The sequence below is a fragment of the Ursus arctos genome, unplaced genomic scaffold, assembly GCF_023065955.2.
Source record: "Ursus arctos isolate Adak ecotype North America unplaced genomic scaffold, UrsArc2.0 scaffold_10, whole genome shotgun sequence".
Lineage (NCBI taxonomy): Eukaryota > Metazoa > Chordata > Mammalia > Carnivora > Ursidae > Ursus > Ursus arctos.
In genome coordinates, this window is record NW_026622764.1 from 10,963,500 (window position 1) to 11,424,262 (window position 460,763).

The 460,763-nt window shown below is 41.8% G+C and overlaps 2 protein-coding genes across 10 annotated transcripts; both read right to left on the reverse strand.

Annotated features, from left to right (window-relative positions):
• Positions 1 to 2,368: 2,368 nt before the first annotated feature.
• CLYBL (citramalyl-CoA lyase) lies at positions 2,369 to 284,471 on the reverse strand. Of its 9 annotated transcripts, none has more exons than XR_008957608.1 (15): positions 284,350 to 284,446; positions 143,462 to 143,648; positions 73,141 to 73,329; positions 69,164 to 69,265; positions 67,255 to 67,348; positions 65,760 to 65,927; positions 61,036 to 61,160; positions 43,556 to 43,675; positions 35,367 to 35,445; positions 30,854 to 30,933; positions 22,798 to 29,408; positions 21,847 to 21,969; positions 19,176 to 19,341; positions 16,574 to 17,511; positions 2,369 to 6,575 (listed from the first exon to the last, which is right to left on the reverse strand). XR_008957608.1 is itself a non-coding variant. In XM_026493537.4 (9 exons), the coding sequence occupies exons 1-8, from the start codon at positions 284,409 to 284,411 to the stop codon at positions 43,580 to 43,582; spliced, it is 1,023 nt and encodes a 340-aa protein (XP_026349322.1). In that variant the 5' UTR covers positions 284,412 to 284,443; the 3' UTR covers positions 35,155 to 35,445; positions 43,556 to 43,579. The 9 variants fall into 9 exon arrangements, 3 of the variants coding, with proteins under 3 accessions (XP_026349322.1, XP_026349320.1, XP_026349319.1); XR_008957600.1 differs by lacking the exon at positions 2,369 to 6,575 and adding an exon at positions 10,365 to 13,523 and having other exon boundaries at positions 284,350 to 284,443; XR_008957607.1 differs by having other exon boundaries at positions 2,369 to 4,608; positions 19,176 to 19,400; positions 21,847 to 29,408; positions 284,350 to 284,443.
• A 33,396-nt stretch (positions 284,472 to 317,867) lies between these two features.
• Positions 317,868 to 375,759, reverse strand: TM9SF2 (transmembrane 9 superfamily member 2). Its single transcript, XM_026493533.4, has 17 exons — positions 374,756 to 375,759; positions 362,373 to 362,440; positions 360,155 to 360,248; positions 354,722 to 354,849; positions 350,458 to 350,587; positions 349,290 to 349,414; positions 347,137 to 347,248; positions 345,812 to 345,891; positions 344,723 to 344,831; positions 338,536 to 338,668; positions 335,376 to 335,495; positions 334,158 to 334,215; positions 328,847 to 329,006; positions 326,994 to 327,145; positions 325,808 to 325,919; positions 321,938 to 322,109; positions 317,868 to 318,556 (listed from the first exon to the last, which is right to left on the reverse strand). The coding sequence occupies exons 1-17, from the start codon at positions 374,924 to 374,926 to the stop codon at positions 318,489 to 318,491; spliced, it is 1,992 nt and encodes a 663-aa protein (XP_026349318.2). The 5' UTR covers positions 374,927 to 375,759; the 3' UTR covers positions 317,868 to 318,488.
• Between the last annotated feature and the right edge of the window lie 85,004 nt (positions 375,760 to 460,763).

Sequence of the window (460,763 nt, forward strand, 5' to 3'; positions counted from 1 at the left end):
CACTGCCAAATGTCCCCTGAAGACAAAATCATCCCTGGTGGAGAACCACTGAATTAGAGGACAGGAAGATGGCTGGAGTGTCTGGAGTCTAGTGAGGAAGATGGGTGTGGTTCAAGATGAGGTTGGAGAGGGAGGCTGGGCTCAGATCATGTGAGGAGTTTAGATGTTACTAGAGGTTCAATGGAAAGGTTTAAGCTGGGGCATGGAATGATGTAATTTACTTTTTTGGGGGAAGTGGGGAGACCAACTATGATACTGGGGGTAAGAGTTGCAGTGATCCAGACGATGAGGGAACTTGCTGAATCAATAGTAAGAGGTGGAGGTGAGGGAGAGAAGAAGCATCAAGAATTTGAGCCCAGCAAAGGGGTGGGTAGCAGTGTCATTAGAAAGGCCTTACCTGGTTTGGGACAGAAAGTCATTAATGTAGAGAGGCCGGGTAGAGGAGGCTAGAAAATTCTGGTGACCCAGGGAGAGGCGGCAGATGTGGGTATGGAAATTTGGCCATGGGATCTTTACTGGTATTTAAAACCACATGACTGACTGAGATCACCTAGGGGTACAGTGTGAGGGGTCAAGAGAAGGGAGCCCAGAATAGAGTCCTGGAGACATTTTAGTAGGGGAAGGAGGAGCCAGAGAAAGATCCAGATGGAACTCTCTGTGAGTTGGGAAGGGTGGTGTCATGGAAGTCAAAAGTGTCTCAAGAAGGTTGATGGGTGACATAGGGCTTGGTGATAACTTTTATAAGGACCGTCTGTGTGGGAAGTTGAGGGCGGATGGCTGTCTGGGTGGGTGACTGAGGAAATAGAGTGACCCAGAAAACTTCCAAGGGGATGGCCACAAAGGGAGCAGAGCATGGGGCAGTAGCAAGTGGGGGCCAGGGTCACTGGCGTTTACTCAAGACAAGAGGGGTGAACGGGTTTGTGTGCTGGTGCAAGTGGCCTAGGGAGCCGGGGAAGATGGGGAAGACTGATGGTGGGTGGGGGAGGGGATACAGCAGGGAGAACGTCCCTGAGTGTGATCCAGAACCCAAGTTGAGGGGCTGGGTTATTTTTTAGCAAAGTAGTCTTACTGTGTTAAAATTTATGTGACATTTGCTGTTTTTGCTATCTTTAAGTGTACCATTCAGTGATGGTAATTAGATTCATGACACTGTTCAACCAGATTGTACAATTTCCAAAACTTTTTCATCATCCCAAACCAAAACCGTAACTGTTAAGCACTAATTGCCTATTCCTCCTTCCCCCAGAGAGAGTTTGTGTTTTTAAGATTTTGCTTATTTATTTGAGAGAGAGAGCACGAGTGGGGAGGAAGGGCAGAGGGAGAGGGAGAAACAGACTCCCTGCTGAGCAAGGAGCCTGATGCGGGACTCTATCCCAGGACCCTGAGATCATGACCTGAGCCGAAGGCAGACGCTTAACAACTGAGCCCCCCAGGCACCCCAAGAGAGTTCTTGATAAAAGCAGGACATCTCATCACTAATAACGGGGAGGAAGACACAGAATCTGGCTGGAGGTAGGGGTAGGCTGGTGGTCTTGTCAATGGGAAGGTAAGGGAGTCTCTGTTGATTACTTACATTTTCTCATTGGGGCTGGAGAGAGAGCAAAGGGGTAAGAGTGTAGGAGGAGATGTGAGAAAGTGTGCAGAGTCATCTGAAGAATGGGAAAGTGCAAAACTAGGTGGTAGGTTAGGGTTGATGGCTGGTGCCTAATGTCCACCTGCTGTTGTCCCCTTGAATTAAAGTGATACCAGCTAGCAACAGTGAGTAGTTTTTAAACTCTTTTGTTACTGTGGTAAAATACACACGGCATGAAATTTACCATGTTAACCATTTTCAAGTGTATAGTTCGGTGGCATTAAGTACTTTCCCATGGGTGTGCAACTGGTACCACCATCCTTCTCCAGATCCTTTTCATTGTCCCACGCTGAGACTCTGCATCCATTAAACCATAACCCCCCTACCCCCAAAACTCCTGGGAACTGTATGTTGGGGTGCAGACATGGTTGGGTGCACAGCTGAGTTACATAGACTTGCTGAGAAGGAGGGAGAGGGGAGCAAGGGAGTTACAGGTGTCTGCGAGGGGGGGGGTTACAGTGGTGGGCCACGTAACTCAGGCTGGGAGGGCGTGAAGAGGTGACCAATGGTGTCTTTGGAGTCCAAAAGATGGTGCTGTCACCTTTCCTTTCTCATGATGCCGTAGATGGCAGGAGTCAAAACTCATTTCAAATTTATTAATTAACATGGTTCCCTATTACTCTTGACATCCCTGAAGGATGCTCCACACAAGAGCCCAAAGTAGCCACTTGAGGCACCCGGCATCACCTCCCCCCTGCATGCCACAGGTCCCTAGGAAACATGCACCCAATTAGGTAAGAGAAGACGCATATGGTGTTTATTCGGGGGAAGAGGTACATTTTCTATGAATAGCATAGCTATGTGAACAGACAGGCTGACAGATGACTCCACTTTATCTGATCACACAATATGGGCATCCACACTGTGTGAAAACCCCCGAAGCTTCAGGAACTTGCAAACGTCCTTCTTGCTTTCTGCATCTCAGTCCTTGCTTTTCCCTTCAAGACTGAAGTGGAGGTAGAAAGGCCCTTTCTCGAACGCTGTGGGCTTTCTGCTCTGACATTTCCTCAGACCTCACTTCTTTGGTGCTTTTTACATCCTGGGGTGTTTTCTGCATTATTGATGAAATCATCTCTTCTTTGCAATACACCGATTATCCTTTCTGGTGATTGAGTTTTCTGATTTTGCCTATGTATATATATTTTGGCCTACAAATTTTATTCCTGGAAGATGCACTTGCACTGTGTATGAGGCTACACTTTGAAAGGGAACGTTGGTCTGGGCCATTCCCACAGCACAGATGCCCTTGACGAGGAGGCAGAAAGACACAGGGGGTAGGGTTTTTCCACAATGGGAGAAGCTAAAGGAGGTCACACTTTATATCATGACATTGGATTAAGCGATTGATACATAAACCTAATCTCACACGAATGATGTTTCCAGTAATACTTTAGAAGACAAGACATAGGAGGGCATCAGAATGGCACTAGAGTGACTCCGCAGTGCTACGTCAAATTTCCTATCAATGATCCAGAACTTTCTGCAATAATGGTGATGTTCAGTCCGTGGCTGTCCAGTATGGTAGCCACTAGGGTCCTGTGCCTATTGAACTCTTGAAACATGGCTAGTACAGTTGTGGCACTGACCTTTTAATTTTATTTAACTTGAATTTAAATGGCCACATGGGACTAGTAGCTACCATATTGGACAGTGGAGCTTGCAGTAACTACCAACTTACTAATCAGTTACAAGCTTTTCAAATAATGTAACATCATTTTCATTAGATTTACTCGGTATCTAAGTGATCATGATTGTCTTTGCCTGTGAGTACTTGGGCCATACAGATGAGGGGTTTCTATTTCTCCCACAGCAGGAAGGGCAGTGGTGGGCAGTGAAGGACTGAACTGGTGGGTTGGACAGGACTTGGGGAACTCTTTTGCCTTCCGGCTTTGCTATCCTTGGGGTGTCACTTTCATCCTCAAGGTTGTGAGAAGGTTCTGCCCTTTCCAGAATCAGCTCAGGGTCTTAGGCAGGAAGAAAGAAGATGGAAAAAGAGCAGGGGCCAAACAAAAAGCTTTGGAAATCAAAATGGTACAACTCCTGTGGCCCAGAAGTTGTCAGGCTAGAGCACAATTACTCATTCTATTGCCCTTCAACCAGCAATCCCACTTCTAGGAATCTGTCCCCAGTGGTATCAGGCATAATACAAAAGGACTCATGCATAAGATTACTTACTGTGGCATTACTGGTGGTTAAAAACAAACAAACAAACAAACAAACAAACAAACAAACAAACACACCCTGGAAATAACCCAGGTGTCCATCAATAAGGGACTGTTTGGATAACTCCTAGTAACAGCCACACAATCAAATACAGTGCAGTAAAAAAGAACGAGGAAGCACTATCCATACAGCTGTGGGGTGATCTCCAAGATTCAAGAATATGAAATAAAGAACAAGAACAGCATAGGGATCCACGTAGAGTGTTGATATATATTCTCTTATGCACACACACACACACACGTGTGCGTGCACACTTGCATACTTGCAAGGGAGATGCAGGGAAAAGAAACACGAATGACTAAAGGGGGAGAAGGGAACAAGGCAGGGAGGCAGGGATGGAGGTGAGACAGTCATACTTTTGACTTTTAAATCATGTAAATGCTTGCACTTCCAAAACCTAACATAAAGAAGTGGTTGAAAAAGAAACCTCACCCAGAGATGTTCTCTTTCAGTTCCTTGTTTACTTGGGTCGCATGGCCACAGCCAGCTGCCAGGGCATGTGGGAGGTGAGTATTTACTGGGCAGGTCATCCCTCCAAGCCCAATCAGGATTCAGTGAAAGGGGAAGAGGGGAGGGGAGGACACCTTGGGCAGCAGCATGCCAGGTCTGCCATAGCTGCCCCAGGGCCCGGGCCTCTCGCCTGGGCTGTGAATGTCCGTGGCTGTGACTGCTTCAGGCCACTGCTGCAGCTGTGCAGGCAGTCCACTGAACTCTGTGGCTGGGTAGGTGGGCCCGTTTTCATCATCCTCTTTCTGTACAGCGGGAAACCAAGTGTAAGGTGGCGAGTGGCAGAGGATGGAAGGGAGCCCTCGGTCTGCTGCTGTGGCCCGAAGTCGAGCCCCACACAGCAGGCAATGCCTTCTGGTCACCACCAGCTGAATAACCCACTGTGACCTCACATTTCTCTTATAAAAAGTGGTCTGAAAAGTATCATATTTGAAAGTATCTAACATGGGGCAACTGGGTGGCTCAGTCGGTTAAGTGTCCGACTCCTGATTTCGGCTCAGGTCAGGATCTTGGGGTCATGGGATCCAGCCGTGCATCGGGCTCCATGCTCAGCTCAAAGTCTGCTGGAGATTCTCTCTTCCTCTCCCTCTGCCCTGCCCCCCTTCCTCTAAAATAAATAAATAAGTTTTTTAAAAAATAAGAGTGTTCACTCTTGGTGTTGTATACTCTGTGGATGTTGACGATTATTTAAGGATGTGTATCCGCCATTATGGTATTTTCAGCATCGTTGCACTGCTTGAGAAATCCTCGGTGCCGGCCTTTTCATCCCTCCATCCTCGCCAACTCTTGGTGACTACTGCTCTTCTCACTGTTTTCTGGTGACATTTTTGGTTGTCATAACTGAGGGTCTAGGCTGCTACTAGCATCTCATGGTAGAGGCCAGGGATGCTGTTAAACATCTTACAAGGCACACAACAGCCCCTCACAAAGAATTATCTGGCTCAAAATGTCAGTGGTACTGAGGTGAGAAACTCTGATGCAGAGGCTGAGTGGGAATTTCCTTAATCAACGACCGTGGCGGGCACGAAGTCATCCAATAAATATTCAGTGAATGAACACTTACAAGTGAAGCATTTGGATAACTCAGGCAGAGCTACTCCTGAGTTTACGTGACACAGAGAAAAGCAAAAGAAAACATTATCTAATAAAATTCAGGTCCTGGGGCGCCTGGGTGGCTCAGTCGGTTAAGCATCTGCCTTTGGCTCAGGTCATAATCCTGGGGTCCTGGGATCAAGCCCTGGGTCAGGCTCTGCTCTCAGCAGGGAGTCTGCTTCTCCCTCACCCCCTGCCCCTTCCTCCACTTGTGCTCTCTCTCTCAAATAGATAAAATCTTTAAAAAATATAAAATAAAATAAAATAAAATAAAGCTCAGGTCCTGTAGCTACCCAGTTTGGAGGGGTTGGCAGGTAAGGAGAGGGCACTTTGACAGGGAGAATGCCATTGTCTTTAATCCCCACGCATGGAGATTACACGTACCATGTGTGATAGAGTCTGTGTAGATACAGTTAGTGGTCCGTCAGCATTAGGTATGAATTATATGACTTGCGAAACATCTGGGTCTGTACTGTTTTCTCTGTAAGACAGAGGAGACCTCTGTACGTATTTAAAATAGCACAGAAGCACCTTTTGGTACATTCTCCTTTGTTTTATGAAGCATCCCAGAGATTCAGAAATGAAGACAGACGGGGGGTGGCAAGCTCCTAGCATCACTTGAAAAGTGCATTTTTTTTTGTCCTCGGAGAGTTTTAAATACAGTATATTGAAGAACTGTCAGGGAGATAACAGAAACGAGAGACTTTTGATATTTAGTTTGAAACAAAGCATAAAGACATGAAATTCAAATATAATGAAGGGAGGGATTTCAAAAGTGCAAGTGGGCCACATTCCCCGGTTTTTACTCTCACATATCAAACAAAGCCCAACTTACAAACCGCCGCCAGTCCGCTGTCTTGTCTGCCAGGGGACTGCGCACGCGAGTGCCAGGAGGCCTTCGCAGGCCCCGTTACCTTTTGGTATATTCAGTCCCTCACTCAGGGGAACTTCGCCTCGCTCAGACATGGTCAAGGGTATTTTCGGTATCCTGAAGTTGGTCTGTGTGCCTGGTATTCCAGACTTTCTTTGACAATATTGGGTCCCACGCAGACTCGTCATCTACATGAGTGAGGTGATGGAGAGGCAGGCAGGCGAGCAGGGCGAAGAGTTCAAGTCCACGCTAAGAAGAGTAAGATTCTGTCAGATCACAGGGAGCTCACTCATGGTTCAGCGAGGGAGGGCTGTATGCAAATGAATGGTGTGAGCCACATGAAAACAAGGTTATTTTTCTAATACAGTGTTTGCAAAGTGCTCAGGGAACACTGAAGGTGGGACAACTGTGTGGGACATCACAGAAAGCTTGAGGAGGTGACTCTAGGCTGGGTCTTAAAGGATGAATAAGAATGAAAGCAGGCAAGAGTAGGGGGAATGTTCCAGGCGGCAGGAACATCTGTGAAATCCCAGAGTCGTAAGTGGACTATCGTGTTTGACATTCAATGGGGAGGAGGGTTGGGAGCTAGTGGGGGTAATGAGGCTGGGAAAGAAATTAGAGTTCGACTATGAAGGACACTCATAGCTTAAAATGCAAAACTAAGGTCAGGGATGCATAGTTGCCCAACTCTGGCATAGTCTAGCCTGGGTGAAGTGAAAGGGATGAATGGTGCCGTAGTATTACGGCACACATAGCCTATGTGACTGTACCTGTTGGCTCCGTTAATGGTTGTCGAGAGATTACTTCTGGAAGGTACACTGACAGCTCTGTGTATTTTATCTTACTTAATTATTCTTCTTCTTCCTCTTCTTCTTCTTCTTCTTTCTTCTTCTTCTTCTTTCTTCTTCTTCTTCTTTCTTCTTCTTCTTCTTTCTTCTTCTTCTTCTTCTTTCTTCTTCTTCTTCTTCTTCTTTCTTCTTCTTCTTCTTTCTTCTTCTTCTTCTTTCTTCTTCTTCTTCTTTCTTCTTCTTCTTCTTCTTCTTCTTCTTCTTCTTCTTCTTCTTCTTCTTCTTCTTCTTCTTTTTTTAAGTAGGCTCCATGCCCAGCATGGAGCCCAGTGTGGGGCTTGAACTCACGACCATGAGATAAAGACCTGAGCTTAGATCAAGGGTATGACGCTTAACCAACTGAGCCACCCAGGTGCCGCTTCTCTAACTTAATTCTTTACCCCATGAGGTAAATTCTACTTCCATTCCCATTGGGAGATGAGGACACTGAAGCACACACGGAAGTTAGCGTGGGCTAGGATGCAGTGGTGCAATTGGGATTTAAGTCAGGCCGCTTGCTTCGGAACACAAGGCCGGGTGCCTCCCAACTCTTGTCCCAGATGGCACTCTCTGGCAGTGATGTTTTATGACACAATGGGGTAAATGCCACAGTTGCTCACAACCTGAAGGGCCTTGGCCCAGGGACTCTGTGTCCCAGGCTGTACCCTGGCTGCCCCAATGGCTGACGGGGTGCTCAGGGTCTTGACACACCTGTGACTCATTTCCACAGCACACCTGGGGGCAGGTGGACGTCAGCTCTAGGGAATACACTCGAGGTCGATTTTCAGCTAAATTCTGGTTACATTACAATTAAGCTCTCAAATGGGGTGCAGGAAAAAAATCCTTTCTTTAGGGCTCTGGGTAGTTGATTTTCTGTTTTGTAGTTTTGTAGGTCAAGCGGGCAAAAGGATTGTGAAAAAAATCATGGGCTCCGGAGACGCACAAATCGGGTCTTTGTCATGTGACCACAGTATTTGCTAGCTCTGCGGCTCAGTTTCTTTATAGTTAAAAAGGCCAGGATGAAAAGACACGTCATAGATTTGTTGTATTAAATGCAGTACTTTACGGGGCGCCTGGGTGGTGCAGTCAGTTAGGCGTCTGACTCTTGGTTTCAGCTAAGGTCATGATCTCAGGGTCGTGGGATCGAGCCCCGAGTTGGGCTCTGCACCCAGAGCGGAGTCTGCTTGAGATTCCCTCTCCCTCTCCCTCTAGCCCTTCCCCGCCCCACTATCTCTCTAAAATAAATAAATACATCTTTAAAAATAAATAAATGTGTAAATAAATAAATAAATGTGGTAGTTTATATAAAGCAGCTGGGATTGCCCCACAGTGAACACCAGCCTCTGTCCCTCCTTCCTCTCCCTCTCCTGTGGATATTCCTGGTAGGGGATCACAGTGATGCCATGCTGGAGGGCCCTGGTTTGGGGGCAGCCAGACAATAGCCATCTGTCAGGAAAGCCACTTACCTTTACTTATGGGAACACTGCTAGTGACATCACCCTTTCTTTATTTTTTTTTAAGATTTTATTTATTTATTTGAGAGAAAAAGAGAGTGAACAAGAGAGAGAGAGAGAGAGCGAGCACACAAGCAGGGGAGAGGGGCGAAGGGAGAGGGAGAAGCAGGCTCCCCAGCGGGCAGGACCCTGGGATCATTACCTGGCCACTGGCAGACGCTTAACCAACTGGGCCACCCAGACGCCCTATCCACCCTTTCCTTAGAACCCCTTTCTTATGAAAGGACTCCTGAGTTTTGTTGGCACAAGTTCACAGGTATCAAAACTGTCCATGAAAACAAACATCCCAAGCTGTCCTCCAGCAGTTTCCACTTTTTCCCCACACTTATTTCCAGGTGGTGATCTTCACCATTAATTTTTAAAGATATCTGCATTGATTTTATAGCAAAAAAAAATATGACTTTTCCCAGCTTCACCATTTGTAAGTGTACATTTTGCTAGTGTTAAGTACATTCACATTGTTGTGAAACAGATCTCCCGATCTTTCTACCTTGTAATCTGAAACTTCACCCATTGAATAGCAACTCCCCTGTCCCCTGTCCCTTGGCTCCTCAGCCCCTGGCTATCACCTTCATCATTTAATGTTTCAGAGAGCAGTTCAGCATCCTAACAAGATGAACATTCTGCCCTGCTAGTCTAGCAGGTTGCTTTTGAAATTAGGGCTACGTTAAACACTCCTGTGTTACAGGCTGGTCAGAGTTACTGGGTCTTTGTTTAACAAAGATTAGCACTCAGAAGAGATGAAGACCAGGGTGCCTGGGAGGCTCCGTTGGTTGAGCGACTGCCTTCCGCTCAGGTCATGATCCTGGAGTGCTGGGATCGAGTCCCGCATCGGGTTCCGTGCTCAGTGGGGAGTCTGCTTCTCCCTCTGACCACCCCCGCCCCGTGCTCTCTCTCTTTCAAATAAATTAATTTTTTAAAAAAGAAGAGATGAAGATCAGTGATACCACTCGAAGACACATATACCTCATATATCATCCAGATCTTTTTTTTTTTTTTTTAAAGTAGGCTCTACGCCCAACAAGGGGCTCAAACTCATGACCCTGGCATCAAGAGTCATATGCTCTCCCGACTGAGCCAGGCAGGTAGGTACCACCCAGATCTTTATGCCATGTTCACCTAGTGGTCTGAAAGGACCATCGGCTCCCTAAAACGCGTGTTACTGACGTCGGCACACTGATTAGGTGAAGTCTGGATGGACGATTCCGTGCTGGAAGGGTAAGAGTCAGTGAACAGCACGAGCACCTGGACTGTTTTCCCACCACTGAGGAAGACAGTCATACCCCCTGCCCAGCACACCATGGGGGATCCATGCCTCCCAAACCTACCCGTGAAATTCTTGGGGAATGAAAATAACACTGTATCTCTGTTAGATTCAGTCCCTTGCCCTAAGAAGGGGCTCATGCATGCTAATCAAGAAAAGAACAACTCTGGGTGAGCAGAAAGGGGAAACCTAAGGCCCAGCAGCTAAGGGGTGTTTTTCAGACTCTGCAAAATCAAGTGTGTATTGTTCACTATTGTCTGCATCGTTCTGGCCTATTCATAAAATATCAACAATAAGAGGCCCCTTTCCCAAATAAATTGCTCTGGGAAATAGAAATCAGCCCACAATTGAGTCACTGGGAAGAGGCCTCTCGCGTCTGGTTGCGTGTCACCATCTCTGTCTTGTTTGGGCGTGATCAGGGAGTGAGGTGCCATTTTATTTTTTCATGGTGTGTGTGCTTGTGTGAACGTGTGTGCGTGGTGAGGTGTGTGTCCGCTTTTCTTCCACAGGTGGGAGCTTCTGACATGCTTTGCTGGCAGTGACAACACTCTGGCTGCCCCAATGTCCCTTTCTTGGTAACATGTTTCTGAGCTAGTATGTTGCCAGGCCCTTGTCCAGAAAATAAATCTCTGCTTTCCTTGGCTATCCATGCCTCTGTTTCTGGGGACAGAAGCAGCGTTTTTCTTTCTGCTGGTGGCTCTTACTCATGTTGACCTGTGAGAGTTTTCTGGATCCCACACCTGATGGTAGGCGTCAGCTTCATTTCCAAGAAAGCCTCCCTCCTCCCCCTCCCACAAGCTTCCCTGTTTTGTTCCCATTCTTAGTCAAGCTCCTACCTCCTCCTTTTCCCTCTCTACTTCCCGTCCAATCTCTGTGACTTTTGTTTCTTTGTTTTGACTCCCTTGTTTGTGGCATAAATGCAGGACCTGGGCAGACACTGGAAAGTTTTTCAGTGACCACAAGTCATGCATCCCTGCCTCTGCTTGGTACTTTCTGTGCCCACCTAAGGGACAATTAATAATAAATCAGTGAAATGTGTTTCAATGAATCTCTTGCTTTAAATTCTTGGAGACAGCTCTGAGGGAGGTCAAAGGAAGGGGCAGCCCTTCAAACAGCTTGGTGTTGATTGGTGTCTATAAATAGTCAATGGGGTTAGAACTAAGGGAAGGGGGAAGGCTTTAAGGAAACATGGAGACACGAGGCTCAGCATACTTTTAGTTACCCTGGGTCAGTACAGGACTTGAATGTTCCCTGGGTATACAGCTGCCAGAGCGAATAAGGAATGTCAGTGGAGGAGAATGAGAAGGAGGAGACAAGACCGAGTCAAGAGAGCAAGCGTTGAGTGTTTGCTGGGATACTGTGGGATAGGGAGGACCAGGAAGCACATCAGTTTTCACAGTTTTTGTCATTCAGAAAAAAATAGAGGGTGCAACTAAAACACGGCATGGGGAGGGAGAAGCCTCTTTAGTGATGAACTTCACAGAAAGACCCAAAGCAACACCTATGCTCCAACCACAGGCTCAAGGGAAGGCCAGGAGAGGATGAGAAGAGTCAGCTGGAGCTGGGCAGGGCCGGGGAAGGGGGGGGAACAGGGGACAGGGACAGACAGACCTGCGGACAGCTTGGCACAGCCCTGCCCTGGTGTGGTCAGCAGGAGGTCACAACAGAAAGTCCTTCATGAAGCAAGTTGAATTCTTCCAAAGTTTTGCACTTCCACCCTTCTGCAAAATCCAATTCATATGTCTCCGTGTCACATTCTCTCCAGCTTATCACTAGTTATTAGTCTGGTAATTCATGTTTTCATTGATCAGCATTGTTACAAAGGGCCACATCCATGACCTCCCGGCTGACTTCGTGGGTTAGAAGCAGGTGTGAACAAGCCATTCCTTCTCCCTCGTTCTGCTGGCTTGGCGAGGAGGCTCTGGTGGGTTCCAACAGATGGACTTCAGATGTGGGGGCGCCTGGCTGGCTCAGTTGGTGGAGCGTGCGACTCTTGATTTCAGAATTGTGGGTTTGAGATTACTTAATTTCAATGGGCGTAGAGATTACTTAAAAATAAAATCTTAAAGAAAAAAAAAAAAAGATGTCCACAAGGAATGGAACGTCATGAGTAGGTGCTCTTCCTAAGTGAAGGTTATGGTTATCGCCGTTCCAGGGGAATCAGATTGTGTGCCCTTGATGTAGCATGTAATACTTTATTTGGATAATACTTGTTAATCATATCCAGTCCAGTGGGTTCCGCAGGATGAAACACTACGGCTGATGATCCCTGCATACTGCTGTCCTGTAATTTATGGAATACGTGGGAACATGTTCTTAACGGTGTCCACGTGAGGCGGGAGCGTTTTCGGAGGTCTGATTGAGGACAAAGTCCGGTGGGGCCCTGACATCTTCAAGCCTTAGATGGTGCTCTAATTCTCCTGGCGGAGGTTCTGGTGCAGGTGGTGGTGGGGATCTTGGTGAGAAAGTGTGTTTTGAAGCAGTAAGTGTTGAACTTCCTTTTGATACCACACTTTTTTAGGAGCTGGGTTAGTTAGCGTAAGGTGAATTCTGGGTTACCTGCCTGCACGTGCAGACAAGTGCCAAGTTCCTGATCTTCTATTGAAAATACACTATTATAATTAATAGCTACGTTAATTAGGTGCTTATTGTATACTAGACTTTATACACACATATGCTAAGTGCTTTATACAGTAGTCTCATTCATTCCTGGAAACAGACCCATTAGGGAAGAATCCTATTATTATTCCCATTTTACGAATGAGGAAACAGAGGCTTAAGGTTACACGTTTTGGTCATAGAAGAAGTGGCAGAGGCAGGATTTGAACCTAGGTCTGTCTGATTCCAAAGCCCACACTCCAATCTGCAAACGAAACTGCCTCTCACTTCCAGTGAGAGGTTCGAGCGATTTATTTTCATGTCCAGCATGGTCTCAAGACCACCATCTCCTTATCCCTCTTACTCTTGCTCCCCAAACACCAGTCCTGCTCTTTTGCTCAGAATTAATGATGCTGGATAACTGCAAGGACATCCGGCGGCCTCCCCTGGTGAGCTTCCCAGTCCAAAGCAAATGGTAAGATTAAGCCCATTGGGGGTGTCATTTCCTCACCCCTCCACAAGTAATTCAGTTGTTTCTCTGCTTGTCAGATGCTTCTGTTTCCTCGCTAAGCCCGTATTAGTCATCGGGATATGTCAGGACGTGAATGGATTTCCTGTGTTCCAGCAGCTGTTATGCTGCAAGCCCTTGCCCCACACGTGGCAGAAACGAGCAGGGCTGGCGGTGGGGAGAGCCAACGGCCAGGATCCCTGAGATTCTGTCCCTGACACCAGAGAGCTGATGCTGGGGGAGAAACCAGTGCTCTGATATTAAGAAGCGATCTGCCCCCATTCGGCCCCCACCCTGGCCAAGATGAGGCATTTTGTGTGCGGCAAGGAGACAGCCCTGTAAAAACTGTCCTCTGCGAGGTGTGGTTCTTCCCCACTCGGAACGGAGCCCATCTGTCCAACAGTGTCTGAAATAACACCGGGTGGCCAGCAAAGGATTGTCCATTGTCACACACACATTTGGACCACAGGTAGTTGGCAGGGGCCCCTGTGATTCAAATCAAAACAGCGTCTTCAGTGATGGGGAGGCAGGGAGGGAAAGTGGTAGTTGTGATTCCAACAACCAGAAGGATTGTTTTTCTAAGAATTTCTGCCAGTGGCCATCGAAGACTCTTTGTGTGTGGCATCTAGGGGAGATGTCGAAATTTAGGCAGCTATCAGATTCCAAATTAAACACCTAGGTGTTACTGGCGTGCTGGAGAGACAGACTGGTCATACAGATCTGTATTTGGGAAAGACCAGAATTTGACTGTATTTGATGCTCTTTAATGGAAACCCTCCTCACAGGCTTTCCCAAGATCATGAATTGGATGCTGGGGTTTAAAGCTAACAGGCCACTGGAGCTCAGAAAAGAGTCTGCTTTGAACCTCTGGTCTCAGAATTTCCTAGATTGGGCTATTATGATGTGGTCACATTGTTTTTTTTTTTTTTTACTCTTTTTACTCTTTTTACACACAGTGGGACCTTTAGCTTACATCTGGCTTGCTGTGAGCACTGGTCAGACTGTAGCAAACATTTTCTCCTTTCCCTAAATTATAACTTTAATATCAACGAGGGAGAGAATCAAGATGATGTCATCCAGGATTGTGGCGTATAAATGACTTCTCAGAGGGGCGCCCAGATGGCTCTGTCGGTTAAGCGTCCGACTGTTGACGTTGGCTCAGGTCATGATCTCATGGGTCCTGGGATTGAGGCCCATGTTGGGCTCTGTGCTCATCGGGGAGCGTGCTTGAGATTCTCTCTCCATCTGCCCCTCCCCCTGCTCTCTCTCTGTCAAATAAATAAATCTTTTTAAAAAAGATTTTTATTTATTTATTTGACAGAGAGAGAGCATGAGCAGAGGGAGAGGAAGAAGCAGACTCCCCTGCTAAGCAGGGAGCCTGACTCGGGGCTCAATCCCAGGACCCCGAGATCATGACCTGAGCCAAAGTCAGATGCTTAACTGACTGAACCATCCAGGCGTCCTAAATAAATAAATCTTAAAAAAAAAAAAAGAAAAGAAAAAGATTTCTCATGGCGTGGCCTTGTAGCTAAACACAGGCTGTTGGTCAGAGTGCTGGCTTCATCTGAACATGTAGCTTTCTGGCTGGCTTTGGGATGTTGGACAAATAAGTTAGCATCGTCAAGCCTCCACTTCTTCACCACCAAGTGAGGATAATGGGAACAAGAAGAACCCCCTTGTAAGATTGTAGTGTGAATTAAAACAAGGTAACAAAATGCTTAGCACAGTCCCTGGCACATAATCAGCATTCAATACATTACTGGAGTATGATCTAAAGATGAAGATTGGAAATGGTTTTGAATGTTTCTTTGTCCACTTATCCCCCTTGGGAGGAGTGTAAGGTTTGCTTCTGGGGCTTGGAGCGCTGGCCTTTGAGCACGAGGCTGGGCCACAGACAGGCAAAGGCCAAGCCAGTGTGAGGTCACAGAGTCAAAGCTGAGGTGCAGACCCTGGAGAGACGAGCACCAAGCGGGGCTTGGGCACCAGGGATGTGCTTGATGTCAGGGTCCGGGTGAAGCACTCAGGGCAAGTCAGGGTCCCGGATGAGTGCTCTATAGTGTGCATAGATGCATCAGCTTGGGTTTTAGGGATGGCAGGAAGGAGGTTGGTTTTTTTTTTTTAAGATTTTATTTACTTTATTTTTTAAGTAATTTATTTTTTAAGTAATTATTACTTAAAAAAAGTAATTATAAAAAACTTTATTTTTTAAGTAATTATTTACTTTATTTTTAAGACTTTATTTACTTTATTTTATTTACTTATTTGTCAGAGAGAGATCGAGAGAGAGCACAAGTGGGGGGCGGGGAGCAGGGAGAGGGAGAAGCAGGCTTGCTGCTGAGCAGAGAGCCCAGTGCAGGGCTCGATCCCAGGACCCTGGGATCATGACGTGAGCTGAAGGCAGATGCTTAACCGACTGAGTCACACAAGTGCCCCAGGGAGGGAGTTGATTTTTTAAAAAATTTTGTTGTGGTAATATATATGCGACAGACAATTTTCTATTTTAAAGATTTTTAAGAATATGGTTCTGTGGCATTAAGAACATTTACATTGAAAAAAACGAACATTCACATTGTTGTGTGGCCATCACTGCCATCCACCTCCAGAACTTTTTCATCTTCCCCACCCAACTGACACTCTATATACATTAAACAATAGTACCTCATTTCCCCTAGCCCCTGGCAACCACCATCCTGTGTTCTGTCTCTATGAACTTGACCCCTCTAGGTGTACCACATATAAGAGGAATCATAGAATTTGTGTCCTTTTGTGACTGGCTTATTTCACAGAGCATAATGTCCTCAAGGTTCATCCCTCCTGTAGCACATGTCAGAATGTCCTTCCTCTTTAAGGCTGAGTAATATCCCATTACATGCATTAACTGCATTTGGTTTATCCATTCATCTGTCAGTGGACATTTGGGTTGTTTCTCCCTTTCAGCGATTGTGAATAATGCCATGAGGGACATGGGCGTGTACAAATATCTATTAGAGTTTCTGCTTTCAATTTGTTGAGGTACAACCACAAAAGTGGAAGTTCCGGATCATATGGTAATTCTATATTTAATTTTTTTTTGAGAGGGAGAGGGGGGCAAGGGGCACAGAGAGAGGGAATCTTAAGCAGATTCCACACACAGTGCAGAGCCCAATGTGGGGCTTGATCTCACGACCTGAACCGAAACTAAGAGTCTGTCGCTTAACCAACTGAGCCACCCAGGTGCCCAGAGGAGGTGCTGATTTTGAAGGCATCTTTAGAGTCCATCTCTAAACAAAAGGCATGATTAGCACAATTCCTGGCACATGTTGAATGTTCAATAGCGTATGATCATAGCAACATCCCTCCTTTAAGGAACTAGCAATTTAAGTGTGTAGGACCAGGTGGTTTAAGTTCCTAGATTTTATGCTTCCTTTAGGGCCATATCTGCAGACAGGTGGCGACCGTGACAGTGGGAATTCACAGGCACCAATATGTCCACCTGGCCCCAAAGGTGGTCTTTACCAGGTTGGAGTGGTGCCTAACATCCCCAGCAGGAAACTTACCTGTTAACATGGTGTGCACAGTGGCTGGCTGTCGCCTGACACAGAGTCCTGGGAAGGTGGGCCAGGGCACGCATGTTTAGGAAAGGCCGGGAGAAGAGCTGAAGCTGGAGACCTTGTTTGGGCAGCAGAAGCCAGGCAGCCTGGGATGGAAGGAAGCCCAGGGGAGGAAGGTCGTTCAGCGCCAGCACTTCTGTTCTTGGGTCAGTGGCTGCAATATGAGGAAATGTTGCCACTCGTGTCAGAATTCTTGTTTGCACGGTTCCCATTCACTCCATGACCCCTCAGAGACTCTGTCTCCCATTCATCTGCTTTCTGTCCCATCGTGAATGCACCCACGCACACGTCTCTACTTCCTAGCTTCCTCCCGTTTCTTTGGGAATTAGTACCAGTATTTTTATCACCTGTGCCTTTACTAGAAAATTGAAAAGGCTCGATTCATCCTTGTTCTAGATGGCAAGTAGCTCCAGGGTAAATGTGCTAAGGGGGATTTTGAGAATAAAGCCAGGATTCTAGAAAACCCACGTATTTGTTCTCTCCACATTTCTGAGCACATTCTCTGGAGAGTGGCTGTGGCCGTTGATGGGGGTAAAGGTGATGCAGCACTGACTCCCACTCTTGAGGACTTGGCTGTGCGGCCAGGGACATGAAGTAAAAGCCAACGATATGGACAGGTCAAACGTGAGGGGTCGTACAAGGCCCAGTGGGGGCAAGCAGGAGAAGTTTGGGGTGCATGGATCAGGGATGGCTTCAAAGAGGAAGTGACACACAGCCCACTCAACTCAGGTACAGCATGACATAATTGGGGGTTGGGAGCTGCCAGGGTGCATTATTATTGCTGATCTCATGCTGTAGCTGTTGCGTTGCACGTTTCCCTATTGCTTCTCCCCTGTGAGACTGCTGGGGATTTGCAAACTGATGCTCCTGAGGCTTTGAAAATCCTGTGTAGAGAAACGTATTAGGTTAGTTCAAGTAGAAAGCACGTATTTACTTAGAGATGGTCAACCACAGAAGTACAGACAAGGGACACCTGGCTGACTCAGTTGGGGGAGCATGTGACTCTTGATCTCGGGGTTGTGAGTTCGAGTCCCATCTGGGTGTAGAGATTACTTGAAAAATAAAATCTTTAGGGGCGCCTGGGTGGCTCAGTCGTTAAGCGTCTGCCTTCGGCTCAGGGCGTGATCCCGGTGTTCTGGGATCGAGCCCCACATCAGGCTCCTCCCCTAGGAGCCTGCTTCTTCCTCTCCCATGCCCCCTACTTGTGTTCCCTCTGTCGCTGGCTGTCTCTGTCTGTCAAATAAATAAATAAAATCTTTAAAAAAATAAAATAAAATAAAATCTTTAGGGGCACCTGGGTGGCTCAGTTGGTTAAGTGTCTGACTCTTGATTTCTGCTCAGGTCGTGATCTCAGGGTCGTGAGATCGAGCCCTGCTTTAGGCTATGTGCTGGGTGTGGAGTCTGCTTAAGATTCTCTCTCTCCCTCTCCCTCCGCCCCTCCCCTCAATGGTCTCTCTCTCTCTCTAAAAATAAATAAATAAATCTTTTTAATAAAAAATAATAATTAAAATATTTTTATTTATTTTATTTATTTTTTAAAAAGATTTTATTTCTTTCTTTGACAGAGAGAGACAGCCAGCGAGAGAGGGAACACAGCAGGGGGAGTGGGAGAGGAAGAAGCAGACTCCCAGAGGAGGAGCCTGATGCGGGGCTCGATTCCAGAATGCTGGGATCACGCCCTGAGCCGAAGGCAGACGCTTAAGGACTGAGCCACCCAGGCGCCCCTAAAATATTTTTAAAAAATAAGTAAAATGCAGGATTCCTGGGTGGTTCAATGGGTTAAGCATCTGCCTTCGGCTCAGGTCATGGTCCCAGGGTCCTGAGATCGAGTCCCACATCAGGCTCCTTGTTTGGCAGGGAGACTGCTTCTCCCTCTGTCCGCTGCTCTCCCTCTTTTTGCTCTCTCTCTCACAAATAAATACATAAAATCTAAAGTACAATGAAAGCAGCTTTAGCTATTAGATTGATCAAAAGGAGAATGAGAAGATGTTAAAACATACTTTGAACTCTTGAGTAAGTGAAAAAAATACAAAAGGAAAAGGAAAGATTCACTACCATTAAATCTTTTCTTTTTTTTAAAGATTTTATTTATTTATTCGACAGAGAGAGAGACAGCCAGCGAGAGAGGGAACACAAGCAGGGGGAGTGGGAGAGGAAGAAGCAGGCTCATAGCAGAGGAGCCTGATGTGGGGCTCGATCCCAGAACACCAGGATCACGCCCTGAGCCGAAGGCAGACGCTTAACCGCTGTGCCACCCAGGCGCCCCACTACCATTAAATCTTTAGCAACCAAAAGTAAGAGAAAATTGGGGTGCCTGGGTGGCTCAGTTAAGCGTCCAACTCTTGGTTTTGGCTCAGGTGGTGATCTCACGGGTTGTGATCTCATGGATGAGATTGTGGGATCAGCCCAGCATGGGACTCTGAGCTCAGTGGGGAGTCTGCTTGATGATTCTCTCCCTCTGCCCCTCCCCCCACTTGCTACCACGTGCACACTCTCTTCAAAATAAATAAATAAATCTTAAAAAAAAAAAAAAAAGTAAAAGGGGCACCTGGGTGGCTCAGTCAGTTAAGTCGCTGCCTTTGGCTCAGGTCATGATCCCGGAAGATCCCAGAGTCTTGGGATCGAGCTCCGTGTCGGGTTCCCTGCTCAGCGAGGAGTTTGCTTCTCCCTCTCCTCCCTGTTTGTGCTCGCTCTTGCTATCTCTGTCGCTCTTTCTCAAATAAATAAGACAAAATGGAAACAGACATCACCCTGAATGAAGTTCAAATGGCTCCTGTTGACAAAATAAGGAATATTGTTAATCATCAGTATCACAAAAATTTGAGGTCTTGGGATATCTGGATATCCAAGTTAAATCGGCTTGATCTACATTGGATATGATTTGAGGAAGAGGCTGATTTGGGGTATGCTTAATGTTTCATTTATTTATAATCACCCTGTAAATGTCTACAGTATGTCCCCACTCCAACTGTGTTCATCTCTCCCTTCAAAAGCTGGAGCACACTTAAGGTTAGTGAATAATAACCAGTAAATCCTCTGTTGTAACGGATGCAGATGGGAGTGAAGCATTTCATTTTCTGTCAACTCAGCAAACATTTTAAAAACAACATTTACATTTTTTTTGCAACTTGCAAATCTATAGTATTTTATTCTAAAAAATAAAATGTAATATTTTCTATATTTATTTTATTTTGGGGGCCCCATCGTAGTTTTTTCTAACTCCAGATATCAGCTAAAAAAGTGAGTTTTAAAATGACGGCTAGTGATTTTCAGGCATTTTTTCAAATACATCCCATTTCTAAAATACACAGAAAAGTGACAGGATGGCTTTCTTAAAGGATTTGCCAGAGATTATACCCTTCAAATAAAGTGATTCTGAATTCAGGCTGGTTGTCAGTTTCATTAAGAAGTAGCTCATCTCATATAAATGTTCTTCAGAAACGCCCTGTGATGCTGACAGTAATGCTTGTCATTGGGGGGGACCTTTCTAACTACAGCTGGAACTAGTCTAAGAAGAACTAACTTGTTATTTCAGAGTTAGTGGTGGTAGGTTTCAAGAAAAGACTTCTTTGTGGATCTGTGCTTTTTCTTGGACAGCAAAGTGAAATCTGCAGACCTGGGGGCTTTGAGACAGTGATGGGTTTAGCGAACTCTCCCAGTGTCACCCCGAAAGGAGAGCAACACCCATATTCTTGACCTTCCGTACCTTATTTTATGCCACATAACCTCTTAGTAACATTGTAGTTATATATATAAGAAACATGTGCTTATAGTTCTTTAGGGTTTAGCAGTAATTTCTTTTCCTCAGAAGTAAGGTATTTTTGAAATGGTGTATTGACTAAGAAGTTATGGGTCAGCAATGTGTCTAGGATTAGGTGGTTCAGGTATGAAGGAAGGAAGAAAGTTTTGAAGATGTTAGGAAGTGTGGCTGACATCTTGGGCTGTCAGCTGGGATGACTGGTAAAATGCAGAAAGTTTCTTCTCTAATAGAAACATGGTGTGGGCTAGAAAAATATTTAAGAATTAGGTATTCAAGACTTTGAAATGGACAGCTGAAGTACAGTAGACAATTGTCAACATTTTGTTGCATTCATACAAAAATCTGAATCATAAATTAATTGTAAGTGGGTGTAGTACTGGGGCGCCGGCCTGGCTTGGTCAGAAGAGCATGTGACTCCTGATCTTGGGGTCATGGGTTTGAGCCCCACTCTTGGGTGTAGAGATGACAAAAAAACAAATAAACTAAGTGGATGGAATACTTCTTAGTTTACCAAAATTATAAAGTTGTTGCTAGGAAAATGATGTGATCTGAGCATTAGGTGACGAGACTGATCCCAGATGGCCTGTCTGGTCAAGGGCTATAAGGACTTCTGTGAGTTTTGGGGTTCGGGCAGGGGATGGCTGGGAAGGTAACTGTTTTTTAGCATGTTCTGTGTTAGCCAGGAGTCAAGAGAATTTGCCAGCCCTGTTTGTTATGTCTGAATTTGAATTTGGTTCAACACGGATTCTGTTTAAGATTTTAATGTCTTTTTTGGTTGGAAAGAATGCATGAAAAGCGCTTTTGCAGAATATTTGGAATGAAACTGGGAGCCATTTATCTGGCATGGAGATTCTTCTAGACACTTCTTCTGGCCAAGAGAGAGCTACTACAGGAAAGGGGCAGATGCAAGGAATCAGCAAAAGGAATGTCCCAGGAAAGGGGGTATGAGCTGGTCTCATTTACTACCATGTGGCCGGCAAGGCAAACTCCCAGATGTGGGAACCAGGGAGAATTTCTGGAAGGGAAGAGTACAACAGCATTTTCTTTCCTGTCAGATTACACAAGTGCAGATTGTACCACAGATGGCCAACTCCACACCACGCTTCTTTCTGGAAAATTAAGGCCTTGGAGATAAGGAAAGAGTTGCAGAATGCAAAGACGGTGGATGGGATAAAAGTGAAGAGTTTAGGGCCGCCTGGCTGGCTCAGTCAGTGGAGCATGAGATTCTTGTTCTCAGGGTCATGGGCTCAAGCCCCAGGTTGGGCATGGAGCTTACTTTAAAAAAAAAAAAAAAAAAAAAAAAAGAAGAGTATGCAATGCTTCCCAATCTGTTATACACTGTGGCACACAGAGAAAATAATATTTTTATAACAACTGGGCAGCTCTTGGCAGGAGATGACCAGCTTAGAAGTTCCAGCCATTCCTGGCCCTGTCCAGCTATAGAGACCCAGGTACACACCTGTAATCTGTTCCTGCATGTTGATTGGGGAAACCCTGGTCAAGCGAACATCATAAATGTAGAGTGACAAGACGGAGGTCTTGGAGTCCTTTGAGAATCTGATTGAAGTTATGTGTCCTCTCCCTAGAAACACCATAAATGTACATACACATAGAATTTTGCCCACAGTTTCCAGGGATTCACAGAATTGCTCAAGTCCACTTCTGGACCTCAGGATGAGAACTCTTGCTTTAGATCATTAGCCAAAGAAAGAGTGTTGATGAAGAAATGAAGGCAAAGGATAAATTCAGCCACTTGGATCAAAAATCCACCTAAAGAACGACAGAATCACAGACTCTCAGGGTTTTCAAAGACCCTTTCTATAAAGCTCTGGCTTTGGAAATGGTTCAAAGGCTGGGGACACCAAGCAGAAAATATCCAGGCCAAGTAATTAGATTCAAACAATCGAGCACGTTGCCGTGGTTGAACAGATCACTTAGCTCTACGTTGTCTAGCTTTTTAAAGGCATTGATGTTAACTTGGTCAGGATGATGACTTGGTAAATGGTCAGTTCAGTGGCACAAATTTAGTTTCTGAATCCCTTCCTTCCCAGCATTTTTCAAGGGGAACCTTCTCAAATGTCCTCAATACGTGTGGTGGGATGGGGAGGGTGTGGTGGAGTATGCTTTTGCATGGACTTCCAAGTTGGACAGAGGCTGCTGGGGCACTTACTGTCCTCCCCCCCACCCCGCCCCGGCTCTGCTGCTTGGTTCATAATCAGTCATTCTGACTGACTCAGCCCGATTTGCCCAAATAAGCCCATATGCACCCTCAAATCACCTAGAGGGGGAAGAGGATGGGGTACTCAAAACAAGACATTCAGGGCTAAATGCCTTACTAATTATTTCTGAAACAAAAAAGCCAGTTCTCAAAAGACTAAACGGTGAGTAAGGGATGGAGCAGCACTGTTACCTTGACTAATGTGTGACTTCTGTTAGTTTATGCTCAGGTCTCACATCACTTGAAAGTTGTCTCTTTGCAAAATACAGCCTGGAGGGAAATTTTGCCAGTGTCATGCTCTGGTGAGTTAATATGCATTTAAACAGTTTTATAACAGATTATTTACCAACGGGAACAGAATGCCTTGGCACGGGATGCCTTTGAGAGAGCTGTCCTAGTGCGCTCACTAATTCCATATTTCAAAATAATTTCCACATTACCTTCTACTTCTTGAAGGTTCTCTCACACTCTTCCCTCTACTGGTGAAATGAAAGAAGTGACAAGTAGGTGAGATTATGTTGCCCTCTGGTGTCAGCCAACACAAAAGAAAGAGCTAGAACTCAGGAAGGGGACAAGAAGTAGAAGGAAGATAGAAGACACTCCATACCAGGAGAAAGGTGGAGACATGGAGAGGGAAGGGAATGAAGAGGGAAGAAGGGAGATGAGCAGGGCTTGCCATACCCACTGGATCCTCTTCTCACTGGTGTATGATGGCATTTCCACTCCCCCTTGGCTGAGGAGGAGTGATACCGCCATGGCTATTTGCCTAATAAACCTGGGGCCTCTGTGATCTGTGTTGGGGAAGACTAGGTTCATGGAGGGATGGGGCTTGGTCTTGCTCTTTGGGGGACTAATGGGGAAGAGAACTGGATGATGGCCAACCATCAGAATTGCAGATATCCATCTGAGAACCCACCTCTTCTTTGAGATGGAGACCAGCCAGAGATTTCCATTCCTTTTAGGGATTCTAGGAGTAATCCTCAAGGAGTCAGGCTTCACTGTTTAGCCTTTTAGTATACGCCTGGGCTTGAGGGCCTTGTGGGGGGGAGGCAAAGTGACAGCACCACCAGCCCCTGGAGCTCCTCCTCACCCCAGCTTGCCACATTACCAAACTTTGCCCACTCTTTGGCTGTGCTTGCCAGAGCACTTGAGCAGGGTATGGTTGGCTTGTCCAGCCTATTAATTCTTGACTTGTTTTTGAATGTGTCTATCCTGTCGTTGACTTTTGGTACCCTAGAGAGGAATAAGCATTATGTCTTCTTGCTGCAAGCTGTGGAAAGTCAGTGGAATATTGTTGATGACTTTTTTTTACCAAAACAATTGATGACTATAAAGAATCAATGGAAGCCTAGGGCAAAAATGTGGGTAAAGTTAACATGAGGAGATCAAGTATTCCATCTTTGGTCAAGACTAGAGGAACTAACAGAGCCACAGAAAGGAATCCTTTGGGCAGCAGAGCTCTATGGGGAACAAGGAGAGGGCTGGGGATGTTTGGTTAACTGGAGAAAGGCAGGAGTTAAGGCAAAGGAGAGAAGTGAAGTTGGGAGAAGGAGGTGCCATCTGGTGCAAGTCCCTGTTGTAGATTCTCTTGGTTTCTTCAAATCTTAATTCAAAAGACAGTAAAGCTGGGACTTCTCATGGATTCCTCAAGCTGGCAGAACTCTTGAGTGAAAGAGAATTAATAGTCTAGCTCCCAGCACCTGGTAAATTTAGGACATATTATTGAATGGATGAATGCAACTGATTTTATTATTGGTTTTCAAGTAGAAGGCGTGTGTATGGATGGTAAGTAATAAGAGAGAAAGGGAAAACAGATGACTCCCCACCCCCCCATCACGTCCCCACTCTTCCATGTAAGAAACTCAGGTTAGGGCTAGTCAGAGTTGTGGAAACCATGAAAGACTGGGAATTACCAGAGAAGTCTAGAGGGGGAAGAGAAAACCAGTGGCATAAGTTTCAAAAATAGCTAATTCATGGATTTATAAATTATTTTAATTTATTTAGTTATTATGCAATTGAAACAGAAGTCGGCATAATAGTAGTTTCCCCACATTCTATTCTATAGGCAAGGCAATACACAGGGGATTGGGTCAGGTACCCCACTGGGCATTTCCTCTTTCTACCCCCCACCTATTTCTCCTACAGGTGAGACAGCTTAGTTAATGCATATGAATACCCAGGATTGGCTTTTAGGGCAAAGAAAGTGCAAAGGACCCTCTGAGCCCGATGTGATGTGATGTGATGTGATGTGATGTGATGTGATGTGATGTGATGTGTGACCCTACCCATTTGACGCAGGTGCCTTCCAAGAAGTCTATGCTTTTGAACTTCAGGTCTAGAGTACCCATCCACCTCGAGCCACTTACCTTGCATTTGCTTCCTCAGAGCGCATGGCTTAGTTTATTGGACTCTAGCACTGGCTTTGCCTGTAAACTTAGTGCTCTTTTCTAGAAAAAGATTTGGTGAGACTTATTAAATTCAGACTAGGTTGTTCCTTAAGAAGTTGGTTCGTTTTGGCTCATTTTATTTGTCAAAATATGAGATCTACCGCTATGGATCAATCATTTTGTGAAACCTTTCTCCACCCCCCCCACCCTACCCCCCCCCCCCCGCCCCATCTTTCTTTGTAAGCCAAAGCGATTTTGTATCACCCAAGCAACAAAGTGATTTACAAAATGAAAGAGAGGGACAATCTATTCTAATGGTTAAGAGGCAATAAAAAATATTTATGTGTGCCTGGCTGATGTTGACTTTTGGAGAGCGTTCACTTGTAAACTCAAAGCTGGGGAAAATGAAAGATGAAAAAGCCAGCCCTTGGGGTTCTAATTCTGAACACAGATCTTCTTAGGAAAAGAAATCGTCATTGTTTTGGTTTCAGATTCTGCATTTGTCAAGCGAAGTTATTAGCTTGGACTCTTCTATCAGCACTGCTGGGCAGCGTTCTAGCTGATTTTCATAAGGCTGATTCTCAGACTGGGGGCTCGGAGGTTGGCAGTCTGGGGAGAGGTGTTGGGGCCACACTGGTGGTTTCCTGGGGCACGCACAGGTGGGGGTAGGGTGCGTTGTTGAATTTGAATTCTTCCTAGGCCTCATCTTTTTTCCTTTTATCGTCCTTGGTCTCTCAAATAATAATGCCCTTGTGAAGCAAAATATTTTTAAATTAAACAGCAGATGGGTATATAGGCTCGGCTCCTTCTCCTGCTGACATCTTGCACCTTGCCGAACCCTACCTGCAGCCCAGTGTTGGGTGTGCAGGAGATTCAGGGCCGATGGGTCGAACTGTAATCTGCATGCACCCCAGCTGATGAATCGGTGGTAAAGCTCTGTAATATTTGTACGGAAAATGCAATGTTTGCACAATAAAGCTCTCCAGATTTTTTAAGCCGTAGGAGTGAGGCCAGTTTACAATCAATGATAACAGGTTTCCTGCGCTGCCATTACCACAAATAGTATCTTATTTCAGCAAAATGGTGGCAGTCAGCAGGAGGTCCAACAATGCAGATTTTAATCAGAAAATTTAATTTTATATACAATTCACAGTTTGTGCACGGTGAGAAATGTTTCTCACCGCATGAACTTTCAGGACTCGGCTCTGAGCAAAAGGAGTTTCAATTTATGTAACGCCTTTCTCAGCAAACAATACCCCAAAGCGTTTCCTGGTAATATATGGCTCGTGCTGCTCGGGAAGCGACTGCAGCAGTCTTCCTTAAAATTACCCAGGATATTTATTTGGAGCAATTAAAAGAAGCACTGCGTTCCACACAAATCCATTTTTAATGCAGACGTTAAATTGGTCGCCGTTTCAACGCCGATTCTCTCTGAGAGCACCACCACCCTGTGCTCTCTCGGCCCAGATTTGCTCCCTTGTAAGGCAACTTTCCGCCTGGGCTCATTTCATTTTCCCAGTTAACTTGTAAACTCTCAGAAGAGAAGTCTATAATGGAAATGTTGACAGGGCCTTTACACGAAGGGCCCTGGGTTTGGAGGTGCTGAATTACAGGCTGGGCCAAGTTGGTGGTGGATGCTGGGAGGACAGGAGGGCCACTCGGCTGTCCTGTAGATGACCCAGCGATGCCAGCCCTTGACTGAACTGCTGCTCTTGAGCATGGGCTGGGGCTAAAGGGTGCCAGGCTGCTTTCTCTGAAAGGGCAGCAGGAGCCATTCCTCTCTGTGAGGGTGCGGGGATATCACACACACACTTGTTAAGAGCAGGCAAAGACAGAGAGAGGAGGCAGAGTCAGAGCCGGGAGGCGGAGGGGAGAGGCAGAGGCAGAGGGAGAAGGCCATGGCTAAGCTTCTCAGGGCACAACCTCCCCATCTGCGGAAGGGACAGGAACTCATAATTGAGTCGTCCATCCCAAGTTCCATTGGGAGGAGGTAATGAGATTGGCTCTAGAAATGGGAAGTCTTAGGTGAGTCAGCCCTGCGTTCAGAGGAGCTGGAGAAGGCAGACAGGTGGGAGATGCCATCTCCCTGGTCTTGCCCCTGGTCTCTGCCAGGAGAGAGACCCTCTCCACTTATGGGAGCAAAGTGTCCCCTCCACTGCTCCCTCGTAGGGTCTGTGATGGAGTCCTTGCATGCACCTTGGGAATCCTCTCACTCCCCTTCCCCCAAGCCGGCCTACACCTCTTCCCCGTTGGTGGAGCCTATATGACCTTGAGTTCAGGGACAGTTAATCCTGTGTTGGGGGGAGGGGGTAACAGTGACTTAAACAGGAGCACCCCAGCCCTGTTTTATTCATGCTGGGACCCTGGCGATGAAGTCATGAAGGTACTGTGCCTGGCTGGTGGGAAGCCAGAGCTGGGCTGAGCAGTAACCGCATCTGCCATTTACTGCCATTTACTGCAGTATTCCGGTTGGATTGACTTATATACATTATCACATTTAATCTTTGCAACAGTTGAGAGAAAGAGAGAGGGAGAGAGAGAGATCCTATTTTCCCAGGACGAATCAGATTCTGAGGCTGTGAGAAGTTAAATAACTTGCTTAGCTGGGGTCACAGAGTTAGCTAGCGGCCATGGACCTACAGGGGAAGGCAGAATAGGACCCACTCCATTAGTGTTTTTTCAGGAGTGGGGTCTGGCAGGGCATTTGGGAGCTGGGCTTCAGTCATGCGAGCAGGCAGTTTCACCGTGGCTCCCACAGCAGGGGCCTGGGGAGACAGTCTGGTGTACCCAGTGGGAAGAACAACCCTGAAGCCAACCATAAGATAAGGTTTAGGCCAGTGATACAATAGGCCTTGGTTAGTAGTCAATACCTGGGGCCCTGTTCGAGAAATAATTTAGAGCCTGAATCTAGAATCAGTTGGAAAGGATACTGAGGTTGATTAGCAAGGTCTATCCTGGACCAGGAAGAAGGGAGTAGTGGTTGTTTAGAATAAATTTGCAATCCTGCTTTAGGTATCTTGGCTTTGAGAATTTTTTTCATTCTGCCAAATGCTTATTATTTTCCACAAGCAGATAGGAATCTCACCTCTCCTTCCCTTCTTAACCTTAATCCACAGCTTTGGAGTTGCATTTGGTCATGCGTCTTATCTGGGGAGAATAATCAGGCATGCACAAAGAGAAGAGCTTAAAATTCAAAGAATACAGGAAAGACTTATTTCACATATATTTATCATGGTTCTTAGTATGAGCTTGGCACTATCCTGAGTATTTTACAGATATGAACCTGATTATTCCTCATAACAACCCTGTAAGATAGGTCTCAGTAGTACCCTACTTTACACATGGAATGATTAGAGCCCAGAGAGGCTAAGCATCTTGTCCAAGGTCACACAGCTTTGTGAATTCAAGCAGTCTGATGCCAGAGTCTCCATGATGAAATTACAGCGTGCTGCCTCTCTACAGGGTACATATTTTCTGTTCTGCTTTCCATGTGGTCTTGTGCTTTCTACACTGCATGCCTGTCTTCTGGACCAGACTGTGAAAGTTTGAAGGAAGGGGTTATGTTTTACTCTGTATAAGCACCTGAAACAGGAGAAGCTTCAGGAAGAACTAAAACAGGAATACTGAAGACGAGCGGTATGATTTTAGGAATCAATTACATTGTATTTGAGTCATTTTCTACCTGTGGGTCTGGCTCCACCACCAGAGTGAGCTGCTAAGGGTGGGACCCTGAGTTACACATTTTTACATCCCTAGCATCTCACACAAGAGAGAGGAGAACATCTTTCATTTGGTTTATGAATTCATTAACTGATTCATTGATTCACTGAACAAAAATTTATTAAGAGACAGCACCATGCTGGATGCCAGGAACGAACAAGTAGATACGCCTTCTGTCTCTGTAGTTTTAATTCCTACCTCACAAGGGTATGTGTAGAAAAATGATGTTGCCATTTTTTAAATGGGACACATCTGTCTTTCACAAAAAACCCCACATGGTTCCCTGTCACTGCAACTTATCCATTCCTTCCTTTATCATAGTGTGAGATGTAATAAAGTTGCAAACCATTATTTTATTCCAATTTTACTTACCAAAGGCATTGGCTGCCCATATTAGTCAGATCTCATACTTACAGTTAAGAGAAAGCCCTTTCGGTGTGGAGCTGATGGAAGAATCATCGGGCTCCCACAATGCAAGCTAGGGTCGTTTCTTCCCCTTTTGTTATATGACAAGCTTCAAGCATTACTAAGTGATGACAGATAGTACACTTGGCTTCTGGTATTTCTTTGAAGGCCTGCCTGTAGCGTGCTGCTTGGAAGCAGGAATGATTCCACAAATGGCCAGGGAGCCACCTCCTCTAAACCGCCCTTCACACCAGGTCCAGGTGTGTAAACAGAGCAGATGGGCCCTCCGCCCTGGAAGAAGGAGAGCTGGAGTGGAGTATTTCAGTTTTCAGAATCCCTTCTTCTCTCTCCGAGGCAGTATTTCAAAAATTCCCTCAAGCTTTCCCTCAAGTTTTTCTCCTCTGAAGTTGCTAAATGCATCAGAGATCCTTCCTTATACAGAAGGAAAAGGGTCTTCCCAAGCCCCCAGAGGGAGTGGGTGCCAGAGTGGGGACTGGGACTCAGGTACTTTCTTGCAAATCTTGGGTGGCCTTCCACCACCCAGCACAGCTGAGCCCGTCCTCCCTGTGATGAGAAGTGGCCGTGGTGGCCAAGTCAGAAGGAGCCCCTTGGAAGCCCTTGCCCAGAGTCCTGGCAGCAGGATGTTTCTGGTCATGTGAAGACTACCTGCTCGGGCCTCTCTTTTCAGGGTCTTCTTGGTGTGACCCAATGTAATGATCAAAAGCAGTGTTTCAATAGATCTGTATTTGTAATTAGCTCCAACTGAGTTTTTAAAAATTTGACATACATGTTTTTTAAGGTTTTATTTTTAAGTAATCTCTTCACCCCATGTGGGGCTCGAACTCATGACCCAGGAAGCAAGAGTTGCACACTCCACTGACTGAGCCAGCCAGACACCCCCAAAATTTGATATGTATTTAATGAAAAATTTGGAAATACAAAAATGGAAAAAGAAGAATCTTGTCATCCACAGTAATTGCTAACATTTTGGTATATTTTCTTCTGATGTGATTACTTTTTAACATGGTTGTAATTGCATTGTAATAATAATAGCAGCTAACATTTGTTGAGGGCCTACTATATGTTGGGTCCTGTTCTTTATATGTCTTATCTCATTTAAGTTTCCTATCAACCTATGAGGTAGCTATTATTATTACCCCCATTTCACAGATAATAAAACTGAAGCACAGGGAGTTAAGTACCAGCAGTAGATAATAAGTGGGAGAGCCAAGGAGTCCATCTCCAGACTCTGCATATGGAGCTTGGTATCTGGTTTTGAACCTAACTTTACATTAAAAGCCCTTCCGTATTTTCTTTAGAAACACCAGCTTTCATGGCTGCCTAATAGTCCATCAAACAAACGTCTCATGGTTTACTTAAACCACACCTCAATAATTTAAATGATACAAGTGTAAATCAAGTAGTCTTTGTGCATGAGGCTTTTTCTACATTTGGGATCACAAAATTTCCTTAGGATAAATCCCCAGATCTAGATTTAAAAGGTAAAATAAAATGATGACAAATCCATTGGTACACACTGTCCAGTATTTTCCAGGCGGGCTGCACGGGTCACACGGCCACCAGCCACGTGAGTGTTGGCCCCAGAGCTTAACACTCATAAAATGATTGACTCATTTGATAGGCAAAAACATATTGCTTTCAGTAGTTCTCCTTCCCATGAAAAAATTTTAGTCTTTTTATAAACATTCATATTTATGGCTGCATGCAGCATTTACCTGTAAGAGACTTGTAGGTTTCCTCCTTTTTATTCTCTTTTTTGGTTTCAGACCTGGAGCTAGGTGCTTGCTTGGTTAATCTGCATGTTTGTTATAAGGGATAATAAAGAGTAGTTAGAACAGAATGGGGGTAGGGCAAACCAGAATAAGAAAGGTCTCAACTGCCCACCCTGCTTTCACTCCTAACAGAAACTCCTGGACCATAGAGGACTTATGGCCATCTCTAGGATTACCCTCCTAGCCATCACAAACTCAGTGACATCACTTATCACAGGCACATCATAGAAGCTCAATAAATACCTTTTGGAGGGGTGGATCAATGAACTGTTCTATCTCAGTCTGCCAAACCTTAACCTACCCTCTCCTAGCAACGCTATAGCTTGAATCACGGCACCTCAGTGTTCCCTTCGGTTAAAAAAAAAAAAAAAAAAAAAAAAGGTTTGCATCTGTGATCCCAGGTCCTGGCCTTATTAGGATCCTGGAGGAGTGGCCAACCAGAGGTCTTTTAGCCCAAGGCAAATAACTGAGATCAAAGCCTCGTGGCTCTCTCCCGGGAGGTCCTTGCCAGAGAGGACCAGGACCTCAAGTCAAAAAAGACTGGGCTCTCCCCTTCCCTTTGTGACCTGTGAGCTTACCATCCCTGATGGGAAAAGGGGAGAAGGAGGCAGATTAGGGGGAGCGGGAAAGGTGAAGGAGGTGACGTTCTTGGGGGAGGCCGGTGAGGGCAAATGTTTACAAAGATGGCTCAGAGGCCTGCTGAGCCCCGGGCTTCAGCCCCCCTGCTCAGCATGGCCTCTCTTGCTCTCTTGGGGCCTTCAGAGATGCTGGCTAAGCTCACTCCTGCCTTCGGGGACTGTGGGACTCTCTCAGATGAGTTGTCACTTGACATTCCTGGCTCAATTTCTATAAACACTGTACAATGTAAAATTAAAGTGTTTTGAGATCTTCAGATGACACTGGGACAAATATTGCTTTTTGCCCGTATGTTTTAAATGTATGTTTAAAAACTGCAGAATATTAGTCATGAAGTATGATGCTGCCACTGAAGAGGTCAAACTTTTAAGTAAAATGTACAGGAAGGTAGCCATCCACATAAGTGTACCTTGTTTTAAAAATTAAGTTTAAGACATTTTAAGACTATGATTCTCTACCAGCCTCTTCTGTGAATCAGTCAGGGATGTGAATGTGTATAACACTAGAAAGTATGTCACATGGGAGGAATCAGTCAACTATTTTATAATTAATGTGGCCCTAAACAGAATTATGGAAACTTACTTGTTACTTACTTATAAGTAAGTTCACTTCTAAAGTTTAGCCTGGCTAGGAGTTCCCAAACTATGTTACAGCATAATTAGACTTAGACCCCTAATGTAAAAGCCACATTTAATCTTTCAGTTTTGCTTGGTTGTTTTTCTTTTAATCTGCAAAATGACAGATCAGGCCAGAGTCTGATTTAATGAGTCTCATTGGGGCCCAGACATTGGTATTTATTAAATGCCCACCAGGTAATTCTAATGTGCAGCCAGGGTTGAGAACCGTTGGCCTAGATGATCTCTAAAGTCCTTCTCTGGCACCTAAATGCCATGATTTCTATAATTTTAAAATTTAAATCAAAGTCAATAAGAAAATCAGGTTCATTTCACAGAGCATTCTGCTTAAAAACATCTTCCCAAAATCAGAGGTCTCAGAAATCCTAAAATGAAACTTACTTCATAACTGACCCAACCTCAACCCCATGAGGTATTTTGGGCAGATGTTATGAATTTTGAAAATTTGTGTTTGCCCTACATTTCAGCATTCTTAAATAAGTTTTAAGGCAATTACCAAAAAAAATTATTTTTCACATTTGAGAGTCAAGATGTGGTCAAAGTTTTTGATTTGGAAATCAGAAGGATCCAATGAAATGTTTATGGATAAAATTAGAGGAGAAATGAAGATATTGAATCTTTGCTGTTAGCTTGGGATGACAACTCCCTATGCGTGAGTGTGTGTTCGCACATGAGCCTCTGCTGGGATCAGGGAGGAGCAGTTGATGTTGGGGGAGGGGGAAGTATCTCATAGACACTAAAAGGACAGATGGTGGCCGACTGCAGCCATGGGGCCAGCATGCTACTGATTTCAAGGCAATGTCCACTTAGGAACCGTTCTTATTGAAGACTACATTCCCCGAACCATCAAGTTTTTAAAATGTCGTTCAGCTAGAGATGGTTTTTATTTTGTTGTTATAAAGCCCAGGCACCCACACTAAGGGCTCAAATAATCACATCCTTACTTGTCTACTCACAAGTGTATCTGTGGCAAAGAGATGCCAGGCTGAAACCTCTCCATGAATAAGTCAGGAAACAGACAGATCCAAGTTTGGTATTTAGATTAGAAATACAGTGAAAGAAGGAACATTACCATCAGAAATGTGCATTTCTAAAGATTCATTTGAAAGTTTTGAAAAAAAAGTAAAGCTCATGCCCTGGGGCTTCTGGGAGTATGTACAAAATACAATAATTAAATTAAGTCCAGCAGTTAAAATTCCTCATAAAAAGAAAAAGCTGGAGCGCTTCCCAATGGGGAATGCTTGACTTAAAAGAAAGGTTTTACTCTGTGGCCTGAAGGTCAACAAACTGGGACTCTGTGGGAATGTATAAAATTTCTTAAAGGGTTCTTCGGTCTTTGTTTTGTTGAAAGAAAATAAAAGAGTAAAAAGGGACAAGTTTTGAAAATTCAAAAAATGAAGGTGCAGTCCTAAAATCATCATGATTTTTATAAATGCAGCACCGGAGGCTATGAAAACACAGTCTTTTCTGAGTACTAATCTAACACATATGCTCTTTGAGAAGGAAGGAAAAAGACCAATGGCTCCGTTTGAACAAACCATTTTAAAATGTTCTCGTTTTCAGAGGCAGTGCATGCAAATTCATGGCCCATTCATTTGCTACTTATTTTGGAAATATTTACCTTAAATATTCTCATAAATATATTTCACAATTTAAAATTCCTTAGATGACACAAAGACTAATTGATTTTTTTAAAAGGTTTTTACAAAGCAGAGTTGTAAAAAATTATTTTGGGGGGTCACATCCTTAGTTATCTAAAATGGAATGTTTATCATAATTTGAAAATATCTGTTTTTGTAAATAATCACTTATTGCTACCTCTCTGGTAATGTTCCCCTCCCCACCCCCAAAAGGAATATGGCTAAGAATACGTTAGAAATCAAATTTTACGTTCTTGAACTGTGTCACTTGTAAGTATCATGAATTTCAGGCTGCATACTCAAATAATTTCTACTAAAACATAAAGAACCAGTAATTCGGGATCCCTATCTTTATTGCTTAAATAGAATCTGAATGTTGCCTTTGCATTAGGACAGCATGACCAAATGCAGGACATTAGGAATAGCAGTTTTGGCAGCAATATTTAATTTACTGAATAATTAGCAGCCTCATTGGCATTTCTACTTTGATTCCCAAAGTACAATATTAGCTGTCCTCTGCACTCGGGCTCTCTGCAGTAAAATGGGCTAATATACTTCCTGTGCCAAGTTCACAGTAAATGAAGGACTATGGAGCAGCCTGCAAGCAGCTTGCGATTGAAGATGCTAGATTTACTTCCAAAACATGGACACAGAATTAGAAAAAAATTTTTTTTACCCCATTTTGTTTTCTTTCCTGTATTTGTTGATTTTGCATTTGGAATGGCAAGGGGAGGAAGGGAAGTGAGACTCTAAGGAAAAGGGAAGTGGAAGCAGGCCAACAGCAGACACAGGGACTAGAGAGGGGAGAAGAGACAGAGAATGAAGGGCAAGGAGGAGGGCTGAAGCAGTGAGGCCAGAGCCAAGAGGAGGCCCAGAGAGCTAATACGGCTTGGTGAGTACACCCTCTGTCTTTGAGGGCTACATCCTGCTCCTTCATCCCTCCACTGGGATTCCTTTCTTTAGACCACCCAAGACATCCTCCAGCCACTTAGACCAGTCCTCAGTGGGCAGTCACGCAAAAGTTTGGTCTAGGGAGTGATCCAGGGCCTACAGGAGCCAGGGGGCCATGGAGGCCCACTTCAAGGTGGCATTTGCCTGGTGGTGGAGCTTCCTGACTGCGTCTGATGCGCAGCTGTTTCAGTTGCGATGGGCTCAAGTATCTTTGCTAGGTCAGGCATTGTGTCTGAGGGAGGCAGTCATTGAAAACGAGGTTGCAGGGGCCCCTGGCTGGCTCTGTCGGTGGTGTGTGTGATTCTTGATCTCGCGGTTCTGAATTCAAGCCCCATGTTGGGCATGGAGCCTACTTAAAAAAATGAAAAAGAGGTTTCAGCTATTTTCTCATTGTTTCAAAAATTTATTTGGAACTTCCTTAGTGGGGAACTTAATGTAAAACCAGAAATCTGAGGAGTTCTTGTGTGTGGAGCTGTGTGGTTTAGTGGTTTAAGTTTGAGACATTTGTTGTAGGCTTGGTTTTGCCAGCTGTGTGACCTTGAGCAAGTCCACTGAAAGGGCCAATATTTGCACAACTCCAGGAGGCATACTCACATTGCATTTTTTCTATGGGAATGGAGCCCCCTTCAGCCAGGAATCGGTACTGCATAATCTTCTGGAGCTCCGGTGTCCTCTACAAAATCAGGGTGGTTGGAAAGAATGATAACATGAATTTGTAGTCAGAACAGCTCTATAGTGAGAACAATTTCCATGGTCCAGGAATGGGACTAGGAGGTTCTGAACAACAACAAGAGAGCCACAAAGCTCCCCTGGAATGGGCATGGCTGTTGGGAGTGTGCCACCACGCCCAGCATGTCCAGGGATCGGTCCCACCAATATGTTCTCCTGAGAGGACATACCCTTCACCGGCCAATAAAAGCGAATGAGAAAATGGGGTTCACCTGATAGAAATTCATTTTCCAGCCAGCTTTGCTGCAGGGGAGGGGGTGGTGGGGGTGGGTTCCTGTCCTGGACTGCAGCCCAGGTTCAGCACCGGGATGGAAATTATTTAACCTTTCCTGAATGCCTGCTGTGCACCAAACCAAGCATGATGCTAGTATTTTCTAAAAAGTACCATATTTATTTATTTATTTATTTATTTATTTATATTTATTTGGCATTCATTCTTCTTTAAAGGTTATTTTTTTAAATCGTGGTAAAACCTACACATCACTGGATGCAGGCTGCCTTGAAAAGGCTGAGACCCTGGGCAGCTGTCTGCAGCTGAGGCAGATGCTGAAGGAGGAGCTGACAGCTGGAGGCTGTCTGCTGACCTCCCTGTCCCGGCCGGCTGAGCGAGCGAGTGGGGACGGTGGAAGGGGCACCCGGGTGGTACATTTCCATGCCACTGTCTCCTCACAGCAATGCTTAGAGTTAGGTCTTATTATTCTAGTTGAAAAAACTGATACTCCGAGGGAATAAATGACTTGTCTGAATGTAACACAACCTGGTCATCGGAAAGCCAGGATTAGAACCTAAGTGTCTGATGGAGGAAAGACTCTGTTCCTAATTCGAATGAACACGCTTGCAGCGAACTCTTTTTGGGGGTGAGAGATGAGCAGGAGAGGGATGTGGAGATGCATGGCAATGTCCAGTATTCAGGGCATCCACACTCTTTGGGGGACACACACACAGAACAGCAGCCATCTGATCCAGTGCAATGGAAGGACTGGGGAGGGTCAGCAAATCATCTGTGGGGAGTTGGGGAGACCTCACAGATGTGACCTCCACGGTATGTCTTGAAGAATGGCTAGGAATTTGTTGGGTGTGACCAAGAGGAAGGGGTTGCAGCTTATGCATAGGCTTTGCAGAAGAGGGTCAGGAGATGCAGCCAGTCCTAGTCTGGCTGCAAGTGGCCAGAGTCATTTGGCAGAGGTGATGTGGCACTGGTGTGGAAATGCCAGTGGGGCTGCTGGCTGTGGGAGCTCCCTCAAGCCAGACTGGGAGATGCATCTCAGAGTTCCCCCCCACCCCGGCCCCCCAGAAGTCACTGCATGAATTCCAGTCCCTGGAGATCCACTGGAGGAAACGGGGGTGCTCCTTTCCTCATTTGGGAGTTCGGATTATTAACACAGCTTTCCTGGAGAATCTAAGCCAGAAATTCATGTTAGTTTTTACGTTCTTCCTTCCATGGAACTCAAAAGAGCCCATTAAAAAAAAAATTAAGCCACATGCCTAGAGTGTGTAGTCTTCTGAAGAAACTCTCCACCACAAGGCTATCTGAAATGGAATGTTCATTTTTCTCTTGATTCTTTTACTGTGTCTGAATAACTAAGGCAATTTATTCATTGTTTCAAAACAAAACAGAACGCAGCCAAACCAGCTACGAGGCATTAGGTAGACCAAAAAAAAAAAAAACAAAAAACAAAAAAAACCAAAAAACAAATCCAGTTTCTTGTCACTGAATTTCTCCCCTATCAGCTCTCTCACAACATGTAATGAAGGGAATCTTGAAAATTCTTTCCAGGGCTTAGAGTAACCTCTGGGACCAGTTTTCTATATGTTTACATGTTGCACACACAGTGTGAGAAATTGATTTTGACCAATGGAGAAGTCTAACATAGTTACAGGGCTCCCTCTGGGTCAATAGGCACAGGTGATCGAGGGTGAGTTTTCTATCCTTTCTGATAAATAGAAAACTTTGTCTTTGACTTAAGGTTCAGCATTTAAACCAAGGGAACTTCCTTGGTTCCTGAACAAGAGCTCATACTGGAGAAAGGCGCCTCCGGTTGGCCAAATTCTGTCCTAAGCCGAAGCACAGCTTTCCAATTCCCTGTGTATGGCCAAGGGGAGAATGGGACAAGAATGAGTGTTTGTTCCCTTAATAAGTCTGACAGGCTGTCTACAAACTGACTTTACTCTTCAGACTTCAGGCAGGACTTCCGGCTTCAGAACTGCAGCCTGGCCGAGCTCCCAGAGACCAAAAGAGGAGGGGAGAAGGAGATAAAATAGGTGAAAAAAGTGGCTGGTTTTCCAAGCATATGGTGTGTAGTTTTTCAAACGTTTTAAATTCTTAATCCGCACCTCTCTTGTTACTATCACTGCTATAGTCAATGGCACTTTTGGTTGCCGCATTTGACATTATTTTACGCCTTTGCTCTTCCTTTGACTTCACACAAGTGCGTTTTAATTTTGAAAGAAAAGTGCATCCGGAACCAGTCCTACGACTTCCATACTAGCTAGCTGTTTGGCACTGGGTCAGGCTCAACAGATGTTTGTTGAATGAATAAACGAATGAATGGATCCTCTCAAAAAAGTTCAGAGAAATCTTTACTTTCGGGAAAGTTTTCTTGTTTGTTTTGTTTTTAAACTCGTTATTATCACTTATAGTATCCTCTATGGATTTGAGAGGGAAATTGGCAAAGTTGGTTTTTGAATCTTTTGAAGAAACTCAAGCAAAAAGCAATCTAAAATGGAATGCTCATTTTTCTCTTGATTCTAATACCGTGTTAGAATATCGTGGGAAATTCAACTCAATGACTAAAAGCAGCGGGACCCGAATCCTCCGCAGGTCCCTCTGGCCACGAATCCGGATTCGAGCCTGACAGACTAAGGGCGCGCGGGGGTCTGGTCAAGGAGATCTGGGCCCAGGAGATGGGCCAGTCGCTTGCAGGGTCCCTAGGGCTCGTCCTTGCGCCCGGCCCAGGCGCTGACTTCGGGGCTGGAGGGACATAGGGTCGGCCGGTCCCCAGGGTAGGCGCGAGGACCCCGCGCAGGTGTCGGGCCTGTGCGCGGGGTGCGCCAGGGGTGCTGGGGGCCTGGGAGGCCCGAGAGAGACGTTATTGTTACACTGTAACGAGTCTGATTAACATGCTCCTGACACTTTCCCTTAGTTTCTCCGGCTCCTAGCAACAGCTCACAAAGGCGCGGGATTGTCCCGGGCTCCGCGGGGACACGGGGCAGCCTTTGATCTGCCACCATTACAGCGGAGCTGCGCGACAGGCTCGCGGGCTCCGGGCGGCCCGCGGCGGGCGGGCGGGCGAGGCCCTCAGTCCCGGCCCACTGGGCTCCTCCGATCCAGGCCGCGCCCCGCCGGGAAGGGACGGCGCGCCTCGGGAGGGCGCGCGCGGTGCCTCCGGGGCCGCCAGTATCCGCGTTCAGGTGTCCTCGCGCGCCGCCGGCAGCTCTCGGTCTTCGGGAAGCGAGGGTGGCTGGGGACGCCGGCTCCGCGTGTCCCGGCCCCGCAGGCGCACGTCCTTGCGACGGGGCGCGCTGCCCGGGCTCGCCGAGCCCTTCCCGTCGGAAGAAGCAAACACCGAGCCGTTCACTTAAAAATTTAAAAAGAAAGGGCGCGAGCGACAAATCCCTTGTCTTTTACAAGACTTGTAAACAGTTTTTGTTTTTTGTTTTTTTAAATAAAAAAATCTGCAGGCTTCAGTCCGCTTAGCTGGAACGGGGTCGGATCGACAGCAAAGGACCACAAAAGGCGCTAACGACGATTTCAGTTCCTTTCCAAACACATCACTTTATGTCGTTGGCAATTCTTAACCGATTCGGAAGGAAATATGCTGCCATATAATTGCTGGAATGTAAACAAACTACCACTACCAACATCCACAATCACCCATCACAGTACAGCAAAAAGCTGCCCGGTACCACGGCGCAAGCCTTCAGGTACTAAGTTAGGTATTTTAAAGTTAATTTCTTTGCCATTTTGTTCGCTCTCTTCGCCCTCCACCCCCGCCCTGATTTAAAATAAAGCGCGAAAGGAAGATTAAAGTTTTAACATTTAAGTGTTGAGCTGTTCTAATTACTTTCCTCCACTTTCCCCCGAAATTGCAATGTGAAAACTTCGCGGGGGAGGGTCTCTGGGCTGGGAGGACGGTGTCCCGGAGCCTGGGGCATAAACTCCGCGGTGACAGACCGGTTCGGTGCCCCTCCCCGGCATTAATATGCACAAGATCCTGCTGGTAATCTTATAACCTGTTTTGTAGGATCAATTGCCTTCCAAGTACTAGAGATAAAAATAAAAACAAAAACGGACGACAGTTAGCTTTCCAAGGTGAACGGAAACCATAAAACCAGAACGTCCTTCAAATTAAAAAGCATGTATTCTTTTTTTATCCTCTTAAGACATCGTTAGAAAATATAACGTCTCCAGTGAAGGTCAGTTTTCCCAACAGGGGCAGAACTATTCAGGGGTTGATGTGTTAAAGATGATAACAGGTATATTTTAGAAAAGGAAAAAAAAAAAAAAAACCAACAAAACAAAAAACACAAACCTACATGGTCTGTTCCATTTGCCCAGCAAAATATGGCAAGCAACGAGCTACTTTCAAATTCAAATAGGAGGCGGTGACGGTGAAGTCTTCTTGAGGCAGCTTTTCCCAGCCTGTCCCTGGAGAAGCAGACCTAAGGGCAGCCAGCGGTTCAATACTTGGAAATCTGAAGGGAACTGCACCCAGATGCCTGGGAAATTCCCAACTTGTGCTCACAGACAGTGCCTGACTCCACTGGAGTTTCCCCTCACCATTTCAATAAAACATGATTGTACTGATATAATCCTCTATACATTAAAATGAGGTTGTCACAGATTGTCATTAAGACCTCAGTAAAACAATGAAGACATTATTGGGCACCCCCCCTCAGGCAAGGTATTAGGGGAATAAAACAATCTACACCACACGGGTCCTATTGAGATTAATGAAAAAATTATGCAAAAAAAAATCTCAATTTCATTTTCCCGTGACAGGGCTTTGCATACATACAGTCAGTCCTGCCCTGCACCTGATGATTTATTAAACTAATCTACAGTGATCACCACTGATGTTCTCAACTCAATCTTGTCCTGGCTCATTTTCTAAGTAATTGTTTCTCATTAGTTCTGATAATGTTTTAATAGTGTTACCCATAATTTAGCCCCCAAGAATTAATAACAAGGGGGTGATATGGCGAAGCAGCTTGTGATGAGCTACACAAAATATAAACAGGTATGGTTTTTAATTAATCAAATGGCTGCGATCTCCTCTTCTTGTAGTCCATTGCTAGCTGGAGGAATTCTGGATCCTGGAGCCCAGGATCTCTGACCCTAACTAAACCCTCTTCTGGGGCCCTCGTTTAGGGTTTCTGCTCAGAGTGGACCAGAGCAGACTGGTCCAGATTTTTGGCTCTAGTGGGTCCTAGTCTCATGATTTTACCATAATTGGGAACACAGGGTTACGAGGAAGATCATAAATGCGACATCTGGGTGTCAGGTAAAGATGTGGTGACCAGTCAGTCCCACATTGTAGGGGATCTAGGAATCCACGGGTCTGTTGGTCATGGGGGTGGGGAGTCCTAGCCAAGTCCAGGCTCTCAGCACCACCCAGAGACCTTACTAAGTGGACTGCTTTTCCCGAGGTCCCAATGCTTTCACCCCGGCATCTGAGGTTCCCTCAGAGGGAGGGCTTGGCTCTCAGTGAGCCCCTGGCCTGAGGAGGTCTACCTTAGGGTTTGGGGGCTGCCTGTGTAACTGGGGTGGAGAGATGCCTGCCCTTTCATCCTGTCAAAGCCTCCACCGGTTAACTGCACCAACACACAAGAATGGGAAAGGGCAGTTGGGTTGAAGTGGGGGCTGCCTGTAGGGAAGAAAGAAGGAAGGCTTTTATTTTCTTGTAAGACAGGCGCTGTGTAGGCTAGTTCTAACACCCTGAGGAGGAGGTGTGTGTAAGGGACAGGTCAGGATGAGATGAGGCCTCCCTTTGCTTTCTGCCTTCTGAGCAGTCCCCCTGTGTCTGTGTGTTCTGAGCAGAGGGGTCTGAACCAGGTCTACCGTCCTGGATCACCCCAGTGCACACCTGGCTGCCAGCCTACGACACACAGCTGCGACAACAGTGGTGGTGGTGGGTGCTGCCTCTCCTGTGACTGTTGCCCGCTGCCCCTGTCTGCAGGCCTGAAGCCCAGTCTGACGGGAGGCCGGTCTTCCCACATTGGCTGAGATGCCATCCTCCTCCTTCCAGCCGCCCCATGTGAGGATGGGGCTAGCTCCTACCTTCCTTTCCAGCTAACTTGGGGGCAGCACAGGACGACCAAGGTGAAGAGTGACAATGCTCTCATGAGGGGCTAGAGAGAGGGGTGCACAGAGGAGAGGAGACCCACAGCCAACGCAGTCCAGGACCCCAGCTTAGCACATCCCATCCCTGCTTAAGAGCTGTCTACTCAGATCCCAGGTCTGGGATTATTAGTTGGTGTTTCAAGAATGTGTTTCCTCAGAACCATCCTGCCTGGATCCAGTTCCTTCCCTGCCTGCCTGTCAGAACTGAATCATCCCCTTCCTTCAGTGCACTGGGTGGGCGGGTGTTGCAGGACGGTGTGTGGGCCTCTCCCACTCTGCTTGAGTTCCATGGCACCCTTCCTTGTATAACCTTCAACTCTACTTCCCTCTCAACTTCCTGTAGGAACTGGAAGAGGCAGGGGCAGAGTAGACCCCTGGCTGGGCCATACAGTAGGGGCCATGGAGGAAATAAACAACAAGGGCGTAGGAGGGGTGAAAAATGAAAATAAAAAAACAACTGTTTTCTATTTACAAATTTAAATAAACAGAACAGCCTTCCCCGCGGTGTTTGTCTAAGAGTAGCAGCTTTGCTGCTGTGTAGGTCATGAAAAGGTTGGTGTAGAGTTTAAAACTTCCCATTCTGTTAATTTCTTAAAGAACAGTCGTCCAGAGTCTCAACACAAAAGCTCATGATTTAATGAGGAGCAGAAACAAAATCTCTGATTGTTGGTGTTTCAAATTTCATTGGCGTCCTCTGGCAAACACAAGTTGATCCTTCCCAGCTTCAATACCCTTTAGCCTTCAGTATAAGAGCACACGCTGAATAGGGAAGAATGGCTGGTTGTTATGTTTATTTACCCTTCCTACAAGCTGGGTTAACCTCTTCAAAACAGCTTTACTAAGCCCGTTAACCACACCGCCCATATGACCTGCAGCAGCATCTCTAATGTGATGCAAATCTCGCAGGGGACCATATGCACCAGCTCTGCCGCATTGTGTCTTCTTAGAGGCTACAAGTTTATTGCTGAGGGGGCCCTGTCCCGGCCATACATTTACAGGGGGAAGTGGCCTCAATGGCAAACAGTTAAATGGGGAAATTAAGGGAGAGAATGGATGGTCTTGTGTTTCTGCACATTTTTTTTTAATTGCTGTTAACTGTTGACCCAAAGCATTCACCCAGGATGAGGGCTTTCATAGTTCTCACCTACCCATTCAAATGTATGGATGTTTCATTTTGGGAGGTGGAGGTTAAGAGAAATCAGTTTTGAAGATTTATTTTTAGAAGCTATCCGATACTTAACTTTTCTATGCCATCTCTCATTTTATCAGATTTCTAGTGAAATAAACATAACCCCTTCATTTAATGACTATTTTTTAAGACTGGCCTTAAATTATTTACAGCATCGAGTAATGAACAATGTGGGAAACATCTAACGTGAGAAATGTGAAGGGAGCATACATATTCGAGAAAGATCTGTTTCATTAAAAACCTAACATCCCCCCAGCCCATCTCTCTCCACTATTTTACCTCCCCGTGAAATCATAAGTGCGTATCTGTAAGACATTAATGAGCAATAAAGTCATAAGCTTGGAACCAAAAAGGAAGAAGTTCATTTTTAGAGGAATAACTGGCCAGTGAGATAACACACACACACAAATTGTGATTAACATGAACTGTAAATGGGAGAAAGGTTCCAATCTGGCATACTAACAAGTTGCCTTGAGTATTATGGTTTGTCTTTAAGAAACCCACTGTATATGTTCAGCCCACCTGATGAGAGCTTCATTTAACAGATCATTTTTCCTTGACGGATGTGGCAAGCGTAACAATGTTCTGGGCTTGCTTCAGTAATGGCATGTCGATCATACTCCCTTGGAAAGTAAAGGCTCCCTGGAAAACAGAGAATACAAACTTCCTGAAAGAATGTTCAGAAATTATAGGCTTCCTTTCTGTGCATACTTGTACAAGAACATTTTAGAGTCTACCTGAATTACATTGGCTTTCCTACCCAACTTTTGAGAAAGCCAAAGTAAATTACAGGGGAAAGATTTATTTTTTTCCTCCTAAAGAGGGGAGAAAAAAACCCTTCAGCTTTTTAATGGAGGGGAAAAGCATCACACAGAAGGTATTTGAAACTGTTCATTTAACTCTTGAAATCAAGCAGAAAACAACTATGGAAGGAAAATGCAAATACTTCCTTACATAGTTTTTAAAATATTGCATAGAACTTTAGAAATAGTAATATGCTCTGGTAACTGATTGTTGTTTGAAAAAATAACTGTATGATCAGGTTAATGGCAAAATGCTTCCTTCTTGTAATATAATTGAGGGGTAACACTATCATGTGATGAGAAAATGAAGGTAGGATTGTACGCAATAAAAAGAGATTCCTCTGTTGGCACAGATGTGCAGAAGAGGACTAGAGTGACAAGGGACATGAGCCTGTAACAAAGAAGTCACAGGTCTGTTGAATGGTGAGTCTGGAAAGAATCTGAGATCTCCTGGTTTATCCCCATTTTATGGATAAACTTTTTCAAATACCTATTGAATGTGTCATGTGATCTAGGTCCTGTTCTAGATGAGGAAACTGAGGCTCAGTGTAGTTAGGTGATTTTCTAAGGTTGCGTGACTAGGAGAAGTTAGAGCTGGAGTTAATTCTTGGGTATCGGAACCTCAAGCCTTTATCAGAAACCCCCATATTAAGGTAACAAGGTAGTGTCTTCACTGCATCAGAAAAAGAAAAATTAACTGGACAGAATGCAGTATGCGTAGAATCTGAAGCTAATGTCTGGTTATTTACATTCTTTTAATCACTTCTTCTTGCTGTTTACAATCACAGTTCTTCTTCTCTTTCCTTCCACCCGTTGGCAAGGATGCTGGTGGATGGGAGCAATCATAATCCTTGCTGATGGTCCATCTGTATATACTGCTGCCCATTTCTAATCTCAAAAATACCATCTCTTGACAGACAATGTTGTCATTACTCAAAAGTTCTGGGATGGGTCTCCTGGTTTCTCTGAAAACCCTTATCTCCCACAATTACAAGAGTTACACATAGAATGGAGATTTTAAAAAGTGGCAGGGGATCCTTAGCAATGACTTTGGAATTTATTTTTCAATCAAGAGAGATTTAAAAGGCACTGGGATTAAAGTTTTCTCCAGTGGGTACCTAACCTTCTCGGCCTTAGAATGGTAAATCTGATTCACATGAGCACCTGTGCTGGCCTAAAATCCTATACCTGAAGTCATTTTCCAACCCTCTTATTTTACTATTTATATTTCTAGATGGACTTTTGCCTAATTTCACTCGGCCTAGAGCGAATTTTGGTCATCCCTGTGACCATGATGAATTTTATGAATTCAGTTAGAAGTTCCAAGGATGTTCTGTGGGTTAGCATAGCATGTGAAATCAGGGTGGGGGACTCATGCTGTTTTACAAGGCAATAGTCTAGTTTTCTTATTGGAGTAAATGATGAAGACCAAAGGCCTCCTGGTTATCTGCCCACCAAGTGGATTATGGCCCTGTAAAACAGCACATCTGTCCTGCTAAGGTTTAAATAATAGGCTGGAGAGATGAAATTAGAATAGATGCACATGAAATCAAAACGATGCACAGAGAATCAAAATGATGGCCTTGGGTTTATGCCATGTTTCCCAAATCTGCTTTGGGTTCCACATGCACATCAAAGATGCAAAATATTTCATGGAGATCATTTCTTTCTTTTACAGTGGCAGAGTTTGCTTGGCTTCCTTCATTAAGCCTAAGCTGAAAAACAAAGTTCAACATCTATAATATGGTTGGGGTTTTTAACATAAGGCTCTACATGTGAAATGTGAATGGGTCTGTCGGTTAGGATTTAGAAAAATGCAGTTTGTCAAATGTTACTTGGATTTGTGGGGAGGGTTTGAAACAGTCCTTAATGAATGATTAGAGATAAGTTTCCATTTTACAGCCCAGTGCTTTCCTGAGAAATTGGCATACCATTTCAAAAAGTATAGAGAACCTCCATCAGCTGGAAGATTCAGACTATAATTTGGTTTAAAATGCCTTTAAATAGTAACTTATTCACAGTTAACTACCTTAACAACCAGGACTACAACAACAATAATAGCTATAATTTTTTGAGCAGTTGCTAGATCAGGGACTGCGCCAGAGACTTGACATGCTTTATTTCATGTAATGCTTGTAACAACACTATTAGGTAGATACTATTATGCAACCCTAAAAATTTCTTTTAAAAAATTCTTTTTAATTGTGGCAAAAACACATAGCTTAAAATTAATCACCTTAACCATTCTGACATGTACACTTAGTAATGTTAAGTATATTTGCATTGCTGTGCAACAGATCTCCAGAAATGTTTCATCCTCCAGAACTGAAACTCTGTACCCATTAAACAATTTACTCCCCATCCCCTCTCTGGAAGCCCCTGGCAGCCACCATTCTATTTTGTTTCTGTTAAACGTTTTGTACCTATCCTCATTTTATAACTGAGGGAACTGGGGCACAAAGGACTTAAACTTACACATGCCTGCCCTGTAGCTACTGAGTATGGAACTGGGATAAAAGCCAGCTCTAGCTGATCCAAAGGGTGTGCTCCAGGCTTATACACTAGGCTTATAGATTGAAAAGTGTTTTTTCTTTTCTTTTCTTTTTAAAGATTTTATTTATTTATTTGAAAGAGAGAGAGAAAGAGCATGAGCTGGGGGAGAGGCAGGGGAAGAGGGAGAAGCAGAATCCCTGCTGAGCAGGGAGCCCGATGCCGGGCTCCATCCCAGGACCCTGGGATCGTGACCTGAGCCAAAGGTGGATACTTAACGGACTGAGCCACCCAGGCACCCCTAGATTGAAAAGTGTTTTCTGAGTGGGTTTCCTGACCAACTGGATCAGAATCATCTGAGGGGGACACTAGGGGACGTGGCTTGTTAAAATGCATATAGGGCCCCATCCTATACGGTTTGATACAGAAGGCTGGGGGTGGAGGGTTGGCCAGGAATCATCTCAGGATTCTAAAGCACATTCGAGTTGGAGCTGTTCTGTGTTTTCGCTCCCCTGCTTAGAAATAATTAGGCTGAGTCTGATATGGATCCGACCTGATCCTTGCCCTCTAGGAGCAGTGTGCTGGAGGAGACAGGGAAGAAAAGCAGGTGCCATAAAATGCAACAAGAATTAGAAAAAAGGCCAGTGTGATGAGCACAGAGAGATCTGATGGTCTGAAATGAGTGCCCTTCTTGTGCACTCAGGGTCACTTTTGCCAGTTCGTACTGTTTACGTGGATATGATACTGTGTTCCTAGCGCATCTCATGCATTCCTGGCTAGAGCTGCCATGGAGCTCTGTACGCAGTGGGCTCTTATTCAACTGTTACCTATTGAGTTATTTGTTGTAGTAAATCACTGGTCAATCACTTTGGCATATTTTACTGTACACATATTTAGGGTTTCAGACTCCTGGAAGTGAAGGGCAACACCATCTTAGCATACGTGTTATCCGTATAGCAAAGAAAACAATTACTCTTAGGCTATAGTTTTTCTAACAACTCAGTTATTGCCCGTTGGTAAGACAAGCATTGAGATAACATGAATTCTGCCAGACCTGGAAGCTCTTCACAGAAATGAATGTGACTTACAGTTTAATAGCAGAAGTCATGATGATGGTGGTGGTGGTGATGACAATAGTAATCATCCACAGGAAACATTTAGAGGAAATATTCATATATTTTACATTTCTGGCACTTAATACTTGAGAATTTTTTCTCTAGAGTACTAAAAGGATAATTTACTAGAAACACAAATTGATCTAATTCTTTCCCTACTCTTTAGTTTTCAAATAACGTCTCCGAGCGCTCAGGGAGTTCTCTCTGGCATTCCAGTGATGGTGGTGCTCTGTTGGCACAAACGATAACGTTTGAGTAGAGCTGTCATAGTCCTTCTTTTGTAGGGTGACATTCCTCTCGTACGACTCTAAGCCTAATGCTCGGTGAAATATTTACCTCACAGCAGTTCTCAGTGAATTCCTAAACTTTTGTCAGCATTGACCATTAGGAAATTTCTCTTCTGGATCTTTGTTGTGCCCTCTATTTGCTCAAATCTTGCAGGCCCAGCATGGGCCTTACTCACAAAATCAGCTGTTCCTCCCTACTCCTCAAAAAAGGGGGAGGATGATACTCCACTGAGGTATTTTTTTTTTTTTAAAGATTTTATTTATTTATCTGACAGAGATAGAGACAGCCAGCGAGAGAGGGAACACAAGCAGGGGGAGTGGGAGAGGAAGAAGCAGGCTCATAGCGGAGGAGCCTGATGTGGGGCTCGATCCCACAACGCCGGGATCACGCCCTGAGCCGAAGGCAGACGCTTTAACCGCTGTGCCACCCAGGCGCCCCTCCACTGAGGTATTCTGATGGACACTTTCATTCTTCTTTCTTTCCCATTTTTCACCCCATCACCCTGGAGAGTCCTTGGACAGGCCCTAGGATAGCCCTTGGTCACCCCATGATTTGGTTATAACATTCTTTTTAAGGATGTTAGTTTGGGTGCCAGGCACCCACAGCTCAGTGGGAGGTCTCACTGAGAGACTGCTGGGATGCTGACTGCGGAGTTGCACCTTCCTAACTGGGATCATGTTGTGATCTTTCTAAAACACTGGATAGGATCATCCATTTGCTTAAACCTGGCTTTGGCTCCCTTTGGACTTACAAAATCAAATGCAATCTCCTTAGCAGAGATCCCAGGACTCCCCACGAGGAAATGAGACCCTGCGTCTGCTCTCAACCTTGTCTCCTGCCAGTCCACCCACACCCACACCCACTCACACTCTTCTGTACCTCTCCCGTATGCTCTGTTCTTTGCTCTCAAGGACCTTTCCCTGTCTGTCCTGTAAACTCCTCATCCTTCAAAATGTCAGAAGATGTCAGGTCTATGAAGTGTTTCTAGAATTCCCTGGTAGGGCTAATTTCTCCTTCCTTTTTTTTTCTTTTCTTTTTTTTAAAGTAAACTTGAAAAAGGTGGTAGAGCATGCGACTCTTAATTTTGGGGTCGTGAGCTCAAGCTCTACATTGGGCATAGAGCTTACTTAAAAAAAAAAAGTCACGTGCTCTACTGCCTGAGCCAGCCAGGTGCCCCTCTTCTTCCTTTCTCTGTATAGCCTCCCATTACAGCCCTTGTCACACTCCACTGTAATGATTTGTTTACACTGCTGTCTTTCTCACTAAGCTGTGAGACCCTTGAGGAAGGGGCCATGTCTCATGTATCTTTGAATCCCCAGAACCCAGTACTCACATGGTTTGGAGTGGAGTTTGGCTCTTTTGTGGGGCTCGAGTTGGTTGGCTGAGGAGAGAGTGATATGGGAAGATGCTATCTATCTTACCTATCTCCTCTCCTTCCTCTGCAAGCATCTTTCTGTGCCACTTGATCTTTCCCTGGTCTGGTAATACTGATCAGTTGGCTAACACTCACTGAACCTCCAGTAGGACACAGTGACTTTCCCTAACAAATGTGATGCTGGGTTGGGGTCAGGTTAACTCATGCAAGTGACTTAACAGTTATTAAGTGCAAGCAAGTCTGTCGCATTTGTGGTACATAAGGACTGAGGAGCTACAGAGAAACAGGGCCATGAAAATGGAGGTAGTTTGGCCAGAGAAGGGCTCTGAGGAACAGATACATTTCAAGTCCGGTTTAGAAGGTCAGGGATGCCAAAGGAACAAGAGAGGGGCGGGGGATACTGGGAACGGCACGTAGAGACACACCAGTGGGGTTGGTTTTCTCTGTTCTGCAGGAGCCCTCCATGCCTCTGGTCACCAGTGATTCAATAGATCAAGCAAAATGAAGGAACACAGTATGAAATACTGCATCTTTCTATGGCTGAATGGGATTCTCTAGGATCTAAGGAAAGGGAGCCTGATCCAGCCTATATTAATATGGATGATTGCTGGTTCTGTTACTCATTAGCTGCTTAACTTTCCTTAAGCAGGAAAGACTTAGCTTTTGCTTGACAAAGTTGGACAGGAATCCACTGGAATCCCTCTGTTCTTGTTATATGCCCTGGTGGACCCAATACTTGCTCCTTCCAGGACCCTGAGGGGAAGAGGTTGAACAACTTGTTTCCTTTCCTTTATTCTGGGCATTCTCCCTCTGTCTAAGGGTGGTCTGGGGATCCAACAATGGGAAGGCTAAGACTTGGCCTGGTCCAGCTTTGCTTCTGAGTGGGACCGTCATAGATGGGTTGACCTGGGCACCAGGGGGAGGAGGCTGAAGGTAGGGGAAGAATGTTCATTCTCCCCTGAGGAGGAAATATGGATTCCCTCAGCAACTACAGCTTAGGCTCTAGTCAGCAACAGACCTTAGTAATGCCTGGAATATTTATATCCAAACTGAAAATTGGAGAGGTGCAATCTTATTAGGAAGACCCATTGCCAGAAAAAGAGATTCATCTAATAGAACTTTATGATTTTACAAAATATTTCAAAGACATCTTCTCACTTGCAGGAGGTAGGGCATGGTAATTTCTGTTTTACAAACGCAAATACTGCAGTTCAGATTTAGTTAACATTTTAAAGGAACTTATGGGAAGGATAGGACTAGAATCTAAGGTTTACCACCCCAAATCCCAAACTCTTCCCCCTATTTGGTGTACTCCAAGGTATGACGGGTAACAGCGCTATGTGAGATCATTAGAGAAAAATATTTAAATATAAATTTTTGTTAAAGATTTATTTATTTATTTGACAGAGAGAGAGAGAGAGCCAGCGAGAGAGGAACGCAAGCAGGGGGAGTGGGAGAGGAAGAAGCAGGCTCATAGCGGAGGAGCCTGATGTGGGGCTAGATCCCATAATGCCGGGATCACGCCCTGAGCCGAAGGCAGATGCTTAACAACTGCGCCACCCAGGCGCCCCTTAAATATAAAAAATTTTTAAATATATATTTATTTTACAGGATACTGTATATTTAAAAATTTTATTTTGATATGATTTACAAAAAATAACTACCATATCTAAACTGTTATTTCAGAGGTATTATTACTTAGGATGAGGCTGAAAAAAAATGATATATAGGTAAGGTACAGATAAGCAAATGTGTGAAAATGTAATTTTATTTCACTTTATTGTTTAAGATTTTATTTATTTATTTGAGAGACAGAGAGAGAGAGTGTGAGCACAGGGGGCAGGGAAGGAGCAGAGGGAGAGGGACAAGCAGACTCTGTGCTGAGCGTGGAGCCCAATGCAGGGCTCCATCTCATGACCCCGAGATCACCACCTGAGCTGAAATCAAGAGTTGGACACTCAACTGACTGAGCCACCCAGGCACCCTGAAAATGTAATTTTAATAACTGAATTCGGGAACAGAAATATAACATGCTTCCATCCTGAGTTTCTACTTGACAGATTTTACTATAATTATTATATCAGAAATACTGAATGATATTTTCAGTGAGAAAAAAATCAATAATAAATATGTGAATGACATTTTAAGTCCTCAAAAAACCTAAAGCACTTGTAAGAAGGACTAAAGGAGATGATGTTTGATCCTTGTATATGCTTCTCAGTATCAGGAACCCTCTGCTTTATAGATAAACATTTTTAAAAATTGCCATTAAGAGTAAAAGAGGGGCGCCTGGGTGGCACAGCGGTTAAGCGTCTGCCTTGGGCTCAGGGCGTGATCCCGGAGTTATGGGATCGAGCCCCACATCGGGCTCCTCTGCTATGAGCCTGCTTCTTCTTCTCCCACTCCCCCTGCTTGTGTTCCCTCTCTCGCTGGCTGTCTCTATCTCTGTCAAATAAATAAATAAAATCTTAAAAAAAAAAAGGGTGTAAAAGAATATTTCTGAAGACTGGGAAATAGAGAACACATTTTTCTTATTTTAACACTTAAGTTGTGATAATTTGATAGGTATTTTAATAATATTTTGAATTAAAATTCAATAGCCAATTACTGCTATGGCCAGAGAGTTCCAAACGCTAATGTAGCTCCACATGAATTTCTAAAAGTTCAACTGAAGCCATTCAACACAGTCAACAATTCACATTGGGCTGATGTGTCATTACTACTAGCACTGAAATTCTGACAGATGACGTTCCATGGCCTTTAAAAGGGGAAGCCTTTTAAATGATTCCTAAGAATGTAATAGTTGGACTATCTGAATGGGGGTTAGTTTTGTACCAAACTGGGGAATGCAGTGACAACTCAGCCTGTTTAACTGTTTGGGAAGGCCCCTCAGCCCCTGCCTCAGACATGGCCTCAGGAGGGGTGTAGGGTATGGGGTGTGGGGGATCCTGCATCCTGGGCAACCTATCAGATTTATTTTCCAATTTCTGGAAGGTAAAAAAGCTTGAAGAAGCTCCTTTTTTATCCTTCCCATCTTTTCCCCTGTAGCTCTTTGACTGTAAAAACTCAGAGCACAGAACAATGAATGGGATATGAAAGGCAGGGCCCTGGTCCAGGGCAGTTCCACTGGCCAAGTCAGTAGTGGCCCAAGAGGACACCAAGGATTACCTGTCCAAGCAGCCCCTCTGTGACTTTCCACCAAACAGGAATAGGCATGGGCATTCCGACGGGTATTCTGTAGGTTGCAGCTGAGACAAACAGTACACACAGATACATACATAGAAAGGGTCTTGCTTCTCTAGGTTTCTCCCATTTAAGGCACCTTGATGCAGAGGTTAGGAATATGGGCTTTGAGGTCAGCTACACCTTGAATCCAAGCTCTGCTTTTTCCTAGCTGTGTGTGATATACAGCGAACAATATTTTATTTTTCTGAGCCTCAGTTTCTTCACCTGTAAAATGGGGATGAAAATCCCTCCCTTACAGAATTGTTGTGAGAATTAAATAAAATAATGTATCCAATGGCCTGTCACAGAACAGGCTCTCAGTCCATGGGAGCTGCAACTGCTAACCCCACTACCCTTCCTGTCACCACCACCGTGACTAGTCCCCTGACACTGCTGCCACGATCACTACCAGTGCTGTCACCTCTACCTGACTGCTGTCACCACCACCATGATCACTGTTATTGCCAGTGCTAGTGTTAGCCAGAGATGATTTAATTCCATTTCTCATAGAAAGATGCAGTGAGAAGCATAGTATTTGAATTATAACAGGATTTTATGATTTCAGAGTAGCTTTGAGGGTTCTGAGGGGTATCAACATTTTTTTTTAAAGACTTATTTATTTGAGAGAGAGAGAATGAGAGAGAGCGTGTGTGAGCGCACAAGCGGGGGAGCGGCAGGCAGAGGGAGAAGCAGGCTCCCAGCTGATCAGGGAGCCCGATGTGGGGCTGGATCCTAGGACCCTGGATCATGACCTGAACCGAAGGCAGATGCTTAACTGACTGAGCCACCCAGATGCCCTGGGACATCAACATTCTTGAAGATACAATCAGTAGAGGCCAACTCATGCCTAAAGCTTCCTGCCCCCTCTAAACTATAAATCATAGATAGAACTGTCCCTTTAAGAAACTAGATTCAGATGCTATATATAATTTGACACAGCATCAGTATTTGAAGACAAATAAATTTAAAAGAATTTAAAAGCTTAGAATATCAGCTGAGGAGACAGCAATCAAATGCAGGTGATCTGAAATCGGGATCATCGCTTACACTGGCAGTAAAACAGAGGACAGCGTTTCCAGCAACAAAGAGCAGGAGAAAGAAAAGTAGCAAAGACACTAGCAAAGACACATGGCCTGATGGATTTATAAAAAGGAGGAAATTCCTTGGGATGTGGAAATTGAGTGAATGTAAAATGGGATTCATTAACATTTTGCTTTTTAAAAAGGAAGCATGAAATCATTTAAGCTTTAGCTCTGCACAGAAAATGGAAACACTTGTGTTATCCACTGGTAAGATTATTTGGGGACTTTACCAACAGTTTTAGGAAGTGGGAGAACAGAAGAAACAGTGGAAGACTTGCAAGATGAATTTGGCAGGGAAGACAGAGGTGGCTGGATAGTAGGGAGGAGAGCAGAGGTGAATGTCTGGGTCAATTATGTTAAACGTGACTAGTCCTGAGTTGTTTACTTGCCCAGATGGAGGGTCTCAGTGGATCAGAGCCATCCTTACTTCACAAACAGATAGGGAGACCAAAGGTGCCTTCGTTTTGAAAATTCTTCTCAGAGCCCACGAAATGTAGGCTGCAAGATTTATCTTTGAAAAATATTCAGGCAGAATGAGCAGATAGGGACAGACAAATCTTTATTTTAAATATCCTTTGATAAGGGAATTGGGAAAAAGTAGGCCACGTAGAAAGCTACCTACCGAAGTGAGACAATTGGATTTATAAGCATATTGTAATTTAAAGGAGTTTCCACATTTGCTAGCACATTAGATGTTGTACTTAATTTTCTGTTTTTTTTAATAGCTTTACTGAGGTATAATTTGCATACCATAAAATTTGCCCATTGTTAAGTGTATAATTGGTTTTTAGGAATTATATAGAGTTCTGCAGCTATCACCTTCCACTCCGTTTTTTTTTAAACCAGAAATCTTACTTGAAAATATTTTTAACACTGAGTTAAATGTGTAAACATTTTTATTTAATTTAGAATATTTCATGTCAAATTTAAGCTGGTATTGCCTATGAAAAAAGCAGAGAATGTAAGTCATTTTAAAAGCAGTTTGCAGCTAAGAGCAATAATGTTAAACATCTTCTCTTTTATACACCATCGGCTTATTCTTTCTTTGGAAGACACATCTAAATGAACTAACATTAGCTCAAAGTCACTTTAAATTTTAAAAATTTATTAAAATGTAACTAATGAACAATGATAAAATAATTGGTGAAAATATTTTTTCAATTATTCTAGAAGGTAACAAAAGGTCAATATGTTATAAACTGTTAAAAGTAGAGCGAGTAATTTCTTTTTGGCACTGTCAGAAATTTAGAAACCAGTTAGCCAAACAGTATTTACTAAATGCATATAGTATACCTATTTCTGTCCAAGATGCTGCAGGGAGGTATGATTCAGTAGACAGAATTCTTTACTCTCTAGGGTAGTGGTGAGAAATTTCCCTACTTTCTTTTCCTTCAGGTGCACTAACCTAAAATGGAAAAAAAAAAATATAGAAACTCCTGATTTATATTTTTTAATAAAATAAAAATTCCATTTGCCTGCTTTTAATATAAAAAGAATTACAAAATTCTTTAATAAGTACAACAAAAAATTCAAAGAACGCTCTGAACTTCTTATAATCGGCTAAATGAGAGAAGGCAACGGATGGTGGTGAGGTGTGGAGATGACGTGGGGGGAAAGGAAGATAAAGAGGAAACAAGTAAAAACTCATGGAAAGGAAAACGAGGAAGAACAGTAAAAGCCATACAGAGAAACACACAACCAGACCCACACATACAAAAAGGGAGAAATACTCTACGAGGAAAAAAGAGAGAAGATGTCCAAAAAGTAAAACCACCCTTTCACGGCCCATGTTTGGATCTTGCTATGAAAGAGACTGAAAGCCATGGCGTGTTTGTGCAACTACAGGTGTAAGTGAGACACAGGACATGGGGAACCTGTCCTTCGAGCAAGATGAAACGGAGCTCGGGGCTAGATATGGCCTCTCTGCCAAAGGCTCCCAGTCTAGCTCGGAGAATTTCCAATCTACGCTGAGAGATCGAACGAATGATGACTAATAAAACAGAGCAGGGTTTGCAGTCATCAGAGCCAAGAAGTCTTTCTGGGGCAGGACAGAATTGAGAAGGAGGGCGCGATGTGGGGAATAATAGCAGGGAGGGTTGGGAAGGCACACATAAAACTCTGTGCTCTTTCCCTCTTCATCAGTTTCTGCTCATGCAAGAAAAAAAAATGTGTATGACTAAGAAAAAGATACTAATCTGAACCAAATTCACATTTTGTGACTGAGCAGTTTTAAAGCTCTATCTAGTTTTGGTCATTAGTGTGGGGTTCACTGTGATCCAAGTGAAACATTTATGCTAACTGTTCATATCTTTATTTACAAAGTTAGCCCTGAATGCGGTAGGGGCTCTATCACCACCTTGGCTGTGAGTGACCACAGGTAACTTCTAAACCCTTCTTGAGTCTCAGTGTCTTAAGCTGTAAACTGAAAGGATTTAACTGGAAGATTTCTGAGATTTTATCCAACTAAAAGGAAGATATTTTTAATTGAAATTGAGCAAAAGAAAAAACAATCCTAAGAATATAAATCAGAACAGAAATACTTTGATTAAAATATCCCTAAGAATGTATTATAAATTAAGGACGAAGCAAACAACTTTAGAAAACATCAGATTTAACCTACAATTTCTTATCCTCTAGTGCTGAACCATTTGCCACCACAATTATGTCAAATAGGATATATTAGCCCTAGAATTGTACTGCTTTACTTTAAATGTTTAGAAATCTGCAATTTCTTGCTAATCAGATCAACCTTGAAGTCCTCATTGGCAGACTCTCAGCTTTTTAACGAATTTAACTTTTTAAAGTCAAAATTATGGCATATAGTTCTAAAAATATTAAATGAACAAGGAAATAAAGGGAGAATTGTAATAACCGACCATCTCAAAAGTAGAGTTGTGTCCCTTCAGTTTTCATTTTCACTAGAAATCACTCGGTTCTGATTTTAGTATTCCTGCTTACAAATAAAGGGGGAAAGGCTGTGGGTGGTGGGATACATGGGTGTGGGAGGGTACATTGTTGTCTATTAGTGGAATCAACCCTTTCAGCCGACAAAGACAACAACCAAATCTTTAGATGGTTTATTTGATCTGCGTGAAAGAGTGGCAGTGGGATTTCTGGCACTTGAATAAGCGGAAACAATATTTTTGGCTAGAGAGACTTCTGAGTTCTCTCAGGGAGCCTTCTAGAAGGCCATCTGGCCCAAACAGTATTTCTTTTGTAAAGCCCTGCATTTGGAAACACAAATGAAAGGTGTATGAGTAGCAATCAGATACCTATGAAAATAATTTGCTTTCAATACTTGGAGGGGGGGTTATTATTCTTTGTAATTCTCTAGATGAAAAGATTTACATGAGGGAAAAAGCCCCTCTTTCTTTATTAAGATATAAATTCCCAGTTTATATTCCAGTAGAGGATTTGCTTATTAATGTAAACTTATTAATTTGCTCTATGGTTTTCTCATGAGTAAAATTAGAATGTTTCAGTGATATTTATTGTTGATATTGATATTGCTTTATCAAGTAATGACCTTGTTTTTGACCTTTATAATTGTTAACTGAACCTAGATTTTAAAGATGAACATTTCCCCTTCCTTGGTTTTTAGCTAGCTTGTGAAGCTGTAACAAATGAAAAATATTGAAAAAGTTAAACGAAATCATTCCAAAACCAAATTATAATGATATGAGTAAAACTGAAAATGAAGCAAAGCTGTATTTGTAGTTAGATACTGCAGAAATCAGGAATATTCTAGCAAAGTTTCCTTTAAAATCTATCTCATGTAATATACTTTGCTATTCTTTTGCATTTTCTGTTAGAGTCTCTACATAGAAAGAAATACTAAATTCCTATCTTGGGATTACTGATCAATTATTTCCTTTAGTTGTTATTTTTGCCCAAGAAGAAATGAATACAAAAAGAGAAAAAAATGAGCACTGAGTTTATAACAGACTTGAAAAAATATACTGTATCATAATACATGAATGTATATATATATTGCATAAATATTTATATAGACTCATATGTAAGCTATAGTTTCCATTGATATATATACTAATATTAACTAAATATTTGCTTGAAATGTTTTCATTTCAGTTACCCAATTTTCATACTGTACACAATTTTAAGTTGATAAAAAAAGAACTCTAAAAATCACATTTTTAAGAAGCAATACTAAATTCAGTTCTGAATGGAGAATTTTCAAATAGTGGAATCAACACTGTTACAGAAAAGATGACATCAAAAATAAAATTAACCTTTAAGAAAATCTTCTATAGGTTTAAAATAAATCACATGGAAAGTGATTTATCCTGGCTAAAGTTTCTATCAAATAATTTGAAGCTAAAATTATTAAAGACATGCAGTTTGTATCTCAAAATGTATTTTTCTGGAAGAATGGGAGAAAAACTCAAGTTTGATGAATACTGCGGATATATATCTCACAACTGATGTCAGCTAAGTTTGACATCAGGAGTTATGGGAATTAAAATAGGAGTTAGAGTATGTGAAATGTTAGCTTTTTCCAACAGATTTTATAAAGAGAAGATGACCTTGGCTCCTTAATGTCAATCTATAGCCTAATTCTTATTAGTGGGGACTATTGTGCCAGGCAAAATGCTTTTGCCTATAAATATCTATAGTTTCCTGAAACAAAGCAGTCACAAGTATCATTATCTGCCAAACAGTGACAGATTATATGAGCAGATTATTATTTCTTAATGTAAAGTATTTTTCACCTGACATTACACTAAGGGGCATCAGATTTTATCTTAATAACTTCTAATTAAAATGAAATAACTACTAATTAAAATGAAACAAAAAATTCTGTGACACCAAAGACAGTTCTCCAATAATTTATCTACTTTGTGATCTAAGTATTCCCACAAATTTTATTTAGAAGGAACAGAAAAAAAGGTACAACTTTTATTTTTGATAATAATTACTGTTATTACAATACTGTTATTGCTATTATTGTTATTATTATTATTATACAACAATACTAATTATTATCACTATAGAAAACACAAAGGACCCAGCATTACCTATGAACTTCAGCTACACCTCTGGTCTTAGGGCAGAATATAACTTAAGAAGGGAGCAGAAGTAAAGCAAAAATATATAATTTTGCCTTCTTGGGTCGTTTCTACTTAAAAACATTACTTGAATGAAATTTTCATCGGAGGGGGAAAAAAGGTCTTTGGGAAATTTGTAACTGTCTCTCTAGGACACAAACTATCGGTTTACCATCGTTGAGAGAGTCACCTGTGCTTTGGACAAAGTATCCGAGGGTGTATGTTTTCATCAGCGATTCACATTCGAAATAAAACAGATTAGATGTTTGTTGGAAGCAATACTTTATACAATTGAGCAACCTATTTATACTAAATCTTTACAAACAGAACACACATTATTTAAACCCCAAGACCCTTCAAGACCCAGAGTCACCTACCTGCAGACCCAATTTTTGTGACCAGCCAATTTATAGGCAAAGTGAAAGAAACATGCGAACTGGATAAAATAACCATATGTCCCCACTGGAAGCCCCATTACTCGAATCATTTAAACCTTGCTGGACAAAGCACCAGGAGAATTTGCTGTAGGAAACAAACCTACACCAATAGGGCAGGGAGGAAATGACCTAATGGTGAGTCTCCCTTCTGCTCTCATTTCTGTGGTTCTGTGTTAAGAAAAGCTGTCCTGTCACACTGTTGTGAAAGCTTATGCCCCAACAAGACAGCATTTCTTATTAAAAAAATAAAGAAACCAAAAAACACAGTTCAGAATCTAAAATTTAAGTCGCCATCATCAAAAGGCAAGGACACTTTGGGACAATTTTGTTTGGGAACACTTTTAAGACACAATGAAAAAGTGTTTTTTCCTTCATTCAAGAACTTAAAATGCGAGCAAAAGAGTGTTTCTAGTTTGAATTTTGTTTGCTGGCTACCCGAAATTTAGGGTAACCTCTTCCATACTCCTGGCTGCTTACAATGCTAAGTGGCATCCTTTGATGTTATTCAATGTGAAACTCAGTGTAGGCAGTTAAAGGAGGCAGCGTTGGCCCAGACTGGAACTCTGCTTGGTCTACCATTTTGATAGCCCATACCCTGCCTCAGTTTATTAAGTATTTATCAGCTGACAAAAGGTACACACAGAGAAGCAGAGAATATGTAGTGTGTGCAGAGGCACAGGTTGGACAGGGGAGTGGATGGAGTTATTTGCATGTGTGAATGAAAAAGTACAGGGCTCTTCTCTCTAGGTAAATATTTCTGTGCATTCATGGAGTAGCTGGGTTTTGGAGTCAAGATATAGAAATGGACATTAAAACAATGTCATTTTCAAAACGTGTTTCTATAAACTGTAGTGATTTTCTGATAGCTACTGCTGATTTGAAATGAAAGAATGCTATTTATCCTGAAATTGGTATAAGGCCAAATGGGATGTTTCCAATGTCACATATTTTGCCTTTTGATTTTAAGTGCCAGTTTGTGCAAAGACGAGCCTGTGAATGTGTGAGGGTGAGCAAATATGCAAGCTCGGAGCTGTAATGACAGGGAGGGAGTGACCCACTTAATACAGCTATTCACCTTCCCAAGTCCTGGGATTTTCAGGTGTTTTTACTACCAGTGAAAAGTGCAAGTGATACTTTTCACATTGATGTCACCAGTTCACCACCAAAGCCAGTTTTGCTTCCCCCCAACCCCTGTGAGGGGCTGTTTAACATTTAGAACCTTAGTAATGTTTCAGCATTCTTTCTTCCCTAAGTACTTTTGCATTGCAGGTATTAAAAGTTTACTCCTTATGTAGGTAACAAGGCTGAGTTTAGATAGTACCTCTAGGATGGATTTATAAATGCAACTTTCCCCCCATTCTCTTACAAAGAGGCAAACGGTATTACTGCAAATAACCTTTAAGATAATTAACTGACAATGCTGCAACTAGCATAAAATCTTCCTTCAGGCGACACCTAATTTAAGTGTTACTGGCACAAAGTGGAGACAGATTGCGCATCACCACTGCAATATTTACATAGCAGAAACCCACAGAGCAGGAAACGCGAGGCTCAATGATGCACTAAATTAGGAACAACCGTACTCCAGTGTTAATTTGCTCTCCATTCTATCCAAATCTCAGGTCCAGAAATTGGTACAAACATATACACAACCTCCCACTCTTAAACGACTAAACTGGAGGAGCTTTTTGTACATTTTTGCCCCCAAATTAAAATAACTTGAAAATTTATTTCCTCTCTCCACAAGAACCATTTGATCAAACTGTGTTTATTTCATTACAACTTGCTCTCACTTTGATCTAAAATTATTTTCATATGAATGCTGCATCAGAGTCTATAGAGAAAAACTAAACTGACTTCTGTTTTCTCAAAGGCTTCCCAATATAGTTTATGAAAAGAATAAGTTATAGAGAGACTTGAGGGCCAGGTAGCGAATTATTCAGAAACACGGAAGGGCAAATTTACCTTAAGCGAATTTCTCCCTGGTGAATGCTGTCCCCCCAACTTTCCCCTTTACAACGCAATGTTTTTGAAATGTCAAAGGATAGATATCTAGTTTACATTTTTCCCCCAGAGTATTTTAAACACCAGTTTCACCCAAGGCATTAACAAAACATTTACCTTTCCTAATTGTTGATGTTCTTTAAAGGCAGCGATCAGTTCTTCAGCCCACTTAATTTTTTCGGGGGAAGGAGAAAACTGTTCCTGCACCACGACAATTTGGTTAGGGTGTATCACCTGCTTACCTACAAGAAGATTAATAACACCGGAAACACAAAACAACAAACAGATGTTCAAACAAAATGTCTGAACCACGAAAGGCTCCTAATGCTTCACAGACTGTATGTAAAATAACTAATTATTTTAGAACTTTTTAAAAAGAAAGTAACTGCAATCTGGCAGGCTTTTCCAGAATACCACATAAGAAACACAGAAGAATGGGAGTAATTGTGTTTCTGATCCTATAGAAATGCCACCTTAGTGCAGATAATCTCTCATTTTTAGTTACAGGTGGGTTGACTAGTCAGCTTGTTGACTAATCCTTTGGCTGGAACTTTAAAGGATAATATCTGCAAATTAGAGTGATTATTTTGAGTTGAAGTACGCAAAAATTATATGTTAACTCTTATAAATTTTACAAGTTGTCTTTTGCTTATTTTGTACCATTATCCCACCTGCCACGATTTCTTTTAGAAGTGGTCTGTTGGTTTTCATAAATCTTACAGAAGCAGATTTTACAACTATATTAATATCAAATAGTGGCTTACAATATAATATATTTAATTTCCTTTCTTTTAGACAAATATAGTGTGTCATTTCTAACCACTAATAGAAAATTGTATTTCAATAAAAAAACTTTACACAGTACAGTGAAATAGAAGGCAGATTTGAACACAGTGGTCTCTAGGTTATTACTCCATTTCAAAATGTTTAAATAAAAAAGTTACTGAAAGTTTCTCTACCCAAAAACATAACCAGGTTTTCTCTTTTTTCTTATAGAATGAAGACTGAATATTTCCCTCGTATATAGACATTTAGATACTGCAGAAGAAAGTTTATCTCTGTAGTAATAGCTTAAAAAAGATTTCTGCTTCTTTTCAGTTTAAGGATCCTAAGGAAAAACATTATACAAACATAAGACTCACAGGCTTCTACGACATTGTGCAGTCTTTAAAAGAAACAACTTAAAAATCGGGAAAGTGTAAAATTGAATCAGGTCATTAATAAAATACAACATAATTTAATGTTATAACAATGAGATTTTATTTTATTACATGATAAAATTATATGACATATTTGGTTCTTTAAAAATGAATGTGCACTTAATGATAATTTGCTCTCCTAAATATATTCGTCCATATATCAATTTGCTTTGCTTTTGAAATAGTTGTTTTAACATTTAGCCAGCACAAATTATACCCCTGATGTTTAAAAAAGATCAATTCCTGTTACTGTCATTATTCTATTGAATAGGAAAAAAAAACCCAGTATTTGTAAAAAAAATTTTTTTAGTATTTCATGGAAAAGAGCTTAAGTGAATAAATATAGCAATATCTTTCCTTACAGTAGCATAATTAGAACACCTTCACCTTGCTATTATTTCATTCTAATCTGTCAGCATACTAATAACACATTAAAACCCTATACAAATAAAGATGCTTTAAATTATTCGAGGAATCATGCTCACTTCAGCAGCACATATACTAAAATTGAGGAATAATTTCAGGGAACAAACAATATCAGTGATGACAAATGAGAGCTTTTTTCAATAGTAGCTATTGCAATTATATTTAAGTCATCTAATAGTTGTTACAATATTATTAATAAAGGACGTCAGTTCTGGTAGTCATTTGTACTAATTGTTAGTCCTGAATTTTATAATTTATGTACATAATTTACACAGATGTGTAAAAAGCCAGATTTCACGGGAACTTCTTGGTACAGATACTATGACTTGAGGAGCAAAACATAAACTATCTAGAAACACTGGGAAACCACTGATGGCCTGCAAGTACCTATATTTTGGGACTGAGGCTAATTTTAGGATATGTGTTAAGTTTTAGAAATTTATGAACATCCATGTATGAAGTTATCTTTTGTTGATTCTTGTATACCCCCACAACGGAACATCAGACTTTAATGCCAAGAGGGAGTGAAGCAAATATTTTATACAGAAGAGCTGTTATTGGCAAGTTACTGAGGGTACAAAATTGGAAGACATTAAAATTTATGACCATGAAATCCTTTTTACAGTACCACTTGATATATCGTGCTTTAAATCAATACCTGTCAAGTCTTTTAGGTGACTGTATGATGGTGTCATTTTTGTCTTCTACAAAAGACTGCAAAAAAGAAGAAAACCTACAGTGCTTCCTATTTATCATCTTTCTTCTCAGCATGCAGGACTGCAGTAACTGTGATGACCAAGTCAGCTGTTGAAGCTTTATTCCAAGATTTAGTTTTGGTTTCTTTTTATAAAAATAATTCCTAGTGTTAATAGTCACTTGTATGGCCAATGCATTGATTTAAAATCAATCCACATGGACTGTGGCCCCATGAAATAATGACTGCGGAAGAGAAACCATAACACACCGTTTGATGCATGTCTAACTTTTAAAAAACTACAACTCATTAAAAAATGTGTAATTTTTAAAAGTAGAGAAAATCCTTATAGCACAGGCTGAGAGTTGCTCATCAGTGTTATGGGTAACACGATACTTTCATTAGATTTTAAAACTTTCAACCACCTGCTTCCGAGAGGGTGTATATTTCTCCTTCCTTCCTTGCTTTCCTCCCTGCTTGTGCAAAGCCCAAGTTATGGCAATTAAATGACAAATAATTAGGACAAACAGATCACGAATGGGTCTAAAATAATCAAAACCCTTATTGTTTCAAAATACTACAAATAATTTCGTATCTTATTATCAGACTAATTACTTTTTACTGGTATGTAGAAATATAATTGGGACAACAAAGATCTTCTTTCTAAAAATTGCAAAATGGCTATGAAGTGTAGCTCCCTACTTTACTGACTTGTTCACTTGAATATATAATGGGCACTGTACCCTCTGTGCCTCCCCATTCTCCCCCTGCTTCCATTTTTGTGTGTGTGTGATTTAATACTCCCTGTTGTTGAGAAACAATAGTGCCAAGCCCATAAGCTCCTCATGCTGAGTTGGGCACAGTCTAGAAATTTAAATCTGATTTGAAGTAACTTGTCTTCTGCGATTGAATTAGGGACCAATTTAATTCAGCCCTGTTTCTTGGAGAAATTCTCAAACTCCTTTATAAGTTCTGGAGCAAACATTTACCCCAGAGGTAGCTGAGGACACCCAGGTTATACTGAGTGATGGTGATGCAGGCCAGCATCAATTCAGTGTTTTCAATTTTTTTTTTTTTTTTTTATTGAATTAGTGCCCATTTCACAGCAACATCTGGCTGCTTGGCAGCCAATGCCACACATTTTAGACCAACAACACTGAGGTCTATTAGATAGATTTCATGGAGTGTTTCTCTAACTTTTCCATTTGGGCTATGTCCTAACTGGTCACTGGAAAGAGGCAGGTGTAACAGGCCACAGGGACAAGGACAACCTCAGGGTCAGGAGAGAGGGACTCTTTCATTTTTAGTCACTATTAAATGTAGGGAGGATTCATTTATTGATAGTTCATATGACTGGAAAATATTTCTCTGTAAGAGATCACATTTATTTACTCATTTATTTATTAAACAGATTTGGAGGGAATCACATTTTGTTTTAACTCTTCATGTTAAAAACACAAAAACAAATGTCAGACTTTATTTAAGTCTAATATAACACTAAAATTATTTCCTAAGTTGTTTTATTTTATTTGGGGTTAAACCACCATCCATTAAGATATGTTTTACATTTAAGGTCACTTTATGAAATATTTCTTTCACTAATCCCTAACTGGACACATTTCAAAAATGTTTACAAAAGAGATAGCAAGGATGTTTGTCTCTTTTCCTATTATTTGAGTTCATTTCTGATCATGATATTCTTAGAACTTGCAGCAGAAGAATAAATAAGAATAAAAGAGCTTATGGTGTTTCTTATCCATGGTTGCGTGCATGTGTGAGCGTGCAAGTGCACACAACTGTGGACATGTGTTTGTAGAATCCTATTGTGGTTTTGAAAAAAATGGATTTATGTTGCAAAAACACAATTTTCGGTTGCTCCCTGGACTCCTGGGGATCTGAGTGATCAGATACACCAATCAACAGATATCTGCCTGCGCTCTAGGACCCGACTGCGGGGGACCCGCTGATCTTAGTGCCAGCCAAAGCCCGTAGGTGTCGCCAGGTGCATAGACACTTACTGGGAGGTGGGAGAGAAATAAGGGGCTTGAAGTGGCAGAAGAATAAAAAACTAGTTATGAGTTAAAAAAAAAATCGAAGAAGATATCACCAAAGTTTTTTTTCAGAAATGAATGAATATTTTGAATGTTCGAGGACATTTTTCCTTCTCCCCATCAACCCAAATTCTTATGGCAATTCACTCAAAAACACTTCTATAATAGCTTCATCCCTCCTCTAGGGTCAGCAAAAGCAAAATACGTAGGAAGACAGGAAAAAAATGGTAACTAATGTAAAGAGGAAATAAAATGAGGGCTTCATTGTTTGAGTTGCACAGCCAAAGGAAAATCCAACACTTTGTTCAGCAGGTTCTTGCCCTAGATGGCTTTTTCACATTTCAAATAGTGGAATAAGTATATCAGATATGTGGCTACATTTAGAAACACTAATTTCTGGTTATATTTCTACTTTTCTGGAATGTTTGCTAATTTAGCTACAGCTTTCTAAGATATCATCAAGAATCATACCGGTAAATCCCATCGCAGCTCCTTCCCTTGACTGCCTGAGGAGCCCCTCTCTATCTCGAAAGTCGATGTACACCAGATCTATGGCCTGCAGACCAAAGGCCTTCGCTGTAACAATAATCTTCTGTCGGGCGTACAGAATATCTTGGGTTTCTTTACTACTTGTTGCACCTGAAATGGAATATGGCCAGAAAAGGGAGACATGAACTCTGGAAACCAAACCCAGCCGCCTATGGTAAAAACTCGGTTTGTAAAGACATCGTCCTGGGAATTGCTCCCCAGCAAAATGATGATTCTAATATAAAAGAAGAGAGGGATATGTGGAGGCAGAGTTAAATCTCATATGTGTCTATTCATCTTGAAAGGCATCTTTCAGTGTCATTACTTGTGTGTGGATCAAGAAAAGGCCCCTCCTGCATCTCAGGAGATACAATCACAAATGACTTAATAGGTCACAAATTAGTTCTGGTATATATTTTCCTTCTTGCCACTGCTTGGAAAATATCAGTCTAAAGACAGCACCACAAAAGGTGGCCAAGCAGCTGTGCAAGGAAATGGTTAACTTCTCTCACTGAGCACAGAAATTCGTGTGCTGTGGTTGCAATGCCCTGCCATAACTAAGGTTCTGAGCCAAATAGCGCAGCTCTAGGGTTTGGATGAAGAACTTGGGGAAACGGAAGGGCACTCATTTTGAAAGAAGCAGAAAGTGTCCACTGAACTGTCGGAAACACAAAAGTCTCTTGGAAAGACTGGTATTAAAATAAGTTCCTTTTCTTTCCCCCTAGGGGCGGGTGTATGTGGGGTGTCACTGTTTGTATTTGGATCGTGATACTGCTCAGGGAGAGCTCCAAGCTTCAGGCCACTGGGGCTGTGGTTCTGCAAATGCTTTGTGGCCTTGGCCTCTTTTCTAGGTGTGCCCAGAGTCACTAGTAAGACTGGAGGCAGAGTGCCCAAGGGATGGGGAAGATCAGTGGAAACAAGCATACTATCTCAATAAATATTTAATAAGAGTTCTGAAATGTATTTTAGGAGGAATTTAAGATCTGTTTAAAATAATATTTGGATACAACATTTAACGTAGAAAATGATTCATTAAAACAAATGTGAAACTGCCTTAATTTGTGTTAGACACCTAGATAGCCCTCAGACTGATGCGAAAACAAAATACTTAAGCAACGGAGAGGTTGTTCACATATTATACTCACTATGAACAAAGTAGATGTCATATATTCCCAAACATATCTGAGGTTGCAACAGGCTTTTTATTATTTTATAAACGAAGAGAAGTAATAATATACTGTTCTGGAAGCAGGACAGCTCTGAGATGCCCTAAATTATCAGAAACCATTGCCCATTCAGCTGAAAAACCATTGTCATGGTTGGCAAATATATATTGTGATGTAAATGTCCATTCATGAAGGGGCAAAAAATACACACACACACACACACACACAGATACACGCACACACAGACTGAAAAAGAGGAATGTGTTTGATACCTATGCTGGCTCGAAAGTCTTCTCCTCCAAAAACGACTGCATCTAGAAAAAGACCCACTTGAGGTCCGGTGTTTAGTGCCTCTTCACACACGGCCTGTAAAAGAGCAGAACAGAACCAAATCTCATAGAAATGCACAATTTAGAGAGAAGCAGCGTGGTATATTTCAGTAACAGAAAGCTCCAACTCTTAACACAGTTTGGCTGAAAGCAAACTGGCAGTCCTAAAAATGCAGCCTAAATTTACCCCTTTTGAAAGGCATTTCATATTGTCCAAGTATGTTGTACAGATTTGCTTTCCTTAATGGATTACATTAATATAGTTACAAACTAATATATATGACTATATATTAATATAGTCATAATGTTCGAATCATAGTTCATCTAATTTCTAGAGAAACTTTGAATTAACTCATTTTGATCGTACTGTAAATTACTTCTCTTTTTCCAAAATTTGTTTTTGTTTTAAGAAACTCTCAAACAATAAACATAAAACCACAGGAGAGAAGGAAAGAATTTTTAAATCAAATTAATTGGATTATTTGCATTAGGATGAGGATTTCTTAGTAAATGGTCTCAGGATTAAAGACATACAATACAAAAATCTACAACTCCAGAGGGGCAAATAAAAATGCAACAAGTCATCCAAGATGTATTCATTAGCAACTTCCATATTTCTATGTGAAAATAAAGATTAATAACATTTGTCCTAGATGTAACTGAATCTACCAAGGTGGAGATTCAGCATGCTAATGTATGTAGGTGGGGAAGACCTGAAAATCCGAAGAGGACACTGTTGATTAATTTCAGGGGTTGTAAGTGCTTCTAAGTACAATATGGAATAAAATGGTGCAGTGGAGTTTAGAATTCAGTCATTGTATGAATCTAGTCGCATCTAAGGGATATGCTTTGATTATATCTCAGAATTGTGGGGCAGGCTGGAAGAATTTGGGGTCAGTGGTGTAAATGCGCTGATCATGAGGCTTGAAGCAGCTCCCCCACATGCACTCTGCCCCTCCTGCATGGTCCAGTAGGTCTCAAAGTTTTCTCTCGGAGCGCTTACTCACATATTATCTCTCTGGGCAGTTTTCAACTTTTCTTTGTTTTTCCTTTCTTTTCTTTTCTTTTCTTTTCTTTTCTTTTCTTTTCTTTTCTTTTCTTTTCTTTTGTTTTTAGGGATTTCTTCCCTCCTGCCTTCTGAGACAGGGTGCTACAATGATGTTCATGAGTCAGGTGAAATGTGAGTCATATTTTGGAAAACAGTTTAAATGATCAGTGATAAAGGGGAAAAAACAAGCTAGCCATAAAATCGTTAAGGCAAATTGTTGAATGCAACCATACAATGCTGGAAAACACTTGGTTCAGCTAATCTTCCTGAATGCATATAAGGAAATACTTTATGTTCTAGTGTGGCAAACTGAAATAATACACTACAAATTATTGATGTATACTAACCTACAAATAGCAGTCTTACATACTAGACATTATGGATAATGTTGCTACAAAGAGGCCAGAAAATTTCCCAATAAAAGGCAATTGTTACAAAAGAATAACTGAAAGTTAATTCAAAAGGGCAACAAAATAAATTTTCATGTACATTTCATCTATAAATATAGTAATTCACAGCATATGTTTACATATGATTAATTAATTAAAATAGGAATATATAAATATTTCACTTAAATATTTAGGATTGGGAAGTTTTTCCTTGCTACTTAGGCAATTTCTTTGTTTTCTAAGATGCTCACAGCCTGGTTTTGGATTATTAAAGATAACAAATGGTGCTCAAGGTTTACTTTGCCTATAAATCTTTCTAGAAAAATATTTTAAGTAGATGTCAAAATTGAGAACAGAAGTTCTCTTTAGGTAATAAATAAAATACTAACTTATTAGTCACATTATATTGTCTTACCTTAAAATTGAGCAAACCCTTTGCAGTTTCCACAAAAGGGATTAAATTCATAGGTTGTTCAAGTTTTCGGCCTTTTAAGTAGAATGAGAATTTGTCTGAAAACTAAAATCAAAAGTGTCATAGGTGATTAGTAGGGGAAAAAAATGTACAATCACTGAAATGTAACATAGAAGTAGTATTTAAGTCTTTGGCCTGAGGAAGTAATAATCCCAGCCTATTTCATACGCAAAAAGAAATGAAAACAAAACAAAACAAAAACAGGAGGAAAGACCAAAGAAAATAGGTAACAAAGTTCCCACCAAACTAAATAGTAGAACCCCAAGCATTATAATTTTTTTTTCCCCTAAAGGAGCAATTTGAGGCCTAGGAGTTAGAAGTGGAAAGAGAGATTCTGGAGTTTAAATGCTTTCCTTGAAAACATATTTACTCTTCACTTCGTTAAATGCAAATGGCAGGCCCCCAAAACAGTGAAGTCTTGCTCTACCTGCCATTCTGTTTTTGTTTTGGACCGGGCACTGACATCAGTGGAACTGCTCAGCAGCCTTCTACGTGGAACCCATATTATTCATTATAGCACCATTATCCTTTGTTCAGAAGGTTTTTCTTCATAATTTTTTAGCTTACCTAGGAAGACCTTAAAAAGGAAGTTTAATTCTTTGAAGACCAAAGCTCGCCAATTTTTTCCATGAGACCAGTTCACAGCTAGCTCTGTGCTGCCAGTGGGGTAGCCCAAATTCCAAAATCTATCATCTGGAAACATACAAAAGCTCTTGCACAGATCTCCACCCCCCCCCCTTTCAAAAGGAAAAAAAAAAAAAAAACCCCACCACACTCTAAATTGTAAATCTATTATGTCTATCTAGATCTAATAAGATGTGGGGAGATAAAAAAAAAAAAACACAGGTATGATAAAGATATTTTTGTAAATAAAGATGAAAACATATATATCCATTTTAAATTTAAGGAATATTCAGCCATTAATGGATATCAAAGGAAAAGGGAATTTTAATCATCTCTCCATTCAGTCTCAGTTGGGTAAATCATATCTAAGAGATTTGCATAAATATAAACCATCAAAGACTTTTCATCTTCAAAGGGGGTTTCAAGACCCTATAAGCTTTGTACTGTAATCATCGCAGGTCACCACCCTGCAGGAATAGGGCTGCTATGGCAACATAAAAAAACTAATGCTTAAGGCTTAGCATAATATTCTGACTAATAGAAAGGAAACTCATTTTAAAAGCTGGCAGCCTATTTACCAGAAGCAGGATTAGAGGTGTTATTTCCCCTTTTAGCTGCCCCCTCCTTGCTTCTGCAGCACCCCCCCCTAAAAAATCTAATCACTGGGATCTTTAAAAAGCTTTTGAGCAATTTGCAGTAACTTTACAATTAGGCTAAAATAAATCACAGCTTTCAGTAATGAAGAATTATTCCCAGTTGCTCCCATTGCCCCTCCCTTCCTCAGACACCATCATCATCACCTCCTTAGTAACTTTTCAAGGGAAGGAATAACTCAACCAAAATAGCAAGAAAGAAGAGAAGGCTACAACGTAAGGAGGCAAAATGTATAATATTCCGGGAAAGTGAAAATAAAACCTAATTTATGTCACATTTAAGCTAGAAAATGGATAGTGAAATATCAGCGGTTTTGGTGTTATATCTGCACTGGAGGGACTTTTTTTTCTCATTAAAAAAACCCACAAACACAACAACGTGCAACGTTACTTGCCCCATTCTTTGTGATAACAGTTGTAACTACAAGAATCATAAAGTTTAAAACTAGTTAAGTACTTTACAATATATTTCCTGTTTTTAGAAAAATCTCTAATGCCTTTTGTTTTTAAGCCAACAGGGGCGTTTAAAAATTAAATATTCTGTCCCATTCTTCTTCTCCTCCTCCCCTTCTTTCTTAAAAAATTGCATTAAGTACTGACACAAAAGGTAACTAGTGGAGAAGTTTCAATTAATTTTTTCAAAAGGAGACGATTAAATGTTTCCGGCCTGGTAAAGTGTTCATTTCAGTGAGGTGGAGGGGCTGGGGAGGGGGGGTAGAGGAAAAGAAGGGGACAAAATCACAAAGAGATTGGGGAGGAGATGAAGTAGCAGGGCTCAGCAATTCTTTCAATTCCAGTGCACACCCAATAGTGTGTTGGAAGAATGCACACTGTTCGGGATTTGTGGGAGAATTGTCCCACGACAAAGGAGGCAGAGTCACGCTTGTTATAGTCCAATAAGCCGTGCCAGTCAAACAAGAACCCACACTAGCGACAAAAGGCCAGCAAGAGATTCTCACACAAAAGAAAACAAGGAAGCCCATCTTTCAGTTGTGCATCAGGCTCTGGGTTTTATGCTTCACATAAATACAAACGGAGAGGAAAAAATAAACAGCCCAAAAGACTTCTGTTAACTAGAAATCCTATTTCTATCCAAGGATTTAAAACAGCGAACGAAGCTGTAGCTGAAGGCTGGGGTGGGTCCTCCCCTCTTAAATGAAGGGTAATAACAGTGATAAACAGGCATTAATATGAAACCAAAAGGGAACGGTGGCTTCAGATTCCATTTCAATCAATTTAAGACACATTTGAATGGGGTAGGAGGCCTCGAGGATTGTAACCTACTGTAACCAGTTTCTCCCAGCTTCTGAGGGGTGACCTCGGAGAGAAGAACTCCAGTTTAGAAAGTAAATATGGGGCTTTGAACATGGGGTCTTCAAGAAGACTCCAACACGGAGCTGTCCAGCAGAAAAATAATGGCAGCTACGGACGTAATTCTGAATTTTCTAGTAGCTACATCAAAAGAGGAAAATGAAACAGGTGAGTTTAATTTGAATGTTTGTTCAACCCAATATATCTGAAATATTATCATTTCCACATGCGGTCAATATAAAAATTACTGAGATAATTTACATTCTTTTGGGGGGGAGGGGTCTGCTAAGTCTTCAAAACCCCATGTGTATTTTGCACTTACAGCACATCTCAATTTGGACTTGCCACATTTCAAGCGCTCAGTAGCCACATGGGGCAGGTGGCCACAGCACTGGAAAGTACAGATTCGACGCATCTACATGCCTGAAAAAGGTGAGCAGTTTCCTCTGGTAGTACAACTATTCCGTGTATTGCTGCATTTGCAGCCACAGCCTTAGAGATAATCCCAGATGTGGCGTCAAAATCACCACTGTGCATGCGTCCCAGGCTCTCTGCCCTGGAGCGGCACAACGGGCAGGTATGTTATTCAGCAGAGATCTGCAAAATCATAGCAACCCCTAAATAAAATCTAGCCTCCCCCTCCTTGAACAATGAAAACAATCATAGCATAATTAGGCCCATTTCAAAGTTTTCTTAAGTAATTTGACATGCCAGGTTTTTATTGGCTGAAAAGTCTGTCATGAAACACACACACACCTGTCAGCAATTTAAAAAGGATGGACTAGAGAGCTGTTCAGGAAATAATATCTGTGCTAATTAAAACCACTAGTTAAAAGCTTCCTGTTTCTTCCTCTAGCTGCCCTCAGGAGTGACCTTTCCCTCTCCTCCTCTAGGTTCATTTTTTCCTTCGTGGCTAATGTGCTTTCGCTGTCTATGAAGACTGCAAATGAACCTGGGTAAGAGCCATTTACTTCACTGCTCTTCCAGGTGGAGGTTAGGGCCTGGCAGGCCGTGAGGAGTGATCCAATTCCTGGGCAAGCCAGTTTCCAAGGACTGCTCTGTGAGGCTTCCAAGGAGGCTGTTCTGGCCAAACCGCAAGTCTGAGTAGGGAGCGGAAGCATCACCCTGAGAGCAGAGTTGTTCCTCTGAACACTCTAGGTAAAGCCAGGCTCTCCTTGTGTGAGGGAAACAGTCTCTTGGGTGCCCTCCTTTCCCTTGGCTCCCTTTCTCTCTGCTCTGTGTGTTTTCAAAATCTGCGGCACCCAAATCCTTCTACTACTCCTTCATAGCTGCTCCTGAGTCTTTAATTAAAGCAAAGCATTAGCTACTCACCCACTGAATTTCTTCAGGACCTTCCACCTTTGGCAGCATCAGGCTAGAGGGAAGGACCCGGGACTGCAGGAGGGTCTCCAGGTCCTCTTCGGCCAGACCGCTGGACACCGAGTTGACTCTCACACACTTTTCAGTTGGGCCCAGATCAAAGTCTTCAAGAGTTTTTACTATTCTCAGTCGAGCTTCATTCTATCAGTGTCAATAAAATATATCTTCTAAGTTTACTTATCATTGAGAGGAAACACAATCCAACTGACTGTGAACCTGCTATGTGGGTTCAGTGAGCACCATGACTGTATCTACACATTTCCTGTCCAGCAAATAAATGGTATTTGAAACAAGTTGTCCAATCTGACAGACAAGAGATTGATTTCCAGACTTCACTCAAGATGACTGTAACAGAGATGACAGCCACCGTAACGCGTACTGGTATGCTTCTTAAACAGTACTGTGCGCATTAGCATTGCTTTCCAACTACAAAGGTAAAATAACTAACAGGTAACGTTTACTGAGCATTTACTAAGCTCTAGGCAGGGTTCTAAGTCTTCTACCTGCATTTTCTCATTTAATAAATATAAGGAACTACATAAATATAGATAATGGTAGTTTCGTCTGTCAGCATATTCACATTAGGGAAAAAATAAGGATTTGTTTTTCTCTTTCCACATGTGTCATGTTTTTTAGTCACTTAAAATTTTTTTGCAAGTGAGTTGAATCTTGACATTCAATTAAGAAGACGCTCACAGGAAAATGACAGTCCACAGTACAAAAAAGCTCCAACTTATTCAGATGGAAGACAATAATACCACCAAGAAATCTCTTCATGAAGCGGAAGACAAATACATTTTCCCCCCTTTGATTTGACAGTCTGTGCTCCATAGTTAAGAAAAGCTGAAATGTTGAAAGCCTGAAGCCTGCTTCAGTATATGAATTGTCCCTAGAAAAACTGTATGAAACCAAACATGTTATTTATTGGCTCCGAGTTGGGGTGTTGAAGGTGGGGAAGGGGGTGGGGAGAGAAAGGCACATGTTGAGGGGCTGGCGGTTGGAGTCGAGAGAAAGAAAGCACTTGGGGTCATTACTTCCTGCCAATTTCAGTTTCAAAAACAAATTCCTTCAACTTGCCAACAGCCCTCAACAAATTCTCATTGTCAGAATGAACACTTATCAAAAGTAGTTTCATTTGGGAAGGGTTTTTATGATACTAATAAAACTTTAAAGCTTCTCACTGCTGACGAATGTGGTTTAAAAAAAAAAAAGTCTTAACAATATACAGCCATTTGAACAGCAATACTGATCTGGGAAAATAGCAAACCAAAGCGGAGACAAAAAGAGAATTATGAGAGCCGATACTGGGTTTAGGTCTAATCAACAAGACAAGCCAGGACAGTAGATTTAAAACAGACGGATGTAGGTCTACGACCGAGTGGGAGCAGGGAAGGGTTCCAAATGTGGTCTGAGTTAAACAGTGTGAGGAAACAGTGGCTTAGAGTTGTCAGGTCAGATGGAAACAGAATACGTAGACCAGTTTAAGACAGCCCCGTGGAGCCCTGATTTACAGAGCTCTGACTGCGGATAATTAGGCCAAGCTTAGACAAAAGCAAGAGAGCGCGCACACTAGCTAAAGTAAAGGACGATCCGGCCAACAGTGGCTTGGTTCCACATTGTGCTGTGGGCTATTCCACAGCTATAAAACTCACCCGCTTGCCCTGCCATGCCTTTTTGTTACATTCACTAACTAGGAAAATACTGAAGGTGAAGAGTGGAAGTGAGCTCAGTGTCATGGTTCCAAGAACATCTAGAGCTGTTGAGAGAAACGCCTTCAGCTCTTTGGCAGTGTGGGCATTTAGATCCATGGCCTCTGAGAACCTAAAATGTGTTATGCTCCATGTAGACCGCACAGCTACAAACTCAGGATTGCTCCACCTTGTAAATATTTCAACTTCCAGGATTTCTTTCAGTAGCAGATTGGGCTTGTCAAGGGTCTACTGGGACAGAGTGAATGGAAAATGGAAAGGGACAAACTAGATCATTTAGCCTGAAAGGCATTTTAAAACTTGGATTACTTGAATCATCATCTATACTCTACTTTTTTAATTTATTTTTTAAAAGATTTTATTTATTTATTTGACACAGAGAGAGAGACAGCCAGTGAGAGAGGGAACACAAGCAGGGGGAGTGGGAGAGGAAGAAGCAGGCTCCCAGCAGAGGAGCCTGATGTGGGGCTCGATCCCAGGACTCTGGGATCACGCCCTGAGCTGAAGGCAGATGCTTAACGACTGAGCCACCCAGGCGCCCCATATACTCTACTTTAATCTGCGTGTGTGCCCAAGGTGCAGGATCCCTGGCAAGGTCAACTTCCGAAATTGTTCATGTTGGTGTCGAACAAAATCTGACCTCTAAGCTGTTTTGTTGTTTCATGTGGATTAGAAAGGGACTGTTTTTTTCAAAGCTCGTGTTCTAAACCCGTTTGTGATTTTTATCTAAAGTCAGATTACCATGGTTTCAGCACATTCTGGTTTACTTAGCAAAATTCAACCCTTGTGAAATTGGCTGCAAATGAAGTACCTAATTCCAATTTTAGGCATAATCTGATTAGTACTTTTCATGTTATAATAACAAACAGTGAATACTCAGCATTTTGTTAGATTTTTTTTTTTTTTTTTTGGCACAGAATGAAAACAAGCTCTTTCCACTTCATCATTCTGTACCTTTCCAAAAAAAGATGATGGCTTTGGAGGTATATTGCCACACAACACCCTTATTAACAGACTGTTGCTTGCTGCAATTTACATAAACTAAGTGTGCATCCCTCTGCTATGTATCCCAAAATATCCAACAACTTCACTGAATTTACACCAACCAACAAGTATGTTGATTTTTTTTTTTCTTTTTGGTGCTTTAATGGTGAAATATGTTACTGTGCTAGCAAACACACCCATGCCATCTGTTGGGTGAGAGGAAGGCAGTTTCTAAGAACAATTAAGTTTAGTTCTGGGTGCTCAGCTAGAGAGAGCCACAATCCACCCAGTTGTGAAAAGAAAGAAATTCTGTTCATTCTGTTCTCTCCCTCCCTTTCTCCCGCCCTCTCTCCCTGATACCAGTCTCTTTCTCACAGCTCTCTCCTTTGCATCACCTTGCTCCCTTCACACTTACACTCTCTCTTTTTCTTTGGCTCCTGTTTGGCCCTGACTGCCCTTCTAACTTCCCTCTCATTCAGGGGATCAGTAAGACACAGCCTGGCAGACACCCCCTTCTCTGAAAGGCTATGTAAGTGATCTGCTGAGATTATTGGGAGGTAATGTTCCCTGGTGAGAAAGAAGGAAAAGGAAATTAAATAAAAAGAGGCCCCTCAAAAAAGATTTTTTTTGGGGGGGAAGGGTGTCTTACATTCTAGTGGCAAGACAGGTTGTTCAAAATGAGGTTTAGAAGGAACTGCACTCCAAATGTGTTAACATTACAGAACGGCCTTGGTAAGCTTTTCTTAATGTAGGATGAACTTGCCCCACTAAAATCTGACAACCTGGAAAAAAACAGAATAATGGAATTAAGGCCTTTCCCAACAGTTACATTAGATCTTTGCAGAGACTAATTACCACAGTGTGTTCTGTAGCATGTCTGATTCCAGAGGTGAACCCTGTAGAGGTCACAAAGAAAGTTGGCACCCATCAGAATCTTCACTGGCCCCTGTTCTAAATAAAAAGTGGTGTCACCAAACTTCCCGCAGTCAATCGATATTTCGTGCCACGGGCTGCTCAGTGCAGTGGACCAGTGGCTAATAAACTTGTCCTTATACATAAGCCACTGTATTATGTGACTCTGTCTGGGCCAGGAACCAAGGCGTGCTATGATTTCAGAGACCCGGTTCTTATTACCTGGGGAAGAGACACGCTCGGGTGACGTAAGAAAGTGGATAAATCAACCATCGCCAAGACCTGCAGACTCCAAAATTAAAGGAGAAAATATGCGTGCAGTTGGTTCAATTGGCACCCATTAAAGCTAATAACTAATCATCCTCGCAAGTTTCTAGCTCAGAATGATCAAATCTGCAAAGAAAACAACATCCGTCCACTTTTACACTCCAGTGGAAGAGGTGGTCCCTCGCGGCAGGGCGGCACAGTCTCGCCATCTGGAGAATAAATCGAGTGTGAAGTACAGTATAGTTTGGGACCAAGCTCCGTGGCGGCAGCTCAGCAGTCAGTTCATTAGTTCCCAACTTCCAGGGATTAGAGCGGCATCAATTCTACTGTCGGATAGGAAGAGACAGACAGGATACGAGATTCAAGGAGGATTGTGACAACCAGGAGGAGCCCCTTGGGTTTATTTATAAAACTACAAAGTATAAACATACCCAAATAAGTGCCTTAAATAATAGCATTATCACAGTTTCATAACATCTGAATTAACACCTTTCCCTTCTTCCACCCCCCACTCCAACCTCATATGTTAATGTATAGTCCTTTTCAGAGGAAACCGCAAGGGCATCCTTGATGCAACAGGAGCAGGGAGAAAGCTGAGCAGCCGAACCCCGATTTGGTAATTAAGAAATACGAAAGACCTTCTAGACTCCGGGGAGATGCATAACCTTGGTGATTTTTAAAAATGTGCAATTAATATTTCATTGTGCAAAAGGCAAATTGCCAGGCCACAGCCTCAAAAACACTACTGAATTCCGTCTTTTCTGAATTTGTCCATCTTACTTTCATTTTATCTGATTTGTAAAATGATGTCACAGGCATGGACAACAAACTCTGGGCAGATGGCCTTGCTATCAGTATCTATGTGAAAAAAATTATGAAAATGTTGAGGTCGTTTGGTTTAAAATACAAAATTGGGAGTGAACTTTCCAATGGAAGGATCTCCTTTTTCATATAACTTCTTTTATACATTTATATTTTAAAAAAGAAGTGCTTGTGACATAAAACAGGTCATCACTTTTAAACAACGTTACTGTATTTTTCTCATAAATGTATAAAAATTTATCATGATCCCAGAGACGGTGGTAGTGACTGCACTGGACAAAAGGCAAATAAATTCTCATTAATTATTACAATGTGGTAGTGTTTCTTTAGGATGGTGATAGTGTTGAGTTTTCTATCCCATTGTTTTTTCCACATGGAAAAGAAATCTTGGTGTGCTTGTTTTTGAAAGAAGAAAATCGACAACAATACTGCATATACCATGAGTCAACTAGTTTAAAATTTCATTCATGGGTAACAGCAAAGAAAAAAATAGACAAACTGGACTTCATGAAAATTAAAAAGTATCTGTACTTCAAGAGACACTATAAACAGAGAAAAAAGGTAGCCCACAGATTGGGAGAAAATATTTGCAAATCATACAACTGATAAAAGATTCATATTCTAGACTATATACAGATCTCCTAATACTCAACAACAAAAAACCAACACAATTAAAAAAAAAAAAAAAAACCCCAAAAACCAACACAATTCAAAAATGGGAAAGGACATGAATAGACATTTCTCCAAAGAAGAAAAATGGATGGCCAATAAGCACATGAAAAGATGCTCAACATCACTGATCATTAGGGAAACAAATCACAACTACACTGAGATACCACTTCACACCTATTAGGATGGCTACTATAAAACAAAACAAAACACAACATAACAAAAACAGAAAAAAACAAGTGTTGGTGAGGATGTGGATAAATTGGAACCCTAGTGTGCTGTTGGTGGGAATGTAAATTATAGCCGCTATAGAAAATTATATGGCAGTTCCTCAAAAAATTAAAAATGGAATTACCATATGATCCAGCAACTCCACTTCCGGGTATATACACCAAAGCACTGAAGGCAGGGTCTTAAGGAGATTATCTGTGCACCTGTGCTTATAGCAGCATTATTCATCACTGCTAAAATGTGGAAGCAACCTAAGTGTCCACTGACAGAACAATGGATAAGCAAAATGTGTTACGTATGTACAATGAAATATTATTCAACTTTAAAAGGAGAGGAAATCTGACAGACGCTACAACATGGATGAACCTTGAGGACATTAGGGTAAGTAAAATAAGGCAATCACAAAAAGACAAATATTGTTGTGATTTTACTTCAATGAGGTATTTAGAGTAGTGAGAAAGTAGAATAGTGGTTGCCAGGTGCTGGGGGGAGGAGGGAATGGGGAGTTAATGTTTAATGAGTACAGGGTTTCAGTTTTACAAGATGAAGAGTCACAGGGATGATGGTGGTAGTGGTTGCACAACGGTGTGAATGTACCAGTAACAACTGAACTGTACACTTAAACATGGCTAAGATGGTAAATTTTGTTATACATACGATACCACAATAAAAAAAGTGAAAAAATTTTCACTCACTGATTTATCCCACAAATTATTACATTCTAGGTACTCTGTTTATTCTGAAAGTGTACACTTGCGTAGAGCAAAGTCTCTGATGTGTTAATTATAAAAGGTACATTAAAACACAAGTTTATAGTGAAATGCCAAATGAGCTTTCATTGAAAGGACTAAGAAGGCTCAGGGTGTATGGACGGATAGTTCATAACATGCAGCTGGCATTTCTGCCCCTCAGAGATTTAATGGAAAAAGAGAAAACCCATAAGAAACAACACTAGAATACAATAAATCTATGAAAAGAATTTATTTTGAAGGTCTCTGAGCAATTAAAAATGTTTTTAAAAGACATTTTAAAAATGGCTTTAATTTAAGTCATACGGGCCTATACTTTCATCAAAATTCACAGGAAGTATGCTTAAAATTTGTTTCATTTTATATAAATTTTACCACAAAAGAGCAAAGAGGATGGTAAACAAATATTGAACTGTAGTCAGTGATATACACACAGAAGTATTTAAGGGGAAGTCTACTGCTGCTGTCTGCAACTTAATTTGAAATTAATTAAAAAGTAAATGAATTGATGGATGGATAGAAGGACAGATAAGTGGACAAGTTTTTACTGTGTAAAACGTTAATGGGAGAATATAGGAGGTAGGTATAATGGTATTCATTCATTCCATCAACTTCTGTGATGTTTAAAATTTTTGTAATACAATTTAGAAAAAAATTTCTTAAAGTGCCTCTAAAATGTTGATAATTTTTGAAGCTAACTGGTGAATACATGGGGACTCTTGACACTATTCTCTTTACATTTGTATATACAGATCTTCCTCAACTTATGATGGGGTTATGTCCAAATAAACTCATTGTAATTTGAAGTTATTATAAGTCAATAAATATTGTTAAGTGGAAAATGTGTTTAATTCACCTAACCTACTGAACGTCATATGTAAGCCTAGCCTACTTTAAACATGCTCAGAACACTTATACTAGTCTATGATTGGGCAAAATCACCTAACAACAAAGCCTGTTTCATAATAAAGTGCTGAATATCTCACGTAATTTATTGAATACTGTACTGAAAGTGAAAAAATAGAGTGGCTGTATGGTACAGATGGTTGTCAGTCTCTTGGTTGTTTACCTTGGTGATCATGTGGCTGACTGGGAGCTGAGCTCCCTGCTGCTGCCCAGCATCATGACAGAGAATCTTACTGCCTATTGCTAGCCCAAAAAAGATCCAAATTCAAAATGTAAAGTGCAGCTGCTACTGAATGTGTATCACTTCTGCACCACTGTGAAGTTGAAAAATGCTAAATTGAACCACCATAAGTTGGGGACCATCTGTATTAGAATATTTCCACAATAAAATGTTAAAAAAAATGATGTATAACATATTATTTTACTCATATGTGGAGTTTTAAAAAATATTTTATTTATTTATTTATTTATTTATTTGAGAGAGAGAGAGAGAGAGAGCGAGCAGGGGTAGGAGCAGAGGGAGAGGGACAAGCAGACTCTGTGCTCAGCATGGAGCCCAATGTGGGCCTTGATCCCATGACCCTGAGATCTTGACCTGAGCTGAAATCAAGAGTCAGATGCTTAACCAACTGAGCCACCCAGCTGCCTCTCATATGTGGAATTTAAGAAACAAAACAAATTAACAAAAAAAGAGACGAAAACAGACTCTTAAATAGAGAACAAAATGGTGGTTGCCAGAAGGGAGGTAGATGGGAGAAGGGGTGAAATAGATAAAGGGGATTAAGAGTACACTTTGATGAACACTGAGTAATATACAGAACTGTTCAATCGTTGTATTGTACACCTGAAATTAATATGACACTGTATATTAATTGTACTTCAATTAAAAAAACAAGTTAATGACAAGTTAACTACATTTTACTTGTTATTTGTGGGAAATAATTTGGGGGAGATTACTTTTAGGCTTGTGATTTTTTTGGTTAACAGCTTTTTTTTTTTTTTTTTAAAGATTTTATTCATTCATTCGACAGAGAGACAGCCAGCGAGAGAGGGAACACAAGCAGGGGGAGTGGGAGAGGAAGAAGCAGGCTCCCAGTGGAAGAGCCTGCCATGGGGCTCGATCCCAGAACGCCAGGATCACGCCCTGAGCCGAAGGCAGATGCTTAACGACTGAGCCACTCAGGCGCCCCAACAGCTTTATTGATATAAAGCTCAAATAAAATAATGCACCCATTTTAAGTACATAATTCAACACCTGTTAGTGTGTTCAGAGTTGTGCAACCATTGCCACAATCAATTTTAGAATATTTTTATCATCCCCAAAAGAAACTCCCATATTCCCCCCGAACCCTCCCAGCTCTGGGCAACCACTAATCTATCTTGTTTCTCTGTAGATCTGCTTATTCTGGACATTTCATATAAATGGAATCATGCCATATGTGATATTTTGTGACTGGTTAGTACAATGTTTCAAGGTTTGTCACACTGTAGCACCTATCGGTACTTCCCTCTTTATTGCCAAATAATATTCCATTGTATGGATATACCACTTTTAGTTCATCTGTTACCAGTTAATGAACATTTGGTTTGTTTTGGCCTTTGGCTACTAGGAAAAATGCTGCTATGAACATTCATGTACAAATTTTTGTATGGTTATCTGTTTTCTTTCTTTTTTTTATTTATTTGTCAGAGAGAGAGGAGAGACAGAGCACAAGCAGGGGGAACAGCAGGGAGAGGGAGAAGCAGGCTCCCTGCCCAGGAGCCCAGGATCATGACCTGAGCTGAAGGCAGATGCTTAACTGACTGAGCCACCCAGGCATCTCTGGTTATCTGTTTTCATTTCTCTTCGGTACATACCTAGGAGAAAGGAGAATTGCTAGGTCATAAGGTCACTCTATGTTTGATCTTTTGAGGAACCATTAACTGTTTCCAAGGTGGCTGTGTCAATTTATATTTCGAAGAGCAGTGTATGAAGGTTCCAATCACTCTCTACATCCTCACCAACACTTGTTATGATCTTTTTGATTAGAGCCATCCTAGTGGGTGTGAAGTGGTCTCTCACCATGCTCAATGTGGTTTTGATTTGCATTTCCCTGATGACTAATGATGTTGAATATCTTTTCATGTGCTTATTAGCCAATTTTCTCTTCTTTGGAGAAAGGTCTATTTCAAATCCTTTGCCCATTAAAAAAAAACTATCATAAAATACATACAATATAAAATTTTCCATTTTAACCATTTTTGGGGGGGAGGAGCAGAGGGAGAGAGAATCCCAAGCAGACCCTGCGCTAAGCGCGGAGGCCTATGCAGGGCTCAATCTCACAACCCTGAGATCATGACCTGAACTGAAATCAAGAGTCAGATGCTTAACTGACTGAGCCACCTGGGTACCCCTATTTTAACCATTTTTAAGTGTACCATTCGATGGTCTTTGTTACTGTCATAATGTTGTGCAACCATCATGACTACCTATATCCAAACCTTTTTAATCAATCCAAAGAGAAACTCTATAAGCATTAAGCAATACTTCCTGATTCCCACCTACTCCCCAGCCATGGTAACCTCTAATCTACTTTCTATATCCATTCTTTTGGGTAAATATCTAAGACTAGAACTGCTGGGTCCTGTCCATCACCTTTACCCCCTCTATGTTTTTACTTTGCCTTCCCCCCACCTGCTTCTGATGGATCCTCCTCAACTGTATGTGACAGGTCTTGTGGGTTTTTTTGAGGACCTTGCCAGGCATACCCATGGGCCTCTGAGGGGCCTAAAACCCAGATTCCTAGGGAAATGTGGAGCTAGTGCCGAGAAGATGTCCTTTGTGGGCATGACTGCCTATGCTTTTTCCATTTCTTGTTAACTTTGATTTAGCAGTGTGGCTTTGAGGTATCCTTTGCATACAATCTTTTCAAAAGACAAAGTATTTGCCTACTAAAGGCATGTATTGCCTTTCTCATAAGAATAACAACTGCCATGCTCAGATTTGTCTGTGGAGCTCTGGAGTCTCCCCACTCTTACTATTTTCTTTGTTCTCAGCCTCAGAGGGGTAATAATTTCTGGTTTCTAGCAGGGCAACAGAGGCACAAGGGACCACGAGACTTGTTCTAGGCAGGACAATATGTGAGTGGAGAAACAGGGTGCTTCGGCATGCTTTCCCCTGAGGGGCCACTAGCCACGTCTACATGATGATCCAGAGGAAAGAAAACTAGACAACATCATCACTTGTTAGGTGTTTTATGTGCTTAAGGTCAAACCTCCAGTTACGTGAAAACATTTAGAGAACCGATAGGATCTGTCCTTTTCATTAAGAGTCTTTGTGATTCTGAAAAGAAAATTTCCTGAATACTATCCCTAGATCCTGTCTGATGTCTCTAGTCTGGTGCTTTTAAAAATTTTTCGCCAGTAGGAGAGGGATCAAACCAATGCTAACCACAGTGCTGGGTGCTGGGAACAGGTGTGGAAGGATAGGGAAAGGCATATAAATAACTTTATATTGATATATAAATCAACAGAGGAATGTGTCATCTAGTTGTGGCAATGAAAGACCCATAGAATGAGAAGTGAAAGAGTTCAAGTTGGTGCAACAGACAATAGGACCACGAGACTTAGAAACAGGAGGGGGCACTTCAGGCTCAGACAGGAGGCAGGGGAGTTGGGAATCTAGATACGTGTGTAGCAGGGGCTAACACCCAGCAGAGAGCCAGAAAAGGGCAGAGGGCAGAGGCAGGAATAAAGAGGCAGTTGGTCAGTACATACGGTGTTAGGTAGGGAAGGTGCTGGCACCAGGAAATGGACAGCAAGACAAGAGATTTCCAGATGGGCAGGGGTGAGCTCCAATTTAGGGTTATAAGGGCTGAAGCCTTACATTTCCTCCCCCATTGAGGGAGGAAAGAGTGGTAGGGTTGGTGGGGCAAGAATCGCAGTTCAGTTAAAGTCCTCTCCACAGTGGAAGTTCCTGGTGCCCAGGCCTGGACTGGGAGAAGGTCCACCCTCCACCGTCCCTTGAGTGCTAAGTGGAGAAGCTCCCCACTTGAGCCTGCTCTACCCATGGGCAACTTTTCCATCTCGGGAGCGTGAAGGAAGCACTTTTATCCCCAGAGGCCCTCTAGTCCTGAAGCTACTCGATTTTGTCTTTGGAATGGGTGTTTTTACATGGGTCTCTGATCTGGGATTCAGAGTACAGTATAGGAAAGTACAGTGGATTTTCTTTTCTGAAAAAGAAATGTAAAGTACACATGGAGTGGGAACGAGGCCCACCTCCCTCCCTTTTGCCTTCTAATTGGTCTCTCTCTGCCCTGAGGATGGCGAAGGTGGCTCCCTTCCCACCTGGTGCAAAGCACAGCCCCAAGCAAAGCTGCCCTCTCCCTCTCAACTTGCTACATTTGTGTTTCTCGAAGTCTCTGGGTTAGGGAAGGTAATTAACTGTTTGGGTTTAAAAGCCCTCCTGCTGGGTTGCAGTCTGCGTGGGAGAATAAAAGTAAACAAGCGAAAGGGAATGGTGTCATCAAAGGACTCTGCACCAACCTTCATTATAAGGATGAAAAGGCTGCCATTTGCCACAGGTGCCACGGACTACCCACCCACGCAGGGCAGGGTCTGTGGGCCTTTCATTCTTTTTGAATGATTAAGTCAAGAGTGATTGGGTCATCATGTAATGAGGCAGTCCTGTCACGGTTTCAGAGATGTAGCAGCTAACAGCCACGTCACCATCACCTGGCCTGAACGGTTCTAGTGTGACGCTCACAACTATTTTGGCTGATGGCCGCCTTTAGGTTACAAGCCCACTTGAGGTACGTTGCTAGTAACTAATCCGAACTGTCCCCTACTGTAAGGATTAAGAACCAATTTTCTTAAAAAGCCAAAGCTTTACGTCTATGAGGAGAAAACATCTGTTTTCCTGCCCATCACAATTTTGGAGGTGAATCGAGCCCACTTCTCCCCACGGCCGTGCTAAGGTGGGTCACACAGGAGCTCCGCTGCGCCCACGGTGCTGCTGGGAAATTCCTGTCTCTGTGCCAACTGCTTCCACAACACTTCTCTAAGGTGCTGACACAAAGAATCTTGTCTCCATAAGTAGGAGGTTATAAAAGCTCACAAAGAGAAGTATAAATGTCTAATGATAAGGCATGAACAGCCTTGCAATTCAACAAACCAAAATAATGGGAATTTCAGCAAGCTGTAGGCACGAGGTCTTGACATCACATTTTGGGGAAGAAGATTTACACCGTGGAGGAACATCATTCCAAACAGGGTTCTTAATTAGTCTTCCTGGCGGCCACGAATGAAGAAATCAGGTAACTGAATAAGCTCTGTGATGGCAGAGATAGAACATGAAGTATTTCTTGCAATACACTATACTGGATCATTATTCCCACAAACTACTTTTAATGTAGCTGAGGCTTTAAAATGAAAAGGAATTTTAAAATCCCCTGCATGATTTTACCAGTTGGTTCTATCTTTGTAGATTTTTATTTATTTATTTATTTTTTTAATGATTTTTTATTATATTATGTTAGTCACCATACAGTACATCCCCGGTTTCCGATGTAAGGCTCGATGATTCATTAGTTGTGTATAACACCCAGTGCACCATGCAATACGTGCCCTCCTTACTACCCATCACCGGTCTATCCCATTCCCCCACCCCCCTCCCCTCTGAAGTCCTCAGTTTGTTTCTCATAGTCCATAGTCTCTCATGTTTCATTCCCCCTTCTGATTAGCCCCCCTTTCTTTATCCCTTTCTTCCCCTACCAATCATCCTAGTTCTTATGTTCCATAGATGAGAGAAATCATATGATAGTTGTCTTTCTCTGCTTGACTTATTTCACTTAGCATTATCTCCTCCAGTGCCGTCCATGTTGCAGCAAATGTTGAGAACTCGTTCTTTCTGATAGCTGAGTAATATTCCATCGTATATATGGACCACAACTTCTTAATCCAGTCATCTGTTGATAGATTTTTCTTTCTGTTGCTCAAATATATACCCACATTTCATTTTATAGTAGCTAATCATTTATTTTTCATGGTTTGTTGTTGTTGCTCTTTGTCTTGCTTCCTATTATTTCCCAAAGGAAGTGGCCATCAAAAAGGCTTTGTTTCTTTTTGGCAAGTGGCAAGGTCATAGGTATTTTATTTTATTATTATTGTTTTTTAAAGATTCATTTATTTATTTGAGAGAGAGAGTGGGGAGAGAGGCAGAGGGAGAGAATCTTTCAAGCAGACTCCCTGCTGAATGCAAAGCCCAACGTGGGGCTCGATTCTACAAGCCATGAGATCATGACCTAAGCCAAAACCAAGAGTCTGACACTCAAACAACTAAGCCACACAGGCGCCTCCATTATTTTTTTTTAAGATTTTATTTTTAAGTAATTTCTACACCCAATGTGAAGCTCAAACTCACAACCATGAGATCAAGTCACATGCTCCGCCAACCAAGCCAGCCAGTGCCCCAAAATTTATAGGTATTTTAAAGAGTAGAACTTCTCCATCCTACTCTTTTGACATTTTATTTTATTCTAAAATCAAGGAGGGGCGCCTGGGTGGCTCAGTCAGTTAAGCGCCTGCCTTCCGCTCAGGTCATGATCCCATGGTCCTGGGACTGAGTCCTGCATGGGGCTCTCTGCTCAGCGGGGAGCCTGCTTCTCCCTCCTCTGCCTGCTGCTCTGCCTACTTGAGCTCCCTCTCTCTCTGTCTTTCTCCCTCTCTGTGTCAAATAAATAAAATCTTCCAAAAATATTGTAAAAAATCAACAAGGAAAAGAGAAGAAAAATATAATGCGGAAAATTGAAGAATGGGGGACAATAACAGCCATCAGAACATTTTATTTTTTCAAAAGGCAGGTTCTGCCCTTTGGTAACTATGGTTTGGTTATTGCAAAGGGCCCTTCTCAAGGACCACGCCACATGGGAGGAGGTTTCTTTTTGCAGTCTATTGGAGCATGCCATCATTCCTCTGGAAATGGGTAGCACGGAGAAAGCGGCAGAGCCCAGTGTCATTTTACCTAGCTCACGAACACCAGCTCTTCTGTAATTCAATGTCTTCCTTAAGAAAATGCTAAGAAAACAATGCAATGGCCTGCACCACACTTGATTTTCATTGTGTTGTACACGTTGTCCTCTTGCCAGCTCTTCATGTTGACTTTCTCGGCAGCTTCATTCCTTCACTGGTTCCAGGCAGACTCAGTGCAGAACCACTTGGGTTTTCTTCCCTCTTTTATCGCCCAGTAAATTTTCATAAAGCATTTAACGTGAGAACAAGCAGGTTAATTTACCATGCCGGTGAGCCAGGCTCTCGGAAGGCTCCCTGCAACACTGCCATGTTTTGGCGTCAGAGTCAGAGGCTTTGGTCCCAGTGGTGAGGAAGCTTGCCAGGGCCTTCTCTGTGCAGACACCAGGTGTGATTTAGCGTAACAGATTGTGTGGACGCTCAGCAGCTTCTATAATCCGTGCGTCAGGACCAAATTGTATCCTTCGTGCAAGATGAAGATGAAAGTCTCCGGGGCTAAAAGCTCTGCCAGGAAAGGCTTCTGGACATACAGGAAATAGGAACATCATCCCACCTTACAACACATGCCTGGTTTCAGGAACATCAAAGTCCTTTTTAACCTGTTTTTCCCTAACTACAGGTGGACAATGAAAACCAAACAGTAAAAAAAAAAAAAAAAATCCAAAAAAAAGGGGCACCTGGGTGGCTCAGTCGGTTAAGCATCTTACTTCGGCTCAGGTCATGATCTCGGGGTCCTGGGATGCATCCCTGCGTCAGGCTCCCTGCTCAGCAGGGAGTCTGCTTGTCCCCCTGCCCCTCCCCCTGCTCATTTTCTCTCTCTCAAATAAATAAATGAATAAAATCTTTAAAAATATATCCAAAAAATAGAATTATAAGCAAATTAAAAAACTTATTAAATCTAGCCTTTAAAAGATACCTGATCAGTTGCCCAAATCACACATGAAGCGTTGGTTGACAGTGACTTTGGACACTGATGCTCCAGAGGTCAGCCCTTGGGATGCTGCTTAGGGAAGACTTTCAGGGAGAAGCCAAGCTTTGATGCTAGACACTGCAGATCTCAGAGATGAAAACAGCATGTTCCCCGCAAATGGCAAGCTTACTGAGCCTTGAGAAAAGGACAGGCCTGAAGCAGAGGTAACCCCACAGGGAGTGTGACTAAAGGCACGTGGAAGGAGATTTTAGCACAAGCTTAGCAAACACAACTGCCAAAATTACCAACCTTTTTGTTTAGACCACTGCCATGTGTAATTTAATGCTTAGTGATGTACGGTTAGTAAATGCAGAGGACCAATGGTATCCCAGTGGCATCTCACTGCTGAGTAATATGGCTTTAGAAGGAAGTATATATATGTTCACACATTTAGAATCACTGGATAACAAGGATGTAAATTTTTTTTTCTTTAGATTTTTTTAGCATAGTTTACACACAATGTTACATTAGTTTCAGGTGTACAACATAGTGATTCTGCTTCTCTATACTTTATGCTATGCTCGCCACAAGTGCGGCTACCATCTGTCACCATACAACGCTATTACAGTATCACTGACTGTGTTCCCTATTCTGTGCCTTTTTCATTTCATAACTGGAAGCCTGTATCGCCCACTCCCCTTCACCCATTTTGCCCATCTCCCTCCTCCGCCCTTCCCACTGGTAACCATTAGTTTATTCTCTGTATTTACAGGTCTGATTCTGTTTTTTGTTTATTCTTTTTTTTTTTTTTTTTTTAAAGATTTTATTTATCTATTCGACAGAGAGAGAGACAGCCAACGAGAGAGGGAACACAAGCAGGGGGAGTGGGAGAGGAAGAAGCAGGCTCATAGCAGAAGAGCCTGATGTGGGGCTCGATCCCATAACGCCAGGATCACGCCCTGAGCCGAAGGCAGGCGCTTAACCGCTATGCCACCCAGGCGCCCCCAATTCTTTTTTTTTTTTTTTTTCGGGTTCCACATATGAATGAAATCACATGGTATTTACCTTTCTCAGTCTGACTTATTTCACTTAGTATAATACCTTCCAGATCCATCCATGTTGTCTCAAATGGCAAGATTTCATCTTTTTTATGGCTATGTAATATTCCATTGTGTGTGTGTTTGTGTAGACACACACACACATCTTCCTTATCCATTCATCTATCAGTGGACACTTAGGTTGTTTCCACATTTTGGCTATTGTGAAAAATGCTGCAGTAAACACAGGGGTGCATATTGTCTTTTCAAATTAGTGTTTTTGCTTCCTTTGGATAAATAATAGTAGAATAATTGGATCATACGGTATTTCTATTTTTAATTTTTTGAGGAACCTCCATGGTGTTTTCCAAAGTGGCTGTTACATTCCCACCAAGAGTGCACGAGAGCTTTTCTCCACATCCTCACCAACACTTGTTATTTCTTATCTTTTTGAATAGTGATGTAAATGTTACACAGTACTTTTTTTTAACTTGGTTTCATACCCTATTGTTTTTTTCATTCGTTCATTTATTTTTTTAAAGTAATCTCCACACCCAAAGTGGCGCTCGAACTCACAGCCCCAAAAGCAAGGGTCGCATGCTCTATCGACCAAGCCAGCCAGGCACCAGATGGAGCTCATTTTTTAACTTTTCAAAGGGCTTGCATCTCATTTGCCCTAATGGCAGTCCTGAGGTGTAGACAGGGCAGGTTTTGTCATCTGTGTTTGCTTGAAGAACATGGAGGTTACAAGAGTTAACTTTTTCAGAGGTTGCACAGCTAGTCAGCTGTTGAGGTGATGCAGAACTCAAGTGTTGTGCTCCCAATCGTGTGTCCTGTCTGTGGAGGCCCTCCTTGCATCTTACAGGGTCTGTGAGTTACCCAGTAGCCTAGAATAAACTATTTTGTTTTCTGCTTTAATTCAGTAAAGTAGATTCTGAGGCTGGCTACCAGGAGCCCTGACCAGTACAGGGATCATCTTAAACATGCATCACCTGCTTTTTTCACCCAGCAATAGGCAGAGCTTATCTTTATGAAGGAGAAAATCTCCACAATCATTTGTAATGACTGCACAGTATTCTATTGCATAGATAGGCCATAATTTAGCAAATCGATCCTCTAATGACTAAGATTTTAAATTTCCCCAATTTTTTGCTATTCATTCATTCATTTCACTCAAAAGATATTTACTGAATACTCTTTATGTGGCAGGTTCTATTTTAGGTGACAGAGATAGCAGGTCCCTGCCTACATGGAACTTACATTCCAGTTAGGAAAGCAACTAATAAACCGGTAAACCAATAAACAACTACAACCTATGAAAAGATCTACAAAGAGGACAGAATTTAGTAATGGGATAGCAAGCTGGGGGGTGATTGTACTTGACTAGGGCAGCCAAACAGCTTCTTTGAGGATGTGACATTTGCCCTAATACCTAAAAGATTATATACAAAGCTGTAATGAATATCCCAGAACATTCATTTCAGAGCACTTGTCTGAATATTCCCTTAGGATAAATCCTAGAAGTGCAAACGCTAGGTCAAATTACACGCTCATTTTGGCTCCAAAGGACTGGCCATGAAATTCCAACTCTCAGAGCCTCCCTCTAAACCAGCTCTGGATCCAGCAAGTCTAAGTTCCAACTGTGCAAATGCCTGGCTTGGCGAGAGACTGGGCAGTTTCTTAACCTCACTGTGACTCAATTTCCTTATCTGAAAAGTGGGGACATTCACAGTGTCCAACTCAGGGATTGGCGAGGATTAAAAATGGAGTAATATAAGCAGTTAATAAATGTTAGATTTAAAACAAAATACATGCTCGTTTTAATGTATATATGAAAACTTCTTTTTAAAAAAGGACCGTCCAAATTTAAAATCCCATTTCCTGGTGCCCACTCACTTGGGGTTGGTTCTGAGCTCATACTAGCTTGCCCTTTTTTTGATAACCCAGTGTCCTCCCACCAGGGCTATAACCACGTGATAACAGGGAGGGGATCTCATGGCTCTTATGTCCCCAATGCCTGACTGAAAGGAAAACACACGTGGTTGGTCTCCTGGCACTAAGGAGAGTCCCCAAAGGGGCCAAATTTACTCAGATAATGGGAGCTAGTCTGTCCATTAAAACTTAGGACTTTCATTTTGAATAAAATCAGATAATAAATATCTAGAGTCTACTTTCCTATGGGTGCTGTGGCCTTTAGGTTACTGGGTTCTTCAGAAGGCCTATTGTGCTCACCACTGATTGATTTAAAAAAAAAAAATAACAACCTGCTAAATATTTTTGTTCCAACTTAGAAACCGCAAACCCAGAATCTTGAATCAGTGCCTCAGCAGGAATTAAAGACCACAGGTTGCAGATGGCAAATGACTTAGTGCAATCTGAAAAGGTCTATATTGCTGGTATAAAATGTGACCACGTTCCATTTCTTCCTTTGTCCATCTGCTGCTGTTTTGGTCTAGGAATGAGGATGATTTTAAAGATTTAAATTTGGACTCTGTGTAAGCTGATTTCTCAAGCCATATTTAATATATTTTGGCAACAAACTCTACTTTCGTCATGTTTGACTAAGAAGGCAGGAAGGAGTGAGAGGTTTTTGAGCTTTTTTCAGGTCGTATGCACTTTTGAATGGAGGTGGTTGTGATTAAGGTGGTGATATATAGACGGTGAGTTAAAATTTTTTATTTTTATTTATTTATTTTTTTTTAAGAATGGAGAGCAAGAGACAGGGAGGAAAATGAAGTAATGAAGACTGCAAGAACAGGAGCCCCAGAATGTCTCCTGGTTTCTCTTTCATCTTAGGCATATTAGTCTTGCCTCCATAACCAGGTAGAGGAGATAAACTCATTGAGGTCTGACCATGATTTGAGGCCCTCAGAGTTCCTAGGGTAGGGCAGGACAAGGAACAGGTGCCCTATCTGGAAAGATAACCTAGAGAGTCAGATGGGGAATCTGCTTGCTCTTGTGTGTGCTCTCATTTGCTCGCTCGTTTTTTCTCTCTCTCTTTCTCATACACACACACATGTTTTTTCCATGTCTGTTAGGTTCTTGCAGTAAGAAGCAGGTACCCCATTCTTAGGTATGATGGATTCTTTCTTACATTTTGTAAACATGATCAGTAACTGAGGTCCTGGAGTAAGAATCACAGAGAATCAGAGTCTTGGAGTGGGGAGGGGTCTTCGAAATTACCCCCAAGAAGCTCTGGCCAGGGCAGGACCCCCTCCTATCCTCTTGGCAAGTGATTTTTCTGCTTCTGTGTAAGCATGGCTGTGGACTCCTACAAAGTTCTCTATTGGTCACTCTGTTTCCTAAGTTTTTGGTTCTTCCAACATTCCTCGTTCTCATAGCTGTCTCTCTGGAAGCCTATGATACGGATTCAACCTCCTCGCAAATATTAGGCCATGTTCTTTCTAAACTCAGAGCCGGCGGTCCCACTGCTCTTCATCTGGATGTTATGTGAGCGCATGACATACGTCTGGCTGGCCAGTTAACTCCTAAGAAGGCTGGTAAAGCTGTGTTTGACTAGGATTTTAGATTTTTTATCCACTCAATGTGCTTAACAACATGGCTTTCATTACAGTGCTCTTAAATCCAGCCATTGCGAATAACAATTGTTCAGTTTTTCAAAAGGGTTTTAAGAATGTTATATGTGTAAAAACTTACAATAAGATGGGAGAATTACTGTATCTCATAAAAGTCAGTCATTCTCCTAAAGATAAACAACAGTATGTATATTCAGAATTATTCTTTTGGCAACTCATTTTTATCTGTCATGGAAAATATGCCACAGATGGAGGCATTCCCAAGATAAAAATTTGAGGTGTCTGGGGCCTCAGTTTCTAAACTGACAAGATGAGCTCTGAGCTGCTTTCTAGCTTTAACAGTCAACAATCTCTGTATAATCCTACTCTAGTCACGTGTCTCAAGAAAACCCTCTCTTTCAAATCATAGAAATACACACCTTTACTACCTCCTTTTGGGTAGGAGTAATAACACACTGCTGGATTAACATTTCAACTTAGTATGTATTTTATAGTGGAAAAATGCAAAATATCTAATATTTTGAGTATTCTATTGTTTTAAATATAAAAGCTTGTAATCTTTGTCATTTTGGATAGAATGATATTTTTTTAAAAAGTTAGCAGAAATTTCTTATTAGCCTTTATACATACATGTAATATATAATAATGAATAATCAAAGAACAGATAATGCTTACCTATCTTTAGATTGGATTATAGAAGCATTAATGGATATTAAAGCACCAGGATTTTGAGGGCTTAAAGCCAGTTCTGCAAGATGAAAACATTCTGGAGATTGTACAACAATGTGAATAAACTTAATACCACTGAGCTGTAAACTTAGAAATGGCTATGATAGTATATTTTATGTGATTTTTTTTTTTTACCACAACTAAAAATAGTTAAAAATGCATCTTTCTTGGGGCATCTGGCTGGCTCAGCTGGAAGAGCATGCAACTCTTGATCTCAGGGTTGCAAGTTCGAGCCCCACGTTGGATGTAGAGACTACTTAAATAAATTTTAAAAACACAAGCTTTCTGCAGTGAACAGGAATGAAAAACTGCAACACAAGGTGATGTACATACAACAGGCAGACATCATATGGTGGTTGTACAGAGTGTAGCAGAGACTGCTCATGGCCCCAGCACCCATTCTTGCCTCTTCGAATTTTACCAGGGTATGTATATATGGTTTACCTCTCAAAATCTGCATGGCCCAGCCCCACTTGTGGCTAGCATATGAATGCAACAGAACTAGCGTGTGCAATGTTTAATCCCTTAAGGAAGCCATTTGCCCTCCACTCTCTCTTCTCCGGTCTAACAGGCTGGAAACTCAATCACAGTATGGAGCCACTCTCAGCCACACAGATTAAGGTGTCATAGCAACAATGTAGAAGCAATTTGGTCTCTCAAGACCTCAAGGAAGAGTGCTGCCTACCCACTTGAACCACCTGTCTGCCTCTGCACTGTTAGATAAAACAGAAATAAAACTCATTTGGTTTGAGCCACTGCAGCTTTGGGTTTTTTTGTTACAGCAGCTGAGCCTGTACATTAACACAAAAGAAGAGAATAATCACCTGTGATGGTGAGAGCAGAGTATGCAGCTGAGGGAAGAAGAGTGTCTGGGAGAACATAACAATATGAAGGTGGGCTCTGTTACAAAGTCCAGCTTCCCAGCCTCTAAGCCCTGGGCATTGACTGGCGATCCTTTTATTAGTCCTAGATAATTCTCTTTCTTATTGCTCTGTGTGTGTGTTGGGAGTTGGGAGGCATGTTCCAAAAATGGAGGGAGGAGACACAACAGAACAGGTGGAATTTTGGGAGTCTGTGTGTATGATGACTAATTTGATTTTTAGATGTGTTTGTTTAGGATTTCGATAAATAATGCCTCTTGACAATCAAAATTCTGAACCAACTGAAAAATTAGACAAAAGAGTCAGCATGAGGAGAATTAAAACACCTCCTTTATTTTTGATAAACACTGACCTGAGGACACAGTTTAGTGAAAGATCATACTGACTTTCTAATACTGAACTGTGGAGTTGGACTGACCATTACATAGCTATGGCAGCAGCTCAAAGATTCTAATGCTGTATAACAATGGGAGCTTATTTAATCCTTCTTTCCCTGGGTGGCTCAGTCAGTTAAGCTCTGCCTTTGGCTCAGGTCATGATCCAGGGGTCCTGGGATTGAGCTGGTGTCAGGCTCCCTGCTCAGTGTGGAGTCTGCTTCTCCCTCTCCCTCTGCCCCTTCCCCTGCTCACGCTCTCTAGAGCTCTCTCTCTCAAATAAATAAATAAATAAATAAATAAATAAATAAATAAATAATCTTTAGAAATATCCTTCTTTCAGGGGGTGGAGGGATGGGTTAGCCCAGTGATGGGTATTAAGGATGGCACATATTGCATGGAGCACCGGGTGTTATATGCAAACAATGAATCATGGAACACCACATCAAAAACTAATGAGGTACTGTATGGTGATTAACATAACAAAAAAATATCCTTTCCCTTTGAACTGTAAGAGCTGGTGGAGTAAAATATAAACTATTTAATGAAAAAAATGCATTCTTTCATTTTTAAACTCCCCCCTCCCGCTTTTTTCTTTAACAGACTTGGTGACATATCTCACATTTAGTTGACCTCCACTGGTGGTCAAATGGAGCTATTATTGATGTTCTGCTCTCTTTCTAGAACTACACTCCTAATTCGGATTGTGATAAGGAGTTAACAGCCAACTTGTCCTGTCCACTTAAGGGATGAGTTCTTCATTTCTCTCAGAAGGTAGCTTCGGGACTAGAGAAACCTGACACTGAACTTCCTTTCCAGGGTACTTCTCAGTTTTTATATAAATCTGAACACACTGGCTCACACCCAGTTAAGTCAGTCCATACTACCAACTACTGAAATGGTCATCTACACGTTGGTTTCTTCTACTGGATAGGTATTTAATAAATGTTTGTTGAATTGAATTGAATAATAAGAAAAAGAAGTACAAGTAAGGTAACAATGGAGTCTAAAGTGGGTTCTTTCAAGAGATCATCTTAAGGTATGAAAGAAGCAATAAGTGGTATAACCCAGTCCAAGGTAAATGCCTTCATAGTTTTTCTAATGAAAGTGAATCATCAAAGCAGAGTTGCTTAGATACTGAATTGGATTTGGAAAAACAAGCAAGTACACAATGTGCTGTTATTAAAAAAATCACTCATTTGGAAATAAATAAATCCAATATTATCACAAACATTGTAAGCTGTTCACCCTCAACTGTGAACTAGTAAATTGATTAACATCATATTCTAAATTTGAAATGAAGACTATGTTGGGAAACAGTTGTTAAAAGATGTACTGAGACAGAGCTATTGAGAAAAGACAGGCCAATAAATTCTGGCCGAAAGACCAGACAGTTGACTGTTTGATAAATGTATAATAAAACAGCAGAATTTTACTGGTACTATTACACTATGAAGCTGAAATGCCCTACAACGGAGAGGTTATTGGAGAGTATGGATCTGATACAGAAATGAAGTTACCAAACAAAGCTGAGGATGGAGGAATATCACAATGAAGCCCTTTTCTCTGATTATGGGGTGTTTACTTCTACAAAAAATCTTAAGGAAACAGTGGTTCATTCAGAAGGTGGTATTTATGGACAGCTTTTTTTTTTTTTTTTAAAGATTTTATTTATTTATTTGACAGACAAAGAGAGCACAAGCAGGGGGAGCGGCAGGCAGAGGGATAGGGAGAAGCAGACTCCCTGCCAAGTGAGAAGCCTGATGCAGGGCTTGAACCCAGGACCCTGGGATCATAACCTAAGCCGAATGTAGATGCCCAACCGACTGAGTTACCCACGCGCCCCTTACGGACACCTCTTATGTGAGCAAAAATGTTTATCTCAAAAGAGATCTAATATTCCTATTTAATAATATTATTAATATGTTCTAAGTCAGCATTCTTTGATTATTATCAGTAAAACTAACTATGAGGTTAATAGGAAAAGAGATATTAGAGTTCCTGATTAATGATGTCCATCCTTCGAGATGTACTCATCTGAAGTGTATTAGTTTCCTAAGGCTGCCATAACCAATTACCACAAATTCTGGCCGCTTCAAACAACAGGAATTTATTCTCTCACAGCTCTGAAGAGCAGAAATTTGAAACAGAGGTGTCGACACGGCTGTCTCCCTCCCAAGAGAATCTTTCCTGGCTGCTCCCAGCTTGTGCTAGCTGCACTGCTTATGGCTGTGTCACTCTCATCTCTGCCTCTCTCCACTTGGCCTTCTCCGCGTCACTTAAAAGGACACTTGACATTGGATGATCAAGGATGATCTTATCTCAACAACCTAACTGTAGAGACCCTTCTTCCAAATAAGTTTGCATTTACAGGTTCTGGGGACTGGCATATGAATGTAGATTTTGAGAGCCACAGTTAGTATATATATAAATATATATTACTTGTTTGTTTATTTATTTATTTATTTATTTGAGAGAGAGAGTGAGTGCACGCATGAGCGGGAGGAGGGGCAGAGATAGAGGGAGAGAAAGAGGCAAAGAATCCTAAGCGGACTCTGTCTGGAGCACAGAGCCTAACTCTGGGCTTGATCTCACAACTCTGAGATCATGACCTGAGCTGAAACCAAGAGTCGATGCTCAACCAACTGGGCCACCTGGGCACCCCAGTAATTGAGGTATATTATTTTAATCATTCCATGCCTTAATATGTTTTCAAGAGTATCTTCAGATGGGTAAATACCAAAAGGCTTCCAACTCTTTTCTTTTTTTCAGGTTTGTCTATTTATTTTTAAGTAATCTCCACAACCAATGTGGAGCTCAAAACCACAACCCTGAGATCAAAAGTTGCGTGCTCTACCGACTGAGCCAGCCAGGGGCCCCAAAAGCTTCCAGTTCTTAGAGTCAGAAATTAACAAGCATTGGGTAGCCAAGAACCATAGGTTAGTTAAAAGATGACGATAAAATTATTTTATTAAATCATGGTTAATAGCAAATGAAACCAGACTTGTCTAACAGAGACTTGCCATCAACAAATATGTGCAAAACTATTGCCTGTGTTGTTTTTCACACCATGCCATTTACTAGCACTGATGAGAGAACTGGATATATGATTTTAAGCCTAGGTTGATTCTTTCTCACTCTTGAAAGCAGTACTTTGTGAAAGCAGTTCTTACAGCTTTGTTTTCAATCAGCTAAAAATGTTTTATATATGACTCCAATCTAGTGTCCTAATTGCACTGTTTTCTGATTTGTAGTTATGTCTTGAGACAGTAACTTTTTAAATAAAAATACACATACCCCCAAATTGAACATGAACAGTGGAATGAATCGTTCCCCAAAAAGCTAACAGAAAATATGTTAATAAAGGTAACTTCTCCCTTTTCCATCTTCCCTCTCCTCCCCACCTCTGTTTAGGTGAACAGAGCCTGGGCTACCTTAGGTCTTTGGCAAGGTCTCTAGGCGTGTCACTGTATGAGAGGGAACAGGGCTCGGTGCTATCGGAGTCACAGGGTAGTTGAGTTGGGCAGACCTTAGAGGTGACCTGGGACAACCCTCACCTCACACATGACTCCCCTCTGTAATATTCTGGCCCGAGGGGCACCCACAACCACATGAATGCCTCTAAGGCCATCTCTTTATTCCTGGCTAGCTCTGATGACTACATTGTAGACCTCAGTGCTGTGTGAAGCCATATGAAGCCTCCTCATTTATTCTGTGCTTCAGTGACTGTTCTCTCCCTTTTTGCTGCTTACCTCCACTGAAAGAGCACCGGTTAAGGGGAAGAGGAAAATAGTACTTCTGATCCACAGTCTTTAGGTTGTGTGCTTGGAGAAATTCTGTTTACCAAGAATGCTAGTTTTTCTATGTAAGCCTCATAGATATCTTTCATCATCCAGAGAATGTATTTTTAGACAGTTGGCTAAGGTTTGAATCATAAAATCACATTTTAGGGCTGAAGCAAGCTCAGCAATTATCTGGTCGCTTTAGAAACAAGGAAATAAAAGTTCCAGAGAGATCAACAAATTACTAAAGGCCACTCAACATGATGGGGGCAGAGCCAGGACTAGAACTCAAGTCTCCTGATGCTTACGTAAGCACTTTTCCACTCTTTCACACACGATACAGAATGTGATGCAAAGCTTGCTCCTACATGAATTACTCTTGAAATTTTGGCCTCACTGGTGCCATCTAATGAGATAATCAACCTTCTATGCTCTTAATGTTTGAGTCTCCCCAAAATCTGTATGTTGAAGCCCTACCATCCAATGTGATGGTATTTGGAGGTAAAGCCTTTGGGAGGTGATTAGGTCATGAGGGCGAATACTTTGAGTGGGATTGGCACCCTTAAAAGAAGAGACACAGGAGAGATGACCTTTCTCTCTGCATTGTGGGGAAAAGTCAAGAAAACAGTCATCTGTGAATTAGGAAGTACACTCTTAGCAGGAACCAAATTGTCTTATACCTTGATCTTGGACTTCCCAGTCCCAAGAACTATGAGAAATAAATGTTTGTTGTTTAAGCGACTCAGTCTATGATATTTGTAATAGCAGCTCAAACCGATGAAGACATAACCCAATGAATATATTCGGTGATATTTACTAAGTGTGTACTATGAGCAAGGTCTTTGCTCTCACAGAGCTTGCACTCAGGTGAGTGAATGACTGACAGAACCCAAAAGGTTACAAGGTTCTGATCCAGCTTTCACATTAGGGCACTGATTGGGACTGGGGTCACCTAGGTCAGCTCTTAATTCTTCACTATACTCTTAGAGGAAGGGTAAAGTACCTGGAGTTAATGTCCCCACTTACAACTGTTCCGTAACTTATCAGATGTCTTCTTTGAGTCCAAAGCACTTCTTGGCTTAGAAAATAAGTCTCCTCACTTCCTCTCCAGTACTCAACTCTAAGATTAAGCAGGAACCCAAGGTCAACAACAAGAACAATAAAAAAGCTGTTTTTTATTAAAACTCATTATTGTCCATAAAATAAAGTATATCTCTTGGGACTAGTAAAGCCATCAACTAGCTACTCATAAATGAGAGAGGCATTTTCTGGTTGACACAGTGAGAGAGAAAGACCCAGATGGTGGATCCTTTTGGCATAGACTTATCTGCTCCGGCTGTCTAATACATTTCTCCGCTGCGTTAATTCTTCCTCCATCAGAACCGTCACAGCAGTTTGCTTATTTCCAAGGAAGACAAAAACAGAATGGTTTTTGTCTGTAAGATTCTTACCTTTCTCCTTAACACTGGGGAGGCCTATTCACTGCTGGAGGCAACTGCAATGACCTGGATCCTTTGGGGACAAATCTCAAAGCCTTGGCCCATGAAAGATTCAATACAGTCTCTACCTTATGAAACAGAAAAGGGGACTAGACTTTTGGAGGCTATGTTACCTGGGCTAGACCTGATTCCTGATGGAAGACTCAGTATTTATTTTAAAAAGGGTTTTGGCTTGTTGGATGGAGCATGTTGCATGACTGCTGGCTGGAGAATGAGTCCCTTGGGCTTGCGGCCCTGCCTTCTTTCATGAGGAATCTCTGCCAATCCAGGATCTGTGAACTGCTTCTGCCAGCCAGTCTCTAATTTAGCATATGTACAAAGCCAATTTTTGGACACCATGATGGAGCCTGGCATCTCTGCAGCCCTCCATGTTTGTAATGCTCACAGTGAAATAACAAGTAGCTAGCAAGACAGAAGAAAAAAAAAAATGACAAGAAAAGGCTTTCTAAATTCACAGATAAATCGTCTATGTATTATATATGTATGTGAGTCTCCCCCCTGCTTTTCCAATATAAACTTCCCCCATGTAAATCCTTGTAGTTATTTCATTTAGATTTTCAATCTGGGATGCACTTAGCAATAGCCAACAGTGACAAAGATAAAACCCTGCTTCCCACTGAGAACATCTGATTTTTTAAATGTAGAAATGCTGCTCTTTAGAAAATAGGACATTTCCCTTTTAATTAGTTTCAAAATATACCCAAATAATTTGCAACTAGGAAATGATACCATTTGAGAGTACTTAAAAATAATTCCCATGCATGCAAAGCCAATTTGATGAAAGGCACAAGCTAGTGAAACCTTCAGTTTTTAGAGACACTGAACTGTTTCTGTGGGGAAACACACACGGGGAACTACCACGGGAAAATTCACCTAACCCTCAGGCTTTGGTCATTGTCTTCTCTCAAAAAACCCCCGTCCAAGGTATTTTCTGAATATCTGGGGACAAGCACCAACTAGGGCTCGAGTATACCCACCCATCTTGGTTGAAAATATGGATCTTCCAGCCTCCCTCTCTTCTATAGATTTTCTTGCCAACCATCTCGTTTTCTAGCAGTCCTTCAAAAAAAGAATGGGCAGCCACAAAAGCTCTCTGGTGTCATGTCATGCTATCTTTGAAAATAAACACATATATTGTGCTCATCCACCCTTCATTGTGCTGGCAATGTGTCCCAGGAGGGGTGTCCATCACGAGAGGCATTTTGACTTTTTCCTGTGCATGAATGAAATCAAACCTCTGAATAAAAGGGAGGGGAAGACTATATGATTTTCTGAGGTGTATTTCTTCTAATGCATGGATTATGACAATGGCCAACTTTTTAGCTCTTTTGGTAAGTGAGATCCCTTCTCTCCTGGCCAGGTGAGCCACTGCTGATAGGTTTGCTAGCATGGGATGAACAAACTCTCCCAAACCATACTCAGTCCTTACCTGCTATGGTAGAAAGAAAGTCTGAGCCCTGCATATATAAATATAAATATTTTAGGAGCTTGCCTGATGGTGAGCTTTGCACGGCTATGCAGAAGCCAAGCTTGATTGCCCTGGCCTGGTGTGGGGCTCCCCAGGTGGCAGAGGCTGACAGCGGGCAGTGCAGTTGGTTGGGGGTGGAAGTGAGTGCCTCCAGTCATTCTGAGTAGCCCCTGGGCTGATTAGTGACGAGGGCTGACAGGCTCCTAAGGGGAGGCCTTGTCCAGTTTCTTTCTGCAGCAGGGATGATGGCCCATGCATGGGGTCCTGAGGCAGAGACTGGGGATTTTTTCGTGTGACCATGACTACATTCCTCATCAACAGGCCACAGCCATGGTCTCTTTGGAGGCCACTGACTTGCTGGAGGATTACCATTAAGGGACGTCTGCTCAGTGGCGCCAGGTTCTGTCCCCACCCCTCAGGGGCCAGCATGGTGCCTCCATGCTGCTTGTCCCAAGGCAGACAGAAGGGCAGGGCACCAGGTCTGGGAATTAGAGAGGGCGATCGATATGTGTATACGGAACGCAGTCACGGACAATTGAAAAGGCTCACACGTAACCCCACTGGGAACTGCTTAAAACTGAAGTCTCTGATAAATGACTCACGGAACCCAGACCCTGACTTAGTCTGCCTGGGAATGGCCAGAGGTGAGACTCATCACATTTGTGATTCATGGAGTTCAAGTGGCTGGGATGTATGTAAAGGATTCCAGGACTGGGCCTGCAAATAAAAATAACTACTTAAACAGGGAAGAATTTTTCACTCCTGACTGATCTCAAAACCTTGAATTATGAGATCACTACTATCTTTTCAAGTTTGGTGTCAAAGGAAAGACTATTGCTTTGAAACATAAAGCTTATGACTTGAGTTCTACTGCCTCGGTACCCTGTGACAACTGCCACCTGGCCAGTACGTTGAGAATCTTTACTGATGAGCATGTGTTCAGTGGGGAGACCATTTGAGGAATAATTAGAGACTATATAGTTATGAGAACTAAGGCAGATATGGGATTAGAACACAGATGTTCGAACTTTTGGCTTTTGATGAGGTAAAATCAATAAGGATTAAAAAAGTATGTACTTCAGTTATATCAAAGTTCAGTAGATTCTAAGATCAGAGTTGGTTTATAGTTTGGGATTAATTTACATGGTTTGTTGTTCCAGTAATGCAGTGATTTTCCTAATGAAAAGAAAACATTTTATATCCTGGATTGCTGAGAGTTGGGTTATAACAGAGTCAAAGAAAAGATAATCTCTGAATAGAGAAAAGTTGTATCAGTCAGGGCTCTCCAGAGAAACAGAACCAACATGAGACAGACAGACAGATAGATAGATAGACAGACAGGCAGATTTATTTTAAGGAATTGGCTTACAAGGTCGTGTACTGACAAGTTCAAATCCACAAGGTAAGCTGGCATAATGGCAACTTGAGCAAGAGTTGATGTTATAATCCTGAGGCAGAATTTCTTCTCCAGGAGACCGTCAACTGATTGGATGAGACCCACCTACATTATCCAGGGTAATCTATTTTACATAAAGTAAACTGATTATAGATGTTAACCATATCCACAAAATATCTTCTTAGCAACATCTAGATTTGTGTTTGATTAAATAACTGGGTACTATAGTTGACAGATAAAACAGATCATCACAGATTTCTTTTAAACTGTGAAAAAATAATAAATGTCTTCAGTCCATAACGATTCAGCCTTCTTCCTTTTGAAAGGGTCCTGCAAGCCACACTTCATCAAATGAGGCATGATACACTAACGAACTGCAGCTCTACAGTTTTCCTCACCACATATCCATTGGAAGAGGACGCAGAGTCTTTTTTTTTTTTTTTTAAGATTTTATTTGACAGAGAGAGACACAGCGAGAGAGGGAACACAAGCAGAGGGAGAGGGAGAAGCAGGCCTCCCGCTGAGCAGGGAGCCTGATGTGGGACTCAATCCCAGGACCCTGGGATCATGACCCGAGCCGAAGGGAGATGCTTAACGACTGAGCCACCTAGGTGCCCCAAGGATGCAGATTCTGAGCCTTGTATAAATGTTGTACAGAGAAGGGACTGGCAAACAAGTTGAAATGGAGAGGAGGAAGATCACCTCTTGTATAGTTTCTATTCTGGTTCTACCAGTGTCTCCAAAGCAGCTACTCCAACTACAGCCAACATAGCAATGGTTGTCTGTGTTGCCCACCTAACCAGTTCCTGGCACACATGCTTTCCCCGAACACTGTTCTCAATTATTCACTAAGTGAGTGATGAGCATGATGCACTCTTAACACATGGGTAAACCTCAGGAAAGGAGGTTATGAATATACTGAATTGGGCCAACAAGCCATGGGTGTTCTCATCCCAAAGAAACATAAGCTTCCTTCCCTGCTAATTATACTCTAAATCTTTCCTTTCATAATTTTTATATTTATAAAAGTTCAAAAACAAAGCACCCTTCATCTAAAGAGGACTAAAGCAGATAATAAGTAACATTCACATGACACTTTATCGTTTATAAAGTGCTTTCACACACACTTATGTTTTATCCTTGAGGATAAAAGGTTGATGGTATCACTCCCATTTTACAGATGATGCCACAAAAAGCTCAAAAAGATTAGCAGCGTCTCCTGATATCACACAGCCATTAGACTGCTGAGTAAGGATTGGAGCTGCAGCCTTCTTCTCCCGGCTACACCTCGGGTTGCCCAGCCCATTCCAGGCCTTGCTGTTGGTGAGCAGCTCAACTCACCAACTTTAGTTTATGGAGTTGAGTAAAGGTGGCCAGAATGTAACTGTCCACCAAATCGAGGGAGGGACTCTTTGCTTCTGGAAAATCTTCATTGAAGGTATTGCTCCTACATATGGCCAGGTACCCTTTTCCCTTCCATGTGTCTTTCCTGGGTGCAGAGAGCTCTCTCTATTGGAAATCAGTGGGAAGTCTCTGCACAATAAAGAGCAGGGAATGAGAAGCAGGATGTGAATCTATTCCATAAAGTGAAAACTTAACGTCCTAACAAGTAATTAAGAAAAAATTTGAGCTTGTTTCCTCAGCTGATCATCACCAGCAGAGCCAACTTTGGATTAAACACTTCTGCTCAGTGGTTCTGACATTCTCAGTCAGGCATATCTTGATGAAATTAGAGATGCAGAAAATATTTTTTGATGGAGCGCAGGGACAACAGCTAGAAGGGAAGCCAATTTTGTGTGCAAACTTATACAGACTGAGATAAAAAGGAAAACAGAAAGCAAGAGAATAAGGAGTGTGCAAGTGTGTGTAAGTGAAAGAAGATGAAAGCAAGTGATAGAAGGGGAAAGGCTGATGCTCATTAATCAGACTTTAAGATCCTGGCAGCAAGAGATGTGTTTATAAACCATCTTCACTAAAACATACCTTTCCAACTATTGACTGTTATATTTGCCAAAAAGTCTCTAATTATTCTGTACTTGTTTCAATCCAAAAGTAGGGACAGAAATATTAGTAAGTGAACATAACCATTCTTATGATATAACGTATCTGTGTATAGAGGTTAATATTTCTAATGTTCATCCATTTTTTTTTAAATAAGTAAAACCAAGGCAACTACTAATTTCAAGAAGAACAAGAAAGCAAATATAATCACAGTAAACCATATGTCTCAGTTGTGAAAATAAGTATAATAGGTAAACACTGAATATTGATATAATCCTAAAATATATTTATATTGGGAGGATGGGGATAAGGAAGAGAGGTGAGAGAGCTCAATCCTCATCTTATATAAAAAGATGTCAGTAGATAATATATAAAATTGAAAAATAAAGAAATAACAGTATAAAATGCTATTTAGAAACAGCAAGAGGGGAGCCTGGGTGGCTCAGTCGTTGGGCGTCTGCCTTCGGCTCAGGGCATGATCCTGGTGTTGTGGGACTGAGCCCCACATCAGGCTCCTCTGCTGGGAGCCTGCTTCTTCCTCTCCCACTCCCCCTGCTTATGTTCCCTCTCTCACTGGCTGTCGCTCTCTCTGTCAAATAAATAAATAAAATCTTAAAAAAAAAAAAAAAGGAACAGCAAGAAAGTTAGAAAATTTGAAAATAGTTTTTTTTTTCTAGGAAGCAAGGCCTGGGGAAGGGCAGGAAATGGTGGATTTTCTTTATGAGCTTTATTGTAACAGAAAGGAAACCCCTATTTCAGCTATGTTTCCTTGACTCCTCAATATTTTTGGTCAGAATTGTATAGTAGGTAGGGCATAATATTTATAAGGTCAGAACTATGATCTTGCTCTCTGAGCACATGATTCCTCATCTCATTGCAGTCATGTGCCATTTGTCTGAAAGGAAACTGGGCTAGAGCAAATGGAGTTGATCAGCACAAATCCACAATCATCATTTACTAAGGTCCACTGGGCTGATCTGTGGGTGTGTTGCACTTGATCTTGTTGAGCATGACTTTTTTTTTTAAAGATTTTATTTATTCATTTGAGAGAGAGAGAGAGAGAGAGAGAGAGAGAGAGAGAGAGAGAGAGCACAAGCAGGGGGAGAGGCAGAGGAAGAGGGAGAAGCAGACTCCTTGCTGAGCTGGGAGCCCAACGTGGAGCTGGATCCCAGGACCCAAAGATCATGATCTGAACTGAAGGTGGACTCTCTAAACCATCTCAGCCACCCAGGCACCCCTAGCATGACTTTTAAGTCAATATGCCTCCTCCTGACAATGCACCAACACAGACTAGAGGGACCTTCAAATTTCATGAGTCTCAGCCTTACTTGTGAACTACTTCCTTGACTTGTATCATTACCCCGATCCTGTCTCAGTTTTAAGCCTCCCAGACACTAGTTCTGCTCTTTTGCTCTCTTGTTTACATTATTATTATTATTCATTTATTTGAGAGACAGAGACAGAGAGAGAGAGAGAAAGAGAGAGAGAACACAAGCAGGGTGAGGGGCAGAAGAAGCAGCAGATTCCCTGCTGAGCAGGGAGCCCGATGTGGGGCTCGATCCTGGGATTCCAGGATCATGACGGGAGCCAAAGGCAGATGCTTAACTGACTGAGCCACCCAGCCATCCCACCTCCTGTTTATATTCTTGTGTATTCATTTGGACTCAACAGTGTGGACCCTAATTTATGAAACAGATCACCCCAAAACTTAGTGGCTTAGAACCACAACCATTTTATTTGCTTATGATTCTGTGGGTCAGAATTTGCACTGGCTCATTTGGGGGTGGTTCTGTTGGTCACAGTGGGGGTTGCTTATGTGCATCTAGTTATCTGGTGGCTTGACTGATCTAAAATGGCCCAACCTACCTGATTGTTAGTGCAGGCTATGATTAGGGCCATTGGTCTCCATCAGGAGAGCCAGGGATCCTTTATGAGATGGCACAATTTGAGAAGGGCAAGCCCTAATGTGTTCTTTGGCCAAGACAAGTCACATGGCCTAAACCAAAATAATGCAGGAGGGGAGTACACAAGGGTGTGGATATAGGAGGTGTGAATCACTGGAGTCTACCACAGAGACCTTCCCTGGTTACGGTCTGGGTCCCTGCTTGATTTGTAGGCACCAACCCTCAATGGAGACAGAGCTCTCTCCAGGAAATGGAGGTACCATTTTTTCTCTCCAGGAAGAATGTAAACTCACTGATTTATTTTTCTCTCTTTTATTACTCATCCATAAAAGAAAACAGGCAGTGTGCTTTCCAAGAAGGAAACTAGATTTTCCTGAGTCTGATCTCAATACCACTGAGCTAGGCCACACCTAAGAGAGCTGGGGAAGAGGCAGCAGCACTTCTGACTGCACACATGCAGTGCCTTAGTGCTGCCCTGCAACACACACCAGAATTCCTTGGCTACGCCCTTCATGGAGAGGAATACGCCCAATTTTCCACAGAAAGTGAAAATTAGAGATATACTTATCCAGTAACAGGAGCAATTTCAGATAAATTATGCTTATCTATTCATTCATTTATTTACAGAATAATGTGAATTAAACCAACAAGGTGCCAGGCACTGTGTTAGATGCTTGGCATACAAAGATGAGTATGTTATAGCTCCTGTCCTTAAGTTGCTCAAAACCTATTAAGGGATACAGATAAATATAGACATCCTTCAATATCCAAATCTAGCCCATTCATGAAAATGGCTGGATGAAACAGGCTGAAAAAGTTTTTGAATAGTGAAAGCCTATATTCCCTCATTGTAAATGGAACCGGTAGTTCCCAGTCAACACCAAAGCTCCAATCAATTCCCTCAAGAATTTTTCTTTTTCTTTTTTAAGATTTTATTTACTTATTTGACAGAGAGAGATAGCCAGCGAGAGAGGGAACACAAGCAGGGGGAGTGGGAGAGGAAGAAGCAGGCTCCCAGCAAAGCAGGGAGCCTGATGTGGGGCTCAATCCCTGGACCCTGGGATCAGGCCCTGAGCTGAAGGCAGAGGTTTAACGACTGAGCCACCCAGGCACCCCATGAATTTTTCTTAAAGTTTAATTGCCTATATAACCACTGAGTATTTTCTACATTATGTAAAGGATTTAAAACATTAATTACCTAATTATTTAGCAATGAATGAGCACTCATGGGTATGTTTTTACAGTACATGATACTGTACAGTAATAGATACAACTTATGTTCTCCTTCTATGCCATACTAACATGAGCATAAGCAATGTACATAAACACAATGAAACAACATGCTAAGGAACCTTTCTTAGAAGACTTAATAACATGAGAAATCTAAATGTTTTTGCCAGCATACACATGCAGCCCTGTGTTGGTATTTCGATCCAGATGGTGAATTCTGGGCTAAAAGTTTCTTCAACTTATTATAGTAATTACTCCAATGGGGAGAATTTGAATAGCGCAGATTTTTTTTTACTAATATTGAGACAATGAAGCAATGTGGCAATGTTCCCTGCAGAGAGTTTACATGACCAAAGGAGGAAACAAAAGTGTAATAAAATATGACCAGGTATACATTCTGTGTGCATATGGGCAAGGTGAACAAAGAATACTGAAGCTGTAGGTCTACTGTTACTGTGCTAAGTGTCTCAGTGATTTTTTCCACTTTTATTATTCTATTATTGTTATTCTATTGTTCTGCAGTTAAGAGAAGATATTTAAAATATAATCATGTGCAAAAACAATGGATGCAAATATAAGTGGGAGTGTATGTGAATGCAAACCAACCCCTCTCTGTTGTCCCCTGCAAGATCTTCAGTACCTGGTTAGACCATTCCAAGTGTAAAAGGTTGGACACTAGAAAGATCACCTGGATTAGGACTGCTTTAGGGAAACTGGGATTCTATGCAACCAGCAGCCATTCAACACACATGTCAAAATTTCATATATAAAATACAAGTGCCTTGCATTGTATAGTAGGTAGCTCAGGGTGTATTACATTTTTGTGATTTAAATTATACCAAAGAACCACAAGAAGGACTTGGTATTTGAAAGTTCCTGGCGGTTCCTGGGGGGCTCAATCGGTCGAGCGTCAGACTCTTGGTTTCGGCTCACGTTGTGACCTCAGGGTCCTGGGATCCTGCATTGGGCTCTGTGCACAGTGCAGAAGCTGCTTGAGATTTTCTTTCCCTCTCCCTCTGCCCCCCACCCCCGCGCTCTCTCTCTCAAATAAATAAATAAATCTTTAAGAAAATAAAAAATAAAGTCCCTGGTATTCTTTTGATGAGCAAAAATTACTTTACCAGTCACTCCCCTGATTTAAGTGTTTTGATAAGTTGGATTGTCTCAAAGTAGGGTATAATAGCAGCATCTCATACTTGTTTTAGACAGTTGTTGTGCATCAGCTTGATGGAATATTAAGCAGTCATTAACATTTATAATTATGAAGACCGTGGCGATGTGGAAAAACTCTTGTGGTGTGTTAAGTTAAGCTAACTACAAAATTATATTCAAACTATTACGCAACAAAGTAAAAATGCATGGGGAAGGGCTGGAAAGAACACAGAGTAAGGAAAGCATTTTTACACACATCACATTTGATGTGGATTAAGTGGAGCTTTGCACAAAGCGAATCCTACCTTACAGCTATAGAAACTGAAGAGGGTAAACGACTTTACATTTTAGCTACAGTGATATGAGCTGCTATAAGAGAAAACCTGCAATCATAGAGGCTTAACACAGTAGCAGCTCCTGTCTTGTTCATGTTGAATCTAAACTGCGGAGGGGTGGGGGGTGGAGGGCGGGGCGGCTGTGCCTTCTGCTCCACCCAGTCTTCCGGGACCCAGGCTGCCAGGGCCCTATCATCTTAAACTCACAAATTTCAAGGTTTCTCTCTGGTTATTAACAATCGGCAAGGAGAAAGAACATGGATGATACCGAAAAGTTTATGGGTGGGGCTCGAAGTGATAAACATCACTCCAACCCGCATTCCGTGGGTCAAAACTTAATCATATGGCAATATGTAACCGCAAAGGAGGCTGGGAAATATCATCTGCGCACCTGGAAGTAGGGGAAGTGGGTTTGGTGAACAGCCGGCTGATCTCTGCCACAGTTCTCCCATCTAACCAGACGGGGCAAGAACTGTTAGCCAGTCTTCCTTTCTTGGCTTTGTGCTTACATTTTCATTTCTCATTCATTCATTTATTCTCTCTCTCTTACACACAAGAACATTAAAGATAAAGACTTTATATGCTGAAATTTAAACAAAAGACTGTTGTTCTGGGGCTAGGCTGGCTCAGTTGGAAGAGCATGCAACTCTTGATCTCGGGGTTGTGAGTTCAAGCCCCACATTACTTAAAAATAAAGTCTTAAAAAAAAAAAAAGACTTGCTCTATATCTATATCCAATATACAATCTGGCTCTTTTTTAGGAAACCCATTACATTCTCAAGGAACTACTTACCAGGGATAAATCCAAGTTTAGGAACAAGAGAATGTGGCTAAGAGCTGAGAAAAAATAAGCAAATGCCTACTGAATCCCATGGCCTTTATATTTCGGGTACCACCCATATCTTTGCTTAGGCACTATCCCATTATCAATGGGTAGAGGGAAAATCAAATCCTACCTGTAACATCCATTAAGTCCCCCTACCACTTCCCCTGAAATCCCAGCCAGAAGGCACTAGAAAAGAGTTAGTATGTTTATCTTCTCTGGGCCTGTGTTACTAGGCCCTTGCCCAACTTTTCAGGCCCAAATTCACTGTGGTCAAGACCAACAAAAGTAAGCATGTGGTCATTAAGAGCCATTTTCAAGGAAAAAAAAACCAAAACATTAAAAGCACACTAAAATAATATTTAGGGGTTGCATCCTGGAAAACAGCCATCTGTCCCAAATTTGGCATTTTTGATGTCAAATGTTCTTATTTGGTGAACAAATCGGTTCAAGTCGGAACAAATCACTAGATCTTGTTGGTCCTTGGTGGGGCTTGGTGAATAATGTTTATGCCAAATATCAAAGTTAAAGCCAGAGCTTAGATTGGACAATGAGAAAAATAAATTGCTATTTTATATTTCTCTGTGCCCTGCCAAGACGAACCGGTGCAATGCCTTGAACATTTAGGCACTTGGTAAATACTGAGCTAATCATTGTTATGTTGTTTGACTATAATTCAGAAACTACTGAAGTAAGTATGGAAAAATGTACCTATAGTAAATGCTGCCAGGCTGCTCTGCTTACAGGTGTGTTCTGAACTTCTATAGGTCTGCCCATTTCCTCCTACACACAACATACACACACTCACACACACACACACCCCCCATACACCCTTCCACACAAACCTACCATCCACACACATACACCAATCCACAAATACCGCCCCCCCAACACACATATACATACACAAGTTGCATCTCTATTCTTGGGAATGCTGCTCCTCACAGCTGTCCCATGGGGTGTTCTTAAGTGTCCCGGTGAGCAATCAGGTCAGAAGTCCTCCCCAAGAGGCAGAGTGGAATGATCCAGGTACGGTGTGCAGCCCTTGAGGCCATTAGAGAAACTTATGCTTCAGGAGGCCCACCCTGGCTCACTCTGTCCCTACCTTTTAACACTTGAAAGGGGAAACCTTGCTTTTGGGATAAAGAAACATCTAGAAGGCTCGATTCCTATTCTCTGAGTTCAGTCTCTGTTTCTGACTATATGACCTAGATAAATTCCTTACTTTTGCCATGGGTTTAGAAGCCCTTGAACCAGGGCTTGCAGTAAACCACTGTATCTATGTGATGAAGAGGGAGGAGATGGCAATTTAAAGGCGGGTGTCAGAATTATCAGGAAGAAAACTATCTTTTTAAAAAGTATTACTTTAAAAATCACCTTCAATATAGTTAGCATAGAAAGGCTAAGGGTAGAAAGAACTACCTCTGTTTGGTTACAAAGAAAGCAGCTGTTTGTGCTTGGTGCTAGTGGAAAGATAGCCCTGAGGGTGAGGATGGGATGGATTAGGAGTGAGACAAAGAAAACCAAATTTCTCTGCAAAATAAAGTAAGAAGAATGACAAGATTCTAGTAGTCTTAGAAGGAAGGGGAGAGGGAGTTAGAAAGGTGGTGGGACTTTGGTCCATGACAGTCGCCTATGTTCTGTTTCAAGTAGTTTATTGTGCTATGGTGTGCTTTCCAGAAGCTGGAAGACTTGGGGACAGAAGAATGGCTGTCATCTAATTTACAGGTAAGATATATTGAGCACTCAAATGCCAGGTACTAGGTAATGCAGTTAATATGCACAGTCTGATTTAATCCTCATACCTAGTCTGTGTGACAAGCCTGTGACTATCCTGATTTTATAGATGAGTGCTCAGAGGCTTGCCAAGGGTCAGACACCCAGTAAGTGAGAGTCCAGATTCCAAAGTCCATCCTATTTATTAGTCACTAGAGCACATTATCCTCATGAACACTGAAAGACTGTAGTTTTAAGCTATGGAGCAGAAATTATTGTGGTTTACTAATTAAGGGCAATAAAAGCATCTCAGAAATGCAGAGTACTAAATAAATACTAGTATTACTGTTCTTGCACTTGACCACTGACATCTGAAGGAAGCACTGTCATCTAAAATGGAAACGTGACAAGCCAGCAAGGGCTTATTAATGTCACATGAAAATGATATAGTTAAATACTCATGTTTGCATTCCACTGGATATTTATATTCTGAAGACCATGTTCTCAGGCACTGAACTCCCATTAAGGTCAGCATCATTTGCAAATCCAGAGAAAATACAGCTATATCACTTCATTTTTTTTTTCCTGAGACAAAAAGAAGAAAAGTGGTTCAGCATTTTGGCTCAGAATTGTAAAGCAGAAATCATGGTGCCTTTACCACTCCTGCTTCAAAAAGAAGAAATTATAGCCTTTCATTCTTTTAGCAGCATGTAACTAAGGTTTAGATGAGTGAACAGATGCATGCAAAAATCAGCCACGCGCATAGAAAACATTCATTTTCACAATCTGGTAAATCTGCTAGGTACGCATGAAACGGAGCCAAATTGATTTCAGCAGAATGCAATGTCACAGCCTCGGCACAACAGGGATCCTTCTCGGCCTCACTCAGTGCCAGGCCTGTTACCATCCAGGGTCCTGGGTCTATTGATCACCCAGTCACCAAGGGTATGTGAATAGTCCCATAAATGGTGGCATGAACCCCAGTTGACTGGCTTGTGTTATTTCCATTCCTATTAACGTACTGGAACATGTGACTATGTTCTTGCTTTTCCCACTTGGAGGCCTATTTTGAGCTTCTTGCTACCCAGCACCTTACTCCTTCTACAGGTAGTTCACCAAACCATGGAATCTGAAAACAGAAAGTGTCCTTAGGGATCATCTTGTCCAATTCCTTCATTTTATGGATGAGATACAGGGAGGAGAAAATTCTTGCCCAGGCCACATGGGTCATTAACAATGACTCAGGCACCTTGGGACTTCCAAATCCTTGCTTTTTTTCACTTCATTCTGTCTTCATTGAAATCTGGACTCAGCCTATCTAAGAGGGAATTTCTGTAATTCCATCAACCTACATATCTACATGTCTATGAAATATTTACAATGTGAAGGGCTCTATTTAGCCTGCTCTTGGATTTCCTGTTTATCTACTGGACCACAGGTCCTCAAACCCATAATGATACAAGTTTACAATCCCTTATTAGAGAATCTAAAAGACAAAGATATTTTGGAGTGAAGCATTTTTTGAACCTTAGAGAGGAAAAACAGTACCCAGATAGTCTGTTTTATTTTGCTTCTCCCCAAAACCTGGATCAAAATGTAGGATGAGTCAGGCTAAGGCAATGGAGTCTACAAACTATCTCATGTTCGTATAGATAAGGTTTTGCTGCTAAGTCGGTTGCAAACTTATGATAAAACTTTTGGTTTTTGGAGCTCTTTGGATTTGGAATTGTGGATAAAGGACTGTGGATTCATACTACTCTCTTCACACAGGTGGCCTTGAACAAATATCACGGACTGGTTGGATAGCATCAATCACTTTTATCAGTAAAAGGGTGGTTTTTCACTAGCTTCTTCTTGTCAGGACTTTGGTTTCTCTGTAGACTTTGGCTATTCCCTCTGCCTCTCAGTTATATCCCAGATAACAAAATGGAATGGTCCCACGCTGGACAGACCTTAGGGAGCTTGGGTTCAGAAGCTGGCTGCCCTGTTTGCTTCTTGGGTTTTTTTTTTTTGAAACAGATCCTGCTGGGATCACCGGAGGGGCAGGTGCTTTATGAGGCAGCTGGGAGGTCATGGTGGGGCCTGGAAGAAGCACCTGTCCTCTTGGGCTTCAGTAAAAGCTGAGCAGGGAGGGCTTGCTACCAGGTCCCCAACGGGCAACTGATCGTGCCTGTGTCTCTGGGCTTTCTCTGGCTCCAACTGCTTCTCAGCTTCCTCCTTCTCATCAGATGGGCAGGTTTCCAGGGCTGTCAGATTTTCTTCTGCCCAAGTTAACAGGGACATTGATTTTGGAGGAAGGGAGGCCCTTCCCCCAGCCCATCCTTCCCTCACTCCTGGCTTAACCACGCCAGCTCTGTGGCATTGTCCAGTTTTATTAGTACTGCCTGGCTGAGGCCTCCTTTCCCAGGCGGCCCCTGTGATTTCCAGCCCCTCTCCACTTGGCATGTCGACGTGCACTTCTGGTCTCCCAGGGAGAGTCTGCTTACCTGGATAATGGGCACTTGACCCCCTGGTATCCAAAGTGGGCTTCTGTACCACAGCAGGGCTTGCATCTGTTTTTATTGTTTTCTGGACTATCGCCGGGAGGGAGTCCTATAAACATGACCTTGCTTGGCTGGCTTTGGAATTGATGGAAATCAGATCACTTTGGGGGTTCTAATGGGCCTGGACGGAAGAGTTTTGGAGTGACACAAGAAGGTATATTGTGATTGTGAGGAGGCCCTTTGCTCCTTCAGAGCTGGAACATGGCTTTCCTAAAATTTTTCATCTGGCAAAGAATTGCAGGCACTTGTTTCTTTGAGGAATTTCACCACAGGGGCAGGAGGATGGGATTTTACTTAGAAAACCATAAAGGTCGTCTAAGAAAAAGAACCCATGTATGTCTTTTGGAGCAATATGGGTGGGTAGGTTTGGAGGAGACGGGAGGGGAGGGGAAGGAAAGAGAACCTTGTTTCCCACATCTTTTGTGCTCGTCACCCTTATTTCTTCTCACTAACCATGGTGACAGCATGATGGCCTCCCCATCCACTCTTGCCCAATTTCAATCCACAGCACTGCACCCAGAATGATATTTTGTAAGACACCCACCTCTGTGTTTAAAACCCCTAGTGGCCTTCCATTACTCTTAGAATGAATGCAGAGTCTTTACCCCGGCCCTTGGTCCTGCATCAGCTGGCCTCTGCCCACCCTCTAGCCTCATCCTGCACCACACCCCATGCTCACTGGCTTCTTGGAGCTTTCCTGCTGCTCCTGGGTCTTTACACACACCTCCCTTTCTGCCCAAAAGGCTCTTTCTCTGTTCCATTCCCTCTGTATTCCCACCTTAATCCAGTTACCTCGGGTTCATCCCTTCAGATCCCAGTTCAAATGCCATTTCTCTCCAGCCTGGAGTCCTGTTTTCCACTCTCACAGTACGCTGGACTTTGCCTTCTCATCACCTGTCTCAACTGACAACTTATTTCAGCAACTGTTGGGCTGATGTCTGATTCTCTCACCAGCCCATCAGCTCTGTGAGGGGAGGGGCTAAATTTTTGTTTGCTCACCATTATCACTTCCAGTGCTAGCCTTGCACTCCCAGATAGTAGCTCCTCAATAATCATTTGATGAGTGAATGATTTATCTAGCTAGTGTGACAACCTCACCAACAACGCTACTCCTATATAAGAAAAAAACTCCTTTGTTACTCCAGTGTAGAATGGAAATTCCACTTGCTGGGAAAACTTGGGCATGGGTTATCCTTGAGAGTCTGGATGAGTGAGCCAGTGTCTCCACTCCCTGGAGTTGGCTGTGGAGGCTACTGACGTTTCTCTCCTGAAGCTCCAAAGGCCCTCTCTGATGGCAGACTGGCATGTCTTCCCTGAGTCTTCGTGTTGGCCAAGAGGAACATGTCACATTGGTAATAATGTCAGTAAACTCTGAAGCTGCCAAGGAGAGCAGCAAGCGAAGGCCAAGAGGAAGCCGGCAGGCAGAGCCTTAAACATGCAAGCCCTGGAAATCATCTCATTACCAGAGGTGCCAGCCGTCACACCCTGGATGGAAGGGCATAATTGCTGAAAACAGCTAATCACTAACAGCATGACAGCCAAGGACCTACAGCCGTCCTTTTCTTCACTTCAGGATCTGTCCCACGAGGGGAAAGGCGCCAAAAGAGGAAGCCATGCATGAAGACATGGCTCCTGTCTCAGAGAAAGGGCATTTCTTCCCCAACTTGTACAAGATGCTTTGGGAACCCTCTCTTTATTTGTTACCAAGCTTGAAATCTTGATGCTTTTATCCAAATGTAGTGCCTCTGGACTTCTGAGATGTGATCTTAATTAAGCCCAGTAGGGCAGAGGATGGTCTTCTGTGTGACACTGGCCATTTGCAGAAGGGTGTCTCACAAAAGTAACATTTTGCTTTTAGGAAAGTATGTGGGCAAATGTGGACTGGACACCCATTGTGTAGACACTATTGCATAAAGTTCCTAGGGGAAAAATAAAATTTCTTTGTTTAATTATATGACTATGGTAATCTATGAAAATAAGTGGATGGCTAGCAAATGTCCACAGAGGTATCAAGACAGAAGCTGTTGCAGGTGTGTGTGTACAAAATTAACAAGCACGGCACCTGGATAAATTCAAGCAAATCTCTTCTCCCTAACTCATGTTCCCCAACCCTTAGTAGAGTACCTTCTGTGTGTCTGGAGCTATGCGAGATGCTTAGGACAGAAATGTGGTTGTGGCCTCAAGGAGCTTATGTACTAATGGAAGAGAGCCACAGATAAATCAGCAACTATGCTGTGGAGTAGAAAGTACAGGACTGGAGGTGTCAACAGGAGTTTCTTTGAATGTCTGAGAGCTGCTTTTGTACACAGAAAAGACAATACAGGTTCCTTTAGTTTTAAAACTCATCAACTCAGGAATCTATTTTCCTTAGGCCTTTGAGTTCAGCCTATAATTTTATTTTTCTGTTTATAAATAAAATGGGTTAGTTCAAAATGAATAGATTTAAAAAGCTCAAATTGCCAATGGTGCCATTTACAACTTTATTAAATTCCCATAAACTTTTAAAACTGTCTTTATGACTGAATATCTTCTTTTTCTTAAGTGCTTCAAATACTTGACTGAACAAGCAAAACCTCCCCAAATACTTCAACAGTGCTTATAAATCTGTAAGTTACTGATACTTGGGGAACTGAGCTTGCTTACAGGCCAAAGATCTTCTGTAAGCACACAGGCCCAGGTGATTTTTTTCTCTGCCAAGAGGATCCTGAGCCCTCTTACGGTTACGATGGCAACACGGGACTTCAGGTTCATGCCCTTCAGATAGAATTGGTTTCCTTCCTTCCTTCCTCCCTCCCTCCCTCCCTCCCTCCCTCCCTCCCTCCCTTCCTTCCTTCCTTCCTTCCTTCCTTCCTTCCTCCCTCCCTCCCTCCCTCCCTCCCTCCCTCCCTTTTTTAAGATTTTATTTATTTATTTGACAGAGAGAGAGACAGCCAGCGAGAGAGGGAACACAGCAGGGGGAGTGGGAGAGGAAGAAGCAGGCTCCCAGTGTAGGAGCCTGATGTGGGGCTCGATCCCAGAACGCCGGGATCACACCCTGAGCCAAAGGCAGACGCTTAACGACTGAGCCATCCAGGCGCTCCTAGAATTGGTTTTCTTGAGTCTAAATTACAATCGGACCTAATTCTTTCCTCTGCTTTGAGTTGCAACCTTCTTGTTGTTGCTAACTTTTTTCAACTAATCTCTTTTCATGTTCTTCATATTCTTGGTTGGGTCCAAATTTTTTTTTTTTAAGATTTTATTTATTTGACAGAGAGAGACAGCCAGCGAGAGAGGGAACACAGGCAGGGGGAGTGGGAGAGGAAGAAGCAGGCTCCTAGCAGAGGAACCCGATGCGGGGCTCGATCCCAGGACTCCAGAATCACGCCCTGAGCCGAAGGCAGATGCTCAACAACTGAGCCACCCAGGCGCCCCTGGGTCCCAATTTTTAAAAAATATTTTATTTTGGTAAAATAAACTGACATAAAATTTACCACTTTAACTATTTTTAGGTATACATTTTATTTTATTTTTTAAAGATTTTATTTGTGTATTTGAGAGAGAGAGACAGCGAGAGAGAGCATGAGTGGTGGGTGGGGAAAGGGAGAAGCACAGGGAGCCTGCCGCAGGGCTAAACCCCAGGACCCTGGGATCACGACCTGAGCTAAAGGCAGATACTTAACCACCTGAGCCACGCAGGCGCCCCTAGGTATACATTTTAGTGGTACATTAGGTACATTCACATGATTGTGCAAACACAATCATCCATCGCCAGAAATTTTTCATCTTCTCAAAATGAAACTCTATACCCATTAAGCAATAACTCCCCTTCTGCATTCCCTGAAGGCCGTGGTGACCACCATTCTACTTTCTACACCATTCTACAGTCTCTATGAATCTGACATCTCTATGTGCCTCATTTAAGTGGGATCATACAGTATTTGTCCTTTTGTGACTGGGTCATTTTCACTTAGCATTATGTCTTTTAAGATTCACGTGTGTTGTAGCATGTGTCAGAATTTCCTTCCTTTTTAAGGCTGAATACTGTTTCTCATTATATGGATACACTACATTTAAAACATTTTTTAAAATTTATTTAGGAGAGAGAGAGAGTGGGGGGAGGGGCAGAGGAAGAGGGAGAGAGAGAATCCCAAGCAGACTCCCTGCTGAGGGTGGAGCCTGACTTGGGGATCGATCTCACCACCCTAAGATCACAACCTGAGCCAAAATCAAGAGTCAGAGGCTTGGGGCGCCTGGGTGGCACAGTCGTTAAGCGTCTGCCTTCGGCTCAGGGCATGATCCCGGCAGTCCGGGATCGAGCCCCACATCAGGCTCCTTTGCTGTGAGCCTGCTTCTTCCTCTCCCACTCCCCCTGCTTGTATTCCCCCTCTCACTGGCTGTCTCTGTCAAATAAATAAAATCTTTAAAAAAAAAAAAAAAGAGTCAGAGGCTTAACTGACTAAGCCATGTGGGAAACCCATTGTCCTGAAATGTATTCTAAAGAAATATAGTCTAGGGGTGCCCGGCTGGCTCAGTTGGTAGAGCATGCAACTCTTGATCTCAGGGTCGTAAATTCAAGCCCTATGTTGTAGAGTGTAGAGATTACTTAAAAATTAAAATCTTCAGGCGCGCCTGGATGGCTCAGTCGTTAAGTGTCTGCCTTTGGCCCAGGGCGTGATCCCAGGGTCCTGGGATCGAGCCCCGCATCGGGCTCCCTGCTCCTGTGGGAGCCTGCTTCTTCCTCTCCCACTCCCCCTGCTTGTGTTCCCTCTCTTGCTGGCTGTCTGTCTCTCTGTCAAATAAATAAATAAAATCTTAAAATAAAATAAAATAAAATCTTAAAAAAAAAAAAAAGAAATATAGCCTAAAGAGGAAAAAGTTATATACATGAAGCTCTTTATTGCTAAAGTTATGAGATTTTAAGTTATATACTAATCATATAATAAATTATATAATAACTGTATCATAAAATTATAGTGAAAAACTGGAGACAATCTAAATATTCAGCAATAGAGAAATGGTTACCTGAATTGAAATGAAACCACAGATGCATATTATACATCTATCAAAGTAATAAATACAAAAATTTTGTAGCAATAAAAAAGGAGAATATAAAATTACAACTATGCAATCCTGTAAAAATTATGGCTGCAAATGGGCAAAGCCTGGAAAAGAACAGGGAGGTACTAAAGTGAATTTTGTGTGAGATTGGTGGATTCAAAATGATTTCTTCCCTTTTAAAAATATTCTTTGTTGTTAGTAAAAGCAATAAAAATTAAAATTTGAAGTAGCTGACAAAACTTGTCCATTAAAAACAAGGGCACCTGCTGGGTTGCTCTGATGATTAAATAAGTTAATGGATGCAAAAGTAGCTAGATCCAGTCTGCAGGCACTCAACAGGGTCTCCCCCCAGCCTTCTCTGCCTCACCCCTCCTTCCTTCCAGCTTTAGTAGCTAGCGCTACAGGATCAACACTGGTCCACACAGTACCTCTGTACCTCTCTCTTTCTCAGTAAGAGTGTTTCTTTCATTTTTTATTCTATCTATAACTTCCAGAGCTCAATAGAATCTGGACACTTACACTTTTGGATTCTCTCATCAAAATGAACTTGTTCTTTTCTCCTTACTTAATATATGGTTTTTAAAAGCAAATAATATTAACAGTCTGGCCAGTTCCTCCCACTCCCCAAAATTAAACATAGAGTTACTACCATAAGATCCAGCAATTCCACCTCTGAATATACATCCAAAAGAAGTGAAAGCAGGGACTTGAACAGATATTTGTACACCCATGTGCCTAGCAGCATTATCCACGACAGCCAAAAGGTGGAAACAACCCAAGTGTCCATCAACAGATAAACAAAATGTGGTCTATCCATAAAATGGGATATTACGCAGTTTTTATTTTATTTTTTTATTAAAGATTTTATTTATTTATTTGACAGACAGAGAGGGCCAGAGAGAACAAGCAGGGGGAACAGCAGAGGGAGAAGGAGAAGCAGCCTCCCTGCTAAGCAGGGAGCCCGATGAGGGGCTCAATCCCAGGACCCTGGGATCATGACCTGAACCAAAGGCAGGTGCTTAACCAACTAAGCCACCCAGGTGCCCCTATTATTCAGTTTTTCAAAGATGGGAAATTCTGATATACTACAACATGGATGAGCCTTGAGGACATTATGCTAAGCAAAATAAGAAAGTCATAAAAGGACAAATACTATATAAATCCACTTATATGTGGTACCTGGAATAGACAAATTCACTGAGACAGAAAGCAGAATAGTGGACAGCAAGGGCTGGGCAGTAGGGAGAAGAGGGAGTTAGTGTTTAATGGGGACACAGTTTCAGTTTGGGATGATGACCAATGACAGAGTTGTGGAGATGGATGGTGGTAATGGTGTGCAACACTGTGAATGTACTTAATGCCACTGAATGTACAACAAAAATGGCTAAACCAGTAAATTTTATGTTAGGCATATTTTACCACAATTCTAAAAAAGTATATGGTATTAGTATCCCTCCTGGGTCGTATGCTAATAATTTACCAAGCACTTTTTCGAGGCAATGCCTTAGGTGAAGATGAGGAGAACGGGAAACTTTCAAGTACTGTGGCAGGCAACACCGAAAGACTGTAAGGCAGTTAAGGCCTTTAAGTTCCCTAAAAACTGCACTGCAGCTGCACAAATCCCATTACTCTGCCTGCGTGTAAAGGTTCACTTGGGTCATCAAGGGAGAGTAGAAAAAACAATTAGAGGTGAGAGGTCAGTTTGGACAACAAGTGGGGGCTGTGGTCATGGTGACAGCAGAGGAGGGAATTTTTTAAAAAGGCTGGAGGGAAATCAGCAAAACAGTATCAACAGGAAACCAACAGAAAAGCTCTCTGAATATCTACCTGCCAGAGTCCAAATAAGAGTTTAACTGAACAGTTCAATGTCAAATCCACATCTTTGCAAGAGCACTTTGGGGCCAGGAGGTCCAAGCTCCTGCCAGGGGCATTTTGTGATGAGGGCTCGGGAAGGCCTCTGCTTTGTTGCTGGGCACTTGCTCCCTCGCATTTATGCACTACTAATTCTTCCTCAGTTCTTCCTCCTGTTGAGTGAAAATCTATATCCGAGTCATTTGCTGATGGAGTCTGCCCTCATTCTGCCCTCTGAAACAGCACTGAACAATTCCACTCGTTCCTCTCTTTGAAGTCTTTTTTGGTTTTGAATCTTCCTTCTTCAGAATTAACAACGTCCTCAGCATCTTCAACTGCTCCTTGTACTCTAGTCTATGGCTTCAAGACCTGAACTCCAGTCATCAGATGTAGTCTGACTACTACTCTCACCTTCCTTTAGCAGGACATGTTTCCAATTAGGACTGCTATTGAACCCCACTGTAATTATGACTATGAATGTCTGAGTGCTATGCTAGATTATAAACTACTTGATGTTTCATGTGCAAAGGACCTGGGGGTTATTCATTATTCATTAAGTCAACCTATTGGACCCCCAAGATCAACATGTGAAACATCTCCTAAATGGAAGAAATAACATCTGTTGAGTATGGTGACAGATGGTAACTATATTTATCATGGGAAGCATTGCATAATGTATGAATTGTCAAATCACTATGATGTATACCTGAAACTAATGTAACACTGTATGTCAACTATACTTCAATTAAAAAAAAAAAAGAAAAAAGAACATTTGTCAAGTGCTTAATCTGTTTTAGGCACTCTGGTAGGTGTTTTACATACATAATTTCATTTAAGCCACACATCCAGCCCATCAGGGCTGTGGCACCTGGGCTCAGTTGGTTGAACGTTCAACTCTTGATCTTGGCTCAGGTCTTGATCTCATGGTTGTGAGTTCGAGCCCCGTGTTGGGCTCCACACTGGGCGTGGAGCCTACTAAAAAAAAAAAAAAAAAAAAGAAAAAAGAAACGAAAAGAAAAGAAAAATAAAATAAAATCAGGGCTAAGTGTACACTTATAAGAAGAATTAAAGCCAGTGCATCTGGCACCAAAGCATGTTTTTTTTCCATACAGTTCCATTTCAGTTAGGATATTAGACTGCGGAGAATGGAAAACTCAATTCACACTGGCTCAACTCAATCAAGGACAGCTCTGTGACCAGCTGTCTAGCTCCACTGGTGGAGGAGCTTCTCAGTTGGCAAAGCCATCAGCTCAGCAATGTCAAGGATGCCTATTTCTTCTGCACCCACTTTGTACCCACAATGTTGCCTTTGTAGTAACAGTAAAACACACCCCTTTGTCACTATTAGCAGGAAAGAAATACTGATTTGCCATGGTTTCAAGAGTAAGGAAAACTTTCCTCGAAACCTTTACAAGACATTCTACGTCTCACTGTCTATGAAAAGTGATTGCTGCCAACAAAGATGGAATTGCCCTCTTTTGGCCTGTCAGATAGCCCTTGAGTCAGAATAGGTTTCCTGAACTCATTATCTTAAGTTCAATGTCAGAAAAGGGTGTGTCAACCATAGTTGTGCCACCTCCACTTCCACTGAGAGTGGCATGTGCAGGCCCAGTGCTAGGTACTCCCTGGACTCCCTGCCTGCTAAGCAATCCCTGCCCTATGGGACTTCCAATCTAGTATGAAAGACAAGAAGCAGGGTGCCTGCGTGGCTCAGTCAGTTAAGTCTCTGCCTTTGGCTCAGGTCATGATCCCAGGGTCCTGGGATCGAGCCCTGAGTCGGGCTCCCTGCTCAGTGGGGAGTCTGCTTCTTCCTCTGCCTCCCTCTCCCCATGCTTGTGCTCAATCTCTCTCTGTGTCAAATAAATAAAATCTTTAAAAAACCCAAAAGACAAGAAGCACCGTACAAGTATAAGAGGTGTGATGTGTGTTACAGAAGGGAAAGGACATGGAGCACATGTAGAACACAGTCTGGAAAACTGCTGAGTCTCACTGGTTCTGGAAGTCCTCCTGAGTAATGATGGTCCTGGAGAGATTCAGACACTGCTGAGCTGAGGGAAGAGTACATGGGAAGACTGGAGTGAAGAATGAGATGAACAACTCTCACACTGAACCTTATATCCTTGAGACACCTGTCAGCCAGAGACTAATTATTTGTTTACTCAGTCATTCATGATGCATTCATTGTACAAATATCTACCTGCCGCAGGTGAGAAGATGTGCATGTCATCGGTGAAAGGGACTTAAGAGATGATTAGGTCTGTGAATGAGCCATGCCTTACACTTAACCTCTCTTTCTCACTAGCTATCCTATTGTTTACCTGACCTTCCACTATAGTCTGCACCACCCCAAAAAGGTGAATTTCAAACCACAGGTGGTATCTTTAATGTTTGAGATAAGTTTGATTTAAAAAAAGAAAGAATTTGGAATTATTAAGATGAGGTTTTAAGCTTAAAGTAAATTTTAGTTGTGTTCTCTCATTAGGTGTTTCTATGGATCGGCTCATTCACTTCTGATTTCAAATCTCGGCATATGCACAAAGTGATAATATCCTAAGAATACATGAGGCACCTGGGTGGCCCAGTCCGTTAAGCATCTGACTCTTGGTTTCAGCTCAGGTAATGATCTCAGGGTGGTGCGATCTAGCCCAGGGTAGGGCTCTGTGTTCATAGTGGAGTCTGCTCAAGAGTCTTTCCTCTCCCTCTCCCTCCCCACCGCTCCTCCCCCTGCTCACATGTGCATGCTCTAAAATAAATAAATAAAAATCTTAAAAAAAAAAAAAGATACAAACCGAGGAGAAGAGAGACAAACCGCTTGACACACAGAATTTGGCAAACAAAGCATATAAATTCAGAGGCACCTGGGTGTCTCAGTCACTTACATGTCTGCCTTTGGCTCAGGTCATGATCCCAGAGTCCTGGGATCCAGCCCCACATTGGGCCCCCTGCTCAGTCTGCTTCTCCTTCTCTATCTCCCTCTGTCCCTTTCCCCACTTGTGGACTCAGTTTCTCTCAAATAAACAAAAAAAATCTTAAAAAAAAGTATTAAAAAAAGGCATATAAATTTCACTTAGCTTTTCTAAGAAATGTTCTATTCTGGATTGCAGTAGACTGTATTTCTTTTTTCTTTTCTTTTCTTTTTTTTTAAATTTATTTATTTGACAGAGAGAGACAGCAAGAGAGGGAACACAAGCAAGGGGAGTGGAAGAGGGAGAAGCAGGCTTCCTGCTGAGCAGGGAGCCAGATGCGGGGCTTGATCCGAACACCCTGGAATCATGACCTCAGCTGAAGGCAGACACTTAACAACTGCGCCACCCAGGTGCCCCAAAAGACAATTATTTCTATTACTCCTTTTCCAAAACTTTTGGCTTTTTCCAAATCAATCAATAATCATCCAATGTAGCATTCAGTCTGATAAAAAAAAAATCCAACTGTGTACTGCAATGTCAATAAAAGAATACCTTAGGACAGTATGGGTCTAGCCATGAGGACACCTATACACACACACACACACACACACACACACACATAAATTTATATATATATTTTCCCCCCTCCGTTTATTTTGGTAGTAGAAACTGCACTTAGACAATGATGTGTAACTTGCACATTGGGAATATTTCATAAATATCAAAGTAATAAGAACAGGCAAGGGGGAAAAGTGAAAACAGATTGTATTTAAAGGTTTTTAATAAATACTCCTTACCACTTGGGCTCAGATGCTTAAGTGCCAGCAGACTGGGGCACTCCAACACATCTCCAGGCACAGGCTGAGGACCACAGTGTTGGTCTTTAACCAAACCCCTCCCCTGCCCTCACTTCCTCTCTCAGAGCGGCTCCTTCTCCTACAGGGCCTGGTCCAGTTAAACCTTGTTCTCAGGAAAAGCTCTGATAAACTTGGTCCTATCAGGTAGGACTCTCTGAAAAAAAAGGGCAGAAAAACACCTTCCACAGGCTTGGGCCCAAAGGGACCTAAATGGCTTAAAGGACTATTTTCAGGCCAGGGATTTTGCTTCAGGGTTTGCTGGAATCAGGTCCAGACAACGCCTTCAGGGCTGGGTTCTCCACCTCTGTCCTAATCTCTCTACAGAGGCTTCATATCTGGCTCCACGTGGTGGATCCTGGACACGCTGGGCTACCCAATTCTGATGGTGGCAGCGGTGCCAACTTCGCCTCCTCTCACACAAGATCCAGAGAGAAAGAACTCTTGCCCCTCTGCCTCACCTAAGTTCCTAGACTGGTGCTGATTGGCTAGTGTCACGTGTCCAGGCCTGGGCCAATCACTGCTGCAAGAAGAATTCAACTCAGTGATTGGTTAGCCCGGAACATCTGACTCAGAGGGACCAGGGTGGGGGTGGGGACATGGGGGAGAAGGGGGTGGGGAGGGGAGAGACCCAGGAGAGACGCGGGAGGCAGGGCGGGGCTGGGAACGGAAATCAGGAACCATACTCTGAAAAAGGAAAAATGGACGCTGAGTAGCAAATCACAAATGTCTTCTACATCCATTCACATTCTTCCCAGTATTTCTACTCTTGCAGGAGACAAGGCCTTAAAGTAAGAGTCTCAATGGCTCTCTGATCATGGAGTTGCCAGCACTCGGCTGTGGATGGCACTGCTTCCTCCACTCACCAAGCCACCCAGTGGCCACCAGACCTGGTGTGTGCAGAGGGACATCAGACCTCTTCTCCGACATAAGCAAACACATGACATGACTGCCTCACATGTAAACCTCTACAAAAAAACCAGGGTGTCGATGTAATTGATATGCATGTAATTATCACCATTAGTACATGCGGTAGATGCGTACAGGATTATCTACCTCAATGTGATTGATACCCATGCGGTTATCTGCCACAAAGACACACCCTTTCCTGCTTCTAATGCAATTACCTTCCTCTATATAGATGGAATTGATGCCCACGTGATGACTTGCTCCAGATCCATATGTGATTATGCCTGTGCAATTATCTAACACAATGATATGCCAGTGATTGAAACCCATGTGATTATCTGCTAAGATGATACCCATGCAAATGAAAATTGGCAAGTCCTGCAAGCTCTAATAATAACCCTCACCATAAGCCAAAACCGATGGCTAAGACTTAAAGAAAGGTTCTTTAAAAATAAAAAGGCATTTAACTGTGTATATGTGTATGTATGCAGCATGTATGACTGTCTATTAAGGAGAGAGAGAGAGATTCATCTTTTTGTAGTGTTTAAAACTTAGGACTATAAAAATGAAAAAATAAATGTCAAGTTCATATTCAGCTCTAGAGTTCTCAGATTCTAGGGTCTAATAATAACTGGAGCACTGTTACTGATTTCACAGGAAGTAGCAAAGTATTTATTCCACCACCAATTTGTGTTTTCATTCACAGACTTTGGTTCCTAGTGACTTTTTTTGCCTTTGGGTGACCACATGAGGAAACCAGGAGTAGAAAATTACTGATGTAAATAATCACATACAATTGAAGGTACAGCATCGACATATAAATCAGCAAGGCCCCATTTCCAACTCCAGAGCACGTGCCATTATTACAGACAAGGCCACCCTCAGCTGTTCTTCCCAGCCTCCACTGCTCTTCTTAAAAAGAAAGAGTCTAAGTAATAGCATGTTTGGTCATTTATCTTGCTCTTTTTTCCCAATTCGCTCTTCTGACTTTTGAGAAAAGCATGTAATATCCCCATAGAATTTGATGATTTTCTTTGTTATTGTCAAAAAATGCTAATCCATGAAGAGAACCTTTCTGGGTAATGTTAATTCAGCTGCCTGTTTTATAATAGGATTATGTTTTCCAGGATTTAAAAATCCCACTTGTTAGCTACCAAACAGACTTCTACAACAGCTATAAAATCGAATTTAATCCCTATTGGCATTAACAAAATAGCTGAGGTACAATTCATGTCTAACTACACTTAACATCCTACAACCTCCAATAAACATATAACATTTCTTTTGATGTTATAAAAGGAAACTGTTCAGTGGATAACCAGTCTCATGGGTCCAATCATGCAATATCTCTAAGGCAGAACAAATGTTGTTTACATACAGTAAGGACTATGGGAAAAATGTACTTAAATGGATTAATCCATGTTTACATGTATTAATGCTCCCTTTTCCATCATGCAAATTCAAGTTAAAATGATATTCATTTCTCTCATTTAAAAATAGTTATGGGGGGGGGGACGCCTGGGTGGCACAGCGGTTAAGCGTCTGTCTTCGGCTCAGGGCGTGATCCTGGCGTGATCCTGGCGTTATGGGATCGAGCCCCACATCAGGCTCCTCTGCTATGAGCCTGCTTCTTCCTCTCCCACTCCCCCTGCTTGTGTTCCCTCTCTCGCTGGCTGTCTCTATCTCTGTCAAATAAACAAATAAAAATCTTAAAAAAAAAATAGTTATGGGGGAGTCAACTATTTGGTCTGTTAACATTTAAAGAATCTAATTAGGTTCAAATAAAATTCAGAATAGAACACTATATCAAACTTGAGGTAGAGGCTAATATTATATTTTGTTTTACAAAGGGGAGGGCATTTTTTGGAGGGTGGGTGAAGGTAGGGGCAGGCAAAGGGCCCCCAAAATGATCCTGTAGGCCAGTGAGAGTGGTAAGCAGGTTCCCTTTTGTCTTTGGCTCTTCACTTCTATATCATCCTCTCTTCAAAACTGGAGTTGAGTTGGCATTAAAGGGCCTTCTGGGAATGGAAAATTCAAGTGTGGTGAAACAGAGACATATTTCTCTTCCCACCCCCTCCCCCCTTCAGACAGGTGACTCCGGAAGCTTATGGTAGGCCAGATGGGAACAAAGATATGCTGGCAAATATTGTTTCAAGATGAAGGAGAAGAAAACAAGGAGGCTGACATGTAACATATCAACGAATATTCAGGCACTCGGAAGTTGAACATGAATCTCAGGGCAGTCCAACCTCTTTAAAGATGCAAATTGCAGTCAAACACAGAAAACAGTAGGGTTCTGTTTATCCTTTCACAAAGGGTGCAAACTGCTAATCAGGCTCCATTGCTGGGCTGGCCACTTTGTTTATCAATAAACAGGAAGACAGTTAGACTATAATTTTCCTGCCTAGTACTGGTAGCCAAAAGGAAATGCTGGCAGCTTGGTAGTACTGAGTTCCAGTTGCATCAAAACCCAATTATTATTGTAATAATGTATGGGTGTTTGCAAGTTGCACAGGCGCGCTACACATGTCCACAGAATCATGTGAAACATATTGGCAGAGAACAAGCTTGGTGATACGCGGACTAAGGAGAGCTGTCAAAATAGGCCCGGTCCTCCAAGAGCTCAGCTGTGGAGTGTTGTTTAAAAACACACACACGCTGGAAAAGAGTTAACATGGCAGATATGGAAATCTCCTACATGTTCATATGACACAACACAAATGTGATTTGACGAAATTCAACAAATAGGCTTCAAAAAGGGAAATTTGGTTGGAATATGCTATAATTGCCACTACAAACTGCTACCACAGAGTACTCATATACCTTCTAAAAAAGGCATTCAGAGTTATTTTCATGTCAATAGGAATTACCTTCTTGAGATACTGTAAAACCCCAAATCTCAAATATAGCACAAGCTCCCAAATAGAACATATAATAAAAGGTCAATCGTGCATGTGTCGAGGTATTCAAATTGTCTAAATCATGACCTTAGGGTTTTGTTTCATTTGTCTGTATAGATGCATCTATAAGAGATTAAGATGCATTCCAAACTTCACATAACTCCCAAGATGGGGCATGACAAATATAAAATACCAAGAGAGTATATTTTCAACATCGTGCTTCTATTTTTTTTCAGATTTTAACAAATTTACAGTGCTTCTATTAATGCTGAAATAGTACATGTGTTAATAACAGTTTTTATATTGCTCACATGTAACTCACTTATTCATCAAATGTTTGCTGAGGACCTACTATGTACCAAGCACTATGGTAAGCTGGGGGGGATACACTGGCACCCTCTACACCTAGTTGAGTCTACCAGGAAAGCAGATGTGGAACAAGTCATTACATTAAGGCATAATGACTGTTATGGTGAAGTAAGTCAGCCACTCTTTTTCTGTGTACCCAATCAGTTTTCAGTGCTGTGTCAGGCTCTCCAAGATGCCAAACCACAGTACCTTCCTGGCAACTTGAGATAGAGAACCACAGCTCACTTCTGCTTGGACAAAACTTGAACAAGTGAAAATTTGGTAAGTTCTGTATGGCTCTGATAATAACTCTCATTAGCAAGTGTAGTGACCACAAGTGAAGCTCTAAGGTATAGAGCTTCCCCACTTATTGGCTGTGTGACCTTGGACAAGTTTGTTAACCTCTCTGTATTACACTCAATGGGAATAACAGCACCTCTTTCATAGAGTTGCTGTGCATATGAAATGAGTGAATCCGTGCAAAGCACTTAGAAGTAGTGCCGGCACACAGGGATATTCTCAATGTTCTTTAATATTGTTCCCACACCACCTTCAGCACCACGGTCAGCTCCAAGGCTCACTCCAATTAGAACAGAGGCCAAAAAGAATGATTGTAGTAACTGCCTTTGGCCCAGAAATGAATCAAAATTCAAAATCCAAGAACACAGGAAGGAGCTGTGATAATGCCCATACCTGCTCTGACCCTAAGAACTGAAGGCTGATATGTGGAATATGTCTCCAGAGGAAATGTGGAAAACCCAGTAACACACAGCTCCTGCCCAGAGAGTGGGAGCTCCTGACCAATGGGAGGTCTTGATCTAGTTCTCCCTAACCTTTTCATAACTTGACTCCAAACTTGGGTGCTTCCTGCCCACTTCAGGCTCCTTTGCTTTGACAGCCTATTTGGAAGTTCTGCCCCTTTATTGGCCCCACTTTTCTACTTTCCTTTTCCTATGCATCTAGTCATCCATAGCTCCAAGAAAGAGAAGCTCTTGACACTCTTGCCTTGTACTAGTTGGGCCAGACCATCAGACTTCTGCTACTATGGAAAGGCAATTAGATAATGTATATGAAAGGCTTAGTAGAATACCCTACTGGGGCTCAATCTGGCTTCATTCTTCTACCCTGGGAGGCTTCAAGAATTCATACTTTACTGGAAAAACTTGAGGCATCTTTGGGAAGCCTACTTTCATCTCAGGCCGGCCCCCTGGCTCATCTTTCTCTCTAGGCTTTTCCTCTTCTGACACATGTCAAGGAAGGTTTTTTTGGTCTAGTTACCTGGAGCTAATCAATTCTTTTCCCAAAAATATGTGCTTCTTAGACTAGATTTGGGTGGAAATTCAGGGGACAACTGTTAACTTTTGTAGGTTAATTTATGACCACTGAATGACTAGCACAATTGCTTCAAACGGGAAAAAGTTGCAAAAACGTATTTGAAACAGATGGCATATCTTTATGAGAAAGGCAGGCTATGCCTTGGGTTAGTTCTTGACTTGACATTTGCCTCTGACAAGCCACACTTTTCTTTTCCCATTAAAACGCCATCTTCTTCAACCTACACAGCAGGTATAGAATAAGAATTAAACTATCATCATCCTGAGAAGCTCTGATGTATTTAAAAATATATGGCATAAGTGTATTATTTCTTTTTTTTTTCCTTTTTTTTTTTTTTTAAGATTTTATTTATTTATTTGACAGAGAGAGACAGGCAGCGAGAGAGGGAACACAAGCAGGAGGAGTGGAAGAGGAAGAAACAGGCTCCCAGCAGAGGAGCCTGATGCGGGGCTTGATCCCAGGACTCTGGGATCACGCCCTGAGCCAAAGGCAGGCTTAATGACTGAGCCACCCAGGCGCCCCAAAAGTGTATTATTTCTTAATCCCTCTCTAGATCAAAATGTTAAATTATGCCTTAAAATATACCTGCTAATTTATTATTGAAAACATGGTGATATCTAATACTTATATATTGTGACCACTAAAATAGGAAAACTTGAAAAATACACTATTCTTCGATACCAAGTATGTTGCACTGCAAAATTTCATGCTGTATCCCCTTCATTTTGGTGGTGGCTACGTGTACTTCATTCTTTAGTGACAGAGATTTAGCAAACTGAAACCTCCTGGGCTTATTTTGTGAAAATCATCTAAGGTCCCTTGATAAAAAAGAAGGGGTTTTAATTGGTTGCTAAATTTGGAATAGGGAAGTTTAATGATTTTCACTATACATTCCAAGTTATTTCTTACTTCATTTTGGAGGAAATGACTATAGTTTCTACTTTTATAAAGTTTCAGCTCATTTAAGCTGGGATCCTTTCTTTTAATCTTAATTTTGAGCTGGAGCTCAAAGATCTGTTCTAGGCTTGGGCTTTCCATAGTCAGGTATATCATATTATAGATCATACTGTCTTACTTAATTGGATTCCTGGGAATTGCAGGAAAAGAAATAACTGGTGATTTGAAGCCTGCATTTCTTTGTAAAGAGATTTTGTTGAGCTCATTAAATGTAAATTGCTGACTATTATGACCCTAATAGAGATATTTGAATCCTTGCATTAAAAAGAACCCTGTTTTGAAGAATAAAACAATGAGGGGAGAAAAGGTCAGGGTTTTTTGGGGGGGAGGTTAAAGCAATTACTCGACAAAAGGGGAAAGGTTATTTAAGGGTATGAATGGATTGATAAAAGACTGAAAACACTTTACTACTTTTATGAAAACCTGGATAGGTTTTTATATCAGAACCTTTAAGGATCAAAAAGACCTTGCAGAGTTCCTAAGCACAGTTCAGCTTTCCATACTGTTCCAAAAAGACTCACAGATACCCCAATTCCTATTGAAGAAATCTCCCAAGCTCTCAAGTCTTTTAATAAAGGCAAGGCCCCTGGGAGAGGAGCCTTCTATCCCAATTTCACACCCCTATTGAAGAGGAGTTAGCTCCCCACGCCCCTGTATACATTTAATCATTCACTGCACATCAGTTAGCTTTCTCCCTGTAGGGAGAATACACCTCACTACTCTACTAATTTATTTCAACCGAAGTAACAGCACAGAGGTATTTAAAATTAAGCTAAATGTATTTGTGTGTGCACATGATAAGTACAAATAGGGGTTTAGTGTCTATGAACTTGTGTGCGTGTGTGCGTGCGTGCGTGTGTGTGTGTATGCAAGAAGCCAAAATGAGAACACAAATTAGAATACATGTGTTCAGGGTAGAAAAGGATCTTCTACCTGTATGACAATTAAAGGCATTACAGAGGAACTCAAGAGTTAACTGTTTAAAATGATGAGTGTCAGGAAGTCATATTCATATTTATCAATTGATAATAAGCCAACGGCCTTGACTGACATTTTGGTGTTTCTTTCTTTCTTTCCTTTTTTTTTTTTAAGAGAGAAGAGAGTACATGCGCATGAGTGGGGAGGAGGGGCAGAGGGAGAGAGAGAATCCCAAGCAGGCTCCATGCCCATCACTGAGCCCAACTTGGGGCTCAATCCCATGACCCTGAGATCATGATATTTGATGTTTCTTAACGAGCAACTCATACTCACAAATGCAATGGCTCCAGAGTTCTGCAGTCTGACAGGTAACAAAGAGTGCTTTTTAAATTATTATTTGTGAAGAATACTTAGAAAGAGACTCACTGTTGGGGATGCAACTGCACTTCCCTTGCCTTTGCAGTGTTGCCTCCAATTGTTGTCTCCTTCACAACCACTACCTTTCTTTAGGCCTCACACGTGTACTGATATTCAAAATGGATAGCAGGAACAGAAGTATTCAAAGAACATGACCTCACAGAATGATCCTATGGGGCTTCTGAAGCACTGGGGGTTGCTTAGAAGGCAAATGGCTCCCTCTTACTTTTTGTGATGGTGGTCCTCCTGGCAGCCCTAGATCCTCTGCCAAGCGAGAAAGTGGTGGGGAAAAGAGCTGTTGTTCCAATCCCCACTAACCAGGGGCTCCCCTCGACACTCTGCTGAGGGAAGCTCTGTGACAGTCCTCCTCCTTCTGTTTCCCATAATGAAGAATGTCATTATAAATGGATCTTTGTCAGGACCCAGACCACAGCCTAGCTCTCCCTTGCACTAACAATTCTCATGGGCCCCAGGCCCTCACAGGCAGATTTGTCTTCCTTCCTCTACCATTTTCCTACTCCCTTTCTGCCAAGAAAGTAAATGCAAAGTAAAATGTATTGCTTAGCTTCTCAAGAAAGATAATCTCTTCTCTGATATACTAAGAAAAAAATACGTAAGATATTCCTAAGATAGTTGTCTCTAGCCCCCTGGTGTTAAGAAATCTGTGAGGGAAGTAGAGAGAAAAAGTGGTATTTTGTCTCTAAAGTCTTTTCTTTATTTGTCCACTATATTAAGAGAAAGGTTAAAAAAAACAGCAAAATTGGCAAACTCCATTGCATTTAGAGCTAAAACCTACCTATGTCAATATATTACCCTGTGAGAGTCAAGAATCGAAGTATGAATCAATACCAGTGACCCTTGGCATTACAAGGAGACTTGAATTAATGCATCAGACCTTTGGCCAGAAGTATAGTTAAGACAATTGCTCTTTAAATGTTTATCGAAAGTCATACAGCACTTACAGAAGGTGATATTGAAGCACAAAGAAGTAGAGTAATTTACCCAAGTTCACACTATTAGGACAAGGTGTTATCAGAATCCACACACAGGCAGCTTGGCTCCAATATCTGTGTTCTTGACCATCAAATAACTTTCCTCTATGTGAAAGAGACATCTTAAGAAACAGACTATCTATTCTAAATTTTCTAAGCTTTATTACTTTAAGAATGATACCACTACTTAAAAAAATATTTCTATAGCACTTGAGAGTTTACAAAGTGCTTTTCTATTTGAGCCTCACAGCTGGTCCTGTGGTGGGCAGTGCAGTTTCATTATCACCTATCTCATACGACACAGAAGGAAAGAGAGGCTCTTGAATTTATAGATTCAAGTTTCCTGGCTAGATAGTGTTAAAATTGGGAAATTTAAATAGGCTTTCTGTGGTGAAGTCCCCTACCCCTTCCACTGAACTGGGTCCCTGGTATCAAATCAAGGTGCCCACAGGTGACATCCCAGATTTTACTACCTTAGGTTCCCATAGAAAAGCCTTCCTTGAGTTACAATTCAAGAATTCTTCCTTTGGCTTCCTGAAGATAAGACCCCTCATGACTATAAACTCCTAACACATCCCACTACTTACAAATCAAATTAGAAGAAAAATGATATTATGTTCATGTAAGTTGCTTTTGTCTTTCAGAAGGGAACTTTCTCTCAGGAGCTATTACAGGGGATCAGAAGACACAAGGAGACATTTTTCCAAGAAGATGAGACATAAAATACTGATGCTTCTGAACATATTTAGAAGAATTTGGATAATTAGTGAAGAGGTAAGTTTTGACTTAGTGACAACTGAATACAAAACAAAGTCAGGAGAAAAAAAAGATAATTATGAACTCCAGGGGAAACAACAGGATGTCAGAGGGAAAAAAGGTAATCAGCTTATTACTACATAGTTAAACTCTAAATAGTTTTTATACTGAATACTAATCTTATCAAAGTTTTATAAAATTTTATTGGATGATTGAGGGATGAAGAAATTCACATATAGTAGTGAGGGTGGTGGTGGGGTAAATCCCATAGCAAGGAGTTAATATCATGCCTGAAATTGAAAAAATAATTCAAGAAGTGTATCACTTAGAGATAGGGGAGTTATTGCCAAAAGAGTAAGCTAGAAGAGATAAAAGGGACTGTGTCTGGAGGGGAGAAATGGAATGATGTTTATGGGCTGCTTTATCTCATAACTACTTGACTCTTTATGTGTAAAAATGAATTTTAGACTATTCTTTTTAAGTTTATTATTAAAAAAATTTTTTTAAAGGATAGGTACTTTACTTTGGCAATATGGCAAACCACATTCTCTAAAGGACCATCCAACCATAACATGGATACATTTCAACATAAGTACTTTTTATTGCATTGCTGGGTTCTTAAGAACATAAAGGAATTTTCCAGAGGCCAACATAAAACAATAACAACAACGTAAAATGGAGTTGACTTCTAATTTATGAAGGGTCAGAAAAATAAGAAAGCTTGGAACTAAATACCTGTATCAGACCTGCTATCAGGACCCTAAGTCTGAGATCAGCGCAAAGCTGGAGGAAAACAAATTGAGACTCCAAATTAGTAATATCCCTGACTCCCAGCAAAAGCAGACACAAATTCTTAGAGGTAAACCTTCCCATTCTAGGCCTTTGGGATTCCCAAGAATTAATTTCAATCAATATGGGTTCACATCATGAGTGCTGGTCAGTGAACAACAAAAAGTGATTTAAAAGCAAAAATAATTGAAATTGGGGGCGCCGGGCTGGCTTAGTCGGTAGAGCATCTGACTCTTTATTTCAGAGTCATGAGTTCAAGCCCCATGTTGGGCGTGGAGTCTGTTTAAAAAAAAAAAGAAAAGAAAGAAAAAGAAATAACTGAAATTGTCAGATTCAGAATTGACCAAGTAGATATGAAAAAAGTCAAAGAGAACTTCTAGATATAAAAAATATAACAATTAAAATAAAAAGCTCAGAGGATGGATGAAACAGATTAAACACAACTGAAGAGAATGAGAAAAGTGTTGGCCTCATATGAAAAACTAACCAGCACTGTAGCACAGATAGACAAGATGAAAGGAAATGTGAAAAGATACTAAGAGACAGGGAAGATAGAATGAACAGCTCCTAAATAGGTCTACTTGTCATCTCTGAAGGAAAGAATAGAAAGAATGGATTAGAAGCGACATGTGAATTGCTAATGGTAGAAATTTTATAGAACTGATAAAGACATGAATCCACAAATATACGAAAAGTACCTTATACTAAGTAAAGGAAGGAAAACGAGAAAGAAGGGGAGGAGGAATAAGCCAACACCTAGTCAATATTTTCTTAAGATTTTATTTCTTTATCTATTTGAGAGAGAGAGAGAGAGAGAGAGAGTGTGTGTGTGTGTGTGTGTGTGTGTGTGAGTGGGGTGGGGTGGGGAGAGGCAGAGGGAGAGGGAGAAAGAGAATCTCAAGCAGACTCCCCGCTGAGTGTGGAGCCTGACATAGGGCTAATTCTCATGACCTTGAGATCATGACCTGAGATGAAATCAAGAGTCAGATGCTTAACCAACTGAGCCACCAATGTGCCCCAACACTTAGTCAACATTTTACTGAAACTTCAGTACACCAAAGACAAGATCTTAAAAGCAGCCAAAGAAGAAAAGGCAAGTAACCTTGTTTGTAGACTGACAATAGAGTTCCCATTAGCAATAATAGAAACCAGAAGACAATGAAGTAATATCTTCAGAGTTCTGAGAGAAAATAGATTTCACTCAGATTTCTCTACCTAGCCAAACAACAAAGACATTTTCAAACAAATAAAAACTGTGAGAGTTCTCCACCAACGAAACTTTGCTATACAGGAAACTCTGAAGAAGGCACATAAGAAGAGAGAAAGATGACCCTAGAATGAAGGTCTGAGATGTAAAAGAAGAAATAATAAGCAAGTTAAAGAAGTGATACAATATGTAGGTTAATCTAAATAAATACTGTATATGTAAAATAATGATAGCAATAATACAAAATTTGTGAGATTACAAAGAGATCATTGAAATACTAGGCAAAAATAACATCAATTACAAGAGAGAGGATTGGATTTAAAGTTTTCTAAACTTCTGTATTGTCCAGGAAGAGGGTGAAGATTAATTTTAGGCTTTGTTAAGTATACTGGTAAAATTTCAAGCGTAACCAATAAAAGTTAGAAATACAGTCATAACTTCTAAACTAAGAGAGGAAAACAGGGACTAAGAAAACAAAACAAGAAAGTCAAATAATCTTTAAAAGGCAGGAAAGATGAGGGAAAAAAAACCCAAACAAACCCATAGAAAGACGAGAAAAATAGGGCAAATAATAACGGTATATTTAAATCTAAATTCATCAGTAATTACATTAGAAGTAAATGGGGTGCCTGGCTGGCTCAGTTGGTGAAAGATGCGACTCTTGATCTTGGGGTTGTGTAGAGATTACTTAAACATAAAGATAAAAATAAAAAGTAAGTGGATTAATGTTCCAGTTAGAAGACAGAGACTGTCCACATAGGTATAAAAATTTTAAAAACAATAGGAAACATATGTAAAACATAAAGATATGGAAAAGTTGAAAGCAAAAGGCTAAAAACAATATACTGGGCAGATGCTAACCAAAAGGAAGCTGGTATATTCATATCAGACCACAGAAACTTTAAAGTAAAAACATTTTAGGGCATAATAATAAATGATTCAATATACAAGGAAGATATAATAATTCTGAATTTGTAGACACCCAATAAAATAGGTTCAAACTATCAGCAGCAAAAATTGATAGAACTACAGGGAAAATTGGCAAATTATCCACTAAATTTCAACTAGCCTCTCAATTACTGATATATCAAAGAGATAAAAATCAGAAAAGATTTGGGTATTTGAATAATATAATTAACAAGTTTGGTCTAATGGAAAAATATACAGAACTCTGGTCTAGTAAACAGAAATTACACATTCTTCTTTTTTTAAAAAATTTTATTTATTTATTTGACAGCGGGAGACGCAGTGAGAGAGCACAAGCAGGGGGAGTGGTAGAGGGAGAAGCAGGCTTCCCGCCGAGAAGGGAGCCCAATGCGGGGCTGGATCCCAGAATGCTGGGATCATGACCTGAGCCGAAGGCAGACGCTTAACGACTGAGCCACCGAGGCGCCCCAGAAACTACACTTTCTTCTTAATCACACATGAAACATTTACAAGGATGGCTCATATAAAGCAGAACTCAACACATTTCTAAAAATCAGCATTATTCAGATCACATTCTCTAACCATCATGCAACCAAGATAGAGGTCAGCAATAAAAGAATAAATAAAAAATCTCTCATATGCTTGAAAATTTAAAAATTCTAAGGCTCTGCGACTTACTCGAACTGTGGTCTACAGACCACTCTGGTCCACAATTTCTGGTCCATAAACCATGACACTGGGAGGTATGTATGAAATAGGGAGTATGAATTTAGAAACTTTTCTATAGTAATTGACATTGTTGTGACAGCCAAGCAGTGTTTAATTTTTTTAGCAATTCTTTTTTTTTTGTATTTTATAAAAGTATCAGTCAACAATAGATTAGAAATGTTAAAAAAACAAAATAAAGTAACAACAAATAAAAATAACCAAATTGGTTCTTTACCACAGAGAGTTTGGGATGCACTCTTTAGTAGCTCCTGTATCAAGCAAGAGATCAAAATGGAAATTAAAAAATACTTAGAACCTGGGAACCTGGGTGGCTCAGTCAGTTAAGCATGCAACTTGTGATTTTGGCTCAGGTCATGACCTCATGGGTTGTGAGATGGAGCCGCACCTCACCCTCCTCATCAGGCTCCTCACTCAGCAGAAGTCTGGCTGGGATTCTCTATCTCCTTCTGCCCTTCCCCCAACTCATGCACGCACGCACTCGTTCTCTCTCTCAAATAAATAAATAAATAAATAAATAAATAAATAAATCTTAAAAAAAAATACTTAGAACCAAATGAGAATAAAAAATACATGTTCTGGGGCGCCTGGGTGGCACAGCAGTTAACCGTCTGCCTTCGGCTCAGGGTGTGATCCCGGTGTTATGGGATCGGGCCCCACATCAGGCTCCTCCGCTATGAGCCTGCTTCTTCCTCTCCCACTCCCCCTGCTTGTTTTCCCTCTCTCGCTGGCTGTCTGTATCTCTGTCAAATAAATAAATAAAATTAAAAAAAAAAATCTTAAAAAAAAGAAAAATACATGTTCTTATAGACCTATCTGCTTGGATTATAACTTCTTACTTTTTGCCTGTCTCATCACCAGCCTTTAAGTCCTCCACGTTGGGGACCATACAATCATCTTTGTTCCCCTCCTTCTTGCCACAGTGCCTGGTTGAGTAGACATTCAATGTTTATTTAGATACTGAGTGTCTAAATTTACATATTTAAGCTTAAATATTAAATAAATTTAAATATTTACTTAAATATTTACTCAACTAAAATAGCAGCCCTGGAATCCTCTCTCTATTTATTCTACTCCTACTTTCTTGGCCTCACCCAAGTGTCATGGAGATTCACCAGAAATCTGCATTACTTGGCTTATTTTCACTGTGTCCCAGCAAGCAGTGGCTTATGCAGTCCTGTATCTCCTCATGCATTTAACAACGAAAAGAAAAAGGTAAGAGGGGAGTGGAGACAGTTTTTTCATCATCCATACTTGGGAAGGTGAGCTGGTAGTGCCATCCTTGACATGAAGGAGCTACTTAAACACAAACTGGATTAGCAGGACAGGATTAGAGCATGCTGGAAGGTATTATACACTTATAAACTGCTCTGTGGAAACTCCTATTGTTTTCATTATAAACCCATACTCCACAGTGTCAATCAAATGAAATATTGAATTAGTCTACTAATAAAAAAGAAATAAAATGAGATACAAAATGAAGCAACTTAAGTTTTAGTAGTGCCAAGAAAGTTGATTAGACAATAATAGTTGAGTTTAGCAAACTATAATTAGAACATCTGAAATGAGTTTTAATACGGATTTCTTCTTAAGAAATAAACTCCCTAAAAATGGTCTCTACTCCATCTTGTTCATCGAGAAGACTAATATCCAATAAGAAATATGATTAAGGGACGCCTGGGTAGCGCAGTCGTTGGGCGTCTGCCTTCGGCTCAGGGCGTGATCCCGGCGTTCCGGGATCGAGTCCCACATCGGGCTCCTCCGCTGGGAGCCTGCTTCTTCCTCTCCCACTCCCCCTGCTTGTGTCCCCTCTCTCTCTGGCTGTCTCTATCTCTGTCAAATAAATAAATAAAATCTTAAAAAAAAAAAAAAAAGAAATATGATTAAAAGGTGACTTCAACAAAGAAAAAAAGAATATATGTGCAATATGTGAGAAGTTTCAGATGTATCCGGACATTTCAAATGAGTTGAAGTCCCTAGGTCTAAACAGATTACAATCCCAAGACACAAAAAGAATTTGTAGAGGAGAACACGGAGCTCCCATTACCTTCAAGAAACCATGGAATACACAAAGGTGACAAAAGATAAAGAGAAGCCAAGGTACAAACTTACCAAGAAAGGGGGAAAAGTTTAATTATGGGATTATGCAGAGAGGTGAACTTGAGGCTGATTCCTAGCAAAAATTCTAGGAGATTCGAATCTTGGTTCTATATTTAATGGCACTGTGACCTTGGACATATCTCAAAACTGCTGTATTAAATGAGGTTACATGTAAAAAGTATTTTATATAGCACCTCCTACATAGAAAACTCTTGGTAAATGGTAACTGTTACTATTTTTCTATCTCCAGCACTTCAAAATGAAGATGGTAACAACTAGGTACTGATATGGGTTCTTTAAGATCAAGTCTCGTCTGCTTAACCTGTCTTTCTGGCAAGGTGTAAGTGCAGGGGGAGAAGGTATTTCTAGGTAGGTAAATTGGGATGGTATCTTTGTTTTGAAATGGCATTAGAAAAAAAATCTCTTGTAATATCCTCATGAAAAGATGGATTTTAGGAGCGTTAGATGACTGAATAACCATACTCACAGTATTGATTCATTAACTGACCTCTCCATGCCTCAGTTCTATCTGTAGAAACAGTATAATAGTACCTCGCTTGGTTGTTATGCAAAATTAAAGCCCTTAAAACAGTGCCTGGCATTTAGTCAGCACTTTACAAATAAAACATAACAGAAGCTTCTAGTTGCATGCTTGTGCAATACCTGGCTCCAACCTCTTCAACTTTTAAATGAGAAACTGGTTAAATTTTCATATGATATGCTGGTCAAATTCTCAAATGCTAATGATGAATGATGAAATCAAAATCCAGAAAGACCTTGATAGGTAAGGGCTATGAAATAAAATATATGAGATAAAATTAGTTCCTGGATAGAGATTTCAAGAAAAATTTTTTTACAAGTCCAGCAATTAATGGGAAGTTTAACTGCGCTAAGAGAACTGGAGTGTCCTGATGAAGACACTGTTTGGATATAAACATAAAGATGGCAGGCAGAGCTGGCCCATCATGAATTCTTCCTTCCCCTTCCCTTCCTTAGCTTCCCTGTAAGTGGAGGTAGTAGGATGAGCTTGAGAACACGGGTGAACAGTAAGGAAATGTGAGGCGAGAATGGACCATATTTCCAACTTATCTGGGTGGCAAGAAACATCCTCTGGCGAATATGGGAAGATAGCCTCAAGATTTGTGGAGAAATATAATTAGAAGTTTATCAGGGTACCTAATGGCTCACTGTGCTACATGCTAAAATAAATTCCCCTCTAATCACGATTACTACAGGATTTATCTAATCTATTTCCTATAGGAAATCAAGCTACTCTCAGGCATTTTATCAAACTTTTTCCTCATAATAATCCCTGTCCCTGACAAAAGAAGATTTTGTCATCCCACAGTATAGATAAGAAATTGAGGCAAAGAAGTAAAGTGAATTGCCCTGGGTCACAAAGAACTGAAATTACAATTTAGTATCTAATCTTAGAGTGCACTACATGAGTTTTGGAAGGGAGCATACTGGAAGCACATTATATCCTTCAAGAAAAGGCCTATTTACCTTAATCTCTGGGAAAAAGATTAATTGTATTTTCCTTGGGGCATGCCAAAGATGTTGAGGAGACGCTTTAGATTCCACATGCTTATTCTAATCCTTTTCCAAATACTTGGAAAGTCTTAATTTGACCATTAGGAAGATGCTGGAAGTTAACTTTTTCTTTTTTAATTAAGGCAAATATTTGTTTGCTAGACTCTCCAAGGAAAGCAATTAATCGAGAAAGCTGTACAGTACAGCCATGCTATTTCAGATCACTTAAGACAAGAAAGTGTCCAAATAGGCATAAATCCAGGTGGTCAGCTCTCTCTGTCCCCCAGCCCCACAATCTATTCCCAGACAACCTCACTGTCTAGGGACTAGGTAGAGAAAGGTCAAGTAAAAACATGTTTTTAACTTAAAAAGTTCCATGAAAACATAAATTATTGTTAGAAGGATTTACACATAATTATTTCACCTACTTACTGAACAAATCCATCCTCACTTATAAAAACCTGGAAAATGAAGTTAAGCAAACTAAATGAAACAAAAAGCACCCATTATGCCACCACCCAGTAAGAACCTCTTGCACCTGTTGGCAATGGGATATTTCTTAAGGCTCAGTTCTATGGTCAGGCCATGAGGAAATCAGCCAAAAGCTGCAACCCTAAGGTTCTGCAGGTAGTTTCCCTTAAATTAAGTAGGAAAAATGGTGACTTATTCATAGAAGTCTATCTTTTATTTTCTTGGCACTTGTTCCAGAAGAGATAAAGCCATTTCTCTATATTAAAAAGAAATAAATTCCTGAGGCACCTGGGTGGCTCAGTCAGTTGAGCGTCTGACTCTTGGTTTCAGCTCAGGTCTTGATCTCAGGGTAGTGAGTTCAAGCCCTGCATTGGGCTCCAGTGTGGAGCCTACTTAAAAAAAAGAAATAAATTCCTAGTTGCATCTTACTGGCCTAAAAAATTTACACCACAATTCCTGGATTAACTAATTTACCCAAACTGATAAATTGCATAGCCAAAATGGATTGAGTGCCTATCTCTTTATTAATATATCCACATAGTCACATATACTGAATGTCATGATTTTAAGTATATTCTGGTTGGGTTCTTCCTTTCTCTTGGAGAAAAGAGACACATTTGGAACCCATAGGAAGGCTGGGTCAAGAATATATTAGTAATTACAAAAGGTGCGTATGGTAGAATCTTTTCAACTAGTGAGCGATGTTACCAAGATAGAACCAAATTTCAATCCATTCTTTTTCCTGTTCTAAGGAAAAATCATGCTATTACCTTTTTGTTCATAGCCACACCATCCTCGCAGTCAAGCACTGCACAATCTACGTTCAGGGAGGGAATCTTCCTTATTTTCTTTTCATCATTTCCAGGTACGTAGAGCACTGCCCTCCGGGGAATGTACCTGTGATTGGATGAGGAACTATATCCAAGCCTGGGCACATCAGCTGCCAAAAATGGTTTCCTGCAGGAGACAGAATTGGGGTTAGTCTAGAATAGAATCTATTTACAAATTTTGAAAAACCTTATTTTAATGCAAAATTAAAATAGAAAACATGATAATCTATTTTAATTTCAGCAGATCACAATCACATATAACAACCAGGAAAACAATAATAACAGAAGTAACCAAGAAACAAAATGTCATTTTGGCTAAAGTTTAAAAATATGTAGCACTGTTTACTGAGGCAACCTTCACACAAAAGAAGGAGTGTGTACCTATTTCATCTTGGAAAAACACTTATGGTATTAATATATTATCCAGACAGTATCCATGGACAAAAAGGAAAGAAATTTGTATCCAGAAGTATCCATAACTATCTACAATTATATGAAAATAGAAGCAAAAAATAAACAACCTATGTAAGTCTATGGCCCTCTCCTTGCCAATGAGTCTAAAGTAGGCAAATAACTGACCCAAGTTCAATTTTAACGACAGACAAGGATGGTTGGCTACTTCGTAAGTGAGCAGAAAGAATAACAAATGGAAAAGATCATTACTAGCTCTGGAATGGTGGGCAACTTCATTACTGAAAACTTCAGATTCTTCATCGATAAAAATAATACTAATTTTGCAGGCTGTTGAGAGGATTCAGTAAAAGAAAAGGCGGCACATGAAGTGCTCAGCGAGAGCCTGGCAGATGTGGTGGTGGGCATACCACGAGTACAGACTGCTGTTATTCTTAGTGGAGAAACTAGCTGTCAGTACCCCCTGCCTGCTTCTGACCCCTGCTCTCTTCCTTCCATTTCCTCCTGGACCCAGTTTAACCTTCTGTGGAAGTAAGAGGAGTTGGCTAGAACCTTGTTTGCCTCATTACAGCCCTCACCCTTAACCTGGTCCATAATTTGGTGCCGGGAAAACTATGGTTTAGCCCATAATATTGGTAAAGGAGGGTGAGATCAGGGCCAGCTACATAATTTGTGGGCTCAGAGTAAAACGAAAATATAGACCCTTGTTCAAAATCTATTAGAAATTTTAAGGCGGTGACAGAAGAACATCAACCAAGCACTAGACCCTTCTAAGCACAGAGCCGTGTGTGACTGTTCAGGTCATATATCTATGAAGCCAGCCCTCCCCATAATTGACAAGCTATATGTTATGAAGCGCCCAGTTAAGGAAGGGTTAAGGCCACAGCAAGTCAGAAACACCCTAATGTTTTACTCTGCCCCTAGTAAATAGCATCATCCTTTCCAAAAATGTATCAGCTGTACTTTTCATGAAAGCCCTTTTTGGAAGCTATCCTAAGTTAATGCCATCAAATATTTTGCATGGTTGTAACATTTTGCCATGATTCGTGTGCCTTGTGACAATGAATCTCAAGAAAAAGCATTCACTCTTTGGCGGCCTACCAATTTTGTGTGTGGCCCCTCATTTGTTCTTGGAGCCAACCTTAATATACTATAAAACTTGAGTCTGAGTCTTATTTTCCTACGCCATAAGCATTGTGCTACATAAGGTATGATCAGATACAGATGGATTTTAAAAGTGTACACATCTTGGGGCACCTGGGTGGCTCAGTTGGTTGGGCACCCGACTCTTGGTTTCAGCTCAGGTCATGATCTTGGGGTTGTGAGATCAAGCCCCAAGTTGGGCTCCACACTTAGTGGGAAGTCTGCTTGGGATTCTCTCTCTCTCTCCCTCTGCCCCTCCTGTGTGCCTTCTCTCTCTCTTTCTCACTCTTTTTCTGAAATAAATAAAATCTTTGAAAAGGTATATATGTTTTACAAGACATTTTAATATAAAATATATTATGAAAAAAACATATATTATGGTCTGCTAATTGAAGAATAACTGAAATATCTGTCATCGTTTTGCACTGACTGGAAATACTTGGTTTATCTTTAAAAATGATACATAGCATCATCTTTAAACTCCTACAGCATTTATCACTCCAAACTGCATTTATCACTGCAAACCAGAACCAGCAAAGGACTGCTTGATATCAAGGCTGCTATCGAGGATAAAGTACTGCTATCAAGGCTAAAGTTAATCAAGGTGGCAGATGCATTCTGGAAAGGCAACTAATGATACAAATCAAAAGACTTAAAAAGTTTCCTACTTTTTGGCCCAGTAATTTCAAGTTATTGATGAAATTCTTTTTGGGAATTGTTGTAGACTGAATGTTTGTGTTTCCCTAAAATTCATATGTTGAAACGTAATCCCTAGTGTATTTGGAGGTTGGGCCTTTGCGAGGTGATTAAATCTTGAGGGTTTTTATCCTTAGAAAAAAGGCCCCAGAGAGCTCCCTGCCCCCTTTTGCCATGTGAGGACATGGTGAAAAGACTGACGTCTACAACCAGGAAGTGAGTCCTCATGAGACAGCAAATCTGTCGGAGCCTTGATCTTGGACTTCCCAGCCTCCAGAACTGTGAGAAATAAATTTCTGTTGTTTATAGGTTACCCAGTCTACGGTATCCTGCTATAGCATCTGGAACAAACTAATAGACAGAATCTTAAGAAAATAATTAGAAATAAGACTAGATATGTAGATATTAAGAAACTAGATATTAAGAAACTGAAAACAACTTTTAGGTCAACAGTAGGATGAATTATAGGACAAACATTCAAGAAATATAATGTTATTGTTAAGAATTATGTTTATAAAAATATTTAATGTTAAGATAATTACTCTTGTTTTTAGACAGAGGATATAACATTATATATGCAGTAACATCTTAACTTTGAAAAAAATGCAAGGGAAAATATCTGAAAGGAAATACACCAAAATGTTATTAGGGATGCCCCTGAACTATAGAATTTGGGATTAAGATTTTCCTGCCTCTGCACATTTTTTCCCTATTTTGCATATATACTAGAAAAAGCATCATTTTTTTAAATTCCTTTTTTTTTAAAGTTTTATTTAATTAAGTAATCTCTACACCCAACGTGGGGCTCTAACTCACGAGTCTGAGATCAAGAGTCACATGTTCTTCCAAGCCAACCAGGAGCTCCTTTAAAAAATTCCTTTTCCAACTGGCTTAAAACAGGTCAATAGAACCATTCAAAAGGTCTCAAGTAGCAGCATAACATAGTAGAAAATGTTAAAATGGACTATATGCAATTTGGGATATCTGACCATTTTTGACCTATGAAAATGGTAATTTTATATGGTTCAACCCAATACTGTGATTGGCATTCAGAAGATGGGATAAGAAGCAAGACGCCATGTCACTCCAAGTGTTAATTTCCTCTTCAGTGAGAAGCAACATATAGCCACCTCATACAGGGGAGAGCTCACCACAAGCAGTAAAGCATCATGCACTTAGTTACTATGATTATCTGAACCTTGTCACCCATGTGTGATGCTAGTCAGCACAGCCCTGCATCAGGAATCTTGTCTCCAGCACCGTGAACTAGATCCTGAGCCCTTTGAGGGAGAGCAAGGCCTATATCTCCTCCACACTGCTCAGCACAGGGCCTCACACATAAGAGGTACAGCATTCCTGTTGCCTTATCACCTTAAAAAGCCAGCAATTCAGAGGTAGTAATGTAGGACGGATCTGCAACCACACTGTCCTTATTCTTCTTGTGAAGAGTCAAGTTTTGGTGGGGATTATAGGGAGGAGGTCATTTTTATTCCCTCTCTCCTATACCATCCTGGACCCTTTAATCTGCCCCACAGTCTGTTGCTCCTTCTCCATGTTTATCCCCTCCTTTCCATAAACACAGTGTTTACATCCTAGCTTATTTAGGGCCTCATTAACCTAGACCTAGATGACTATGGAAGCCTCTTGTTGATCCTGCTTTCCACTATGTTCTTTCATTTGTTTGTTCATTCATTCACTCATTCAGCAAGCACTGAGTAAGCACCTACCGAGAGACCTACACTGGGTCTCCACTAGCACGTCAGGTCCTTTTGTGTAAATAAGAAAAAATGGCCCCCTCACACCTCCCAGCAGGTAGAAGGGCAAAAAGACACCTTCTACTCCTGAAGCAGTATGCTTTGGTGAGTGGAGATGAGCTGAAGCTCAGCCTCTCTGTAGGCGCCCCTGATCAGGCCATACCCCCACACAACTGCATGCAGTGGCCCTGACCCACACTGTGCTGAGCACTGTGGGGAAGTGGCACAAAAGAAACAGGACATGCCCGGAAGGTCCAGGGAAGAACACCCAAAGGATGGCCTGCAAGCAGCTCAGGAAGGCTAAAGGGCATACATAATGAAGCTCCAGGGAAAAAGATCAAAGGCACAAAACTGTTTGGAATAATGAAAAGAAGAAAGGTGTCGAGGGAGTTTGGGCCTCAGGTTTTGCAGACTCTGAGGTCCAGGAGGGGGCTGTCTCTGGGCGGGTGGCAGAAGCCCATCCCGGCTTCCCCAAGCCTCCCTCCTCCCTGTACTACTGCTGTATCCTTTCTTTCCTCCATCTCCGGCTGTTTCAAAATCTGTTCCATACTTGAGTTGTGCTCAGCACTGACTACTGCGTATGAATACAACTGCAGTAAGTGACAAGAGCTAACTTATCTTATGTTTGGAGTTAGGGCCTCTTGATAGTCAACATGTAAATGTATTCAAACAATACGCAAAACAGGGGCTTAAGAGGAGTTGAAAAAAATCTGGTAGCCTTATGGTGAGTTCTCTCTACAGAGGGACCTTCTTTTGGATATAAGATATCCCCCAGCAGGTCTAGGGGCTCCTCTGGTCAGAAGGGGACCCTCTCAACCTTGTTTTGGTTTTCTCCTTTTCCTCCCCCACTTGATAAACCAGTTATACAGCTAGAGGTACCCCTAATGCTGCAGGGGTTTTCCACCTGGGATTCAATATAACCATCACTCGGGGAGCTTTTAAGAATGGTCAAGAGTGCCTGGGTGGCTCATTCGGTTGAGCATCGACTCTTGATTTTGGCTCAAGTCATGGTCTCAGGATCCAGCCCTTCATCAGGCTCCGTGATCAGCAGGGAGTCTGCTCAGATTCTCTCTCTTCCTCTCCCTCTGCCCCTCCCCCGCTCAAGCGCATGCATGTGCGCACGCTCGCTCTCTCCATTAAATAAATAAAATCTAAAAAAAAAAAAAAGGTCAAAATCAAAACCACAATGAGATATCACCTCACACCAGTCAGAATGGCTAAAGTTAACGAGTCGAGAAATAACAATAAAGTTGGCAAGGATGCAGAGAAAGGGGAACCCTCTCACACTGCTGGTGGGAATGCAAGCTGGTACAGCCACTCTGGGAAACAATATGGAGGTTCCTCAAAAAGTTAAGAATAGAGCTACCCTATAACCCAGCAATGGCACTACTAGGTATTTACCCCAAAGATGCAAATGTAGTGATCCGAAGGGGCAGCTGCACCCCAATGTTTATAGCAGCAATGTCCACAATAGCCAAATTATGGAAAGAGCCCGGATGTCCATTGACAGATGAATGGATAAAGAAGATGTGGTATATATACACAATGGAATATTACTCAGTCATCAAAAATGAAATCTTGCCATTTGCAACATCATGGATGGAACTAGTCAGTATTATGCTAAGCAAAATAAGTCAATCAGAGAAAAACAATTATCATATGATTTCACTCATACGTGGAATTTAAGAAACAAAACAGAGGATCATAGGGGAAGGGAGGGAAAAATAAACAAGACAAAATCAGAGAGGGAGACAAACCATAAGAGACTTTTTTTTTTTTTTAAGATTTTATTTATTTATTTGACAGAGAGAGAGAGACAGCCAGGGAGAGAGGGAACACAAGCAGGGGGAGTGGGAGAGGAAGAAGCAGGCTCCCAGTGGAGCAGGGAGCCCAATGCGGGGCTCGATCCCAGAACTCCGGGATCACGCCCTGAGCTAAAGGCAGACGCTTAATGACTGAGCCACCCAGGTGCTCCCAGGAAACAAACTGAGGATTGCTGAAGGGGAAGGGGGTGGGGAGAGGGGGTAACTGGGTGATAGGCATTAAAGAGGGCACGTGATGTAATGAGCACTGGGTGTTACTTACAACTGATGAATCACTGAACTCTACCTCTGAAACTATATACTATATGTTAATTAACTGAATTTAAATTAAATTAAATTAAACAACAATAACAACAAAACTAAAGGTCAAATTCTGGACCCCATCCACTGTAATCAAATGCAATTCATCAGTAATAGAGCCAGGCTCTCTCAAATATACATATTTGAGCTAAGTGCTTGCCACTCATGTGTTGCTGGATGCTGACGGCAGCTGAGGGTGGGGGAAGCTGGAATGGGAGTGGTGATGGGGGAGTACAAGTGATGAAACTGGGGGAAGATTCTGCCTGGCCCCCAACTCTTTAGGAATTTCGACTTGTGGGGCGCTTGGGTGGCTCAGTCGTCAAGTGTCTGCCTTCAGCTCAGGGCGTGATCCCAGAGTCCTGGGATCGAGCCCCGCCTCGGGCTCCTCTGCTGGGAGCCTGTTTCTTTCTCTCCCACTCCCCGTTTGTGTTCCCTCTTTCTCTGGCTGTCTCTATCACTGTCAAATAAATAAATAAAATCCTTAATTTAAAAAAAAAAAGGAATTTCTATTTGTCCTCAGTGCAATGCAGCGAGGGACAGTGCCCCAAGATGAGCAACACTGTACTCTTACTGAGTAGTTTCTCATGACCCATGAGCCCTGAAGTAACAAAATCAGCGGAGTTTTGCTACAGCTAATACTATTCTGGATTCAGGTATACTGCTGAATCTTATCTGCTCATATTTTCCAAGGAGTTTACCCCTACTTGGAGCCAATTTAACTCAAATTTATAGTTTTCACAGAAATCACACAGCCATCTGAATAGATGCAGAAAAAAGCAATTGACAATTTTCTATGATAAAAGCACTCAACAAACTAGATCTGAGGGAAAATTCCAAATCCTGAAAAAGAAAGACTAAAGACTAAATTGAAGGCAATACAGATAGAATCTCAATACCAAACACCCAGCCTCTAGTTTCCTGAGACCCACCAGTGCTCCAGCAAAGTGTCCAAACTCATGCTGTTTTGCTTTTGAAGTTATAATGAACTCATATTCCAAGAAGAGCCCTATATATTAGACACTTTTACAAATGCTGGGCCAAATCACAGTTGGCCTATTTAACAAACATATTTTTATTTAGGTGACATGTATTTATATGGCAATTGAAGTTCTTAAAATATCAATTAAATGTTATTATATCATATTTAATTTTTGTTAGAAAATTTGGCAGGCTTCTCAAAGTTGGTGACCTGGGGAAGGGAGGATTTTTTTTTTTTAAGATTTACTGATTTGAGAGAGAGAGAGAGTGCACGAGTGGGAAGAGGGGCAGAAGGAGAGGGAGAGAGAGAATCTCAAACAGATTCCCTGCTAAGTGCAGAGCCTGATGCAGGGCTCAATCCCACCACGCCATCATGACCTGAGCTGAAATCAAGAGTTGGACGCTCAACTGACGGAGCTACCCAGGGGCCCCTGGAAAGGAGGATTTTATGTCAGTACATACAGTTCAGAGACTGGGGCCTGCTGGCTGGATGTTGCTTTCAACCCCAGATCTAATTCTAGTTATCACTAGATAACTAGTGATCACTAGGAGGTCAGAACCCTAGAAAAAGCACAAAGATAAAGAGAGTTTCTGGGATTCTCAGGAATTGACCACTCAGACTGTGTCAGAAGGCTAAGGTACTCAGGGGCCAGAGTCTCTGAGGAGATGGGGAGAACAGGACCACATGGAATAGGGAGTATGGAGGGCTTGGGGGTGTGGAGAAGCCAGTACAGACCCTTAGATGCCCTCTGTGTCCTGGAAAACACCCCATGGAAGCAAGCCACCTCCCTAGGAAGCAAGAGCTACAGGAACTTGGCATCAGAAGAACCTTCTATATTCTGTGAGTAGGAGGCTGAGGCAGGTTCCCCTCCGGGGATCCCTCTTCCCCTACCTTAAGTCAGAGGCACCTTTCCCTGGGCCCCCGCAACACCAGGCCCTGAGGACCAATGCCTTAGTACCAATCCTGATGAGAAAGTCAGAAGTAGGTCAGCAGAAGCTGGAGTTAGAACTGCTCTCCTCAGCCCAGGGTCAGGTTTGCAGGAGTGAAGGCTGGGAACCTGCAGGACCAGTGAGATGCAGCCCCACTCCCTCCCAGGACCCCATGGTTTCTGCCTTGGGAGCATACCTGAGCTTGCTCATCAGGACCCTGCTGCTTGGCCTGGTTCTCATGGGAGTCAGTAGAGCACCAGCTGCTACAGCACTTCAGAGCATTCCTACTGCTTAGAAACTTCTGCTTCTCAGCCTTACCCCCCAACAAGTTGTTCCATGGCACAGATGCCAGCTAACATACAAGTCCAAGTTCACCATACTCTAGGTGATTTGGATGCTGGCCATGTCCTGTGCGAGGCAGATGCTCAGCTGGGCTGGCTCCCCCTGCCCTCAAGCTGCTTCCCCAAATTCTATTCCTCTCCTCTGGCCTGGGCAGCTGAGGTTGTGGAATGTCCTGATGCTGGGTCCCACCCAAGTTACAACCAATGCAGACAGAGAAGAAGCTTGCCTGAGCCCAGGCAAGGGTCCAAATCCAGAGTGTGGGGCGGGCAGAGCAGGATTGAGGGATTAGGCCTGGGCTGGTCTCTTCACCAGCAGCAGAAGCTCTCTGAAAGCCAATGCAGGGCCAAACATAGTGATCAAGGTACAGGGATCCTCCCCCAGTACTTCATGTCTTCTCCTTGACCCTGATACCAGCCTCTAAGATGCCTGTGCCTCACCCATGGATGACCTTTATCAAGCACCACCAGCTGGCAGGCTCAAGGACTTCCAAGTGTTTCCCTTGTCACATCCCTACTATCATTTCACAAACACAAATGTTTTGATTCCAAAAGTTTGGAATCTAATACTTTCTTTTAATCATCTAAAGATTTTTATTTATTTATTTGAGAGAGAGAGCGTGAGCAGAGGCAGAGGAACTCCCCATCGATCAGGGAGCCAGATGAGGGGCTCGAACGCAGGACCCCAGGATCATGACCCGAGTCGAAGGCAGACGCTTAACCAACTGAGCCACCCGGGCACCCCTCTTTGAATCATCTAAATGGTAGGCAGTCGAGGGGTGCCTGGGTGGCTCAGTTGGTTAAGCGTCCAACTCTTGATTTTAGCTCATGAGCGCAAGGTTGTGAGATTGAGTTCCACACTGGGCTCCGTGCTGGGTGTGGAGCCTGCAGAGCCTATTTGAGATTCTTTTCTCTGCCTCTCTCTCTGCCCGTCCCCCTTTCCCACTTAAAAAAAAATTTTTTTTAAATTAATATAAATAAATAAATAAGAGCCCCTGAGTGGCTCACTCAGTTAAGTGTCCAACTCTTGATTTAGCTCAGGTCATAATCTCAAGGTCATGAGATTGAGCCCCACATTGGGCTCCATGCTCAGCATGCAATGTGCTTATCCCTCCCTCTCTGCTCCCACCCCACTCTCTCTCTCTCTCAAATAAATAAATAAATAAATAAATAAATAAATGGCAGTCCAGACTTAACCAAGCGCAGATAAAAACTTGATTTAGGAGTTTTTTGTTTTGTTTTGTAAATGGCTCCACGCCCAGTGTGGAGCCCAAAGCCGGGCCTGAACTCACGACCCTGAGATCAAGACCTGAGCCGAAATCAAGAGTTGGTGGTTTAAGCAACTGAGCCACCCAGGTGCCCCAATTCAAGACTTTTAACAGTCATCACATCACTTCTTAAATTCAAAATGGAGTTAAAAAAAAGAAATTATCATGAAGATAATAATGACTTAGGTCACATAATTCATTCCAAATCATTTTATTAAATTCAAGTAAATTTATCAAAAGAATTTTAGGGGTGCCTGGGTGGCTCAGATAGTTAAGCATTGCCTTCGATTCAGGTCATGATCCCAGGGGCCTGGGATCAAGCCCTCCATCAGGTTCCCTGCTCAGTGATGGGCTTGCTTCCTCCTCTCCCTCTGCCATTGCCTCCGCTTGGGCTCTCTGGCTCTCTCTATCTCTGTCAAATAAATAAATAAAATCTTTAAAAAAAATTTTAGTATACTAATCAAACTCAGTATTAATCACATATCCAATGTATTCAAGCTCTTTACCAGTGCCTTTATAATAGGACTTCAATAATACTAAGAAGGTTAATTTTATGTGTCAATTGAACTGGCCCATGGGGTGCCCAGGTATCTGGTCAAACTTTTTCTGGGTGTGTCTGTGAAGCCGTTTCTGCACAAGATTAACATCTGAATTGGTAAACTGAGCAAAACAGATTGCCTTCCCTAATGAGCCCCATCCAATCAGCTGAAGGTCTGAATAGAACAAAAAGCTGAAGCGTGCCTGGGTGGCTCAGTTGGTTAAGCATCCGACTCTTGATTTCAGCTCAGGTCATGATCTCAGGGTTGTGAGGTGGAGCCCCATGACAGGCTCCGTGCTGGGCGTGGAGCCTGCTTAAGATTCTCTCCCTCTGTCCCTCCTCCCACTCTCCCTCTCTCTCTCTGAAAAAAAAAAAAAAAAAAGAATTTTAAGTGTTTAAAAAAAAAAAAAAAAACAACCCAGAATAAAAAGGCTGACCCTTCCTCAAATGGAAGGGAATTCCTCCTGCTTGACTGTCTTCCACTGGGAAATGGGTTTCTTTTCCTGCCTTCGGACTTAGAGACATCAGTTCTTCCAGGGTCTCAAGCCTGCTGGCCTTTGGACTGGAATGATAACATTGGCTCTCCTGGGTCTCCCATGTGCTCACTGCAGATCTTGGGACTTGTCAGCCTCCACAACTGCGTGGGCCAATTCCTTATAAGACACACATAATTTATATGCACACACATATATGCAGATATATCCCATTGGTTCTGTTTCCCTAAAGAACCTGAAAATAACTCCTATACATTACCAACTAGATAGTTAACATATATGAGGTCTTAACCAGGAGTCAACCAGTTGTGCCTTCCACCCACCTTCACACTGCATCTCCTCAACCTGGCTCAAGACCCCATCACCATCCCAGGTCCTCTCTGCTCCTGTCGAGTCTCCTCCCCACAGCACAGCCAGGGTGGACCTTTACAAATGTCAATGAGATCATGATATTCCTCTGCTCCAAACACTTTAATGGCTTTCAGGTGGTCTCACATTAAAATGCAAATACCTTACTCTGGTCAACAAGGCCCTGGCTGCATGGCCTGTCCATCCCCTTCTGCTACTACTATCACAGGGATCTTCCCCCAGTTTCCTGAATGAGCTACATTTATCCTGCCTGCCTCAGTACCTTCCCACATACTATCCCCTCACTGGAAGTTTCTTCTCCTGGATCCTAGCATGTCTAGTTCCCTCTCATCCTTCAAATCTAAATGTTACCTACTCAGCAAAGGCTTCCCGAACCCCTTTATACTAAATCAAACTTCTCCTGTGACTCTCTACTCCAGATTCCCATCTGTTCCTTTCACAGACTTTCCCCTTTTTAAATGAATTAATTATTGGCCTGTTGACTTGTTTATTGTCTTTCTTCCACAAAACTGACAGAATTTTTCCATTTCTCATATCCAGACAGGAACATCCTTCCTATTTGTTAGGGAAGAGTAGGCCACCCGATGGTCCTTAAAAGCAAGGGTGAGGACACATGGCACAGTGTGGCCACTGAGATGCTACAGACAGACCTTGGAGCCTTGAGGACGGAGGCAAAGATGGAGGATGGTGAAAACTTTTCCCATCCCAGTAGTGGTGAAGGAGGGAGAGTGGGAGAGGAAGAAGCAGGCTCGTAGCGGAGGAGCCTGATGTGGGGCTCGATCCCATAACGCCTGGATCACGCCCTGAGCCAAAGGCAGACGCTTAACCGCTGTGCCACCCAGGCACCCCCAATAAATAAACTCCTTAAAAAAAAAAAAAAATAAATAAATAAAAAGGATAGCAGGCATGGGGTGCTTGGCTGGCTTAGTTGGTGGAGCACGCATCTCTTGATCTCAGGGTTGTGGGTTCGAGCCCCATATTGGATTAGAGATTATGTAAAAATAAAATCTTAGAGAACACCATTCATTGTTCTATCTCTATGAATTTGACTACCCTGGATATCTCACAGAAGGGGAATTATACAGTATCTGTCTTTTTGTGTCTGCCTTATTTCACAGAGCATAATGTCCTCAAGGTTCATCCATGCTGTAGTATGTGTCAGAATTTCCTTCCTTTTTAAGGCTGAATAGTATTCCAATGTATGGATGTACTGTATTTGCTTATTCATCTGTTGGTGGACATTTGGGTTATTTCTACTTTTGTACTACTGTGAATAATGATATTATGAACACTGGTGTACAAATACCTATTTGAATCTTTGCCTTCAATGATTTTGGGTACTTACCCAGAAGTGCAATTGCGAGATCATATGTTAATTCTATATTTAATTTTTTAAGGAATTTTCATACCGCTTTCCACAGTGACGGTCTCATTTTACATTTCTACTCAGATATTATTATCTTTTATTTTTTATTTTTTTTAAAGATTTTATTTATTTATTTGACAGAGAGAGAAACAGCCAGGGAGAGAGGGAACACAAGCAGGGGGAGTGGGAGAGGAAGAAGCAGGCTCTCAGTGAGGAGCCTGACGTGGGGCTCGATCCCAGAGCTCTGGGATCACGCCCTGAGCCAAAGGCAGACGCTTAACGACTGCACCACCCAGGCGCCCCTCAGATATTATTTTTAAATATTTTATGCTGCGCTTGAATCCATTAATACTGAAGGGGTATTTTGGAACCAGAAAGAAAGAACTGTCTTTTATGTGGCCTTTAGAAATTTCCTTCCAGGGGTGCCTGGGTGGCTCAGTCAGTTAAGCATCTGCCTTCAGCTCAGGTCATGATCTCAGGGTCCTGGGATGGAGCCCTGGGTCAGGTTCCCTGCTCGGTGGGGAGTCTGCTTTTATTTCTCCCTTTGCCCCTCTTACTTCCCCTGCTCATGCTCTTTCTAATAAATAAATAATATCTTGAAAAAAAAATTTCCTTCCAAAATTTTTAATAAATTTTGGTAAAGTCTCATTTGTTCATAAACATAAGAAATAAGAAAACAAGGCATCATTTAAAAATAATATATCAGGGGCACCTGGGTGGCTCAGATGGTTAAGTGTCTGCCTTTGGCTCAGTCATGATCTGACCCTGGGATCTAGTCCTGCATCGGGATCCCTGCTTCTCCATCTCCCTCTGCCCCTCCCCCCACTCATGCTTTCTCTTTCAAATAAATAAATAAAATCTTTTAAAAAATTATTTTAAAAATTAAAAAAAATAATATAAATTTCTCTTTAGGATGCTGCATATAAATGATATGGCCCTTTAAGTTCTTTTAGAGATTCTGACTCAGGGCACCTGGCTGGCTCAGTTAGTACAGCATGCAACTCTTAATCTCAGGGTTGTAAATTCAAGCCCATGTTGGGTGTAGAAATTACTTAAAAATAAAATCTTTAAAAAAAGGAAAATTAGGGGTGCCTGGGTGGCTCAGTTGTTAAGCGTCTGCTGTTCGGCTCAGGTCATGATCCCTGCATTCTGGAACCCAGCCCATGTAGGGCTCCCTGCTCAGTGGGGAGCCGCTTCTTCCTCTCCCACTCCCCCTGATTGTGTTCCCTCTCTTGCTGCCTCTCTGTCAAATAAATAAATAAAATCTTAGAAAAAAAAAGAAAATTAAAAATAAGATTTTGATTCTAAGAGCTGGTCAAGGTTAAAAATAAAAATTTCTTAGGGCATCTTGCTGGCTCAGCAGGGCATGTGACTCTTGATCTCAGAGTCATGACTTCGAGCCTCAACTGGGTGTAGAGTTTACTTAAATAATAATAAAATAAAAATTTCTTATGGAAAAATCTGCATAAATCCACAGCTATATGACAGATTCCTGATAGGGATTCCTCTATTTGGGGCTGGATTTTTAATCCTTTGAGAGGGCTGGAGGAGTATAACTGAGCAATATCATTGCCTCTTCTAAGTTCATACACTAGGAAAAACTGAGTTCTGTGTTGCATGGCCCATGGGTCTGACCTTGCATGACAATTCTGATGCTTACGGGAGAATATATGCAATTAGAATGAGGATAAGAGCCCATTAGCCAATCCTTTCCTACCCCCACAAAGAAAGTAAAATTCACGTATGAATTTCAACCATGCTTATGACTTAATAATAGGTATTTATGCCAGCATCTATAATAACTGAGGCCTACTTATGTTCTCACTTTGCTAAGTTCCCAAGTGCCCGGAGAGATTCCCTATTCTGAGGAACTGTTTCAGTCACTATGGCAACAGTGCACAGAGAAGGGGGGAGCTTTCCCTGGGCACGAGAGTAAAAGAACAGCTATTTGTCCTCCCATTGGCAGAACAGGGCCATTCGTGAGATTAGCATGTGGTGGAAATACAAATAAGCGTGCAGTCCGCTTCAGAAAGGCCAAGAAAACATTTTCAGGGCAAACTCTCTCATGAAGCAATGATATCACACCTTAATCAAATGCTCCATTTGAAATGAAGAAAGTTTTTTGCGTCCAAAGTAGACACACAAGATAGCAGTTCGTGGCCCACTGTGGGTTTGCTTCTAAGCCCTGGGCACAGGATGGGGCAACCCAGGGGCTGTGGACCAGCCTTTCAGCCATTGTGGGGTGCCATGTACAAAGAGGGGGAAAGGGTGAGGGAATTCCCTTTTAACCTATCCTTGCCATGGAACCCCAGAAAAAGGAGTAGGCATTGGATACAGGACAGACTTAGCAGGAGTAGGGGAAAAAAAAAAAAAGAATCCATATTTATGCCCAGTTTGGTAAAGTTTGTGTCATGCTGTTTCAGAGCAGATCTCTGCCTCCTCAGACCATCAGAACACCAAAGGGCAAAGCAAGTGACCCCTGCAATGGAGGTCTTTTTTCACATAGAACAAGAAAGCAAACAACCAACCATGTCAAAATTTAAGATACTCATTATGCTAAGTGAAATAAGCCAGACACAAAAGGACAAATACCATATGATTCCACCTATATGAGGTACTTAGTCAAATTCAGACAGGAAGTACAATGGTGGTGGAATGGGGATGGGGAGTTCTCATTTAATGGCAAGAGAGTTTCAGTTTGGGAAAATGAAAACTTCTGGAGATGATGGCAATGGTTGCACAACACTGAGAATGTACTTAATGCCACCGAATGGTCCACTTTAAAATAGTTAAAATGGTGAATTGTATATTATGTATATTTTACTACAATGGAAAAAAAAGTTACCAAATCCGTTTCCCTTGTCATATCCATGCTATCCTTTCATAAACACAAATGTATTGATCAAATTCACTATCGATCACGCATCCAATAAATACTGGGTCCACTGCAAGCTGGTCCTCGCCCAATATGGGTTGTGTGTGGGCTGAGCAAACATGGTCGTGAAGCTATGCGCCCAGCACACCCTCACTGTCGCACATGCGTCTGTCTGGTATGGTTGCAGGACTCTAGTTCTCCAGGTGTGTGCAAGCTCGTGTGGGGATAAGCCCCAGAATCAGGAAAAAAAACCCTACAATGGTGTGACCATGAATGGGTCCCAAAGAAGGGGGCATGTTTTCCATGAGAACAGGGACCCACGTTTACATCCCATTTGGATTAGTCTTTATTAATAACTGTACGTGGGCACCTTTGAGAGTTGCTTTTTCGTGGCACTCAGGCGTCTGGTAGCACGTCTGAGGGTTAACACTGCCATTTTTCTGAAAGGAAGGTGAGGGACGGGAAGAATTTGATACTGGCTACGCCCAGCCAGCCCAGCAGCTGACAAGAGGAAGAGGAGAGCGGGGAGGCTATTTAAGAAGAGGTGAGGGAGAGGAAGAGAATGAGGAAAAGGAAAGGAAGGAGGAGAAAGATAGGGGAAGTTGGGGTGGATAAGAAAAGTGGGAGTGAAGGAAGGCAGGTGGAAGTGAGGGTGCAGAAAGGGACAGTGGGGGAGGGGAAGCGAGAAGAGAGGAGCTTTGTTTTTCCTCAAACCTCCTCGTTTTGTGTTGAGGAGGGGATGACAATAGAGCATGTGCCTGTTACTGGGTATTCGCAGTAATCCCACTTTCTTGCTCTACTTTTGGTGAGAGAAGGAGGAGCAGAAGTTTTATCTGAACGGAGAACTGGAGGGATTTCTTTTTCTTGGAGTGACACTGAGGTCAAGAGGGAAACCTGCACTCCTTCACTGAACACGTTTAAGAACACAATGAGATTAGCATTTCTTCTGTTTCTAGGCTGCTTCCACCCGGGGCTCCTAGAAACACAAAGAAGTCCAAGGATGTTGTTCATTAATAGTTAACTGTTGATGTTGCTGAGGACTTGGTCCAGGAATGACACTCTCCCTCTACCCACCGAGATTTGATAGATGAATTAACAAGTGTAATCCCACCATCACGAACTATGAGAGATAGTACCTGTCAAGCACAGAACATGGGAAATTTTTGGTACATTTGTAATAAAAACCTAAAGGATGTGCCATCTGATTTCTCTTGGCCTCTGCAGAGATGATTTGGAATTCTGGATCATGAATCTCTGAGTGTGAGGAATAAAGAGCAAACTTATTCCATTCCTGACCAAAGGTGAACATTCAGAGCACAGCTGTCTGTTTACGTGGTTTATTGTTCACATCCCTGCCTAAGAAGATCTGATTCTAAAACAAGTTGAAGAAAAGACAATATTTAGTAGTTAATGTATTAAAACAGCCAGTGGAGAGCATAGGAAATATTACCATAGGTCTACCAGAAAATTTCATAAAAGAGACCATTCACAAAATTTCTCCATTTAGAGATTCCATTAGTAACTGGGTTATTCTATCTCAAAAAATAGTAAATTTAAAGCTGAGATGATTATTTCCTGGCAGAGCTTTAGAGGTAACTGAGCAAATGTGAACTAGAAAGATCAATTTCTCCTTAACTTTTTTTTAAAGGTCACCAAAGAAGACTGTCAACCTGACAGATGTAACCATGGATTCTTTCACAGAGTTCTTCAAAAGCTCAAAGGCTGCTAAATGTGTCAAATTAATGTATCTCCCCCATGACCGGGTTCTTTGATATGAAAGTAATCATGGGAGATTTTTTTTTCCCCTCCAGAAAATGGCTCTGCAATTTTGAGAAAATAGTTCTCTCCACATCTTAAATTTTTTTTTTGTAACTGTCATGAAAATGATGTGGGTTGTTAATGGAATCTCCGTTTTCTCCTTAGATTCTCTCAAAAATTCCTTTCAAGTGTCAATCTCAATGAAATAAGGCCAGAATGTTACATAGCTTAGAATTTTGATATTTTGTTAGCTATAGTCCTTCGATTATCCTGATTTGTAGATTTGGGGAGGATTTAATATTGATCTCTCTCTAGCACTGAATAATTTTTAGAAAAAAACACAGTCTGAGTCTAATTGCCAGACCCATACCACACACATGAAAGCTGTGAATACAAGCTGTGATCATGAATCACGTGTATGTGGCTTTGATTGTGCGGGACCCACAATAAGATTAAGATTGTTTTTTTTTTCCTTCTTAATTATTCAGGGCTAAGTGTGATAAAAATTAAAACTAAACATATGGATGTGATCATGAAGGCTTTTTCTAACATAGTTGGTTGTTTTTCTTTTTAAGTATGTGTAACGTGCTACAGGCACTAATTCCTTTAAATATCTATTTAAGGCCAGACTTCCTAGAACTTGCTCTAATTTTAGGGGAGCTCAGGGTTTTTTTTTTCTTAATTCAGTGCCACACTTAGCGTGTACAAGCTCAAAGTACAAAAGAGCTTCTTTTCCCTTTATTTTTAGCCCCCCCGCCAAACCACTCTTTTTATTAAGTTTTTAATTTTAATTCCAGTATAGTTAACCAAAAAACCACTCTTAATGATTATGTATTGTTACTCAGTATTTGATGGAATGAACTGGTCAAACTCAGACAGAAACACTTTCATTGTAAATACAAGGGGATAAAATTAAAAATTAAGAGGTGAATCCTTTATACAAGCTGTACGTCGATGACAATCTATGTTTTGGTTTACTTGTGACTTGATTCACAGTTTTCTGGGATAATGACAAGAAAGATGAAATAGGTTAGAGACCAAGATAACCAATTTTTTGTGTTTGTCTTTGGAATGCAGTAACTAATTTTAAAAGCTAATTTAATTTTACATTCTATCTAGACTAACACTGATATTTGTCTTCCTTTGGAATGTGCTAATGATATGCTATGAGGTAGGTGGCTCAGAAGACCGTTGGGTGACAAGGACAGACCACTTGAGACTGAAAAGTTGTTGAAGGTTTTCATGGCACCAAATGGACAATCTCCAAGTGATTCTTCCTCTGACTCTAGTTTCCAGAAATGCAAGCAAGGTGCTGGGGAACACTAAGCTACAAGTCAGGAGACATAAAACATCAGTTCTCAGACCAGCCTCAGATTTCAGCTTCTGGCTGCCTGGTGCATTTCCCAACGACTCCTGGGTAACCTGGACCATTCTTCCATCTCATATCCTCTTTCCATTCCCACTTGGGCCTCCCAAAGTTCTTGCTGACTCTACTTCTAGCTGAACTCACATTTCTTTGCTAACCCCAAGCTCCTAGATTCATTTCCATGAGGAATTCAACTGCCATCCATGTCGTGGAATTGGTCCTAACTCTGCTGGTCATTTCTGCCTTCCCCCTGGTTTGGCTCACTTAGCTTGGGTTAGGATGGAGGACCTAGCAGAAGGCTGACTGCCCATATGGGCCAACCAACTCCCAGTTAGTTGATGTTTGATTAGATTACCCTTGCCAGATCTCTGTGACCGTAATTCAGGCTCTAAATACAAGAGGATCTATTTTGGTTCAAAAGCCAAGTAAGAGAGCAAACTTTGCAGTAGTATTTCATGGAATCCAGCGTTTTAAAGAAAGCATTTTAAAGAAAGCATTTTAAAGAGGCACAACCTCAGAGCTCAGTTTATCCCATTCCCAGCAAGACCAGTAGACTGCAATAACAATCCGAAGGCAGGAAAAACGATAGGATATTAAATTACGGAATACCAACATTTGCATAGTAATTCCCACTAATTAAGAAAGAAAGATATAAGTTGTTTGTTATAAACACCACCAGGTCTTGAGCAAACACCAAGAGCTCACCACAGAGCCAAACCAAGCATTTGTCTAATCAAAGCCACTTTCTAAAGCGTTTTATTAGTACAGCTGCAGAGCACACATTTTATCACACATGCTAATAATCCCAGTTATGGCGCCTACATTTTAATCATTTGTTCTAGGCTTGTTTCTCAAACAATTAACACTAATGAATGGTCAGAATACCTTGGATCATATATGCCTAATTGCAGTCAAGAGCAGTTCTTGTCTGCATGTACATTTCAATTTACCTCTGGGGATAATGTTTGTTAATTGTATTTCTTTATACGAAAGCGAAGAAAAAGGCAGTTCAGGCAAAAAGGGACTAAGTGTTCTCCTCTCTCCCTTTGTTCCCACAAGAAGCTAAAGTCACTTCAAGAGGCACTTAATCCCATCATCCGCGGTTACAACTGCCTTGCAGTATCAATCAAAAAGAATCTGAAGTAAAATGATGCAGCTATATTGTGTAATTAAAAGCAATTCAGGTAGTTATTGCTTGGGGCCCTCTGCGGGTCCAAATACTTAAAATGGCCCTGCAGGGATCCTAAACACTGTAGTGTTTTAAATTTGGTCAGCAACAATATCTGAAGGAAAGCAGAATATGCAAAAAACAAAACAAAACAAAACAAAAAAAACACCCTCCCCACAAAATCCCACAAAAACCCAAAACAAGAACAAAAAAGCCTACCACCCTGTCCTAGTGTGAATTGTAAAGCAAAAGAAAAGAAGAGGGAGAGCAAAAGTCTGAGGTGAAAAAGCCCTACAATCCCCAGCTACAAAATGAAGTAAACATAGAAGGGCAGGAAGGAGAAAAAAGAAAACAACTGATGTTTTCCGATTTCAACAGTCCCTGTCCCAATACAACTTTTGGAGTTAAGGAAAAAAAAATATGTACCAATGTTGGCTGGGTCTCTGCAACATGAAATGGAACAGCTTTGTAGGATCTAACATATGACAGGTAGAAGCTATCTGAAAACCCAAACTTACTAAGAAAATCTGAAGTAAATTTATGGTGTGTCTAATTCCACAGGTACTTATTAAATGCAAGATGTTTTAAAAGTTTGGCACAGATATCTACTGCAATTTACTTAAATCATTAAGAAAAATTAAGTGCTGAAGCTTTCAGGCTTCTGATTTGGCTTTTTCAGCCAACAAGAGTTTAACATAGTGTTTTCTGCTGTATGCCTTTAACAAAGAGCCATCCATCGTTGGCAGAAGCTTGGGAACAGGCATAATTCTCTGGTTTTGATTCTTGGCTAAAATATTTTTAAGTAAAAACACAACTCAACAGATGTAAGACTAGATGTTAAAATAACAATGTGTGTTTAAGTTTTACCATCATTTCCCCCTTTATAATAAAACCAGGAAAGAAGGCTTCCTGTTGATTTACAAAAGAATTTCTGGAAAAAATGCTAAGTGCATGCCTGAATGAGCTATTGGACATTAAGGAACTTTTCAGAAAGGACACCAGGTTACTCTCAGGATAAGGTACATTGTGGAAGCAGATGTAATCACTAGAACAGGACATTTCACGGCAGCATCTATAAATACTTTCTAAGGTACAAGTCCTGGCAAACGTAATTGTGGCCTAAAAACTATGTGTGTGCATGTGAGAGTTCTATGATTTAACCTTCAAATCACAAAATGATTATCGAGTGAGATACCCAACAACAGTTCATTTTAACACAGAACTGCCCTCATTTTCCACACAAATATTCTAGCAACTTGAGTGCAAAAGTTTACAACTAAAAATTGTAAAAGTATTTCCTCAAAGCTTAAGAATATATATGAAGTACTGATTTGCAAAATGGCAGAATGGAACCAATTGTGTTTCCATCTCTAAAAGAACCAAACTTTTAACAATCTGTCATTTAAAAAAAATCTGCCTACATGCTTTCCCAACTATAATGATCACAGTGTTAGACACACTATATACACTCAAATTGTTTTGTGCTGTGAGTTAAGTATTTTCTTTAAGTGGGGCATCTGGCTGGCTCAGTCGGAGGAACATGTGACTTTTTTTTTTTTTTAAAGATTTTATTTATTTATTTGACAGAGACACAGCCAGCGAGAGACCAAACACAAGCAGGGGGAGTGGGAGAGAAAGAAGCAGCCTCCCCAGCAGAGCAGGGAGCCCGATGCAGGGCTCAATCCCAGGACCGTGGGATCGAGACCTGAGCCGAAAGCAGAGCTTAATGGTCAAGCCATCAGTCGAGCCACCCAGGCAACACTAAAAATAAAATCTTCAAAAAAAGGTATTTTGTAAGTTTAAACCTATTATTATTCAGTGCTCAGTCTTTGAGTGTCCATTCAAAATAATTAACCCTTAATGGGTGGGAATCAAGGGTCTGAAATCCCCCCCAACTGCCATATTCTTATCACCCTTACCTTCTAGGTAACACACTCCCCATGGGACTGAGAAGAGCAAGTGGAAGACAGAAGTGCCCTGAAGCTTACTTGAACTTGAATCCCTGTCTCTGTACCTCCACCACCAAACTTCTCAGATAATCTATTTCAAAATCAGGCACAGGCACTTCTTTGCCCCAACTGTGCTGCTCAAGATAAGCTACCTAAAGGCAGAGTGCTAAATGATGACTTCATTTCTGATCCACCGAAGTATCTATTTTGTGTCCTACAGTTTTCTTCACTAGCTTTAGATTAAGATAGGCAGGTACTTTCTCTTAGGAAAAGGAAGCATAAACTTTGTTAACAGGGGATATTTTAAGAACACCCAAAACTGAACTAAGCAAAAGGGAGAAAAACTAATTCATTGATAATGAATTTCAGGAAAAAGTCTGTACTGCGATCTGTCCCTTGTAACAATCTTTAACACAATTCCCACTGACAGGTGTTTTATCAATATCATATTTTTTTTCTTCCTGAGTCCCAGGTCTCAGCACTGCTCCTTTGTTCCTCATGCTCCCCTGGAACTCCCCAGGGATGATGCCCACCACAACTGGGTCCTTCAGTTCCTGCGATTGATCCAGCTGTGTGCATGCTGACTAAACCCTGCCAGGTCAAGCTGGAGAGCAGGACTTGAAAATTCAGTGCTAATTACTGTGATTACAATCTGTGTGTCAAGCAGCCAAAGCCTCTGGGAAGTGTCCACAGGCAACCTGTCTCTGAATCAAAAATCTCAGTTTGAGAGATGAAGAATCTATACACACACTGACTTCCCAGCTCGTTAAGTCATAATATGGGCGTCAAGTTGTTCATGATACCTTCTCTGGAAGCATATGAAGTAAGGCAAGCCCAGCATTTAGAATGCACAAGACAGCGAGGGGAAATGATCAAACAGAACCCACGCAGCCCCCAAAATAGGAAACACCAGAGTCTTGAAACATCATGCTCAGATGGCAATTTTCTTGAGATGACTTGAGACCCTCTGAACCCAACCAGGGAGTGAGTGGGCACTTAATGAAAACACGCTCCGCATCGCTCTGCAAAGAGCAGGGGCAAATAAGTCACGAGAAACCTCAAAGCCCTTAGTATCCATGTGAGTTGTGTATTCATGACTGAGCTCCCAAAGGCAGATAGACTGGAGTCAGAAAAAGTGATTTCAAAAATATATCTTACATGATATTAAAGAATCAAAAAATGTTGACGGGACGGAATGCTAAGATATCATTTTGCTTTCCTGTGCTCACAAGCATTTCTTAAAATAAGCTTGAGTCCTTTGGGAATAGGTTGAAGAACAAGGTGTATTTATAGCTATTTGGGAAGGCAGCTAGTTTTGCTCTGGAGTGCGTGGCTCATTTTCCTTTCTTCACAGACCATGTGCAGATAGGCTTGTTCCTGTCCAAGTTATACAAATACAGTTCTTCCCAGAGCACGATCTTTAAAACAGATTAATCTTTTGAGTCATGTAAAATCTTAAAGGAATTTCTGTATTTGCAGTGACATTACAATGTTAAGTTTCCAGACACTGCCCAAAAGTTGTGATTTCACATCTAAACCATCACAGGACCCTTCTGTAGCTGGTGAACACCACACAGGCTTTCTATGTGTCCACAACAAGGAAGAGAGGCTTTTCAGGGGACACACTGGCCAGTGGGGTCCCAGGGCAGCAAGCAAAATCGAACCTGTCATTTTGAGCCTGGCCTGAATTGGCCAACACGTGTCGAACACCATGGAGCCTTTATGAAGATATGACTTCAAATATTTTTCTTTCCTTCTCTCATTTCCTTTTTTCAAGTACTCAGTTCACAAAGTATGTCTATAAGTGTGTTTACTGGAAAACGAAACCACTTTTAAAAGGCTCGGTTGTTTTATATCAAGAACCCTAAAGAAAAAGGGTAATAATTTCAGTATGAACCCATTCTATAAAATGCCATTATTTGATTACTTATTTAGGTTATTTGCTGATTACTCAACATAAATAAAATTTGAAAAATAGAAGTGATCAGAGGTGCCTAGGTGGCTCAGTTGACTGAGCGTCTGACACTTCATTTTGGTTCAGGTCATGATCTGAGGGTTGTGAGATCGAGCCCCGTGTTGGGCTCTGTGCTCAGAATAGAGTCTGCTTGAGATTCTCTCTCTCCTTCTCCATCTGTCCCTCCCCAAGCTCACGCTAAATAAATAAATAGAAGTGATCATATATTTGAAGATTTTAGTAACTTCAGATGGTAATTTTTCTCTTTTTAAGAATTAAATGAAATCAGTGTTAGCTTGGTGAAACAAACCATTACTAAATTTTAAAAATGCCACTGATATACACTCTTGTGTACTTTTTGAATTCTCACAAAGACTTCTGTTAACGACACAATGAGAACTGCAGCTGAGTGTCCAACTAGAAGAGAATGCAGAGTGGGACGATGACAGATGTGCTGGCGGCTCATTCCCCACCCCCATACCAGGTGCTAGCCCCTACTCCCTTCTTTTCACAAGACTTTACCAAGCTCCGTTCAAGCGCTTCTCCCACTCAAAGTGGCAATCTAGTAAGTCAAAACTTTTGAATACCTAATTTTCATTTTTTTCCCCCACATACAATGAGAGAGCCTGTAAATCTCCTTAGTCTGTTTCTGAATCTGAGTCTGTTCAGTTGGCAATAAGAAGTCAGCCCTTTGGCTCATTGACACTGACACAATTTTTTTTTTTTTTTGATGTTTTTCCCCCTAGAATCCTTCTTTCTTTTTTTATTTTAATGTTTTTTTTTATTATATTATGTTAGGCACCATACAGTAGATCCCTGGTTTGATGTAAACTTCGATGATTCATTAGTTGCGTGTAACACCCAGTGCACCATGCAATACGTGCCCTCCTTACTACCCATCACCAGTCCATTCCATTCCCCCACCCCCCTCCCCTCTGAAGCCCTCAGTTTGTTTCTCAGAGTCCATAGACACTGATGAAAATTTATCAGCATCTAGCCGAAGGCCTTGTATGTAGCCACACTCATGTTTGTTGACCGACTTACTCACCAACTTCCTTATTGGTTAATTGACGGTCATTATCACTGGGTTTCTCCATGGCCAAGAAACCCTTACATTTGTTCCATTTCTCAGACGAATTCTAAGAACTGTCTGTGCTGTACTATGCAACAGCCACAACCTGTCCCTTGCAGGCTGAAAAACAGCTTACTCTACAAGACTACTAAATAGTAAATACACCAAAAATATGCTCTGGTACAAATAAGTACAATGAAGACTGTCCCAGAAATAATTCCAATCAATTTTATATAATTGATCTGTTCTTTCAAGGAGCCCTTAATTTACTCAATCCCTGATTGAGTTGTTACATGAATCACGAAGGCTTAACTATGAAGATAAAGACAGATACTTCAATCAGGGAATACCCACCATGGTTTAATTAAAGAAATTTTGCATCTCGCTTACAGAATATTGCTCCTTAAGTATGGCATGGCATTTATTTAAAATGTCCCAGAGGCAATTAAGCCCTTGATTAACAATAAAATTTTCTTCCTTAACTTCATTCTCAATTACCATGCAGCTCATTTCTCCTTGCCTGGAACTTTAACACGTGGTACTCAATGGATTTAACTCACATGTAATTCCACACAATCCATCAAAAATGGTTAGAATTCAAGTCTACGGGAGCTAGCTGTTCCTAAAAGTTGGAGGTTGTACTTCTCGTGCAGTTTGCCTCATTTTTTGCCTGCAACTTGCAGCCTACCAACGTCCAGGGGTGTGTGATGACTCTCCTCTGAGTTATGTGACAATAAGGGGACAATAACCAGGACATAACTCCCAACGCTCAGAGTTCAGTTTTTCTCGAGCTCTAGTGTGTGCTTTGAGGACCTGACATCTCTGAATTGTTCTTCCACTTCCCTGGAAAGTAGGCAAGTGGTAAGGAAATCAGAGCAGTTAAGGGCATGGGCTCTGGAATGCAGCACACCTGGGTCTGGTGACACCTTCAGTATGTTACTTGGCCTCCCTATATTTCGGGTTCGTATTATGAGTTGGATATAACAACAGGATGCTGTGAGAAATCAGTGAAAGCAGATAACACCTGATAAAATGCCCTACACATAGAAAGTCAATCAATAATAGCTACTTCATTAAAGAGAAGGCACTTTCCCCTCCTCTTCTCTGACCTCTGTGAGTTAGGCACGGGGGTCTGGAACAGAGTGCTGCCTAGGATTCTTTACAGGTGTGCTGTTCTCACACATACACCCCCAGCCACGCACCCATCCACCCACCCACACACACAGATGGTGAGAGGCACTGCCACATCTGGGAAACACAGTTACCGAGGGGACTGGGCCCCCACATCCATGCTAAGAGTCGGCAGTGCAGAAAATAAAAACGGCAAGTTATATCTCCTCTATGATGCCCTCCAGGTCTTCAGAACTTAATAGCTGGACCAGCTAGATACCAATTTTGGCTTATCTGTGAATTTTTAATCAACTCTAAAATAATGTTTCATGATATCTATGCACATTAATCTCATCTAAAGAGGGAGGAAAGTCAAGAGTTTTGCCACTCATTTTATGTTAATGTTAGATAAATATTTCTTTCATTGATTCCACAAACAGATATTGGACACCTAAGCCAAGCCCTGGGGATATCAATGAGGAGAGAATCAGCTCTCTGAGAAGCTAAAGTCTAGCTAAGGAGACAGACCCAAGACAGGGGTCTCTAAGGCAAACAGAGGCAGGAAGCCCAGGAGTGAGGGGGCATTCAAAGAAGCTTCTCAGAGGCCGTGACAACCTTGGAAGGGAGCAAACTCCAGAGGCAAAAAGTGCATTGTGGGTGCAACAGAATGAGGAAGAGCACAGGTGAACTCACTGATTTCATCTCAATTATCACCAGAGATTTTTAAAAAAATATAATCTGTTTATATATTTTTAACGTTTTTTATTTATTTATTAGAGACAGCACACGGGCAAGGAGGGGGAAGGGTAGAGGGGATGGGAGAAGGACAAGCAGACCCTGTGCTGAGTGCAGGCCCCGATCTGGGGCTCGATCCCATGACCCTGAGATCATACCTGAGCCAAGTTGGATGCTCAATCAACTGAGCCACCCAGGTGCCTTTCAGTGGATTTCTTTCTTTGCAAATGCCATGCCCACCTCTAACCCAAATGTTGCCTTCATGCATGTGGGGGCGATTCCCAGATGTAAATACTAGCTATAGGAAACACCAAAACAGTGTCCTTTTTCTGATCCTATAATCTGTCACAGTGAGCAAAAGAGTGCCAACCCAATATCCTAAAATTTTCTGAACCAGAAAAGCTCCCTATTTTGCTCTCTGATACCATTTATTTATGCTTTAAAATTATCATAGAAATATACAGAACTTGGGGTGCCTGGGTGGCTCAGTCAGTTGAATATCTGCCTTCGGCTCAGGTCATGATCCCAGGGATCTGGGATGGAGGCCCACATCAGGCTTCCTGGTCAGTGTGCTTCTCTCTCTCTCTCTCTCTGCAGCTCTCTCTACCTGTTCTCTCCTTGTCTCTTTGTCAAATAAATAAATAAAATCTTAAAAAAAAAAAAAAAAGAAATATACAGGTCTTAAGTAATAATTCTATTTTAAACAAGTATTTCCAACAGAATCGTGTTGAAAAAAGATACAACCAGATTACATTTTGTATTACCTGAAGTTTAGGAGCAGCATTACTCAGGCACCTCCAAGTGTACAAGGGACAGTGTATCTGTACATATTCAAAATGTTAAAATACAAGGTAGCAGTACTCATCCTAAGGTAAACAAACCTAAGTTCTCAATGGTAGACTTTGTTCTTTTTAACATCTATTGAGTTCTTTATTTATATTTCTCTCTTAATCCTTTCAACAACTGTATGAAACATAATATTATCACCACCTATTTTACATAGGGAAACACATATAAAATTCAGTAACTTTATTTAGTAACTTTAAATTTATTTTATTCAGTAACTTTAAATTTTCAAACGTGCAGCTGCTGACAATATTGTGCCACATTCACAACTGATACCAGTTTTCTCAGGGCACTGCACAAGCCAAAGCATATTAACTTAGATCCGTATTGATCAGAAGAGCTTCACTATTAAAAAAGAAAATAAAATATTCAAACGAGGAATGATAGCAAGGATGCCTCCCCACTCCTTTAAAATTGCCTCTGTGTAGGACAGTCTAGAACAGGGCTCAGTAAACGTCTGAAAGGGCCAGATAGTAACTATTTCAGCTAGTGAGCTGAGAGACAAATGCTGCAATATTATATAGGGACTTGTACAACAAGAGAGAACACAAATTTCTACACGTTTTTTACTGATGAAACTCAAAATAAAATTGAGTACAACTTTTGGTAATACAGTTCTAACCAAGAGAAGAATGGCATTCTTTTTGGAAGGGTAGCATTTTGCTTAATTGGAGTTAAAGATAATATTCCCTTATCAAAGCATGTATCTGGAAAAACCATTCTTAGTTCAAGGGCTGTATAAAAAAAAAAGCGGTGAGCAGAATTTGGCCTGTGGATGCTTGGTTTAAAATATTTACATAAGGTGGGGCGCCTGGGTGGCTCAGTGGGTAAGCCTCTGCCTTCAGCTCAGGTCATGATCCCAGGGTCCTGGGATCGAGCCCCTCATCGGACTCCCTGCTCTGTTGGGAGCCTGCTTCTTCATCTCCCACTCCCCCTGCTTGTGTTCCCTCTCTCGCTGACTGTCTCTCTCTCTGTCAAATAAATAAATAAAATCTTAAAAAAAAAAAGAATATTTATATAAGGGTTTAGCCTTAGACAAACTTATACACCCTGGAGACCCAGAGTTCACAGACAGAGGACCCAAGTCACAGAGGATCACCACAATTGTGGCAACAGGGCAAAATGGTTAATTAAGACTTAGGTCCTCAGCTTTAAACCACAGGCCATGTACCAGCCCCGGTTATTATTCAGAGACATCAACAACTAGAAAGTTTCCAGGGCTCCCCACTACCCTCCCATGAAACTCTCATTTTTTTATATCACTTGTTAACTTGGGAGGTTTGAAGTTGCTGCCACACCATCTAGTTTGTGCTACACTAAAGAAAAGTCAATTTAGTGTGAACCACAAAAAAAGTACATTATATTTGCTTCTATTTGTGGCATTTAAAAAAATCTCAATTTCTCTCACTTTCCTTAGTCCCCCCATCCCGAAGCCAATAAATTTCTTTTTTGGTAAAGTTTTAACAGATCAGTTTTGTGCTCCAGCATTTCATCCTCCTTTTAAATCCAAAACCCAGAAACTCAGTCTTTTGTGGGCTCCCTGCTCTTTGTGTGATCACAGGGTAGAGGTGGGGGGGGGGGAGAGGGGAGTGGGGTGAGGAGGAAGGTTATTGGCTCACAAAAGTCCAGACAGAATTTGACTACAAAAATGCAGAGCAGGGGAGCAGGGTGGAAGGAATGAATCAGAAATCCCACAAACAGAGGAGGGTTATTTTTCTTTTAAAAGATTAAGGATTGTAGGTTTTCATGCTTACTCAGATGGAACAAGAAAAGATTTTAACTTCTTTGCCTCATTCAGTTTGGCTCTGAACAAAACAAAAGTTGAGCACATTCAAAACATCCATTATAATTTTCTTCTTCCCTTTAAAATTGTAAGGCAACATCTGGTGAAAGATTTGGGGTTACATTCCGCTCAATAATAATCACAGGGAAGAAAAGTCGAAAGCTCACCAAAAACGGAAAGGGAGAGGGAACTTGTAAGGCCTTTCCCTCCCTTTCATGTGGACAGACATTCTAGGTAAAGCTTCCTCGGCATTGTGGATTAAATTCCAGTTCTAGCATCAAGCAGGACACACGGATTCTAGTCGTTCATAACAAATGGGGAAATGCACATAGCTATTTTATAGAAGTGTCCAAAGGAGCAGGAGCAGTTTCTTTTGAGGGAAGGAACCATATTTTCCAAATTAGTCCAACTCGCAGTTGATGGGCTGATACCCATTCATCTACATCTATAACGAACTAGTGCTCCTGATGACTAATAACGATTTCAGGAAGTAGTTAAACACCACTATGTTGTACACTGGTAATACAGAAGATAAAAAGCAAGGGGAATAGGCAAATGAGGAGAGGGAGGAAGTTAAGGCAGTAATTTGGACAATACAGTGGAAAGAGTTTCAATCACAACAGGGGTTCAGTTCAGCCTGAGCAGCCCTCCATCTCTATATGGACAAGTCTGATCATTTCTCTGCTAGAATCAGCTCCCCAGTAATTAAAATTTCTTAAAGATTTCTCTTCTCTGACCATTCCTATTGCATATTACACATTATTGGGATTACAAAATCTTAAAAAATTAACCCAAAGCTCTGATCACAATGATAAGGCAGAACAGAGGTAATATTCGAGCGGGGAAAATAGAGATAAAGAACTGATTTTAAGAGCCACGATCTTAGGGAGTTGTAATTTTAGGAAGCACCCTTTTTGCTGACCCTGGCACCATACCAGGTATACAACAGATGCTAATTAAATATATAAATGAGTAAATAAATGAGTGCAAAACCCAAGTATCTTAAATTAGCTTTATATGAATTTCCCTTCCTTAATTTTATGACAATGATAACAATTATCTTTAGAGAATTGGAAGAGCAAGTGGAATTACACTACCTACCTACTAACTAATGTGCATATGTTAATCATTCAAATAGAAAACAGTGATACATAGTCGGGAAATTTCTTTTTTTCCTTTTTTTAAAAAAGATTTTAAGTAATCTCTACACCCAACGTGGGGCTTGAACCCACAACCCTGAGATCATGAGTCCCACAACTCCACTGAGCGCCCACAGTCAAGAGATTTCTAAGGAAGCTGATGTATTTTTAAATATCTTTGGGTGAAGTATAAAGTTGTCCTGTTGATAGGCAGGGTGAAGGTAATGAAAACCTCTTTTATTACAGCACTATATTTTCATATTTAACTCTATTTTTAAGATCTGAGGATATTTGTAGCACTTAAAGTTTATGGGTATGTTCCCAGTGATCATGAAACAGCCACAGGTTTTATTTAAAACTCACTTAAAATAGCAAAATTACAAAACAGTGACTCATTATCATAATCCTCCTGTGGATTATAGCTTAAGATACACAGGAAACCTATTTCTCTCTGAAAAGAGAAAAAAGAAGGTAACACCTTTCAAATGCTGCCACATAACGCTGAAATCCTGAAAACAATGTGGTCTGGAAGATGTAGGAGTCTTTACATGTTACATACAGAAGAAAGAAAGAAAAGAAACAACTATATGCCCTCAACAAAAATGAAGCCCCAACAGACTATGCTGCTGAAATCCACAGCCTCTGGTACTATTTGTGCAAGTGTACCTATACTTCTCATGCTTCAAAATATGACATCCTGGTAGCCTCCAACAGAGGAGCAAGCAAGTGACAGTTCTCACTAAAAAACGGTAGTACTGGTTCCTGAAAAGCTAACGCGATGTGAAACCATGGTGCTGGGGAGTTTGTTACTCAGGGTACTTCTTAGCTAGAAAACAAAGAAGTTAGAAGTGCCAGCCTGGGCCTTTTCTCCCCCCCTCAGGAGATTTCTTGGTTCCCTTCTCCCCGTGCCCCTTCTGTCACCCGCCACTGTCCACATGACCCCACACTCTGTGCATTAGACGTGTGCATCAGCACTCTCCTGCTAGCACTCCTCCACCCCACCACCTCTATCTTCTCACTTCTGAAACCTCGTAGGGCTTTCTCCATCACCCATCACAGCCTAATCAACAGCAAATGTTTCTGGTCTTTTGGTGCAATCAGCAGTTAAGTTTTATTTCAATGCTTTGAGGCAGTCTCCTTTTTTTAAAAAAAAAAAAACAAGCCAGACAGTCATGCATTCTGCTGCTAGACTTTTTTAAGAAATTATAAATTAGGGGCCCCTGGGTGGCTCAGCCGGTTAAGCATCTGCCTTCGGCTCGGGTCTGATTTTCTTTCTTTAAATAAAAGTCAACTTTTAAGGCAGGCTTTGCTAACCCTATGTTGACTATACTAATCCATTTAACTCTTTCATCCTCATTTATTTTTCTTTATATGGTGCAAGCTACCAATATCCGGCCTATATTAACAAAGTACAACAAAGCCATGACCCTCCTCCCTGAACCCCTCCCAGAGAAGCCCACTCTGGGGTTTCTGGGTGCTCACCTCTTGGGCTGGTTGCATGCTGCATCTCTCCTAGTTATGGTTTCTGTGGTCTTCCCCACTCAGATTCCAGGCTGTGGTCTCTGCACCTTCGCTTCCCTACAGAACATCTCAGTAGCAGCTCTGCTGCTCCCTGGGCTCTGGGACCCATGTGTGGGCAGCCCCCCTACAAGCCACTGCTCAGAGGCCACCCAGTCCCACCCTATCTCCACATGGGTAGAGAACTGCCTTGCCCCTCCTCTTCAACCTAGTATGGCCTGTCCTGAGGAAAGACAGAGGGCAAGTGCTGCAAGTGACAATCCCTGATCCTCACTAACAAAGAGATCAGTGATGTAGCCAACTGCTCTCTGCCCAAACTTGGCTGCTGGGCTGCCCCCGTAGGGCCCATTTGCCCACAGGCCTGCCACACTGTCCATGCCCTTGCAGGCGCAGTGCACACCAGTTCTATAACATACGTTAGTTGAATTTCAAGAGGTGGACCCAGATACTGGATGGAATACATTAAAGAAGCAATGTGACACCTTCATTGCCCAACGAAGAGGACAGTTGCCTGAGCGCCTACTGGTGACACCCACAGCTATGGTGACAAGCCCCTGGAAAGATGGGGCCCAACAGCACTCCAGGCCCTGCCACCCTCCAGCCAGGAGCTGGTCTGGCAACAACACTAACAATAGTAACAAAGCACTGATTGGGGTGGGGGGCATTTAGGGGTCAGGAAAGTCAAATATGCAAAACACTCAAGTACAAGCTGGAAGTGGTCCATTTCTCCTTTTTCATAAACTTTTGTAAACAGAAGAAAATCACACTTTGCTAATTGACAGAGAAAGAAAAGAATTGTTCAATGACTCTGTAGTGTCTCGCCAATGGGCTGATGACCATTTGCACTTTTCTTTGGTTCCCTCTGGAGGGGTGGGAAGGGGAGGCAATGTATCTTCTGGTTTCTCTTTCCCATCCTTCCATTTATGCACATTTCCAAAGCTCATCAAACTCTGAGGATACTGAGCCCCAAACAGACCCATGTATCCAAAGGCACACATCTTACTGACCAGATGAAACTGTGTCTCAGAGACACATTTACAGCAAGCACCATCAACCACCACTTCCTGTGTCTTTTCCTCAAAGCATAATTGGTATTCAAGCAGATGGCTGAAAAGGGAGTCCAATCTAAAAGGCCACTAAAGATAGGTTTAGCAACTGATCTATAAGTGGAGGGCCTTTTGGCTAAGATCACATATACATTATCTTCATATAAATGGCTGGGTACATTTGCTGGTCACCAACAATGTATAAGGAATACTGCAGCACACAAAAACACACTCTCCCATTTAGGGTTCACGTTTTAAAAAGACAAGAAAAATCAGTACAGATCATTCTTTTCAGTGCTACTTATTTTCCAACTTATTATGAGCAAGAACATGTAATACAGTCCTTCAACCTGATCTACAAGAAGACAATGAGATGGTCCTTGCCATTATGCTTTTTCTAGTTCTAATAGCAAGGCCCTGTAGTATTTTTCCAGATCAAAATTATGCAGAAAGTTTTCAGCATTCCAAAGCAGAAGCAACAACTGTCTTAAATACCTCAAAAAATCTGCTATGTTTAAGTATTGAGAAGGACCAACTTATACTGAGTGGATTTTGAGGAATTCTCATCATAAAACACGTGAAAAGCAGTATAATGAGATCTGTAATATTAATCCTAAAATCCTTTGTAAATAAAGGCAAAAGGTATCATTTCCTATGATATCTATTCTAAGGTAAAAAAGACAATTTTCTTCAGCTAGCATTTATAATACGTTAGCTATCAGAGAGAGAACTAGGTCTATGTTTAAGCCCAGATCTCTTACTTACCTGTTTCAAAGGAAACAGCTCATTTGCTAGGTGGCCTACTTTGGTTACTTACTGGATCCTAGATCTGAGCATAAGGAGGTCTGGGGGAGGCTGAAATGTACTTATGTTCATTCCTTTTTTCCACTTTGTTTCAGAAGATGGGGTGTCCAGAGAATCACAGTCCTCCGACTTTATGAGAAGACCCTGTCTGCCCTCTGAGACCTTTATCCAAAAAAGAACCTACAACCCTGGAAGAAATGTGGTGGAAGTTCTGATTTTGTAGAGAAAGCAAAGGCTGTGACCTCCTTCTTCTCAGCAATCATCATGCTGATTTTGTGTAAAAAAGCAACACTTGGAGTATTTCCACCATAGGGTATACTAAAAATGTCTGCAATTATGTTTCATATAAGCAAATGAAATGGGTATTCCCCGAACCTAAAAACTCTTTGAGGATTTTTCCACAGCATGAGTTTCCTAATAGACACCTTCACACCCTTTTTGGTGGCACAGAGAAAAGTATGACCAGGTAACTTTCCTGGCCCTCAGCATGCTTGATGGGAATCAGAATGTAAACACTGGATGCTTTGTAGATACCTATTTCTTGGGAATAAGGGAGTGGGGGGAGGGCCAATCACAGAGGCATTGCTGTGGCCAAAGCCCCGCGGTGGCTCCTTCACCACAGTCAGAGAACTTAATTCTCATACCAAGCCCTCAGTTGGTGGCTCTTCCCTTTCAGGTAAGGAAAAGTAAGTAACAGCCTTTATCCTTTCCATGACACTACTCTGCCTCTAAGGCTCTCTCCAGTTTCAAATATGAAAAAATCTATCGGGGCACCGGGCTGGCTCAGTTGGGACAGCATGCGACTCTTGATCTCAGGGTTGTGAGTTTGAGCCCCACACTGGGCGTAGAGATTAAAGAAATAAACTTTAAAATATTTTTTTAAAAAGAAAGGAAAAGAAAAAAAAATCTATCAATCATGCAACTTCAGTTAGCAGTCCAAGAACTTTATCAGGCCTGAGTAATCTATTCACAGACATGCTTCACAGAGAACATGTTCACTCCCATAGTTAAAGCTGATTATCAAAAACTAACACACTTAGAGGTTTCCACAATTTATAATAATCATTGTAAATATAAGTTAAAAACCAATTATATTGACAATAACAATGCTGTTATAATTCTATGAGCCTGGCATAAAGTAGGAGTTTAATAATTAGTATTTAATGAATAAGTTCAGCTTTGGGTCTTTAATCTAGAAACACTACCAAAAGAGAATCTATGAGAAAATGAGTATCTTATTCATTTCAAACTAGTAATTTAAAAAGCCCTTATGATTGGCTATTAAATCTTTAGCAGGACAGTAATTATCATAAAATGTACTTTAAAATTAATTCTAAAATCTTGCCTTAACTTGTTGCCTTAACATAAACATATCTGATGTATAAGTTCATGAAAATAAACCCAACTACCTCACTTTCCATTGAAAAACAAATGTTCAACTGGAAGAGAAGGGATTCTATCTATCCATACCTAAAACTATCTTCTGAAGTCAGGACTATTAACCTGCTGCCTTCATGCGCATGTGCAGTGGCTGAATTAATGGAACAGAAAGCAGCAGCCCTAAGAGCCGATCCAGTGCATCCAGTGAGTAAACCACAAACAAAAAGGGATTTACACACCATCACAATGGCCCCTGGGAGCCGTTCCGGTCCATCAGAACCCAAATTCAACCTTTCAATGACACCTAAATATACAGACACCTAACAGACCTTGCATTTGCAATAAAGTAAACATGATACACCCTTTCAAAATCAGCTTATAAAATACAATAGGTATGTGACTGAGTTTTTTTAAACTAAGTGCTTGAAATATACCCTAACTTGCTTCTAGCTCAAAACAACCAAAAGAGTTAACATTCGACCCTAGGTTTCTACAGCGTAGTGCTAAAATGACCCTTCATATCTCTGATGGCCTCTTAACAAACAAAGTTGGTAAATAAAAGAAAACAAATGACAATAGAATCCAATTTCCTACCTGATCCTGACCATCCCGGGGCCAATCTGCAACTCCCCCACAGCAGCCTCAGTGAAAGCACACAGTGGTAGCACTCACTTGTCCCTTTCTTGCTTTTGTTTCCTTTGAGAGCCATCCCTGAAACTTACCCAAGCTGTGCGTTTCTGAGTTAAGAGGCAGATCCCGTACCTTTAAAAAAGTTAACCATGATAAATCAGCATCTTCCTTACTGTTGAGTCTTTTTCCTTCTTTTACACCAAGATTTCTTTCCACCAACTTGAGAGCAGAAACTTCCCTACGCTAAGGTCTCAGATAATGGTCATGTTTAAAGACCAGCCCTGCTTGTCAAAGATTAGAGAGCTGTCTGGAGCATACACTCCTCTTCACCATAGCCAAGTAGGCCCGATAAATGCTAATACTCAGCATGACGCATCAAGAACTTTAAGCCTCCGCAATGGCTAAGCAGAAAGTATCACAAATTTACTGAAATTATCTGTGGCACAAAAGAAAAGAGAAAGAATTAATCAAAGTCTCTCTCTTAATGCAATGCTTGATTGAACTACCCCAATCCCTTTTTAAATAGGATACTGGTGGCAAGTGACCCCGATGGCGTGCCCTAGTGAAATACACAAGGAACACTTGTTCCATTTTTTTCTTTTATGACCTCATTAAGGAGGATTTTGAAGATTGTTCCTGAATATGAGAACAAAGTGTCTTAAGACATCTCTAGCTTTTTATGTCTTTAGCCTTTTACTGCTGGGATGGCCTTTGGGTCTGTGTTTATAACTAGGTACACTCATGCTTACACTTACCTCCCCCCCAAAATAACAATCAAGCCAGGTGATCTGGGGGAAAATAGTCAAAGCTGCACACCTCTAAATGCAGAGATGTACTCTCTCACACTGTAAAGTTTTGCCAAGACCAACTTGGGATCCACTCTCTTTTTTTCTTCCTCTCTGAGTTGTAGCTGCCATTAATTAGCTCTGGCGGCTGTTTCAAGGCTCTTATCGAGGGAGGGTGCAGACTGCCAAATCTGCTAGTGTGAAAATACTCCACCGCCAGGAACATTTTTCCTGTTTGTTGATTCCACGCTTCGATTTAATATGGAAGATTATATTTTACAATCAGAAACAAACAAACAGATTTATAACTGAAGACATGAAAGGCAAACAGGGAAAAAGCAAGCCAAGGGCTGAGCCTAAATGTAGTATTTTTATTGACTTCTTAGAAACCAAATAACCTGGCATATTAGTGTGTGCATTCTGCAACAGACATTCAGCCCCATTGTACTACTTAGAAGAGAATAAAAAGAAACCCTACTGTTTGAAACCCAGCGGAACATCCCCACAACAGGGCACAACTGTTCCCTCATGCATGAATGGGAAGGAGATGAAAGAAAAGATGGACTTCTGAGGTACAGCAAAAAACAAAGACAACAAAAGTGCTGATCATGAGGGAATGACACAACTCATTGCAGCAAAAAGGATGAGAGAAAGGAGCTTAGACAATGGTGAGGACAGCTAAGTGACACGTAGGAGAATTGAAAAATCTACAGAAGTGTCTTTTCTCTCCACCCTTGATGAAAAACAATTAAATGTTGGTACATCTGTCATAAAAAAAGATCATTGAAACCTGTTACCATCATTATGTGCGGTAAACTTAACTACCCAAACTGTAACTCTCCAATTCAATGTTACCACCTCTGTTTCTTACCCTTGCTAAAAGAAGAAGTTTTAATTTCTGTGACACTTAATATCTGAATATGCAGTAACAAATCAGAAAGCCAGAGGGGTGCTTAAATGTGTATACACATGTATACAAAGGTTTAAAACGCTCTATGTAAAAAGACAGGCTTCAGGAAATTTGTATATAAACTCAGCTTTTGTTTAACAAAATATTTTCCTCTTGACTCAGATTATAAGTGTAGAGATATTTGCTCTAAATTTTGGATTAGCTTTCCAGTAGCAGCTCCAAACATTCTGGCTTTACGTTTCTTTGCTCTCAAATCCCACTGCCAAGAAGATATTGTTACACTTAATATGAATGAAGGAAGTTCATGATTTAATGGTACTTTTAGGTGAATGCAGTCATTTATACATGATGGGAATAATTACCTTTTGATGTTTTTGTTTTTCTTAAACAGAGGTACACCTGTCCACACTTCACTAATGTTGAGCCCTGCTAATGAAGTGTTCAGTGAGAAAATCCCATCAACCAAATATATTAAAAAACCACCATATGAAATCCCCACTAGATGTTTATTGCTCCGGAAGTCCACCAGCCTGGGAAAGTCACACTGTTTTAAAGTGAGCTCCTGAGTGTTATTCCTTGCTGGATAACGTACAGCCCCTCACAAAATCCAAAAAAGCAGTTACTGACTCTGTCAGAATGCCTGATTAATGGATAAACGCTGTAATTGATTAGCAGAGGAGTGTGAATTAAAATGGCATGGCATCAATAACCAGCTTCTAACAAAGGTGGCTGACATAAGAAGGAAAACAAGAGCCCACAGCTATATCTCACCAAAGGCACGCTTTTCTTAAAAGTGGAGAGAAGGGGAACTAAACAAGCCCAGTGTCCTATTCTCTGCAATTCTTCGGTCTCTCCTCTAGGTAAGCATGCTGTATGGAGCCACCGGCAAATGCTATGAGCACCCACTCCTCAGTCCACTTTCTCTCCACCTTCAGATATCAAGTAGTGGAAGGCACTTAAATGTTCCCATTGTTCCCGAACTTACAGAAAAAGCACATAAGAAGTCCTGTTCTTTCTTCATTTTGTTACTAGGAACTCTCTTTACTTACATCCTCATAGAAAAGTAAATTCTAAATAAAAGGAAAGAAAAAGAAAAAAAAATAAGTTCTGCTTGTTCTGGTGCCCCTGGAGAGATAGCTACTCACTGGAACATTGCTCCCATCTGCTTCTGGAGGTGAAAAACTCATTCATTCATTCATTCATTCATTCATTTAGCATCTGGTATGGACTAGTTACTCTTCTGGGCTGAGGAGTACAAAGATGAATAGCTTTATGGCAGGCTGAGTTGATGCAGACCCCACTCCTGCTTAAATTACACAGAAATATTGGATAATATTAAGCAAAAACAAAATTTTTTTTAAGGTTAAATGTATAGCAGAGATTGAAAGAAAAAGGAAAGGGAAATCTTCTGGAATTCCTGGAGCTGATGCTGTAGCCACAGAGGGATCAGTCCTGGAACAAGGACTAGGGGCTGGAATATCAACATCCACCTGGGACAAAAGACACGAATTTTGGCTTGTGCAAGGTGAGGGACTGCTTTAAAAGCTACCTAATCCATGAAAAGGGAACTAGAAGAACTCTGCCCACAAAAGAAATAGCAAAGTAGCCTGAGGTCTGGCTTGGGCACTGTGAAAATAAACAAAGCCTTTCGTATGAGTCATCAAAACCATGAACCTATGCAAAAAGCAAGTGTGGGCATTAAGTTTATACCACCTGGATGGGTTGGAAGTTACAAATAGAGAAATGAAAATTCATTTGATTTCAAGACCCTGAAGCAACTGAGTCTTGGTTTGTAGACGAAAAATGCAAAGCACTGCTGCAAGAATGTATCCACAATCCAGGGCACTTGGACTCCTGGAGACAAAAACAACCCCTGCTGAAGATAAGCTTAAAATAGAGAATCCCAATCATGTGAAGAAGTAAGCCACCAGGTAGGACAGTGAACAAGTACAACACAAGGGTGAATAGGTACCTGGGAACTAGAAATAAGTGGAAACCTAAGAAGGAATCTGAAATATATGTTTTAAAGTTATTAAAGTGATCCAAGAAGGAACACGAACCATTAAAAAAAAGGGACAATGTTGAAAATAAAAATTAATTTGAAAGAGAATCAAATGGCATTTTAAAAGAAAAAATACAGTCATGAAATTAATAAGTAAAGCAGTAGATTAGATATGGCTGATAAGAGAACTAGTAAACTATAGGGTGTATGAAAGAAAACCATATAGAACATGGTGGAGACAGGTAGGTGACAGAAGTCATGAAGACAGATAAGAATTGAACAGTATTAAAAAACAGGAGTGGCTTAAAAGTGCAAAAAAAAAGTCATGAAGATAGGAAACAAAAAGTGAAAAATGACATAATAAATGCTAAGAATAGAAAGAATGAGGATTCATGACAGACATTTTCAGAACTGAAAGAAATATTTAAGTTCTCAGATTGAAGAAGCAGTCATGAGCTAGATAAATAAGCACAAATCAACACCTAAACATATGGCAGTGAACCTATAGAACACCTAATTAAGAAAAAATAACAACAACAAAAACCAAACCAAACCAAACCAAAAAGCCAGAAAAGACTAAATACTCATGAAGAAAAACAATTTTGCTGCATAATATACTGTACCCAAGTAGCAAAATAAACCTCAACCCCAAAATAACGGAAAAATATTTTCCAAGTATTGAAGGAAAATAACCTCTTGTCTTGAATTCAACTAAGTTATCATTCAAGACAGGGGCAAAATAAACACATTTTTCAGACAAAGAAAGGGCGAAAGAAGTTACTACTCTCATACTTTTACTGAGCGAAGTGACCAAAGATATATTTCATAATACAAGAGGCTGAATCCAGAAGAAGGGAGTGGGATCCAAGAAACAATGATGAGTCAAGAGGTTACAAACAGGTAACTAAATCTATAAGAGCCTTTTCTATAAGAAGAAGAACAGCAGCAGCGATAATAATGTCATCTCATTTAGAACAAAGGACTAAAAAAACAAAACAGAACAAGTAAATAAGTAGTAGGCTCTGATAGCAAACTAGACAGAGGACATGAAAGACTAGGGGTGTATATCAGGGCTAAAATATTTTAGAACACTTTGTTCAGAAGGAAAATAGAGATTTATCAGTTAACTTTAGATTTTGTTAAATTAAATACACATATTAAAATTATAAAAGTAGGGATGCCTGGGTGGCTCAGTCAGTTAAGCATCTGCCTTCGGCGCAGGTCATGATCCCGGGATCCTGGGATCGAGTCCCGTGTCCGGCTCCTTGTTCAGCAGGGAGACTGCTTCTCCCTCTGCCTGCTGCTCCCCATGCTTGTACAAAAAAAGTTTAAAAATAAATAAATAAAAATAAAATTATAAAAGTAATCACCAAAAGAAAAAACTAAAATACATAATTTGCAAATCAAAATTCTGCTTTCTGCAAAAGCAGAAAGAATACAAAATACAATACAAAATTGTAGGAATAAATAAAGCTAAGTAAATCCAATTAAAAGCAGGAAATGAAGGAAAATATAGCAAATAGAATGGTACATTTAAAAAGTGAAAAAGAGGCGCCTGGCTGGCTCAGTCGGTGGAGCATGAGACTCTTGATCTCAGGGTTGTGAGTTTGAGCCTCACGGTGGGTGTAAGATTACTTAAAAATAAAATCTTAAAAAAAAAAAGTGGAAAAAAAAGGTAGTAAAAATAAATTTAATTCCATAAGTAAGCACAACAAATGTAAACACATTAAATTTCCCTGTTAAAAGACAGAAAATAAATGCAAAGAAAAAAACGAATCAGTTAAATACTGTTTAAAAGAGATACATCTAAAACATAAGACTGAAAGTTAAAAAAATATATATATGGTGATAAAGGTAGTCAGGGGACACTGCCTGTTTTGGTCATGATGTGCTTGGCATAGACTAGGTTCTTGATAGACATTGCTGAATGAATGACTGAATCAATGAATGTTAATATCAAACAAGACAGAAATCAAGGCAAAAAACACCTTTAGGGATAAAAAAAAAAAGGATCATTAGATAATGATAACAAGATCTAGAAAGAAATAATATTCCTTATACTATAGACATATGAAATAAATGCAAAAATTACCAGAATTACAGAAGTAATTGACAAATTCAGAGGTTGAAACTGATGGGTCTAAAAGACAAAAATTTGGGGGTACCTGGGTGGCTCAGCCGACTGAGGATCCGATTCTTGATTTCGGCTCAGGTCATGATCTCAAGGTGGTTGAAACTGAGGCCCATGTGGGGCTCCACATTGGGTGTGGAGCCTGCTTAAGATTCTCTCTCTTCCTCTCCCTTTGCCCCTCCCCACCCATACGCTCTCTCTCTCTCTCTTGCGGGGCAGGGGAGACAAAGAAAGAAAAGAAAAAAGAAAAAGAAATTACAAATAATATTAGAAATTTAAAAAACAGGGGTGCCGGGGTCGCTTGGTCAGTTGAGCATCTGCCTTCAGCTCAGGTCATGTTCCCTGGGGTCTTGGGAATCAAGACCTGCATTGGGCTCCCTGCTCAGCTCAGGGGGGAGTCTGCTTCTCCCCCTGTGCCTCCCCTGCCCCCTCATGCTCATGCTCTCTCTCACTCCCAAATAAATAAAATCTTTTTTTGAAAAATGAAAAAATCCAAAACCTAAATCTACAGGTGCAGAAGAGACTAAGAGAATGCTAGAAACAACTCTGTGGCAGTAAGTCTAAAAACAGACAATGTGAACAATTTCCTAGATAAATATAAGCAACCAAAAGGGACTCAGTAAGAACCAGGAAACCTGAAGAAATCATGCTATTAAACATACTGAATTAATAGTCAAGATATACACCTACACGAGTTGTACAGATAATTTTAGCAAGTTTTAAGAAGCCTTTAAGAAATAGAATATTCATATTTTATACAAACTGTTTCACAGAAAAGAATGAGAGGGAAAGGTCCTCAACAATTCTTCACAATTTTTTGAAGAGAGTATAAAAACCAAAGAAGGTGAATACAAGAAAATCACAGGCCAGTCTCACTTAAAGCGTAAATGCAAAATTCCTGAATTTTAGCATATCAAATCAAGAAAATTGAAAAAAAATTGTTTCATACCAGTAATTTAACATTAGAAGATATATTAGTATAGTTCACTTCATTAACAAATTAGAGAAGTCTTTTGAACATCTCAAAAGATGTAAGAAAATCATTTATCAAATTCAAGAATGTAAAGAATTTTGTGCATCAAAAGATACTATAAACATAAAAAGGCAACCCGCACAATGGGAGAAAGTATTTGCAAATCATACATCTAATAAGGGATTAATTTCCAGAATATATACAGAACTCCTAAAATCCAACAACAAAAAACAACATAATTTTTTAAAAAACTAATAAATGTTCATACAGTTGGTTGGATATTAAACTAAAAGCAGAAACATGCCAGATAACATGCGTTTATCTCCACTTCCTTTCAAAAACCCACACTGAAGGGGAGGAGTATGAATCCACAGGACCAGACGCAATGGAAGAAGCTCCTTTTAAGAAATGTCAACAAACTGGGGTGCCTGGGTGGCTCAGTCAGTTAAGCGGTCAAGCCTCTGCCTTTGGCTCAGGCCATGATCCCCAGGGTCCTGGGATCAGTCCTGCTTTGGGCTCCCTGCTTAGCGGAAAGTCTGCTTCTCCCTCTATTGCTGTTGCTGTGCGTGCGTGCACTCTTTCACTCTATGTTAAATAAATAAGATCTTAAAAGAAAAAAAAAAAGAAATGTCAACAAATTTGGGAAACGGACAGTTAAGGTGACAAGTGAAAGGCTAGCTACTAACTGCCTGAAGTACTGGGGCTGAACAGGTGTGGCAGGCCAAAGAAATGCAGCGGCTTTCTGTAACACAGCTCTGGAAATGTTTAGGAACTGAGGTTCCTGGAACCTGTGAAGGTAGGGCTGTGGGCCTGAATAAAAGGATTGTTTGTAAATCTGTATAAAGAGCACTAAGACGCTGCTCCTTCTAATTTTCCCATGCTAACAAAGGGAAGGAAGTAACTCTCTGGAGAAACCGCACCAAAACAGCTTCCGACTTGTCGATGTAAAACACAACAATGAGGAGTCAGTCATGGGAGTAAAAACTGGGACCAAGTGAAAGTCAGCATATGGAATGGTAAAGATTCCTCAGGTCCCTTCCCTCCTTGGCTTCCAGAATGCTGGCAGCCAGGTTATTCCTGTACGTCAGAGGCTAGAGGATTCCTCTCTGAGAAAGAGAGGCCCTAAGACACTGATATTTAGCAACTGCCTGGTGATGAAGGTGGCGGGTCGCCATCTGATAACCCTACATGAAGACCATTAGTTAGCACCCACAAAGAACTCCCTATAAATTTTTAAGTTCCTCATTCTTTTTTTTTTTTTTTAAGATTTTATTTATTTATTCGACAGAGATAGAGACAGCCAGCGAGAGAGGGAACACAAGCAGGGGGAGTGGGAGAGGAAGAAGCAGGCTCACAGCGGAGGAGCCTGATGTGGGGCTTGATCCCATAGCGCCCGGATCATGCCCTGAGCCGAAGGCAGACGCCCAACCACTGTGCCACCCAGGCGCCCCTAAGTTCCTCATCCTTTTTTAAAAGATTTTATGAATTTATCTGAGAGTGAGAGAGGGAACGAGAGAGAGAGAGAGCGCAAGCTCGAGCGTGCGAGCATGGGGGAGGGGCAGAGGGACAGAGAAAGCCCCACACAGGGCTGGATCCCAGAACCTCAGGACCATGCCCTGAGCCGAAGGCAGACACTTAACTGATTGAACCACCCAGGAGCCCCTAAGTTCCTCATTCTTGGAGATGGACTGATAGCCACGGATCACCAGACATTTGATGATAAGTTGGTAACATGAAAGATAAAGACTGAAAACTACCAGGCAGAGCACTCAAAAGAAACAGAGAAACTCTGAGTCCTGTGTTATTTCATAAAAATTTAAATTTACATTTTAAAAAATCAAGCAGCATTCCCATACACCAGCAACAATCAAGCACAGATTCTATAAAAAAGACACAAGTCTCGCCTTTGTGGCATTCAAATTTTAGCTGGATTGACAGACATGCAATCACAACACAACATAGTAAGTGCTAAAATAGAGCCATTATTTAGACGCAAATTTAGGAAGATACTTTCGAGAAACCTCCTGAAGTCAGACTGGTATAGATAGCATTTGAAGAGGTGTACAAACATCCAGGCTGAATTAAATTCTAAGATCATCATAAAAGTAAAGAATGTCATCATCAAGGGAAATGACTCAGAAGGGCAGTATCAGGATTTTAGGGTCCAATGGAGGATGAAAAATCTTTTTCAGGAAAACAAGAAGGAACGTTCACACTAAAGATGAAGATCTAGGAAGATTAGCATCCTTAATACAGGGGAGACAGAAGAGAGAATTTAGAGAAGCAGGGCATGATCTACAGCACCAAGAACTGGAGAGTCAACTAGTATGAGGATTAAAAGTGGGGCTTTGGATCAGGCAATTCTGAAGGCAGGGGACTTTCAGGGGACGGGTGCAGAGTTAGAGGGGATAAGTATGTTCTAATGGACTGAGAATTCAGCGCCACTTAGAGGGATGTCAGGAAGGTGGATACAGGCCACTTCTCGAAGAAGTTAGGACTCTAGAGAAGTTGGGACACGTGTCAAAGGCTTAAAGATATGGACATAAAGGAAAGTTTATGTTTTACTTCATTTTTGACAGAGATGTGTGTAGAATCTTTTTGTAGACTGTGGGGAAGAAGAATTCCACAAAGGGGCAAGAAGTAAAAAAAACCAGGAGAGAGTGTGGCTCAACTGGTATGCTAAGATTCCCCAAGGAGAAGGAAGAAATGAGAGGATGGCTAACCCTGGAGAGGAAGAATGGCCCTTCATTTGAGAAAGCTACGGAGGCAGGAAGAAGATTCCTTTCCAAGTACAGCAGTCAGAGACTAGGAGAGGTGTGATGTTTGAGTCACGGCCTGCACTTCTGGAGACCAACAATCACTCTTTTACCTCAGAGAACAGGATACTTAAGGCTCAGTTGGTTAAGCATCTGCTTTGGCTCAGGTCATGGTCTCAGGGTCCATGCTTGTCTCTCTCCTTCTCCCTCCTGTTCACGCTCGCTCGCTCTCACTCTCTCCCAAATAAATAAATAAAATCTTAAAAAAAAAAAAAAAAAGAACAGGATATTTAAGTGAGAAGGAAATTAGAGACCAACCATAAAGAAATCTGACAATTAAGCAGGTGGATTTATTTTATATATTCCCTGGTGGTGGGGAAACTGGTTGGGAGCTACGGTGATAGCACTGATGAGAAGAGGCAGATCAAACGGGTAGTGGCAGTAGCAGGGAGACAAGGGTGGGAGGTGTTGAGTTCAGAGGTCACTAGAATGCGTGTGAAAGGGCAGTGCAGGAAAGGGCCAAGAAAAGGAGTGCAAAAACTGGAAGTGTTTGGAAAAGCAACATCCCTGGAAAAATAACCCCCTTTTACTTCTTTCCTCTACCTGGATTAAAGACTCACAAATTTCCTCATGTCCTACATTGACTTCATAACTCTCAATGACAAAGACCACTGACAAAAATGCTGCGCAGTATAAATAATAACAGCTTTATTATTCCCCCAGCTCCACTGGGGCAGAGAAAAGTAGCAGACGGTCCCTGAGAAGAACAAATGTTAGTGCTGCCCAGTCCAGAATGCACCCGGCCACATTGCTCTGGGCCTCTGGAAGGGAAGAAGAAACACTGTCCAATCTCCAGTTTCTTTAAAAACAAACAAACAAACAAACAAACAAACCCAAGCCACCAATTTAAAGGTAGATAAGAGTGAAGTCAGCTACTGAAGTGCAGTAAGAGGACCCTCTAACAGATCTTTCATATTGCTTCATTTCAGACAGCTGCTCCTCTACATTCCCTCCCCCCCTTTTTGGAAGTATTTTTATTTACTTATTTAGATTTTTTGAGGCATAACTTACTTTTTTTTTTTTTTAAAGATTTTATTTATTTATGTGACAGAGAGACAGCCAGCGAGAGAGGGAGCACAGCAGGGGAGTGGGAGAGGAAGAAGCAGGCTCCCAGCGGAGAAGCCTGATGTGGGACTCGATCCCCGAACGCCAGGATCACGCCCTGAGCCGAAGGCAGACGCTTAACGACTGCGCTACCCAGGCGCCCCCTGAGGCATAACTTCTAAAGGGTGCACAAATCTTAACCATCCACTTGATGTACACATTATACATTTATATTCACTCTCAAGATCAAGATACAGAACATTTCCAGCACCCAGAAGACACCTTCATGCACTCCCCAGTCAGAGCACCCTAACAAGGATAGCCACTATCCTGACTCATACCACCACAGATTGACAGAGCGTGGTTTTGAATTTCAAAGAAACAGAATTACATTCCTTTACTCAATATTATTGAATTATGAACTTTTTAATATGAAGTCTTTTTTTTTTTTTAAGATTTTATTTATTTATTTATTTGACAGAGAGAGAGAGAGAGAGACAGTCAGCGAGAGAGGGAACACAAGAAGGGGGAGTGGGAGAGGAAGAAGCAGGCTCCCAGCGGAGGAACCTGATGCGGGGCTCAATCCCAGATCACCCGGATCACGCCCTGAGCCAAAGGCAGATGCTTAACGACTGTGCCACCCAGGTGCCCTTAATATGAAGTCTTTTAAATACTTTTAAGTTCGACGACATTTTGTTATACTTAATAAATATTATGGTGACCATAGACTATGCATATCACAGGCGTATGGTGAGAAATTACTGATTGGAAAAGATAGAGGGGAAAGAGGGTCTCTAGGAGTGTTAAGAAACAAGGAGCTCAGGGCGCCTGGGTGGCTCAGTCGGTTAAGCATCTGCCTTCAGCTCAGGTCATGAGCCCAGGGTCCTGGGACTGGGCCCTGCACGGGGCTTCCTGCTCAGCGGGGACCTGCTTCTCCCTCTCCCTCTGCCTGCCGCTCTACTACTTGTGCTCTCTCTCTCTCTCTCTGTCAAATAAATAAATAAAATCTTAAGAAAGAAAGATAGAAACAAGGAGCTCCAGGGGTGCCTGGCTGACTCAGTCAGTGGAGAATGCAACTTTTTAAAGATTTACTTATTTATTTTAGAAAGAGAGAGAGTGCAAGCAGGGGTGGGGGGTAGAGGAAGAGAGAGAATCCTTAAGCACACTCCCTGCTGAGGGCAGAGCCTGACACAGGGCTGGATCCCAGAACTGAGATCATGACCTGAGCCAAAAGCAAGAATCCGAGGCTTAACTGACTGAGCCACCCAGGCACCCAAGAACATGACTCTTGATCTCAGGGTTTTAAGTTTGAGCCCCACATTGGGCATAGAGATTACTTAAAAACAGGATCTTAAAAAAAAAAAGAAAAGAAAAAAAGAAACAAGGAGTTCTAGACCAGCAGGCCATGACCCCCACAAGCCTAAATCCATGTCTGCCAGTGGGGGTGGTCTCTACCCTATGACAACGAGACCAAGGTCTGGCAAAGGCAGGTAGAAAGCTAATTTTATTTGTTAATTCAACAAATATTTATCTAGCACTTGCAATGTGTCACTCAGCTGGGTATTAGGGAGTCAACAGAGAACAAGACAGACAACTTTGTCCTTTTGGGGTTTATAGCGTAGTGGTGGTAGGAGTGGAGTAAGGTCACAAATAAACAAGATAATATTACAGTGTTAAATGCTAAGCAGGAAGTGAACAGTGTGAGAAAGAAGGACAGGGGATAGCGGGTTGTGTGAAAGGCATGTTGGAAAGGGGCAGGGCAATGTCTTTGAGGAGGGACGCCTGAGCTGAGACCTGAAGGATATAAAAACGCTGGCCATCTGAAAGGCTGTGGGAGAGCAGACCAGGCAATGAGCAGCAAGTACAAAGGTCCTAAGGCTGGAACAAGCTTGGTATTTATGAGATACACTACAGAGGGGCCCTGTGGGTAGCCGGATAGTGAGAGGAAACACCAGAAGAGGAGGCCAGAGGGGTTGGCAGGGAGGGCCCTGGAGAGCAGTGCAAAGGTTTGGATTTAATTTCAAGGGCAGTGGGCACTATTAGAGGGTTTTAAGGCAAGAGAATATGATCTGACTTATATTTTTAAAAAATCACTCTGGTCACTGTGTAGATAATGGATCACAGTGGCTTGAGCACCTGGGTGGATGGATGATAAAGACTACTACAGGGAAGATGGACAAGGTAGATGGGGGAATCCAGAGTCAGGCACCTGATATCCAGGTGGAGTGACTGAGTAGCCAGTGATCTGGAGACTTCAGCAAACAACAGAATCACTAGGGGGGGAGGGGGTGCTTTGGGGCCCTGCTCCCAGCATTTTTGATTCAGAAGTACAGGGATGGGCTCAAGGATTCACATTTTTAACAAGTGACCAGACAACACTGATGCTGCTGTCTGGGGACTACACATTGAGAATGACTGAAAAAGGCAACTGGACCCAGGAGCCTGGAGCTCTGGCACTCAGGGCAGGCTCTAGGGGGGCCAGGTATTTACCGCCTGTTTAAGTACATCACATATTTAAACCTGTGGCAATGGTTGGGATCTCTCAGGGATTAAGAACAGAGAAGGATAGAGGTCTAAGGGCAGGGCCCTGAGGTTGCTACTGTTTAGAGGTCAGGAAGAAGAGGATGACTGAGGAGAGACAGCCAATGAGATAGGAGGAAAATCAGATTGGTGCCCAGGAAGCTATGGTAGGCAGGATGATTCCTCAAAGATTTCCATGCTCTAATTCCTAGAATCTATGAATGTTACTTTGCATGACATAAGTGACTTTGAAGGTGTAATTACGGTCATGGACCTGAATTATCTGGGTGGGTTGAACCTAATCACATGACCCCAAAACAGTAGGGAACTTTCCTCGTCTAGAGTCAGAAAGAGAGGCAGCAGAAAAGGAGACAAGAGGATTCCAGGCCTGAGACAGATTCAGCACACTGTTGATGACTCTGAAATGTGCGGATCTCATATGCAAGGACTGGAGAAAGGCCTGTAAGAGCTAAGGAGGCAAGGATGTGGGGACCTCCGGCCTAGAGCTACAAGGATCTGGATTTACCAGCAAACTTAATGAGCTTTGAAGTGGATTCCTCCCCAAGGCCTCCAGTAAGGCTAACGCCTTGATTTTAGCTCAGTGAGCCTCATGTCAGACTTGCAACCTACAGAACTGAGAGATAATAAGTAGGTGTTGCTCTGAACAGCTAGTTTTGTGGTAATCTGTTACCACAATGATAGGAAACCAATACGGAAGCCAAGAGAAAAAAAAAGGGTTTAAAGGTCAGGAGGTCAATTTTGTCAAATGCTGACAAGAACCAGTTAATCTAAGGATAAAGGTGACTGATGGATTTGGCAATAAGCACAGTCTTTGGTGGCATGGAGCAGGGGAAAGCGGTACTGGAGTGGGTTGAAGAGAAATGGAGGGTAAGGGGCTAGAAAAAGGACAGGCGAGAGTTTACAGTTTGCAGCCACTCTTCTGAAAAGTTTTTCTGTGAAGAGTAGTAATGGGGCCACCTGCTGCAGGAGTGAGATGTGGGACAAAAGGAGGCTTGTTTTAAGATGGGAAATTTTAGGACACACAGAAGCTGAGGAAATGATCTGATAGTCAAGGCAACACTGGAGTCAACAGACAGAATACTCAAAGCAGTCCAGCCCTTGAGTAGGCAGGAGTGGAAGGACCCGGGGAAAAAACAAAAGAGGGTGGACCCAGGGCCATTCTTCCTCCGCACCACGTGGCAGCAGGTGCAGCAGATTTTGTGGATTTGGTGAAGGGGAAGTGAAGGACACAACCTCATTTTCTCAGGAACTGGGCAGTTTGACCTCAAAGTCCTGTGTCTAAATTTCTCAAGAACAGGGGTGCCTGGCTGGCTCAGTTCGTAGATCACATATGACTCTTGATCTCAGGGTCCTGAGTTCAAGCCCTACCTTGGGCACAGAGCTTACTTTAAAAAAATAATAATAATAAATCCCTCAGGAAGGAAAAGGAGAAGGTAGAAGGTGGAAGTAACCCATTGCTGCCAGGCCTGACCCTTCCAGCAGCAGTTTCTGGGGACTTGACCTCAAGAGCTTGCTCCTAGCCACATGTGCCACTGCTTCTTCTCTTCAACCACAAACCCTCCTACCTGCGTGCCCTACCGCACACCCCCACCATGAACTCGCTCCACCAGGTGCCCCATCATGCTCCACCTGTCCTTGCCACGTGCCCCACCACACTCTGGCCTCCCTACCACATGCCCCATTACATGCCACACATCCCCACCCCTTGCGGCACCTCACAGGGCCAGACCCTTCCACGTGCTCCATCACACTGGGCGCGTCCCATCACATGCCCCTGTGCTAGCCCTCACCGCCTTCCCCAAAGGTCCCATCATGCCCCCACCACGTGCCCAGTCACGCTCCACACGTCCCCCTCACATGCCCTGTCACGCTCTGTCTCCTTCACGTGCCTCATCACACTCTGAGCACTCCCGCCACGAGCTCCATCATCTCCCATAGCACCTCCCCTCCATGTGCCCCCCCCATTTCCTTTTTATTGAAAGAAGTCACACATAAAAGCCTACCAAATAAACTCCCACCTCTTTTCAGGACTTTGGGAGAGGGGTAGGCAATCTCTAGGAGTTAACAATTTATAAGGGGTTATGATCTTATAAAGAAAGAAATATCAAGCTGAGAAGGTGAGAAGAAATGTGTAAGAGAGAAGACAAACTTTTCAACTACGGCTTTTTAGGAAGAGACACAGGAATGAAAGGGCATGGAAATTTTCTTGAACACCTTTTCTTGCTAGGAATCTTTTTTTCATGCTATTTCTTGCTAGGAATTTATTTTCATACTATGTAAGAAAGAAAAGAAAAAAAATACAAGCTAAAAAACAGTACATGTATTTCCCTTTGGCCAGGAAATAGAGGCAGATTCTCAGGTCAATGAGAAACACAGTAGGCTGAGGATGATAATGTCAGCAGTGTTCATCTGCTAGGGCTGCCCTAACAAAGTACCGCGGACTGAGCAGCTGAAACAATAAAATGTATTATCTCGCAGTTCTGGAAGCCAGAAGTCTAAAATTGAGGCAGGGATCGCCAAGGTGCTAACTTCTATTCTTTACTTGCTATATAAAAAGACAGGGTTCTGGGGCGCCTGGGTAGCGCAATCGTTAAGCGTCTGCCTTCGGCTCAGGGCATGATCCCGGCGATCTGGGATCGAGCCCCACATCAGGCTCTTCCGCTGGGAGCCTGCTTCTTCCTCTCCCACTCCCCCTGCTTGTGTTCCCTCTCTCGCTGGCTGTCTCTCCGTCAAATAAATATATAAAATCTTAAAAAAAAACAACAACACAGGGTTCTGGGGGCACTGGGCTAGTTCAGTCGGTAGAGCATGTGACTCTTGATATCAGGGTCCATGAGTTCAAACCCCATGGTGGGCGTAGAGCTTAAAAAAAAAAAAAAAAAAAAGACAGTTCTACCCACCCATTCAGATATCAATAAATAAATACCCGAATGAATGAATGAATGAGGTACATGAATGGAAAATAAACAAACTTGGTGGTGGTTGAGAACTTCTACACAATAGAGCTATTGTCCAAACTACGAGGCAGGGTTCCAGTAGCATCCTTAAATCCTTGTGTCCTTCACTTCCCCTTCACCAAATCCAAATGAGGATGAATGCTGAGTGGCACCTAGTACAGAGCATGCAGCCTTCAGAGTCCAAATGAATGTGTTTGGTGGCAGGAAACACATGTATTAATGATTAAATGTGTGTGCCCAATTCTAATGAAACAATTCTGACCTGATTTTCTCTTTTTTTTTTTTTAAAGATTTTACTTATTTGAGAGAGAGAGAGAGTGTACAAGTGGGTGGGTGGAGGGGAGGGACAGAGGGAGAGGGAGAAGCAGACTCCCCTGCTAAGCAGGGAGCCCGACGCAGATCTCCATCCCAGGACTCTGGGTTCATGACCTGAGCCAAAGGCAGATGCTTAACCGATTGAGCCACGCAGGTGCCCCCTGAAATGATTTTCAAATATAAGTGAAAAGATGAGATTTTAGTAGCTAGCCTCGGAAAACACAATTTGGGCAACTATACAAATCATCAGGCTTTATCAACTCCCTAATACAAGGTCAACTGTTATTTCGGCAGCAACATGATGAACTGACAGTACAGAATGAATGCTTTTTAGTAACTAGTGTTTAAAACTTTTAAATATCTTATTATAAAACACATTACCATAAATGATCATCCAAAATCATTACTCCAAAAATCAAGGCCAAACCTCTCTCTCAAAATATCATGTCATGCTTGCACTTTATTTTTTAAAAATATTTATTTGAGAGAGAGAACGTGCAGGGGGAGGAGAAGAAGGAGAGGGACAAGTGGACTCCCTGCTGAGCTCAGAGCCCCAGGTGGGGCTGGATCCCACCATCCAGAGATCAGGACCTGAGTCGGAATCAAGAGTCGGACACTCAACCAACTGAGCCACCCAGGCGCCCCATGCTTGCACTTTAAAGTACTCAAATTCAACTACATGCATTTGGAAGATAAAAAGTCTAAAGAGAAATAGAAACACTTTAAACAGTATGCTTGGCTCTACCTGCCACTTAACTCACTAAGAAGAAAGATGTAAATTAGTCTGTGAAAGTCTCCCAGGTCTTCTGAGCCTCTCATCCTGTCTGGGGAGCTAGTGTGAAGCCTGTGTTTAAAACCAAATTTCAGGGGCGCCTGGGAGTTAGTTAAGCATCTGCCTTCAGCTCAGGTCATGATCTCCAGGTCTTGGGATCAAGCACTGCATCGGGCTTCCTGCTCAGCAGGGAGTCTGCTTCTCTCTCTCTTCCCCTCTGCCCCTCCCCACCACAGATTCTCTCTCTCTCTCAAACAAACAAATAAATAAATAAAAACTTAAAAAAAAAAAAAATTTCAGGGGCGGCTGGGTGGTTCACTTGGTTGAGCGTCGGACTCTTGATTTCAGCTCAGGTCCTGATCTCAGGGTTGTGGGATTGAGGCCTGAGCTGGGCTCCATGCTCAGCAGAGTCTACTTGTCCCCTCCCTCTGGCTCTTGAGCCTGTTCTCTATTTCTCATAAATAAATAAATAAATAAATAAATAAATAAATAAATAAATAATCTTTAAAACCAAATTTCAAAATATGCATTTTCCCAGAGTCCCTGACTCTAAATGTAGCCACCTTCTCTTTCTTACACTTAGCTAAAGGAACGGAGATCTATCTGCTCCAATACTGGAGGAAAAATAAATCTGTGATCAATTTAGTGTCATGCTGGTCTAACATAACATCATAAGAGATTTGAACTTGACTATATTTGACTTTCCCTTCATAAACTGTCTTTATGCTGAATGACCATGAAAGATGCAATTACTCCATATTACCTTCTACAGAATGGTATTCCATTGATGGGTAAGTTTTTGTCTCAGAAAAACATGGCACAGATAACACCAAATAACTAAGAATCTGGAAGTTATCTATATCATAACTCAACGCCCATAACCTCATATTCACTGGAGCCATTCAACGAGGGACCTCTCAGGATGCAGACCAGGCAAGAGACCTGGAGGATGGTACACTGAATTAAAACAAAGTTTTGAAATGGTTCTTGTATTTTTGCTCTTCTGCATATAATTTGGCTCAGAGGCACATTGTATCTTTTCCAGAGAAGGAGAGGAAAGACCTGAATGTCATTAATAGCATAAGGAAGTCTTACCTACTGATGGCTCGAGTTTTGACATAAGTAACATCCACAGGTGTCTTCTCCTTTACAGCAACCATTTTCACTGGAAGTTATGAACACAGTAGTATTTCTATGTACATAAGCTTTGGTTTTACTTCACTAAAATATAGAACTTATGGAATGTAAAGGCATTCTATATATCTTTATGCATGCTACACATTATCACAAATGCACAAGTGTTGGGGCACCTGGGTGGCTCAGCTGGTTAAGCGTCTGCTTCGGCTCAGATCGTGATCCCAGAGTCCTGGGCTTGAGCCCCACATAAGGCTTCTTGCTCAGCGGGGAGCCTGCTTCTCCCTCTGCCCCTCACTCTGCTCATGCTCTCTCTCTCTCTCTCAAATAAATAAAATCTTTAAAAATAAATAAATGCACAAGTGTTCTACGCCTGTTGACATAAAAGTAGGAAAGTTCCCAACTAATGGATGGAAAAAGAGTAAGGCCAACTTATTCATTCTACTCTAAACCCAGAAGATGAGTTTTCAAAGAAAAAACAAATGCTTCATACAAAAGAAAAAAAGATATAAATTTTCGAGAAAGATATCTTTGTGAATATATCCATGTGGAGAAACAAACAGGAAACAAAAGCCATCCAAAAATATCCACACATTAAAAAACAAGAGTTGAGGGATAAGAAGAAAAAAAAATTACCTGACTGTACGCTAAGAGGCTATGGGCAATTAAATAGAGAATGCCCCATAGAGATGATGGCCTGGGAAATAAAGGATGAAGGTACAAAGGGAAACACAAACTGGGTGTTACAGCAACTCACAAGATAAAAGAATAAATTTAGAACCCCTGACGTTTTTATGATAGTGTGGGGTTCAGTGAAATTTTCATTTCAACTAAATTACCTGAGGTGGCTTTTTAACAGAAAGTGTCCTTTTCTTTTGAAAAGATACTATATTCACAAGGCTCCAGAAAGGTACCAAAGAGTTCAATATGAAAGGTATTCCTTTCAGCCAACCTCTCCCTCTGTCCCCAGCTCACCTCCAAGAAGCCAACCAATGTTATCAGCAACTTGTATAACCTAGCAAAGTGTTTACGTACAAATCCAGAAGCTCTCCGGGCATCTCCACGTGCCCAAAGTAAATGAGATGGAGCCACAAGGGGCTATTTTTCAGGGAGCATCTTAAAACCTTTCTCCTCACCCCTTCTTTAAGGCAGGAAACTTCGAGGCTCTCAGAATACTGTTTTATCCTGAACTTGCAGGGAGTTCTGCATGAGGCTTTGTTTTTGTTTTTGTTTTACTTTATTTATTTATTCGACAGAGATAGAGACAGCCAGCGAGAGAGGGAACACAAGCAGGGGGAGTGGGAGAGGAAGAAGCAGGCTCCCAGCAGAGGAGCCTGATGTGGGGCTCGATCCCATCACGCCGGGATCACGCCCTGAGCCGAAGGCAGACGCTTAACCGCTGTGCCACCCAGGCGCCCCGAGGCTTTGTTTTTGAATGGTGAGCCAATTTTCTAAAAGCCCCAAATAAGTAAATTAAGGTTAAAAAAAAAAAAAAAAAAAGAAAACATTAAGACAACAGATGTGATGAAAACAGTATCTAATACATAGATTACTAATAAATAATTGGGGGGGGGGCCCTGGGTGGCTCAGTTGGTTGAGTGATTTCAGCTGGGGTCATGATCTCACAGCCATCGAGCATTCCCCCAAGTTGGGCTCTCCGCTAAGTGGGAGTCTGCTTGAAATTCTCTCTCTCTCTCTGCTCCTCCCCCGACCCATGTGCTCTCTCTCTTTCTCTAAAAATAAAGAAAAATTTTTTCCCCAAGATTTATTTATTTGAGAGAGTAAGGGGGGGAGGGAGAGAGAGAGAAGCAGACTCTCCACTGAGCAAGGAGCCCAAGGTAGGGCTCAATCCCAGGATCCTGAGATCATGACCTGAGCCAGAGGCAGACACCTAGCCCACTGAACCACTCAGGTGCCCCAAAATAAATAAATCTTTAAAAAAAGAACCAACCATTGGATGAATGTGAAGATGGCTCTAAGATCTGACATAGCTGGGTTCCAATGTTGTCTGCCACTTACTGGGAGTATGACTGAGTCTTGCTTTGCTCCTTTGTTAAAATGGGGATAAACACACATCCTTGCATAGCTGCTGTTATGTTGCTGGAATTAAATGACACAATATATGTGATGTGGTTAGGGCTCCTGATATGCATTAACTGCTCTGTAAATGGCAGCTATCATGACTGCAGCTATCATGACTGCAGCCATGAGCTGTTCAATCTCCTCTATACTTTTGGTCATGAAGATCATTGGAGATTTGGTCCGCCTAAGAGCACCCAAGGCTGTCACTGAAACATCTCTAAGCTTGCACCATACTGGAGTGAAGTGACAAACGACATAGGCTTTACATCCTACATCATTCTCTGCAACATCCCTGAAGCAATACCAACTTTGTCTCTGCCGAGAGGGAAAAATTCACACCCCAAAACTGACATAGACAAAGGAATCTTGACAATCAGGGAGGAGGAAAAATTCAACTTCTCCATAATGAATAGTTTCAAAGTTTTTTTGAGCTGTGCTCAGAGAGACAAGAGCATCTACTGACAGTGTCCCACAAATATCTTAACACTGAAAAGAAAAGCACTAAAATATTGATTCATGAGGCATCATGTTCATCAGTGTAACAAATATACATTTGGATTCACTGAAGCCTCTGGTCTAAAGGGCAACCCGTTCCAGCCACAAAATGTAAAAAGCCATGACCAGCAATGTTTTCCAGCATTACACTGTGAGAAGGAACACAGAGGCTTCTGCACCACTCAGCGGCTGGGTAGAAATTGTGTGCTGTTATACTTTGTAGCACAAGGGCTGTGACAGCACTGAACCATGAAGGAGTCACAACAACGCCAGGCTTTACAACTCCAACACAACCTCAGAACCACCCTCATTCTCCTCCATCACGAGCCCCGTGCCCAACAAGGGGTGTTTACAAGTAGCCATTTAGCACCTTCCTCGAGGTAGTTTTACACCATGTTGTTGCTTTTCCTCCTGTGAAGAAGAGGAGAAAGGAGAATGCTAAAAAACATTTTTTCTTCTGCATCACAATTTAAAATAGGAAAATGTAACCACTAGGTTTTTTTTTTTTTTTAGTATTGGCAACATTTAAAATCTCTTCCATATCAATGACGAAGAGAAAAAAAAAAACCTTACTCCCCAAAATGACTCTTTCATAGAACATCAGGGTTAGTTTCTGAGTGGCACGTTTTAAAAACATTTAATCAGTGATCTGAATATATGTCAACACCTTCTGGCGGTGTGCTATAAAATGTGAACCTTGTCAACAGCAACAGAAAAAGGTGACACACTTGGGACACAGAGCTTTTATGCTGACACACAGTAATAATATAATTTTAAAATTTATCATCTGTTAGGCTGCAAGCAACAACAATTAATCTTTTTGACAATTCATACAATGCTTTAAATAACACCTGGGAAGAAAAACAGGCATTCCCATTTTTACTTTCATCGTCTTCCAGGGCTTCATAGCTATAAATGCATAGAAAGACACAATAAATCTTGTGATTAGGATTAAAATGTTAACAAAAAATATTTCCCTTGTCACCTCATGCCCCTCCTTGCCTCAGTTAATAAAATTACTTAACACGAGAACTGTAAGTGAGAGCAAGTCCCAGAGGAAGTGTGGGCCTCCAAGGGTTCATTTCTGTCACGTCAAATGACATTTTATTCCCAAATCATTTAACCTACGACTTTGCATGACTACTTATAGCTTCAACGGAATTCTGGTGGGGGCCCAGAAATGACATTAATCCCTCTACTAGAAACTCCATCAAGGCAAGATGATCCTTAGCCCATCTGATAACAAGAATTTAAAAAATATAGCCAGGCAAATTGCCTTCAAAATGCTCAGAACATGTGACTGTATATGTATTGTATGGACTGGTGCTTTGGGTGCCCAGAGAGGCTTCAGAGATTTAGTGTTAGACGGCATTAACATACTTAATTAATCTATTTCCTACCAGACATTAAATCAAATGCATGATACCAAATACACTTGCTGACCCACTGCACTGCTGACCTCAAGAATAAAAAGCCTGTGGGGTAAAGGAAAGGTAACCTCAGCACAAAAGAGGATCCAAGTGAGAGTAAATCACAAACTTATGAGGAAACAAAATGTGAAAGTTGTGGCAAATAACCCCACTAGCCACACACCTCTTCATAGCCTTCCAGACTTCCAAGACTCTGATTGTACCCAATGTACAGAGAAGGAAACCAGAGCACTGGCAATTACAACGTCGGGGTTCTCCAAAGCTACATCCAAATCCCATGTGCTTTCTGTTGTCACACACCCTAAACATTAAGACTCAAAAAGAAGAAAGTAGCTCAAAGAGCTTGGCCAAATGGGATAAGTCATTAGAACACAACGGCCCATGGTTTAGGAAAGTACTGGCAGCAGAATAAAGTAGAAAAATATGAACTCTGCTACAAAACAGAGAAGACAGGGTCAGAAGAAGACACAGGTCATAGAATACAGGAATGAACATTTGTGAACAAACAAACAAACAAACAAACATCAAGTTTGAGTACATGTGGCTCTTTGTCTATATGGCTCTTTTTATTTCTTTCTTTTCTCGTCTTTCTTTTCGCCCTTGTCTTTCTTCTTCTTTGCCAGGTCTAGGCCTCGAAGGAAGTGATTGAGTTTTACCATGTGCCCTGTGCCTTGTATATTAGGACCTAAATAGTGGATTTTAATTCCAATAATTTTTCCTAATGAATGATCTCTATTACTTGGTTTTGGTCTCAGACTTCTATGTGCCCCATGACTTTGTCCAGATATTTATTAAAAACAACTGCAAAATCTTTTTCAGAAGAGACTGCAGAGAAGAGCACGCCATAGTATGTGAGGCTTTCTCTAATGGACACACTGACTTAGGAACTATTACTCTCAATTTTTATTTTGAGCCTCTAAGCAAAAACTTCATAAAGTCATCCTTTATTAATTATTAGTGAACTGATCCCTCACAAGGAAGGGACCCCAATGACATGTCCCTTAGTGTCCAGGCTCTAAATGAGCTGCCTGTGTAATATTTGAAACTGCAGCAGGAACTTTTAAATATGGATATTTTATTTTGAAAATTATAACTCTAGAATGAATTCAGGATCTGTGAGGGGACTTGTGGAATACCCAGTATGGGTATACCATGACCTGAGACTGAGGACTTAGAGAATTTGCTGACATCTGTGCTCCTGATCTCCTGACTTCCTGTCCAGTTTCCTTTCGGTGCCTCCATAATGCTTGGCCATCTTCCTAGCCCTAAAAAGTGTAAAAATTATTTTCCTACCGAGAAGTTCTTTCCCCCAACTACCAAAGGGGGAAAAAAGATCCCCCATACTTAATTGATTGATATATAAATTTTCTTTTTAATTATACCGAGTATTAATATTTACGTCTTAGGCCTGAAACAGAACTCTCCAGCTAGTGGGAAAGGCACTGACGGCTACAGCACATACGCAAGAGAACAACTCTTAAAATGTGTTTAATTACAGGGAGCCCCTCACAGCATGGAACCGGAGCACAGGGACTCAGAAAGCAATTTTCCATTTAGACTGTGCTCCTCAGCTAATTAAAAAACCAAATGGGCCAGCAATCTGGACAAGGAGACAATGAACACCCCACACGTTACAACACAGGTAAAGGTATGTGTGAGCCTAAATGGAAATGAAAGCTGCGGGAACCCAAATGTGAAAAGCAGCCATTTATAGCAGTGGCCCTGACGGATGAGTAAGTGCCTGGCTGGCGAATGACACGCTGCCCTCTCACTTCGTGGCTGAAACATGGAAACACTCTGGCCATCTGTTGTGTCTGCAGAGATCTCCAACTCAGAGCACAAGAAAAATGCCTGCTTTGGTTGCAGCTGTAATGCACGTGCTTACAGCTGATGTGTGCTCTTGATGCTGCAGCATGTCAGGTTTAAGCCCTCAATGACTGATCTTTTCTTCCGACTGTTCTATCAGATTCCCCAGGTCTTTACAGTAATCTGTTTAGGGGGTGCAAGACATATAAGGGATGGAGAATGCAAAGTGGTCCCTGACTTTCAAATGAGTTCAGTTCTACTGTGACCACTGAAATGCCTCATGGATGAAGGAAGGAGGTTCCAGCGATTTGGTGCAGGTTTTTGCCAACCATAAATCCTGCTTAGCTTCCTTCCATTTACAGTTTATTGCATTAACATTTCTTTTGTGCTGGCTGCTGCTGGGAAGCTATTGTAAATTTGGGCAATTACGACTTTTGTTCCATCTGTCCCTCCCCTCCTTGGTACTGTAACATCAAAGGTGGCCAATTCCCTAGAGGCTGCTCTGTCTCTTAAATCCAACCTGAAATAGATGTTATTAGAAATCATAGGCTCTGGGGCGCCTGGGTGGCTCAGTTGTTGGACGTCTGCCTTCGGCTCAGGGCGTGATCCCAGAGTTCTGGGATCGAGCCCCACGTCGGGCTCTTCTGCTGGGAGCCTGCTTCTTCCTCTCCCACTCCCCCTGCTTGTGTTCCCTCTCTCGCTGGCTGTCTCTCTCTCTGTCGAATAAATAAACAAAATCTTTAAAAAAAAGAAAAGAAATCATAGGCTCTGAGTGAAAGGTAGCAGAATAAATCATAAAGATGCTGCTCCAGCCTTCTGAGAAAGTCTTAAAATAAGCTCTCTTAAACCTCCTGCACAATGCTCCCATGTCAAAGCCTAGATAGGCATTTTAGGGCCTCCTTGTCCAAATCCCCTGAAAGTAGGTATGTGAACCATGTCAAGCAGGGGGCGTACCCCCAAATGCTGGGGTTTCCACCAGCCCTGCCTCTGCCTGGGTTTTAGTGGTGCTTAAAATAATCTCTCTTAAAGTATCTGCATAAGCCAGAGTGGGTCCTAACTGCTGCTGTGGGGATGAGGCAGCCTGAAGAAATCCCAAGATCTGCGTAAAGGCCCCGCTGCAGATAAGGAAGGTCAGCAACCAGCTGGAAAGCTCAGTGGACAATACAGAGCTGCTTCTATTCCTGACAAGCTGTCACTTGTTACAGGGAAGAGAGAGACAGAGAAGGAGAGTGTCTCAGGGGTACTGGGGATTTCATAGCCAATAGGACATTGCATTGGTCAGCTCCATTCTCAACTTTCTGAGAACATACTTCACACTGTGGTGGGTGCCAGGCTAGAGAGAGGAAGGGGTTCAAAGATAAAAAAGGACAACCCCTGTCTCAAGAAACTTAAAACCTAGTGCAAGAGACAGGCCTAATGATAACCGAATGCAAACTCTTTCATAGTTAGTTTTATAATATAGGCACAAAATGCTATGTATCCCAGTTCTTTGAAATGTCAACACAGAAGTACCCTATAACCCAGCAATTCTACTCTTAGGTACGCCCAAAATAAAAGAAAACGTGTCCACAATGTACACTAATGTTCATAGCACTATTCATAATAGCCAAAATATAGAGACAACCCAAATGTCCATGATGGATGGATAAAATGTGGTATATTCCTACAATGGGACATAATTTGATCATAAAAAGGAATGAAGTAGCAGTCCATGCTATAGCAATGATGAACTTTGAAAACATTACACTAAGTGAAAGAAGCCAGACAGAAAAGGGCATGATTATACAATTACATTTATACGAAATGTCCAGAACAGACCAATTCATAGATTCAGAAAGTAGATCGGGGTTGCCAGGGGAAGGGAAGAGGGGAACGTGGGGAATGACTGCTAATGGGTATGGGGTTTCTTTCTGGGGTGAGGAAAATGTTCTGGAATTAGTAGTGATCACTGCACAACTTTATGAATAGACTAAAAAACTCTGAACTGTACACTTTAAGAAGGTGAATGTTGGGACGCCTGGGTGGCTCCATCAGTTAAGCATCTGCCTTTGGCTCAGGCAATGATCTTGGGGTCCTGGGATCAAGCCCCCCAAAGGGCTCCCGGCTCAGCAGGGAGTCTGCTTCTCCCTCTCCTTGTGCCCCTCCCTCCCTGCTCATGCACCTGTGTTCTCTCTCTCTCTCTCAAATACATAAAATCTTTAAAAAAAGGTGAACGTTATGGTACTTAAATTGAATGATATCTCAATAAAACTACTATTTAAAATTGCTATTGGGGGATGCCTGGGTGGCTCAGTTGGTTAAATGCCTGCCTTCAGCTCAGGTCATGATCCTGGGGTCCTGAGATCAAGTCCCAAATCCGGCTACCTGCCCAGTGTGGAGCCTGCTTCTCTCTCTCTCTCTGCCTCTGCCCCTCCTCCCACTCATCCACATCTGTGCATGCTTGAGCTCTCTCTCTCTCAAATAAATAAAACCTTAAAAAAAACACAAAAAACTGCTATTGGAGGAGCTCCTGGGTAGCTCAGTTGGTTAAGCATTGAACTCTTGATTTCGACTCAGGTCATGATCTCAGGGTCATGAGATCAAGCCCTGAGTCAGGCTCCCTATAACAAGGGTATTATATATGGTACCCCTGCTTGTATTAAGAATATGATGAGGGGCAGGGCACCTTGTTGGCTCAGTCGGTTGAGCATCTGCCTTTGCCTCAGGTCGTGATCCCAGGGTCCTAGAATCCAACCCCAGGACTGGCTTCCTGCTCAGTGGGGAGTCTGCTTATCCCTCTGCCCCTCCCCCACTCATGCTTATGCTCACTTGCTCTCTCACGCACTCTCTGAAATAAATAAAATCTTAAAAAAAAAAAAAAAGAATATGATAAGGGGCGCTGGGGTGGCTCAGTCGGTTAAATGGGTCATGATCGCAGGGTCCTGGGATGAAGCCCCCAACTGGGCTCCCTGCTCAGCAGGGAGTCGGCCTCCCCCTTTGCCCCTCTCCCCTGCTTGTGCTCTCCCTCACTCTCTCCCTCAAATAAATAAATAAAATCTTAAAAAAAAAAAAAAAAGAACACGGTGAGGACTCTAAGCACTTTCTTAAAATGAAAGAATGAATGAATAAAGAAAACAAATCACCGGATTCACTGCTCACTTCAATACCTCCTAGCCATGAAGGAGAGACACTGAGTTACCACATCCTGAAACAATTATTACTTCCATACAGTCCATAGAAACAGCATTCTAAAAACTTAAGGGCTTAAAGCTATGTGCAGCAGTGTGGGTTTCAGGTTTTGAAGATTTTAGAAACACGTGTTTGTTCCCACCACCCCCAGGGATGTGTGTGACCATCACTTGAAGTGCTTGTACTTATTTGTCCTTTAAGTGATTTGGAAGCAGTGACTAAAAAACCGTTTATCTCTATATCCCTAGAACGGGCAGCACGCAGACTCAACAGGTGACTGTGGAAGGAAGGAAGGAAGGCAAGGAAGAAGGGAAAGAAGGGAAGGAAGGGAAGGAAGGGAAGGGAGGGAAGGGAGGAAGGAAGGAAGAGAAAGAAAAGGAAAGGAGGGAGGAAGTCAGTCACTATTTGCTTATAATGAGCTTCTAGCCTAATTCTTCAAGCTTTCATTTTTCTTTCTTTTTTAAGATTTTATTTTTTTAAAGTAATCTCTATACCCAAGATGGGGCTTGAACTCACAACTCTGATATCAAGAGTCAAATATTCTACCAAATGAACCGGCCAGGCACCCCTCTTCAAGGCTCCTTATTTGTCCATTTTCTTATCAGGAGGTATTAATATACTAAGAACAAATTTTGGGGGTGCCTGGGTGGCTCAGTCAGTTGAGCATCTACTTCTGCTCAGGTCACAATCCCAGGGTGCTGGGATTGAACCCCACTCCCTGCTTCTCCCTCTGTGCTCCCCCTGCTTGCGCTTGCTCTTTCTCTGTCAAATAAACAAATAAAATCTAAAAAAAAAAAAAAAAAAATTTCGGTACTCTAGTGTCATTTTAACAAGTCAAATTGGTCTAACAGTGGCAGTTTCCTGTGGATCAATCTAACGCACAGTCACAAAAAAGAATATCACTTTGACCCTATTTCATTACACAAGATGTGCTTTAAACTTGGGGCTCTGAAAACTCCTTCAGGGACCACCAACTGAGAGGTAAGGGGGAAGGTTTCTGATCCCCAATGAACTCCTCCCCCCAAAATAAGTCAGAGTTTCTATATAAGAGTTGGTTTGAATCAAAGACCTAAAGATGTATGTCTAAAAATTAATTTGTACTGGGCTGCCTGGCTGGCTCAGTAAGAAGATCATGCAGCTCTTGATCTTGGGGCTGTGAGTTGGAGCCCCATACTGGGTGTAGAGATTATTTACATAAATAAGCTTAAAAAATTAATTAAAAATTCATTTGTACACCTTATTCACAGCTCCAGATAAACTTAGATATTCATTAAGAAAATGGTCGTTTGGTCAAGGAATCAACGCTTAAGGTTTTAACTTCCAGTTCATTCGAAAACTAAATTGCTTTACAAATTTTCGTGCTACCATCAGGACATCTAGGAGAGCCATCTACAGAAGAGGGCTACCATGTTGGAAATTCTGCATGGGGCAGTAGCAGTGGGTTAGAAACTCAAAGCAGTAATCCAAGATTTAGTCAGGAAAAACACTAAATCCAGAAAGTACTTATTAACCCAAACCTTTCTGCATAGTGTCTATACCACCCTGCTGCCTCTAACCAAACAGGACACTGTAGGTCTCAGTTGGACAGAAAGCTTTTGTTGAAGTAGGAGGCTGACAGCTATTTGTGATGAGGGGTTTTTGTTTATTTGTTTGTTATTCAAATACCTTTCCCCCTGAGGAAATTCAAAGAGAAAATGTCAGAAGTCTGTGATTAATGATTTTTAAAATAGATGGAATCCTGTTGAAAAGCATGTATTAAAAAGGAATCTACTCTACTAAATACTAGATTCTCATAAGTAAGTTTGATAGTAATTATTTCAAAAGAGTTGTGGTTTTGAGTCCGATAAATGACAGGAGGGTCTCTCTAAGTATCAACATCCTCTGAGGGGCAGCTGTTCTGTAACATTCTCAAATCATAATGATAAACAGAACTGGAACACTGATGATGTGACCAACTGGTGATGGGGAGTCGTCCAGTTCTCTTACTCCCCAAGCTGTGCAGTATTAATGTGCTTCCTAAAATAGTGTTAAAATTTAAAAAGAAAAGAAAAAGTAAAGTGCATGCTGTTGGTGATGGGGGTAAGGTGATGCGGACGGGGGTGGGGCTGGGGGGGAGGTTAAGGGAAGATTCCAGAAAGAAAAAACCTATACCAAAAACTACCTTTTCCTTTTTTAAGGTTCCTTTTAATCGTCTCTTAAAGCAAAGACAGAAGCTGAACATTCCATGTAAATAAACAGCAAAGAACTCCAAATGCTTAGCAGACCAGAACACCGGAAAGAGCTTGCTTGGTACCGCCAGGCATGACCGGCTTTAGTGGATTTGACAATAAAAAAGAAGATGGCGCCAAATGACCAAACTACAGGCAACTTTCCCTTCTAGCAAGAAAAGTGGGTAAAACTTTCTACTGGGTATGGGGGGAGGGTCTAGAGGGATAAAATGCTACTTAACACAACAATGTGAATAGCATTTAGACCACATGCAAATTTCATCCACAGAGCTTGCAAATGGAATGCAATTTACTGCTTAGAGGATGTAACCTATTTGAGTCTAAAGAGCTAATTAATAAAACAGTCTAAAACAGAATGCAGAATTAATTGCCATCCACCTCCTGGTCTATTTCAACTCTGTTCTTTATACTTGCTGTTAAACAAAATTCCAAATATTGTTACAGCAATCATATTTTAGTTATCTTAAGAAAAGGCAGGTTAGGTTTCGATCAAATTTAAGTCTCTTTTAAATAGACTTGAAAAGTTGATCTGCTTTTCTCCTCAGAGCTTGTTCTGTGATGGATAAAAATTTCAACAACTATAAAGGTTTCAAGTCAGGTCGCAACTAGGAAGTAAGAGTAAATAAATGTAACTGTTCAGTAAACAGTGTTAGATTTTTTTTTTGCAATTACTAAGTTGAAATAATTGAGTACAAACTTCAAAAACCATACTCTCATTTACAGATACAGTTGGGCACACAGGATGTGAAACCTACTCCTTCCTTGCTGGGAGTCATGGAATTAAAGATAGCAGTGATTTTTATCTCCAATTTTCCTCTTGACTTTTTCTTCCCTTAAGCATACCTGCATTAAATAATTTTTTTTTTTCACTGATAACAAGAGAAGTTTGAGCCAGATTATTTCCTTTGGGCCAGCCTGTCAATGATTACAAGGATACTTTTCAAAAGATCCTGCAAATAGTGTACCCAAGGCTCATTCTCAATCCTATTTCCCCCTGAAGCTTGCTGAAGGAAAGCATGATGCTTCTCCATTCTATCTTGATATATGTGCTTCTGGAATCCTGAAATTGATTATGAACTGTGGCCATTTTCCAATAACTAGGCTTAAAATGTCAAAGACTCTCTAAGGTTTTTGAATGGAAGAAGATACTTTATGAATTGTATTTAAACCCCAAGGACTAGATTCTGGGAACCCTACATTTCAGATGCAGTATAATTGCTAAGGATGGGAGGGGCAATGCCTGGGGTGTGAGGCTTGTTTTATGGTGAGTCCTTCAAAACCTGAGTGGGAAGACCTGGAAAATGTAGGTCTTCCCCTGGCCACAGTCCCAAAGGTGCATCTATATGCCACTGGCTTTTGTCAGGATGAATGATGGTGTTGAGCAAGTTCAGGAAAGCAATTCATATGCCAAAATATGACTGCCAAGAAATTTTCAATAATGTGATTTAGCACTTCATGTAATTGTACTTTCTGATTTTACAAATAAGGAAACAGTTGCCTACTGACCGTTAGAGCTTTTGTTTTATGCTGTAATTCCTGGAACAGCTATATTCCCCACCCTTCAGGCCCTGTAAAAGCTGGAAGAGATACAATGAGCACACTTCTAAGTCAACCTTCTCATTCTCAGTTCACGTGTTATTCTTCTAGCAATGACAAATTGGTACATTAAAAAATACGTGACTAAAGAAAAACCAAAGGAATGATATCATTAGCGAATGCTAATTCAGATGCTTTAAAAGTCCAACTTGTCATATGTAAAATTCTTTTAATGACATATTCAAGAAGAATCTGAAGATTATGCTGCCAAGAAGGCAATACATTAAAGGCAATCCTACAAAGTATATAAATCACAGACTGTCATATCCTGTAACTATTTTAATTTTAAAAGCTCAGTTTACAAATATATACCAATATTTTTTCTCACTTTTAATCACTCCCCCACTGTTTCAGCATAAGAGCTAAAATAACCTAAAACGGCCCCCTAAAACACACACAGCAAGTCTGTTACACAGATCTAGAAAACAAAAAACGTATGAAGGAAAGAATTTTTAAAATAATCTGAAACCAAGTAGCAAAAAAATGAAATAAAATAAAATAAATGTGTAGGGATTCTAGGTTTTCGCTACTAATAAAAAATTTTCCTGAGAAAATTGTACTTTAAAGCAACTCTAAATGAAAATGCATATAATTAAGGGAAAGACCATTGCTTCAAACAGATTGACTGTCTTTAACAAGTTTCTCTTTCGAGCTACTCAGATATGCTATATTTCCTAATTATCACCTTTTAAGGGCCATCTGGGCCCATTCCTCCTCATCAGGGGGCAATTCCATTTGCATTGTTCCTGGGTTGAGTCATGATCAAGTAGTCTGGTGGTAAAGTTCATTAGAAATTAGAACAGAAGCATTCAACCCAACACAGTAAACCAAGTATCTGATACTCAGGCACCCACAGGAGAGATGCTAAGCACTTCTACACATTCTCACATAACCAACAAGTCTTCCATGTACATTTTATCAAATTGCTTAAAGAAACATTCAGCCTAGTCCCTGACCAGGTATGAAATGAAAATTCGATTAAGTCTCCTCACACTGCAAAATATTTCTCAATTAAGGCAACATTAACTGTAGTCCCTTATGTCTTTTCGTTCAAAAGTCTATTAAAAACCCTTTAATGATTCCCTCATTTAGCCTAGCATTCACTAGCAGTATACTACTTCCTTCCTGTAGAGAACACACAAGAATTATCCTAATTGTATTTTCTGTGAAATGAATGCACATTACAGAGAAAGCGTAACCAACCCACAGACTGACGCTGACGGGTACAGGTTCCAAAGAGCATTCCCTTTTGTCCTCATCAATAGATCATTCTATACATTCACACGCTCTTTACAAACATGTTTGTGAGTCAAAGGCAGGCTTGGCCCCTAAATATGCTAGATAGTTTAGGCAGCTGCCCTTCAGCAGAGCTGATTGGAAAAGGCATGGCTAATTCAAGGCAGCCATATATAAGAGTTCCTGCTTCATACCTCGTAAGGTCTGATACATAAAACTCAGGAAATAGTTACCTGCTTCATCTTGCAATTTCTGAGCCTAACTTGCAATGGCCATCTTAATCTGAAATGCCAGCCTATTGAGATCAGGAAGGAGCGCTCCCTGCTGAGACCCACAGCCTCATCGAGCTACACCTTAGTCTTGCAAATGAAGACAGCTGCAGCAGGCCCTAATCTATGCAAGGCAGGTGTAGCCCTGGGGCTCTCTGCAAGTGACCCTAGGAGTTCTTAGGGCTGTGAAGTTAAGAAGCTACTGTCATAAAAAGAACGATTTCATAGCCTCTCATTATTGAGGTTACTATGCTTTTTAAAGGAACAATGGCTTATTTCCTCCCATTTGTACCTTGATATTCTCCCCTGCCTTTCTGAAATTCCCTTATTTAGACAGTCCCTAATTCTGACCCCAGGTGGGACACTTCAAATCAGTGACATAGCTCACTACCTAACTGATGCTATTTGTTCAATGCTATGTTGAAAAATTGGTTCTATATCAAGTTCTCCATTTTTTAAAGATTTTATTTACTTATTTGAGAGAGAGATAGAGAGCGAGAGCGCGTGCACAAGCAGGGAGGAGAGGGAGAAGCAGGCTCCCTACGAGCAGCAACCCCGACGTAGGGCTTGATCTGAGGACCCTGAGATCATGACCTGAGCCGAAGGCAGACGGTTAACGGACTGAGCCACCCAAGCACCCTTCAAATTCTCCATTTTTAAAACCTATCCTAAAATCTACTATTCGGACATTAGCAGAAATTTCAGGAGACGGACGCCTGGGTGGCACAGCGGTTAAGCATCTGCCTTCAGCTCAGGGCGTGATCCCAGCGTTATGGGATCGAGCCCCACATCAGGCTCCTCCGCTATGAGCCTGCTTCTTCCTCTCCCACTCCCCCTGCTTGTGTTCCCTCTCTCGCTGGCTGTCTCTATCTCTGTCGAATAAATAAATAAAATCTTTAAAAAAAAAAAAAGAAAAGAAAAAGAAATTTCAGGAGAAAACAATGCCTATAGGATCTTCCCGAGATAATGAATAAAAATAATAATTCAATACTCCTTAGTAAAAGATCTATAGCAAAACAGTACCACTGAAACTGAGCCAACAATAATTAACTCAAGAAGTAGTCACCGAGTCCCCCACTTCCTCTCTCATCCCCCTCCCCTCTGAACGTGTTGAAACAAAAATATCTATGTCTGAGGCCAGTTCCTGGTCTTAAAGGGCCAAGGAAACAGAACTCCAGAGAGGTTTCTGCCCTAAGAGGAACGAGAGTGCACCCTGACTCCTTGGCTGGGTCACCAGCAAGGCCACTAGCTAACACCATGCCAGCCTGTGAGCTGAGCGTATGTGTAAGGTTCCAGGCAGAGAGGTAACTCAGCAAACCTTAAGGCTTATCCTGGGAAGATCCCTCTACCTGAAGGAGGGAAGTTTTGCTGAGATGATGTAATTATATAGGCTTCAGCAAAAGGAGTAGTTGCAAACCCAAAACCTTATAGGTGATTATACTGAAAGTTTGTCAGTAAATGTCTTTTTTCCCTAATGGTATTACTTTAAGGCATACTTTAAAAATCTGGGAGCTGATACCTTAATTTTGAAATAAAGGTGATAAATATTTTCAAACATTTGGATATTCTTAAAGAATTATTTTAGGGGCACCTGGGTGGCCCAGTTGGTTGGGCATCCTGCTCTTGGTTTCTACTTAGGTTGTGATCTCAGGTCGTGATCTCAGGGTTGTGAGCCCCGCATCAGGCTCCATGCTCAGTGCAGAGTCTGCTTAGGATTCTCTCTCCCTCTGCTCGAGCACACCCGCTCCTCTCCCCAACCTCCTGGCACTCATTTTCTCTCTCTCTTAGATAAAGAAATCTTTTTCAAAAAATTTAAGAATTACTTTAGAACTTATTTTTCAGTGATTCTATATTTTTCTTCCCTTTCACTTTTGAAATACACATAATAGGCTTTTTTTTTTTTCAATTCTTATAGAACTGTTGAGTTTTTATAAAAGTATAAAATTTGAAACAAGTGCAGAAAGCCTGTAAATGTACCAGAAATACCAGGCTATACTTCCATACCCATTACTTCTAACAATTTCACAAGAAGGAGCACATTTTCATGAGTTGTGTGATGTTTTAGCAACAAGACTCCTATGGGCTTTAATGGAAGTCACACAGCTAAAACTCCATGCACCACTTTGAAAATTTAAGAGTAATTGCTAAGTCCCCCTTAGAGGGTCATAGAAATATTAAAAACCGAAGTATTTTGCTAAGAACTCCAATTTTGCCTGAAGGCTTACATCAGATTTTATAAAATGATTGGTCACATATATAATGTACTCTAACACTGTTTTATTGGCTGGTTGTTTTCTTTATAAAAGAGGGTCTTTGTGAAATCCTGTCTGAAAGGGAACATACAATACAGTGAACTTCAGTTCTAATGTTCACTTAAGGCCACGGCTCAATCTTACAGGGGAGGTGTACGTGAGAAATAGATGGACTTGAGAACATTTTATCTTGTTATTTGTAGACTTGGAGGGGATCATTTAGTTCTCTGTTCCATCAGGCTGGTAGATTTTGAAGAAATACATTAAACTGTTGAACATAACCAATCCGCCCTGGTGAACATTCTTCCTAAGAATCCGTTTTGACTAGCTGAGCCAGTACAACTGACCCTCTGCGTGTGATTTGTGCTGCAGGCTTTGTCTGAGAATCCCCGTCATAGTAGAACCTCTGATTTCTTTCGTGCACAAAAAGGTTTATTAATTTGGGGGAAGAACCCAGCATTTCTATTTTAATTTTTTAAAGAATTTTTAAAATAATTTCAAACTAACAGAAAAGCTGCAAGGATGGCACAAAAAAAATTCCTGAATACCCCTTACCCAGATTTGCCAATTGTTAACATTTTTTCACATTTGCTTTATCATTACTGCCCTCTATTGATTGACTGATTGATGTTCATATATTATGTATATATTTATTTTTTCTTCCGAATCATTTGTAAATTGTATTCATTGTGCTCCTTTATCCCTAAATACTTCCCCAAACCAAGGATACTCTCCTACACAACTACACTAAAATGATCAAAATCACGAAATAGAACACTGATGCAATGCTGTTGTCTATTCTGTAGTCCTTATTCAAATTTCATCAATTGTCCCAATAATGTGATTTATGTCCATTTTTTTCTGATCCATGACCCCATCCCAAATCGCTAACTGCATTTAGTTTTCACGCCTCTTCAGACTCAGTAAATTATAATACCACATATTTCTTAAAGAGACTGTTCACAGACAAATGACCCCTCTCATAATCTTCTAATGTTATGGCTCTGGTCCAAAATAATCACAAAGGGAAAAATACAGCTTATTTTTAAAAGCTATTTTTTTTCTTTCTTTAATGGGATAAGAAAGAGCACATAGGAGAGGCACAGTAAAAGATCATGAAAAATGTGATGCATTTTCACAACTGAGCTATTTATTTGGTGCAAGCCTGATACAAATAGAACTAAGGTTTCAGGCTAAGGAGAGAAACAGAAGCGGTCTGTGGTGAGGCCACAGCCTAGACCCTTGATCAGTGGCTGCATCATCTCTGTGCGGCTGGTCAGAGGAAAGGCTAGGTACCGAGCAAAGGCATTCCAGTAGGCGCAGTGAGTAGCACTGGAAATCACACTCCAAATTACTATTCCACCCTCGTGGAATCATCATCATTCTATGAAGGAAACACACTGGATACCTTAAGATCTTAGGTATAAAACAAACAAGCTTTTCTACTAATCATAACAAACTCCTGGTTTGGGGATTAGAAGGTGAGAGAGATTTGGTGTGCTAGTTGACCAGTCCTTGATAATTATTTTTGGAGGCCTTTTATAAGACTTGGTCAACTTAGGCATCATTCTTTTATTCCAATGCAACAGGAATATCAGTCAAGCAACTGCTATCCTAACCCTACTAATGCCATTTCATCAGGCTATGTTATTTATCTTCTAAATTGATTCACAAAACATTTTACATGGCATCTGTGACATGGGAATACATTTTTATAGAAAGGTGCACAGCATCCTTAGAGACTTGCAGGCATGAGCACCAAGAAATACAATGGGTGCTCTAGAAATCAAAGATGGTATCAGAAATTCTCTTGTGAATGTGTGGAGGAAGACATTGTTTTTAAAGAATGTCCCTACGTTTGCTGTCACAGGCAAAATAGTGACATTCTGTGTCATAGTGAAATTCTCCCATTAGTAGGCCAACTTCAAACCACCATTACCCATGAAAATACCAGCCAGTAAAAGGTACTTTATAGCAGTTTGTTTTCAGCCAAAGTCACGAATGCAAAGGTTTCCGGCACAAATACTGAAAAATGCAAACTGAGCATCCTAAATTTCTATATTAACTCCTGCCCCATTAATAAAACATGGCCATTTAGATATTGTTATTTAGGTTCTAAGTATACATACTGGACAGTAATAACACTGCTCTTTAAAAAATGCTGTTTCTCACACCAGGACCTGGTTGGCCAATATTTTCTTTGGATGAAGTTTAACAATGGGCACCTGGAAATCTAAGGGCAGCTGCTGGATTCTGCATCTAGTTAATGGCCAGAGGAATCCATAGATAGGCCTTTCTTCCTGTTTCTAGAAGATATTTCCCTCTCTCTCCCCGCTCTGTTTTGGAAAGAGAAAAAAATATGGTTTATATAAAGTGGGTTGTGGTTACTCATTACGTGACACTTGGACAGATGTGTCATTTGCAGGTATAATAGGTCTGTGTTTCACCGCCCCCTATACAATTACTCAGACCACCATCTGAGGACCTATAAGAGGAATTCAAAAGGTAAAATCAAAGTCCCAGCACAGTGGCTGTCTGAGTGATACTCTGGTAAACAGAAGCACAGATCTGCCAAGTGACAAAGACGTAAGCAGAATGCCCCAAAAGGCTACAGAGTTAAAGATGAGGTTGGGGACATGAAAGACCATTTCTTGAGGCCTAAAAAAAGTTCAAGTCTCCTTTTCTAACATGTACCCAGGGCAGAGTTTAGTTAACTGTACAATTTAGGTCACAAGGCTTTGTCTAAGGAACAGTACATCAGCAATATAAAAAGCTGAAATATTCTGAATGAGAAAACCCAATTTGCTGCACACATGCTCAGTTTTTCACTGCATGGAGCAAGGATCCAGTACATACTAGATCCTTATCAGATGTCTGTGAGAAACATGTGAAGAAAATTCTCCTGTACTTTCTGTTTTTAAAGAGTTAATCTATGTGAAAATGTCAGGAGAGTAAAATATTTCACACTAACTCCTGCTGCCTACCTTTTCCCTAATTATACAAAAGATGATTGTAACAAACCGGCTCTTGTAGTCTCCTAAAACAAAAAAGATAATAATACTATCCTAATTTTAGTTTTGTCGTAGAAATGGCAAATTGGTGCATAATTAACAATTTGTTGGTGCAAATTCATCTGCATCTTTTAATTGGTGTTAATTAGATTAGAACTAAAATTTCTTTAATCCTCTATCTTGCCTTTTTTGATGCAAACTAATTTTCTCAGCTGGATGTCAAAGTTTCCCATTAATTACACTTTTCTAACAGGAGCGTCTTCAACCATGGAGAATCAAACATATAGAGAACAGCAGTTTTCAGAACTAGGGACCAACCTTTTGGGGAAAATAATGGTGAGAACTGACACTTGGGAGATAAAGAGTGAATTCACCCAAATTCACTGGTGAAGCAGGGCTACCACAATTAGCAAACGAGCGACTGTCCTGTACTTGAGAGCCTCCAGCATTTGGTAGCTGTAAATAACACCCTGAAATGTAACTGCCACACAGTGCAGATGTTAGAGCAGACTTTCTGAAACAATGACAAAATGTTTAGCCTTACAGTTAAGAAGATAACTTGCTTTTAAATCCCAAGAACAACAATATGCTGCCTTTTAATTCTATTACCTAGGAGCCATTCAAAATACTCAATATACCCACTGCCAGTGGAAAGCAAATGCAAATGTAAACCATCGTAGGTGACCTAAGTTCCACATTTCATATGGTTTCTCCAAATATTGTAACTCTTCCACAATGGTTAACATGTTGGGGGGGAAGACCACAAAATATATTCAATATCTTTTATGGCAAGGTGACCTGAAATAAAATTTTATGTAGTTAAGGATTTTTGATAGTTCTCTATCCATCTTTTCCCTCTCACTATACAGCAGTGATGATTGAAACCTGATGTGTACTGCAAAAAAAAGCCTATAAAACATTTTATGTACAAATAAAACAGTAGCCATTAAGTTTTGCTATGATGTCTGAGTAGATATTCAGCATGAAAACATGATAAAACAACTGTAAACTGATTGTGATCAAATGTAATTACAATGACTTGTGTCCAATGAATGACATGAACTAAACACAGTCACAGACTTCTCCAAAATTACTTTGGGCAAAGAACCAAGAGAACACTATATCCTTTCTTCACTAAAGGCATTTTGCCAAATAAATTGCAAACACACAAGCTTTAATAACCACAGCCAAAAAAGCACTTGGGAACTCATTATGGAAATGTTTAAAACCACACACACACACACACACACACACACGATCATATTTGATAAAACTTTCATATTAATATAATTCCACTGAAAAAGCGACGTTTGAGATTTTTAATTGGTGCTCCCCAGAAGTAAATCCAAAGACTGGATAGGCAATTACGAGTTGTTGTTTTTTTCTCAAAGTCTATGTATTTGGCTGCCTTTCCTGGCTTCTTTATTTTGGAGATGCTGTAAGAAAATCTACTTGAAAATTCTAGCAGCTAAAAGTAAACAATGACCTAGATTCTGAAAAAACCTAATATTTTCAGTAAGCCAATGGCAGGTGGATTCTCTCTTTCACTCTCTGCCCTTTTTGATGCAGCCTACTATATAGCATTATGCTCCAAAACAGAACAAAGAGAAATATCCATTCATTTAGTACTGCAGTAACTCAACACTAACTATGGCTAAAATAGCGCTAGAAACGTAGGGATTTGGGAAAGAAAAAAGGACAACAGGTGCTCTAGGTCCCACTTTTCAACTTTGTCTCTCTTTTTTTTTTTTTTTTTAACCTCTAGCCCTGAAATTGTGATAATATTGATATAGGTTATTTGGTAATATTAACAAGAAAGTAGAAATCTAATTCCACTCCTAAGTATATACCCTAGAAAACATATGCCCACACAAAAATTTGTATACAAATGTTCATAACAATGTTACAATAACTAAAAAGCAGAAACAACCCAAATGTCCATCAACCGATCCATGGATAAACCGTGGTATATGCATACAAGGAAACATTATTCAGCCATAAAAAGAAATAAAGTACTGATGCATGCTAGAACATGTATGAACCTTGAAAACCTTATGCTAAGGGAAAGACGTCAGTCACAAAAGACCACATTTTATGATTCATTTATATGAAATATCCAGAATAGGTAAATATATAGAAACAGAAAATAGATTAGTGGATGCCTAGGCCTGGGGAGTTTGTAGGGCAATGACAGCTAATAGGTATGACGTTTCTTTTAGGGGTGATGAAAATGTTTTAAAATTTAATTGTGGTAATGGTCACACAACTCTGTAAATAGACTAAAAACCATCAAATTGTACACTATAAGTGGGTAAACTATATGATACATAAATTACATTTTAATGGTTGTTACACATAAATCTTAAAAAGTAGAGATCCCTTAAATTTTTGGTCTTTTTAATCCATGTGGGGTTTTTTTTTTCTTTTTTAAGATTTTATTTATTTATTGGACAGAGAGAGACATGGCGAGAGAGGGAATACCAGCAGGGGGAGTGGGAGAAGGAGAAGCAGGCTTCCCGCTGGGCAGGGAGCCCGAGGCGGGGCTTGATCCCAGGACCCTGGGATCATGACCTGAGCCGAAGGCAGGCGCTTAACGACTGAGCCACCCAGGCGCCCCTTAACACATGTTTCAGTAGAAGCTGCAGCAGGGTCAACTATAAAAACTGATGAGTGCTCCAAATACAGTATTATTTAAAAATTTTCCTCCTCTAACGAGGAAGAAAAAACCCGTACCTCCTCCAAATCTGCTCTTGTTGAGGCCACCAATGACCCCCATCGCGCTAAATGTATTAGATAATTCTCAGCTCCTAAATTACTTGACCTACCAGCAGCATGTAGCATAATCACCACCCAACCCCATCTTGATATATTATGTTCACCTCATTTCCAGGACACACACTCCTTAGTTATAATCCGATCTATCTGCTTGCTATTTCTCCATCTCCTTTGCTGGATCTTCCCTCCCACTTTTTCCCCACCCTGTCCCTTAATGTTGGGAATGTCCCACAGTCAGCTCTGGGTCCGCAGCCTCACACTCTTCCCACAGGGAGCCCACTTAGTCTTATTGGTTTAAATGCCACAGCTATGCTAGCAACTTCCACATGTAGCTCTCCAATCCAGGCCACTCTTCCAAATTCTGGACTCCTACATTCAACTGCCAACTTGGCATCTCCACCTGATTTCTAATACAGAATCTAACAGTCAACATATCTAAAGTTAAGCTCCTGATCCTTCCTCCTCCTCTGGCCCCAACACCCAAGGACACCATACGCCATCTGTAGATTCTCCTATCTCATTTGAAGGCAACTCTTCCCTTCCAGGCACTGGAGCAAAAAACCTTGATAGTCACCCTTGACTCTTCTTTTATCTACAACCACGAAACATTCAATCTTCCAGGAAGTTCTGTTGGTACTGCTTCAGAATATATCCAAACTACTTATCTTACCACTTCCCACTCTGGTTTGAAACACCATCAGCCCTCGCTGGCTCAAGGAAACCACCTCCTGACTGGTCTCCCTGCTTCTTCCCTTGTCCCTTACAGTCTATTCTCAATACAGGTTACAGAGGGATAGGCTTAAAATATGGGTTTTATCATGTCTCTCCTTTGCTCAAAACTCTGTGATAGTTCTCCCTTCACTTGTACTGGAAAAAAATCCTTACAGCAATTTGGCATCCACTACTTCCTTCATCTCATCCCTTACTGCCTTGCCACCCCTCTCTCTTGTTCCACGCCAGGCCCGTAGGCCTCCCTGCTATCCTTAGACACAGCGTGTTCCCTGTTTGTGCCTACAGCACTCTTCTCCCAGATATATGCATATATAAGACATAGAAGTCCATCCCTCCTTCAAGGCTTTGCTCATATTTCACCTTCTCAATGGGGCTTATCCTTAGCATCCTATTGAAGATTGCAGCCTACCTTCCCTTCTTCACCCCAGAGGAAGTTTCCTGGGCCCTGCTGCCTTTTCTTTCACCATCTTCTAAAATTCTGCACCTACTTATTTATTATCTCTGTTACTTGTTGTGAGGCTGCTAAAACATAAACTTCAGAAGGGCAAATATTTGTTCTTGTTCACTGATGGATCTCAAATACCTAGAACAAGGTAGTTTCTCAATATATATTGGTTGGATGAATGAATGACTACTGAGATACCATTGGACTCATCACCTGCCAACATTCGTTTAACGTTGACTTTACAAGGTAAGGGTATAAAATTTTGCTACACAGATTTTTACACAAAATGAACAGTGGAGAAAATTGATGTAAAGGGTTATTGCTGCTGTTTAGTATTATGGCCCCGAAACACACTAGGTGACACAGAGGAGATTCTCTCAACTCCACGAGTCTTACAATAAAACTGTGGATGTTGATATATTTACACTTGTCTGGCAAATGAAAATTCACAGGTAAAGGAGGAGAATGTGTTCTAGATTTCCCAAGAGCTAAGTACCAACATTTGGAGCAGAGAGAAAAGAGCAGATTATACAGATGTCCATTAAACTAAAATGAAACTTCAAGATGCTTAGAGTTCTACGGTGGGGCTCCTCTCTGCAATGACATGTGGAGATGGTCTTTAAACAGGGAGTGGTCCGAAAATATCTTGTGTTACAAAAGGAGCAAAGTTAAAGTGATCTATCTTGCATAGAACACTGATCTTCTTGTATGCAAAATGCACTGCTGAGTTTAGAAACGAGAACACATTCATCTTATTCACAATCTGCAACTTCAGAAATGTTGCATGAAACTTTCCAATGAGACTGGAAGCACTGCCATATCCTAAGTCAAAATTTTATATATTCAAAACTTATTGTTGTGGTACTTTCTTTCTTTTTTTTAAAGATTTTATTGATTCATTTGAGAGACAGAGACAGAGGGAGGGAGAGAGAGCACAGGCAGAGGGAAGAGACAGAGGGACAAGCCGAGCTGAGCCAGGAGCCCAATGTGGGGCTTGATCCCAGGACTTGGAGATCAGGACCTGAGCGGAAAGCAGATGCCCAACTATCTGAGCCACCCAGGCACCCTGGTGTTTTCTAAGACTAAAGAAATTCCCAAAGAAAAAGATCTAAAGTAGTTATCTACAGTGTATTTGCTTTTTCTTGAGAAGAGCTTTAATAGGGATTAATAATTACTACTAATAATAGTTATTAATAATAGTTAATGGCTAATAATATAGGTTTATACTAAAGAGCAATATCGTCTTCTAAAAGACATGAGACAGATCTGACACTCAAGCACCATCCAGGAGGCCTGCAGCACCTGCTTCAGAGGTGACAACTTCCAACAAGAAGCAATCTCACCATCCCTGTACTCACAACTATTGCCAGCACAGGTGGTGGGTGGTGCTTGGGGTCAAAATTAAAAATAAAAACATCAGTGATCAATTACAATGTATACCTCTGGGCTTCAGCATGGCTAGAATCTAGCATCTTTTTTTTTTCTTTTTCAATCTTTTTTTCTTCTTTAATTACAAAAAGTCCATGTCATGTCCCAATACTAAGTTAAGAGGAGAGCTAGAATTTGCTCAGGCTCCTCAGGAACCACTGTAGTTTATGCTGGATAAACACAAATGAACATTTTTGAGTTCTATACTAGCTCATTAAACAGCTCTTACTATATTCAATATGATTCTTTATAACACACTTTCACATGAACTTTTATGGTTGTCCAGAAGTTCATTTATATACAAATATCACTTAAAAAGATGAGTAGCCCCACAGAATGTGAAGGACTGAATAAAACAATCATGCTTATCACTCAATATATCTTACTATCAGTAAACTTTCAATCATGAATCGAAATGTAGTAAATGGCTTCCATTACGATTGCTAACAATACTAATTCTAATAAATTATAATTAATAATTATATGAGTTCTAACATTGTGCCAGGCAATGATCTCAAAAGTTTGGATACTTGGTCTCATTTGTTCATTATAATAGTATCCTCATTTTTCAAAGGAGAGGACTGAGACAGAAAAATCAAATAACTTGCTTGGGGTCACAGGACAGCAAATATGGTGACCATATTCTAACTTCCTGGGCCTATGTTCTTAACTATAACCGTCTCTTACCACCAAATTAAAACCAGGAAGCAAAGGAATATGCATTAACTGCTCCAAAGTCACAATGTCACTTGCTAAAAGTTTGCATGGTAAGTTGCTTTCAGAATTGATTTATTCTGAAGTATTCATCGAGCACCTACTATATCTATTCTATTAGACACTGAAAATAAGAATAGAGTAAGACACAGTTCTTGGCCTCAAAGCTGTAGGCCTGTGAGGGAGCTTCCCAGAGGATAGTCAGGAGCCTGAGGGCATGAGCTGAGAACTGAAGGTAAACTGAGAGAAGATAAGATCAGGAGTGTGTGCTCAGCAGTGGGGTGCACAAGTCAGTGACATGAGTCCAAGTAGAAGGGGAGGCTCTCACACATTCCTTCAACCTACAAGGGTCCCTGTCACCTCCTAACAGAACTTTTGCAGTCATTTCCTAACTTTAGCTTTTTGGCTTCCAGTCTTTCCCTGGCCCTCACAGAGCCCTTGCATTTATCTTGTCCACTGCCATGCATTAATCTTCCTAAAATGCAATCAATGTCCCCCCTCCCCCCCCCCCCCCCCCCCCCCCCAGTTTGAAAACTTTCAGAAGCTCCTTCCAGCTCAGTTTCAATTCTTTGGCCTGGTAGTCCAGTCTTTCATTAAGTATCCCATCCTTCATTAAGGGTGAGTCTGATGGATGCTCCTTTTACAGCATGTGTGTAGAAAGTACAAACAAGTTAGGGGCACCTGGGTAGCTCAGTTGGTTAAGTGTCTGCCTTCAGGTCAGGTCAGATCTCATGGTCCTAGGATCAAGCCCCATGTCAGGCTCCCTGCTCAGCAGGTAGTCTGCTTCTCTCTTTCCCTCTCCCTCTGCCCCTCCCCCCCACCGATGCTCTCTCTCAAATAAATAAATAAAATCTTTTAGTTACGTTTCAGGAAATTATAAACTGCAATGGGAAATTCCACATAATTTGGATAGTGAGAACTTTTTAAGCATCATTTATACACATGTAAATTTCTAACAGGCCTTTCACTAAAATTAAATAATATGAGAATAAATGCCTATAAGGAAACCTAACAGATTGAACTAAGACTAAACTTGTCTCGCAATTTTAGGAACTCTGTCTCTAATCCTGAGATGTGTACTGTGTGGGGTGCAGAATACCGTTTATATCTCAGTTGTAACAGTTCTTAAAAGCTAAAAATAGGGATCTTTATAGGGAATAAAAAAGAAACTTTAATAATATCCATGCAGTTGAAGGCAGGCTCTTGGTGAACAAGGAAATCTTTCAAAGATGAAGAAAATGAAACAATAATTTGAAACCACCATCCAACTTTACATTTTCTATTTGGAAAACTAGGGTTCCTAGGGACACCCAACTTTCTTTAAGGCTTATGACTTTTTTCCTTTGATTCTTAAAAGATACTCTGAAAAGAGCCTGTGGAATTTTTGCCAATGGCTAGAGAGGGCTCTAGAAAGAATGGACAACCCACACGTTCTTCACAGCACTCTGGGTCCTTAATGCCTATCTATTCAAAGCTAAGGCCCTATAAGAATACCAGTGGTTCTGTTCAACAGCTGAGGACACCTCTGGGGGCTCCGTCTCCTGCCTTCCACTCTGAACCCAGCTCTCTGGTTGCTCTGAATCTGACTCTTGTCCCTGTAACTCTACATGAATCTACATGAATGCCTTGATTTCACTGTACCACGGCATTTGAGTTTGGCTTTATCCCTTAATCCTATTTCCTGGTTTGGCTCCAGCACCCTGGACTTGGCCACGCAATGCTCAGTTCAACCTCCAGAAGCCAGGCTGCTGTGCTAGTCTCATGTCAAGGAGGGAATGCAGACACAGGCAATGAAGAGAGCATTCCTCTTTCTTCTATCTACCAAAACACATTTAGTCCAAATGGCCAACGGTTCATTAAAAATGAAGTATTATTTTTGCTCCTCACTTTTTAAAGAAGATCTTATTTATTTATTTATTTATTTATTTATTTGAGAGAGAGCACAAGCAGGGGGAAGGGCAGAGGCAGACGGACAAGGAGACTCCCCACTGAGCAGGGAGCCCAACATGGGACTCAATTCCAGGACCCCGAGATCTTAACCTAAGCCGAAGTCAGATGCTTAACTGACCTGAGCCACCCAGTGCCCCTTTGCTCCTCATTTTTAACACTTAGTTATTCGTCATTAGTGAAAAATGATGTGTGAAAGCCTTATTTCTCCAAGTAATCATAGAATTCTTCAAATATATGTATCTCCTTTTGTTCCTAAATAGAACATTTGCCAACTGGAATAGTAGAGAGTAATTTTAGTCTTTTCTTTTTTTTTAAGATTCTATTTTTAAGTAGTCTCTGCACCCAACGTGGGGCTCAAACTTACAACCCTGAGATCAAGAGTCTCATACTGTACTGACTGAGCCAGCTAGGTGCCCTGAGAGATTTTAGTCGTTAGAGGAAATGAGGTGAGTATGGAATGAGTTGACAGGTAAAATTTAAGAAAGAATGTTTATTTGGACTATTAGGCATATACACTGCAGTCAAAAAGGTAAAAAATTGGTTGTTTAGATAATACCAAATACATTATATGACTTCATAATTTTTAATGTGGGCATTAGTTGCTTCCATTAAAATTTTCAATTTTATTCCGTAAATATCCAAAGACTACCTAAGAAATTGAAGCCAATACACAATGCACATACACACAAAACTGAGTCTTACTGATTACCATCCAATCCTAAACATGTTACAGAATTAGACGCGGGGTGGCCTCTCCACTCTTCCAATGACAATTTACTGTCTGTAAAAAGCAATAACCTTTAAGCATGACTATAAGCAATCCTTTCCATAATCTGGCTGTGTGTGTGTGTGTGTGTGTGTGTGTGTGTTTATGTGTGTGTGTGTATGTGTGTGTGTGTGTGTGTGTGTGAGAGAGAGAGAGAGAGAGAGAACGAGGACCATAATAGTTAAATGCTTATAGTAGACTTCAGATAAAAACAACATATTCTGTGCTTGAAGTTCTTCTACTCTATTCAAAGCTTACCTAGTTTCATCCCCATGGGATAGTTACACATGGGTAGTTAGTTAACAAGAGTCAGCTCCCACCATATTCTGGTGCAGCAGTGATTTCTAACAGAGCCTGAGTCCCTGAGACCCCCAGAGCTCTAAAGCTTCCAAAGGAACCTCCCCACGTAACTTGTTTCTCTGCTGACTTCTGGGTGTACACAAAGGTCATTTAATTTTGAAACCCTCTGAAGCAGAATTCTAACATGTTTTCAGTGTGCAGATACTCAGGTGGGGCACAGAACATTAGGATGCCATTCCCATGTGCTCTGCCACACACAAGGGTAAGACACGTGAGCATGCCTTCCGTGAGACTCCCAAGTATAGGTTTCTCCCATTATCTGAAAGTACAGCATTCCTATGAAACCTTTTGTAAGCTGAAATGGTATAAAGTGAGGAAGAAATTATCATTAATATATATGGAAATTTTTTTTTAGCATTCCCAAGTCCAAAAAATACCCTGTCTTAGGCTTTTCTGATGCCTTACAACACATCTTGCTAACAGATGCACAAAATAAATGGAGATAAAGCACGAATGTTCACAGACACAGTTCAAAGCTCTGGTGGCTTGATCCTGAGTGCAGTTCTCGGGGAAGGAGCTTGGCGGGGCCACTCTGGATGCTATGGGTTCGAGATGCCTCTATAATAGTTTGCTGTTTGCTGTAAAACCAATGCTGAATGCTATTTTTGCTTTTTCCATAAAAGCAAAAAACCTCTTAGGATTTCTTTGAGTTGGTGAAAACAGGTACTAATGTAGGTCTTTCATAAAGGCAAAGTGGCATAATGCAAACTTTCAAAAAGCAGGGGATACCTATAGAGGGAACACCAGGTGACAAACAGGAAAACAACCACTAAGCAGCCCCAAATACCACCAAGAACATCGTTAAAGAGAGCAGGGAATTTTAAATTTTGTTAATGTAGGTAGGTTTGCCCATTTCTGGTGGCTTTCTGGAGCAGTGCAAATTTTCACACGAATGGTGTAAATTCTGCACCATATTTTGACACCTACTACATCTGATTCAAATGCAAATAAAAAAATTGGGTTTGCATAATGAAAAACCATTCATTTTTCTTTTTCCCATCTCAGCAGGAATAGAAAGCAATTCCAAGCCACTCTGCAAACATATCCAAGGTTAGAGATTTTGGAGGGAGGAGCCAGCCAGCATCTCATGCCCCAAATCACTGAAGCATTTCAGCAAACTGACTGACTTAAAATAGTAATTTAAGAAAGAGAGAGGAAAAAAAACCCTTGAGGGAAAAACCCTGAGATTTGTGAATGTTCTAGTGCAGAACAGGTTCTTTCTGAAAGAACCATCTCAGAGATGCTTATCATGTTGGATCTGATCTCTGGGTTCCACCTCAGGTGGCAGACCCACCAGAGTCACCCCAGGTGGCACACCCAGGAGAGTCATCCCATTGTGATTAGGGTCAGACCACACAAAGCCACCCTGGTGTGGTCAGTTGGCACTTGGTCCTTTGCTGAGATCTAAGCTCAGCAATGCAATAGTTTCTCTGGGCATCTCCACTCATCCACTCCCAGACCCTTCCCAAATGTCCTCTTCCTTAACTCCTAATGCCACTGCTCCTTATGTGGCCTTCTCAATCTTGCTGCCCAGAAAGTGTTCCAAAGCCTACCTCTACCAGGCCTGCCTCCTCATGTTCCTTCTAGGAGAAAGACCTGTGTCTGGGAGGCTTCTTCCTTCTTATCCTCAGCTCCTCCAAATGAAACCCACAGTAAATCCCTCCCCAGACATATCTTGGAAATGATTAATCTCTCAGATTAACCGAATGGGCTCAAATATAAAAATATTTTTAAAAAACAGTAGGGTCGTTATAGAGTGACAGATTTAAGCGCCATCTGGGCTCGCTGGTCAGGGTGGCGCGAATTCCATCAAACGGCTGAACGGTGCACGATCTGGGAATCCCATCTGTTTTATCTAACATGAATCAGTCCAACAGTTTGGCCATTTTGATGTTAGAGCTGTTTAAAAAAAAAAAACCCTGGACATATAATACCAATAGTTTCTCCTTCTCTAAACTTCTAGAATGCAAAAATGTGCACCTGATTATCAGAATTAAAGATAGAAATGAAGCTTGATTTGACTCTAAGAGCAGCCCTAAAGAAATTCCAAATCAACCTTTTTTCATAAAATAATTATTTCCCCAATTTTATTTCTTTAAAACCTTTGGGACCATATCTGGAGACTTCTTAAGGTTATCATATGAAAGTTTACATTAATAATTTTTTTTCACTGAAAACTACATTGATAAGATTTTGGATCTTGTAAAACAGGAAATTGTTTTGGTTTTCTTTCTCACTGTAATTCTTCCTCTTCTGCTCCTCTCAACAAAATATTTTTTATGCAAATAATATAAAAATATTATAATGGAAAGTAGTCAAAGATATCACTTAGACAATTTTAATGGTTCTTAAGAAACATTTTTTTTTTAACAAGTAAAGCCTTCTCCTAGTTATTATAAATTGCGTTTAACCTTTAGTGCTTTTGGACTGCTTCCCCGTCTTGCTGTGCTATAATAATTCTTAGAAACACTAATCAGATTTTCCTGTCCCCAATAACATAGCTCTGTTTCTGAACAGTAGCATTAAATTGCCTCAAAACAAATACCCTGGATACCTAGTCTTTAACAAGCAGGGGAAAAAAATATATGATTTTTAGGAGTAAATATATTTTGACCATTTTGAGATTTCATTTTAAAAAATTCATATTTTAAACTACAAATCAGACTATCTTTTAACGGGAAAATATTCTGCTCTGATAGTGATTATAATTTCTATCTTTAAAAACAGGGGCATAATTCTCCTATTTAATGATTATATAACATTTTACAGCATTTTACACATGAAACACAAGAAAACGAAACAATCATAAAACCAACATTTATGCAATTATGTATTTAAAGGGGATTGCACATTATCATATGATTTTATTCTAATTTTTTGTCATCTTTTATAGCTATGATGTGGAACCAAAATATCTTCTTCAGGACTAGATTTGTGTCTTCTAGCCATTTTACATACCAAAAATATTTCCTAAAACATAGAATTCTCTAGAAATACAAAGCTGGCTCTATGTGGCATGTTATGAATATGTGCATTTATTGTTTCCTCATCTATAAAACCAGGACAATAATATCTTCTTGTAGAACTCTTTCAGGAGTTATATTTGATGTTTGTAAAAGTATATTAAAAATTATAAAGTATTATGCAAAGGTAAAGTATTATTAACCCTAATACAATAACAATAATTTCGTATTCTTATGGAACAAAACTACTGAAAAATAAAACATCCTTTCTCCTAGTCTCCCTTATGATTAAATAAAGAAGCACATTTATGTGAATTCTTTCTTAAACAGCATTTCACACACAATTGGCTTTAAAGAATCCACTTCAGGGAATTACAAAATTTCAGAGAAAAATTATTTCTACATTTGACAAATTTTAAAGTGCAGAAGCAAACAAATTGTTAGAAACTTTATTTGTATCCTTTACTTTCCTGAAAGTTGCTGCGGCCAATTCAGAAATCTAAGAGAACATGAAAACTTGTGTTCAAGGGGACTGGCTCTAGACCTGAACTGGGATATAGCTCTGTGTCCATGACCCTGATCATCCCAGTAAATGTCAGTGGTCAAGAGTTACAACTCACTTAGGCCACAACTAAGGCAAATGGTGGGACCACCAACTTCTCTTTTTCCTTCAAGCTTATAAAATAAATGATAAAAAAAAAAAAAAAAAAAAGGAGAGAACTTCTGGAAGATAAATGCTATTTACAATGTCTTTAAGGAGAGAAACTGCACTATTGAAATTTCATTAAATTTGCAGTCTTTTCCCACTCAGCATCACCTGAAACAAAAGACATGAGTCCCAGCACTGAGCTCCCAGTTGGTTCTTTCCCCTTTCCCTATGGTGACCAAACCTGTGGCATGCTCCTAAGACAGCAGTTGCAAATGAGATCCATCTGAACTCAGCTTTAGTAACAATGGAGCAGCTGAAGTTGTCGTCCACCCCCCCCCACCCCGCCCCGTGAGATGCCAGCCGGCTTCTGCACAAAGGTAACAAGGTTTCTTTGTTTGTTGTTAATCCCTTTGGCTTCTTATCATCCCCAATTCATGCAGACAGGCACTGGACACTTGCATCAGGTGGCTACAGTACTGAGGTTTGGTCTCCACAAAAGCGTGGTGCCCACATCCCTAAGCAAATCCCCAACTCTAGAGCCTGCAACACTGGTTCAGCAGGCACACCAAAACAGAGGTCAGTTACACTTGGATGCAAGATGGTTCTGCTGTCCAGCAGTGGAACATGAGGACACACTAGGCCATGGGATAAGAGTGGGCAGCAACGAATGCTTTGGGTAAAAATGACAAGCAGTTACGGTCACGGGAAAACTACCACAGAGACATTCTTCCTCGGCCAGGTAAAATGACCCCAATGAAGCAGTGTGCATTCAAAGATGCCAACCAGAAAATGTTACTGTTTATACCCAGGCATGTGGCTAGTATCAAACGAGGCCCTGTTTGTTCCAGTTTATACACTGTTCAATCGATGGATACATATCTCTAGGGCTTATAAAGTTAGGAAATATTCCCCTTGAGCTTCACCTAAGTAGCACAATGTCAGCTAAGAGAAGTGATAAGCTTGTACTACCTAATTTTCATTCTAGCATATTCCTTGACAAAATAATCATATTTTGAAATCATAGTTCATTTATCTACATCTCATTTCCTGGGTCTGTATGCATTTGAGTAATTTTATTAAACCTTGATTTAAAGAAAATGTTCAGTCCTGCATCTAGCATGAGGTGCTTTTTCTTTGTACCAACAGTGACCATCTCAGATTTCAGCACTGTATTTTGAGCCACTGAATGGTGGCCCATTTAAAGGTAAGAACCACACATACAGAAAAAATAATAGTCTCAATAATGTCTCATTATCCTTTACCAAAACTGATGTAATGTGCAGTGGGAATTGGGAAATATTTTATAAATGTGCTATATAAGTTATTAAATTGGATGGTGCCAAAGGATAAGATGGCATCACCCATTTGTCAGGTTAACCCATAAATCTGTACTTTTAAATGTGACAATTTGTCAGATTAGCAATACTAATGAAAAAATAAACCTTCTCCTAATTATCTTAGTTTTCAACTCATTTTAACATTACCTGACAAATAAAAATCTTACAAAGACTTAGAAGATATAGGGGCACCTGTCTGGCTCAGTTTCAAGAGCATACAGCTCGTGATCTCAGGGTCATGAGTTCGAGACCCACACTGGGTACAGAGATTACTAACACACACACACACACACACACACACACACACACACAACTTAAAAAAAAATCTATTTTTTCAAAGCATACATTCAACAAAATAGAACCAATGGTCTTACATTAGTAGCTAATGTGATTCTCCACGAAAGTAGCTATGGGGAAGAGACACTAGAAAAGATTTAGAATCTATTTGGCTCAAGATTATTGATGCAAATCGATTCCTCCCTTAAACAAACAAACAAACAAACCACGTCATTATTGCTGTGTCAGCTTTTTAAATAATTTTAAGTGCTAATGTCTCATGAAATTATTAAAGGTCACACAGCACTATCAAATGTGTGCTGAGATTGATCTTAAATAATCTCAAACTTCTAAAACTTCTGGAGCTTTAGTAGAAGCATCATAAAGTACTCGACAACCAGAGTAAACCTCTTTAAAGCGACAAAATAGCAAGGAAAGGTCAGGGAGCCAAGCCGGTCAACAAAGTCCTTCTTCCCAATCTGGGGTCATTCTTCCCTCCAGCACTGATTGGTCTCCCAGTAAATTCCACATTAGCTCCTCCCTTCAGCTGCAGCAGAAACACTTGAACTGCCTTCTCTCTCCACAAAAGTTTAGTTTGCTGATTGGGCATGAAACAAAGGGAAGACAGCAGGGGTACAATTTATAAGGGGGCAGGCGAGGTTGACAGGCTATTGTGCTCTGGAGGCATCCACAAGCTGTTAATTCTATTTTAACATCGTTAATAAGACTGTTAACACATCAGACTTTGTTTAGAGACCTTGAAAACATCAACAAACTATTAAACAACCCACCTGAAATAAAATAGTATCCACTTTGGAAGCATCAAAATCATACTTTTTTTTAATCCTTAAAATTGAAAGACTAAAGAAAGGAAAATGGAAATCCATTACTGTAAAGTGTGTGCAAATACCCCAAATTCTTATGTTTAATACTCTTGAAACACCCTTTATTTTGATGTCATCTTCGATTTATGAATTTTCAAAATAAGGAAGTCATATCAAAATAGAATCACTTCCATGTACATATGCAAAAAGTGATTAAAAACACAAATGCACAGATTTAAATATTTAAATGAACAAATCTGACAGATTAACAGCAGATAATTTTGCAACAGAATAACGTTTTGAGCTCAGTCTTTAAAGAAATAGGAAAACACTCCATTATACATGGAAAGTTTTGGTATTATACCTTCACATCCAACTAAAAAACTACTAAGTAATTTCAGCAAGAGTAAAAAGTTCCAATTCATGACTTAAGAAAAATAAAATTTTCTAAATGCTGTTTTGCTTTTTTCTCCTCCTATGCTTCACTTAGCTTAATTTTAGGAATTAAGACTATTCAAAGTAAAAAGTACTATGCTTAAGATGAAGAAGACCAAATAACCAGTAATTAATATTCAACAATCAATGTTTATAAAGAAAAAATTTCATTTGAATTTTTTGGTGTAATTGTATTTTCTGGTGTCAAACTCTTTTCAATTAAAATAGTGTATTACTTATGGGATAATCTACTAAAATTACTATAATTGACATTTTACTATCTTTTCATGTAAAGCCAAAAATATATATTACAAAGAATTTGTAATAATATCTTAAAAACAATTTTCTATATATCTGAAATCTAGTGACCGAAAAAATGTGAAGCATTCTGCATGTGGCTTAAAGTATTGATTTTTCTAACACACTGTAATACAAATTTGTAGGTGTTAATTTTAAACAGCCTTGCCTGTGATTTAAAACAACAGTTACTTAATACTCTGCTGGCACCAGAGAGAAAAATTAAAAGCATGAGAAATTAAGGTTGAATCAAGTTATGTAGAAGGGATATATAGCTTTTCGAAGAGAGTAGGGAATTTTAGGGAATATTTAAATTTTTTTACTCCTTTGAGTGCAGCAGTTTACTGGTGACCGGTGGTAGGCTAGGGTTGGGGGACATGGTGAATGGACACACTGTAGAAGTTACTCACAAACAAGGACGTTAATGTGAGAACACAGACGGGTAAACTTATGGGCAAATGCTGAGGCAGCTCTAAATGCAATCTCCGCATTGAACACAACACAAGGGTGAGTTCTCAACAGGTCAAATGACCAATGAGCAAACGCTGGTTCAAGGCATGGCAACTCCAGGCGACACAGTCTGGGAAAGCATCAATCACCACGCATTTTTACAAGTGGAAATCAAGGCAGTAACCCTGAATGATGACCGAAGAAGAAATAACATTTGGCTACCACTGTTCAATTGCCTTTCCCAAATACAATGCCGTGCTTATTTCTCCGGCTTCCTACAATCTTTCATGTTTCAGATACACACATTTCAATCCAAGTGTTTCAGTTGCCATAACGACTTCATAAATTTGTTCTCAGATGTCCTTTTTAATCACATCATTTTTAAAAAGCTGGATGGGTCTGGATAGTGCCTCAATTTATTCTGTTCACACCTGGCTCTTGAGGAGTTGGGGTATTTGTTCCTTTATGCTAAGAAGCTCAAACACCTGGAAAATAATGTCACTATTCCTCTTTATCCACAGGCAAAGAAGATGTTTTTAAAAAATCTGTTTGCATGTGGCCTTATCATCAAATTTTTAAAACCCAGGCGAAAATGCCCAGGAATTGTCCTCTGGTACGTGAAGTACAGAGATTGCTAACGCTGCCCAGTCGTGTACAGAGGGCCCTGCGCACAGAGCAGCCACTTTATTTCCAGATATCAATTATTTATACTGTCAAACAGGTTTTTGATAGAATCCTAGTGGTTTTAATTGGCTTCTAGTGACTATTACTACCTAGTATCTTTAGAGTATTATCCACCTTACGATGGGAAAATAAAATCATGCAAGTATGTAACAGTTACAACAGCATGCATTAATTTTTTAAATACTTAGCAATATTTTCAGATTTCATTCCAATAAAAAATAAGGCAGAGTAACCCTGGCATCGTTAAACAAATGACTTTTGCCAACATCAACAACCAGACAATGGAAAACAGGACTCCACCAACAAACCGCGAGCGGGTGTCAAAAAATTCAAGCTGGGATTTTTGCATATGTAGTGAAACCGAAGGCACTTCCCAGAAGGTATTGAAATGCACAGATAAGAACACAAAAGGCCCTGAAGTGGTTTTGAGGGTCACAATTTGCTATTAAACACAGCAGATGGAAACATGTGAAAGTCCACTTGAGTGAACTTTAGAATGCTCAAGTATAAAATAAAATCAGGAGTAACAGACAAGTTAGGGGAATAGACAATTCTAGAGGTTTTTTTTTTAATTGCACTATCAGTTTGTTAGACTAGAAATATATACACATATAAATATATACATAATTATATATGTATTTAAAATTAGGGGAATGAGGTAGAGGGGAACGCGCTGTTTATAACCCCATCTGTCGAAAATTAACACGCAGGGCAAATGGTATGCAACTAAGTACTAGCAAAAAGTAAATACTGGCTATATTTAAGGGAAGAGATAAGAACAGATGTTATATAGAAAGTTGGACCTTTAACTTCAAAAAATACTACACATCACATCTCTGCCACTGGAAAAAAAAATCTTTAATTATGTAAAGAGTGAAGAGAAGGTGAGACTCTTTACCTCTGAATACTAAATTAGGAAGCAGCCGCATCAAAGGCAGGCTTGATCCGTTCTGCCTGAAAAATTAATAGGCTTGACAAGTCCTTTACAGTATAGTATCTTCTAGAATTGCAAAAAAAGAGGTTCTAGTGACACCCACAGTCCCAGGAACAAAATGCAGCCGTGAAGGAGACCTTGGGGTTGGGGAGGGCTTTTTTGTTTGTTGGGGGGGGGGGCTGTTTGTTTTTCTTTCATCACAATGGATAAAACCTTCAGCCCTGACTCTACAGAGGATCTACAGGACTTCCTCGGGCTTCTCCTCCCTCTTCTTCCTCTCTCCACCGCCACTGCCCCAATGCCCGTCACCCATCGCCTGTGGGAGAAGGCCTGTAGCTACAACACGGCCTGGCTGGAGGGCCTGGCTACCCCAACCCTGCAGTTTCAAAGGGCAGGGAGTTGAAAGGAGGGGAGAACTGTGAGAGGGGCAGGGATGCTGAGGAGAGACATCAATTCGACATTCCTCAGTGGCTTCAGATCTTCACACTTGTTTTCTTTCCCCCTCTTCACTCCTGGAAGGGTGAGGCGGGAACCAGCACTTCAAAGGGGAAACTTCTTGGAAGGACTTGTTATCTAGCTCTGCTCTTCCCATCAGCGTGATTAACACCAAAGGTTGTTATTAAATGATAAAAACAAAACTATCTCTCTTAAAGAAAACCACTTTTCAGCTCCTGAGTTGCTTGCTGATGAAGATGTTGGTGTTGGGTGTGTGTGTGGGTGTGTGTGTGTGTGTGTGTGTGTGTGTGTGTGTGTGACAGGACAAAGGCCTTGCCTTAGCTCAGCTCCTTTCAGAAAAATGGAAGGCACACCTCTGCAGAGTGGGGGCACACAGGCAGCCTTCTGCTGGCACATCAAACTCTCATTCTCATCTTTTGTCCAGCAGCTCTCTGTACCCGACTCCTGTCGCAGGGAGTGGGGAGGGCCAAGAGGGGCCAGAGCTCCAACAGGAAGGGGAGGGATGGAAAAAGGTCGCCAATTCAATAGTAGGAAGCCACCGTATGGGGCAGGATAAGGCAGGCACACAGACTGGGGCTCTGTGTCTGGGACAGAGAGGAAACATGGAGGTTCACGGCAAATGCCTCCCAATGAAACAAACTTGGCTTACATTACTGGGCAATGCTGATAAACGAACTAGCCGAAGATGGCTATTTGAAGATGAAGGAAAGCAGAGCTGCTAATTCACTTAACAACAAATGTTAACTGCTCAAAACCAAGCAGCTAAGTTCCAAGAATGCCTAAGAGGCCTAAGAATATAAATTTCAAGAATGCCTAAGAATGTAACTTACAGCACAAACCGCACACAGTATTATCTTTGAAAAATAAAAGACTTTCAGGATCAAGAATCAACTTAGAACTTTACCATCATCTTATTTTTTAAGGGTTTAATTTTTTCCCCATCACCCCCAATTAGGTCAGAATTTAAGTAATGTTATTACAATTTAACTATAAGCCATTTATTTCACTGCCTTTTTAAAAGAAAAGATGAAAGAGACCTATGTACCTTAATCCTGAAGAGCTCAAAATCTGAATTTAAAAGAATAAAACATTACTAAACAATTACATAGAAAGTCAAGAAGGGTTTCTGAAAGAGCTATCAAAAGACAATATTTGCATAGAATTTGAGCATTAGCAGCTAGCCTGACACAGCAAAACCATTGTATTTTCCACTAGTTTTGTTTTGCTATATACAGCTGTGTTTTCACAGATGCAAAGCCATGTGTCTCCACCAAAAGGTCTAGCCTTCCCTTCAGATGTGAATGCAGATCAAAGGTTCAAACGCAGAAATACAAGATCCTTTTCCCTTTGGAACATGTTTTTATTTTTCTGCAGTGGCTGCAAACCAGAATTTCCATCTGTTGTCCTTCTGCAGCGTACAGGTTAACCTTAGCAGTGGGGCTCAGGGCACTGTTATCTCAGCTAAGAAGTGCACAGATGAAGCACGTCTGCATGTATGCTCCAAACAGCTCCCCAACATGTCCACCCAGCTGAGAGAGAACTGAACAAGGAAGGAGCTGAACCCATTTCACTTGCTATATAGAAATTCATTTTTAAATTCCTCTGAAACATCAGATTATACATTTAAGATGGGATTTTGCTTTTACCCAACATGCACCCTGATAAAGATAACAATATCAACTGTGATTTCCTGCCTATCTCTTCTCCCTCCTATCCCCAGTAGTATGCAACAAGACATTCTGAGTTTGAATCTCCATTTATGGAAACTCGTCTAATAGAAAATGATTCAATAAAAAAATTCATTAATCTTAAGTGATTTTTTAATTTCATTACAAGTTAGGAAACCATAATTTTGAATGGAAATTCTTTTTTACCATTTTTTTTAAAGTAGGCTTGACACACAACGTGGGGCTTGAACTCACAACCCTGAGATCAAGAGTCAAATGCTCTCCCGACTGAGTCAGCCAGGCACCCCTTGAACAGAAATATTTTTTAAATGTTTCTATTACCTACTATTTTTAAGTAACTCATTTCCCCTCAATTTTCATTCCTTGTATTGCATATATCCTCAGAATGACTGAAGAGAAAAATAAGTTTCCCTGTTCCCCTACTCTGAAAATGGATTTATTGCCATGTAAACATCTGCTTATGAGAACAGTAAAAATAAAGCACTGAAAAGGTGGGAGGCTTTGAAGTTATTTTTGGCAGGTTTTTAAGGTCACTAAATCGAAAGAAAAAGAGAAAGAGAGAGAGACATATCTACTTATTTGTAGAAGAGCAAGAGAGTTTAGAGGGATGAATGGATGGACGGAGATGATAGATACAAAGCTTTGGCTAGTCCCTAGAGAGATTCTACAAAAACCCCAAGTGGAAAGTGTCACAGACTGGTCCTAACGCTAATGTGTGAGTGCCATCTAGTGGTCTGCCCAGAACTGCATCCTGTTCCGGCTACACTTGGAAACTTCATCCAACTTTACCCATTTCTCCACTTCATTCTGGCTCATTCCAGTACTCACAACACTCGTGCCCAATAATTGTAGCTTTTCTGCCCTAATTACCGAATAAACCAAATATACAAAAAGCCTCAGAAAACAATATGAGGGATGATCCCAAAGGCTGGGGTGGGTCTCCCAGAAGCAAAATGTATCACAGGTGTCCCCACTGAGGGCTGCCTCCAGCCATGTGGAGAAATTTAAAGGGGCAGTTTCTATAGTAGTTGTTGTGACCACACCTGAAAGACCAGACTAAATAAATAGGGATCCCTACTATCTACACCTGCCCACGCTCTGATGTTAATCTTTGCAGGGGGGGTAGATAATTAGCCCTATGGCTGGGCATCAGTATTCCTCTGAAGGTACTGAGAGGTAGAGAACAAGAGGTAGGCAGTCTGTTAGACCTAAAAAGTACCTATTCCAACTCTCATTTTCATGCTCAAGTGACTCAGAAGGGTGAAGGACCCTCCCCAGGTGACCTGAGGAGACAAGGACTCATTTCATCATTTCCTCCTGCTCTGAGAAGGGGTCACTGAGAGGAGGGTGAACAGCTCCTATGAGAATGAGTGTCTGTGTGGGGGGGACCTGCTGCAGAGTCCCATGCCAGGGTACATGGCAACTCAAAGGGCTTAGTCAAAGGCAGCCCTGGCACACTAGGGTCTCATGCCGTGGTAACTGAGAGTGATTTTCCTTAGATCACCTGTCTCACTCCTTCTCCCCTCCCTTTCCACTTTAATAACAATAATAATGGTTACATCACACTACGCCCACATCTGTTCTAAGTTCTTTCAATTTTGTCTCACCAAATGTTCACAAAAACTCTCTTGAGGTAGGTACTATTACTATCATCCCCATTTCACAGAAAAGGCAACTGGGTAAGAGAGGTATAGCCAACTCACAACAGTGGCAGTGTTGGGATTAAGTGCAGGAGTCTGGCTCCAGACTGTGCCATCTCCACAAAAGCATCTTTCCCCTCTGTACAAAGACATGGACCCTTAAAGCATTTAAAGAAGGTTAAAGAAGGTGTTTAGGGACTAACAGAGTTAGCCCTTGGATATGCAGAGCAAGGGCTGCCAAGGTAGTAAGTGCTCCCCAGTGATGTGACCTTGGGCAAGGATGTAACATCATATCATCAGTTTTTCTGACTATAAAATGGGGCTATGATATCTGTCTGCCTCAAAGTAGGTTGCTGAAAATGCAATGAGACCATCTGTGTGGATATGCTCTGTAAAGAGTCAAGTCCAATGGAACAGATGTGGTATTCATTTTCATCATGTGAGACCATCCCTGTTGCCTGACATCCAGAGAGGGCCGTGTCACAAACCGACAACAGGCACCAAAGCAAGGCCTACAGTTTCCATGCTTCAAATACTTCCTTTGATTATAAGTTCCATGGAGCCCCAACCCACAATGTGTCATTTACTGGGATGAGAGGACGCCCCCTCCCCACATTATGCCAGGGCCCAAGAGGCAAACTGGATTTAAGGCAGCTTGAATTATAAATAATAACGAGAAATAATTGTGCTGGTATTAATCCTCCCAAAACAAACACAGTGGTTAGTATCTCCAGCATACCTCGAAGCACCTCTCCAGCCAGCCATCTGAGGCCGCATCCTGCAGTACCCACATGCGTGTGGTAGCCATGAGGGAGGAGAGATGCCCAGAGCTGGCTGACCCACATGCTTGTCCCACCCACCAGAGGCCACTGTCCTAGCTTCTGTGAGTCACACTTGGTGTGCAGACCCCTGAAAGAGCATAGCTGCACTGACAGTAACAAAATCCAACACTGTAGCACCCACCATACTCTTCTAAGTTCTTCCCCCTACCCTGCTTTATTCAGATATAATCGACATATAATACTGTGTAAATTTAAGATACACAACATAATGATGTGATATACATACACACTGCAAATAATTACAATAAGGCTAACATATCCATCACGTCACATAATTACCATTTGTGTGTGTGTGTGTGTGTGTGTGTGTGTGTGTAGTGAGAACATTAAAGATCGATTTACTTCAGTCTGGCAAGGAGAGGGGTTCTCAAGATAGAAGGGTCATCGCATGGAAAGAATGGGCTTCAGAGTGGGTCTGGGCCAGAATCCTGGTTCTGCTAAGCATCACCATATGATCCTAGTAAGACCTTAACTCCCTGGGTCTTGTGCTCATCCAATATGGAACAGGGGCCCCAACACCTGTCCTAATCAGAGTTAAATGAGACGATGTACTCACAGAGTTCTGCACCAACCTTGGAGGGGGACTCAGTGTATACTCACTGAATGACAGAAAGGATGATGGCGGTGTGCACTGCCATGGGAACTCCACTGTAAGGAGTGTATAGCATTGTCCACACTTCCCCCTGTGCATGCTAAATGCACAGCTTAATGCTTAAGAACACAGATTCTGCAGTTGCGCAGACCTAGGTACACAGGTGCAGCTTTTTTTTTTTTTTTTTTTTACCCGTTCTCTCAATAACCTTGGCCAAGTTTCTTAACTTCAGTGAGCATGTTTCCTAATCTATAAAATGGGGCTGATAACAGGACCAAGCTTATTGGACTGTTCTGAAACATAAAAGCAGGTAACGCACTGAGCAGTCTGAAATATGTGTGGCAGAGCGAGGTTTGAGAGATTTAACCACTGGGTTTGTCCCCATAGGAGTAACATCAGCACTGTTATTTCTTATTATAGACATTTAAGTTTTGTTAAAAGACTAACTTTAAAATTGTGAGTTGTCTCAACGTGCCTCACTCCCGGCTTTGAATCCAGAGGCTCTGTGCTCTGCCCACTTTCACTCATTGTTCTGATGTGATTGCTCTGGAGACCTTGATAGTAAGCAAGACTATGGTGACATGGAAGGAGGCTAATACAGTGCGCAAGAACAGACTTGAGACCTGATGATTTGGGCTGAACAGGACCATTCCTCCACATGCGGGCCTCAGGGCTTGAGTGGAGGCCCCAAGCCCCAGCCCACCCTTCCTCTTAGTGCCCCTGGTTGCACATCTAAGCTCGATGTTTCACTTCCCAGCCCACTGCACCCGTTAGCTACCCCTCAGGTCTGGGGTGTAAACACTACAGCAGCAACTGTCTACCCACCAGGATGGACCCAGGCAGAAGCTCATGGATGCCCAGCTAACAGTGACATTTCCCAGCCTCTCCTATGTCTGGGTATATTCATGAGATAAAGTTGTGGTGGATGGGTTATGTCAGGGTAAGCAGAAGTATGGGATGCCTGTATAAGGAAGAGCACATCTCAAATGGGCCAGGTCAGAGCAGCCCTCTTAGGTAAGATGCTGAGGGTGAAAGAGCCACAAGATAAAAGGAACCTGGGTCCTCACAGAGCCATCACATACACCCTCCACCACCTACCTACACTTAGAGGGAGACAGAAATTATTTTAGATAATGGCCCTGAATAAGGGGACCTTTTGGTTACAACACCCAAACCAGTACCCTGACTTATATACTAGTTACTCTACATGTTTGAATGAAATGGGTACTAGCCCACCATGCCTAGCATATTATCACTTGAATCAGTCTAATTTTGAGCAGGAGAAAGAACAAGTAAACCAAAACTATACTGTTGGTCCACTAGCACATCTGGAGCACTATGGGATTCCAAGTAAAAGGGAAGGTTAATAAAAACTAGCAAGGAGGAAAATAGAAACAAAACAAAACACCAGAGAACAAATGGAAAGCCAAGGAGAAAACAATCAGCAACTTCTCATGTGAGAGTTTTATATTTTATTTTTTTTAAAGATTGTATTTATTTATTTGAAAGAGAGAGAAAGCACAAGCAGGGGGAGTGGCAGAGGGGGAGGGACAAGCTGACTCCCTGCTGAGCGGGGAGCCCAATGCAGGTCTCAGTCCCAGGAAACCAAGATCATGCCCTGAGCTGAAGTCAGATGCTTAACCAACTAAGCCACCAAGGCACCCCTCATGTGGTAGTTCAAATTTTCAAATAGATGTACATGATTAAGGAGACATTTTAAAATGAAACATCATTCTTTCATTTGATCATAATAATAATGGTGCCATTACCATCAGATGAGTAAGATGAGGCACAGATACTGCCCTGCAGTCACAACTGAGTAAACCTTACTAAATATTTATTTGTTTATTTTAGAGAGAGACAGCGAGACAGCACACACGTGTGCATGAAGTAGGCGGGGTGGTGCAAAGTGAGAGGCAGAAAGAGAATCTCAAGCAGGCTCTGACAACGGGCTCCATCTCACAACCCTGAGATTGACCCGCGCCGAAATCAAGAGTTGGGGACGCTTAACTTACTGAGCCATCCAGGTGTCGCACAACCGAGTAACTTTAAGTCTAGAATCTTAAGTGCTCCCTCCCAAAGAAGATTTTCTTTTTCTTGGACAGCCATCTTAGTCCCTAGGTTATCTGCCTCATGACATAGACTCCTCTGTGGCCAATCAAACATGTCATCCCCACAGTTAACATCTTGAGCAGAGTTAAGGATGAAAAATGCTGGCAGCACATCCATTCTGGTGGCTGAGCTGGGAGAAGATGAAGGAGTCGTGCTGATGCCAAGATGCCTAGGGTTGCCTTTCCACTAATTTTGTGAGTGTGCCCATATCCTTCCCATAAATCCCTTTTTGCCTAAAAAAGCCAGATTCTGTATCTCTTGCTTAAGAATTTTTGTTGCCTTGGGGCGCCTTGGTGGCTCAGTTGGTTAAGTGCCTGCCTTTGACTCAGATCATGATTCCAGGGTCCTGGGATCGAGCCTCAAGCTGGGCTCCCTGCTCAGTGGGCAGCCTGCTTCTCCCTCTTCTCCCTGCTCACGCTCTCTCTCTTGCTATCTCTCTCAAATAAATAAATAAAATTTAAAAAAATAAAATACCTTATTAAAAAAGAATTTGTGTTGCCTTCATCTGGCTGGCTCAGACAGCAGAACATGTGACTCTTGATCTCCAGGTGGTGAGTTCAAGCTCCACATTGGGCATAGAGCTTACTTAAAAAAAAAAAAAAAAAAGGAATTTTTGTTGCCTTAAAAGAGCCAGCTTTAGTATCTGTTGCTTAACCAAAAATCTTAACTGATAGACATAACCCAGAATTCCACTGAATTCAAAAAGTATTTATTATTCTTGCTGCACACTCAGCACCAAGATAGGTGCTGGCTTTCAAACAGGTACAAGGACTAGCCCTATCCTCCAGGAGACTTAATCTAATACGGAAGACAGAATAGGGCACAAAGAACAATAAACATGAGCAAAGCTACAGGGATGCAGCGGAAGGGTGTCTGTTAGTAGGGTGAGTGTGAGTGATTGATAAGATGTCATAAGAGAAAGGTGATATTTTTTTAAAGATTTTATTTCTTTATTTGGGGGGGGGGGACACAAGTTAGGGGAGGGGCAGAGGGAGAAGCATACTCCCTGCTGAGCAGGGAGCTGGATGTGTGACTCGATCCCAGGATCCCAGGATCACGACCTGAGCCAAAGGCAGACGCTTAACTGACTGAGCTACCCAGGTGCCCCAAGGAAGGTGATATTTGACCAGGATTTCACCAAGGAGAATATGGGAAGGGAGGCACTATAGAGAGAAGGAACAGCATGAGCAATGGCAAGGAAATGGGCAAGAGCCAGGTAGGGAGAGCAAGCGATCATAACAGCAAGAATTTTAATGTGACTAGTGGTCCAGGTACATGGTGTTGAAAGATGATTCTGGAAATTTGGAGTCAGGTTATAAAGGCCACTGTATGGCCATGTAAGATCTTCATTCTTTAGAGTTGGGAGCTACTGAAACTTTTTTTTTTTTTTTAATTTAACTGAAACTTAAAGAGTAGAGCACTGAGATTTGTGTTCAGAGACTTCCTTTTGGAAGACAGAGAGGAGGGAAGAGAGACCAGGCAAGAGGAGATAGCGATGAGCTGGCATAGGAACAAGGACAGGATGCCCAGGAGCCATGGTAGAGATATGCAGAATCTAAGGAATTGGATGGAATCAAGGATAACTCCAAGGATTGCAGCCACAAAACATGGAAATGTGGCCTCAGAGCCATGGCCTTGAGCAGTGCAATGACCAGAACAATACACCAAACACAGAGGCCTCCCTGCTTACTTTACTCCTCAGAACAACACATCTACCTTTGGCCAAATCAAGACTCAACCTCATCTCTGAATGAGAATTAGTAATGAAGTTCCCGATTCCTGAGCAGTGAGGCTAAAAGAGGGTAAAGCCTTAAGTTTCCAACACTGTTCTTTATTACCTCCTCTCTAGAAAAGTATTTTTCTCATGAAGAATCATAGAACATTTAACACATAAGTTCTTTATCAATGTTTCAAATTTTCCCCACCCTTCACCCCCTTTTAACAGCAAATAAGTAAGATTTCCCGACAAAACCATGACATTGCAAAGGTACAGCTCACTGAAGTCTACTGAACTGTTCATGACATAATTTTTAAGGGTCTTTGTATTCTTCACAGAACTGCACCTGGACTATCATATCAAAAATGGGTGCCAATTACAGTATTTTAGTTAAAACCGGTTCTTGCGCATCATTGTCTTATGCTAGAAGAGAGCTGGCACCGGCAACAAAGGGTTGCTATTAATAGTACAACACAGAACACAAGCGGAAAACTTGAGTGAAATTATGTTTTTTAAAACCCAGTGTTTAGTGCCCAGAAAAGGGACAGACTGTGCAGCATCTGTGCTGGGGGGATATGGAACTAATAAATCATTGCCGTTTTTACTACACATAGGCAGAATATCATAGTACAGCCAAAGCCAAACATTTGCTGTCCGAGAAAAATGATTTACATTCCAGGGATTTTTTTTTCCACTCAATTTGAGAGTTTACCCATTTATGCATCCAAAATGATTTTATCAATTTAACTGTCTTATAATCATTAACAGTTTTTTATTTGGGAAGGTTTAAATTTATGAATGAAATATTAACATAAATATATGTACATCATTATGTTCAAACATAAAACATATTCATTTCAAAGTCTGATTTGTAGATGTAAAGCCATTAACATGTAAAACTGGGATGGAGAAAATGATATTTTGATGCATATAAAAAAACTACTAGCTTTTTAAAAAACTACTAGTGAAGTGACATGCTAACTTTCTCTTACCAGTCCAAGAAAGCAGTAAGAAAAGCATATATATCTTTCTGCTGAATTAATTTTATCAGATAATCAAAGCAAGTTTATAAAAGACCTTAAACACTGATGAAAGTACAATATCCTTCTTTAGTAAATAACAATCTTAGGAAGATTTCTTAAGCTTCAGGCACATTTGGCCATCCTATCTGCTCTGGAATACATTAGTGTAATAAAAAGGGGCTTCTAAATAGTAATGCAGACAGTTCCACTAATCACATTATCATCATAATGTATTGACAGCGAGAGAAGTCACAGAAAACAAGGACTGACAGGAAAACTGTTTCAGAATTCAAAGAACAATAGGCCATTTATTTTGGCATACCATAATCATTTTGCCTATACGCTCTTTTAGAAAACTGGTAAAATTTACGAAGCAGAGCCCTAGAAGTGCTAATACATATTAGGAGCCTTCTGAACAGTCAGTGGTGTTCAGATTTTTGTCCTAGGACTTGAAAAGTTAAAGGCATGGTCCTGCCAATTGTGAGATGCCCTCTCCAACACAGACCACCCACAACTACGGATTTTCCATCTGGTGAACAAAACAGACAGCTCCCTAATTATTTTTAAAAAGGATTTTTCTCCCTAACATACTTTCTTTATTTGTCTGTGACCTGGAACTTAATGGAAAACCTGGTATATGCCAACTTCATTTCTTATAATGAAACATCCCATTTTATTGTTTTAACTGGGGTTTTTCAAAGGCTTTAAGATAGAAATTATTACCCCCAGAACTAACGCTCCGATCCACCAAGACAATTCCGATGAACAACTGTTTTCTCTGAACAGAGTATCTTGTTTAAATATTAACCACTGAAGTTTTCTCTCAAAACCAACATAATGAAAATAGGAGGAAAATTATTTTCAATCATTTTTAACTGGGCATCCATACTGCTAGTGTCAAAATCTATGGCTTTTCCAACAAGATGGCCACCTCTGCCAAAAGCATGCTCAGAAATGCCAACTGTAATTAAAATCTGGCACCTGTCTTGGGCACCAAATTTGCTTCTAATATCTCCATGTTGAAATGTGTCTCAGCTTTGAGAGGACGTAAGATGCTTTTTGCCCTCTGCCCTTCGGAAAAACACTCGAGTGGAAAAATTGACGGCTGTTATTCCGAAAATTACATTTTTTACATCTTAACTATACTACATCTTCTCTGCTTTCTTTCCCTGAATCTGTTTGTTTAATTAGTCCCAAGAGAATCGGCATACATTCCCTTCACACATTTTGTTTTTATAAACCTCAGGAAAAACAGGCAGTGAAATAAGTTCTTCCTAGTATGAAGTTGTGTTGGGGTGGGGGATGGCAACATGTAACATGGATAGATTTCATAAGAGGTTAGATACTATGGAAATGGGAAGCTATCGATGGGGGTGGGGTGCTTCCTTAAGAAGGCTTTTTAGACACTAGAGCACTCAATCTTGATTTGATACATGTTGTCCTCTCTGACTGCGGTCTATAAGCTTGTGCCCCAACTATTGTTTTGTTGAGCTGGAGGCTCTCAAAATCTTAGTAAGGTTTTTGTTCTTCAAAGAAACTGTAGTATTTCCCAAGAAGAAACTCCCTTCTCTCTTACAAGCCTATCACATACTTGATACCTGGCCCCACTTAAAGTGAGGACAGAGGAGTCTTTGGGCTCAGCTATCACATTGGAAGGGTAAATCTGTTGCACAGCTTGACCCCAAACAAGCCCCATGGACAAAAGGCCAGAGTGTGAGATCAAGAGCAGGCTCACTGGAGCAGAAGCTCCTGGGCAGGGCCCTTGTCCACCTTGTCCACTGTCTTAACCCAGGACCTAGAAGAGTGCCCCGCACAGAAAGGGTGCTCAATCAATGCCTGCTGAAAGAACAGCAGGCAGATCTGGTATTAATGTGCCTTTGTAAAGAGCACCTTATATTAACATAGGGCCGCATTGGCTTCAATGGTAAAAGGAACCTGATGATCATAAATTGTTGCAAGTGCAGGAAGATGCACTTCTGAGACTCATTAAGGGGTGAAGACACGCAGATCTTCTGACCTTTGGACTTGCCAGCCTTCCTCTTCAGAAGCGCTGTCAGCAACACCATTTACCCCAGGCCACCCAGAGCTCCTAGAACACATCACTCCTCGACAGAAATGAAAAAGGGGTAAAGGAGTGTGACAGAACATTTAAGGTACAAATATATTTTACTATTAAATAATATAGAAAGTGTCTAAAAATAGTGCCCAATTTATGACAGAGTTCTGCTAAAATAAATTCACCAAAAACTTGCTTCTTTGGAACTGAAAATGAATTTTTCCCCATGGAAAAGATGTTACAAATGATGGTTAGGGCCTCAGGAAAGCCCACAAAAACCCATTTAACCCCACAATGTCCCAAAGTGCTGGTTTAACTACACCCAAATACTTATGTAACAGTGTGTTCATGGGAAGAGAACCTGAGTTTAACTTAGGGAACTCCACAGCTACAGGAAAAAGATAACCAGGACACTGCTAGTAGTTTGTGGGCGCCCCAGACCCCCCTGAAAGAAAGCCATCTCCCTGGATCAGAAATTCCTCAAATGCAGCATTTCTCCAAAGTTTTTTTTACTGCAACCTACAGGAAGAAACATTTTATACTGAGAGCTCAGAAACATGCCCAACACCCCCCCCACACACACACACACATATTAAAAGAAACAAAAGTTTTATAAAACTAAATTCAACATGTGATGTACTTTGACTAGAAATATTTCTCTTATAATTCATTTTTTAAACGCTTGTCATGACCTAATAAATTAATTTCCAGCTCACTTATTGGGATCCCCAGTCTGAAACACTATTGTCCTGAACCATCCAAAATGAGGAGCAAAGGGGTAGTGAGTGATGGTGGCCCACGTGTGATTCTTCAACTTCCTATGCCACATAACTAAATTTTAATGTGATTATGAATAAAAAGATAAAGTGAGACAATTTCCTGCAAATGTGTCAGAGATGCATGTGTCCCTTGGTTCAGGCTCCCACCTGTTTAATCAATTCCTTTCTCTTCCCTTCTCTACCTTGTCAAAGATACAGCTGTTGGCAGAAAACCTGAGGATACAGATAATTGTAGATACTAGATAACAGAGACTATAAATCATGTTGACGAAAAGCTGATGATCTGTAAACTTAAAAAGAAATGTTTCTGGTTATTCAGAACACATGGATATAATTTAAGCAATGCTTGGGCTTTCACCACCGGAGCAATGTGGAAACATTGCTGGGAGTGGGAATGTCATTACTACCCCCTGGGTGCTGCCTCAGGAAGCAGACAGGAGCACAGTATACCAAGCCTTCTAGCGCCTTCCTACAGACCTGCTGTTTCTCTCCAGAGAACAAAGATTCTGGGTGAAGGGAGAACTCTGGGAACTCCAGAGACAAACATGTACCTGAGAAGAACCTCATGAGCCCAGGCGCAAAGTCCTCGTGAAGGCCATGCCCAATGAACACTTGAGTTCAGATTAGAAAGGGGTCAATATTCTGGTTTTCGTGCTGGTGGTAGATTCAAGGAATCTGCTATGACCACTCCCAAGCCCCCCTCCCCCCTGCCTGTTTTGGCTAATGGTGGCTGCATATTCCCATCCTCAAAGGAGGTACACATTAGCAAAGATGCAATACTGAAGGGTCGGAGCGCCCATGGGATGAGACCCTTTCCCCTCCTCAGTGAGTGTGGCTTCTCAACCAAACCTACCTACAGTCAAAGGTCATAAAATGAGGATTCTTCCCCAAAATCTCTCAGAATCTTGCACTGTGTCTGAGAACTCAGGACCCTTCTAGGAGTTCCTTCTGGGGGAGTCATCTCTGATATGGGTCCTAAAGGTTTTCATTAACACAGGTATGCATTTTTTTGCATTGTCACATTTTATTTAAAAATTCCATTCAGGGGCACCTGGCTGGCTCAGTCAAGCATGCAACTCTTGATCTCGGGGTTGTAAGTTTGACCCCCATGTTGGACACAGAGTTTACTTTAAAATAAATAAATAAATAAAATCCTTAAAAAATAATAAAGTAAAATTCCATTCAAAAAATTAGGGAGCATTATTTTCAAATTCAACTTTAAAAGTTTTAATTTGAATTGACATTTCAGAATTTTTTTTTTCTTTTTTTTAAAGATTTTATTCATTCATTTGACAGAGATAGAGACAGCCAGCAAGAGAGGGAGCACAAGCAGGGGGAGTGGGAGAGGAAGAAGCAGGCTCCCAGCGGAGGAGCCTGATGTGGGGCTCGATCCCACAACGCCAGGATCACGCCCTGAGCCGAAGGCAGACGCTTAACCGCTGTACCACCCAGGTGCCCCTGAATTGACATTTCAAAAAAGGAAAATGCACCAATCTCATAAACACCTAATTCCACTGAGTTCACCTTGGACTTTTTATTTCTGTACTTTCATCTCTTCTTCTACTGTAGGACTATTTTAAATAAAGTGATTTTTTATTGGTATAATAAATAATGGAAAGATGCATATAGCGCCAATACCACAATATAAGTAGCTTTGGTTTATTTGGATTCCTACCTTACCCATTTACAATTCATTTTTTATAAATGATGAATTACTCATATATTTTTTAAAGATTTAAGTAATTTCTACACCCAACATGGGGCTCAAACTTACAACCCCAACATCAAGACTTCTACTCTCTATTAACTGCACCACCCAGGCACCCCTCATATTTTAAAATCAGCAAAAAGCATACTATATCAATTGGGGTTCTATCAACAGCAGATAATGTATGATTATATGTTTATATTGGTGATCAGAAAAAAGACTCCCAGCAGGATTGAAGGCAAGAATTTTCAGGAGAAACTCCACAGACAAAAATTATATATTTTTCGCATCTGTCATTTGTCAATATGGTTCAAAAAACCAAACAATGAACGGGAGCCTGGGTGGCTCAGCCGTTAAGCATCTGCCTTCGGCTCAGGTCATGATCCCAGCGTCCTGGGATCGAGCCCCACATCGGACCCCCTGCTCCGCTGGGAGCCTGCTTCTTCTTCTCCCACTTCCCCTGCTTGTGTTCCCTCTCTTGCTGGCTGTCTCTCTCTCTCTCTGTCAAATAAATAAATAAATAAATAAATAAAATCTTAAAAACAAAAAGCAAACAATGAAAGCTCTATGTTAGAAAAACAATAAATGTGAAACAAGGTTAACACTAGGCACTGATTTTTTTTCTTTTTTAAAAAAGATATTATTTGACAGAGAGAGCCAGAGAGCACAAGTGGGGGGAATGGCAGAGAGAAAGGGAGAAGCAGGCTTCCCACTAAGCAGGGAGCCCAATGTGGGGCTCGATCCCAGGCCCCTGGAATCAGGACCTGAGCCAAAGGTAGATGCTTAATTAAGACTGATCCACCCACGCGGCCCCCCTGCACTGATTTTTTATTTTTTTATTTTTGGTAAGTCCTCCCATAAAGAAAAAGTATTTTTAGAAAATGTATCAGTGAATATTTGGATTTGTACCTCCCACCATATATTCATACACATACATGTGTGTATTTATGTATGTATGTATGTCTATAACTGGGTACATGCATACATATTTTCAGAACAGTAAAAGTCCTACTTTTAGGACTTAAGTTAAAATAGCAGGGGGCACTGCCCATTAAGTTATCAGTTCCAGGCCTTCGCTTTCTAATTGACAACTTCAGCGCTACTTTCATCACTTGTCAACTTCAAACCCACACTCAATTTCTCCTTTTAGATGATGTTGCATCTGTAATACAGTAGTGTTTCCGACATACTGCAGCATGTTCTGCTAGGAATACTTCTTCAAAAGCACAGCTTAATAGAAGGTGGAAGGCAGAAAACCTGTTAAATGTTTTTCACGTCTATCAACTACTCAAAAGAACACTGTGGAAAAACCCCTCATTTTTACACTTAAAATATTTTCCACTAGCCTTAGCAATAATTCCAACTATTTAAAGCGAGTAGATATGGATTTAAATAAAATACATAAAGGTATCTGTTACAACAAAAAATATCTTCAGCCTAACATGGTAGAGATAGTGAACCATTAAAGATGACATTTTACGTCAATTAACATACAAAAACCATAGCGAAATATATCTGGCTCCAAACCAAATGATTTTTAAAAAGCATGAGACAAGCAAAAATACTAAATAGTTAAGTATGCAACTGTCCAGTCTATTAAATTGCCTCATATGAAAAAAATAAAATTGTTTTGATAGGTGCTTTGAGCATCAGTTTCCATGATTTTAAAAAAAGCCACCCAAAATAAAAGAATCAAACTTAATTAAAAAAAATTTTTTTAAAGTAATCTCTACACCCAACATGAGGCTTGAACTCATGATCCTGATATCAAGAGTTACACGCTCCACCAAATGAGCCAGCCAGGTGCCCTGAAACTTAATTTTATAAGTATAAAACATTAAAATCAAATCATTCTGTTTAATTATAAATTCTACACTACTTAGGGAATATGCATTTTCAGCTACATGTAGAGCAATCACATGCCTGGAATTTTCCCAGATAATTTCAATTTCAAATATTTTGTCCTATTATCCACTTCCACAAATGTACTCAAATCATGTGCTCATGAGTACACCAATTTGTGATTCTAAAAATATAGTCACCTTGTGTAGGCAAAAAGGATAGGTTTTATATTTTATTTTGATTTTTGTTTTTGGTTTTCGTGTATTTAAATAATTGCTAAACCACTGCAGCACCCCTTTAAGAATGACTACAAATGCTTCTGTTCTAGAATTGGATTTAGCCAAGTAGTTGCTATTAGGTTGCCCGTATTTATGAAACAATGTATGATTAAAGCTTAGTAGAACTGTTTCTGCACTTTAGAGGCTTGTACTCCAAAAAGTAACAGAATTTACAAGTAACAATACATACGTGTGGGCACTAAATAACATGCTGTGTATAGAGTGACCACAAGCCCTGGTTAGCCTGAATGGCCTCGGCTGACTCTTAATGCCCCAGGATCAATATTAATAGCACTCCTTTCACTCTCAAAAGTGTCCATATTGGGCACACTGTTCATCAATGTGAAGACTGGTAGATTGCTGATTTTCTTTTTTTAAAGTAGGATCCTTGCCCAGCATGGAGCCCAGGGTGGAGTCCAACGTGGGGCCTGAACTCATGAACCTGAGATCAAGACCTGAGCTGGGATCAACAGTCTGAGGCTTAATCGACTGAGCCACCCAGGCACCCCTAGATTGTTGGCTTTCTAACAGCATTTATCATTATCATCTTCAAGATCTTCAAGTGGGTGGTTTTTCAAAATTCAATTGGTTGTGACCTAAAATTTAGCCTTGGGTGAAAGGGTGAACACAAGATACTAAGTCAGCATGGTCTTGTCAAAAGAACCCTACCTTTGGAACTGGACTGGTGGTTGGAATCCCAACTCTGCCTCTCAGTTTCATATTGGGGGAGGTACATACTCCTCTGCTCCTTGGTTCCCTGATCTAGCAATGGATACAGTTAACTGACATAATGCCAACCAGCACAAGACTTCATAGTCACTAAGGGGGCGCCTATGAGTCATACTACCCTGTTCAAATCCTGGCTCTACCACTTAGTAGCTAAGTAACCTTGGGCAGAACCAGCCAGGGGGCCCTAATATCAGCAGCTCTGAATAAGAAGCCAGATTGTGTGTTGGGATGGCAGTGTTGAGGAGAGAACTTTGTGTGCTGGGATGGCAGTGTTGAGGAGAGGACTTCAGAGCAAGAAGTGCTTCCCTGGAGTTGTCTCCTGAGTGAGAGGGGAAGCCTGAAGACAGAGAAGACTTAGGAAAGGGAGAAGTGTCAAAGACCCAAAAACACTATCTGCCAACTCCATGACAGCCTTTCCCAAAGGACACAGTGTCTTGCTGTCCCAGAATCTTGACACCCAGTCCACATTTTCTTCATTTCTGTCAAATTCCTTATAAGGCAGAGACAGACTATACACCCCTACCCCCTACCACATATCTCTATTTTTTCCCAGCTATTTCATGACATTTTAAAATTTATTTTTCAAGGGGCTGCCTGGGTGGCTCAGTCAGGTTGTGTCCAACTTGTGATTTCAGCTCAAGTCATGATCCCAGGGTTGTGAGATCGAGCCCTACCCTGGGCTCCACGCTCAGCATGGAGCCTGCTTAAGATTCTCTTGGGGCGCCTGGGTGGCTCAGCCGTTAAGCATCTGCCTTCGGCTCAGGTCATGATCCCAGGGTCCTGGGATTGAGCTCCACATCAGGCTCCCTGCTCAGGGGGAAGCCTGCTTCTCCCTCTCCCACTCACCCTGCTTGTGTTCCCACTCTTGCTGTCTCTCTCTCTGTCAAATAAAATAAAATCTTTAAAAAAAAAAGATTCTCTCTCTTGCTCTCCCTCTGCCCCTCCCCCTGCTCATGCACTCTCTAAAATAATAAAATCTTCATAATTTTTTTTTCAAAAATAAAAGTGGTACAAGCACATTGAAAAACATTCAAAACTTTAGTCTCCCTTTCCATACTCCAAGCCCTCAATCTTTCCCCAAAGATGCCTGCCATTAAAGGCTTATGTATTCTTCCTAAAAAAATTAATATTGACATATATCTTTTATTTACACAAACATCATACTATATGCACGCTGCTTTATTTAGGTAACAATATATAGAGAGGCAATTTGGCTTGAGAGGACAGCCTCTAGAATCAGAATGCTGGATTTGAATCCTACATCTGACCCCTACTAGTTGTTTGACACTAGGTATGTTACCCTGTGCCTCAATTATCACATTTGTAAAATGAGGTAATAATAGTACCCATTTCATGTGACTGTTGTGAGGCTTAATATATCTAACGCACTCAGAAAACTAATTGCTATATAAATATTCATTGTCGTTATTGTTATTATTACATGCTCATATCAACACATATAGATCTACCTGGTTCTTCTCTTCATCATTTCTGGTGATCTACATTCCTTCTTATAGATCCAAGTTATTATCAGGGGTAATTTATCTTCAGCCTAAAGAACTTCCTTTAGCATTTCTTCTTCTTTTTTTTTTTTAAGATTTTATTTATTTATTTGTCAGAGAGAAAGAGAGTGCGTGCACGAGCAGGGGGAGTGGCAGGGCAGAGGGAGAAGCAGGCTCCCCACTGAGCAAGGAGCCTGATGCGGGACTCAATCCCAGGTCCCTGGGATCATGACCTGAGCTGAAGGCAGACACTTAACTGGCCACCCAGGTGTCCCTCCTTTAAATTTCCTTGTAACAAATTCTCTCAGTTTCCTCTTATCTGTAAAGGTCTTTATTTTAGCTTCATTTTTGAAGGACAGTTTTGCCAAACATAGAATTCTGGGTTGACATTTTCTTTTTCCATTTCAGAACTTTAGATATCCATCTATCTCCTACTCGCCATTGTTCCTGATGAGAAGTCAGCTGCCACTCATATCGCTGTTCCCTTACAAGTAATTTTTTATCTCTGGCTGCTTTCAAGACTTTATTTTTGGATTTCAGCAGTGTGGCTTTCACGTGTGTGTGTGTGTGTGAGAGAGAGAGAGAGAGAGAGAGAAATTTATCTTGCTCAGGGTTTGTTGAGTGACCTGTAAGTTAATGTATTTCATCAACTTTGGGAAGTTTCTGAAAAAAAGTTAAGGAAGTTTCTATCCATTACTCCTTCAAGTATTTTTTGGGCCTCTTTTCTCTTCTCTCCTTCTAAAACTCTAATTACATACATTAGACTGCTTGATACTGTCCCACGGGTCTCTGAGGCTCTATTTATTTTTCTTCTATCTTTTTTCTCTCTGCTCATCAAATGAGTAATTACTATTGGTCTATTTTTTAGTTCATTGACTCTTTAGATGTCTATAATCTGCTATTAAGCTCACCTAGTAAGTTTTCAATTTAGTTAATGTACTTTTCAGCCTTCTTTTTATGAAATTAGTTTTAACCATTTTAAAGTATACAATTCAATGGCATTTAATACATTCACAAGGTTATACAATCATCACCATTATCTAGTTCAAGAACATTTTCATCACCCCAAAAGGAAACCCCATACACATTAAACAGTCATTCCCTATTCTCTCCTCTCCTCTAGCCACTGGCAACCACTAATCTTTCAGTTCTTTTTAATAGTGTTTATTTCTAAGGTGATGTTTATCTGCTCATTCATTAAGTCCTTGAACATACTTATGACAGATGCTTTTACGTCCTTGTCTGTTAATTATAACATATGGATCATCTTGAGTTTGGCTTCAATTAACTGCTTTTCCCCTCTTGTTTCTTCATCTATACAGTGATTTTTTTCCCTTAATTTTATTGATATAATTGACATATAATATTGTATTCACTTAAAGTATACAACATAATGATTTGATATACTGATTTTTGATAAGACTTTGGACATTATAAATATGTTGTAGCGATTCTAGATTCTGTATATTTCTCTGAAGAGTGATTTTTGCTCTAGCAGACAGTTAATCTGGCTGAACACAAACACCACACTCTGTCTCCTCCGTGGTGAGCAGGAGCTGAGAGTTCTACTCAGTTCTTTCAGCTTCCAGCTGCTGCTTTTTCACCAGTTCCATTGGAAGCTCCTCTACACACACACACACAACTTAGTGGCTAGCCAAGGATTTGTGCCATTTTTTAGGTAAGTTTTGGAATTTATTCCCTCTTCGCTCCCTTCCCTCTGCATTTTCCTCCTAACTTTCTGACGGCTCTGCCAGTCTCTACCTCTGCCTACTAACACCTTAATACAGTAAGGCTGTGCTTTTTGCCACATACATAAGGTAGATTTCTAAGTGCCTTCAGGTAAAAAAACCACCAAGTTGCAAACTTTATCCAATGCAGTTCGTGTTTCAAGGGCAGATTTTGCTCCAGTTTCTGCTTGATTTTGCTTGCTCTCCACTGCCTTAAAATAGGTGGTTTTTATCTTTTTTTAAAAGATTTTATTTATTTGAGACAGAGCATGTGAGAGAGAGAGTGAGTGAGCGCGAGAGGGGGGAGGGGCAGAGGGAGAAGCAGGCCCCAAAGAGTTGGTTGTTTTTTGTTTTTTTTTTAAAAGATTTTATTTATTTATGTGACAGAGAGACAGCCAGCGAGAGAGGGAACACAGCAGGGGAGAGGGAGAGGAAGAAGCAGGCTCCCAGCCGAGGAGCCCGATGTGGGACTCGATCCCAGAACGCCAGGATCACGCCCTGAGCCGAAGGCAGACGCTTAAGGACTGCGCCACCCAGGCGCCCCCAAATAGTTGGTTTTTTAAAATATTTTTTGCATGAGGCACCTGGGTGGCTCAATTGGTTAAGCATCTGCCTTTGGCTCAGGTCATGATCTAGGAGTCCTGGGATTGAGCCCTGCATCCAGCTCCCTACTCAGCGGGGAGTCTGCTTCTCCCTCTGCCCCTCCCCCCAGCTGTGTGCTCTCTCTCTCTCTCCCAAATAAATAAAATCTTTTAAAAAATAAAAATATTTTTTGCAAATTATATAAATGTTATCTACAGGGGGATTAGTGCAATCAAGCTATTTCACCATTCATGGGAAACTGACTTATTATTTTTAACAGCTACATCATTACTATGGTATGACTATACCATAATTTCTTAAGCTAACCTCCAATTTATGGACATTTTATATTAGCATCTCTTTGGGTAAAAATAAAAGAATCCTCCTTTCCAAAGGTGTCCAAACTAGATGACTGAAATATAGTGATTCAGTGAACAGGCTTTAGAAAAAGGGATTTGGTTTCTACTCCATCCCTTAGTAGGTGTATAAATTTGGATAAGTCAATTAACTTCCCTGAATCTCACTTTCCTCATATGTAAAATGGGCCAAAGAATTTCCTCATCATAATATTAATACATAAAAAGCACAGTGCTTGGCACATAGAGCTCAATAGAGTATAATACTCCTCAAAAATAAGAACAGGGTACAGGAGAGGGCAGACCTGGTATTAAGATGAATAGTACTGGGTAACTGGGGACAAGAGATCTCAGCTAGAATGGGAGGTCACAGGGGAAAGGTGAAAGAAAAGAGAAGAAAAAAAGAGAGGCCAAAAATAATATATCTTTGTACAAGATAATGGTCCATCAAATGCTTTTCTGGTTCAGAACTACTTTAGTCAACACTTGTAAAATAGGCAAAGTCCCTGCCCACAACTCTCGTACTTTTAAAAGCACTTCTCTGAACCTTCTAGGGTCCTACCAGCCTGGTGCCTGAGTTACAACTAAAAAAATTGTTTTCAGGGACTGTCCTAGCCAGCATCATTCCTAAAGCTTCCTTCAACCTCAGGAAGACCTCACAAAAACATTAATGCTTGCACTACAAGGAGCTCCAGAGTAAAGAAAGGAGAGGAGGCATAAAAGAACGGGGTGGCTTAGAAAGAGGCACTTCACAATTTATCAGGACAATATCTCCCACACTGCCTCTTAGAAAAGCATTGCTTAAGTGTCCCACATGACAGTTAAACAAGGAATGCCCTGAGCTGCTTCTGCAGGAGGGCATGGGGATGTGTAGCCAATATCCAAGCACACTTCTGCTGGATGAGAACAATCTACTTTCATCCTGGGCCTCACGCTTGGAGGGCTGCAGAACACTGCAGGCAGCAAACAAGGCTACCTAAGTAGAGAAACCACATCCAACCAAATCTGGGCACCTCTCAGAGCTAGGGGGAGTGAACAGAGCCTTTCTGACCACACCACTAGAGAAGACTCTATCTGGTGACTCTGAACACATGTTAGCAGAGATTGCCTTCAAATGAATAAACACCATCTCCGAGCTGACAGACATGTACTGAAACAGTCTGAGATCCTCAAGAAAGGATCAACATAATACCTCCTTGGGGGAAAAAAAAGTCTTAAAAAGGAACGAGGCTTAAAACGGGAATCCTGAGCAACAGGAACCTAGGGTCTAAAGGGGACAGTGGTTTCTCCCAGATAATACTGATCTCTTGGTATAGGGCCACCTCCTGCCCAGTCCCATTGATGTCCTTTGCAAAGAACTAGACCTTGATATGAAGCACAGAAATATTACTGAATGCCTACAATTTCCTCTGGGTCACCCATGGGAATTGGAAAGGCTGCTTCCCACTGTCCGGATTAAGAGACAAGCAACAGGGATGCAGGTGAACCTGGGAATCTCACTGCCACAGGATCCTGGAGCAGGAGGGTCACCACTAAGCCACAGGGACAGCTCTGATCTGACAGGGGGAGAACCAGGGACATTTCAGGTAACTTATCTAACTCCTAGAGGAGGGCAGGCAGTGGGGACTTAGAGTACTGAGATTTTTTTTTAAAGATATTGATTGACTGATTGATTGAGAGAGAGAACAAGCATAAGCAAGGGGAGGCGCAGAGGGGGAGGGAATCTCAAGCAGACTCTGCACTGAGCAACATGGGGCTTGATCTCATGACCCTGAGATCATGACCTGAGCCTAAATCAAGAGTCAGACGCTTAACCAACTGGCCACCCAGGCACCCCAGGGCACTAAGATTTAAAGTTACATTTGGGGATACCTGGGTCGCACAGAACACTGAAATTTAAACAGTCACATTTGGGAGTGCCTGGGTGGCTCAGTTGGCTAAGGGTTCAACTCTTGATTTTGGCTCAGGTCATGATCTCAGGGTCATGAGACTGACCCCTGCCTTGGGCTCCACGCTCAGCACAGAGTCTGCTTGAAATTCTTTCCCCCTCGTACTTCCTCCCCCTCTGCTCCTCCCCCTGCTCACATGCACACATGCACTCTCTCTAATAATAAATAAATAAATCTTTAAATTATAGTCACATTTGTACTGGTCAGGAGGCAAAGCCTGGAGCACCCCGATATGCATCATTATGCCGGGGTAGATTCTGTAGACTTTTCTCGATCTGTAAAATGAGTTCCTGAATTCTCACCTAATTGTGGTTTTCTTCATGGCTTCAGTTAAAGAATCATTCTTGGGATCATCAGCAGAGATCCTGAAGCTGGGCTGGCCCACAGTGAGGGCCATTTGCCACTTCCGCATGTGACCAAGAACCTGAATTCTGCCCTCATGTTGGGGAACTCTCCATCTTATGAGGCAATGGAAGCTGGAAATGCTTCCCTATTCCCCCAGCCCCAAGGGCTCTGCCTGTCATACACACTTGCCCCAGCCTGGGAATTCAAAATCAGCCACACAAAGAAGCAGGAACCATGCAGCAGTAGCTGTTTCAAAGGAAAACCTCCATATTAGCTGTGATACTTAAGCCATCACCACAGCGAACCTAAAGGAAAAGAAAAAAACTAACAAAAAAATTCAGTTTTACTTATTCCACTTGCAGCATGGCCCCCTTTCCCTCCACCCTCATCCATGAAGGCGCAAAAAGAAAATAACATATCACAATAATAAGAGGAAATAACTAGCCATTGTCTCTACCTTTTACAGGCAGATGTTTCATGGGATTTGCCTACAACACTTAAAGGCACATTTGTGATTCTGATAGCCTAAGACTAAACTATATTACAAACCAATTACTGTCCAGAGCCTAAAGCTACAGTTTACAAGCCTGTTCTGCCTTTTTTCAGGCCCTCCATACTTATAAATGACACCTTCCAGTGTCTTAAAGTATGAGAGGCAGCTAGCTCCAAATTCTCAGGCTGCTAATGGTTTCACATAAAATGAGCTCCTACAATTTTATTACCACGCTGGTGCAAATTCACAGGTGAGGGGCCACCAGGGAAAGGATGTGAATATGTCTCTCACTCCTGGCCTCCTGACTTTTCCAAGTGCAAGGAACTTTTCCACTCAATATTTCAAATGATTGCTCCAACTCCTGAGGCTGCTGATTAAGCCAAATATGCTCTACTACATTACTGAGAGAAAGAGGAGTAAGTCACCAAGTCGCCTCTCTGGAGAGTGAGGGGATGTGAATTTGCATCCTAACTTTACACCTGTAAAGCTGATTAAGCAACCCACTGATCCTTAACATTTTGACTTAAATATCCATTTAGTGGGTATTGGTCAATTAGAATGTTGAGAAGTAACTACTGGAAAAAGTTAAATTTCACATTGCAATCTGATAATCCAGACATAGGCTTTGTATACATGATACACGTATCTCCCAACACAAAGATTATTGATACTTGGAAAAGTGATCGTGTTAGCATACAAGATTCTATAAAGTGCACAATCTGGTACCTCTACATTTATGTGAAGTTTTAACAATATACAAAATTACAAACATAGCACCAATGACTGCTTTTGAAAGAATTCTAGAAGCCTTTAAAACAGGGCTGATTATCAGAAAATACATGAAATTCACATGTTCAGCTATATCTAACTTTGTATGACTATTTCTTTACCTTTGAAAGTGACTTATGGCAGGGGCGCCTGGGTGGCTCAGTCGATTGAGCATCCAACTCTTGTTTCAGCTGGAGTCACGAGATCGAGCCCCGAGTTGGGCTATGCGCTCAGCGCAAAGTCTGCTTGAGAGATTCTCCCTCTCCCTCTTCCTCTGCCCTTCCCCCACCTCGTGCACGAGCTCACTCTCGCTCTCTCTCAAATAAATAAATAAATAAATAAATAAATAAATATCTTTTAAAAAAGAGAGAAACTTAAGGCAAGCTAAATAGATAAATGGACAGGCAGTAGGTCTAAGAATATTTACAACATTATTTTTCCTGGGGGCGGGGGGACACAACCTGAAGCCATACACACTAAACATAATTTGCCAATTTTCAAAAGTGGTTGATAAATAGTGGCTGCTTAATGAGGGAGCTTTATTTTCTCAGTATCTTCTAAAACTTGAAAAGGCAAATTAAATTTTAAATGTAAAACATGAAAAACAGTTCAATACGGCAGACTCTACTTTTTAAAACTTTTTTAAAATTTCAAATTCAAATAAAAAGTTCACATAAATGTCTTACATAAAAAAGCCTTCAAAAAACAATAAAACTGAACTTAAAACTTACACATAAAAAGTTTTCCTTTTTAAGACCAAAGATCATCTAAGATCATCTGTCAGAGACTTAGAAGTGGTGAAAACTAAACTAGCTGCCAAAAATTTGTTTACTCCGTAGCACATAACACCCACTAAGTGACCTGCAGAGAAAATGCAAGCTTAATTTATTCTGCATGCTTCTGGTTTTACTTTCTGTTAAAATAATATTCATCACCATATTCTACTCTTCACGCGTTTTATCTTAATAAAAAATAAAGGCAAAGGAAGGAACACAGGGGAAAAAAGTGGGAGTGGCAAGAAAAAAATCCAGATTTCTCAGTCAGAAATTTAAGATAAATCATGCATTAAGAATAAATCTATGAAGGAGCGCCTGGCTGGCTCAGTCAGTGTAGCAATCTTGGGGTTGTGAGTGTGAGTGCCCCACGATGGGTATAGAGATTACTTCAAAATAAAATCTTAAAGAAAAAAAAAAAGAATAAACCTATGAAGAAAAAGAATAAATCTAAGATAAAGTACATTATGGATCCTTTTTTCCTCTCAAAACTGTAAGATTAAAAATTGGAATTACTACAGTTACCATATTCTCAACCTATTTTTATGTACATAGTAGCTCTGGGGTCTTCCCAGATTCAAAAGCACCAGACAAAACACAGAGCCAGAGCGAATGCAACAAACTGAAAGCGTTGAACACAGAGCCTACGCCAGATAAGCCAGAACTGTGGGCAGTCCTGCCAAGTGTAGCAACACCAAGGCCTGCCTGCTAGTCCCAAAGATATATAAGCTCTTTGCCAGGGAAGCTCTGGAATGTCATCTGTCTTAAATTACATCCACCTGGGATTATGTTCCACTGACCAATATGGACAGATTACTGGAATTTGAAAACCTCACTTTTTTGGTAATTGACATTTAAACTGTTTGAAGTTTCTCATTAAAGTCGCTTAAGAAATTAACAGCAGATGTAGGAAACTAAGTGTGTAGTATTCAGAGAAACAAAGTCACCTGAAGCCTCCAAATAACTAGAAGAATTTAAATGTAGTAAGTGCATTCGATGGAAAGGATGAACTAGCTTGCCCCATAGGCTACAATTTCATCCCTTTTTCTCTATTCCACCTAGTTTTCCCAGCACATTCTGGGTGTAATTAAAAGAAAAGAGACAAGAGGTTGACATGACAAGGGACTACAACCTAGATCACAGTTCAGCGCGAAGCCCTAACTTGATGGAGGCTGAGAAAGAGTAAACATCTCCACTGCCTCACTGTTGCCAACAGGATGTAAATCTGAAATCCTGGGCTGGCTTTGGAGCCCCTTTGCCATGTGGCCCCAAGCCCCCTGCTCAGCTTCATGCCCAGCCCTCCTGCCGCTAGGCACCCCCACTACACAACAACCCCCTCCTAACTCCCCTGCTGTGCCTTCACACACGCAGTTCCCTCATCCAGGAATGCCCTTCCCTCTCCTGTCATCCTTCCAAATCTGCTCAGAGGTCAGCTTCCCTGGGAATAGTCCCCATGCCCTCTGAAAGTCACTCCTGCCTCTGCTTTGCCACTTCCCATGCCACATTCAGTTTACTCAACATTTACTAAGTACCTACCCTAGGCCACAGCACTATGTTGGCTATTCAAAGAATAAAATGTAATAGTGGTAGAATTGTACTTTTACAGTCTCATTCCCTGACCCAGGCACCTTAGACTACACATATACCTTACAAAAGATGTGCCAAATAAAGCACCTTCAGGTACCTGGCATGGAAAAAACCCGTGGGAAATTTTCTTCCCTTCCTCATTTTAGGAGCCGCCTAGAACTTAGTAGAGGCATAGTTCTCATCCTTTTCAGGAGAATGTATAAATGAATGACTAAATAATAAAAAGAAATGTGTTATAAGTACCTCTTCCTTAAAAAGAACACCATCAATATGTTCTAGAATTTCGTGCTATAAAGAAATGTTCTACGAAGTAAATACTTGACCCATTTACCTGCAGAATAAAATGAATGCTTCCTGCAAGAAAATGGTTTTGTCCTTACTAAAATAAAAGCCAAATTAAAAAAAAAAAAGCCCACAGAAAGAAAACCACATCAAGCAGTAAGCCATATGGTTGTGAAGACAAAGATAAGTTTTTTATCCCTCATTAACAATAATCCTGGAAATACTAACATTTTTACTATGCCTCAAAAACAGTACACTAATTAGTAAAATGCACCTGTGTCAACAGTCCTGTTTCTATCTTTAAAAGTCATTTCTTCAGCTGATGCCTGGGGTCCTCATTTAGCACATTAAATGTGTGTGGAGCCTAAAAACTGCTCATCATTGCTGGTCACTGACTAGTTGCTAATGCTTAGCGGTTCCCACACACAACAGAATGTGTGGAGCCATCCAGCTGGTTTCAGAAACTTGCTGGTGAGCAGTTCTACCCAGGCACTGCATGGAGACAGAAATAAGGAAACATGGTGCCTTGTCCTCAAGGAGCGTACAGCCCACCAGGCATCAGATCAACAACAGAACTCTGCCCCTATCAGCCTGCGGGTTCATTTAACTAATTCCCAACAGAGAAGTCACGAGAGCAGAAGGCTCTTCTCCAACAGTGGTCAGTAATCCAGTGTTGGCCATACATGTTTATAGCCAAAGCCAGAAGTTAAGCCTTCAAGGACACTTCACCCTAGTATCAACCAGGGTATCTGGGGTGGGGGTGGGTAATGGTGTGGGGCAGGGAAAAAACAAAAACAGAAAAAATTCAGAATAAAAGCCAATATTGTTTTGGATCCTAAGATTCCTACACTGAACTGAAAGACTGCGATTTTTTTTTTTTAAGATTTTATTTATTTATTTGACCGAAGCAGACAGCAAGAGAGGGAACACAGCAAGGGGAGTGGGAGAGGGAGAAGCAGGCTTCCCGCTGAGCAGGGAGCCAGATGCGGGGCTCGATCCCAGGACCCTGGGATCATGACCTGAGCCGAAGGCAGACACTTAACGGCTGAGCCACCCAGGCGCCCCTGTGACTTTTTTTTTTTTTTTTAACACTTCTTCCAGTTGCTGAGTTGATCCTGAGTTGAAACAAAGTAGTGTGTTCCCCAGATGAGAAATTCTGCAATAAACAGAATGCATTTGGGACAGAAACACCGGCTTGAGGGAGATTTATACCACATGGACTCCGACTGGCTGGGTTCTTCCAATGATACCTCAATGCCCAGGTAAAGCCATGTTCTGCCATTAAAATATGCCCTCCACCCACGACTCATTTACATAAACAAATAATGTAGAGAAACATGTGCAGAAAACACCCATTTATGCTTTCAAAAACTCTTTCACAAAAAGGAGAATACTAAGGAATCTGAAAACAGCCCTGGACTGTGTTCAAAAACTCAAGCCAAGAAAGAACCTTCAGATTTGACATCTTAAATTAGCAGGAATGTTTAGACAAATCTATAATCTAGGAAAACATACATACACCCACACACAAAAAGTTTGCCTTTCCACCCTCTCACATCAAGTGAATAATGAGTAATGAATTCTGTTTATATGACCCTATGGTGGTTTTTTCACTCAAGAATATTTAGTAAGTACCTACTACGTGTCAGGCACTATGCTGGGCACAGACAGAAAGAGTAAACATGGAGTTTCCAGTCTAGTGGATGAAACCAAACATAAGAGGGAAATGCACCCATTCACATCAAACTGTGAATGTAATGAAAAACAGGATGCTCTGAGGGAGGACAATGGGGTTACGAGAGAGGACATGCTTTAGATGATCGTCCCCCTCCCCAAGGAGGTGGCTTTTATGTATTTATCTTACTTTCTTTTCGCATCCATTGTTTACTGATATTCTTATGAGCCAGGCACCAGGCATTCAGTGTATCTCATTTAATTCTAACTACTCTCTGTGGTAAATATCTCAAGCTGCTTTTACAGATGACAAAACTAAAGGGAGTTGGCTAGTAAATGGCAGGGCCAGGGGTATCGCTCGGGTTTGTGTGACATTGGGGGAAGTGTCTGAACCCCTCTGACCCTCAAAGCCCACAGTCTGCCTTCCTTGCTGGAAAAAGCAAGAGAAAGCCAATGATGCCGGTGTGAGCAGAGTGTGTGAGAAGGGTGGAAGCAGGCGAGCTACGAGGGGTAGAAGGAACAAAACCAGACATGCCCTGGGGGGCTAAGGGAAGGTGCTCTAAGGATGCTAAGCAGAGGAGTAAAATAAACTGATATGTGTATTTAAAAATGGTTTGGAGGAAACCACAATGAGATACCACTTTACACCCACTAGGATGGCTACAATAAAAACAATGGAAAGTAACACGTGTTGGCAAGGATGCAGAGAAACTGAAACTCTCATGCACTGCCAGTGAAATGTAAACTAGTGCAGCCACTGTGGAAACCAGTTTGATGGTTGCTTAAAAAGTTAAACACAGAATTACCATATGACCCAACAATTCCACAGCTAGGTATATACCTAAAAGAAATGAAACCAGGTACTCAAATACTTATGCACGAATATTCATAACAGCACCATTCACAAGCACCAAAAGTTAGAACAAACCAAATGTCCATCAACTGATGAATGAACAAACAATATAATATATACCTACAACAGAATACTATTCAGCCACAAAAGAGAAATACTGAAATACTGACTGATACATGCTACAACATGGATGAGCCTTGAAAACATGCTAAGTGAAAGAAGCCAGTCATAAAAAGCCATATATTGTATGATTCGATTTATATGAAATATTCAGAGCAGGTAGACACATTGACAGAAAGCAGACTAATAACTGCCAGGGGCTGGTGGAAGAGGAAACAGGGAGTGACTGCTAAGAGATAAAAGGTTTTCCTTTGGTGTGATGAAAATGTTTTGGAACTAGATAGACGTTATAGTTGCATAACATTGTAAATGTACTAAATTGTATACTTTCGAATGGTTAATTTTATGTAATGTGAATTTCATCTCAATTTTTAAAAATGGCTTGGAGGGGTACAAGTGGATACAAAAGACCTTTTTCACAAATGGTGCAGATGAGAGATGACCACCAGGCTGGTGGCAGTGAAGACAAAGAAAAAGGGACAGATCCAAGAGATATTTTTGGAGTGACCCGGCAGGTCCTGATAACAGCATATACATGGTAATATCTATGCAGGTGGTGTGTAACATCGAAGGCAATAAGGGAGGTGAAGTGGGTAGCCACTCAGACAGACAGGCCATAAGCTCAAACCTGAATCTAGGAGAATGGGTATGGTAAGCCTAATAATGGCTCACTAAAGACATCCAAGTCCCAACCCTCAGAACCCGTGAAGTCATTAGGTTACATGACAAAGTGGAATTAAAGCTGCAGATGAAATTAAGGTTGTTAATCAACTGCCCTTGAGATGTGGAGGATAGCCTGGATTATCCAGGTGGGCTCCACTTTAACCAATAAGTGACCTTATAAGAGGAAGAAGGAAGCAAAAAAGAGAAAAAAAAAAAATGGCGGTGGCAGAAGACTTTGACCCACTTTGCTGGCTTTGAAGACAAAGGAAGGGTCCATGAGCCAAAGAATGAGGGCAGCCTCTAGAAGCTAAAAAAAAGACAAGGAAATGAATTCTCCCCTAGCCCCTCCAGAAAAGAATGCAGCCTTGCCAACACCTTGGTTTCAGCCCATTGAGACTCATTTCAGACTCCTGACCTCCAGAAGTGTCAGATAATAAATCTGTCCTATTTTAAGCCTCAAAATTTGTGTCAATCTGTTACAGCGGCAATAGAAAACTAATACAGTGGGGAAGAGTTGACAAGAGGGAAAACTCAACAGACCCAGCAACAGATGGGGTGTGGGCGGGAAAGGGAGATGAAGGCATCAACCACGACTCAGAGTTTTGGTCCCAGATGACTTTAACAGACGAAATGGTAGCAAGAGCCATTAGTGGGGGTGAGGGCTTCAGAGGGAAGGGACAGATGGCTACTGTGTTAGAGGACCAGAGACGGAAGGTTGGCTTCTAGGAGGAAGTAGCATTTGGGATAGGCCCTGAAGGATGGGCAGAACCTAAAAATGAGAAGTGGAAGAAAGAGGGTCAGCAAATTGGAGAGGAGAGAGGGTTCAGTGGGTGTGAGGCATGGTGAGAGTTCTGGTGAATGGTGCAAGGTGAGCCATAGTGGGAGAGATGTTAGAAAAGTGGATTTTAAATGAGAAGGCAAATGCACACCACATTCAGGGGTCCAGACTTCATGCAGCCAAAGTTAGAGGATATCAGGGAATTTATGCTGTGAAAGGGGGTGATCAGAGCCAGCTTTAGGAAACTTAAGGTCAGTAAAAAGCACGTGTAAGTAGGGATGGTTTGGGAGGAGGGCGGGGAGCTTTCTAAAGGTAAGTCCTCTCCCCAGTCTCAAGCATGTTACCAGGTCACCTGGTAAATCCCTGACTTTTCTGCAGCACAGGGAGACACTGATGACCCAAATTCACAGCCTGGACCCCTGTCCAGAGACTGGAGGACAGGAAGGGCACCACAAGCCTCTCCTACGTCCACATTTGCTTCCCTGGTAGAAGAGAACTTCTCTTTAGTGGCCCACCTCCTTTTCAGGGAAGGCATTTGGCAGGGGTTACAAACATGACATTAGCACATGCTGGTTTTCTCATCTTCACGGAGTATCACTAGGTGGGCTGTGGACTATGAGAGCTAGAACAGGCAGGCCCTGAGGGCACTGAGCTCCATGCACTGAGGGGTTTAGGGGTTAGCGCGAAAGCACTAGGAGGGCAGGAGACAAGTGGAGGGGGATAGAATGCAGGCAAAAACCACATCTCCACTTTTCTGAGTCAATCTTGCAGATTAGACTAAAATTCAGGATATCTACCTCTTCTTATTCCTGAACTCTTCTAGGTTCTGTATTTCCAGTATACCCAAATTATTTCAAAATCACAGCCCTCTGTACCGTGGCAGTCAGCAGCCACGTGAACTAAGGGCTTGAACAGAGCAGTTGGCAGCAGTCCCTGCTGCAGAGAGAGAGAAAAACGAAGCCACCTCCTGTCTGGAAGAACTAAAGGATACAGATGAACAACACATGAACAAAAAACCTCCCAACATGGCAGAAAGAGTTCAAATCAATTAAGTGCACACTGAACCCATAAATTTGGGGAAAGCAGAGCTTTTATTATCTTTAATCTCTGTTCAAATTGAGCTGAAACAGACCAAAATAACTAAAAGCTCAAAAAACCATATATTTTATATTTCTGAATTCTCCAGAGTTCTCTTACTTTAGGTCAGTAATTCCTCTCTAGATTATGGAATGTCAACTGGCAGGAGGCACCCAGTCCACCCTCCTTGTTTAAACTGTGAGGAAAATAAGGTTCAATTTAGACAAGGGCCTTGAACAAGGTCAAGGGCTAACTGCAGGATCAGCACTGGACTAGAACCCCAGAGTATCTATCCAGGATCTTCTTGCTTATACCAGCGAGTTAGTACTTTGATTTCGTGAACTTTTTTTTTTTTTTTTTGCATTTATAAGAATAGCACCAATAGGGATATTAAACCAATTCTGATCTTTCAGAGCTTAAATAAGTTTCTACTTTAATCTGAACTAAAAGTATTTTCCTGAAGGCAGAAATCACCCAAGGGTGAATTGTAACTCACTGGTATAATTTAAAGATGCTATCGCTGTTCCAAAGAAATCCACTTTAGATTGAAAGCTTAAACAAACATTTCCGTGCTCTACATAAAACATGCACTAGCAATAGCTAAAAGGTGAAAACAATCCAAACGTCCATTGGCGGATGAGTGGATAAACAAAATGTGGTATATACATGAAATAAAATATTATTCAGCCTTAAAAACAAAGGAATCTCTAACACATGCTACGGACATGGGCCTTGAGGATATTATGCTAAGTGAAATTAGCCAGACACAAAAGACAAATATTCCATGACTCCACTTACATGAGAATATAGAATAGTCAAATTCACAGAGACAGAAAAGAACACTGGGGACACCTGGGGGACTCAGTCAGATAAGCATCTGCCTTCGGCTCAGGTCATGATCTCAGGGTCTTAGGATCCAGTCCCGCATCAGGCTCCCTGATCAATGGGAGTCTGTTTCTCCCCTTGCCCTCCCCCCCATTCTCTCTCTCAAATAGATAAAATCTTTTTAAAAAATTTTAAAAAGGGGCTCCTGGGTGGCTCAGTCGGTTAAGCATCTGCCTTCGGCTCAGGTTGTGATCCCAGGGTCCTGGGATGGAGTCCTGCATCTGGCTCCCTGCTCAGCAGGGAGGTTGCTTTTCCCTCTCCCTCTGCCCCTCCCCTGCTCGTGCTCTCTCTCTCTCAAATAAATAAAATCGTTTTTAAAAGTTTAGAAAAACTAAATGGAGAACACTAGCTGTAGGGGTGAAGGACAGAAGACAATGGAAGTTATCATATAGTGGGTACAGAGTTTCCATCTAGGATGATAACAAAGTTCTAGAGATTGATGGTAGTGCTGGTTGTACAACAGTGTGAATGTACTTAATGCCACTGAACCATATACTTAAAAATGGTTAAAATGATAAATTTATGGGGGTACCTGGGTGGGTCAGTTGATTAAGACTCCAACTCTTGATTTCAGCTCAGGTCATGATCTCAGGGTTGTGAGATCGCACCCCATGTCGGGTGGGCTCCACACTGGGTGTGGAGCCTGCTTAAGATTCTCTCTCTCTCCTTCTCCCTCTGTCCCTCTCCATCTCCCCCCCCCATCTCTAAAAAAATTAAAAAATAAGATCAATTAATGTTATATATATTTTACAATTTTAAAAAAGGCACTAATCTCCAGAAGCACCTTAAATACTTCATTTCTGAAATCTGTTTTGGTTTTTTTTTTGTTTTTAAGTATGCTCCACACAGGGCTTGAACACATGACCCTAAGGTCAAAAACTGAGCTGAGATCAAGAGTCAGACACTTAACCTACTGAGCCACCCAGGCACCCCAAATCTGTTTTTTCCTTATTCAACAAATTTATATTGGGCACTTACTATGTGCCAGGCACTGTTTTAGGGATGGGGTATATAGCAACAGGATAAACAGAACAAGTGCCTATTCTCATGAATATCTGGGGGGCAGGAGATGATGGGGTAAAGACAGACAATAAAGATAAACATACAATATGTCAGGTGGAAATGAACATAATGGAAAAACCATCAGGTAGGGTGAGGGGGAAGAGAATGTGGAATCTCATTGAGGGGGAGCTGCTATGTTGTATAGGGCTGTAGGGAAAGAACTCTCCCACAGGTGACATTTGAGGAAAGACTTGAAGGAGCAGAGTGTCCCAGGCCAGAGACAGAGTGCTGCCCAGGAGGCAGTTTGGTTGGATGGAGCCAATGGAGGAGTAATAAGGAGCCCTGGGGCACAGAGCTACTTCTTAAGTTTCTTATAAACTTTTCAAGAGAAAAGATCAGTATAGAAATATTTCCTCTGCCATATGTGTCTTTGATTTGTCTTAAAACGTGACAGTGCGTGGCTGGCTCAGTCAATACAGCATGACTCCTGATCTCAGGGCCGTGAGTTCGAGCCCCACGTTAGGCATAGAGATTATTTAATTAAAAAAAATTTTTTTTTAAGTGACAGAAAAACCAGCTCCGTTATTTTTTCTGTAAGAGGTAGGTTTTTAAGGAGACAATTTACATCTCCCATTGCTAGAGCGCCCTCCAGTGCCTCTGTGTGAAAATAGCATTAGGCACAGATTTGTTGCTGTTAAAATTTTAATTTCTTAAACTTTTGTATTTGGCCAAAAATAAATAAATAACATCCTTGAAACGTAAATCAAGAAGGACATATCCTCTTTCTCACAAATGATACTGTGAGATTAAATAAGAAGACAAGGCAAGTGTGCTTTAAAATAAGTGTGCACTACTTGTAAAGCAGTACAATGTGTACATGTGCAATGATATTTTTAAATGACCATATAAACTTTTAAAAGGTTCAAATAACAGACTTGTACCCCTGAAACAAATAATACATTATATGTTAATTAACTGAATTTAAATTTTAAAAAACTATAAAAAATTTTTTTAAAGGTTCAGAGTCCCTTATTTTTTTAATTCAATTTTTTAGCAATGTAGAACTTTCAAACAGTGAACACGATCTACCACTAAGCTGTGACCCTAATTTTACTGAAGGTGGAAAGTAGGGCAATAAAGTAGAAAGTGTCTTCTAAAATTTCCAGTATCTGGGGGCACCTGGGTGGCTCAGTCGATTTAGCGTCTGCCTTTGGCTCAGGTCATGATCCTGGGGTCCTGGAAATCAGTCCTGCATTGGGCTCCCTGCTCAGTGGGAAGCCTGCTTCTCCCTCTCCCTCTGCGCCTCCCCCCCTGCTCGTGTTCTCTCTTGTGCTATCTTTCTCAAATGAATAAAATCTTTAAAAAAATTTTTTAATATGATAAAATTTCCAATATTTGCATATTCTGAATATTCATATTTGAAAAGTGCCTGCAAATACTTACAGAATACTATAGTCACTCTACCTTCAGGGCCAGAACACAGTAAAGGGAAACAGATAAATAAAACTTGCCCAAACTAGCATCCTATTAAAACAGAATTTTTACTTTCTCACAGAGACTGACTCTGAATCCTTTATTATGAAATCAAGCACCTCTGTCAATCTCAAAAGCCTAAGAGGAAGACATTACATATGGTGTAACTCAAAAGAGAACTTGCAGAGGAGGTAAATTTCATAGCTGTTTACAGAAACACCTACAAGCAAGGTCAGTGTGACAGCCAACACCAGAGAGAAAAGCCACCCCTGACTGACAGGGGATGGGGTTCTTTCTAGGCCTGGCGCTGCCAGCTGTGTGACCAGCAAGACAGTCTGTGCTTACTTTACTGTGCATGGGCCTGCTGATGCCAAGGAAAATGAGCAGATGAGCCTCCAAAGGGCATACTGCAATCCAGGTATCTTTCATCTTTTTGGAGGGTGATCTGAAAACAGGCATCAAAAGACTTAAAAGTCCATACTCTTTGACCCAGCAAGTTCACATACAAAAATTTATCTCCAAGTACATGAGTAAGAGTAACTACAGAGATTGGGGTGTAGGAACATTAATCTTTGCATTTCCCAAGACAGAAAACTTGGAAATAGTTTAAATGGATAACTGGAATTACATATATACAAATATATATGTGACAGAGTCATAGAACAATAGTGAATATCAACGCTTCAAGATTAGGTTAACATCCTAAAATTTAACCAAAATATAAAATCAAAGCAACTAAACAAAAGGCCACCTTAAAACTGGCTTATAGTGGGAAAAGGAAAGAAGGGAAGACAGGAGGGAGAGAAGGTAGAGAAAAAGAAAGGAAGGAAGGCGGGAGAGAAGGAGGTAAGGAAGGAATGAGTCGAAATTCTGGAGCCCATTTATTATCTACGGCATTCAAATGAGTTATTTAATTGATAAGCCATAAATAAAACACTCAAATAACAACATGAAATAAATTAAACCTGTTTTAATTATAATGGTTTTAAACTCATACCCAAGTGACCTATATGAAAACATAAACATTTATTTCCTTGATTTTTTTTTATTAACTAATAAAATTCTAAACTTAACCGGCGAGATCATGAGCAATGTACAGAGGAATAACAAAGCAAAATACAACAGTAGAACACAGCTTCAGCTGCATTCAGAGGCACAAAAGCATATTGTTTTTACAATTAACAATTCTTCCAATCTTAAGAATATTTATCAAACCCACCAATAACCACTCCCCAAGGAGCCCAGCTTTCTTCTCCTTGACTTTCTAAAATTTTAGCCACATCCATCTGCGGACTTCCTCACAGGGAGTCACACATAAAATAGCAGCTCCTACAGAGCAGCCACCACAACAGTCAGTTAAGGGAAACTGGGACCAAAAGCTGTTCTTAGAAATTACATCAATCAGACCCTGGCTGTTGTAAAGCTGTAATTGGAGAAAGTAAGCACTTCAATGAAGTGCAGATGCTGAGCGGTGCCAGTCACTCTGTGGATGTGATCTCACTGACCATGTATGATGTCTTCCACCAGGCTCATCCACAACCAAGCACATATATGTAACTTCAGAGACTACTCCACCCTTAACATACCACCATGGAGCATTTCTAGAATCATTAAGTGCGCACACCTCTCAAACATTCTGCAAAATAGGGGCACTTGGGAGAGTTCCTTAAGAGGCAGAGACTTTGGTGGCCACAGTTATTCAGAGGGGTGTAAAGAAAACCACGTGTGGTGAAACTGTCTCCTCTATAGGGGAGTTGGATCCACAGGGTGAAGAGCTTAGAGGGTAATGGGTTTTCAGTTAAGAATTCATCTTCAGGTTCCAGCTTTTCCTCTACTCCTTGGCCTCTCCCATAGAAACCATATGGGTTACCCAATGTCCTTTCTCCTGGCCTGCACCCACACAGATGGTTCTAGTTCACAGCAAAACTCTATGACAGAGAAACAGTACAATGGGAGCAGAAGCCCTACACAGCTGGAATAGATGCACAAGCAAAGGCTATGCTATTGAGTAGACTTAGCACAGCCTTGCTTTTAACAAACAGCCCCTTGCTGGGAATTTCCCTTTGCAGGGACGTCTTCTCCAGCAGGTACCACCCATGCACATGTGCATCTTCCAATTCAGGCCTAGCCTCCACTTTTAGTTCTTGCTAACCAGCCTGGCTACCGCCCACTATTTTTTGCTCTGGAATACCTCATTTCCCACCAGCTCCTCTATCCAGGCTGAGGACACATCCCCTGCTCCCAGGCTACTCCTCATCAGTGCACTCCCTCATGGTATTTCCTATATCCTCAGAGCCTCCTCCCTCTTTCACTTCTCTCAGCCTCCAAAAGAGGCCCTTCTTTCTCCATTAAAACAGTTTGAATATTCTGTTCCATTCCATTCTTTAAGGAGGCCATTCTGGGAAGTCTTTAGCTCCAATTCTTGAACTTCTAGTCTTCCATCTTTGATCATCTTCACTTCATCCTTCAGCCCTTCACTTCTCTATGTCTAGAGTGAATAACTATCCTGCTTTGCCTGAAACAGAGAGGCCTCCTGGAATGTCGGACTTTCAGTGCTAAAACCAGGATAGTCCTGGGCAAGCTGAAATGGTTGGTCCCTTGACTCTCTGGACCACTTAAAGTTACTTTCTGCATTACAACCCAAAACATAATTTTTGTTTACAGCATCCCCTTTTAGCTTGTCACCATGCACCTGGGCAAGTCAATTTCTAACGATGCCAATAAACATTTTAAAATAACTAACATTCCACATTGACCTATTAATAACACTTCAAGTGGCAAAGTACACATACTCATTCTTACTCTGAGTTCTTTTCAAAATGATCACTTTAAAATTTCTCAGTCCTTTTTAATCCCTGCCTGCTTTTTAGCATTTTTTCTATAAAGGTTTCTCCCCTTTCTCTCTCACTGCTTCTGTTCTTCTTTGCCCTAGAGTCTTTCCCCTCAATTCTCCCCTTTCCATACTTCCTTTTAATTCCTTCCCTCCCTTCTTTCTTTAATGGCCTCACAGCAGTATAGAGGGACAACAGTGGTTGTCACCACAATCTTAAAAATCTTCAAAACTAAGGCCAATTCTACAAAAGGGACTACTGGGACCTCTGACAGATAACCCCATCAAAGCTCCCTCAGCTACTTACACAACCCTGCTGCTTCCTCACATACTGTTCCTTCTTGCTTACCCAGTCTCAGATGCTTAGTTTGTATCTGTCCCTCTCCAAACCGTCTTCACCTATTTTTTTCCATACCAGGTTCCTCTCTAACCTGATACTGCAAAGGAAGAGGTAGTTCCTTTAAGAGTTTTATTACTAACTACTTTAGAAAAAAGAGCATCAAGATAAGAAGTGAAAAGTAGTATAGGTTTCAGAAAACCCTTATAGTTTGCTAGAGGTAGTTAAAACAAGCCTTAGAGGGCAATTTATTATTAAACACTCATATTAAAAAGCTAGAAAGGTCTAAATTTCTACCTTAAGAAACAAGAAAAAAGGCAAATTAAACCCAAAGTAAGCTTAAGATAGGAAATAATAAAGATAGGAACATAAATCAACGAAACAGAAATTAGGGGGAAAAATCAATAAAACTAAGAGATGGTTCTTTAAGAAGATCAATAAAACTAACAAAACTCTAGACAGACCAGTCAAATGAAAATAAGAGGAAAAAAATTACAAATATCAGGGAAAGAAGGCACATGACTACTGACAGTATGACCATTAAAAGGATGCTAGGACCAGCAGTGGGAGTAAGGGCTAACTGCAAATGGGCTTGAGGGAATTTTGGGGATGATGGAAATTTGGGGGGTAATCTAACACTGGACTGTGGTGATGGATGCACAAGTCTATGAATTTACTAAAGATTATTTCACTTACAAAAGATGAATTTTATGACATACAAATTATACCTCATAAAGCTGTAAGAAAAAGGATAAGGGACTATCATGAACAACTCTATGTCTGTGAATCTGACAACTTAGATGAAGAGGACAAATTCCTTGAAAGACACAAATGACCAAGGCTCACTCAAGAAGAACTGGATACCTGAGTAGCCTTATATCTATTAAAGAAACTGAATTTGCAGTGTAAAATTTTTCTACAAAGAAAACTCCAGGCATAAACATTTAAGTAAAAATACTGCCAATTCGCACTAACCATTCTAGAAAATAGAAGAGAACACTCTCCAGTGAATTCTATGTGGCCACTATTATCCCCATACCAAACTCAGAACAAGACAGTACAAAAAAAAAAAAAAACAAAAAACAAAAAAACCCCAAACAAAACAAAATTATATACAGGCTAATGTTCTTTATGAGCACAGATGCAAATAACTTTAACAAAATGTTGACAGATTCAATTCAACAATATATAAAAATAATACATCAGGAGGCACTTGGGTGGCTCAGTCAGTTAAGCATTTGACTTTGGCTCAGGTCATGACCTCAGTGTTCTGGGATGGAGCTCCACTTCAGGCTCCTCACTCAGCAGGGAGTCTGTTTCTCCCTCTCCCTCTGCCCTGGCCCTTGCTCTCTCTCTCAAACACATAAATAAAATCTTTTAAAAAAAAGTCATACATGGGGCACCTGGGTGGCTCAGCCGTTAAGCGCCTGCCCAGGGTCCTGGGATCGAGTCTTGCATCGGGCTCCCTGCTTGGCGGGAAGCCTGCTTCTCCCTCTCCCACTCCCCTTGCTTGTGTTCCCTCTCTTGCTGTCTCTCTCTGTCAAATAAATAAATAAAATCTTAAAAAAAAAAAAAGCCATACATCATGATCAAGTAGAGTTTATTCCAGGAACGCAATGTTAGCTTAACTTTAAAAATCAATCCAATTCATCATATTAACACACTAAAGAAGAAAAGCCACAGGATCACAATAGATACTGAAAAAAACATTTTATACACTCAAATCCATTCTTTTTTTTTTTTTTAAAGATTTTATTTATTTATTTATTTGACAGAGAGAGAAAGAGCACAAGCAGGTGGAGTGGCAGGCAGAGGGAGAGGGAGAAGCAGTCTCTCCACTGAGCAGAGAGTCCACTGTGGGGCTCAATCTCGGGATTCCAGGATCATGACCTGAGGCGAAGGCAGATGCTTAACCAACTGAGCCACCCAGGCGTCCCTCGAATCCATTCTTGATCAAAATTCTAAGCAGGGGTGACTTCAGCAAAACTGCAGAGAAAGGACCTTCAAAATTCAATCCTCCATAAAAGCAATGACAATAATGGCAAAAATTGTCAAAATCAACTTTAGAACTCTAGAAATGAACCAACGGCTTGCAGCAATCTGAGAGCATTTCTTCAAAAAACATGGATGAATCTTGGTAAGAACATAAACTATGTGGGGTTTTTTAACTTACCCGCTCCCTCTTCCCAGTTCAGACGAAGTCTTGAAAACAGCCACAATCACCATCTAAAACCAGCAGCTGGGCAGCCACTGGAGAAAGTAAGGCAAGGTGGGAGCTCTTTCAAAGCACGATCTACAGAGAACTGACACTATTTGACCTATCTGGTAGTTCCCTGGAGAACCCCACTTGCGAGGCTCACCTGGCTCAGAGCCTGAACAGTGGGCAAGGCATTTTCCCTGAGAGTATTTGTCAAATCAGAAGTAATTATTTAATATCACCACTACCTGAAATGGCAGATAACAGGGCAAACAACAGGCTAACCAAAAGCTTAAAAGGAAAAGGTGGAGCCAAGAATATACAGTCTCTTCAATAAATAGTGTTGGGGAAACTGGATAGCCACATGCAGAAGAATAAAACTAGTCCACTATATTACTCCATACACAAAAATTAACTCAAAATGGATTAAAAACTTGAATGAAAGACCTGAAACCAAAAAATTCTCAGGAGAAAACATAGGTGGTAAAGTCTTTGACATCAGTCTTAGCAACTGATCCATCTTTGTGAATCGGACTTCAAAGGCAAGAAAAATAAAAGCAAAACTAAATAAATGGCACTACATCAAAGTAAAAAGCTTCAGCACAACAAAAGAAACCTTCAGGAAAATGAAAAGGCAACCTACCAAATGGGAAAAAATATCTGCAAACCATATATCCAATAAGGGGTTAATATCCAAAATATATAAAAGGAATTAATCCAACTCAACAACAACAAAAAACAACCTGATTAAGAAATGGGGAGAGGATCTGAATAGCCATTTCTCCAAAGAATATATCCAGATGGCCAACAGGCACGTGAAAAGATGCTCAATATCACTAATTACTAGGGAAGCGCAGCTCAAAACCAAAATGAAATATCACCTAATACCTGTAAAAATGGCTATTATCAAAAAGACAAAAAAATAACAAGTGTTGGAAAGGATGTAGAGAAAAGGGAACCCTCACACATTGTTGGTGGAATTGTAAACCAGTATAGCCACTGGAAAACAGAATGGAGGTTCCTCAAAAAATTAAGAGTAGAACTACCATATGAGCCAGCTATTCTATTTCAGCTATTCTTATCCAAAGAATAGGAAAACTTTAGTTTAAAAGACATAGACACCGCTGTTTATTGTTACGTTCACTGCAGCACAGTTTACAGTAGCCAAGAATTAGAAATAAAATGTCCATCATCAATAGATGAATGGATAAAGATGTGTTATATTTATACAATGAAGCCATACTCAGCCATAAAAGAGAATGAAAATCTTGCCATCTGCAACAACATGGATGGATCTTGAGGGTATTATGTCAAGCAAAAAATAAGTCAGGTGGATAAAGACAAATACCATAAGACCTTACTCATATGCGGAATCTAAAAAGCAAAAGAAAGGAACAAACAAAACAAAAATAATCTCATACAAAGAACAGACTAGTGGTTATGGGTTAAGGGGGTGCAGGGATTGGTAAAATGGGTGAAGAGGGCAACTGTAGGGTGATGGATGGTAACCAGACTTGTGGTGGTAATCGCTTTGTAGTGTATGCAGACGTCAAGTTATAAAGCTGTACAGCTGAAACTTAAATAATTTTTTTTAAAAAAGGAAAGCTGGAAAATGAAATGTCCATAGGCAGTTTTGAAAAGCTCTAACATATTCCTGGGATTCTAAAAGGCCACATACATGTGTAGTGCTTTTGCTAGCAGAAAACCCACCTTACGAGAAATACTAAAGGAAGTTCTTCAGGCTGAAAGTAATCCCAGACAGTAATTCAAATTCACACACATACAAGCGCGTGCACACACACTCGCACACACACACAGAACTGTAGTAAAGTAATTAAGTGTAAATGCATATGCCTGCTCCTTTAAAAAGAAACTATATAAAAGAAAATTATATAATTGTGTTGTTAGGTCTATAACATACGGAAATGTAATGTATTTACCAATAGCAACACAAAGCAGACGAGTGAGAGCAAAAATGTACTAGGCTAAAAAAAAAAAATGGCACCAGATGGTGACTCAAATCAACAAGAACAAATGAAGGGAACCATAAATAGTAAATAAGAAGGTAACTATAGTGGGGCGCCTGGGTGGCACAGCGGTTAAGCGGCTGCCTTCGGCTCAGGGCGTGATCCCGGCGTTATGGGATCGAGCCCCACATCAGGCTCCTCTGCTATGAGCCTGCTTCTTCCTCTCCCACTCCCCCTGCTTGTGTTCCCTCTCTCGCTGGCTGTCTCTATCTCTGTCGAATAAATAAATTAAATCTTAAAAAAAAAAAAAAAAGAAGGTAACTATAGCAAATTACTATGAAGTGCGTGTGTGTACTTGCATCTCCTTCTCCAAGTTTCTTTAAAAGACATAAAATTGGGGCACTTGGCTGGCTCAGTAAGAATATGCCACTCAATCTCAAGGTCGCGAGTTTAAGCCCCACACTAGGTGTGAAGCCTACTTCAAAAATAAAATAATAAAATAAAATAACATAAAATAACATAACATAAAATAAAATAAATAAGACACAAAATTATATAAGTAAAGCTACAACAATGTATATACTGGGTTTGTAACATATAAATATAATATGTTTAACTATAATACCACTCAGCCAGGAGTCAGCTTAAGATTCTCTCCTTCTCCCTCTGCTCCCTCTCTGCACATGCTCACTCTCTCTCTCTCATCAATAAATAAATCTTAAAAAAAAAAAAAAAAGAAGAAGAAGAAGAAAAGGAAAGGAAATAGTACTATATAGAAGGAACATTTCTCTATCTTCTGGTATTAAGTTAGTATGAAGCAAAAGTAGATTCTGATAAGTTAGGATGGATATGGTAATAATACAATGGAATGTTATAGAACCATAGAAAGGAATGAAATTCTGATACATGCTACAATATGAATGATTCTTGAAATATTATGCAAAGTGAAATAAGCCAGAAACAAAAGAACAAAAATTACATGATTCCACTTACATGAAATATCTAGAATAAGAAAATTCAGAGAGACAGAAAGCTAGATTAGAGATTACCAGGTGCTGAGGAGGAGTTATTGCTCAATGGGTACAGAGTTTCTGTTTGGAGTGATGAACAAAATTTGGAAATAGATAGTGATAATAGTTGCACAACAGTGTGAATGTGATAATACCACTAAGCCGTACACTTAGAATGGTTAAAATAACAAAGCTTATGTTACATATATTTTGTTTTACCACAATTCTTTTTTTTTTTTTTAAGATTTTATTTATTTATTTGACAGACAGCGAGAGAGGGAACACAAGCAGGAAGAGAGGGAGAAGCAGGCTTCCCGCTGAGCAGGGGGCCTGATGTGGGGCTCAATCCCAGGACCCTGGGATCATGACCTGAGCCTAAGGCAGACGTTTAACAACTGAGCCACCCATGCGCCCCTATTTTACCGCAATTCTTTAAAAAAAAATGTGCATGATAAGCCCTACAGTAACTACTAAAAAAACCCTTTAAAAATACAATTAAAAAAGTAAAAAAATAGTTAAAAATAATTAAAGAGATTTAAAATATTCACTTAATGCATAAGAGAGCAGTAAGGAAGGAACAGGAGGAACAAAAAAGACATGAGACACACAGAAACCAATACTCAATAAACACACCACATAAAAGGAAAACTACAGACCACTGTCTCTCATGAACATAGAAGGAAAACCCTCAAGAAAATACTAGCAAATCAAATCCAACAATGTATAAAAAGAATTACACACCACGACCAAGTAGGATTTATTCCAGGTATACGATGCTGGTTTGACATTCAAAAAATCAACTAATGTAATCTGCCACATCAACAGGTTAAACAAGGAAAATCATACGATCATATCAATTGATGCAGAAAAAGAACTTGACAAAATCCAATATCCATTCATTACCAAAAAAACAAAAACAACTGACAATGGATCATAGACCTAAGTATAAAATATAATACTGTAGAACTTCTAGAAGGAAATACAGGAGAAAATCTATGTGACTTTCAATTTGGCAATGAGTTCTTAAATATATCAGCAAAAGCAAGGGCGCCTGGGTGGCTCAGCTGGTTAAGTGTCCAACTCTCGGTTTCAGCTCAGGTATTGATCTCAGGGTCCTGGAATCTAGCCTGGCTTCAGGCTCTGTGCTCAGCAGGGAGTCTGCTTGAGGATTCTCTCCCTCTCCCCTACCCTCTCTCAAAGTAAATCTTAAAAAAAAAAAAAAAAAAAAAAACAGGCAAAAGCATGGTCCATGAAAAAAAATCAATAAGGGTGACTTCATTAAAATAAAAAACTTCTGCTCTGTGAAAGATACTGTTAAGAGAATGAAAAGACTAGTCACAGACTGGGAGAAAACACTTGTAAAACATACATCTTATAAAAGACTTATATCTAAAATATGCAAAAAATATTTAAAACTCAACAGTAAGAAAACAACCCAAGAAATAGGCAGAAGATCTAAATAGACAGCTCACCAAAGATACACAAATGGCAAATAAATATACGACCAGATGCTCAACATCAGTTGACACCAGGGAATTTCAAGTTAAAACAAATTAACATTAAAACAACAACAGACAGATCCCACTACACACCTATTAGAATGACTAAACAAATTTTTTTAATTGACAATACTAAATGCTGGCAAGGATGCACAGCAACAGGAACTTTCATTGACGATGGGAATGCAAAATGGCACAGCACTTTGGAACACAGTGTGGTAGTTTTTTACAAAACCCAATTTGTACTTTTACCACATAATCATACTCCTAGGTATTTACCCAATTAATTTGAAAACTTATGCACACAGAAAACCTGCACAAGAATGTTTAGAGCAGCTTTATTAAACCTTAACAGAAGCAACTAAAATGTCCCTCAGTACGTGAACAGATAAACAGATTATGAAACATCTCTAAAATAGAATATTCAGGAACAAAAGAAAATGAGTTAAAAGCCATGATAAAGACATAGAGGAAACTTAATGCACATTGCTAAGTGAAGGAACACTGTCTAAAGGGACTATATGACTATATATGACTCCAATTATATGACATTCTGGAAAAGGCAAAACTTTAGAGACGAACATGATCAGTGCTTGCCAGGAGTTTGGGGGGAAGCAGGATGGATGAATAGATGAAGCACAGGGGATTTTTAGGGAACTAAAACAATTCTGTATAATACTGTAATGGTAGATACATAATATTACGCATTTGTCAAAATCCATAGAATTTTATAACAAAAAGAGTGAACTTTAATATATGCAATTAAAAAAATTAATGTGGGAGGTAGGGAGGTCTCAGGAAAGAATGCAGACTGTGACAAGGGACTCTATCTGTATCACAGATGTATGAAACCACCTCACTGAAGGGGATGGGAGGAAAAGGCACCGACCTAAATAACTAAGGAAATGAGTGGAGCCTATTAAAGGAACAGGAACCGCATATAAACACTGTACTTTAATTGATAGTTTTTTCCCCATAGAGTATGGTCTAACAATTCAAATGCCACTATTTGTGTATGCTGAAATTGGATGGTGGATGGTGGGAGTCAGGTTTCTTTTCTTTTTTTGGTGGTGGTGCGGGGAAAGGCCAGGTTTTCTGACTGTAGTAGTAAAAATTTATTAATAAGCAAAGGGGAGGCGGCTAGAATGATCCATGTGGTAATGAATTAGAATTGGAGGTTATATGAACTCATGTTTAGCCTACTATAGACACAGTGGTTATATATGGAAATATTTAGGGCACTTGGCTGGCTCTGTCTATAGAGCATGTGACTCTTAATCTCAGGGCCGTGAGTTCAAGCCCCACCTTGGGGGGAGCTTACGTAAAAAAAAAAATATGTATTTATAATATATGCATGGGTTACTATTCACACAGATATTTCTTTGCTCTGTCAGTGGAGAAGGCCTAAAAGATATTCCTACCAATAGCACCCCTAGGAGTGGGGAGTTATGCTCCCCCAACTTGAGGGACAGGTATTTACATAAATTGAGCAGTGGCTACAGAAAGCAGCAGGGTCAGAGACAGGATGGAAGGGGAAGCATCAGGGACAGCACTAAACAGGGGAAGACATTGGAGACTCGGTAGACAAGTCAGGAATGGTCCCTGCCTACCAGCAATGGTGCTAATACTCTAAAAACAGAAAGTTAAAGCCACCAGAAGCAGGCCCACTGGCCTGAAGCTTAAGCACAACCCAACTGGGGTAGAAATTAAGGCATCTATAAGCAGATTTTTCTAAGTCGACATTTGGTACCTTTACTTCTCCCATGTCTGTGTGTTCTGAAGGGGCGGAAACCCAGAGGATTTAACCCAGGATCTAGGCTCCTTGAAGGACCCAGCATGAAAGCCTACTGCCATGGCCTTAGTAGGATCTGTTAAGTGTGTGGAGAATGAGCCAGTGTGCTAATAAGGATGGCAAAGAGCACTGTGAGATGAGTACCAAGCGCCTTAGAAGTAGGTGACTGCATGTGGTCACCGGACCCATTTTTAAATAGGCCACAGACACTGGCCTGCAAGAAAAGGGACCTTCTGGAAGGGTCTGGGTATACAGCCTCAGCAGCATCTCTGGTTCCAGGGGTGATCCCCTGGGCCCAGGGTCATCATGTACCAGGCTCAGTCTAGGGAAGGGGAAAGCCAGATGCATAAGACTGGGTAGGGGCCAGTGCAGGTCACACTGGTGAGTCAGGAAGCACGGAGCAAGCCAAATGTAAAACGTTCTGGACCAGGAGCCATAGACTTGGTTTTGGAACCAAACTCTGCCATTTTCTGCTTTGCGTCACTTAGCCTCTCTAAGCCTGTTCCCTCATCTTTATAAAGAAGTCTTCCGACTTCTTCACATGGCGGTCAGGGAATCAACTGAGATAACGTGTGTGGATGTAGTTGGCCAACAGGCAACTGCTAAACCAGCGGTTCTCAAAGTGGGGTCCGAGGATATCTGCGAGTTCCTGAGACCCTTCGAGATGGTCTGAGAGGTCTTCCCTTCTCCAACCAGCGTCTGCCTGAGCCCAGAATCGCTTTGTAAACTTCCTCCAGAACAGCTGATGAAACTCCAGCTGTCCTTTATTAAACCAAAGAGATTTTCAAAAATATAAAACCACGCCCCTCTTTCACTGCATGTGTTAAAATGTCACGGGCTTGTCATTAGTAAATGAGTATTTTTTAAAATTCTGTTTTAGTTCCTCACACCGTAAAGACTAACAGATACAAGAAAAGCTCTTCGGAGTCCTCAATGATTCTGCGGCGTGTAAAGGGGTCCTGAGACCAGTCTGGGAGCCACTGTGCTGAACAAACGGGTGGAGAGTATTCTCACTCAGCAGGCGAGCCGCCTCTCACAGGCTGACTCCAGGACCCTTTGATAAAACGGCCGCACGTTCGCGGTGGGAAAGACTCGTTGTGTGCTCTGGGGCTGCTAAACCGAATGTTTGTACCCATTTCCCCGGCTCAGGCAAGGACCCTCCCACAGGGAGGCACGCGCCGGAGAGGCGACCCTCGCAGGGCGTCGGCGACCTTGGCAGAGGTCGAGCCGGCGCGCGGGAGGAGCGCGGTGCTCCTGGACGGCGGAGGGGGGTTCCCGGCAGGGACTGGGGAGGCCGGGCCGGGTGGCGGGGGACTTAGGGACCTGCACTCACAGCCTCAGCAGCGCCGCCGCCGGCGTTCCATGTGGCGCTCTCCACAGCAGACGCAGCGCCATCTTTCCCACGCGCGCGCCCCGCCTCAGTCCCGTCCTTCCTCATTTCGCCACGCCCCTGCGGCCCCGCCCCCACAAGGGCCCGCCCCCCCGCAATCCCAACCCAGCCTAGCCTAGGCCCCCGCAAGCCACGCCCCCTGCCTGACGCACCAGTTGCCGCCCCCAGCCGGGGCTGCCAGAAACTTCTCTGCTGTCAAGGCAGGCAGAATAGGGGCTCCGAGTGGATGGCCACTTCTTGAGCGGTTCTTCTGGTGACTGAATCCAGTTTTCTCCGTGCTTCTTGAGAGACTTTGCGTTTTCCCAACCAGAACAGGGTAAATTTTCTAGGGATTAGTTGCTTTTGTTGTTAAAAGTACTGCCTAACAAATTCGTGAGCCTCACCATGTGCACGCCTTAACAGTTAATCGATTATGGGACATATATGCCTCTAATAGGATCAGAACAGCTGTGGGCAACTTTCTGGGCCAGAGAAATGCAGCAAACACACCACTTCACTCTAACTCCTTCCTGCCAGTTTTTCAGCAAGTACAACTCTGGGGCTTCACAGTGGGGGGACTGCTGAAGTATTAAAAGAGACTTTAAGAGCTGTGTGACTTTGGGCAAGTTACTTAAGCTCTCCCTCCTTCAGTTTTCTCCTCTAGAAGATGGGAATATTAATAGGACTCACCTCATAGGTATGTTATAAGGATATCTTGGGTTAGTATATATAAAGAGCTTAAAACTTTACTGGCCCAGAGCAAGTGCTCAGTAGCATTCTCATTACTATCATCATCATGTCAGTTCCCTTCTGGAAACCCCTTGGTGACTTCCAATGGGAAGCATTTAGAATAAAACCCAAGTTCTTCACCACAATCCTGAAGGCCTTACAGGATCTGTCCCCTGCCTATCTCTCCACCTTATTTCAGCCCCACGTTCTTCTTTCCCCTTTTTTTCAGTTCACTAAGCCATCTCCCACTTCAGGGCCTTCCCGCATGCTGCTCCCATCCCCAGAACACTCACAGCTACACCTTCTCATCCTCCAGGACATTTAGACTACCTGCCACCTGCTCAAAGAGGCCTGAACTGACTACCCAGAATGTCCTCCCAATCTATTTCACTGCCACAGCAACCTGATGGTTTCCATCACAGCCCTCGTCACAATATTTGGGGATTTGTGAACTCACTTTCTTATTGTTGCTTTTCCCTCAGTGGTTCTCAAGGTGGGAGGGAACTGCTGCCCACTGATCAAAGGGGTAGGCTTTTGGGGTGTATTATGGTTTTAAGGGGGCAGGGCTAGGATTGTGTGGGCAGTCCCACTCCTAGAAAGGCAGTTAGTGCTCTGGTTTAAAAACACCATCTATAGGGGTGCCTGGGTGGCTCAGCGGGCTGGGCGGCTGCCTTTGGCTGGGGTCATAATCCCGGGGTCAAGGGATGGGAGTGCTTGGTCATCAGGGAGCCTGCTATTCCGTCTCCCTCTGCCCCTTCCCCCACTCATGCTCACTCTCGCTCTATAAATAAATAAAATCTTAAAAATTAAAAAACAAAACCCAAAACACCGTCTATAGGAATAGACCGCGAGCTCTTTGAGAACAGGGACCTGGTGCATCTTGTCAGTGCTGTGTGCCCCCAGTACCTGGGTGAGTGACTTGTAACCAGTAGGTATTTAATAAATATAAAATGAAAATGTTCCACCAGCCTCATTATAACTCTGAGAACTGCCATATGCGTAGTTATCTTTATTAAAAATGCCCTGGACCTTATGGCTTTTTAGGTAAAGTAGGACCTCCAGTGACTCATTTGCTGATTCAATTTTTTTTTGAAAATTGAATAATGTATCATTATTTTATTCACTACTAAGAAAAAAAATGCTGCCAATCCAATTACAATTGTTAGACTGTTAGATACCTCCTAGTTTCAGAGATGTTGAAAGGTGGGAAAATGTGCATCTGAAAATTACAAACATAACATACAGTAAATCTACATAGTAATTTTCTATCACATTTCTTTGTATTTTTAAAAATTGCATCATAAAATTTCAAACATATTCCTGGATACAAATGACACTCTTTCTGGATACAATGATATGAACCTTGTTCCTCTTCTTAGCTTTTTTCTAACTGATGTAGGGGATAATTGCTCCTCTGTCATCAGCAGCCTCACCAAATCCCAAAAGTGAGCTTCACCTGAATACTCTGCCGCAGGAGAAACATGACAATAAAGTAATCAAAAATGTTCCAGTTGCACAGGATCAAGCCCTAAATTTCTGTCATAAATGGTGATTAGTGTAGATGCTATACACATATGAAGGGACCTAATTTTTATCTGAGGTCTTCTGTAATTTAAAAGGAAGATAAAAAGTCAACTAAGTCTTAAAAGAAGATCAAAATATATGCACTGGTTGGTATTAAGCATTCACTTTATGTGCAAAAACATTAATATTATTTTATCCAAACAGCAGATCTTTATAAAAAAGTGAGAAATCTAATTTTAAAAATTGTTGTAATCCAAATAATTCAAATATTAAAAGAAGTGACAACACATGCTTTTTTATATCAATTATATGAGATCTGCTGAAATAAATAAATGCAGATTTTTAAATTTGAATAGGGTACCTAAATCACATTAGAATGTCAAATGATTAAGATGAATGGACTGCATATTTTATTACAAATCCTATATTCTTAATATGAAATTCAAATTACAGTATACTTTCAAAGCTATTTTGTTAGCTATAATTTTAACTTTAATACTAAAGCTTGAAAACACATGGGTATTGATCAGTCCTTAAAATTATACATTTTATTGTGGTATTATTGGTAAAATGATCCTGTATGGGGATACACACAAACAGAAACACACCACTCATACATGCTTTTGTTGATAAGATTTTATTTGGTAGGAGGTTTTATATTGTTTTGTGACAATTACAAGTAATTATTTTTAATCACAGGAAACTTAGATAGTAACTGAGTACAAATTCCTTCAAAAAAAAAAAAAAAAACTTACCCTTTTCCCCTTTCCCCTTTTGCCTGAATTAGCTGAATACTTTTCCCAGCTGTCCGCTTAGCTGTGCTTGTGGAGGTCACATGGGCATCTCTGAACCACCTGAGTCTGGCACATTCTCTTTACATAAATGATTGCATTTATTACTAGATATTCATTATCAGAGCTCTGGCTTATTCTGCAAAGAACATTTTCTAAACAGGCATAATAAAACTGTCACTATACATTATTTACAACATTTTAAGATCTTTTCCTCAGTAAGATGTGTTTAAAATAACCATTTTCTTTTTTCTTTTTTTTTTGAAATCCAAGTGAAATTTAGAGTTTAGTTAACACTAATTTCCCGGTGTTTGTTTCTTAATTTTTTTTTTTTTAAGATTTTATTTATTTGACAGGGAGAGGCAGCGAGAGAGGGAACACAAGCAGGGGGAGTGGGAGAGGGAGAAGCAGGCTTTCCCGCTGAGCTGGGAGCCCAATGTAGGGCTCGATCCCAGAACCCTGGGATCATGACCTGAGCCGAAGGCAAACGCTTAATGACTGAGCCACCCAGGCACCCCGACTCAATTTCTTTCAGATTCTGCTTGAAGAAATTGCAGCTAAGCCCATTCTCACCAGGACACCTGTGGCTTCTTCATGAGATTACTAACTCATAGGCTGTAAGAACTGTTTTCTAATTTTTGTATATTTAAAAATAAAGCTTTATTAACTTCCTATATTTCTGGATATAATAGAGAAAGGAATCCAGAGTTCCTCCTTGGAGGCTAGTCAAATCTGGTTTTATTCACAGTCTCCAAAACTAAAATAAAAGTACATGTTTGCCCCAAGGACACCTTTAAAATATGAAATTTAGCAGAGACTCATTATCCTGTTGAATTAGGCAATCTGGTAGGGTAACAACCTTGCAGGGATCTGAGAAAGAAGGATAGGGGCCAGAAACATTACCTCTGGAGCATAATGAACTCGGGGGTGGCAAGGCTGGGCACTAGAATATGAACCAACACTGATAATTATTGAAGCTGGGTGGCTGGTACACAGGGTCGGAGTGGGGTTGATTACATGTTCCTGACCTTTGTGTATGTTGGAAAATATTCTTAACAAAAAAATTAAAATAAAAATCAATTCAACTAATGCTTAGCATAGAAAGAGCCAAAGGCAGATTTACCCAAAGCCAAAGGAAGTTAAGCCTCAGGGCCCTTGGCTTGAATAGGCCCCTTATAGGTCCCTCCCAGTGCGTTGACAGGTCATTTGTCTTTGTAAAATGTATAAAAGTGAGATATTTTAACTACCATTCATCAAGGTGTATTCCACCTTACCCTCTCTCAAGCTTCTTTTGTGTTGGGTGGTGTTGGAGTGGCTGCAGCATTTTTAAAATTTTTTATTCATTTATTTAAGTAATCTCTGCACCCAAAATGGGGCTTGACCTCACAGCTCCGAGATCAAGAGTCACAGGCTCTACTGACTGAGCCAGCCAGGCGCACCTGTGGCTGAAGTGTTTTGAGGGTCCAGTTAAGTGAAAGTCGGGCTAGGATATGTTTGGCTTAGATTTAGTAGAATGTATTTATGTGATTTTTAAATGCATTTCATTTATTTATTTTTTTTTTTTTTAAGATTTTTTATTTATTTATGTGACAGAGAGACAGCCAGCGAGAGAGGGAACACAGCAGGGGGAGTGGGAGAGGAAGAAGCAGGCTCATAGCAGAGGAGCCCGATGTGGGACTCGATCCCGGTACGCCGGGATCACGCCCTGAGCCGAAGGCAGACGCTTTAACGACTGCGCTACCCAGGCGCCCCGCATTTCATTTATTTTTTAAAAAATTTTATTTATTTATTTTAGACAGAGAGCTCACGAGAGTTGGGAGGGCAGAGGGAAAGGGAGAGAGGGGGACGGAAGCCAACCTCCTGCTGAGTGCAGAGCCTGACACAGGGTTCTATCCCAAGACCCTGAGATCATGACCTGGGCCAAAATCAAGGGTTGGCCGTTTAACCTACTGAGCCACCCAGGTGCTCCCATGTGATTTTTTAAAAGATTTTATTTTTAAGTTATCTTTACACCCAGCGTGGGGCTCGAACTTACAATCCTGAGATGAGTCACATGTTCTACCAACAGGCCCCCCTGTATTTATGTGATTTGCAAGCACTTCATGTTCAGTTATGATTAGCTGTCCAGGTTTAGGAATGCTTTCCAGGAATACTACTGTCTCACCTGTGTAGACATGCAAGGCCAGAGGTTATGTCCCAATAATATGCTCCTAAGACACCTGGCCCAGAAGTATGTGGATAACAGAAGAGAAAGTGTGAAATACATGGAGCCAGAGACCATCTGTGGTCACCAGATACGTAAAAGTGCAAAGAGAATGTTTAGTTCTTATTTGTATCTGGTCAACGTGGAAACTCTCTGTCTGGAATACATTCTAATGGTATTGTAGTGGCTTTCACGTTGTTGACCCCGCTCAGCTGGAACCACGTCTCCCAGAATTGCTTTGCTCATGTATTTGCAGGTTGAGATTGTTTAGAAGAGACAGCTGCATGAGATCTGGAAGGTGGAAGTGAAGCAGCAGGTCAGCGTGGGGTCCCTGGCACTATGGCCCTATATGCATGCCTGTTGGTCTGTGGTTCACCCTGTTGATATGGGGCTGTCAGTGTTAACTTCCTCCCTTTTGAGATTGTTTACAGATCTTGTTACTTTACATTCATATCCACCTAGTTTTTTTCAACTCAAACAAATTTAAACATTTATTGAATGATTCCTGACCTCAAGAAGCTATCTGAATAAAATTCAGAAACATGCTACAACATGGATGAACCTTGAGGACATCATGCTAAATGAAATATGCCACACACACGTGCGTGCGTGTGCAGATACGCACGCGCACACACAAATACTGTATGATTCCGCTTCTAGGAGTTTCCTAGAGTAATCAAATTCATAGAAATGGAAAATGAGGGTTGCCCGAGGCTGAGAGGAAGTGGGGATGGGAATTACTATTTAATGGGCACAGAATTTCAGTTCTACAAGATGACAATGTTTTGGAGATGGAGAGTGGTGCTGGTTGCACAGCAATGTGAATATACTTACCACTACTGAACTGTACACTTAAAATGGTTAAAAATGATAAATTTTATGTTATGTATATTTTACCACAATAAGAAAAAAGATTTTATTTTTTTAGAGAGAGACAGAGAGTGTGCTCATCCGTGGTGGGGGGGCGTGGCAGGAGGGGGGAGGGGCAGAGAGAAAATCTTAAGCAGGTTCCACACTCAGCGCAGGGCTCGAAACAGGGCTCAACCTCACAACCCTATAATCTGAGCCAAAATCAAGAGCTGGACACTTAACCAACGGAGCCATCCAGGCACCCCAAGAAAAAAAGATTTTAAAAAGAAGCTATTAAGTCTAGTGAAAGAGGCAGACAGGTAAATGAGAAAAATAGGTGGGTCCGGAGGTCTGCTGGTAATAAGGGAAAGGAATACAGAAACAGAATCCTGGAATTCCCTCTGCTTGAGAGGGGCAGGACAACCAGGGGACGTTGCAGAGAAGGGGATAACCAGGGGGGACTCACTGGTGAATCTAAATGTGTTAGGGGAAGGTACTGCCCAGGGCCAGACTAAACCGCGTGAATGCTCCAGTCTCAACCAATGTTGCCCTAAAAAATACAGGTCTCTTGAATAGAAGGGCATTACATTGTTACCTCTTGGTCTTATAATTGTCATGAAATTCAAATAACTCTCCTGTTAATCTAAGAAATATTGGGCTTTGGTATTGGCTCAACTACACCTTTGGCAAATAGTCTCACCCCAGGAGATACTGGATGAAAATATCTAATCAACCCATGATTTACTGTAACCATTGAAAGCTTAAATAACCATTTGAAGCAGTAACGATTAGGAAAATGAAGCTATATTATTCTTTTGTTATAAACACCAAAGGCTCTTTATCATAATCCATTTTTCCTTTCCTTTGGTGTCTGTCCGATGCAGGTTATTTTCACCAATGTTGAGTCTCAAAGGCTGAAGGGCAGTGTCACTGATTTAAGACTTCAGAATGCTGCACTTAGAAAGAGACATATTAGAAGTTCTGTGGAATGATTTTTCAACAGTGGCATAGATAGAACTACACTCTGAGATCATCCATCCCTCCTGCTGCTCTGATACAAAACCCTCCCAGCCTCACCTCCTGGCAGGCACTGCCTTTGATAACGTGATGACTATGTCTGGCTTTCTTGGGGAGAGAGGAGGAGACTCTCAAATTTAGGCCAAATGAAGAATAACTAATGACCACATTGTGGACCTTCTGAGCCATAGCTTTCTCTTTATGAACAGAGGAAGTTAAACTAACTGACCTCTAAAATTCCTCCTGGCTCCCAAACTCGGATTATGTAACTGAGATCCTTTACCAATCTCAGCCGCCAAAAGTGTGCTGCAGCTCCCCCTAGTGTCCGCAGGCAGAGGGTTTCCCCCACGCCCACTGGGCGCTCTCCAGTCCCTTCCCCTGATCCACTCTTCCTTTCTTCCATAACAATTACCCATTTCTAAATTACCACATAATGAGCTTATTTATGGTGTCTTTGTTGAATGTAAGCCCCATAAGGGCAGGGGTTTTTCCTGTTTTGTTTACTGATGTATCCTGGCACATACCAGATATTTTAAAACTCATTTGCTAAACTCAAAGTGTTGAATCTTGAGGCGTCCTCTGCCAAAATTATTGTTTACATAATTCCCTGTTACTTTAATTCAATTTTTATATTATTATCTTGCTCCCCAGTTGCTGTTTCTTTTTTTATAATTAAAAAAATTTTTTTAAATATTTTATTTATTTATTTGACAGAGAGAGAGAGATAGAAAGTGAGAAAGCAGCAGAGGGAAAGGGAGAACCAGACTCTTTCCTGAGTACGGAGCCCAATGCAGGGCTTGAGCCCAGGACCCCGGGATCATGACCTGAGCCAAAGGCAGGCACTTAACCGACTGAACCACCCAGGTGTCCTGTTTCTTTTTTGTTTGTTCGTTTAAGATTTTTTTACTTTTAAGTAATCTCTTCACCCAATGTGGGGCTCAAACTCACAGCCCCAAGGTCAAGAGTCACATGCTCCACCAACTGAGCCGCCAGGTTGTTTGTTTCTTTCATTCTTTAAAGATTTATTTATTTTAGAAAGAGAAAGAGAAGGTGAGCACGAGTGGGAGGGGCACAGGGAGGGGGAAGAGAGAATCTCAAGCAGACTCAGCACTGAGCTCGGAACCCCACTTGGGGCTCCATCTCACGACCCTGAGATCATGACCTGAGCTGAAACCAAGAGTCAGACGCTTAACAGCTTTGCCACCCAGGCTGTTTCTTAATTTCCTATGTGGGGGGCAGAAGAATGGCCCCTGAAAATGTCCACAAGGTAATCCCCAGACCAAAGAATCTGTTATTTTGCAGGTGTGATTACATTAAGGATCTTGAGGTGGGGAGATGATCCTGGATGATCTGGGTGGGCCCAGTGGAATCACTAGTCCTTCGGAGAAGGAGGCAAGGGGTTCAGAGTCAGAACAACAAGATATGACACGAAATCAAGTGAGGAGTGAGGAGTACCCCAGCCAAGGCACGCAGAGGTCTCTAGAAACTGGAAAAGGTGAGGACATGGCTTTCTCCCTGCAGCCTCCAGAGGAAATACAGTCTTTCATGCACCTTGGTTTTATCCCCACAAGACCTAGTTCAGACTTCTGGCCTCCAGAACCGCAGGATAACAAAGCTGTGTTGTTTTAAGCCACCAAGTTATTGTAACTTACCACAGCAGCAATAAGAACTTCATATCACTTGTGAAAGAAATCTTCCTAAGAGCACCTCTACAAGAAAACTGGTTCTCAAAGAGTGGCTTTAAAGTCGTTTGTAAATCCAGAGTGACACTGTATCGTTCAAAAGACCAGAGACATTTCAGTCAGTTTTGAACAGGATCAGCAAGCTTATGCTCTGGCCAGAGCCTCCTTCAGCATGAAAGTTTCTAAAGCCAGCAGCTTCAGTAATTTTTCAAGTCAGAATTGGAGCCCTTCCTCTAAATGTCATTAAAAAAAAAAAAAGACTCTTAACCCTAAACCCATTAAATAGAGACGCAGGCACTTACCACTACTGTCTCATGTTATGTTCTCACTGACTTGCTCGTTGCCTGCCATGACTGCCATTTTATTTGTTTACAGTACGTTACTTACCGTTAGGGTGGGAGCCCTGTGAGGGTAGGAGCTGAGTTTACCTTGTCTGCTACTATATTTGCAATGCCTAAAATGATACCGAAGACACAGCAGGTGCTAAATAAATATTTGTGGAATCTGCTAGGGGTTCCATCTCTCACCCTCTGCCCTTCCCCTCACTCTCTTTCTCTCTCCCTCACTCTCTTTCTCAAAAAAAAAAAAAAAATAAATAAAAATAAATAAATAAATAAATAAATAAATAAAATCTTAAGAAAAAAATTTTTTTGAGAGTCACCTGGCTGGCTCTGTTGGTAGAGCATGTGATTCTTGATCTCAGGCTCCTGCTTTCAAGCCCCATATTGGGTATAGAATTTCCTTCCTCCCTCCTTTCCTTCCTTCCTTCCTTCCTTCCTTCCTTCCTTCCTTCCTTCCTTCCTTCCTTCTCTTTCTAAGATTTTATTTATTTGTTTGAGACAGAGAGAGTGAGGAGGGAGAGGGAGAGAGAATCTGAGGCAGACTCCATGCTAAGTGTGGAGCTTGACTCGGGGCTCAATCCCATGACCCTGAGATCATGAGCTAAGCTGAAACCAAGAGTCCCAGACTTAACTGACTTTGCCACCCAGGTGCCCCTTGCAGGCATAGAGCCTTCTTAAAAAAAATTTTTTTTAAATCATGTGTATGTATTACTTATTCAAAACACTAAATTTGAATCATATGAACAATAAGGAGAAAAGAAGAAACAAGAAACCACAGTGTAGGGGCGCCTGGGTGGTGCAGTGGTTAGGCCTCCGACTCTTGGTTTCAGCTCAGGTTGTGATCTCAGAGTCATGAGATCAAGATCTGCTGAGCGAGGAGCCTGGTTAGTTAGGACTCTCTCTCCCTCTCCCTCCACCCCTCGTTCCTCCCTCTCACACACACATTCTCTCTCTCTCTAAAATAAATAAATAAATCTTAGAAAGGAAGGAAGGAGGGAGGGAGGGAGGGAGGGAGGGAGGGAAGGAAGGAAGGAAGGAAGGAAGGAAGGAAGGAAGGAAGGAAGGAAGGAAGGGAGGAAGGAACCAACCACAGTCTGACCTTCATGAAGCTGTGGATCCCTAACTGGGCCTGGCGCCCTGCACCATCTCGGTATGTGGAGAGTGGGATACTGTACACCTTGGTATGCCCATGGCCACCAAACTCGATGTTTCATACCCCATATCGCATTAAAAACTCCCCAAGTCCCAGGTGCTGTGCAGAGTGATGGTCTAGTGACGTACAGGTGACAGTCTTTGCAGGCTCTGTGGACTTGGCAATATTGAACCATGTATGCAGGCTGGTTGGCTAAGACCCTCTGGGTTTTGCGGAATAATCTTTAATGCATCAGACAAGAGGATTGTTAACCAGCCTTATTACTGACAATTTCCTATTACCATGGTAGGCCAGGCAGATGACTTGAAGGATTATCCGGGGGCTGACAAATCCCCTGGGCCCTGACAATCTCGTTTACAAAAGAATCAAATCTGTTTATTGCTGATAATAGATGGCATGCCCTCAGGTTTGCTTGTAAGTAACATGTTTGCATCACTTTTTATTTTTTCTTTTAGCAATAGAAGCCGAACTTGGATTCATCCTGATAAAGTAGGCATTTGGGACTTTATACGATCTAATTGCTCTGAGCTGTTCCTTAATCCCCATTTGCTAAACCTTTGCACCCCTGCCCACAATGGCATAACTGGCCTTGATCCAGGATACCGGCAAAATGGTCCATCTAACAAATTGAACCATTTGTTTATAATTGTTCATGCGGCTGAGATTCCATAGTCACTCTTCTTGTTTTTATTTGTTGTTCTAAGATTTAAAACAAAAGGACAAAGCAAATCTTGAACTTGTTGCTGTGATAAGCGCAAATCCCTGAATGCAAAGTCCATTTCTTCATTCCTGGCTCCAGTAGCTCCAGGTTCTGAAAACCAGTTGTGGGATTGTCTTTTTCATAAACTATCATAATTTCAGTCCTCAGATATCTAAATTTCAACAGAGTACATTTGGAAACACAAAGAGAGATTAATTTAAATCACATCTATAATTCCTTTTGATTTATAAGAAGTAAAATGCCATCCGCCAAGTTCTAAACCTATGCATGTGGTTAGTATTTAATCTTATCCATAATATCAAAACGAATGTGATTATTTTTTTAAGTATTGCTGCACGAGAAAAATTCCTAAGCACAAGTTAATATCTCACTTAGCAAGATCGGCCTGACCCTTGTTCTAGGGACAACTTCCCCATGCTGCATACGTGGCAGGTGAAATGGTGATACGCAGGCCAGACTCAGAGGTGACACTAGGTGTATCTCTCCCGCACACACCATGCTTCTCTGGGGTGTGTTAGGACCAGCCTGGTGAGGAAGGCAATCGGTAGGATCCAAACCCATCCTGTCCCACTCTGATTTTCTGCCGAATGAAACAATAAAGCTAGCCACAGGCTTGCCAGCGTTCCAACAAACTCCCTATAGAAGTTTTGTCATCAAAACTTTTCCTTAAATTTAGAGGGCTTTCACAATTCTTCAGGCGAAAGGCCAAACTGTTAAATATTTATTCTTTTTTAAAAAATCCCATTTAGTATTATATAGGTAATAATATATGTTCATTAGAAACAAATTAAACATATGAAAACAAATAAATAGGGGCATGGAGAGAAAGTTAACACACAAAGGTAATTGTTAATATTCTGGTATCTTCCTTATAGACATGGTCTTACACGTTTTTCTGTGTAATGTGTGTATGTATATCTCTTTCTCACTCTAGATTGACAGATATAGGAACACACACACACACACACACACACATAATCACATATATATACTGTTTTGAAACTGGCTCTTTTCCTCTCAGTAAATCATGAAGCATATATTTTAGGTAATATTGTGAAACCCCAACCCATTTGGCATTATTCAGACTTTGGTGGAAAAGAAAGGAACAAAACACATATGTAAAGGTACTAAAGACAAATCTAGGGAAAATCCCTATGTAAGCCGTGAAAATGAGTCAGAGTATTAGGAAATTAGTTTCTTCTAGTTCAAACTTTTTTACTCTGGCAAGCTTTGAAAAATATTTTCACACCATTATTCTTTTATGAGAACACGGCTGGGAAATTCTCCTATTGTCATGCAGTCCTAAACTTAAAGTTTGCCAGATCTAGTTTTTTCTTCTTCTTTTCCTTCTTCTTCTTCTTTTTTTTATGTTTTATTTTAAGCTTTTTAATTTAACTTATTGACCTCAGTATTTTTGCTATATCCATTGCTAGGATCAAATCATTATACTTTTCAAAAGCATTCCTTTAACCTGAGGTCAAACTAATGTGAAATATGAGGAAGTTATAAATAGACTGAAATCTAGAACAACCATAACCCTGATGTACTTTATCTAAATTTTTATAACTTTGAAGTGCACTGAATACAGAAAGAATGCAGAGCTTTTATTTTCCAGCCAGAGAAACCACATACAAAAAAAAGAATAGAAAAAATCTCTTTCTCATTTCTGTAGTCAACCTCTTACTCCAAAAAAAGAAAGTGGGGGAGGATTCAAGTCAATCCCATGAAAATAAACTGTTGCCATTGTTTACTGAGAAAATAATTCCTGGAGATTTTTTTTTCCCCAAAGAACTAAAATAAAAGATCATAAAGAAGATCTCTGGTTTGATTTATTTCCTAGAGGAAAAACTGTTTAACATTTGTTTGTTTTATAAACACTACGGATAACAAGCAGACCCATAAAACTGCCCCCTCTTTTTTGTGTGGTGGGAAAGCAGCGGCAAGCTAAGTTTGGCCTGCAGTTGGAAGGCGGGTTGCTGTCTGGGATTGCCCAATCTTGTGCAGCTTCTAGAAAATTCCCAAGGTCCATGAACTGTGTCCTAGATGAATAGCCCAAAGCAGAGGGTTGGATTGGATGAATGGAGTGAGACCAGACAATAGGAGAATTCGAAATCTAGGTAGTGGAGTTTAGATTTCACCCTCTTCTTGGTAGATGGAGTTGATGACTCCAAATCTTCCACGCTCTCTGCTTCCACACCATTCCATCGGCTTAGTGTGCGTAGAGTATACCTCTTGCCCCTTGACTTTGAGCTTGGCTATATGTCCACTGAAGCCCTAGGCCTTGAGAGGCCTTGCCTGTTTCTGGTTGCTCTATGCACTGTTGCTATCACATCAGAAGAACGGGCTCTGGCAAAGCACACCACAGTGTGGAGAAGGAGAGACCCAGGGAGCCGAGCCACCACTTGTTGTGAGAAACAAAGCTGCCCCAGCCCGGATGGGCCGGACCTCAACAGACACATGCACACTTGCTAACAGTAAACACCCGTTGTTTTAAGCCCCTGAGTTCTGGAGTGCTCTCTGCTCTGCTGCATTATTGTGGTGATACAAATTGAAACCCACTTTAAGGAAAAAGAATAATAAATTTTCTTTAAAAATACCACCTTTATGAGGTGCCTGTGTGGCTCAGTGGTTAAGCGTCCAGTTCATTTCAATGACACCGACTTCTTTGGACCTTTTCTGCTGTATATATTTACACCTTTTTGTGTAAGTTTTATCGGAACACAGCCCTGCTCGCTCCCTTCCACATCGCCACAGCCGCTACATGCTTTAGCAGCAGAGTTGAGTGGGTGCTGCAGGGAACATATGGCCTGCAAATCCGAAAATGCTTACTATCTAGGCCCTTGACAGTAAAGTTTATTGACATCTTATCTAGAATTTCCAAGGAAATTAACAAAACAAAAGTCAGGAAATCAGCAGAAGAATGGGCCCAGGATATAAAAGGGAAAATATGAAGAAATGTTCAACTTCACTATTAGCCAAAGAGATGCAAATTGTATGAGATGCCACTTTACACCCACAGCATAGGAAGAATTAGAAAGTCAGGTGGTAGCGATTGCTGACAAGGAGGTAGGGAAATGGAAATCCTTGCGCGGTACAGATTGGAGGGCAGAATGTGCAGTGTTCTGGAGAGCAGCTTAGCAGGACTTCGTAAGTTCCTGTGTGGTACGCCCAGCAATCCCACTCTGGCTGCAGCTCTGAGAATCTTCGCTCTGGTGCGTAAGAGAACGTGCACAGGGATGCTCACCCTGGCCATTTGCGGCAGTGGGCTGTCGGAGTCCGCCTGGTAATATTCGAAGGAAGGGGCAATCAGGTGTCCTGGGTGCCACCGGCAGAGGGCTTCGCACCAGCTAGTAGTGCACAAGGGGTTCCAAGTCCATCCTTCTTTACCCTGCTAGGGGATGTTGGGGCTGGACCCTGCAAATATTTCTCCTGCCACCTGTCACAAATGGGAAAGTTTACCTGCAGCAGGCACTGGGGAGTTGGGGAGGTAGACACTGCAGGTGGAAAGGGCTTTTTGCCCTGGTTCCAGTGTCTTTTGTCTTGTTCCTGCAGCACAGAACCCAGTGGGGCCAGTGGGAGATCCATGGCTCACACACCGCCCCCCAGGAAGTTCTGCTGCCGCTCCAACTGGCAGCTTCCCAGGATGACTCACCTTCACTCCAGCAGGTAGCTTTCTGTTTGCTAGCCCTGGCTTGCAGCACCCCGGCAAACTGGCATCCGGTCCAGTGGCCACAGTCACACCCTCCCCAATGAGTCCTTTATCTCAGCCTCGGAGAGAGCCCCTCTGCCAAATTTGTTTTCCTTGGATATTTGCCTCTGCCCTGGTGATAGTGGTTTCTCCCTACACCTGCTGTTCCTGCATCTTTAGAGTTCTCTTTACTCCTCTTCATGGTTAACTCCCTCTTACCAATTTAATAATTCTCTGTATTAAATGTTCTCTGTTCAAAAATAATCCAATCAAGAAATGGGCAGAAGACATGAGCAGACATTTCTCCAAAGAAGACATCCAAATGGCCAACAGACACATTGAAAAAATGCTCCACATCCCTCGGCATCAGGGAAATACAAGTCAAAACCACAATGAGATACTGCCTCACACCAGTCAGAATGGCTAAAATTAACAAGCCAGGAAACGACAGATGTTGGCGAGGATGCGGAGAAAGGGGAGCCCTCCTCCACTGTTGGTGGGAATGCAAGCTGGTGCAGCCACTCTGGAAGACAATAGGGAGGTTCCTCAGAAAGTTGAGCATAGAGCTACCCTACGACCCAGCAATTATCATATGATATTACTCATGTGGAACTTAAGAAACAAAACTAAAGATCATAGGGGAAGAGAGGAAAAAATAAAATAAGACAAAATCAGCGAGGGAGACAAACCAGAAGAGACTCTTAATCATAGGAAACAAACTGAGGGTTGATGGAGGGGAGAGGGCGGGGGAGGGTACCTGGTAACTGGGTGATAGACATTAAGGAGGGCACGTGATATAATGAGCAGTGGGTATTATATAAGACTGATGAATCACTGAACTCTACCTCTGAAACCAATAATACATTATATGTTAATTAACTGATTTTAAATTTTAAAAAGTATAAAAAATAAAAATTTTTAATAAATAAATTAATTAATTAATTTTCTCTGTTCGTATTACTGGCATGGATTCTGTCTCCTGACTGCACCATCTTCACAGTAAAACAGAAACAACAACACAACACAAGGCTTTCCCCACTTCTTACTCTTTACAGTTGACCCTCATTGTCTCCTTTGCCAGCCTTCTTAATTCATCACAATCAGACTCTCCCAAGTGAAATAGAAATTCCATTGATAAATTTCTAATTGCCCAAAGAGGCATCTTTCAGAGGTTTTTGCTCTTAATCACTTCCTCCAGAAAACATTCTTCTCCCTGGTATCACTGCCATGTTTCAGACCGTATCCTTGAGGCCAATATAGGTCATATACCCTAGGGAGAGCAACGGTAGTGGAATTGGACAAAACTGCACGGAAATCTCCGCTCTGTCATTTGTAAGTTGCTTGATCCTGATCTTTGTGAGCCTTGGTCAGCCTTGTCATCTGTAAATTGGGAACAATAATGATAATATCTAGTCTGTAAGAGTTTTAAAGAATAAATAAGGTAATTTATGTAAAGCACCAAAACGTAGAGCCTGGTAAACAGTAGGTGCTCAACAAATGCTAGCTCCTATATTCTAATGGCCCTCCATCTACCTCTTAGTAGCTGTGGGTGATCCTGGGCTTCTGTTTCTTTCTTTCCATCATCGTTCTTGGGCAATATTACCAAACAAGAGGCTTTAACTATCATCTACTTACACAGTCATGACTTTAAGATCTGTATCTTCTTCCTAGGCTTCTCTTACCTCCAAGGGGGTCTGATGTTGCCTGAGCACCTATCACACCCAGAATTCTCCTGGGTACCCCACACCATTAAGCAGTTTCTTGCCTGCACCTCCATGTGTCCTGGCCAGCACTGACTGACCAGGGACTGGTGCCCAAGCAAGAGCTGCCACCTCTAGACTGGCCGTAGCAATTCTCCACCCAAATGGGAAAGCTCTATGCTGACACAGTGACACTGGAGACCCAACCGGATGTCTCTATGGGCTCTTTGGATGTGAGACAGAGGAACCCCACATTGGCAGCCAGACTGAAAGAAAGCAGCAAAAAAGCCAATACACAGATCCTTCATGGCAACCACACCTAAGGGTAGGTGGTGGCAGCGAGAAGAAGAAGAAATAGTCACAGAAGAGGCGGAGATGTAGGAAGGTCAGTCAAATGCAAGTTAGAAATCTGCATTTCTAACAAGTTCTCAGGTGATGCTGAGGTTGCTGGTCTGGGAACCACACTGAGAGTCAAGAGTTTCAAGGAGTGAGTGGCTAAGACAGTCAAACCTCAGAGGCTTGGCATGAAGTAATGGACAGATTGAAAATATTTCTATGTTGTCAGTCCAGATAGCAATTTCCTAGAGCCAGGAGCAAAGGACACCAGATGCTGGACTGGCTGGGAGTCACTGCTTTTCATGAAGAACATCCCAAGATTCCATGGAGCCTAGACACTGAGATGACTTCTTACTTCTCATTTCTCTCCCTCCCTCTCTCTCAGAAATACCTTTATACAGTTTTTTCCTGTCTGTTACAGTAAGAGATGCTTCTTCTCTTTGTTTCTTTACAATACATGGTGCCACCTGAAAACATCTGAAAGGATCTTTGCTCCTTACGACCTGAAGGAGCTTAACTAACATCCCAACCGAGCTTCACACTCACGTGGATCCACCTACCAAACCGACCTAGAGCCTACGTTCTCCTGGAGGCCCGATGACAGCCGCGTGAACGCATGTATGTGTGCTTGCATACGTACATACTCACGTACAAGCAGGGGAATAAAGGAGGAATGAGCGACGATAGGACATGGTAAAGAAGCAGCACAAAGGCTAGCCAGTGCCTTAAGACAACGCATTGCCACAGATGGCAATAGATTCAAGTTTTGGTTCTCAGACATCAGTGGGCATCAGAATCACCTCGATGGATTGCTGAAATTCAGATTGCTGGGCCCCACTGGCAGAGTTTCTAATCCAGTAGGTCTGGATTGGGGCCATAAGAATCTGCATTTTTTTTTTTTATTTAAAGATTTCATTTATTTATTTGACAGAGAGAGACAGCCAGCGAGAGAGGGAACACAAGCAGGGGGAGTGGGAGAGGAAGAAGCAGGCTCCCAGCGGAGCAGGGAGCCCCATGTGGGTCTCGATCCCAGGACCCTGGGATCAGGCCCTGGGCCCAAGGCAGACGCTTAACGACTGAGCCACCCAGAAGCCCCAGAATCTGCATTTCTAACAAGTTCTCAGGTGATGCTGAGGTTGCTGGTCTGGGAACCACACTGAGAGTCAAGAGTTTCAAGGAGTGAGTGGCTAAGACAGTCAAACCTCAGAGGCTTGGCATGAAGTAATGGACAGATTGAAAATATTTCTATGTTGTCAGTCCAGATAGCAATTTCCAGAGAATAGCAGATTTTGCTGCTTCCTGTCTTGTGAAAAAAAAATACAAAAAAAAAAAAAATCCCCCAAAACAAAAAAAACCCAAAACCTATTCCTGTCCCCTGGAGTACCCCATTGTCAACAGTGGCAGGTGGCATGGGGGAGTCTTCTTCATTAAAGCTGTCATCACACTGCCCCAGCACCCAGCCCTGACTGCGACGGTCAGAGGGGGTTAATGGGTTAGTTGGCATCTATCTCCCTTGGGATCCCGCACTTTCAGCCAGAGCCCTCAGGTCAAAGGCATTCAGTGCAATAAAGGCATCTGTGGTCTGAATCCACATTTCAATAGAACAGAAACTCAAAATAATCAGAATCACTTTCAAGGGTGGTTAAGAGAGTCACCTCCTGAAAACAGCTATTATGTGTCCATCATCTAAGTTAAAGTCAAATTAGGCCTGAGGAAGTGATGGCTCCAGAGCTCCCTCAGACGGGTATTTTAATTTCAATTCTGTCCCCAACTTGAGAGCACATTTCCTTACTGAATATGGGACATTATTGGTTGCCTACCGTATGAGTTTCCTAGGGCTGCCAGAAAAAAATGCCCACAAAGCAGATGCTGTAAAAAAGTATAAATGTGCTCTCTCGAAGTTCTGGAGGCTAAAGTCAGAGAGCAAGGTGTGAGCAGAGCCATGCCCCCCCACCCCCCAAGGCCCGTAGGGGAGGACCATTCCTTCCTCTCCCTGTTTCTCGTGGCCTGCTGGCCATCCCTGGTGCTCCTTGGCTTACAGCCACCTCACTCCAGCCTCTGCCCCTCAAAACACAGCTTTCCCTGTGTGTCTCTCTCTTCTTTTTTTTTCCTTTTTAAAGATTTTATTTATTTGAGAGAGAGAGAGAAAGCAAGCCCAAGGTGGGCAGGGGGCAGGGGCAGAGGGAGAGGGAGAAGCAGTCTCCCTGCTGAGCAGGGAGCCCACAGTGGGGCTCAATCCCAGGACCATAGGCAGGCACTTAACCGCGCTTAACCAACTGAGCCACCCAGGCGCTCCTCTCGCTTCTCCTCTGGTAAAGACACTAGTCATATTGGATCAGGGCCCGCCCTACTCCAGTATGACCTCAGCTTAACCAATTATATCTGCAACAATCCTATTTCCAAATAAGGTCATATTCTGAGGTATTGGGGGTTAGGGCTTTGACTTATCTTTTTTTTTGGGAGACACAATTGACCCATAACATCTACCCAGGTCCCTCTACTCTTTTCTCCTTCCTAATCAAACCCAGATTTTCCCAAAAGCATATTAACTGACCTGCGTATGAGTAAAAATATCCAAGCCAAGACTGGGAAGACTTAGCCTATGTGGCATGGCTTGTCCCCACAAGTTATTCCTATGCTTGGGGTAACTCATAAATACACTCTGACAGAGCTTATAGCAATGGGGAAGCAGGGCAAAGCAACAAGCTTTTCAAAGTTGGGGACATCAGAATGCCATGCACAGTCATGGCTAATTACCTGCTTTTCTGGCTGTTACCCGCATTAGATCGAGAAGGCTGGCTATTTTTTAATTTATTTTTGAATCCATCTTTTTTTTTTTTTTAAGATTTTTATTTATTTACTTGACAGAGATAGAGACAGCCAGCGAGAGAGGGAACACAAGCAGGGGGAGTGGGAGAGGAAGAAGCAGGCTCATAGCGGAGGAGCCTGATGTGGGGCTCGATCCCATAACGCCGGGATCAGGCCCTGAGCCGAAGGCAGATGCTTAACCGCTGTGCCACCCAGGCGCCCCGAATCTATCTTATTTCTTACCATAAAGTCTAACGTATAATAGGCACTCAAGTTAATAAATATGTTTTGATATTATAAAAGTGTTAATTTTGCTATTCATTCTTCTCTATTGCGAGCTGTCATCTGCCTGTACCCTAGAATGAGTAAGGAAGGGTCACACTACAGGAGCTGATACTGGTTTTCACAGCCTGGCACCAAGGAAGTGGACACACAGTTTAAGGGTGATCAAGCTGGAACCATGTTCAGGCCACAAGTAGATTAAGTAAGACAAAATGGCAAATGCTGAGGCAGAAAGTGCTGGATTGTTGGCAGAGTGTGTTCCCCTTGCACACCAAACAACAGTGGGTCCCCAGGGATATAGACATGGATGAAGTGGGGTTCACGTGGCCTTGCATAGGGTCAGCTAATGGGGTGATTTCAGCTCCGCTCAGGAAAGACAAGCTGGAGCAGACCCACGGGGGTTGAGTTCAGGTACAATCAGGGATTTAGTGACAGGTTCCTTCCCACCCAAGCGTGGCCCACAAAGTTGGCTGAGAACTCAGGAGAGCCCCGGGGACATGCTTATACCCTGCAAAACAGGCAGGCCAGAAAAACTGTCAAAGATGTGGAAATGCACAAAAAAGACTATTAGTATCCTTCCAATGAAATGCTGGGGTGTTGTCCCCCAGACCAGCCAGCAGTACCCGATCCTATAAGGGTGTATGGCCTCTGATAGTCTTTGGACTATTTTACAACTCTGTGGAGGTATTAGTAAACCTGTAGAAAACTGACAATCACGCGAATGTTCCCTGTCCCCAGTGATGCCAATGAGTCCTGCTCATAGTGATGCAAAATACATTTGTCCGATAGAAAATATAAAATCTTAAGGCTAAATCTGCAAGGCTAAATCTTATTTGATCTGGTTTTCACCTCTTAGTGGGTCTGTAATTAATTAATGAGTTAAGTAAAATCTTTCACATGCAAGCATGGAATGGTCTGTAGAAGAGTCATGATTTTACCTTTCAGAAAATGATACTTCAACAGGCGAAGAGGAGTGAAGTGAGAGAGGCTTGGGCACCCAAAGGCTTGGAGACACAGGCAACTATGGAGAAAACCAAGCCAGAGTTGGGGAGGGATGAGAAAGTAGTCTCTGGGGGTGTGTGTGAGGAGAATTCAAAAGAGGTGAACTTGGTCATTGGACCTTTCCAATTCTATTCTCTATCCTCCTAACATTCTTAACTTCCCACCCTTTGCTGACTTGAGGCCATATAAATCTCCCCTAGAGAGACCTCCAGGGTCCGGACTCGGCCCCACCACCACGAGATCCAAAACACCTTCTTCCATTCCCAGCAAGACCTTCTCCCCAGCTAAGAGGGTGGAACTGAGTGAAACTCCTTAAGGGCATTTTTTTCTCTTCCTTTTGAATAAAAATTCTTTGAAAATATTAAATTTTAGATTTATGCTAAATTTATAAAATTGTGGTGGGAATACAACATAACAATTGTCACTTTAAGTGTGCAGTTTAGTGGCATGAAATACATTCATGATATTGTATAACTATTACCACTATCTGTACCTGAAACCTTTTCATCATCCCAAACATGAACTCCGTGCCCACTGAACAAAATCTCCCCCTTCCCGCTAAGTCCTGCTCTATTTTCTGTCTCTATGGATTTGAGGATATTGGTGGAGTTGTACGGTATGTGTCCTCTACTGTGATGGGCTTATTTCCCTCAGCACGATGTTTTCAAGGTCCATCGGTGTAGCACGGATCAGAATTCCATTCCTTTTTAAGGCTGGATAATATCCCATTGTGTCTACATCCACATTTGTTTATCCACTCATCTGCTGATGGGCGTTTGATTTGTTCCCACCGTTGGCTGCTGTGAATAACACTGCTATGCATTTTTTTTCTCTTCTTGACTGAGCCTGATTAGATAAGCATAACCAGATCTCTCCTTGGGGCAGGGTGTGCAGTTTGGGGGATGGACATTCCACTTTGCCCTGCCTTCTTCCCAGAAACTAAGATCAGCACCCTGGCCCCTGCTGCTGAAGGACCACCACCCTCTGGCATGCTTCTCTGCAGAATATGCCAAGGACTTTCTGCTCTGTCCCATTTGTCTCTATGCTAATAGCCGGTGTCTACGTTCGCTGCCTTTGCTGTAACAAAGCAGCCCAGGCTGCGGCTTCGACACCATAAAGTTCTGTCTCACAGTCTGGAGGCTGGAAGTCCAAGATCAAAGTCCAAATCTGGCAGGTTTGGTTTCTCCTGACTCCTCTCTCTCTTTCCTGTGTGTTCACATCCTTTCCCCCACGTGTGTCTGTGTCCTAATCTCTTCTTATAAGGACACCGGTGATATTGCATCAAAGTGCACCCATCTGACCTCATTTTAACTTAATTACCCCTTTAAAGGCCCTATGTCCAAATACAGTCACATTCTGAGGTGCTAGGAGTCAGGACTTCAACATAGGAATTTTAGGGAGACACCATTCAGCCCCTAACAGCTGGTAACAAGATTGACAGCATATCTCTCTCACAGACCCTGAAAGCTATTAGTCTGCTGGTTTAATGAAACTCAACTTACGAGACAGGTGCTCATTTATACTGACAGAGCCTGGGATCTGTTTAGTGGACACAAAGCAGTTAAGACAAGACTGAAACTGCAGAAATCCCCGGAAGGAGATGCATTAGCTCATTAAATACATACTAGAGCGGACTTTCTGGCTGTTTCCTGAGAAGAATCTCATTTTCCCTAAGTGGGTGGTGGGGTTTATGGGGCGCTGTCAGTGATGGGGGCAGGGAGGGGCTGGTTTTGGGCACTGTGGGTGACTTTGGCTAAACTGCATAACTGACCTGGGTCTCAGCTTCCTTCTCTGTGAGGGGGAGGGGGCTCAAAGGTTCCAGTGGTCTTTAGGTCCTTGCTACTTGAACAGGGGCCATGAACCAAGAACATCACCTTACATGGAGCTGGTGAGACACGCAGAATCTTTGGACCCTTCCCCAGGCCCAGTGAATCAGAATCTGCATCTTAAGATCTTCAGTCGATTCACATGCACGTAGGAGAAGCACTGATTTAAGACTCGCTGGGTCTGGTCACGGAGGGAGACCAAGGAGCAGGTCAGTATGAAACTTACAATTTCCTCCTTTCCTCCTCTTAGAGAGCAGGTTGGAGGAAAGATATTCTTCCCGGTTTCTAAGCCACGGTAAATACACACAGGAAAGGCTCCCTTCTTACAGACAACCCCCTCCCCATTCAGAGCAGAAACAAAGATTCAAATGCACACCCCCCCCCTTGCTAATCCTTGGCTAAGTGATGTAGGGAATGAGCAAAGACCAACAGGATTAATGGGTTAATTTCGAGAATTCCAGGCCTCCACACTGCAATTCGCCATACATCCATGTCATAAAAATGGAGAGGTGAACTCAACAGTTAAAAAAAACAAAAACAACAACAACAACAGTCGGGGGCGCCTGGCTGGTTCATTTGGAAGAGCATGGGACTCTTGATCTTGGGGTCCTATGTTTGAGCCCCACGTTGGGTGTAGAGATCACTAAAAAAAATAAACTTTCTTTTTCTTTCTCTTTTTCTCTCTCTTTTTCTTTTTTAACTGGGCTTCACACCTGGCATGTGTGTGTACCCCCCAAAAATAAACTTTAAAACAAAAACAAAAAACCCCCAAACAATCCAATTAGAAAATGGACTACAGACATTTTGCCAAAGAGGATATATAGATAGCAAATAGGCACATGAAAATATGTCCAATGTCCTATCATAAGGGAAACACAACTCTTTGTAATTTCACTCTCGGGCATTTATCCCAGAGAAATGAAAACTTACATTTACACAAAAACCTATGTAAGAATGTTCATAGAGGCTTTATTCACAATAGCACTAAACCGAAAACAATCCAGATGTCCTCCAATGAGGGACACAAAGTCTGGCACATCCATACCACGGAATACTACTCAGCAATGAAACAGTGAACCACAGATGCGCAAACAACTGGGATGACTCTCCAGAGAATTATGCTGGGTGAAGAAAGGCCCCTCAAAGGTCGCCTGCTGCTTGAGTCCATTTATGTAACATTCTCGAAATAACAAAATTATAAAAATGGAGAACAGATGGAGGAGAGGGATAAGAGAGGTGGGGGTAGCTGTAACAGGGCCACCTGAAGGATCCTTGGGTGATGGAAATGTTCTGTATTCTGATGTATCAATATCAATGTCCTGATTCTGATATTCTCTTGCAAGACATTATTGCTGGGGGAAACTGGGCAAAGTGAACACAGGATTTCTTTGTCATTTCTTACAATGGCACATAAATTTATAATTTTCTCAAAAAAGAAAGAGAGAGAAGGAAAATAAAGAAATTATTTCTGTCAGGAAAAAAAGAGAGAGAGAGAGAGAGAGAGAGAGAGAGAGAGCTGTGTCCTGGTCTCCATTAGAGAAATGTGCTTTGATTCTTTAACAGTTGAGGAGTTCTGGGTACTTCTGCTGAGTGTGGCATGGGAAGGGAGGACAGGGAAGGGAGAAAGGGAGGCAGTCTTTATTATTCCCTAGAAGCCCTATATTTCTATGTGAATTGAGACAGTCACTTAGACCATTCTTCCCCAGAAAAGTAACTGGTCACCAAAGCCCAGCCAGCACATCCCTCAGAACCTGCCAGAAAACTTAAGAAATTACAAGATAGATTCCATGTCCCCTAGTGGGGGACCACATGTCAGCACCATGTCCTTTACATGAGCCATGCAGGGCACTGATCTGTGGCTTCCACACGTGGGGGAAGTCTCTTTGGGATGTCGCTTCAGCCACACTCTACCAGGTGGCTTGGCCTGGCTCAGGACTTCCTTGCACCTAGGCCCTGAGCAGCTTCTAAAACCTGCTTTTGACTGAGGAACTCAACAAATTCCATTTGAAAACAGGAGGGAGTTCATGCAACAGTTCATTTTCTTAAGGACTACTGCTTGCCTACAGACTGAGAGTTCTGGAACTTCCCTCCATTACATCTCTTGGCATCCCACCCATCAGATCTTGTTCCTTCAGTTCTTATGGGATATTCACAGGTTACTGCAGCTTTGTCTGCCCTGCCCAGTGCAGACATGGAAATAAAAAGCACAAACCAAGGGCAACATCCTGAACTCCAATTCAGCCAAGAAGTCACTTGCCTTATTCAGAGAGTAATTGGCATGGTAGCAGGGACTCAGCCTCACTTTCTTCCCTTAACCTCTCCACATTCTATCTCAATGACAGTTACCATCCAACTGCTATATCCTCTATTTGATTCGTATTTTCTGTTCACTAGAAAACCAGCAAATCTGGGCTCTTCAACTAGCAGGTCCCAGTCAATAACATTGCTTGGTCAACCTCCATCTGGTTTTTACTATTATCCCTTGCCTTGACTGGTGGGGACTCAGGCTGGCCTCCTACCACCCAAGCAATGACTCTAACCCTCAGAATGCACCACACCAGCTCCTTCTTGCTATCCTCTAACAATTCCTCTTCTTTCCACAGTGGTCATGTTATGATTTCACAAATAAAAGGAGTAAACTTGATGGGGCGCCTGGGTGGCACAGCGGTTAAGCGTCTGCCTTCGGCTCAGGGCGTGATCCTGGCGTTCTGGGATCGAGCCCCACATCAGGCTCCTCTGGTATGAGCCTGCTTCTTCCTCTCCCACTCCCCCTGCTGTGTTCCCCTCTCTCGCTGGCTGTCTCTATCTGGGTCAAATAAATAAATAAAATCTTTAAAAAAAAAAAAAGGAGTAAACTTGAACAAATAATCCTAAAATTTGTATGGAACCACAAAAGACCCCAAATAACCAAAGCAATCTTGAAAAAGATCAAAACTGGAGGTATCACAATCCTAGATTTCAAGATATACCACAAAGCCGTAGTAATCAAAATAGTATGGTACTGTCACAAAAACAGACACATAGATTAATGGAACAGAACAGAGAGCCCAGAAATAAACTCACACTTATATGGTCAATTAATCTACAACAAAGGAGGCAAGAATATGCAATGAGGAAAAGATAGTCTCTTTAAAAAATTGGTGCTGGGAAAACTGGACGGCTACATGCAAAAGAATGAAACTGGACCACTTTCATATGCCATACACAAAAATAAACTCAAAATGGATTAAAGACCCAAATGTGAGACCTGAAACCATAAAAATCCTAGAAAAGAGCACACACAGTAATTTCTCTGACATCAGCTATAGCAACATTTTTCCAGATATGTTTCTAAGGCAAGGAAAACAAAAGCAAAAATGAACCACTGGGACCACATCAAAAGGAAAAGCTTCTGCACAGCAAAGGAAACAATCAACAAAACAAAAACACAACCTACTTGAATGGGAGAAGATATTTACAAATGATATACCTGGTAAGGGGTTAGTATCCAAAAAATAAAGAACTTATGCAACTCAACACCAAAAACCCCAAATAATCCAACTAAAAATGGGCAGAAGACATAAACAGACATTTCTCCAAAGAAGATATACAGATGGCCAACGGATACATGAAAAGGTGCTCCACATCACTCGTCAACAGTGAAAGGCAAATCAAAACCATAACGAGATATCACCTTACACCTATCAAAATGGCTAAAATCAAAAACACAAAAGAGGGGTGCCTGGGTGGCTCAGTCAGTTAAGCATCTGCCTTCGGCTCAGGTCATGATCTCAGGATCCTGGGATCAAGTTCCGTGTCAGCTCCCTGCTCAGTGGGGAGTCTGGTCTTCCCCCCTGCTCATGCTCTCTCTCTCTCAAATAAATAAATCATCAAAAAAACCCATAAGAAATAACAAGTGTTGGCAAGTATGTGGAATAAAAGGAACCCTTGTGAACTGTTGGTGGGAATGCAAACTGGTGCAACCACTGTGGAAAACAGTATGGAGGTTCCACAAAAAATTAAAAATAAAACTACCATATGACCCAGTAATTCCACTATTGGGTATTTACCCAAAGAATATGAAAACACTAATTCAAAATGATATACCCACCCCTAGGTTTATTGCAGCATTATTTTATTTACAAGAGCCAAAATACGGGAGCAATCCAATTGTCCATCAATTGATGAATAAAGAAGATGTGGTATATATAAATAATGGAATATTGAATAAAAGAATGAAATCTTGCCATTTGCAACAACATGGATGGATCTAGAGGGTATAATGCTAAGGGAAATAAACCCTGAGATCAGGAGTCATACTCTTACAACTGAGTCAGCCAGGTGCCCCCTAAAACCAGACTCTTAACTATAGAGAACAAATTGGCGGTTACCGGAGAGGAGGTGGGTGAGGGGATGGGTGAAACAGGTGAAGGGGATTAAGAGTACACTTATCGTGATGAGCAGAGTAACGTATGGAATTGTTGAATCACTATGTTATACACCTGAAATGAATATAACATGGTATGTTAACTATACTGGAATTAGAAAAATTTCTTTAAAAAGAATGAGTAATATGTTACTCTTTATAATGTGTGTACAGAACACTTTCACTATAGAGAATCTGGCAAAATTAGGATAAATATTGCAAATGCCCATTGCTTATGTGACAAGACGTTGGGAGAATCAGAGGTAATTGTCACTTCATGTAAAAGGACCTAACTCCTTTTTAGCCCTTTGCCACTTGCTGACAGAATTTCACATACATTTACTCATACATAACTATCGCAACCTAGAGACTCAATATTTGAATGTAAATATATGTCAGGAAGGATAGAAATAGATTTTACAATTTTTTCACAGCTTTGAAAATAGGCTTCATCTTCCAGTGGGAGCGAGCAACTCACAGGCGGTTGGGGAGGCTTTCACCAACATCCCCCGGGGTTACTTTGGCTGCAGAGTGCTTCACTCTCCTGGGGCTATTCTGGGCAGCCAGGGTGTGGTAGGAGGAATTGCTGGAACCTGGAGCCTGAGTTGGGAGGTGGCACCCCCCCCCCCCCCCCAGCCTGAAGTTAGCCATGGCCACAGCATGAAGCATGGGTGAACGAAGGAAGCAGTCATCTCAGTGGAGCAATGTCAGAGTGAGCAGAAGGGACTGCACTCCACACCTGTTCCCGCTGATCTTCGCATTTTCTTTTCCAGAAAACAAGGTTCATGCCACTGTTATTCATATGGTTAAAAATGCAACCATTCTGACAGAGATTTAAAAAAAACAGAAATCACACGTGAGGTAGAAATAAATCACTTCTGTGACTTCTCCTGAAACTGCACTTTGATGAGAGGGGGAGGAGGAGGAGGGGGAAAGAAAGCAGAGGGAGCCTACCGGGCTCCTGAGGCAAATAGGGAGGCGCAAACCTCAAGACAGTCAGTCAAGTGCTGGCATCAGGTTGCTTTAAATTTGTTTCAAATATGGATCATAAGGGGCCACGTTTCTGTGTAGCAACACACGGAATTAGATGGTGTGTCCGTTAGTTGGCATCTGGCAATGCCCCCCTTAGTTTTCGCCATCATGTACTGACGGTGGGTGGCTGAGTTACGGAGCAACGGAAGTTTCTCTCCTCAAGTTTGTTTCACCAAACAGTTCTTAAGAGGTAGCTTGTATCACTTTATATATTTATTAAATATCACCGAAGTGTCATCTAATAAAGCGATGCTTCGTACTACATGCCGAACACACTGCACAATAAAACACAATCGCCACAGCTGCTTTCTTAAAGTCCTCACAACTAACTTTCAAACCAAATACTATTAAAATTGTCATCTACATAAGGATCCAAATAAGAGGTTTCAACTAGGTAAATTAAAAATGAAGTCTCGATTTCTGGAAAGACACATAGGAAAGTGTTAACAGTGATTGTCTTCCGGGTGGAGAACTCTTGACTAGAGGATGAAGACAAATTTTCTCTATATTCTTTAGTACAGTGTGAATTGTGTACCATGTACATGGATTGCCTATTCCCAAGGAAAAATGGAATTAAAATAGAGAAAATTAAAATAAATATTCAGGCTCTAAGTTGAAACTGTGAATAGTAGATATCCTGCTAAAGTGCTTTTTCTTAAACCTCCAAGGTAAAGGGAAACAAGCTCTACTATTAAAAAACAGCCCTCTCTCCTCCACCCTCTGCATCTCAATAGCCGTGTGTAATTCCTTTGAGGGGCCTAGTAAGCATGTGTGGGAGTTAAAAATGCATTTAATCATTTCCCCCCAAAGTTTGACAGAAGTGTGGCAAGGAGGGCCATCTGTTTTGTTTGAATGAGAAATGACCCAGCATTCTGATTTCAATTAGCCTCTTTGTAGCTTTCTGTTTGAGCTGGTTCCATGGGTAACAGTTCAAACTAAGTGTAGAGAGGAGCTGGCCAAGTTCTGCCAGTGCTGATTTGTTTTAACAACTGTCAGTGATCATGGAACAAGTATACAAGACAATGTTGCTGGATATGCATTAAAATGCATAATTTCATGGAATCAAAACAGCACATTCTAGAACCTGAGAGCTAAACAAAATATTGAAATGGTGTCTTTACGTCATTATATCGAACAATTTAAATATTTAAAAGCAGTATCACTTACCTAAATTCTTAGTTTCACTCAATAAATACACACCTACTATGTGCCAAGTACTGTTATGCTCCAGGCATGAACCAAAGAGGATGTAAGCGGTGGTTCCTGCCCTTCAGAAAGAAGTCTGTGATGTATTTGGGAGGATAAGCCTGTAAAGTCAAACAATAATCTGAGTGGTATTTAAGACAGTAATAGGAGAGCTGTCAAACATCACTATGTAATTTAACAGATTACTAGGAGTTCAGGGGATGGGAAGGATTACTTGGGCCAAAACCTTTATACTGGAGGGGTCTGATCCGTAGTGCTAAAGCAGGATTCTAAAGCCTGTGTCCCTTTACACCCTTTACATCACTTCCACTCGTCTCTCTCTCTCCCTCTCTCTCTCACACACACACACACACACACACACACACACACACGTGGCAGGTTTCCAAAGATGGGTATACAGCCTCTAGAATGGTTAAAGGTAACCCAAGATGCATCACTGTATTGGTGAAGGTCCAAACACCCTGCAGGCTTTAGGGAAGCCAGCCTCAATCTTCGTCCTAGTCCTGCCTCTCAGGGTGTGTTTGTCAAACACCCCAGATTCCTGGGCCCCTGTCCTGCACAGTTGATGGCTCTGATACGAGTCATGCAATGGGTCTCAAGGAAGTCATATGAATGGGGGGAAGAGGGGTCACTTTTGATGGCAGCTAGTTTGCGCAATTCCAGTAATGACCAATTCACCGTTTCCCTGCAGGTAAAGCAAATGCCACTGCACTCAGATGCTCCCAGTTCTTACCATCTCATTTCCTGATGTCCTAAAGGAAGATTCTACCACCTCAGTTCTGCAGCTTCATGTTTCTTATCATGACCCCTTCTCCTCAAGGGGCTGGTGAAGTTCTTCAAAGTCACATAATCCAAAGCAGATGAGTGGGAGTCTGGAGGGGGTCCTTTGACCCCTAGTGGTGGCAGCCTAAGAGGACTTTGTGGTAGGGCTATGGTTCAGCAGCAGGATCATGGGATGGATTCTTCTGAGTCCACAGCTCCTTCCACCCTCGCGCTGCCAAAGCAGGACACAGGCAACTCTCCTGTGGTCAACCCTCACCCTCCCAGCTAGTTCGCTACTATACCTGAAAGAGTCCAAGTCAACACACTGCAACATACCTTGTCTGTCTGCAGCATCAGCCAGAAGAGAGCCTGGTTCACTCTGACTCACGGGCCTATGATTTTCTTCTATAATACCGTTAACAAAAACATGTAGCTTATATTGAGGAAAAAAATCAGATTTGAATTCTACATAGACATCGATTATAAAGTATCAGTAAAAACTAGCTTTTAAAAGTAAACACTAATCCTTCAATCTATCATTTTTCAGTTAAATCTGTCATATTTTTCTTTTCAGAGAAATTAATGACCTATGATTATAGTACTATTTATATATCACAGTCAAGACCATTCATGTGGCCTAGACTGCTTTTTGCTAAAAATAGCCAGAATAACAAATAAGACCTTTAGGAGCCAATGTTTTCTTCTTTATAAAATAACTCATTAATAAAAATGTCAACTGTATCAGGGGGCCAAAGAATAAAAGAGAACAAAAGATAATCAAATGTGAGAAAGAACATAGAAAGTTCAAATGGGCAGGCCAAAGAAATCCAGTAGAATTTCAAAAGCCAGAGAAATGTGCAGAAACAGTGATTTTTAGTGTTTAGACTTCAAATTACAGTTAAGGAGAGAACAAATCAGAGAAGGAAACAGGTTTGACTCAACAGTAAACATTTCTGAGAAAGCAAAGCGTTATGTTCTACATATGAATTTCCCTGCAGGCAGAGATGTTATGGCCACTGTCCAGGCTATAGGAGAAAAATAGAGATATGGAAAAATTTAATACATAAATTTACAGATTAATGAAATACCAGAACGTCCTGCTATCCATAGGCGAAAGGTGAGGAATGCATTCTGTTAAGTGGTCATTTACTCTGTTCGTTAAAAACCAAAAGCAGGCCTTTATAAAGCCTTCTCAAGTTAATCATTTAAAAAAATCCTTAAGGCCTGTAATACTTTATAATTTTCAAAGGGTTTTGTGACTCGTGGCATTACATCATCTTGGCTAGTATATGTAAAAGTATGAGGGACTGACAGCACAGATTTAAGATATTGCTTAATTTTCAAGTCAAACATCAAATGGAACAAAGGCACCAGATACCCATTCATGACCACAGAGCAACCTCTGGGCAGCGCTGTGTACCACCTGGGCACCGTGTTCGGTGCGGTGAATGCAGAAAGGTCTAGCCTCAGCTACTTCCCCCAGGTGCTCCATCACCTAAACAGCACCCTGTGGAGGCACTCCCTTCACTTAAAGCACGGATCATACGCCATAAAACCCTAACAGCAAATGTTAAACAGCGTTACTGATTAAGACTACTTTTAATACTGGCATTGCTTAAGATGAGCCAATCAGCCAAGAGTTGGGACACTGAGAAAAAGGCACAACTAGGTAAATTCTGAAGTGACAAGCAAAGGAAAAACGACTCAGAAATCTTGTGACTGCCCTGTGTGTTCATGGCACAGCGGCAACCAAGGCTAGTGGGCTGGAGCCGCAGCAGCAGACTCCTCAGTCAGTCACAGCCACAGAGAAGAGGCCGTGTCCTTCACAGTGTCTAACCACTGGTCTTGCCTTCCTCTTTGCTGGCTCCTTCCTCATCTTTACTCCCTCCAAAATCTTTTCCTTTGATATTTTTATTTTTCCAATTGCCTCACCATTATTTAATTGTAAAATGTGCTTACTGCAAAGTATAAAGAAAAATAAAAGTTTTACATAAAAATTCTATCAAAACAGTAAGCTCACTACTTTAGTCACTAAGCTAATTGTTTAGGGAAGGAAAAATAAAATTTAAGCTTAACTTCAGTCAACAAAACTAGCCTAGTTCTGAATCCAGTTTTTTTTATAAAACCTTTTGTTTAGTCAACCAGCTTATCTCAACTGTACTTTAACAGTATTATATATAAAAAACTAAATATACTTTAACATAGAAAATAAATTTGAAAGGAACTGCTCTATCTTAAGTCTCTATGTGAGAAGTTAAAAATAACTAGAGCTCCTTCACGCTTCAAAACCAACAGGTTAGTTTTTTAAAAAAACGGTATCAACATAAAATTGGTAAGAGCCTAGCAACTTCACTATCTGATTTGTTCTCTCATAAGCAGCAAGCACTGAGCCCCTAAAATACAAGATGAATATTCTTATAGGTATAAGCAGACTAATGTTTCTGAAATCATCCCAAACTTCTATTTCCACATAAGTGGATTTCAATTAGATGAATGTGAAAGAGAAATAGTTCCTTTTTTTTTTTTTTTTAAAGATTTTATTTATTTGAGAGAGAGAGAGAGAGAGAGAGAAAGCATGAGTGGGAGGAAAGGGCAAAGGGCAGGGAGAAGCAAGCTCCTCGCTGAGCAGGGAGCCTGATGTGGGGCTCGATCCCAGGACTCTGGGATCATGACCTGAGCAGAAGGCAGATGCTTAACCAACTGTGCCACCCAGGCACCCCAGAAAGTTACTTCTTAACTTTTAAGAAATATAACTGTGAAAACCAAGTGAAGACAATGTAATCATAAAGACGGAGGTTTGCTAGTCATTGCAAATTATAAACAAATACTGACTTAAAAAAATTAAAAATGGGGTGCCTGGATGACTCAGTCAGTTTGGCATCCAACTCTTGATTTCAGCTCAGGTCATGATCTCAGGGTCGTGAGACTGAGCCCTGTGTCAGGTTTTCCACTGGGCCTGAAGCCTGCTTAAAATTTTCTCTCTCCCTCTCTTTCTGCCTCTCTCCCCCTCAACCCTATCCCCTGCTCATGCTCTCTCTAAAACAAATAAAATAAACAAATAAATAAATAAAATGATTGAGATTTTTTATTAAAAAAATAAATAAAAATACCGTGTTTTGAAAACCAGGTCAAAAATATAAAATCCTTAATGACAATGTAGTTAGGCCCATACTAACCAATAGACTTACATCATTTATCTGGCTAGATGTGCACAACTAAAATTTCTATTACTGCCTAATAGTGAAAATCTCAGATTTATCACAAAACCCAAGAGACTGAATTTCATTTAGATCAACCAAGAAAGTGTTACATGAACAAAAATCAGTAAAATCTGATAAAACAGTATAAACCATTTTAAAATACCATTGGTAAATGATTTGTTTATAGACTCTCCTTGAATATGCAATAGGTAATGATGCAATGAAGACGTTTTTACAATATTTATTAAGATAACAAATTTATAAATTGAAAGACTCAGAGGCACATAGTTTAAAAGGCCAATACCATGGGAATAATGAAGTCAACACAGAAAAGAAGATATGAACAGTTACAACCAATACAAGATTTCTTTTAAAGCCACATACCCCCAATAAACACATCATATGAATCATCCTTCAAAATTACCATGATAAAAAGTTATTTCCTTCAAAGAAAAATAATTCTTTCCACCTACCGAGCCTAGAAAATCCTATTTACAATGAACTGTCCTGCATTTCATCAGTACTGTTTCATATGGCCTCCTCTATTCTGCCATTAGAAGTATTGAAAATTTTATAGCTATTGTATTTACAAATGCACATATTTAAATTTGCTCTTCATTGAGAACAACTGAATATATACTTAATCAAATCACGATACAAATGTTTTAGTGTTGAAAACACATTTTGTGGAGACAGGTGTATGGGAAGAGGTGTATTTAGAATTATGTTGTTTCTGAAGGATTACTAGGCCAATAAGTCTGATAAAACTCAAGGTAGTCACAAAAACAGGTCTTTGTTGATGAAGAATTTAATTTATTTCTGTTTTAACTGGACACACTGGCTTCTTCAGTCAACCTTCACCACACTGTATATTTTGGTAACAAACCAAAAGCATGCAAAGAAGCCAATTGTTCCTATAAAAGAAAAAACAAAAATAAACACTTTTCCAGAGGAAATTTCATAATTTACATAAAAACACAGACTTAAAATGGTTGGTTCCTTTAAAAAAGCCACAAAACTATGAACTATTACTTACCAGGCATAGATCCATAAGCTTTTTTGAAAAATATACAACTATCTCAAATCAAATCAAATTTTTTACAGAAATAGGACTTGTAATACTTTAAGATTACCTAAGCTTTCTATAATACATTCTTTTCCTTATTACATGCAAGAAATCTGAAATTAAAAGCTGAATAGGATACCAATTCTCCTTTCCTATTTAATAAGATTATTTTATCACAAAATGGAAAACTGATATTAAAATTAATTCAAGGTATGATATGAATAGCTTAAAGAGAATATCAGATTCATAGAAAAATTAAATGGGTATATTTTCTAAGTATAGTTATTGGGAATTATCAGTTTCTAAAGAATTACAATATAACTAAACTCGTAGTTTCTACAAAGTGTTAAAAGTGATAAATTAGGATAGTAACAAAGATGCAGCCCCATGAATATGAGAGGTGGCACGGTGTCAGAGGACAGGGCAGCTCTGTCGAGACTGTGTATTATCCTCGGACTAGTCAACTAACATCTCCAGGCCCATTTCTTATTAAAACAGAGATAATTTGGGGGTGCCTGGGTGGCTCAGTCAGTTAAGTGTCTGCCTTTGGCTCAGGTCATGATCTCAGGGTCCTGAGATCGAGCCCCGCATTGAGGTTCCCTGCTCAGTAAGGAGCCTGCTTCTCCCTCTCCCTCTGCCCCTCCCCCTGCTTGTGCTCTCTCTCTCGAATAAATAAAATCTTTAAAATAAAATAAAATTGAAAAAAGCAGAGATAATTTTATCTGCCCTATATAGAGTAAATGAGATGATTCATGAAAAAATATATGCTTTTCAAGTATCTTCATTAGTCTAGATTCCAAAAAACTTGAATCCTAGACAGGTGACAAAAATGACACTCAGTTAAGTAAATGTCTAATGGCCACATGGCTGGCTGGTAATAGGATCAGAACACAAATTCACTTTTTCTGGCTTCAAATATAGTGCTATTTTAAACCTTACCATGCTTAGATTTACTAAACATAAATTCTGAGGCTCTGTTTTGCAAAAGAATATTTACTGAATTGTGAACTGCCTACCATATTTTTAAAAACTGCAATTTTTCCAGAATCACCCCCTGAGAATATTAAGTCTAAGTGCTGAAGAACACAGAAGGGGATATACATATCTTCGTGTAAGCTTTATATTTAAAGTTCCAATGTTTTCACCATTGTTTTAAATGCAATACAAAGAAAAGCATTAAAGGAGATTTTCTAAGTCAAGAGACTATATATGGGACGATATTATGGGATGTTATAAACATTATTGTACTCATTCATACATCACACGTGTCCCTACAATGTGCCAGTCACTGTGTTTTAGAGGACATAAAAATACACCTTTTGGATATTCAAAAGATCATTATTAAGCTTTGTGAAGAGGCTGGGGCTAAGTTTAGAACAGTAATGGTGAAAACATAAATGTATTTAAACAACCTTATACTTAGCAAGAACTTCAAGATAGTAAGATACTTAAGTTGAGAAAATACATTTGTCACCATATTTGGCAACCTTAGGTTTTGTTCTTAACAAAATACTCCTAGTATTTTATTTTGTTCTTAATATGGGATAAATCTAATGTACATACTGGAAGTGGCATCTTTCCTTACGTGACAGCATCATTGTTTTGTAGAGCAGACTAACTTCGATAACATGGTGGATTGGAGTACTGAAGTAAATACACATGTTCCCCACTTTAGACACATGCAAGACCCTCAAAGAGCTCACCACTCCCCTGCAGAGAATCTTTCCCATAAAGTGAAATACACCAAAAGTTATTGGTTAAACTGGTTAATTTGAGGCGGCTCCCAAACTTAGATCACAAAGTTTTACTCTGAATAAACACAATGTGACACTAAAAATCAAGAACAATAAAGTTTTAGGTGTTAAACTATCAGTACATCACATGCCTGGAAAAACAAGAGACATTCACTAAGATCACGACTTTTTGCATGCAGGCAAGAATAAATTATTCTGTATGTGCACTTATGGACACACAGTATAGATGCACAAGAACAGTAATTCCTTGTTTCACAGGCTACCTCTGTTTTACAGACTATTTATTAAGATTTATGGCTGTGGACCTATCTTATCTATCACATGGCACCAAGATAAATCCCCCCCCCCAACACACACACACCTACCCCCGCTCTGTCTGACCAATGACCTGGAACATAAAATCAGTGTAAGAGCCTGAAGCTCATTCTACACTGATACAGCAACAGGGAACATCAAACCCTACCTAATTCTCCTAAATGTTAACAGATGACTAAAAATAGAACAGTTCTAATTATTTTTAATTCGGTTTTCCTTTTCAGATCCTATACTTTCTCACACAGCATGCAACAAAGTCTAAGATAAAATTTTATTTTTTATTTATTTAAAAAGATTTTGTTTTTTTATTTATTTGTCAGAGAGAGGGAGCAAGCACACAAGCAGGGGGAGCAGCAGGCAGAGGGAGAAGCAGGCTCCCCACTGAGCAAGGAGCCTCATGTGGGACTTGAACCCAGGACCCTGGGATCATGACCTGAGCCAAAGGCAGATGCTTAACCAACTGAGCGACCCAGGCATCCCTAAGATAAAATTTTAGATGCACATTTTTCGTGAAAAAGAAAGGTCCCACAATTTTCTTTTTTTTTTAGTTTGGGTTATTCTATAAATGTTTACCAAGCAACTACTCTCAAGGGCTCTAAGACGCAGAAAACTTTTATCTTGTGAACAGATAAGACACACATATGTAACATAAACACCGACGCTTCCCATTTAGGCACCTGGATTTTGAAGTGGAGATATAAATCCGTAGTTTAAAACTTCTGGAATAAGGAATGTGCTATGATTGTGTTTGCTTGATGACATTTTTCTCAAGTTCACCTTGACTTCACCCCCTCAATTTCTACTTATCCCCAAACTTAGGTAGCTAAAGCTTTTTACCCTCCCTCTGAAATGAGCATGAGAAAGACTGCACCATTAAGAGGTTACCAGGGGAAAACTGGGCCAGTGTGGGTCCAGGTACCCCCGGCTGGTAGAAGAACAATGGAGCATGTCTAGCCTTCTTCCTTTAGGTTTGGTTCCCTCACTTCTGGTTTACTGACGTGCCCCTCACAGCGGGGCAGACCAAAGAATGCTTAGCTGCACTGAGAACTAAACACAGGAGTGCTGAGTAGTAGATAGCTTCATGGATTTTATAAAAGGAAATATTTATAAATAATTTGTCTACAAACTTGTTAACTAAAACTAATCATTTTAATTCTTACCGGTAAAAAGAAAGAAGATCAAAACCATTATCATGGTATAGCCAAAGTACAGAATTGTACTTGCTGTTCCTGTGATCTGCAGTTTTGAAAAGAAGTAGTGTATTGCATATATTAAGAAATAAACTGCAGTAAAGCCACTGGTAAGGAATGAACGCCATTGCCAATGATAATCCTAGGTAGAAAAGAAAAAAAACAAGAATTACTTTGCAATTAATAGATAACTTGTAGGTGAAGAGAGTTATAAAGCAAACACATCTAAGTGAAACAACCCCAAACCTAATTATTGCTATTATTTCCAGTCTCATTCCCCTACTGAACTCTGCCCATTTCTCTCCTCATTAAAGATGCTAAAAACCATCCCCCCTACTTTTGGGGGAGCTACTTGAAACTGGCTAAAAACACGTTGAAAAATCTTTTTTTTTTTAAGATTTTATTTATTTATTTGAGAGGGAAAGCGAGTGAGCAGAACTAGGGGGAGCGGCAGGCAGAGGGAGAGGGAGAGGGAGAAGCAGGCTCCCCGCCAAGCAGGGCGCCCGACGCAGGGCTCGATCCTAGGACCCCAGCCATCATGACCCGAGCCAAAGACAGACGCTTAACCGACTAAGCCACCCAGGCGCCCCTGAAAAATCTTAAATGGTTTATGTACTTTAAAATGTACTCCTCCCAAAGAAAAGCAATGTACAAGAGCTTACTTATGTAATTCAAAATTAATATTACTTCTCTTACAGTCTGGTTAACTGTATATTAGGAAGATTATCCTATCAAAGCCTGGTTGAAATCTATTTTTAGTTACTACTAACAAAATTTAAACAAAGTCGATATTTATTTATTTGATAGAGAGAGAGACAGCAAGAGAGGGAACACAAGCAGGGGGAGTGAGAGAGGGAGAAGCAGGCTCCCCACTGAGCAGGGAGCCCGATGCGGGACTCGATCCCAGGACCCTGGGATCATGACCTGAGCCGAAGGCAGAAGCTTAATGACTGGGCCATCCAGGCACCCCAACAAGGTCAGTATTTAAAACAGCTCTTCTTATTTTCACATAAAGTAGCTTAGCAGGAGATCTTAAAAAAAAATACTTCACTCTTTTCTACCCCTTGGAATATGTGAAAAATAAATATACTTAAAAAGCATACCAGCACAAATGAGAAAATCTTAAGGAATCCACACACAGAAACTACTAGAGCAAATAAATTCAGCAAGTTGCAGGGTACAAGATTGAAATGAAAATCAGCTGTGTTTTTAAATGCTAATATGGAACCATTTGAAAAGGAAATTTAAAAAATAATTCTATTTACAACAGCATCCAAAAAAATAAAATACCTAGGAACAAATTCAACCAAGGATGTGAAAGGCTTATATACTGAAAACTATAAAACATTGGTAAAAAAATTAAAGATGACTGAAATAAATGGAAAGACATCCTGTGCTCATGGACTAGAAGACTTAATACTGTTAAGATGGCAATACTGGAGCGCCTGGGTGGCTCAGTCGGTTAAGGGTCTGCCTTCAGCTCAGGTCATGATCCCGGAATCCTGGGATGGAGCCCTGCATCGGGCTCCCTGCTCTGCTGGAAGCCTGCTTCTTCCTTTCCCACTCCCCCTGCTTATGTTCCCTCTCTCGCTGGCTGTCTCTCTGTCAAATAAATAAATAAAATCTTAAAAAAAAAAAAAAAAGACGTTTCCTAAAAATCTCACAGATTCAATGCATTTGCTATCAGAATTCCAATGACCTTTTTTGCAAAAAATGAAAAGCTGATCCCAAATTCATATGAAATTTCAAAGGGTCCTAAATAGCCAAAATAATCTTCACAAAAGAACAAAGCTGGAGGGCTTACCCTTCCCAATTCCAGAATTTACTACAAAGCTATAGTAATCAAAACAGTGTGGTACTGGCATAAGGACAGCATACACACCACTGGAACAGAACTGAGAATCCAGATATAAAACCATACATCTATGGCCAATGCATTTTCCACAAGGTTACAAGTCCATTCAATGAAGAAATGGTATTGGAAAAACTGAATATCCAACATGCAAAGGTGGATTCCTAATTAATTACCATAATAAAAATTAACTCAAAATGGATCAATGACCTAAATATATAAGCTAAAACTAGAGGTAAGTGAAAAAAACTGAGAAAAACTCAGAAAAAAACAGAGAGGTAAATTTTCATTGCCTTGGATTTAGCAATGAATTTTTAGATATGGCAACAAAAGAAAAAAATAGATAAATCAGACTTTATCAAAATTAAAAACTTGTGTAAAGGCCATTACCAAGTAATAAATACAACCTACAATATAAAAATATTTGCAAATATATTCTCTAATTTATCTGATAAAGGTCTAGTATTTAGTATTTGGTATACAGAACTCTTACAACTCAACAAAAAGATGAACTACCCAGTTCATAAACGGGCAAAAGATCTGAACAGACATTTCTCCAAACACGATACAGATGGTCAACAAGCAAAAAGAAGATGCTCAACATCATTAGTCACTGGGAAATGAAAATCAAAACCACAAAAAGATACCACTTCATACCTACTAGGATGGCTAGAATTAAAAAAAAAAAAAAAGGGGGAACACAGCAGCAAGTGTAGGAAAGGATGTGGAGAATTAGAACCCTTGTGCATTGCTGGTACGAATGCAAAATGGTACAGCCACTGTGAAAAACAGTTTGGTGGTTCTGCAAAAAGTTAAAGAATTATCATGACTCAGCGATTCCACTCCTCTGTATATACTCCAAAGAACTGAAAACTGGTACTCAAAACAAGTATTTGCACGTGAATGTTCACTGCAGCACTATTCTCAATAGCCAGAAGATGGAAACAAATCTAATTTCCATCAACAGATAAATGGATAAATTGGGATATAGCTCTACAATGGAATATTATTCAGCTATAAAAAGTAACAAAGTACTGAATCTTGAAAACATTCTGCTAAAGTGAAAGAAGACAGACCCAAAAGGCCACATATTGTAGGATTCCATTTATGTGAAATGTCCAGAATAGGTAAATTTGTAGACAGAAAGCAGATTGGTGATTGCCAGGGTCTTGTAGGGAGAGGAGAATGGGAAGTAACTGCTTAATAGGTATGAGGTTTTATTTAAGGGTGATGAAAATATTTCAGAACTAGAAAGAGGTGGTAGTTACACAACACTGTAAATGAATGTAGTAAATGCCCTGGACTGCTCGCTTTAAAATGGCTGAGTTTAAGTTATGTAAGCTTAACCTTAATTTTTTAAAAAAAAGCATCTCAAGTTTAATAAAGTTAGATTTAACCTCCTGTATAGAAAATAACTACACCGGGGATGTACTGTATGGTGACTAACATAATAAAAAATCATTATTTAAAAAAAAAAAGAAAAAAAAAAAAGAAAAAAGAAAATAACTACAAAAGAATGATTTAATACAACCCAGACCTCTAAAAATTAATTCTACATATGAATGCCATCATTTTGCCATGAATATAATTCATTAAAATGTAATCACTGAAATGTTTTAATGAATTTTTCCACTTAAAAATGTTTACTAAACTTTCAGTCTAGAAATACCTATATTTTGTAAAGAATATTAATTTTTAATTCAGACATTTAAAAGCTCAAAAATGAAAACTTAGCATAATGTGCTATTCTCAGAAAATTAACATTTATAAATTTAAGCTCTAAATAAATATAAATACAGTGAACTGAGATACTATCTTAATCCATTCCTAAAGAAGGCTACATTTGATTTAGGAATACAGGTCCATTTCTATCTTAATAAACACATATTTACAGAAATTATTTCAATTAATAGTATTCAAAGTTGCTTTATGCCGAAAGTATAAATACTGTCTACAAATTAATATAAGTGAACATTGTTAATACATACCTCTGCACATAGGTGGAAATAGCAAAGAAGTATAGTTGCTTCTGAACATGTAATCACCAAAATGATAAACACCAGAAATAGGAAGCCAAACATGTAATACATCTGGTGTGACCTATAATAAACACGTGAGAATTAAACTAAAAACATTTTCTCTTGACACAGTAAATGACACAATCTTTTCACGTTCCCTGAATTGGGGAAGGTTTGCTTTTTGTCCCAACTAATCAAAGACAACAAATTCTCGTAAGTGTAGACAGTGATGGAGTAGGGGTGGGGCAAGGAGAGGAAAGGATTCGGCAATGTCATCGGATTCTGTCTTCTCACTCAACCCGAAACTCTTACTCAAATATGCTTAGTCTAATTGTCTACCGGTGAGTCAGATAAATTCAATAAAAAATTAATGGACAGGCAGAGCCAAAGTAAAAAAGGGTTCCATTTGGTACAAATTGTTTCTTATCGTGTGTGACAGAAACATCTGAATTGTGAAAATGCTTTCACAATCGAGAAGGAAAGATATGTTCTAGTCGCTAAAAAGCTCAAATTCAGTTCTGACTTTATGCTACTGCAAACCCTGGTACCTGCTGTAACATGCCGATGTGACTGACCGATGATGATATATTGCAGTGTATACTCCCTGATAACAGACTGGCTCAAAATTAGCACTATGAGTTTCTCCATGCAAACAAGAAATCAGAGAACGAAGGAATCCTGGGATTAGTAAGAACTCTGAAGGTCATCTACCTCCACCCTTCTCCCAGCACTCGCTCGACTCCCCTTTATCACAGGCTCAGAGTAGCTTTTCTCTGAAGCAATACAGATTACTTATTGAAGAACACAGGTTTGGATAGACAGGTTAATTTTCTGTTACATGGTAGCTGTTTGACACAAATAAATTACTTAACATCCAAACCTTCACCTCTTTCTCTCTAAAATGGGATAATACCCACCTCATAGAGGTCTGAGAATTAAAAGAACTAATAAGCACTCAACAAATAATGGCTGTTATCACCACTGTTCCTTTTCTCACACGGAAGAGATAAAATAACCTTTTGGCTCTCAAGGTTTTTGATTATTAGAGAACAGTTTACATTTATAAGATATAAATAGTCATTCAGAGAAACAAAAAGAGAAAGTTAATACTACATACAATGATAATGGGAATAAGAAGACTTCACCCTTAGCTTACCAGATACTATTCAGAATGAAGAAAAGCTGTATAAAGATGCAGCCAAAGGGTAAAATCCCTCCCATGATAATACCAGGCAATGGCTTTGTGTAGAAGGACTGCTCAGGAATCTGACGTGGAATCTGATTGGTTCGAACGGGGTGTTCAATGGCCTTCAGTAAAATAAAGAAAGCATTCACAATTATGTATTTATTTTAAAAATTCTTCTCTATATTAGACTATTTGCCTGCTTTTCTCTCAGCTTCCAAGCCAACACTACTGACAATACAAATCTACTTAAATCATCAAACTGAAATGTGTATTTAGAAGCAATGACCCAAACACTATCAGGACAATATTCATCTGTGCACTGGAGCAAGCCACCACTGTTTCCAGCAGCTATCCACTAATGGCTTTAGATAAAGTAAGAAATACATAGAAGGAGATAATGTAGTACTTAAAAATAATAGTTAAGACAAAAGTAGAGTTACTTTTTCCCTTTTAGTTATATACTTGTAAGACATCAGCTGGTTCTGAAATTACTGTCAATGTATTTTTATTTGGAGATGGGCAATGTCATCTTTATTAAAATAGCTGAATTCTACTAAGACTTAAGAACACAAAGGCAAAAATGAATGGCTATATGAAGCTTTATGACCATAAGCTATTGATAATATTCTCCCTTTCATAACACGACATGGTAGTACAAAAATAAGTGAAACCTAAAGTACCTAAAACACAGCTAAGGGGGAAAACGGGTACCTGCAGAAATTCACTTGCCTGCAAAAATTGCAAAAACATACTTCTATAGTTTTTGTGATGATACATCAGAAACTTAAAACTTGGTATTCTCATTGAGATTATACTTCTGTGGACTAAATTATTTTACAGATACACATGTGTACAGGTAGAGAATCATCATGTCCTTCCTTCAGTGTTTGTATTTTTAACAGGCATATTTTCAGAATTTTAAGTACTTATTTATGTAATCAAAAAAATTTTAAATCATGTTAGGTCACTATTTATGCTATATAGATTTAAAATAATAAATTTTCAATTCCCAAGAATTGAAGGCTGGCATGGTAGGTGCAGTGGAGATAATGAAGCACTGACAGCTTGTTCCGGGACATTCTGGGTCCCCTTCACAAAGTGTATGAGAGTAATTCATTATATTTCCTTTAACCTTGTGGACCAGACGCTTTCAGAGAAGAGCAAGGATAGTGAAGTGAGAAGGACAGTGAAGAATAAATTCTCATTTTCTTCTTAGCCTGAGGTCAGAAGAGGGCAGCAGAGGTGGAGAAGACTGGGGGGAGGGTGGAACTCAGCTTCAACGAGAATCTTCCTTAAAATCAAGTATTAGCAGGAAAACCATGTAAAATTTATTGTAAAGCTATATGTTAAAAAAAGGGTTACTGTACTTTCTAGTCACTTCTCCTATAGCTTTCCTCCTAACCCATACTCTTTGTTTACTTCGTTTTAAGAAATACAGAAACACTTAATGCTAAGGAAACAATGCCATATTTTTTAGGTTAGAAAAAAAAAGTAATTCAAGCATTTTTAATGTTAAAGGTCAAAGTTTTCATCAGTTTAAGTTAGCATTTCATTTCCTATTAATCTATACTTTCCACTCACTTACAAAAATTTGAAATCTAAGTTTACATCTGCAACTTCTCTACCACACCCCAAAAATACTATTTTAAGAATGACTGCAATCAAATTAAAAGGTCATCCGTTTTCTATAAAATCCAGATCACATCGGATAAATATATCTTTTAGACACCTTTTTTTTAAGACACTTTCCTATCTTTTAAGGTGGCATATGCTAATTTCCATAGCTGAAATTTATTTGAATAAATTAACACCTATAAACTTACATTCTTCTTAAAACCAAAGTATGCACCAATAAATGTTAGAGGCACAGATATGCAGAACCAAAGAGCCAATATGGCAACCAATGTTCCAAAAGGAATAGCTGCTGAAGATCCTTCTCCCCAGAGAATCAGATTCATTATAAAGAAGTCAGCAAATACGATCCTGAAAGACACAATAGGCTTTTGGGTAAAACTTGAGTCAGAAGCAAATGATATAGTACCAATCACATGTAATTAATATTATAATTTCTATGTTATACACAAAGAAAATGAAATTGCTGAGTAATGGGGTATATGAATTTAAAACTTCACTAGAAATTGCCAAATTACTTTCCAGATTTTTCTGCCTGACTTAAACTCCCACCAGCAGTTTATGAAAGTTATCTCTTTACATATTTCCTCATGTTTTAGATTGTCAAGTTTGTTGTTTTAATTTGCATTTCCTGTTGACAACTGCCTCTGAGCATCTTATGTTTGTTGGCTTTATAGGTACTATTTCTGTGACTTGCTGGTTACATCTACTGCTCATTTTTCATTTGGGTTGTACATCTTTTCCAAAGTTATAGGTGTGAGTTATTTATATATTCTAGCTACTAAATAATTCCTTGTTAAATATCTCGTTCTCCCAGTTGATAGCTTTTTATGAACCCAAACAAGTGAACGTGTGTACTAAATTTCCCTTCAGTCTTTCTTCTATGAGTACCTTTTTAAAAACATGGCTGTAATCATACTATAATTGCTTCTACACTCCCCACACACAGTTTTTAATGTGATCGGTCATCAATTTTCCCCTTTATCCGTTGTGTACTTTAAAAGAAGAAAGTCTTTCCTAACCTGGGATCATGATGATACTTTTCTATATTTTCTTCTAATCATCATGCCCATTACATTTAGATTGTACCTGGAATTGACTGTGTGTGACTGGTAAGAAGAGAGTTTCTCCCTTCATATAGACAATTTTACCAGCATCATTTAACACTTCCTCTGGTTTGTAATGCCACATCTAGCATGCTTCCACGAATATCTGGTCTATTTCTATGTTTTCTGTGCTAGTAGCCACGGCACATTGCCAAGCCCCTCGTACACTAGGTATTCTCATCGAGTAACATGGTGAATTTGTATCTCATACCAGTTAATTAGCTTTGTAAACTTGTCACCTGGATGGTGCATGTTTTGACAAGTTATTTCAGATATTGTGAAGGTTTTCTGTGGCTAATACTCCTGTGAATAGAGTCCTCTTCCCATACAACTACAACTACCATTAAAACATTTAATTTGCTATTGGTAGTATTCAGGATGTTGGAATATTAGCTGATATCTAGCCATACTGCCAAACTCTTGCATTAATTCTCTATGTTTTATGGCTGAAATTTGTTGATGTTCTCTGTATACAAATTATATTACAAATAAATTGAGATTTTTATTAATATAAGGAAGCATTTCTTTCTCCATTAAATTCTTTTTAAATATGGAAACAATGTTTAGTAACATCAAATGCCACTTTGTTGCGTCTACTGTAATAATTACATGCAGGTGTTTATTTACGTAAAATTACATGAATTAATTTTGTGTCATTACGTGGTACTTTTTTAATTAAATATTTATTTTTGAGAGAGAGGGAGGGAGAGAGGGAGGGAGGGAGGGACGTAGGGAGGGAGAGGGAGAACAGGAGCCGGGGGCGGGGGGAGGCAAAGGGAGAAGCAGACTCCTCGTTGAGCAGGGAGAATGACGTGGGACTGGATCCCAGGACCCTGAGATCGTGACCTGAGCCAAAGGTAGATGCTTAACTGACTGAGCCACCCAGGAATCCCATTAAATGGTACTCCTTTTCCTAGGTGAACACCAATTCTTCCTGCCCCCTTGGGTTCTTGGTGCACTCTTGTGTGCTTTTCCTCTCTCTCCCTCTCCCATTACCTCACCATCCTTCTGGTGAACATCTACTTTTCAGGGTGGGATGAAGAAGATAAATCAAAGAAGGGCTGATCAGAGATATAAAAAAACTGGTTTAAGATAATTTCTATGAAGCCAAAAAAGAAAGACGTTTCAAGGAGAAAGTATCCCAATATTAGATAATGTAGAGAGAGAGACTGAAGACAGAGAAAATGATTTCTAGGTTTAAAAATGGGAATGTGGGTCAGAAAAACTAAAAGGCAGCCCACGGAATGGGAGAATATATTTGCAAATGACACTACAGATAAAGGACTGGTATCCAAGATCTACAAAGAACTTCTCAAACTCAATACACGAGAAACAAATAAACAAATCAAAAAATGGGCAGAAGATATGAACAGACACTTTTCCAATGATGACATACAAAAGGCTAACAGACACATGAAAAAATGTTCAAAATCATTAGCCATCAGGGAAATTCAAATCAAAACCACACTGAGATACCACCTTACGCCAGTTAGAATGGCAAAAATAGACAAGGCAAGAAACAACAATTGTTGGAGAGGATGTGGAGAAAGGGGATCCCTCCTACATTGTTGGTGGGAATGCAAGTTGGTACAGCCACTCTGGAAAACAGTGTGGAGGTCCCTTAAAAAGTTAAAAATTGAGCTACCCTATGGTCCAGCCATTGCACTACTGGGTGTTTACCCCAAAGATACAGACGTAGTGAAGAGAAGGGCCATATGCACCCCAATGTTCATAGCAGCAATGTCCACAATAGCTAAATCGTGGAAGAAGCCTAGATGCCCTTCAACAGATGACCGGATTAAGAAGTTGTGGTCCATATATACAATGGAATATTACTCAGCTATCAGAAAGAACGAGTTCTCAACATTTGCTACAACATGGATGGCACTGGAGGAGATAATGCTAAGTGAAATAAGTCAAGCAGAGAAAGACAACTATCATATGATTTCTCTCATCTATGGAACATAAGAACTAGAATGATCAGTAGGGGAAGAAAGGGATAAAGAAAGGGGGGGTAATCAGAAGGGGGAATGAAACATGAGAGACTCTGGACTATGAGAAACAAACTGAGGACCTCGGAGGGGAGGGGGGTGGGGGATTGGGATAGGCTGGTGATGGGTAGTAAGGAGGGCACGTATTGCATGGTGCACTGGGTGTTATACACAACTAATGAATCATAGAGCCTTACATCGGAAACCGGGGATGTACTGTATGGTGACTAACATAATATAATAAAAAATCATTAAAAAAAAGAAAAGGGAATGTGGGGCACCTGGGTGGCTCAGTCATTAAGCGACTGCCTCTGGCTCAGGTCATGATCCCAGGGTCCTCGGATCAAGCCCTGAGTCGGGCTCCCTGCTCAGTGGGAAGTCTGCTTCTCCTTCTCCCTCTGCTTGTGTTCCCTCTCTCGCTGTGTCTCTCTGTCAAATAAAATCTTAAAAAAAAAAGGGGGGGGGAATGTTGTTGGTAACCTTTGAGAAAAGCTTTCACTAAAGTGATGGAGAAGACAGATGATGTGGCTTTATGCTGTAAATGTATGCTGAGAAAATGAGAAAAAAGGAATGTAGGATATTTTTTCAAGGCAGCTTGTTCGGAACGTAAAAGAAGTTAGATAGTAGAGGGAAAGATGCCTATGAGATGAAGCTCTTTTTAGGATTTAGGAGGCCTAAGTATATTTGTAGGAAAGGAGATGAAACACATGAACAGAACGTAGAAAAAGGGAGAAACAGAAGATGCTAGAGATTAGGAGGAATATCTGAAAGGCAAGATTCTGAAAGAAATCACAGCTGACTTATCCTGGGAAGAAGAGACACTTCTTTAGTTGACAAAAGCATTTAGTTTGAGAAAAGCATCTAAAAATCTGAATACAACATGAATGGCTGAGAAGCATGCTATTCTTCATGGAGATAATTATCTGAGAGAACCTTTATCCCAAACATGTATAAACAATGCAACTATTGTCACTCTTTCATTTCTGGCTTGCAAATGGAATAGTCCAGGTTTCTAAATTTAACTTTTGGCTTTCATTATTGCTGCTGATTGCTCAGAGGCTGGCTCCTGTCCACCAGAAATCCGAAGCTGGGAAGAAAGTGGGTTCTAGTTCTAGGACCAGACATCAATCAGATACTTGATATCAAAAGCTATCCTCCAAAGGGTCACAGTTATTGTTTGTTTTTTTGGTGTGATCATTGTTTTTTTTAAACGCTTGCTACATATTACTCTACTGAATGGAATAAACTCTAAATAAAACTTAATACTTTAAAACAATTTTTTATAACATTGTATGTCAACTATATTTCAAAGATATTAGTTTCAGGTGTACAACAGTGATTTGACAATGTCTATCCATTGCTCACTGCTCACCATGATAATAAAGTCACCGTCTGTTATATAATGTTAGTACAGTATTATTGACTATGTTCCTTATGCAGTACTTTTCACCTCTGTTGCTTATTTATTTTACAACTGGACGTTTGTACCTCTTAATCCTCTTCACTTATTTTGCCCATCCACCTCCCCTCTCCCCTCCGGCAACCACAAATTTGTCCTCTGTATTTATGAGTCTACTTCTGTTTTGCTTGTGTATTTTTAGATTCCACATGTAAGTGAAATATTATCGTATCTGTCTTTCTCTGTCTGACTTATTTCACTTAGCATAATACTCTCTAGGTCCATCCATATTGTCACAAATGGCGAGATCTCGTTCTTTTTTTATAGCTGAGTGATATTCCATTGTGTGTGTGTGTGTATATATATATATTCACACACACACCACATCTTCTTTACCCCATTCATCTATCAATGGACACTTAGGTGGCTTAAAGGTGGCAATACTTTTGACAGAAATCTGAAAATGTTCACTTCCCTAAACTATGTTCAAGTGAAAACCCCTTCTTGTGATCAGGTCAAAAGCTTTCAATGCAGCCTTACACATGGGCTAAGAAACAGACTTTAAGGAAAAGGAATGTAACAATTTCTCATGCCCAAAAATATTTTTCCAGGGATGCCTGGGTGGCTCAGTCGGTTAAGCGTCTGCCTTTGGATCAGGTCATGATCCCAGGGTCTTAGGACCGAGTCCCACATCAGGCTCCTTGCTCAGCAGGGAGCCTACTTCTCCCTCTGCCTGCTGCTCCCCGTGCTTGTGCTCTCTCTCAACAAATAAATAAAATCTTAAAAAAAAAAAAAAAGATACTTTTTCCAGATATGGCAGGTGGTAGTCACTGTGTAAATGTTTATTAAATATTCACTTTTTATCCCTTTTTAAAAAATTAAATTCATTTTCTAGGGTACATGGTTTAGAGAACAAGAAGATTCAAGACTTAAGAAATCGAAAATTTGGGAACTAAATTTTATGACTATGTAAGAAAGTTACTATTGAAAAGTTACTATTACTTACCCAGGACAAAGAAATGATGTCAATAAAACATTTGTTTTCCACTTCTCACCTCCAAAGGCTGTAGAAGAAAACAAAAGTGGAATAACACAGACTTTTCTTCAAAGCAAACCAAATGGTCGTATATGTCCAGGATTAAACAAATTTTCAGACAGCACTGGGTCCTCACTCCTAGAAAATCACACTAGCAAATGGTATGACAGGCCCTCCACAAGTGACGCAGATCAGAGACGCACATCACAGCACTTTCCTTGACAAACCAAGCTCTCAAGATGTTTGCTTCAGCGTAATAAACCTAACACTTAAAGGAAGGTCATCAAGACCACTTCTTTTTCTAATTTTTTTTTAAAATTTCCAAATAAAACAAACCCTTAAGCTCTAGGCCAGTTTCAATCCATGGGACTGGGTAGAGAAAGGGCATACTGGGGATTCTCCTTTGCCTTGCAGCCAGTTTCAGAATTTGTTATAAAACTAGGAACCCTCAAGCCTAAAGTGTAGCACATTTAAATTTTCTAACTGAAAGTCTGTACATGAAGATGTTTTCAGAGCATGGGTTTTTTTACCTCCTCCCTGTCACTTTAAATTACAGGTTACCTATGAGGTTATCTCAGTAGACTTCAGGATTCCATGGCAAACGCTGGCATTCACTGACCCTGGCAAAACTGCTTTGCAAGTCATCTAGTCATATCCCATCCTTACCCTGTGGCCCTGATGCTTTTTTTCACTGAAATTTATTTTACTTTTAGAAAGTAAGAATACAAGAGACTACAACGAATTATATTATAAAAGCAAATTAAATTATGTCAGGGCTCTTTAGCATGACCTCTCACTTAAGAAAAGGTATTACTATATATACTACTTATTTTAGTTAATAAATCAGTGATACTCCTAAGTATATTATCTTCCTTTATCAGTCTATATACATTTCTATGAATGTAGCAAATCTAAGTTGTTCAGCCAAACCTCTTATGTCAAAACTTAGAAGTAAAAGAACAGAGGGGATGGTGGATACGCAGCACCTAAATTTGCTTACCTCACCGTATGAACATTTTTAAACAAAATCTAGGGATGGTCATCCACATCACAAGCTTCTTTTAAATAAAGCTATGTATCTATAATACATATTGTTTCAAGAAAATCACCGACTAGACGCACAGGCTCAGGTGCAGTGATGGAGCAGATGAGATTCCTGACCTGACAGTCAAGGTGGCTCTTACTTACACTTATAAAATCTGGCAGCGACATAGCCAGCAGGAGTGCCCAGCAGCACCCACAGGACCACAGCACAAGTCATCAGTGCTCCTCTGTTGGCAGGTGACAAAAATCCCAGGCAAGCAAAAACTAAAAAATAAGTGATTTTAAGTTACAAATTTTATTCCTGTTTCCTTTCTGAAGTAATAGAAGACCCCTTTCATTTTTTTAAACAAGAAACCAAATACAATCTCATTAATATACTGTCCTACCATACAGTCACACTAAATCTTAGCAATATTTTAAGGTACTACATCAACAGGATAATAAATAAAGCAAACTGTACTTTGGCCATTTCTTGTCAGGGTCCATAAGATCCCACCTTTCCTATTATCCGGGAAGGCTGACTGGGTGCTCACGAATGCTTTCAGCTCTTCTGATTCAAGTACAGCTTTTTTTTTTTTTTTTTAAGATTTTTAAATTTTTTTTAGAGAGAGAGGAGGAAGGGAGGGAGGGATGGAGAGAGAGAGAGAGCGTGCGCGCGCACGCGTGCACATGAGTTGGGGGAGGGGCAAAGGGGAAAAAGAGGGGCGAGAGAGAGAGAGAGAGAGAGAGAGAGAGACAGTGAGAATTTCAAGTAGACCCCGTGCTGAGCACAGAGCTGATGTGGGGCTCGATCCCATGACCCTGAGACCTTGAGTTGAAACCAAGAGTCGCTTAACCAACTGAGCTACCCAGGTGCCCTGTCAAGTATAGCTTTTAAAAATTAGTATGAATAAAGATATTCCCACCATGAAATAGTCCCACTTTTGTTCCCTTTAAAAATAATACTTGGGGAGGCAGTGGTGCCTGGGTGGCTTAGTCGGTTAAGCATCTGCCTTAGTCGGTTAAGCATCAGGTCATGATCCCAGGGTCCCAGGATTGAGCTCTCCATTGGGCTCCCTACTCAGCAGGGAGTCTGCTTCTCCTTCTTCCTCTGCTGCCTCGCTCTTGCTCATGCTCTCTCAAATAAATATATAAAATCTAAAATAAATAAATAAATAAATAAAAATACTGAATCCTCTGGGGTGAAAAATACCTTATAACATTCAAACACAAAAGACCAGACAAAACCTAACCAATGAATAAAACAAGAGAATAAAGATTTCACAGTACCATTTGCTTTCTGAACACAAGTTACTGAAGGACTTGGTCAATGACCTGGGGAAATTCTGGCTTCTACCTTTATTTACTTGGTTGGTTTTATTTGTTCTTCCTTATATAACCCACCTGACTAATAAGAATAAAAATGATATCTTGTATTTGTAGAGATTCCTGGCTTTAAGCTGGGATTCAGAAGTTATCACTTTGCTCAGAAAGAAATCCAAGTGGCCTTTTAATCCCAGGAGCAAGAAAGTTCCCAGGGTTTCCGAGGTGTACATAATCAAGCACATGTCCACCCACACCTTCTCATCAGTACCGACCGAAGGGCATGAGGAGAAACTCACAAGCAGGAAACCAACCAGGGTAACTTTAGAAGACCTATCAGAATTTCAACCAAAATGCATCCCCCCCTTTCTCCCCAGAACTGAGAAATGGACTGTTCTGAAGGAGAAAGTTCATATTTGAGCATTTAAGGAAAATGAACCATAGGTTCTCTGAAACTTTCCTTCCTCACGAATTCACTTTCTAGCAGACCCCAACAAGGACCAGAGGATGACAGAAGGCAACTCCCAATAAAATTTTCAAAGAGAATTTTATCCTGAAGCACCCACTCTGCTCCTGCTCTACCCTGGCTCTCTGGCGATCTAATGCCTTCATGCTATCCTCTGGCTGGGTCCAAATCTCTGTCATGATGCCTTCTCCCAACCTACCCTCTTCGGTATAATATACTTAAGAATTCTAGGCCTACCCATCACAGCTGCATCTCCTTACCTAAGTAGCTAAAGATACATGTTCTAGTTAATCTTCAGGTTAGTCTTCAAAGTAAGCCCAGAGGTGTAAGTCAGTGGTTCTCAAACTTACTCAGGTGCCAGACATTTGGAAGTGAGAATCCTCTTTGTAAAGCATTTATATAGTTCCATCACAAAAATGTGGAATAATTTTACTAACGTAAAGTGACTTTAGCATTACATATTTAATATGCAAACATAAGAACAAATGTTCATTAAAAAATTGTTAAAAGGTCAGGGATTTCCGAATTCTTCCAGTAATAATTCATGTGTTACTGTTCATTAGTAGAAGGCACCAATAAAGGAAACATAAGGAAAATAAAAGCAAAATTTAGAAAATTCTATTCATAAACCTTTTTTTCTTACAATTAAGAAAACTGCAGAAATACCGTATTCCCATACAGCAGCCTCAGAACCACCCCTGTGACTGATCAGTAACTCAAAGGGGGAGGAGGGGCTATTTAAAAAAAATGGTTGTCTTAATTGACAAAAATTTAAGTATTAACATTTCTGAAGATTTTCAGGTGGCACAAAGAGGAGATATTTTTTGTGTAGGAAGCTCTCTTCTGAACACTGCTAGTGAAGAAAGGTCTTGCTTCCTAAATCCTTCTCAGATGAGGAAGGTCTAAAAAAAGCTTTCTGCCTCATTCCCTCTTCTCCTTTTTTTTCTTCCAGTGGAAGCCAAAAATGTCTTGGGATCCTAATCATACTGCTCCTGGTGGGGTGGCAGAGTCAACCTGGATGACTCTGGTTCCAAGCCACCCAGACTGAGACCCAGCTGGTCTTCAAGTACCTAGTCCTCTTTAGCTCCAACTCCATGACAAAGGCTTGGTCTCTATGCAGCCGTAAGGAGATATGAAGTCAGATTTCTGGCACAGCTAACCCTGCCTCCCAGTAACGTATAGCCAAAGCACACAGACTTAAAAGCGAAAAGGGCTCTTAGAAACAATCAAGCCTAGCTACACTTAGGAAAACTGGTTTCCATGTTGTTGTTGTTTTTTTAAGATTTTATCTATTTATTTTAGAGAGAGAACACGTGAGTGCACAGCAGGGGAGGGATAGAGGGAGAGAGAAAATCTCAAGCTAACTCCTTGCTGAGCGCCGAGCAGGGCTCGATCTCATAATCCGGAGATCATGACCTGCACTGAAATCAAGAGTTGGATGCTTAATCGAGTCACCCAGGCCCCCCAGAACACTGGTTTTCAAATATTTATTTAGAAAAAGTATTTTCTACTTTTTAATTTTCCCTTAATACTTACATAGAGTCACAAAAGTCATAATTAAAATCTGTGTCCCCGATCCAAGAAAGACTGATAGTAGCATCCCTTTTCTTGGAGGACGGAATATATCACCATGAACTAGTTTCCAGCCAAATTCTTCCTGGGCATCCTCCTAAAAAGGGAATGAAGTTGTTTAATTGACATGTGGTATCACCAGGACAGCTAGACAGTTTGTTCACTGGTAAATATGCTGACACTGAAAAATTTTTTTAAACTTACAAATGTTAGTATTTATTTCAATTCCAAAGTTTTATGAAGTTTGACTCCTAGAGCTTTCTACAGTCTTCCTGAATTGCTTTTAAAGGAATGTTGCATGTTAAGGTCTATAAAAATATATTGAGAAACTTCAAAAAGATACAAAATAATGTGATACTTATCTAGTTCTAGTCGAGCTTTATGAGCCAACCTGATGACTTAATTTTTACTCACACTCTATCCTTTTCAATCTACATTTACTAATTTCCAAAATGAATGAATGGTATTAGGTTTCACAGCTACTTTGCTGGGTAAAGTAGGCTTAGCTATGAGCATATGAATAAGTTTGCCACCAGCCCTAACTGCTCTCCTGATCTCTAGACACACGTACACAATTTGCCTAATCAACAGCTCCACATGGTTGTTTAACAAGCATCCTGAACAGAATTACCCACAACTGAATGGATTCTCCCTCCCCACCTATACTCATTCTGCAGCAGCACCCCACCCCCCAACCCGGTCACCCAGTAGTAAAAGCTCCATCTCGCCAGCTGTTCAGTCTCCAAAACTTTGGAATCCTCCTTAATTCCCCCCTTTTTTCACACCTTGAATACAGTCCTTTAACAAATCTTCAGCTCTACCTCCAAAATATTTCAGCAGAACCCAACACTAGCCCCCTGTTCGAGTCATGACCTCTCACTTGGCTACTGCAATATATATCGCACTGACCTCTGTGTTCCCACCCTTGCTTCTGTTCAGTTACTTCTCAATACAGGAACCAGCAGGATCCTTTAACCAACTGGGTGCTTTGGACCAGAAACATGGGGTCATTTATTTTCTCTCCCTCTTCCACCTTCTCCACAGTCAACCAGTCTATCAGTATTCCATCCCACCTTCTAAACACCCTCTGTATCTGTCTGTCCACCTCCTTTTTTCTTCCCTGCCACCATCCTATTTCTGAGAGTTCCATAACCACCTCTGGACTGGTTTCTGTACCTTCAATCTTGCCCTGCTCTGAATGATTCTCCACGTAATATTCAAAGTGATTTTCCTACATCACAAACCTGGCTAAGTCAGTGCTGTTTAAAATCCTTTTAAGAGCTTCCCTGTGACCTTCAAACTGTATTGCTTACAAGCCCTTCAGACTCTGGCCCCCGTTACTTTTTCAGCCTCATTTCTCTACATTTCCTTCAGGATGGATCTCGTCTCTACCCCAAATTCCCAAACTTCTATCTTTGTAGCAGACAATGCTATTGATAATGTGGTACATTTACTCATATTTTTAAATAAATATAAATCAAGTGAAATTTGAAACATGGAAACTTTTATATAGGTACTAATCCTGCTCTTACAATGGCTAACATAAGGAAATAATAAAAATAAAAATACTTCCATATATACCAGGGAATTACACTCTAGTCACTTTTGATGAATGTACAAATTGAAGTTTTATTAAAAGTACATGGGTTCTAAATGGATTGAATAAAATTATATTTGGGATTGGCTTCAAAATAACTGAAAGGGAGGAGCTGGTGGGATTCTAAAACAAAAGTGAACATGAGCTGAAAACTGCTGGACCAGGGTGATGGGTATATTACTCTCCGTGCTTCTGTGAATGTCTACATTAAAAGTATATGGGGAAAAAGATACACTCATCTCTTCTTTTAGGTGGGGTAGTGTTACAGACGAGGGACCATTTCTGATTACTTTTTTACTGAATTAGCACTAAAAAATTCAGAGTTAAGTGAAAACTAAGTTTCCCATAAAGGGCCAGGTCCCCTTTCTTTGGAGAAAACAAATGTGACTAGTTTTTTATTATCTTTGCAGAGATACTCTACTTATACATAAGGAAATGCATGAATACCTTTTCTCATTTTGCATAAATGGCAGCATGTTATTCAAATTATTTCACACCTTGCTCTTTTAGTCTAATGATATCATGGAGATGCTTCCACATTTGTATATACAGAATTGCCTCATTCTTTTTAATGATTACACAGTATTCCACTACAGGGACATTCCCTAATTTATAAAAATCAGTCCCCTATTAATGAGTATTTGGGTTTCTTAAGATCTTTTGTTATTATAAGTAATAATATACTGTTTTAAAATAAAAAATAGCAGTAATAATGAAAACCTTTGCATCCAAGTTAGTTTCTAAGAACTGAATTGTTGGGTCAAACTATTTACATTATAAACTAATATTGCCAAAGTGCTTTTCATTAAGTTATACCAATTTACATTCTCATAAACTATGCATCAAAGTGCTCATGTCCTCAATCCCCCACCACATTATCAAACATTTTAATTTGTCAGTGTGCCAGAGCACTGCAGTTTTATTTTGCATTTCTCTTATTATGAATGATGCTGCATCTTTTTATGTGTTTAAGAACCATTTCTGTGTTTTTTTTTTTTTAAAGATTTTACTTGTCAGAGAGAGAGAGCGTGAGAGCGTGCATGCACGCACAAGTAGGCAGAGCTACAGGCAGAGAGAGAAGCAGGCTCCCCGCCCAGCAAGGAGACCGATGTGGGGCTTGATCCCAGGACTCTGGGATCATGACCTGAGCCAAAGGCAGATGCTTCACCGATTGAGCCACCCAGGCATCCCTTGTGTTTCTTTTTAATGGCCTCTCTTTTCATGTACCATGCCTGGTTTCTTACTGGGCTGCTGCTTGTTTTTTTAATGATTTTAGGATTTCTTTATTTATGAGGAATTAACTCTTTGTTTGTGACATGTGTTAGATATTTTCCCATTTGACTTTCACCTTTTTACTTAATGGTATTTCTTACTATTCAAATTTTTTTTTTAAAGATTTTATTTATTTATTTGACAGAGATAAAGACAGCCAGCGAGAGAGGGAACACAAGCAGGGGGAGTGGGAGAGGAAGAAGCAGACTCATAGCAGAGGAGCCTGATGTGGGGCTCGATCCCATAATGCCGGGATCACGCCCTGAGCCGAAGGCAGTAGCTTAACCGCTGTGCCACCCAGGCGCCCCATTATTCAAATTTTTTTAAACATAGTAATCATAGAGCAATCATTTCTTTTATAACTTCTGGCTCTCTGTGATACTTAAAAAATTCTACCCTTCTTCAAGATTTAAAAATAACTTCTCATGTGTTCTAGTACTTTATAGTTTCATATTTTGATTTAACATAAAGAATAAGGTTGGAATCTACCTTATTTTTCAACCAGATGGCCACCCACTTTATCCAATACTATACACCAAATTTGTTTTTTCTCTGCTGATACATTTTTGTTAATCTCCAAATTTAGACTCATTATAAACAGAAAGTGTTTACTTGGAATCTCTTTGTTCACCCATCTTTCTAAATATCTCTTTCAGATTGTTTTTTATTTATTTATTTTCTGCTAAAGTACTTATATAGAAATTTCTTCAAGTATGATCGATTGAAGGATTGATTGATTCACTGCTAGTTTACTTCTATAGATATTCCTTCAGTGATGGTCTGTAGTCCACTATTTCTGTTCATCTGAAAAAGGTATTTCACCTTTATTCTTGAAAGATACCTTCTCTAGGTACATGATTCCACGTAAACAGTTAATTTCCCTCACCGATTTAAGATGTTCTGTCTCTGAGCTCCCATTTCCAATTTAACAGTTTTTCTTTTGCAGATTCTCATGCTTTTTTCCCCCCTCTGGCTGATTCTAAGATATTTTTTCCTCTGGTGTTCTATGGTTTTGTCACAGTTGATCAAGATGTGGATTTCTTATTATTTCTTCTGCTTGGGACACACTGTGTTTCCTTTATCTAAATATTCCTGTAATTTTTTCACATACTTTATACTCTGTAATTAATAGTTGTAGTACCTGACATCTTCAGGGGAGTTCTAAACGTTTACTGTGAATTTTTTGTGAATTTCTAATAGATCATTTTTAAAAATTTATTTATTTATTTCTAGAGAAGGTGGGGGGAAGCAGAGAAAGAGGAAGAGAAAGAATCCCAAGCAGACACTCCGCCGAGCGGGGAGCCCAACGTGGGCTCAATCTCATGACCGTGAGATCATGACCTGAGCTGAAATCAAGAGTCAGATGCTCATCCGATTGGGCCACCCAGGCGCCCCTAGATCATATTTTATTGATCTTAAATTGGGGAATTCTACAAACCTAAATTTGGGAGACTTTACGTCAAAGGATTTCTACTTGATTCTGCCAAGAATCAGAAGGCACTTACTAACCTAGAATCATTTTGCTCCCCTTTAAGAATCCATGCTTAATACAAGAGGAGACCAAGGTTCAGCTCCCTCGTTATTGACCCAAGGTTTAAACTCCCAGTTGGTTAGAGACTTTATAAAAGGACTGACTCAAAGGAGATTCCATCCTCTTGCGCTTGCATTGCTTCCTGCTCTGGTCTCAGCTCACTTTTGTGGGGGGCGGGGTGGAATTGGAAGATAGTCCTTGGATACCTTTTTACCTATCACGAGCCCAGCAATGCATCAACAAGGCTAGTACATCAAGGAATGGCTCATTCATTCATTCAAAAAACATTTACTGAGCACCAACTATAAAAACATAGCACTGTTTAAAAAACACCAGAGACACTATAGTGAGTATAACAGAAAAATCCCTTTTGAGTATGTGTTCTCATTGGGAAGACAGACAATTAACAAAACAAGTAAGTAAAATACAGAGTACCTTAGATGGTGATAAGTGCTACAGAGAAGACTTAGAAGGTATGGATGTATATGGGGCCAGGGAGGTGTAATTTTAATTTGATGGTCAGGAAGATCTCACTGGGAAGATCCAATTTCAGTAATGACTAAGTAGGTAAGGAAGCTAGCCATGTAAATATCTGAGGGAGTAAATAACATTTGAGGTAGAGAGAAAAGCAAGTGTAAAGGCTGGAGGTGTGAGAACACACCTGACATGTCTGAGGAATAGCAAGAAGGCCAGTATGGCTGGAGCAGAGCCCCAAGGGGGCACTGTAGGGTCTACAAACCATTGTAAAGACTCTGGCTTTTACTCTGAGTGAAATGGAAAGCCACTGGAGGGCTGTGATTAGGAGTGAATGATCTGAGTTATGTCTGAACAGACTTGCTTGGACCACTACAGTAAGGGAGGAAAAAAGGAATGGGAGCAAGAGGGGAAGCAGGGTTGCCATGGCCTCTACCCCATGACACCTCAGTACAAATGAAGAAGAAAATACCATTAGTTCAGCAATCATTTGAAATTGCCAAGTATGAAGAGTATTTTGAAATTATTTTAATAAAATATTTAATAATCAGTAAAAGTAATGGAAAAGAAACTGTAGTGCAGAAATGCTAAAAAGCTTATAAACATTAATATGTTCTTTTTCTAATTAGGACAGAAAAGTTATGGGGAAAAGGCTAAGAAGTTGGGGAAAAGTAAGCAATAAACTCTGAGTTTTTTTGTCTTCATTACAAGTCACCATGATTCTTGTGGAAATTTTATCAAAGAGCTGCTATATAATAAAAAAGTATAAAATGTATAACATTATATAACTTTAAGTGTTTTGAGAATAAATGAGGTTGGGACATTAAATTACTTTGAATATACCAAAAGTTGAAATGATAAAATTCAGTGAAAATTAATTTTAAAAAGTTAAACACACGCACAAATAAAAACTGCTTGGGAGTTATTCCACTCAGCTTTGCTGTTTCACAAGCTGGGTGCAGGCTGGGAATGGAAAATCTGAGAGTTGACAGCACGTACATGAGAACAGGGGACAGACATGGAGCTGTGCACCTACACCCACTCCACACCCATCCACTAACACAGACGGGGCTGTGAACAGTGCAGCTCTGAATGCCGGAGCGACTACATTTCTAGAGAATACCAACTCAAGGATCATTTTCTCATTTGAAAAGGTGAATTCAGGATAACTTTTAAGAAGAAAGATTCTGTCTAAAGCCATTATTTCAACTTTTTCCAAAGAACAAAATAAAGACTATTCTTAGCAGACCAAAGAACAGTTCAAATGTTTCACTCACTGTAGAATCCATCTGATTATATCTGGCAATATCTTTATGCAGTGTCCGTAGCATAATCATAGCCACCATTCCAGACAAGAAGAGGACAATGACCAGGGAATTCATGATGCTGTAGAGATAAACATGTCAGGATTAATCTGCATCTTAATTTCCTTTTTAAAATATTTACTCAGTAACATTAAAACAGTATTGATCAACATCAAAATTTGACCTAAAATCCAAAGATTCAATGAGCTGTGTTCTATTATATGTCCTAGTGGATACATAACTTTATATACTTATCGTAATAATCTTATCATAATCTGTTGAGAACTAGAATATTTTTGCCTGTGGCCAACATTATTGAGTAAGTACTATGCCCAAATAAATGCAATACAAGCTGTAGAGATCAACAAAGGTCTGTATCCTTAAGAAATTTACGACAAATTTACTCAGTAAGTTAATGAGTATCAAAAGGTAATCAAGCAAAGCAGAAAAAGGAGAGTGACGGCACCATAAACAACTCTCCAGATAAAAATTTTGAGTCATGCTTTGAAGAGAATAATAACAATAATAAATAGCCATAACATGAGCAGTAGCTTCTTCCATTTCAGGTAAGGTGCTCAAATGGTCTGTTTCCTTCATTCTCCTTTAATCCCCAGGGACAGTCTCGTGAGGCAGGTACTTCCAGATAAAGAAATGGGACTCTGAGTAACTGGGTGACCTGGCCTGACTCACAAACAGTGACCAGGCCAGGACTGAACACAAGTCTATCCAATTCAAAAGCCCAGACTTCTGGAGAACTAGAGAGGAGTAGAGAATGAAGGAGATATTCAAAGGGACAAAACATAGAGTAAGCCCAGAGCATAAAGTGGATTAACTCTGTATTCTTTTTTTTTTTTTTTAAGATTTTATTTATTTATTTGACAGAGAGAGAGACAGCCAGAGAGAGAGGGAACACAAGCAGGGGGAGTGGGACAGGAAGAAGCAGGCTCATAGCAGAGGAGCCTGATGTGGGACTCGATCCCAGAATGCCGGGATCACACCCTGAGCCGAAGGCAGACGCTTAACCGCTGTGCCACCCAGGCGTCCCTAACTCTGTATTCTTACCTAAACCACTGAATGTGGGTATGAGGCATAGATTCCAGAATGTAGTCCCATCTAGATGCCCATCTGATGTTTTTATCTTCCTAGGGAGATAAAACAAAAGAAAACAAAAATCTTTAAATAAGCAGTTGCTGACAAATGTATATTAAGAATCCAAACACTTCCACTCATAGCTTGACTTTCCATTCAGTTAACAAATGTAATTGCTCAATATCATAACATGGATTAGTCATGAGTTTCAGAGTTTAGCTCTAACTTAAGTCTTAGGAAATTCAAAATGAGATTCAGCAGTAAATAACAAATAATAAAAGAGTTCCTAAAAGTACCTAGTTACCTATATTTTTTTAAAGTCTTGCTTTAAATTTTAACTAACAAAAGTTTATTTTAGATATCAAAATTTAGAGCTGTACTTAATTTTTTCAGAAAAACTGAGTGGTATAACTTATTTTTTAGTCTTTTTGATGCCATCTATCTATCCTTATGAGACACTAGAGTCATAACTGAGCATCTGGAAGGTGTCACCCATAATGAGCTCTTAATACCTAGAAATACATAGTGTTTATTGCACTAGGCTTGCAAAATCACACACTATATGGGGAGAGTAAATGTCACAACTATACTTGATTGCCAAGATAGTTTATTAAAAATAGAGGTGGAGGGGTGCCTGGGTGGCACAGTCAATTAAGTGCCTGCTAAGGCTATGATCTCAATGTGGTGAGACTGAGCCCTACATCCGGCTCTGCACTCAGTGTGGAGTCTACTTAAGACTCTCCCTCTACCCACCTCCCCTCCCCACACGCACATGCACTCTCTCTTAAATAAATAATTAAAAAAAAAATAAAGTAGAGGTGGAATATTGCCTCAGATTCTCATAAAGTGAACTTTTACTTTCCTCCTAAGAAACTTCTACATTAATAAAAACACTCCCTAAGAACCTATATAAATCATCTAATATTAGGAAACTCTCCACTAAAGTTTATACTAATCCAGACTTTAAAATAGTGTTGCTTTCCCAAATGCTTGTTACATAAATCTTTGACATTTTCATATGATTCTCTATGCCTATTTTCTACCTTTTGTCTTCTACATATCTCTTATGACTTAACATTTAATCAGGTTCAATTCTCCAATTTACTATACTTCTCATTTAAATGGAGACTTAGCTTTGAGTATGATTATGCTGCCTAGTGCACTGACAAACTATTCCAAATCAGCTCATTAAAAGCTTATCTATGTGACAAGGTTAATCATTAATGTTTTTAATTAGTTTAAGTAGTATAAATTTAAAATCAATTTCTGAGTTATACTAGAGATAAAAACAAACTCACCTGGAAGCTAACAGAATAAGTATAGGCAATTTTGATCTCCCCAGAAGCCTTGTTACTTATATCCATGGGGGGTCCAGAGCAGTCGGGTTTATCTATATGGGTATGCTTGAAGCTGTGGGAAGAGACGGTTTGGCAAGATGCTGATAAAGTACAGTTTTAAAAAATGGGGTAAAGACTAGAGATTCTGTACATATTTTATTTTTTATTATTTTTTATTTTTTTAAAGATTTTATTTATTTATTTGACAGAGAGAGACAGCCAGCGAGAGAGGGAACACAAGCAGGGGGAGTGGGAGAGGAGGAAGCAGGCTTCCAGCGGAGGAGCCTGATGTGGGGCTCGATCCCAGGGACTCCAGGATCACGCCCTGAGCCAAAGGCAGACGTTTAACCACTGTGCCACCCAGGCGCCCCTCTGTACATATTTTTAAATGCTACTATAGTCAAAGCAAAATTACTCATTTCACATTTAATAGTACAAATATTTATTTCATATAAATAATGGACTTAGTTATAAGTATGTGTAAGAAATTATTATTCAAAATTAGAAACAAACTTTTAAAAGCACTGTAACTGAAGAACATTAAATATCTTTAAAAAGAAAAAGGGGCACCTGGGTGGCTCAGTTGGTTAAGGGTCCAACTCTTAATTTCAGCTCAAGTCATGATGTTAGGGTCCTGGGATCAAGCCCTGCATCTGGCTCCCTGCTCAGCATGGAGTCTACTTGTCTCCCTCTCCCTCTCCAGACTCCGCCCCTTCCCCGTCTCACACAAGCGGGCTCTCTCTCTGAAATAAATCTTCAAAAATAAATGAATAAATAAATAAATAAACAACTAACTTAAAAAACAAAAATAAACACTGAGGGAGTTTAACTGCCATCTTATAATGGCGTGCATTTTTTTTGAGAGAGCACACATGAGATGGGGGAGGGGCAGAGAGAGATGAAGAGAACCTTTTTTTTTTTTTTAAGAGTTTATTTATTTTATTTTGAGAGAGAGTGTGTGTGCGTGAGAGGAGAAGGAGGGGGACAGGGAGAGAAAGAATAGCAAGCAGACTTAGCACTGAGCACAGAGCCCCACACAGAGCTGGCTCCCACAACCCTGAGACGACTTGAGCTGAAATCAAGAGTCGCTGGCTCAACTGAACCACAAAGGCACCCTGGCATGAATTTCTTCACCAGCAGTAGCATGGGAAAAAGGCTACTTCAATGGCAGGATGGGGAGTGTATGAGGGGAAAACATGAAAAAAAGGGAATACTCAATCTAAAAAGGATCTCACAAATAACTGACAGGTACTTTCATACCAAAATACTGAACAACTTGAAGAGATACTCTTTCAATGACTTGTCACACAACGGCATCTAACAGTACATGGAGATTTTAGAAATGACAGCACCCATCAGCTCATTTGATGGGGCGCCTGGCTGGCTCAGTCTGAAGAGTGTGGGACTCTTGATCTCAGGGTTAAGTTTGAACCCCACGTTGGGTGTAGAGATTACTTAAAAAAACAAAGTCTTAAAAAAAAAAAATCAGCTCATTTGGGCCTCTGATGAGAGGTCAAGTTGCAAATATTAGAGGCAATGCTTTTCCACCATAAGAGGAAACACTGTCCCAACCACTCACGTTCTCCACTCCAAGCTGACATAGAAAAGCTGTCAAAACTTCCTGATTAAAAAAACATAACAAAAAGGTACTCTGGCTTGAAAAAATATCTGTACGGAAAAAAAAAATCTGTATGATTTCTCTGGACAACCCACAACTCAGTAACAAATCACAATAAAGGGAGTTTTAGTAAAATCAATTCTGAAATGCCAGATTATATGTCAGAATACTGATTAAAGAAAAAGTTAACTGGGCCCCAAATACTCATTCTTTGGGAATAATTTCACTTACATTTACTTACTTTTTTATTTCTTTTTATTGTATTTTATTTTTTTAAGTAAGCTGTCTGCCCAAAATGGTGCTTGAACTCATGACTCTGAGATAAAGAGCTCCATGCTCCACTGACTGAGCCAGCCACATGCCCCCCTTTAAGTCATCTCTACACCCAACGTAGGGCTCAAACTCCTAACCTCGAGATCAAGAGCCACAGGCTCTTCCGACTGAACCAGACAGGCACTCCCACATTCATTTACTTTTTACCTGTTTGTATAGTTACCTTTTTGGTTCAAGTTTGGCAGCCACTAATCTTGCTCCCATGGACCCAGTTTCAACAACATGATAGTAGATTTTGATGTCAACGTGGTTGAAGATGTAAAATGTATCTCTTTCGTGGAATTCTGACTGTGGAACAGAACTTAAAGGTAGAAAACTGGCTATACAGGAGTCAAGACAAAACTTTAAAATGAGGCACAAAAAGTAGGAAGATTTGAGCTTAGACAGAGTTTTAATCCTTCCCCATAAAAACGTTTAAGTTTTAAGCCTAAACTCTCTATAAGCCAAAACTAATTGGCAGAGTACAAATTATGTTTAATGCTTTAATTCTTACATAAAAGTAGGTACCTGTTAAAAAGAACACATCTAATATTTTCTATCTTTCCACTTATGATAAAACAAACAAAAGAAATGTTAAAATATTACATGTTATGAGCATGCTAAATCTTACACATCTCAACACTTTTCCTCCTTGGAAGTTTTGTAACTTCACACTAAACCAATAACTTAAATTATTCAAGTGTTTCTGGTCAACTCTCTCAAAAGCATTAGCCAATGTAACCAGTTTCATGATCGAGCTTATGCTAACGTCTACCACCAAGTCATATTAATTAAGAGATTAAATTGAGCACACAACATTTAAGATCTACTCCCAGTAAATTTTAATACTTTCTATATTGATGTCTTCACTTTACTATCATTTTTAAATATGAAAGAACGGCCATAAAGGCATTTACCTTTTAAAAACAGGTATAATACCAAACTTTTGCAATATAATATTTTATGGACTTAAATTTGTAATACAAACTTCATGGACTTATAATAAGGTCTTTCTGGAACTCCACCAATCTACTTTTTAAAAAATATATGTAAGATTTATGAGTCTAACTTTCAACAGAGTCAGAACATACAAAGCCCCAGCCCTTTGCATAGTGCTTAGCATGTAACAGACACTCTCAGTGAATGTTGAACTAAATCTGAATTATTTTAGTTCTAGAATTAAATTTATATATTGTTAATCTGGCCTAAGTTTAAGACCTAAGTAGTTGTGCTTCAGAACATCTGAATTGTACTTATCCAATGAACATAACAAATTTTGTCCAGGTAAAGACTGAATCCTTCTGTACCAAAAAACCATTTTTAAAAAGTAACAAAGTTTTTCACGAACTTACATTAATAACACAGGCATCTTTTGCATGGCCTTTATCTGTAATATAACAGCCAATAGGAAAACCAGGATTACAGAACCTCTGACCATCTTCAACATCATAACACCACGTTACAGGCATATTATCCACAATCCTGTGCATAGAAATAAAAGTCAAGTTAGAAATCGTCGAACATGACTAAGAAATAGTGCCCAAAGCTGTGTTACCACTTCATAAAATTTAAATGTCTATAAATACCTATAAATAAGATGTCAGAACTACAATAAAAGAATTTTGGTAAGATGTGCTATATTTCATAAGCAATAGCATTATGCCAATATTTGATACACTACAGTGAAGAAAAAAACTTTATAGCTTCTTTGAAACTACAAATGTATATAGGAAAGTGAGTTTTATAAATTAACGTACTGCAGTTGCTAATTTAACAGTATCATTATCTAGATACCTAAGTATAGTTTACTTTTAGCAAAATACTCAAAACTCTAAATCAGGTGCAAAGCAATGTATCTAGTTCCTTTGGAACAGTTTGATGGAATAGTATAGAAGTAAATGTCCTTTATTACTTGGTGATTCAATAAAAAGGAGAAGAACATAACTGCAAGATGGGAAAATATTCAACTTAAGGGCCAGGTGAAAAAGTGAAAATTATAGTATTATCTATTAAAGCTGTGTAAATCCAACTTATGTCTAAAAGAAATGCTGCTATAAAATTAAAGAAACAAAATTTAAAAGTTCTATAGTGAAAAACAACTTTAAACAAAGGGATAAAAATAAAGAATAAGTAAAGAATAAGGCTCTGTAGCATTGTCTAACTATATTAAAGTCCGAGCATGTGGTCTCCTATGCCAAGAGCACACTACAGGATACAAATTAAAAAAAATTACTAAAAATATAGTAGCTGTATTACAGTCATAAGACGACACTCCAGGGCATGTTTTATTTGTTAATTAATGTATGCCTTAGGAAGTAAAATTATGATTCTATATGCACCCAAGGTGTACATTAATGACCTAATAAAATATGTCTCGTCACATTTAAACGCTATTTAATAGTACCCTATATACCAAATTTTAGAATCACCTACACTATTAAGTTGCTTATTACTATAACCAGCAGGCTAGCAGTACCCATGAAAAAGGCCATAAAATATTAGAAGCATAAAAGCAATGCTATATAAAATAAATAATTCAGATTTTTTTGAAGCTTAAACAATCAGTTAATTGCTTTAATTTTTTAGATAGAGAATGAAGTTCAATGAATATATACTAGCAATATATTAATTATAATATCTTTAAGCTATCATAGTACAGAAAGTACTACATAAAAATTATAGTGCTAGTTACAAAATAAGAAATTAAGGAGCAATTTAGACTTTTTAAAAACAAGCATCCTAAGCTTATCATTCATATAATGCCTTGACACAATAACCTTTTCCTGGTAATAGGAAGCATTAAAAAAACCCCAAACACTTGGAAATAATGTAAGAAAATTTAAAGAATATAATTTTCAATTACTATGTTGCTAATAAGTTAAGGAGTAACTGAAAATTCTATTCTTTAAATTTTGCTAATGAGTTAGCGAGTAGTAGTTATTTGAATTTATAACACCAAAAATAGTAAAAATCTTATTTTCCATATGATACAGTGAAAAAGGAGGACTCAAAAGGATAAAGGTTGAATGACTGGCCCCATTTTTTTTTTTTTTTTTTTTTTTTTTTACCATCAAGGACTCCTTTCCATTATTTTCCTTTACCTTCCATGGACTCCATTTGAAACACTTCTATTAATGAAACCTCATCTATTAGTAACTCATTTCCCCAATAAATTAAATCCCCAGAGTTTCTGATCAGAATGCAATAACCCATGTTACCATAATGCATTCAGAAAATTGTAGCCAAAAGCAAAGAAGCTTGGCATTTAAGTTACTCTCTGTAGTTTTAACATGAGTACATTTACACTGTTAGGATTTTGAATTTTTGAAAACAGCGCATCATTCCCCTCCCCTGCTAGCTTGCTGGGATCCAGGATTGGAACTCACTAGACTAAAATATCTTCAAAGACCCCTCTCTGTCCAATAAGCTATGAACCTAAAAAATTTAAATACTGTGATAACTAGCTCTATAATGATACTTTTATAAATACTATGTCACGACCATCTAGAAACTTGAGCAAGATGTATAATTACAAACCATGCAGAGCAGAGTTGAAGGGAATTCAAGTGTCTGGTGCTAAGATCAAAACATTCGTCAGTCTCAAGAATCAAGAAGTAGCTTAGGTTATTGACAGAACAAGCCAAGAATATCTTCAAATTGTGTTCTAACATCCCAAACAAGAATTTAAAGTATTCGTTAATTTAGATAAGAAAATTAACTATTCTTAATTAACTGTTCTCTATAATGGGTTGGTGTATTAGCTAATATTCAGTCATTCTAATCATTTGAAAGGTAATACGGTTAAAAATGTCGTGGTGAAAACCCTGGCAAGTTTCAAGTTTTTTAGGAAAAATATAGTTTAAGTTTGTAACTGACATACCCAACACAAATTATTGAGTCAATTTCACTATCAAATGCTTTCTAACTTCATAAACTATTTTAAACAATTTATTCTTGTTATTATATGCATTTTGGCATCAAAATAGTACCTATGTTAACTGTGTCATAAATTAGTTAAAAATATTTCTAAGTACTTTACTGTAAGGAAGCTACTGAAGAAGAGGTGCTTCTATTACCTTTAGGAGCACATCTCTAAACAGTATTCTAAGAACAGAGGGTAGAAGAAATAGTTAAAAATCACCTGTAGGCCTGAAGAGCCATTCTTTCATTCCACCAACAAATGAGTAGCTGTTAGAGTAAATGGGGGTGGATGGGGCTAACGTGCAACTCTAAGAACTGAGCCTTAAATATCATTTTGAAGACTGTTCAAGAACAATTTGAAGCAAAGAAAGCACCAAGGAAAATTTCAATTATTTATGAATAAGCAAATGTATCCCAGGTTATACTGATTCAGCAATTACATAGCATTCTCACAGTAGCTTAGAAGAAAAAAGCTCTTGGCTTACTAGAAACCAAAGAAATGAGATTTCAAGTTCCTATTTGTACTGAGGGTCACATGAGGAGGAAGCTGACACAAGTGTAATTGGGGAAGTTTCCTTCCTTCTTCTAACGATGCCCTGCTATGAGAAACTTCTTCCTATATGGTTCAGTAGACTGAACCAGATTCTACCCATCTGGCCAATCAGAATGAATCCCCCTAATCACAGACTAGTTCATGGATGGGTAAGTGACCCAAGGCTGCCCCTCCCTAGGACTTTTTTGTTCTGTGTATATGGAAGGGAGGAGGGACAGAACGATAGGCTCCAAGCAGAGTTTTGAGCCACAGGATCTGGGCATGTCAAACTGAGATCAATGGTTCCTAACCTCCCTCGGTGTGGGCAAATGAGTTGATCTGAGATACTGATAAGACAAACATTCAACAGAAAGTACATGAACACAGTCTTTCTGTTCACTACCTCCAACACCTTATACTTTTTAGAAGAGGCAAAACATGTAAATTAGGACCCTACATAGAATAAAGGCATTTGTCAGCAAAGTTATCTGGAATAATAATGATTATACTTGAAAAGTTGGCTCTTTACATCCTTTTCTAAATATTCTACATCTGAATTCTGTACCATCACTCAATACTACTTTTATTTTTTTGAGTCGATGCTACTTTAGAAGCAAAAATAAAATAGGTTTAAATGCTTTTTGATTACAACACAAACTGGTAAAGACCAAGAATGTAACACCATGTGTATAAAATAAAAAACAGGTTACTCAAAATACAAGTGTTTTATTTGAATTAGATATTTATCAAACATCAAACACAGTTTAAGTTTGTTTTCCCATGGTCTTTTTCATGGCCTACAAGTATAAAATACCAGTATTTTTCTAGATGACCGAGCCAGGTCCTTCTCCCAAAGCATAAATATGCTCTTGTTAACGACATATGAAAAAGAGAAGTGCTCTAGGTACCAGGGTCTATGTACCAAAAGAAGTACCAAATATTACAGTATTCTAAGCAGTTCAGAGATGATACTGTAAGCCATCAACCTTAGTAATCTTTGGCAAGTCAAAGTCATACTTTATGCTATTATTAGTAACAAAAAAGGGAAATCAATTGATTGCTGTATTTTATAGAGTCAATGAAGTAATTTACACATGCAATGAAACAGAGGCGGCATCTAAGAAAAAGGAAAATACAAAAAGTCCAAAATCTCCATGTCTTACCAGTGATGTTGATAATTCAGTAACATGCTTTTTTTCAAGAATTCTAATTTTTGTTTGTCTTCAGCTTTCTCTGTATGGTATGTTTTTGTACAGACAAGCTTGCAGGTCTCTTCCTTATTAAATGTAAACTGTATTAAAACAAAGTGAAAAGCAAATTAAAAAATATCTAGGTCCTTCACACCTATGCCATGAATAAAAATACCAGTCTCATTAAGTTATTTCAGTGCATTAATATCGATAACAAATATTTTTAAATTTCTCATTGCTCAATCACATTTAAATTTTAATCTTACTGTTTCTCTAAAAATTTAAATCAATTTTTCTTTTGATAAATAATAGTTTTTATTTTTATTTTTGATAATTTCAATCCATCCACCTTTTAAATGTAACTGATTCCTAGAAAGGGGAAAAAATTACATGTAGAACAAAATGGAACATCAGTTTTTCTATAGTAATGTCCTCTGATGTTTTGGAAATTGTGGAGTGGAAGGCTTTCTTGTAATGAGCAGACAAGTTTTTATGTCCATATATTCATTTGATGGATATTTGTTAAGTGCCCCTATGTGCCAGGTAAGAGAGATTCAGCAGTGAGTAACAGGCTGTGATGAGACAAGAAAAAGTCAGACTTGGATGTCTAAAATTCAGGGTAAACATGATTCTTTTTACTCACATTTGAAAAGACTGTCAATTTTCACGATCTTATTTAATAAAATTGAAACAAATAGTAAGGGTTAAACAACAATTGGCAATTTAAAAGTTAAAAAACTAAGGATTCCTCCAATTTTGGAGTCTAGGACTTATTTCATGTGTGTAAAAATAATGATATTCATAATATATTATAGAAGTTTACTTTATCAGGATCCATATATGGCTTCATTTTAAAACTGTATTTCCTAGTTTTCTAAAGGCTATAATTTACTTTACAAACTAACTATATAGAGTCCATAATTGTATACCACTCAATACACTCCAACTTTATCATAGGTAGTTAAAAAAAACTTGCTTATGTTTCACTTTTAAGTAGTCCACTGTTTTGTACATTATTAAAACACCTAAATGGCTTCTGTGCATCAGCCGACAAGCAAATGCTTCAAGCGTAGCCCACTGCTGCCACCTGTCAGCCAAGAGTTAATTTTGGCTGCACTGCTACTTTTTTTTTTTTTTTGGAAAGATTTTATTTATTTATTTGACAGAGAGAGACAGCCAGCGAGAGAGGGAACACAAGCAGGGGGAGTGGGAGAGGAAGAAGCAGGCTCATAGCGGAGGAGCCTGATGTGGGGCTCGATCCCATAACGCCGGGATCACGCCCTGAGCTGAAGGCAGACGCTTAACGACTGAGCCACCCAGGCGCCCCTGCACTGCTACTTCTGTAAATGTAGCAATGTTTGTACAATTATTTAATATTCTTAACCTTATATGCACCTTGTAGGTACCTTTTTAAAGAAAGGAAAATGAAAAAAAAAAAAAGGTTTACATACTAAGGAATCAGAGGGATAGGCATCAAATTTAAATTAAGCAGAGACAGACATTACTAGCCATACGAAAAATGGCAAATCAATCCAATGCTTACTGGGCTTAGGCAAGTCAACTGTGTGTTCAATTGTGAAGGAAAATAGCAAAACCAGAGGATGTTTAATCATAATAATAAACATTTATTAACTCATGTATTTGAGGTAATCTCCTTTGCTGAATCCTCATCTTGTGATCTAGTAACACCAAGTGCCCCAAGACTCAATCCTTAGAATCCTTCTCTTCATTATCTATACCCACTCCCCCTTGGGGATCTCAACAGTTCCTGGCTTTAAATACCATTTATGCACTGATGATGATTCTCAAATGTATATATCTAGGCTGAACTCTTCCTCCAAATTTCAGACACATACATTCAAATGTTTACTCCATATCCTTAATTAGATGCTTAACTTCCCATTCCCCTCAAACCTGCTCTTCCCAGAGACTATCCCATTCTAGAAAACAGATAACCCACACCCCACATCCTATCCCTCAGCAAATTCTGCTGCACTGACTCCACCTTCAAAATGTAACCAGTTTCTGAGATTCTGACCACTTCACAACACCGACCCGTCTACCCCATGGTCTGAGCTACTATCAAGTCATATATATCTCAATGATTTCGAGAGCCTCCTTACCGGTCTCCCCTCTTCTCTCCTTGTTCTCTCATGGTCCATCCTCAACACAGCAGCCCTAGTTAGTGATCCTGTCAAAGTCTAAGCCTACTCAAAACCCTTCAGTGCTAACCATCTTGTCTGCATCTTTATAGTGGCCTGTAAGTTACTATGTGATGTGGTCCCACTGCTTCTTTGCCCCCATTTCCTGCTATTCTCTATCTTGTTTGCCTGCTCAAGTCATCCCAACTTTTTTCTGTACTTTGAGCACACCAGGCATGCTGAAATCTTAGAGCCAGTGCATTTGCTGCTTTCTTCACAGAGAACATTCTCCCAGATATTCACGTGGCTCACTCCCTTACTTGCTTCAGGTCTTTTGCTCAAATGTCACCTTCTCAGCAAGACTTTCGCTGGCCCATTTAAAACTGCCAATTCTCAATCCACCTTCCCTGATTTGTTTTTTGACAATTTTTCCATCAGCAACTGATACACTATATATTTTAGGAATTCATTTTGTTTCCTCCTGCTCATCAGAATATAAGATCCGCGAGGGCAGAGATTTTTGCCTCTGGTCTCTGCTGTGTGCCACACCTACCACAAAGCCTGGCACAAACATGTTAAGTGAGTAAATGAATGAGAATGATTGGTTAGATTTGGGATGAGATTGTATGACCCTGGGAGTGAGTATGATTGCTTAGATTTGAGATGAAATGTGGCTCCAGCTTCACATCACACATACAACCTGGCACTGCTGTTTTCCTGACCTCAACAGAATTCATAAATAAAAGATAGCAAAGCAGATTTGGGGTTTTGTTTTGTTTCTGGCTGTTACTATTGTTTTTACTGCGGATATAAAGTAAGGCAAAACTCTGTGAAAATAAAGAACAAAGAATCAATACTGAATCAAAAATGAAAAATATGTCAATACATTTATTGTTGGCTTGGACAAAAATCTAATCTTTCAGCCCCACATTTCTGTTTACCTATGCCTTGGCCTTAAGAAATGCCTGCTCTGTCACTTAAAGCTTGGGACTCAAAGATTTTGTTTTAGCACATATCTTGTCCTAAGAAATTCTAGGAAACTCACAGAAAATGTGAGATGTACACCTTTCTTCATTTTGAAGCACTCCTGTTCTCCTATTTTACCTCAACTCGTGGATCAAAATTAAATCTGCAAAGCAGTAGGCCTAAAAGAAGGGTCCTTTGCATAAACAAGGCTGTCTTTCACTGTAAATAAACATATCCTGGACGGAAGCCTATCATGAAAGTAATTTGCCCTTAAATTCTATCCTAAAGGGGCAAAACTTCTCCAGGGCTTTGAATATTTTATTGGCCTTCCCTCTGTTTATCCACAATCTGTTATGGGCTGTTTACTGCAAGAAATTCCTGCTGCCCCTCAAGTTCACTGAAGATGTTACTGATGCTCTTCCCTTCCATCATTTCTCAAGGCGAAGGCATTACGGAACAGAATAACGGGGCTGAGACACCGCAGGAACAGCTTAAGTTGATGGTAAAATTTAATAAATCTGTCTGAAAATCAACCTCTGCTATAAAAACAATGCAGTAACTTCCAAAGTAATCTTTCAAAATATCATATCAGGGAGTGATACACAATTAAGATGATAGATAATTAATATGTTTGCCCGGCTCAGTAATACCTATGTCTATCCACTTTGAACACCTTTTCCCCCCAGTAACTTCATCCCATATGCCTTCAAATCTGTCTTTGAAAATAATTTTTTTTTAAGATTTTATTTATTTATTTGAGAGAGAGCGCAAGCAAGAGAGAGAGTACAAGCAAGGTGAAGGGCAGAGAGAGAAGCAGACTCCCCGCTGAGCAGGGAGCCCAATGTGGGGCTTGATCCCAGGACCCCAAGATCATGACCTGAGCCAAAGGCAGACGCTTAACCGACTGAGCCACCCAGCGCCCCTGTTTTTGGAAACATTTTAAATTACTGGCATCTTTAGGGCAGAAAATTTTAAATTGCAATATATTAAGAGGACTTATGGTTGAAAACTGTGAACTTGTACAATTATGTGAATTAAACTTGCCCAACTCTGTGTCTTTTCCCCAGTGCTTCACAGGGCAGTACAGTGCTAGAGGGACTAAGATGGGTAGTGGGACCACTCTAGGTGTGAGGATTTGCTGGACAGATGCTCAGTGCAATGAAGTGCCAAGAAAAATAGATAGCAGTATCTAGTGAGAAAGCAGAGAAGGCAGCTAACCATGGGGCCTAAGTCATAGAAGGCAAGGATGAGACTCTGAGAGAGGAATCAGGCTGGGGAATAAAACTTGGGAGTCAAGTTACAGTGATTAAAGCAAATGTGTTCATGCAGACAGATGCCCAAAGTAGAGAGTTAAAGGGAAAATGCACAGTGCAGAATATGTTAAACCATAAATAAGTAAATCTGATTTCATTTATATATGCTTTTAAGTACATGGAAAATTTCAGGAAAGATTAACAAAAAACTGTGATGTGAAACTGGGGGTAAGATAGTCTTGCTTTTCACTTTATATTATTCCATATCATTTAAGTTTTTATATGGCAATACACTGTTATTATAAACGAGCTTAATTTTTGTAAAAGACAGTGAGCATTATTCTTTGTGTAGGAGAGCAGATCATATAAAATGAACAGGGGACCAAGCAATGCAGAAGGAAAACAGGCTTAAGAGTTAAGAGATTTAAAAGGTAAAACAATTCTGGGCGATGATGAAGTACTTATATTGAAGAGAATCTCTTATACTGTGCTTACTTTGGTTTAACTGATGTCCTAAAAATGTACTGAGAACATTCCAAATATACTTTCAATGGTCAAAAGAGAAAGGTTAGCTTCCCCAAACCCAATGTGGGAGCCCAAATAGTGCTGTATTTGCTAAGAGGCAATATGTATAATATGCATGAATACTGTTCCCAAAGGGGGGAAGGAAACGGGGAGCCGCTGGGCCACTTTTCATGACTGAAGGCTGGGTTTCTGGTCCCTCTGAAAGTGAGGCTGGAGGTTGGAGTGCTATCCTTTAGGCCACCACCTTATCATTTATAATACTGGTACACGAATGTACGTTAAGGCAAACTTATCCATGACATATTGTGAGGAGAGGGATCCTTCCAAACTGTGAGTTTAAAAAATTATTTCCACAGGTAAAAGAGAAATAAAATCCTACTTAGCTATGAGAGCTAAGTTATCTCAGGCTTTTCTGTAAGAAAAAAAGAAGGGGGAAAAAAAAGAAAAGAAAGAAAAAATAAAGAAATGAAAGAAAGAGAAAGAAGCAACTAAATAACTTCTATATAACGCTGAATACAAACCTTATACGGTGAAGGTTCAATTCTTTCCCCGAATAATACCTGACCAAGATTTTCAGATGGGCGTTTTCCTTCTGATGCTTGGCAAAAATCAAACCTGGTGGGTGGGGGGAGAGTATTTAAGCTCTTACACATAAAAGGAAACAATGCAATATCAAACCCCTAGCCAATCTAGAGGGCAGATTAAGTACTGATCATTCCAGTAGCTCTACAATGAATAAGACAGTTATACTCCAAGTTCCATGTGCATTTCCCCAAAACAAAAAACGAAAACATCAGAAAATTAGGCCTGAGAATACTTGATGTCTAACTATCTTTTTGAAGATGTAAATTATACAATTTAAAAAACTCATACATTATTTTTACTCATTCCACTGATAAAATTATTTACATCCTTATTTTTCAAGTGAATTTTGTTAACTTATCTCCTTTTGTTGTAACTTCCTAATCCAAAGTTTTACATAATAATGATATTTCAGGAAGATGTGTCAAAGTTCCCTGGGTTTCTGCCTCAACCTGATACACTGGCCAACACATCCAACATGGGAAGCATGGCAAGACAGACCCTAGGGAACAGGAAATTGTGGAGAAGCCATAATCAGTCAGCTGCGAGCTTCTCTGTAATTCCCTTGTATTATTAACCAGATTTTAATAAAGTTTTCTTTAAACACTATAGCCAAATTTCAGCTTTGCTATAGAAAATTAAAGGACACTTCTGTGTTCATTTTGGAATGATATGGGAGTACTTGAGACCCATGCTGTGATGGCTACAGATTAGATTCCCAAGAGAAAGACGAATCTTAGGTAATAAAAAACCGGAGCTGGGAAATCTCCAAATGAAGACTTTCCATGCACTGGATATAAGAGATCACTGAGTTTTCCCAGGAATACCCACAAAGATTTAAGGAGATATATTTATTTACAAAACAAAAGAAACAAAACTAGAGCATTTAGGTCTATAATAGTTACATAAATGATGGTCTATCCATTCATGAATGTTATGCTCTCTTTTTACACATATTTAGGCATACAAATTCTATCTATAGAACTATCTATACAGGATAGTCTTACTTTTTGATGTGTGCTTTTCTCTACGGTAAACACATACTTTCTTTTAAAACTTTCAGATACCACAGTAATTTAGAAGCCAACTAAAATTTAGGAACTACGCTTTATACCAAATATGGTATATAGTGGTCAAATGAATAAAGCATATTTATGCAGCTTTTTTTATAATATCAAAAAATGAAAACAATCCAACGTTCATAGACAAAGAATTAGTGAAACAAATCATACATGACTCTATACAATCTCTACAAAGAAAAAATAAACAGGGGCACCCAGCTGGCTCAGCTGGTGGAGCATGCAACTCTTGATCTTGGGGTCATGAGTTCAAGTGCCACATTGGGTGAGAGCTTACTTTAAAAAAAAAAAAAAGAAAGAAAGAAAAAAAGAAAAAGAAAAAGAGGGGCACCTGAGTGGCGCAGCTGGTTAAGTGCTCGACTCTTGGTTTTGGCTCAGGTCATGGTCTCAGGGTCGTGGGATTGAGACCCACATCAGGCTTCGTGCTCAGCACAAAGTCTGCTTGGGATTCTCTCTCCCTCTCCCTCTGCCCCTCCTGCTCATGCTCACACATTCTCTCTCTAAAATAAACAAATAAATCTTAAAAAAAAAAAAAAAAAAGAAAGAAAGAAAGAATAAACAGCTACAAAAAAGACTAAGGTAACTGTAGCTGTGTAGTAACATGGAAAGATGCCCACAAATAGATTAAGTGAGAAAAAGGTGCAAAACCACTTTTGTTTACAACAAAAATGTATAGATGTGGTTAGGGACATTAGAATATGGAGAGAAAAAATGTGGAGCAGAAAACAAAGCAACTGTTTCTGGGGATTATGTGGGATATAAGAATTTTGTTTAAAACTGTGTGGGTTTTTTTATAATTAAAAAATTTAAAGAAAACACAATGGTTTTTTGTCAACTCAGATAAAAAAAGAAATCCATTGTTTTAGTTGGTGCTTCTACTGTACTGAAAAAAATTATGGTTCACATTTTAACTCTACCTTGGAAATAAAGAATACCCCTTGAAAAATGTTTTCGGGCCCTGTACATGTTTAAAATACATATGAATTCATCCATAACTGTGAAGAAAATAAATTTCTGAAAGTACAAAATTCTGATGAGTCAATACAATTTTATATAAAAACCAAGCTGAAAAACTTACGCTGTATATTCATAAGGAAGAACAGATTCCACCGAATCAAGCCTGTTCACGAATAGTTCTATTTCAGCCTGAAAATGAAGAAACACAGAATTAGAATATAAACAGAGATCAAAACTTAAGTCACGCTTAGAACTGAAAAAGAATTTGACATGTTTGAAATGTAAAATTCGATATTTAAACATTTCTCCCATAAATCCACTCACTGAGTAGACTTATACGCAGTTAAATTACAATAAAATATTTTTAGTAGTTGCAAATGTCTCCAATAATTTTTTTTTTATTTGAGAGAGAAAGAGAGAGCAGGGGAGGGGCAGAAGGAGAATCTTCAAGCAGACTCCTCACTGAGTGCAGAGCCCCATGCAGGGCTCGATTTCACAACCCATGAGATCATTTCCTGAGCTGAAACCAAGATTCGGAAGCTTAACCGACTGAGCCACCCAGGAGTCCCTCTTTCCCCTCCCCCCAATATTTATTTATTCATTTATTTACTTATTTATTATTTTAGAGAGAGAAATGTATGAAGATTAAATGAGTTAACATTTATAAAAAACTTCAGTGACAAAACAAGAAGTGCTATATATTTGTTAAATAAATAAAAGCAAATAAATTTAATGATAATCAGAATAGGGAATGCCTAAAGTACACTATTAATCTGCTAAAATAAATGCTCATCCACTATTCCTGATATACAGTGTAAGATAAGACACTAGCCTCTGTATACAGTAGTGAGAACAGCATCATGTGCAATCCCTAAAATTGTAAGCAAATGACATTACTCAATGGTAACACTGTCTTAAATACACACAAAAAATTAAACTGTGTCTCCTTGCATAAAATACTCTTTGCCATTAGTCATTTTAGCTAAAAAGATAATGGGACACGACATTTAGGCATTACAGAATGCTTGAATAATTAACACAAATATAAGTTAACTGCTGCGAAGGCAGAATTCCCAGGTGATGGCTTACTCTGCCAAAATAATTTTCACTAATTATAAGGGGTCAACACTGCTTTGAAGACACTTCAGAATCTAAACACCCTATTTAATATATCTTCATGAAGACTGAAAGGTCCCTAAAAAGCTAACCCAGTTCACATCTCTAGATTTCCTTCTAGGAAGGAATACAGCTATTATAATTCTATGGAACTTCCTAGGTTTTGAGTTTCAAAATCTGTAAGAGCCTCATTTTCACCGCAGAAGTTAAATCCCTTGTACCACAGTTAAGCCTATTCCTTACTTTCAACCTCGTTCAGTACAAAGAGATCAAGAACAAAGACTCTGAAGCTAGGTTGCCTGAGTTTAAATCCTGACTATGACATTTACTAGCTGTGTGATCTTGGATAAGTTTTTTCACACAGCTTTTTTCCTTTGGAGAATGGAATAATAACCCCTGCTTCTTGAGTGGTTTTGAAAAGATTCAAAGAGCAGTGCTTGGTACTAAGTATTTACTATTATGCAACAGTGTCCAACAGAACTTTAAGCAATGATAGACATATTCTTAGCTGCACTGTCAAATACACACATGGCTATTTGTCACTTAAAATGTGGTTAGAGCTGGGGCGCCCGGGTGACTTAGTCAGTTGAGTGTCCAACTCTTGATTTCGGCTCAAGTCGTGATCTCAGGGTCCTGGGATTGGGCCCCAAGTTGGGCTCCATGCTAAGCGGGGAGTCTGCTTCTTACTCTCTCTTTCTCTCTCTCTGCCCCCTCTCCGCTCACACTTTCCCTCTCTGTCTCCTTTATTATCAAATTCTCACTAAATTTACCTTATCTGTCAACTTTTCCTAACCTGGTGAAGTAGCTTCACATTCCACTCCTAATAACAAAGGTGTTAACAAGCATATGTTTTAGCCTTGCTTTGTGATTTATAAGGATGTCTATATTATCAGGGGCTGCCCACAAATTTTTCCAAAACAGCAAACTCCAAAGAACAATTCTTCTCACAAATCTTTCTCCTAAAAACAAAACTAATTTTTACACACAACACATAAACAAGTAGGCAACACAACTTCGGTCTGGAGACAGCATAGCACCAAACTGCTCAGTTCGTTTCAAATCCTAAATTTACTCTTAATAAATATGAGCTTTTGGTCAAGTAGTAATTTTGAATGTGAGAAATGTATGAGGTGATAATAAAACAGGTAAGAATATGGAAGCTGGTCCACAGTTGGCACACGATAACTATAAGGTAAATGATTAAATAAACATAGCTACTATTGCTATTTCGGAGAAAACGGACATTCCTACATCTGAATATTTATCACTATAAGGATAACCTTGAGGGTTTCTCCCGCTCCCATAAAAGGACACTAAGACAGCAGGCTTCTGATATACTATTTATGCCTATTCATTACTCTTTTCTTAGCTTTCAGCTTAGGGAAGGGGAAGATGATAATTATCAAGCACAAGTCTCATAATAACTTTATGAGCTAGGGATTACTTGCTCTACTTTAAGACAAGGAAATAAGTTCAAAAGCTGGACTCCTAACTCAAAAAAAAAAGTGAGAAAACTCAAGTGCCACTACCATCACTTTTAATTTCTTCTGCTCTCAGTCCAGGCCCTACTTCTCTTCCTTCTTGTCTCTTCTGATGTTTTTCCACACTTACTTTTACAAGAAAGTTAGTCTATCACAAATATTACCATTAAATTATGGACCTTTTTCTATTATTCAGTGAACTAAATCAAAACACACCTTGGGGGGTGCCTGGGTGGCACAGCGGTTAAGCGTCTGCCTTTGGCTCAGGGCGTGATCCCCCCGTTATGGGATCGAGCCCCACATCAGGCTCCTCCGCTATGAGCCTGCTTCTTCCTCTCCCACTCCCCCTGCTTGTGTTCCCTCTCTCGCTGGCTGTCTCTATCTCTGTCTAATAAATAAATAAAATCTTTAAAAACAAAACAAAACAAAAAACACCACACCTTGGATATTCAATTCATCCTGGCTATTTCTGTAGCACTTTCATTCTTCTTTTAAATTGTGAGAATCTGAAAATTTAAAAATTATTGTCTCACAACATGCTAAGAAATGCAAATTACAATTAATGATATCTTTAACAGAGAACAGAGCAATCTACAACATATTTGTAAATTTGCTATATTTATAATACTCTATATTTTACATATGAAATCTTACACTGAAACAAGGAAATTTAAGTAATATTTTAAGAATGAGATCCTTGTAGGGACACCTGAGTGGCTCAGTCGTTAAGCATCTAACTCTTGGTTTCAGCTCAGGTCATGATCTCAGGGTTGTGAGATTGAGTCCTGCATTGGGTTCCATGCTGGGTGTGAAGCCTGCTTGAGATTCTCTCTCCCTCTCCCTCTGCACCCCCCCAACCTGCTTGCACACATGCTCTCTCTCTCTCTCAAAAATAAAAAATAAAAATAAACAAATAAATAAATAAAACTGCTTTAAAGATCCTTGTAGTATGGTAGTAGAGAAAATGTTAAAAATGGAAAGGAGAAAGGAAATGAGGTTGCTAGTGAGTTTATGTGGTTTCATGAAAGGCAAAAGTATGCTACAGACATCATGACATTTATCCCTAAAAATATAAACACAGACATGGATAAAACAAATAAGAAAAATATAATCAACTGCTGGCTCTAGAGGTCTAGATGGATATACAGGTGGTCATTATACTATTCCATCAACTTTTTTGAATTTTGAAGACTGTCGTAATTAAAAGTTGGAAAAAGAAAAGGCTTTAAAGTTCAGTAGACTTTAGTCTTCCTATGAAGCAACAGAAGCCAAATCAAAGCAGTAAGAAATAAAGATGAAAGAGTAAAATTTAGTGTGGAAAGCTGTTCTGGACTAGGAAAGATGACTTCAAAATAAATATTAAATAGGAGGAAACAATATGCAATATACATGAAAACTGAAGAACATTCCCAAGAACAATAAATCCTGAATGACCATGAGAAAGTCATTCACTCAACACATTAATTTAATGGCCACAATACTAGACATTATGAGTGACATAATAATACAAAAGACATGAACACTTGCCTTTGAAGAATTTTTAATCCAGATGGAGAGACAAGACATACATTCAAGAGAGTAAAAGAAAAAAGTGACAAAGCTATTTATAAGTTCTTGGGGTAGTTACTGAATCCCAAAGGATTTAGTTTTTTTTATCATTAAAATAGCAATGTGCTATAAAATGACAATATTTGGTTAATTTTATGGTCACTTTCCACTCTAAATATCTTTATTTCCCATCCAAAAGTTAATTAAGTGCATCTCCTTCTGGAAATTTGCCTTAAATAGAGTCAGCCGACTCCAAAATATCACTGATATAACCAGGAAGAGCTTTAAAGGTTACTTACTTCACATTCCTGCTTTCAAAGGGTCCCAAACTGAGTTAATACAAGCATGGAAAGTTGTGACAACACTGAACTTTTTAAGGAAGTTACAGATAAATCCTAAAGCAAGACTGTAAATTCTAAAGCAAGACTTAGACAAAGGAATCCCACCCTAAGAAATTTTTTATGGAAATGGTTTATTTAATTTAGAGTGCTATGGTCTCCCTTCTAAATTCTCCTCCTCCCAAATGCACAATTTTTTTTTCTGGTCCTAACCTACCCATTCTACGTATGATCCCAGCTTTGGTCCCAAATACACTTTGTTTTACTGCTTTAAGCCATGTGTGCCACACCACAGGGCTGCATTTTCCCCCCTATTTCCTTGTTCCTTTGTTTTTGCTTTTATTCCACTTTACCTGCAGCTCCCAACCGTATCTACAACTGGTTTTCAAGGTAGAAAGAAATATTCAGAGAAGAAATGTGACTCTGAACAAGAATCAAAGCAAGTCAGAAAAGGCTTTGAGATACCAAGGCACAGCCACAGAAAAGGAAAACTATGGACATTTCAGCCACTTAATATTAGAGAAGTCCACTGTGGGAAAAATTTTGAAGAAGGGAAATCTTAACTCAGACACAATAAAACAATCCCAATGGAAATGCTGGAACTCATAAATGGATGCTCATGAACTTTGAGTAATCTGACCAGCAACGCCCAGAAGCTAATCTCCTAGATACAAGGTGCTTCCTTTTACCCCATCTCACTGAAGAATAAAATTTCAACTTTAGATTGTATCAAAGAAAGGAATAAATACAAAATCTGACTACTTAAAAACTGGTTACACAGGTTAAAACTGCATCAACTGTGGAAGTCAAGGACAATTAGCAGCCAGGGATGTCCGGGGTGAGGCAGAAGAGGTAGAGACTATTCCGCATGGAAGATACAGCAGTACCCCAACGTGGTGTGAAGAGCTCAACCTTCAGAATCAGACACTCTAGGAGCTGCATCTTTGCTTCACCACTTGAGAGAGTTACTACATCTTTTTTTCCTTTTTTTTTTTTTTTAAAGATTTTATTTATTTATTAGACAGCCAGCGAGAGAGGGAACACAAGCAGGGAGAGTGGGAGAGGAAGAAACAGGCTCCTAGACGAGGAGCCTGATGTGGGGTTCGATCCCAGGACTCTGGGATCACGCCCTGAGCCAAAGGCAGACACTTAACGACCACGCCACCCAGGCGCCCTGAAAGAGTTACTACATCTTATTCAGCTTCGGTCTCCCCATTTACAAATCATGGGATTGTTCTGAGGAGTAACTAAGGCACCCACAAAGTACACAAATTGCAGTCTTCATCGTTATTATTAGCATAGGCGATAAATAGGTTTGAAAGTTCAGAACAAGAGCAAAGAAAATATATTTCAAAAGGTTCCTCCAAAGCCTCTCATCAATACTTAGTTAATTTTAATGGCAACAGAGAAAAACCTTGTAACCTTGTAGAGCACATTTAAAGCAGCTACAATTAACTACAACACTTACTAAAAGGACACTGATTAAGTACAAAGAAGTAAGAGCCTCAACAACTGGGCTCTAAGGCCCACAGAACGCAGACCAGTCTCTAGAATTTGTGTGTGGGGTGTGGGGTATAAAGCACATGTCTGTGGCTCTGTTTCAGATGCTCAAAAATACACCTTTGGACGGGCTTCCCTTTGTGGAGAGCCAACAGGAGCAGGACAGTATTTTATCTGTATCGACCTTGCTTGCTTTCCCAATCCTAGTTCTCAGATCCACTATAATGAACAATCTCAGTTTTAAAATAATTTTACTCAAAAAATTTAACTTCTGAAAGCGAACTTTAACTCCACATACTTTTTGCACAGGGGCAAAAAAAACCAACAAAAAACAAAAAACAATTGTTGGAATGTGAATTTATCATAGTCAAACTCATCCCAATGCCAAATTTCATATTTGAAACATTATCAATGACACACATACACTGATTAGTTTCCAGAAACTAAGAATCAATCTCTTATTCCAGAGAAAACTCTGATAATGTGAAACTAAATACCAATAAGTAAATATATATCAATTATATCAATAAGTTCATATGTAAGTACATTTTTTAAGGTATTTCAAAATCTTCAAACTATATCTATGGTCATATTAAAACAAGTAAAATATACAGTATGTCTATTCAAAGCAACATTAAGAACTGTTTTCTTAAATTTTACTTACTCCATATTTAAAGGCAACTGTTCCCAAAATAACAGACACAAAATTTATCAAACATTTCTAAACGTAACTACCAACAAAGAACATTTAAAAGTATGATTCTGGTAAAACTGTCACTATAACAGATGACATGATACTATACCTAAAACCTTAAGGACTCCACCAAAAAACTATTAGAAGTAATAAAAGAATTCAGTAAATTTGCAGGACACAATATACAGAAATCTGCCACGTTTCTATTCACTAATAATGAAGTAGCAGAAAGGGAAATTAAGAAAACAATGCCATTTACAATTACACCCAAAAGAATAAAATACCTAGAAATAACCTTAACAAAGGATGTGAAAGACCTGTACTCTGAAAACTATAGAGCACTGTGAAAGAAACTGAAGAGGACACAAACAAATGGAAAGATATATCATGCTCATGGATTAGAAGAGTATTGTTAAAATGTCCATACCACCTAAAGCAATCTATAGATTCAATGTAATCCCTATCAAAATACCAGTAGTATTTTTCACAGAACTAGAACAAATAAACCTAAAATTCATATGGAACTACAAAAGACCCTAAAGAGCCAAAGTAATCTGGAGAAAGAACAAAGCTAGAGGATTCAACAATCCCAGATTTCAAGATACACTACAAAGCTATAGTAATCAAACAGTATGATCCTGGCACAAAAAAAGACATACAGATCAATGCGACAGGACAGAGACCCCAGCAATAAACCCAATAAATATATGGTCAATTAATCTATGACAAAGGAGGCAGGAATTTACAATGGGGGAAAGACAGTCTCTTCAATTAATGGTGCTTGGAAGACTGGATCACTTTCTTACACCATACACAAAAAGAAACTCAAAATAGATTAAAGATCTAAATGTGAGACCTGAAACCACAAACCAGAAGAAAACATAGGCTGTAATCTCTTTGACATCAGCCTCAGCAACATATTTATGGATGCTTCCTCAGGCAAGGGAAACAAATGCAAAAATAAACTACTGGGACTATATTGAACTACGACGCTTTTGCACAGCAAAGGAAACCATCGACAAAATGAAAAGAAAACCTACCGAATGGGAAAAGATATATCTGATAAAGGGTTAATATCCAAAATATATAAAGACCTTGTAGAGCGCCTGGGTGGCTCAGTCAGTTAAGCATCACCTTCGGCTCTGGTTTAAACAGGGCCCTGGGATGGAGTCCCTCAACAAGCTCCCTGCTCAGCAGGGAGTGTGTCCCTGCGCCGCTCCCCCTCCCCGCTGGTCGTGCTTGCTCTCTCTCTCAAGAATAAATAAAATCTTTTAAAAAGAAAAAAGGACCTTGTACAATGTAATACTAAAAAACAAAATAACCCAATTAAGAAATGGGCAAAGGATCTGAATAGACATTTTTCCAAAGACATCCAGATGGCCAACGGACACATGAAAAGATGCTCAACATCACCCACCATCAGGGAAATGCAATCAAAACCACAATTAGATATCACCTTACACCTCTCAGAATGGCTAAAGTCAAACGTCAAGACAACAAGAAACAAGGTTGCTGAGGATGTGGCGAAAAAGGAACCCTTCTTGCGCACTGTTGATGGGAATATAAACTGGTGTAGCCACTGTGGAAAGCAGGATGGAGGTTCCTCAAAAAATTAAAAATAGAAGTACTATACAATCCAGTAATTCTGCTACTGGGCATTTACCCAAAGAAAACAATAATGCTAATTTGAAAATATATATGCAGCCTATGTTGACTATAGCATTATTTACAATAGCCAAGATATGGAAGCAACCTAAGTGTCCGCTAATAGATGGATAAAGAAAATGTGGTACATACAGAGAGAGAAATATTACTCAGCCATAAAAAAGAATAAGATCTTGCCATTTGCAATGTCATAGGCAAACCTAGAGGATATGATACTAAGTGAAGTCAGACAAAGACGAACATTGTATGATTTCATTCATGTGTAATCTAAAAAGCAAAACAAAGGAATAAACAACAATAACAAAAGCATAAAGATCCATAAATACAAAGAACAAATAGGTGGTTGCCAGAGGGGACAGGGATGTGGTATTGGGCAAAACAGATGAAGAGGAATGAAAGGTACAGGCTTCCAGTTACAGAAGGAATAAGTTACAGGGATGAAAGGTACAGCACAGGGAACATAGTCAATGGTACTGTAACAGTGTTGTATGAGAGTTGCCCAATTACTATACTGCACATCTAAAAGGAATGTAACATTATGTGTCAACTATACTTCAATTTTTAAAAAAGTATGGTTCTGATTAAGTTTCCTTTTTATTAAAAAATGTTAAACATTTTCTTTCAACACCAAGGGATATATTTGGTCATTTTTCCTTACTGGACAGGAAAGAAATTCTTAATCTTTCATCTAAGAACACAATCTATACATCAAATGGTAAAAAAGTGGCAGATGTTCTGGAGAGTTTAGTTGTTAGGTCTGAATTCATGTTGACAAGCTAACAATTAATTGAAAGTTAACTGCAAAGACAGTGAACTGCTCACTAATCAGCTATTTGTCATCAGAATGCCACTCAGCACACTGAAGACCGATCTAAAGTCAAATAGCATGCAGCAGCTAACTGAAATGATCGAAACGTTTACAAAGTAGATTAGAACTGCCCATTTTACTCTGTGAAGATCTATTAACTTCTGATCAGGGCTTTATTCTATTTATCGCAGTCAACCCGTTGTCCCTTAATTTTAAGGAAGTAAAATGGATTCTAAAGGAAAAGAATACCACATTTCAATCCTTTTATTACTATGGTTTCAAAAACTAACAACTCAAGACAAATAATAGAAAATAATTAAAAGAGAAACTTTAATAGCAATGAAAGTAATACACCGTTAAGGTTTTCCATACCATCACATAGCTATTAAAAGCTATAATAAAAATTATAAAATATTCTGGAGACACAGGGAATCATTTAGCTAAAGGCATTATAAATCAAACCTATCTTTTTTTTTTTCAAACCTATCTTTTTTGAAAGAAACCTGGCAATGTTAAATAGAACTATAAAACTGCTTCATGCCTTTGACCTAGTAATTTTATATTTGGGAATATGTAAGTAATTCCTGCTGAAAATATTCTAGCAAAGTTATTTATAACAGAAAAAAAACTGGGACCAATCTCAATGCCCTGCAGGAAAGAAAGAAACGGTTACACAAACTACAGTATGGCAATAGAATAAAATACTATATGGCCAATAAAAACCAGTAAGAATGTGTACTATATTGACATTCAAAAGTATGTACATGTAGTGATAGTAAATAAAAAAAAAAAAAAAGGAACCCATAGAACAGTCACAGCATTTACAAAACCAGAAGTTAGAGCAATATAAATAGAATAAATAGAATTTTATGTTCACTGGACTCCTATTTCTCTGCCAGTAAATTGAACATAAAACAATTTTGAGAGGAGAAAATGACCAAATCCTCAGGGTTCTTTTGATTGTCTCTCAATAATATAGTGAGCTAAATGCAGGACACTGTACATGTAATGACTACATTAAAAAAAATTACACATGCGGACGATATACTTGTTCCATCTCTATACTTACAAATGTTTTATAATATCACAATTGATAAATATTGTGGTTTTTTGCTAACAAATGCAAAACACATTTCAAGGGGAATAGATAATAAGAAAATATGATCATCCCTATCTTACAGATGGAAAAACTGATGGAAACAGTATCAGTATCCTACCTAATTCATTCAACTCCTGATTTCCTATGCTAATAGCATCTTCTGGAAATAATTTTTTCCCATTCACAACATTTTACTTTTCATTATTTATTTAAAAAATAATTCCCTTCAGCTTTTCTGAACAGTATATACATGACTGTCCTCCTTAAATATGATATATGAGGAAAAAATTAATACCCTGACTGAAGTAATGAAAATTTGAACTATTTACTGTTTTTCTCCTCTGAGAGGCAACAAGAAGATATATTAAAGTTTACTTCAAATTCTCTATCCCAATTAGTCAAATTGTAGGAAAAAAGTGCTAAAGGTACATCCTTCTGCTCTTCTAAGAGTTGTTTACATTTTGACCAAGATGTAAGAGCAGCTGGCAACAAAGATGAAATCCAAACATTTCAGAAAAAAACGTTTTGCCTTGCCTGTTTTATCCCTATAGCTTTGAAAATGAAAAACGCCACAGGACTCTCCCAAATTAACCAAAAGTTAACTTAAAAGTAGCTACCTAAAGGCCTTGTTGAGAAACCAAAAATCAACTAAGAGGCAGACCACCTGTAAATTTCACTCATTCATTTTCTAAAGTCCGTCTCAAATATCACTTTCTTTCTGCAGCTTTCCCCTAAAGACTCCAATCCACAGATGTTTCCTCATTTGTGTTTTAAAGCGCTTTGGACATACATCTTTTATAACATATCAGATTTCAATAATCTGTTCACAAGCTTATGTCCTTTACTTTGAGGTCCCTAGAAGACAGGGATACATTTTTTGTCTCCAAGGCACTAGGAATACAATACAGGATTGCCGTTAAATTTAAATTTAAAGACCAAACACTAAGTTTTAAAGGTTGGCTACTAAAATATTTAACAGAAAAACCAGTGTGCTTTCAAGATTAGTTCTCTCTTCCACTTGTAAGCACTATATATTCTTTCAGTCACAACTCTCAAAGAGTGAAAGCTTCTTGCACTGCAGGGTATGAAAGTTACAGTATGCAAGTGGTAACTGCTGACTTGAGTAAACCTTAAAGATCCTTAGACATTCTTAGAGATCCAAGATTTTAAAACAAACTGTAAAATGCTATGAAAAATTTAATAGCTTATTTAATGCCCTAAAATAAGCTTGAAATTCACAGCTACAGTAAAACTAGCAGTAATAAAATAAACACCAGCTTTTAAAAATAAAATCAAACTTAGTAAATAAACCTATTTATAGACTGTAAAAGTTTGCTGAACGATTATTTGAATTGTTAAATTATTAATGGTTTCAAAGAGATCCTCATGCCCCAATGGTGTTAGTAACTTCAAATAATTGTTATGTATATCGTGATGCTCTATATCGAATAATCTAAAAGCAAGTTACTTATGACTCTTCACTAGCAATTAAACGGAAAACCTTGAGTGTAAAGATCATAAGAGATCAAAGTTTTCAAAATTTGCCCTAGGAAGAAAACGCATTTCTCCTGTCATCTGCTCCTTTAAAGTGTTTAAAACACTCTCTGAGAAACTAACTGGTGGGATCTTATGCATTTTTTGCATGTTAAAAATTTTTTTAACTTAAAAGATAGAAATTAACGTTCTCAACCATTACAGCAACTTTTTATTAATGCAGTTTATGCTGCTCTGGGTGTTAAAATTCACAAATAAGGAACAAACTGCTAAACATGAAATTAAAATGCCAATGTCCTAGAAAGAAACAAGTTCTCAAAACCAACCAGGAGTTCCAAGAAAGTAGAATAAGACGGGAAGCAATGAAATAAAAAGTAACTGGAAGATCTGGTCGTCCACTTCTTGGAGTGCGTGACAGGGCGTGAGCGAACACTCACCCGTGGAATGCTTGCTGACCTGCATGCACCCAAATCCAACAGAGCGCCAAACATACATAGCCCGTTTCCAAGCAAACTGAATATAGTTGCTCGTGTTACCTGGACCTCTACACCGAAGGCTAGCCTGAGGCCCACTGAGTCCCGCAGAATCTACTCCAAAGGCGGTTCCAGAACCTCCGCCCTACGGCCGAGCCGAACCCAAGCACTTCTCGGGACACCGGACCCATCCCAGCTACGCCCCCTTCCCCTCGGATCTCAGCTCCCGGGGTAAGGGGAGGATCCCCTCCGGTCAGATCACTCAAAGGTCCGCCAGGCCTCACCCACCTTACACTCGTCACTCTTTTTTTCTTCTTCGCAGAAGTTGACGGGCGCCAGGCCGGGCAGGTAGAAGGCGGAGCCCGGACACGGGCCTGGGGCAGCCTCGAGCAGGAGAAGCAGCAGCAGCAGCAGCCTCGGCCACCGAGGCTGCGACAACGCCAGCAGCCTCGCGCTCATGACGGCTGTTTCGGGGAAAGGCAGCCGAGCCGAGGGGGTGAAGCGGGAAGGAGGGACGGGGAACCTCGGACGCTACTACAAGACCGGGGGAGCTGAGGGAGGACGGCTCCGCGACGGACAGTTCCGGTTGCGCTAGGAGACACCGCGGGTCCCGCAACAGAAACCGAAGCGGAGCTCGACAGAGCATGCGCAACTCCGCCTGCACATGCTCAGTAAGAGGGGCCGCAAGCCCCGGGAGGAGTTTCCGGGAGGGAGCGTGGAGGAAATCCACTTTCCAGGTTTTCAGCCGACCGATTAGGTGGTTGCTCTCTTCCGCGTTCACCATCCGGCTCCAAATTCCGATCTAAAGTTCTCTTGGGGCGTCGGGTAGCGTCCCACTGTCCGGCTGGCGCCCCCCCGGCTTACCGCTTTCGTTCAGTTTCCCGTAACAATCATGAGGTTTCCTCACCACACTGCCCGTAGCACCTCAACACCCGTTACAGGGTTGGTGCTCCCGAAAGTACCTGCTGATACAGGCGGCGTTGGCGGCGGGAAGAAGTTCGGAAGACGCCTGGTTGGGAGCAGGATACGGAAACAAATGGGGAAGAACTGGCCAGAAAGTCTCAAATACTCAGGTGTTTGCGTGGACAGGTTCCAAGCATTAGATGCCATGGGTCATTCTTGCGTGGGGCAGTGATTGTAGTTTGCGCGGAATAAACAAGATCTCTTTAAAGATGAGTGGAAATGAGGTGGGGAGAAAAACGGGAGTAGGCGAACAGAAGATAGTGTTGACATTTCTCAGCAAAAGAAAACAGGCAACAGTTCAGTAACGAAAGTAGTTCTAGTGAAATAGCAATCTGGTATGATCACCTTTGAGCAAGTTAGTCACTTTCGTTATTGAAATGACGCGATGACCGTGTTTGTAGGTGCACTTACGCATTTGTATTTGTGTTGGTGGGTGTGAATTTTCTTGAGTATTTTTCAAGGAGTAACTTGCTTTTGGTGACATAAAGTCAATCCAGTTGAGCTTTAGAAAGAATACTTTGTAAGAATGCATCTAATTAGACTATATAGCAAGGAGTCAAAACCCGGGAGTACCTCCAGCTCAAGAATGGGCAAATTTGCTAAATGGGTTATTCAGGAAAGTGGAGCCCCACGCAATTCTATCTAAATTCTTGTGGGTGTTTGCACGTTTCCTCCCCTGGAAAGTTCACAACGTTCATTAAATTTTCAAAGGGATCTATGACACTACAAAAAAGGCTAAGAACCACTGTTCTGTACTGTGGAGTAATCAGAACAATGAAATATGGAATATTTGCTTGTAAAGGCAGCTTGCACTAAGAACTCCAGCGGGAACACTACTATCTAGTTAATGTGACCTCGAGCAAGTTAATTAATCAAGTCCAGGGTAGTAGAACTGGGAAGCAGAGAGAAAAGAATGTCCATCTTCTTGAAGTTGTTGTGAAGATTAAAGGGGGAAAAAAAAAAAGTTAAGCGCGGAGCACATTGCTTGGCACAGAGAAATCGCAGCCATTTTTATAACAAAAGCCAAGCTACCAGAGCCCTGAATGTCGCCCTTCTTCCTCTCTGCACCCTCTTCCTGCAGCAATTTAATTAACATATCTGTTGAACATCCACTTTGACCTAAGGAAAAGGATTTCTTCTGTACTTGAAGTTATGGAGATTTCCGACACAAGAGGAAGCAGATGTTCTCCATTTAGAAAGGAGAAGGAAGGAAAAGTAACATTTTTGTTCACTATCTTTTATTTTTCCTTGACCTTCACTATCTCACTCCCCACCCCTAACCCTTCTTCGCCCAGTTTTCCCCATCTCAGGAAATGGCACGGCTGCCCCTTGCTCAAAAACCCAAACCTGGGAGATAACCTAAATGTCTCGTTACCTCACTCTGAACATACAGTCCAACAAGTTCTGCTCAATGGGCGCTGAACAAGACTAACTCCTTTCTCTGTCGGCGGCCACACCCTAGTCCAGGCCAAAATCTTAGACCCCTTCAACTACTTACTGCCTTTCAATTTCCACTCTTGCCAAGAGCGATCTTCAAATCCCTCAAAACTATTCTGCATAATCCCGACACCCCACCCTGCTTGTCACTATCAGGAATTAACGTGGTGATGTTTACAGTCTCACTCCCCGTTTATATGTAAACTTTGTGGGAGTAAGGACTTTATGTCTACATCCTACATCTCTACATCCCCAGAGCCTAGAGCAGCGTGTGGCACCTAAAGGAGACAAGAGGAGCAAGTAACTGGAAGGAACTACGGTACTACAACTCGCCGGACCACAGAAATTCTAAATCTAAAATCGCAGACTTTCAGCGCTGAAATAAACCTCAGGTTTTCCAGATGCATTTAACCTTTTACAGAAGAAAGGGGAGTGACTGCCCGCAGCCAATCAGCCACTCAATGAGGCTGAGACCGCAGTAGTCTGGGGGTTCAAGGAGGTCCCCCAACCTTCTTTCTTCCAAACCCCGCCGCCTTTTTAAGCCCCGTAGCTCAGCATCACCAAAAACCCGGAGAAGTGGAGTATTCCGCAATAAATGGTCTCCGGACTCCAGTCGCAAACCTGTCCGACCAGAGTGCGGAGAGCGCATGCGCAGAGCCAGCATGCGGCCCCTCCCCTCATACCCCGGCGACCTCCTCCGGGCTTCCGCCTCCAGAGTTCAGACACGTCATCCCTCGCGGCCCGGCCCTGTGGGAGGACAGGGGGCGGGGCCCGGCCGAGGGGAGGAGCGGACCCCTTATTTCCGGCTCCGGCCTCTCCCGGAAACGCCTTCTCCGGGGTTCCCTTGGATACCTGGCTCCGGTGTCTGCGCGGTGCCCCGGGCGTGGCTTAGGGATATCGCCCCACCCCCTCGTCCGGGCTGCAAGATGGAGTCCTTGCTTTGATGGGGCGTTTTACTTGGGCTCTGTCATGCGGAAAGCCTGAGTGGGGATTCCAATTCCAAGCCAGAAAGAAATTTAGTTTTCCTCCCTCCTCCCTTTGTGACGCTCCCTTTCTCGAAGTACTAGTACTTCAGACTCGGCTGTAAAACTTGAAGGATATGATTTTCTCCTTTCCTCTGAGACAGCATTTGATGACTCCCGTTTTAGGCTCTTAATAATCTGGCATTTGGTTTTTCCACTCCTCTCTGCCAAAGTAATTTAGACAGCCTGTTTTTCTGCGTTTCCCACGGCTTCTGTGTATATTTACTCGCAAATAAAAGTACAGGATGCCTAGTTAAATTTTAACTTCAGATTAACAACGAAGTTTTTTTAGTGCATGTACATCCCAGATATTCCATGGGATATGCATGCATTTTTTGGCAATCCCACGTCTGTGTCAAGTTGCAGGAGGGGCAGTTGTAGTCTGGTAATTGTATGTCTGTGAACGAATGAGCTTTCAGGATTTTCTAGGAGATAAAAATCACTTCATTGTTCTTCAATTTCTGGTATAAAAATGTGTAGTCCAAGGGACAAAAAGTGAAGCATCTATGGTCCCCTTCCCCCGTCTAAATACTGCAATGAGGAAATAAAACTGGCCCTGAACAATAGGCTCTAAAGGCAGGTCACAGTAGTTCAGAGCCAAGGTATAAAAAATCTTAAATTTTAAGATGAAAGAATGGTTCCCAGGACAAGACTTGATTTATAAGCTAAAATAGGAGTTGCAATCAGAAGAGGGATTATTCAGCCAGAAGAACCTGGGAAAATGAAGCCACAGAGGCAGACACCACCAATGGGTAACTCTGGGAAGACAATAATGGCCTGGCCCAAAGTCTCCACATCTGAAACATGGGTGGTAGTGTGTCTCTGTGGTACACAGGGACATATTCTAATGATGAATTTACAGCCAGCAACCAACTTTCTGCTTATAGTGTAGCTTGCTATGTAGTTTGCTTGCAGAGAGAGAATGTTTGCTGGATTCAAGTAGCTGTTTTGTGAGATTACTGTTGTTTTAACAACTTTATTGAGGTATAATTTACATGCCATGCAATTCACTCAGTTTAAGTGTAAAATTCAATTATTTTTAGCAAGTTTATCGAGTCATGCCATCATCACCATAATGCAGATTTAGACCATCTCCCAACAAGATGACCTTTAACATTTAATCTCCCTTTCCACACACAGCTTTAGGCAACCACAAATCTATTTTCTATCTCTATAAACTTGTCTTTTCTGTCTCCTTTGGGTTTTTAAAAAAGATAAATTAATAATTTTATTTATCCCTCCATTTCTGTGTCTGTGGCTAATGTAAATTCACTCCCGAGATGGGTATATTTTTATTGTCCTGGCAAGTTACCTGTCTCAGGCTGCTAGGTTGTCCTGAAATACCCAATGTCAATGCCCTCCATCCAAAGGCCATCAGGAAAACACCAGTGGTTGGGTTCGTTACTAGTCAGATTTATTATCTAATACAGGGAGGGAGAATGTACATCATGGAGAACCATGGGACATCTCAGAAGGAGAGTATTAGGATTGGAGCTCGTGTTGGATGATTTGGGGGAGTGTTTACGGAAGTGGAGCTTTGCTCCGGATTGGATGTTGCCAAGAAGCATGGGTAATTCTTAAGATTGGATATCTTAACGAGCCTTATCTAGAAGGATAGCAGGCTAGACTGAGGCTAGAGCTGTAATTGGTAAAGAAACAGCAGTCGCTATTCTTAGCCAGAGTAGAGAGAATGTTTGGTCATTTTGTGGTTTGGCCAATGTTCAGGTTTTGTCTGTTCTTTAGACATAATTACAGAGGGGTTGTGTTTTGTCTTGATCATAGTCAGAGTGGCCTTGTCTGATGTTCATGTTCTGTGAAATTGCTTAAACTCAAGGCCTAGCTGTAAGTACCAGGCCATATCCTCATGTCAGGGGCTGTTCTTCTCACCAAAACAATGCTGTCCACTTGTCTGGGTAACTAGACAGCTATTCGCTCTGCTGTATCACTAGATATACTTGCCTTTTTCTTGAAATTTCTGTAAAAATATTAGACACTGGGTAAGCTGCAACCCTCCAACTCATACTATGATCATCTTTATGGATTTTAAAATGGTGCACCCTTCATCTTACAAGTGAGGCAGTGAACAAAATATTAGTATTTAGATTTATTTGCTTTCTTTCAGGACCCTGCATCTTTCAAATGCAGTTTAGCAACACTTGCTGTGCATAAAACCAACAAAGCATTCCTATCCACAATACAAGAATTCTTATAAATCAAATTTTTTTCAAAGACAATTAAGTAGCAAAATGGGCAAGAGGTAGAACATCACAAGAGTAGATAGCGGTCAAGAAAAATGAAAACATGTTCGACCTCATTACTTATGAGGAAAATTGCAAATTAAAACTTCAATGAGATACAGCTACACAGCAGAAGAGCTCAAATTTAAAAGACTGACTACATCAAGTGTTGACAAGGATGTGGGACAACTGGAAGGCACATACACTGCCCGTGGGAGTATAAATTGGTGGGAAATTGCTTGACACATATTATATAGCCCAGAAATTTCACTTCTAGACCTAACTGCCTACTTACATTCACCAAAAGATATGTTCATCAAAACAGAGCTCAAATGTTTATCTACGGTAGTATGGATAAATATAATATAGTTCTACCATAGAGTACTACACAGCAATGAAAACAAATTACTATTAAAAAGAGCAACATGTATTAATCTCACAAACATATTAAGTAAAACAAAGAGAATGAGAACACTTGCAGGATTCCATTTATATAAAGTTCAAAAACAGGCAAAAGTAATCTATAATGTTAGCGATCAGGATAGTGGTTACCTTTTAAAGGCTATAAAGAGGTAGTGATTAGTAGGACATATGGTGGGGGCTGCTGAAGTGCTGGTAATGTTCTGTATCTTAATCTGTGTGGTAGTTACCTGGGTGCAGCGACTTTGTAATAATTCATAGAGCTGTACATCTATGATCTGTCCACTTCTTTTGTATGTATGCTGTACTTCCAAAAAAGCTAATTAAAATATATATCATTATTGTGAAAAAGTTGGTAATCATTGAAGTTGGGCGTTGGGTACAGGAGGGTGATTATACCATTTTCTCCACTTTTATGCATTTGAAATTTTCCACAATAAAAAGTTTAAATATATATATATACACATATGTTCGCATGTATGTATATGTATATGTGTATATATATATATATTTATGTATGGTTTTTTTTAAAAGATTTTATTTATTTATGTGACAGAGAGACAGCCAGCGAGAGAGGGAGCACAGCAGGGGAGTGGGAGAGGAAGAAGCAGGCTCCCAGCGGAGGAGCCCGATGTGGGACTCGATCCCAAAATGCCAGGATCACGCTCTGAGCCGAAGGCAGACACTTAACGACTGCACCACCCAGGCGCCTCTATGTATGTGTATTTTTGTATGTGTATTTATTTGTAATTGTTTGAGTTGCACCTGGACCGGCCAATCTGTTCAAAAGTGAACATGATTTCCCAGAGACCACAGCAACATGATCCCTTATAATATTGGAAATTAGTATATAAGGAGAAAATTCATATGCTTAGATGGTATTAGCCAACAAAAGCAATGTACCTAATATATAAAACAACAATCTGAGTGAACCTTTATATATGTGTGTGTGTGTGTGTGTATATTCATAGAAATACATTGAATATGTATTATATGTATATTATAGAAATAGATACAAATATATGGAAGAGAATGCAGACAATATGACAGAACATTTTATTACAGGCCAAATCCCTTTACAAATGAACTTAGGCTAGGATTACACATTTTTTATTTCATGGGAATATTTCAATTATGCTAGAAATACATGAGATTTGAATGTCATTCATGAATTGAGAAAAATGGAACAAATCCTTCTATACATTCTGCTTTGGACTCCTGGCTAATGATTGATTTGAAACTTCTGAGTATCAGTAGGTATATTTCACTAAAATAAAATGTTGGGCAGAGTTTTTAGAAAAACATCCATAAAAAGAAATAAAGACGAAGGGTGCCTGAAGCAGCACATGATAGCGTAACAGGCGTGTAAGGCCCATCACCATAATCACCCTTCAGTAGCTGCTGAATGGGCCAAAATATACATGTTCCCCCAGAAGAAAATTATTTGAGTAATTTGGGGTCAGAATGTTTATTGAAAATACAATTTGGACTGAGGGAATTGGGGAGCATGGACTGAAGGGTAACTGTATAAAAATAATTTGATGGAGTCACAGCCTGGTCATGTTTTCCTTGAGAGCTAACTTTAGAACATAATGCTCATGTGAGATGAACTTCGCTACTATATCTGAATTACAACTACCAACAAATACTTGTTTAAACATTTTAGAAACGGAAAAACCAGAAAAAGCTTGTTGGCAAGCAGGAACACTTTAACTTCTTTACCTTTTTCCTCCCATACCTGTTTACACGGAGTGAAGTGGTTTGAATGACCAGAATCTGCCCCAGGGACTTTCCTTCTGTTCTGACAGCATCTCAATTTTACTGAGCTTAAGAATTACCATATAAGGGGGGGCGCCTGGGTGGCTTAGTCAATTAAGTCCCACTCTTGTCATGACTCAGGTCATGATCTCAGGGTCGTGAGATGGAGCCAGTGTTGGGTTCCCATGCTCAGCACTGAGATTCTCTCTCTCTGCCCCTCCCCCCACTCACACCCCACCCCACCCCCACTCACAGTATAAATAAATAAATACATAAATAAATAAATAAATAAATAAATAAATAAATAAATTACTGTATAAGGCAGAAGACAGAACTCCATACATACTGATCTTTGGAAGCTTCTTAAAGGACTTTTATTTTTTATTTTCTTTTTAAGATTTTATTTATTTGAGAGAGAGAGAGCATGCATTGGGGGGGAGGTGCTGGGAGGAGTGGAGGGAGAAACAGACTCCCCTGCTGAGCAGGAAGCCGAGGCAGGGCTCGATCCCAGTACCCTGGGATCATGACCTGTGCCAAAGGCAGATGCTTAACCTACTGAGCCACCCAGGTGCCCCTTTAAAGGACTTTTAAGGCACTTTTGGCCTTATACAATTTTCACCAAATGTACTGAGTTTAGAACCAAACACCCAATTCAGCCATAGCTCACTGCAGTTGTGACTCCTGGCTGGGTTGCCGGATAAGATACAGGATACCTGGTTACATTTCATATAAAAAAAGAATCATTTTTTCGGGCATAATTATTAAAAATTATTTGTTGTTTCTTTATTTACTTATTTATTAAGTAGGTTCCACACCCAGCATAGGGCCCAAGGTGGGGCTTGAACTAACAACCCTGAGATCAAGACTGAGGTCAAGAGTCAGATACTTAGGGGACGCTGGGGTGGCTCAGTTGGTGAAGCATCTATCTTCAGCTCAGGTCATGATCTCAGGGTCCTGGGACAGAGTCCCACATCGGGACTCCCTGCTGAGTGCTGAGTCTGCTTTTCCCTCTCCCTCTGCCCCTCCCCCCTGCTTGTGCAAGCTCTCTCTCGTAAATAAATAAAATCTTAGAAAAAAAAAAGAGTCAGATACTTAACCGACTGAGCCACCCAGGCACCCCTATTTGTTGTTTATTTTTATTTGCTAAATCTGGCAACCCTCACACTAATTGGTACTTCACTTACAAGGATTCAAACAAGGCCTCAAGAGGGGCCTGCACAATTAAGGAACATTGAAATGAAACACTGGGGGAAAACATTTGCAATAAAAGAGTTACCATAGAATAATAAGAAAAAGATGAACCTCCCCTATATAAAAATGCACAAAGATCTTTAAAACAGAAACAAGGTGCACAAAAATGCACAAAGGACACGAAGAGATAATTCACACACACACACACACACACACACACACACACACAAATATACAAATGGCAAAAAGCACTTAATAAATATTCAGCCTTACTTGTAGTGAGAGGATTGCATTTAAAAAAAAATTATTTATTTATTTTTAGAGAGAGAGAGAGTGAGAGAGAGAGCAGGAGCATGAAAGTCAGAGAGAGAGGGAGAGAGAATCTCAAGCCAACCCTGCACTGAGCATGGAGCCTGGCATGGGGCTTGATCTCACCACCCTAAGATCAGGACCCAAGCTGAAAACAAGAGTCGGACACTTAACTGACTGCATCAGCCAGGCACCCCAAGAATAGTGTATTTTAAAAAATCAGTGAGATAATTTTTTTACGCTACCAAGGAAGCAAAGTTAAAAAGCAGCAGTAGTACCCAGGGTTATTTCATACCCTGATGATTTGACTTAAATAGCCTTTCTGGAGGACGGTTTGGCATTATGGTTTTTTGTGTGTTTGTGTGTGTGTGTGTGTGTGTGTGTGTGTGTGTGTGTGTGTGTTTTAAGCCTTGAAAATGTGTATAATCTGAAAGAACAATTCCACTTCTCAGGATCTGTCCTAGGAAAATATTCAGAATATGTGAAAAAGATTTAGCTCTAAGGATGTTCCCCAATGTAATGTTTTTAACAGTAAAAAATAGAAAACAACTCCAGTGTTCAACAGATGAGTTTGTTTAATACCTATGATTCTATATCTGCACAGTGGAGTACTAGGAAGCCATTGGAATTATGCTAAGAGCTAATCACATGGAAAGATGTCTAAGACACATTGCTAAATGAAAGAGATACATTATAAAATAGCATGCTTATTCTGATTTCAGTTTTGTTTTTAAACATGATACCATTGTTACAAGAATACAAAGATAAACTACAGACCGGAAGAAAGTATTTGAAAATTGTCTAGCCAACAAAGTACTTGATTTCAATATATAAAGAACTCTAAAAACTCAATAGTAAGGAAAAAAAAACCCAACTTAAAAATGGTGAAAGACTTGAACAGACACTTTATCTACGAGGATATGTGGATAGCAAATTAAGTACAGTATGTTTAACACTATCAGCCGATAGGACAATGCAAATTGAAGCCATGCTGAGATACCACTACATAACCATTAGGGTGGCTAAGATTAAATGCAGCGACAATAACAAGTGCAGACAGGATGTAGGGCACCTGGAAGGCTCACATGTTGCTGTTGAGAATGTAACAAGGTACAATATAACAAACTGGAAAACAGTTTGGCAGTTTCTTAAAAAGTAAACATACAGTTTTCATAAGACCCAGTAATTTCACTCCTAAGTATTTACACTCTAGAAAAATGAAAACTTGGGCTCACATAGACATTTGTATACAAATATTTATAGCAGCTCCACTCACAATTATCAGAATGGGAGACAGCCCAAATGTCTTTTGACCTGTAAACAATACATTCATACAGTGGAATACTCAGCAATAAAAAGCAATGAACAATTGATACATACAGCACTTTGGATGAATCTCATACACACTGATAGAAAAAAGCCAATCTCTAAAGATTACATACTCTCTGATTCCATTTATACGAAATTTCAAAAATCCAAATCTATGGAGACAGGGAATTGTTTGCTAGTGCCAGGGATTAGGAGTAAAGGAAGATATGACCACAAGCGGATAACAAGAGGAATTGAGGGGTTGATAGAACTGTTGTGTATCCTGATGTTGGGGGGTGTAACATAAATCTATACATGTGTTGAAACTCATAGAAGTGTTTAAAAATGGAAAAATATATATATATATTTTTCCTATGTTTATATATATATATAAACAGAAAAAATGAAAGAACACACATACAATTCTTTTGGAGTAATATATATATATATATACATATATATAGGCTTTTAATTTTTATTTATTTTTTTAACTTAATTTTATTTACATTCAGTTAATTAACATATAGTGTATTATTAGTTCTGGAGGTAGAGTTCAGTGATTCCTCATTTGTAAATAACACCCAGTGCTCATTACATCATGTGCCCTCCTTAATGCCCATCACCCAGTTACCCCATCACTCTACACCCCTCCCCTCCAGCAACCCTCAGTTTTGTATGGTTAAGAGTCTCTTTTGTTTTGTCTCCCTCTCTGATTTCATCTTGTTTTATTTTTCCCTCCTTTCCTCTATGCTCCTGTTTTGTTTCTTAAATTCCTCATATGAGTGAAATCATATGATAATTGTCTTTCTGTGATTGACTTATTTCCCTTCGGATCACTACATTTGTATCTTTGGGGTAAATACCTAGTAGTGCAATTGTTGGGTCATAGGGTAGCTCTATTTTTAACTTTTTTGAGGAACCTCCATACTCTTTTCCAGAGTGGCGGTACCAGCTTGCATTCCCACCAGCAGTGTAAGAGGGTTCCCCTTTCTCCACATCCTTTCCTGACTTGTTAATTTTAGCCATTCTGACTGGTATGAGGTGGTATCTCATTGTGGTTTTGACTTGTATTTCCCTGATACTGAGTGATGTTGAGCATCTTTTCATGTGTCTGTTGGCCATTTGGATGTCTTTTTGGAGAAATGTCTATTCATGTCTTCTGCCCATTTCTTTATTTGATTATTTGTTCTTTGGTTGGTTGGTTGTTCTTTGATAATATTGATTATAAGTTCTTTATAGATTTTTGACACTAACCCTCATCTGATGAAACATTTACAAATATCTTCTCCCATTCTGTAGGTTGTCTTTTGGTTTTATCAACTGTTTCCTTTGCTGTGCAAAAGCTTTTTATCTTGATGAAGTCCCAATAGCTTATTTTGGCCTTTGTTTCCCTTGCTTTTGGAGATGTGTGTAGCCAGAAGTTGTTGTGGCCAAGGTCACAGAGGTTGCTGCCTGTGTTCTTCTCTAGGATTTTGGTGGATTCTTGTGTCACATTTAGGTCTTTCATCCATTTTGAGTTTATTTTGTGTATGGTGTAAGGAAATGGTCCGGTTTTACTCTTCTGCATGTGGCTGTCCAATTTTCCCAACACCATTTGTTGAAGAGACTGTTTTTTTTCCACTGGATATTCTTTCCTGCTTTGTTGAAGATTAGTTGACCATAGAGTTGAGGGCCCATTTCTGGGTTCTCTATTCTGTTCCATCGATCTACACATATACAATTTTTACCGTGGTTTATTTCCACAGAGGCAAACATGGGTGATTTCCTCCCTCTTGATTATGGCGTATTTCCAGTTTAGAGAATAATGAATAGATGTTTCATTTATGAAGATATTTTCTTTAAATATGTAATATATATATAAATAGTTTGTTATAGGAAAACTTGAGTGATGCCTGCCATTATTTCATATTTGTTCAGCCTTTGGGGGGCAAAGAGGCTTCACTGAGTTATTGGAAAAAATATCTTTTGGATATGATGTTTTTTTTACTTATGAAAGAACTGGCAGTGCTGTCTTCACTCCATAAATCTTGTGCTTCGCCATGGGCCACAGCACAAGGTGTCCTGGCCTTCTGCTGTACCGTTAGGTCTCCCATTAGTATCCATTAACCAACAGATTCCACTTCATAGTATGTAGCCAGAATTCCTTGTGAAATGGAAAATGTAGGGGTAATGATGCAACATCATAGATCAAATATTTGCTTCTTGTTCTCATCAATTCAGTTTGTCTTATAAACAGGTCGGAATTTTCATCAACTATTAAGCATTAGGAGACCAGTCGTTTCCAAAGCACTTGGTTTATATGATTTTGTTTTATGACACTAACCAAAGTTATGCGAGGTAAAATTTTTCAATGGTGTTAACAAAAAATCTAGAGAGAAAAAGTTAAGCCAAGTTCCAGGTAGGCATTTGGCCTACTTACTCATTATCTGCCACCTCCATGACAGAAGCCTGAGATTCTGACAGGAGAACGGGCTCTGAGAGCAGACCCCTTGTGGACCATGGCAACCAACACTTCCAACCACTCCCTGGGAGATTCCAGCCTCCCTCACCTCTGCCTGCCACAGCTACCAGCAGGAAGTGAGGCTACAGGCATCCTCCAGGCCAACTTGTTTCTCAAAAATCCACGCTTATTATCAGGCCTTATGCTTTAGCTTGGCAGTTTGACAGCAAGCAATTGGCTGCCTTGAGCGCTATCCCACACGGGGCAAGGATGTTACAAAAGGCTAGAAGAGACATGTTGTAATTTCTTAGGGGTTTGGCCTTGACGCCCATGAATAGTTTCGCAACTCAAACAAAATAAAAAATGTTATCTATTTCCACCGCTGCCCAAACATATATGTACATGCACAGGCAATGTCTCGAAGGCGTTCACGCCAGCCCGATGACAGTAGTGAAGACTGGAAATGAGACACTTTAAATTTGTTCGGAACTCTTAAGGTTTTTACATATTATATTATCTGTCTACTTTAAAATTAAATCTTAGGGTCCTTTTTTAGGGGAAGAAAGATGGATAAATTTACTATTTTGTCATTTCATAAGAGCAGAAGTTCTAAAGGAGTTAAAGACAGATGAATTTGAGAGGAATGAGGGTCGTCTTCCATCCTTTCCTTAACTATGAAAGTCCAGAGGAGTACGTGCAACACCAAAAGAAGGAATTAGGATTTAAATAGCACTGAACAGGGAAGGTGGTTTCATAGTTGGGAAAAGAAGCTTGGAGAAATTATACAATAGGATTTGATGGTCTAGTAATACTGCAACAGTTCTCAGATTGGATTATTTCTATTTTTACTGCTGAGTGAATGTGAAGTTTTAGAATATCCAGAAACGGGGACGCCTGGGTGGCTCAGTCAGTTAAGCACCTGCCTTCAGCTCAGGTCATGATCTCAGGGTCCTGGGATCAGATACCCGTATCAGGCTTCCTGCTCAGCGGGGAGTCTGCTTCTCCCTCTTCCTCTGTGCACCCCCCCACTCGTGTTCTCTCTCACTCTGTCTCTCAAATAAATAAATAAAATCTTAAAAAAAAAAAAACAAAAAAGAATACCCAGAAACAAAATAACCACATGACAGAAGAAAAGAGATGAGATCTAGAGGGTAACAGATGGTAGCCAGCTTACGGAGACAGGAGAGCAAGCTGGGGATGAGGGTAGGAGAAATAGGTTCAGAAACATCCACAACCATACAAGTGTCTAGAGCTTGTGGAATGGGCCATGAGAGGCCAGGTGAGGCCTTTTGAGAAAGAGCCTAACTGAATCTGTGTGTCAGCTCAGGAGGAAGGTGGCAACATTTTCCTGGGTAGAAAGTAAAAAGAAAGGTAGGCTTTCACCAACTCCCCACTGAAGGGGGGTTTCAAAGATTCCTGTTCCTGTGGAGCTCCCTGTTCAGAGGAAGCCAGACAGAAGATAATTCAGTGTAACAAATTACTCATTATTGGGGGCCTAGAGGAGGCTGTAACAAAAGCAGCCGGAGAAGGTGTTCGGAGGACTTTATAACTGGGTGGGAGCAGCACGGTGCCTACGACTGGGGCACAGAGGACACAGCCTGAGGAGGAGGAGAACAGGGCCTACTAGGACCAGAAATTTAGATCTGGGGGCAGAGAAGTTTTTAGAGGATTAGCATAGTGAAGAACAAATGGCCCAAGGTCTGCCTAGAGGAACACCTTAGAGGAACAAGAGGTGTTGTATATGATTAATAACTCCCACAGAAAAGAGAAGACTGAATTAAAGAGTCAATCTTAAGAAAAAGCTGAAAGGGCCATGGCGCAGGGAATGTAGTCAATGGTATTGTAACCGCGTTATATGGTGAAAGATGGCAGCTACATTTGTGGTGAGCTTGCGGTATGACAGCCCATACCGTTGTTGAGTCACTGTGTTGTACAACTGAAACTAATGTAACACTGTGTGTCAACTACACTTCAATAATAATTTAAAAAACCCAGATACTGCAACAGATTGAATGCAGAAACAGATAAGAGAATGGAGTTTTCTGTTAAACCAGATGTTAAAGAGACCTGAAAAAGTATTTTAAAAAAGCAAAAGCAAAAGCTGAAGAGTGCAGTCACTGGTTAGTTTTTTAAGAGGCTCGCTTCTGAATCTGGTTCAATGATCACTAACAGCCAAAGGGCAGCAGGAGGCTCTTTTCTTCCTCCCTCCCTCCCTTCACCCTTCCTTCCCTTCCTTCCTTCCTTCCTTCCTTCCTTCCTTCCTTCCTTCCTTCCTTCCTTCCTACCATTATTAAGGAATTCTTCTTCAGGAGAATCAAGAATGAGAATGTTTCAAAGGAACCATAACAGATAATATAATGACCTTTTATTAGGAAATTATAGTATATAATTCAGTACAGGGAAATGAGTCACCATGTTAGGTTAAAAGCAATAGAAGTTCACAGAAGTTATGGGGACTGGGTGTAGAGCCTGCTTAAGATTCTCTCTCCCTCTGCTTCTCCCCGCTGCTCACACACACACTCACTCTCTCTTTCTCTCTCTCTCTCTCTCTCAAAAAAAAAAAAAGACTATAATTACAGGCAAGACATGGGAAGTACAGTAATCAGGGACACAAACAAGGTACAATGGTCATTGAAGATGAGGTGATACATTCTGACCAGAAGACCTAGGAAGTCAATGACAGTAGAATGTCAGCGGGGCCTTCTCTGGTGGTAAGGATGTTGACTGCTGAGGTATTGGGAGAAAAAAGGAAAGAGATTCCCACACTGGGCCAGGCACGGGGGTGGAAGAACACAGGACGTATTGAATATGGCTTGTCCAGTATGCCCAGCCTTGGCTGCAAGATGCTGTGAAAGGGAGGAACATGTAGTGGATGGTAGTGCTAAGAAAGCCAACGGAAACCATATTATGAAGTGTGTTGAAGTCTGTTTGGCTTTTATTATTTATTGTACTAGGGAGCCATTGGAGGTTTTCAAGGAATGAAGCAGAATGTTGTTACATGTTCTTCAGAAAGCTAACTCTAGCAGCGGGGTAGAGAACAAATCGGCATGATAGGGTCATTTCTTGCACCATGTCAAAGGCACCATTCACAGCTCAGTAGAACGCAACATGCAGGTACCTCTAGGTACCTTCTGGAGGTGTGCAGTGCAGAGGCCTTGAGAGTGGAGATGGGAGGGGCAGAGTGGTAGCAAGTAGGATGCTTTGATTATAAGCAGCAGAAGCTGATTCTAACTTAAAGAGGAAAGGGTGAATTTATCAGAAGGATGGAGGCAGCTCAAAGAATTGAAAGAAAATACTTATAGGAATCAGAACTACTTCATGGATCTAATGGAGAATCTTTTCAGGACATTGCTTGAATCACTTTCCATCATTTCCAATCTTTTTGATACTCTACTCAAAGAGTCAAGTTACAGAAAGAGAGGACGTGATTGGCCTATTTTAGGTCAGGCATTTACTCTTTGGCCAAGAGGACTTAGAGGCATCCTGACTGAGAGTCCTCCCAAGACTTCAGGCAATGGGGGAGAGAAAGCTGAGGTGCTGTCACCAGAGGAAGGGGTACAGATGCTGGACCATACAGTCAAAACCAAGGGTGTGAGCTATACTAGTCATGGTAGCGACTGCTACTTGCCCAGGAAATCACTAGTCTATTTCTCTTCCGTAGAAAAAAGACACTAATCGTATGCAGGTGACACTATTCCTAGCTAGAAGGATTTATTTCCTAAGCTTCTTTATAGCTAGGGGTGGCCATGTGACTAAATTTGCCCCGGGGTCCCAAAGTTGGGTGGGAACTCAGCAAACAAAACCTCCTTAAAAGGAGGAAGCTATGGCAGGTACCTTGCTTCCTCCCTTCAGCCCTTCCTCTTACCTTCTTCCTGAGAAGCAGACTTGATGCCTAGAGCACTACCAGCCGTTCTGTGATTGCAGAGCAGAAAGACAAAAGCTTGGGTCCTTGATGACATTTGGAGGCCATATTGGTACTGGATCCACTCCCATGAGACTTCATTTATAAGAGAGAGGAAAACACTTCTATGTTTTGAAGCCTCTCTTATTTCCAGCCTCTGTTACTAATGGCTTATTTCTCTCAGGAGCCTAGTATAATCATAAAGAAGCCCATGACTGTGAGGAGAGCTGAAATTGAAGTACGTGGATCAAAGTTGAGGGAGAGCAGGAATGGCCAGAGCAATAGCAAACCAGGAGAGGACAAGGTTATGGAAGCCAGGAGAAATGAGAATTTCAAGAGTTTGAGGGGAACCAACGCCAGGAATAGACAGTGGTTTGAATGATTTATAGCCTTGGAAAAATAAATTTGTTACTTGATTGTTGGCAAGAAACAAAAGGAGGATGAGGAAACAGAAGTGTACCTCGAGAATTCCCTTCCCAGGTAAACTATCAAGTATGAAACTAAACAAAGACATATCGGACCTCGAAATTTTTACCACTCGTGCACCTTTTCTTAAGAAGCATGTCCTTTATAAAATGAGAGAGTAAGCCAGGAAAGAAAAAGTTATGAAAGTAGGACATGTGATACAGAATAACGGGGAAAAGACTTCTCAGAACAATCAAAACAACAGGAAGCACTGTGCAGTAAGCACAGAGAGCCCGGTTTCAGTCGAGATTGGAGCAAGACGACAAAGGAATTTTAAAAGAAGAAGAAACCTAGGTGGGGGATGGGCTAAATGGGTGATAGGCATTAAGGAGGGCACTTGTGATGAGCACTAGCTATTAGAAGTAAGTGATGAATCACTGAATTCTACTCCTGAAACCGGTATTACACTGTATGTTAATTAACTATAATTTAAATAAAAATTTAGAAAAAAAAAATAGAAGAAAAAGAAACCCAATTGATTTCTATGTGTATGACTAATAGAGTTTGGAAGAAAAATTAATACAGGTACATAAAAAACTAAGCAGATGGAAAGATAATTTAGCTGTTCATTCAAGAACAATCAGTTGTATAGTAAAGGGATTTATTACAGTGCTCCCTGTGGTTCAACAGGAGGGAAAACTTATGTTGTCCTAATGTAAAGTCCATATATTAATTTATGTGATGTCAAACTGTGATTCTGGGAGGATTGTGGAGTGTATGTGTTTGTGATGATATAGGAAAGAATAATACTGATTGATCATAATAGGAGCCAATTGATATCATCTCATTAGAAAAAAAAGAATTAATTTATCATAAACATATTATTTAGAAATTTGGGCAAAAATCCCAGATAAAATAATTAGGAAAGTTGAAAGTGGCTGCCTCTGGGAATTTGGAATATGATGGTAATCAAGCCAGACAGGGCTCTTGACCTTGTGGAGAATGGAAGTTAGTGGAAATTACACACAACTGAATGAGCAACTATAAAAAAGTATAGTAGGGTTATAAGAGAAGTAGAGGAAGCAAATGGGCCAGTTGGGATACAGCTGATCTCTTTCACTAGGTTTTATCTTAAACTGGGCTCTGCCAAAAAACTGTATTTGTTTTTACCCTTACTGCTGAAAAACTTGACCAAACCATCTGTTGCTGTTCAAATCCTGACTGTGGTTGGATACATGAACTACACGCTGGATGACAAAATTGTGAACTAACCACCCACAGGAGCATAAGTAAAGCAAAATTGAAGAAGATGGGTGGATTGTGCCTATGTCAAATACTGGTGGGGTATTATACTCTAGTTTTGCAACATATTACCACTGAAACTGATTAAGTATATATTGGATCTCTCTGTTACTTCTTACATGTGACTCTATCACTATCCCAATAAAAATTTCAGTTAAAAAACGCATTATTGGTTTTGCGGATTCAAGATCTTTCATGTTGCAAGGAACGAGGGCACATTCAAAGGAGCTCAGGTAATAGGGAATACAGAGTGAGGGCAAAAGTTTCAATACCAAAGATAGCTGGCTTCAAAGGAAATCAAACCAGTACTCAAATCATCTGATAGAAACTCGGAAGACAAAAAAGTTGAGAGTCTATTGTCCCCTAGGTTAGGGCCCTGTCCCTGTGGGTAATTATCAGTGTCTCCACAACTAGTGTGTCTGCTATTACTGATCAAACAACTCATTGAACATTCATTCCCTAATTAAGAGAAGACTGAATTGATTTACCCCTCACTGTCCATGAGAAGGTGCTTATGGTAGTCAGGATTCTTGGTCACATGTAATAAACTCTATTAATTTTCTAGGGCTGTCATTACAAAGCACTACAAACCAGGTTGCTTAAATAACAGAAATGTATTATCTTACAGTTGGAGTCCAGAAGTCCTAGATCAAGACGGTGATAGGGTTGTTTCCTTCTGCGGGCTGTTTCCTTTTGAGGGCTGCCAGGCAAGGATCGGTTCCAGGCCTTTCTCCTTGGCTTGTAGTTGGCTGTCTTCATGTTCACACGGTGTTCTCTCTATAAGTTCAGTCACAGACTGAATTTTTATAAGGACACCAGTTGTATTTAACTAGGGCCCATCCTAATGATGTCATCTTAACTAATTATATCTGCAATGACCCTATTTCCAAATAAGGTCACCTTCTGTAGTACCAGGGGTTTGGGTTTCAACATGCGAATTTTGGGTAGACACAATTCAGCTGATAACATAAACCCAAATCAAAAGAGTTTAAATGGGAATATTATTGTACATCTGTGGGAAGGACAGGGGACTCAGGAGCAGTGGGAATCAGGGCCTAGAAGACCACCTTGACTCTGGCCTCGACTTCTAGGTCACAGTGTCACTTCTCTTTCACACAGTTTACTTGCATGAGACAGGGAAAATGACAATAGATGTCTCCGGAGACCTGTGTTTCTATCTTCAGAGAGAAGAGGAATCTTAGACTTACTGGTTCCAAATTAAATAGTTCAGGGTAAAGGTTGTGATTGGTCTGACTTGGTTTTGGATCCCACTCCTAAGACTAATTGCTGTGGTCACAATTCTTGCCCAATATGTGTCACATGGTGTGAAGGAATGTTTTTTCAGAAGAAGGGAGTATTTTTCTTGGTAGGCCAAACTACAGATACCTATTACATTGTCCCTGCTGGGGAAAGGCCGCCTCCAAAGCTACCTCCTGCTGTTGGACCAGGCCCCCGCTAAATGGTCTAATCAGTGTGGCCAGGGTCCCAGTGTGCTGTGACACAGTGTGGTGGCAAGCATGGCATAATGTATGTAGGGAACTTTTTAGCAGAGCTCTGTGGCCAAGGCAAGCGTTCAAGGTTTTCTCAAAACTGGACAATATAGTTAGAAGGCTGATTAGATAGATGTAGAAATAGATACAGATATAATTGCAAATACACACTACGACAATCCCAGGATAACATGTAAGCTACGGGCCTTTATAAAACAAGTTTCTAATAGCTTGTTTCCTTATATATGTATTCTCTCTACTTAAAGTCAAATGCAGAGAAGAATATCCTGGTTAATTGTGCATTGTGCATGTTAAGTTCTCCAGTTCATGAATGTTCCTTATTCTGGAAGTGTACAGATGACTTAAGACCATATGCTGTGTGGAAAAGCAAACTGAGCACTAAATTTCCAGAAAATTTATGTCCACACAAAAACCTGCACGCAAATGTTGATAGCAGCTTTATTCAGAGTTGCCAAAACTTAGAAACAGCCAAAATGTCCTACAACAGGTGAACAGATAAGTAAACCGTCATACATCCAGACTATGAAATGATAAAAAGAAATGAGCTCTCAGATATTGCTAAGTGAAAGAAGCCAATCTAAAAAGTCCCCATACTGTATGATTCCAACTATATGACATTTTAGAAAAAGCAAAACCATAGAGACAGTAAAAAGATCAGCCATATCAAAGATAAACAAGGCTGGATGCGAGGTAAAGTGGTAAGGACGGATTTCGAACAATTGCAATAGGGAAGTGAATCTAGAATGGATTGAACTCAACCTTGATCTGTACAGAGGTGGCTGGCATTCTAAGGAGAGAAGGAGAGGGGAGGAAAGGAAGAGTCAGAGAAGTGAAAAATTACAAAAAAATAAAAATGGGGGGTTAGTCCATATAAAACCCATCTGGGTTTGCTAACTGGAGCTTGTGGAAGTTAGGTTCTTACCCTACCACAGAGGCCAGGGGCCAGGGGCCCTGTCTTCAGATCTTGGCTGAAGCAGTCAATTCTTTGGGGAGCCTTGAATTTTCTCAGGCAGGTACTTTGATGGGGCTAGGGTCATCCTCGGGATGCTGCCATGAGCTGTTAGCAGCTATGTTAGTGTTTGTTCCAGCCTTCATAGGCCGAAGTGGAAGCCTAGTCAGGAAAAAGCTCAGAGGAACCTGGTTAGGGTTTAGACAAAGTTATATCAGTGGTTACCATGGGTTTGTTTGGTGGGGAACGAGAGAGGGACCAATAGGCGGAGTGCAGGGGACTTTTAGGGCAGTGAAACTATTCTGTATGATACTATCATGGGAGATACCTGTCATACATTTGTTAAAACCCACAGAGTGTGTAATACCAAGAGCGGAATACAGGCTTCAGCTAATAATAATGTATCAACACTGGCTCATCAATGGTAAGGAGTGTACCACACTGATACGGGATGCTAAGAACAGGGAAAGGATGTATGGGGAAGAGGGGGATATATGAGAACCCTGGGTACTTTCTGCTTATTTTTTTTCTGTTAACCTAATACTGCTCTAAAAATAAATCTATGTATTAGAAAAGGGATTTTTCAGATGGTATTTTTCATTAGGTTTGAGATGGATCATTAAATGTGAAGTGAATACTACTGGTCTACTTAATACAATACGTTCCAGACTCGAAGCCACGTTAGCACCCCATGTGTGAGGAAGAGTTATTATTGAAAGGTGGATCGCTTCACACGTAATGCGTAATGTTAAAAACGTCTAAAGTAGAAGGGAGCGGGGCTGTCTGGGGTTGGTTAAGCGACGATTCTTGGTTTCTGCTCAGGTCTGATCTCAGGGTTGTGAGATGGAGCCTGTGGAAGGGGGAGCTCTTCGCTCAGTGGGGAGTCTGCTTGGGTTTCTCTCTCCCTCTGCCCCTCTACCCCCATGCTCTCTCTCCCTCTCTAAAATAAATAAATAAATCTTAAAAAAAAATAAAGTAGAAGGGAGCCTCCTGCCCTACACAGATAACTGCTCTTAGGAGTTTGAACCTCCCCCCTCTCTGCCCTCGCCCAAACCCAACTAGCCTCGTTAATTTGGTCCTCACAAAAATTTGGGATTAAAGCACGTGATAAAAAGCAGGGAAGCTATTACACAGCCTGCTCAGAAAGCCAGTGTGATGGAGACTGTGGGGACAGTTCTGGGGACAGTGTTCAGTATGGGATTTGGCCGAGTTTCCATGGGAAACACCCAACACGCACGTACTCAACACCTGGCACGGAGGAGGCCCTGAAGAAAAGATATTTTCCCTCTGTTCTCTGTAAGGAATATTTGGAAATAAATGTCTTTATTTGAGGTAGAGCATTTTTAAATGTGCTCAAACAAAAAGATGAAAGGTTCTATAAGGGGAAAAAAAAGTGCTTTTCCCAAAACTGAGAGTAGTTGCTGAGGAGATAGCTGCCTTCCTTCCTTATTTCCAGGGACTAACTTTATTAAGGCATTAGCGAACCCACTCCCAGGAAAAGAGCCTTTGAATGAAAATCCCCAGTGTTTGGTGAACATGAAGTAGGGTGCCCTATTTGGGTAATGACTCAGATTCGACACCCAGCTGTCAGTAATGTTAGTGTTTGCTTGGTTTCATGAAATCTTTTATTGACTTGGGCATTCTGGTTCAGGTTTTGTTTGTTTTTGTTTTTATTTAATTTTTTCCGTTCTCCACCTGTTTTTGGGTAGGTTTTTATGGCTGGTGTGGAATTCCTTATTTTACACACTTACTGATAATTCATGCTTGGAATTAGATGAAGGAAATTGAGCTGTTCTATCTAGTGCCTTACAAGCAGGAGATCCTAGGTAAATGTGTGTGTGACAAACCAGGACCAGCAGAAGTACTAGGGAAACAAGCTTGGAAAAGAAAGGTAATTATCTAAAATTAGATCGAGTAAAAACTGTTCTGTTAGGTAAATCCTGTTGCTAAATTACCTACAGCAAGTTAAGCACAGGATAATACTGTGTTCCATAAAAAAAGAATTTTAAAGCCTTAGCAACAAGAAAGTGTTTTGAATACCTAGTGTGATCAAGCCCTCTCTTATTTTTCTTTATTACTGTGCCAGCTTGAAAAAAGACATGGGGAAGTAGAGAGACCATTGATTTAGGGCATTGAAAAGAGCCCAATTTTTTAAAAAAATGTTCTCATAAGTACACAAATGAATCACTCTGAGATCGAAGGATGTTTCTGAGAAATTAGTGATCTTTTTCTAGAACTTAATGGACAGGCTATGTTTTCAAAACTAACCATTTGTTCTAGTTGCCCTCCTTTAATTGCAGTGTTAGTGCTTTTACAAAAAGCTTTGGGGTATCATGGGGCTTGAGCTCCCCAAGAAAAGGTCCATAAAACAAGTAATGCAGAACCAAAGAGCCGGGTATCTTGGCAAAGTTGTAATTACAGCTGTTTGTGAAGTTCTACAGGAATTTCTCCTATAAATTCAGCCCAGTAGGAGACATTTGAACAATACAGTTTGTCGAGCTACCTGGCACCTGTTGTGGGAATCTGCAGACTGTGGAAGGTCCCACTAAATGGGGAGAGAGGACATTGTGTTGTCTTTCTTTTCCCTCTCTCTTCTCCCCACAGCTACCACATGTAATTTTTATAGAGAGACACCTGGCTTAAATCAAAGTAGGATCTAAGAAATCATTAAAATAGGAATTTTGAAGACCAATGCAATAATTTGGGAAAATGCTTATGATGTAATGTTACTCAAAATAAGCAAGACACAAAAATGAACTTTGCTGTGATTACCACTATGTAATAATTGTAGGTATATACAAACAAGGTCTCTAAGATTGCAGGTAAAAATGAAAACGTTTGATATCCACGGAGATTTAAACAAAATTTTTAGGTGGATTTGCTTTAATCTCGCTGTGGTTAGTGCAAAATGAAAAAGAAAAGAAAAATAAAGGCAGGAGTGATATTAAAAATATCAAATAACGTGTATTATATCCCATGGAGGCCGGTCCACCAAGCACCTGCCATAATTATGGAAGGTGCCAGATGGCGGCAGGTAAACACAGCCTTGCAAAGCCAGGTCGGCAATGGTCATTTTCCCGTGGGTCTGGCAGTTACAAATGGGGTGCGAGCTGCTGCTGCCCCAGCAGGATGCTGGTTGCCAGTTGCCAGGGCAGCCCCACTGGATGCCTTCCTGGGGCCAGGGTGGTGGATGGGGGGGCGCTTGGTGCTTGAGCATCACCTCGTTACCAGCCAGTACTGCAGTATTTCCATGTTTTAACAACTGGTGCAGCTGTGACAATGTCCATGAGCTGATGGGAGTTCTGATTAAGAACTATCCTAGGGCGCCTGGGTGACTCAGTTGGTTAAGCGTCTGCCTTTGGCTCAAGTCATCGAGCCCCGCGTCGGGCTTCCTGTTCAGCAGGGAGCTTGCTTCTCCCTCTCTCTCTCCCTCTGCAGTTCCCCCTTCTTGTGCTCTCTCTCTCTCTCAAATAAATAAATAAAAGCTTAAGAAAAAAAAAAAAGAAGTATCCTGAAAGAGGGGCTCCTGGGAGGCTCAGTTGGTTAAGCGTTGGACTCTCTCAAATAAATAAATAAATAAATAAATAAATAAATAAATAAAAGCCTTTATAAAAGAACTATCCTGAAAGAGCGGAAAGGAGATAATGTCTGTAAAGGCTTTTATCGTAATGCTTAGCCCATGGTACATCCTCCATAAATGTTGGCTGTTGTAATCATGTGACATTCCCGCTTACACTTTTGTTTTTATTAATAAGCAAAAAGCACACATGCCTACGGAAAGAGAGAAAGCTCCAGTATCTCTTCCTCTTCTTATAAGGGTGATAATTCCATCATGAGGATCCTACCTTCCTGAGTTAATCTAAATCCAAGTCCCTCCCATCACATTGGGGGTTAGGGCTTCCACATACGAATTTTGAGATACACGAACATTCAGCTCATACTACAGATCCTATGCAGAAATCTTAGAGGGATAGCTACATAGATTACAATGGGCTCTAACCATCCATCCATTGACCCCTACATTTATTTACGCACATACCCATCCTTCCTCCATCCATGCGTGCCTCCATCCATTTAATAAACCTTTGCTGATCATCTATCATATCTAGAAGAACTCACTGTCTAATACAGAAAATAAATGATACACCCTGTATTCTAAATGCTACAACAGAACATTCTAAATGCTAAACAAGATCTATGGGAACTCAATGAGAAAGGAAACTCATACTGATTGAGAATGGCATCAAGTTCTTTACCAATTTATCTGCCTTCGTCCAAATTAAGAAATACATTTCTAGTTCCAAAGTGAAATTAGAATCAGGTTCTTTTTCCTCCAAATCCTTCTAAGACTCAGTGGGAAAGAAGGGGTAAATTCATCTCGAGCCAAAGAAGGCAATAAAGGTTACGACTTCTAACCATCAATGCATGCTGAGCTTCCCTCAGGAGACCTACTTCTTCTGTCCTTCTCTGATTAGTGGAGGAAAGCTGCACTCAACAGTTCAAGTAGCAACACACATGCCCTTGGGTTGTCCTGCCGTGATGGACTTTGGGTCTTCCCTCTTCAGGGTCAGTTGGAAGGAGCCCTGGGTCTTCTAAGGAGTGGTCCACGAGGCAGCCTGGATGGCATTATGGATCCATGCAGAATAGGCAGGCACTTAGAGGCTGCCCAGACAAAAATATCCAAACAGCCCCTTAAAATATTTAGCTAAAAGCTAATCACATATTTATATTTTAAAAAGTACTGCTGCCAAATCTAAAAGCTTTATTATAATCAAGTCGTAACATCAAACTTCCTACCCAGAGACTTCAAGTACTTTGAGGATACTTTAGTAACCAGAGGAAAAGCAGCTCATTACAAACAGTATCTGTTTTGTGGACATAAGGGTGCTATCCTTGGAAACCCTTACTAAGACACTGTTCGATGAGCAAGGTATTGTTAGTCCCATATCATAGATAAAGAAACTAAGGCTCAAAAAGTTAATTTGCTCAGTTGATACCCTTCTTTGGAATAAGCCTATTTTGATTCTCTCTCTCTCTCTAAACTGTTTATTTATGAAAAAACTCAAATTACACATAGATTGGGAGAAAGTACAAGAAATTTCCATGTACTCATCACGTAGCTATATCAGTCACCAACTGGTGGTATCTCTTGTTTCATAGAGTAGGACCACCCAAATGAGGACTATATTATGTCTCTTACTTTCTCTCTCAAATAATTTGCTTCACAAAATCTAAGAATATCTACATGATTCTCCAGCCCCTTCCTCTGAGATGAATTGTCCAAATATCTGAGCATTTCTGGAACTCTATTTGATCTTAGGGGCAGATACAGAAGTGCTGTTTGTGACCCGCAGCCAAGCTCTGTGGGGAGGGCAAAATGCCAGCTTCGGGAAAGGCGAGAACCTCAACTCCCTTTGATGACCTCTCCTGGGGCAGTAATGATGGGCCATGTGACCCCCAGTCATAATTCTAAATGGGGATTCAAGCACATTTAATGGACAGTTCTTTATTCTTTAATAGGAACATTAAAACACTAAGGAAGAATGATTTTTAGACAGAGAGATTTCTCACAGGAATTTAGCAAATATTATCCAGTCTCTTTTCTTATTGCAATATGTATAAATTATCTTCTGAAAAAGATGTGTAACTGTGACTTAATACCAGTATACAAGAGTCACAATTTATTCATCCTATTTTTCACAAGAAAGACAAAATCATTAACGATATTCAATTTATGAGACATTTGACCTAAGCTTTGGGCGCCTGGGTGGCTCAGTCAGTTAAGCATCTGCCTTCCACTCAGGTCATGATCCCAGGGTCCTGGGATCGAGTCCTGAGTCGGGCTCCTTGCTCATAGGGAGCCTGCTTCTCTCTCTTCCTGCCTCCCCCTCAGCCTGATGCTCCTCCTGCTTTTGCTTGCTCTCTCTCTCTGACAAATAAATAAAATCTTAAAAAAAAAAAAAAGAATGTAAGCTGCATCCAGCAAGCAAATGGTAGAGATACAATCAGAAACTAAGGCCTACCTGTCTCTGTATTAATCAGCTTTGCTGCAGTAAAAAATGTCTCCTCTAGAGGAAGAAAACCTTTTCTTCTATGTTCTGTACCCAAAGCCTGTGAATTAAACTGACAAAAGCCAGTTAACAGGGGAAAACCCCAGTTTATTTACATGCGTAATGCGCATACACATGTGAGTACATGGTAATGAGTAACACAGAGGGATGGTTCGAATTCAGGCTTATATAGCACTTGAATAGTTGAAAGAGTGGAAGAGAAATGCACTTACAGAAAAACAAATGAGTTTTGGGAAAGGTAAGTAGATTTTCAGGAGGACAAAGAGGAGATCTGAAAATCTGTAATAGTATTTGTCTACAGAGGTATGAGTGGTCTGTTCCCTTCAGAGCCATAGATTTCCCCTGGAGAAGGGATTTGGGATAGGTTTTATTTCTGTTCTCCCTTCCTGGAAGACATCTGCCCTAAAGGAGAGTTTACAGTAGCCCTATTTCCCAGAACTTGCTGCTTTTAGTTAGCTTCTTGTAACAACCTTGTAATAATCTTGTTAGCTTCTTATAATAATCATACCCACTCTGGGCTTCTGAGTTGGTTCCCACACCCGCAAATCTCAGTAGCTTCTAGGAACAAGGATTTGTTTCTCCATCATGTCACACCTCAGCTGTATATTGCTAACAGCTCTCTTCCATATATCGTCTTCATTCTAGAAGCCAGTCTGAAAGAGCAGCCCCTATGGGGAACATGGCGTTTTCCCCTGGCAGGAGGAAAACACAAGTTGCTGTGCCTTGCAGTGTCTCTGAGAGCTTCTAGTTGGGTGTGGTATTTGTCACTTCTGCTCAAATCCATTTGCCAAGGCAAGCCATATGGCCATGCTGGCCATCAGCGAGGCAGGTAAATCATACCCCTGCCACAGGGAGGTCACTGCAAGTCACAGAGCAACAAAGAAGGGACTGTTACTGGTAAGGGGAGTGAGTAAGTGGGAACAATACTGTTAACACAGTCGATCCGAGTCTACAAAGACATGCTCTAAGGTTTTGGGAATCATCTGTAAAGGTTTGAGTATCACTTGAAAAAATAACGAGAAGTTGGTATTCTGCTTCAGAACTAGTCAAGATGGCTCGATTTAAAAATAATGTTTTATTCCCCTGAGAATCTCCAAAGAAAATTGTCCCCCCCCCCAAAAAAAAAGCAGCACTGCGTTTAGCCACACCAGTGTGCTCCCCGGCAGACCAAGCATCCCAGTGGGGAGGGACTGCTTCTCTTACTTCCCTCCAGGTTTAAACCTTTCCGAATGAAACTTCAGGGAAAGCAAATGCTATAACTTAGTGTGGCCTACAGTTCTTGTATGATTGATTCATTTATCTTATTGACCATGTTGTTTAGGTCCTTTGTTTCTCCAGTGATTTATTTCTACTTGATCTGTTGCACATTAAAAATGAAGGATTAGGGGCACCTGGCTGAATCAGTCAGAGGAGCAAGTGGCTCTTGATCTTGGGGCCATGAGTTCAAGCCCCATGTTGGGTACAGAGATTACTTACATAAATAAGACTTTTTAAAAAATGAAAGATTAAACTTTACAATTACAACTCTATTTCTCCAGATCTAGATCTCCCTATCTTCTCATATGTTGTTATTTCTGTCTGAAATTCATTTGCATGGCGCCCTCTGCTCTACCCCTTTCCTCCCAAACCAATTCCTGCTTATCTTTAAAGCCAAGTTACCACATTCCTGATCTCAGTGGTTAATACTCTCATCCTGTGATGATCTCTGTGCTTTGCATAGACCTTTCTTTGGAGAAAAGAGAATTTAGGGCCACAGAAATTTGAGTGTTATCCAAAGGAAGGTAAAGATGGAGAGATGGCAGTGGGTGAGAGGGGCAAGAGAAAGAGAGAGAGACAGAGGGAGAGAGAGAAAGGGAGAGAGCTCCAAGAATGAGCTGAAGGTCAAGAATAGAACCTTGGGGAATTCTCCAGCAGAAAAAGGTAAAGAAAAATACTAGAGCTCATGAGAGCAGGACCCTACAGCGTCATGGAAACAGTCCGCTCCCTATTTGCATGAGCAGCTTGGCAGTTCATTTCTCAAACCAGTTTCCCGAGGACTCGGCACTGTAACCGATCCACGCTGCAACTCAGCCTACTTCGGGAAACCCAAACTGACTTGGCATGAGTCATGTTTCTATCTCTGCTGATCGCTCAGTGCCTTGGCCAGCCCTAGTTCTGTGCCCACACTGGGACTGAGGATGGGGGTGAGGGCAAGGGGCCAAGCCCACCCAAACTACATCATTCGTAAGGCCCTTGGTTTCTCTGGCGATATAACTCTGATAAACCCGTAGTGTCCTCTCATCCAGTTTGCACTTCATCAAATGCTTGGACTAGTAATGCTGAGCCATTCATTCAACAAACACTAAGTGCTTACCAGGCGCCTGCCGCTGTTCTAGGGTTGACAATATACCAGTGAAAAAGACAAAATCCCTGTCCCCACATTCTAGTGACCCTTGCTCCGTTCCTTGGGTTCTCTAGTGGTTGTTCACGGGGATGGTCCCGAAATCCTGACATCGAACTGATGGATTTGGTTTTTGAGAAACAGGCATAGACACCCCTTTCTCCTTGCCTTCTAGGGCTCTCTCATATTTCAAAGCTTGCTTCTTTGGGGTAAAATTCTACGAAAGGCCTCAAGGAGTAGCCAAGACATGGCATCCTTCTTCAAGTCCCCTATAGCTCCAGCCACGGAAGATACACAGACAGAATTCCAGCACACAGTGGCATCTGCATAGCCAGGAATTTCTAACCACTTTGTAGGAATCTCTAACTTCCCATTGAAGAACGGGAGCTTCTCTTGCCTTATCTTGACTCAGTCAATTCTACATGGTGGAGTTTGTCCCTTGCATTATCCCAGTAGTAGGTATTTGTTCAGGCTTCTCTAAATATAAGCCCTAGAATCCGACCTTAGTTAACTAAAGTGAAAATGGATTTATTCAAAGTACAAGGCATAGCTTGCAGAGTCAGAGGAGAGGCCAGTATGATGTTTGGTGTGCAGATAAATAAATAAATAAATAAAAATACATATAAATATAAATTTATAAATATATATTAAAAATATAAATATGTAAAATATTATATAATATATAAATATATAAAAACATATATTTTCTATATAAAATATAATATATATAATATATATTATATAAAAATATATACATATATATTTATAGAACATCCAGACTTCTGTAAGCACAAAAGGCAAGTCACAACATATATTATAACCAAATCATATAATATCATGAAAACAACATATGAGTATAAATAAATTTTGGCAGGGTACACATTAAACTGTCATAGTCGCTAAAGCTATAGCAAAAAGATAATTGGAGTTGGTGGTGACAGCAGTGGGTTAGGACTTCACTTTTTACTCCACATACTTCTAGGTTGTTTGAATCTTTTATGAACAGAATATATTCATGTATTACTTGGCGTAATTAAGTCAAAATTCCTACAATTAAAGTAAAACAATACCATTTGTTTTAGAATATTTGTAAACTTCAGAAAAAAAAATACTATCCTCTGAAAAGATAATAAAACTCACCAGTAGAGTCATTACTTTCTAGGAGCAAGATTATTTGAAAGATTGGTCATACACAGGATTCTCTTGTTTTGATAAACATTCTGAAAATTGACACCCACAAGGTAACATTTTGTGATACCAACCTGCAAATAGCTTTAAGCAGTTGACTTAACTCTGTTAGCAACTAATAAAGTTCAACCTCAAAATACTTAGAATAACCACAACTGATTGGAAAAGGGTTGAGGGGAAATCGTGACAGACAGAATATTGAGCTACTAAAAGGTGTCTAATGCAAGAGAAGTTTCTGGATTGGTGTTTAAAAGAGAGTTTGACTAGACCCCATGACTAGGTGCCCTAATTCAACCAATCCCACATGGTACTGCCACCAAGTTTATTACCTGCTCAAATCAAATCAATATTCTTGGGTATTAAAGCACGCTTCGGTGGTTTCAATTTTCTTTTGTCATCAGAAGGACTGAATAAGAGCTGAAGTAACTAATGGAAATTCCTTTCATTCTTCATCAAGCTGAGTTAGAGGTTTCCTGAAGCCAGATTTTCTACCAACCAAAAAGATCATTAAAAGCCTCACACCCAGAAAGCCACACACTGCCATTTTCATCCCCGATGCGCTTTTCCGTGTACCCTGTGCTGTACTCGTCTTTATTAGCATTGTTACATTATTCATTCTAAAAGTCCCATCCATTTTACAAAGTGTCCTGGGCTAGGATGCTTTTCCAATCCACTCTTGTTTCAATGACTATCCCATTACTGTATTTATGCATCACAGTGCCAAGAACTCATCCCTAATGGCACCATGTAACAAATGTAATAATATTAGCTTTTGAGGTGTTAGGTACTCTTGTGATCTTTAGAGAACACCCAACACTGCCCACATGAGGACAGTGCAGCCTGGGGAGATCAGGTGACTTGTCCAGCTTATAGTCATCAGTGTTTGATGGATTTCCAACAGCAAAGTTGTTTTGCCCAGCACCACTTGGATTCTGATTTGGGAGCAGCAAGGGCCCTGGTATGCAGCTAGACAAAGCAGCAGGCCCCCCAAATCCTTGTGCCTGCAGGCAGTTTTAAGTCTCTTGTGGCATTCTTTAAAAACAACTTTATTGAGGTATAATTTACATACCATAAAATTAATTTGTTTTCAATGATTTTTACTACATTTACAGAGTTGTGCAGACATCATCATGATCCAATTGGAGAACGCTTCCATCACTGCAAAAGAACCTTGGAGCCCATTTGCTGTCACTCCCTGGTTCCACTCTCTAGCCCCAGGTGACCATAAATCTGCCTACACTTTCTAGAGATTTGCCTTTTCTGGGGATCTCCTGTAAATGGACTCATTCAATATGTGGCCATCTCTCTGCACTGTTTTTGTCTTTCTGACCCCAAGTTCAGATCATCACTTGGCATAGTAGTGTATTCCATTGATTGCTCTCTATTTCTGCCAGGTGTTCCCATCTTGACTTGATGAGACTTAAGGCACCATTTTATACCCCTTGTAGGGTACTTGTTCAGTGACCTGCCTATATCTCCTTGTTTAAACCATTTCAGGCACACCAGTCTGACTTCAGACTGCCATAACCTCCTTTTTTTTCTATTTTAGTGGTGGGCTGTCTCTGGTTCTCTTTATGGAAGGGGCAGGGAATTAATGCCCCCCAAGAGCAGCCTCAACCAATGGCTAAAGGGAGAAGAGGTATAAATACCCCAGCTCTCTGATCTCTCAGGAGACCTGAAAGGTGTGTGCTCTGTACTGACTCAGAGTTTCTGTGGGGGGACCAAGCTCTCCTTGTCCATGGTAGTACTTGGCTTGATTACTGACTGCACACTCATTGCCCTGCCTTCTGCTCTCACTTCCCTACTCCCCTTCCAGTGTTTTCTTTTCCTCCAAAATAATCTAGTTGCACTGAAATCCTTGTCTCAGTGTCTGATTCTGAGGGAATGCAAATTAATTTACTCTCCACCATGGGCTCAGTACACGATGAGCCTAATGTAAATTTCCGTTCCAACCCTGACCTTAATTTGGCATGTTTGGCTGCCAAAAGATGGTTATCATATAAAAGACAAGTAATAACTAGTGGTGGCAAGGATGTGGAGAAATTGGAACCCCCATACCCTGGTGGGAATGTAAAATTCCATTGTGGAAAATGGTCTGGAAGTGCCTGAAAAGGTTCAACGTAGAATTGATATATGACCCAATGATTCCAATCCTAGATATGTACCCAAGATGGATGAAAACACATATCTACATGTTCTAAAATTTCTAACTGCATGTTCACAGCAGCATATACATAATAGTCAAAAGGTGGAAACAATCTAAATATCTATCAGTTGTTAAATGGATAAATGAAATGTATTATATACATACATACTGACACACGTTACAATATGGATAAACCTTGAAAACCATATGCCAAGTGAAAGAAGCCAGTCACAAAAGGCCACGTATGGTATACTTCCACTTATATGAAATGTCCAGAATAGGCAAATCTATAGAGATGGATAGTAAATGAACAGTTGCCTCAGTTGAGGGAATGCAGATACAGGGTTTGGGAGGTGCTGGCTACAGGCTATGGTCTGTCTTTGTAGAATGATGACAATGTTCTAAAATTGATGTGATGATTGTTGTACAGCTATGTGAATACACTGAATTTACATTGAATTGTATACTTGCAATGGACAAATCTTACAGTATGTGAATTATATCTCAATAACGCTCTTATTAGGAAAACAAACAAAACAGCTGCTAAATAGTGTGGTAATTTAGAAAATTGCCCAGGCCATCCTCTGCCTCTATGAACATATATGCCTTCGCATCTTGGCTTTCAGGTTTCTGGCCTCAAACCCCAAATTTTAAGACATATGGGTGGCAAATACATGCGAGAGAAAAACAGACAGAAGTTTACTAACTTGTAAACCTCATGTATACATGAGAGAGATGCAAGGAAAAATGAGTAACTCCCAGAGGTGGCTTAGAACTCAAGCTTAAATATTATCTTCAGCTAAAGATAAAAGAAAGAAAAGTGTAGGAAGGCCAGTTATGGGGAGGTGCCCAGGAAAAGCAAAATAAACATGAGTGAGGTTTTTATGTAGATTTCAGTTGGTACCTTCTCCATTGGTAAGGGTTTAAAGTTGTCTTGGAGATTAACCTTTGTTCTTCCTGGTCAGAAGGGAGGAGTGACACCTTTATAAATTTATGTCCTGCTATTAGGCAAATAAGAAAAGGCAGAGAGCTTTTTTAGTATCTGTTTCTTCTCTGTTGCCCTCAGCTCAAAATAAGCCTTACGCCAAAGTGGCATATTTTGGCGTGGCATATTCTGCCACTCTTTAATGGCTAACAATCATTAAATATTGGCAAAGTGCTGAGCAGAGCTGAGGGCATGACATACAGTAAATGGTCTTGAAAGCAGAAATTCACCTTTTGTTGAATTAGCTGACCAGAGCTTCAGAAAAAAATAAAAGCAGCTAGTTGTTTTTATAAAGACGCTGGGAACATCTGCCAGACAGCACTGGGTGTGATCTAACACATGTCATCGAGGACAGCAAATCTGGTTCACTTAGAGTGAAAACATTAACATTTCCTACTCACTAAAGGACAGGGAAAGCAACAAGTCCAAGAATCCCTAACTTGGGAGCTGGTGATCCTACATTTATTGCCACAGACTGGATTACTTCCCCCCCCCCAATATTTAAAATTTCTAAAACTATTTCAAAAATTTTCAAATATACAGCAAAGTTGAAAGGATTTTATAGTGAATGCCTATATACTTAGCCCCTAGATTCTACAATTAACATTTTACTGTACTTTATCAATATTTATACCTCTATCTTTCTCTCTACAAATCTATAACCCATCCAATTTTTTTGATAAAGTAAATTACAAATATCAGTACACCTACCCTTAAATATTTAATTAATCAAAATTCAGTATCTGCTTAGGTTTTTTTCCTTTAGTGTAAAATTTACTTTCAATGAAATGCAAATCTTAAATGTACATTTGCTATTATGAAAATGCACATAAACCTGCAAGAGCCTGGATTCATAAACACCAGTGGGGCCTTTGCCTGGGCTAGGTTTGTGCCAGGACTCATCCTCAGGGCCCTGCATGTACAGAGTTGGATCCTCTTTTCATTTACAATTTTCATATTTTGTTCATCATGGATTTTTTCATTGATTTTGATTTTTAAAAAATGTGTTGTGTTAAAATATTATTTATCTTAATAATGGATTTTTTTTTTTTTGGCACCTGGTGCTCCTTAAATTTTGCAGTAGGAGCAAATGCCTCACTTGCCTCACCCTAGTCCCAGCCCTGCTAAGTAGAAAATCCAGGGGAGGTCTTATTTGGAGCAGAGAAAGGCTGAATGGAGCTGACCCACTTACTAATTCACTTGCTGTTCGACATGAAAGCCAGGTAGTTCGATCAATAGAAATCATGATTCAGATCACTTCCCTTGTGCAGCTAATTACTAACCCTGAGTGATAAGCAAGGCACTACCTGCTGATGACAGGTGTAGACCAAATGCCCACCCACCAGCAACATGAGGGAACCACATTAGGACTAACGTTCTCCTGAACTCAGGAGTGAAGGTAGGAGGGTCCCAAATTGGGGTGCATGGCCTTCTGGGGAGTCTCAACAATTGCAGAAGGTGTGGGGGAGGGGGGGAGGAGTTAAGATGGCGGAGGAGTAGGAGACACCGTTTTCAGCCGGTCCTCCGAGTCGAGCTGGAAAGGTACCAGACCAGCCTAAACAACCACGGAACCAGCCTGAGACGCAGGAAGACGCATCTGGATCTCTACAAATGAACATCTCCAGCGCTGAGTATTGAGGTACGAAGCGGGGAGCCATGAAACTGTGCACAGATATCGGAAGATAAACGGAAGGGGGAGGGAGCCGCCGCGTTCGGGCGCCGGGAAGCGGTAGCCACTTGCATGGGAGAGCGGGCGGGGCTCGCGGACGGCACCCGCAAAACAGCAGACTGAGACCGTGAGCTGGGTGCGCGTGCCACCAGGCATCTCGCGGAACCCCGGAATCCCGGTGCGCTCACTGGATCCAGACTGAGACCGGGAGATCCGGGAGCGCGCGCGGGGCGGCTGGCGGCTGGCGGCATTAGAAACACAAAGGACAGAGACGCCGGCCCTGGAAGTGAGGGCTGGGACGCCGGGTGTGGGGCGCACATCCCGGGACGCTGCAGGGTTGAGCAGCACCAACAGAAACAGAGTTAAAGTGGCCAGAACATTAGTAGAGAACGGGCCGCAATCCCTCTGTTCTGTGACAGAGGCTGAAATTTGGCCGCTGCTGCTCTGACTCTCAGAAGAGGCACAGCAAACCGCCAGGGAAAGCCGCCAGAGAACAAAAGCCTGGAAATACCGGCTCAGGGAGTGCCCATCCCCATCCCCCCTCGCAGGGGACGCGGAGACTCGACCCAAACAGGGTTGCCTGAGTATCAGCGCGGCAGGCCCCTCCCCCAGAAGGCAGGCTGAAAAATCAAGAAGCCCACAACCCGGGCGCCTGGGTGGCGCAGTCATTGAGCGCCTGTCTTCGGCTTAGGGCGTGATCCCGGCGTTCCGGAAAGGAGTCCCTCATCGGGCTCCTCCGCTGGGAGCCTGCTTCTTCCTCTCCCACTCCCCTGCTTCTGTTCCCTCTCTCGCTGGCTGGCTGCCACATAAATAAATAAATAAAATCTTTAAAGAAGAAGCCCACATCCCTAATTTCCCTATAAAACAAGGGGCACGGCCTGGGACCCAGTCAATAATTTGGGCTCTGGACAACCCCGCAACCTCTCTTCATCAGAATGACAAGAAGGAGAAGCCCCCCCCAGCAAAGAAAAGACAGTGATTCTGTGGCCTCTGCCCCAGAAACAATGGATATGGATGTAACCAAATTATCAGAAATGGAATTCAGAGTAACAATGGTCAAAATGATGAGTAGAATTGAAAAAACTATTAACGAAAAGGTTACTGAGAATATAGAATCCCTAAGGACAGAAATGAGAGCGAATCTGACAGAAATTAAAAATTCTATGAGCCAAATGCAGGCAAAACTAGAGGCTCTGACGGCCAGGGTCGCAGAAGCAGAGGAACGGGTTAGTGAATTGGAGGATGGGTTAATAGAGGAAAAAATGAAAATAGAAGATGGTCTTAAAAAAATCCACGCCCATGAATGTAGGTTACGGGAGATTACTGACTCAATGAAACGATCCAATGTTAGAATCATCGGCATCCCCGAGGGGGTGGAGAAAAACAGAGGTCTAGAAGAGATATTTGAACAAATTGTAGCTGAAAACTTCCCTAATCTAGCAAGGGAAACAAACATTCGTGTCCAAGAGGCAGAGAGGACCCCTCCCAAGCTCAACCATGACAGACCTACGCCACGTCACATGATAGTGCAATTCGCAAATATTAGATGCAAGGATACAGTATTGAAAGCGGCCAGGGCAAAGAAATTTCTCACGTACCAAGGCAAAAGCATCAGAATTACGTCAGACCTGTCTACACAGACCTGGAATGAGAGAAAGGGTTGGGGGAGCATATTTAAAGCTCTTTCAGAGAAAAACATGCAGCCAAGGATCCTTTATCCAGCAAGGCTGTCATTCAGAATTGATGGAGAAATAAAGACATTTCAGAATCGCCAGTCACTAACCAATTTTGTAACCACGAAACCAGCCCTACAGGAGATATTACGGGGGGTTCTATAAAAGTAAAAAGGCCCCAAGAGTGATACAGAACAGAAAGTCACAGCCAATACAAACAAAGACTTTACTGGCAACATGGCAACATTAAAATCATATCTCTCAGTAATCAGTCTTAATGTAAATGGTTTGAACCATCCCATAAAACGCCACAGGGTTGCAGATTGGATAAAAAGAAATGACCCATCCATTTGCTGTCTACAAGAGACTCATTTCAAAACCAAAGATGCATTCAGACTGAGAGTAAGGGGATGGAGTACCATCTTTCACGCAAATGGACCTCAAAAGAAAGCTGGGGTAGCAATTCTCATATCAGATAAATTGGATTTTAAACTACAGACTATAGTTAGAGATGCAGAAGGGCACTATATTATTCTTAAGGGAAGTATTCAACAAGTGGATATGACAATTATAAATATATATGCCCCCAACAGGGGAGCAGCAAGATACACAAGCCAACTCTTAACCAGAATAAAGAGACATATAAATAAAAATACATTAATAGTAGGGGACCTCAACACTCCACTATCAGAAATAGACAGAACACCCTGGCAAAAACTAAGCAAAGAATCAAAGGCTTTGAATGCCATACTCGACGAGTTGGACCTCATAGATATATATAGAACACTACACCCCAGAACCAAAGAATACTCATTCTATTCTAATGCCCATGGAACATTCTCAAGAATAGACCATGTTCTGGGACACAAAACAGGTCTCAACCGATACCAAAAGATTGAAATTATCCCCTGCATATTCTCAGACCACAACGCTCTGAAATTGGAACTCAACCACAAGGAAAAATTTGGAAGAAACTCAAACACTTGGAGACTAAGAACCATCCTGCTCAGGAATGACTCGATAAACCAGGAAATCAAAAATCAAATTAAACAATTTATGGAGACCAATGAGAATGAAAATACAACAGTCCAAAACCTATGGGATACTGCAAAGGCAGTCCTAAGGGGGAAATACATAGCCATCCAAGCCTCACTCAAAAGAATAGAAAAATCTAAAATGCAGTTTTTATATTCTCACCTCAAGAAGCTGGAACAGCAACAGAGGGACAGGCCTAATCCACGCACGAGGAAGCAGTTGACCAAAATTAGAGCTGAAATCAATCAAGCAGAAACCAGAAGTACAGTAGAGCAGATCAACAGGACTAGAAGCTGGTTCTTTGAGAGAATCAATAAAATTGACAGACCCCTGGCAAGACTTATCCAAAAGAAAAGAGAAAGGACCCAGATTATTAAAATTATGAATGAAAAAGGAGAGGTCACGACCAACACCAATGAAATTGGAAGGATTATTAGAAATTTTTATCAACAGCTATATGCCAATAAACTAAGCAATCTGGAAGAGATGGAATCCTTCCTGGAAACCTATAAACTACCAAGATTGAAACCGGAAGAAATTGATTCCTTAAACAGGCCAATTAATTATGAAGAAATTGAGTCAGTGATAAACAACCTTCCAAATAACAAAACCCCAGGCCCGGACGGTTTTCCTGGGGAATTCTACCAAACATTCAAAGAAGAAATAATACCTATTCTCCTAAAGCTATTTCAAAAAATAGAAACAGAAGGAAAGCTACCAAACTCATTTTATGAGGCCAATATTACCTTGATCCCCAAACCAGGCAAAGACCCCATCAAAAAGGAGAATTACAGACCGATTTCCCTAATGAATATGGACGCCAAAATCCTCAACAAGATACTTGCTAATAGAATCCAACAGTACATTAAAAGGATTATCCATCACGATCAAGTGGGATTCATACCTGGGATGCAAGCGTGGTTCAATATTCGCAAATCAATCAGCGTGATACATCATATCAACAAGAAAAGACTCAGGAACCATATGATCCTCTCAATCGATGCCGAAAAAGCATTTGACAAAATACAGCATCCTTTCCTGATTAAAACCCTTCAGAGTGTAGGAATAGAAGGTACATTTCTCAATCTCATAAAAGCCATCTATGAAAAGCCTACTGCAAATATTATTCTCAATGGGGAAAAGCTGGAAGCCTTTCCCTTAAGATCAGGAACTCGACAAGGATGCCCACTCTCGCCACTATTATTCAACATAGTACTAGAAGTCCTTGCAACAGCAATCAGACGACAAAAAGGGATCAAAGGTATTCAAATTGGCAAAGAAGAAGTCAAAATGTCTCTCTTTGCAGATGACATGATACTCTATATGGAAAACCCAAAAGAAGCCACTCCCAAACTATTAGAAGTTATAGAGCAATTCAGTAACGTGGCAGGATACAAAATAAATGCTCAGAAATCAGTTGCATTTCTATACACGAATAACGAGACCGAAGAAAGAGAAATTAGGGAATCCATCCCATTTACAATAGCACCAAAAACCATACGTTACCTTGGAATTAACTTAACCAGAGACGTAAAGGACCTATATTCTAGAAACTATAAATCACTCTTAAAAGACATTGAGGAAGACATAAAAAGATGGAAAGATATTCCATGCTCATGGATCGGAAGAATTAACATAGTTAAAATGTCCATGCTACCCAGAGCAATCTACACTTTCAATGCTATCCCAATCAAAATACCAAGGACATTTTTCAAAGAACTGGAACAAACAGTCCTTAAATTTGTATGGAAACAGAAAAGGCCCCGAATCTCCAAGGAACTGTTGAAAAGGAAAAACAAAGCTGGGGGCATCACAATGCCAGATTTCGAGCTGTACTACAAAGCTGTGATCACAAAGACAGCATGGTACTGGCACAAAAACAGACACATAGACCAATGGAACAGAATAGAGAGCCCAGAAATGGACCCTCGGCTCTTTGGGCAACTAATCTTTGATAAAGCAGGAAAAAACATCCGGTGGGAAAAAGACAGTCTCTTCAATAAATGGTGCTGGGAAAATTGGACAGCTACATGCAAGAGAATGAAACTTGACCACTATCTCACACCATACACAAAAATAAACTCCAAATGGATGAAAGACCTCGATGTGAGACAGGAATCCATCAAAATTCTAGAGGAGAACATAGGCAACAACCTCTACGACATCGGCCAAAGCAACCTTTTTCATGACACATCCCCAAAGGCAAGAGAAACAAAAGATAAAATGAATTTATGGGACTTCATCAAGATTAAAAGTTTCTGCACATCCAAGGAAACAGTCAGAAAAACTAAGAGGCAGCCCACGGAATGGGAGAATATATTTGCAAATGACACTACAGATAAAGGACTGGTATCCAAGATCTACAAAGAACTTCTCAAACTCAATACACGAGAAACAAATAAACAAATCAAAAAATGGGCAGAAGATATGAACAGACACTTTTCCAATGAAGACATACAAATGGCTAACAGACACATGAAAAAATGTTCAAAATCATTAGCCATCAAGGAAATTCAAATCAAAACCACACTGAGATACCACCTTACGCCAGTTAGAATGGCAAAAATAGACAAGGCAAGAAACAACAATTGTTGGAGAGGATGTGGAGAAAGGGGATCCCTCCTACATTGTTGGTGGGAATGCAAGTTGGTACAGCCACTCTGGAAAACAGTGTGGAGGTCCCTTAAAAAGTTAAAAATTGAGCTACCCTATGATCCAGCCATTGCACTACTGGGTATTTACCCCAAAGATACAGACGTAGTGAAGAGAAGGGCCATATGTACCCCAATGTTCATAGCAGCAATGTCCACAATAGCTAAATCGTGGAAGGAGCCGAGATGCCCTTCAACAGATGACTGGATTAAGAAGTTGTGGTCCATATATACAATGGAATATTACTCAGCTATCAGAAAGAACGAGTTCTCAACATTTGCTACAACATGGACAGCACTGGAGGAGATAATGCTAAGTGAAATAAGTCAAGCAGAGAAAGACAACTATCATATGATTTCTCTCATCTATGGAACATAAGAACTAGGATGATCGGTAGGGGAAGAAAGGGATAAAGAAAGGGGGGGTAATCAGAAGGGGGAATGAAACATGAGAGACTATGGACTATGAGAAACAAACTGAGGACTTCAGAGGGGAGGGGGGTGGGGGAATGGGATAGACCGGTGATGGGTAGTAAGGAGGGCACGTATTGCATGGTGCACTGGGTGTTATACACAACTAATGAATCATCGAGCCTTACATCGGAAACCGGGGATGTACTGTATGGTGACTAACATAATATAATAAAAAATCATTAAAAAAAAAAAAAAAAAAAGAAGGTGTGGGGGAAAGAATTTGTTTTGTATTAGTCAGCCAACTTCCAGGGCTAGAAAGTGGGAGCTGGTGGTGGTGCTCTGCTGGGCAGAGAGCTTTACCTAGCATCCTGCTGGATGTAACATTGAGTAGGAGACCACCAAACTCTTCAGTCTCCCTCCAAGGGCCCTCACATGCAGCCCACCTGCCCTGGCTGCGGGTTGGGCATGAGGATCAGCTCTGGGGCGAGGAGGGGCTGTGTGCGCCCTGTTGGTACTTTCTCTATAGCAATGCATTGATTCTTAGCAAACAGCTAAGAGCATGTAGCTTTGTCCTAGGAACCAAGTCCTGGATTTTTAGTGATTACACAACAGACTTGGGTCAAAAACAGAATGGTATCTGTATGATCTAACTCTAGGAAGTAGGAAATAATAAAGGAGCCCATTATTGCCATATATACCAGTGGTAGAAAAAAAAAGTTTCCCAATGGGAAAACTATGGACACTCTCCGCCTTATCTAATTCTGATTTTCCCACTTCTGATGCTGAGCTATTTTACAACTCTGTGAGCTGTAGGTAACTGGTTTCCATGTGAATTCTGTCCGTCTAGGGAATTCTAGCTGACTCTCCTCCCCAAATTATGGAAAAAAACAGTTTTGCCTCCTTTCAATTCATTTCAACATTTCCTTTACTCCATATAAACCTTTGTTTCTTTTTTAAAAAAAGATTTTATTTATATATTTGAGAGAGAGAAAGTGAGAGAGAGAGAGAGCGACCACAAGCAAGGGGAGGGGCAGAGGGAGAAGCAGACGCCACATTGAGCAGGGAGCCCAATGTGGGGCTCAATCCCAGGACCCTGAGATTATGACCTGAGCTGAAGGCAGATGCTTAACCGACTGAACCACCCAGGCGCCCCAATTTTTTCCTCCTTGACGTCTTTATTGAACTAGTGTTTTAAAATCTGTCTGATTCCTGTATTGTATTGAGGTGCTAAATAAAACCTTTAATACCTGTCCATTCTTCTATTTGCATGAGAATCATGATTTTATCTTTTCCTGAAATGTATCTTCTATCAGCTTCCACCTTGCCTCTTTTGAAGTCTCTTAGGATCATGAAGTGACATGCAAACTTGGTCTGTGTAGCTTTTCCACAGAGAAGGAAGCATGTATTTGGGGGGAGCGGAGGGGATGGGGGCTCACACTTATGGAACAAGTACACTGCTACTTTACAAAAAAAGTTGAACCCCATTTGCACAACAACCCCATGAACAGCAATTGTTACCCCATTTTATGGAGGAGACAACTCACATCCAGAGATAATTTCAGAGACAAGCATTGTTCAGAGATAAGTATTAATGGAGATAAGTATTCAGAGATAACTATTCATTATTCAGAGATAATGTTCAAAGGTAAGTCATGTGACCAACATCACTTACTATGTGCAGTTAGGATTTGAAGTCCTATTTGTCTAAACCCAAGAGTATGTGATACCATTGCCCTACGATGTAAGGAGGTGGACCTGACCCGTGTAGAGTCTTTAGGTTTGGGGACTATTTCTCCCTGGGCCACAGAGATATACGGAGTATCCTCCAAGAATGCTCAGGAGACAGTTAAGTTGTTAATCACAGGGCTTACCGATGGTAAGGAAGAAAGAGGCGGTGCTTACCTGCTACAGCATTTCCCTCCTTCTCTGGTCCCTGCAGACAGCCGTCTGTGAGGTTTGCTGTCATGAGGAGCAATGAGTTGGGGGTTGGACGTGGGAGCGAGAAGGACAAAAATGTCCTGCCTTCACACTGGTCCCCCAGGCAATACTATTGTGTAATATAAGCAACTGAATAGCCCAGCACCCAGTTCATTCAGATAATTTAACAAATATCAGAGATCAGACCCTCTGAGAAAAAGCATTCTGAAAGTGTTTCTTTCACTAAGAAAAAAAGAACTATGTTATGTACACACTAGGAAGCCTTTAGATGATCTTCTAGTTGGGTCAGGCAAAGACTTAGAAGACCCTTTCAAACCGTTATCACTATGGCTCACATTATTAGGTGTTTTGTGTATATCTGTAACGTGGTCAGGCTAGTCTTCATTTTTCTTTCTTTCTTTTTTTTTTTAACATAGGCTCTACGCCCAACATGGGGCTTGAACTCACGACCCTAAGATCAAGAGTTGCATGCTCTACTGAATGAGCCAGCCAGGCTATTTTCTCTCTCTCTCTCTCTCTCTTTTTTTTTTTTTGGTGGGGAGAGGTGGGAAGAGGGAGAGGGAGAGAGAGAATTTTTTTAAAAAAGATTTTATTTATTTATTTGAGAGAGAGAGTGAGCATGCAAACAGGGGGAGGAGCATAGGGAGAGGAACAAGCAGATTCTGCACTGAATGCAGAGCCTGAAATAGGGATCAATCTCATGACCCTGAAATCATGACCTATGACCTGAGCAGAAATCAAGAGTGGGATGCTTAACTCACGGAGCCACTCAGGTGCTCCAGGCTATTCTTTAATTTCCATTCTATATTCATTGAGTACTTTCAGAATGGACATAGAAATTACAAAGTAGTTCCAGCTATGGGATACTGTTTAAAAATAACTTCAGTACCAACTGTTCAATGGTATGGAAATTTTAAGAATCAATAATGGTATGGAAATAGGATAGCAAGTCTGCAAATATTTTCATATTCTTATCACAGTGCATACATTATTAATAGTCTAAAAATAATATGAATTTAAAAACTTCTGTTTCTGCAGTGGAGGAAAATACAGTAGAACAGACAGCATTAATGTGTATGAAGTTTGCGTAGGTGCTCTAGTGCCTTCTGCTGGATATATTTGAGTACTGCAGCTCAACCCGACCACAGGGCCAAGGAGCCTTTGGCATTCTGGTGAAACCTTCTCAGAATAAACAGAGGGGAGCGGTGTGGGGGGATTGGGATAGGCCGGTGATGGGTATTAAGGAGATCACATATTGCACGGAGCACTGGGTGTTACACGCAAACAATGAATCATGGAACACTACATCAAAAACTAACGATGTACTGTATGGTGACTAACATATAAAAAAAAAAGAGAGAAATGATTTAAATTTAAGTAATACTAATATTCCAAAAACAATCTCGAAGACTACATCTATACTCTGGGAGACAAGGAAACCCTTTAAGAATGGAAACATACTAATATAAAATAAAATCAAAGTAATATAAATAAAAAAAATAATGGCTTTAAATGCATAAAATAGAATAAAGAGAATAATAAAGAAAATAATTACATTTAAATACAGTTATAGGACTACCAACATACCTTAAAACAAATTCATAAGTTATTTCTTACCTCATTAAATAAAAAGATGTAGCTTTGGGCCTAATTACTGTAATTTCAAAGTAGTGATGCACTTAAACAACATTTTGAAATATTGTGACAAGGATAATCTTGTATAAAAATATCTGTGATTTCTACTAGTGATGAAATTTAAGATAGTGTGTGTATTGATTTCCTGGGGCTGCTGTAACGAAGAACCAAAACTGAGTGGTTAAACAACAGAAACTTACCGTCTCACATTCTGGAGGCTAGAAGTCCAAGATCAAGGTGTCAGCAGAACCGTGTTCCCTTGGAAGCCACCCGGAAGAGGATTCTTCCTCTCCTCTTCCAGCTCGTGGTAGCCCCGAGTCTTTCCTTGCTGGTAGCAGCTCTTCGACATCTGCCAACAACTGCAGGTCTGGGAATTACCTCTGTGAGAGGTAATTAATACTCCATTGTTTGAAAAAGATTGAACACAATGGCAATGTCCATTAACACACTGGGTTGGGGCACCTGGATGGCTCAGTCGGTTAAGCATCTGACTCTTGATCTCAGCTCAGGTCTTGATTTCAGGGTCCTGAGTTCAAGCTCCGTGTTGGGCTCCATGTGCAGCTCCACTTAAAAAAGAAAAGAAAAGAAAAGAAAAGAAAAGACCAAGTTAAATAACCTACAGCACATCTATACCACGAGACACCATGTAATTGCAAAAGAAAGAATGACAGAGTTCCTTAAAAACTCCTATGGAATGATTTTCCAGATACAGTGAAATGAAAAAAAGCAGTTATGCACACACATGTTGGCTCCTAGAGGCACAAAACATCCTGCAAGGACATGTGCCGTACAGATAGCAGCCTGTGTGGGGAGGTGCGCATCTTTCTGAGCCTTCTGAGTCCCCGACCCCATGGGTGCATGACCTACACAACAAGCAGACGACAGTTCGGGAGTATTTTCAAATCGTGAGCGTCGATGTTAACTTGCTTGGATGCATGCACGCATCCAGCCAGCAGCTGTGTGGCAGGTGCGTGGCATGGCGGGAAGGCCTGGTGCTGTCCCCACATCTCAGAGCGGAGAAGGTGCCACTAGTAAGCCCTCCTCTGACCGATACTGCGCAGTTCTCAACAGTACAACCGTTCAGTGAGCTAGCGGTCTCCTCTGTGTGTCTCCCTCTGTCTCTATCTCTGTCTCTCGTGTCTTCATATGTCCCCTTCCCGGGAGCAGGAGACCAGGCAGTGCAGCGGTGCTGGGGCACAGCGCCATCCCAGCGCCACCCCATGGCACCCTAGGAAGGACTCTGGGACCTGGTAGGGGCTGCAGGGCTGATATGCGTGGGGTCTGGGCCGACTTGCTTTGTGGAGAGAAGGCCCTCCAGGGTGGAGAAAGAGAAGGCAGGGCGACCCGGTAGGTACCTCCTGCAATTATCCCAGTAATGTCGCGGGTGAATGGAGAGCAAACATTCATTCTCGCAGATTCTCTGAATTACGCCTCCCTGGTCAGAGGTGACATGGCAGCTGCCTCGAGCCTGCAGGGGCCTCAGTACCTGGAAGACATTCACCTGAGCCGAAATGTAACCGTGGGACTCCTGAGGACCGCAGGGATTTGCTTGTGCCATCGTCCCTCCAGGCCTGTTCTGGCCGCCGATTGGGGCGGCGCTGTCCCCTGCGTTCTCTCCATGCGCCCCCGGCCACGGGGAGGCCGTTGGCTCCAACCAGGTTCACCTGCTCTGCGCTGACCGGTCTCACCTGCAGCAGCGAGGTTTGCCTCCTGCTTTGATCCAGGATGGCTGAAAACTGGCCCCCCACAGATACATCCACGCCACGACCCCTGGAACCTGTAAATGCCACCCCATTTGGGAAAAGAATCCTTGCAGATGTGATTAAGGATCTCGAGATCCTGGATTACCCAGGTGGGCCCTGAATGACGTCACAAGTGTCCTTCTAAGAAAGAGGCAGAGAGGGAGCGTTGGCACACACAGCGAGGAGAAAGCAACAGTGAAGGAGGCAGAGGTTGGGGGGATGTGGCTCTGAGCCCAGAAATGCCCCAGAGGCTGTAGGGGGCAGGGAGCGGATTCTCCCCTAGAGCCTCCGGAAGGAGCGAGGCACGCGGACTTCGGCCCAGTGAAACGGATTCTGGACTTCTGGTCTCCAGCAGCGCGAGAGAATTCATGTCTGTCGTGTTCAGGTGCCCAGTGTGTGCGAATTTGTTACGGCAGCTCCGTCACAGCCAGTCAGGCCCGAGGTCACTGCCCCCTTCCCCCAGGGTGGGGAGGATAGCTTTCGAGCCCAGCAAGGGAGGGAGGACAGCTTTCCCACAGCTCCCTTGGGCAGGTGGACAGCCTGACATCAGTCTGCACACTGCAGAGAGCTGAGGGGGGCACCTTGGCAGCACGGCTGGTGCGGCTCTCCTCCATCTCCCTCCCCTGTCCCTCACTCCTGCCTCCTGGGATCACTTCCCAGTCAAGCAGATGAACTGCAGCCGGGCTTTGCCTCAGCTCTGCCTTGAGGGGACTCTGCCCGAAGCAGGTCCGTATCTTTAAGACTCAGATTCAAATGAAATCCAAGAAAAGACTTCCAGAATTAAAAAAAACACAACAATTAAAGGGCCAGCTAATTATTTCTTTAGGATTTTATTTATTGGGGTGCCTGGGTGGCTCAGTTGGTGAGGCATCTGCCTTCGGCATAGCAGAGGAAAAGAATCTTGAGCAGGCTCCCGGCTGAGCGCGGAGCCCCACACGGGGGCTTGAACTCATGACCCTGAGATCGTGGCCTGAGCCCGAACCAAGAGTTGGACACTTAACCAACTGCACCACCCAGAGGCCCTACTTAGGACCTGTTAAAGGGGCCCCATGGCATCAACAATTTTATTCTTTACCCTTACTCTTAACCAGTATTTCCCAGACTGGGGTCTCTTCAAAATGGTTGGCCGAGTGGCGGGAGGAAGGGGGTGCCTTGCCTACACGCCCCTTGAGAATTAAATTTCCCTATGTTTTCATTTCAGTGATCATCTAGGAAAATGGATAGGTTTCTTCTGGACCAACTAGATGACACCTGTCAGGGAAGCCCCTCCTTGTGTCATACGGGTGGCTGTGACGGCACCCGGGACCACCTGTGGTTACAGGGGTCTACTTTCAATGAAGTTTCTCAAGAGTCTCAATTTTCTTTGGTTCCTGAGAAAGTATTTTCTTTTCAAGGGCTCTGCCTTGATTCACGTTGGAGAAGCACAGTGGTGAGCAGCTATGGTGGGTGGTGGGGCTTGGTGCAGTGGGTAAGTGGTCGAGGGCCCGGGTTGGGCCTGGGCTTAAGGCCCATTTCCTAAGAGCTGTGTAGCCCTGGACAAGTGACTCAACCTCTCTGAGCTTAGCTTCCTGCTCTAGAGATGGCAGTGCTACCATATTCACACCGCAGTGTGTGGGGTCTGACTTAGCTCCGTGCCAGGATATAGGGCGAATAGTCTCCTCATAAATAATAACCGCCAGGCAGTAGCAAGTACCGGGGTAGCAACAACAGCGATCGTAATAATCGTGATAAAACCGGGATCTCTGGGCAGCTGGGTGGCTCAGTTGTTAAGCACCTGCCTTCGGCCCAGGGCGTGATCCTGGGGTCCTGGGATCAAGTCCCACATCAGGCTGCTCGGCTGGGAGCCTGCTTCTTCCTCTCCCACTCCCCCTGCTTGTGTTCCCTCTCTGGCTGGCTGCCTCTCTCTCTGTCATATAAATAAATAAAATCTTAAAAAAAAAAAAAACAAAAAACCCGGGATCTCTGACGTGGACACAAAGGAAACATTCTCAGGGCGGACCAGGCACCCTGTCGTGCTCCCTTTACACCACAAGGGGGCGGAGGCGGAGCGCCAACTGTCTCAGGAGCCCGCCGCTCCACTTACCCTCGGGGAGCTGCTTGGTTTACAAAGGAGGAAGACTCCGGGGTCCTGGGTGTCTTAGGTCCGTACTCCCAGGGCCTCCAGTTTTGTTCCCACTCAATTCTAGAGGCCAGTCTCTCATCCGAAGTAACAATTATAATGATAATAGTTGTCACTTACTGGGCACTGAGTGAAACTGTATGTGTGTATGTGTGTGTATACGCACACAGAGACACACACACACGTTTAAATATATTCTAGGAATTTAGGATATTTCAGCGTAGAGGACCGATAATATTAAACATTTTTTAAATATTTGAAAAAGTTACCCCAACCAAGAAGAAATTGTATAAGACTAAACTTGGAGCGTTTTCTTCAATCTGTCCTTTACACACACACACACACACACACACACACACACACACGTTACACACGGGTACAAACATACACACTTCCCTTATATACCTGAGGGGTAGTTGGGCTCATTCGCACGCAGGTGGAGGGGCACAATTGTTAAGGGAAGATGCCAGGACTTGAAAGGCCGAGCCATGGGAAGCCGAGCCATGATGACTGGGCGTGTGAACCAACCACCAAGGCTATGGTTCTGCATATGCTTCTGGAATGAAATTGTGGACACTGCCCCAAATCAGAAGACGTGTAGGACAGCCCTGCTGGACCCCACAGATCTTTTATACCTGAGCCGCAGAATCTCTGCATTATTTCCCAAAAATGCTCTGGATCCGATTAAGTTGCCCAGACTTGCACACCCACCTGACCTCCTGGCTGAGTGCCCAGGTTGGCTTTGGCCAAGCAAGGAATTAGTGGCCATTAGTTGGGAGGCACAGGGGTTCCAGCCCTCAGACTGCCCCTGTGAACCTTCGATCTGGGGAAGGGATCGGGCGCAGGGGACTGGCTGCCAGGTTCTCCTCAGATGGAATAAAACCAATGATTTTATTTCTTCACCTAAATAACAGAGCACAGAACAAGATGTCAGGCAGTCTGCAGAAATCCTTTCCTCTCAATTATTTGCCTCCCTTAAACAGGTACTCATTACACACTGACGGGCTGGAGATAGCCCAGCAGCTTTCTCGAAGTTTTTGACAGGGAAGATTTTACTATCCACAAGGCAGAAATGTGAGACAGTATAAATAGGTATACATGGCCGTGTCAATGCTCGAGAGAGAAGACGCTGTCAAATTTAGCTCTATCAGTGAGGTCTTTTCTTTGAGCTTAGAAGCTGGGCAGTGTTTACGCTAAGAGCCCTGCGGCAAAAACCCTGGAAGGCTCAGGCCACTGAGTAAAGCCAATGTGAGTACACATAGAAGAAGGACTGGAAAGGAATCTCATAGCCTATTAACCAACGATGACCTCTGGGGCTTGGAGTTGGCTAGATTTCTTTTCTTTTTTATTCTTATAAACAAACTGAATCCAAGGAATCCAAACTGAATCCAAGGAACGTGAATTAATTTCATCAGAAAAATAGTTTTAAAGTTCACATTCCTTTTTTTAAAAAAAGATTTTATTTCTTTATTTGAGAGAGAGAGAGAGCAAGCATGATCGGGGGGAGGGGCAGAGGGAAAAGCAGACTCCTCACTGAGCGGGGAGTTCCATGCAGGGGCTCGATGTGGGGGCTCGATCCCAGGACCCCAGGATCATGACTTGAGCCCAGGGCAGATGCTTAACCGACTGAGCCACCCAGGTGCCTGTGAAGTTCACATTCTTTCAAGACAATCCTAGCGGAGCCGATACAGATGAGAAACACGTGGACTGTGAATGAGACGAGGATATCAGTCCACTAACGCTCTGTATTCTGATCTCAGGGAGTGTCCCGGGTTGTGCCGCAGGACGTGGGGGCTGCTGAGGAGAAGCCACCGTCCTGCCGTCCAGGAGGGGCAGGAAGAAAGGGAACAGACACTTGGGACTTGCTGGATCCCAGGCGGGTCCTTACGTATGTCGCTCCCTGAGTTCTCCGAGGCCCCCCAGGGGCTGTTTTTATGGTTCTCACTTTACAGGGAGCAGAATGAGGCCCAGAAGGTGGAGCAGCTGGGCCAGGTTGGCGGGGGCCCTGGAAGAAATCGCTAAGGTCGGGAGGGCAGTGTGGACGGCGGGAGGGGGTCACGACCCAGCAAGGGTTTCACGCAGGGGTTTGGGGGCCCTCAGTCCCTCGTATTTTGGAAGCTGGCAAACTCACCTGAGCTCTCTCTCTGGAGGTAGAGTGGGTTAGTCTTGCTACACTGGAGCCCAGGTGGAGACCCTTATTTGCGGGACAATTTGTGGCCTGGGGAGGGAGAGATGGGCCGCATTTCCAGAGTCTTCTGAGGCCTTTCCCAGTAATGAGTGAAATGCATTTAAAGTTTAAACACTGGCTGCCAGGTACTCTTATGAAACTCCAAAGTTGGACTTATTTTTATTGTTTGTCCTGTAAAGTCAGGCACGTTTCTAATAAACCTGGCAAAAGACTAAGGCATGGCAAGAGATTTTTTTTTTTTTTTTTTAACATCCAAACCTACTAACCTCCGTACACATGAGCCGTTTAACCTGACTCAGGGGCATGTGGTTATCCTTCTCCATCTGTAAAATTGACGTTAGCAAATATCAGTATCTCTCATGCGTGGGTCCTCTGACATCAGGAAAGAGTAGTGTGTGCTTCTGGGAAATTTGAGTTCTGAAATTTCTTACTGAGTAGGCCTTAAGGTCACCAAATAACCATTCCTTGAGTCAAAAGTCCTTTCTGACCTATGAGTCTTCGAAGGGCATTTCTGTTTATTTCTCCTTTGTGGTGACAGAAAGTGTGGGTGTGACGTCTGGGAGCCCACTGAATAAATTCCTGCAGTGAGGTGATTTGTATTAGTTTGCCAGGGTTGGGGTAACAAAGTACCACAGGCTGGGGGGGCTGAAGCAATAGGAACGTATTTCCTCACAGTTCTGGAGGCTGGAAGTCTGAGCTCAGGGAGTCGGGAGGGTTGGTTTCCCTAGGTCTCTGTCCTGGGCTTGTAGATGGCTGTCTTCTCTCTGTGACTTCACATGGTCTTCTCTGCGTCTGTGTGTGTGTGTGTTCTGACCTCCTCTTCTTAAAAGGACACCAGTCCTATTGGATTAGAGCCACCCTAAATACTTCATTTTCACTTAATTATCTCTTTAAAGACCCTATCTCCAAATAGTCGTATTCTTAGGTGTTGGGGGTTAGAGCTTCTACAGTTGAATTTAGGAGTTGAAAGTCAGCCCCTAATGTCACTAGAGGGAGCAGAGAGGGGGTAGAAATGCTCTGCTTTATACTTCATGGCCCAGGGACAAGCCTAAGTCGGGCCCCGTGGACAACTGACCCTCCACACGTGCTGCGAACTCAAGGATGAAGGCTCCGGTGCGGATGCTCCCAGCCCTCTGCTCCCACCACCCCGGGACTCCATCCTTCCAGCCTGGACCGCACTCTGAGGAAAGGGGTCCCCCTGACAACACCCTGCAGTCCCAGAAGAGGGCAGAGACGGCTCGCACCTGAGCCACCAGGTGCTGGGTGCCCCACCTGTTCAGTGCCGCGAAGCACTTCTGTACCCGCAGGAGTTTCGGTGGGGGATCATCCTAGGTCACCTAGAGTGCAGGGCAGCGTGGTGATTTGGAGACACAAATGTTAGCCAGGTAGGCAGAGTCACGCCTGCTCCCCATCAGCTGTGGGAGGATGTGGCTTTATTTATTCACCCATTCAACAAGTATTTGCAGGGGCCGGATCTGCGCTGGGCGCAGGTGCGCAGACTCATTAGCAAACAAAACGGGCAAGGACTCCCAGAGCTCATGGAGCTTCCATTCCAACCAGGAGGTGGGGACAGGCGCAGCCTCCCTCAGCGGTGCTTCCTGTGAAAATGTCCGCTGGGTCCTGGGGAACTGGGAATTCCCGTCCTCCTTCTGCTGAGGGTTTCTGGGTGGTTTCCTGTTTCAGCCCCACAGCCAGGGGAAATTTCTGCTTTTCACTCTTCTGAACTATAAGCTGAGATTCACATACGCTTGACGAGGGATTTTTCTGGTTAAAGGAAAATCTCATGTCCCAGTGCGCACTTCTTAATATATCCTGGAAAAGTCAGTTTAAATGTCACTTCCCGTGAGAAACCTTGTCTGACCCTACCAGGCGCTCTTCTGAGCTCTCAAAGCATGAATCACGCTTTGTTGCAACTGTCTGTCTGGCCCAGCTGTGGGCCTCCCCCAGCCCCTGATTGCCTCCAGGCAGGGTTTCCACCTCGTGGTCCTGTACTTGCCCAGGCCACCACGGTCCAGTGCAGAGAATGTGCTGGGCGGGGGGACCCAAAGTTTCAGCCAGAACACCTCCCCCTGCCTTCGGACCGTAAGGACCAGCACTACCCCACTCTGATGCTCATGGGTCTACGACCACGTGATTTCGAGTAGCAACAAATAGAAACGATAGTCCCAGCAACAACTCAAGTGTGGTATGAAAATCTCTGTTGTTTTTCTTGGTGAGGTTAAAATGAAGTGGTTGTTGCCTATGTTCATAATAGAAGGAAATGCTCAATTTCAGTTAGAGATGAGTAAAATAAAGAGGTAACCTCTTCCTATGTAAATTCACGGACCTGGGGCGCTTGGCTGGCCCAGTGGGTCAAGCATGTGACTCTTGATCTCAGGGTCGTGAGTTCAAGTCCCATATTGGGTGCAGAGTTTACTTTAAAAACAAAAAAATAAAGTTCTTAAAAAAAATTTGTGGACCCCTTAAGTTCTATTCACAGACCCCTTGAAGGACCCACCTGTACTTGATTGAGAGCCTCTAGACTAAACCTTTCTTTTCGCAAATTGTACTGAGTTCTGGTACCGTGCGACCCCCCATCAGCTCAAGGACCTTGCAGCTTGGGGTGGCCTGAAGTCGGGGGCATTCAGCTCCTGCCCTCTACGTGTACTGTGTCCTCCAAGCAGAGAGAACTCGGTCCCCAGTGCCGCAGTAGCATCCGCAGCAGGGAGATCCAGCAAATAGCCCCTGTGCCCAGTAGACTTGCCCTTCTCCCCACTGGCCCTCCTTGACGGCCCAATGCCAGGGTTTGCTTCCTTTTCTTTTTCTCCTCTCTCCCAAGCACTGCCTGGTTCCACCGGCTTCCCTTCTTCCTTTTTTTCCTTTCCTTTTCATTCCATAGAGAAGCCGGCTCTGCCACAGTCCTGCCCATCCCAGCAGTTCAGGCTCTTAGACTAACATGAGGTTCTCCTTGGGTAGGCAGCTCAGCAGTTGCAAGTTATTTACCCAAGTGTTTCTTCCAAACACATCCAGAGCTCTCCTCAAGATTAACTTTGATGAATAAAATCTTCATCCTATTACAACAGGTCAGGTCTTTGAAAAAAACCTTTCTCCTTTGGGGTGCCTGTGTGGCTCAGTCGGTTAAGCATCTGACTGTTGATCTCAGCTCAGGTCTTGATCTCAGGGTCATGAGTTCAAGCTCTGCATTGGGCTCTACACTGTGTATGGAGCCTCCTTGGAAAAAGAAAAGACAAGAAATGAAAAAGTCTTGTCCCTTTGGGATTTTCCCCCACTGAGGTGCTCTCCTTGGGGCAAGGACACGACCCATATCCATCACTACCACTTCTCTTTCCTTAACCATTGGCCTTGTTCATTTGGGTTCATAATCTAATGTAGTCCAGGGACCCTACAATAAGCACAAATGCTTTATGACGAGGACGTCTATCGAACAAATGCAAGAATGGGTCATCATCTATCAGTGTGGTTCGCTACATTGAGCCATACGGTTATCTCAAGAGACTCCCAAAAAAGCATTGGACAAAGCTGAATATTGTCCATAAAGCTCTTAGAAATCCAGGCATGGAAGCCACATTCCTAACCCTAACCAGGGTGTCCACCAGAGACTTGCACAAATCATGATGACCTCTAATAGTGTGACACTAGAAAGAAGGGATACCTGCCGTCACCGCTTCTCTTCACCCTTGTCCTGTGGGTCCTTGACAATAAACTAAGAAGATGGGACCGGAGTCTAAAGTGGGAAAAAAATACATATTGTTGCTATTTCTGGTGAGGTGATGAATTACCCAGAGAATCCAAGACCCCAAACGAGAAGCTAATAGAATTGGGTAAGTTGGTAGATACCAGATCAGCATATACAAATCAGTGGCTTTCACAGTCATTGGGATGGCTATGAAGAAAAAAAAATGTGGTGAGGATGTGGAGAAATTGGAACGCTGGTGCATTGCTGGTGGGATTTTGTCAAATGGTGCAGCCAGGGTGGAAAATAGTATGGCAAGTCCTCAAAAAAATTACACATAGAATTACCGTCTAATCCAGCAAGTCCACTTCTGGGTGTATATCCAAAGAAGTGAAAGCAGGGACTCGAACAGAAATTCGTACATTGAGTATTCATCATGTTTCCGCAGCGTTGCTCACGGTAGCCAGAAAGCTGAAGCAACCCAAGTGTCCATCGACAGATGAACGGACGAACAAAAGGGGACATGTATGTACAATGCGATGCTGACTAATGTAAAGGAGTGAGGTACTGGTCCACGCTACAGCACGGACGAACCTTGCAGACATCGTGCCGGGTGAAAGAAGCCAGTCACAAAAGGACACTCTCGTGTGCGCACGTGCGCTCTCTCTAATGAATAAATAAAATCTTTTAAACAAGATCAATGTTTTTCTTAATCACTGATTATAACCAGTTAGAAAATGTAAGGGGGAATGGAATCTACTACCCAGGAGAGCAGCAGAATCCACAAGGTGACCGATGCAATGTGTCATCACCACCAGAACACTCCAGGCTTGGGAACAGGCAAAATTAATAAACAGAACTGAATGGAGAGTCCAGAATTCCCATTTATTCCATGGCTAAGAACTTACCTTATAAACAAAAAAGTGGACATGTGCACAAAGGTATAGATTCAAGGAGGCTCACAGAAATGACATTTTCCAGAGCAAACAACGTTAACAACGTGTTTTTGCGGATGGGGATGGTTGAGAGAGGAACGTCACCTCACCTTTTGCGGCTGGTTTAGAATGGGAGCGCAGATAGGAGTTCTGACACGAAATCATCTCGGTGATCTGCTGAGAGGCACGTTTTCGTGTAATTCCTCGAGCATCAGGCATAATCTCATTTGCTTATGAACTAAATAAAAACTACATATTGGTATATTTACCTGTGGAGGTAAATGCATCAAAAAACGCCTAGAAGTATATGCATCAAAGTGTGGTTGTGATTGGTTCTGGGGGCATTTTCTTTACGAATTTCCCATGAGAAAGTATTCATGTTGTGGAACTTTTTCTCTTTACTAAAACAGGAAGAATGGGCCTTCTCAGTCCTGGGACAAGCTGGCCTCGCCTGTCCCCAGTAGGGGAGGTGTGGGTGGTGGCTCAGGGTGCTGAGGGCGCCTGCCTCAGGCCCTCTCTGGGGGGGTCAGCATTAGGGCATTGGTGGAACAGGTGGGGCTCCCTCCTCCCACAAGAAGAGGTCTGTGTGGGGCTGTTGGGGAGAGACCAGGATTCTACCCCCTGGAAAGGAGGGCACAAGACCCCACCTCCTTGTACGGTCAAGTCAGTTATTTTGGGTGCCTAGTAATCTTTTAGCGCAGTTGCCCTTGACTTTGACCTTGGCTGTGCATTAGAGTCACACAGTTCCTGATGCCGAATCTGAACTCAGGGATTCTCATTTATTTGGTCTGGGGATGGCCCTGGCACTGGCCCATGCTGATGGGTAGCCCTGAGGTCATGTCTCTGAATTCAGGGCCCTTCTATTCTCCCATTAGAGCCCTCCTAAAGTGCACTCTGGCACTTAAGCATTCGGTATTTGAAGAGATTTTTTTGGCATTTGCCCTACCTGGTTTCCGCTTATCACTCTCTCCCCTTGAGATCTTTATGCCTCTTTTCCACCCAGTGTATGCTTTCCACATCTCCGAGGTCATGATGGGACGTTCCCTGTCTCCCAGGCACCGAAGTCGTACCCTGGCCCATCTCCCTGCAGTTGGGTTCCGAAGGAAGGAATGGTTTCTGCATTACTGAAAATAGCTTTCTTTCCCTTTCGTTGGTAAGAGACGGAGACCCAGGAATACTATTCAGCAATAAAAAGAAACAAACCACTGATACGTGTATGCTACAATGCAAACCTCAAAAACATTATGCTCAGTGAAAGGAAGCCAGAGGCCAAAGGCCACATACCGTATGATAATATCTATAAGAAACATCCAGAAAAAGCACATCTATTTCTAGAGAGAGAAGATTAGAGGTTGGCTGGCTGTGGGTGGCATGAGGAGTAATCCCAAATAGACACAAGGGATCTTTCTGGGGTAATGGGGATATTCTAGAATTGGATTGGGTGATGGCTGCACCACTCTTAAATTTACTCCTCCCGCACACCATCTGCACCATCTCTTGCAGACCAATGCTGGAATGCGGGCCTACAACAGTGAGCAAAAGGAACTTGGATCTGTCTTCAGAGTTCAGTTTATTGGGGGAGAGAGATTTAATCTAACCATAACACAAATCAAAACTTTTTTTAAAAAAAGATTTTATTTATCTGGCAGAGAGAGACAGCGAGAGAGGGAACACAAGCAGGGGGAGTGGAAGAGGAAGAAGCAGGCTCCCAACAGAGGAGCCTGATGTGGGGCTCGATCCCACAACGCCGGGATCACGTCCTGAGCCAAAGGCAGACGCTTAACTGCTGTGCCACCCAGGTGCCTCTAACAAATCAAAACTTGACTCAAAACACATTAAGGTGTTTGAAGAAAGGGCCCATGACACAGCAGGGGTTCTAACTTAGAGGGGTCCTTGAAGCCCACTTGGCCAACCAACATGCTCCTGAGGGGAAGGCTTGAAAGGCAAGAGCAGCTCCACGTGAGAAGTAGGGAGAGCAGGGGTGGCTTTGAACCCGGGAGGACTGGACGGTGGGGTGGTGGTCAGTGAGTGGGTGGGGGGCTAGAAAGAGGAGTCTGGCCCCTCCCGCAACAATGTTCTTGGACTTTTACCTCCTCGCATCAAAGCCAGCCCCCAAGGGAGGGAACACCCTCATTAGAAAGTGGCTGCCGTGCAGGCCCTGCTCCCGCTCCCCTTCCCTCCTGCTGCGCCTACCTGGTCGAAGAGCACCAGTCTGCTGTCAAGGGGAGCAGGCAAAGTGTTATTGTAAGATAGTGGGAAGGCGTTGCTGAGTTTTTACTAGGGTGAGACACAACCTAATTGTTGTCGTAACACGGCTAGCTGATGAGGGGCTAATGCCATGGGAGGCCTTTGGAGCTGAATGACCCCGGGAACTCAGGCCCAGGGTGGGACGGGTCCCCTTCCTCCTCAGGGCTGTCTTGGCTGGAGTTGGGTTGGGTTCTGGCTGGAACTGGGCCGTAGACACCAGGCCAGGGCCCTTGACACCAGCTCTGGTTTTGATGGGCTAAAGAGGAGGCAGGGCTGGGGTGTGGGAAGGGCCCCCCGAAAAGCCCCACCAGGGGCCTGGATGTGGAGACAAGCAGGTGTTCTGAGCACACTTCCTCCTCCCCCCCCCGCCCCTTCTATTTATGGCGCTTCCTCTCCAGAGCTCCTCACTTGAAAAGTGCCCTTAACACACACAAACACACAAGAAAAAAATTCTGAAAAATGTCAAACCACAGGTCTTTTTCCCCCTCTTCTTTTAAGTTTCTAGGTTTGTAGTGTTCCTGGTTGACCCTGCAGCAGATAAGGTCAAATGGGCACCCCAGGGTTTGAATGGGTTCAGGAGGTGCTGATGGTTGGTCTGCAATTCGCTGGGGAGCAACTCCAGGGGCAGGGAATGGGAGGTCCTTCCTCACCAGTAAAGTAGGAGGCCGTCAGGATGTGGCCGCATTTTGGCCGAGATCAACAACAACCATGTCAAAAGCTAAGAAGAGAACCAGAAAATGCACGGAATCGGAAACCAAGATGCCACGGTCTCGTTCAAGCTGTTTACAAACATCACCTCCGTCTCTGATTTTTCCACTCTGTAAATTAAGAGTTAAATGAAACCTGTGTTTTGTAGTTTGGACCCAGAGCACACACAACTGTAGCAAAAGTTCCACAAAATATTATTTATGCTTCCCAAGGTGCGTTTTCTTGTCTATGTGCTTTTCTATTCCTTTGCCTTTTTAAAAAATTCTGATCATGAGTCACTAAAACGATTTCAAAACCCACTATAAATAGTTAAAATGGTACATTTGTTATGTGCGTTTCATCACAATAAAAAATAATCTTTAAACCCTTTGTGGATTTCAACAGAATGAAAAATACGGCACTACATGCTACCTACTTCTCGTCTGAAGACTATTTTAAAAATCTCATTGTGCAATCGCAGAGGAAAAGTTTCTCTTTCACACAATGTTGAGTTTAAATTGTATTCAGATAATTTAAATTTTTGTCTCCCTCGCTCTCTTTTTTCTCTTTTAATATGGAAAAAGGGTGGTAGGGACTAACGCTACACACAGACACCCCATGGCCCAGCAATCCTGCGCTGGGCAATAACGACTGGAAATCAGCGCATACGTTCACCAAGAGATGTGCCCAAGAGTGCTCATAGCACCACTGGTTGCAATGGGCTCAGCCTGGTCACAGAGCAAATGTTCATCAACAGGAAAATGAATAGACAAGCACATGGTACACCCACAGGCATGTATACAGCAATCAACAAGAGTGAGCTGCGACTATCAGCAACATGGAAGAAGCACACCAAAATCACGTTGAGAAAAAGGCGTGGAAAGCGCACATACATGCGATTCTATTTATATAAAGTTCAAAACCAGGCAAAATGAATCTAGGGCGCAGTGCTCACCTCGGGACGTAGTGACCGGAAGGAGTTTCTGGGCCGCATAGAATATTCAGGTCTTTGATCTCGCTGCTAGTACGGGGGTGTGTTTGTTGTATGGAAAATTCGTTGAGTTTGTGATTTGTGCCCTTTTCTGCAAGTATGTTATATTTCATTTTTTTTAAAAAAGGTTTTATTTATTTATTTGACACAGAGAGAGAGCACAAGCAGGGGGAACCGTAGGGGAGAGGGAGAAGCAGACTCCCTGCTGAGCAGGGGCTCGATTCCAAGACCCTGGGATCATGACCTGAGCTGCAGGCAGACGCTTAACCGACTGAGCCACCCGGGCGCCCAGCCTGTTATATTTCCATAGAAAAGCTTAGTAAGAGAACAATGGATGATTCAGGAGATAGTCCTTCCAGGTTCAAGGTCTGAGATAGGAAAACTAGAAAGAGGAGTGCATGCGTTCATCCGCGCAGGCACAGATTCTTGGTGACACCCTTGGGCGCTGTGCAGGTCCCGGGGAAGGACATCCCCATCCTCCTGGAAGAGCGTGGGTCTGAGAGAAAGCCTAACACAGCGATTACAGGTTTTAATCTCATTTAGTTGTTTCTGAGCTTTTTCAATGGAGTCAGACAGCACCGTCCAGCCGCAGGCAGGGGTAGATTGGGGTTGGGAATTGAGTGGAGCCCAGGGATCTCCCCGGAGTTGCTTTTCTGACTAAATTTCTCCTTGGGGCATTTTCCCGTGAAGTTTTTGCAAACTGTCCTCCTTGCCTGAACCACCCATTGGGCATTTCCCTTGCCTTCTTGGTTACCGTGCAGGCGCACGTGGGCCTCTTCCCTACCGTGTGAGAAGCAAGTGGGTTTTTCTCTCGAATCTTCAACTATGAGTGCCTGGAGCATAAAGGTGTTTCAATAACAACTATCGACTGAAAGAGAGAAAAAAGAGAGAACCCCATGAAATTGTGACCGCTTGAAGAAAGAGCACGGGGGAGAGAAAACAGTGATTTCTAACGAACCGAGGGTTTGCGCGCGTTCCTGGTGGGTGTCGTGTGGAGTGGGAGGTGCCCATACATTCTCTTTCTTGAAGAGCATCTGTTTGGGAAGCCACAGACTGGTCTAGGCTTCAGTGTCGCCGGTCGCTCCCTGTGTGACTGTGGATGACCCGCATCACCTCCCTGGGTCTCTTTTGCACATCTGGAATGTGGGAGGATTGGACAGGAGCCTCTCGAGGTCCTCTGTCTGGTGATTCTGTGAGGCAAAGGAAGACAGAAGGGTGGCTCTTCGTTGCAGGCCGTCATCCGCATGTCCTGCACTGCGCGGCTCTCAGCGACCAGCCAGTAACTCCACTTCCCACTCAAACTCAGAGCTCCCTGGGCGTGCGTCTTGGACTCCGCAGCATTCCTGTCCCCTGTGGCTGGCTCAGGGTACAGAGTAGATGCTCATGAATGCTTGTAGGGAGAAGGCTTTGGGCGAGGTGGGAAGACAAGCCAGGAGGAGCTGTGGCAGCTGTGCCACACCGAGACTCCAGTGTACCATCATCACTTATCAAGCAACTTTTCCAGGTCTGGCCCTGTGTCGGACCCTAGAGGGACCAAGACACATGAGAGCTCATCCCTCGCCTCAACGGCTCACGATCTGACAGATGGTAGACATTTACTGTGCACACTAACGTAGTGATGGGTGGGGTGCCAGGGGCCGTCACAAGAGGAGTGTCTATGTTAGGTGGGGTCGTGAGGGCAGTCACGGTGGACGGCCTGAAGGGGATGGTGCCAGAGCTGTCTAGAACCAGGAGCAGTTAAGCAGAGTTACGAGGACGTGCGTGAGAGGGAAAACGCATTCCAGCAGAGAGAGTCGCAAATGCCAGGTCATGGAATTAGGATTGTGTTCTACAGAAAAGTAGGGCGGGGGCGCCTGGCTGGCTCATTTGGTAAAGCGTGCGACTCTTGATCTCAGGGTCATGAGTTCAAGCCCCATGCTGGACATAGAGCTTATTTAAAACAAACGAATATTAGGGCCACTGTGCATTTTAGCCAACTTAGTCTGACAGTGGGATGGAGACCGTAGAGTGGACTGAGTGTCAGGACTGAGAGCCTAGACTGGGAAACGAGAGGCTGTGTCTGCCTTCCTGGAGAGGGGTGGCGAGGCCAGGCTACAGTGACTGCCTTGAGCCTGTCCTGGAGGAGACTTGGGGTGGATGGCTGGTGGAGGGAGCGGGAAGGAGGTTTGTAGGATGGCCTTGGGGGTGTGCCTCATGGAGATGGGCCAGTCCAGGAGGGACAGTGGGTCTGAGGGGTTCAACAGAGCAGTCTGATCCCAATGTACCCAGGAGACAGCTGGACACATGAGACCTGTGAGACAGACACAGTTAGTGGTGTGGTTGTCTTTGGTTTCCTGGAGTTTCTCCCCAGCACACAGCGGGATTCCACCTCCTTTCCCTCTAGAAGTGAGGTGTGGACAGGTGACCTGTGTGCATCAGTGAAATACGAGTGGGAATGACCCAAAGACCCAGTGCATGAGTCACTGCTCTCTTACCCTCTGCTTTGGGGGGGGATATGTTTGCAAAATGTTTCTCATCCTCATGGGTATTATCTCTGGGGAACCTCCCTGACTCCTCAGGACTGGGGAAAACCTCTTCCTGAGTGTTCCCTTAGTGCCCAGAACTCACTCCCTGTGGCACCTGTCTCTCCACAGACATCTTGCCTGCCTGCTTATCTGCCTGCCATCCCAGAAGGAAGGGTTTGGTGGTGGTTGGGTCCCTGGCTAGTTCTGGAAGTTCAGCATCACGTAGACATTCACTGTGGATGAGTTGTCGGGGAGCAAGTATTCCTGTCCCTCGAAGGTCCTTCTAGCTGGACTATGAAACAAATTGACATGAGACAGATTAACAGGAACAAATCAAACTTAATAGGTGTACGTATGAGGAATCCACACAGATGTGGAAATTCCAAAGACGGTCTGGCAAGATGCGGTCTGTGTGTCATTCTCAACTAAGGAGAAGGAGGTCAGGGTCTGGGATTTCAGAGGAAAGGAATGCATTTCACGGAGCGAAAAGAAGAGCAGATGTTTGGTCGTTAGATGTTTGCGCTGCCATACGGATGGGCCACTCAGATAAAATTTATCTCTGCTAATGACCCTTCTTCTGGGAAAGACCCCCAATTTAGATTCTCCCATGTGGTTAAAGGGACAAAAGTTTCTCTTGGACTAACAGGATCTCAAGTGCCTTCAGTTCAAAATAATTCACATGCCAAAGCAGTATATTCTCGGGGAGGGGGGTGTCTGTCCTGAACCCCTATAAGTGAGTGAATATGTTATTTAAGTGCCCAGAAGTGGGATCAATAATTATATGGATAAAAAGAAGAGGAAACAGGAAAAAAAGGCATTGGCGTTACAGACGACACCCCCCACCCCAGCCAGCAGCTCAGCCGCGCCCTCCCACGGCAGCTGTCCCCGGAACTAACCCACGCTGTGCCTCTCTGCTTGCGCCCGGAGCACAGATGTGCAAACCACAGAGATGAGATAGGGGTGCTATCTCTGCTTTGCTCGGGCAGGCGCAGACCGTGTCAGAAATCAGTGCGCGGAGAAGCTGCTTGAAGGTACTCATCCCCGGGATGGTCCCCAGTTTCAGACATCACTAACCAAGGCTGCAGGGGCTCTGCCAGCCCCAGGAATAGCGACACCAACTCTTTGCATCCTTCAGATCTGGGCGACACTATCACTTGGCCACCTCCCTACCTCCAGCCCCAGCGGCAACCTCCTTGTAATGGAACCTGCCAGAAACACCTAGCTCTTTGATGCAATTGGCGTTGTGGCCTTGGACAAATCACTTAATTTCCCTGAATTTCCTTTTCCTCAAGTATAAAATGGGGATAATAATGCCTCTTTGTGGAGAAAGCGAGGCATTATATCTGGCTAAGAGTGGCTGACAGACAGTAGGTCTTCAGTTAAGGGTGCCGTTATTGCTACTGTTATTGCTATGGGTTTCCTGGGCCTGAGTGAGCAGAGAAAATGTGGTCTCTATTCATAGTCACGTGGGACATGACAAATGTCCCCTAGACAAGGAAAGAGGCTCATTGAGCCACCAGGAGAAGGAATCAGGACAGTCAGCGAGTCAGGGAGCCACACCTTAGGTCCAGATCCCAGCCTTTGGGGAACAATATCTCCTGAGTCATCCTGTGTTTGGTGCTGAGAGGAAGTAGGGTGTAGGGAATAAAGGGCTGTGTGTTGTGAGGGGAGGCCCAAAGAGGAACCAGGAGTTCAGGCCCTGTCTCGATGCATAAGCTGGGAGGCTTTGGGGGGCGAAAAAAAAAAATCTGGTGCCTCAGTTTCCCCATTTGGAAGACAAAAATGTTACACTAGATTAATGGTATCTCCCTTGTGCCATGGATCCCTCAGGTGAAGCCCAAAGACCCTTTTCCAAGTAATGGTTTTAAATGCATAAAATAAATTATACAAGATTACAATAAACAACTCAAAATACAGTTAACAAAGTGCTAAAAAATAGATTTTGGACAAAATGTTACATATGATCCTTTTAAAAAAAAAAAGATTTTTTTTTTGGAAGTAATCTCTACACCCAACATGGGGCTCAAAGTCACAACCCCGAGATCGAGGGTCACACGCTCTGCCAACTGAGCCAGCCAGGGACCCCACAGATAAGTCTTTATTAACTGATATAGACTATAATTTTGAAGTAATGATGAGCATAAAACATATTTTGAGGTACCTGATTGATCGGTAATGGGCTGTGGAAAGATCCATGATTTCGATCAGTGACGTGGTCGTGGGTGCGCTCCACACCCCTGTGGCCTGCTGCCCACGGATGTAATGGCTGTGCCGTGTTACAGTCAGAACTGGTGAAAATAGAGCTGTCGCTGTTTTCCCATCCGGTCTCACAGACCCCCTGAGCTCCGGCCCCCATGGACAGGATAATGTCTCTGGAACCTTCCACTCTAGCAGCCCATTTGGTTGACAGAGCCGGTGCAGGACGACTTGGAACACGCCTCCACCAGAAAGCCCTGGAGAACAGCCCAAAGACCACGGGAAAGCCAGCGTACCGTGCTGGCGATAAGCACAGGATGGGGTGCAGAAAGGGGGGGGCCTGGGGGCTGCTGCTCACCCCCCGCAGACAAGCAGGAGAGGGGCTCACTTCGTCAGAGATCAGCCAGATTCCAGGCCAAGGGCAGGCGGGGCGGTTGGCCCACGCATTTGTAGCGGCCCAGTGGGGGCCCACCGCACACTTGCCTGCTTCCCGTGCCCACACCGAGACCCAGAATGCGCCCCCCAGGTATGCCTCCGTGGCAGAAGGATTCCTTAGGGTCGAAGGCAGTTAAGAAATAGAAGAAACAGAAGAAAAATGCTCCCTGCCCTCCCCTCCTCTGTCTGCAATGGACATAAATTTCCATTTATAAAGGGGTTTCTCTCTCATACCAGGGAGAGATCTGCTCCTTGACTGCAGCCCACAGAGAGGGCTCCGAACTCCCTGAACAGGCCTTATCTTCCATTGTTTCTCTATGCATTTCCCCCCACCCCCCTTCCTCTGTCTTGTCAGTCTCCACAATGCATCGCTGTTTGTGAAAATGCTATGTAAACTCAGGCCTAACCCCTTCTTTGGGTCCTGGTTAGTGTCTGATGAAGGCTCCCATGCCGGGTACAGTTATGACATCAGATAAAATGTGTAGGCCTCCTCTGTGGGTCTGTCTTTTGTGAGGTTAATCGGCAGGGCCCAGCCGCTCAGCCCGGGAGGGTGGAGGACGTGGTTTTGGTCCCCTGCTCCTGCCGGAGCTCAGCGCCCCATGCCTGCTCCAAGCTGGCCCTCAGCACAGGCTTACTGAATGAATCCTGCCTGGGCAGAGCGTGGGGGTGTTCTGTACTGTCTTTCCCTTCTTGGGTTTTCTAGGTCCTTCTAATAGGAGAATCCTAAATGTCTGGAGGACACGGAGGAAGGTTCCTCTAGGGTTCGTGATCTGCGTGTAAGTCAGGAACTCTGGAAACTGCATTAGCTCTTCCTTCTGGGGGTGGTGGGAGGAAGTTTCTGGTGGAAGTTTCTGGTAAGATAGGGCTCCTTTACGTAAGTTCTCTCTGACAGATCAGAAGATGTGGGGATGTGTTTTGGGGCCCAGTCTACAAACGGGAAAAACTGGGTCTCATGGCCTTTGTCAGTAGGAGGTCAGGTTGGGAAGTGTATTGACCCACATTTTAGACTGGGGGAAACCGAGGTATGTGGAAGGTCGTGCTGGAGCCTCAGGGATCTGGGAGCGAACGCCTCAGGCTGGGCTGGAGAGCCAGCTGCTGACAGAGGGGGCTTCATGGGCCGTTCAGGGAAAGCCTAGCACAACGCACACGCTGACGTCCCTGAGGGGACCCCTTAGGAGTGAGGCATGGTTGCAATCACACCATAGGTTTGATGCCTCATTTATTAGACAGCTGTGTGGTAAGGAAAACTGTTCTCTGGAAATGGGAGGAAGGAAAGAGGGGTGCCCCTGGAGAACATCCTGGTGGCCGCTGCCCCTGGGAGTGCTGCCTCGGAGGGCTGCACATTCGGCTTTCAGGCCCCCTTGCAGCATCTTGCCAGGATCACAAGACCCAGGAAGTCCCGACAAGGCCACGGCTCCCCTCCACTTTCCCACACGGAGCCTGAGAGTGTTGGGGTCCCCAGACGGCCCTTCTTGCTTTTCCCAGCTCATCTGCTCCCAGTCAGGAGGGAGAATGGTGGCTGCTTTTGAACTTTCTGACTCTGGTGGCTTGATAGTCACATACACGGCTTAAATCCCAGCCTGTGGGGGGCACAGAAAGGAAACTGGCTTCCCAGAGCCACTCTCTGCCAGCCCCCCCCGCCCCGCCCCCTTCTCAGTAGCTCAGCAGGGAGCCTTGTGGCTGAGCTGTGCAGGGAGATCACCTTGGCTGATAGCCTTGGGTTTTGTTTTTTCCTTTCTTACTTCTTTTTCAGCAGGGCTGGCTGACGGGAGCTAGAGCGTGGAGTCTAGTGCGGTGATCTGATTCAATTCTGCCGAGAGGAGAGCGCGCCTCTGGGCTGTTGGGAAGGCAGCGGGCCCCTGGACAAGGCCCTTGGCAAGAAGGTAAGTTGATCAGAGGTGAGTCTTCCCAGGGCACGAGAAAGGTGCTGGGCTCTGAGAGAAAGGCTTGGATTGTAGCTGCTCCTTTCCAGCTCTTCCTGCTCTGTGGTCAATAGGGCCAGCATCCCTCTGGACCCCAGCTCACCAGTGGGACCCCTGTTATTTCTCATCTGAACAGAAGGGCAGCTCAGGCCAGAAGGAACGAAGGCCAGCGTCACCTTCACGCCACTGATTAGACTGAGCTGCCTCCACTGGGTCAGACACGGGAGTGACCCTTTGGAAGCCCTTGATAATGCTTCTCTACATGGTTGTGCTAATCGATAATCCCTTAACAGGGGTACACCTTGCACTTGACAATCACTGCTTGGTGAATCTCGAAAGGCAAGTACACTTGTGGGAGGGAAATACGTTAATAACTTCATATTAGTGTACAAATGACCAGAATTAGGTCATTTCCTAAGAGTGGATAGGGTGGGGCTGGGGGGAGTGGGGTGCGTGCTTTGTGCCTGTGGGGGAGAACCCATGAGTGGGGATGACAGGCACAGAGAGGGGCCAAGGAGCACACCTTTGGGCAGGTGTGGGCCAAAGTCCATGGAGCACAGAGTCTGCACCACTCTGGCGATGGTTAGCTAGTGCCCACTTGTGGGGCCAAGGATTTCATGCTGAGGTTTGCATCAAAATCAGTAAGCAAGGGGGCAGGACTGACCAGCAGGGAGGGCAGGCAGGCAGGTCCAAGGGGTTAGGGCCTGAGAGCATGCCCCTCTTTTGATGGCTCCTATTTTGGGTCTGATCTCCTTAGACTTACAGCAGTGACAGCACCCGCCCTCCCCTCCTGGGGGCATGGATGTGACTTCCCTGGGGTGCCCCTAGGAAGGGAGACCACAGGGCCTCCAGCAGGACCCAGTGTCCAGAGGACTTGTTTTATGCCAAATACCACAATAAGAAGAAGACTAGCAGAGGCCCACGGGGGCCTGCGGGTCCTGGAGTTGCAGAGGTCTAACTGAGGAGTGTCAGTCACTGTGAGAAGGGTACCATCCAATGCTCTGGAAGCACTGTGGGAGGAGGGGCTTGTGAATTCTGCAGAGGCTGGGAGGTTTCCGGGAGGAGGTGGCACTTACGGGGCCTCGAAGGGGAGGGAAGTGGGTACCCTCAGCTAGGAAGCCAGCAGGTGCAGGGTAAGCCCCCAGGCCTGTGTTGATGTGCCCTGGGGAAGAGGCCGGGAATATCAGGAAGCAGAGACAGTTGCCATGGGAGGGGGACTCTGCAGGAGCCAGTCCCTTCCCTGCACCCTGTAAGTCCCAAACCAACTGGGAAAGGGACACACATGTTCCAAATGCATCCAAGAGCAGCTCTTTGACTAGAAAAGGTGCTTTTCGATGGTGAGTCGACCTGTGGCTGGGACCCTCCTCAGTGAAACTGGCCCCTTGAGATGGCTCCCCTTGCCCTGCTCAGACTCTTGCACCCGCTGGGGGCACACAGCTGCCCCTCCCCACAGCCCCCGCCTCGCCCAGCCTGGCCTGATGACTGAATTGTTCAGGGAGGGAATGGAAGGAAGAAAGGAAAGAGGAGCCTGCCTTGTGGAGTGGTGCCGGCAAGACTCCTGGAGAGTGCTGGGCTCCGTTTCCTCCTTGGAGGTTCTTCCTGCAAAGGGCGGCGATTCCTGGGGGCACAGCCTTTGCCTGCCCACTCCCGGGGTTGCCCGGGTCATGCCTCCCCGCGGTGTGCGTGAGTGTGAGTGACGGAGCGTGTGTGTGAGAGACTGAGTGTGTGCACGAGCACGAGAGAATGGGAGTGAGAGATGTAAGCGCATTAGTTTGTGTGAGTGAACATGTGTGCGTGTTGAAGAGAGTGAGCGCGAGTGTGTGCGCCTGTGCGTGCGTGAGGGTGAGAGAGCGAGAGACAGAGAATGCAGGGCCAGGGGGCAGGAGGATAGGAGGAGCGCCCTGCCCACTCGCCTGCAGGGCTTCAGAGCGCAGGCGCAGGTTCGGAGGCTTCAGAGCGCAGGCGCAGGTTCGGAGGCTCAGAGCGCAGGTGCAGACGCAGGTGCAGGCGCAGGTGCGCAAGCTCAGGCGCGGGCTACCTCTCGAAGGGCAGGCGGGAGGCCATCTTGGGGGCTGTTTTTTCAAAGTCGCCGGGAAGATTTAAATCTCTGGGCTCAGAGAATCCGAGTCAAGGGCTTCCGATGGACTATAGCCAGAGCCCCAGGAGGAGCGGGAGGCATGAAAGGAGCGGCTTCTTTCTCTATAGAGTCCATCCTTAACTCTTGAGCTGGGCCACGTGCTGCAGAGACCCTTCCTGCCTGTTCCTCATACTTGTTGGCCCTGCATGTTCCCCTCTCTTCCCTGCAAGCAGCTCAGGGACTAGAGGTGTGAACAGGTGAGGCTCTGCCCTCAAACCCAAACCTTGGCAAAGATGGCTTCTCCAGTGTGATCCAAGAGGCTCACCTCTTTTTATGCACCTAAGGCTTGAGTGCTGAAAAAACAGCTCTTTCCTGAGTCCAATTTGTAGAAAGAAAGAACACAGAACAAAGTAGCAGAAGGGGAATTGCGTGGGTTTTGACATTTATGATTGTACCGGTGATTTATCCAAACAGTAGAAAGTCTAAAGAACGCTAGTAATGGCTTCTTTTTTTAGTAGTTTTTCACCTGCATGCCTTATCTTTCCAACCAGAGGATAATGTTCAAGTAATAGAAACTTGATTCTTTTGTGTCTTCTGAATATAACCAAAAGCTGGCATAGCACTTGGGAATTTCTTGATAAAATGAGAAATATGTTTTAATTCATTTTTTTAGGGAGCCTATATCATCCATCTTTCTATCTGCTATCCTCTTGCAATCCAGCCAGCCAGGCTTGTGAGGTTCAGAGGGCTTCTCCGTGCTTCTCTCTCTACCTTTCAGCCTGACTTCTCCCACTTTCCATTCGGATGGAGGCCCTTTCTCCATGTGCAGGGACTGGATGGAGCTTTCCTTGCCTGGGGTAAAATGAGGCACGATCTACAGCAGGCTCCCTGCCAGCCAGCCCCAAACTGATAAAGGAGGGGACAGCTGTGTCCTGGCTCAAGTGAGATTCGGGGGCTCATGGAGCTGGTGCCCTTCAACACTGCATCTGACCACAGATGCCCAGCATTCTCCACCCAGGTCTCTGATCCTGGTTCCACGAGCTACCGTGGTCCTTGGGCAAACTACATGCCCTCTGCAAGCTTCATGCTCACGTGTGCACCGTGGGCACGATCCCTCAGGCCCCACCTGCTGCGCGGGGGGCTTTGGGGAGACCTGCCCCAGCCCTTCTCCTTACAGTCACAGTGTGGAAATGAAAAGTTAAAGGATGATCAGAATGCAGATAGGAATGGATGTGTGCACAACAAAGGCAAGGCTCAGCAGATCGGGGAAGATGAATTGGAAATAGGAAATCATTAACACTTTTGACAGACAATCCGATAGAAAAGGGGACAAAATATTCATATAGGCACCTCATAAGGAAGATATAAAATGGCCGGTAAACAACTGAGAAGGTGTTCCACATCAGTCGTCATTAGGGAAATACTAATTAAAACCACAAGAAGATACCCCTACGTACCCACCAAAATGGTTAGCCTGATAAAGGCTGCCCATGCCAAGTGTTGGAGGGTATGGGGGCCGCGGGAACTCCCATACACTTCTCGGAGTATGAAGAGCAGCGACTTTGACAACTATTTGCCAAGCCCTGCTAAAAGCAACCATGCGCGGAACCGTGACTCACCAGCTCTATACTCCTAAGTACATACTCTGCAGAATGTAGGTATGTGTTTCGCCAAAGACGTTTGAAAGAACAGGCAGAGGGGAATTTTATATGATGTCCCCAGACTGAAGAGAGTGGATGGATTAAACAGGCGGTGGTGCATTCATACAAGGGACTATCTTAATAGCAACGAGAGCAGAGCGGCGGCAACCACACCCAACAATATGGGTGAATCCCACCAGCTAACGTTGACCCCAAAAGGCCATACATGTAAGAATACACATATCTGTACTGTGTGATTTCATTGGTTTAAAGTTCAGGAGCAGGGGGCACCTGGGTGGCTCCGTCGGTTGAGCGTCTGCCTTTGGCTTGGGTCATGATCCCAGAGTCGTGGAATCAAGCCCCGCGTTGGGCTCCCTGCTCAGTGGGGAGCCTGCTTCTCCCTCTATTCCTCCCCCCTGCTTGTGCTATCTCTGTCTCTCCGTTTCTCCCTCTCTGTCAAAAAAACACTTTGGAAGCAGACACAACTGAGTTGTGATTTTAGAAGTTAGGACAGTGGTTACGCTGGAGGGGAGACAGAGGTGGGAGGGCACGAAGGCGAGCTTCCGGGGGGCTGGGGAGCTGTGTTTCCCAATCTGGGTGCTGATCCCGTGGATGTGTTCACTTCGTGGAAATTGTCAAGCTGTACTTTTATGATTTGTGCACACTTTTGCATGTACGTGTTGGGATTTTTAAATGGTGCACATTCTTTGACGGTCCTCCTCTCGAGAGGCGGGAGCTGTGTCCCTTTCTCTTGATTCTGGGTGGGCTTGTGACTCACTTGTAACCGATGGGAGGTGGTGGAAGGGATGAGGCCAGGTCAGAAAAGGTGTTTTGGAATAGAGCGTATTGATAGAAACACTGAGGTGCAGCGAGGCCGACAGTTTGGGAGGTGATTGCCATTGATAAGTGTAGCTTGTTCCTCATAGATCCGGAGCGAAGGGGGCAGGCCACATTGCAGGGGCCACACGGGGGGCAGGGGGGCGGTGGGGAGTACCAGGGTCAGTCGGGAGACAGAGGGAGGCAGAAAGTGGGCAAGAACTGTCACTGTGGTTTCTGTAGGAAAAAAACCACGTGAGACAGGGAAGGCAGACTTACGACGGGTTACTTTGAATCTTCCAGGTGGCTCAGGGACACTGGGGCTGCCCCGTGTTGCCCGGCACCTGGCTCTGCGGGTGACTAGAGCAGGTGGGCAGGTGCAGAGTGGCCCTGAGCCTGAGAGCCCCATAAAAGAGGCAGCTGGTGTGGGACCCTGGATTGGTTGGTTTGGTTTGAATAGCGCACACAAGGACTCAGCTGACCCAGGAAGAGGCAGCCCAGCAGGGTCCGCAAGCCCCACCATAGGAAAGTGTCAGAATACAGAAAATGACAGAACTTCTACCTAAGTGTCTGGTAGGTAACACTTTCCTTTCAAGCCTGGAGCTGTTGGGAAAGAAACCAAGTTACGTCCGGGCTGCTAGGCTGTGAGGAAGACTCACGAGGAGCCCAAGTGCGGGTTCTTCCGTTGACACCCCTGGATGAGGTTCCAGCCAAAAGCCAGCCCCAATTGCCACTCATCTGAGTGAGGTCCCCCCAGATGGTCCTAGCCTCTGCCAGCTGCTGACCTTTCCCAGTGGAGGCTCCCCACACCAAGGAGCAGAGAAAAGCCATTCCTACTGCATTCCGGTCAAAACCTGCGTGTGAACATAATACAGTGTGTTTTCAGCTGCTGCATTTTGGGGGGTAATTTGTTACCCAGCAATAGTACCTGGAATACCAAGTTACACTTCAGCGAAAAGTCTGCTCAAGAAGAGAGACCTTTTTCATGTGTATGTTGCTTCAGCACATTAGTATTAGTACAGAGGCAATATTACATTTTCTTTTGTGTGTGTGTGTGTGTCCCCAAGGACCTCAGTGACACGGCCTCCAGCACGGCTGACCCAAGCAGACTCCTGCCTTCCTCACCCCCCGCCCCGGGCAGTCAGCATGACCCTCTCTGTTCTCTCCAGCCCCTTTTGGTCTTCGGCGCCCTGGGAAACGTCCTCGCCCTGTGCCTGGCCTGTCACAGGGCAAGAAGATCAACTCAAAGGGGTCCCTCTGGCCCGCCCGGCGGTGCCTGACCTCCTGCTCACCCTGGCCCTGCCCGGAAGGGTCACCTGTCACGTGCTGGACTACAGCTGGCCTCTCGGTGAAGGACTCTGCAGGCTGACGGTGCTCCTTCTCTCACACCTACGGGGGTCTGCCTCAGGGCGTGTGTGAGCCCGGACCGCCACCTGGCTGTGGTCGGCGCCCACCAGCGCCCACGGCTCCGCAAGGCCAGCCGGGCGCGGCTCGTCTGTGTGGCTCCCCGGGCCTTGGCCCTGCCGCAGACGGCGCCCCTGCGCTTCCTCCCCATGACCAAGTGGGTGGCGGGCATGCTGACCTGCATGGAGTATGACAGCGTCGAGGGAATCCCCAGGCTGCCCCGCGGGGTCCTGGCGGCCTGTGCTTCTGTGGGCCGGTGGGGATCATACTATTTTGTTACCTGAAGATCACCTTGAAGCTGTGCGGGACAGCCTGGAGAGCCTGCCTGCTCACCCTGGTGGCCCTAGTGGCCGTGGTGGCAGTGGTTGTCGGCTTCAGCCCCTACCACCTCAACATCAGCCGGTTCATGCTGAGAGAGACGCTCCGCCCGCCGTCCTGCCCGGAGCAGGGGGCTTTCAGGCTGTCCCTTCAGCTCACCGTGCCCCTCATGAACGCGAACTGGCATTGACCCCATCACTTATGTCTTCGCATCGACACGGTACAGGAGATGGCTCCTCGGCATTTTAAAACTTGGGGCGTCTGCATCCTCCTCCTGCCAGGGAAGGGCTTCCTCGGAAACGCCGAGTCATCAACCAGCCTGGAGCCTTAGTGCCCTTGGAAGGGAATGAGGTCTGATAGGTCATGGGCTTTAAGACTGTATCTCCAGTGAGGGGTCCAGGATTGGAGTCTGAGGCGTAGAGTAATTTGAGGGGTGGGTTCTTGAAGAAAAAGAGTATAAAGACAAAATTAGGTGCAGAGTCTTGGATGGTGAGGGGCCCCGAAGCTTGAGCTTGCTAGCTTCATGACGAAGCACTTCTAATGTATCACAATAAATACTACGGGAGCTCCCCGGCCTCTGAAGGGGTTTGTGCTGTTTCTTTCTGGAAAAAGAGAATTTGCCTAGTAAAGGCTGAAAAGACCAAAAGAACCAGGTTTCAAGTTTGGGGAGGCAAAAATGTTGTAAAGGGCAAAAGACCCTTCCCTCCAAGAAAAAGTCTGTAGAAGCTTGAAGTTAACATTTACAAAAATGCCAAGGTTTTCCTGCAACGGTCAGAAAACACTGGGGACGCACCCCAGTTCCAAACCTCGAGGTGGGGGCCAGAGAGGGAGTGATGGCAGGGGGTGGGGAGGCCCACTTCTGCAGAGCCCACCTCCCCCAGTCACCTGTGCACCAACCCAGCACTTATCAAAGGGCATGGCCGTGGCAGGAGGGGGCCTGGCCAGCCAGCAGGGTGGTGAGGCGCAGACCAGAGCCACCTGGTAGCCGGAAGGCCTCCTCCTTGGAGAAGCGCCAGGCACGCAGGGCTGCGCAGACCTGTCTGACTCTGGACATTACAAATCCTTCTTCCCATTCTCTCCAGCGCTTCTCATAACCTGTCCACCCTGCACGCCAGGCGTCTCAGCTCCAAAGCTGGTCGGTCGGTTTGCTAGAGCCCATGGGAGCAGGAAGGACAAGTCACAAACGGAGGGCATTTGGGAATAAAACAGGATCAGGAAAGAGGACCAGGGTTGTGAGATCGGGGCGGAAGTGACAACATGGGGGGGGGGGCGGGGGGAGACGGAACCGAGCGGAGCGGCACCTTTGGTTTGCAACACCAGCCACAGATGGACAGGGGTGGCTTGCTTTTCAGACGTGGTGCTGATGCGTGTGATTTACGAAGAGGGACATCTGGGTTCTGAGGGCTGAACTTGCCAGGGACGCTCCAAGGCTGGGCTTCGAGTGTGGAATCCTGAGCTCAGGGAGCCAGGAGGGAAAGGTGTCCCGCTGAGGACTCACGGCCACGCCTGAGCCTCATTTTCCTGTCTATAACCACTGGGACTGTGGTACATGTCACATGGGGTTACTGTTGGCATGGGGGGAGGTCCACGAATCAACACATGTGTCAGTCCTTTAAAACTAAAGGAATGATTTAAAATGAAAACGGACTGTGGTCACTGAAGTTTTCTAAGTGGGCCAGCACAACTCATCTCGTGGGGATATACATCTCATTTTTACTGGGACTAGAAGGTTCCAAAGCCCAAGCCACATCCTAGCCCCTAGGGCAGTGGTTCTCCAAGTGTGGTCTCTGGACAGGCATCACCTCGAGAATTATTAGAAATGTATGTTCTCGGGGTGCCCGGGTGACTCAGTCAGTTGTGTCTGACTCTCGATTTCGGCTCCAGTCATGATCTCAGGGTCATGAGATCAAGCCCCGAGTCAGGCGGGGCTCAGTGGGGAGCCTGCTTCTTCCTCTCCCTCTGCCTCCCCAATCCCCAACCAGTTCATGCACATACGCACTCTCTCTCTCAAACAAAGAAATAAATCTTAAAAAAAAAAAAAAAAGGAATGCATATTCTTGGGCCCCACCCCAGACCTGCTGAACCAGCCCCCTCTGCCGCAGGGGCCCAGCACTCTCTGTTTGAACAAGGCCTCTGGGCAATCCTATTGCTTGCTCAAGTGTGAGAACCTCTGTCCCCCCCAGGAGACTGTGGGCAGCTTCTCTCTTACCCACGGTTACAAAGGACCATCAACTGGGTGGATTAAAACAGAAACTTATCTTTGCACATTTCTAGAGGCTAAAAGTCCAAAATCAAGGTGTTGATAGGGCTGGTTCCTTCTGGAGCCATGAGGGAGACTCTGTTCCAGCCTCTCCCCCGCTGCTGGGGGTTTGCTGGCGATCTTTGGGGTTCCTTAGCTTATAAAGCATCACCTGATCTCTGCCTCCACGTTCACGTGGCATTTCTGGTGTGTCTCTGTCTTCACATGGCATCTTCTTCTTTTCACCAGCCATCTTGAATCAGGCCCACCTTAATGACCCCGTCTTAATTTAATCACACCTGTAAAGAACCTGCTTTCAATTACAGTCACGTTCACAGGTACTGGGATTTGGGACTTCTTCCTATCTTGTGGGGGCGGACAAAATTCAACCTATATCACCCACCCATTTTGGACACCCCTGTTTCCCGACTCTTCTGCGTCCCTCTCCATCCCTCAACTCTCCCCAGCTCTGAACCCCTACACTGCCTCAGAGCCCCACTGTGAAGGTGAGGCTTGGAGGAAGGGATAAGAGGGGGTCGGTCTGTTTTAAACCCTCGTTGGTTAAAAAGAAGTTTAACAGTGATGGTTTATTTCCTGGGCCCTATCGAAATAACCCCACGTCACAACAGAAGCCTCAGAGTGATCCTCACCCTTCCTGTGGGAGATCAGTCCAGAGGATGCTATGCGGCCCAGGGCAGCCCTGTAGGTCGGGGCTCTGTGATGAAGTCCCCGAGACCCATTCCCTGGGGGTGATCAAAGGGTCCCCAACCAGCAGAGGTGTGCAGGGCATTCTACCACTGGGTGGAGGGTTTCATGACGACTTCTAGGAATCCTAATCCCTTGACATTTTAAGGGGGAAGAGCCGAGAGTTTCAGAAATCAAGCTGGTAGACACTCAAATGTTCCTACGGGCTCTCGGCTTTCTCCAGAAAGCACATTTTCACTGAGAATCACATTTCCTTGGCATTGCTGCACACCACAAGTCAACCACTGTCCAGCTTTCACTACAGTTTTCTTTCTCACTTCACCAAGTGACTGCGTAGGGACAGGCCCAGAGACTGAGAAGTTCCTCTGGCGTGTGAGGCTTGTGGGCAGCAGGCCCAGGGCCGGGCCGTGTCACCCTCACAGACCCCAACCCTGCGGCGCACGGGTCAGATCACACCTCAGGCCACATGATCCCTCATGACATGGAGGTCCTGGTTCCTCTGTAATTGTTGAAATCTTGAAAGTCTTGGGGCGCCTGGGTGGATCCGTCGGTTAAGCCTCCAACTCTCGATTTCAGCTCCAGCGATGATCTCGGGGTTGTTTCTCTCCTTCTCCTTCTGCCCCTCCCTGCCCTTTACCCTCTCTCCCTCAAATCAATCAATCAATCAATCAATCAATCCTTTGAAAAAAATCTTGAAAGTCTTGTTTTCTAATGCCAAAGGTCGACACCACATTTCTTGGCCCACATTCTTTGATTCCAAGAAGCCCAGCACGTGTTTGTAGCCCGGCAATGGGATAGGCAGTGGGAGGTGGTCTGTCCTAGGGGAAACGAGGAACCTTCTGTGTGTTTACTAATGCCTGATATTATTCCTTTTGGGAGGTTGCACAGAAGGGGTAAAGAGCTAGAAACTTTGCCAGCAATTCAGTCCCAGTTGCAGCGGCCCCTGGCTGAGAGCTTATGCTAAGGATATAATAGAAAACATGTTTGTGAGGCCCGCGGGCTTTAGCGTGGACGGCAGAGCACCAGCAGTTGGGAACGCCCATCTTGCTCGGGGTGGAACGCCGCCCTCCCCGAAACCGGCTCCGACTAGCGGCCGGGAGTGCCTGGTCTGCTTAGTGCAGAAGCTGCCCCATCCGAAACCTGATTGCTCCTGACCGTAGCCCCCGGGGTCCATAGAAACATGTTTAAGAATAGGCTTCGCTTGCTTAACGTCACATCGTTGACTCCCGTGACCTTCACCGTGCTGCACTACCAGTCACTGAAGACTTCCTGAGGAATCATGAACTTCGAAGGACTGCGCTCATTCACCCACAATGTGGTACAGACCACGAGACTCCCTTTGATTACCCTTGATTGTCTTTGATTGTTTATCGCCAATAAATACGCAAGGCTGTAGCTGCTCGGGCGATTGCACTCTTTGCGGTTGTGCCCTGGTCCCCGTTTCTTTCACAGCTAACCTGTCTGTGGCTCATCCTTCTTCGAATTGCCTAGCTCCGCGGCACCCAGTAAACACCCAGCTGCTGAATCCACGAGGGATGGTTGTCCCAACCGTGGGAGGCGTCTCAGAGAGACGATGGAGAGGCTGGGGAAGGGCAGGCTGGGGACACCCCACTCCTGCAGGAATTCTCCATTTTGTCTCTGGGCCACTACTCCTCTTCATCAATTAGTACACGTATCAAGCGTTATCTAGGCTCTGGGGACGCAGGGGGGAGAAATGGAGACACAGCCCGTAAACCTCATAGTGTGTGACACACAGGGCGTCCGACAATGACAGGAGCATGTGTTCAGTGTCACGTGGAGACTGTTATAGACTATGGGAGAAGAGCCTGGGGAGGCGGTCTGGGAGGGCTCCCAGGGTTGGGGTTGGAAGACTGGATTGACGGCAGGGTCATTCCCGATAGCAAATATGGGATAAGATGTAGTTTGGGGGTGGGAGGAGGTGGGCAGGCATGAAGGTGTCCAGTATGAAGCAGGACATATGAGGCCTGAAGCCAAGGAGAGAGATTTAGGGGGAGGGTACCGATTTGGGAGGGAGGACATTCCCAAGGACGACATTCCCAGAGAGGGTTGAGGGAGCCTGTTGTGCAGTGTCGGCTTTACTATATTATTCAGGCTGGGTGGGGCTACCAGACCAGGAGACGCTTGCCATTGAAAAGTTAGTTGCTTACAGTTCCCAAGAAGAGGGGGCACCCACACCCAGAAGCACCAGGTGGGTCAGCAGTCAGAGGGAGCGACGGGAAACGTAGCAGGAGCCTCCCTGGGGTTTCCACAGGAAAGGCAAGGCACAGTAAGCAGACTTGGGCCAGGCTAGCTTGAAGCCTCTCACTGGGCTCTGGGGTCCAGGAGCCGGCTCCCGGGGCCTGTTCCAGAGTCCTGGCGTGATCAGGGCAGGGGGATGTGCCAGCCCGATAAAGGTGGGCTCTGGACTAGTTGGTTTGCATTTGAAAAGTGCACTCCTGAGAGTTTTTATCGTCAGCAGGAACTGGTTAACCCTGGGAGGGGCGGTCCCTCCAGCTCAGCAAGGACCTGGACGCCAATGTGCGAAATGCGGGAAATACAGAGGCCTAGCAAAGCCCCATGAGGAACACCCACAGTGGGAGAGGGGGGCAGCTGAGAAATCCACAGGGGAGACTGAGAAGTGGCGGGAAAACCAGGGCGATGTTACAAAAGCCGAGGGAGGTGAGGGAACAAGGAGGAAGTGACTAGCAGCCTAAGGAGGGGCCTTGCATCTGGCAAAACACTGGCCAGGGAGGACGGAAGCCAGACGTCAGCAAGCTGAGGAGACAGGGTCAGCAGATGTCCAAACATGTCTCAAGAGATTGATCTTTAAGGATGAATCAGAAGAGGGGAAGGAAGGAGACAAATGGAGAAGACTCTCTGGTGAAGTACATGGTTTCATTTTATTTATTTATTTTTAGAGTAGGCTCCTCACCCAGCGTGGAGCCCAACGTGGGGCTTGAACTCACAACCCTGAGATCAAGACCTGAGCTGAAATCAAGCGTCATATACCTAACTGATGGAGTCACCCAGGCGCCCTGAAGTTCGCCATTTTAAAATAAAACTGTTTTTTAAGAGGAGAGAAGGACAGGAGATTCGGAGGCACGTGCACAGATGGACAGGTTCCTAGGTTCATGGGAGCGTTTCTTGACTAAGGTCAGCCAGGGCAGTCACAGGAAATTATATATGTCAGAATCTTTAGTATTCATTTTCAAAATCAGATGATAGACTATTATTAGTATCATAATACATGAAGACTATTCCACAAACACCCTATTGAATGGTTTAGGAAGCAGGCCCACATTGTCATGGCGCCCTTGGCCCCCACCCCTCAAGGCGGGCGAAACGGGGCAGGAGGTGCTCTCTGGGGCAAGAAGGCTGCCCCCAGGCACACAGCTGACGGGGCCTGCAGGTCATGCCTGGAGAGCTGGTGTCTCTCACATACCTGGCTGCCTCTCCAGCGTATTCCTTGGCCCAGTTACCCCTGGGCTGGGAAGTGATGGCGGCCCTAGTTGCCCGTCTCAGAGGTCAGTCCGCAGCAGAAGCGTCCTTCATTCTGTCCTCAAGGGATTTGTTACGGGATGCTTTGTGTCCCACCAAAATTCATGTGGAGTCCTAACCCCCAGTACCTCTGAACGGCACTGCCTTTGGAGACACGCTTTAAAATGAGGTCGTTGCATGGGTCCTCATCCAGTAGACGGGTGTCCTTCTAAGGAGAGATTGGGACCCACGAACACACGGAAGCAAGACCACGTGACGACACAGATGGTGGCCGGCCACCTTCAAGCCAAGGAAAGAGGCCTCAGAAGAAACCCCTCTTGTCCACCTCTTGGTCTCAGACTCCCAGCCTCCAGAATGCTGAGGAAATAAACCTCTGTTGTTGAGCCCGTGGTTGTGTCTTCTAGGGCGGGTGACAGGCGGGCGGCTGGAGCTGTGGGCGGGGCAGGTGTGCCCCGGTGTTCCGGGCCCACGGTCCCACACACGGTACAGTTTCGCTATGCTTTTTCACCCTAGGTCAAGTCGCTGACCCAAATTTATCAAGGCGCTTTCATGTAAAGCCCCCACGCATCCTACGGCCTGAAGATGATTTTTCCGTCTTGCTGACTGCCCTCCTGTGTCAAACACTTCTGCAGAATCTGCTAATCTTATCTCTTGTTTTATCCCAGGGCTCATCTTTCCTATTCACAGAGGGTTCTGGTATGTGTGTGGGGATGTGACTGAGAAGGGGAACAGTAACCACAGTCCTCCCGTAGCCTCTGATGTCACCTCCCCGGGCACAGCCGGTGGAACCAGCCAGCTCAGACGGTGGAGGAGGGGACAGGTCAAGTACCTGAACAGGTCAACACCTTCCTTGGGAAGCGCTGTCTTGAGAGCTCTGCCTGTCACCCGCAGCCCTTGGGAGCACGCCCATCACAGGCAGGTGGGGACGAAGGGGACGCTTCCGACAGGGCCCTCACAAGAGGTGGGGTCCAGGCCTGCTGGGCCCCAAGCAGCCTCAGTGAGTCACGGGCGGCGGAACCTGGTTTCTGGAACCTGGTTTCATGTGCCCACGGAGGATATTAGTCAAGGCGATCGCTGACGTGCCTCCAGCTCTGAGGGCTGTGTGATTTCTGCGTGCCAGACTTACGGCTGGTAAGTGAAGCCCCATTTTCCATGAGTGTGTGGGTTTTGCCATGTATCCGCCTTAGTATATCTTCAGCGGCTTTTCTCTGGGTTCCATGGGGGTGGCTTGACTTTGGTTGCCTGTTGGGGTCTGGCTGGTGTCCACTCCCTCATGGAGAAGAACAGGGGCTGGTGCGGGGCCTGGCGCCCACCACGCTGGGGACTGAGACCCGAGAAGAGAGGGGCAGAGCCGGGGAAGCAAGACAGGGATAGGGGCTCAGCGGCTAACAAGTCAGCTACTGTGTGGCCCCCAGGGGAGTTCTCCCCCCCAGCTCCCCCGTCCCGGTGTGAAGCAGGGCAGCTGGGAGACCAGGCGCCCTTGGAGTTCCTGGCGTGCACTCAGTGAGCTCAGAGGTGGGGGGGTATCTAAGAAGCAGAATAAGAAATTGAGGGGCAGAGGCCCCTCAATGTCCTTAATGCTGCCCTTTGGGGGACCCCTTTGGTGAGTCTCCCAATCCGAATGACTCTCTGCACTCTTCTGGGCGCTTGTAGCTTCCCCACTTAGCTAGCTCGGGGCGGTGCGGGCTGAGGGTCCCCCGCACCGCACGCGAACTGGTGCCGGTTGGCCTCTCCTCACCCCGTGTTCTTCTGTCCCCACCAGTGGCGTGCCGCGTTCCCCAGAGAGACAGCTGCCTTTGTTCCCAAAGCTTCTCATGTCAGTTGGTAGTGGAATCAAATAATTTAAGTAATTCTTGTGTAAACTGATGAAGTACAGAGGTGAAAAGAAGGAGCTGTTTTTATAAGAGCTACGTGGAGCGCTTTAGAAAGTTTGGTGGAGGCAAATTGCTGACGAAACCAAACAGGCTGTCGGAATAGGTGTGAGTGTGACAGTTATGTTAGAAAAATGTAAAAATCCGGGATGAAATGCGCTCTGATTGTGTCGCCGAGTTCGTGCTAGCTGTGGTAGAGACCCAAACTGGGACTCGTAAGCAGTGCAGTACGGGCGTGGAGGATGAGAGATACAGTTTCTAATCAGTACAACCATAGACAGGGGTTCCTTTTTTAATTTCAATTTTTTAATTTTTTAAGTATTTTTATTTTTGTGAGAGAGAGCAAGAGAGCATGTGCATGTACTGGGGGAGGGGCAGAGAGAGAGAAGCAGGCTCCCCGCTGAGCAGGGAGCTCAATGCAGGACTTGATCCCAGGACCCCCCCCCCCATCATGACCTGAGCCAACGACAGACGCTTAACCAACCGAACCACCCAGGCGCCCCGTACAACTATAATTAAAAAAAAAAAAAGTCCTTAGCTACATCAATACCAGAAGATTGGTGAATTAATTACATTGACATGCTTTAACGTAAAATATTTAATCTGTGGGTGCTACAGACATATACGTGTATATTCCCATATAGGTTCCGCCGTTCACTCCACGTTCCGGTTTACAGAGTAACTACCAGTCCCCAGCTTAAGACGGGAGCGCTTCTGGCCTGTGCCATTTGTATTAAAAATGGTGGCTGTTCCCATTAGAGGGTAGAAATTTCATTTTCTTTCATTCCATTTCATTTATTTTGTGTGTGTGTAAATTAAACAATATATTCATTTTTTAAAAAGATTTTAAGTAATCTCTATATCCAGCATGGGGCTCAAACTTAACACCCCTGAGATCAAGAGCCTTGTGCTCGACCAACTGAGCCACCAGGCATCCCTAGAGACTGGGGGTTAATCCTGCGAACTCACTCTCACTCACCGTCATTTGATGCCTGGGGCATGGGAGGGAAGCTTGGGTGGAGCTCGTAGCACAGCCCTTGCTCCGCGGTGGGGGGGCTGAGGAGGGTTCTTTTAGCCCTTTGTGCTTGGAGGCCCCCAGCAGAAACTCACCTGCATTCGGAGAGTCTCTGGTCAGCGGTCAGGTGCACAGGAACAGGCTAGCAGTCAGGTGCTGGGCCTGTGGGAAATGCTGGCTCCCGATCTGTCAGGGGCTGGCTACCGGCCCCGGCCCCAGACGCCGGCAGGCCCCGGAACCAGCCCCTCCGGTAGGCCCGGCAGATAGATCTGTAGCCGGCACTTCCTGAGGCAGATGCTCTGACCCCGTGCGCCTGGGCGGGGAGAGCACGTGAGGACTGGGTGGGTTAATTTCCACCCAAAGCACACGCGCAGGCCAGATATCACCATCCGGCTGGAGTCTGGGTCTGCGGCTCTTTGAGGGTATCTGCCAGCTTTGGACAGGAGGGCTAAGGTTTGGGACCACGCAGGAATCTCCAGAAAGCATCGGAATCCGAGGGTGAGTCCTGAGGAAATGCTGTGCTCTGCCCCCCGCCCCCCCCCCCCCCCCCCCCGCCCCAGCAACGGCCGGGCCAGAAGGGTCTCCACGCAGAGGAAGGGGGTGGTATGAGAAGTTCCCCTGGGTTCTCACACCTGTAGGCTGCAGTCACATTCCACCGGTGGGGCCCTGGGGTGCTCCAATGTCAGGGGTGCGCTAAGCCTCCGGGTCTGAACTTCTGGAAGAAGTCTGCAAGCCCTTAAGAGGGATGCAAGATTTCTTTGGAGGCTTTCAGCTTTTTATTGAAAACTTCCTAATACAAAGCCGTACACAGAGCATCTATGTCAGAGATTAGAAACGGCAGCAAAACAGACCCTCTGCATGCCCCAAGCCCTCTCTACATCCTTCCTCGGCCTCAGAATAATTATATCCTCAAATTGGTTTTTATCATTTTGGAGTGCTTTTGAACTCTGAATGTAGAAAGTTCACCAATATTTAAGATGGTCCCTCCTGCCGACAATCAGGACTAAGAGGCTGGGCAGGCACGTGGTTTACGTGTTGCTCTATTCACATTCAGGCCGTCTCTTCCCAGATGGACGGAGGGTCGGCCACGGCGCGCCCACTCTGCCCAGTGGGCAGGCTCTTCCAGGGATTTGCCTGACTTTACAAAGTAAGTTCATTCCCGCCTTCGAACAACAGGTCCACACGGCCACAGGAGACGCGGACATCACATTCATCTTTGTACAGATTTAAACACACCACGGCCCCCACCTGCTAAGGAGGCAACACAGCCACCACAGGCTTTGGCGTGCAAAGACTTCGCCTATTCTGGAAAGACCTCTGGGACCCTCGCAGCTTTATGCATATGCAAGACTGAGGTTAGCGCATAGGGACAGAACTAAGGGCTTTACAAAATCTGCACAGACGGTGCTAGGCCGGGGAGTTTTAGATACAATGCAGTGCTCCTGGCGAACATCATTACATAATCTCACAGTAAAGCCTCCATACGGACAGCTGTTAAGACAGCAAAAGAGCAAAACTGATCAGGTTTCCCCTGTGAATAAATGTAAGACAGGAAAGTCAGCCAACCGGGCTTGGGGGCTGGCTTCCCCCACCGGGGGGCACAGCACATCTCTGAAGGGGCAGGGGGACCAGAAGAGGAGCAAGGAGCTGGGACTCCCCTCTCCCATCACAACACAGGCCCTCACCCTTGTGTATGTACCCTGCCCCCTCCTGATACCTCCTTCCCTTTACGGCCTCGCCTAGCGAGAGATCCCCTGACACCCGCCATCTCTGCACTTCGCCGAGGTGCTAAATGCAGAATAAGGCTCTAGGGGCCAGCACCCCCGGGAACACACAGCCTCTTGTAAAGATCCCAAAGGCATTAACCCAGTCTGCGGCTTGGGTTCCACCTGCCACCTTTGAAGACGGGGCTTGTCCTTGATGCGAGTTTAACCTCAGGGGGAGACATTGCATCGCCCCTACCAACGCTCTTGGAAGGTTGCAGGGACTGCATCCTGAACTTGTGCCATGTGAGGAGAGCACCTGTGGCTCCGCAGAAGCTCGTGGGCATGGGGGAGAGCTGAGTGGAGGAGAGCTGGGTGGGGGAGAGGTAGGTGGGGGAGAGGTAGGTGGGGGAGAGCTGGGTGGGGGAGAGGGCCACCCCCAGGCTGCCAGTCCCTGGACACCCACCCTTGTCCTCCCACAAGTACAAGAATGCCTGGGGGACCCTGGGTGGGGTAGAGCTGGGTGGGAGAGAGGTAGGTGGGGGAGAGCTGGGTGGGGGAGAGCCGGGTGGGGGAGAGGGCCACCCCCAGGCTGCCAGTCCCTGGACACCCACTCTTGTCCTCCCACAAGTACAAGAATGCCTGGGGGAACTTGGGTGGGGGAGAGCTGGGTGGGGGAGAGGTAGGTGGGGGAGAGCTGGGTGGACGCACTTTCAGCATGTGCTACAGTTTGGAAGGACAACTCCGGCACCATGGAGGAATCCTGGCCTCAGGCAATGAGAGGGCTCTTCCTCATCTGCAGACGTTTGCCCTTTCTGTGCAGACAGCAGGGCAGCAGGACCAGGAGAGGAGCTCAGGGGGGCCTGCGGCCTGGTCACTGCTGAGGGGAGCAGGGTAGGACTCAGGCAATCAGGACGGATCCGAGGGGACAGTCTGGAGGTTGAGTAGAAGGACCTTTCCTTCTCTCCTCCAGCGGCCCCAGCAGGTTGCCAGGAGGCTGAATTCCCCAGTAGGACGCCAGAGCCTGGGGCTAAAGCAGCCAAGGGAGAGATGCTGACTTTTGGGGGGGCGGGTGGCCCAATGCCAGGGGCTGCCCTGGGAAGGGGCTGAGGGCTGGAGCACAGGCTTGGCCCGCAGGACAGGAAGGCTGCTTTTAGCCTCAAGCCCGTGCTGCCCCTGTCCCTGCTCCGGGAGCTTTCTGACCCTACCTCCTCACCTGTAAAATGTGAGCTCGGAACAGATGAATGCTTCCTTCCAGTACGACCATCCTAGGAGCCCGGGAACTGCCTGAAGTTAAGATGCCACACTCTGGGCAAGGATCAGCTTTGCTTGTGGAAGCCTTGTCAGGGGGGTGCTAACACATCTGGGTGAAGTCAGACCAAGTGGGGTTAGTACACGCCTGGGCGCAGACGGTGGGGGGGTTCTCTTCACGGTGAACTACTGGAGGTTACTGGGTCACCCTGCAAACTGTTCGTTGCTTCTCTTTTTGCAGAAGCCAAGCGGAGGCCCTGAGATATCTGGGTCTGGCCACTGGGGGACACCCCCCTGCCCGGCCCTGGAGCAATCCCAGGGTCCCGCAGACATTCTTGTACTTGTGGGAGGACAAGGGTGGGTGTCCGGGGACTGGCAGCCTGGGGGTAGCCTCCACGTCAGCCCCCAGGGCTGCTCAGAACACAAAGGGCACAGGTGTGGGTCAGCCTGAAGGCACTAGGAGGGGCGGTGCACTGGAGTTCATTTCTGCGACCGCCTGAATTTCCGTCTAAATATCTCAGGGCTCTGGAATTCCCACGCATCCGTCCGGGGCTCGGCAGACCAAAATATTGCAGGGAATAAATGCGAGGGGCCGATACAGAGTCTTTGTGTTTCACAAGCCTTTATCCTCTCTCCTCGAGCTCCCAGACCCACCTTGGACCCCTCATCCTCACTTCCTTCTTTATTAAGAAGCCAGAAACTACCACTTGAACTTCAACTTCGCTCCAAGTTTACGACTCGCCTAGCTTCCTTCCTTGTCTCCTTTCTCTGGTTCTGGAGGAGAGAACGTCCTTCCTGGTTCCCAAGGCCAACCCCTCCTCACTGTCCTGATCACACCCTTTCTGGGCCTAGAGCTCAGGGTCTCTCATCACCAGCTTGGTTGCCTTGACCTACAGACTGACCCAGGAACAGTCCCCCTGTCCCCTTCCTTCCCCACATTTCCTGGACCAGGGCACACAGCCGACCCCTGCTCTCCTTCCTATGTTCCGGCTCTTGTCCTCCCAAACCTGCCATTGCTGAGCTGACACTACCTCTCCCCCTGCCCTTGTCCTGTAGCATCAGCATCCTGACCCCCTCCTAGATATTCTCACCTCCTCTTCATTCCCCTCCTCCACTAGAAATGCTGGAAATTAAGCCTCTTCTTTCCTGTCTCCATATTCTGTCACCTACGTTCCTCTGTGA

What these genes read in the sequence shown, in the direction of transcription:
- CLYBL (XM_026493537.4), bottom strand. Translation starts at nt 284,411, where the DNA reads ATGGCGCTGCGTCTGCTGTGGAGAGCGCCACATGGAACGCCGGCGGCG. An exon ending in AGGGTTTGCTCAATTTTAAG is followed by an intron (nt 67,349 to 69,163) that starts GTAAGACAATAT and finishes GCTCTTTTACAG; the next exon opens with GCCGTGTGTGAAGAGGCACT. An exon ending in AGCTGCGATGGGATTTACCG is followed by an intron (nt 61,161 to 65,759) that starts GTATGATTCTTG and finishes ATCTTCTTGTAG; the next exon opens with GTAAGCAGGTGATACACCCT.
- TM9SF2 (XM_026493533.4), bottom strand. Translation starts at nt 374,926, where the DNA reads ATGAGCGCGAGGCTGCTGGCGTTGTCGCAGCCTCGGTGGCCGAGGCTG. An exon ending in CTTATTCTGTTAGCTTCCAG is followed by an intron (nt 345,892 to 347,136) that starts GTGAGTTTGTTT and finishes TTATCTCCCTAG; the next exon opens with GAAGATAAAAACATCAGATG. An exon ending in ACCCACATTCAGTGGTTTAG is followed by an intron (nt 344,832 to 345,811) that starts GTAAGAATACAG and finishes TTATCTCTACAG; the next exon opens with CATCATGAATTCCCTGGTCA.